This window comes from Schistocerca gregaria, chromosome 2 (assembly GCF_023897955.1).
Source record: "Schistocerca gregaria isolate iqSchGreg1 chromosome 2, iqSchGreg1.2, whole genome shotgun sequence".
NCBI classification, from domain to species: domain Eukaryota; kingdom Metazoa; phylum Arthropoda; class Insecta; order Orthoptera; family Acrididae; genus Schistocerca; species Schistocerca gregaria.
In genome coordinates this window covers 665456146-666032861 of record NC_064921.1, presented here as the reverse complement: position 1 = coordinate 666032861, position 576716 = coordinate 665456146, and the positions used below count along the sequence as shown (strand labels likewise).

Genomic DNA, 576716 nt, shown 5'->3' with positions numbered 1-576716 from the left:
TTTTCCTGTAGGCTGTATCTATCTTACCCCTAGTGAGATAAGCCACTGCATCCTTACATTTGTCCTCTTGCCATCCCTGCTTAGCCATTTTGCACTTTGTGTCGATCTCATTGTATTCCTTTTTGCCTGCTTCATTTACTGCATATTTATATTTTCTCCTTTCATCAATTAAATTCAATATTTCTTCTGTTACCCAACGGTTTCTACTAGCCCTCGTCTTTTTACCTATTTGATCCTCTGCTGCCTTCACTACTTCACCCTCAAAGCTACCCATTCTTCTTCTACTGTATTTCTTTCCCCCATTCCTGTCAATTGTTCCCTTATACCCTCCCTGAAACTCTGTACAACCTCTGGTTCTTTCAGTTTATCCAGGTCCCATCTCCTTAAATTCCCACTTTTTTTGCAGTTTCTTAAGTTTTAATCTACAGGTCACAACCAATAGATTGTGGTCAGTGTCCACATCTGCTCCTGGAAATGTCTTACAATTTAAAACCTGGTTCCTAAATCTCTGTCTTACCATTATACAATCTATCTTATACCTTTTAGTATCTCCAGGGTTCTTCCATGTATACAACCTTCTTTCATGATTCTTAAACCAAGTGTTAGCTACGATTAAGTTGAGCTCAATTCTACCAGGCGGCTTCCTCTTTCATGTATTACCCCCAATCCATATTCACTTACTACGTTTCCTTCTCTCCTTTTCATACACTCGAATTCCAGTCACCCATGACTATTAACTTTTCGTCTCCCTTCACTATCTGAATAATTTCTTTTATTTCATCATACATTTCTTCAATTTCTTCGTCATCTGCAGAACTAGTTGGCATATAAACTTGTACTACTGTAGTAGGTGTGGGTTTCGTATCCGTCTTTTGCACAATAATACGTTTACTATGCTGTTTGTAGTAGCTTACCCGCAATCCTATTTTTCTATTCATTATTAAACCTATCCTGCATTACCCCTATTTGATTTTGTGTTTATAACCCTGTAGTCACCTGACCAGAATTCTTGTTTCTCCTGCCATCGAACTTCACAAATTCCCACTATATCTAACTTTAACCTATCCATTTCCCTTTTTAAATTTTCTAACCTACCTGCCCGATTAAGTGATCTGACACTCCACGCTCCGATCCGTAGAACGCCAGTTTTGTTTCTCCTTATAACGACATCCTCTTGTGTAGTCCCCGCCCGGAGATCCGAATGGGGACTATTTTACCTCCGGAATATTTTACCCAAATCATCATTTCATCATTCAGTAAAGCTGCATGCCCTCGGGAAAAATTACGGCCGTAGTTTCCCCTTGCTTTCAGCCGTTCGCAGTACCAACACAGCAAGGCCGTTTTGGTTCGTGTTACAAGGCCAGATGAGTCAATCATCCAGACTGTTGCCCTTGCAACTACTGAAAAGGCTTCTGTCCCTCTTCAGGAACCACACGTTTGTCTGGCCTCTCAACAGATACCCCTCCATTGTGGTTGTACCTACGGTACGGCTATCTGTATCGCTGAGATACGGAAGCCTCCCCACCAACGGCAAGTTCCATGGTTCATGGGGGGGAAGGGTCAGATGGATAAGAAAACAAACTTGCTGTATTGCTTCTTATAAATGACTCACATATTCCGTTGTCTAGCAAAATAGTGGCATGAGATGCAGTATAAATCTGTAAAATAGGTACATTATTAGCTTGTGTGTATAATTTATAAAATGATGTGTGGTATAAAATGCTAACGGGTCTGAATATTGTTTTTTTTCTATTTGTGCTGCTATGACAAAACGTACTTATGAACTATGGAAGTATTAGTTAAGTGTAAACTGATATTAAAATGTGCAACGGCAGGTATATTTCAGTCTAAATCGAGATACATTTTTACGTACTTGATACGTAATCTCCGTTCAATGCTTCGGCCATATGCCAACTAACTGGGAGGGCCTATATACCCGTGTGATAGCACTCTACTGACTGAAGTCGTAACCAACGTTCCGCAGCATCAATGACCTCAGCATCTACTGCGTACCACTTCCCGCGAATTGCGGGCGGTAGAAGTCGGAAGGTGTAAGAGGCGAACCTATAGGGTGCTCCGTGGCCTTGAGATTGCGTCTTTGGTAACTAATCCAAACGTCCTCGGTTCCGGGTTCGAATCCGCCACCGCTTAAATGTTGATTAATGATCAGCAATGGCGGCCGAAGACTTCCAGCGTAGGAAGTCACCCTCATTCTGCCAACGGCCTTGTCAAAGAGGGCTCTGGGGAACATTACACCTTGGCATCCATGGGTTGAACGAGGCTCGTGCAAGGCACCATGATGACCAAAGAGTATCGTACACTGGTTGCAGACCACTTGCTTTCCTTCATGATGATAACGAGACATATCACAAGAACATGAGTGTGTAGGAGTGGTTCGAGGAACTCAGAGGCGGGTTCCAACTGATCTGCTGGCCCCTAAATCAATAGATCTGAACTCAGTCTAATAAATTTGCTATGTGAATCAAATTGGCGTTAGAACTCGCCGGCCGCTCCCCGGTATTTACGGTAATTAGGTGACTCGTGAGTGCAGATGTGGTGCCAGTTCCCTGCAGCGACCTATCAATTCCTCACTGTTCCATGCGAAGACACGTCGTCGCTATTATCCTTCATAAAAGAGGACATACCGGCTATCAGGTATGTGATCATTATGTTCTGCCTGATCAGTGTATATACTTAAATATAACTAAATAAAAGTGCGTATTGCACGTATTTTCACTTAGGTAGTTTCGTGGCACACTGATCACTAGCGGGCCACAGGTGTGCACTCTAGCATCAATATAACTCAAAAATACCGAGTCTTGTGTCCTGCTGAAGGCAGTGTTACTGTCAACAACCTAAGTTTATGACCACAAATAACAAAATAATTCTAAATAACGAACAAACTGATCCACAGCATCTGCCTAATTACAACATGTCGAACGACTGGGACAGCAGGTACTTGCTAACACACTTGAGTGGTATTGGTTACCCAGGTAATAAGCAAAGCACTTCCATATAAGACGGCATTAACCAAAAACACAAATGATTTAGTGTACCGTAAATGCACAAACAAATAGCACATCTACCATAAAAAGTTCTCTGAGTATGGTACCGCGTTATATTGTAAAGAACTAAACTGGTGAAAGCAACGTTTCGGCAGCGGTTACCTTGGTCATATTGTTTGTTCCTCCACTACAGTTTTTTACATTATGACTCGATACCATGTTCATATAATTTTTATGTCAACTGAGTCTGGCCATGGATGCGTACGAAAATTTACCAAACAGTACATCTGTTTAATTACGTAAACGAAGGGTAAAACACTCTTAATATGCGGTCAACGTAAACTATTCAGTAGCCTACCCTGTCCCACATATTTGTTTGTAAACATTATAACAGTAGAATACATTCGGTATTATATAAATAGTTGATACAAATAACTGGAATGCGTGAAACGCATGTTAAAAGGATTAGTGACATTTGGAATAAAATGGTAGCTCCCTTAAAAAAATAGCGATAAAAACTCAGAAATATTAGTTTATAACAGCTGCTGAATTGGCTTTGGCTTGCAATTACAGCTGTTGGCATTAAGAGGAATGGAATTTTTGTAATATTTCGATGAAACGTTGGCGAGGTGCAGGGTGCTATAAGGTTAATGAAAGGTTAGCTCATTCAATTTATCGACAGAATTAAAAGGTCTCTTCGAATTTAATTCATCATACACTATATAACTGGCAGACGTAATCCGCTATACAGAGCTAAAAATACGGCCCGAGCTATTCTTCTCGGATACACTCTGTTGATCGTATATCGTCGTGAGCACACGAGAGTCCAATCCTCCTGTATGCGACTCACTCACCTTACAATAAGACTACTTTTGCACTCTTTTCATCCTGATTAATCTTGTCCACTGTCATCAGACGAACTTACAGTGTATATACAATCGCGGTTATCTATTTCAGACGAACTTATTATGTAAATGAATCGCGGTGACCTATTTCAAATTCATTCTGTTTTGTTTGTCTGTTTTTTGTTGTTGTTGTTGTTGTTGTTGTTGTTGTTGTGTGTGTGTGTGTGTGTGTGTGTGTGTGTGTGTGTGTGTGTGTTAGTTCTGGTGTTTACGGATTCTCAAAAACAAGATTGTCTGCACATTTTCAAATATTAAGAGGAACTGAAGGGTTAATAGGACATAGTACAAGGAAGAGAAAATTTCACGCAAATACACGTACTCTCCCCACCCTCCTCTATACCTTCAGACTAGCTCACACCAAGTAAGAGAGCTTAAAAGTAGGCATATTTAAATTATCTGGAAGTTAAAACAGAAGTAAGGTAAAAGGAAAGATACATTAATTACACAGGGAAAGGTGGCTCGCTGATCACTTACAGAAAACATTAACTCAGCCAGCCATCGTGATAACTCTTCTCCCTAATGAAATGAAATAATGGTATGGCATTCATAGCCAGGAGCCCCGACGTGGGGAAGTTCGGCCGTACAGTCGCATGTCTTTTCAGTCGACACCACGCTGGGCGACTTGCTTGTCGATGGTGACACGGATAACACGATAGCCAGTAACCCAAGCGAGGAGAATCTCCGTCCCGGTCTGGAGTCGGACACAGGTCCGTTGCATGGCAGTGAAACTCGCTGACCACTGAGATAACAGGAAGTACTGCTTTTTCCTAAAATTTTGGGAAACAATTCGGACATTTGACGTAACTACATAAGTGGCGCCACATTCATTTGATCGTCACTTTAAACAGACGGCAAATCTGTCTGAATATCAAATGTGGTCTACCAAAATGTGACCAACCATAATCTGTAAGCCACTAACACCACACTTTGGAAGTTCCTCCTACTGGAACAAGAAGGGATGCATCATAGCGCTGTAAGAGGGAACTCATCCCCTCTGCATGGTCGGAAGAAAGTATTCCACAGCCGAACGGTTGGCGTAACGATACGCAATTAACTCTCTGTCATTTCCAGCCATTGTTCTTCCCATCTACGCTTGACACAACCTCAAAAGATAGGCGACAATACGCAGGGGAATGGCATACGTTCTGAGCATCTTGACACTCTTACTTGGTTCCCCAATTACGCCATTTCGGTCATATCCATATACCCAGGTACCTAGCAGAAAGACACCTCCTTACCGAGCCGTCGTAGGTGGAGAATGACATCCTGCATATCGTGGGCTACTTTACCTGCTGGATGGAATTGTTATGGAGGGTTAAAGACACTCAGGCACTCAGAATATACGAGAAATTTAGCAGGCACAGCAAATTTCATCTTCTCCAGCGCTCTTAAGACTGCATGCAATTAGGTATCAAAGACAGTGAAGTCTTGAGGTAGGCAAGTCTCGAGGCAACTATCAGAGAAAACAACACAGAAGTCAAGGGACGAACCCTGCACAACACAATTAAAGGATCACTTCTCAGAAACCCCGTAATCCCCCCCCCCCCCCCCCCCACACACACACACATATACACACCAGCTCGCCCCGCACCACATTGCGAAGTTTGGTGTAAGTTTTAAATTTGGCTGAAAGGTGCGTACAACCTTCCTCTGTCATGGTGGTAAAGCGTGGCACCCTAAGACGTCAGCCTCTGGCTCAAAGACGTTTCAGGTAGCAAGGTACCGACACATGCGAAAAAAAGGCCAGACCTCAGAAGTTTACGTTGTCATCACTATTTCATCATCAACATCATCATTCGTGCCAGTGGTTAGATTTGACTGTGCAGGAATTGGTACTTTGCACAAGCGGTGATGACCGCGCAGTTGAGCGCCCCACAAACCAAACATCATCATTGTCATATACAAGACCTGTGGTTAAAGTAGACCTGTGGTTAAAGCCCTTTAAGGTGGTATTTCCCGAGCCTTGCCTGTGCGTACTTTAGGTGCAATTACAGTGACAGTTTGGAATCAAAACTAAGGCCTAGATACCTCACCGTGTCTAAAGGTAGAACGGCGACAATGATATGTAAGTCAGACGGGAAAAATTAAAGTTGACACAAACACACTTCTCTGCAGAAAGTTTAAAATACGTCCTTGCAGGCCGCTTTTGCAACCGCCTCACTGTAAGTTACGGAACTCAGTGTGTCATTACAAATATTACGAACTTTCACTGACAAACGCTAGCGTCACACAGACTGTGTTGTCGATAAATTCAAATACCGACGATACTACCTGGCTCACACCATAATCTACAGAGTATACGAGACCATTTCTTCGTACCCAAAAATCATATGAATAATTACATGAGAATTTATATATTAAAGATACGATTGAATTTAAAAGTACTACAGAATAAAGTTTTGTGACACTGATTTCTTACAGCGTTAACGAAATATCATTGAATGATGCGGAAAGTCCAAATTTATCAAGACATGACCAAAAGAAATGTTGTGTGTGAAATCTTATGGGACTTAACTGTTAAGGTAGTCATTCCCTAAGCTTACACATTACTTAACCTAAATTATTCTAAGGACTTACACACACACACACACACACACACACACACACACACACACACACACACCCATGCCCGAGGGAGGACTCGAACCTCCGCCGGCACCAGCCGCACAGTCTATGACAGCAGCCCCTGAGACCGTTAGCTGAACCAAGCCGCACTAAGATATGACCTCTTGCGTATGGTAGGTTTCGTAATAGGAACACAATAGTAGCCCCTCCCGTCAAATATAACGTAATCGGATGAATTAATTTCAAAGACATGTTACAGTGTGTCAATATTTATATTCGCATCAGAACAAGGAAATTCAAAAATGGTTCAAATTGCTCTGAGCACTATAGGACTTAACATTTATGGTCATCGGTCCCCTAGATCTACTTAAATCTAACTAACCTAAGGACATCACACACCACCTAGCCATCACGAGGCAGAGAAAATCCCTGACTCCGACGGGAATCGAACCCGAGCGCGGGAAGCGAGAACGCTACCGCACGACCACGAACTGCGGACTCAGAACAAGGAAAAGGACTTCTGAATTTTATTGTGAGACACACGCATTACTGAAAAATGGGAAGTGAAACGGCAAGTGCAGCCGCTGCCGTTGCAACCATTAATGCAGTGTTATGAAACAAAACAGTCGCTTTGATGTCCACTTAGGGTACTATGTTATTTTGTAGTATTCGTGTAGCAAGTGCGGAAAAAATATTGATAGACAGGCTTGCTACGAACGTTATTAACTGACGACCAACGAAAGGGCGGAAAGAGCGCCGACGAAAAAGCCAACGGAATGAGTCCCGAATATCTGCAAACTTTATAATTATGAAACACACGATACAGTTCTGTTGTGAGTGTAATTTAGATATGTTCTCAAGATAAAGAGAACTTCATTTAAGCGTTATAGAACAGAGAAGCGACCAAATGAGTCGGGAATTTGTCAGACTTGCCCTATTCGCTGTATTGGAATGTATATCACAAAACAGCCATTTCTTTATCAACATAATACGCTCATTCACGCATTACATACCGCATTTCGCACACAGAAAATAAATAAAAATTTCACTGTAAAGGAACCCAAGCGATGCAGAAGCGTAGCGACGCGGGTTAACTTACAAAGGAGCGCTACACCCGTACCCAGCGAGACCCGTAATGTGAGATTAATTCGATCCCGCGCGCTGCATCAACAGCAGGGGTTTCCTATCCTAATATGCAGTAACAATTCCCAGAATTTAATAACAGCCCGCTGCGGCCTAGGGGGATCCGCAAGATACGGGCACAGCGTCTCCGCCTCGCCATGGAAGCAAATCCCTCGAAGCCTTTGCAAATAACCTTGCTCCTCACGGCACGCTCCGGCAAGTTCATTATTTAGCGTAATAAGCTATATTCCGAGGTATTTAATCTGTAATTGCTATGCCACCCGGAATTATAATATAAATTATAAACCTTAGCTCTGATGATACCTATATCCTACGTGTTTCTATGTGTCACTGGGGAACAGAGAAGCAAGGAAGGACAAAAAGCTGTAGCGGTAAAACAGGATAATTTTGTTCATATGTTTTGCCTGTAAAATACATGCAGAAATTTGAATGCTCTAATACTTTACAAATATTTCAGGTAACTATTAGTTTAGGTCCAGACGGAAAGATGTTAGTCTTGTTCCGTGTCGAAGACAACAGAAGGGGCAATACTACTTTACGAGTATGCTATAAGTTTCACTGTGAGTAACCCAGCCACGAATGTTTTTAATCTCGTCCAAGGTGATGTTTCCTCTAAAATTCCGGAAAACATGGGCAGTCTAACATAATCAATCCATTTGAAACCCAGTGAAATCATTCATGTAAAGTAATCAAAAGGATACTTTTTACCAAATCAAAGTAACATAAGCAAAAAAATTGAAATACTTTACTCTAAGGAATTAGGTGTATCTGAATGATGAAATTGTGCCAACTACTAAGGTGAATCTCGATAACCAGCAACTTGAAAAATCACTCGGATTTCGCTCAGAAATTTTGGAGATTGTTTCAATAATTGTAATTACCGTAACGTCCTGAAATGCTTAGTCCCATGCAGTCGCCGTCACTTGCTGACATTCTTGACTGTGTCCAGCTGTTTGTATTGTTACCTTACTGAGGCTCCGGAGTTGTACCGAAGTTTCTCGTAGACTGACAAATCATTTACTGTTTACCACGTTTATCGATTCCCGTACCCAATAGCTATATCTGATATGTAAGTGTGATATGACTTTAGTCTATTTCCTAGAGGCTTGTACTATACAAATCTTAGAGATGTGTCTGTTAGAAATTGGAATCAGTGATTCACGAATTTCCTATGAAAAACGAAAAAGTATTTTTTGATTAATCACTCTAAGACAAACAAAATGTTCAGGGTACCGTTGACATCTAAGAAACAAGGGATTTTAGCACATCAGTTTGATTTCACCATTATGTTCCCTGTATTGTTATCGAAGCCGAAAATGTATGTGATGTGAAAACATATGCCAGTATGAAATCTTCCTCACACTGAAACATGAATATTACGTTAATAAAGAGTCCACCTTGATATCTGGTTCACGATTATTATAAACGCCCAAAGTGCCGAACCTAAAAATCTACAGTTCCCATAAATCAAGACACTAGCCCAGTACACGGTATTATATTCATTAAATTCGATGCAAAATACTCACCAGGCATTCAGACATGTGTACAATTATTTATTAACAACAAAGTTCAAGTCGATTAAGCCTTTAAGTAACTGCAAATACTCCTACATCAACAGGCGTAAATTATAACTGATGTTCAATTCCCTGGATAATTGTAAGTCTTCTTTGGCCCGGTAGAGAACCTAGGTTTCTCTTGGCGTGAAAGAAACTGAAGTCTCAACTTGACAATCTTGTATAATTTTAAGTCTCAGTAGTAATGCCTACTAATATAGGTTACACCTAAGTTCACACTTAACAGCATCTACCTTCATAAACAATATCCACTACGCCCGAGTTCTCCACGGGCTTAGGCATTCATCAAGGTTAAAGACACACTGCTGTACTTATATCTCACAAGAAGTAGATGGCAAGTTTGTGAAGCACATGTAGTTCAGAGCCTGCTGTAAGCAAAGATAAAAATAGCGGCACACTAAACTTTTTTGTCAGTAAATTACAGACTGTGCTCTTGCGTTAATTTGAAATTGCTGGTCTGCTTCCTGGACTGGAAAGAAAACTATTGAGTCACGGATCAACTGATGTTGATTTTAGGTATGAATTGCTAAATTAAGGGCACCACGTTGTTTAACTCAGTCACATATTGATACTACATGTATGTGTCTCTCCCTCTCTATCTCTTCCTTTCTCTCTCCCTCTCTCTCACTCTCTATCTCTCTCTCTCTCTCTCTCTCTCTCTCTCTCACACACACACACACACACACACACATACAGACACACACATACACAATCACTGGAATATTTCGTTTTTTTTTTCAGTATCAATGAATAGCATTGCCGCAGAAGTAAAGAACTGTTCCAGTCCTGTGGTTCCGACGAAGCTATTCGGGTGTTTCCCCTTGGTTTTAAGGTGACTGGAACTGGTAATGTCCTTCAATTCATTCCTAACTGCGAATCGTTCTGCCCCACAATCGTCTCTCTCACAACCACGTCCCGACTGTCTTTTTCTGCGGTTTACTTACGAAAAGCGAGGCGGAATATGCCAGTCAGCGTTATAACGAGCCTAAATCTGTGTGATTCTAGAGTATACTAGATAGCGATAAGGCTGTAAGTAACTGTACACCACGATGCCACTTTGGGTCCTACAGTATTTTATCGGTGTGAGTTTATGAGTTTATTTCGATTCATGGGGACCCTTATTTCTCATGCTACGTTTACTTACCTTTGCTCCAACTGAAAAGCTGTGTCGTGTTATTTCCTAGTTTCTGCTGTGTACATTGATTATCATAGGTGAATAACTGTATTCTCACTTACTAGTCATCAACAGAGAATTTTGATCTGAACAAAATATGAAACTGATAAAAATCCGTTATAATTTATTGCTTCTAAAACTAATTGAAACATCAAACTTAAGAAAATGCACTTATTATTTGATGGGAACTATTCTACTTAAATGTAATCTGTGTGACAAATACCAAAACGAATCGTAATCTGTGAATTGTCTGTGCAAAGCTTTTGTATCTTTTGTTTACGTTACTCTTTTCTGTTAGTACTTGGTGGACATCTATGGAGGAGATGAGTGGAAATGTAAATAGTCTCCATTGTACCCACATGGGCTGTATTGTCGATGTTACAACAAACGTGAAAGATTTGTTTCATGCTTATTTAGAAGTGAAGGATACATATTATATTGCCTTCAATTGCTATTTTATTTTAAAGGAGTTACACTTAATATAACTTATTTCACAATTCCGAGAACACGGCTGATCAGTGTTATTGATGATTGTATTGGGTGAAGGAATTACGTCACAATACTGGGAGGAAGGTCAACATATTGTTCTTAAACACTTTCAAGATCCAGGCATCCTCTCGGCCAATCATATGCCGATTATCTTCAGTACAATGAACAGCAATAACAACAACTACAACGAGAGTCAAATGACGATAATTATTCCCAACCATTGACGTTTCAGAACATTCAGTGTTAACGAAATAGTTCTGGCACCCATGCCTTGCAATTTCCCTTAATCAATTCTGTGTCTGGTGTCCACCGACGTAAGTGTGCCAGCTCTTTTATGACAACAGAGTTTCAATTATTTCAATTATAGGCCGGGCAGGCTAGTCTTAGAGTGACCAAACTAGGGAATGGACGCTGCACCACAAGACAATCTGGGAACAAAAATGTTGATTGAGTGTTAACAAATGTTTTCCTCTTTCCGAAGTTTGAAGTGAAATTTATTTTCCACGAAAGTTGGCGTGCTGCATTTGACAGTATGAATACTTACTAATAAATTGTTTTTCTATTCTTCACATCATTATCTACTTGGTGGGCAGTTGCAGTAGCCTTTTTAAGCGAAATACTTCAGTGGGTTTGGAGTAGATCTAGGGGAGAGGAGGTTAGAGAAGGTTTTGCACACAGGTGACGTATTATTTAGCTCCCCGTTGCCTCAGACATTTTACATGAACGGTGTCCCTATTACCTCAGATACTAGTAGGTTTTCTGTGAACGCTTCGCCACACCTTTAAAAAATGGATAATTCTACTGTTCGTAGAAGAGAGTTCTTGTTACTTTAAAACAAATACTACAAAGACATTCCTTTATAAAATGAATAAATTTGTGAATTTTATTCTATTACTGTATACAAAAAGAGAAAAGTATTCATTTCCATAGTAGCTAATTCCTGATATTTCGAAAATCTTTTAGAGAAAACAGAAAGAACTAGATGTATTTTACTGACTTTGATTCAATAAAAAAGTGCTATCTAATAATTCGAATGAAAAAAACATAAAACTTCTGTTACTTTTTAACGTACCTTTTTAATTCTATAATTTACTAATTATTTTGCTTTTCAAAGGAAAAAGTGGGAAAGAAGTCTAAAAAGATATCATCTAATATTATATTGGCGTACCAAATGTGAAACACTTTTGAACTGCGTAAATTGTAACTCATATGTAAATAAATCCCACCAACAAGCAATTAAATTTTAGGAAATTTCTCCCGAAAGTAGATTAAAAAAGATAAACAAGGTAAAACAAGGAAGCTAACCAGTAACTTCATTGTATAGCTTCTCTTTCTAATGATTTACAGCGAGCTGCTTCATTTCCAACTGATTTTGTATCTAATTACACAGTCGAAGCTGGCTTTTTCACAGATTTTAAAGCAATTTTACTTTCTCTCTTCTATCTAATACGTACTAACGGCGTTTTACAGGAAAGATTTTTTTAACCTTCTGATGACTTCTTCTTGGTATAACCACAAACGATTACTTATTTTTAATGTGTACTGTCACAGTACCTTATGAAACGCATACAAAGGTTTATTAGTTTCCACATACCAAGTTTTACTTAGGATACACACACGCTAAGGCGTTTTTCCACAAGGGAAGTCAACTTCTAAACACTCGCTGGGGCCCTCGCACGCCTTCGACCCGGCGGCTTCCACTTTCTGCTATCGAAGACAGACCGCAAATGGTTCAAATGGCTCTGGGCACTATGGGACTTAACTTCTAAGGTCATCAGTCCCCTAAAATTTTGAACTACTTAAACCTAACTAACCTAGCGGTCGCACGTTTCCAAACTGTAGCGCCTAGAACCGCTCAGGCACCCCGGCCGGCGACAGACGGCAGCTCACATACTTGTCCCCTAGTAGTACCGTCCAGTGGCCGGCCTCGTCTCCACAATACTGAACAGTTCAACGTAAAGTCGCTGTTGCAGTAACCCATGGCGCCACCATGACATGAAAATACATTCCTTCGTAGTAAAGGGATTCTGGTTTCATGGTTTATTGCCTTTTGTTAATCATTTTATATTGTTTTGTAAGGTTTACTGCATACTAGCGCTTCTATTGTACAGAATTTATTACAGTTTGTATATATGCGCCTTCAATGCCCTTGATGTCATCAATTAGGTGGTTGACTTTTGTCCCACGTGCTAAGTAAGATGTTAATCTTGACACTTCTTTATGTGTCATTCATCACATATCTCATGTAGCGTGGTCATTCTGTTTTATAGATTCTTTAGCAAAGGTATATTGTGATTCATAAGTGTAACTATTTTACATCTGTTTTAACATACCATCTTTACTTTTGTTGTTCAATCTTTGTGAATTCGTTTCTAACGCACTTTATTTATATCTGTGTTTTTGACAATCCTTTTTAGGGCATCACAGTCCGATTTTTGTCTTAACTGTGGCTTACTAATGATGTGAGCCAGTTTAACTTCTATAGATGACAGTTTAAATTATCGAAACCTGTAAAGTGAACCAAACAATGGTTTTATTGTGCAGCTGACCAGTGACTTTTGCTTTTTATTGAATTCCAAGGGTGTTGAGTATATCTGCTAACAGCTTTTGTCTAGAGTAAAATCCTGACGTAGAAATTGTTGTATCACCCAACTTAACAAAGTATTTCAGAATAGATGCTAAACCTAGCAGCTGAAAGGTATCGCTTTTAATGGCTGAACTTTATAGTCTACACAATTCTACTTGAGAAAGTATTGAACGCAAGCATGACTTTATTAACCCCAATTTTGAAAAATGCCTTCCATACAGACCATGAGTCATGGGTTGAATCTAATTAGTCGGGGCCTTAACTGGAAAGCTTATATTCCAATTTCATTCATACTGATAGATCAAGTAAGTAGCCTCTCGTGGCGTCACATTCGCAACTATCTCGTCAATCGATCTTTTCCCGGATCCATGATTATTGCAACGCTTTTGCTTGTATTATCGTTTACAATGCGCGTATATAGTTAGTACACCATTTTGTAGGTTCACAGTTCACTCAAGATTTATTGTTGCAACTGTGCCTATGCTTTAAATGAAATTATTACATTCACGTACCAATACCAAACGCGGTTCTAAGTTACCGAGCGAGGTGGCGCAGTGGTTAACACACTGGACTCGCATTCGGGAGGACGACGGTTGATTCCCCCGTCCGGCCATCATAATTTAGGTTCTCCGTGATTTCCCTAAATTGCCCCAGGCAAGTGGCGGGGTGGTTCCTTTGAAAGGGCACGGCTGACTTCCTTCCCCGTCCTCTCCTAATTCAATGAGACCGATCACCTCGCTGTTTGGTCTCTTCCCCCAAACAACTCAACCCAACCCTGTAAGGTACCTGCCATGGACCCATGCTGAAATACTCATATTATCTCGTAGTACAGCCTCCATTGGCGGTAATGTAGGCGCTGATTCTGGGGTCCAGTTGATCTTGCATCCTCGAGCGGTTCACGTAATTTTATGTGTCGGCTGACGAGTGACATGAGTCATTTATCATCTTATCATATCCCACACATACTCGACTGGGAAAAAAATCCGGAGATCATGTTGGTGAAGGACGTTGCTCCATGATTTTCAGAGCACGCTAAGTTGGCAGGTAGCGTGTGGGCGAGGATTATCTTGGTGCTTGAACGGAAAAAGAACGGGTCTAACAACACTCTGCACGTATCGACCGCTGCTTAGTATATCCTTTCGAAACAACAAAGACGAAGGAGAGTTGCATCTTTTTGCACCCAAGACCACATGACCTGGGTTGGATCCAGTGTGTCTTGCACGAATGCACTCTAAGAGACAGCACTCTCCAGAAATACGTCGCACGTGCAAACGGCCATTACGTGCGTGTAGCCAGAATCACCTTTCACCGCTGAAGAGCACAGCACACCATTTCGATTTTTAAGCGACACCCTGACGGCAACAGTCGACCCGTTCACGTCAACAGTGTGCCGTGAGTGGAAGAGGGGCTAGGGGTGTACAGTTTGTGTTGCCACGCGTGGTCTCACGAGCCCTCTTACCTTAGCCGTGGTAGCTGTACGACCTGCCACTGGAACCCTCACAGAACGACGATCCCGTAGGGCGTATGCGCTGAGTGGACGGACGTCCAGAACCTCTTCTAAGAGTGTGAGATTGGTCACGTGATCGCTGACACCACTATCACTGGACAACTGACGCAGCACGTCCAACTCGTGTGGCAAATCTCTGTAACGAACGTATTTCCACTCGAAGACCACAGTTTGCCCCCCTTTCAAACTCGCTCATATGCTGTAGGAAACACGAATGATTCTCCGTGGCATGGTTGCCTGCTTGCTTCTTCACACGTCTGCACCACCATGAGCCTCCTGGCTGTCAGCATTCCTTATTAAATGGTACATACAGATGAAGCTCTGGTAGCTACACCACTACGCTATCTGTTGGAGAACGACGTTGAAGCTATAATCAGTCCATCCACTGTCCCCCAGGTGGAATATGCCATCATCGCATCAAAATCGGCGCCATCTTTCCAGATCTGCTATTTATTCCAGCAATGTGTTTTCAATTGACTCAGTTTTCGCTTTTAATTATGAATTAGCCTGCTTAATAATTCTGCACTTAAGCCTTTCTGACGGAACTCTCAGCTTGACGCTGAAACTGGACACTTTTACCTACTGGATCTTAACTGCCACCCCCCACCCCCCCATCCACCCGGCAAAGGGATTCCAATTGGGAATATTTGGGTGCGAATTTTGATGTTTGGCGTTCTGCTGAAAACGAAGGGATGCACCCTGAAATCACTATTAGCAACTGGGGAATCGTTGTCTGACTTACAAATTTGATCGTCCTTGTACAGCCAGGCAACCATGATTTGATGTTTGGCGTTCTGCTGAAAACGAAGGGATGCACCCTGAAATCATTATTAGCAACTGAGGAATCGTTGTCTGACTTACAAATTTGATCGTCCTTGTACAGCCAGGCAACTATCTCCGTAGACGAATTTTGCATTACGCTGAAGAAACAGAATGATGTTGTGCAACCTTGATACTCTTTCAAACTGCATTGTTAAAAGACACACATTAAAACAAGTCTGGCAGCATCCCAGTTCCCAGAACTCGTGAAGATAGAGGTTGACTGTGGATATTGTATCACAGACACAGTCCTTCGACTGTTCAGAGATGTCACTAAACCCGCCGAAAGACATAAACATGCATAAGCAGCACCTATTATACGAGGGGGTCCGACAGCCGATCAGTTCCAGTCATTCAACCTGGAAGGAGGTAGACGGCTCGTGTTGTCTGTAGTTCAACCATGCCTAGAAGGTAAATACAGCGGTTCGATCGTGTCCGCATTGTTACTTTGTGCCAGGAAGGGCTCTCAAAAAAAGGAAGTGTCTTGCCGTCTCGGAGTAACCAACAGCGATGTTGTACGAACAGGCAAAAACTGTCGATGACATGCCTCGCTCAGGCCCCCCAACAGTTACTACTGCAGTGGATGACCGCTACCTACAGATTGTGGCTCGAAGGAACCCTGACAGCAACGCCAACATTTGGATAATGCTTTCTATGCAGCCACAGGATGTCGGATTACGACTCGAACTGCGCGCATTAGTCTGAATGATGCGCAACTTAACTTCCATCATCCACAGCGAACTCCATCTTTGCAACCACGACACCATGCAGTGCGGTACAGATGGGCCCAACAACATGCCGAATGGATAGCTCTGGATTGGCATCACGTCCTCTTCACCGATGAGTGTTACATATGCCTTCAACCAGGCAATCGTCGGAAAAGTGTTTAGAGGCAACCCGGTCAGGCTGCATACCTTAGACACACTGTCCAGCGAGAGCAGCAAGGTGGAAGTTCCGTGCTGTTTAGGGGTGGCATTATGTGGGGCTGACGTACGCCGCTGGTGGTCATGGAAGACGCCGTAACGGCTACACGAGACATGAATGCCATCCTCCGACCGACGTGCAACCATATCGGCGGCATATTGGCGAGGCATTCATCTTCATGGATTACAGTTCGCGCCCTCATCGTGCACTTCTTGTGAATGACTTCCTTCAAGATAATGACATCGCTCTACTAGAATGGCCAGCATGTTCTCCAGACATGAACCCTACCATCGTGTCTGGGATGGATTGAAAACGGCTGTTTATGGAGGAAGTGACCCACCAACCACTCTTGATGAACTTATGGATAGTATGCAACGACGAATACAGACATGCATCAGTGCAAGAGGACGTGCTACAGGGTATTAGAGGTACCGGTGTGTACAGGAATTTGGACCACCACCTCTGAAGGTCTCGCTGTATGATGGTACAACATGTAATGTGTGATTTTCAAGAGCAATAAAAAGTGCGGAAATGATGTTTATGTTGATGTCTATTCCAATTTTCTGAACGGGTTCCGGAACTCTCGGAACCGAGGGGATGGAATTTTTTTTTACATGTGTGCATATAATTTATCTATGTATGGGCAAGCCTTAAAATAACATTAGGCAAAAGAGCGTGGCAAGACAAGTTAATGAAATTCTACAAAACAGTGGCAGTAGCGATCTACTACGATAGCTGTAACCAACAAACCAAGGAGAAAATCAAGATGCTGGTTGCCATAAAGACATCTTTGAGCAGGTTTTTGTGTATCCATCCTTATGACTGAAGATCTGAGGGACTTCGGCTGTACATTCGTGCAATGAAATGGAACATCTACAGCCGTCATTACGACGTCGTTTATTATATGGCTACAAGTTTCGGTGCTTCGGTGCATCATCTTCAGGCCTTAACTGACGCTGAGGGGATAACCAATCCTTTTACACGATTCATCAGTGGCCAAAATCTATAACAGGTTTTTGCAGACAACCATCATAGTTGAAGAGACAACATCGCTAGTAATCCGCAGAAAATGGTATATACAAATGGTGTTAACGCCCGAAGAAGATGCACCGAAACACCTAAACTGGTACCCATACAATAAATGACATCGTAAGGATGGCTGTAGGTGTTCCATTTTATTACATATCTGAGCAGGGTTCTGACGTTTCAAGAGAAAATACAACAAGAAAAGTTAATATAATGTAGTATAATTATATAAAAGAGGAAAAGACAGTAAGTATTATAAAAGCAATGCTGGGACCAAGTGCAGAAGAAATGCAACGAAACGATAACCAAACGAATGTTCCGTCGCTGCTACAGAGAAAATAGAAGAACGATCCAACGGACGTCGAACTGAGTCTGAAAAGACCAGAAGATATACTGTTTGATTGAAGAAGACGTCAAAGAAGAAGACTACTGATGTATCTGAACGGACAATAGATTTCGGGAGTAACTAGAAGCTAACATCTCAGTTATTACAACAAAGAATCAAATTAATGAAGAATTACGAGAATGGATGAACCATAGAGTTGCTGACCCCTTTTCAGTGAGCAAGAAAGCAATGTAGAACTCTCCGTTATTGAAGCTGGAGTGGTTTCCTTATATCGCTAGTTCTGAGAAACCGTCCAGCGTAAAACAGAAGATGCAGAACCGTTAAGGAGAGCAGCATTAGTAGCTAAGTAGCTCCTTGGGGTTTTCGCTTACAGAATTTCAGATGGGAGAACAAAACGTTAGCTCGCGTTAGAGGCAGGATATAGTAGATATCGACGGCGGAATACTTTAAATCCCAATGGTGACACAGAGCAGAACATTCGAAGGCTCTGCTGGGAACCCGAGAATCGAATTTTTCAGGAAACAAAGTACTTTGCCCTTTAACAAAACTTGTAACTTGCGATCTGCATATGCACGTAATGCATGTAACCTTAAAAGAAGAGACGCCAGTACCACCAGATCAGTACGATTCATATGTTTTAGTAATCGCCTGTGAAAAAAAAATGTAGTTTACGGCAGCAATGATAACACACGTATACATTCAGTCCAGATCTATTTACCTATCGATGTGAATTTGCTATGCTTCTTCTGGTAAATGTAAATGTCGTGATGACTAGAGCCTCCCATCGGGTACACCTTTCGCCGGGTGCAAGTCTTTCGGCGCCACTTCGGTGACTTGCGCGCCGTTGGTGATGAAATGATGATGATTAGGACAACACAACACCCAGTGTTTGAGAGTAGAAAATCTCCGACCCAGCCGCGAATCAAACGCGGGCCTTAGGATTGACATAATGTCGCGCTGACCACTCCGCTACCGAGGGCGGACAGGTCTTCTTCTAGTAAGTGGCAAAGAAGCGATAGAAACTGAAAGTCAGCAACGGTTAAATTTTATTGCACTATATCAAATTATGGAGACACCTGAAGAGGACACAATTCTGCTGTAACATGTTTTACGAAATTCTATTGACAGTGAAACAATGAGTGAAGTGATAAAGTGACATTCCTCAGTAAAGCAGCGACGTCACATATTGTACTTGTAACGTGGAATGAAATTACAAGGTTTTTGTGTATTAAAAAAGAGAATAGAATACTACTGCGCGCTGTGGGATCCTTACCAGATAGGACTGACGGAGTACATCGAAAAAGGTCCAAGAAAGGCAGCACGTTTTATATTCTCGCGAAATATGGGAGAGAGTGTCACAGAAATGATACAGGATCTGGGCTGGACATCATTAAAAGAAAGGCGTTTTTCGTTGCGAAGGAATCTTCTCACGAAATTCCGATAACCAATGTTCTCCTCCGAATGCGAAAATATTTTTTTGACACCGACCTACATAAGGAGGAACGATCACCAAGATAAAATAAGAGAAATCAGAGTTCGTATGGAAAGATATAGGTGTTCATTCTTCCCGCGCGCTATACGATATTGGGGTAACAGAGAATTGTGAAAGTGTTTCGATGAACTCTCTGCCAGGCACTTATATGTGATTTGCAGAGTATCCATGTAGATGTAGATGTAGATGTAGATGACGTAGGTGCAATTGGCCGTTGAAATAAATTCATTGATGAAAGTGGACAATATGTGTCGGAGTAGGACTGAAAGCCGGATCTCCTGCTTAAAGCGAGCGGTTGACTTAACCGTATCAGCCATCCAGACACACTTCACTGCCGACCCAAATTCTTAATCTGTCACACCCTAGTAGCGAACCTGCCCGTTACCGTCACTTTTTGCAGCATATTCAGTATTTCCTGAAGGCACCAGGTGTTAGTTCATTACTGTATATGTGTGTGGTGCCTGTTCTGTGCAAACACACCAAATGGAGGTTCCTAGAGGGGTTCTGTAGATGGAAGTTGGCAGCATTCAGTGTAAACTCCAGAGAACTCGTCCATGGAGGGCACGTTTTTAGCAACTGTCCCATGGTTATGTGCCGGTGTAAATATAGTGCAAGTGGTTTCTGTCTTGAAAGTATATACCTACGAAAGCAGCACACTTTCCGCGAGGGAACAGATGACGCAGCCGTCCCAGTGGACAGCGGCAACCTGTCGCCCTTCCTACTCCCGGAAAACAATGGCGGCTCCCTTGGAAACTGAGGGCGAGGAGTCGTATCGGCCTCAGCCTGGAGGATCGACCTGGAGTTTCAGAGGTGTCATCCAGCAGCTGTATCTGTAGCCTGGGATCATGGACCCTTCCAGAGGCTTGCGTGAGCCGACCCAGAGCGGGGCCATCTGATGAAGTTAATCTGCAAGGACAACAAATGTATTAATAGATTTGCACCGCAGGAAGCGCTGATAAAAGTATGTAAGCACCTTAGAAATTTGCGTAGAGTCTTAATATGTTAGGCACAATGGCTAGAGAGCATTACAGCGGTTATGTATGGTTTAATTTGTGCATAGGAAACTGGGGTGTCAGAGAATGGTGCGAGATCACCCCGGAAATAACACGGTAAGAGCATTGCACCCAGAGGACGGATATGTGTCTGAGAGCAACGTAGCAGTACGAATGTTGCGTCTGGATGGCATACATGATTGCAGGAGCACCGGAGAGACAGCACTGTTTGCCCTAGAGGGTGAATACGAGTGTGAAAGCGCTTGCAAAGTAGAAATGTTGCGCTCTAAGGACGCATCGGGCTCAGGAGCAGTGAATAAATAGTAATACAGAAATACTGCGTCAGGACGGTGTGTATGCGTTCCTGTCGATTATATTTGTGTGGGAGCACTTTAGAATTAGGAATATGGGGCCTTGAGGGCGTATATGGACATGGGAACACTTGTCAAACTTGAAAGCAGTCACCAACTGATATGAGACAAGAAAAAAGTTCAAGCCACCCCCAGTAACTACGATGAAACGGGAAGCCATCGACAAATGTGCGACGAAGAAAAGTATTGAAACGGTAGCCTGGAACTATGGCGAAAGTGGAAGCCGTCGCCAACGGTGAGACAAAACGTAAAACTTTGAGTGATGGAGCTAGAGCCAGTGGTAGCTATGGACCTGAACTGACGAAATATTTTTCATCGCCAATTAATGGATCGAAACTTTGGGTGGTTGCACTGGAGGAATTAGTGGTGCTGGATCCAGTAAAAATGTGTGCTCTCATCGCAATTTTTTATTGAACAAACTTCGTTAGGTGACGCTGGAGCTAGTGGTGGTGCTGGAGCTGGTAAAAACGTTCATCCACATCGTCAAATGATGTGGCCTAACGTCTGGTATGATGTGGGAAATTTGGCGTACAGGCTGACAGTGGCTAACACGTTAATTTACAAAACATAAATATTTCTTCTTCTTCGAAGATTGATTACAAAGATACTATTAAAAGTACTCAATCAAGTCCCTGTCTTAAAAGTGGATGAGTTAAAATAAGTCTGGATGGCCGTCAGCCACAGAAGTCTCACATGAAACAGTAATTATCTCTGATTTCAGGTACCCTACGATGCGCCTTAATACCAGAGTCCTGGAGGTTTATTGTGACAGAAGCCAAGTACCAGTCTAGCACGATGACATCTGAGATTGATAAACTGGCTGGCGTCAGAGATCGGGCTGCTACAGGATGCAGGGGATACTCTAATGGATGACATAAAGCCCTGAGGACTCGTCTGAGGGTAGTTTTATGTGAATTACCTCTCCTTGATTGTGCACCAATGTAAATATGGTTGCAGCACATGGGTATGGCGGAACTTACTTGCAAACACGTGACACATAGCTTGTGAATTAGTATTTGTCGTAGTAGCATCACACTCTTGAAATTGCGTGCTACTATAGACGAGCTTGGTGCCTGTACTAACTAGTGTCGAAGACTCAGTCTACAAGAAAACAGTCTAAAATTACAACGAAACCCAGACCTATTACTGCTTACAGGCGTTGATAAATATGAACGGGGACAGTTGAAAAAGTGTGCCCCAACCGGGACTCGAACGCGGGATCTCCTGCTTACATGGCAGACGCTCTAAACATTTTTTTTTATACTCTCATTTTGTTCCCATTTGTTCGTTGCATCTGCTCGGAGCGGACGTCTAAGACATCCATTTATGTTCGTGGTTGATCGATTGACTCAGTTTTTTTATTACAGAGGGCACATAACCCTCTGACCGAACACGCTGAGCTATCGTGCCGGCATCCATCTTAGCCATCGAGGACACAGAGGATAGCGCAACTGCAGGAACTTACCTCCGACACGCTTCCCGTGAGACCCACATTCCCAATTTATTGTCCGCACACTACATTTGTAGTGCCGCTACCTACTATACCCATTACTCGCGGCAGTCAACCTACCGATTCCTGTAAGCGTTCGGGCAATGTGAGTGCATCTGCAATTAAGAAGATGATCATTGGCCGGTAAGCTTTATCTATATGAAGGCCGTACCTCTTCATTCGGACATGTCCAATGTGGGACCAAAGTGTACAGCCTTTTTCAGTTATGCATGCATAAGTCCCAACAGCATTGGCAACAGTGGAGGGATCATATGGGGACATCGTGTGAAGTATGTTTTTAAGCCCAGTTTGATAATAGGGTCTTTTTAGGACACGAAAAAATTGGATTTTAGTTTTGTTAAGGCAACTGTCTACTGCTGTTGTGGTCTTCAGTGCTGAGACTGGTTTGATGCGGCTCTCCGTGCTACTCTATCCTGTCCAAGCTTCTTCGTCTCCCAGTACCTACTGCAACCTACAACCTTCTGAATCTGTTTAGCGTATTCATCTCTTGGTCTCCCTCTACGATTTTTACCGTCCACGCTGCCATCCAGTACTAAACTGGTGATTCCTTGACACCTCAGAACATGTCCTACCACCCGATCCCGTCTTCTAGTCAAGTTGTGCCACAAACTCCTCTTCTCCCCAATCCTAATCAATACCTCCTCATTAGTTATGAGATCTACCCATCTAATCTTCTGTAGCACCATATTTCAAAGGCTTCTATTCTCTTCTTGTCTAAACCATTTATCGTGCATGTTTCACGTCCATACATGGCTACACTCCATACAAATACTTTCAGAAATGACTTCTTGACATTTAAATCTATACTCGATGTTTACAAATTTCTCCTCCTCAGAAACGCTTTTCTTGCCATTGCCAGTCTACATTTTATATTCTCTCTACTTCGACCATCATCAGTTATTTTACTCCCTGTGTGTCTACTGTATGAGTTGAAAAAAAAGAAAGAAAAGAAAAAAAATGGTTCAAATGGCTCTGAGCACTATGGGACTTAACATACGAGGTCATCAGTCCCCTAGAACTTAGAGCTGCTTAAACCTAATTCAGCTAAGGACATCACAAACATCCATGGACGAGGCAGGATTCGAACCTGCAACTGTAGCGGTCACGCGGTTCCAGACTGAGGCACCTAGAACTGGTCGGCCACACCGGTCAGCTATGAGTGGCATTTGTGGCATAGTATGCGTTTGTTAGATCATAACGACCGTGGAGGACGGGTGTATTAAGCATAAGTCTCAGACGTACTTGCAGTAGGCCAGCAATTTTTTTATTGCAGAACACTGAATTGTCATCAGTCAACCTATGCAATATAATGACAAAGAGATGCTGGTGGCACTTTCAGCTACTATAAATAGTGTTATTAAGGAAACAGTTGTAATTAATTTATCAATTGATATCATAAACAGAAGGCAGGATTTTGTGTAAATTCTGTTTGACATCCTTCTCTGTCGCCGCTCAGACTACAAAGTGGAAGATTCAGTGCTGTTTGCTCACCTGTACATAATTAATATTCACTGTTTATGACATCTGACGTTAACCATGTTTGGTTGGGTGGTGACGTCAGTTGTGTACGATGTATGTACTCTCTCTTTGCATATGGTCTGCATTCGGAGACATAACAGTATTTTGCACAGCCCTCGATGTAGTTGTGCCTTGAAAAAGATAGCGTGTGCACGTGGCGGGATATCGGTGGTTGTCGTGGTCGTCACCTGGCTGCAATCCTGTAAGTTGTATGAATCTCAAGTTTACCTGAACTGTTTATTGCTTTTCCACGATAACGTATGGTGCTGGCTTCATTTCCCCTCCCCTTCCATCTTTCTAATTTCGCAGAGCACGTTGGTTAGAACGATCGTGGGCACGCGCAAACATAAGCCACTGCTTAACTTTACAGTTATGGCCATTATGCGACGTATGCGTGATAAAACAGCGTGTTTCACCTCCTTTTTTTTTTTAGAACGTACGATCTCTACATTTGAAAATTAAGTAGTTGGTGTGATTTACTGGAGATTTTGCAGCATTTGCTACTTAAACCTAACTAAGGACATCACACACACCCATGCTCGTGGCAGGATTCGAATCTGTGATCGTAGCAGCCGCTTGGTTCCGGACTGATGCGCCTAGAACCGCTCGGCCACCCCGGCCGGCCGGGAGTGATTTTCTCATGCCAAATGAAGTGGTGATGAATTGTTCACCTCTTAATTCGGCAGATGTACTCTAGTAAGCTTACTAACTTGGAGTGGGATGCACTGCGACATGATTTGTTCGACAGTCGATTTCATTACCAATTAACCCCCACTTTGAACGATTTACATGTCCTTTGCATAACTTCTCTATGACACTTAAGCTCTTCTCTTCTCTTAATTGAAATACATAGAATCTCATCCCAGTTAAACCGATCCACAAATAATTTACGGCACAAAATAAATACAGTGGTTGATCAACAATGATATAAGCACACTGTGGTGTGTTTTCGACTATTCAGGCGCAATGCATTTCATTTTTTATACAGAGAGCCAACTACCAATTAATGCCCAAATCTCTCATCTTATTAGGTATTATTACACTTCACAAACTTTTTATAAGAATTCGAGCAGCCTGAATGCATGCAATGCGGTTACCGAAGATCTCATTGAAACTGACTGGCCGATATAGTTAGTTATAGATAGTTTAGATACCTTTAAAGATACAGAAAAAAGGTTTAAGATAGTTAATGATTAATTATTTTCCCTTATGGCCAATAATGGATCAGTTTTACCCTTCCGAATCAATCCAAAGACGCTAATATTTACAAACAGATCAATTAATGTTAGAGTAATATATTCTAGAGTACATGAAATGAGGTTTATGGAAAGAGGCATACAACTCTTCATAAAAGTTGGGGCGAAATATTTTCAAAAATCTTTGTTTGAGTTTTAAAACTCTAACTGCAGCAGTGCTTTTGAACTAATTTATGGGAACCCACGTCCGACTGTTATGCAGACAGATGTTACTTTCAAAGCCCAAACATGTTTCAGCTCGTCTGTGTCATCATGAAAGGAAACTCACATTTCTTTTTAATTTTCTAGAATCTGAGTTTCTATAGAACTTTCCTCCCATTACTTAGCTAGTTTCGTACTAATCGTCACCATCCACATGATTATCTATTGCGGATTCATAATATAAATTTTTCAATAACTAAGTTCTCGAGTTACCGTTTTGAACTTGTTGTCTTTTTATTTCTTAACTTTACAAAACACAACGTTTATGTTGCTGCTTTGTGCTTTGCCCTTGACTGTAAACTACACAGTAATGTGAAGACGATCCCACAAAACCTTCGGAGGGTTGCTCCTGGTTTGTAAGTTTCCCGGTTGCGAGAGCGAGATAACTTGTTTCACCCTCGATGGATCGACTTTAAATGCTGGAGAAAAATTGGTGGGCATTGCGCTATTTCGATCTGTCAGTGCGAAAGACAATAGGACGTATATGTGACTTTTTACCTGAAGTCCCTAAAGGACTTGATAATAGTAACAACTTCAAATGAGATACCTGCTTATGGACTCACACGAAGTAACTCCTGATGCTATTTCAGTTAAAAGCGTGTGGAACTGCAAAACTACTATTTTTTCAGTTGTTCTTATAAAGAAGCAGAGTGTTCTGAAAATTAACGCCTGTAAACCCATTATTTGATGAAAATCTTTGTTCTGCCAATTTGCAAATATTTTATTTATGGAAAGGCAATATTAGATTGCTTCCTGTTCCGTTTTTAGCAACAGTACGATATGGATGTAAGAGTATTCATTGTAATGTTTCGCCAATAATAAATGGACCATCATATTTCAGACTTGGTTTTATTTTGTAAAATGACCAATGTCCCCGTTCTCTTGTTTTAATGACATAACACAATCAATTTCTAGCCGTTTAAACGGAGTCGGCTGTTTTATTATTAGCAAAACGAACGTGCATCTTAATTCGGAGTCCGATTAACATTTACAAGATAATCTCGTTTATAAGAACATTGACTGCATATTCAGTCATGCGTCACCAAGCGCGCTGTTAACGAAGTATTTTGGTCTGAAATCAATTTTCATTCAAGCACGTAAATTTAGTGAACTTGATTACACTTAAAGCAAAACATTATCACTATTTTCAACAATTGCAGATGACAATAACAGCACTTCCGTCATTTTTAGGGCCTGTGAAGTGAACATTTTGTTTGATACTTTGCGATATATTTGTACATGAAACTTCATCAAATAACAGAAGAAGAAACCACTTCACAGCACAAGAGACACGTCAGCAAAATGAGCGAAAAAATGATACAAAAGCTATTGAAATGAGATCGAATCAAATCACACTGGTCTTTTTATTGCCTCATACTCGGAGGAGTGACGAAGTCCCCCACCAACGGGTCCCGACGCCAACACCGATACCGATTAGCACCAGGTGTCACCTTGTTTCTTTCGATAGGTGCAGAACTTGCAAGTTAGGTTTCTAAAGTTGGTAGAAAAAGGTCCCAGCCGCAGTGGAGGCTTATTCGTTAAGGAATCTTACGCCACTCCTTTTTAACGGAAGGCTGCCAGGAGATCTCTATGCGCAGCGTTTATTTCGGCGTGTTCGGGGGTGCCCAAGAAAAATAAGGCTTTTGGAATTAAATGTCTAACATCTTACTTAAACAGTTAAATAATTTAAAGTAAGGTGACGATTGTGTAGATTTCGATAAGACAATTATCCAGTTCCTCATGGACATGGTTTCTACTGCCTCAATGTTATCCTACCACTTTACATGAATTATAAATTAAACACTTAATCATAATATTAATACAATTTATCTATACCATAAAATTACTCAGTTACTACTTACAACTGTTAATTCCAATTCATGTTCCTTTTTCTATATTCCTCAGAAATGTCGAGGTCCCGAAACCTAACATTCTGGAAAATAAGAAATACAAAATACAAAATGCTCCAGTCACAAACATGCCTAAACGTCTCTGAGAATTACAAATCATGGGCAAGTGTTAGACCTAGACAATAATGAAGCTAGCAACAATTGATATGTCCTGGTCGGTGTTTCATTCTAGTGACCGACTTTGAGATCACATGACGATATGTGCACAAGAGACAGCTATATGTTGCCTCTTGTATTTTGTGCTGTTTTTGTTGTTGGAGACAAGAAGTTGTATTTTGTACAGCATTTGTGAAGGTATTTACTTCTTTGCATTTAAGTACTGCAAACTATAGCAAAGCTAGTCGATAGAGATCGCTAATTCTTCCGTTATACAATTGCGCTGCGAATGAAATTATTAGGTTCGTCTGTTTTGCATTATCATGTACCATTGAACATGTTATATTTGAATATGGTTGTTTCTTTATCAAATTCTTTGCTGTAACTGCCGCGCGGAACTAGCCGAGCGGTCTAGGGCGCTGCAGTCATGGACTGTGCGGCTGGTCCCGGCGTACGTTCGAGTCCTCCCCGGAGAATTGGTGTGTGTGTTTGTCCTTAGGATAATTTAGGTTAAGTAATGTGTAAGAATAGGGACTCATGACCTTAGCAATGGGGTCCCATAGGATTTCACACACATTTGAACATTTTTTGCTGTAATTCCGCTAAAGTTGAGTTTTATTACGCTGGCAGCATAACGACAGAATTACAACAAAGAATTTATGTTACCCAAGTTGCGGTCCAGTGCTGACTTCGTATTGTAAATGGCTGTTTGTTTAATGTCTTAATAGTTTTATCTGCTTCGAATATTGAATTTTGTGTTATTTTACAACAGATTTTTATTTCAAATGATATTAGGCTCATAACTGTAACTTGATTTGACTTGCTGATTATTAGAATAATAATAATAATGAGCGTATGGCATTGTCCTCCAAAATGATGGTCAGGTCCTGCAGAATGTGTCATCACTTATGGCTCTATGCTGTTCATTTTTGGAACACAACCTACGACCAGCTTAGAGACAGAAGTGGTGACACTTTCTGCACGACCTGACCATAGTTTTGGATGACAATGCTCAAGCAGGTACAGGGCAAGCAGTTACTGATTTGTTTGAGTCATGGGGCTGCTAAGAGCTATACCACCTACTGCACTCCCCTGACTTAAGCCCTAGTAAGCTCTACTCGATTTCTAAACTGAAGGGAAAACTTCACGGCATTCGCTTCAGAAGTGCTACAGATTCGTCGGACAAAAGACCGCGCCGCTCTAACTGTCATCGCAACTGGTACTGCTAAGAGTATCCTTTGACTTGCGCATCCCTCGCAACGGGTTATACAAAATGCTTGCGACTACTTTGAAGGTCAGTAAAACTTTGAAACACGTACCTATTTTGCACGAGCTGTAAATAAAAAGTGGCCACTATTAAAGTTCCAAATCTCGTATACCAACGTGTAACTTATATTTTGAAGCTGCCTTGCACTTCGTGTGATACTTCTGGAGGACCTCACGTTTTAAATTATCTGACCAGGTGGTTGTTTTTAGTTACAATAGAATGAACTGTAGCAGAGCTTGGAGCCAAGAACAGTGCACCAGGAAATGGACATCACCCTCCACTAATCGACGCTTTCTACCTTCTCCACCCCTCATCAAAAGAAGTCGCTAATCTCGTGTCATCAAGTTTCAGCTTTTCGGAAGCCACTCCGGCCTGACCAACTTAAACATGAAGGTAGCTGATCCGGTAAGATTCTGAAAAACATATCTGCGGTGACCGAGAGAGACCGCCCGTCCGTGAAGTCATCATCGAGCAACCATATTTTAATCACCTCCCCGGACCAGCCTTGATGGTTGAACAGTGTGTGTTGGCCAACGCAATGCTCCACAGGTGTCAGGCTCCAGCGTCAGCCTCGGTGCTCTGCTCGAGCATCTGGGTGATCTGGCGCTGTGTTGTATTCACAGATCTACGACGCTGAGGATATAGCCACCCCCGCCTTGCACAGCTACCAACGGAAGACCCCTTCGCTTCGTGTCACTGGGATAGGAGCCAGTCTGCCCGTTCGAAGAAGAGTGGTCATACTTGAGGCTGGTGCTCCAAGGGCCGTGAAATACGAGACTTAAGTGATGCAGCTTTAGCTACAGCAGGAGCACACAGTCAACAGGATGGCCGTGCCAGACACCGACGCACTGAGAGCTGCCAGAACGGTGTCACAGCCACCATCGACGTCGACACTACCATCTTCAAAACCCAACGACTGTAATGAAAAGTAGAAATATCTTCTCCTGGTGTATCTGCATTCATCTTTGACAGAGAATTGCCGCACGCACCAAGCCCCCTCTGGTACCAGGCTATAATTGCCACCAGAAGTGTAACTCTTGTTATGCAGTAATGCCATTCTTCTAGAGTCAATTCCTTATCTTTCAGTCGCCGGGCAGCAGCACACAGGGACGAAGAGCATGTTCCAGAATAAAGGCTGTCCACACGTGACGATGACACCTCGTTGCTGCGGCGTCGTTGGCGAGAGAGGAGGTGGCAGCGGGGGAGCTCGTTAGGGCGTCGCAGGTGCGCGCGACGCCGCTACAATCGCCCTCATTGTCAGCGTGTGACGGCCCCAAGTGGCTCCTGAGCGCTTTAGCCGGCGCCTGTCACCGCGAGGCGCGCTGTACTCACTCACACGTCCGTCCTACACAGCTTACCTTTAACGGAAACGAAGGCGCAGCTACGTCACCAACGATTATTCCCTTCAATGCATGTCTCCCTCTAACAGTGCATCATATGCAACGATGTACGTGTTTGTATGAATGTAGGTTTTCTTTCTTTCGAGTCATCTGTCTTTTTTGGCTGAATTAATGCGGGTCGCCATGATTTCCCCTCCTGGGCCAATCTCTTTCTCTCAGAGTAGCACTTCCAAAACACATCATCAAGTATTCGTTGAATGATTCCAATCTCTGCATTCCTCAACAGTTTCCAGGATGCTACTCCAGGCGGGCGTAAAATAAATGAGCGCAACGGAAAATAATAAACGCTATAATTAAGATTTGGCCCTGTCTGACGACCCCATGAAGCAGATCTTAGGATCTCTTAATTCTATAAATTACAATGCAAACATAAATGAATAATGAAGGCAACCAATCCTGCTAAATGATAAACGTTGTTCCTGCTTATATGTTTATTGTACATTTAAAGACATTTAGATTAGAAAGTTGACATATCCTAAGTAAAGTTACTAAACAGTTGGCCAACTCTGCCCGTTATTATTACTGCGTGGTCTAATATCAAAAACGAGAATGACTGACATCATATGCATACCAAACAATAGGAGACACTACTTTCAAAGATAATCTACGGTGGTGTGGAACCTCTGTGTAGTTAAACTAATGTGATCACAGCTGTTTAGCTTTTATAGCCCTAATAAGCTGAAGCAATCTGCGACATCACCGTATGTACTGCGTCCGGTGCGTCGAAGTAATGGTTCTCGTATTGGTCTGTGACGATGGAAGAACTCCAGCGACAAATAAAATCTTTCAAACACTAGGACGGCAGAAGGCGGTCGAGCGACTAATATACTCTACCACTGTCTTCTCCTCTCTGTGTTCTACAAACGAGAAACGTGAACTCCCAGCACTAGGACGGAGCTCATATAACGTCTCAAAGTAAGTATAGGCAGAGGAAATGCTCTCAATTACTGTACGCTGCGTACTCAACGATGACTTCCAACCAGGAGGTGAAGTCCAGAATCGTATAGGTTCGCAACAGTAAAGTGCCTAACTGTTCTAACTATAAACTCTCTTGAGAGCAAAGACAGCAAGTCCGTCTCTAACAACAAAGCTGATATCGAGCAACTGTCACACATGGGAGCTCACAACGGCAGACTTCGTCTCTCCACACTGGCCTCCCAGTCAGGCTCGGCTCCCCACCATCGTAATTCCGAAAACGGACCATACTCCCGTAACCACGGAATATTCTCCCTCTCTACAGATTCTCCCCAACGCCGTCCTACCATATTGTAGTCTTCTATCGTACAGCGCAGAAAGTTTGGGAGGAAAAACCTATACTCGTACAATGGTATGCTTCTGAGTGAAAATCCTTGTAAATAACCCAGCCTGCGTGGTTTACGAGGTTCCGCTTCTTCGTTCCTCTCACCTCCGTCCAAGATTTCAAAGTTCGGAAGTATTATCCAGTTGTCCCTCCGGCCATATTACAAAAGCGGCCAATAGCAACCGGCCGCCTCTGTATTGTGTCCTATGGCTCATGTGTCCAGACTGTCCTTCTTGTTACTTCCTGAGTGGAGTTGAACCACCTCACCTGTGTGGGCCTTCCACCAAGGGCTTGAGTTGCGCCTGCTGTTTCATTTCCACTGCCTTTCAAACCATTACTGGTATGATAATATAGACAATCTTTCACCTTTCATGCCATAAGCTTTAGCAATTATTTACAAGACATACGTGACAATGTCAATCTCCTTTATACGTTCAAATATACCCTGTACATCCTATCACATACTACCTAACTGTGTTTGTAGATCACGCTAGTATGTGGATGGGTGCTTGTAAGGTGCGAAATTATAGCCGCCTTACAGGTTTTTGAACTCTACAACCCCCCTCTAGTACCATGGAAGTTATTTCCTGACGCCACATCATCCTGTCACTTGTCCTTTTCAGTGTTTTCCACATATTCCTTTCCTCTCTGATTCTGTGCAGAACCTCCTCATTCCTTACATTATCAGTCCACTTAATATTCAGCATTCGTCTGTAACACCACATCTCACTTTCCATGAGGATGGCAATGTCATCAGCTAATTTTGTCGTTGATACCCGTTCACCTTCAACTTTAATTTCGCTCTTGAACGTTTCTGTTGCTTCCATCAACAGTAACAGCGATAGTTTACATTCCTGTCTTACATCCTTTATAAATCCGAGCACTTCGTTCATGGTCTTCCACTCTAATTATCCCCTCTCGGCTCTTGTTCATGTTGTGTGTTACCTGTCTCTCGTTACAGCTTTCACCTATTTTCCACAGGCTATCGGACATCTCCAACCATTTGACATTGTCGAACACTTTTTCCAGATCGGAAAATCTTATGAACGTGTCTTTCCTTCCTTCTAGCTTCGATTCACGACCGCAACGTCACAACTGTCTCTGGTGCCTTACTTTTCCTAAAGTCAGACTGGTCATAACCTAACACGTTCTCAATTTTCTTTTACATGCTTCTGTATTTTATTCGTGTCGGCTACTTGGCTGTATCAATTGTTAAACTGATGGTGCGATAATTGTCTCACTTGTCAGCATTTGCATTCTTCGGAATTGTTTGGATAGTATTTTTCGAAAGTCAGATAGTATATCACCAGACTTATACATTCTATACCCCAACGTGTATAGCCCTTTTTTTTGCCACTTCCCTAAATTATTTTTTAAATTCTGATGGAGTTGTATCTATTGGTTCTTCATGTTTCATCTTAAGTCCTCCAAAACTCTTTTAAATTCTGATTCTAACATTGGATCCCCTATCTCTTTTGTATCGCCACATGTCTCTTTTTCTATCACATTAGACAACTATTCCCCTTCGTAGACGCCTTCAGTGTACTCTTCCCACCTATCCGGTCTCTCCTCTGCCTTTTACTGAGGAGTTGAAATTTCACTTTCAGTATTACCACCCTTCCTCTTCATTCCAACAAAGGCTGTTTTGACTTTTCTGTATGCTGAGTGAGTCCTTTCAACAGTCATCTCTTGTATTTCTTTATTCCTGAATTTCACTACGTATTTTGTACTTCCTTCTTTCATCGATCCATTGATATATTTCTGCTTTTATCCACGATTTCTTCTTCGTTAACCTTCTTTCCAACTTTTGTGATTGGACTGTTTAGAGATGTCCATTCCACTTCAACTGAATTGTCTACTGACATTATTCCAGTACTTCAAGTGTAGCTCTTCATCTCTTGGCTACTGATTCTTCCTGACTTCAACTTATCCGTCATTATTACTAAATTGTGATCTGAGTCTATATTTACTACTGGGTACGTCTTACAATATAGTATCAGATTTCTGAATCTCTGCCTCTCTGTGATGTAATAAAAGTGGATTCTTCCCATATCTCCTGGCCTTTTCCGAGTATACCTTCTCGTCTTATGATTTTTCAACAGATTATTGACTATTAGTAACTAAACTTTATTCCAGAACACAATTAGTCTTTCTCCTCTCATTCCTACTACGAGGCCCATATTCTCCCGTAATCATTTTTTTTTACTTCTTCCCCTATAACTGCATTCCAGATGCCCAAGGCTATTAGATTTTGATCTCCCCTTACGTACTGAATTAATACTTCAGTATGCTCATATATTTTCTATATCTTTTTATCTACATCTTGTGAAATCGGCATGTATATCTGCACTATCGTTGTCTGAGTTGGTTTACCTTATACGCCGAATACTACTGACTGAAAAACGTAGGGCTGCTAGTCGGATGGTAGTGATGGAACGCCAGAACGCTCAGACAGGTGCCACGTCCCTTATCACCTGGAGTAGATGATTACAAGTTACTGGATGCTTTAATATGATCACAGTTTGATTTCTCTGAACCTAATTCCCTAATCAGGCTACAATATAAAATTTCGAAAACGGGAGGTTCAACCTTGAACGCCAGTCATACGTACATTTGGATTGCGACCAATCTCCACACCAAGCACTGTAAAACAGTTTTAATGCGATGTGTTCAATTATTGTGAATCCTTGAATAGATCACAGCGCAAAATCTCACAACTTGAGAAACCACCAAACACGATGGCAATATAAACAGACGGAAAAGATAACTAATATTATACTAATAACTTTTCACATACAATAATGGTATTTAATTTTTTCTGTCTACATAAAGCTCGTTTCTGAGCTAAAATTTATTATTCAAGTGCTACATTGTCATTTCTGAGTGTTATATCCACTAGAAATTTTCATCTAGACCAGTGGTCGTCAAACTTTTTTGCTCAATAGCCAAAACTAACAATATGATGTAGCACCACGGGCCGCAGATTTCCAGGTCTTTTTACTAACTGGCAAACGAAGTAAATGGTGTGTTACGAACGTCCAATAGACTAGCTCTAGTAAAGAAGCGGGAGGTTTACCACTGTCTTTCTAGCACTTATGGTTAAAGTCGATACCATTCGAACCGCTACGTCTAGAATGTTCTCTTTTTCAAATTGTTGCCACCCTCAATCACCCGTAAATTTTAATACTGTAATTACCCGACGAAATGTTGCTGCGTTGTCTTTGTGAATAGATGGTTAATAACAGCAAATGCTCTTATACTTAAATGTTTATGTAGTATCTGACACGATCACAACTGTTATATACATGTTTTGAATGTCATTTTTCTTCAACTCACTTGACTGAACCACAGCAGCCTTAATTTTATTTCATAATAGATGAGGTACCTGACATTGGCTAGATATGTATTTATTTTAATCTTATGTTATTCTGTCTCTTCCTTCCCTCAATCTCCGTCGTCCATCTTGACTTTCCCCTCACTCACCATCTCTTCACCCCTTTGCTTGTCCATTTCGCACTCTCCCTGTATGTGTCCATGTCCTCCTCCACTTCTCCCTCCACATTACCATCCCCCGCCCAAATAAGACGTTGCCTTTGCTTAACCACAATATTTCTTTACGGATTGAAAATAATATGTGTTTCAAATGGCTTTGAGCACTATGGGACTTAACATCTTAGGTCATCAGTCCCCTACAACTTAGAACTACTTAAACCTAACTAACCTAAGGACGCCACACAACACCCAGCCATCCCTGACCCCGCCGGGAATCGAACCCGGGAACCCGGGCGTGGGAAGCGTGAACGCTTCCGCACGACCACGAGATGCGGGCTCAGTGTAGTTGAAATCGATTCGAGGGCTTAGGAGGAGAAGAGATAAACACACACACACACACACACACATACAAACACACACACACACACACACACACACACACACACACACACACACACACACACACTTTTAAGAGCTAATGCCTAATTATTTCTTTTAACAAATGTGTACCGCATATGACCGTCTCTATAATGCTTATTCACGACTCCAACGCACTTTCACTAAAGATTGATACAATAGCAGGTAATTGGTACGAGGCACACACACCCATTTGTTGTCAGCACGAAGAAACAAACAAGAAAACATTTCCATTATTACGTTCTCTCCCACCGCAACGACAAATCTATCTGCCCCTGTATCAAGTGGCAACTGTGAAGGTGATAGAACAACTTTACACCCTCCAACTTACAAAACTTCCCGTATATGTTTCATTTGACGAAGGAGACAAGTACAGCCGGCAGCTACAAACCATTTACATTTTACCGCATTTGGATACATATCATTTACCGTTCTTCATAAACTGCAAACATTACCACCTGTTAATATGAGATAATACTTTCGGAAATAAACGACTCGCAACTGTAGGATATATGTAACTCCTTTGCCAAATAACATCGCTGTGCAGTTGCTGACAACAATAATCCGTTAATGACACTGAAATTCGGCAATACAATTAAATTGACTTTTAAATACCCTTTCGCCGGTAAGAAATCTATTGGATTATGAGGGATATATTCGTAGGAGACATAAGAGTACTTGTGTCACGTTGTCAACAATTACATTTTTAGTCAGTATTCACAGGGCTCGAGTTTAGAGACCACAGACTTTCACAGAATGACTATTTGTCACCATGTTTATGAATGCTGAAAACTGCATAAAATGCTGCTGATCAAATTTCAATAAACTGGAAAAAAGCATACAGTGCATCTGACTAATTCATTCCAGTTTAATTATCTCTGTGAAAATAAAATACACATGACTTGCATAATATTACAATATTCATGTAGCTAGGCAGGAGCATATGAAGGGTGAAGGGAAGGAAGGGAATCACTAGTAATTTTGAGCCAACACCAAAAACAAATCTGGGATCAGTGTATCGTGTTCCCGAAATTTATTTTAAAGTACTTTCATGCAAGATGAGATAGATGTATTATTAAAATATTATATTACATTATTCTAATAGCCACAAAAACTTTATTATAATTGCATTAATCTCAAACTTTAAAAAATGTAGAAATAAATCTGAAATGTAAAAAATAAGAAAAGGACAGATGCACTGAACGTGCAACAAACTACACTCCTGGAAATAGAAAAAAGAACACATTGACACCGGTGTATCAGACCCACCATACTTGCTCCGGACACTGCGAGAGGGCTGTACAAGCAATGATCATACGCACGGCACAGCGGACACACCAGGAACCGCGGCGTTGGCCGTCGAATGGCGCTATCTGCGCAGCAGTTGTGCACCGCCGCCGTCAGTGTCAGCCAGTTTGCCGTGGCATACGGAGCTCCATCGCAGTCTTTAACACTGGTAGCACACCGCGACAGCGTGGACGTGAACCGTATGTGCAGTTGACGGACTTTGAGCTAGGGCGTATAGTGGGCATGCGGGAGGCCGGATGGACGTACCGCCGAATTTCTCAACACGTGGGGCGTGAGGTATCCACAGTACATCGATGTTGTCGCCAGTTGTCGGCGGAAGGTGCACGTGCCCGTCGACCTGGGACCGGACCGCAGCGACGCACGGATGCACGCCAAGACCGTAGGATCCTACGCAGTGCCGTAGGGGACCGCACCGCCACTTCCCAGCAAATTAGGGACACTGTTGCTCCTGGGGTATCCGCGAGAACCATTCGCAACCGTCTCCATGAAGCTGGGCTACGGTCCCGCACACCGTTAGGCCGTCTTCCGCTCACGCCCCAACATCGTGCAGCCCGCCTCCAGTGGTGTCGCGACAGGCGTGAACGGAGGGACGAATGGAGACGTGTCGTCTTCAGCGATGAGAGTCGCTTCTGCCTTGGTGCCAATGATGGTCGTATGCATGTTTGGCGCCGTGCAGGTGAGCGCCACAATCAGGACTGCATACGACCGAGGTACACAGGGCCAACACCCGGCATCATGGTGTGGGGAGCGATCTCCTACACTGGCCGTACACCTCTGGTGATCGTCGAGGGGACACTGAATAGTGCACGGTACATCCAAACCGTCATCGAACCCATCGTTCTACCATTCCTAGACCGGCAAGGGAACTTGCTGTTCCAACAGGACAATGCACGTCCGCATGTATCCCGTGCCACCCAACGTGCTCTAGAAGGTGTAAGTCAACTACCCTGCCCAGCAAGATCTCCGGATCTGTCCCCCATTGAGCATGTTTGGGACTGGATGAAGCGTCGTCTCACGCGGTCTGCACGTCCAGCACGAACGCTGGTCCAACTGAAAGGCCAGGTGGAAATGGCATGGCAAGCCGTTCCACAGGACTACATCCAGCATCTCTACGATCGTCTCCATGGGAGAATAGCAGCCTGCATTGCTGCGAAAGGTGGATATACACTGTACTAGTGCCGACATTGTGCATGCTCTGTTGGCTGTGTCTATGTGCCTGTGGTTCTGTCAGTGTGATCATGTGATGTATCTGACCCCAGGAATGTGTCAATAAAGTTTCCCCTTCCTGGGACAATGAATTCACGGTGTTCTTATTTCAATTTCCAGGAGTGTATATAAGAAAGCTACAGGTCTCTTATTGCATCTGGTTTTTATTCATTATAATTGCAGAACAAACGTAAGTACAAATACATAATTTTTCATTAATGTGACTTGCGGTGTTGAACGTTTGTGGCTTTGTGGTTTATATATGCGTCGTTTGGGCTGTATGCAATCCTCATTGCGTCTTCTAAATGACTGGAGAACCTATTATGATATTTATTTTTTAGGTACCTCGTTTTTCAAAATGAAGCTTCACAAAGGTAAACTGAAGGAAGTGTTTGCATAGTTTGATCAACAAGTATAGCTGTATGACGATCCCCATCACCAAACGGTCACTAAACCAAATATACACTGGTGTACAAATCTTAAGGACGTCCATGAAACCTTATGCCTACTGACTCTACTACTCTTGGATCATCAAAATGATAATGTTCCTGGGTGCATTATGTACCCTCATATGGATGGTGGAGGCGACACATAATAGATCGAGGAGCAATATCGAAACTGATAGTTTTAGATATGTAGGTGTTATTGTACTGGGAGGCCTACCGTTACGTTGACTCACTGACCGCCGAATCTTTTAAGGGGACCTGGACATGAAATGACTGAAATTTCCTTAAACATTTTTGTCACCATCTGAAAGTCAATTTAATCCCTTTTGAAAAAATGAATTTTTTTATCTCGTTTTCAGTGGTTGATCAGGTCTTAAACGCCGCTTGAACAAATGTCTAAAAACAAGCCACGCTCATGCGACAGGCAAGGAATATCACCATAAACATTTCTTTCCTGCCATAGTCATGGAAACAATAAAGCCAATATACATAGACCTTGCAGATACAAAATTACTTAGCAAATGTCTTTATGGGCGTACACAAAACCCTAATGAGAGTTTCAATAGCTGCGTGTGGCAACGAGTAACAAAAACAGTGTTTGTTGGCTGGATAGTACTCAAAATGAGTGTGATGGATGCTGCCATCTGTATAAACGACGATGTAATCAGCAGGACAAAAGTAATGGACAAATTAGGCATCCAGTTAGGAAATATTATGATAGCAGCTCTTACTCAGCGACTACTTGAAGCTGAAAAGGCTGTGGACGTCACCACTAAAGAATCAAGAGTAAGGACAAGGCTCCTGAAGAGGTCTACAGAGGATAAAGAAGCAGATAGTCAGCAAGATTATGCTGCTGGTATGTTCTGAAACAGGCATACGGCGAGTCAAAACACTGTGAACATTCTTTTCTCATTTTCTCCAGACTACATTCTCAGACCATTAGGTACATATAACATCACAGTGATTTCATCCATGTTCAACAGATTTCTTTCAAATGAAGAATGGGATAGTATCATTGTATTATGCCTAATACATCGCAGAAATGATCTGTCTTTCTCATTCTGTATACAATTTTAGCGGTATTTTATACACAAAATACACTCCTGGAAATTGAAATAAGAACACCGTGAATTCATTGTCCCAGAAAGGGGAAACTTTATTGACACATTCCTGGGGTCAGATACATCACATGATCACAGTGACAGAACCACAGGCACATAGACACAGGCAACAGAGCATGCACAATGTCGACACTAATACAGTGTATATCCACCTTTCGCAGCAATGCAGGCTGCTATTCCCCATGGAGACGATCGTAGAGATGCTGGATGTAGTCCTGTGGAACGGCTTGCCATGCCATTTCCACCTGGCGCCTCAGTTGGACCAGCGTTCGTGCTGGACGTGCAGACCGCGTGAGACGACGCTTCATCTAGTCCCAAACATGCTCAATGGGGGACAGATCCGGAGATCTTGCTGGCCAGGGTAGTTGACTTACACCTTCTAGAGCACATTGGTTGGCACGGGATACATGCGGTCGTGCATTGTCCTGTTAGAACAGCAAGTTCCCTTGCCGGTCTAGGAATGGTAGAACGATGGGTTCGATGACGGTTTGGATGTACCGTGCACTATTCAGTGTCCCCTCGACGATCACCAGAGGTGTACGGCCAGTGTAGGAGATCGCTCCCAACACCATGATACCGGGTGTTGGCCCTGTGTGCCTCGGTCGTATGCAGTCCTGATTGTGGAGCTCACCTGCACGGCGTCAAACACGCATACGACTATCATTGGCACCAAGGCAGAAGCGACTCTCATCGCTGAAGACGACACGTCTCCATTCGTCCCTCCATTGAGGCCTGTCGCGACACCACTGGAGGCGGGCTGCACGATGTTGGGGCGTGAGCGGAAGACGGCCTATCGGTGTGCGGGACCGTAGCCCAGCTTCATGGAGACGGTTGCGAATGGTCCTCGCCGATACTCCAGGAGCAACAGTGTCCCTAATTTGCTGGGAAGTGGCGGTGCGGTCCCCTACGGAACTGCGTAGGATCCTACGTTCTTGGCGTGCATCCGTGCATCGATGCGGTCCGGTCCCAGGTCGACGGGCACATGCACCTTCCGCCGACAACTGGCGACAACATCGATGTACTGTGGATACCTCACGCCCCACGTGTTGAGCAATTCGGCGGTACGTCCACCCGGCCTCCCGCATGCCCACTATACGCCCTCGCTCAAAGTCCGTCAACTGCACATACGGTTCACGTCCACGCTGTCGCGGCATGCTACCAGTGTTAAAGACTGCGATGGAGATCCGTATGCTGCGGCAAACTGGCTGACACTGACGGCGGCGGTGCACAAATGCTGCGGTGCTAGCGCCATTCGACGGCCAACACCGCGGTTCCTTGTGTGTCCGCTGTGCCGTGCGTGTGATCATTGCTTGTACAGCCCTCTCGCAGTGTCCGGAGCAAGTATGGTTGGTCTGACACACCGGTGTCAATGTGTTCTTTTTTCCATTTCCAGGGGTGTAGTAATGTTTTCTATGAGCCGTGTATCGACTCGTGCTACACCTTGTGTTTAAATTGCATTGGTTTTCCTTTTCTTCCCCTGACATGTTTGTTTAATATGTTGTCTGTCATTAAGTGGCTGCTTGGTTGTCTTTTCTCTCTGCTATCGATATATGCGTTTTGCTTCCGGGAAACTGCTATGGATGAAGCGAGATCTTTGACCGGTGGTAGCTTAGTGTGGGGGCGCTGAAGTAGTGGCGTGCGCTCGGAGAGTGTGGTGGACACGGCAGGGCAGTGTGGCTCGGCAGCGCGGACCAGGCGTGGTCGGTTGTACCGAGTCGCCACGTGACGTATGTCGGTTGTGTGCAGCGAGCGAGTGGAGTTGACGGAAGAGCTCCCCGAGGGTTGGTTGTATATACAATCGCCCCGCCAGTAGTGGCTCTTCATTTCACGTTGGTGGGGCGTTCTTTAAGTTCTCCGTTTCAACACTGGAGTTTAAAAAGGAGACACCTGACCTAAACGAGCGGTCGCTACCCGTCAACCTTGCAGGGAAGGCGTGAGCTCCGGTGACAGAGCGTGTTGCCGCGTGACCGTGGCGTGTTGGGTACACTGTCGACGCGTGGGCGGTCGGATGTGAGGATCCTTGCCATCGGAGGTCGTGTACTGCCTGTTCGAGCATAATTGCAAGTTAAGTTAGTGGAAGGTTTAATCATTAAATAATAAGTTTGCGTAACCAGTAATTGAAGACAGTGACCTTTTCTCCTTCTCTCGTTACTTCCCGGTGGGAGGTGTAGTTTTGGCAGTTTAATTGTTTCGCTATTCTGTCTTGTGTTATGAGTGAATCGATGCTTTTTGTTGGTTGATCATTTGTCGCTCACTCAGGACTGTGTGGTGTAATGTTTCCTTGCACGGAGTTAGCTCTAATTCTGTCAGCAAGTTAAGCCATCTTTTACTAGTTTCGCTGGCTAAAAGTCGGTGGAGTGACCAGCCTGAGAGTGGAAATTGTGATTACGGGCGTATTTAAATTGGTCAGTATTCCGCCTAGCCTGAGCATCCGTGAGTGGGTGATTTGTGGCCGCCTTACACGTCCGTCATATCTGATATGTTCTAATGATATTCCAGGACACTTTCGTTCAAAAACTTTTTTTTAAGTTCCTTCATTCCTTTATTGCCAGTATCGTGTGTTAGCTGAGATCTTAGATTTTTTAAAATGGCAGTGTTGGTTTGCTTCACCACCTCACCGTACTTTCTTAACAGAGTTCGGTATTTACTTTAGTAGCCTGATTACTAATGATCTTTAAATTTTTTAACTGTTGTATTGGTATAAATTACTTGATTGCCGTTAGCGGAGTGTTTAACAGTAGGGCAATAGACAGCCTTTTAGTTTCTGTGAGATGTGAATAAAACATTTGTGGGTGAAAATCTCAACTCGACAGTAAACTACTAGAAATTTGGTCCCGTTTCCCAACTTGTGGTGTGGCTTGTACTAACCGTAACCACTGTGTGTGTGTCAGCGCTGGTAGCTGAGCGTGGTTACGGTCTCTTGCTCAGTTGCTTACTGTCGAGTTCAAGAAATTGTTTCATTGTCTGATATCTTTGTGTGGTGCTAAAACTGATTAGTTCTTTTTCAGCGTCCTTGTAATTATGGAACCACAAAATTGCCCTGGAATAAACTTCTTGAAGAGGTAACATTTGTTGTATGAACTGGCCATCCGGCAGCTGCCCACGGAATGAAGTGTGTCGGAGCTGGCAGCGCGTTTACGATCTGCAATTTCGTCTCCGGTGGTCATCATGCCGGAAGTGATTGATGAGTGTAAGGCGGCAGCAAAATTCTTGGATGAGGCGGTTGATCGTCTCAGAGATACGATATCCTTCTTAGAGGATGCTCAGCCTAGTGGTAGGCAGTTACATAAGGTGCGGGCGCAGTGAGTTCACCTCGGTAATCGGGTACGTGACTTAGGGTCAGTTAAATTAGGTGGCTCAGATAAGCAGTCGTGGATAGGGTTGAAGGAGAGAATAAGTGCAATGCTACTTGATCTTGCTTGTTTGGAACTAAGAAAAGGACTCCCTGAGGGAAGATAGGAATTAAAGTTCCACGATGCGATGAGTCGTGTGGGTGGTTGTGAGTCTGCGAGTGCCAGATAGGCGGCGTATTCCAAGTTACGTAATCTGATCATGTATTTGTTTAAGGATACCAGGGAGTTACGGATAGATCATCTTGAACAAGTAGAAGATTTCCTGTGGTTGTTGGTTCGGCTCGAACAACGTAATCCGTGAAGTTCAGGCATTACCTTTTGGTTTTAAACTTCTGATAGCTCGTTGGTTGTCAGCTTCGAATAGTCCCTTCCACTTTGGTCATTTTGTGAGGCTTAGCTCGGTGCCTTCGACTGACTTGATTTTTGAGTACGAAAACGCGCGACCTCATCGAACAGCACAGATGGACGAGATCTTGGAACGAGGTGATATTCTGCCTCAGGGAGACGTTTTGCAGCACTTCCTCATGCACCAACAACCATCTACATCTACATCTATATTTATACTCCGCAAGCCACCCAACGGTGTGTGGCGGAGGGCACTTTACGTGCCACTGTCATTACCTCCCTTTTCTGTTCCACTTGCGTATAGTTCGCGGGAAGAACGACTGTCTGAAAGCCTCTGTGCGCGCTCGAATCTCTCTGATTTTACATTCGTGATCTCCTCGGGAGGTATAGGTAGGGGGAAGCAATATATTCGATACCTCATCCAGAAACGAACCCTCTCGAAACCCGGCGAGCAAGCTACACCGCGATGCAGAGCGCCTCTCTTGCAGAGTCTGCCACTTGAGTTTGCTAAACATTTCCGTAACGCTATCACGGTTACCAAATAACCATGTGAGGAAACGCGCCGCTCTTCTTTGGATCTTCTCTATGTCCTCCGTCAATCCGACCTGGTACGGATCCCACACTGATGAGCAATACTCAAGTATAGGTCGAACGAGTGTTTTGTAAGCCACCTCCTTTGTTGATGGACTACATTTTCTAAGGACTCTCCCAATGAATCTCAACCTGGTACCCGCCTTACCTGCAGTTAATTTTATATGATCATTCCACTTCAAATCGTTCCGCACGCATACTCCCAGATATTTTACAGAAGTAACTGCTACCAGTGTTTGTTCCGCTATCATATAATCATACGATAAAGGATTCTTCTATGTATTCGCAATACATTACAATTGTCTATGTTAAGGATCAGTTGCCACTCCCTGCACCAAGTGCGTATCCGCTGCAGATGTTCCTGCATTTCGCTACAATTTTCTAATGCTGCAAATTCTCTGTATACTACAGCATCATCCGCGAAAAGCCGCATGGAACTTCCGACACTATGTACTAGGTCATTTACATATACTGTGATAAGCAATGGTCCCACAACACTCCCCTGTGACACGCCAGAGGTTACTTTAACGTCTGTAGACGTCTCTCCATTGAGAGCAACATGCTGTGTTCTGTTTGCTAAAAACTCTTCAATCCAGCCACACAGCTGGTCTGATATTCCGTAGGCTCTTACTTTATCAGGCGACAGTACGGAACTGTATCGAACGCCTTCCGGAAGTCAAGGAAAATAGCATCTACCTGGGTCTCATGCACAAATAAAGCGAGATGGGTCTCACACGATCGCTGTTTCCGGAATCCATGTTGATTCCTACAGAGTAGATTCTGGGCTTTCAAAAACGACACGATACTCGAGCAAAAAACATGTTCTAAAATTGTACAACAGATCGACGTCAGAGATTTAGGTCTATAGTTGTGCGCATCCGCTCGACGACCCTTCTTGAAGACTGGGACTACCTGTGCTTTTTTTCCAATCATTTGGAACCTTCCGTTCCTCTAGAGACTTGCTGTAACGGCTGTTAGAAGGGGGGCAAGTTCTTTTGAGTACTCTGTGTAGAATCGAATTGGTATCCTGTCAGGTCCAGTGGACTTTCCTCTGTTGAGTGATTCCAGTTCTTTTCTGTTCCTTGGACACATATTTCGATGTCAGCCTTTTTTAGTTCGTGCGAGGATTTAGAGAAGGAACTGCAGTGCGGTCTTCCTCTGTGAAACAGCTTTGGAATAAGGTGTTTAGTATTTCAGTTTTACGCGTGCCATTCTCTGTTTCAATGCCATCATCATACCGGAGTGTTTGGATATGCTGTTTCGAGCCATTTACTGATTTAACGTAAGACAAGAACTTCCTAGGATACTCTGTCAAGTCTGTACATAGAATTTTAATTTAGAATTCACTGAACTCTTTACGCATAGCCCTCCTTACGCTAACTTTGACGTCGTTTGGGTTCTGTTTGTCTGAGAAGTTTTGGCTGCGTTTAAACTTGTAGTGAAGGTCTCTTTGCTTTCGCAGTAGTTTCCTAACTTTGTTGTTGAACCACGGTGGGTTTTTCCCGTCCCTCACAGTTTTACTCGGCACGTACCTGTCTAAAACGCATTATACAATTGCCTTAAAATTTTTCCATAAACACTCAACATTGTCAGTGTCGGAACAGAAATTTTAGTTTTGACCTGTTAGGTAGTCTGAAATCTGCCTTCTATTACTCTTTCTAAACAGATAAACCTTCCTCCCTTTTTTATATTCCTATTAACTTCCATATTCAGGGGTGCTGCAACGGCCTTATGATCACTGATTCTCTGTTCTGCACTTACAAGCCGAAAGGTTCGGGTCTGTTTGTTATCACTAGGTCCAAGATGTTATCTCCACGAGTCGGTTCTCTGTTTAAATGCTCGAGGTAATTTTCGGATAGTGCACTCAGTATAATGTCACTCGATGCTTCGTCCCTACCACCCGTCCTAACCACCTGAGTGTCCCAGTCTATAACTGGTAACTTGAAATCTCCACCTAAGACTATAATATGCTGAGATAATTTATGTGAAATGTATTTCAGATTTTCTCGCAGCAGTTCTGCTACTAATGCTGCTGAGTCGGGAGGTCGGTAAAAGGAGGCAATTATTAACCTAGCTCAGTTATTGAGTGTAACCTCCACCCATAATATTTCACAGGAACTATCCACTTCTACTTCACTACAGGATAAACTACTACAAACAGCGACAAACACGCCACCACTTGTTGCATGCAATCTATCCTTTCTAAACACCGTCTGTGCATTTGTAAAAATTTCGGCTGAATTTATCTCTGGCTTCAGCCAGCTTTCTGTACCTATAACGATTTCAGCCTCGGTGCTTTCTATCAGCGCTTGACGTTCCGGTACTTTACCAATGCAGTTTCGACAGATTACAATTACAATACCGATTGCTGCTTGGTCCCCGCATGTCCTGACTTTGCCCTGCACCCATTGACGCTGTTGCCCTTTCTGTACTTGCTCAACGCCATCTAACATAAAAAACTGCCCAGTCCACGCCAAACAACCCCTGCTACCCGTGTAGCCGCTTGCTGCGTGTAATGGACTCCTGACCTATCCAGCGGAACCCGAAACCCCACCACCCTATGGCGCAAGCCGAGGAATCTGCATCCCACACGGTCGCAGAACCGTCTCAGCCTCTGAGTCAGACCCTCCACTCGGCTCTGTACCAAAGGTCCGCAGTCAGTACTGTCGACGATGCTGCAGATGGTGAGCTCTGCTTTCATTCCGCTAGCGAGACTGTCAGTCTTCACCAAATCAGATAGCCGCCGGACGCCAGAGAGGATTTCCTCCGATCCATAGCGACACACATTATTGGTGCCGACATGAGCGTCCACCTGCAGATGGCATCCGGAAGGACCCTTTCCACATCTGGAATGACTCCCCCCGGTATGCACACGGAGTTCACACTGGTTTTCTTCCCCTCTCTTGCTGCCATATCCCTAAGGGGCCCCAATACGCGACTGACGTTGGAGCTCCCAACTACCAGTAAGCCCACCCTCTGCGACTGCCTGGATCTTGCAGACTGAGGGGCAATCTCTGGAACAGGACAAACAGCCATCTCTGGCCGGACATGAGTATCAGCCGGAGACAGAGCCTGAAACCGGTTCGTTAGACAAACTGGAGAAGCCTTCCGTTCAGCCCTCCGGAATGTCTTTCGCCCCCTGCCACACCTCGAGACGACCTCCCACTCTACCACAGGTGATGGATCAGCCTCAATGTGGGCAGTATCCCGGGCAACCACAGTCGTAGTCCGATCGGGGGATGCGTGGGACGAGCTGGCCGTCCCCGACAAACCCCCAACCGGACCCCCACAGTGATACCCATTGGCAACAGCCTCAAGCTGTGTGACCGAAGCCAACACTGCCTGAAGCTGGGAGCGAAGGGATGCCAACTCAGCCTGCATCCGAACACAGCAGTTGCTGTCCCTATCCATGCTAAAAATTATTGTGCAAAGTACGTCTGAGCTAATCTACAGAGAGTGCAAACAAATCGACACAAAATTTAAATGATTATTAAAATAAAAGATTGCCTAGTAAATGCAGTAATGCTGCTACTTGCGCACTGCTGACACAGTGCATGGCTGCGGGAGGAGATTACGCAATTTTACACTATTCAGGTACTAAAACGCAATGCTACAACTCTCAAATACTATAATAAGCCAAAAATTTATGAATTAAACAATGCAAGTACCAAAAACACGCAAAGAATTTAAGAATTAAACTATGTAACAAATGAGTGAGCTAGGAGTATACGACTTGCTGCTGCAGCTGCTTATCCAACGGCGGCAGGGAGCTCACTGACCGTGACCAACCGACACTGGCCGTTCAAACCAAAAGCAGAAGACAGACGACTACGCGAATTTACACTATGCAAGTACTAAAAAACGCGATGCTACAACTCACAAATACTATAATATGCCCGAAATTTATGAATTAAAAAGTGCAAGTACCATCCAACAGTTGTCAATGGAGGAGTGGAACGCCCAACGACAGGAACTTTTCAACCTTGTAGCCAGCGTGAGAAAACGTTGCAGAGTCCACGCTGCTGTCCGCTGTGATCAGCCTCGACTCCTGTAATGTACAGGGGGCCATACAAATTTTTGGGTTTTTTGTCTGTGAATGAGTGTCAATTCCAGTCGTCCCATTGCGCTCTATTTCCCTTACCGTAGCACTTGTCCGAGATTCATCGAACTATGCTATTTGGCAGCGGCACGCTATGTGAAATTTACTTTCGTCCTTACGCTTCTCATCTCACTTTACTGTGATCCATCTACAGGACTATCTATGCGAATTTCTCAACACAGTTTTCAGCAAAGTGTACAAAACAGATCATCCTTAAAGGGTAAAATAACAAAATAATTATCTATATAAAGACATCAGCAAATTCAGTCAAGCTAACTGAATGGTAAGAACAGGGTCACCTTATACTAAACGGAACATAGAAAAACGATCACACTCGTGGAGTGTAAAAAACAAAATCTGTTTGGCTCTCGCTTTTAGGGGAAACATCTGCAGTCACCAAACAAAAAGTCACTGACCCCATGAACCTGCTGTTTGTAACATTATTGATCGTCCAATACACTCATTGCGCAGCCTGTACTCTTCACTGTACACTATGTTGCATCACTCTACCGACCAAAATACTGTTGCTTGTTGTTGTCGACAATAAACAGCTCCTGTCTCTGTCCTTGAATCCAGGAAGGGGTCTAAGATGGACACTGAAAATTTGGAAGTGTGGATCGAGCTGTTTAGTAGCAGGAGTCTCGCTTCATGAACCAGCGGTTTACTCAATTACTAAGTTATCGTCATACATTACAGTCAAATACCTAGAAGTCACGAAGCCCACACCCATAACAGTAGTCCAAGTTTACAAACCAACTAGCTTGGCAGATGATGAAGAGGCTAAAGAAATATCTGATGAGATAAAAGAAGATATTCAGATAGTTAGGTGAGATGAAAGTTAAATAGTGATGGGAGACTGAAATTCGATAACAGGAAAAGGAAGAGAGGAAGAATTGTAGGAGACTAGGGCAAAGGAGTTAAAGAGAATGCTGCCTGTAGAATCTTCCACAAGAAAAATTTAATCATCGAGAACACTTCGTTTAAGAATCATAGAAGAAAGCTTTGTAGATGTAATAGACGTGGAGGCACAGGAAGTTTTCACACTGATAACGTAATGGTAAGAAACAGATGTCTGAAGAAGATTTTACGAGGTGGCAATTATTGAACTGTATGAAATAAAATCGTCATAACTTCTGAAAAGCTTGAGTTAGAAAGTGCAGAGTGCGTGGTTATCGGGGTGGGGGGTGGGTGGTGGTGGGGGGGGGGGGGGGGGGGGCTTGATGGGAATTAGTATGCGCATGCGCATGGTTTGATTTAGCCACTGACTGCACATTCACTTGGATGGTTTCGTCAGTAAGCAAAATTGCCGCTTTTGTGGGGCTGAGAATCGGCATTTGGCGATCGAGCAGTCTCTTCACCTTCAGCGGGTGACCGTGTGGTTGCAATGTCCCATCACGGAATGATAGATGCGATATTTCTTGCCCGGTGAATACTGAACGGTGTGTGAAGGTTTTGGAATATGATTTCTTGCCTGTTGTCCAAAGTGACCCTGGTTTCGATAGTAAGTGCTTCATGCAAAACGAAGCTTGACTCCATCGAAGCAGGAGAGTGTTTGATGTCCCGGAGCAGCACTTTGGGAAACGCATTCTGGCTGTGGGGTACCAGAGGATGGGGTACCCAGAGGCCAATGGCACGGGCCTCGGTTAGCCGCCATATTCTGCCAATGCTACTCCTTCTTCTGGGGCTATGTTAAAGACAAGGTGCACAGAAATAATCTCAAAACCATTGTTGAGCTGAAAACAGCCATCCAGGACGCCATAGACAACGTCGATGTTTTGACACTTCAGTGGTCATGCCGAATTTCTCTACTTTTCAGCGCCACATCATCACCAATGATGGCAGGCATATCGGACACGTCTTAAACTAAAGTAGAATACCTGTAGTGACGTTAACGTGACCAATAAAGCAAGTGCACTTCTTAGTTTCTAAATATTTTTCATTTATTCCATGTAATTGAATAATTGCATCCTGTAAGACATTTCTAGGGAATATGCAGACTTCGACCACGATTTATTGGTTTTGAACTGTAGATTAAAACTAAAGAAATTGCAGAAAGTTAGGAAATTAAGGAAATGGGACCCGGATAGTACGAAGGAAGCTGGGGTTGTTTAGAGATTCGGAGGGAGCACTGGGCAACGATTCAGTAGAAGACGTGAAAGAATTACAGTAGAAGACGAATAGGTAAGTCTGAGTGATGAAATCGTGCAGGCAGCAGAGGAATACTGGGATAACACAGGAGATATTGTATTTAACTGACTAAAGGAGAAAATATAAAAATGTAGCAAGTGAAGCAGGCGAAACGGAATACAATGTCTAAATAATGAAAATTACCGGAAGTGCTAAATGGCAAGAGGACTATTATAGAGGCTTTGAAGCATACATCAGTAGAAGAAAGGTAGATACTGCCTGCAGGAAAATTAAGATGCCTTTGGAGAAAATATAAGTATCAAAAACTCAGATGGAAAACCAGTCCTAAGCAGGATGGGAGATGAGAAAGGAGTATGCAGAGGGTCTATACAAGGGAGATGAACTTGCAGGCAACATTATAGAAATAGAAGAGGGCGTAGATGAAGAGATGGTAAACAGGATTCGGCGAGAATTTCTCAGCGCACTGAAAGACTAAGACGAAGCAAGGCCTCGTGAGTCGATCACGGTTCGTTAGAACGACTGATAACCATCGGTGAGGAAGCTATGACAAAATTCTTGCATCTGGTGTGCAAAATGTATGAGACAAGCGAAGAAGAATGTATAAATTAGAATTCCACAGAAAACACATGCAGACTGGTTTGGACATTAACGAACTGTCAGTTTAGTAAGTTGTAGTTGCGAAATACGAAAACGAATTCCTTACAGAATAAATGAAAACTGGTAGAAGCTGACATCGGAGAATATCAGTTTGTATTTCTTAGAAATATAGGAACACAAGAGGGAATACTGACCCCACGACAGATTAAGGAAAGACGAATGTATGTTAATAGCTTTTACAGTTTTAAAGAAAAGTTTTGACTATGTTGACTGAAATACTCACTTTGAAATTCTGAAGCTAGCAGGGATAAAATACAGAGAAAGGCTGTGTACAACTTGTACAGAAACGAGGGGGCAGTTTGAAGAGTCGAGGAGCATAAAACGGAAGCAGTGATTAAGAAGCGAGCGGAACAGGGATGTAGCCTATGCCCAAAGCTATTCAATCTGTACATCAAGCAACCAGTAAAAGAAAACAAAAGAAAAATTTGGAGAAGGACTTAAAATTCAGGGAGAAGAAAAATAAATTTTAACGTTTGCCAATGGCATAATAATTCGGTCAAAGAAAGCAAGGACTTGGAAGAGCAGCTGAACAGAATGGACAGTGTATTAAAAGGACAATAGAAGATGAACATCAACAGATGCAAAACAAGGGTAATGTAATGTAGTCGAATTAAATCAGGTTACGCTGAGAGACATGGACGATAAATATTTAAGACAAAAAGACAACGAGGTGCTACAGGATAATGCTGAATATTTAGTGGATAGGTGACGAAACTAACGAAGAGGTACATAACAGAATCGTGGAGAAACGAATGTATTCCACAACACTAATACAAACAGGGATTGGTTGATATAACTTATTCTGAAACATTCAAGGGATCACCAGTATAGCATTGGAGGGAAGTGTAGGGGTAAAAATCGTAGAGGGAGACCAAGAGATAAATATAGTAAGCAGATTCAGAAGGATGCTAGCTGCAGTAGTTATTCGGTGATAAGAGGTTTACACCCGATAGAGTAGCGTGGAGAGTCGCATCAAACCAGTTTTCTGACTGTAGACCACAACAACAACTTCCTCGAAGCATACAATGGTGTCGTTGTGAGTCGGCCAGTGTGGCCGAGCGGTTCTAGGTGCTTCAGTCTGGAACCGCGCGACCGCTACCGTCGCAGCTTCGAATCCTCCCTCGGGCATGGATGTGTGTGATGTCCTTAGGTTAGTTAGGTTTAAGTAGTTCTAAGTTCTAGGGGACTGATGACCTCAAATGATAAGTCCCATAGTGCAGAGAGCCATTTGACATAAGCGATTGAAATTAATCATAGTAGACTAATGTTCGTGTCGAACGATCAATCACTTCTGCTACCGTTCGAAAAGTAAAAATGGCAGTATTAAGTCTTTGAAAAAGATCCTGAACATGGGCTTTCCACAACAACTTACTATCTATCTGAACACCTATAAATCTGAACAGTTCAATTTCACTAATCATATGCCCGTTCTGTCAAATTAAAACGTCAGGTTTTGTTGAATTTTGTGTTATAAACTCTAAAAACTTAGTCTTACTATGATTTAGCGTTAGTTTATTTTCTACATGCCATGAACTTAGGTCATGTACTATTTGAAACCGAGCTAATGTTGCACACAACATCCTTTACTACCAAGCTAGTGTCATCAGCAAACAGAAATATTTTTGAGTTACCTGTAATACTAGAGGGAATATCATGTATATAAATATGGAACAGGAGTGGCCCCAACAGTGATCCCTGGGTCGCCCCCCCCCCCCCCCCCCACTTGACAGTACCCAACTCAGTCCCCACATCACAGCCGTTATCAACATTGTGAATAATGATCTTTTCCTGCTTGTTGCTAAAGTAAGATGTGAACCAACTGTGAGCTACTCCCCGTACTCTATAATGGTCCTACTTCTAGAGGAATATTTTGTGATCAACACAATCGAATGCCTTAGTTAAATCAAAAATATGCCAAGCGTTCGAAACCTTTTGTTTAACCCATGCAATACCTCACAGAGAAAAGAGAATATAGCATTTCCAGTTGGTAAACGACTTTTAAAGCGGAACTGTACTTTTGACAGCAAATAACGTGACATAAAATCATCAATTATCCTTACATACAAAGCCTGTTCATTAACTTTTACAAACACTGATGGCATAGAAATAGGTATAAAAGTGTCTACATTAACCCTTCCTCTCTTTTTTTGAAGCGGCGTTACTGACGATTCCTAAAGGAAAAATTACAAATATGGATAAATACAGGCCTAACATGTGCAGCACAGTACTTTAATATTCTGTTAGACATTCCATAAAATCCATGAGTCGGCAATCTTCATCGATTTAATTATTGACTGAATCTCCCTCTCGTCTGTATCACACAGGACTATTTCAGATGTCAATCTCGGAAAGGCATTGGCCAAGAAAGTTACATGATTTCCTCTAGAAACTAAATTCACCAGCAATGCTCAGATTGTTAAATACTGTACATATATCTGATTTGTCAGTAACAGAAATATTTTTACTGCGAACTGACTTTATATCGTCGACCTTGTGCTGCTGACCAGACACTTCTTTCACAACTGACCATATGGTATTAATTTAATCCTGTTAATTAGCTATTCTATATGCATACCACATACTTTTGCCTTCCTAATAACGTTTTTAAGCACCTTACAGTACTGTTTGTTATGGACTACTGTTGCTTGATTGTGACTACTTCTAATATTTTGATATAATTCCTGCTTTGTTCTACATAATATCCTTATCCCACTAGTCAGCCTCCTGGGCTGTCGATTACTACTAGTACCCTATTTAGAATGTTCTAATAAAAAGCAACTCTCAAAGAGCATGAGAAATGTGTTATGGAAAGCACAGTATTTATCATCTATGTTATTGGCACTATAAACGTCCTGCCACTCTTGTTCCTTGACAACGTTTAAAAACACTCTCTTTTGCTGTTGGATTAAATTTCCTACATAGTTAGTGTTTAAATATGATATTTGTTTGACTGGAAAGCCTCTTAGTGTTAAAATTTGTGCATCATGGTCTGAACATCCAGTCACACTTTTACTAACAGAATGCCCATCTAGTAATGAAGCATGAACAAAAATATTGTCTATGGCTGTGCTACTGTTCCCTTGCACCCTAGTTGAAAAAACACAGTCTGCGTCAGATCATATGAATTTAGGAGATCTAGTAACATCCTTTTTTTGCACCATCATATACAAAATTTATACTGAAGTCACCACGTGTAACTAGATTCTGGTACTTGCTACAAAGTGAATCAAGAACTCTCTCTAGCTTGAGCAGAAATCCTCTGAAGTCAGAGTTAGGGGATCTATAAACAACAACAATTGGAAGTTTAGTTTCACTAAATTCAACTGCAGCTGCACAACACTTAAATATCTGTTCAGTGCAGTGTCGTGATACATCTGTGGACTCAAATGGAATACTGTTTTTTTACGTACGTAACCACTCCCCCACCCCGCAAGCATCTCCTTGAGGAACAGCCGGCTAATCGATACCCTGGTAAAGGAAGCCTCTGAATCGTAAAATTATTTAAGTGGTGCTCTGATATACCAATAATTTCAGATCCTACATCTATAAGCAGTTCACTAACTTTAATACCTCGTATACTTTGAAGAAATATGCTATTTCCTTCTCTGCTTGGAAAAGTTACATCCGCTGAAGGTGAGTCTTTAGAGGGACTTCCATTAAGCAGGTATACCTATCAGTTGACTTCAGTCTAAAAATGGTGCCGCTCTAACACTAACTACTACAGGAATTTTTCCATGAGTGACACTATCACCACCACCACCACCCACCACACTGTCACCTGTAAGCTCAGCCAGCCGCCCATACCTATCAGGCGCAGGCCATGCCTAGTGAAACCCAATCTACTGATAGGCCCAACTGGCACCACTGAGAAGTGACTCATGCCCTGAAACTACACATACACGAAATTCACATATGGTCCACCCACTATCACTACGTGATCCTCCTTCGTAAAATTCTTACATAACTCCCCTATGCTGTCAGTCACTTAAGCCAGCCCTGCATTAGGCTTCACAATGCTGGTTACCAGGTTCTCACTCCTCAACACATCCTGCAACTGCTGGCCTACACCTGTAACATGGGAGCTAACTAGCAGCAGAACCTTCTTCTTTCTGCTAGACTTTGCCCTGAATTGCTGACTACTGCTGCATGTTCCCTACATCTACAGCTACACGAGGCTCTCCTCCACTCAACTCTGAGGGTTGATCAAATCTATTGCATATACGCAAAGTAAAACTGTTTGAACACCTCCTCTTCCTAGCCGCTTTCTTACCAACTGCCAGTTCGCATTCCCCCCCACCCTTAACCCTCCTCAACCTATCTAGCTCCTCCTTTGCGCATTTTAACTGCACCTGAAGGGAACAGATCTTACGCTCCTGCTTCTCTATCTACTTCTTTCTACTACAGATTCCGCATTCCCAGGACAGAACCTCACTAAAATGACCACTGGCTTCCCCACAGCATTCCTCCCAATGAAAATACTTTCAACAAATCTAACACAGTAACCCATAACTCACAAACCTACGACAGAGCCCACACTTCTCACTCACGGTAAAATCTTTCAGTTACTGACAAAAACTATACATCAACGTTTCAGATCTCAGTTACACCAGTACAACTATTTATAGGACTAACAACAATGGTCTCCAAATTCTCTGCCTACTAAGAAAGCAACGACTTGCATTAATACTACTACACCATAGGTAATACCAATACCAACAAAATTTCACAAAATTATAAGCTAAAACCAAAAAATTCAAACGGCAACTGGAACACTAAGCGAAGTTAAATCATTGAATGAAAATTTTACTGAAATATTTCACTAGAAATAATAAGATAAGTCAGTTGAAAACTAAAGCACGAAATTTATTAAACGACTTCAACAGACAGAAAACTCTAAAAAAAATAAATAAAAGAAAGAACCAGAGCGAATGAGCACAAACGTTTTTTAAGTTATTTCGCCACCAACGGCACACAACACCGCTGAAAACTATTAAATTTAATAACTGCGGTATAGTGCTCAAATAAGTTTGTCAATACTTAGATTTATAACCTATACAGCTGCAGTGCACGCAGCAAAATGTAAACACTTTCCATTAGATCATCTGAGTCGTCTGTTATGCACGAAAGTAATATCTACAGTTACTTCTTAAAATAGGCTTCAAAACTCATTTAACGTCACACCACTGTCGATACTAAGTACTACTGCTACTAGTGATTCAGTTTCGTGTCACGCGCTCCGGTTTCAAATAAACCATAAATGTTTGAGATGGTGACATCGTCACTGGAATGTAACGACAGCAGTTCCGTCAGCAATGCTTCAATCACGAAATAGTTTTATTAACATATAGTCGGTTTAAATCATTATGTACGAAACGCTTGCACTAATTTATCAATCCTGAGATGGGGTAGAAACACGGTGACCAGCCACTTTCTAAGTGTTTTTATTTGACCTGACTTGCGTTCCTGGCTTTCGCCTACCTTCAGTTGGCCAAAAACATTTTTAGAACATTAGTTGTCACATAGTCACAAACAGCGACTGCATTCTCGATGCTGCAGCTGCCCTGTGCCAAATAACTATTTTGTTTAGCTAACAGACATCACTAATTGTGTCCAGAAATGTGGTAAACTGGAATAACAAACAGAATAGAGATTGAATACATTTAAAGAGTAATATATTGCAAATACAAAACTCGCCAAGTACAATAGTTAAAATTGCTTTGTTATTTCGTACACGGCAGCTGCTTCATGCAAATGCCAGTTGGTATTTAACAATGTGAAAACTGAAGTCTCAAACACATATTACATGTCAGTTCAAAATTGGGGAATGTTTGAAACGCTTTCTGACATAAATAAATATACATAAATAGTATCTGGTTGCAATACTAAAAATGGTTGAAATGGCTCTGAGCACTATGGGAATTAACATCTGAGGTCGTCAGTCTCCTAGACTTAGAACTACTTAAACCTAACTAACCTAAGAACATCACACAGGATTCGAACCAGCGAGCGTAGCAGCAGCGCGGTTCCTGACTAAAGCGCCTAGAACCGCTAGGCCACAACGGCCGGCGGTTGCAATACTTCTTAGAATAATAAAAAGTTAGGCTTCGTATAACGAGTCATTATAAACATCAGTATCATATGCAACGGAGCCTAGTGATGTGTGGCGTTGGCAAATTAACTGCACTGCTTTCGATTTAACCATCGACGTCATAACATCAATGGCCAACAACAGCCAATCTCAAAACATGGATGTTAATAATATATTTCAAGAATTGTCACGTAGGGCAATGCAAATAAATCTAAAATCACATTTATTACAGTATTACTGTAATTAAAATTAAATGAGGCAAATTTTTATCCGTAGACGTTACAGATAACATTTTGTTGTTATAGAGCAAATCCCTTCAGAAGCTGAGGATGTGGCTACACAAGTGAAATATTTCAGTGACAATTTCTGTAGCTTTCGAAAGGTATTACTGATGATGTGGTTCCATACTTATAATTAACCTTATTTAAGATTTAGAAAGCGGTATTTCAAATACTAAGTTATTGAAGTTAGAAACTATTCCTTCCTAGTGCTTTTTTATAATGTTCACTCCAAAAAAAAATACTTTGGTTTCTCTATTTGCTCTTGATGTATCAACGTAATGCCCAAAATGCTTAGGAGTACAAAAGCATGACATGCTTTAGTTAACTCTTAACCCAGTGACCGCCAATGTCCTGGCCTTATTTCAGTCAAAAATATTTCTCTAAATCCATGGCATTTAACAAATCAATATGCGTTCCAGGAATGTGTTTATGAAGGATGTTTGGGAAACTATTCGTTAAAATAAAGAAAAATTGAGTGAAGCAACAAGTAGTTCCATTGGTGAAGGGTCAGCATTGTGGACTAGTTATCAAAACGTCCTCAGTCCCGGATACGAACACTGCCACCGCTCAAATTTTGCACAAAAACCATCAGCAATGGGGATCGAAGATTTATAGCATAATACGTCACTCTCGTTCTACCAACAGATTTGTCAAGAAGGGTGCAGGATTAAACAGAGATACAGGGCACTGTCGGCCCCTTTGGGTTGGAGAGCACCCCTAAAAGGCGGGAGAATCAACAATGATCAATGGCATGAGAACACAGACGGCAATAGAAATCACTCCACGAAAGAAGTATAGTGTGCATCCACAGTACATACGGCTTGTAGTTGACTAGTGTCATGACGATCTCTCTGCTGGCAAAGAATTCCGGACTACCGCTCTTTTGTACTTTGGAATGGAATTGCCAAGGGGGAGGCAACCACAATTTACTTCTTTATTTTTTGGTGTGATCAGTCTTCTGACTGGTTTGATGCGATCCCGCCACTAACATCTCTCCTGTGTCAACCTCTTCATCTCATAGTGACCATTGCAGCCTACGTCCTCTATACCTTTGGCCCTCCACAGCTCCCTCTAGTACCGTGCAAGTCAGCCCCTGATGTCTTGACAGATGTCCTATCATCCTATCCCTTCTCCTTTTCAGTGTTTTCCCAATACTACTTTCCTCTCCGATTCTATGAAGAGCCTTATAATTTCTTACCTTATCAGTCCACCTAATTCTCAACATTCGTCTGTAGCAACACATCTCAAATGCTTCGATTCTCTTCTGTTTCTGTTTTCTCACAGTCCATGTTTCACTACCATGCAATGCTGTACTCCTAACGTATATTCTCAGAAATTTCTTCCTCAAATGAAGGCCTATGTTTGATACTAGTAGACTTCTCTTGGCCAGGAATGCACTCTTTGCCAGTGCTAGTCTGCTTTTCATGTTCGCCTTGCTCCTTTCGTCATTGGTTACTTTGCTGCCTAGGTAGCAGAATTCCTTAACTTCGTCTACTACGTGAATATCAATCCTTATTTTAAGTTTCTCGTTGTCCTTATTTCCCCTATTTCTCATTACTTTCGTGGTCTTCGATTTATTCTGAATCCATATTATATATTCATTACACTGTTCATTCCATTCTGCATATCCTGTAATTCTTCTTCTCTTTCATTCAGAACAGCTATGTCATCAGCGAATAGCATCGTTAATATTCTTTGATCTTGAATTTTAATTCCCTTCCTGAACCTTCCGTTTATTTCAATCATTGCTTCTCCGATGTACAGTAGGGGCGAAAGACTATACCCTACCTTACACTCCTTCCAATCCAATCACTTCGTTCTCATTATTTCCTCTTGGCTCTTATGCATTCTGTACATTACCCGTCCCTCCCTATAGCGTCCATTATCAAACGCAACGCCAGAATTGCCTCCCTGGTGCCTTTTCCTTTCCGGGAGCCAAACTCATCGTTATCCAAGACAAACTCAATTTTCTTTTCCATTCATCTGTAGTTGCCAGCAACTTGTATGCACGAGCTGTTACGCTGATCGTGCGATAATTCTCGCACTTGTCAATACTTGCAGTCTTCGGAACTCTATGGACGATATATTTCCGAAAGTCAGACGGTATGTCGCCAGACTCATACATTCCACACACCAACGTGAATCGTCGTTTTGTCGCCACTTCTCCTAATGATTTTAGAAATTCTGATGGAATGTCGATCCCTTGAACCGTATTTGATGTCAAGTCCTCCAAAGCTCACCTAAATTCTTATTTTAATACCGGATTGCAAATCTCTTCATAATCGACTCCTGTTTCCTCTTCTGTCACATCAGACAAATCGTCCCCCTCATAGAGGCCTTCAATTTACTCTTTTTACCTATACGCTCACCCCTCTGCATTTAACAATGAAATTCCTATTGTGCTTTAATGTTAGCACCTTTGCTTTTAATTTCACCAAAGATTCTTTTACTTTCCTATATAATGAGTCTGTCTTTCCGACTATCATTTCTTTTTCGTTTTCTTCACATTTATCACGCAGCCATTTCACCTTAGCTTCCCTGCAATTCCTATTTATTTCATTCCTCAGCTACTTGTATACCTGTATTCCTGAATTTCCCTGAAAATTTTTGTACTTCCTTCTTTCGTCGCTCGGCTTAAGTATTTCTTCTGTTACCCAGGTTTCTTTGCTGTTACCTTCTTTGTACCTATGTTTTTCTTTCCAGCTTCTGTGATTGGTATTTTTATAGATGCCCATTTCTCTTCAACTATACTGCTTTCTGGACTTTCCTTATTGCTGTATCTACAGCCTTAGAGAACTTCAAGTGTACCTCGTCATTCCTTAGTATTTCCGTATCCCACTTGTTTACGTATTGATTCTTCTTGACCAATCTCTTATATTTCAGCCTACTCTTCATCATTACTACATTGTAATCTGAGTCTGTATTTGGTCCGGGGCACGCCTTACAATCCTGCATCTGATTTCTAAAACTCTGTCGGACCATGATGTAATCTAAGTGAAATCTTAACGTATCACTAGGCCTTTTCAAAGTATACCTCCATCTCTTGTGATACTTTACCGAGTATTCGCTACTATTAGCTGCAATATATTACAGAACTCAATTAGTATTTCCTGTCTCTCATTCCTTGTCCCAAGCCCATGTTCTCCTTTAACCTTTCCATCTGTTCCTTACCCTACAACTACATTCCGGTTCCCCATGACTGTTAGATTTTCATCTACATTCGCGTATTGTATTACCTCTTCAGTATCATCATATAACCCCTTTCTTCATCTTCTGCTTGCGATGCCGTCATATGTACCTGAACTGTCACTGCGGTGTCGATTTGCTGACGATTCTGATGAGAATGACCCTATCACTGAGCTGTTCACATTAACACACTCTCTATCCTACCTTCCTATTCATAACAAGTCCTACTTTCATTACACGATATTCTGCTGCTGTTGATATTACCCCACACTCATCTGATCAGAAATGCTTGTCTTCTTTCCACTTCACTTCACTGACCCCTACTATATCTAAATTGACCCTTTGCATTTCCCTTTTCAGATTTTATAGCTTCCCTACCACATTCAAGATTTTGATTCCACGCCCCAACTCGTAGAACGATATCTTTTCGTTGATTATTCAATCTTTTTGTCATGGTCACCTCCCCCTGGGCAGTCCCATCCCATGCAGCCGAATGGGGGATTATTCCGGAATCTTTTGCCAATGGAGAGATCATCATGACACTTTTCAATTACAGACCACATGTCCTGAAGATAAATTTGATGTGTCTCTGATGCAATGGTTCCCTTTGCTTCTGCATCCTCATCCCGTTGATCATTATTGATTCTTCCTCATCGAGGGGCAGTTTCCCAGCCCAAGGGCAAGAGAGTGCCATGCACATCTGTCCGACCCCCCTCCCTCTATGATAAATCCGTCGGCAGAATAAGGGTGACTTCTTATTCCGGAAGTCTTCGGCCGCCAAAGCTTATCATTAATCAAAATTTAACTGGTAGCGGATTTCTAACCACGGACCGAGGACATTTTCATTCATGAATTAAAAAAGCTGTCCCTAGACTACGGTTGCAAACCGTGAGATATATACGCAATAACCAAGGAAAGGGTAACGTTCTAAGAGTGGGGGCGATGAATATCAGAAGGCTGAATGTGGGAGAGAAGCTAGAAAGTCTGGAAAGGGAAATGCAAAGGCTCGGTCTAGACATAGTAGTGGTCAGTGAAGTGAAATGGAAAGAAGACATGGATATCTGTCCAGACGAGTGTAGGGTAAAGGGTAATATGGATAGAAGGAAAAAACTGGAAATGAGCGTACGGCATCGTTGGCCGGGAGGCCCAACTGGGGAAGATCAGCCGCCAAGTGCAAGTCTTGTTTCAGTCGACGCTACATTGGGCGACTTTTGCGATGATGAGGATGAAATGATGATTAGGGAAACACAATACCCACTCCCCTAGCTGAGAAAACCTCCAAACCGGACGGGAATCGAACCCAGGCCCGCTTAAATGTGTGTGTGTGAAATCTTATGGGACTTAACTGCTAAGATCATCAGTTCCTAAGCTTACACACTACTCAACCTAAACTATCCTATGGACAAACACACACACTGATGCCCGAGGGAGGTCTCGAACCTCCGCCGGGACCAGCCGCACAGTCCATGACTGTAGCACCTTAAACCAGGCCCGCTTACATGGGAGGCGAACACGTTACCACACAACTAAGCAGGTGGACTGAATAGCAGCAGTAAATGGTATAAAGGGAGTTGAATTCGTTTTGAATAGGAAGAGAGGGCACAGAGTGAGTTACTCTGAACTATCATTGATTGGGTAGCTCTCAAAAGAATTGACAGCAAACGAACACCAATAACACTAGTCCACGTAAACATGCCGACGTCAGAAGTAGAGGATGAAGAGACAATGAAAGTATATGAAGATATTGGCCGGGTAGTCCAGAATGTAGAGGGAGATGAAAAGGATTGGAATACGCTTGTAGGGGAGGGAGCAGAAGAAAGGATTACCGGTGAATACGGGCTTGATAGTAAGGTCGCAAGAGGTGGAAGATTAATTGAGTTTTGGAATAAAAGTAGTAAATAATACCGGACACTCTGTTCGTGAAATGCAAGAGGAGAAACTGTATTTGAAAAAGGCCGGGAAATACGGGATGATTCCAGTTAGATTACTTCGATGAAGCAGACATTGCTAAATCGGATATTGGATTGTGAGATGCACCCAAGAGGCGAAATACATTCAGATCCCACTTTAGCGATCATTAAAGGCGTACCCAGAATTAGTTATAGATTCAGATACCACTGCAGTTATGAAGAAGGGCAGACTGAGGTTTAAGAGACAAGGAAGAATCAATGCGCAAAGATGTACGATAAAGAAGTACTATGAAGTGGAGAGATACACGTGAATTTCTTTGAGGCTGTAGATACTGTGATAATGAATAGCTGGGTAAGCAACTTAGTTGAAGAGGACATTTCTAAAAAGGGCTATCACACGAGATGGACGGAAAAACATAGGTACAAGGGCGTTAACTGCGAAGAATAGACGAGTAACAGTGAAAAAATTCAGTCGATCGACGGAAGAAGGTAGTACAAAAATGGGCACGAAAATTCAAGAGTACAGAAATACAGTTCACATTAGGTCGAAATAAATAGGAACTGAAGGGAAGCAAAGAGGAAATGGCAGCACGAGAAATGTGAAGAAATCGAAAAAGAAGGATTGAGTCAGCATATAGAAAAGTCAAGACACCAATCAGTGAAATTAAAAGCAAGGGCGGTAACATGAAGAGTGCAATGGCAGTTCCACTGAGGGATGCAGAGGAAAAAGCATGTAAGTGGAAAGAGTACAGTGAAGGAATCTATTAGGGGAGGTACTTGCCTGATGACGGGATAGAAGAAAGAGACTGGAGACGACATGGAAGAAATAGCGGATCCAGGTTAGAATCAGAATTTAAAAGAGATCTGGACGCCTTTACAACAGATAAGGCGGAAAGGGTGAACTGAACAGCATCCCTCGGGAATTTTTTAAATTTTGGCCAAGGTTGCAACAATACGAGTATACACGTAGACAGTAGAATGTGTGATACAGACAAAACACCATCAAACTTTCGGAAAAACAACACCCGCACTACTTCAAAGACAGCAAGAGCCAACACGTGCGAGATTTATTCACTTCAGCACTACAGCTCTTGCATCCGAGTTGCTGACAAGAAATACAGAAAAATGGAAAGGAAAATTGAGGGGCTGTTAGATTCCGGTCTGTTTAAGGCGAAACTAACAGAGACGCTGTTCTGACGTTGCTGCTGATAATGGAAGTAAGACTCAAGAAAAATCGATATTTATGGGTAGGATCCGTCGACCTGGAAAAAGGGTTCGGAGAAAAAAAAAACTGTGCAGGATGTTCGATACCCTGAGAATGGAATTTGTAGGAGAAGACGAACAATATAAAATACGTGCAAGAACCAAGAGGGAACAATATAGGCCAAGAACGAATACCTCGGAGTAAGAAGGCTGTAAGACAGGTATGTAGTTTTATGTCTATGCTCTACAATCTGTATCTCAAAGAACCAATGACGGAAATAAAAGATATGTTTTAAAGTTGGTTTAAAATCAGCGTGAAGCGACATAAATGATGATTCGCTGATGGAAGTAAAGAAGATTGGTTGGTTGATTTGTGGGAGGGGACCATTTTAAGATGTCATCGGTCCCATTGGTTTAGGGCAGGATTTGGAAATAAGTCGGATTTGCCCTCTCATAGAAAACATTCCGGAACTGGCCCGAATCGATTTAGGGGAATCTCGGAAAACCTAAATCAGGTTTGCCGGAAGCGAGTCTGAACCATCGTCCTCCCAAATGCGGGTCCATTGTGCTAACCACTGCGCTATCTCGCTCAGTAATAGACAAGAATAACAGAATCTGTTGAAGGGGATGAACAGTCTGTTAAGTACACAGTATCGATTGAGTATTAACTGAAAAAAGACAAAAGTAACGAGATGAAGCAGAATGAGAACAGCGAGAAACTTAACATCATAATTGAGGATTATGAAGTAGACAAAGTTAAGGAATTCTGCCCCGTTTGCAGTAATGTAACTCCTCATTGATACCGCAATGACGACATAAAAATCGGCACTGAATAAATGATAATTCCTGGCCAACACAAGTCTTCGGTCGTAATTTGAGGAAGAAATTTCTGAGGATGTACGTTCGGAGCAAGGCATTCTATGACAGTGAAGCATGGACTTTCGGAAAACTCAAACAAGACAGAATATAGGCATTTGAGATGTGGTGCTACAGAAGACGGTTAAAAATTATATGGACTAACGAGGTAAGAAATGGCTAGGTTCTCTGCAGATTCAGTGAGGAAAGGAATGTATGGAAAACACTGACACGAAGAAGGAGCAGTATGATAAGACATGTGTTCACGGAATAGATTCCATGGGAGCAGAGGGAGGTATAGAGGGTTCAAAACGATAGAGGGAGACAGATATTGGGATACATCCAGCAAATAATTGGGGACTTAGGTTGCAAGATGAAATGGTTCGTTCGAAGACCGATCACTCAAAGAGTAAAAAAAATGGTAACATGGTTTTCCAGCTATCATATGAAGGGCTTATTTCAATAGTCCATTACCTACACATTTCTGCCTATAATGTTTCTCAAATTAATGATCCAAACAAACAGAAAGAAAGGTACATCTCTAGCAAGAAGCCATATGCTTGAATATTTCTGGTATCTCAACTGCAGATTTTTCAGCGCTCTTTTAACTTTAGGACTCTGTATCTCACAACGAACAAAAATGGATTTGTACCACTATTGAAATAAGCCCAAATATAATGTCGATATTCTGTCTTTAACATCGTTCTTACGATGTTTCAATGACTTGATACTAGAATATCGATGATTAAGCGCATGTGGTCGATATTTTTTAACGGCCGATTAAAGAGAACATCCCAAGCATTCTGCTGCTTATGACAACGCCGTTAACATTGCGCACTATTCACAGCTATGCATTTTATATCTTCTGACGACGCATGACACACTGTAATCGGTCGTACGTTAGGAAAAATGCCTAGCAATCGAAACAGGATAGAAATACATTACTGAACAACAGTGGCTTTTTAAGGTCCGTACAGTTCAAATTTATTGTTGTCTGGCGTTTGTCGTCCAAAGTTGAACGCTGCGACCACTGGTAGTATCTACACGCAGCCAAAATACATAGTCACGATAGGAAACCAGTCTGCTACAAAACACATGCATTTAATTTGACATTCACGTAAAGATGTATGGTGTCTTTAATCACGTGGGAAATCAATTCATAATTTCAATTAGCGCTGGAGGTAAGTAACTTTTCGTTGAAATTAGCGAAGGACGATTTATTACCACGAAACAAGTCCACTGGTACTCGTATGATATTCTTCATGTGAATTTTATGAGGATCACACGAAGTCATATCATAGACTATGTGTTGAGCATTTTTGTGGTCTTTTCTGAGTGCAACGTCGGGCTGCATCTCTTACCATTACTTTCACTGTACATGGTAAAGCACGCTAAGATAAACGTTACACTCATAATGGCGCGCAAATATCCTACTGCAATGGCTAACTGAAACTGGAATGCTCTATGCTTTGTATTGCGACAATGGCAGCACAATGGGACAAGGCAGGTTTCTCTTGGGTGTTTTGCTGGAATGGACTGTGCAATCCTCTCGTTATCAAAAGCCGACTAATTTAAACAAATATCTCCCAAATTTTTCTGGTTACAGTCCTCCCGCAGCACTGACTTTCGGTGCGGTATCATTTTGCAGCCTGTAGAATGCTCTGACGTGCTAAAATTCCTAAATAATGAAAATGTCATCTTATTCTCAAATGGTGCTCATCGATCAAGGCGATCAGCAACAAACCTACTTGCATGCCTCTGAACTATTTCTATATCCTCCTTAACTCGATCGAAAACACTCGAGTAATAGTCAAGAACGGGTTGCAACAAGCGGTCTGTGTGAGACCGTATTTACAGGTTCCCTTCATTTCTCCAGGCTTCTTCTGGTGAACTGTTCTGGGATATCCTGCTCCCTACAAATGACTGTAACGGATCGTTCCATTTCATGTCGTTTCCCTACGTGACGCTTGGATATTTAAGCTTCGTGATTCAGATAATCAGCAGACCATTGATACTATCTTCTAACAGTAGACTTAGCTTCCTGGTACCACACTGAAAATGCATACATTTCAACTTGAATCCCTCCTAAAATCGTCCGCCGCTCGTGGTCATGCGATAGCGTTCTCGCTTCCCGCGCTCGGGTTCCCGTGTTCGATTCCCGGCGGGGTCATGGATTTTCTCTGCCTCGTGTTGTGTGATGTTCTTAGGTTCGTTAGGTTTAAGTAGTTCTAAGTTCTAGCGGACTGATGACCATAGATGTTAAGTCCCATAGTGCTCAGAGCCATTTGAACCAACCTCCTAAAATCACTAAACAACGCCGCTTCTCCGTAAACAAAAGTATCATCAGCAAGCAGTCAGATTTCGGCATGCCCTTTCCGACACATCGTTTACCAATATCAAGATTGCGTACTGTCGTTTTACACTCCCCTTCGTCAACCTTAATTTAACATTTCATCTGAAGAACTGACTGTGCTGAACAATCTACTGAATTCTTTTGCGAACTAACCGTTCCCGAGCGACTCAAATATTTGGTAACAGTCTGTAGGGAACCCGAGAGAATGCTACAATCCCAAGAGCTTCCTGGAAATCAAGGAATATAGGACCAGCCTGTTGGCTTCCACCCATGACTCTCAGGATAAAGTGTGTTAAAAGTGTGATCCGTATTACAAGAAGATTTGTGGATACACGTTTCTCTCTCTCTTTCTCTCTCTCACTAGGAATCTCATCATATTCGAGGTAAGAATACTTTCAAGAAACCTTCAGCAAACAGCAACATCTGCAAGTCATCCACAATGTTCAGCCCACTTCATTTTCATTACAGTCTTAATTATCACTTTCACTTCCTTCTTTTCTCTGAGTCTGCCGTTAGTTTCTCGTCACCTCCTAATAATTTGCATGTACGAGATCTTTCTCTTGCCAACATAATCAAGTCACCTTTTTCGTAAATGTACTAAGTTATTTCCAATTTATAAACTTAGTTGGTAATTAAAGTATTTAATGAAGCTGGAAGTGAATACTGTAGTCTAATACAATCTGTATGGAATATTAATGAGTTAAAGAGTACTATACGAAATGTTAAATTTTTTGCTCCGAAGGTTCGAACGCAGTTTTGCAAGAATTCAGTTATTCGAAGTCCATTGAAAGCCTTTTATATCACTGCTAATTCCGCGTAAAAGATCATCTTTTATTTCCTGATACAAAGCGAAAGCCCGAAATTGCTTCTTGTCTCACTGTGCTTTGTCTTGCTAATAACAAGAAAAATAGCCTCTCATAACTGAGATTTCTTGGAAGAAGTAAACCTGAAATATAATCAGATGCAAAGAAGTGTCTTAGAGAACACAAAGTTAGCTCAAAGAATTCCATAATTAAATTTAATTAATTTTCGAAAGGACGAATAATAGTTAATAACCTCTTGGGAAGTGGTATACAAATGTCCGATATTGATATCCATCAGATTTTAAAGAAACTTTGTTTCCGCGAAAAAATAAGGATGAGGGTTTAGCGTCCTTTTCACGAGGACGTTACTGCAGAAGAACCAGGAATAATTGTCCCTGATCTGAGTGCAAGAAACCTGAACTAACGTCAGCAATCTTCAAGGTGAAGTGGATCCCATCTTGGCGAGTGGCGTCAGCAGTGTCATTTACTTCAATAGCTCATTTCAGAGTATTTCAGTGTCCAGGATCGTTAAAGCCATGGTACTCACACATTCATTTGTAACGTTCCGCAGCAATATATACTGACAAAATTTTAATGAGATTACAGCTGTATCGAAAGGTTAATTGTCCACGAGCTTATGGTGGAGTGCACCAAGACCACTGTGAAATCTTGATGTGTGAATGCAGCTGCCGACCTTATATAGCCGGCAGTGCCTTGTTGTAAGTCACTGGTCTTCACTAAGCGCAATATATTACGGCAATATAAAATAATAAGGGTAATGTCATTGCAATGGCACTTAAGACCCGATGTTGCACCCACCTCGATGTTCATTCATTTATTTTATTTATTTTACAGTCTAGTTCCGTAGGACCAAACTGATGAGCAAATCTCCAAGGTCATGGACCGTGTCAGCACATTAAATTACAACACAAAAGTAATAACGGCAAGCCATAAGTTTAATGTAAACGCAATAACCCAGATAACTAAGAAACCAGCCTAATTTTTCAAGGAACTCCTTGATACAATAGAAGAAGTGACCCATGAGGAATATGCTGAGTTTAATTTTTAAAGCGCGATGATTACTGCTAAGATAGCCGCGCGGGAATAGCCGAGCGGTCTCAGGCCTGCAGTCATGGACTGTGCGGCTCATCACGGCAGAGGTTCGCGTCCTGCCTCGGGGATGGGTGTGTGTTTGTTTGTCCTTAGGATAATTTAGGATAAGTGGTGTCTAAACATAGGGACTGATGTCCTTAGAAGTTAAGTCCCACAAGATTTCATACACATCTGAGCATTTGAACTGCTAAGATATTTCAATTGTAGTAGCTTACTGAAAATGGACGCAGCAGTATACTGCACACCTTTCGGCACAAGAGTCAAGGAAGTGCGATCCAAAATTGGTATTGTCAACAATAAGAATTTATATATTCAGAGGCCACTGTCAGAATACCCAGACTAATGAACAAGGGTCGACAAGAGGATCGCGAGATTGCACCACTTGTTGCCCGAAACGTCCTCTTCTGAGACAAAAATATTATTTGACAATGGGAAGAGTTACCCCTAAATACAATACCACTCGTCATAAAGGAATGAAAATAAGCAAAGTATACTACGTTATTGTCATAATGGCATCACAATTGGTGTAAGTTCGATATCATATAAGCCTTGTGACACATCAAAATGTACTTGTAGTTTCTAAGAAAATTCACTTCCTAAATGACTTCCAAAAGTGTTATTTACGTAATATGCGCAATTACAAAGCGTACTTGGTTGTTTCAGTGCAGCTGCCTCTTACATCACATCCGACAGCTTCAGGTTCCAGCCGCACACCCCTGACAATGGCACGTCCTCGCCATTGCTGCCCGTAATGGGCAATAATGACGTCACACTACCACCTTTAAAATTGTTAATTTTCTTATATTAAAATACCTTTCTGTCGTTAGCTCCATGTGGTACATTTACAGAATGATATCTGACCGAATTTTACCTGTCTTCGTACCATTAAAATTCTTAACTTTATCTAGTCCTACTTTTCCTCCACCTTTTTAAGGAAGTTTGAACTCTTCTACCCAGTCGAAAAGAAGAGGCGTCCGCTGCTGCAAATTCCGTATTAATTTTTGACATAGTTCGTATCCATCCATCTGTCTTCAAAATTCTCCCGACGCCGTGTCTTACCGCGTTCAGGGGACTTCGCGCGTCGACCATCGCCCTACTTTGCGACTCGTGAAACTGGATCAACAAGTATTAAATTTGTATATTTCCTACTTCGCTATTTCGATCACGTTCCCGTCTTCACCACAGTTATTTAAAAAAAAGTCTTTACACAACTAGATGTGCTTATACATGCTCAGTTCTTTTTTTCACTCTTTTAATTTACTCAGTTGTGGACGAGAACTACGATGAGCACGTGTAGTGAAAGACGTACCACTGCACATCTCAAGTAACACCGACCCAATGCAGAAACCACGGCCCTTTTAGAGGTCCAAGTGTGTTATGCGTTGACAACAATCCAGTCGTTGGTGTTACTCAAATGGAATGTACAGTACGGAAGTGCAATATACATTTAGTTTTATGTTTAGTTGAATGTGGTTGCCAACAATGAATAAAGTCATAAATCTTATTATTTACGTGGATATACAATGAAGAGCCAAAGAAACTGTTACACCTGCCTAAGATCGTGCAAGGCTCCGCAGAAGTGGCGGAACGCGACGTGGCATGGACTCGACTGATGTCTGAAGGAGTGCTGGAGGCAATTAACACGGTGGAATCCTGCAGGGCTGTCCATAAATCAGTAGGAGTACGAATGGATGGAGATCTGTTCTGAACAGAACGTTGCAAGGCATCCCAAGTATGCTTAATAATGTTCATGTCTGGGGAGTTTGTTGGCCAGCGGAACTGTTTAATCTGAGAACAGTGTTCCTGGAGTCACTCTGGAGTAATTCTGGATGTGTGAGGAGTCCCATTGTCCTGGTGTAATTTCCAAAATCCGTCGAAATTCACAACGGAAATGAATGGATGCTGATGATTAGACAGGATGTTTACTTACGTGTCACCTGTCAGAGTCGTATCTAGACGTATTAGCGGCTCTATGTCACTCCAACTGCACACGTCCCACACCACTACAGAGCCTCCAGAAGCTTGAAAAGTCCCCTGCTCACAAGGAGGGTACATGGAATCAGGCAGCAGTAGCCGACCTAGACAGACGTAAACGCTTTTGTGTCATTTACGAGTTCCTAACCAGGAATGAATTTTATTGTATCATCTGTGTGCTTTAATAGTTTAGTTCCTTGAGCTTCTGCGTGTAAATTTAACACCTAATAGGAACAGTTCTCGCGTTTTCGTTTGCATCAGAAAGTAATCCGATTTTGTGACATATTAAAAATTCCTAATCAGGGGCAAATTACTTAGATTCCTTAAGAGTTTTGAATATCTTCGTATTACTAGTCAAAGCTCGTGCGTTATCGTCAGGGTCTACAGTAGAGTTGCGCAGCACGTGCCGATAGTCCGTTTATCTGAATAGTTTAGTTTTCCACGGTCATTAGTATGGACAGGGACTGCGATTGTTGTGTGCGGATGTGAGCCGAGTTGGTGACACTTCGCTCTCGGCTTCAGGCTGTGATGGCTTCAGTTACACAGCCTGAGACTGCACTGGATGGACGCCACTGTTGTGGGCCGGCCGTGGGATCCAACGGACATCCAGCACGTCAGAGTCCTCCGATAGGTCCTCACCGGTGGCAAACCCAGTTACTGCTCGCACTGAGGCCGACCCCACACCTGTGGTCGAGTGGGAGGTCGCCCCGGAGCGAAGCAGGCGGCGAAAGACTTCCCAGGCGGCTGCAAGTAAGGCCTCCCCGGTTTGTCTGACAAACAGGTTGCAGTTGCTGTCTATGGCTGACACTGTCGCTGAGCCAGATGCTGTCGCCTGTCCTGTTTCAGAGGAAACCACTCGGCCTGCAAGATAAGGGCAATCGCAGAGGGTGGGATTATAGGTATTTGGGAGCTCCCACGTTAGGCGCGTCATGGGGCCCCTTGAGGACTTTGCTGAAAAGGAGGGTAAGAAAACAACTGTGTATTCCGTTTGCGTACCGGGTGGAGTCATTCCAGAAGTGGAAAGGTTCCTCCCAGATGCCATGAAGAGCACAGGGTGCAGCCAACTGCAGGTGGTTGCTCACGACGGTACCAATGATGTGTGTCACTTTGGATCAGAAGAGATTCTCTCTGGTTTCGAGTGGCTAACTGAAGTGGTAAATGCTGCCCGTATTGTTTTTAAGATGAAAGCAGAGCTGACCATTTGCAGAATAGTCGACAGGGCCGATTGCGGACCTCTGGTACAGAGCCGAGTGGAGTTTCCGAATCAGAGGCTCAGACGGTTTAGCGACTGTGTAGGCTACACGTTACTCGACTTGTGCCAAAGAGTGGTTGGGTTTCGGGTTCCACTGAATAGATTAGGTGTCCGCTATACGCAGGAGACGACTACATGGGTAGCAGGGGCTGTGTGGCGTGGACTGGGCGGTTATTTAGGTTAGAGGGTTTCGGGAAAATACAAGAAAGGCTTCAGTCACAAAGGATGCAGGCTGAACACAGGAAGAACGTAGATACAGGAACCATTGGTATAACAGTTATAAATTGTCGTAGCTATGTTGGGAAAGTACCAGAGTTCCAAGCGCTAATAGAAAGCACTGATGCTCAAATCGTTATAGGCACTGAAAGCGGGGTAAAGCCGGATATAAGCTCAGCCGAAATTTTTGCAAAGATCCTAACGGTGTTCGGAAAAGATAGGCTAAACACGGTTGGCGGTGGCGTGTTTGTTGCTGTCATAAGTAGTTTAACTTGTCGCGAAATTGAATTAGATACTTCCTGTGAGTTAGCATGGGCTGAGGTTATTGTTGGCAACCGGAATAAAATAATAATTGGATCCTTTTACCGACCTCCCAGTACAGGTGATACAGTTGCTGAAAGGTTCAAAGAAAACATGAGTTTGATTTCAAACACGTACCCAACTCATAGTATAATAGTTGGTGGTGATATTAACTTACCCTCGATATGTTGGTGAAAATACATGTTTGACTGCGGAGGTACGAATGAAATATCATCCGAAATTGCGCTAAACGCATTCTCTGAAAATTATTTCGAGCAGTTAGTTCATGAGCCCACGCGAATTGTAAACGGTTGTGAAAACACACTTGACCTCTTAGCAACAAATAATCGTGAATTAATAACGAACATCAAATCCGATTCAGGGATTAGTAAACACAGTTTTGTCGTAGCGGGATTGAATATTGTAATCCCCAAATCCTCGAAAAATAAGCGAAAAATATACCTATTCAAAAAAGCTGATTAATATTCACTTCACGCCTTCCTCAGAGACAATCTACACTCATTCCAAATTTATAAGTGTAGACCAGATCTGGCTTAAATTCAAAGAAATAGTATCGGCAGCAGTTGAGAGATTTATACCGAATAAACCAACAAACGACGGAACTGATCCTCCTTGCTACACAAAATGGGTTGGAACACTATTGCAGAAACAAAGAAACAGACATGCAAAATTTAAACAGACGAAAAACCCCCAAGATTGGCAATCCTTTACAGAAGCTCGAAATTTAGCGTGGAGTTCAATGCGAAACACCTATAACAGTTTCCACAACGAAACGTTCTCTCAGAACCTGGCAGAAAATCGAAAGAGATTCTGGTTGTATGTGAAGTATGTTTGCGGCAAGAAACAATCAATGCCTTCTCTGCACGATAGCGATGGAGATACTATCGAAGACAGTGCTGCCAAAACAGAGTTAATAAACACAGCCTCCCGAAATGCCTTCACAAACGAAGACGAAGTAAATATTCCACAAGTCGAATCGAGAACAGCTGCCAATATGAGTAACGTAGAAGTAAGTATCCTCTGAGCAGTGAAGCAACTCAAATCACTTAATAAAAGCAAGCCTTCTGGCTAGACTGTATACCAATTAGGTTTCTTTCCGAGTATGCTGATGCATTAGCTCCATATCTAACGATCATATACAACCGTTCGCTCGACGAAAGATCCGTACCCAAAGATTAGATAGTTGCACAGGTCACACCAATATTCAAGAAAGGTAGTAGCAGTAAACCACTAAATTACAGGCTCATATCGTTAACGTCGATATGCAGCAGGATTTTAGAACATATATTGTGTTCGAACATTATGAATTACTTCGAAGGAAACGGTTCATTGACATACATTCAATATGGGTTTAAAAAACATCGTTAGTGTGAAACACAACTAGCTCTTTATTCACATGAAGTGCTGAGTGCTATTGACAAGGGATTTCAGATTGATTCCGTATTCCTGGATTTCCAGAAGGCTTTTGACACTGTAACACACAAGCGGCTCGTAGTGAAATTGCGTGCTTATGGAATATCAACTTAGTTATGTGAGTGGATTTGCGACTTCCTGTCAGAGAGGTCACAGTTTGTAGTAATTGACGAAAAGTCATCGAGTAGAACAGAATTGATTTCAGGCTTTCCCCAATATAGTGTTATGGGTCCTTTGCTGTTGCTTACCTATATTAACTATTTGGGAGACAATCTGAGCAGCCGTCGTCGGTTGTTTGCAGATGACGCTGCCGTTTATCGACTAATAAACTCATAAGAAGACCAAAACAAACTTCAAGATGATTTAGATAAAATATCTGAATGGTGCGAAAATTGGCAGTTGATCCAAAATAACGAAAGGTGTGAGGTCATCCACAGGTGTGTTAAAAGGAACTCGTTAAACTTCGGTTACACGATAAATCGCTCTCATGCTAAATTCAACTACATACCTAGGTATTACAATAACGAACAACTTAAAGGAAAGGCGTCTTTCGTTGCGACGGAATCTTCTCACGAAATTCCAAACACCAACTTTCTCCTCCGAATGCGAAAATACTTTGTTGACTCCTACCTACATACGGAGAACTATCATCACGATAAAATAAATGAAATCAGAGGTCGTACGGAAAGACATAGGTGTTCATTCTTTCCGTGCGCTATACGGGATTGGAATAATAAAGAACTGTGAACGTGTTTCGATTAAACCTCTGACAGGCACTTAAATATGATTTGCAGAGTATCCATGTAGATTTAGACGTAGATAAGGTTGTTTGCATACCCAATGAAGGCTACACGAGCTGGGCCTTCGCCTCCGAAAGTCTATATCGATGATGATTCGTTGAATGGTTCGCACGGGGACCTTTGTTGATGACCCGGCATTGAAGTCTGCAGCAGTTTGCGGAATGGTTGAACTTCTGTCATGATGAACGATTCTCTTCAGTCATCGTTGGTCCCGTCTTGCTTGATCTTTTTTGAGTCGCAGCGATGTTGAATACTTGTTGTTTCACCTGATTACTAATATTCACGGTACACTCCTGAAATGGTCGCGAGGGAAAATCCCCACTTCATCGCTACCTCGGAGATACTGTGTCCCATTGCTCGTGCGGCGACCATAACCTCCACGTGCAAACTCACTAAAATCTTGGTAATCTGCCACTGTAGCTGCAGTAACCGATCTAACAAGTGCGCCAAACACTTGTTTTACATAAACGATGCCCACCGCAGCGCCGTATTCCGCCTGTTTGAATATGTCTGTATTTGAATACGCATGTCTATACCAGTTTCTTTGGCGCTTCAGTGCATTTTTTTTAAATGACCAATGCAACTGAAGTACAGAATCAAATCTCTGTGGCAAAATATTATTTATGAAACTATTGTAACCTAGTGCGAAGATATCATATAAAAACTTTCACAGTTCGTAGAGATTTTGCTGCTGACATGGGAATTATTTCGATGGTTTGACTGTATTTCAGGCGGACGTGGAACCTATTATATAATTAGAAGGTTCTGGAATCTAAGAACTGGAAGTTTCGGGCTTGCATCCCGTGGTCGTTATCTTCACTGTAGGCTATTTGCTTGGAGGGCTGTGTTTGTTCCCTGGATGCATTACCATCACGAAGACTGACGTGCATGCTATCCAGCGGGCAGCGCCTTCGTTAGTGGAATTGCGAAACTCACCTGTCCTCAGAACGGCTCCTCGTTGTGTCCATTGGAGTACCTCCCATAGCGCTGTAGACAACGGCGCTGAGGTTGGTGCCGTATTCGTTGACTTCAGGAAGGCATTTGACACCGTCTGGTGGAAAACGTTCTAGCTTACTGAGTATCGGACCAGATTTGCGACTGGCAGGTAGAACACAACACACCGCTCTAAACGGAACCAAATCTACTGATGAAAAAGTAATTTCAGGAGCACACCAACGAAGGTGAAATGACAGTTATTTCATACAATGTATCTAAATGTCCCGGTAGAAGGCTTCGGAAACTTCATAAGACTGTTTCCAGATGATGCGGTGGTCTATAAGAAAGTAGCAACCCATAACAAATTACGGATTTAAAAGACCGATAGAAGATGGTGCAGTATCTGTCAGTTGACGTTTAACGTAAATAAATGTGATTGCACATACATAGGAAAATAAATCCATTACTGCACAACTACAATATTGATGACAAATTGCTGGAAACAGTATAAGCCATAAATTATTTAGGAGTAAAGATCCAGAGCGACCTTAAGTGGAACGACCACATAAAAGAAATAGCAGGAAAAGCAGACGCCAGAAGTTCATAGGAAGAATCTTAAGGAAATGTAACTCACCAACAAAAGATTTGGATTCCAAGAATCTTGCTCGATCGGTTCTTGAGTACTGTTCTTCGTCTGGGGGCCCTCACCTTGTGGGGCTGATAGAAGAGAGATATAAAACCAAACTATTTCGTCGCGGTATCGTTTAGTCGGTGCAAGAGCTTTACAGAGATCTCAGTAAAACTCCAACTTCAGACGCCTTAGGCATTATGCATTGCAGGGAGGTTTACTGTTTAAAAATTCGGGAAATTTGACTTAATAGAGAACCTTACCAATAATAATTTTTCCCAAGTTCCAGTCGCGAATGAAATAGGAATTGGGTTGGGAGTAGGTGGAAAGAGGGGAGGGGAGATCAATGAGTGGTATCAGAAGTTATCTCCATCACAAACCTTCAGATGGCTTGCGGAGAACTGGTGTAGACGATGTCTTCGTTTAGGCTCAAATAGGGGGCGATGATGTGCCACGCAATCTCCCAATAACATGTCGTGGTCCTTGACTTCAGGATGGACTTCGATACAGTTCCGCACTGCCGCCGAGTGAAAAAAATACAAACGGAATATCAGACCAACTGTGTGAATTAATTGAAGTCTTTCTAACAAACAAAACACGATATGTAATTTTCAGGGGAGATAAGTCCTCAGACGCAAAAGTAGGTCCACTCCTAACACCGTTTATGGATGTGTCAAAGTCAGATGTGATGGTGATCCTGTGTCATCCACTTTTCTCGTCCTCTCCTTCAGGGAGAATAGCAGAGGTACTCTTACGAGTTGGGTCTGATTCAAGAGATTGAAAGTGTTCAAAGAAGAGTGGCACGATTCGTGGCTAGTACATTTATCCGACGCGAGAGCGTTACAGATTTCATAGAAAGTTTGAAGTGGGACACACTTGCAGATAGACGACGTCCTAAGAGGAAGGGACTGCTCACTAAATTCCGAAATCCGACCTCCGTCGAGGATGTAGAGCATATATTATTACCACCAGCTTTCAAATCGCGCTATGATCACCATTCAACGATAAGGGATATTAGAGCTCGTACTGAGGTGTTCAGACAGTCGTTTTTCCCTCCCGCGATCAGTGAGTGGAACAAAGGGGGAGGGCGCGAATAGTGCCCTCCGCCGCACGTCGCTTGGTGGCTAGCGGAGTATAAGTGTAGACGTAAAAAGTGGCTTGCTGAGTATAGATGCAGACGTAACATCTTCCTGACACTTTTTCAGCTTTTGTATTTCCACGGATTCTTTACTAACAGAGTGCCAAAAAGATATTTGTGTGCGAAAATGTTTCCTATTTCCTCTTAGAGTTTGCGTAGAGTGTGCTGTCGACACGTCATGTTCAGCCTTAGCAGACTCGGTCGGTTGTGACAGGCGAGGGCAAGGTTTGTGTTCAGTGCTACGTTCATACACGGGGCCACGCTGCCGTATCACACTGTCCACTTACTTTGTCAGTTCAACGTTTCCGGTAAACTGAAAACCACTCTAATCCAAGATATATTGAGGACTGTCTTATACGTGATATTGCCAAAGAACACGAGGAAAACTAGAGCTTTTGCTGGTATGATCTTTACGTATTCCGGTTTTTGGCTTTGACGTTGTCCTGTTGGGTGGAATATCCAATATCTCTGAAGGTGGGCGAAGTCCTTTAAGACAACTATCTAAATCAGAGACTGTGGGGCACTTTCTGTGAGTGTTTTAAGATTACTCACAGTTTGAGGGGAATAATGACCGTTCGACGATCGTAAATACCAGTAGGTATGAGTGAACTTACTGTTAAATAAATACGCAAGAGATCAGTCATTCGCCTGTATAACCAAATCATCCAAGAAACGCAGACAACGAACTTTCTGAATTTCCGTACTTAGTTAAATGCCTTTATGAATGGATTTAAGGTGATATAAAAGGTCCATATATCGAAATTCTTCGTAAAAGTAACGTCCATATACATTCAAGATGCATTTGGAGCAATAGCGCTCTATACTCAAAGTCGTTCGTTAAAAACTGGCCGCCACAGGAAAAAGATGGCTATTCAGTCCCCTTTAAAAATTCGGTGTTCAACATGCTATAGATTTAAAAAAAGGCGTGCCGAAACAAATCCATGTTTTACGCCTCAAATTTATTACCAATCAGTTTCAAAGTCAATGTGTGAGGGGGTCTGCGTGAAAAGTGAACTTAAATTGTGTAGTTAAGTGCACGACGACCGACCGCAGGTCCAAATCTTTTTCGAATATTCACTTCGACGAAAAATTTGCAAAATTGGTGGCACTTATTTTTTTTCTTTTCTTTGGAATACACCGCCAACCGCAATGTGACAAAATTTTTCTATGATTTCCACGTACTATCTAGATTTCGGCTTTCACTTCGTTATCGAGTACAATGATCCCAGACAATTAATGTACTGTGTAGGATGACGTATTATTTCACACCATTTTTGAGTGCAATGTTGTGAGACTGTACACATTATTTTGCTGTGGACCGCGCATAATAACGCGCGCCCACACACACACACACACACACACACACACACACACACACATTTCATTCAGCACAGTTTAGAGAAAAAAGATGTCCAAGGTCGAAGAACATTGCACTCAATAATAATGTGAAATAATATGTCATCCTGCACAGTAAATAGCGAAATACAAATACGTTAATGGGCTAAAGTCGTTGTGCACGATAATGAATCGAAAGCCGAATTCTAGATTACACACAGGAAATATGCAGAAATATAGAGTCAAATGGTGGTTTATTACAACAAAAGATGCTGTATGACTGTGGTTCATCTCCATCGAAAACGTTTTATGTGCTGCTCAGTTGCGTCCGGAACGTTGTAATGTATTCCTCGTAGTAAATAAACTTCATTGTTGCCTGGTGGTAAACTACACTCTTGAATCCTGATTTATACTGGGTGGTCCATTGATAGTGACCGGGCCAAATATCTCACGACATAAGCATCAAACGAAAAAACTACAAAGAACGAAAATCGTCTGGCTTGAAGAGGGAAACCAGATGGCGCTATGGTTGGCCCGCTAGATGGCGTTGCCATAAGTCAAACGTATATCAACAACGTTTTTTTTTAAATAGGAACCCCCATTTTTATTACATATTCGTGTCGTACGCAAAGAAATATAAATGTTTTAGTTGGACCACTTTTTTCGCTTTGTGGCGCTTTATTGTCACAAATGTATAAGAACGTGGTGTCACGTAACATTCCGCAAGTGCGGACGGTATTTGCTTCGTGATACATTACCCGCGTTAAAATGGACGTTTACCATTTGCGAAAAAGGTCGATATCGTGTCGATATATGGCTATTGTGATCAAAATGCCCAACGGGCGTGTGCGATGTCTGCTGCTCGGTATCCTGAACGACATCATCCTAGTGTTCGGACCGTTCGCCGGATAGTTACGTTATTTAAGTAAACAGGAAGTGTTCCGCCACGTGTGAAAAGTCTACCACGACCTGCAACATATGATGATACCCAAGTAGGTGTTTTAGCTGCTGTAGCGGCTAATCCGGACATCAGTAGCAGACAAACTGGGCGAGAATAGGGAATCTCAAAAACGTCGGTGTTGTGAATGCTATATCAACATCGATTGCACTCGTACCATATTAATATGCACCAGGAATTGCACGGCGAAGACTCTGGACGTCGTGTACAGTTTTGCCACTGGGTACAAGAGAAATTACGGGACTATGACAGATTTTTTGCACGCATTCTATTTAGCGACATAGCGTTATTCAGCAACAGCGGTAACGCAAACCGGAATAATATGCACTATTTGGCAACGGAAAATCCATAGTGGCTGCGAAAAGTGGAACATCTGCGACCTTAGCGGGTTAATGTATGGTGCGGAATTATGAGAGGAAGGATAATTGACCCCCATTTCATCGATGGGAATCTAAATGTTACAATGTATGCTGATTTGCTACGTAATGTTCTACCGATGTTACAACAAGATGTTTCACTGCGTGACAGTATGGCGATGTACTTCCAACATGATAGATGTCCGGCAGCTAGCTAACGTGCGGAGGAAGCGGTATTGAATAGCATAATCCATGGAAGGTAGATTGATCGTCGAAGCACGTTCACCGGATCTGACGTTCACAGATTTCTTCCTGTGGGGAAAGTTGAAGGATATTTGCTATCGTGATCCACCGACAACGCCTGACAACATGCTTCAGCGCATTGTCAATGCATGTGCAAACATTACGGAAGGCGAACTACTCACTGTTGAGAGGAATGTCGTTACAAGTATTGCCAAATGCATTGAGGTTGACGGATGCCATTTTGGGCATTTATTGCATTGTGGTATTTACCGGTAATCACGCTGTAACAGCATGCGTTCTCAGAAATGATAAGTTCACAAAGGTATATCTATCACATTGGAACAATCGAAATAAAATATTCAACCGTAACTACGTTATGTGTTTTAAATTAAAAATCTTACCTGTTACCAACTGTTTGCCTAAAATTGTGAGCCATATGTTTGTGACTATTACAGCGCCATGTATCGCAAATCGAAAAAAGTGGTCAAACTAAAACATTCATATTTCTTTACGCACTACACGAATATGTAATAAAAATGGGGGTTCCTGTTTAAAAAACCGCAGCTGATATCCGTTTCACCCATGGCAGCGCCATCTGGGCGGCCAGATTTAGCGCCATTTGGTTTCCCCCTTCAAGCTAGACAAGCTTCGTTATTTGTAGTTTTTTGTTTGACGGTTATTTCGTGAGGTATTTGGCCCGGTCACAATCAATGGACCACCCTGTATAACCCTTATTCGTAAGAGGGAGGACGTCATTTACCACTGGCTTTCTTGGGAATTCGTCCCTGTGAGAAAGGGAACAGTTACAAACATTTCCTTAGACTGATGTGTTTCCGTTAATCGTGTGTCGGATGACATCAGCACGCATTGTGGAGGTGTATTTGTAAACGCTTCTATTGTGTACAGGCCGTGATATTCGCATGGAAAGGCGTCAAAGACGCAGCTCGACAAGAAGCAACTGTACGGCAGAGGGAACGGGAGGTCGCTGCCGGAGTTTGCGTGTAGCGAGTGACGCCGGCCGGCGCTGCCACGCGCCGGCGGCAGGCAGCCCCGCCATGCACAGTGCGCCTTCGCACGCAACTCCAGCCAGCAGCTCGCGAACCTCCCCTAATGAGCCAACTAGCCGTAGCCGTAGCCGCGGCGCGGGCAAACTGCTTACGCGTTCAAGTTGGCCAGAAGTATCGCCGGGGCCGGGCGCCCCCACTTCGCGGTTCGAGACGCCGTGAGAACTCGCTGCCGAGTCAGCAGCTGCTAGGCGGTGCTAACAAGGAAGTGGACAATCAGCCGTCAGGGGTACTCGCGCCGTCTCGCCGCTCAATTAAGGCCGCGCAGCCGTGCCTCGCAGCCGTGCCGCGCCGCAGCCCCGCGGCGGTGCAGCGTCGCAGCGGGCGGCACTACTGCGCTCTCCACGGGTGGGGGTGGGGGCGGGGGGGGGGGTAGAGGTGTGGGCTGCCTGCATCTGAAGGGCGCGGGCAACCGCGAGTTCTCCGCCGTGGAGTTTTGGTCCACAGTAACCATCGCTGAATAAATAACACGGCGAAACTGATTCTGTCTCTGTTTGGCGACTAAATTCAAAACAGTGTGCAGCCACAGTACATTTCTTTACTCACATATTTATTGCTTATTTAGCGTGACATTCGGGGAGCAAAATAACTGATGATGGTCGAAGTAGAGAGGATATAAAACGTAGACTGGCAATGACAAAGGAAAGCGTTTCTGAAGAAGAGAAATTTGTTAACATCGAGTACAGATTTAAGTGTCAGGAGGTCGTTTCTGAAAATATTTGTATGGAGTGTAGCCATGTATGGAAAGGAAACATCGACGATAAATAGTTTGGACAAGAAGAGAATGGAAGCTTTCGAAATGTGGTGCTACAGAAGAATGCTGAAGATTAGATGGGCAGATCACATAACTAGTGAGGTGGTATTGAGTAGATCTGGAGAGAAGAGAAATTTGTTGCACAACTTGACTAGAAGAAGGGATCAGTTGATAGGGCATTTTCTGAGGCATCAGGGGATCACAAATTAAGTATTGGAAGGCAGTGTGGAGGGTAAAAATCGTAGAGGGAGACCAAGAGATGAATACACTAAACAGATTCAGAAAGATGTAGGTTGAAGTAGGTACTGGGAGATGAAGAACCGTGCACAGGACAGAGTAACATGGAGAGCTGCATCAAACCTGGACTGAAGACCACAACAACAACAACATTTAGTCTGAAAAGATTGGGGTCTTAGCGTCCTCTCTTGCTTGTGAACAAGAGCAACACGTAATAAAAATGCACTGGAGTGACAGAAGTCGCGGGGTACAGATATGCACACACAGATGTCGGCAACACCGCATACACATGATATAAAAGATCGATGTTTTCGTGGAGCTGTCGCTATTACTCAGGTGATTCATGTGACAAGGTTTACGAATTGATCATGGCCGCACGACGGAAATTAACAGACTCTGGACGGGGAATTGTAGTTCAAGCTAGACGCATGTGACATTCCATTTCGCAAATCTTTACTGAGTTCAATATTCCAAGATCCACAGTGTTAAGTGTGTGCCGAGAACACCTTATTTCAGGCATTACAGTGCACGGACAATTCAGTAGCCGACGGTATTCACTTAACGGCCTAGAGCAGCACCGTTCGCGTAGAATTCTTTCGCGTAGAGTTTTCAGTGCTGACAGACAACCAACACTGCGTGTATTAACACATAAATCAACGTGTGACATACAACGAAAGTATCCGTTAGTACAGTGATGTGAAAATTGGCGTTAATGGGCTATGGCAGCAGATGGCCGCCATTAGTCCCTTTGCTAATAGCACGACATCGCCTGTAGCGCCTCTCCTGAACCCGCGACCATATCGGTTGGACTCTAGAAGACTGTAAGACTTTGGCCTGGTCAATTGCGTCCCGACTTCAGCTGGTAAGAGCTAATGGTAGGGCTCTAGTGTGACAAAGACCCCACGAAGTCTTGCGCCCAAACTGATGGCGGCTCCATGATGGTGTGAGCTGTGTTAATTTGGAATAGACTGGGTTCTCCGGTCAAATGAAACCTATCATTGACTGGAAAAGGCTATTTTTGCTACCTGGAGACCATCTGCAGCCGTGCTTGGATTTCATATTACCCAACCACTATGGAATTTTTATGGATGATAGTGCACCATGTAACCGCGTCACAATTGTTCGCGTTTGGTTTCAAACATTCTAGACAATTCGAGCGAATGATTTGTTCACCCATATAACCCGAAGTGAATCCCATCGATCATTTATGGAACATAATCGAGAGGTCAGTTCATGCACAGCATTCTGCACCGACAACGCTTTCGGACTTTTGGACGGCTGTAATAGAGGCATGGTGCAATATTTCTGCAAGGTACTTCCAACAACTTGTTGAGTCCACGTACGTCGTGTTCTACAACACGGCAGTGGAAAGGAGGTCCGACATGCCATTAGGACTTATTTCATGACCTTTATCATCTTATTTATTTACAAGGCCATCCCAAAAACAATAATGATAATAATACTCTTAGTAGTAATCACAATTGACGCTAATAATAACAATAACAATAGTAAATGGCATTAATAATGAGATGAGCTAAGCAGGTCTGAGGACTTGTTTAGTAGTATCAGAAGCGTAATGGATAAAGGAAGAGGAGATGATTGAAATGAGAGTAACAGTGGTCGTTAGGAAAGAACAGACTCTATGTAGACCAGTCTGCAGACTAGGGGTAGGGAAAAGTACCCGGGGAGGGGGGGGGGGGGAGAGGGGGGGTCGCTGACGAAAATGAGTTGCACATATTGTAGGGCAGTTAGCTATTGTGACCGATCATGCACCATTAGGTGTCTTTTGATATTTGGATGGAATTTAATTCCTCATATATTTCGAGAAGATTGTTCCGAAGTCGGGTTCCTGATACATAAATTCATTTACAAAGAATGACAGTGTTATATGATGGTACAGAGAAAAGTTTTCTTTATTGAGATCCAGTACATCTGTTATGCTGTTCAGACAGTAGAGTAAGAGTTGAAGATCAATAAGAAAGAGTGCAATGATTAAGAAGACGACAGAGCGAACACAGAGTATGGTAGTCTGCACGTTTGTGGGCACGTAGCCTTGATAATTGTTCCTAGGCTGGTGTGATGTAGTTGAAAAGGCATACATCCCAAATGTTTCGTACTTAAGCATTCATGGCCCATTCCAGACAGCATGAGCACTCGTCCTGAAGTCCTTGGAGAAAATTATCACTGTAGTCAACTATGAACAGTATTAGTGTCTCTCAGAGTTGCCATTCTTCGTTACATTTCTGTCTGCGTTGGTTGGCAGTTCTTGAGTGAGAACTTCAGTTTGTGGCTATGGACAGCGTTTCATAGTATGACATTTTCTCCGAGAAAGAAACACTTACTTGAAAGTATGGTATGAATATGGAGATTTGTTTTTAAGACAGCTGCCATCCCCGGCTTCATTCGTCGACCCTCTGCTGATCTTCCTGTATATCGCCGGTATCCTGATTTTACATCCTCCCTAAATATAACTGGAGCCTCATGTATCTTTCAGCTGCCTTGCTAGATCCATTTGCTGAAAATCTGGATGTACGGATTGCTGGTTTAAAATCTGGGCTTATCGATTGGTGGTTTAAAAACTTTCAGGAGAAAGACCTAAGAGATGGGACATAAAGGAAGAGAAACAAAACTACATCACATGCATTTTCGATTACTAGGTGATATATTATGAACAACGCCGGCCCCGGGGCCGACCGGTTCCAGGCGCTTCAGTCTGGAACCGTGGCCGAGTGTTTTCGAAATGATGTGCGCTGATTCTCTCTTCAGTTCATCGGCTGGTCGTATTATAAATTCCTTGGTTACCGCCAACAAAGCATTCAGTAAATCATTTTGGAACTTTCCTAAAGTTGAAAAACAGTTTTGAAACTCGACGAGTTTGAAATGAATACGCATTATACTACAGATTGTTAGCAGTGCTCAAGAATCGTTATATTTGTCTTCCCGCTTAAGGCTTACCTGGAACGGGTCATGAGGAACCTAAAAATCGCGTATTTCGCTAAATTCGGGACATCCGGCAGCACTTAAGCACTTACTTCCGAGGGTCAAATTAAGCGATGTTTATTTCTTGTACAGTTAAGAGTAAATTACACATTTTTTATTACCGAAGAAAAAAATAGCAAGGAGCCACAATTTTCCAAGGAATTATTTATTTTACCGTCACTATTTTCAGGTCGAGGACCTCAGAAAAATGGCGGCAAGGATTTCTCGATCACATTTCACAATTTCGTCCTACAAAATAACGGGATGTTCTTGATTTTATGGTTTACGTAACCTTTTGCATTGAACGATAGGTCTGTACGTTTCAACTAATTGAGGAACAGTTTTTTTTCTGTTTGCAGCATAGAGGTCTGATTCATTCAAGCGAGGGTTGCTGAATCATACGTTAGATTATACACAAGATGACGGACACGTTTACATCTGACGTTACGTCAGGTTGTGGTATGGACGGCTGTATCAATGAACATGGGGCAGTAACTGAACACTTCTACAACTATGACGTCTGTTATTGTTAAGATTATTGATCTTAGCACAGGCCATGATGACAGCTATACATACAATTTCGTAAATTAGTTGCAATGGCCAATGAAAATTAATTTGAAAGATAACCAAACATTATGTTAGTGTTATGTACACTCCTGGAAATTGAAATAAGAACACCGTGAATTCATTGTCCCAGGAAGGGGAAACTTTATTGACACATTCCTGGGGTCAGATACATAACATGATCACACTGACAGAACCTCAGGCACATAGACACAGGCAACAGAGCATGCACAATGTCGGCACTAGTACAGTGTATATCCACCTTTCGCAGCAATGCAGGCTGCTATTCTCCCATGGAGACGATCGTAGAGATGCTGGATGTAGTCCTGTGGAACGGCTTGACATGCCATTTCCACCTGGCGCCTCAGTTGGACCAGCGTTCGTGGTGGACGAGCAGACCGCGTGAGACGACGCTTCATCCAGTCCGAAACATGCTCAATGGGGGACAGATCCGGACATCTTGCTGGCCAGGGTAGTTGACTTACACCTTCTAGAGCACGTTGGGTGGTACGGGATACATGCGGACGTGCATTGCCCTGTTGGAACAGCAAGTTCCCTTGCCGGTCTAGGAATGGTAGAACGATGGGTTCGATGACGGTTTGGATGTACCGTGCACTATTCAGTGTCCCCTCGACGATCACCAGAGGTGTACGGCCAGTGTAGGAGATCGCTCCCCACACCATGATGCCCTGTGTGCCTCGGTCGTATGCACTCCTGATTGTGGCGCTCACCTGCACGGCGCCAAACACGCATACGACCATCATTGGCACCAAGGCAGAAGCGACTCTCATCGCTGAAGACGACACGTCTCCATCCGTCTTTCCATTCACGCCTGTCGCGACACCACTGGAGGCGGGCTGCACGATGTTGGGGCGTGAGCGGAAGACGGCCTAACGGTGTGCGGGACCGTAGCCCAGCTTCATGGAGACGGTTGCGAATGGTCCTCGCCGACACCCCAGGAGCAACAGTGTCCCTAATTTGCCGGGAACTGGCGGTGCGGTCCCCTACGGCACTGCGTAGGATCCTACGGTCTTGGCATGCATCCGTGCGTCGCTGCGGTCCGGTCCCAGGTCGACGGGCACGTGCACCTTCCGCCGACCACTGGCGACAACATCGATGTACTGTGGAGACCTCACGCCCCACGTGTTGACCAATTCGGCGGTACGTCCACCCGGCCTCCCGCAAGCCCACTATACACCCTCGCTCAAAGTCCGTCAGCTGCACATACGGTTCACGTCCACCCTGTCGCGGCATGCTACCAGTGTTAAAGACTGCGATGGAGCTCCGTATGCCACGGCAAACTGGCTGACACTGACGGCGGCGGTGCACAAATGCTACGTAGCTAGCGCCATTCGACGGCCAACACCGCGGTTCCTGATGTGTCCGCTGTGCCGTGCGTGTGATCATGTCCGGATCAAGTATTGTGGGTCTGACACACCGATGTCAATGTGTTCTGTTTTCCATTTCCAGGAGTGTATTTATAGCTGTGCAAAGATGCGTTGGTCCACAACCGCTGTAGCTGGTCCTCAAGTTCCAGGATATTCTGCCCAGGGACTGTGTTTTCGTCTCTACGGATACTATATACCGGAATCAGATTGAGTGATCTTGGTTTCCAAGGGAGTACCTCAATATCAGGCACGAGATTCGTTGTGACACATCGAGTATAGACGAACGCTGTCTGTTGACCGTCTTATAATATGTACCGTCTTAAAGTACGTAACCTAATGACGATGCAAGATGTCTGTGACGTACAACTGTGCTGCCAAACTTCCTTGAACCACTGACAGAGGAGATCCCAAGACATCCGATGATGCCACGGAAACCAACACAAGGAATAACACTGGTTTGTCTCTCCAAATTCTTGACAGAATTTCTGCTCTACCGCCCGCATCGCAATGCTGGCAGTTTATGGTCATTGAGGCAGAGCAGAACCGAGATCCTCTGCTGAAATTGATGCGAGTTTTCTCGTCAAAATTCCATGCGATCCGTGTGTGACATTACTCCATAGGCAATCGTCTGTACTGTCATGCGAAAGGCTATGTACTTAATGGAAGGCGATTGAGCAGCTTTACTTCTGCTAGTCTGCAACGAACGGCGCGAAATGACATTTACTGTTATAGTGAGTCCATTGCTTTCGCTGAAAATCAGGTCTATATGTGCCTGGTGAGCAATAGTGGAATCAACCATACGAGTTCATACAATTGGTCGACAAGAAATATGATGACGTCTGTGATACCCCCTAATTCCCCATTCATGTCATCGTTGGGTAAGGGTCACATTTACACGCCTGTGATATCTGCAAAAGGCTCAGATCGACTAGCCGTCCATATATAGACCCACAATGACGCATTTTTTCTAACTATGTTGCTTCCAGATAACATGGTCTCACACGTGATTTCACAGTCGTTTAATATACTATTCGTTCATTAAACACTCTCAGATGTGATTAAGTGGTGATAAAGCGATAGAGCGGGGAAGTGTCACATAAACGCCTGATACTGACTCAACAGAATTCACACAGAACAGGTGTGTTCTTTTAATGACTAATATTTGCCTCCTTCTTGCAGCGGTGTACCGTAGGTCTCTAGAAGAGCCAAGCGTTCCAAAGGATTAGAAAAGGGCACAGGTCATCCCCGTTTTCAAGAAGGGACGTCGAACAGATGTGCAGAACTATAGACCTATATCTCTAACGTCGATCAGTAGTAGAGTTTTGGAACACGTATTATGTTCGAGTATAATGACTTTTCTGGAAACTAGAAATCTACTCTGTAGGAATCAACATGGGTTTCGAAAAAGTTGGTCGTGTGAAACCCAGCTCGCGCTATTCGTCCACAAGACTCAGAGGGCCATAGACACGGGTTCACAGGTAGATGCCGTGTTTCTTGACTTCTGCAAGCCGTTTGACACAGTTCCCCACAGTCGTTAAATGAACAAAGTAAGACCATACGGACTATCAGACCAATTGTGTGATTGGATTGAAGAGTTCCTAAATAACAGAACGCAGCATGTCATTCTCAATTGAGAGAAGTCTTCCGAAGTAAGAGTGATTTCAGGTGTGCCGCAGGGGAGTGTCATAGAACCGTTGCTATTCACAATATACATAAATGCCTGGTGGATGACATCGGAAGATCACTGTGGCTTTTTGCAGATGATGCTGTGCTGTATCGAGAGGTTGCAACAATTAACAATGAAAATGCAGCGAATTGACGCATGTTGCAGGGAATGGCAATTGAATCTCAATGTAGACAAGTGTAATGTGCTGCGAATACATAGAAAGATAGATCCCTTATCATTTAGCTACAAAATAGCAGGTCAGCAACTGGAAGCAGTTAATTCCATAAATTATCTGGGAGTACGCATCAGGAGTGATTTACAATGGAATGATCACATAAAGTTGATCGTCGGTAAAGCAGATGCCAGACTGACATTCATTGGAAGAATCCTAAGGAAATGCAATCCGAAAACAAAGGAAGTAGTTTACAGTACGCTTGTGCGCCCACTGCTTGAATATTGCTCAACAGTGTGGGATCCGTACCAGATAGGGTTGATAGAAGAGATAGAGAAGATCCAACGGAGAGCAGCGGCTTCGTTACAGGATCATTTAGTAATCGCGAAAGCGTTACGGAGATGATAGATAAACTCCAGTGTAAGACTCTGCAGGAGAGACGCTCAGTAGCTCGGTACGGGCTTTTGTTAAAGTTTCGAGAAAATACCTTCACCGAAGAGTCAAGCAGTATATTGCTCCCTCCTACGTATGTCTCGCGAAGAGACCATGAGGATAAAATCCGAGAGATGAGAGCCCACACAGAAGCATACCGACAATCCGTCTTTCCACGAACAATACGAGACTGGAATAGAAGGGAGAACCGATAGAGGTACTCAGGGTACCCTCCGCCACACACCGTTAGGTGGCTTGCTTAGTATGGATGTAGATGTAGATTTTATCCGGTGAGATGATTCTGCCTGTCGATATAATTTCTTAATGAACCACGTCAGTAAACGCAAAGGCGTCGTTAGCAAACACAATACGAGGTAGTTTCTTACACTATCTTACTGTTTTGTTTGTATCTATAGAGAACAGATGCATTTATATCACGTTCAAATTGTGTACACCCATCTATAGTTGTACATAAATCTCCAAGACTGGAAGTTTTAAAAGAGTTCATAGTTATCTGGAGCAGATTCTCACTAGCATTTGCAAATCACTGTGTGATTTTTCCCTGTATCTCCAAACAATCATGCGCCTAGAGTGTTTTGATGATCCTGGAATTGCAACTCTAAGATTCTCCGCCAAGTTGGTAGCACTTCCGTATATAAAATTTGAGATTTCAGTCGTTGTTCTTTCTCAGACAACAGAAGCTCTTTCTACTTTTCTGCTGATTTCGTATGCTATCCATTTACTTCTTTGTTCAACTGACCAAAAGATAATAACTTGTGAACTATTTCTTAAAATTACGATTTTGATTTCAGAAATTTTATCTCACAATGTGTTTATTTGACCTAATTTTAGTTTCATTGTAATAGAAATTCAGGCCAAGTTTCTCACTTCTTGTGTCATATTCTTTCATATGTTTGTAAGCTGCCCCCTAGTCTCTTCTTTAAGTCGGATTTGGTGTATACTTAAATGTGTCCTGAACTGAAAATGGCCTCTCTAATACATAGCACATGATGACGCTATACGGCTACTAAGGTTATAGAGGATAATTATCAGTGAAGAATAGGGGTTGTTTACTTTCGCGCACCATAATAATTATAGGCATGAATACAAATTAACAGAACTCCATGAATGTATGGAGGTCTAGTTAGCTAATGGTTTAACATTTACTATGTATAACTAACTCAGCTTGTAGCTAAGCTACTTGCTTTAGGCATACTTGGCCCAACCTGTTGTCACAACTTTTCCATTGACAAATGTGAATATCCACAGACACCAAGTATTCACCTCATATAAAGATTGACATGCTACCAGCGCCCTCTGCGAATTCCGTCTGCGAACTTACATTCTGTTCTCACAGATTACGCAAAGAAATATTTATATTGATTGCAATGGTACTTTAGGAAAGTTTCTGTCTTTTCTTTAGGTGGAATGAACATAACATGAACTATTTAAACAAGAACTGAAGTGCTGCTTGGCCGGTATGAGATCAGAATTTGAAAGTAATCACAAGGAATTACGAATAACGTTTAGAACCTTAGACCCGAAAGATAAGTTATTTAATTCAAAGCATTGTTATGCCACCACGACATACACAACATACATTGCTCTACTACTACGCAAGCAAAAGATTACATAGATATGAAAATATTAAAAGAATCTCATTAAACTGTAGCTTGATTAGTTTAAAGGCACTAATATTGGGATTCATTAACAAACTCTCTAACGTGTATCGTGCTTGAAAAGTCGCCTATCTTAGACTGCGACGAGCTTAACGTCTCAACATAGAAAAACACTCCATAAGGCTATGAAAATGCTGTGAATATCACCATGCCGCCTTACACTACGTCGAGCTTAACGTCTTAGCAATGAAAACACTCCGCAAATGCTGTGAAAATCAACATTATGCCCCTTGCAACACAAACCAGAAAGTGAGCATACATTAATAGCACGAAATCTGCGAATGAAAATCAGATTAATTTTATTTCGCTCAAATCCTACTTAAACATAAGGCGTCTTACCACACGCCTAACTAGACTCTGCGCTGTCCAGTCTAACACAACGATCTCTAGGAAATACACGGCGCGCATGCTACACATAGCCCTCTGCAACCACCACGTAAAAATGCTTACTCAAGGCTACAGCCGATCGAACTAGAATCACTCACGAAATTAGATATCGACATATAGTACAAAATATTTCTTTTAAGACTACATACAGTCTTAAAATAAATATTTGGTACTACCTATACATACTGCATAACGTTTAAGAAAGTTGTGATTCTGACGGACAGACTACAAGTTGTTGAAGCTTTTCAGTACAAGACGCAAGCAGTATGCTACCATCATCAGAAAGAATGTCATTGAACTACACTCCTGGAAATTGAAATAAGAACACCGTGAATTCATTGTCCCAGGAAGGGGAAACTTGATTGACACATTCCTGGGGTCAGATACATCACATGATCACACTGACAGAACCACAGGCACATAGACACAGGCAACAGAGCATGCACAATGTCGGCGCTAGTACAGTGTATATCCACGTTTCGCAGCAATGCAGGCTACTATTCGCCCATGGAGACGATCGTAGAGATGCTGGATGTAGTCCTGTGGAACGGCTTGCCGTGCCATTTCCACCTGGCGCCTCAGTTGGACCAGCGTTCGTGGTGGACGAGCAGACCGCGTGAGACGACGCTTCATCCAGTCCAAAACATGCTCAATGGGGGACAGATCCGGAGATCTTGCTGGCCAGGGTAGTTGACTTACATCTTCTAGAGCACGTTGGGTGGCACGGGATACATGCGGACGTGCATTGTCCTGTTGGAACAGCAAGTTCCCTTGCCGGTCTAGGAATGGTATAACGATGGGTTCGATGACGGTTTGGATGTAGCGTGCACTATTCAGTGTCCCCTCGACGATCACCAGAGGTGTACGGCCAGTGTAGGAGATCGCTCCCCACACCATGATGCCAGGTGTTGGCCCTGTGTGCCTCGGTCGTATGCACTCCTGATTGTCGCGCTCACCTGCACGGCGCCAAACACGCATACGATCATCATTGGCACCAAGGCAGAAGCGACACTCATCGCTGAAGACGACACGACTCCATTCGTCCCTCCATTCACGCCTGTCGCGACACCACTAGAGGCGGGCTGCACGAGCGGAAGACGGCCTAACGGTGTGCGGAACCGTAGCCCAGCTTCATGGAGACGGTTGCGAATGGTCCTTGCCGATACCCCAAGAGCAACAGTGTCCCTAATTTGCTGGGAAGTGGCAGTGCGGTCCCCTACGGCACTGCGTAGGATCCTACGGTCTTGGCGTGCATCCGTGAGTCGCTGCGGTCCGGTCCCAGGTCGACGGGCACGTGCACCTTCCGCCAACCACTGGCGACAACATCGATGTACTGTGGAGTACTCACGCCCCACGTGTTGAGCAATTCGGCGGTACGTCCACCCGGCCTCCCGCATGCCCACTATACGCCCTCGCTCAAAGTCCGTCAACTGCACATATGGTTCACGTCCACGCTGTCGCGGCATGCTACCAGTGTTAAAGACTGCGATGGAGCTCCGTATGCCACGGCAAACTGGCTGACACTTACGGCGGCGGTGCACAAATGCAGCGCAGCTAGCGCCATTCGACGGCCAACACCGCGGTTCCTGGTGTCTCCGCTGTGCTGCGCGTGTGATAATTGCTTGTGCAGCCCTCTCGCAGTGTCCGGAACAAGTGTGGTGGGTCTGACACACCGGTGTCAATGTGTTCTTTTTTCCATTTCCAGGAGTGTATGTCCCTTTATCATATATTTCTTATCGTTTCCCGTTTAGAGGTCCGAATTATTCTTTTAATCTATTATTTGACGAAGAGTGGTTTTAGCACTCGTTTCCTCGGTTTTTTCCTCTACTCTGTAGGCTAAACCTTGTAACTGCCGATTTCGGAACATTGTTTGCAAGTACTGTGCATAGCGCAAGGACAACTAAATTCAACAAGACGTCCGTTGCAACAGCTTCAATAAGGCACCGATGTTTAGTTCTGATCCCAGTCCTCGAGGGGATCGACATACCTCTGTTTCGAGATTACTGTAGCCCGCTCATACTCTATGGGTCAGCTAAAGAAAGCAGTTACGTCGTTTGAGGATTGCTGTAGCCTGGTATACCGTAATGGCCAGACAAGACAAGACAGTTACGAATTACAGTTCTGCCAAGTTTGACGAGATAAATGGTTTTTATCGCGTACTAAGAGCCACCACTACGCTGGGAAACAATGATATTCGTTGATAGTGAGGACTTCTTGACTAAGATGACATCTTAGTATACGCAGTTTGTGTGAACCACAATTGAACGTTTGATAACTTGTAGCTGCATGAAGTTGTGAAGGAATTCTAAAATACACTCCTGGAAATGGAAAAAAGAACACATTGACACCGGTGTGACCGACCCACCATACTTGCTCCGGACACTGCGAGAGGGCTGTACAAGCAATGATCACACGCATGGCACAGCGGACACACCAGGAACCGCGGTGTTGGCCGTCGAATGGCGCTAGCTGCGCAGCATTTGTGCACCGCCGTCGTCAGTGTCAGCCAGTTTGCCGTGGCATACGGAGCTCCATCGCAGTCTTTAACACTGGTACATGCGGCGACAGCGTGGACGTGAACCGTATGTGCAGTTGACGGACTTTGAGCGATGGCGTATAGTGGGCATGCGGGAGGCCGGGTGCACGTACCGCCGAATTGCTCAACACGTGGGGCGTGAGGTCTCCACAGTACATCGATGTTGTCGCCAGTGGTCGGCGGAAGGTGCACGTGCCCGTCGACCTGGGACCGGACCGCAGCGACGCACGGATGCACGCCAAGACCGTAGGATTCTACGCAGTGCCGTAGGGGACCGCACCGCCACTTCCCAGCAAATTAGGGACACTGTTGCTCCTGGGGTATCGGCGAGGACCATTCGCAACCGTCTCCATGAAGCTGGGCTACGGTCCCGCACAACGTTAGGCCGTCTTCCGCTGACGCCCCAACATCGTGCAGCCCGCCTCCAGTGGTATCGCGACAGGCGTGAATGGAGGGATGAATGGAGACGTATCGTCTTCAGCGATGAGAGTCGCTGCTGCCTTGGTGCCAATGATGGTCGTATGCGTGTTTGGCGCCGTGCAGGTGAGCGCCACAATCAGGACTGCACACGACCGAGGCACACAGGGCCAACACCCGGCATCATGGTGTGGGGAGCGATCTCCTACACTGGCCGTACACCTCTGGTGATCGTCGAGGGGACACTGAATAGTGCACGGTACATCCAAACCGTCATCGAACCCATCGTTCTACCATTCCTAGACCGGCAAGGGAACTTGCTGTTCCAACATGACATTGAACGTCCGCATGTATCCCATGCTACCCAACGTGCTCTAGAAGGTGTAAGTCAACTACCCTGGCCAGCGAGATCTCCGGTTCTGTCCCCCATTGAGCATGTTTGCAACTGGATGAAGCGTCGTCTCACGCGGTCTGCACGTCCAGCACGAACACTGGTCCAACTGAGGCGCCAGGTGGAAATGGCGTGGCAAGCCGTTCCACAGGACTACATCCAGCATCTCTACGATCGTCTCCATGGGAGAATAGCAGTCTGCTTTGCTGCGAAAGGTGGATATACACTGTACTAGTGCCGACATTGTGCATGCTCTGTTGCCTGTGTCTATGTGCCTGTGGTTCTGTCAGTGTGATCATGTTATGTATATGACCCCAGGAATGTGTCAATAAAGTTTCCCCTTCCTGGACAATGAATTCACGGTGTTCTTATTTCAATTTCCAGGAATGTATATACCTCTATATGAAAGAGCAGACTTGAAAGTCGATTCTAACTTATTTCGTTACCACGAAAATGTTCATAATGACTTAATAAAAAGCGGGAGCTAACGTAGTCAGTCAGGATGGAGGTTATCTCGTTGAAGGTTACGCGTTTGACCTTGATTCTTTAGTAAGCTGTCTCAGTATCCATAGCGCAGAACTTTACCAAACCCGAGTTCATCGTGGACTATTTGGTAGGCAGAGCCATGACTAACGTCCATACAAGACGTTACCATGTCAATAAGAACTCGCATATCCCTTAAACCCATGTCTTGAGCTTGCTGAATCCTTTTGACCGTAGTGAGCGCTGACGGCGTGGCGCATGAACAGTGTCACATTCGTCTGGAGACTTTCAAACATCCCGATCCACTTGTAAACACTTTTATATGACTTTGCTCTGTCCCTGGACTGATGTTAGATTCTTAGGTCCCTTTCGACCAAACACATCGAATCACTGCTCTTTGTAGTGTCGCTGACAGTAAGCAACGGAAGTCACATACGTGACTGCAGTGGTACCAACAGAAAGTGTGAAGTTTTACTATGCCGAAAGTTTTGAAAATACCTTACTCTTCCTCATATTCACAGAGTAATACTTTGTCCTATAATTTTTTTCATAAATTCCCCAAATTAGTATTTATTTTGGTACTTATTTACATATAATTTATATTCTGAAATGCAAATACAGGGTGCGGCAAAGAAATTTTAAGATTTGAATGGGGCGACGTGTAAGGAATCGTTGTAAGCTGAGGAATGGGAAGGTCTCATTCAAAGCGGTGAGTCGGGAGGTTCGTAGCGAAGCTTATCTCAGTAGCGACGATCCATTGTTGGAAAGAAAAACGAGCTTTTTTTCAGAGACCTACTTGTCTGCTGATCTGTATGCATTTTCTATTTACTGCAATATTCTTGTCCTGTGTCCCCTACCTGGGCGGAAGTGTGGTAGGACGCTTGTGGGGGCAGCTACAAATGTGCAAAGAAAAATGACGTTACTAGACGCAGCCTGAATTTCACGCATGTTCTTATGGTACCAATAAACATGTTGTCTTACCAAATTGCCGGCCGCTGTGGTCGAGCGGTTCTGGGCGCTTCAGTCCGCAAGCACGCGGCTGCTACTGTCGCAGGTTCGAATCCTGCCTCGGGCATGGATTTGTGTCTTGTCCTTGGGTCAGCTAAGTTTACGTAGTTCTAAGTCTAGAGGACTGATGATAAGTCCCATAGTGCTTAAAGCCATTTAAACCATTTGCTTACCAGATTGTCGTTTGGGTCGTTTCACAGCGTGCCCCTTCCCTAGCTCTGTAGACGTCAGTTAATTATAAGAACCCATGTCATTGGTGAATAAGGACAACGTGTCTTAACGTGGCAGGCCGGGTGCGCTTACATTGGGGGCACCGAGCTGCAAGAATTCTCGTGATCTGTTTGTGCGCGTTTGGAGCCCAACTATCTCAATTTCTGCCAAGGCGCTCACAATCAGGGCATACCTGACTCAAAGAATTGAGAAGTCTCTGCTGATACCGATCTGTTACATTGTTCTGTGATACTAGAGTACGTATATACTGTGTACTATAGTGTTAGTGCATTAATGAAGCGATGTGTGAAGTCTGTGGAACTACAGTTGGGCCTCTTACAGGATTTCTCTAAGCATTTGACTGCTCCACACTACCAAGAAACGATCCCTACCACCCGTTGCAAAGTATCGCTTAAGTTTTTGAGATATCATTGAATGCCTAAGTCGCTGTGCTACAGCAGTGAATTCCGATATTTATATTGAGTAGTAACGACCTCTCACCCCTTGAACTATCGGCATTTCAGTACGTTAAGATTTTTATATTGAACATGAATGATCTCTCACCCCTTAAACTATGGCCATTTGAGTACTTAAGGAGACTGCGGAGAATTTTAGAAACAGAATTACAGTTCAAGAAGAAGAAATAGGTATTGTAGAAAATATTGGACAGCATGGAATAGAAGTAAATCAAGCGATGCTGGGGTAATTAAAATAGGACAAGAAATACGAAAAGTAATGTATGAATTTTACGATTTGGACAGAAGTGGAAGGATATAAAATCCACAAGCAATCCAAAGAATATCATTTCTGAAAACAGTAGTTTGTTTAAAACCGAGTCCATATTTAAGTGATAGGAATTTCCTTGTAGGAAAATGAAACATGGAGTACGAACAGTGTAAACTAGAAACGAAACGGAAGGTATCCGATTTCAGTGATACAGAACATGAATATCGAGTAACTGATTCTGAGTTACTGAATTGAAATGGAGAATAAGGAGATCTGTGACACAGCCTGACTATAAGAAGGGATCAGTTAATAGCAAAACACTTAGTGGTACCAAGGAATCTTAATAGACGGAGGTGAGGTGACAAAAATTACAGGATACCTCCTAACATCGTATCTGACCACCTTTTGCCCAGCGTATTGCAGCAATTAGATGTGGCATGAAATCCACAAGAAATTGGAAGTCCGGTTCAGAAATACTGAGCCTTGCTTCCTCTATAGCCGTCCATAATTGTGAAATGTTCCCGGTGCAGCATTTTGCGCACGAACTCACCTCTCGAATATGTCCTATGTCGAGTGGCAAAATCATTCGCTATAACTGTCGAGTCGGTCGCCTGCTGTCATTGCCCATTAACGCCAAATTTCACCGCACTATCCTAACGGATACTGCGATTATTTCAAGCAATGTTACTTGTCTGTTAGTGCTGACAATTCTACGCAAGCGGCACTGCTGTCGGTCACTGCGTTGTTCTTTGGGGAGGTAATGCCTGAAATTTGGTATTCTCTGCGCGCCCATGACGTTGTGGATCTCTGAATACTGAAATACCTAACTTCTCCGAAATGGAATGTACCATGCGTCTAGCTCCAACTACAATCCTGCTTTCAAAGTCTGTTAGTTCCCGTCTTGGGGCCATAACCACGTCGGACATTTTTCATTTAAGTCACCTGTGAATAAATGATGGTTCCGCCAGTGCACTGTCCTTATCTTGTGTACGCTATACTACTGCCATCTGTATATGTGCATATCGCTATCCCATGACTTTTGTGGCCTGAGTGTAAGGTAATAGGGGGATGTGTTCGTGATGATACAGTAGCTATGTAGAGATAGCTTGCATACGACAACTGTATCAGAGCACTTCGATCTTGAGAGCACAGCTCCCACATCAACAATGACCACTCAACATAATATCGTTGCAGTGATGCTGTACTACAATCTCTGGCAGCTTCTGTCCACCTGAGGCGCAACCCCGCCGGCCTTTTATTTTCTATATTGGGAGCCCAGAGGCCGGTCAAGGGCAGGCGCCGCCGCGCGTGCGCAGTGAGCCGTCGCTCGACTGACGTCTGCCCCGCCCACGCCGTGCGGCGGGGTCCGGAGTCAGTGACGGGCGGGTTGCGGATGCTCGCACGTGTCTGGGCCAGCGCCACGTGACGTCGCCATACCAGCAAGCCAAGCCGCGTGTCTGCCCGCAGCTAACAGGTGGTTGTCCAGCGTTCGCCTGCAACCCGCTACCTTTCCATGCACGCAGCTCATCACCTCCGTAAATAAGGGCATGCCGTGTTTACAGTACACAAAACTTTAATATATCTTACTGAATGGGAATAGCACTGGAAGAACATACATTGACCATATATACATTCCTAACCCCGAACAAAGTGATGCTGGGTTTTCCTCTTTGATTGTAAATAAGTTTTAGAACGAATAGCCTTATCAACGAAATACAACGAAAAAACATAACTAAGTTTTCAACAGCGTCAGTTACACATTCCCGCATTTCAATGGACGCAAAACCTTTATTAAAAGATGCATGGGCCTACCAGCGATTAATTAATAGAAAAATGGTGCTGATGTGTTGCTCTAAAAATTCAATACTGATATGTTCTGTGCTTGGTATAATTAAAAATATCTTTAAAAATGCGATAAGTTTAAAATTGTTACAGATTAATTCTTACAATACAGTGCAACTACAATTCGTCAGCAACACAGCCAGACACATTTAATAATACTGTTTATTAAGAAAAAATAGCAACGAACCGGCAGTTTCTCCATTAGACAATTGTTTACGGGTAAAATTACGTTTTGCCTGCCTTACACATTCGATGTCCGCTGATTTTCATTGCTGCGAAAATTCCGTGGGGCAGTGGTGCCCACAGATTGATTTAGTGTAAACGGCAAAAAATTAATTAAAACAAAATAAATAACTCTCTAGCAAGAAAACTCAATCACTTTTCTGTTCCTTACATCCAAAATCCTTCTTTATATTGCACTATTCACTGTTTTCGAGTAAGGAGGTATATACATTTAAAAATATTTCGGCTCTTCATTTTAGTTCCTTGTTGAGTCCACTTAGAGTAAGGTATTTATTTTCTTGCGCCTTCTCTTGCTATAGGGCACCACCAAAGCGAGCAGATTTCACCATGATGAAAATCAGCTGCCACTATTAATACATCATAAACTCTATATAATTTTAAACGTGAACAATTGCCTGACGATGAACATGTCGTTCGAAAACGGAAATGGATCAGTTCCATCTTAATAAATAGCATTATTAACAGTGGATGGAATTTAACTTTATTGTAAGGATTAACTTTTATTTTCATATTGACTCAGTCTTTTTAAATCAATATTCATAAAAATCACAATAGCTATTACGTTCTTTGTGTCTTTCCTCAACTGAAACATAAATGAAAACACTGAAACACCCTTTTTCATTATTGGTTATTCACCTGCATGCAGAGTATAATTGATGCATAATGAGTTGTAGTTATGGTACAAGCAATAATAGGAGAACGTCAGCCACAAATCATTCATAAATATTTTTGGCGAAGTGTATAGACCTTTTCCGCGAAAAACCATATGCCTTACACAGTTCACTTGTTGGCGTACCAATGGATTTCCATCTCTTCTCTGTGTACCTTAGAGTCGATTGGAAAAAAAGAACTAATATTTTAATGTGATCGGCGTGTCAGTGTTTGATCATAATCAGTTTCTGAGGTCTAGTCACTTTGTATGCACTCCTTCCTGACTGTTTTGGAGGATTTGTGCCATCTTACGTTACTTTCATAGTTATCCGATCTCTTCCCTGCAGATGCAAAACGCACATGGATCTGCGAAATGGAAAGGCACCGGGGGATCATGATTTCACACGTATTGTGCTTTGGGCGGACGTGGAAGCGGGTTTCCGTCAGATTTAGCGAAGTATCGTGAGAAATAAAAGTCTGCTTAATTATCGATGAAATTCGTCGTACGACTACCGTAGTTTTTTACGTGTCAGTTTATGCAACTTGTTGTTTACGAGCGTGTCTTTTTTTGCACTCCGTTTAACCACTTTCCATCACTTCATTTTCGTGAAGAATTCGCTCCACAACACATAACAGGCTTCTTTCACTCTAAGATTTTAATGGTCTTTTGTGAAGGGTATCTGATATTTACTTCGCTTTTAGAAATGTCAAATCTTTCAACGTCTTCTTCCACGCTCCATAAACAGTTGAAACAAGAAAACAAGAAATCAATGGATGTAGTTCTTCAATTGCCTATGGAAATCCGTTGTTAACTCCCGATAGCATGGGCTCATAGTAATGTCCATAAATGTACCTACATTACATGAAACATAGGGAAGAAGTAGACTAAAGTACATTCGGAATGTTTACAACGTGGCACACTCCACGTCATCCCCTCTCCATCTTTTGATAAAGTAAATGTATTAATCTACTTGCAAGAATCCGTTGAGATGAGACTGCTGCTAGGATCTCGCTTGAGGTGCTGAACTGAAGAAACGGAAAGGTCAAATTATCATTTGTCGTTGTAGACTAATGACTACACGATATATTTTTTCTTTGCTGTGATGTTAACGGCAGTATACATTTTACGGAGCCCTATTCTATTACCTTTTTCCGAGTCAACTGAGCGTGATTGTTTTCTAAAATAAGTAAGCTACTACCACACAGTTTTGTGAGATGTAAGGTGTCATTAGAAACGACCCACATCCATGAGAAACTGAATTTTTGTGCTAAAAATTCTCTTAACGGTAAAATTTTTATGTGACGAGGACTTTAATGTAGGCTACAACTTAAAATGTTGCAACAAGTAATAAGATTCGTTAGATAAAAATACCATCCTCACGAGCGTTGATCTAGGTTGGTTTGTGCAAAAGGTTTGTTTTACTTTGCTTTCGCACATCAAATGAGACCTTGCAATAGTTACTGATGAAGTATTGCTTAGTATTTACTTCACACAGAAGTGCATGATTTTACCATTATACTCCATCGCACATAACTCCATGAAATTTTTGTGAATTGGCGCGCTTCGGTCGGCGTCCAAACGACTACGGGGTTGGGGTTCAGAATCTGCCAAACATAACAACATGTATAATCAGTAACCATGTCTACTTTTACCTGAAAATTAACTGAAGTATGAAATTTCAGTACACTATCAATATCTCATCTGGATTGACATTATTTCTGCGTTAAACTAATTCCGATAGGAAGTTGCCACAGAAGCAACATCACTGAGAAGATCTTGCAACACTGAACAACGATCTGTGATATTTGTTCTGTCACTAAGTTTTTCCCTAAAGTTTAATATCCTTTCTATATCGAAACACTAGCGGCAGACCAGGAGATACTTCACAACCAGTACATTCAAGGTGAGGCTCGTATAACACTTACGTGGAACAGACGAAAATTGTACATACCTCCACGCTGGTTGAACTTCCATTCGTACAACATAACGTGTGGCGTTATTATTATCACGATGTCAACGTTTTATTCACACTCGGAGCGTTATGTACTATATTTTCGTCCTATTTTCAATTTTCCAAAATTGATGCTGCTTTCAATCGATGGAACAGCTGTCAATCATAAATCCCTAAATCCCAGTGGAGAAATAATTCTATATTTTCTTTATAGTGATTGAATTTTTATGCAAAGGATGACTTAGTAGATAGAATGTTACAAAAGGGTACGGCCAAACTTCCAGGAAACATTCCTTACACACAAATAAAGAAAATATGTTATGTGGACATGTGTCAGGAAACGTTTAATTTCCGTGTTAGAGCTCATTTTAGTTTCGTCCACCTACGCTCAATGGAGCACGTTATCATGATTTAATACGGGATACTCTACCTGTGCTGCTAGAACATGTGCCTTTACAAGTACGACACAACTTGTGGTTCATCCACGATGGAGCTCTTGCACATTTCAGTCGAAGTGTTCGTACGCTTCTTAACAACAGATTCGGTGACCGATGGATTGGTAGAGGCGGACCAATTCCATGGCCTCCACGCTCTCCTGACCTCGACCCTCTTGACTTTCATTTATGGTGGCATTTGAAAGCTCTTGTCTACGCAACCACGGTACCAAATGTAGAGACTCTTAGTGCTCGTGTGGAAGGCTGCGATACAATACGCCATTCTCCAGGGCTGCATCAGCGCATCAGGGATTCCATACGACGGATGGTGGATGCATGTATCCTCGCCAACGGAGGACATTTTGAACATTTCCTGTAACAAAATGTTTGAAGTCACGCTGGTACGTTCTGTTGCTGTGTGTTTCCATCCCATGATTAATGTGATTTGAAGTAATAAAATGAGCTCTAACATGAAAAGTAAGCGTTTCCGGACACATGTCCACATAACATATTTTCTTTCTTTGTGTGTGAGGAATGTTTCCTGTAAATTTGGCCGTACCTTTTTGTAATGACAAGGGGTTCTATTAGAACGAAAAAGCAACAAAGTATTGCTAGACGCGTTAAAGATAGCTTGCGATCGTCGTCTGGTGATGATCGTGTCCACAGCCACCACTTTCGTCATGCTTGGCCTCCCAGGTCCCCAGACCGTGTGGTTACTGGCTTTGGTGTTACCTGAAGTCGCAAGTTTTTCGTGATCGACCGCCATCTCTAGGGATGCTGAAAGACAACATCCGACGCCAATGCCTCAACATAACTCCGGACATGATTTACAGTGCTGTTCACAACATTATTCCTCGGCGACTGCTATTGTTGAGGAATGATGGTGGACATATTGAGCATTTTCTGTAAAGAAGATCATCTTTGCTCTGTCTTACTTTGTTATGCTAATTATTTCCATTCTGATCAGATGAAGCGTCATCTGTCGGACATAATTGAACTTCTATGTTTTTTGGCTCTATTAAAACCCCATGTCATTCCAAGCACATGTGTCAATTTTTACCTCTCTATGTATACTAGTGCGTGATCTATTCAGTTTTCATATTTATACTGACTTTTTTATCACCTGCTAATATATATATATATATATATATATATATATATATATATATATAGGTTGAGTCACCTAACATTGTCGCTGAATATATTTCGTAAACCACATCAAACACTGACAAATCGATCGAACGTGAGGAGAGGACCTAGTGTAATTGGTTACTACGAACCATAAAAAAATGCACGGAAGTACTTTCTTTAACACAAACCTACGTTTTTTAAAGGGAAACCCATTAGTTTTGTTAGCACATCTGAACATATAAACAAATACGTAATCAGTGCCGTTTGTTGCTTTGTAAAATGTTAATTACATCCGGAGATATTGTAACCTAAAGTTGACGCCTGAGTACCACTCCTCCGCTGTTCGATCGTGTGTATCGGAGAGCACCGAATTACGCAGGGATCCAAAGGGAAAGGTGATGGACCTTAGGTACAGAAGAGACTGGAACAGCACATCACGTCCGCATGCTAACACCTTTTTATTGGTCTTTTTCACTGACGCCCATGTACATTACCATGAGGGGTGAGGTACACGTACACAGGTGGAGTCCGTTTTCAATTACGGAGTGGAATAGAAGTGTGTCTCGACATGTCAGGCCAATAGATGTTCAATGTGATGGCCATCATTTGCTGCACACAATTGCAATCTCTGGCGTAATGAATGTCGTAAACGCCGCAGTACATCTGGTGTAATGTCACCGCAGGCTGCCACAATACGTTGTTTCATTTCCTCTGGGGTTGTAGGCACATCACGGTACACATTCTCCTTTAACGTACCCCACAGAAAGAATTTCAGAGGTCTAAGATCAGGAGAACGGGCTGGCCAATTTATGCGTCCTCCACGTCCTATGAAACGCCCGACAAACATCCTGTCAAGGGTCAGCCCAGTTTTAATTGCGGAATGTGCAGCTGCACCATCATGCTGATACCACATACGTCAACGCGTTTCCAATGGGACATTTTCGAGCAACGTTGGCAGATAATTCTGTAGAAACGCGATGTATGTTGCAGCTGTTTGGGCCCCTGCAATGAAGTGAGGACAAAGTTTCTAGCGGCAACAGTAGGTTACAATATCTTCGGATGTAATTAACATTTTACAATGCAACAAACGGCACTGATTACGTATTTGTTTATATGTTCAAATGTGCTAACAAAACTAACGTGGTTTCACGTAAAAATGTAGATTTGTGTTAAGAAACATACTTCCGTGCATTTTTTATGGTTTGTATTAGACAATTACACTAGCCCCTCTCCTCACGTTCGGTCTGTGGAATCGGTTCGTCAGTATTTCATGTGGTTTACGAAATATATCCAGCGGTAACGTTAGGTGACATTTTGTTATGACAATGAAGACTTCCATATATATGACTAACCTACCACCTGAAATACTCTCTCAATCATACCTGTTTGCTGAAAACTCATTAAACAGTTCCGCAGCGCAGTAAACAGGATAGAAGATGCGATGATGGAAGACCTGCCAGAATTCAGGTGCTGGTCGAAAAGAAAAGAATCTGCAGCCGAATGCAAAAAAAATAATCGTTTATTAACAGCACGTGGATGGAGAAAGTCACCTGAAAAACCACATTTGTATAAACAACAATTTTTTTTAACGAAGTGCTTTTATATGTTCATCCTCTGTATAAAATTTAATCACTATACAGCTAAAAGAAGAAACTTTTCTGCGATTATTTCTCCAGTGGTATTTGTGATTGACAGCTGTTCTATGTGAGACTCTCTGGATCAAACAAAATGAAGTACTGAGTAAGTGGATAAACTGAGAAAAATTAGGATGTTGTTGGAAACTAGAAAATTTGAAAAGGAAACTGATAGAATGCAGAAAAATAGTATTAAATAGTAACGTGTTAGGCCTGGAAAAGAACAATTGTCAGAAAAAATCTGTTTGTTTTCCATTCTCCAGAAATAAAACTTGACAAATAGAATTTCACAAAAAATAAATCTCAGCTTTTAGTAAGAGAGCAATATTTCACAAGCAATAATGGTCTTCGAATAATTAATTGAATGACTAAATATCTACACATGTTAGCTTAATGTTACGTAGAAATTAAATTTCAGAACATAGAATTTCCTTTTTTTTTTAAAAAAAAAGGCGAATCTCAACATTTAACAACAGAATGCTATTTAATAAGCTATGGAGAATCGAAATAATTAGATAACTTTTACCTCACCACAATGTTGGGTTATTGATATAACAACTCCACTGGAGAGTTTGAGTAGCAGTAACCGTTAGTCTGATTGACAGATGATTCACAAATATAACAGAGAGGCAAACACCAATTTAACACAATCAGTAGGGCTACGGAAGTAACAGGGGAGATGTTATAAAGGATCATCTAGCGGAGTTGGTAAATTATAACATTTAAGGCTTTCCTCAACAGTTAGCAGTCGACAAAGAGGGAGATCCACACATATGTAAAACATTAACCGATAATGATTAAAAAGGTAACATTGAGTGTCTGTTTTCCAGCGATCTCCAAAGCAAGTTTAGCGTACGGCTCTCAACGAATCATTATTCTTCTGTGAACGTTCTGCGGCAAACTTAGTGCGCTTAGGCTCACTTGATTTTCAAGGCGCTCCATTACTTTAACCACTAGACGTGGAATGCAAGAATGCAGCAAAAGTAGAAAGGCACCAAACCAAATGTGCTCGGTCGATCACAATACAGTCAGGTGACGATGTACCGTGCCTAACACATCACCGGTGACAAAGCTCCATGTGACTCGGCAAGATCGAATTATCCACTGTATGTCGGCATTGCGCCCCCCTCTCCCCCGCCGACGCCCCAAGGATGACGAAAACAGACAAGCTCTCACCAGTTAAGAAAGTTATACTCTCGTATGCTACTGATCATGCGCACTGAAACGGCTCAGAAACATTTAAATGTATTGTGGGAACGTGAAATTAAACACAAAATGGAAACAGCAGCAAGCAGGGACTGAAGTGCAACACGGTAGTACTAGTATGATAAGTTCTGATTATCACTGTGAGGCTGGTGATGAAGGAAAATTGAAAGTGGAGCGTTTGTTACCACTTCCTAGCGAACAAACGGAGTTTAAATGTTGCTGCTACTTATAAATAATTGGTATGTGCAATATTTTATTAGTGAAATCAAATTCCGTGTTCTGACACAATTATTGCTAGATGTGTTCTACAAAAGTTGTCTATAAACCTCTTACAGCATCGTCAACTTCATATTTATTGGTATTTCGTCGGCAGAAGTCACGAGGGGTTAAATACGGACACATAATAGTAACAAAAGCTTTTCTGAAGAAATATATTAACATCTAACAAAATTGATGTTGGAAATCTTTCTTGAGAGAACTTGGAGTGTGTTCTTAACGGAAGTGAGACGTGGGCAATAAACAAGTTACTCTTGAAAATTAAGGTTTCTCCAAAAGTAAAAAATACTGCAAAGCACAACCTGGAATCAAATATTCTATTGAAATTAATAATGTTGCAATAGATTATGTCAGTGCTATATTTAATCATCTATCAGTCACATTATTACTCTACCACGGATCAACAGTTAGTAAATAAAATCGAATTAAGCAGATATACACTGACAAAAGAAATTGCAACACTGAACAATACTACAAGTGTCATAATGAAATTTCTGGAACACTTTTGTCTAGGTAACAGATTCAGTGATTAACATTGTAGGATCACAGATTAAGGCAAGCATCACATAAGCCATTGCAAATGTGAAACGCTGGTACAACAATAACCAATATAACCGCTTATATATTGACTGCCAGCAATCAAACGTGCATGCATTGTCTTGTACTGGCCTCAGATGTCAATTTGTGGGATCGAATTCCTTGCCTGTTGTACTCGGTCGGTCAGTACAGGGGAGGTTAAAGCTGGTTGTGGATAACCCGTGGTCTAGACCCGTGGTCTAGGGGTCAGCCGGCACGGTAGCTCAGCGTGTTCGGTCAGAGGGTTAGCTGACCTCTGTAATAAAAAAAACTGAGTGAATGGATCAATAACGAACTTCAATGGGCGTCAGGTGACGTCCGCCCCGAACAGTTCAAACGAACAATAACGAACAAAATGAGATTAAAAAAAAGGGGGTAGCGTCTTTGATTCATAATGAAAACGTCTTCGGTCCCGGGTTCGATCCCCGCCACTGCTTAATTTTTGATAAATAATCAGCATTGGCGGCCGAAGACTTCCGGCATATGAAGTCAGCCTCATTCTGCCAACGGCCTTGTCAAAGAGGGCGGAGGAGCGGATAGAGTTTCATGGCACTCTATTGTCTTAGGGGTGGGAAATTGCCCCTAAAGGCAGAAGAATCAGCAATGATCAACGACATGAGGATGCAGAAGGCAATGGAAACCACTGCATTAAAGACACGTAACGTGTATCCACAGGACATGTGGCCTATAGTTGAAGAAGTGTCATGATGATCTCTCCATTGGCAAATGATGCCGGAATAGTCCCCCATTCGGATCTCCGGGAGGGGACTGCCAAGGGGGAGGTTACCATGAGAAAAAGATTGAATAATCAACGAAAGGAATGTTCTACGAGACGGGGCGTGGAATGTCACAAGCTTGAACGTGGTAGGGAAACTAGAAAATCTGAAAAGGGAAATGCAATGGCTCAATCTAGATATAGTAGGGGTCAGTGAAGTGAAGTGGAAAGAGGACAAGGATTTCTGGTCAGATGAGTATCGGGTAATATCAACAGCAGCAGAAAGTGGTATAACAGGTGTAGGATTCGTTATGAATAGGAAGGTAGGGCAGAGGGTGTGTTACTGTGAACAGTTCTGTGACCGGGTTGTTCTAATCACAATCGACAGCAGACCAACACTGACAACGATAGTTCAGGTATACATGCCGACGTCGCAAGCTGAAGATGAACAGATAGAGACAGTGTATGAGGATATTGAAAATGCAGTATGTAAAGGGGGACGAAAATCTAATATTCATGGGTGACTGGATTGCAGTTGTAGGGGAAGGAGTAGAAGAAAAGGTTACAGGAGAATACGGGCTTGGGACAAGGAATGAAAGAGGAGAAAGACTAATTGAGTTCTGTAACAAGTTTCAGCTAGTAATAGCGAATACCCGGTTCAAGAAACACAAGAGGAGGAGGTATACTTGGGAAAGGCCGGGAGATACGGGAAGATTTCAATTAGATTACATCATGGTCAGACAGAGATTCCGAAATCAGATACCGGATTGTAAGGCGTAACCAGGTTCAGATATAGACTCAGATCACAATATAGTAGTGATGAATAGTAGGCTGAAGTTCAAGACATTAGTCAGGAAGAATCAATACGCTAAGAAGTGGGATACGGAAGTTCTAAGGAATGACGAGATACGTTGGAAGTTCCCTAACGCTATAGATACAGCAATAAGGATAGCGCAGTAGGCAACACAGTTGAAGAGGAATGGACGTCTCTAAAAAGGGCCATTACAGAAGTTGGGAAGGAAAACATAGGTACATAGAAGGTAGCTGCGAAGAAAACCTCGGTTAACAGAAGAAATACTTCAGTTGATTAATGAATGGGGGAAGTACAAACACGTTCCGGGAAAATAAGGTATACAGAATTACAAGCCGCTGAGGACTGAAATAAACAGGAAGTGCAGGGAAGCTAAGACGAAATGGCTGCAGGAAAAATGTGAAGACATCGAAAAATATATGATTGTCGGAAGGACAGACTCAGCATACAGGAAAGTCGAAACAACCTTTGGTGAAATTAAAAGCAACGGTGGTAACATTAAGAGTGCAACGGGAATTCCACTGTTATATGCAGAGGAGAGAGCAGATAGGTGGAAGGAATACATTGAAAGCCTCTTTGAGGGTGAAGATTTGTCTGATGTGATAAAAGAAGAAACGGGAGACGATTTAGAAGAGATAGGGGATCCAGTATTAGAACCGGAATTTAAAAGAGCTTACGGCCAAATAAGGCAGAAGGGATAGATAACATTCCATCAGAATTTCTAAAATCATTAGGGGAAGTAGCAAAAAAACGACTAATCACGTTGGTGTGTAAAATATACGAGTCTGGTGACATACAATCTGACTTTCGGAGAAGCCTCATCCACACAATTCCGAAGACGGCAAGACCTGACAAGTGCGAGAATTATCGCACAATCAGTTAAACAGCTCATGCATCGAAGCTGCTTACAAGAATAATATACAGAAGAATGGAAAAGAAAATTGAGAATGCGCTAGGTGACGATCAGTTTGGCTTTAGGAAAAGTAAAGGCACGAGAGAGGCAATTCTTACGTTACGGCTAATAATGGAAGCAAGGCTAAAGAAAAATCAAGACACGTTCATAGGATTTGTCAACCTGGAAAGAGCGTTCGACGATATAAAATGGTGCAAGCTGTTCAAGATTCTGAAAAAAAATAGGAGTAAGCTGTAGGGAGAGACGGGTCATATACAATATGTACAACGACCAAGAGGGAATAATAAGAGTGGACGATCAAGAACGAAGTGCTCGTATTAAGAAGGGAGTAAGACAAGGCTGTAGCCTTTCGCCACTACTCTTCAATCTGTACATCGAGGAAGCAATGATGGAAATAAAAGGAAGGTTCAGGAGTGGATTTAAAATACACTCCTGGAAATTGAAATAAGAACACCGTGAATTCATTGTCCCAGGAATGGGAAATTTTTTTGACACATTCCTGGGGTCAGATACATCACATGATCACACTGACAGAACCACAGGCACATAGACACAGGCAACAGAGTATGCACAATGTCGGCACTAGTACAGTGCATATCCACCTTTCGCAGCAATGCAGGCTGCTATTCTCCCATGGAAACGATCGTAGAGATGCTGGATGTAGTCCTGTGGAACGGCTTGCCACGCCATTTCCATCTGGCGCCTCAGTTGGACCAGCGTTCGTGCTGGACGTGCAGACCGCGTGGGACGACGCTTCATCCAGTCCCAAACATGCTCAATGGGGGACAGATCCGGAGATCTTGCTGGCCAGGGTAGTTGACTTACACCTTCTAGAGCACGTTGGGTGGCATGGGATACATGCGGACGTGCATTGTCCTGTTGGAACAGCAAGTTCCCTTGCCGGTCTAGGAATGGTATAACGATGGGTTCGATGACGGTTTGGATGTGGCGTGCACTATTCAGTGTCCCCTCGACGATCACCAGACGTGTACGGCCAGTGTAGGAGATTTCTCCCCACACCATGATGCCGGGTGTTGGCCCTGTGTGCCTCGGTCGTATGCAATCCTGATTGTGGCGCTCACCTGCACGGCGCCAAACACACATACGACCATCATTGGCACCAAGGCAGAAGCGACTCTCGTCGCTGAAGACGACACGTCTCCATTCGTCCCTCCATTCACGCTTGTCGCGACACCACTGGAGGCGGGCTGCACGATGTTGGGGCGTGAGCGGAAGACGGCCTAACGGTATGCGGGACCGTAGTCCAGCTTCATGGAGACGGTTGCGAATGGTCCTCGCCGATACCCCAGGAGCCACAGTGTCCCTAATTTGCTGGGAAGTGGCGGTGCGGTCCCCTACGACACTGCGTAGAATCCTACGGTCTTGGCGTGCATCCGTGCGTCGCTGCGGTCCGGTCCCAGGTCGACGGGCACGTGCACCTTCCGCCGACCACTGGCGACAACATCGATGTACTGTGGAGACCTCACGCCCCACGTGTTGAGCAATTCGGCGGTACGCCCACCTGGCCTCCCTCATGCCCACTTTACGCCCTCGCTTAAAGTCCGTCAACTGCACATACGGTTCACGTCCACGCTGTCGCGGCATGCTACCAGTGTTAAAGACTGCGATGGAGCTCCGTATGCCACCGCAAACTGGCTGACACTGACGACGGCGGTGCACAAATGCTGCGCAGCTAGCGCAATTCGACGGCCAACACCGCGGTTCCTGGTGTGTCTGCTGTGTCTTGCTTGTGATCATTGCTTGTGCAGCCCTCTCGCAGTGTCCGGAGCAAGTATGGTGGGTCTGACACACCGGTGTCAATGTGTTCTTTTTTCCATTTCCAGGAGTGTACAAGGTGAAAGGATATCAATGAGACGATTCGCTGATGACATTGCTATCCTGAGTCAAAGTGATGAAGAATTAAATGATCTTCTGAACGGAATGAACAGTGTAATGAGTACACAGTATGGTTTGAGAGTAAATCGGAGAAAGACGAAGGTAATGAGAAGTAGTAGAAATGAGAACAGCGAGAAACTTAACCTTAGGATTGACGGTCACGAAGTCAATGAAGTTAAGGAATTCTGCTACCTAGGCAGTAAAATAACCAATCGCGGATGGAGCAAGGAGGACATCAAAAGCCGACTCGCTCTGGCAAAAAGGCATTTCTGGCCAAGAGAAGTCTACTAATATCAAATACCGGCCTTAATTTGAGGAAGAAATTTCTGAGGATGTACGTCTGGAGTACAGCATTGTATGGTAGTGAAATATGGACTGTGGGAAATCCGGAACAGAAGAGACTCGAAGCATTTGATATGTGGCGCTATAGACGAATGCTGAAAATTAGGTGGACTGATAAGGTAAGGAATGACGAGGTTCTACGCAGAATCGGAGAGGAAAAGAATATGTGGAAAACACTGATAAGGATAAGGGACCGGATGATAGGACATCTGCTAAGACATGAGGGAAAGACTTCCATGGTACTAGAGGGAGCTGTAGAGGGCAAAGCTGTAGAGGAAGACAGAGATTGGAATACGTCAAGCAAATAATTGAGGGCGTAGGTTACAAGTGCTACTCTGACATGAAGAGGTTAGCACAGGAAAGGAATTGGTGGCGGGCTGCATCAAACCAGTCAGTTGACTGATGACCAAAAAAAAAGTGGATGACAGTGGAATTGTCGTCAGATGATGTCCCATATGTGGTCGGCTGGATACTGATCTAGTGATTGATCAGACCAGAGCAACATGTCGATACTCTGTTAAGGGTGTTGAATTACAACAGCGGTATGTGAGCCAGCTTTATCCCTATGGAAAACACCCCATGGAACGCTATTCGTGAGTTCGAACCACCACAATGACAACAGATTTAATGTCAGGGTGCTTGGGATAACCGTCAGAATGTTCCTACTGTCATACTAAATCCAATTCCTGACCATAACTCCGAGTGTACGTCCAGTGACTCTAGCAGGCAGACATGTTGATGGAAGGTCCTCAACCAACACACAGCCATCATTGGCAGCGAGGTGGAATCGAGCTTTCATCAAAACATACAACCGACATCTACCTTGCCCTCCAATGAACTCTCGCTTGACACCACTGAAGTCACAGATGGTGATAGTTTGGTGTCAGAGGAATGCACTGATTCGGAGCTATCCTTGAAGTAAGCAATTTGTGAGAGTTCATTGTGTCAATGTGGTGACAGCTGCTGCGCAAATGTCTGCTGCAGATGCAGTACGATGGGCCATAGCCACACCTCGGACAAGGTGGTCTTCCCTTTCGGTAGTGCCACGTGGCCATCCAGAGCGTGGCCTTCTTGCTGCCGTACTTTCTCATGATCGCCGCTGCCAGCAGTCATGCACACTGGCTACATTCCTGCTAAGTCTTTCTGCAGTATCGTAGAAGGAACATCCAGCTTCTCATAGACTGGACAATGGCGCACAACTTCTTCACGGCGTTGTGATTTTTTATCCATCACTGTACAATCAAACACTAGTTACAAATTAAATACGTACTGAAACCGAAGGAAATAACACAGGTTTCAGTTTCAAGTCACGTAAAATTGTTAAGACATTAGCAATTTGCATATATCATACGCTCCATGGTAAACGACGGATAGTAAAACCATTCACACGTTGTATACCTATTTCTAAATTACATAGCGTTTTACTAGCCACAAAAATCTGTACCGTAGGATTAATAGCATATTCCACATAGCTTAAATTTATTATAGAGTGCTTAAATCTTTACAACTCGAAATATTTATACGCTGCACTAATATGAACCTCTTGTGCCGGTCTATGAGGCCGATGGGTTCTAGGCGCTTTAGTTTGGAACCGCGCGACCGCTACAGTCGCAGGTTCGAATCCTGCCTCGGGCATGGATGTGTGTGATGTCCTTAGATTAGTTAGGTTCTAAGTTCTAGGGGACTGTTGACCTCAGATGTTAAGTTCCATAGTGCTCAGAGCCATTTGAACCATTTTTAACCTCTTGTCTAACAACAACAAACACTGTCGGAAATGGCAGGAAGTTTTCATGACGTCCTTAATATGATTCTGAAGTATCAGTAGTCTGAAAATACCCAAATGTGATACTAGGTACGCTACTCTCTATGTACAGCAAACACACCAACCTCTCCGACAGTCCTTGCTTAAGACACGCCATTCTCTATTAGCCCACCCTTTTCGAATATGTGGCACTGTAGTATCACACGACAAGCATTGAAGAATAAATTCTACAAATGTAAATTTTTCTATATAGTAAAGAGAACCTCAACCCCTGTGGCAGAAAAGGTTTTCGTTTAGATGTATGGCTCCGAAAAATCTATTCAGATATTAGACGATTTATGTTATAAGCAATCCTTTTTCAGATTAATTGTTGTTGTGAAGAAACATGTCGCTTTCAAGAGCTAAGAACTCTTCACATTTCGAAAGAACGTCTCACATGTGGCTGTTGCTTTGTTCCTAAAATTGACAAGTTAGTACGTAAGAAGAAATAATGCGAATGCGGTTTGCTTATGATATAAAATCAGTGATTTTGGAATAGATATTTTCCTTAAAAGACTGTTAAGAAGTCCATTCTAGATTGTGGATGCCCAGTACAATAGATTTCTTTCGTAGACAAATACCTAGTATGTTATCGAACTAGTTTTGGAGTTTCAGAGAATGACTACTGAAGGGAAGCAACAGCGGAACAAACGGTATTCGAACCAAATTCTATTAGTTATAAGTAAGCTGCTATTAAACAAGAGAGAACAGTCATTAGTCTAATTAGGCAAACTTTTACCAATTATTAGCACTGTTCAAAAAGAAGGTTAACTATGGATATTTGCTTTTCTTGATACTGAAATTAATTTTGCAATTAAGGTGCAAGACCGTAGTACTCACTAGCAAGCAAAGTTATAGTGATTTAGCATGAGTAATACATGGTATTAAAATGTTCTGGCAGCAACAGGCACTGAATAACACTTAATATGTGTAAAATAAAGTGGGAAGCTGATGAACACTACAGGTAAATGACTATTAATGGTAGAGAATTACTAATTCGGACATGAGGTTTTTCATCAGCTTAATTATTGGAAATACTGTTACTGAAGTGATTTCCTGGTAAATACGTGTTCTATCCCGATTATTATTTGTATTCTCAAAGAGAATTCACTTGCTTATACTCTTTAGCTGAAATGGAACGTGTAGTACCACGATCTAGTATAGTTTCAATAATTGTAGCCAGTTGCTCATAATAGCATAAATGTTAGAGATCTGGAAAGTGCGTTTCATGAGTGTTGTAGTTTCAATATGAAACTTAAATTCGGCTCAACTATTAACATGCAGACCCAGAAACTTAGCTATCAGTAGACTCAGATCAAGGCTGAACATATTAGTTAAAATATTACACAAGAAACACTATCAACTGGATGCACGGTAAGTTATAAACGCTATTGTTTCCATACCTGCTCAATAATTAATCCTTATGCCGCCTCTTCAATATCCACTTTGGTAAAACTTTATCATTGCGATAAGACCCTGTCTAGTTAAACGACTAAGGATAAAATACGAGAGCTGAACACAAATTTCACAGAACACGAACTTATTATTGAAAAAAAATAGCATAGCTGGTTCGTGCAGTTATGCAGTACTCAAATGATAACTTGAGATGAAGGTGGTAGCAGTACCTGTCTCCCGCGGCTATTCAAAAAAGACGGCGACAGTCTTCAGAGGTCTTGCTGTGTAGAAAGCTCTGAAAATTGTCTTCTAGGCTTAGGATTTTCGTAGTACGGAGCTAACCAAAGTATAACATGAATAATGAGCCAAATTACTTCCACATCCAAGGCTATGTTGTACAATTTTGTTGTTCTTCTTGGGAAGACGGTGCTGCTGACCACCGACTAGCTCTTGCCACAGAGGAGCCTTGCAGTTCCACAACCAAATTCCCCTTATCTATTCCCGCCAAGCCAGTTTCGTTGAGGAGAGACTTCTCTCCAAGTTTTACATGATTAAAAACCTATTGTCCCTATGCCTGAACCAGTATTATAAGTTACGTTTTAACATTTCCATTCTTTTACAGAACATTATTTTTAAAATTACATCCATTCATTAATTACATTGACACAAATTAGTGAAGAGCTTTGTTATACAGAAATCGCATTAAGTAAAAAGTGAGAGAGAAGTTAGTTGGATATGACCAATATAGATAATATCAATAACGGTGTTACAGCTTGCAACAATTCTGAAATGCAGGTTGCTCATCATCATTTATCATAAAATAAACAATAGAAGGCCGGCCGCTGTGGCCGAGCGGATCTAATCGCTCCAGTCCGCTACCGCGCTGCTGCTACGGTCGCACGTTCGAGTCCTGCCTCGAGCATGGATGTGTGTGATGACCTTAGGTTAGTTAGGTTTAAGTAGATCTAAGTATACGGGACTAATGACCTCACATGTTAAGTCCCGTAGTGCTCAGAGCCATTTAAACCATTTGAAACAATAAAATCATCAGATTTAATACAAATAATAGATGCCAACGTCTGTCCCATAGCAGTGCCACTTTGCTCCCTAGTTCTGCTCTATAATTCTGAAGTCTTCATACGTCATGTTTCCAACTGCAGCCAGCCTCAACATTCAAACAGTAGCACTTTAGCTGCGCGGTGAACGTATATCCACTATCAATTAATCAAGCATTTAGCTTTACATGGGCTCACTCCCTCCCCATCACTTTATATTGGTCACCCACTGTCACTTTCAATAGTGCTGGAGCAGTCGCGAATTAAAGTTAAATGGAACTATATAGTCACAGACCTGTTCAAATCTCAAACACCTATGATGTATATACGCAGATTTAGGCGAAAATTGAAAATTTGAGCCGAGGCTGATATACGAACCCGGGTCTCCTGCTCTCTACGGACACGCGCTAACCACTACGCCACCCAGGCACAGTATTTTGCATAAGTGAACTGTGCGGAAGTGGCGTAGTTGTTAGCACATGTCCCAAGTGAGCGGGAGACCAGGGTTCGAATCCTGTACAAACATTCATTTATAGTTTCAGTCTGTGTGTATACAAATTGAAGTTAGGTTGCGATGCTATACAAGTGTGCTATTTCAAATCACCAATGTGAGGTGCCGAAATGCCACTCCAGCGCATTTTGGCAGGAATTAACCCCCACTGCAGTTTCGGTCAAAGGATGAACACTTCATTGGTATGGAGCTAAGAGTAACAACTTTGGTGAAGATAAGATCCAAACATTGTATTCCAAACATCTCTTTCCCTCTCCTGAAGTGCAAACAGCACTGCAGCTACTCACTTTTTGGACACTGTTGCTTTTTTTTGCATAGACTGAGGAAAGTTTATCTTTCCATACGCAATATTTAGTCCAGCTAACTGTGAGCCCAAATCTTCCGAGAAATCATTTTGAGTTTGAAGCTTTTTTGTCAATGTTTGCCTACAAATAGATTGGTTTTTAGAGGGGGTTCGCCTTTTGCAAAACACATTTTCTCTTTTCTTTCGTATCTAAGAAATGGTTCTCTGAAGTTTCAGCATCAGCAGCGTGCTTTTGTTTTCTTTCTGCCGAACAGGAAAATTTCACGTTACTACTTGTATCCATATAAATTTGAGTTCTTAACACAATATTTACGAACTGGAAAAAGAGACATAGAATTTTATATTTACTTTGATACCACATTCTGTGTATTTTGTCCGTTTCTATGTTTTTTTTCCGTTTGTTATCCTTAAGAATTTGTCATGTGCACCCATAAAAATCTTAATGTAGGAAATATATTTACTTCGCAATTTTCTGACTGGTAATGCTATGGTTAGGTTTAACATCACCTAATTCTTCGTGGAAGATTGTGTGTTCTTTCACTGGGTGGGTTTTGTTTAGTTAATTAGTGTTGTGTGTAGTATCGTGAGGACTAGATGGGTCGTAGGCTGTTTGTGGTTTCGTTATGTCTAATAGTTCTTCGAGGGCGGATAACAGTATTTCGTTGCAGAAAGCTGATTATTCAATTATTATTTGTTTTCCTTCAGCCCTCCACACACACACACACACACACACACACACACACACACACACACACAAAATGCAGGCATGCCACACAAAGTTTCAGAACTCTCTCGCAGAACACGTTCAGTTCTTCACCTGTACGCCATCTTGTTTTCGTAGTTTCTAAACAGTGATTGTGAAAGTAAAAAAATGCAGGTTTTCACGGTGGATCAGAAAAGTGAAACATATTGCAAACACTCCCCCCCTCTCTCTCCCTCTCTGTCTCTGTCCACCCATCAGCCCCCCCACCAAAAAAAAAAAAAAAAAAAAAAAAACCCTCACATACACACTAACACTAACATAGAATCTTCCACATAAAGTTAGATAATATTAGGTCCAACGTAACACTTCCACTAGTAAAATTTAGAAGTAAATAACTTTAGTACAGAAAGTTGTGTATAGTTTCAGATGACAAAATGTGAGAGAAGACAAATGTAATAAAAAACATAAAAACGTTGAAAAAATACAACGTCTTGTTTGTTTGTTTCACAACATTTTATATATTCTCTTAAGATCCCAAATTTATACAGTGTGTGTACAAGTAGTAAAGCGCAAATTTTCTGTGCAATAGAAAGCAAATAGAAGCCCACTGATGGTGCTGAAACTTCAGCAAAATATGTCTGGGAAACAGAAGAAAAAATAAATAAATGTTTTCCTCACGACAGACCACTTCCAAAAACATATAACTTTGGAAAAAAATTCGAAATTTGCCTTTCTGGACTTCCACCATGGTTTCCGAAAGGTTTCGTTTTGTCGTAACTGTATCCCAACACGTACAGTGACCAGCTGGCATTGGGCAGCGAGGGAACCCCTGTAGCACTTTCGGATTGAGGCAGTGAGAGCTGAGTAATATCGGTGGCGACAATTCAGCCAGGATATAAATCTCTTTGAAAACCAGTAGAACGGAAGCTATTCTCCGTACTTGGTGTAGAACACGTGATGAAGGTCAGGGTGTTACACCCGAATCATTAGCGTACTACCATTTTCATCATTATCAGAATATCCCTAGCTTACATGGCGACCATTAAAATGTCATAAGTACACAGTAGGGTAATATGGAAGAAGTAGGCACATACACTGAAGCGCCAAAGAAAGCGGTTAAAAAAATGTATCAAATGGCTCCAAGCACTATGGGACTGATCATCTGAGGTCATCAATCCCCTAGACTTAGAACTACTTAAACCTAAATATCCCAAGGACACCACACACACCGATGCCCGAGGCACGATTCGAAACTGGGACCGTAGCAGCAGCGCGCTTCCCGACTTAAGCGCCTAGAACCGCTCGGCCACATCGGCCGGCAAGAAACTGTTATAGACATGAATATTCAAATACAGAGATACGCAAAGAGGCAGAATATGGCGCTGCAGTTGGCTACGCCTATGTAAGACAAGTGTCTGGCGCAGTTGTTAGATAGGTTACTGCTGCTACAATGGTAGGTTATCATGATTTAAGTCTGAACTTGGTGTTACAGTCGGCGCACGAGCGATGGGACACGGCATCTCCGAGGTAGCGATGAACTGAGGATTTTTCCATACGAACATTTCACGAGTATACGGTGAATATCAGAAATCGAGTGCAACATCAAATCTCTGACATCGCTGCGGCCGTGGAAAGGATCCTGTAAGAACCGGACCAACGACGATTGAAGAGAATCGTTCAACGTGACAGAAATGCAACCCTTCCCCAAATTGCTGCAGATTTTAGTGCTGGGCCATCAACAAGTGTCAGCGTGCAAACCATTCAATGAAACATCAACGATATGAGCTTTCGGAGCCGGAAGTCGACTCGTGTACCGTTGATGACAGCACGATGCAAACCTTTACGTACCGCCTGGGCCCGAGCGACATTGGACTGTTGATGACTGGAAATATGTTGCCTGGTCGGACGCGTCTCGTTTGAATCTCTATCGACCTCATGGAAACATGCAGGTATGGAGACTACATCATGGATCCATGGACCCTGCATGTCAGCAGGGGACTGTTTAAGCTCGCGGAGGCTTTGTAGTGGCGTGTGCAGTTGGATTGATATGGGACGCCTGATACGTGTACGATCTAATAGGTTACTCGTACGTGTCTGGTCACGTGCATCCATTCATGTCAATTTTGCTTTCCGACGGACTTGTCCACTTCCATCAGAACAGTACGACAGCCTACACCTCCAGGATGGCTACAGAGTGGCTCCAGCAACACTCCAGTGAGTTTCAACACTTTCGCTGGCCACCAAACGCCCCAGACATGAACGTAATTCAGCATGTCTGGGATGCTTTGCAACATGCAAAAGAGATCTCCACCCCTTCGTACTCTTACGGATTTATGGACAGCCCTGGAGGATTATTGTGTCAATTCCCTCGCGCACTACTTCAGACATTAGTCTAGTCCAAGCCACGGCGTGTTGGGGCACTACTGGCTGCTCGCGGGGCCCTACACGATATTAGACAGGATTGCCAGTTTCTTTGGCCCTTCAGTATAGCTTCAGCTACTGTTTTCTCTGTGATTTTGGCAGCCGTTATTTCTGTGCCCTGTTATCTGTTACTGACTGCTGCATTATGGTTGGTTGTACTATATCTGCCATACATTATTGGTGGTCATCCTCCTGAGCACATGTTAACTATCGCCTTGGACATTGGCAGATTCTCTCTGTTTACCTGCTCACACACATCAGCCACACTAACTGCCTAAGATTGTATTATGAAGACACAATCTAGTCAAAAGTATCCAGATATCGATATGTAATGTGGATGTGATGTTGTCACGAAAGGTAGACCTGCCAGTATTCAAGGAGGCGGGAAGTATTGTGTTGTCAGAAGAGAATCAGCAGTAGTAGAATGGATCGCTCCGGAGCGCTCGTTGACTTCGATCATGGACTAGCTATTGAATGTCGCCTGAGTAACAGATCCATCGGAGACATTTCAGCTCTTCAATAGCTGCTGACGTCGACTCTTGGTGATGTGACTGTGACGCGGCAACGAGAAGGAAAAACCACGGCTAAACCAAGACCAGAGAGACCTTATGTACCGACAGACAGAGACCTTGGAGCATGGAGGTGGATGATTTGTAAAGAATCGGCCTATGAAATCACTAATCCAACCAGCATAATGACTGTGCACTGCGAGTTAAAAAGAATGGGATACAATGGTCGAGAAGCTACTCATCAGACACACATTTACATAGTCAGTGGTCAGCGACGCTGGAAATGGTGTAAAGAGCGACTCCACTGAACAGTGGATGACTGCAAAAGAGTGATTCGGAGTGATGAGTCTCGCTATACCCTGTGGAAATCCAATAGATAACTTTGGGTTGCCGAATGTTTTGGAATGACATCTGCCATCAAGTGTAGAGCCAACAGTGAAGTAGAGAGTACCTGGAGTTACGGTATGGGACTCATTATCGGGGATAGTGTGTTGTCCCTTATTGCAAAGTAGTAAACAATAATTATTGAAGGATCAGGAAACATTGTACAGTATTGTGTACTGTGTGGAGGAACAGCTAAAATGGTTCAAATGGCTCTGAGCACTATGGAACTTAACATCTGAGGTCATCAGTCCCCTAGACTTAGAACTACTTAAACCTAACTAACCTAAGGACATCACACACATCCAGGCCCGATTCAAGATTCGAACCTGCGACCATAACAGCAGCACGGTTCCATACTGAAGTGCCTAGAACTGCTCGGCCACAGCAACCGTCTAGGAACAGTTCGGAGAAGATGATAGTTTGTATGAGCACGAAAGGACACCCTGTCATAAAGCAGCATGTGAGGCAATGGTTTGTGGAGATCAACATTACTGAAATGGAATGGCCTGCGCAGAGTTTCGGCCTGAATCCTGTGGAACGCCTTGGGGTGAGTTAGAATGTCGACTACCCTCCAGGGCCAACCACTCAACGGTACTGCCTTCTTTAGTTTCGACTCTTGAGCAAGAATGAGCTGGCGTTCAAACACGGTCACTGTAAGTGTCCCCAGCACAGTTCAAGCCGTCACAGATACAAAGTTTTTTTTTACATATGTCAGGAATTGAAAAGCAGATGAAGTCATGGTCGCACATGAAATCATAGCACTGCTGTTTTGCGACCGTCGTACAATTACACTGGCCATGAACGACGAAAAGCTGTTTTCAACTACGTCGTGTATAAATGCTGTAATTTTAAGAATATTTTAATGATGTGAAGCAGTGATTGCACCCACAGTAAGTAAGAAATGTTTTATGATCAGAATATGGCTAGACTGTTAGCCAAAACTTTCTAAATCAGGAGTCTCGAAACTACGACCCACGGGCCTAAACCGGCCCGCGAGGGGCAGCAAAGCGCCCCGCTTTAGCTGGCCGGACATCCCCTGTACCTGCCCCGCCAAATATTTGAGGCCGTACCTATACTGCCAACAATTGAGTTTCCAGACCTACCGCGACCAATGCACCGTGACATTGTCGGTGCTCTATCTTTGCAAAGCGGAAGGGCATGGTTAAACTTGTGGCTATCCACAATAAACAGACCATTCTCCGTGCGATAGCAAAAAAAAAAAAAAAAAAAAAAAAGTTTAAAGAGTAGTTTGGCGAAAACATTTTAAATCAAAAAATTCTTTGCATTTTATTCTACTCACGAGTATGGTGCAAGTCTTTCAAATGGACACCACTTCGGCGACTAGCCTTAGTAATCAATCATTATGGAAGATGTTTCTTACGCGAGGTTCCACTTTCTATTGATTACGTTGTAAAATACATATAAAAAGCAAATCGTATAAAATATTTTTATTTAAAGGCAATTTAAAGAAAATACAATACCTGGTGTACATAATGATATTGGCTATTTTAATTGTAACTGATGTATAAAAATAACTGTAATTAATGTATATCTTGAAAAGTCACAGTGTTAGGGTATTCTCGTAAAGAAATTTAACATCGTACTGATAATTAGTGACATAAGTAGCTGTAACTTTCCTTTCATTATTATCTCGAGTTGTGGATCAGTTTTACTGGTAGAGATAATCATCAGCGACTTAAAATGCTCATCACTTAATTTTTATCTCTAAACACTTTTTGCATGTTTCATTTGGAGAAAGTTTTGTCATACAAACAAGTAGTGCTGAAAGCGGAAAAAAGCCACGGGCAAATTTATGTAAATTTGGAAACTGTGTGGATGGACGACATTTATAAACTTCCAGTAATGGTGACTCTGAATGTTTTTCTTTAAAAAAGTCTCTACATTACGAATCAATAATTTCTAACTGAAGTTCTGCGGGTAACGCTTCTATATTGACGACAATGGCATTTTCAGATATCTTGATATCGTTTGAATTTGCATCGATATCTAAGAAATGTGATTCAAAGTTAATTTTTAAAGCGTCCAGAGCTTCAATTGCGGAAGTAACAGGAAATGGAATCTCAGTTTGCTGACTGAATGTTTGGCATGTATTAAAATGCGTAAAGCATGCTTTGTTCAACTGAGATTAAACCAAAGCAATCTTTTGTCGATAGGACTTAACATGCGTGAATAAATCAGGCAGAAGCTGGTTTTCACCTTTCAGTTTTCATTAAGGTCATTTATATGTTTAGTTAAGTCTGTATAAATTGCTAGCTTCCATAACCACTCACCGTTCCGTAACTCACCCAGAGGGCGATTCCTTTCGTTCAAAAAAATTTTTTATTACTGTTCGGAGTTAAAAAAAAACGCGTCAGAACTTTATCGCAGCTAAACCAGCGCACTGCAGTATAATCTAGCAAGTCGCTTTCGTCAATATCTTCAAGAAACTCGCGGAACTGGCAATGACTGAGTGCATGGGATCTGATATAATTAACAACTGAAATAACTGTCTTTAAAACTTCTGACATATCTAAGTGTTCTCCACACAAAGAATGTTGGTGAATAATACAATGAACTACTACTGATTTTGAGTCATCGCCATTTTCTACGGCCTTAGAAAGGAAAGCAACAACACCTTTATTTTTCACACACATGTTTTTGCCACCATCAGTTGTGATACGTTCTAATTTCTTCTACTGAAGATTGTTTTTCGAAACTGCCCTTTCAACTCTTTTAGAAATATCTTCGCCAGTGGTCATCCCGTGAATACTGTGAACATCAAGGAGCTCTTCATACACTTCATAATTTTTGTCAATCCCCCGAATAAAAAGTAGTACTTGAACAGTATCTTATACATCTGTGACTCATCCACGGCCAAAGAGAACCAGTCTAAGTTTTAATTTTTGTCACGCAGTTGTGGTGATATATTTTGTTCAATGTCATCTATTTTTCGAGATACAGTGTTTGCCAACAAACTTATGTTTTTAAATAAATTAACTTTTTATGTACACATTTCTTCTGCTGTTGCAATAATGCAGTTGTTAATTAATTCCCTTACAATGTTTTGCTACTAAATGAGCAACACGGAAACTAGCACGAGTTGCTGCATGTTGTTCAGCATTTACTATCTTGAACAGCAACTGCTGGGTTTTAGCTGGCGTTTCAGAGACTCATACATTTCTAATCGTTCGCATCCTGTATACTTGGAGTAATTCAGAGAGTGATTAGTCTCATAATGACGTTTTATATTGTATTCTTTGAAGACTGATATTGCTTCGTTGAAAATAGTACACATTGGTTTGTTGGTTGTCTGCGCCACGAACTATTGACATCCCCACTGCTCTTTAAAAATTCTACATTCACTGTCAACCTTTCGTTTCTTTTCCATATTTGTACAGAACTTCACTAAACATGGCCGGCCAGGGTGGCCGAGCGGTTCTAGGCGCTACACGCCGGCCGGGTTGGCCGTGCGGTTCTAGGCGCTACAGTCTGGAACCGGGTGACCGCAACTGTCGCAGGTTGGAATCCTTCCTCATTCATGGATGATACCTTAGATTTTTGCGATTTCATCTTTCGTTTAGCCTTACATTACGGTATCATGGAGTGCTAGGGTGCGTTAATCCCACTAGGTAAATCTTGGCGCTTATGACTTCGTGGAGGCGTCAATGTGGCCCGCGGACTAAAATGTTTGGAGACCGCTGATCTAAATAAAGGAGATTTAGTGTGTGATATTGGCTTCATCAGTTTTCAATCCCTAACTTAAATAAAAGGTTTGCAGCAGATTTCGTATGTCCTGGATGAAAATGATAACAAACTTGATGAAGTCGAAGGGCGGGTACACCAAATATTAAAGTTCACTTTTAGATGCCAGAATATCTCCGAGCAGACAGTGCATATGTTGTTATCCTATGCAACTCGTCTGAGGTGTTTATATTTATCGCCAAAAAATGTGCTACCTATGTTCTACAGCAGAACGCAGATGCTGGGATAAATATTACTCATGGATTGGCTCTGATAAGTTGCGTTTCTTTTTAGTACCCCCTGTTGTAGATCTGTACGACTGTGAAAACCATTAAGTCGAGTGCAGACGGCGTATGAGTAGATACTTCACGTATCTGAATTGCAGTCCGTTGCCCGGAATGCTCCATCGCTTCTCAGTGGATGGGATTAAAGTGAACTTCTGAGAAAGAAAAACTATTTCCTCGGCTGAAGCATTTGCGTGGTAGTGGTACGGTACTTAATGCTACCTCTTCATATCGATCTGTGAGATCCGGCGAAAATCAGATTAAGTCTCGGTCCAGTTTATCGTTTGTTAGCGGGTAGAGGCCAGCATTTCATAGAAACAGAAAGTATTAATCTAATTGCTTAATTTTGTTCTCCGCTAACTACAAAATTTTAAAGAATGGGGCACTTCTTCTTTACCTTTCTCTCGCCAGAATGCTGACGATATTCTCTGAATAGTAACTTTTTACCTGGGGCGGCGGGTATGCCTGTGATCTTTTAACATTGTGAGTATATTGTACACATTCCTTTACTAACTTTAATATCCGCAAAACGTTGTACTTTGCTTCTTACCACGTAGCTTCACCCGGTGATGTGGCTTAAAGCCGCAAAACCGGTCGTGTTTCACTAAACAACCATTTTACCAGCTGTGACCGGAGTTCTTCCTAGCATCATATAAACGAAGAGGATGAGTCTCACACTGTAGAGACGCAATGTTCACGCTTTTATTAAATCTATGACCACAGTACTCGTTCGTCGGCTCAGAATTCACCCGTATATGGTGCCGCCTGCAGCCTACGTAAGGATTATAAATAGCTTCCTTTTCGGCCCACCCGCTCCCTTTATTCTCTCCGCCGTTGATCGGTCTCTATTCGTGCCAAGCGAAAGGCGATGGTCCGCCGGGCGAGAGGTCAGTTATTAATAGTGAACGATCGACGCACTGACCTCGGCGCAATGCCGGCCCAACCCTGGGCTCGGGCTCGGACCCACCACTTTGCAGAGTCGCCGGAAGGGTAATGGTGGGGGGAGGGGGAGGGCGGCGATCAATGACCGCAACACGGTCAGCGGGGGAGGTGGCGGCAGCGGCAGCGGCGTGCCGTGTAGGCGGCAGACGGGGGCAGGAGGCCGGCCCGGCGCGTTTTCCGGACGCTGCGTACTCTCGCGGCTGAACGCGCGCCAGCCACTGGCGACAACTTCACGCCGCGTCGCGACAGACGCCCGGCTGCTGTCGCACGGCGTCACCGTCCACAACATTGCGAGGTAATCGTTGTGTTACCCTGGTAGCCTACTGCAAAGATACGCAGGCAACGACGCCGTCTTAGTCCTGACAAGGAGAACCTACTGCAGCGCTTGAATGTTAAGGGTAGGACAGGAAAAGCAATAGAAATACAAAAGTGGCTAACAATATTATACACTGAAGACCCAAAGAAAATCGTACAACTGTCTACACTACTGGCCATTAAAATTACAACACCAAGAAGAAATGCAGATGATAAACTGTTACTCATTCGACAAATATATTACACTAGAACTGACACGTGATTAAACTTTCACGCTACTTGCGTGCAAACATCGTGAGAAATCAGTACGCAGACCAACCACCTCTGGCCGTAATAACGGCCTTGATACGCCTGGGCATTGAGTCAGACAGAGATTGGATGGCGTGTACAGGTACAGCTGCTCATGCAGCTTGAACACGATAGCATAGTTCATCAAGAGTAGCCACTGGCGTATTGTGATGAGCCAGTTGCTCGGCCACCATTGACCAGACGTTTCCAATTGGTAAGAGATCTGCAGAATGTGCTGGCCAGGGTATCAGTCGAACATTTTATGTATACAGAATGGCCCGTATAGGCCCTGCAACATGCGGTCGTTCATTAGCCTGCTGAAAAGGAGGGTTTCGCAGGGATCGAATGAAGGTAGAGCCAAGAGTCTTAACACATCTGAAATGTAACGTCCACTGTTCAAAGTGCCGTCAATGCGGACAAGAGGAGACCCAGACGTGTAACCAATGGCAACCCATACCATCACGCCGGGTGATAACGCCAGTATGGCGATAACGAATACACGCTTCCAATGTGCGTTAACCGCGATGTCGCCCAACACGGATGCGACCCTCATGAAGCTGTAAACAGAACCTGGATTCATCCGAAAAATGGCGTGTTGCCATTCGTGAACCCAGGTTCGTCGTTGAGTACACCATCGCAGGTGCTCCTGTCTGTAATACAGCGTCCAGTGTAACTGCAGCCATGGTCTCCGAGCTGATATTCCATGCTGCTGCAAACGTTGTCGAACTGTTCGTGCAGATGGTTGCTGTCTTGCCAACGTCGCCATCTGTTGACTCAGGTATCGAGACGGGGCTGCACGATCCCTTACTGCCATGCGGATAAGATGCCCGTCATCTCCATTGCTAGTAATACGAGACCGTTGGGATCGAGCACGGCGTTCCGTATTACCCTCCTGAACCCACCGATACCATATTCCGCTAACAGTCATTGGATCTCGACCAAGGCGAGCAGCAATGTCGGGATATGATAAACCGCAATCGCGATAGGCTACAGTCCGACCTTTATTTAAGTCGGAAACGTGATGGTACGCATTTCTCCTCCTTACATGAGGCATCACAACAACGTTTCACCAGGCAACTGCTGTTTGTGTATGAGAAATCGCTTGGAAACTATCCTCATGTCAGCACGTTGTAGGTGTCGCAACCGGCGCCAACCTTGTGTGAATGCTCTGAAAAGCTAATTATTGGCATATCACAGCGTCTGTAGCACGTCATCTTCGTGGTGTATCAATTTTAATGGGCAGTAGTGTAATATCGTATAGGGCCCTCGCGAGCACGCAGAGCTACTGGACTAATGTCTGAATCTAGCAGGGCTGCCTAAAATCCGTAAGACTACGAGTGCGTGCAGATCTCTTCTGAACAGCACGTTGCAATGTATCCCAGATACGTTCAATAATTTTAACGTCTGGGGTGTTTGGAGGCCAGCGGAAGTGTTGAAACTGAGGAGTATGAAGCTGGAGCCACTATGTAGCAGTGCTGGAATTGTAAGATGTCGTACTGTCCTGCTGGAATTGCACACGTCCTCCGGAAAGCAGAATAGACATAAATGGATGTAGGTGACCAGACAGAATACTTATGTGCGTGTCACCTGTGAGAGTCGTATCTAGACGTGTCAGGGGTCCCATATCACTCCAACTGCACACTCCCCACACCATTACAGAGTCTCCACCAGCTTGAACTGTCCCCTTCTGACATGCAGGTATCATGAATTTATGAGGTTGCCCCCATACCCGTACACGTCCATCCGCTCGATACCATTTGAAACGAGACTCGTACGAGCAGGCAACATGTCTCCAGTCATCAACAGTCCAGTGTAAGTGTTGACGGGCCAAGGAGAGGCGTAAGGCTCTGTCTCGTGCAGGCTTATGTTCGTAAGTATTACAGCGCCATGTACCACAAAGCTATAAAAGTGGTCCAACGAAAACATACATATTTATTTATGTACTACACGAATATGTAATAAAAATGGGGGTTCCTATTTTAAAAATCGCAGTTGATATCCGTTTGACCTATGACAGTGCCATCTATCGGGCAAACCATAGCGCCATCTGCTTTCCTCCTGCAAGCTAGATAAGTTTCGTTCTTTGGAGTTTTTTCGTTTGGTGCTTATTTGGTGAGATATTTGACCCTGTCACTATCAATGGACCACTCTGTATAGTACAAGGAAAGCTATTCCTCGATGTCTTAACGTCTGATGTATCTCCCAGCCCCTTCTTCGTAGCAGTGTTTTCCACAAATTTCTTTCGTCGACTGTTCTGTGGAGAATCTCCTCAGTTTCTAACAGTCCTCCTAATTTTCGACGTCCGTCCAAACGTACGTTCACAGACATTTCGTTCTCAAATTAATGTCGATGTTTGATAAAAGCACATTCTTCGACTGTCCTTTTTAAGTCCTGCTACCATCGTCTGCTACACGCAATTTCTCTACAATGATAATTGAATTCCTTCAGATTATCTAGCTCGCAGTGCCTCAGGTTTGATGGTAAATTACTAATCTTGTCTCTGTTACTCCTGACTACTTTTGCCTATCTTTGGTTTAGTCTCAGTCTGTGTTCTTTGCTGATTAAACAGTTCGTTCCACTCAAAGACTCCTGGAATTCATTCTCTGTTTCACTGTGGAAAAAGCAATAGGTAAGGAAAAGTGAATCTCTGTCTTATATCCGTTTTAATCCAAGCGCTTCCTTCCCAGTATTTCACTCTAATTTTTCCTTTATGATTATAATACATTTTAAATATTACAGCTTGCATTTTTTTTTGAGAAGTTGAAAGGTTTTGCACTATTTTACGTCGTCCAACGCTTGTTATAGGTCGACAGATCCTACGAACGTGCCTTGATTTTTCTTAAGTCCACCTTCCATTATCAATCACAACGTCAGAACTGACTCTCTGGTTCCGTTACATTTCGAAAACCTTTACTGATGGCCACCTCAGTCCTCGCTTTTATTTTCCATACATCTGTATATAATCATTGTCAGCCACTTGGATGTATGAGCTGTTAGGCTGATTTTAGGATAAAAAATTGAATGATCTTGTTGCATTGTTGGTCGGAAGGTTCCATCCGGGGAAGTTCGACCGCTTTGTTGCAAGTCGTATTTCAGTTGACGCCACATAGGGAGCGACTTGAGTGTCAGTGATAATGAGACGATGATAAGGACAACACAACAGCTAGTCCATGAGTGGAGAACATCTCCAACATGGCCGCGAATCGAACGTGGCCCCCGTACATTGTGCACAGATACGTAACCACTCAGCTAAGCAGACGGACTGATTTTCAATATTTCTCGTACTTATCTGCCCATGATATCTTCGAAACAGGTTATAATACTTTTTCCGAAAGTCTGGTGGTACCTCCAATCCTATTCATTCTACACTCTAACTTAAACATTTGTTTGATCACCACTTCCTATAATGTCTTTATAAATTCCTGGAAAACGTAATCTTTGCTTTCCGCTTCTTTTATCCCAAGTACTACAACGTTCTTTTGAAACTATAACTGTAATGTTGCTTCCCCTACGTCTTCTTAACACAGTCTCATTTCTTTTATCACATCGTCAGACAGTTCCCCAGCTTACAGACCTACACATTACTTTTTCGGCGTAACCGCTCTTTGCTGTACGTTTCACAGTACAATTCTTCCTTCCTCTTAATGCTGAAATGTTCTGTAATAGATTCACCAAATGTCCTTTTCACTTTCTGCTGAATCGGTTCTTCTGATGACTAGATACTTACTGATCTTTTCATAGCTCTCTTATAATCACGTCACCTAATCTTTTCAGAAATTTGCAGGTGGGCCATAATGTCTTATTACAGTTTTTGCTTGAAGATTTTTTACACTTTCTTCTTTCGACGATAAACTCATTTCCTCAGTAACACAAGGTTTCCTCTCCGGCGCCGTCCTGGGATGTTCGGAGAACATCTAGATTAAAACTTCAAGTGTGTAATACGCTCACCGGAAAAACAATGGGGGAAGTTAAAGGACATAAAACGAAGCTTTGTCGAAAGTAAATGAAGAAACAGCACAAACAGGAGTAGGCCTCGCGTCCTGGCGGTTCTGTACAAATTTAGCTATATACATGGATCGTTCCCCTATAGGTACTGATGGCTAAGTTTGTGAGTACCGAAATCAGTGAGACAAAATTGACTCATCTTTTGAAAGGAGGCACTCTACAGCGGTTTCTGGACGTGTGGGGTGTCGCAGTCCGTCTGAATGCACAAACGACACGAATGGATGCAGGAGAACAGACAGGATGCTTACGTACGTGTTACCTGTCATAGTCGTATATAGAAGTATTAGGGGTTCCATATTACTCCAACTGCTAGCTCCCCACACCACTACTGACCCTCCACCAGCTTGAACCGTCCCCTGCCAACATGCACTGTCTACTGATTCATGAGATTGCATGTCCGTACACGTTTATCCGATGCGTAAAATTTGAAACGACACTCGTCCGACCAGGCAACATGTTCCCGGTCGTCAACAGTCCATTGTCGGTGTTGAAGGGCCCAGGTCAGGCGTGAAGCTTTCTGTCGTGCAGTCATAAAGGGTATACGAGTGAGCATTCGGCTTCGAGAGCCAATATCGAAGATGTTTCGTTGAATGGTTCACGCGCTGACACTTTCTGATGGTCCAGCACTGAAATCTGCAGCAATTTGCCGAAGGGTTGCACTTATGTCGCGCTGAACGATCATCTTGTGTCGTCGTTGGTCCGTTTCTTGTAGGATCTTTTTCCGGCCGCAGCGATGTCGGAGATTTGATGTTTTACCGGATTCCTGATATTCACGGTTCACTCTTGAAATGATCGTACGGAAAAATCAGCACTTCATCGCTACTGCGGAGATGTTGTGTCCCATCGGTGGTGCGCCGACTATAACACTACGCTTTACCTTACTTGAATCATGATGACCTGCTCTTGTAGCAGCAGTAACCGATATACAACTGCGCCAGACTTTTGTTTCATATAGGCGTTGCCGACCGCAGCGCCGTATTCTGCGTGCCTGCATTTCACTGTATCTGAATACGCATGCCTCTACCAGATTATCAGGCTCATCAGTGTATATTAGATACGAGGTGATCAAAAAGTCAGTATAAATTTGAAAACAAAATAAATCACGGAATAATGCAGATAGAGAGGTAAAAATTGATACACATGCTTGGAATGACATAGGTGATTTATTACAACCGAAAAATACAAAACTTAAAAAGATGTCCGACAGATGGCGCTTCATCTGATCAGAATAGCAATAATTAGCATAACAAAGTAAGACAAAGCAAAGATGATGTTCTTTACAGGAAATGCTCAATATGTCCATCATCATTCCTCAACAGTAACTGTAGTCGAGGAACAATGTTGTTAACAGCAATGTAAAGCATGTCCGGAGTTATGGTGAGGCTTTGGTGTCGGATGTTGTCTTTCAGCATCCCTAGAGATGTCGGTCAGTCACGATTCACTTGCGACTTCAGGTAACCCCAAAGCCAATAATCGCACGGACTGGGGTCTGGGGACCTGGGAGGCCAAGCATGACGAAAGTGGCGGCTGAGCACACGATCATCACCAAACGACGCGCGCCAGATATCTTTCCGGCGTCTAGCAATATGGCGTGGAACGCCATCGTGCATAAACATCGTACGTTCCAGCAGGTGTTTATCAGCCAATCTGGGGATGATGTGATTCTGTAACATATCGGCGTACCTCTCACCCGTCACGGTAGCAGTTAAAAAACCAGAATCACGCATTTCCTCGAAGAAAAAAGGCCCGATGACGGTAGATGTGGTAAATCCAACCCATACCGTGACTGTTTCGTCGTGCAATGGAGTTTCCACGACAGTTCTAGGATTTTCGGCAGCCCAAATTTTGCTGTTGTGGGCGTTGACAGACCGTCGGAGCGTGAAAGGAGCCACAACACGTAACTAAACCAATCGTCATCTTCCGCCATCTTTTGAAACGCCTACACCTCAAATGCCCTCCGCTTCACTAAACAGTTTGTGATTGCGATGGATTTTGTACGGACGGCATCGGAGGGTATGCCTAAGTGCCAACCAAACAGTAGTGTTTGGAATGCCGGTGCGACGTTCGACTTCACGAGCGCTGACTTCCCCGTGCATAGACGAAACCTCTACAGTCTCCATTTCTTCCTGAACCGTCTCAGCAGCGTTACGCATAGTGCTCGGTTGGCCACTACGGGGTCTATCGTCTAAACAACCCGTGGCTTCGAACTTCGAAGTCATTCTCGCCACAGCTGTATTTGTCAGTGGACCTTTACCCGTTCGGATCCCCTTCCTATGGCGATAGGATCGTAACGCTGAACTAGCACATTCCCCATTTTTATAATACAGCTTCACTAAAAGCGCCGTTTCAGGTAATGTCAACATACTGCAAATGCTGGCACATCTAATTCTCTCTCTCATTACAGCTCGTTTTATACACGATTGTCATGCGCAGTCACAGACGTTTTGCTGTCCAGCGCCATCTGTCGGACATTTTGTGAACTTTGTTTTCTAATAAAACCCCATGTCATTCCAAGAATGTGTATAATTTTTACCTCTCTATCTACATTATACCGTGGTTTGTTAAGTTTTCAAATTTATACTGACTTTTTGATCACCCGGTATATTTAACATTGGCACCTCGCTTCGTCCCTGATAAATACGGTTCTTAACAGACGGACAGGCACAGGCGGACAATTATATAAAGGTTTCGTTTTTTACCGAATGAGGTACGGAATGGTAAAAGGATTTTGCCTAGGTTTAGGATCATCGAATGTTGCCGTCACGGAAGCAAACAGCGCAGGTTGCAGTGATCGGGTGGTGTGCTGGTTGCAGGTCTCTGACTGGGATGCGGCAGGCTGGAGGCGCCGAGTAGACCGGGCAGGGCAGAGCGGGCGCGTCGCGTGGGACCCGGCAGCTGCCATGGCTGTGCACCGCGCGCTGGCTGCTATTGGCCTGTGTGCCCTCCTGCTGCTCGCCGCCACCAGCGCCGTCGCAAACGCCAGGAAAGGTCAGTATGCGCGCACAGGGCCGGCGCTCCCATTCAGCTCTTACCTCGGACTGCACACGAAGTATAACTGTTGACGGGTTGTTTGCATACTTTTCCGACTTTATAGTTCTGATCTTGTATTCGGTATATGGCCCTTGCACTACCACACCTAATTTGATGCCACGCTTTTCGTGTCCCAAGCGGCCTGAACGAAAAGGGTTTGCTGCAATTATTGGGAGAGATAAATATTTATAGCACAACTTTGAAATACAGAAATGTCTTGATCGAACAATTCCTTATTAAGCGTGACGCGATTCAAAATTTCATCATCAGACTGAAACTGTGGAATGAAGTGTTCAAGGAATTAAAGATTGGAAATATGTACGTAAGGATGCATCTAAGTATTCCACTATGTGGATATTTCAATTAGTATCGTACTTACATTAAAATCAAACATTAGTACAAAGCTCACGAAAGTGAGCACGTAGACTGAACACAATGCTGATCTCATGTAAATGCTACAAATGGTTCAAATGGCTCTGAGCACTATGGGACTCAACATCTGAGGTCATCAGTCCCCTGGGACTTAGAACTACTTAAACCTAACTAACTTAAGGACATCACACACATCCATGCCCGAGGCAGGATTCCAACCTGCGACCGTAGCAGTCGCGCGGTTCCATACAGAAGTGCTCGGCCACAGCAGCCGGCTCTCATCTCATTAAGTTTTATTTCATAGTGTATTCATCAGAAACAGTGGCAAACTGGCGTGGCGACTAAGCTATAAAGGAGGTAAACGAAGGCCAGTAAGTGGCGCTACCGTTGGCCACAGAAAGCAAGTCTAAGAGTAACTTTAAAACGTTCTATGCACTGCGATTGAATATATGTCAGCACTCCGTGACGTGAAAAACTTGACAAAATATATTTGTGCTACTTTTGTGGAAGAGAAACACATGAAAGCGCGTCATTAGGTAACATCGTAAGCAATGTTACAGAGATATATTTGGTCAATAATCAAAACAGAAGACTGGTATGGTAAAATACGAGGTTTGGAACATAAATAGTGGCAACTATGTATTCACAACCTATACAAAATAGTTACATGTTTGCACGTGTTACTGTCCTTCAAAGTAGCCGCCAGCGTTGTGTAGAACCCGTTCTCAGCGATGTTGAAGGCGTAGTAGACCATTAGCAGAGCCTGTTCTATTGATGGTGCGAATGGAGCTGTGTACTACCTGTCGAATGCCACGAAGTGGTTCCTTCATCTTCGAAATCAAATCAATGTCACAAGGACTTAAGTTCCGGTCTCATCGACCGAACAGAGCAGCCACAGCTTGCGCTGTATGCGCCCGCTCATTGATGTGCAATATCATGTGTGGATTGTACGGAAAGTGTCGCAGCTTGTTTCACAAAGCTGGTCGAAGGTGCTGCTCCAAAAAACGAACACTGTTACTGTGCACTGACCGTCGTACACGAGAATTACCGTTACTTTAGACCGCTCCATTCACACCATCAACAGACCAGGCCTTGCTAACGGTACACTACGCCTTCCGCATCGCTGGTTGTGGGTTCTACACAACGCCGGTGTCTACTTTGAAGGACAGTAACAGGTGCAAACGTGTAACTCTTTTGTATCGGTTGTGAATAAGTAGTTGTCACTATTTAATATCCAAAGCTCGTATAAACATATCATTGATATATGCAATAAATAAAATATGAGTTATGAAGGAATACGTTCACAACCATCACTAAATAACATTTTATAAGTATCACCAAATGTAGTCAAACTGCAATAGACGAACCTGTTATGTTTGTTAATATATTTTTTATTTTATTTATTGCCTATATCAGTTTGCTGCTTATATTTTACCATACCAGTCTTCTGGTTAGATTATTGACCAAATACTGTGTCTGTAACGTTACCCGTCAGGGAAGCCGAGAGTGCTAACGCGCTGCTTCCCGGACTCGGGTAGGAGCGCCAGCCCCGGATCGAATTCGCCCGGCGAATTAACGACGAGTGCTGGTGTGCCGGCCAGCCTGGATGCGGTTTTTAGGCGCTTTTCCACATCCCGCTAGGTGAATACCGGGCTGATCCCCTCGTTCCGCCTCAGTTACACGCGTCGCAGACATTTGCAACACGTCCGCACTATTTCACGGTTTCCACTAGACAGTCGGGGTATACTGACTCCGTCCTGGGGGTTACATGGTGGCTGCAGGAAGGGCATCCGGCAATCCCTAAACTGACATTGCCAAATCCGTTGTAACCACGGCGACCCTGCGATAGCTGCAGGAGTATGACGTAAGCGAAAGAAAGAAACTGTATCTGTAACATAGTTTACGATCTTACCCAACGACTAGCTTTTAATGCTGTCAGTATATGAGCTTCTCTTCCATAAAAGAAGGATAAATGGATTTTGTCAAGTTGTTCACGAGGTGCTTACATCTACTCAGTCGCAGTGCATAGAAGTTTAGTGTTTGACTTGCTCCCTATGGTCAGTGCTAGAGGCACCTACTGGCCTTCACTACCTCTTTGATAGCTTAATCGCCACACTCACTTTGACAATGGTTCTATTCGAATTGACAACGGCACTGTCAAATATGCCTACATGAGACGAGATTTGAATTGTATTCAGTTTACGTGCTCACTTTCGTGAGCTTTATACTAAAGTTTGATTGTAATGTATGTGCGAAAAATGGCTCTGAGCACAATGCGACTTAACTTCTGAGGTCATCATTCGTCTAGAACTTGGAACTTATTAAACCTAACTAACCTAAGGACATCACACACATCCATGCCCGAGGCAGGATTCGAACCTGCGACCATAGCGGTCGCTCGGTTCCAGACTGTAGCGTTTAGAACCGCACAGCCACTCCTGCCGGCAATGTAAGTGCAATACCAATTAAAATTTCTGTACATTGTTATACTTAAATGCATACTTATTAGATATGTTCTATCGTTAATTTTCTTGTTAACTTCGTTTCACAGCTTTAGTCAGATGATGAAATTTTGCAACGCGTCACGCTTAGTAAAGAACTGTGCGATCAAAACATTTCTATATTTCAAAGTTGTGCCAAATCTGAATGGTCACCTGTCTCCACCATGGATGTATTTCTCCATCATGATACATTTACAGGCCAACGGGATCTCATGTTGTTATTCTACCCAACAACAGACCTTTCCCGGCATGGACTTGGACACTAATTGCAGGGAGTCACTGATTTTAATGGATAAAGGAGAATGATGGTGGAAATCGCAACATAAATAAAAGTTTTGTAAATTAGCACAAAGAGCTATATTCTGAAATTTGCACAGAAGAACGTACTATTAACTGAGGGCAGCCTCCATTGATATTGATAGATTCAGTGATTTATAGAAATAACGTTCAGGTGGGGTGGCACAAATTTAACAGGAAACACTTTAGAGAGATAATACTGAACCATTAGAACTGCGTTTCGGCAAACAAAGGCGGGAAGGGGGGGGGAGGGGAGCATAATTCAATGAACTTTGTCCCATGGTTGTCACTGCAGCTTTTCCGTAGAATGGCGAGATACTCGCGATTATCAAACGACCGAAACGGCGATCGAACCCAAACATCAGCCATATGCCCAGAGAACGGACCGCTAAATTCTACCATCGCATGACGGAGTGTACCTATGGAGTACAGGCGGTCGCGAGAGAGATGTCACCTAGTGTCACTTCCAAGAAGACATTCCAGAACGGGCTGGAGCAGCGATGCTTATGGATTTTTTTAGCTCTCTGTAGTTTTTCTACGGCTGAGAAAAGTAGTAGTTTCGGTGCCAACTTGCTGAGTGGTCAAGTGGCTAGATGTCGCTTGCTGGGCCATAGACCTAGCCATAAGCTTTCCCAAACTATCGCAGACTCGGCCGCTGCGACGGAGGGATGTTCGTGTGCCTCAAGAGAAAGAAGACGCTCCATTTAAACTTGAATCTTTCAAACGGCTGCCGCCATTTTAAAAAAGGTACTAATTCCTCTCAAAATGACGACAGCTGAGATCTGTTACAGATACCGGTTCCTCTGTGTATAGGAATTCATGATTAAAATGTTTCTTTCCTCCTTTAATTGTTCAGATGCTTTAATTAGTGAGCAGCGGTTTTTTCCTCACCAGAAGGTCCCGAATCACTCCCCTGATTTCTTGTTCATTAATTACTCTCGACTCATCCTTTGTTTCCGGCCTTGCGCGGTCGGCCACGCGCTCGTCACTGCACGTTATGTTCTTGGGAGAACATTCTGGACGCAGTACGCTAGACTGTGCCTGGGACACTTCTCTATTATATTCTTCCTTCGAGGAGAACTAGTTCTGCGAGCTATACAGAAGAACCTCGGTGCAGCATGGAGTATATGAAAAACAGGTGTTTTAGTAAATATGGAAAGAGTAAAACTTGCAGCATTCAGCGTTTAGGAAGGGACAGCTATGGCTTATATTGGGAGAAATGCATGATACACACTGTGCTACCTTACAATACATTTATTCGCTACCGATTTTGATCATGGACCATCTTCACAGTGAAAAAGTATGTATTGTAACAACTTCACATGGCATACAAGCTATCTAATCAGGGACGTATACGCGACTACCGACTTGACAACGTAAGAAAACTGATACTTAACGCCGTAATTTTCTTACTTTTTCAAGTCAGCAATAGCGTATATCTTGCCGATTAAGTAGCATGTATACCGTGTGAAGTTTTCACGGTAGATATATTTCCACTGTGACGACTGACCATCATCGGAAACATTATTGAATAAATTTATTGTAAGACAGCACATGGAGTATCACGCATTTCCCCAAGTATATTTTTGTAGTTCAGCGAGAATCAAATTGGGATCATTCAGTTGTTCCTCATTTGGTTATATTATTAATGTTTTTTGATATTATTTGGTGCAAAATGAATTGTACACTACTTTGCGGAAAATCATGAGACTGTTACGTTAAGATTGTGTAGCTATGACTCCATAAAGTATGCAAAAACCTAACCTTGTGTATGTTGTTGGTTCCGCAGATTGCTTACTAGCCAAGTTTTAATGTACAATGTAAGTCATTATTATATTGTGTTTAATGCTATTGTGTTGGTGCATAAGTCCGCAGCGTTTTTTCGAAGTTCAACAAACACAACAGAGGCACGTCACAAAGACTTTAGTCATCAATAATATATTCTCCTTCACTATTTGTAAGACTGTCAACGCTTGGATAACTGTTAAAAATTCCACGATATTGGGAGTCACGTGGTTATGAGGCGAAATAACTGGTCGAGCCATGTTCGGAGCGTATTTTCATCCGGAGAGGAAGTTCCTTCTAGGCTGTTCGATAGAGGACGGAAAGGGTGAAAATCTGAGGGCGTAAGATCACGTGAGTAATGTGGGTGCGGAATGACTTCCCGTGTCAACTCGTGTATGGTGTTTTTTGTCAGCCCAGCAGAATGTGGAGGGCGTTATACTGGAGTAGCACCAGTCCACGCAGTTTTCCTAGTCTTTCTTCTTGGACTGCGTCTGCAAGATGTCTCAGTTGTTGACAGCAAATTTGAGTGGTGATGGTTACACCTCGGAGAAGCAATTTGTAGTACATTACGCCATTGCTGTTCACCAGATGCAAAACATTATCTTCCGAAGATCCGCAGGCCTTTGTACAGGGAGTTGCTGCTTTGTTGGGGCTCAGTCACTCGTTTATTTTCCTTCTGTTAGCGTAAAATACGATTTCTCGTCACCAGTCACGATACAGGATAGAAATGGTCGGTGTTGTTCACGAGCCAATTGATGGCGACCAATCAGAGCTTCACATATGGTCATCTGCTGATTTTTGTAATATTAGCTTACAGCACGCGGTATGCATACACCCGATTTTTAACCTTCCCCACTGCATGAAAATGTCATACGAAGGTGGAATAATCACAGTTCATCACATTTGCCTGTTCCCAAGTACACTGACAAGGGTCTGTATGGGTTAATGAGCTTAAACGATCTTTATCAAACCCTAAGAGTCCTCATGAATGTGGGGAGTCCAACGATCCTCCTTAAAACTAGAAAACTGTTTTCTTGCCGTGCTCTCTAACCAACGGCATTATCCTTATACACGGCGCCAATATTTCTGGCTGCCTCCGCTGCTGTCACCCCACTATGGACCTGAAACAGGAGAATACGACGGAAATGTTCCAATTTCTCCACTTGTTACACCATTTTCTAGCGCCCACAGGTCCACTCACTATCTCCAAATTAAAAAGAAAATAACAGAATGAAAATTCAAATAGCAACAGTTAATTACAAATAAAAGGTGACTATCGATAAATAAACCCATGGCAACCGGAATACCATTATGCAAGACACACACTCTACACATTTACATTCACTATTATTGTAACCTGATATTTTACACCCATCTCTTGGTGCGCTAGCGATAGACATGAAGCTAAAGTCATCATCTGAGAAAAATTAAGCTGTGAGCATGCCGTTTGTTGATGTTGTTCAAACTTCAATGTGCCAAATTTCCGTATTAGCGGAGACCTAGGTTGAACAAGTCTGCATTTTTGAGTGTTCAGGAAACGTTAGCCCTAGCAGTCATTCTGGAAATGTCTGCCACGCAATGGCAGAGGGAAATGTAGAACACTGGGGTTAGCCAAAATTTAAAAGTCCAAGGAGCAGCACCTGACTGTATCCTATGCGTTGTCGAGGAACAAACGCACCACCTGGAACAGCTTCCCGCAACGCTTCGTTTTGAGAGTTTCTCATAGTCTCGTCACATGATTTCAGTACTTTGCTTCTGTGACGGTTTGCTCCTTAGATCACAGTCTGTTAGAATCACATTGTGACTGATTTTCACTTTTCCCGCTATTGCTTCGATTGTTATAAACCGATCTTCGCGTAGCAGCCCTTCTCTTGCGGTCCACAGTGGACTGGTCTGCGTTCTTCGTCGTTTACACTTATTTGACCACACTGGAAGCAAATCCACGTCCTATCAAGTATGTCTCATGATGGTTCAAATGGCTCTGAGCATTATGGGACATAACATCTGAGGTCATCAGTCCCCTAACTAATCTTAGGACATCACACATATCCATGCCCGAGGCTGGATTAAAACCTGCGACCATAGCAGTCGCGAGGTTCCAGACTGAAGCGTCTAGAATCGTTCGGCCACTGCGGCCGGCCTCATGATGTAGCATTGCTGCCATACGTCTCCACGAACTCAATGTTTTATCCCTTTAAATTTAGAGAACGAATTGCCACACGACATTCCACATCGTCAATGGGCTGCATTGTTTTGGTTTGGCCCATCTAGCGCTCTGATGACGCATTATAGCGCGAGGATTTCGGGTGTCAAGGACTGCACTCATGTACCGGTAAGCAAATGAATCATTAAACGCGTTACAATTTTTCAAGATCATAATCAAAGCTTTTTGCCCATCTTATAAAGTGGCGAACCCTACCACCACTGTATTTTATCGGAGCTAGACTTAAGGGCGTACAAATATATCTGCTGCACACTGCTAGGGTTGAGATTTTTCACCCCTTACATCAGATATTCAGCCAAACTGAGTACTAACTGGAATTTAAAACGTGCTATCTGTAATCCTTTTATTAAACTCTCACTTCTCACCCGCTCCGAAATTGCAAAATGTCTTTCTTTTGTCGTCTATTTAAACAAAAATACATAATTTAAACTCATGACCCAAAACATCATGACCACTGGCCGCTGCAACCTTGAATGCCATCTGCTGGGGTTGGCGACACATAACATGTTCCGCAGTAAGTACTGATCAGCCAAATCATTATGACCACCGTCGTTGCATGGAAGCAATGAGGACCTGGTAGGTCGCTGGAGGGAGTTGCTGCCACATTTGCACTCGCGGGTCACATAATTCCTGTAAATTCCAAGGGGAGACGCGATAGGCAATGACACCACGTTCAGTCACATACCAGATTTGTTCGATCGAGCTGAGATATGGCGAGTTGAGGCCAACACATGAATTAGACTCTCCACTGTGTTCCTCGAACCACTCCATTACAGTCCTAGCCTTTTGACATGGCGCGTTATCTTGTTGAAAAATGCCACTTCAAAAATAGTTCAAATGGCTCTGAGCACTATGGGACTCAACTTCTGAGGTCATTAGTCCCCTATAACTTAGAACTAGTTAAACCTCCTAACCTAAGGACATCACACACATCCATGCCCGAAGCAGGATTCGAACCTGCGACCGTAGCGGTCTCGCGGTTCCAGACTACAGCGCCTAGAACCGCACGGGCACTTCGGCCGGCGATGCCACTTCCATTGGGAAACTTGATCACCATGAAGAAGTGTACGTGGTCTGCAACCATTGTACGATTCGCCTTGGCCGTCATGGTGTCTTGCACGAGCTTAACTGATCCATGGATGCCCACGTGAAGGTTTCCCAGAGCATAATGGAACCACCGCAAGCTTATCTCCCTTTCGTAGTACAGATGTCAAAGAGCTGCTCCTCTGGAAGATGACAGATAACCTGTAGAAGGTATCAGGATTCATCAGCCTATGTAACATTGTACCCTGCACCAACGTCCAGTGCGATGGTCCCGTGCCCATTTCAGTCGTATTTGGAGGTGTCGTGGTGTTAACTTTGCATAAGCATGAATCATCGGCTGCGGAGACCAATAGTTAGGAGCGTTCGGTGCGCTGTGTGTTCAGACACATTTCTACTCTGCCATGCATTAAAGTCTGGTATCAGTTCCATCACAGTTTTCCACCTGTCATATTTTACCTGCCTACCCTGTCTATGACGTCCGACTTCTGTAATGAGGGGCGGCCACCCAACCCAACGACTTCTGGAAGGGGTTTCACCTTATTTTCGCCAGGTGTTGAAGACGCTTACCAGAGCATTCCTCGAACACCCTACAAGTCGTGCAGTTTCGAAAATGTTCGTTTCCAGCGTCTGTCATCGGTGAAACTCCTATCGATCGCGCGACTTCCTCATTCTGCACAGGGACAGCATGCTCACTGAAACTACACGCACGGTTCGTGTGCCTGACTAGCAGCAACTCATCGCCAGGTGACGCTTCTATCGTCTGGACGGGTTTATAATATCGACAGTCGGTCGGTGGTCATAATGCCTGGTTCTTGGGTACGAGCATCACGGAAACGGAAAACCTGGTTGGCTGTTGACGGGCTTTTGTCGTGGGTATCTATGGACAGGGACTCAAGAACGATGACGACTACAACAAGGTGTTGAACGTCCAGGCGTCAGCGCAGAACGTGCTCTCTGTAAAGCAGTATAGGAGGCAAACTGTGGCAAATCTGACGCCAGGGTATCACGCCGGTCCTTCGGATAGTCACCGATCAGCGCATACGGCTGAACATGGTTTGATATTGGGCAACTCTTTGTGTTCCAACTTTAAGCAAACGACAGGATTAGTAACGATTGCAGCGGGCATGTGATCATTAAAAGAGGATCGTTAAAGGATCTGTTTCGCTTAGCCGGATGAATCACGTTTTCTGTTGCTCCTGGTCGGTAGTCGTGTCCGGGTACTGTAATATCCAAGCTATCGGCTGTTCGAAACGTACACTGTGTCACTGACGCATGCTGGTTCTGGCCGTACTATGTTATGAGTGACAGTGAAGTTGGTTACCATGGTACTTGTGGTAACTAGGTCTGGTATTACGACAACTGAGGATTACGAAACGTTATTGCGGACCACCTGCATCCCGTTACTTTTTTTCCTCCAGCAGGGAAACTTCCAGTCAGATACCACCCAAAGTCACAAGACCTGAATCGTGCTTCAGTGCTTTGAGGAAGATGAAAGTGACTTACAAGCGGATGTCCTCGCCCCGATGATAAAACATGTTGGACGCTGTCGCCAGTAAACCACAGGCCCGAAATTTACGGTAATGGCTTGAGCTCTGCGTAGACATCTGATACAACACACCAGTGGGAAGCCACCAAGGGCTTATTCAATCCACTTCAAGCAAAATCCTTACTGTAATGCGTCCCAGAGGTGGACCAGCAGGTTATTAAATAGTTGGTGATAATATTTGTTTAATTAGTGTATAACCATAACGTCCTCCAAATACTTACCATCCATTGCTAAAGAACTACCGTGTTACTCCAACGATTCGCACTGTGAAATAAACGACGGTCTTGTCTCCAAAAATTAGGAAGTGCCAAACTCATAGTATTTTTGCTATATTAGTTAAAAGCCCCAAGTCAGTATTATGTGCATTCTGCATTAAGTGAATACATTTTTATCAGCAAAAGATAACATGCAGGTGGAGCACAAAAGCAAGCGACTTAGCAGGTAGCCAACGGTCTGCGGTACAACTGCGTTTCGGCTTGAACGCACCCGTAAGTTGCAGTGTTTGGTGATTGTGTGAACTGATCGACTCACTGCCATATACGGCTAGTGTCTGTAGTTAATAGAACGAATTTGGTCGGAACAAATATAAACGAGGCTATATTGTGCGGCGCAAGACACTGTCGATTGTCATTATAGAGCAATACTCTCAACATAAACTGTCGAAGGATCACTTGGAAGTGAAATGATTCAGAATTACATTTGGGGTTTTGGAGGCAGTAGAAGCTACGAAAATGTTCAGGCAAAACCAGGAATACAGAAATACAAGTGACTTATGAATGAAAGATATAGAAGGTGCAGGGAAGCTTAAGGCAGAACGGCTGCATGAAAAGTGTGAAGAAATCGAAAAAGATATGCTTGTCGGATTGACTGACTCAACATACAGAAAGGTCAAAACGGCCTTCGGTGAAACTAAAAGCAAAGGTAGTAACATTAAGAGTGCAGTCGAATACGGAGGAGAGAGCGAATACGTGGAAAACTTACAATGAAGGCGTGTATGAGAGGAAATACTTACATGATGACTTGACAGGAGACACGGTAGTTTATATAGACTAGATAGGAGTTCCAGTATAAGAACCAGAATTTAAAAGAATACTTTAGATCGAATAAGGCAGAAGTGCTGGTTAACATTACATGGGAATTTCTAAATCATTGGAGGAATTGGAAACAAAACGACTATTCACATTTGTGTGAGTCTGGCGATATATCAACTGACTTCCGCAAAAACATCAATGCACTTCCGTAGATTGCAAGAACCGACAAGTGCGAGAATTGTCGCAGAATCAGCTTAACAGCTCATGCATCCAAGTCGCTGACAAAAATAACATACAGAAGAATGGAAAAAGAATTGAGGATGTATTAGATCACGATGTTCGATTTAGGAAAGCTAAAGGCAGTATTGAGTCAATTCTGACGTTGCGATCAATAATGGTAGCAAGACTAAAGAAAATTCTAGATACATTCGTAGGAATTGGCAAATGGTGCAAGGTATTTGAAATTCTGCGGGAAGTAGGGGTAAGCTATGGGAAGAGATCGGTAATATACAATATGTACAAGAGCCAAGAGGGAACAATAAGAGCGGAAGACCAAGAACGAAGCGCTCGGTTTAGAAAGGGTGCGAGACAGGAATGCACTCTTTCACCGCTACTGTGCAATCTATACATGGACGACACAGTAATGTAAATTTAAAACAATAAAAGTTCAAGAATAGAGTTAAAATTCAAGGTGAATGGGTATAAATGATAATATTCAATTATGACAGCGCTGTGCTCAGTGAAAATTGAGAAGCATTTCAGGATCTGATGAATGGAGTGAACAATCTAATGAGTACAGAATATGGATTGAGAGTATATCGAAGAAAGACGAAAGTTATGAGAAAACAGAAATGATAACAGCGAGAAGTTTAACATCATTATTTGTGATCACGAAGTAAATGAAGTTAAGGAATTCTGCGACCTAGGCTGCAAAATAACCCATGTCGGAGGGAGTAAGGAGAACGTAAAAAGCAGACTATCAGTGGCAAAAAGGGTTTTCCGAAGTGTACTAGTATTTAACAAATGCTTTAATTTGAGGAAAAAATTTCTGAGAGTGTATGTTTGGAATACAACATTGCATGGTAGTGAAGCGTGGGCAGTGGGAAAAGTGGAAAATAAGAGAATCGAAGCATTTGAGATGTGGTCCTACAGAAGATAGTTCAAAATTAGATGGACTGGTAAGGTGAGGAACGAGAAGGCTCTCCGCAGAATCGGCTAGGAGAGGAATATATGGATAACACTGACAAGAAAAGGATAGGATTGTGGGACATCTGTTAAGACATGATGGAATAACCTGCATGGTACTAGAGGGAGTTGTAGAGGGTAAAGATGTATATGTGAGGATGTAGGGTGCAAGTACTACTCTGAGATGAAGAAGGTGACACAGGGGAGGAATTCGTGGAGGGCCACATCGAATTTCAAAACCCTTATAGTGAGAACGTATTGGTCCATCCTTCTATGAGAGGGAAACAGAACACAGGTATAGCAGCACTCACTTCTTAGGAAAGCCATACTCCGATTCGTTTATGTAATAACCACGTTTGCGTAGTCAAGTCAAATGAAGCTTGTGATATAAGCACACATAATGCTGCAGAAAGACAGAGAGTTTGAAAAGTAAATACTCCATTGGACGAGGAGTGAGTGTCTTGTATGTTATGGCATTAAAAGCTCTTTCCACTCTGACTCCACAGTCCTTAAAGGATAGAAAGTAGAAAATTTCGGACAAAGAGCGCGTTTCCAAAATGAATTTTCACTCAGCGGCAGCTGAGTGTATACTGATCTGAAACTTGCTGCCAGATTCAACCTGTGTGCCTGGCATCTTTGCCTTTTGCGATGAAGTGCTCTGCCGACTCATCTGCTAAACTACTACTCACATGTTTTCTTCACTTCTCATTCCTGTCAAGAATCGTATGAATGCTGTTGCTTAAACGGTAGTAATGATCACCGTTACTTGTGTGTGTTATAATCCCCCCCCCCCCCCCCCCCGCGCCGGCAATATTCCTATTTATTTTCGTTGTTTTTTCTCTCGTCAGTTTTTTTTTTTTTATTATTTTGCTGTCGACACGCGCGCTCTTCATTAATTTTATCTCTTCGGGCGTCTTGCTTTCAGTGTCTTGAAATAAATGTACAAAGGTAGACACCACTTTTGTTTGTAAGTGGAACTGAGTGAATGCATGAAGGAAGGGCGCTCTCTTTTTTACATCAAATTCACTGAAATAGGGTGTTTCAAATATTTTCGTGTGGACTGATGTCAAAAAAACTTGATACACATGTAATTTACTGTCAGAAAAATATTGCTGTGGAGGTAACAGCCACCTGTCAATCAAAGGAGTGGGGGTGGAGGACGAAATAAGTGTATCTCGCGACGCGCTACTATCAGAATTTATTTATCAAGTAATTGTGAATGAGAGCAGTTAACGACTTCCAACAAGCTTAACAAATGATTTGAAACGCTTATCAAACTTTTTATGGCTGACAGCCCGCACAAAATTATGAAAGGCAAAAAGTTTTCAGCTTAGAGTTTTTCCATTGGTCATGGAGTTAAATTGCTGCACCTGGCTTGACATTTCAATTTGTTTCTTCTTTACTACTAACTACGTTTTGCATACAGTATTAATGTATACCACTAAATGTAACTTCCAAATCATATCATTCTACTACACATTGTTCCGGGCGTATGACGTCATAAACAAAGAGCACGTGAAAACTATCGCATCACGCATGACTTTTAATCTCTTACTCCTTTGTTACTAATACTACTCGTAGCACAGCAGGCTGTATCTGTGTATGCCGTTGAATGTACTAACAAAATTCTAAGGTTGTGCAACCTATAGTTCACGAGATATGACGTTATAAACAGTGAGCTGCGATTAAACGAAATTGCAGGGCATACTTCAGGAAAACTACAGGGGAACTATGTGAACCACTATGTTGAATGTATGTGAAACATACGTGTCATGTCTTGAAGTGGGCAAAGCCATAAGTAAAAGATTCCTCCAGAACCCCTAGATCCATTTCAACTAAACTTGGTAGGCATACTACATACTATATGGAAAGAATTACTGATGAGGTAAGAACCAGGAACCTCTTACTCGAGTAGAGGTGATATCGCGAAGACAGAGGTGGCCAAGAGGAGAAGATCAAACAGAGAGAGGTAAGTGGCACAGAGAAGGGGAAACGCACAGAAAGGGAAGAGAAGGAACCGGGCGATAGGGTGGAGGAAGAGTGGAGATAAACTGAGAAATGAAAGAGAAAGAGGTGGATAGAGAGAAGGAGCAAGAGAAGATAGAGCGAGGGGTGGGATATCACAGGAGGATGTGTGCAGGAAGATGGGAGAGAGGAGATGGAGAGAAGCAGGAGGAGCCGATGGACAGGAAAAGCAGAAGGTCAGGAGGATATGGACAGAAAAAGGAGAGATGAGGGTAACAGAATAGAGAGAGAGGAAAAGGATGAGATGGACTTACGAGGGGTGAAGAGGAGTTACAGGGGCAAGAGGATACTGACTGAGAGGGATTAAGAACGAGAGGGACAAAGGAAGAAGGAGCAAAGGTCAGACTGGAGAGCAGCAGTTGAACAGAGAGAGGGGTAGGAGGAGATGGATAGAGTGGGAGAAGGAGATGTGTCTTGTGGAGGACTATGACGAGTGCTTGTACAGCGTAGTGTTAGGTTTCTGTTGTTATGGATGAAGCGGGACCACCACCACTCCTGCACTTGCTGGCGAAGTACCGTCAGTGAAAATTTTCCACTACCAGGTTTGATACCGGCTTACCTCCGAGCGGAGCGTGTTTAAGCGACCGCGGCTATGGAGACACGTAAGTAACGATTACGCTCGTAAAAACATGTAAGTGCGCTAACCAAAGAGAATTCAGGTATAAACGAAAATGGAAGGCAAAAAGTAATACAAGAAAGAGCTCTCCACCGACACGCACCACTGCGGCGTCGTTAGGTAAACTTGTAAAACTATCACGATTCGTGAATCAGAAATATTCTTTACGTAGATCTTAAAACACGCTAGACATAAATTTACACAATGCCGGACACTCACTACTGATACTACAGGTTTTGAAGAAATTTATTGCAAGTGAGATTATAGATGTTAGAAACCACAACACGACACTCTCGCTGTAAAACCTTGGCTCCGTTACAAAATGCTTTAAACGATGCAACTGCTGCCCTGTGAGCTGCAGTAGTCGTAGAAAGTTATAGAGAGTCACACTATTCATGCATAACCATCTAGTTCTAAGGTGAGATGTTTACTTCCGAAAATAAAGCCTACAATTCTGTACCCATAAAATGATATTAATTGTAAAGACTAATGCGATAATTTGGTTGTGTGGAAGTGTATTTTGGACTGTGGATAATACGAAAATGAAGTACCTCGAATCATTTCGTATGTGACGCTGTACAATGACGTCGAAAATTTGGAGGACAAATGAGATAATAAATATAGAGATTTCCAATCAAATCGGTAAGAAACGCAATGAGTGGAAAACACTGACTGTAAAAGGTGACAGATTGATAGTAAACGTATTAAGTAAACATAAGGCTGTCAAGAGAGAGAGTTCTAGCGTGGCAGAACAGTGCAGGAAGAGCGTACGAACCACACCCAACCAATAACTGACATCTTTCGATGTAACTGCTACTCTGAGAGTATGATGACGGTGATGTCACCACACGGGTGAGGGACTTGTTACTGACCATTTCGAACCAGTCAGAAGACTGTTGATCTATGAAGGAAAAAGAGGAAGAAAATATCATAAGACAGGTTGTGCTCTGAGATAAGAGTGAGAGGTCAGACGCTAAAATTATGTGCCGAGCACAACAGTTAAAACTCAAGAATCTCTATTTCTAAAATAAATATTTCGCTTTACAGCAGAGTGAAGCTCCTTGAAACTTCTTACACTCTGCTGTGGAATGAAAAATTTATTCGTGGAAACAATCGCTTAAGCTGTAATCAAGACATTTCTGTCATTTCTCTGGAGTTTATTTTCTTCCAGGATTATTACTTCTGCTAAACATCTAACTGAGCTGGAACATTTAGAAGGCAGGCGAGAAGCATATCTTTGAGGGATGATCATGAGTCGTGCCGAGGTAGCTGAGTTAGTAAGGGACTTCCCAAGAAAGTAGAGGCTATACGTTCTTCCACTACCAGGATTCTAAACAGCTGTTTCTGAGATACGCGCCACAGCACATGCGTGCATTAGTTGCGGGTCAACTTCAAGTGAGACAGTTAAATATTTCCAAACGCTTTATATCTCTACATAAATTATTTGTATTTGCATTACAATATTGTGGTATTTCTCGAAAGGAAGTATGAACGGAATAACGAAGCTATCTCATATATTGAGTATTTCCAGTAGTAGATATTACAATTCACTGAGCCTGCCGTTAGAGCGATTAGGAATTCTGTAACTGGTAACCCTGCAAGTTCGTATGCTACAATTTTTTATGTGGGTGGAAGCGTCCGGATGCTCCTCTGTAAGAGCTCTGTATGCCTTTCCATCACTCTGTATTACACGTTAGTTAGAATAGATTTAGCAAGGTACTGAATAAGGAACTGGAAAAGGTATGGTACTAGAGTAATATGACACATGTGACTAGAGTTTCCATTAGGTTGGTGCGTATGTCCGTAGCGTTTTTGCTTTGCAAGTTGATATTCTGCTTACTATTGATTCATTTCTCGATTGCCATTATTTATTTGTGCTCACTGCAGCTATTTGTGTTTGTATGTGGTCATTTTGTCATTTGGAGGTAGTGAGTGGATGTGTGGACGCTATATGTTGAGTGCCAAGTTAAGAAATCGATCAATTTCTGACGTACTCTCCTGTTGCAGTTCAATACACGGGTGACAGGAGCGAAAGTAGCTAGAAACAAAAGGTGGATCGTTTTTCCATTATTCAAGAAAGCCTTCGAGGTTTCAAGAAGATCGTTTAAACGGATTAATCCACAGTAATCCACATCAATGTACTGTACTAATGTGATTTGTACCATCGTGCGGCATTTGTATGCATCTACATCTACATCTACATGGATACTCTGCAAATCACATTCAAGTGTCTCGCAGAGGGTTCATCGAAACACCTTCACAATTCTCTATTATTCCAGCCTCGAATAGCGCGCGGAAAGAATGAACACCTTTATCTTTCCGTACGAGCTCTGATTCCCCTCTATTATATCTTGGTGAACCTTCCTCCCTATGTAGGTCTGTGCCAGAAGTGTTTCGCAGGAGAAAACTAGAGATTGGAATTTCGTGAGAAGATTCCGTCGCAACGAAAAACGCCTTTCTTTTAATGATGTCCACTCCAAATCCTGTATCGTTTCTGTGACACTCTCTCCCATATTTCGCGATAGTACAAGCGTGCTGCCTTTCTATGAACTTTTTCGATGTTCTCTGTCAGTCCTATCTGGTAAGGATACCACACTGCGCAGCAGTATTCTAAAAGAGGACGGAAAGCTTAGTGTAGGCAGTCTCCTTAGTAGACCTATCACATTTTCTAAGTGTCCTGCCAATAAAACGCAGCCTTCGATTAGCCATCCCCACAACGTTTTCTATGTGTTCCTTCCAATTTAAGTTGTTCGTAATTGTAATACCTGGGTATCACTTGAATTTACGGATCTTAGATTAGACTGATATACCCTGTAACCAAAGTTTAACGAGTTCCTTTTAGCACTCATGTGGATGACTTCCCGCTTTCCGTCATTTAGGGTCAATTTCCACCATTCAGATGTTTTTTCTAAAACGTTTCGCGGTTTGTTTTGGTCTTCTGATGACTTTATTAGTCGATAAACGACAGCGTCATCTGCAAACAACCGAAGACAGCTGCTCAGATTGTCTCCAAAATCGTTAATATAGATAAGGAACAGCAAAGGGCCTATACCACTACCTGGCGGAACACCAGAAATCACTTCTGTTTTACTCGATGACTTTCCGTCAAGTACTACGAACTGTGACCTCTCTGACAGGAAATAATAAATCCAATCACATAACTGAGAAGATATTCCATAAGCATACAATTTCACTATGAGCTGCTTGTGTGGTACAGTGTTAAAAGCCTTCCGGAAATTCAGAAATACGGAATCGATCTGAAATCCCTCAACACTTAATGTGAATAAAGAGATAGTTGTGTTTCACAGGAACGATATTTTCTAAGCCGATGTTGACTGTGTGTCAATAGACCGTTTTCTTTGAGGTTTCCAAAATCCTGCTGCATATCGACGTTAACGATATGGGCCTGTAATTTAGTGGATTACTCCTCCTACCTTTCTTGAATATTGGTGTGTCCTGTGCAACTTTCCGGTCGTTTGGTACGGATGTTTCGTCGAGCGAACGGTTGTATCTGATTGTTAAGTATGGAGCTAATGCATCACCATACTCCGAAAGGAACCTAATTGGTATACAGTCTGGACCCGAAGACTTGCTTTTATTAAGTCATTTTGCTTCACTTCTGGGAGGATATTTACTTCTACATTACTCATGTTGGCAGCTGTTCTCGACTCGAATTCTGGAATATTTTCTCCGTCTTCTTTTGTGAAGGCATTTCGGGACGCTGTGCTTAATAACTCTGCTTTGGCAACACTATCTTCGATAGTATCTCCATTGCCATCGCGAAGAGAAGGCATTGATTGTTTCTCGCCATAACATGCTTCACATACGACCAAAATCTCTTTGGATTTTCTGCCAGGTTTCGAGACAACGATTCGCTGTGGAAGCTATTATAGGTATCTCGCGTTGAAGTCCTCGCTAAATTTCGAGCTTCTGTTAAAGATCGCCAATTTTGGGGATTTTCCGTCTGTTTAAATTGTGCATGTTTCAAATGGCTCTGAGCACTATGGGACTCAACTGCTGTGGTCATTAGTCCCCTAGAACTTAGAACTACTTAAACCTAACTAACCTAAGGACATCACACACATCCATGCCCGAGGCAGGATTTGAACCTGCGACCGTAGCAGTCGCACGGTTCCAGACTGCGCGCCTAGAACCGCAAGACCACCGCGGCCGGCCGGGCATGTTTGTTTCGTTGTTTCTGCAACAGTGTTCTAATCCGTTTTGTATACCAAGTAGGATCGTCTCCGTCGTTTATTAAATTAATTGGTATAAATCTCTCAATTGCTGCCTATACTATTTCTTTGAGTTTAAGCCATATCTGGTCTACACTTATATTATTCATTTGGAATGAGTGGAGGAAGGCGTCAAGTGTATTTTTACCTGCTTTTTGTATAGGTATATTTTTCGCTTATTTTTCGAGGATTTGGGGATAACAGTATTCAATCTCGCTAAGACAAATCTGTATTCACCAATCCCTGAATCGGTTTTGATGATCGTTATTAACTCAGGATTATTTGTTACTAAGAGGTCAAGTGTGTTTTCACAACCGTTTACTAATCTCGTGGGCTCATGAACTAAATGCTCGAAATAATTTTCAGAGAATGCTTTTAGCACAATTTCGGTTATATTTTGTGCGTATCTCCGGAATTAAACATGTATTTTCGCCAACATACCGAGGGAAAATTGAAGTCACCACCAACTACCATCGTATGAATCGGGTACGTGTTTGAAATCAGACTCAAGTTTTCTTTGAACCTTTCAGCAACTATATCATCTGAATTGGGAGGTCGGTAAAAAGATACAGTTATTATTTATACCGGTTGCCAACAAGTAACTCTGCCCATACACTCATAACTGTTCAAAAGTCGTGTATGTGTACCGCAGACTCTAAGCCATCATCACAAAAATCAGTGGGTGGCCATAATGTTCATCTCCGCTTACTCGTCATAAATTGGCTCGTGAACAACACCGACCTTTCCTATCCTGTATAGTTACTGGTGAGGAGGAACAGTATCTTTGTACTAACATAAGGAAAAGGAAGAAATGGTTTCTCGGCCGCTGTGGCCGAGCGGTTCTAGGCGCTTCATTGCGGAACCGCGCTGCTGCTACAGCCGGAGGTTCGAATCATGACCCAGGCAAGGATGCGTGTGATGTCCTTAGGTTGGTTAGGTTTAAGTAGTTCTAACTGTATGGGACTGATAACCTCGGATGTTAAGTCCCATAGTGCTTAGAGCCGTTTGAACCATTTGAAGAAATGGATGAGCACAAACAAATCGGCAACTTCCCGTACAAAGATTTGTGCGCATCCACAAAACATATGTTACGCATCTGGTGGAACAGCGACACTACGAATTTCTTCGAAGAAGTGTAACCATCAGTGTTGACATACAATGTCAACCCCTCAGACCTCTCTCAGACGCAACCCAAGAACAACGACCAGGGAGTCTGCGTGAATAGATGCTACTCCACGATAACGCCATTCTGCTAGACTGACAAACAACACTATACACGAGATGGGCAGGGAATTCCGCGCCCACCTTATTCACCTGGTCTTGCATACTCAGCTATTCATCTCTCCCGCTCTCTATCGAATAATCTTCAACTATCTTCCTTTTCAGATGCAAATGCGCTCCGAACATCGCTCGACGAGTTCTTCGCCTCAAAACCATGTGGTTTTTACAGCCGCAGAATAGAAAAGTTACTTTTACGCTACAGATTGTTGTAAACAGGGGAGAAGAATATATTATTGATGACTAAAGTATGTGTTATGTGTACCTGTTGTGGGTATGAAACGTATGGAAACACGCTAAGAAATTATGCACTAACCTAATAATAATACTTGCTATCACATCGTTAGCGATACATAGTTACTTGAAAGATTGGAATTGTGATAAATCCTAATTTCGCCTCGAATGCAAAAATAAGGAATTCCTAAGAAATGCTGTTTCATGTCGAATTATACACAAATGAACTATTTTTTCATAGCTGGCTTGCAACGTCTTTATTTTTTGATTATAGATATCGTAAAAAAATCAGTTTTCGATTACTGGTTTTGCACATTATCTGGCAAAGTTAATTTTTATAAGACCGTTTTTTCAGAAGAAGAAGCACATGAACGCAGCGACTATTCATTGTGTTCGATGCCTCGGTGCCACGCTAAGTGCGGGGCGACTGAATAGACTGTATAACACAAACGCCGTGTAATGCAAAGTAGGACTCGTCCTTTGGACCAAGCTACATTTGTCTGCTAGCTAAGCTTCATAACTTGTTATAATTCAGACACTTTAAGATGGACTCTAGGTGGCTGTGCTTGTGAACTGTGGTTGCGTCAAATACCGCTAGAGTTTGAGAGTGAACTATTTCGTTTACGACACTGCCAACCTCAGCAAGCTATTGCGTGATATCCATTACCGAATGCTTTTTGCTGCATGTTGCTCGTTTTTTTCTTTATTTATTTTGAAACATTGTTTTCTTTCGTTATTTTGAAATGAGTGAAGAGAATAGTCCTTGTTCGTCAAATCACAGAGCTCGATAATGACTCTCATAATAGGAGAATGGATCGGCGATCGCTGTTACCATGTGTCAGTTCTGCTTTGGCAGAAAAACAGAAGACGGCTGTAGGTTGGCTGCGCTGTGTGAGATAGGCGGAGCTTCCCGCACAGCTCCTCTTACTTCTGGCGATCAAAGTTTTAGTTTGTTCTCTTTGGCCGCCGACCAACAGTTCATGGCGTCCGCACATTACGGCATAGCGAACGTAAACAAAATCTGTCAAAAATGAACATGAACAATCACAAGTGCAAGAAACTTCTTTTTATGAAATTACCGGTTTCGGACTGTTTTAGAGGACCATCAGACGTCACACCATGAAGGTAATGGTGGCTGTGAACGGAGCAGGACGTTAATCGCGTTCGTGGAGCCGTAGTGCCTGCTCCGTTCGCAGCCTCCGTCTACCATTATATATTATAAAGAATCTTGCGAGTGCATCGTCTGTGTTCGTATAACTAAAACTCGTAATTTAACATAGTTATATTATATGACCCCCCCCCCCCCCCCATGAACCATGGACCTTGCCGTTGCTGGGGAGGCTTGCGTGCCTCAGCGATACAGATGGCCGTACCATAGGTGCAACCACAACGGTGGGGTATCTATTGAGAGGCCAGACAAACGTGTAATTCCTGAAGAGGGGCAGCAGCCTTTTCAGTAGTTGCAGGGGCAACAGTCTGGATGATTGACTGATCTCGCCTTGTTAGAGTAACCAAAACGGCCTTGCTGTGCTGGTACTGTGAACGGCTGAAAGCAAGGGGAAACTACAGCCGTAATTTTTCCCGGGGGCATGCAGCTTTACTGTATGGTTAAATGATGATAGCGTCCTCTTGGGTAAAATATTCCGGGGGGTAAAATAGTCCCCCATTCGGATTTCCGGGCGGGGACAACTCAAGAGGACGTCGTTATAAGGAGAAAGAAAATTGGCGTCCTTCGGATCGGAGTGTGGAATGTCAGATCACTTAATCGGGCAGGTAGGTTAGAAAACTTAAAAAGGGAAATAGGTAGGTTAAAATTCGATATAGTGGGAATTAGTGACGTTCGGTGGCAGGAGGAACAAGACTTTAGGTCAGGTGAATACAAGGTTATAAATACAAAATCAAATAGGGGTAATGCAGGAGTAGGTTAAGTAATGAATAAAAAAAATAAGAGTACGGGTAAGCTACTACAAACAGAATAGTGAACGCATTATCATGGCCAAGATAGACACGAAGCCCACACCTACTACAATAGTACAAGTTTATATGCCAACTAGCCCTGCAGATCATGAAGAAATTGATGTAATGTACGATGAGATAAAAGAAACTATTCAGGGAGTGAAGGAAGACGAAAATTTAATAGTCATGGGTGACTGGAATTCGAGAGTAGGAAAAGGGAGAGAAGGAAAGATAGTACGTGAATATCGACTGGGGGAAAGAAATGAAAGAGGAAGCCGTCTGGTAGAATTTTGCACAGAGCATAACTTAATCATAGCTAACACTTGGTTCAAGAATCATGAAAGAAGGTTGTGTACATGGAAGAATCCTGGAAATACTAGAACGAATCAGAGAGATAATATAATGGTGTGACAGAGATTTAGGAACGAGGTATTAAATTGTAAAACATTTCCAGAGGCATATGAGGACTCTGACCACAATCTATTGGTTATGAACTGTAGCATAAAACTGAAGAAACTGCTAAAAGGTGGGAATTTAAGGAGTTGGGATCTGGACAAGCTGGTTAAACCAGAGGTTGTACAGAGTTTCAGGAGAGCATAAGGAACAATTGTCACAAATGGGGAAAGAAATACAATAGAAGAATGGGTAGCTCTGAGGGATCAAGTAGTGAAGGCAGCAGAGGATCAAGTAGGTAAAAAGACGAGAGCTAGTAGGAATCCTTGGGTAACAGAAGAAATGTTCAATTTCATTGATGAAAAGGAGAAAATATAAAAATGCAGTAAATGAAGAGGGCAAAAATGAATACAAACGTCTCAAAAATGAGATCGACAGGAAGTGCAAAACTGCTAATCAGGGATTGCTAGAGGACAAACGTAAGGATGTAGAGGCTTATCTCACTAGGAGTAAGATAGATACTCCCTACAGGAAAATTAAAGAGACCTTTGGTGAAAAGAGAACCACTTGTATGAATATCAAGAGCTCACATGGAAACCCAGTTCTAAGCAAAGAAGGGAAAGCAGAAAGGTGGAAGGAGTATATAGAGGGACTATACACTTTCGATTTACTTGAGGACAGTATTCTGGAAATGGAAGAGAATGTAGATGTAGACGAAATGGGAGATACAATACTGTGCGAAGAGTTTGACAGAGCACTGAAACACCTGAGTCGGAACAAGGCCCGGGAGTAGACAACACTCCATTAGAACTACTGACGGCCTTGGGAGAACCAGTCCTGACAAAACTCTACCATCTGGTGAGCAAGATGTATGAGACAGGCGAAGTATCCTCACAGTTCAAGACAAATATAATAATTCCAATCCAAAAGAAAGCAGGTGTGGACAGATGTGAAAATTACCGAACAATCAGTTTAATAAGCCACAGCTGCAAAATACTAACGAGCATTCTTTACAGACGAATGGAAAACTGTTAGTAGCGGACCTCGGGGAAGATCAGTTTGGATTCCGTAGAAATGTTGGAACACGTGAGGCAATACTAACCTTACCACTTATCTTAGAAGAAAGATTAAGGAAAGGCAAACCTACGTTTCTAGCATTTGTAGACTTAGAGAAAGCTTTTGACAATGTTGGCCGGAATACTCTCTTTCAAATTCTAAAGGTGGCAGGGGTAAAATACAGGGAGCGAAAAGGTATTTACAGTTTGTTCAGAAACCAGATGGCAGTTATAAGAGTCGAGGGGCATGAAAGGGAAGCAGCGGTTGCGAAGGGAGTGAGACTGTGTTGTAGCCTCTCTCCGATGTTATTCAATCTGTATATTGAGCAAGCAGAAAAAGGAAACAAAAGAAAAATTCGGAGTAGGTATTATAATCCATGGAGAAGAAACAAAAACTTTGAGGTTCGCCGATGACATTGTAATTCTATCAGAGACAGCAAAGGATTTTGAACTGCAGTTGAACGGAATGGACAGTGTCATGAAAGGAGGGCATAAGATGAACATCAACAAAAGAATAGGAGGGTAATGGAATGTAGACGAATAAAGTCGGGTGATGCTGAGGGAATTAGATTAGGAAATGAGACCCTTATAGTAGTAAAGGAGTTCTGCTATTTGGGGTGCCAAATAACTGATAATGGCTGAAGTAGAGAGGATATAAAATGTAGACTGGCAATGGCAAGAAAAGAGTTTATGAAGAAGAGAAATTTGTTAACAACGAGTATAGATTTAAGTGTGACGGAGTCGTTTCTGAAAGTATTTGTATGGAGTGTAACCATGTATGGAAGTGAAACATGGACGATAAATAGTTTGGACAAGAAGAGAATAGAAGCTTTCGAAATGTGGTGCTACAGAAGAATGCTGAAGATTAGATGGGTAGATCACATAACTAATGAGGAGGTATTGAATAGAATTGGGGAGAAGATTAGTTTGTGTCACAAATTGACAAGGAGAAGGGACTGTTTAGTATAACATGTTCTGAGGCATAAAGGGATCACAAATTTAGCATTGGAAGGCATTGTAGAGGGTAAAAATCATAGAGGGAGACCAAGAGATGAATACACCAAGGAGATTCAGAAGGACGTAGGTTGCAGTAATATTGGGAGATGAAGTAGCTTGCACAGGATAGAGTAGCATGGAGAGCTGCATCAAACCAGTATCAGGACTGAAGACCACAACAAACAACAATATTCTATGCTGAGGGAATTAGATTAGGTAATAAGAGACTTAAAGTAGTAAATGAGTTTTGCTATTTGGGGAACACAATAACTGATGATGGTCGAAGTGGACAGGATATAAGATGTAGAATCCCAATGGCTAGGAAAGCGTTTCTTCGAGACGAGAAATTTGATAACAGCGAGTATAAATTTAAGTGTCACGGTGTCGTTTCTGAAAGTATTTGTATGGAGTGTAGCCATGTATGGAAGATAAACATGGATGATAAATAATTTGGACAAGAGTATAAGAGGTTTCGAAGTCTGGTCCTACAGAAGAGTGCAGAAGATTAGATGGGTAGATATCTGAGAAATTTCCCCCTTGAACTTTGGACGCTCGACGACTGGAAAACCGTTTCCTGATCAGATGAGCTCTTATTTCAGTTGGTAAGATCTGATGGTGGGGTTCGAGTGTGGGGCAGACGCCCATTATGCCAAGAACCCAAGTCGTCAACAAGGCGCTCTTCAAGCCGGTGACGACCCATAATAGTGTGGGCTGTATTTATATGGAATGGTTTGGTCCTGTGCTTAAATTGAACCGATCATTGACCACTTTCAGTAACTTCTGAATTTCGTGTTCCCAAACTACGTCACGTAACCACAATTTTTTGCAACTGGTTTAAAATTCATTCTGGAGAATTCGAACGAGTGATTTGCCTTCAAAGATCTCCCGGCATGAATGGTATCGAACATACACTCCTGGAAATGGAAAAAAGAACACATTGACACCGGTGTGTCAGACCCACCTTACTTGCTCCGAACACTGTGAGAGGGCTGTACAAGCAATGATCACACGCACGGCACAGCGGACACACCAGGAACCGCGGTGTTGGCCGTCGAATGGCGCTAGCTGCGCAGCATTTGTGCACCGCCGCCGTCAGTGTCAGCCTTTTTGCCGTGGCATACGGAGTTCCATCGCAGTCTTTAACACTGGTAGCATGCCGCGACAGCGTGGACGTGAACCGTATGTGCAGTTGACGGACTTTGAGCGAGGGCGTATAGGGGGCATGCGGGAGGCCGGGTGGACGTACCGCCGAATTGCTCAACACGTGGGGCGTGAGGTCTCCACAGTACATCGATGTTGTCGCCAGTGTTCGGCGGAAGGTGCACGTGCCCGTCGACGTGGGGCCGGACCGCAGCGACGCACGGATGCCCGCCAAGACCGTAGGATCCTACGCAGTGCCGTAGTGGACCGCACCGCCACTTCACAGCAAATTAGGGACACTGTTGCTCCTGGGTTATCGGCAAGGCCCATTCGCAACCGTCTCCATGAAGCTGGGCTACGGTCCCGCACACCGTTAGGCCGTCTTCCGCTCACGCTCCAACATCGTGCAGCCCGCCTCCAGTGGTGTCGCGACAGGCGTGAATGGAGGGACGAATGGAGACGTGTCGTCTTCAGCGATGAGAGTCGCTACTGCCTTGGTGCCAATGATGATCGTATGCGTGTTTGGCACCGTGCAGGTTAGCGCCACAATCAGGACTGCATACGACCGAGGCACACAGGGCCAACACCCGGCATCATGGTGTGGGGAGCGATCGCCTACACTGGCCGTACACCTCTGGTGATCGTCGAGGGGACACTGAATAGTGCACGGTACATCCAAACCGTCATCGAACCCATCGTTCTACCATTCCTAGACCGGCAAGGGAACTTGCTGTTCCAACAGGACAAAGCACGTCCGCATGTATCCCGTGCCACCCAACGTGCTCTAGAAGGTGTAAGTCAACTACCCTGGCCAGCAAGATCTCCGGATCTGTCCCCCATTGAGCATGTTTGGGACTGGATGAAGCGTCGTCTCACGCGGTCTGCACGTCCAGCACGAATGCTGGTCCAACTGAGGCGCCAGGTGGAAATGGCATGGCAAGCCGTTCCACAGGACTACATCCAGCATCTCTACGATCGTCTCCATGGGAGAATAGCAGCCTGCATTGCTGCGAAAGGTGGATATACACTGTACTAGTGCCGACATTGTGCATGCTCTGTTGCCTGTGTCTATGTACCTGTGGCTCTGTCAGTGTGATCATGTGATGTATCTGACACCAGGAATGTGTCAATAAAATTTCCCCTTCCTGGGACAATGAATTCACGGTGTTCTTATTTCAATTTCCGGGAGTGTACATGGGAAATAATCGAGAGGTCGGTTGGTGGGCAAAATCCTGCACTGGCAACACTTTCGCAGTTATGGGCGGTTATAGATGTAGCATAGCGCCAATATTTCTCCAACGATTTGTTGAGTACATGCCACTTCGAGTTGTTGTACTACCCCAGCCGAAAAGACGTCCGATGTGATAATAGGAAGAATCCCACGACTTTTGTCACTTCAGTGTAGTTACTTGAGGGTCGAGGTTGCGAAAGTGGAGATTAGAAATACCGAAGTGATTCAGTGTTAACTACACGACGGAGGGAATTCCATAGAAGTATAGTACTGTGTGTGTGTGTGTGATATTTTTGTTAAGCTCATACTATCAAGGTCAACTCCAATGTACCTCAGCTGTGCACAAATACTGTAAAACTCGTACGACTGTTTATTGGCGAGAAATGCGAAGAGCGAGCCGTAAATTTATTTACCGCAGCATGACGCAATAGAGGGACGTGGCTCGCAGTTACGTCAACGTCCTGAGGCGACGTCCCGCAGGCAGCGTCCAGACGTCGCGGGGCTACAATTTGTGCGAGCGCGTCGAGGGCCGAGGTGCAGGAACGCCGGATCTGATTGCGCCCCGAGAGAGGCGCGGCTCGCCTCGTGATTGCCGGCGCGGCGGCAGATGCCGGGACGTCAGCCGGCTCCGGGGAGAGTCCACCTCGCGCTAAATGAACCGCACCTAACCGTTACCAATACTCGTCCCTCTGCTCCGCTTCTGATTCTGCCTTCCGGCTCGACGGTCAACACGAGCCTGTACCGTTCCCAGCCTAGCGAACCGTACACCCTCACATTCTTATAGTTATCAGCTGGGAACATTTTTTTCCACTCAGTAGCACTGAGAATGTGATTCGCTTGTTTTAACAGTGGCCGCCAATGCCACATTACGACAGGTCATCATAAATGCTACCTCCAAACTGCAAAGTTACCTCGTTAGGTTTTTTACGCAGTGAAGCCCTAGCTCCACAGTACAGTTGCTCTCCGGCACAGGGGCCAAAATGAGCAGCAAAAGCCACTATTAACGTTGGCGATATACCCTCAGATTTCCGTAAAACTGTCATACACACAATTCTGACGATTTCAACAGCCGACAAGTGCCAGGAATATCGCACAAACAACTCATGCGTCCACTATACTGGCAAGAATAATATACAGAAGAATGGAAACGAAAATTGAGGAAGTGTTACATGATGACCAATTTAGCTTATTGAAAGATAAATGAAAACTGGTGTCGCAGGACAGAGCGGATCAGGTGCAAAGGGCCAAAGTCAATTACTGTCAGTTGCACAAAACACACAAACTTTATTTTCCTCCGCTATGGTCGCAGGTTCTAATCCAGCCTTGGGCATCGATGTGTGTGATGTCCTTAGGTTAGTTAGGTTTAAATAGTTCTAAGTTCTAGGGGACTAAAGACCTCAGATGTTAAGTCCCATAGTGCTCACAGCCATTTGAACCATTTGAACACTACGCTAATGCCCTCGCCGCGGAGACTTCCTCTCTGCATTCTCCAAACCGACCGACTGCCCACTCCAGTATGCAGATAGCATTACCAAGCTAGACACAGTTCCACGAAAACACCTCTACAAGAACTGTAACAATCGTAGAAGCAATCACTGTGGATCAACTAGGACGAATGACAAGTGGACACACACAGAGAACCCGAAGCAGTCGGCGACCAAATATACGTCGTCCGATGAGACGACCGACCGAACGACCGACCAAGGTCGTCCCCACTCACATCATGTGTGCCATCAACAGTCAGGGGAGTCTTGGCTGTCCGGACCTCACTGCAGCTCCATTCCGACTCAACTCCATGTCCGATCGGAACTCGAAGACACGGCGACCCGGGCACACTGGCTCGGACCCAACCATGCAAAGGGAACACCGGCTCATTGGCCACCCGACATCTCTGCACAAGGAACGAAACGACCAAAGACCGGCAAGATGATCAATTGAAGGGGCCCAGAAGCGATGAGAAGACAAAATACATGTCGCCGGATGAGACGACCGTCGGAACTACCAACCAACGGTCGGCCCCGCTCAAGTCTCCTTCCGTTGGACAGTGGATGTGTGTCCAAAGCGGTCGGGCGAGTACTGGCTGTACAGTCCTCACTGGAGCCCCTTTCCGACTGAACTCTCGGTACACCACGACCAGGAAATACTAGCGGTCGCTCCAAAGATAATACGACAGTGTTCTTATCGATAGCGCTGCTGCTGCTATTCACGGGTATGCAGGTCAGCAACTTAGTGACGCCAGTAAATCGAATAAGAAACGGGACGGCAGTACGGCACAGACCAGGTGTCAAGTAATAAACGGCATGAACATGAGTCGCGCACGGCTCAGTAAAGGCAACAGAGAGGCAGCTGTGACATAGTGTTTGATAATGGAAGTAATACTGAAGAAAAATTAAAACACGTTCATCGATTTGTCGACCTGGAAGAAGCCTTCATCAAAGTAAAATTGTGTGAGATGACCGAAGTGCTGAAGAGAAAAGGGGTAACCCAATGCGAAAGATGGGTGACAGACTATAGCGAAAATTAAGAGTGGAAGACCAAATACGAAGTACTCGGGTTAGAAAAGGTGTTAGAGGGATATAATCTTTCGCACCCGGTAATCAGTCAGTTTCTCGAAGAAGCAATTACGGAAATGAAAGGAAGCTTCAAGAGGGACATAAAAATTCAGGGTGTGAGGATATCAGTGATAAGATTCGCTGATGACATTGTTATCGTCAGTTACAATGAACAGGAATGTGTTGAATGGAATGAAGTCTCATGAATACGGAATATGGACTGAGAGTAAGGCGAGGAAACACAAAATTAATGATATTTAGCAGAAATAGAAGAGCGGGAAGCTTAACATCATACCTGGTGAGCACAAAGTAGATGGAATTCTACTACCTAGGCAGGAAAATAACCGATCACGGACCCAGCAAAGAGAACATCAAAAGTGGTCCAGTACTGGCAAAAAGGGCATTCCTGGCCAACAGAAATCCACTAGTATCAAACACATGTCTTAATTTGGGGAACAAACTCCTAAGAACGCACCGTTGGAGCACAGCATTCTGTGGTAGTGAAACATGGACTCTGGGAAAACCGGAACAAAAGAGAATAGAAGTAGCTGAGATGTGGTGATGGAGAAGAACGTCGTATATTAAGTAGACTGCTAATGTGAGGAATCAGGAGGTTATCCAAAAAATCGGCGAGGAACGTAACATAAGGACAACTCTGGCAAGAAGCAGGGATAGGGTGATAGGAAATAAGTTAAACCATTGGGGAATAACATCTACGGTAATAGCGGGAGCTGTGGAGGGTAAAAACTACAAGGAGATAGAGATTGCAACAAGTTCGGCCGTGTCAAACCAGCCAAATGTCTGACGCACTGATAATGTGGAAAAGGGCTACGCCAGTTTGTTTGGATTACCTATGTGGCGAAACCGAAAATTGCAGATTTCAATGGGTCCAGGGTGCAGACATTTATCTGCAAAGAAACATTTGATTACGTACAGTAGCTGTAAGTCTACATCTCATAGTGATTCACTATATTACGTTGTGTGCACTTGACCTTACCATTTTTCAGGCAAGTGAATGTTACTCAAACATAGGACAATTCTCTTCTTTCACCGGTTATTCATCTTTCGTTAGTTTTAGATCCATAAACAGCCAAGCACTATGAGTGTTGAAGGAACCAGTCTCTTTAGATACTTGTTCTCTTCCGACAGATTCCACCGAGGTGGGATTTACCCAAGGAAGCATTCATTGCCATTAGAGCCAAGGGAAGGTCCCCCAAAGTTTCAATAGCAACCTTGAGGTTTTCGGGAGATGGTGGGGGGAGGGGGACAGAGATTCAAGATAGAACTAATTAGAATTTACATCGAGGACAATTATGCGACAGTCAAAATAATTTAAGCTCGTCCGTTGTTAGAGTCTGTCCCTATTTGTATATGAAGGCGTCAAACCGATGCCTCTCTTGGCACATGCACGGCGTTGCACCTCTTCCATCAATTTGCCACTCCGTCCGTCTTTTCTAGTTACAGCATTTGCTTTTGTATACCAAAGACCGCCAGATAATAGATGCTTGTGGCAATAGTATACGAGGGATTTTGTTGTTTTAATGTTTCAGATGTACAGTTTACGGCGGTCTTCTTGATTTTCAGTCAACGGTCTGTTCGGATTCATCACTCCACACTGTCCAACACGAGAACGTCTCTTCCTCTCCATAGAACTGCTACAGTCTACATTCACATGAAACTGCAGTTAAGCTTCAGTTTTCTAGTGAAACCCGTATACCTTACACTTTCCTACACTTCAAGGTGTCTCTGAAGAGCCTATCTATTTATAAGTTGTGCCATAAATGTCTTTCCTCCTCTATTCGACACATTACCTCACATATTTATCCTATCTCCCTGCTTAATCCTCAGTTTCGTGCTGCAGAATAACATTTCAAAAGCTTCAATTCTCTCTTTTTTTGTGATGTTCATCATACAGCTTTGCAACACTCCTGTCTGTTAAATTACACTGGCGGTGCGACCGTGAATCTGACAGTTCGAATAACATAGCAATCGGTTCAAAACAATCGGTTCAAGAGCACAAAGAATAGTGATGAAGAAATTTATATCTACAGCCAAAATGGCGATTTTCTATCCCACTCCACCGTAATTAAGGAAACTTCGTAACTTTGATAACTGTAGTACTAACGACTAATTGTTTGAAATAATAAATTTACCGAAATAAAAACATTATTAATAAAAAACATTATCGGTAACCGTTATCTATCGAATATCTCACTGCGCTAGTAGTTGAATGTAGGAACACATACGTTTACGAGTAAAAAGCGAAAATTTCATGTACTACTCTAAAATAACTTTGATTTAAGGAATTAGACTTCTTGACATAAATCTGAAAATATCTAGTGGTACAATTTTTACTGTAATAACACGTACACAACTGAAACGCTTTGCGGTAGCTGTTGGCATCGAAATTGTGAAATAAATTTTTCTGAGTAACATGAGAAGCAATTTCGGACAAAACAATACTTTATCGCCGGGATACTGCCCCAAAAACCACAACAATATAAATTCATTCAAATCACAGACACAATAAATAAGTTAACGCAAGTATGTCATCTACTAATGACACTCCATTGTAATTAGTAGCAAGTATATTTTATCCTATGTCTTAATGCTAGGAGGGTAATGACGGACAGTAACTAAAGATTACAATGGCAATAATGTCACTACATTATAGTTAATGAAACAACACACACGCCATGACTGCTTTTTCATGCTAAACGGTGTAAACGATTTTTATTACAAAATGTCGGCTCTTCATTACGATGATGTGTTCAACAAGCCGATGGAATCCTGTGTAATGTGGAGGATAAAAGTATGCTAATACCAAGAAGACAACAAATTACCACACCTTATACGGTGTCTTATACGATGTAGGAAAACTATTGACATTCAAAGCAGTTTCCATTGCTCTCGGAATGGATTAATATAAGTCCACTATAGTTTTGAAAGGAATCTCACCTCACTTTTCCAGCAAAATAGAAAGTTCAGCTAACGATGCTAGAGGTCGATAGCGATCACGCAGCCTTCCCTCCGGAAGAAATCACAAAGGCTCTATAATACAGAGCTCTAGTAACTCTGCTTGTGAGGGGAGATGCTCCAATTCTTGTTTCTGCTTACAAAACACGTCCTGGACGATGTGAGCTGCGCCAGTAGAATCATGTCGTCTTGGAAAACAGTATTACCTTTGAGGAACAATCGTTGTACAGTGCACCTCATGAGCCAGAATTGTCACATAATCCTCCGCAGTACTGCTACCTCGCTGAGGAACCACGGAGCTCGTGGGTTAACACGATATGGCTGCTCAAATCATCACCCAACCTACGAAACGTTTCACTCTTGGGATGTAAACTCGGGCAGGAGTTGAAAACAGTGTGAAAGAAGACTCATACCAGCAAGTGACATTCATCCACTGTTCCGTAGTCCAGGTTCCATAGCTTTGACACAACGTTTTCCTGTTACGGACATTTGCATCACTACTATGTTGGGATACCAGATCTCCGTGCTCCTCCCTGCTTACGGAGCTCCCTTTGTGCTGTGTGGGTGCTGACAGAGTTTCAGAGAGTGACGTGAAGTTCCGCAGTGGTTTTTGTTGCTGACGTCCTCTTATTGTTCGTCACTGTCCTCTTCAATGACCGTCTGCCACAGTCACGTGTTGTGACTTCGTGGATGATGCTTTCCCGCTTTCTCTATATGCGATATATATCTTCGATACGGTGCCTCTAGATTCACCAACACTCCGGCGTCATTGATTACGAAAATACTCACCATACGAGCAACAAAAATTGCACCCACCCGTACGAATTCACTTAGCTGTGACGTATTGAGGGCACTGGTGCCGTTCGTGGTCAGATCAACAGCGCAGTCTGCAGACAAGGCTAGCATCAGCATATGTGTTCAAGCATGCATTTGTCACTGCGTTTCCATATTTTTTTCCAACCTCTGTAAATCTCTGTTGCCCTGCGCGCTTAACGTACGCTAATTCTGTGTGGAACGTTTCTGGCAGAAAGTACATGGCTCTTTGCTGCTGTCTTACTGTGCATATACTGTCCCACTCACAATTATTCCAGTGCACCTCGCGCCCGGTTGCGGTTAACTACGTGTCACCAGAGTAGGAGCCTACGTCCTCTAAATCAACAGCGGAAGAGTCTTGCGCAACGTTCATGTTCTCTTTTCATGTAAGTTTGGAATACCAGGTTACTTCTCAATTCTATGTCCTGACACTTTCACATACTTGTAACACGGCATGAATTAATTTCGTAATCAGTTTTATGAGTCGTATAGAAACGCTATTTACACGCAGCACAATCTCCTAAAAATACAAAAAATAAGTAGACAATGAGGTATATTAGGTGCGGTTATAACTGCTATGATTCGTTAGCTTTATTTCCATGAAGGGCTACCGTCAGATCCCATTTTCTTTCAGAAAATATTACTGATTTTAAAACATATTTTATACTTTTTCTCATATTTTAGAAAATCTTTCTGTATTTTAGCCAGTCTGTACTTAATATAGTCATTATATCCGCTGCCTCTTGCTTCCCAAGTGGCAAAACTCACCTACCACTTTTTACCTTGCAGAGTATCTTGCGTGAATAAATCTTAGAAACTACGTAACGTATAATTTGGAAAACACCACGCATGCAGGCAACCATCTCACCGCAGCACCGGAAGATGTCGCTTCAATATCACAAGACAAAACGACGGTGCTAAAACGGTTCGGCACATCCAGCAAGCAGGTAACATAGAAAGTTTCCGGCAGCAGGCGGAAACGAAGAGTGACCCTCTGCAGAAAACCTTGTAGACAGGGCAACCACAGCTGTGAGTATTCATCTTGGGTATTAATAACCGCTTCAGCTGTATTTTGGTCTCTTATTACTGAACCATTAGCGATTTTGTGGCGTTAAAGCCTAATGTTTTTTCATATGTCCCCTGAATATCTGTGACGTTAAAGCTTAATGTTTTTTATCATATGGCATCTGAATATTTGGCTTTAACGCCTCTAAACCGGTCGGTACAGTAATAAAGGACCAAAATATAGCCGAATCGATTATTAGTACCCAAGATGAAGGTGTCCCTCTGTTCACAAGCCATGTGGACCTTGCTAACTGATTTTCTGCAGCAAGCAGTACTATTGGCCGCCCAGTCTCAGAGTTTAAGGGACCTGTTTATGACATGCCTTTCCAAATTTCAACTATAGATAAAACTATTTCATCAGACGGGTGCCTATAGGTTCTTTGGAACCAGCAAGCGCTTATCGATAATTGTGTGAATGCACAGTGTAAAAAATGCCCATAACAGAGAGATTCGCCGCGCGGAATGGCTGCGCGGTTTAAGGCGCGATGTTACGGATTGTGCGGCTCCTCCCGCCGAATGTTCGAGTCCTGCCTCGGGCATGGGTGTGTGTTGTTCTTAACATGTTGTTTAAGGTAGATTAAGTAGTGTGTAAGTATAGGGACCGATGACCTCAGCAGTTGGGTCCCTTAGGAATTCACACACATTTGAATATTTTGAACAGACAGCTTTCGGCATCGATGTGTTTAGTGGACATCATTTTACAATTTCATTGGCCAGCTGGGAGCGCCGTACGTAAATGATGTAAAGGATATAAGGCAGATATTTTTATCAATGGTACCTTAATATGCAAACACATGAGTGTGTTGGCTGTGTTTTCTCTGGTTCGAACAGTCTTCCCACAAACACGTCACAAACTTTACTACCTCATGTTTTCTGACGGACGTAACTGCACCACTAAGAGATCTACGACAGACAGTTAGGCAACGTTAATGGCTTTTCACTAGCCACATGTACATGTAGGCGCTAACCAACTTATCAACATACTACGCCTAATAGCTACAATTAATAGTCAGCAAATGACGTAAACGGTGATGTAATAATGTTCAGTGCATCGTGCTCAGTCACCAATAGAAATATCTGCACTAGAGCTGTAAAACTACAGTACACTACGGTATACTATCGTACATAAGCATTGACTACGGCAGTTTTCCTAGTACTTGTGGCCAGTTAAAATTGCAAACAGGTTGCCAGTAGTTTATGTATGTTGCATACCTATCTGGCGTCATCTCATTGCTAACACTATGTCTGTGTATGCGATCAGTGTCATACCAGGACCGCGTATCCTATGGAAGATTTTTGTTCTACATTTTTATCCTGATTTCTGTTACCTAAAAATAAACCGCAATTGCAGCAAAATTGAAACTGCCATAGTTTAATTCAGGTTTTTTTCGGAAATAGATTTCTAACGTAAAACAGTCGAATTTTGTAAAAATTTTAAAAAAATACAAGTTCATCATTCAGCGGTAGAAAACACAAATTCCCCCAAAAAAGCTGAAGAAAAGAAACTCGAAACAAAAACATATCAAACAATGCTTGAACACTTAGTCGAGATTATATAAAACATGTTCCTGTTATTGCTAAATAACTTCTGCGCTTTCCAATAACAACACGAAACACTTGCCTTTCATCTTGTTGAAGATTTTTGTTTGTGCATGTAAACTGTATATGCATGAAAGGTAACAGCTTTCGTTATATAAAAGCAGCTAAGTCTTATTATTTATAAAATGAAATTTATATTTCGTACAGGCACCAAACACGTAATGGACCAATACCGAATGCTGTGTGGATCTTATTATGTGCAAAAAAAAAAAAAAAAAAAAAAAAAAAAATTATGAGAAGTCGTCTGCTCTAAGTTTCTATCCTACATAGTCATCTCTATTTCCTTCCTTACCAATACTAACTGTAATCCTACTATTCACTGCTCATTTATGTACTGTACCAAAACTCTGATTTTGCACTTATACCAGTTGCAGGCATGCTGTCTCTTTTTATCTCCCCCCTTTTGGTTTTGTGTGTGTGTGTGTGTGTGTGTGTGTGTGTGTGTGTTTATGTATGTGTGCGCCGCGTAGAGTGAGATATTGTGTGGGGAGGAGGAGACGGAATGGGAAGTGGGAAACAGAGAGAAACAGAAAGAGACCCGGGATATTATTATCCTGCTTCCTGTTACCTAAAAGTCAACCGCATTTGTAGCAAAATTGAAATTGTCATTGTTTAATTCAGGTTTTATTCGCAAATAGATTTCTAACGCGAAACAGTCGAATTTTGTAAAGTTAAAAAAAACTATAAAAGTTCATCATAAAGCGGTAGAAAACGCAATTTCCCCCAAAAAAATCTGAAGAAAAGAAACGCGAAACAAAAACATATCAAACAATGCTTGAATACTTAGTCGAGGTTATATAAAACATGTTCCTGTTGTTGCTAAATAACTTCTGCGCTTTCCAATAAGAACACTAAAAACCTGCCTTTCATCTTGATAAAGATTTTTGTTTGTGCATGTAAACTGTATATGCATGAAAGGTAACTTCTTTCGTTACATAAAAGCAGCTAAGTCTTATTATTTATAAAATGAAATTTATATTTCATACGGGCATCAAATACGTAATGGACCAATACAGAATGCACCTTATTATGTGAAAAAAAAAATAAGAAGTCGTCATCTCTAAGTTTCTCAACTACATAGTCATCTCCATTTCCTTCCTTACCAATACTAACAGTAATCCTACTACTCACTACACATTGATGTTCTGTACCAAAACTCTGATTTTGCACGCAAGCTGTCTCTTTTCATCTCTCCACTGTTTTGTTTGTTTGTGTGTGTGTGTGTGTGTGTGTGTGTGTGTGTGTGTGTGTGTGTGTGTGTGTGTGTGTGTGCTGCGTATATCGAGATATTGTGTGGGGAAAGGAGGAGGAGACGGAGTGGGAAGTGGGAAAGAGAGAGAAGCAGAAAGAGAGGCGGGATATGGAAAACAGAGTGCCTTAAGTAGAGGACGTGTACTTTTCCCACCAGCTAACGACCCAGAAATGCAGAGTCGCCACTGTTTTGTAAAGCCCTCGATAACAGCCGTCTGGAGTTTAGGTGTTCGAATTTCTGGCCGCCGAGAGTTCTCCCACGCCTGCCACAGTGGCCACCGCGCACGAATTTCAATGTGCTCGTACGCGCATATGAATATACGACAGCTGGCGCAACCGGCGGTAGGCCGCAGCTAAACAAATTGCTTCCGACGGTCTGCTAGCAAGTGCCGCCTACTCGCCGTCGTTCTGCAGGTCAGGGGGTGAAGAGCAATTTGCATCTCAGAGGGCGGCCGGCGGCGAAATCTCTTTACGGCGTTCCCGGGGTCGCTGGCCCGGGATTAAAACAGATGCAGCGGTGGCGCCAGATATTAGCCCGTGTGCCCTCGGCCGCTGCCCCTGCCTCGCCGACAATTCACTTTACCCCTCCGGCGGGTCGCCGTGGCGTCCGTCGACAGTGTTTAGGATGTACGGGTTTGTGCAGAAGCACCCTACTGGCGGGGTTTACGGCTTCGCGCAGAAGCACCCCACTGTCCGCGATGCGAACTCACTACCGGCGCCGCATCACCGACCAGCTATCCCAGGAATTCAAATAACATTTCATACGCGCTGTCCACCCCGGACAAAACAAGTGAAAGGCAGCGCAATAACACAGCGCGGTGTGGCGAGCGGCCAGGCCCCCACCGCCCACGGTCTAATTACCCGTGGTCTTTCTAGCCCTGTCTGGCGCTGCCCGTGTTGTGTGGAAGAATGTACAGCAGAGAACTTTCATTTAATCATCTTATCATCGGTAAACTACCACGTACATAGATAAAGTGTCACCGTATCACGGGCAGCGCTGCAAAATGGTTCAAGTCATACTTCGCTAACAGGAAACAAAGGGTGTCAGTGCAAGGGACTAGTGAATTATGTCATCAGTCATCATCAGAATGAGAATAATTTGCATGTGGTAGGATCCATCTTAGGGCCATTGCTTTTTCTTTTGTACATTAATGATCTCTTATCAGTTACACTTCCTGAAGCAGAGTTTGTTTTGTTTGCAGATGACACAAGTATTCCATGACATACCCACCTACTTAGCTGGATGGTAACTTACTCGCCTCCCGTGCAAACGGGTCCGGGTTCGATTCCCGCAGATTTTCTCCGCTTTGGGGAGTTTGTTCTCACCATCTTTTCATCCTCATCACCGGCGCGGGGTCGCCCAATGTGGTGTCGAATGAGATAAGACTTGCACTTGGAGGCCGAACTCCCCCGAAACGGGCCTTCTGGCCAACGATTCCATATGCTTATTTCATTTCTTTTCCGTGTCTCACATGCTCGATACTTTGAGACTCCCGCAAGAGGTCGAACGTAACTGTGCATCCATACCGAAGGTGGTGGATTCACTGTCCTAAGAGGCGAATCGATTATCTGAATGCGTGGTGTATTCAGAGATGTCTGAAAGAACAGACAACACGCATTCATATAAAGGATGCCGTTATTGTACAAAATATGACCTTGTTCTCTTGGAATCTTAGAATTGAATTAACCGAGTCAATTATTTGGGTGACTACACGTGAGGTTTACCCTACAGTTTTAATAATTAAATTTATTTTCTACGTTCAAGTTTTTGTTCCCAATCACCAAAAATATCTAAAACATATCCTCTATGTATTACTTTCTTTCTGTGAAGTTAGAGGTGAAAATGATAACTACGGCCGGCCGGTGTGGCCGAGCGGCTCTAGGCGCTTCAGTCTGGAACGGCGCAACCGCTACGGTCGCAGGTTCGAATCCTGCCTCGGGCATGGATGTGTGTTATGCCCTTAGGTTAGTTAGGTTTAAGTAGTTGTAAGTTGTAGGGCACTGATGACCATATATGTTAAGTCCCATAGTGCCATAGTGCTCAATTACTATTAAGGTGCACTGTAACAAGTTTAATTAAATTAATTTTCTTTAAATCTACCAAATGGGTCGATGCATATCGTGGTTATTGCAAATAATTTTCGCACATAAGCAAATACTAAAAAAGATGGGACAACACCTTCCTTAATTCTTCACTCAGTCCATGGGCAGTCATGTGCTTCCTCAAGTGTAATGGCTGGGCACATGCCAGCCATGTGTTTTGCTCCTACAGAAGACAGTCATTAGACGTATCCTTACTATCCTCCTTACGTGCTTTTTTTCAGATACTTTGCAACATTGCGCATAGTTATTTAAACGACGTGACTGTGTCAAGCATGATAGACTACTAATACTGCATTGACGTTACAGGAGTTATTTCTCCTACTCAAAAACTACATTTTTGTACGTTTAGAGAAAGCTGCTATTCGTCACACTATTTAGAAATTTTGTTCACGTCATATTGTATCCTCCTATACTCCCGTAACGACGGCAGCTTCTCGCATACAGTAGCACCATCAAAACTAGGAATATGGCATCTACCTGGGCCCTCCATCCAACTTTGCAGAATATCATTTGAAGAAAGGGTAAGCTGACTTCTCCACGAGCACAACGCTTTTGAATTCGTGCTGATTTGTTGACAGAAGCTTCCCTGTATTAAGGAAATTTATTGTGTTCGAACTCAGACTACGAGTATATTCAAGAATTCTGCTGCAAATCGACGTTAAGGATATTGCTCTGTAATTACAAGGCTCCGTTCTTTAGCCCTGATCATGTACGGAAATCACGCGCGACTTTTCCAATCTCTTGGGACTTAGCGCTAGGCGAGAGAAATTCTACAACATCAAACTAAGGGGCCAGTGCCTTAGAGCACTCTCTTTAAAACCGAATTGAGTTTCCATCCCTCTATATCACTAATTTTACGCCGTTGATTGCCCTAAAGAGATTTATATAGGAATATCAGGTGTGGAATGCGTAAAGAAATGAAAATCATTTAGGCTTGCAAACACAGTATTTATGTTTATAAATTACTGAACGAATGAAATTTTACGTGCCTTTTGAAGGACCTAAAATCTGCTCGCACTCCCTTTCCCTAGCAAAGAATTGAGAAAATGACCTGGTGTTACAACGTACAAAATGTTAAAATTTGTGTGAATTCCTAAGGGACCAAACTGCTGAGGACATCGGTCCCTAGACCTAGACACTACTTAAACTAACTTATGGTAACAACAACACACACACCGACGCCCAAGGGAGGACTCCAATCTCCAGCCGAAGGGGCCGCGCAATCCGTGACACGACGCCTCAAACCGCACGACCACTCCGCGCAGCTGCATCGTCTTAAAAAGATGTTGCTGTCAGTCATTTTGGTTCAGACTGAAATCGTCAAGTTTGAGTAATACCAGTAGCGGTTAACAGGGAAGCATCTCTAACAGCGCTACTGGGGAAAGGTGGCAACCGTTAGTACCATTACACGCACCAGTTGCTTCCACTTCAACTGTCACAATATCTCACTTATCTCAGCCCAAGGAAAGTTTCACTTTCTTCATATATAATTAAAAATTAATTAAAAAATTTATGACGGCCAACATTGTCATCGACGAGTGCATTACTTGACTTTTTTGCGTAGGCCATATTTTTACATTTAACTTTATCGAAAGCTTAGGATGGGGCGAGGTAGCGAAGGTTTGAATGAAGGAACGAGGTGTCTGTCAGGCACTGACCAATGCACAGTGTGTTATTTCGATTTAGACCTTATTTAACGTAAAATACCACTCATTACTGCGTCCGCTATTTGCCTGTCTGTTGTCCATTGAATTTTATTACCTATCACTGTGGCTATCTATCTCATCACTCATCTGTTTGCTTGCTCGATGTAATTTACATACATGTCGATATTACCCTTCGTTGACTAGTGTGATAGGACTAATGTTTGCAAGCTATTTAATGCCTTAATTTGTCGAATTCCATAGAGACAGGGTCGCACCATACGCAAATTGCAATAAAACTTGGCCGGCTAACAGAAATGACGCAGAAGCTGATATCTCTTTCTCGTCGCTATATCGTGAAATGGTCCGGGAAGCTAATACATGGCGTACATGCATTAGCGTGGCACTCAATGCCCACTGCTCGGTTGATTACACCGCTAACTGGCATTAACACAAACTCCATTAACCCATTTGGCACTAACTTTTAAATGATTTAGCACGGGAACGATAATATACCTTGAAATTATTTCCACTCTGCTAACTTATTATCCGCCGGGGGGAAAGCCGCCGTATAAACCGGCTGCTGCCGTTTGCACTGATGCTGGGGCTGTCATTACATTGCCAGCCCGGCGCGCTGTCGGTTGTGTTCAGTTAATGGCTCGGCACTGGTCGTGGCTGTGTGCAGCACGTGTTAACAGACACGTTCTGAACGCTACACTCTCGGCTCAGGTTGCACGAGACGAAATGAGGAGGTTAATGTCGCGGTTACAAAAATTAATACGTGCTCGGCATCACAGGGAATTTGTGTTCTTTCTATTAAAAGACTTACTCGCCTACATCCATTACTTGATGCTACCGACTAGCAATTGTTACCTTTTATTTTCCACGCAACTTTGTTCGAGTTAACTATCATAATTCGCAGATTAATGAACGCTGAACGTAGTGTATTTAATTTCTTCTTTACTTCTAAGATTTGTGGTAAAATCTTATGGGACCAAAATGTTTAGGTCATCGGTCCCCAACCTTACGTACTGCTTAAACTAATTTACGCTACGGAAAACACACACACACATGTCCAGGGGACGACTCGAACCTCAGACATCTAACACAGATCGATTATCTAGTACATCTTTCTTTTGCTTCCGACGCCATTTTTGTCTCATATATATGACATTTTTACCACTATTGGACAACTATGAAACTGTATGTTATTTTGTAAACAAATGGATTGAATTTTCTCTTAGTGAATAGTCAGAGGAAACTATGTTATTAGCAAAAACTTTCTAAAGCCTAGATCTCATTAATATTTCTTGATTTACAAACAGCCGGTTTCGACAGACTTTGCTGACTTTTTGAAGACCTGAAAAGAACCGCAGAGTCTGTCGGAAACGGCTGGTTGTAAATAATGAAATATTTATGCGGCGTTGGCATAAAAAAAATCGTCTCCACGTTAGTGATGGAAAGGAACATTTGGCATTTATAATCTTGACGCACTTACAGTAAACACACAGTCCTAATAGATTTTAGGTACATAATGTGTATTATCAATGTAATTTTTCGCTGTAATGTACCTAACATAACATTTTAATCTAAAAGGAAAAATCTCAGTTCTCAACGAGTGTACGGCAGTGGCGGAAAGAGCTTGGGCAAAATCTACACGTGATTTTTTACTTTTTTTCCGTGATAAAAGTCGCCGCAGGTACAAAAGTTTCAGCTCACTTATTACGTCTGAAACAGAACATTCGAATTACACAGTTCACCCACAGTAAGAACAACTACTGTTGGTTTTGTAGAAATATATATTGTCAGCCATTATTTTTGAAAAGTTTATTAAAGCTACTATCTTCAACGCCACAATAGGGTCTTATTCAGGTCTCAGTACATTGAATGTATTCCAGTCGTATATGTGCATAATACAGGAACCACTGTGATAACTGGACTCCGTACAAGTCTTTCAAACAGTGTATGCTCTCCACACATGCAACATACATCTCTTCGAAATTCTTAGCTGTCCTGTTTCAGGGGTTTTTATACTACGCACAAAATACGATTGGAATACTCAGGAAGTTTGATGTATTTTAGTCTGGAGAAGACACTACTGACGCATTGAAACGTGTAGCCTAAATAAAATTTCCAAAATAATCGCTGATAGGAATACAATTCGACCTGCTGCTAGTTCTCATTTCATATTTTTTACGATGGAGTTATTGGAACTACTGACGGCCTCGGGAGAGCCAGTCCTGACAAAACTCTACCATCTGGTGAGCAAGATGTATGAGACAGGCGAAATACCATCAGACTACAAGAAGAATATAATAATCCCAATCCCAAAGAAAACTGGTGTTGACAGATGTGAAAATTACCGAACTATAAGTTTAATAACTCACAGCTGCAAAATACTAACATGAATTCTTTACAGACGAATGGGAAAAACTAGTAGAAGCCGACCTCGGGGAAGATCAGTTTCGCTTCCGTAGAAATGTTGGAACACGTGAGGCAATACTGACCCTACGACTTATCTTAGAAGAAAGATTAAGGAAAGGCAAACATACGTTTCTAGCTTTTGTAGACTTAGAGAAAGCTTTTGACAATGTTGACTGGAATAATCTCTTTCAAATTCTGAAGGTGGCAGGGGTAAAATGTAGGGAGCGAAAGGCTACTTATAATTTGTACACAAACTAGATGGCAGTTATAAGAGTCGAGGGACATGAAAGGGAAGCAGTGGTTAGGAAGGGAGTGAGACAGGGTTGTAGCGTCTCCCCAATGATATTCAATCTGTATATTGAGCAAGCAGTAAAGGAAACAAAAGAAAAATTCGGAGTAGGTTTTAACATCCATGGAGAAGAAAATAAAACTTTGAGGTTCGCCGATGACATTGTAATTCTGTCAGAGGCAGCAAAGGACCTGGTAGAGCAGTTGAACGGAATGGACAGTGTCTTGAAAGGAGGGTATAAGATGAACATCAACAAAAGCATTACGAGAATAATGGAATGTAGTTGAATTAAGTCATGTGATGCGGCGGGAATTAGATTAGGAAATGAGACACTTAAAGTAGTAAAGGAGTTTTGCTATTTGGGGAGCAAAATAACTGATGATGGTCGAAGTAGAGACGGTATAAAATGTAGACTGGCAATGGCAAGGAAAGCGTTTCTGAAGAAGAGAAATTTATTAAGATCGAGTATAGATTTAAGTGTCAGGAAGTCATTTCTGAAAGTATTTGTATGGAGTGTAGCCATGTATGGAAGTGAAACATGGACGATAACTAGTTTGGACAAGAAGAGAATAGAAGGTTTCGAAATGTGGTGCTGTAGAAGAATGCTGAAGATTAAATGGGTAGATCACATAACTAATAAGGAAGGATTGGGGAGAAGAGAAGTTTGTGGCACAACTTGACCAGAAGAAGGGATCGGTTGGTAGGACATGTTCTGAGGCATCAAGAGATCACCAATTTAGTATTTGAGGGCAGCGTGGAGGGTAAAAATCGTAGAGGGAGACCAAGAGATGAATAGACTAATCAGATTCAGAAGGATGTAGGTTGCAGGAGGTACTGGGAGATGAGGAAGCTTGCACAGGATAGAGTAGCATGGAGAGCTGCATCAAACCAGTCTCAGGACTGAAGACCACAACAACAACATGGAGTTACGGCTACTGATATGCCACATACCAATAATCTTGGCCCAATGGCATCTGGCCGCCCTGTAACCTCACTTCGCCAAATCCAATAGTTAACATGACGACCCGCGGAAGATACCGGGTAAGTGCGAGGAAAACGAGAAGACTCATCATAGTAAAGATTCCTTTTCTCCTAAATTAGACTCAGATTTTGAAATTTTTTTTCGTTACTCCGTGCATGCGTCGTGTACATGCTCTTTCTATGAGATGACAGCCCGATAGCGACAAACACATGCTGAGATCCTCAGTCTCCCAACTGCCACTTCGTCTTGAAGTTTTAGATATTCACATAGTCACATATCGTTCGTTACTTTACTTCTCATCAAACTGATAGCAATATCATGGCCTCAAAATTTGTCATGGGGCACGCAGTTTCTGTCCCAAAAGTCAATCATCGTTTCAGAAGGTGACAACCGGTAAGTTTTCTATATGCCTAGCCACGTTTCATTTAAATCTTTTAAAGGTTATGAAAAAACACGCATCTTAACTCATAGGCAACTGTATTACACGTGAATGATTAACTGCTCTCGTGCCAAACTGGATGAATCAAAGCGAATCTAGGAATGAGTATAAAGAAATGAAGAAATTTAGCGCGTTCTTCGGCAAAACTCCCTAAGGAGGGACAAAGTACCAACGAAACGAGTAAGTTTAGGCTCTATATTTTGTGGGCTGAGAGTACACGGAAGACCGTCGAAGGTATTAAAGACCAACGCAACTGGAATTACCAACAAAGACAGCATCACAAAAAAAATGGTTCAAATGGCTCTGAGCACTATGGGACTCAACTGCTGTGGTCTTTAGTCACCTAGAACTTAGAACTACTTAAACCTAACTAACCTAGGGACATCACACACATCCTTGCCCTAGGCAGGATTCGAACCTGCGACCGTAGCAGTCGCACGGTTCCGGACTGCGCGCCTAGAACCGCTAGACCACCGCGGCCGGCGACAGCATCACAATTGAGGACCTTGTAGTAGACGAAATGAACGCTTCCTGCCGCCTCGCGAACAAAATAACACATGAAAGACAAAGCAGGACTGACGTTAGAAGAGGGCTTGAACAGAGAATGAGCGCATTCCTCCCCAGTGTAAAACTACTATTACGGTCTCGGAAACTGACGTACGGCTGGCAGGCGGTGTGCTGACCACGTGCCCTCCATATCCTCATCCAGTGACGCCTATGGTCTCGGGATGACACGCCGGCCGGTCGGTACCGTTGGGCCTTCACGGCCTATTCGGTACGTAGCCCTGACTTACGAAATTCCTGAGACTGCAAGAATATATCTACATCTGTACTGCACAAGGCATGGCGAAATATCTGTCTGTTCCATTGGCGTCAATGCAACGAAAAACTGTTCGTATTACTCTGTATGTGCTCTAATCTCAATTACGAGGGAGTGATAAAAGCAATGCTCTGGGTTTCTTTTATTCTGTTCCCAATATCGATGAGCTATTACGTGTCGTATATACTATTCGATCGACTTCCGCGCTGACACAAATTACAACCCTGTGCCGATAGGTGGCTCCGAATCGTAGCGTGTAATGTGAAATTTAGTAACGTAACTATGTCGGTAAGTGAGAAACAGCGTGCTGTAATCGAGCTTCTAACCGTGGTGAGCTTGCCTCCAATTAAATTCCACAGAAAAATGAAAGCAATGTAAGCAGATGATTTTATCAGCAATGGGTTGTTTGTGCTCGTAATGAAGGAAACTGTGGTGCTTATCTCCATACAGTCCCAACTTGTCGATGTACGATTCTTATCTCTCTACGAAACATAAAGAACACCTTTAAGAACTTCTATTTGATAGTGATGAAGCGGTGCAAGGAGAGGTTAGGCTGTAGCTCCGTTAACAGCATCAAACATTCAATAGTGACTGTGTCAACGAAGTGGTCTCTCGTTGGGAGAAATGTTTTCGTACCCAGGGTGATTATTTTTGAGAAATAAACATGAAAACATGGAGAACAAATATGTAGAATATTAATAATGTTTATTTTATTTAAAATGCTATAAGAATTTTCGCATAAATAATTCAGAATCATTACTTTTCGGCGTGCCTTTGTACCTCACGATCCCAACATAGACACCCTGTCTTGACAGTGTACTGGTCGCACAGTCTTTCTCGATTACAGATTCTTAAAATCTACTAAACAGGATTTCTCGACCTCTACATTCTCTTTCTTTAAAAGATTTATCTTACACCTTCCAACAACCGAGTGTTTTAACAGGCTTCATTCGGTGAGGTGGATGCTGGCGAGCCCGCCAGAGAGGATGTTGTTTTTAGGTGGTATCTCACATCCAACAAGGCATATATCGTGTCGATAGCTTCCTTTTTAGACACCTTTTCCTTTTTTTAAATTTTTTTGGTCGTCAGTGTTCTAACTTGTTTCAAGCAGCCAACCACAAATTCCTCTCCAGTGCCAACCTCTCCATCTCAGATAATCAGTTGCACCCTAAATCAATTGTTTGTTGGATTTGTTCCAATCTCTGTGTTTATCTACAGTTGTTATCCTCTGCAGCTCTCTATACCACCATTACAGTTATTTCCTGATATGTTAACAAATGCCCTTTCATCCTATCTCTGCTTCTTGTCGGGGTTTCCCATGTGTTCCTTTCTTCCCCGATTCTGTGGGGAATCTCCTTACGTTATTGGGCCACCTAGTTTCCTACGCTCTTCTGTACCAGCAGCTGCAAATGCTTTGTTTCTCTTCTCTTCCGGCCTTCTCATAGTCTACGATTCGTTATCAAACAATGCTCTCCTTCAAACACACTTTCTCAGAACTTTCTTCTTCAATTAGGGCCTATGTTTGATACCAGCAGACTAGTATTGGCAAGATATACCGTCCTTGGGCTTACGTGTGATATTAGTACACTTGTTTTGACAAGAAAATGCCATCCCTACCTGAGGTAGCCAGCTTTTCACGTCTTACTTGCTCCTTCCGTCATGAGTTAACCCGCTTCCGACGCAGAATAGGCACTTAAAATTAGTCGACTTCGTGATCACTAATTATGACGTTAAGTTCCTCATTGTTCTCATTTAAGCTACTTCTCATTTCTTCCGTCTTTCTTAGGCTTAGTCTAGTCCATATTCTGTACTCATTACATTGGTCATTCCACTCAACAGGTCTTATAATTCTTCTTCACTTTTACTGAGGATTTCAATGTTATAAGCAAATACTATCGCAGGTATCTTTTCACCGTGAATTTTAATCTCACTCTTGAAACACTCTTTTATATCCATCACTGCAGCTTCAGAAGAGCAACATCAGAAGAGCGAAATGCTGCAACCCTGCCTTGTACCTTTTTCAGTCGGAGCGTTTCCTAATTGGTCTTTCACATAGTGCAAACGTTAGGAAATGTTCTTAGACTTGTTCATGAGGTGCGGGCAGGTGTGGTTTAACAAAGTCCGTCTCTGTGGGAGAGGTGGCGTCACGAAGGATATCCGGCCCACAGCTGTCAGTAACATTGCCGAAATCCATATAGCAATGCTGAAACCGTAGAGAAAGTGGAGAAGGAAGTAAGAAGGCGACGCACTACTATTTCACTTTCTTTAAGGGCTAAACTGATCTGATACAGCGCATCTCTCAATTTGTTCTACGTCTTTTACCATATCCGCTTGATGACGACTCCAAGCACTAGATAACTACTCTGGAAATGGTCGCACTAGCGCCTTGTACAACAGTCAATTCTGTCCATTGTTGTTTCACATATTAGTAATAACTGACATTATCAATAATGGAGAAAGCGATCTTTCTGTAACTTGTTAAAACTTAACTTTTTTCCAGAACCTTTCAATATCTTCACCGCATTTACATGAGATAGTTGAAATATGAAGACTAAATGCCGTACAAAACTAAACTAGTTATTTATCAACTTCAGCTGTCTCTTGCAATTACGATCTCAGCATTAAACGTTTTGCTTTTTTTCTGAATTACGCATTCTTTCTTTCCAAGGGAAATAGTTCTGTAGTTTTTCTACGGTTGAATCACGTACTCGTTCTTTCAGTCGAAATCACTTTTTAGTGCTTCAGATGGCTGAGCTGCTACTTAGTAAACTAGTTTTTTCATCATTTAAAACAGATTAACGTATTGTAATGTAGTGGATTAAGTTCTTCCAGATGAAACTAGTACTTAACTGCTTAACCAGATGGGTCCTTGGGGTTACAAAGCTGAGCATAAAAGTTCCATCAGGGGTACGTGAAGACGGGAGGGATATAGCCAGATTTTGGGACAGACTGCATCCGTTTTACTGAAAAGATGTGATACTGTCCATCAATTAAAAAAGTAATTAGAATCTATCGCTAAAACACGTTCACATGCGCGGAACGCAAATATATGGTGCAGAAAATTCATTATCGGCTATATAAGTACAGATCATATAGATGCATACACATCTGTTCACGTTTCACAACCTTTGAAATGTGGCAGGTATAGTATATGACGAGCATGGAGAAATAAGTAAGATCTCACGCGACGTGGAGCGTCCGCGATGTATCAGAGAAATCTGCCTAACTTATATTATACTCATTTACTTAGTCCTATCATGAACTATGATTTCTCTTTTTTTATTGTGAAATTAATGTGGGCGTGGAACAGAATATGATTGTGCTCTTGCAACCTAAGATTTTATCTACTTTCAACCAACTCATAAGCCAAATCATGTACACTCATACACCAATCATACACATTTCTGGACAACAAAATAATGGCCGGCCAGAGTGGCCGAACGGTTCTAGGTGCCACAGTCTGGAACCGCGTGTCACTACGGTCGCAGGTTCGAATCCTTCCTAGGACACGGATGTGTGTGAGGTCCTTAGGTAAGTTAGGTTTACGTTCTAGGGAACTGATGACCTCAGAAGTTATGTCCCATAGTGCTCAGAGCCATTTGCAACATTTTTAACAAAATTATGGTCATTCCATTAGCAACTCCTCAGTTGAGTACGACATAGCCTCTACTGGGCACATTGGAGAAGATAATGTTATTTAAAAGATCTGCGCATGGCACTTCCTGATATTTAAATTAAATTCTTGGGACCAGAGCATATTGTTGAACGGACCATGAGACCTTTAGAGGACCGTTGATCAATGACATATGGTTTCACCGTGGACCGACCACTAGTACACATTCAGATCAGCACACGCAGTTTACTTCAGTTGTGCGGCGTTCATTGCTAATTGTAACACACGACACTTTCTACAATTAATATCGTCGTGCAATTTCCGTTATGAAAGGCATGGACACGATTACCGGACATTTACTAATTCGAATTTAACTTCTACACTTGCATTTCTTCAAGTTATGATGTGCTTCAACAACACTGTATTTTCCTTACTGCCATGTCAGTGCAGACGTGGTATGTTATCTGCGGAGACATAGGTGCTCATACTACTCACCAGAAATAGAGCTTGGATATTGAACGAAGCATGACATACAAAATGGAAGAATTCCTTTGATTAATGTAGTGAATCTATTTTATAGCACCTTAAAGTTAACACAAGCACTTAAATATTTAGACTACCTGTAATACACACTGTAATTTCTACACTCGCATCTCCTCAAGTTATGATGTGGCTCAAGAACGTTATATTTTCCTTGGTACCATGTTAGTACCAGTGTGGAACGTAACCGGCGCAGTGCCCGGCTCTAAACTACTCCTCAGAACACGTGCTTGGCCACCCAACAAAGCATCACATGCAAAATGAAAGAATTCTTGGATTAATGTCTTGAATTTATAACAACTTGAAGTTAATACACGCATGTACAAATTTCAGTTATCTGTAACACACGCTGTCCTAAAACAGTTTCCTGTAACCTGAAGAAAGAAGTGTGTCATGACCTGAGAAAAGGACCAAAATATCGAGCAGCTCTAACTGTTGAATCAACATTCAGTCACATTGGAATGTCCCCATATCAATTAACAGAAAATATTACCTGCCAAAAGAAGTGTTGTGATTAGTATTCCAAATTAAATATTTCACATACTTACAAAGTTTGGGATGGCTTCTCATTGAATATCACAAACCACACCTGCCCAGTTCTACTACTAGCGTCTTATCTCCACGTCGTCCCCCACCCACAATGGAGCTAACTGCCAGAGCCTTCCACTTAAGGACAGTAGCGGAGAGATCTGGCAAAACCATGTAGGCCAGCTGCTGCTCATGGAATCGATCTAGTAAACTTCCGACTACACTTTACTAGCTTTGCCAGACTCCATGTGGGTAGCAGAAAACTCAGTCGCACAGACCCATAAGAATAAAAATTAAACACAAATGTCTACTTCTTCTCTCAATGCTTGTGGTGGTACCAAGTGTACATTGTCATTTGCAATTATGACTTGATACAAAGTGAATATTACATAACTTGAAACAGCTCAAAGGGAACATACAATATCCCTTCTATGATTACTTAATAGTGAGCTTTGTCTCTTGAACAAAATGCCGAAACTCTCATTAACGTGGCAATGGAAGGAATTTGACTGGATGAAAAGTGATTTTGAATTATAAACTCAGTGTGATATACGGTACCTGTAAGGATTCTCAAACTAAATTAGATGACTACGTGCTCAGCGCTCGCTGGAAGTACACCGCGTCCTGTACTCTTCAATCGCGGCGCTCGGGATCCCAACATGAAGTTATAACAACTGAAGAGGGAGGTATAAGAGCCCGAAACCGATCATGTTCGAAATAAAAGAACCTAACAACTGTATCAATATTTTCAACCACTGGTATAATGGTCTGTTATGGATGTTCCTTTGTATATTAATTGAAGAATTCGAAGAAAATTAACAAATGATGAGAAATTATTCCTGTGAAAAAGAAAATACTTCTCACAAATGACTGTATACTCTTAATAACCAAGTGATTCAGGTAACAAGCAATTCAAAATCGAGTATCTCATATGCTTCAGGTTCTCATCGCCGCAGAATTTTATCATTTATTTAAACATAAATATAAAATATAGCACCATACACTAACATTTTAAAACCAACCGAAATTCCACATTTAACCCCGGAAGTTTGAAAGCACATACTGAAGTAAGTAAATATATAAATTTTGAAATTATGTCATTTTTAGATATACAGGGTGAGTCACCTAACATTACCGCTGCATATATTTCGTAAACCACATCAAATACTGATGAATCGATACCACAGACCGAACGTGAAGAGAGGGGCTAGTGTAACTGGTTAATACAAACCATAAAAAAAATGCACGGAAGCATATTTTTTAACACAAACCTACGGTTTTTTAAATGGAACCACGTTAGTTTTGTTAGCCCATCTGAACATATAAACAAACACGTAATCAGTGCCGTTTGTTGCATTGTAAAATGTTAATTACATCCGGAGATATTGTAACCTAAAGTTGACGCTTGAGTACCACTCCTCCGCTGTTCGATCATGTGTATCGGAGAGCACCGAATTACGTAGGGATCCAAAGGGAACGCTAATGGACCTTAGGTACAGAAGAGACTGGAACAGCACATTACGTCCACATGCTAACACCTTTTTATTGGTCTTTTTCACTGACGCCCATGTACATTACCATGAGGGGTGAGGTACACGTACACAGGTGGTGTCCGTTTTCAATTACGGAGTGGAATAGAAGTGTGTCGCGACATGTCAGGTCAATAGATGTTCAATGTGGTGGCCATCATTTGCTGGACACAATTGCAATGTCTGGCGTAATGAATGTACACGCCGCAGTATGTCTGGTGTAATGTCGCCGTAGGCTGCCACAATACATTGTTTCACATCCTCTGGGGTTGTAGGCACATCACGGTACACATTCTCCTTTAACGTACCCAACAGAAAGAAGTGCAGAGGTGTAAGATCAGGAGAACGGGCTGGCCAATTTATGCGTCCTCCACGTCCTATGAAACGCCCCTCGAACATCCTGTGAAGGGTCAGCCTAGTGTTAATTGCGAAATGTGCAGGTGCACCATCGTGCTGATACCACATACGTCGACGTGTTTCCAGTGGGACATTTTCGAGGAACGTTGACAGACCATTCTGTAGAAACGCGATGTATGTTGAAGCTGTTTGGGCCCCTGCAATGAAGTGAGGACCAATGAGGTGGTCGCCAATGATTTCGCACCATACATTTACAGTTCTCGGTCGCTATCGCTCTACCTGTCTGAGCCAGCGAGGATTGTCCACGGACCAGTAATGCATGTTCCGTAGATTCACTGCCCCGTGGTTTGTGAAACCCGCTTCATCGGTAAACAGGTAGAACTGCAACGCATTCTCTGTTAGTGACCATTGACAGAATTGCACTCGATGATTAAAGTCATCACCATGTAATTGCTGATGTAGCGACACATGAAACGGGTGAAAGCGGTGACGATGCAGAAAGCGCATGACTCTGCTTGCCGGCCGTGGCCCGTGTTTGTTACATCACGCAACTGAACGTCGGAGGTTTCAAGAGTCAGCTTTAGGTTACAATATCTCCGGATGTAATTAACATTTTACAATGCAACAAACAGCACTGATTACGTATTTGTTTATATGTTCAGATGTGCAAACAAAACTAACGTGATTCATTTAAAGAAACGTAGGTTTGTGTTAAAATAAATACTTCCGGGCATTTTTGTATGTTTTGTATTAACCAATTACACTAGCCCCTCTCCTCACGTTCCGTCTGTGGAATCTGTTCGTCAGTATTTGATGTATACCTTTTATTCGGCTCTACTTCAATTAATGTATGCTATTTGTCTGTAAAATTGTTGGGTATCCTAAACGTAGCACATGTACACTGACAAGCCAAAACATTATGACAACCTGCTTAATAGCTTGTTGGCTCATGTTTGTAACGCAGTGTATAACATATTCTGTGCATTACCGATTTTACAGTCTTGTAAATACTGGTCGCTGATTTGTGTACAAGGTGATGGCGCTAGATAGTTACCCAAATGGGAACCATCGGATTCACATCAGGTTAATTTTGTGGCCAAAATAGTAACGTGTGTTCACTGTAATGCTCCTCGAACCAACGTAGCATGATTCTGGTTACTACAGACAAACAATTATACTGCTGAAAGGTGACATCGTCGTCATGGAAGACATCAAACATGAAGGTATGCAGGTCGTCCTCAGCTGACATGGAGTCTTCGATTACAACCACAGGTTTCATGCACGCGCTAGAAAATGTCTGTCACAGCATAATACCCTTCAATCTGCTTGCGACCGTGGCGCTGTGCAAGTTTCGAGCAACCGTTCGCTTGGTTACGGATTTTGTGGAGACGGCTATCAACCTGGTGTAGCAATAACGTTATTCACCCGACGAGCCCGACACGTTTCCTGTGATACACGATCCAGTCTCCATGACCCCGAGGCCACTACCATCGTAACTGACGATGTCGTTGGGCCAATTTGTGAACACGTAGAGGTCATCTGCTGCGGAGACCACTGTTCAGCAATGTGCGCTGAACCGTGTGTTCTGAAACACATGAACATCCTCCGGCCTGCTTGGATCCCACGATGGTGGATATTGATTGCTTGGTATAGGTATAGCCTGTACATAATTTACTGGCTGACCTGAAGTGATAGAATTTTGCTGCGGCTGCCAATGACCTCTTGTCATTTCGTCTCTTTCTATTGCTATTGTTATCGTTTGGGTTTTCATTGTGATACGGCCTCTGATTACCATTCAGTTGTTGGTGTTCTTCGGCCTTTTGATAATTACTGTTATTATTGTTAGGATAACCAAAATTTTCGGTGTAGGGATTCCTCTTACTTTTATATTTCTTTGGACAATCCTCGCCCCTATTTCCTTTATTTCCATTCCATGAATTTTTTCTATTAGGACTATTATTATTGCTGATCACGTCAGAATTTTTCCTGGCGTCTTCTTGCACTAGATCCAGAGAATCAACTACAGACATAAATTCTTTCAGTACGGTGTCTGTAACATTAAATAATTTTTCTCTAATATGTATGGGTAATCTAGCTTTTAAACCCGCAATACGTCTCTGGTGGTTAGTGGCTCATCCCAGTACCGGGTTATGTTAATATATTTTTCAAAGTACTTTCTTAAGGGACCTGACTTCGGATTGTTCATTTCTGCATCGTAAACAATTTTACGGAGTCGCTCTTGAGTAGACGCTGACCAGAATTGATCAAGGAACGCCTTCTCAAAGTCGTGGAAAGTCTTGCAAGTTTCTGCTGCATTTAATGCCCAGACCGACGCCTCACCAGAAATATGTGAAACCACAAACTGTATTTTCTGTTCTTCAGACCATGATTTTGGAAGAACCCTTTTGAAGTTTCGAGTGAAAACTACTGGATGTATGTTTTTCTTGCTTTCTTCGTTAAATATTTGAAACTGTCTATGCTTAATTAGGCTTTCTTCATGTACCAAAGTAGTTAAGTGCATGGAATTGCTATCATTCGCAGGTGGTGTGGTTATTTTATTACAAGTACATTCTATTCCACTATTATTGTTCCTTGGTGTCACATATTGCTGTGGTAATATCGGTTGATTACGAAAATTTGGTCTTCCTTCTGGTGCATTAAAAGTCGCCGTTAGATTATCTGCGATCTTTTCCCTGTCAGTACTAGTTTGCCATTACTGCATACTGTCAGATTTTCAAAGTTTTGATTTTCAGAGCTCAGCACCCTGGCTACTTCTGTTCGGTCTTGCTTTCGGATTTCCGAGGGAATGTCCTCCTGCATTGTTTCCACAGCGGTAGCCAAGGCTTTGAATTGGTTCTCTAGTCTATCTACTTCAGTTTGAGGACTATTGATCTGAACTGGAAAGTTTGTTAACGGTTCAATAGTGGTTTTTACTGCATCGATCTCCTGCTTAAAATGGGTAGTAATAGCATTATCACGATCGACCAACACTTGATTTGCCCTACGGACAATTTCTTTATCTCTTTCCAGAAAAATATAGTTTATATTTTCCATAAATTTCTTTTCCTTTTCTTGGTCCCTGAGCTCCTGTTACTGTTTTGCTATAAGCTTTTCCTGTCAACGTTTTTTCTTTTCCTGCTGACGTTGTCTTTCACGCTCCTGCTCTTTAATAGTAAACTTCTCAAAAAATGCTTTTAGCATATCCTGTATCGACTTAGCTTGAGCATTGCTAACTTCTGCCCCTTGCTCAGAACAAATATTGTCTTTAATTCCTAACTGGTTGAATGCAGGAGTGTCATTTTGTTTTTTTCAGCTCCTCAGTTTTACTATCACTCGGGACATCAGTTACTAAATTAACATTCATAATTAAATTTTCTAATAATTCGACAGAAATATGGGTAGGTTGTTCTACCTGAGACTCTGATGTCATCTCAGCATCAGTGTGCTCATCCGGTTTACTTTTCTTTTGTTTAACCATTTTATCACCAATATAGCACAACAAATATATAAATCACTGACAAGCACCAATTGACACAAAATAATCTTATAACAAACACATACATACAAATAACACTTAAAAATATTATTCTCGCAGCCAGAATATTCAATTATTATTACTTATGGCAGGAGGCACGGTTAACACCCTTAGCGTATATTGTGTGAGTGTTGCTATGGAATTACTGAACTTAAACATTTGTTCATTTCTGTGTTGATTGAAAATGGTGAACTGCTCGCACCAGCGCAGATACAGATTGATATAACAGTTGGGTAGGAAGATGTCAATGCTCATGCTACAAATAAATAAAAATAATGATTAATAATTTGCTATGGAATTACTAACCTTAAACATTTGTTCATACCTGTGTTGATTGAGAATGGTGAACTGCTCGCACCAGCGCAAAAACAGATTCATACACCAGTTCGGTAGGAAGATGTCAATGCTCATGAAACAAGTAAATAAATAATGATCAATAATTTGTTTTGGTACCCCGTACCTGAAATAGATCACAATTTCAATTTTTAAAATGAATAAATGGGCATTGGTGGCGCCACGCTGGGCATCAGTGTGGCGTTTCTGTGTTATTCAGTGGTTTGGTATTTAACTAATTTGTAAATGGAAATGATAATCTTATTTTATTACATTGAGTAATAAATTTTCACCCGGCTAAAGATTTGATCAAGTTGCTAACGAACTCCAAGTAAACGTCGTGTTAAAGTGTTGTCCGTAAGTTGTGTAAGTGTCACTAAATCACAGTTCATACAACAGATTCCTTACAACTATTGATTAAGATGGAAGCAGTTATCATCAGCAAAATGATCATTAAAACCACCGAATATCAGCTTCGCACAACACTGACATATGTTACCTGAAACAATATTCTTCGCAACTCGTGCGTAATTAATTTTGGCTCCATACATCAGCTAGAAAAGTTTCTTATAAGGATCGTGCTATGAGCACTATTTTTAAAGAACCAATCTGATTCGAATCATTTTCATTAAAATGAGTTCGGGACCACCGGTGCACATTTATTTTTACACATATGTATTACGTTCGGCATTTATGTCTGCAGAGTTGCGTAATTTGAATTTGCCGCTGAGATAATTGTTAAGATGGCGGCACACAATTGATAGAGTCTTTCTATTGTTAGATCAAGTATTTGAAATGATTATTAAACTCTGTAATCTATACTTTCATATTGTGCACTATTTAGACCTCATCAAACAAAGATTTGATTTGTTTCCAAGGAAAACACAGTCAAAAACGCGATACAAATCGCTATCATCAATGGCTGCGCTCGTTGCAGCGGAAAGAAATAATTAACACAGATAATGCTTACTGAGAGAGGAATTAAAGTTATAAATAGTTATTCACTCATATATATAATAATAATGAACTCTATTTTCAAGTAATAATTAACAAGTAATTACAATTTTTTAACAGATCTCAGTTTGATATGCGTCCGCAACCTACATAAGCCAACCAACAAAAAGTAAAAATAAAAGAAGACAAACGCAGATCATAAAAGGAATTTACAATTATCATTGTCTTTGTATGGTACACATCGATATGTCCAATTACATCACAGAATATTATATAAAAATTAATGTTTATCGTTGTTATGTTTTTTTATATGTCGAATAGATAATGTTTATAACTGTTAGAGGCATAATTTCCTCTCGTCGCACTGTAGCTAAAATTTATCTCGTGGATGTTACAGTCTGCGCCATAATAATCTGCCTTTTGTCAAAATCGGTTGCAAACCATATCTTCACTCAGGGGGCCCCCCGTCAGTGTCTCCTATTATTATACAGTTTTGGTAGAGCGTCAAGTGCCCACAACGACACCAGAAGTCATCTAGACAGGGCAGTGGTCATAATGTTTTGACTGATCAGTGTATAACCAAAAACCTGGAAAGGTATGAAAATGAGATCACTCACATACGGAGACTAAATGAAAACATTCACGTATATGACGTAACTTTTAGTGATTTATCATTCCCGTGTCTCATATTGTGTGAAACCACTCAAGAGACCGTGAGTGAGTGAAAATGTTCATAGGGCGGAAATGGTCGGAGAGACTAATTCCGTTGATTCGTTAGACTGAAAACATCGACTGAACAAAAAAACAATCGAGTGGCCAGTCGTCTGTTAAAAACAACATTCGGAGCGCATTGTTATGTATAATGTCCTGTGAGGAAATTGCACGAAAAAAAGACTCGAAACGTCTCATACATGGAGTTACAGAAGAATGCTGAAAATGTACTTAACTAATGAGATGAGAAATGAGGTAGTTCCCCGCGAAAGTTGAGCTTCGGATTACGTGAAAATCACTAAATTGAAAAAGGGCATGTGTTATGGCACTTGAATCACTCCAGTAATATTAGAGGGGCATTTAGAAACTGTAATTATACATGAAGACAGAAACAAGCAAGTACAACGAATAATTAAGTTCGGTTGGTGTAGCTGCTTCTTTGAGATGAAGCGTTTGGTGAAGAGTGTGGTACGTGTTGAGGGTACAAATAAAAATTGTTTTCCAGATAAAAGAGACATTGTACATAACGTTGCCTTCTAGCCCTCTCAGTCCTAAATATATGCGTCGGTACCTGCTGAGAATGGTAATGCTTCCTTAGTTTGAACGAAGCTGGGTCACTGATATTTTGACTGGTCTTGGGTATTGTGGATGATGAAACGTTCATCCAAATGCTCATACATTTATGTTAAATGGCATGGTGCACACCGTCGATTGTGTTATGTGCAGTTCGACGTTAAGTCTTTCTCAAGTAATTAAGGCACTACCAACACAGTAGTTTTCAGCCATTAAAAATTAAATGAAAGAATATGTTAGCTTCGTCACGTACACCATTGATCGGTATGTAACAGATGGAAATAAATTGAAACTTTTGTGGATTCTGCACTAAGCCCTTCAAAATAATTTAATGCTGAAATTACAGCTGTAGAAATTATAATAAATTATGATGTGGATGGTGAACGTAAGGTCATTTAAAACCTTTAATCCCAAAACCAATGGAACTGCGCATATACATGTTCTGTTGGGCACGTTATTTCTGAGTATATATAAACGATTTGATGGACATTTTTATGTATAAACACCAGAAATCTTCTAAAATATTTAGTATTCCGCAACTGGTTTCCAGTGCGTATCATTATATGCCAGATTTTAGAATTTTGAAATGGTCTACCAGATATGGGCTGTAGGACGCAAAAAAGATTTTATGAAATGCTTCCCGGTCACTGCACCACTTCAGAGGCATCCGCTTCTGTTTGTGTTACAGGTAGCCTACGCGTGCGGCTGCTGCTAGTCTCCGACCAGTTGTGCTGGATGACAAAGAATGTTGCAGTGATAACTGTTCTCAGATGACAGAATCAAATGTGAAGTGGTTACTATGTGCTTGGTGCACAACGGTGAGATCCTCGTTCCCGGTTGTCAGTGGTGGCTGAGCGGAACCTTGAAGACGAGTATGCCTCCCGCCAAAGTTCCCAAACTCTAGTATCGGATCTCTGTCATATTCGAATGCCCCACAACTCCAGATACGGCACGATTTGACCAGGCTCCAAATGGAGACCGACAGTGAAGCTCTTTTCAGTTGCTGTCAGTTGCTGGCAGGGTGCTCCACACGAGTAGGCGGCTTTTCCGTGTTCTTCACAGTCATCAGTCAACATCCGAAATCGATCACACCATTTATATGCCCTACCACGCATGGTAAAATCATTCAACACGAACAACGTTAATGCAGAGAGGTGGCTGTTACACCCGTCACAGAAAGTTCCAAAGCTAAGTATTTACTTTCACTGCTTCGTCCGAGACAAATCGACGGCCTCTTAATGCTTGTTTGAGTGGACCAAACAAGTGATAGTCAGAAGGGCAAGATCGGGAGTATAAGGAAGATGATCCAGTACTTGAAATTTGAGCTTCTGGAGCGTTTCAGCGGTGTGGGCAGCAGAATGCGGACGGGCATTGTCGTGCAACAACGCAACATTTGCTGACAGCACTCCACGGCGTTCGCTTCGAATTGCAGGCTTCAGCCTGGCAGTAAGCATCTCACTGTAACGTACAGTGTTTATTGTTGTGCCCCTTTCCCCGTAATGTTCCAGTACTGGACCTTGTGCGTCCCAAAACACCATAAACATCCGTTTTGTTGCGGACGGTTGGGTGTTGAACATTTTTTTGCACGGCGAATTTGGATGTTTCCTTTCCATACTCTGCCGTTCACTCTCCAGCTCGTAATGATGGAACCATGTTTCTTCACCAGTAATGATCCTATCTAAGAAGTCTTCTCCTTCTTTACCATAGCCATCCAAATGTTTTTCGCATATGTCCAAGCGCGTTTGTCTATGCAACTGTGTGAGTTGTTTTGTGATCCATCTTGCAAAACTTAATGAAACCCAAGTCATTTGAGGATGACTTCGTAGGCAGAACCGCGACTAATTTTCAGACGATGTGCCACTTCTTCAATAGTTAATCGTCTGTCTAAGAGTATCATTACACGTGAACGCTCAATGGTTTATTCATTTGTGGCGATAAACTGTCGTCTGGCTCCTTCATCGTCCGTAACACTTGTGCAAGAATTTCCGCTGTTGCAAAACACTGTGCCCGTACTGTACCGAAAGTCTTCCATCAATTTCGGCCACTGATACACCTTCCGACCACAAAAAGCGGATCACTGAACGTTGCTCTTCTTTGTTGCAAATAGACAACGGAGCAGCAATGATCAACAGCACGGCAGCGATAACGGAAATAGCCTAGCAGCTTGAAAATCGCAAAGATACAACAACAAATAAACAAAGCATGCGTCATCAACGTAAAACGACAGTACTACCAAAATAAACAAAAATATAACTAAATTGCTGATAATAATTGACTTACACTCGTACATTATGTGTTCCATTAATAAAGGACCCTCTATGAAACGCTGTAATCCATAGTTGTTATTTATATTGACAACTAGCTTAGCGTCCGCGGTTTTGCTCTGTAGAGACTTTTTTGCTTTTATTTCAACGAATATTTCTGTTGTTCACAAACCGCAAATCCTTCTAAGCTTTTCAGGCTAATTAAGGCTATGTGAGCATGGTCTTTAACGAATGTAATTCTGACCAAAAAGCGGTTCTGGTAGCTAGAGTCCAAAGCTTTTAATAATCATGCCTTTTGCGTCTAGCGGAGATATTTCATAGCAACTGTCACTCTTTAAGATATTTTTTCATATCCATTGAAGAAGTGAGATATCAATGTTCGTATATTTAACTTCAATTTTTTTATGTAACGAAACGTTTTCTTAATGATTTTCATTCCCTATTGAATTCCCCTAAGGGTTCAATTTCCAGAAACACTGAAATACTTTTTATTTATTTCTAACATAGGAGTCAAATACCAGTTGTCGTAGATGTACCGTTAAAAATTGTTCAGTAATTATTTAGTAATTATCTATTTTCAAGTTAACTTTCGCCCACACTTTTACCGTCCTAGAGGTTGAAGTTCCAAAAATGCTGTAACACGTATTTTCTGACTCAGAAACAAAATAACTGTTTTCATATTTCTAGCTTTAAAATGCCCTTAATAACGACCTACTCTCAAAACGCCTTCCATTCCCTATTTCACCGTTTCAGAAGTAGAATTTCGGACAATCCCTTCTTAAACGATGCCTAGAGTATAAGACCCACACCTGCTTCATCCTTAGTGGTTTGGGCTGGGCGATGATGAGTCAGTGAAGCAGTCTGACCCTGTTTCACCATCTTAAGTGTTGAATTTCCTAAAACAGTTAGACGCGCATATTTTATTTCCGACAGAGGAGCCAAATACAAATTTTCATAGATTTAGCCTCAGAAATACTTGCACAATGAAATATTTCTGCAAAAACTTTCATCCTCCACCTCACTTCCATAGGGGTTGAATTTCCAAAAACAGTGAAACACGTATTTTTTTAACATTTTTGACTGAGTAGCTAAATTTAACTTTTTATATAATTCGCTTAAACTGCTTTCTAATCAAATATTTTCATAAAAAACCTCATCCCCTATTTCCCCCCTTAAGGGATAAATTTCCAAAAACACTTAGACAAGTTTTTCTTTCTAATTTGCAACCGGGAATTCAAATACCAATCTTCACAGATGTACATTTAAAAATACTGTGTTAGTTCTTTAAAAATGATATATTGTCATAAACGCTTTCACCACTATTTCACCTCCATAGAATTAAATTTTCAAAAATGCTGAAAGACGTTTTTCTTTATTTCTGACACAGAAACCTGATACCAATTTCCGTAGGTCTAGATTCAAAATTGCGGGCCGGAGTGGCCGAGCGTTTCTAGGCGCTACAGTTTGGAACTGCGCGACCGTTACGGTCGCAGGTTCGAATCCTGCCTCGGGTATGGATGTGTGTGATGTCTTAGGCTCGTTAGGTTTAAGTATTTCTAAGTTCTAGGGGACTGATGACCATAGCAGTTAAGTCCCATAGTGCTCAGAGCCGTTTGAACCATAGCTTCAAAATTGCCTTAATGGCGACATTTTTCCAAATCCCTTCAACCCTATTTCACCCCCTTAGGACTGTAATTTCAAAAAATCTCTTCTTGAACGGCTCCAACAGTATAAGATCTACACTTTCTCGAAGTTTCAAGTTTATTTTGTTAGCGGTTTGGGCTGCGCGATGATGAGGCAGACAGCCAGTGAGTCAGTGATTTGCCTTTATATATAGAGATGCATGTGCCCTGTGACGCCTGAAATCATGAACATCAACATAGGTGGGTTACAGATTACAAGAAAGAGGTATCCAGGTTACGGGAGCACACATCTTCATTTATATCATTTATAATACTTATAGCATAAAAGTTAAAAATGCAAAGTAAATGCATTACAAACATGAGTATATTACTTCGAATAGTTTAGCTCAGAATCAGAAGCATGTAAACGGCATTATGAGCTACTGTCACGAGGTCAACGTAGCTGCACTGACTGGAGCAATCACGATTGTGGATCTCACCACAGTTACACTGGTTAGACCGTGCTGTCTGTCCGAATTTTTTAAAACACATTTTTGGATGTGGTAATTCGTGTACTAAGTGACTTGAAGGCTTACCTTTCGGTGATAACCAGGAGCGATTTCTTCAGATGGTTTCTCCCATTGGTGGTCTTGAAGTTCACAAATTTCATGCTTAGGGTGAGTAATCTTCGACTGCTCTGTAAAGCTACTACTTGATTTTAGCCTTTTCGGCAACCGGCACAATGCCGCATAATGGGTGTTTCTCGGACGTCGACTTTATGATCACTTTGTAGATAGTTGCTCGTCCAGTAGTCGATGGAGCCATTCCAGCTAGGTCGTATATCATAGACTATGCGTAGAAGTAAGTTTCAAGCTGCACGTATTAATTTATATGTGGCATTATATATGATAACAAGCTAACTATCGTTGGCGGATTTCTACCACACAAAAGAAGCGTATTTGCTGGTGTGATAGTAACCTACAAGTGCTGTTCTTTCCCACTCGTGGTTTAATGTCTTAATCCTAGCTTAGAAATTTATGGAAAGTATTGTTTCTCCCGTTTAATTTCATTTGATGTTCGTCTAATAGTCCTTACATATTCAGTTATTTGGCGTATGTGCAGTATTCAACATCTTTCCACTACCGATAACCTGAAACTTTTAGTCTTTCTGGATGCTCACCAGCTGCAAAGAAAAACGCGCAAGCCTGAAATTTTGTCGGTTAGGCTTCAGTTGGTTCTTGACATTTCATTATCCGAACTTCGTGGAATGAAGTAAGGCTCGCATCAGTGGCCTCAAATGCACTGTAGAAGACGCTCTCGGTCATCAGCGTATATGAAATAAGTAAACCAATTTATGAGGTGGCACTTATTTTAGATCTTCCACACATGTTTAATCTTTTTAGAACTACATTGGGAGAAAAGGAACATTTGTGGGATGAGCAAGGTGATATTATTTCGCGGTATCTCTTTGAATTACTTCATAAGGTACAGGTAAAAGACCCCATTTACGCGACAGCATCTCAAGCAGCCACATCAATTTCCGCAATAATAAAGTGAAAGTGAGGCTATCAGACCAACTGCTTAACAGTTCCCTAGCAAATGCAATGCAATATCGCTGTGACGTGAAGGACCTGGTTTTAACGGTGCACCTGCAACAATTAGATTCATTCAAATATTCAACCCCCTTTTTAATATGCTCAATTCCAGGAGCCTTTTACAGAATAAGGGGAAGCGCCTCTTTACCGTTCAGAACTTCAGAGTCATTGAAAGATTTTTATTGGTTTCACAGATGTATCTTAAAGCACTTGTAGCGTCTCCATTACGGCAGATTCCAACAGTTGTCGACGCGAACAAGATGACTAGTTTTGTTGGTTTCCCTATAAATATTTCAAGTGTCTTACAACTTTAAGCAATGTTAGCTGAGCCCCAGTCTTCTTCACCTGTACTGAAAATCCTTCCCGTTTAAAAGTGCTCTCAGAACTATTTCAAATTTTGTTTATGGTCGATGTAATAACAACCCAATTGCACGTACCTTCATGTCTGCCTGCAAGAGAATATTGATACACAATGAAATTCATGCGTATGAAAAAGGCAGTTTTGTAACACTAGAAGATATTCCTGTTCTTACTTATGGTGGACAGACATTGAAGAGTACATCAGTGTCACTACAGAGCGTTCACAGTTAGTGGATGTGGAAAGCCATTTGGTGAATCACGATCATGACTAAATTGAAGCTGGTGTGTTTCTCTCCGGAGTAACGGTCTGAACTGTTATGTACATTGCGGGATTTGTTGTTCAGCATTTAGAAAGTACACTTCAGTATGAGCCACGTTTGTCAGTGCTGCGAGAGAATGGCTGTCATATTGTTCTCTCGTACACAGGAAGAGCACAGATGATTTAGTTCCACCATCAAATGATGTTTCAGACATATGTCTTTATACAGAAAAGACAATTAGAAAGTGTAGTACAGGAAACTGGAAAGTCTAAGAAAAATATCTTTTCTCATAGTGCGTATGTCAGTGATACTTCGCCATTTTTTGTTCAGACCACTGTTCACTGACTTGGCTGAACATATGAAAGGTCAACATCCACTATACTGAAGGGTCAACATCCATTAGACAATCGTGTACTTCTGCTCATCAAGGCTCCTTGTCAAGAGATAGCAGCTGCTACGGAAGAAACGCTGTGCAAAATGTGTAACAAATGCACTACATGCAACAAAATTGAGATCACAATTTATCAGACTTCTACATTTTAATAGTCAGTAAATGTCAGTGTTCTTCTTCTCGTAGATAAGAAAATTTTCGACATTTAAAATTGATGCATGAGACACAGTGGCAACTGCTGTGATTTTATTTGCCATTCACATTCGTTGACTTTGCCAACTCGTTAACTTTCAGCTTAATATAGCAATAATGCTTCACTACGGAACACTTTCTCAACATGTATCACAAAGCGTGGTGTAGGATTGTACACTCCTGGAAATTGAAATAAGAACACCGTGAATTCATTGTCCCACGAAGGGGAAACTTTATTGACACATTCCTGGGGTCAGATACATCACATGATCACACTGACAGAACCACAGGCACATAGACACACGCAACAGAGCATGCACAATGTCGGCACTAGTACAGTGTATATCCACCTTTCGCAGCAATGCAGGCTGCTATTCCCCATGGAGACGATCGTAGAGATGCTGGATGTAGTCCTGTGGAACGGCTTGCCATGCCATTTCCACCTGGCGCCTCAGTTGGACCTGCGTTCGTGCTGGACGTGCAGACCGCGTGAGACGACGCTTCATGCAGTCCAAAACATGCTCAATGGGGACAGATCCGGAGATCTTGCTGGCCAGGGTAGTTGACTTACACCTTCTAGAGCACGTGGGGTGGCACGGGATACATGTGGACGTGCATTGTCCTGTTGGAACAGCAAGTTTCCTTGCCGGTCTAGGAATGGTAGAACGATGGGTTCGATGTCGGTTTGGATGTACCGTGCACTATTCAGTGTCCCCTCGACGATCACCAGAGGTGTACGGCCAGTGTAGGAGATCGCTCCCCACACCATGATGCCGGGTGTTAGCCCTGTGTGCCTCAGTCGTATGCAGTCCTGATTGTGGCGCTCACCTGCACGGCGCCAAACACGCATACGACCATCATTGGCACCAAGGCAGAAGCGACTCTCATCGCTGAAGACGACACGTCTCCATTCGTCCCTCCATTCACGCCTGTCGCGACACCACTGGAGGCGGGCTGCACGATGTTGGGGCGTGAGTGGAAGACGGCCTAACGGTGTGCGGGACCGTAGCCCAGCTTCATGGAGACGGTTGCGAATGGTTTTCGCCGATACACCAGGAGCAACAGTGTCCGTAATTTTCTGGGAAGTGGCGGTGCGGTCCCATACGGCACTGCGTAGGATCCTACGGTCTTGGCGTGCATCCTTGCGTCGCTGCGGTACGGTCCCAGGTCGACGGGCACGTGCACCTTCCGCCGACCACTGGCGACAACATCAATGTACTGTGGAGACCTCAATCCCCACGTGTTGAGCAATTCGGCGGTACGTCCACCCGGCCTCCCGCATGCCTACTATACGCCCTCGCTCAAAGTCCGTCAACTGCAAATACCGTTCACGTCCACGCTGTCGCGGCATGCTACCAGTGTTAAAGACTGCGATGGAGCTCGGTATGCCAGGGCAAACTGGCTGACACTGACGGCGGCGGTGCACAAATGCTGCGCAGCTAGCGCCATTCGACGGCCAACACCGCGGTTCCTGGTGTGTCCGCTGTGCCGTGCGTGTGATCATTGCTTGTACAGCCCTCTCGCAATGTCCGGAGCAGGTATGGTGGGTCTGACACAGCGGTGTCAATGAGTTCTTTTTTCCATTTCCATGAGTGTATATTTTGAAAACCTCAGAATGAAATTCAGAAGTAAAATAAAGCAGATGTTTGAAATAGAGGACCATTCCAATTGTGCTACCTTTGCTTATTCCTGAAAATCTTACAGAGCTACTGGCAAGGAAAATTCCGGGATTAGAAACAAATAGGCTGCTGTTGTGAAGGTAGGCCTACGCGTTGCACAGGTTAAACTACCATTACAAAAAAAATTACATTTGTGTTAAAGCAAAATATCCATTTCGCAGGGTCTAAGCGTTTGAGGTCATTCTCTTAATCACATTTATTGCATTGAACAACTCTGGAACATATTTAAAACTACGTCGTTTTTACCCTGTAATTTGTTATTATTTGCTGCAGTCTGAATGACACGCCGTACGTAAGTAAGAAGATTTGTAAACTACATTGAAACTAATTCACTGACAATCCAGGAAAACAACCACTCTATTCTGCATGGAGATATACCTCTATAATCTTCTGTTTCTTTGACATTTCAGTAATCGTTCAGATTGTTTACATGCACAAGGTACGATAGCATACCTGGATTCTATCGTCACTGCACATGTTTAAGAACTAACCAAAAACACGTAGGTAAGTGTTTTGCAAATGTGGACATTGAAAATGTTGTGCGTACGAGTTGAAAGTTGAGGATGCAACAAACAAGAAGCACTGGTTTCGGAGTTCCATCTTCATTCGCTACTGATACAAATACAGCAAAAGTTAAATTAAATGGATTACGAAAGCATCCTTTCCACATCAGATCCTACTCTTCTTGGTTATTCGAAATATATCAACAAAACATGTGACATTAACGAGGCCAAATGTGCCTCATGTCTAGAGGAACTACACATTCAAAAACAGAAAAACGTTCGAAATTGCGTTTTTGACAGTACGTCATTAATGTAAGTACTGTAATTTTTTGTAGAAGAGTGTTTCAAAAGAATACATGTATTACAAAGTATTATTATGTCCAAACTGTCGATCGCTGCGCTTAGGCTCGGCTATTGGAGAAACTAATACATAGTCCAATTTATATTAATAGCCGCTAGAAGTCAGTTAGGTTCTGTTTCCTTGGTAACCGTCATGCGTTTAAAATGGCTACTCCGCAACAGAAATCATTTTGTGTTTGCGAAGCGCAATTCCGTGATTACAGTGCAAAGACGTTTCTGGTTGAGGTACCAAATTGATCCTCCAAAAGGGTGGAACATTCTCAGATGGTATCTACAGTTTCCAGATACAGGAAGTGTATGTAAAGGAAAGAGTCATGGCCGCCCTCGTCTTCCTGAAGAATATGTTGCACGAATTCAAACTACTTTCCATCGTACTGCTTGAAAATGAACTCGTCATGCCAGTCGGGAGTTACAACTGCCTGTAACAACAATTTGCGTGATTTGAGACGTCGGTCGGTTATGAAGCCGTACAAGTTACAAGCTCTGCGTCCTGATGACAAACGCAAACGTGTGGCGATTGGTAACTATTGACAATGATAACACTTTCACGCTACGCATCTTAGCAATGAAGCAACTTTCCATCTTAGTGGTCAGGTAAACAAACACAATATTTGAATCTGGGGCCTTCGCCCAAAGTCAACGTATTTTGTGCGATATCCCGATCTTCTATTTACGGCCTTTTTTTTTATGGAAACACGGTTAGTGGTCAGCGGTATCTCGCTGTGTTACAAAACTGGTTGTTTACGAGGCTGCACGAAGACAACTTCATTTTTCAACAAGCCGGGGAACAATCTTGCTTGAGTCGCCACGTGCGTGAATATCTGAATGAAACTCAACCGAACAGTTGGATTGGTCGTCAAGGAGCTGGCGACTAAGTACGTCTCAGCTGGGCTCCACGGTCACCGGATTAAACGCCCTCAAACTTCTCCCTGTGGGGTTTACTTAAAGACAACGTTCATGTGCCACCATTCCTAGATAACCCGGAAGAGTTGAAGAACCTGACCCGTACTGCCATAACAAATAATGACGAAGAACATATTTGCCCGAGTATGGGGGAAAGTTTTTCTATAAAGTTTCGTCTCGTATGTCTTCAAGTTTAATAAATATATGCTTTAGAAATACGTATATTATTTCTGAAACCCCCAATATGTAAAGCTGCTGTTTCGTGTCCCGGGTTCGATTCCTGGCGGGGTCAGGGATTTTCTCTGCCTCGTGATGACTGGGTGTTGTGTGATGTCCTTAGGTTAGTTAGGTTTAAGTAGTTCTAAGTTCTAGGGGACTTACGTCCATAGATGTTAAGTCCCATTTTGCTCAGAGCCATTTTTTTGTTTCGTGTACACGACAGAAATAATAATCCAAGAGACAATGCTAAACAGTAGTCTGCTAATGTTTTGGGATTTATAACGTGGCTGTGAACCCAGTCTACTACGTCTTCAAACCAACGTTCAGCGTAAGCACAGTCTAATAAATACGATCAGGACATTCTCTGTTGAGAAATGTATTACTATTTGACAGCTGGACTGACACTAGCGCTCCAAGCGGTAAGAAAGCAGACAGTCAGACATGTTGTGAGCGTAAGATTTGTTTTCAATTATTTTATACTTAATTAAAGCAATAGTTGTTATATTTTAGCGTTCCATGCGTTAGTAAATCACCAAGATACATGAATTATTATGAAATACACGCGAAAACAGCCAAATAACACTGAGTCATTGACATAAGCTACAACGCATTCATGAAGAAATACTTTCGAATGTGTTTATATTTTCAGCTTATTTACCTGAAAGCATGGAAACACAAATACATTTCATGCATAAGAAGAATATATTTATGATGTTGCCTGTTGTTATTATCATAGCACCATCCTTGATACTTAAATTTTTTTTTGTGCAGTGCAATGATTACCCCTTTCATACACTTGACTCGACTATCTACTATACACTTGACTCGACTATCTACTATAAGAATATCTTTGTAAATGTAATTACTTTTGCTTCAAAAGCGAATGTGTTGAAGATTTTTGCCGTTTGTGGCTAAAATTTAGCAACAACTGTAGAATTTGTTTCTCTTGTGTTGGGAACATGGGAAACAGTTTTATTGTTTTTAACAATTTACTATCACGTTCTGGTGGCTTACTTGATAAGTTAAATAATAAAAACATTACATTCCAAATAGGTTTGCCAAGTTTGAGAATCACTGATTTAGCTGAAAGTGCAAGGAACAAAAAAAAAAAAAAAAAAAAAAAAAAATGCTCTGAGCACTACGGGACTGAACATTTGTGGCCATCAGTCTCCTAGAACTTAGAACTACTTAAACCTAACTAACCTAAGGACGTCACGCACATCCATGCCCGAGGCAGGATTCGAACCTGCGACCGTAGCAGTCGCGCGGTTCCAGACTGAGCGCCCAGAACCGCTAGGCAACCGCGGCCGGCAGTGAACAAAGCTCTGCTATGTTAGAGAGATATACGAAGTCTGTCTGTAAAAGGTAGGGTCTTTTGGTTTTTACAAGCATTTTTTTTTTTTGCTGCTAAAGGAAGGCGATATTATTCCGGAAATGTCTGTACGTTACAGCAGAATAGTAAATAAACTGAACTGAAATGCACCGTTTCGTTTCTCCCAGGGTCTTTAGGAAACTAAATAAGCACAAATGTCGCGTAAATTTATAGTTACTGTCGATTTTTATGTTACGACACACAATTCCTACTGTGAATGCTATGTTACAAAACTATAAAAATGTTAGTATTGGCACTCATCGGATACCGTATATTCAGAAGTGTCGCTTGCTGGCCGCTTGAAGCACTGATATCGCTGGTGGTTGTGGGGGGGGGGGGGGGTGAGGGGGGAGGGGTGGGGGTGGCAGACGCAGTGTCGCAACTGTTATCTGTTACGTCGGACTGTGGCGTAAGTCTATAGCGCCGTCTCCCTTCCTTATTTTTCACCTCCATGACCCTCAAACCAAACGTGTAGAATCAACGTCCATCGCTTTTTAAATTCTCAGACTTTACACAGATGCAACCAGTCATCAAATAAAAATTATAGCTTGTGATGTTCTTCTCGTCAGTAAACGTTCTTGTTTTAATTTGCAGTCAACTATTTTCCCTTTCAAACATGCTTCCACAGTCGTCGAACAGCTTCATATACGCGATGGTTCGAAATACTCTTCGCCACAAAGCCGAACATGTCACGTAAACTTCCCTTCATATCGTTCCAGTTAAGCTACTTCCTTTAGGAATCCTATCCATACCACGTGTTACCTAGGATACCACTATAAAATACTTACCTTTCACCGACATACATTGACTTTCTCATAAGCATAGTTTCATTACTAATGCTCCCCATTAACTATCGTCATCGTCATTTCTCGTTTGAATTCCTAGATCATACTTTAAATCCTATATGGGCGTACTACATGATAATTCATTTACAATATTTTCTTAAATTACACAAATTTACAAGACAGTAATATTTTCACGAACAACAATTTTGCAGCACAAAATGCATACATAAATAATTAACATCTCTATCAACAGAAATAGGCTAAAGAATACGAAAGCAATTTGCATTAGAAACAAAGAATAGTTACTGAATCATAGGATAATTGCAACAGATAATTACATGTTAATTAAATTTCCACCTGGTGTTATCATTATTTAGATTTTCCTTTATCTTCAGGGGGAAGTCATAGTAACATATTAGGTGTATTCTATACATGGGAATGTTATGAGAAAAAAGTATGCAGAAGTTACTGACTTCGTAGCTCAGAATGGGAGTGAAAGACTGATGTGTGGTACGCAAATGTCTTTTATAGAATATCGTCCACTATAAATGTATCTGGTGGGTCTCGGTATGATATGTTCAAGGTTTAGCATTTTGTTTCTCTGAAGTATTCAATACTAAAAATACTTCGGTTTGACTAACTGCGTAAGTCCGTTATCTCGTCGATGGATACCTTTGTGGAGATATTATCTTCTAATTTTTCTACACTATTGTGCAGTAGTATCTGGGAACTGCTAAAGCCCGTATTTTTACCTGTTTTAATTTGATTTGTTAACTATATACACGCAGCAAGGTATGAGCTGCATAACGACCTACTGATGTATTAACGTAGTACATTGAAATTACATAAGAGTATTCCGTTATGACATACAGCGAAGTAAAACGACAGATGTCGATTATTGTTGCCCATTATTTAGTTGTATCAGTCTCCTCTTTGATGTAATGCGCAGTGTAGCTAATTAAGCATGCCAAAAAAATCTGGTTAAACATTTGAGTTTGTTTCTACAGTCAACTAAGAATGTGGATTTCCTATGTTGTATTTATACATGATACAAATGTACACTGAAGAGCCAAAGAAAGTGTTACACCTGCCTAATATCGTATAGGGCCACAGCGAGCACGTAGAAGTCCCGCAACGCGATGTGGCATGGACTCCACTAAAGCCTAAAGTAGTGCTAGGAGGAGCTGGCACCACGTATCCTGCAGGGCTGTTTAAAAATCCTGTAAGAGTACGAGGGGTGAAGATCTTTTCTGAACAGCACATTGTAAGGCATCCCAGATACGCTCAGTAATGTTCTTTCCTTAGGACTTTGGTAGTTAGCGGGTGTTTAAAATATGAAGAGAGTTCCTGGAGCCACACTTTAGCAATTGTGGACGTGAGGATTGTCACATTGTCCTGCTGGAATTGCCAAAGTCCATCGAAATGCACAATGGACATGAATGGATGCAAGTGAACAGACAGGGAGCTTACGGATATGTCAGCTGTCAGTGTCGTATCTAGACGTATCAGGGGTCCCATATCACTCCAATTGCACACGCCCTCCACCATTATAGAGCCTCCACCAGCTTGAACAGTTCCCTGCTGGCATACAGGTTCAGTGCGTTCATAAGTTTGTCTCCATACTCGTAAGCGTCCATCCGTTTGATAAAATTTGGAACGAGGCACGTCCAACCAGGCAGCATGTTCCTAGTCATCAACAGTCCAATTTCTGTACTGACGGACCCAGGCGAGGCGGAAAACTTGGTCTTCTGCAGTCATGAAAGGTACACGGATGGACCGTCGGCTCCGAAAGCCCATATCGATTATGTTTTATTGAGCTGACACTTGTTGATGGCCCAGCACTGAAACCTGCAGTAATTTGGGGAAGGGTAGCACTTCTGCACATTGAACGATTCTCATCAGTCGTCGTTGGTCTCGTTCTTAAAGAATCTTTTTCTGGCCACAGGGATATTAGAGATTTTACGTTTCACCGGATTTCTGATATTCACGGTAAAATGGTCGTAAGGGAAAATCCCCACTTAATCGCTGCCTCGGATATGCTGTGTCCCATCGCTCGTGCTCCGACTATAACACCACGTTCAGATTCACTTCAATCTTGATAATCTGCCACTGTAGCAGCAGTAACCGATCTAACAACTGCACCAGACAGTTGTCTTATATAGGCGTCACCGGCCGCAGCGCCGTATTTTGCCTGTTTAAGTACTTCTATATTTGAAGACGCGTGCCTCTACAGGTTTCTTTGGCGTTTTAGTGTACAATGGCTAGTCGATAATGCAGTTAACGGGTATTCGAGTCCTTCAAGGTAGGTGGAGATCGCGAAGATATTTTTCATAACTTAACATTAGACCCACGTTGTTGTTCGTTTATTAAACCACCCCCATGTCCTAGGCGAATAGAGAGTAAATGAGATGTTTTGGAAATTTCTGCTCAGGCCTCTTACGACGTCTGTCACGAGGCCCCAGTTTTTACACAGTCCAGCTTTTTCACAATCCAATGTAGCAACTGTCACGAATGATGATGATGACAGTGAAATGATGAGGAGAACACAAGCACCCAGTCCTCGGGCAGAGAAAATCCCCAACCCAGCCGGGAATCGAAGCCAGGGCCCTGTGAACCAGAGGCAGCAATGCTAGCCACTAGAGCACGAGATGAGGACAGCCAAGATGACGTGCTAAGGATTCCAGATATTCGAGCACTATCCAAGTATGAGGTCGCAATAGTGTCTTGTTACTTCTTCTCTTCCAAAACATCACACAAAGGGATTCAAATTTGCCGTTATAAAATTCATGTGTTTGTAACATCTTGTATGGCTCTGTAGCATAAGAGATAGTTAAGTGCATTACTGATTAATGGCTACTACTGTTTACTGTTTTAACAGTCAGGATCAGAACGAGGAGCCGAATTTCATAAATTTTGATGCGTGTACCGAAAATTCACACTTCCAGTGCAGGACAGCATTTTCTACTAACTGCCTCTAGAGCTCTAGCGACGTTTTCGATGAAATATTTTGTATATAAAGTGAATGCGAGAATATTCACATTCGTGCCCGCACTTACGTTATGTTACTTAAGATGATGGCCCTTCGTCAAGATGCATGGAAGAAGTAGTCCTCGATCAAGTCTTCATATTAACCTCCTGCATTTTTATTTTTTGGCTGTCAACATATGATGTGCTACCATATTATTCGTACAGATGATACAGACATTTTATTTACTTCTTAGACATCGGTATGTTGTGTGACGCTTTGCTGTTACAAATTGAAGTTTTTAGCGACAGTTGCCCTCTGAAGGTTCTGATGTTCTTTGATCTTACGTTGTTAAGCCGTCATATAAAATTACAATTGATGACCAAGTTGAAGTAATAGATATATTGTTCATTGTCTCTGAAAGAGGGGAAAGGGAGTCTCGACGATGTGCTCACAGTGCAGAAACGCATCTGGTCCAACTTGAACAATCACAAAGATGTTTTTTTATCAGCCAATGAAGTGCTTCTTTATGAAGACGAAACCACATGATTCCCAGTTTTCCCTAGATGTTTACTAACTTCTCTTCTGAAATGAGTGCTCAGTCTCTTAGAGGGAAAAAAATTAATCGTTAAGTAACTTTTAATTTTATATAACAAACTCAGTGACTGTTGGTTTTACTGTTTCACTTTCAGTTAGTATACGTCCAAATGAAATATTTTTGTCATTTGACTTATAAATTTTCTTTGTAGGACAAAATGGTGCGGAGATAATAGTGTGTTATAAAGTAATTAAATATTGATAACGATTGTATTTTGTAACATGTGTTGCAAAGACAATATGAAAAACTCATCTAACGTTACAACGTGTGTTTCAGTGATACTGAACATAATAGTACAAATTTTAATGTCGGATGTTCTGATGACACGTTACTAATGCTCTTGTGTACTCGACGGAATGTCGCGAAATTAGCTAGCACATGAGTCAAGTACTTTGTGAGTCGGTTTCTTTTTCTAATTAATATTAGTGCACATCATTTATCTTGCAAAATTTTGTTCTCAGTTACCATCTGCAATTTATTTGTGCTGCATAAAATGATGGCTAAGCAGTTTTAACTGAAGACATGGGCTGTAAATAATGGTAACAGACTAAAAAACGAATCAATTATGATTGTGTGGGAATGAAAACACATTCTTGGGGGGGAATTCGATCCACACTCCCCAGGCTCATAAAGCTATGTGTTTACTCGATCAGTGGTGGACTACGTAGGCACTAACGACCATACTAAGTATATAAATAAGCCTAAAACATTCAGTATTGATTTTCTCGGATACGGTTGAGAATTGCGTCTTCATATTTTCATATGTTGGCGTTCTACACATCGTGTCACCTGAATCGAAACGTTGAGAGAAATTGGAAGAGTCTCTTTGTGAGCTAAATTTCATTTCATAACAAACGACTGCTGCCAGTGTTATCGTCCTGGTGTAATATTTCGGTAACAGAAAATCTACCCGCGTTTCGCCAAATCTGGCTGGCGGAAGGCACAGTTAAATGGTTTACTGACGCTCATCATTTCGCTGGCATAACACGCCTCGTGCGAGCTGTTTCGCGTGGCAGTGGCGTCACCTGCGGAGGAAATGAACAGGCAGGCTGTATTCTGCAGCACCGCGGTATTACGAGGCCCCATTAGGAGGCGCTTTGAGCAGACCCGAGTTACACCGCCGGCTCCGCTCTGCCCCTGCTACTGCAGCCGCGTGACGCGACACGACACCGCGCAGCACGTGTCGCGACCGCCCCTGACCAGTGTCTGCCCGTCGCACGGCTGCAGCAGGGGGAGGGGGCGGGAGGGGGTGGTGTCGAGGAATTCTGTGGGAAGGCGTGGGCTCAACTGGCCGACACGGCCGCCGCTCAGTTTTCTCGGCTGCCGCACCGCTCCTGCCATCTATCGACCGGCGGTCAAACGCTGAACGGCTGCAGTCAAGGCTCGGCGGCACCGTTTGTCACATTGCTGCAGGCGACAGGACGTTGGGCCGAACACAATACCGGAACAAAAAGAAAAATAAAGGGACTTTGACACTGCCAACACGCAAACTGTTTTACCGCTGGTTATCACCACGCTGCCGATTAACGAGGACCATTGCGGGAACGATGGAAAGGAGAATTTCTCACGTTTCCAAAATAGATATTTTCTTATCTACTAAATCACATTGTCATGTACAATACCTTGGACTCAAGAGCAGAGATTTTGCGATGACCTGGAAAAAGTGTTGTAAAACTTTCAATTTAGTGTTTTACTGCTGCCCACAAAAGACAAAATAATCGTGCGATACACACACGGACCAGCCGCATTAAAATTGTGAGGTGGCTATAATTTCGCACATTACAAGCACTCATCCACATACATTGCCGTGAACTACAACCACAAATAGCAATCAGTTGATATGCTGTACACCGTATATATGAATATTTATTGGAGACTAACATTGTCGTGGAAGCCTTGTAAATAATTGTTAACGCTTCTTGCCTGAAAGGTGACGGAGTGTCTTTATTGACAGATCAGCGTAATGACTGATTGCCTATACTAATAGAGTTTGGAACGCCATTGGAAACGGCAGGCAGAACTCAAGCTCTCGTTGGAAGGCCCGCACAGGTATTGGTCATGCTTAAAAACAGGACTTTTTTCCCTTGTTTTAATTTTTTTTAATGTGTTTTGTGTAGTTTTGTTGTGTATTTGATCAGAGACCTTCTGCGCCCCGCTGGTAATATGTTGAGTCACGTCTTCTCGAAATTGATGTCGTGGCACCTGAGCTCTGGAGCACAATACAGTGACGGCCACCCTCTGTTGTAGCAGAACTGGAAAGATAACCGGGAGACGAACGAAGAAGTGTCACCTCGGAAACCAGACAGGGAGGGTTATTTCCAAGCATTTTTATTCAGAAGCGTACCATTCTATAAGTATAGGTTTTTCCTCGCAAACTTTCTGCGGTGGACGACAAAACACTAAAATATTGTTGGCCGGCGTTCGGAAGAATGTGTAGAGAGGGAGAATATTCCGTGCTTTCGGGAATATGATTCGTTTTCGGAATTACGATGGTGGGGAGCCGAGCCTGAGTGGGAGGCCAATCGTGGAGAGACGCGGTATTCCGTTGTGAGCCAACTTGTGTGACGGTCGCTCGACATCAGCTTTGTTGGTACAGACGGATTTGCTGTCTTTGCTCTCAGCAGAATTTATAGTTACAAAAGTCAGGCACTGTACTGTTGCGAACATGTACAATTCTGGACTTCACCTGTGGGTTGGAAGTCGTCGTTGAGTACGCAGCGTTCAGTAAGTGAGAGCACTTCTTCTGCTTACACTTACGTTGAGACATCAGAACTCCGTCCTTGTAGGTGGGAGTTGGGGTTTCTCGCCTATAGAACACAGAGAGGAGAAGATAGTATTAGAATATATTAGTCAGAGGATCGCCTTCTGCCATCGTCTTCCTTTATTTGTGGCTGGAGCACCTCCATCATCACAGACAAGTACGAGAACTGTCACTTCGACGCAGTGGACGCAGCACATATGGTGATATCACAAATTGCTTCGGCTTATTAGGGCTACAAAGGAAAACAGCTGTGATCACATTATTTTATTTCCACTGAGGTTCCACACCACCGTAGATTATCTTTGAAAGTAGTGTCTTCTAGTGTTTGTTACGTAGATGATGTCAGTCATTTCGCGTTATTGACATTAGATCGAGCAGTCATAATAAGGGGCACAGTTGGGCAATTGATTAATAATTCCAGTTAGGAAATACAAATAATTCTACTTAAATGGTTGATTTTAATGTATAATTAATATACATTGAACAACAACGTTTACCATTTAGCAGTGTTAGTTGCCTACATCATACATTTATGTTTAGATTGTAATTTATATTACAATGAAGAGATCCTAAGATCTGTTTCAGGGGGTAGTCACACAGGGACCAACCATCATTTTAGTGGTTATTATTTTCCGTTGCGCACATTCATTTAAACCACTTGGAGTAGCATCTTGGAAAATGACTACCAAATAACTACCTTTTGCAGCGCGGACGTACAACATGATAATCAGTGAGCATAAGGAAAGTATGTGAAACTTTGCTGACTCTAGTGCTCTGGCCAGTTGGTCGGTTTCTCTGATGAGGACCAATAATGTGAACAGCACAATCGACGTTTTCGCACTGATTCTCTATTGGGTTTATATCGGGGTAGACTGATGGTCAGGGGAGTACGGTAAATTAACTCTTGTGTGGATTCAAGCACACACCTACACTCCGAGCTGTGGCACACTTTGCATTGTCCTGCTGGTAGATGCCATAGTGCCGAGGGAAACAGTGAACCTATGGTCCAGAATGTTACACTACTGGCCATTAAAATTGCTACACCACGAAGATGAGGTGCTACAGACGCCAAATTTCACCGAAAGAAGACGATGCTGTGATATGCAAATGATTAGGTTTTCAGAGCATTCACACAAGGTTGGCGCCGGTGGCGACACCTACAACGTGCTGACGTGAGGAAAGTTTCCAACCGATTTCTCACACACAAAGAGCAGTGGACCGGCGTTGCCTGGTGAAACGATGTTGTGATGCCTCGTGTAAGGAGAAGAAATGCATACCATCACGTTTCCGACTTTGATAAAGGACGGATTGTAGCCTATCGCGATTGCGGGTTATCGTATGGCGACATTTCTGCTCGCGTTGGTCGAGCAGAATACCGAATCGGTGGGTTCAGAAGGGTAATAAGGAACGCCTTTCTGGATCCCAAGGGCCACGTATAACTGGCAGTCGAGACGACAGGCATCTTATCCGCATGGCTGTAACGGATCGTGCAGCCAAGTCTCGATCTCTGAGTCAACAGATGGGGACGTTTGAAAGACAACAACCATCTGCACGAACAGGTCGACGACGTCTGCAGCAACATGGACTATCAGCTCGGACACCATGGCTGCGGTTACCCTTGACGCTGCATCACAGACAGGAGCGCCTGCGACGGTGTACTCAACGACGGCCCTGGGTGCACGAATGGCAAAACGTAATTTTTTCGGATAAATCCAGGTTCTTTGTACAGAATCATGATAGTAGCATCCGTGTTTGGCGACATCACGGTGAACGCGCATTAGAAGCGTGTATTCGTCATCGCCATACTGGCGTATCACCATGCGTGATGGTATGGGATGCCATTGGTTAAATGTCTCGGTCACCTCCTGTTCGCATTGACGGCACTTTGAACAGTGGAGGTTACATTTCAGATGTGTTACGATCCGTGGCTCTACCCTTCATTCGATCACTGCGAACCCTACATTTATGCAGGCTAATGCACGATCGCATGTTGCAGGTCTTGTACGAGCCTTTCTGGATACAGAAAATGTTCGACTGCTGCCCTGGCCAGCACATTCTCCAGATCTCTCACCAATTGAAAACGTCTGGTCAATGGTGGCCGAGCAACTGGCTCGTCACAATACACAAGTCACTACACTTGATGAATTGTGGTATCTTTTTGAAGCTTCATGGGCAGCTGTACCTGTACACGCCATACAAGCTCTGTTTGACTCATTGCCCAGGCGTATCAAGTCGGTTTTTACTGCCAGAGGTGGTTGTTCTGGTTACTGATTTCTCAGGATCTATGCACCCAAATTGCGTGAAAATGTAATCACATGTCAGTTCTAGTATAATATATTTGTCCAATGAATACCCGTTTATCATCTGCATTACCTCTTGTTGTACCAATTTTAATGGCCAGTGGTGTAGATGCATCCATTGTGCCTTCCAGAATGAGGTACAGCAGGGAATAGGACATAAACGTTACCCAGAGCATAACGATGATCCTCTAGCCTGTAAAATATTCCCCAGGCAATAACACGCGCTCCTTCAGGCTAGACACTTTGGACGATTGTTGCAGATGCTGGCATCCAAACGTTTCACTCCGTACACGCCAACGATAATCCGTCGGATGGACCATACATGTTTCATCTGAAAACGCTACATGTCGCCACGCAGGGGACGGCCAGTTGCGGTAATGGCATGCAAACTCCAGTGTTCGTTGCCGATGAACAGCAGTCGGTTTGAGTGGATGAACCAGACGGTTGCTGCGGTGGGCCATACGCAGCAACATCCGCTGAGCTGTCATTGAGGAGACGCTTTTGGTAGCTCCGTGGTTCTTCTGGGCAGTCAGTTGTTTAGTTGTAGCCGTCTTCTCCCGCAGCCGTCTTCACACATGTCTTCTGTTGGACGTGGTGGGCCGCAGTTGTCTCGGCGCCGATTGAGTGAATCGCCCTTTTGTCATGCTCGGTATGCCTTAAACAGGGCGGCATGCAAACATCGTCACCGCAGTTACCCTACTCTGCCAGTGCCGACACCTGTCGTGTGTGCCTGGTTATCACATGCTGACGTCGACTATAATGTGACTGACCGAGTATATGCATTTAGGTTCATCTGGATTCAAGATGTATCATCAGCATCACGTCGTGTATTACCATAGATGGAGATTCATCCGCTGAAAAATAAGTAATTTCTGGCACCCCATAAAGAAGCAAGGAAGTGGTGGTTGGTTTGTTTGGGGAAGAGACCCAACAGCGAGGTCCTCGGTTTCATCAGATTAATTAAGGAGGGGGAAGGAAGTCAGCCGTGTCCTTGCAGAGGAACCATCCCGGCATTGGCCTGAAGCGATTTAGGGAAATCACGGAAAACCCAAATCAGGATGGCCGGACGCGGGATTGAAGCGTCGTCCTCCCGAATGCAAGTCCAGTGTGCTAACCACTGCGCAACCTCGCTCAAGCAAACAAGGTTCCACTGGAAACGGTGGAGGTGGACGGATTAAGGGTTGGCAGCCACTCCTCCTCAAGTTATAATTTTCTTAGAGCCTTAATTTTTTATTTATTTTTTTGGTCATCAGTCTACTGACTGGTTTGATGCCGCCCGCCACGAATTCCTTTACTGGGCTAACCCCTTCATCTCAGAGTAGCACTTGCAACCTACATCCTCAATTATTTGCTTGACGTATTCCAAACTCTGTCTTCCTCTACAGTTTTTGCCCTCTACAGCTCCCTCTAGTAACACGGAAGTCAATCCCTCATGTCTTAGCAGATGTCGTATTATCCTGTCCCTTCTCCTTATTAGTTTTTTCCACATATTCCTTTCCTCTACGATTCTGCGTAGAACCTCCTCATTCCATACCTTATCAGCCCACCTAATTTTCAACATTCGTCTATAGCACCACATCTCAAATGCTTCGATTCTCTTCTGTTGCGGTTTCCCACCGTCCATGTTTCACTACCATAGAATGCTGTACTCCAGACGTACATCCTCAGAAATTTCTTCCTCAAATTAAGGCCAGTATTTGACATTAGTAGACTTCTCTTGGCCAGAAATGCCTTTTGTGCCATAGCGAGTCTGCTTTTCATGTCCTCCTTGCTCCGTCGGTCACTGGTTATTTTACTGCCTAGTTAGCAGAATTCCTTAACTTCATTGACTTCGTGACCATCAATCCTGACGTTAAGTTTCTCGCTGTTGTCATTTCTAATACTACTCATTACCTTCGTCTTTCTCCGATTTACTCTCAAACCATACTGTGTACTCATTAGACTGTTCATTCCGTTCAGCTGATCATTTAATTCTTCTTCACTTTCACTCAGGATAGCAATGTCATCAGCGTATCGAATCATTGATATCCTTTCACTTTGTATGTTAATTCCACTCCTGAACCTTTCTTTTATTTCCATCATTGCTTCCTCGATGTACAGATTGAAGAGTAGGGGCGAAAGGCTACAGCCTTGTCTTACTTCCTTCTTAAGACGAGCACTTCGTTCTTGATCGTCCACTCTCATTATTCCCTGTTGGTTGTTGTACGTATTGTATATGACCCGTCTCTCCCTATAGCTTACGCCAAGTTTTTTTTAAGAATCTTGAACAGCTTACACCATTTTATATTGTCGAACGCTTTTTTCAGGTCGACAAATCCTATGAACGTGTCTTGATTTTTCTTCAGCCTTGCTTCCATTATTAGCCGTAACGTCAGAATTGCCTCTCTCTTGCCTTTACTTTTCCTAAAGCCAAACTGATCGGCACCTAGCGCATTCTCAATTTTCTTTTCCATTCTTCTGTATATTATTCTTGTAAGCAGCTTCGATGCATGAGCTGTTAAGCTTATTGTGAGATAATTCTCGCACTTGTCAGCTCCAGCCGTCTTCGTAATTGTGTGGATGATGCTTTTCCGAAAGTCAGATGGTATGTCGCCAGACTCATATATTCTACACACCAACGTGAATAGTCGTTTTGTTGCCACTTACCCCAATGATTTTAGTAATTCTGATGGAATGTTATCTATCCCTTCTGCCTTATTTGACCGTAAGTCCTCCAAAGCTCTTTTAAATTCCGATTCTAATACTGGATCCCCTATTTCTTCTAAATTGACTCCTGTTTCTTCTTCTATCACATCAGACAAATCCTCACCCTCATAGAGGCTTTCAATGTATTCTTTCCACCTATCTGCTCATTCCTCTGCATATAACAGTGGAATTCCCGTTGCACTCTTAATGTTACCACCGTTGCTTTTAATGTCACCAAAGGTTGTTTTGACTTTCCTGTATGCTGAGTCTGTCCTTCCGACAATCATACCTTTTTCGATGTCTTCACATTTTTCCTGCAGCTATTTCGTCTTAGCTTCCCTGCACTTCCTATTTATTTCATTCCTCAGCGACTTGTATTTTTGCATTCCTGATTTTCCCGGAACATGTTTGTACTTCCTCCTTTCATCAATCAACTGCAGTATTTCTTCTGTTACCCATGGTTTCTTCGCTGCTACCTTCTTTGTGCCTATGTTTTCCTTCCCAACTTCTGTGATGGCCCTTTTTAGAGACGTCCTTCCTCTTCAACTGTGTTGCCTACTGCGCTATTCCTTATTGCTGTATCTATAGCGTTAGAGAACTTCAAACGTATCTCGTCATTCCTTAGAACTTACGTATCCCACTTCTTAGCATATTGATTCTTCCTGACTAATGTCTTGAATATCAGCCTACTCTTCATCACTACTATATTGTGATCTGAGTCTATATCTGCTCCTGGGTACGCCTTACAAACCAGTATCTGATTTCGCAATCTCTGTCTGACCATGATGTAATCTAATTGAAATCTTCCTGTATCTCCCGGCCTTTTCCAAGTATACCTCCTCCTCTTGTGATTCTTGAACAGGGTATTCGCTATTACTAGCTGAAACCTGTTACAGAACTCAATTAGTCTTTCTCCTCTTTTATTCCTTGTCCCAAGCCCATATTCTCCTGTAACCTTTTCTTCTACTCCTTCCCCTACAACTGCATTCCAGTCGCCCATGACTATTAGATTTTCGTCCCCCTTTACATAGAGCCTTCGTATATTTAAATATATGTCCGTTTCCAAACATTTCCGATAATTTTACAGAATAAATCTTCTTAAAGTGTAATGGTCTCTATGATGGCAGGAATACGGGAGCTACGTTTGAAGCTTGGTAGTTTTTGGTTGCCCAAGGTCTCATTTAAAGCACAAAACATCCCACGGCCCATTCACAGTCTGACGGTATCTGCTGCGAACAACAAAGCCTACAACTTTAGTAGTAGAATCGGCAAGTCACAGGTATCTGAGTAAAACAAAGCAGAAGGGAAAGAAAAAAAGTAACTCTACACAGGCAGAATCGACCGGAAAAAACAACAATCTCTCCATTTGCGAGCAGAACAGCCAACTGTCAGAGTAGGCACCGGTCCCGATTTGAATCAGCCCGGCAAATTAACTTCCAGACATATGGTTCCTAGACAGGGCAGGTGCTATTTGAATGATTCACAAATACTTCGAAAACGTTCTCACGTTTTTACGTGGAGAAATATAAAACACACTGTTGCGTTTCATTGCACTTCCCATGATTATCTGAGAGTCATTTTCTATAGCTAGATTGGCATCCATGGGGAAATCATACTTTTATTATTGAGGAAAATTAAGTTTCATATATAATTGGCGTACTGTGTCCCCTTTTTATACCGTAACCAGAATATCGCACTGATCGTCAGATAAGACAACAGGACACCGAACAGTATAAAACTATTACGTTTATAATGTCGTATTCGTTCCGAAGCAATAGGTAAAGGATATGGTATCGTGATAATCTGTTCATTTCACAACCACTGTAGTGAGACGGTATTCGCCGAATTGTCGCATAACCTCTGACCGTAAATATTCCAATACTGCGTAACCAGGTTTAATCCCTCAACTTGATGTATCGCGAGAACTCTGATAAAGGAAACAGATTTTCAGAAACTTCTTGCATTGAGGGTGATTAGTTATGGTTCTTCTGATATGTCTTTCTTTTCATGTGCAACGCCACATTCGTTTTTATTATGATTTAGGACAACATTTCTTGGTGTTTAGTTCATTTTGGCTTACTTCATAAAATTTACTTAAACCACATTTGGCATTAAATTCCGTTCCTCAACAGTCGCTTTTCTGCTGCCATTTATTTGTGGCGTCCGGTGTTTCACAATAGTCTTTCAACAGAAACGAAGCCACACTGAACATTCTTTTAACGATCTGAAAATAATGCATTTTGCGACGTGACGGCCATGTTTCTCTCAAAATTTTCAATTGTTTTAAGCACATTGTTTATTGTTTCGAACCGTCTTACATAGTTTTCAAAGGGTACACAAAAAATTTAGATATGATCATTAGTGAACAGTTGGTTCCACCACCCCCAACTCAACAAGTAGTTAGTGGTTCCCAGCCCAACAGCAATTATTTAACGATAGAAAGTAACATGAATACCATGTTTGATTGCTATTCATCCCGTAGCTTCGCCAGTGTATGCACATGACATTAAAGAAAAAATACAATACAACACCATGTAGATTCGGAAGTTTTTCACACATCTCAGTGTTTATGTCGTTATGTGTTCTGCACTATGTGCCGTACAAACATATACTTATCACGCAAAGTCAGTGGTATATGTGAATAAGCAACTGCATGCAAAATGGGTCGCGAATGGTGTTTGCAGTAAGGAAGTAATAAAGTAAAAGATCACTCTATATGCGCCATTTTTACTGCATGAACACCGAAAACGTAGTAAACGATAAAGTTTTTTCTTTCATCATTTTGTAGGGGGTGTCAGCACGAAAAACTTTCGGAAATCTTCGAAATTTTGTATTACAACAGGCTAAGTGCTCTCATTACAAAATACAGGATGAATCTAGTACGGGTATTTGCCAGTCGTCGGCTACACTTCACTTTCACCACTACCTCAAATCCTTTGGTAGATAGGTGGTTCTTATCACCAAAGTGGGTCCTTCCAGATAGTAAGTGATATGAATACCCAGTTCAGTTGAAATCTGACCAGTAGTTTAGGAGGAGATTTGGAACATACTTATGTACCTACATTTTTACAATATCTATGGATTCTCAAATATATTTCTCTTTGTATTTGTTTATTTACAAAATCCCATGGGACTATGAGACCCAAAGCAGATCATTGGCTGGGTCAGTACGTGGTTTACAGGATGCTGATTAGAAAATGTCCAGAAAAGGAGTTAACAAAAATGAAAAACCTGAGAAAAGTTCTGATCTATCACGGAAAACCTCTATACAGAACGGAAACTGTGTACCACAACAAAAGTTTTGATCTGGGATTTCAATACTTGGAGTTTAACACACAGTTTCTTTTAATTCTGCCGGAATCTTAGTGAGAATTAAACCTGCTGAAGAGAGCACAATTTTCTGAAAAATGCTTAAGAAGTGTTATCCAAGAGTACATGTATTTTCCATCTGGAGGTCACTGAATAAATGTTTCACTTTCTTTTGAATCATCGGTACTGTCAACAACTAGTCCCATCATGAAATATCTGTACAGGAAAGTCACAGTTAATTGCGAGACACCTGAATAACGGCTTAGATAAAGTCTGAGAAATAACAGCGCACCTCAGTTATTCGCCATTTCCTGGCCTAAGAATGTGGTTGATGAATTGCCCCAAGGTCTTAAAATTTTTGTAAAGTGTAACAACTGGTGGCATGAGAATGATCTTTGAATGAAACTTGTTAATTTAAGAAGATATTGGACTATTTTAGTTATTAAAATAAGATACACATGTGGCAACCGGGTGGTTAAAGCTTACGGTTTTGTAGCTTTACATCTGCGGGTATGACCTTGTGGATAACATCGGCAGTTCACTGAGGCTTTTTGCAGATGATGCTGTAGTGTATCTGGAGGTTGTAACAATGGAAAATTGTACTGAAATGCAGGAGGATCTGCAACGAATTCCCGCATGGTGCAGGTAATGGCAATTGAATCTCAATGTAGACAAGTGTAATATGCTGCGAATAAATAGAAAGAAAGATCCTTTATCATCAATGTGAATATGAAATTCTCTAAATTTTCGACATTATTGAAACTGAACTTTCAAAATTCATTTCCAAAGGTATGCGTGTCTGTATCAACATCTCACAAAAACAGATGGATAACAGCAGGTATTCAGAAGTCCTCCCAAACACTCAGATACCTCAGTTCCATGAAATTGATCCAGAATTTTTAAATTTCTGTCATAGATACACAAAGATCTATAAGAAGGTGCCGATTGCTGCAAGAAAGTAATTTAATGACAAAATAATATATAATGCAGAGAATAAAAGGAAAGCAGTCTGGGATGTTATATAAAATGAAACGGTGAGAGGCAAACAAACGCAGATTATCTTACTTCTAAGAGAGTGGTATAAAGTAATAAATGATCCACAGCACTTATCAAACTATATAAACTAGCGTTTTACAAGTATTTGAGTGAAGTAACAGTAAAAATTCCCCCGATCAAATATAACACCTTCAAATAATGTAGCACTAAATACAATGAGTTACTTCCAACCATGGAGAATGATGTCAGTAAAACAATTCAAAAACTGAGAGGTAAAAAGTCAGTAGGCTTTGATTAAGTACCAACGTACGTACTGAAATAATGAGAAGGGATTATACAAGGTCACTTAACAAATGTAATAGATGAATCCTTCACATCAGGGACATTTCCAGAGCAGTTAAAACAGGCAAGAGTTGTACCATTGCTTAAGAAAGATAATGCAGAGGACATAAAGAACTACCGGCCCATTTCCCTGCTGTCACCATTCTCAAAAATGATACAAGCAATTACGAAAGACGGATTAATGAATTACCTGAATAAATACAATATTTTAAGCGAATCACAGTTTGTTTTCCGGAGTGGCAAAAATACGGAGTCAGCCATAGTAGAATTCACCGAAGTTGTACTTGATGCTCTTGATAAAGATGAGTATGTCACAGGCAAATTTTTGGATCTTTCTTAGGCGTTTGATACAGTCGACCACAAAATTCTATTAAATGAATTAGAAGCGTTAGGAATAAGAGGGGTAGCCAATGACTGGTTTCGATCATACCTAACAGACAGGGTGCAAAGAGCAGACATAACACATATTTCTAATACTTCTAAACACTAATCAGAACCAAAATACATTAATATAGGGGTTCTGCAATGTATGATTATGGAATATCTAACATTCCACGTAACACCTTCACTTTGTTTTTTTTTCCTTCTTTTTTCCTTTCTAGAAATACTTACCCCCAAGATATGCATAGCGCAATACTAACACCTCTTCCACTTTCTGAGCTCAACATATCACTCATTAGTGAGGTATGCTGACTCAGCTTTTCAGAATTGCTAATGGGAAGCTGCAGTATAGAAATTGGCCCAGAGAATACTAGTGTGTGTGTGTGTGTGTGTGTGTGTCTGCGTGTATATGTGTGTGTGTGTGTGTGTGTGTGTGTGTGTGTGTGTGTGTGTGTGTATGTGTGTGTGTTTGTGTGTGTGTGTAGAGAGTGAAGTATTATGAAACAATGTGTGTATAGTGTGTGCTGTGACTGATAGTGAGATATGAGTGAAGAATGTGGCATTACATTATTAAATAATTTACCCGGAGTAAATCTAATGATTGTATATAACTAGAAGTCCGTAAATATATATGTCTACGAATTAGCTTATTTGAAATTGACCTTAATTTGTAAATACTTCGACATGTCATATATCCTGGTAAAAAGAGATCTACTGATGAATAAAGCTGCTACTACTATTACTACATTTAGCTACAAAATAGCAGGTCAGCAACTGGAAGCAGTTAATTCCATAAATTATCTGGGACTAGACATTAGGAGTGATTAAAAATTGAATGACCATGTTTTTGTAATGCCATTCAGCCTGAAGATTTGGTTTAACCCTCGAAACATGTCACTAAGTGAATACGTAGTATAACAGTTGACAAACTTTGTAACTGGTAGCGGCAGTTAAAAAAAACGCCTTGCATGCTCATTTCTGCTACTCCTATACTCATCAGACTGTTCATTCCATTCTACAGATTCTATAATTCTGCTTCTCTTTCACTGAGGATAGCGAAGTCATCAGCGAATCCTATCATTGATATACTTTGACCTTGAATTTTAATTGTACTCTTGAATCTTCGTTTAATTTCCGTGATGACATCTTCGACGAAGAGACTGAGCAGTTGGGGTAAAGGATTGCATCCGTGTCTGCGTTCTTGGTATTCCAACCTCATTGTTCACGTTCCCGTTCTAGGACATTTTGTATATCATCCCTCTTTCCCTGTTCCATTTTCCCTTTCAATTTGCAGCGCAACGTCAGAACTCCCTCTTTCTTGCCTTTACGTTTTCTACAAATATGTCACTATTTAGGCAATTTTGAAGCTAGAACTACGAATACTGGTATTTGGTTTCTGGGTCAGACAAGAATAAGTCAATGTTCTAGCATTTTTGGAAATTCAACTCCTGTGGAGTTCAAATATGGGTTACATTTTTTGTGAAAATATGTCATTATTAAAGAACTACTAAATCATTTCTAAAGCTACATCTATGAAAATTGGTACATGACTGCTCGATTCGAAATGAAAAAAGTGTTTCTGTGTTGTTGAAAATTCATCCCATAAATGTTGTAAGAAATTTTTTTATTATGAAAGCATTTTTCAAACTAAATATTTGATTATTTGCACTTGAATTCTTTGTTGGAAATTTAAAAAAATAAGTGTTTAAGTATTACTTGGAAATTTGACAATTGTGTGGGTGAAATAGGGGATGAACATTTTTAGGAAAATATTTCCTTACATTAAAACATTTATGAAGCTGAATCTATTAAAACTGGTGTTTGACTACTTAAATATATGTTGTTGTTGTTGTGGTCTTCAGTCCTGAGACTGGTTTGATGCAGCTCTCCATGCTACTCTATCCTGTGCAAGCTTCTTCATCTCCCAGTACTTACTGCCACCTACATCCTTCTGAATCTGCTTAGTGTTTTCATCTCTTGGTCTCCCTCTACGATTTTTAACCTCCACGCTGCCCTCCAATGCGAAATTTGTGATCCCTTGATGCTTCAAAACATGTCCTAACAACCGGTCCCTTCTTTTTATCATGTTGTGCCACAAATTCCTCCTCTCTCCAATTCTATTCAATACCTCCTCATTAGTTATGTGATCTACCCATCTAATCTTCAGCATTCTTCTGTAGCACCACATTTCGAAACCTTCTATTCTCTTCTTGTCCAAACTATTTATCGTCCATGTTTCACTTCCATACAAGGCTACGCTCCATACAAATACTTTCAGAAACGACTTCCTGGCACTTAAATCTATACTCGATGTTAACAAATTTCTCTTCTTCAGAAACGATTTCCTTGCCATTGCCAGTCTACATTTTATATCCTCTCTACTTCTACCATCATCAGTTATTTTACTCCCTAAATAGCAAAACTCCTTTACTATTTTAAGTGTCTCATTTATTAAGCTAATTCCCTCAGCATCACCCGATTTAATTTGACTACATTCCATTATCCTCGTTTTGCTTTTGTTGATGTTCATCTTATATCCTCCTTTCAAGACACTGTCCATTCCATTCAACTGCTCCTTTGCTGTCTCTGACAGAATTACAATGTCATCGGCAAACCTCAAAGCTTTTATTTCTTCTCCATGAATATTAATACCTACTTCGAATTTTTCTTTTGTTTCCTTTACTGCTTGTTCGACATACAGATTGAATAACATCAAGGAGAGGATACAACCCTGTCTCACTCCCTTCCCAACCACTGCTTCCCTTTCATGCCCCTCGACTCTTATAACTGCCATCCGGTTTCTGCCCAAATTGTAAATAGCCTTTCGCTCCCTGTATTTTACCCCTGCCACCTTCAGAAATTGAAAGAGAGTATTCTAGTTAACATTGTCAAAGGCTTTCTCAAAGTCTACAAATGCTAGGTTTGCCTTTTCTTAATCTTTCTTCTAAGATAAGTCGTAAGGTTAGTATTGCCCCACGTGTTCCAACATTTCTACGGAATCCAAACAGATCTTCCCCGAGGTCCGCTTCTAGCATATTTTCCATTCCTCTGTAAAGAATTCGCGTTAGTATTTCGCAGCCGTGACTTATAAACCTGATAGTTCGATAATTTTCACATCTGTAAACAACTGCTTCTTTGGGATTGGAATTATTATAATCTTCTTGAAGTTTCAGGGTATTTCTCCTGTCTCATACATGTTGCTCACCAGATGGTAGGGTTTTGTCGGGACTGGCTGGCTCTCCCAAGGCAATCAGTAGTTCTAAAGGAATGTTGTCTACTCCTGGGCCTTGTTTCAACTTAGGTCTTTCAGTGCGCTGTCAAACTCTTCACGCAGTGTCATATATCCAATTTCATCTTCATTTGCATCATCTTCCATATCCGTAATACTGTCCTCAAGTACATCGCACTTGTATAGACCATCTATATACTCCTTCCACCTATCTGATTTCCCTTCTTTGCTTAGAACTGGGTTTCCATCTGAGCTCTTGATATTCATACAAGTGGTTCTCTTCTCTCCAAAGTTCTCTTTAATTTTCCTGTTAGCAGCATCGATCGTACCCCTATTGAGATAAGCCTCTAAATCCTTACATTTGTCCTCTAGTCATCCCTGCTTAGCCATTTTGCACTTCCTGTCGATCTCATTTTTGAGACGTTTGTATTCCTTTTTGCCTGATCATTTACTGCGTTCTTATATTTTCTCCTTTTCATCAATTAAATTCAGTATTTCTTCTGTTACCCAAGGATTTCTAGCAGCCTTCGTCTTTTTTACCTACTTGATCGTCTGCTGCCTTCACTACTTCATCCCTCAAAGCTACCCATTCTTCATCTACTGTATTTCTTTCCCCCATTCCTGTCAATTGTTCCCTTATGCTCTCCCTGAAACCCTCAACAACCTCTGGTTCTTTAAGTCTATCCAGGTCCCATCTCCTTAATTTAGCACCTTTTTGTTTTTTCTTCAGTTTTAATCTACAGTTCGTAACCAATAGATTGTGGTCAGAGTCCACATCTGCCCCTGGAAATGTCTTACAATTTAAAACTTCATTCCTAAATCTCTGTCTTACCATTATGTAATCTATCTTACACATTTTAGTATCTATCTGATACCTTTTAGTATCTCCAGGCTTCTTCCATGTATACAGCCTTCTTTTATGATTCTTGAACCAAGTATTAGCTATGATTAAGTTATGCTCTGTGCAAAATTCTACCAGACGGCTTCCTCTTTCATTTCTTTCCCCCAATCCATATTCACCTACTATGTTTCCTTCTTTCCCTTTTCCTACTGACGAATTCCAGTCACCCCTTCACTACCTGAGTATAGTTGGCATATAAACATGTACTACTGTAGTAGGTGTGGGCTTCGTATCTATCTTGGCCACAATAATGCGTTCACTATGCTGTTTGTAGTAGCTTACCCGCATTCCAATTTTCCTATTCATTATTAAACCTACTCCTTCATTACCCCTGTTTGATTTTGAGTTTATAACCCTGTAGTCACCTGACCAGGAGTCTTGTTCCTCCTGCCACCGAACTTCACTAATTCCCACTATATCTAACTTTAACCTATCCGTTTCCCTTTTTAAATTTTCTAACCTACCTGCCCGATTAAGGGATCTGACATTCACCGCTCCGATCCGTAGAACGCCAGTTTTCTTTCTCCTGATAACGGCGTCCTCTTGAGTATTCTCCGCCCGGAGATCCGAATGGGGGACTATTTTACCTCCGGAATATTTTAGCCAAGAGGACGCCATCATCATTTAATCATACAGTAAAGCTGCGTGCCCTCGGGAAAAATTACGGCTGTAGTTTCCCCTTGCTTTCAGCGGTTCGCAGTATCAGCACAGTAAGGCCGTTTTGATTAATGTTACTAGGCCAGATCAGTCAATCATACAGACTGTTGCCCCTGCAACTACTGAAAAGGCTGTGCCCCTTTTCAGGAACCACACGTTTGTCTGGCCTCTCAACAGATACCCCTCCGTTGTGGTTGCACCTACGGTGCGGCCATCTGTATCGCTTAGGCACGGAAGCCTCCCCACCAACGGCAAGGTCCATGGTTAATTGGGGGGGGGGGGGGGGCATGTTAAGGGATGAAATTTTCTATCGAAGTATTACCACTTTAACTATAAAGGCAGGATTAACAAACGCCTTCAACTCTAGCTACCAGAACCGCTTTTTGATTATAGGCACATCCGGAAAGACCGTGCTTCCATGGCTTCAATTAACGTGAAACCTTTAGAAGATGTTATAGTAAGTAAACAACAAAAAATTCTGCTGAATGAAAACAAAGGAACAAACAAGTCTTTGGAGACCATACACACTGCGTGAGCGAAGCAGTGGGTGCTAAGCTAGACTTCTATAAAGGCTATTCTGCAGTTCATTATCTAGGATAACTTATTTATGGTAAGACTTTTACATGTATTTTATGTCATTCACCCAGATGACCGTAATGTGCATAACCGTGACGTTGCCATATAATCGTATCTCGACAACCCTTCCTTCCTCCCTGCTTCAGGCACGAGACTCTTTGCAGCGGTCTCTGTCCTAAGTCGAAAGCCTCTCGCACTCTGGCACAGCCTTTTCGTCTGTTGCAGCTCGCTCAGAAGATGAAAAGCCGTGGACTCGCATGGAAACATTCCGGCGGAGTTAATCCTCTTTTTTCGGATTTACAATCCCGCCACCGGAATGCTGGCAGTCTAAAAATAACAACACGTGTACAAGCGTACAGTCTGTCTTCCACTGTGAAGAATATTAAATGCTGCTCTGAAGCTCTAAACATGAAACATATCAATCTGAAATTTCAGAGGAGCGATGTTTACAGTGGTTGTTCCATGAGCCGCTGTCCGTTACCTGGTTTAAAACGTATCGTATTTATTATTTGTTACAGGAAATAACACAAGCGGAATCTTTATCTACGACGTCCTTTAACATTTTTACAACAATTCAGGAATAACAGACACACATAAACAAAAACACGGAAATAGGTAAGCCTACGATAATCTTAAGAACAAGCATAACAACTTATTAGCTGATGAAAAAATGTGTTACAGAAAATAAGTTTATTTACTATTAACTTAAAACGTTGGTGGTAGACATTCCAATTACTGTGACCGAAGCTACAGTCCCAAACTTATGACTCATTTATTGCTACGAATTTTTATTCATTGTGATGAAAGAGATTACAGATTTTCATTGCTTAACTTACATGTGTAGTTTAACTTCCTTGAGTTGTTTAACATTACTGAGTTTTAGGAAACTACATATTTTTACACACATAAAAAAAGTTGTGTATCACCTTGTACCGAGATTTCCGGAACCTGTACAGAAAATTGGAATAGAGACCAACGTAAACATCATTTCCGCGCTTTTTATTGTTCATGAAAACCACACATTGCGTGGTGTAGTACTATAGAGCTAGACCTTCAGCGGTGGTGGTCCAGATTGCTATCCACAAGTTCATCTAGGCACTGTTGGTCCAGATTGTCCCACTCCTCAACGGCGATTTGGTGTAGACCCCTCAGAGAAGTTGGTGGGTCATGTCGTCCATAAACAGCCCTTTGCAATCCACCCAAGGCGTGTTCGATAGGGTTCATGTCTAGAGTACATGCTGGCCACTCTAGTCGAGCGATGTCGTTATCCTGAAGGAAGTCATTCACAAGATGTTCAAGATGGTGGCGCCAAATGTCGTCCATGAAGACGAATGCATCGCCAATATGCTGCCGATACGTTTGCACTATCGGTCGGAGGATGGCATTCACATATCGTACAGCCGTTACGGTGCCTTCCTTGATCACCAGTGGGGTACATTGGCCCCGCATAATGCCATCCCAAAACAGCAGGGAACCTCCACCTTGCTGCACTCGCTGGGCAGAATGTCGGAGACCTTGAGCCTGACCGTCTCCGACAATTGTCTGGTTGAAGCCATATGCGGCACTAATCGGCGCAAAGAACGTGACACCAATTCTGAGCGGTCCATTCGAGTTGTTCTTGCGCCCAGCTGCACCGAGTTGCCTGGTGTCGTTGTTGCAAAGTTGGACCTCGCCATGAACGTCGGAATTGAAGTTTGCACATCATGCAGCCTATTGCGCACAGTTTGAGTCATGCATAACACGATGTCCTGTGGCTGCACAAAAGGCGTTATTCAACATCGTGGCGTTGCTGTCAGAGTTCCTCCGAGTCATAATCCGGAGATAGCTGTCATCCATCGCAGTAGTAACCTGGCACCAAGTAAGAATGCGGACGCGATCGAACCGCCGTATTGACGGTCTAAACATGATTGGTCTAGAGACAACTACAGCCATGTACCTCCTTCCTGGTGGAATGACTGGAACTCACCGATTGTCGGACTCTCCCCGTCTAGTAGGCTCTGCTTATGCGTGGTTGTTTACATCTTTGGGGTGGTTTAGTGACATCTCTGAACTGTCAAAGCGATTGTGTCTGTTTTAGTATCCAAGGTCAACGTCTATCTTCAGGAGTTCGGCAACCGGGGTGATGCAAAACTTTTTTTGATGTGTGTTTATATGAGCAACTCTCATGAGGCAAAAAACACAAGAAACAAGTCTGTCAAGTTCTTTTCTTCTAAATAAGAATTTGCTTGTTTAAGGCCGAAAGTTTTCGCAGCAATAACAAACCATCTTTGTGCCCTTACTGGCTTGGCAGAGTAAACTTGCTTCACACGTAAATATAAATAATATTATATTATTTCGAAGGCTAAATCACACATAGGATTAATGGTATGCTTAGGGTCAATGACTGTTAATCGTCTCTTTCGTTAGTGCAAGAAGTCTAGCAAAACTTTAAATTTCCCTTGCATATAGACTTAATTTCTTAATGTCAAATGGTTCAAATAGCTCTGAGCACTATGGGACTTAACATCTGTGGTCATCAGTCCCCTATAACGTAGAACTACTTAGACCTAACAAACCTAAGGACATCACACACATCCATGCCCGAGACAGGATTCGAACCTGAGACCGTAACAGTCGCGCGGTTCCGGACTGAGCTCCTAGAACCGCTAGACCACCGCGGCCGGCTTCTTAATGTCAGTACTATCGCATAAACGCACAGTCGCTTCAAGACTTCCCTTTCATTGTGTTATATAATTTATTCAAACTGGATGATGAACACGCAATCGCTCCAGAAGTTCTGCGCCAACGTGGCGAACGAAATTGTCTGAACTGTAAAGTCCGAATACCTACATGACTAGAAGATATATTCTTGTCGTGAATGAGCGTGGCGGCGATTTTCCACACTGCGGGATCTGGAGAAACTTTCAAACGCTAAGATCGCTAGTAAAATACTTATTAGATATGAATAATCGGTCTGAGCATGACTATATTGTCGTCTTCGGATCTGCGATAGGACTGAACCGAAATTGACAGGATGAACAGTTAACTAATATTATATCACTCAAGACACTAATATTTCCATTTATCACGACATATGGAACAACAACAAAGCTTATGCTTCATAATATTGCGTTATGTTTATTCTCAGCAGTAAAAATGGTGGTACATGAACCATGCACCTTGCCGCCGGTGGGGAGGCTTGCGTGCGTCAGCAATACAGAAAGCCGTACCGTAGGTGCAACAACAACGGAGGGTTATCTGTTGAGAGGCCGGACAAACGTGTGGTTCCTGAAGAGGGGCAGCAGCCTTTTCAGTAGTTGCAGGGGCAACAGTCTGGATGATTCACTGATCTAGCCTTGTAACACTAACAAAAATGGCCTTGCTGTGCTGCTACTGCGAACGGCTGTAAGCAAGGGGAAACTACAGCCGTAATTTTTCCCGAGGGCATGCAGCTTTACTGTATGATTAAATGATTATGGCGTCCTCTTGGCTAAAATATTCCGGAGGTAAAATAGTCCCCCATTCGGATTTCTGGGCGGGGACTCCTCAGGAGGACGTCGTTATCAGGAGAAAGAAAACTGGCGTTCTACGGATCGGAGCGGTGAATGTCAGATCCCTTAATCGGGCAGGTAGGTTAGAAAATTTAAAAAAGGAAATGGATGGGTTAAAGTTAGAAATAGTGAGAACTAGTGAAGTTCGGTGGCTGGAGGAACCAGACTATTAGGTCAGGCGAATACAGGGTTATAAATACAAAATCAAATAAGGATAATGCAGGAGTAAGTTTAATAATGAATAAAAAAACAGGAGTTCGGGTAAGCTACTACAAACAATATAGCGAATGCATTATTGTACCCAAGATAGACACGAAGCCCACGCCTACTACAGTAGTTCAAGTTTACATGGCAACTAGCTCTGCAAATGACGAAGAGGTTGAAGAAATGTATGATGAATCAAAGAAATTATTCAGATAGTGAAGGGAGACGAAAATTTAATAGTGATGCTGGACTATAATTCGATAGTAGGAAAAGGAAGATAAGGAAAAGTAATAGGTTAATGTGGAATGGGGGTAAGGAATGAAACGGGAAGCCGCATGTTAGTATTACGCACGAAGCGTAACTTTATAATAGTGAACTCCTGATTTAAGAATCATGAAAGAAGGTTGTATACGTGAAAGAGGCCAGGATACTCTGGCACGTTTCAAATGGATTACATAATGGTAAGATAGAGATTGAGCAACCGGGTTTTAAATTACAAGACATTTAAAGGAGCAAATGTAGTCTCTGACCACAACATATTGGTTATGAACTGCAGATTAAAACTGAAGAAACTACAAAAAGTGGTAATTTAAGGAGATAGGACCTGCATAAACTGACTAAACCAGAGGCTGTACAGAGATTCAGGGAGAGCATAAGGGAACAATTGAGAGGAATGGGGGAAAGAAATACAGTAGAAGAAGAATGGGTAGCTTTGAGGTATGAAATAGTAAAGGCAGCAGAGCGTCAAGTAGGTAAAAAGACGAGGGCTAGTAGAAATCCTTGGGTAACAGGAGAAATATTGAATTTAATTGACGAAAGGAGAAAATATAAAAATGCAGTAAATGAAACAGGCAAAAAGGAATACAAACGTCTCAAAAATGAGATCGGCAGGAAGTGCAAAATGGATAAGCAGGGATGGGTAGAGGGCAAATGTAAGGATGTAGAGGCTTATCTCACTAGGGGTAAGATAGATACAGCCTACAGGAAAATTAAAGAGACCTTTGGAGAAAAGAGAGCCGCTTGTATGAATATCAAGAGCTCAGATGGAAACGCAGTTCTAAGCAAAGATGAGAAAGCAGAAAGGTGAAAGGAGTATACAGAGGGTCTATACGAGGGCGATGTACTTGAGGACAATATTATGGAAATGGAAGAGGACGTAGATGAAGATGGGAGATACTCCTTGAAGTTTATGACAGAGCACTGAAAGCCCTAAGTCGAAACAAGGCCCCTGGAGTAGACAACATTCCATTAGAACCACTGATAGCCTTGGGAGAGCTAACCACATATAATAATTCCAGTCCCAAATAATTCGGGCGTTGACAGATGTGAAAATTACGGAACTATCAGTTTAATAAGTCACGGCTGCAAAATAGTAACGCGGATTCTCTACAGACGAATGGAAAAACTAGCAGGAGCTGACCTTGGGAAAGATCAGTTTGGATTCCATAGAAATATTGGAACATGTGAGGCAATACTGACCCTACGACTTATCTTAGAAGCTAGATTAAGGAAAGGCAAACCTACGTTTCTAGCATTTGTAGACTTAGAGAAAGCTTTTGACAAAGTTGATTGGAATACTCTGTTTCAAATTCTGAAGGAGGCAGGGTTAAAATACAGCGAGCGAAAAGCTATTTACAATTTGAACAGAAACCAGATGGCAGTTATAAGAGCCGAGTGACATGAAAGGGTAGCAGTGGTTGGAAAGGGAGTGATACAGGATAGTAACCTCTCCCCAATGTTATTCAATCTGTATAGTGAGGAAGCAATGAAGGAAAGGAAAGAAAAATTCGGAGTAGGTATTAAAATCCATGGAGAAGAGATAAAAATTTTAAGGTTCGCCGATGCCACTGTAATTCTGTCAGAGACAACAAAAGACTTGGTAGAGCAGTTGAACGGAATGGATAGTATCTTGAAAGGAGGATATAAGATGGTCATCAACAAAGCAAAACGAGGATTATGGAATGTAGTCGAATTAAGTCGGGTGATGCTGAGGGAAATAGATTAGGAAATGAGACACTTAAAGTAGTAAAGGAGTTTTGCTATTTTGGGAGCAAAATAACTGATGATGGTCGAAGTAGAGAGGGCATAAAATGTAGACTGTCAATGGCAAGGAAAGTGTTTCTGGAAAAGAGAAGTTTGTTAACACCGAGTGTAGGTTTAAGTGTCAGGAAGCGGTTTCATAAAGTATTTGTATGGAGTGCAGCCATGTGTGGAAGTGAAACATGGACGATAAATAGTTTAGAAAAGAAGAGAATAGAAGCATTCGAAATGTAATGCTACAGAAACATGCTGAAGATTAGGTGGTTGGATCACATAACCAATGAGGTGGTATTGAAAGGAATCGGGGAGAAGAGGATTTTGTGGCACATCTTGACAAGAAAAAGGGACCGGTTGGTAGGACATGTTCTGAGGCGTCAAGGGATCACCAGTTTAGTATTGGAAGTCAGCGTGGAGGGAGTCCAAGAGATGAATACACCAAGCGTGTAGGTTGCCATAAGTAGTGTTGTTGTTGTTGTTGTTGTTGTGGTCTTCTGTCCTGAGACTCCAACCGGTCATCGACGTGTCAGTTCGCTGTATTGAAATTTGAGTTTGCTTTGAGGTGTAACGTCCGTTTACGGCATCAAAGTGTAACGTAGTGCCGTCTGGAGAGGGTTCTACGCGCTACAGTCTGGAACCACCCAACCGCTACGGTCGCAGGTTCGAATCATGCCTCGGGCATGGACGTTTGTGATGTACGTAGGTTAGTTAGGTTTAAGTTGTTGTCAGTTCTAGGGGACTGATGACCTCATAAGTTAAGTACCGTAGTGATCAGAGCCATATGAACTCCAGACGTACGTACCTCCTACTTGTTCTAAACAAGTACCACATATTATCACTCATGCATCCTCTTTTGGAAATTTTAACCCTTGAATCTCTTTGTTGTAGCACAGTTCTCACTTGTTTATTTATTGTTTTCATTTCTGTGAGAGGTTTATGCGTCATTCGCCTTCTCTCGGTTCATCACATTTACTTGCAATGGTAGTATATTATTAACACATGACTATAATCAATGTATGGTATGTCAAATGAAAGGAGTACAGAACGAGAACAAACAAATGAAGGACCGCGCGGAAAGTTTATCGACATGTGAGAAAAACAAAAAACGGGACACGAGGGAGATTTGAACACGAATATTCCACTTGGAGGGGGCAACACTGTGACCACACAACCACTCCCTTCGAAGCTGCACATCTTGAGCTTGGATCGCTCAATGTTCCAATTTCTCCCTGTTTCTAAGTTGCTCCTTTTTTCACAGTTCGGTACATCTTCTTCCTGTTTTCAAGCTTGATCTGTGATCAGTTTTTGTTGGGCTATCCAATAGGGGATTTTATCACAAAATCTGATGGGGGAGATGTGGAGTTTCCCTTCTTAGTAGTTAGATTAAAATATCAATTTAAACTGTTACAAAAAACACATGGATTGCCTGTGGATCAAATGCTTGCTCAGCAGTTTCCAAAGTTCACTTTGGACCATCAGTTGTAAGTTATGGCTTCACACTACGCCACGCGGAATTTCTACTTACTCAAAATTAAGCCACAGTGCACACAAGAAATCCGGAATTTGCACATGCTTCATTTCCGCTCGTCAGGCAACACATTTTGAAACTCAGCAATCTTTATTATGTTACGGTTGTTACAAATTAAACATCTAGGAGAACGGAGCACTGACTGGCGATAGCATTTACGCTCGACGTACTGAAGGGCACGAAATTGCTATCATTTTATGGTGTACACCCAAATGTAGCTACTCTCGTTTCGAGATTGATCTGTATATCCCATGTTATCCGTTACAAACGAAACAAGGTATCAAAGGATTTTAGACTGAGTTATTGAAACACGTTTTTAGTTACCCGGTACCGTAAACTGGTGTTTTGATATACATGAGCTTCCCTTTGTGCGTTATTCCATACACTCAGTAACTTACAAGTCCCAATATTCATATGTCACATACGTGCCACACACATCTATTCAGGCTACAAAACCAATGAAACTGGCAATACCTAACAGAAATCTTAATATCAGCAAAACTGAAAATCATTAAGAAAAATAAAATGTTGTACAGAAAAGTATTTTGTTGTGTTTTAGAAGGCCAGACAGATCGTTAAATTTCTACATTAACTGTTATCTAACACTGATGAAATTTTGGGGACGTTCCGAATTTAGTCGTTAAATAATTTACTCTACGTCTAAAAGTATTAATATATGAAGCTGAAATGGCGACTATTATGTGCTATCGACCTAATAAACTGTTTTAGAAAGCTTTATTGCATTTAGTTTATGAAAAATGTGTTACAAACTTTATAATAGCATTGACCACAACACATATGCAACTAACTTCTGATTCTCTGGGGGCCATGTATGGCGCTGCCACAAAAAAACACATAAATTAGAATGACTTTTTCATTTTCCTTCTCGAGTGAACTGGAGATCTATATTCAAAATGTATGTTTTAGAAAAAAGAAATGCTTTTTTAAATCCGTCGGACAGTAAGTCGAACCTCTAAGTGGATGTGTTGATTACTGCAAGCGTTGCAGCTGTGGCACTGAGATTACAATACACTCACTCGATCCCGTTCAGTCCCAAAGAGTTAGTGAACCAAGGCGTGAATGATGCTTGCATGAATAACAGAGATCATGCGGACCAATTCCGCTTCACGTCATTCTTTATTTTTTTCGGGACGAGAAAAACACTGGCACATTGGAGTGTTGCAAAAATATTACAAACCCAGAAAAATGTTATCCAGATTAGTGTCGATGAGTAAAACTCTGCGGAATTGTGATACGACTGACACCTGATTGATTTATTGTGCTCTAGAGAAAATGTGAGCATTAAATTCGTTCAGGTTAAGATATTTAAGTAACTAGAAACTGCAGTTACGTTGCCGAGTCTAATTAAAAAATGAAAAAGTTAAAAATTGTTTATATTGTTTAAAGGGTGTAAGCCATTCAACGAAGATTCCCCAGAGAATATCAAGTACTTGCATCCCTGTATAAAGTATTTGCTTTGGAACACTCTGCACCCACTTATGAGCAACGTAATAGAAATCTTCATCATAAAGGAACTTCTCGTCTCAATTACTGGTCCGCAAATATAAAAAATTTGCAGTAGAACGGTATTCTCAAAGATGGACGTCCAAATCCCCGTTCTAACAACCAGGATTAGGTTTTTACTGATTTCCTAAATCGCTTTAAGCAAATCGCAGGATGACTCTTTCGAAATTTCACGATCTACAATCTCCCTATTCTTTCCCAAATCCGAGCATGTGCTCCGACTCTACACTGCTTGTCATTCAAACTGTAACATCACGAAGGCTGTATTAAGCTAACGTCAGATTAGCATAAGGCGTACCACGTGCTTAGAAATGAATATTATTACAGGACGTTCAACAAATAATGCAACACATATTTTTCTCCGCCAGTTTCGTCTGCAAAAATTCAGAATTTGCTGAGATATATCGTGGAGTATTCCAGCTTCAGACCTTACGGTTCCATGAAGTTCCGATACTACACTACTGGACATTACAATTGCTGCACCAAGAAGAAATTCAGATGTTAAACAGGTATTCATTGGACAACTATGTTATACTAGTACTGACATGTAATTTCACGCAAATTGGGTGCATGGATCCTGAAAACTCAGTACCCAGAACAACCACCTCTGGCCATAATAACGGACTTGATACGCCTGTGCATTGAGTCAAACAGAGCTTGTATGGCGCGTGCAGGTACAGCTGCCAAAGCAGCTTCAACACGATACCATAGTTCAAGAGTAGTGACTGGCGTATTGTGACAAGCCAGTGGCTCGGCCACCATTGACCAGACGTTTTCATTGGTGAGAGATCTGGAAAATGTGCTGGCCAGGGCAGCAGTCGAACATTTTCTGTTTCCAGAAAGTCCCGTACAAGATCTGCAACATGCGGTCATGTATTATTCTGCTGAAATGTAGGGTTTCACAGGGATCGAAAGAAGGTTAGAGCCATCGGTTGTAACACATCTGAAATGTAACGTCCACAGTTCAAAGTTCCGTCAATGCGAACAAGAGGTGACCGAGACGTGTAACCAATGGCACCCCATACCATCACGCCGTGTGATACGCCAGTATGGCAAGACGAATACACGCTTCCAATGTGCGCTCACCGCGATGACGCCAAACACGGATGCAACCATCATGATGCTGTAAACAGAACCTGGATTCATCCTAAAAAACGACGTTTTGCCATTCGTGCACCCAGGTTCGTCGTTGAATACACCATCGCAGGCGCTCCTGTCTGTGATGCAGCGTCAAGGGTAACTGCAGCCGTGGTCTCCGAGCTGATAGTCCATGCTGCTGCAAACGTAGTCGAACTGTTCGTGCAGATGGTTATTTTCTTGCAAACGTCCATATCTGTTGACTCGATGGATCGAGACGTGGCTGCACGATCCGTTACAGCCATGCGGATAACATATTCTCAGTTGAAATATAATACACTTTCTTTAGACTGAGAAGCTTATGTCCACGAATCAGCATGGTTTTATAAAGCATCGCTCGTGCGAAAGTCAGCTTGCCCTTTTCTCACATGATATACTGAGAACTATGGATGAAGGGCAAGGAGATTCCGTATCTCTATATTTCCGGAAAGCATTTGGCACGGTGCCCCATTGCAGGCTGTTAACGAAGAGACGAGCATATGGAATAAGTTCACAGATATGTGAGTGGCTCGAAGACTTCTTTAATAACAGAACGCAATCTGTTGCCCTCGACATGCATGCGGAACGATTTGAAGTGGAATGATCATATAAAATTAGTTGTTGGTAAGGCAGGTACCAGGTTGATATTCATTGGGAGAGTCCTTAGGAAATGTAGTCCATCAACAAAGGAGGTGGCTTACAAAACACTCGTTCGACCTATACTTGAGTATTGCTCACCAGTGTGGGATCCGTACCAGGTCGGGTTGACAGAGGAGAGAGAGAAGATCCAAATAAGAGCGGCGCGTTTCGTCACAGTGTTATTTGGTAAGCGTGATAACGTTACGGAGATGTTTAGAAAACTCGAGTGGTAGACTCTGCGAGAGAGGCGTTCTGCATCGTGGTGTAGCTTGCTGTCCAGGTTTCGAGTGGGTGTGTTTCTGGATGAGGAATCGAATATATTTCTTCCCCCTACTTATACCTCCCGAGGAGATCACGAACGTAAAATTAGAGAGATTTGAGCGCCCACGGAGGCTATTAGGCAGTCGTTCTTCCTGCGAACCATACGCGACTTGGACACGAAAGGGAGCTAATGACAGTGGCACGTAAAGTGCCCTCCGCCACACACCGTTGGGTGGCTTGCGGAGTATAAATGTAGATATAGATGTAGATGCCTGTCATCTCGACTGCTAGTGATACGAGACCGTTGGGATCCAGCACGGCGTTCCGTGTTACCCTCTTGAACTAAGCATTTCCATATTCTGCTAACAGTCATTGGATCTCGACCAACGCGAGCAGAAATGTCGCGATACGACAAACCGCAATTGCGATAGGCTACAATCCGACTTTTATCAAAGTCGGAAACGTGATGGTACGCAATTCTCCTCCTTACACGAGGCATCACAACAACGTTTCACCAGGCAACGCCGGTCAACTGTTGTTTGTGTATGAGAAATCGGTTGGAAACTTCCCTCATATCGGCACGTTCTAGGTGTCACCACCGGTGCCAACCTAATGTGAATGCTCTGAAAATCTAATCATTTACGTATCACAGCATCTTCATCTTGTCGGTTAAATTTCGCGTCTGTAGCACCTCATCTTCGTGGTGTAGAAATTTTAAAGGCCAGTAGTGGAATTATGCTATGCGTAGCTTTCAAAATGACGTCTGTAACGGAAGTGCGATCCACGTAAAAAGTTGTCATTGAGTTTCTTATGGCGTAAGACTACGGCATTACAGATATTCATAGACGCTTGTAGAATATCTATGGACGCCGGGAAATAAACAACAGCGGTGATTCGTTGGGTGAGGCGTCTGTCCTCAACACGACAAAGTCGCTCAAACCTATCTCATCTCCGGCTTTCTGGTCGGAAGGACGTAGCTGCGAGTACTGCATTGTTGGAACGTGCGTACACCCTCATTCGATGTGATCGATAGTTTGCTGTCACACTCCGTGCTGCACAATTGGACATATCTGTTGGTAATGCTGACACATTCGTCCGCCAGCTGCGGCACTCGAAGGTGTGTGCCCACTGAGTTTATCGCCGCCGAACAGAAGACCATAAAGACCAACGAAAGATCATCTGCACGAAATTACTCGTGAGTCACGAGGGTGATCGTGACAATTTGTCATCGTACATCGTTACAGGCCATGAAAAATGGGTTTATCACTTCGAAGAGGAAGCTAAACGGTAGTGCATCGCGCGGCGCAACCCAACTTCTACTCCGAAGAAAAAGTTCAAAGCCGCACCGTCAGCCGACAAAATCATGACTACGATCTTCAGGCACTCCGAAGGGGTTAATCTATTTTATGCACTCCCCCACGCTGCAACGTTGAACTGTGAAGTGTATTGTGGTACCCTCAGGAAACTGAAGGAGCGACTTCAGCGTGTTCATTGGCACATAAATACAAACGATCTTTTTCTTCTCCACGACAAAGCAAGACCTCACACAAGTATGCGCAGGCTGTGAGAAGAACAGTACAATGAAATTTTGTCAAATCACTAAACTTCATTGCACTGTCCTTCCACATCCATTCTACAGCCCGGATATCGCGCCTTCCGACTTCCATCTGTTTGACCCAGAGACGTTTGTACTCCGTGTGAAGGAGTAGGTGGATGATGCAGAGGTTATTGGTTCAAGCAAGACTTCAGCTCTGACATCGATCAGTAGAGAGGTATCATGCTCGCATACAGTCCCTTCCACTAAGGTGGCGTAAGACAGTTGCATTGAACGGAGATAGTGTTGGAATATAGAGGTTTGTAGCCGTAAGCATAGGAAATAACGTGGGAAATAAGCGTAGGAAACATTGGAATCCTGAACAGAAACTGCCTGCTTTCAGAAAAATACCTTCGTAGCATTAGGAAGGTTCGTAGGAATAACGCAAGGAATAATTACTTATCGACTTTCTCATTCCTGAATCGCATTTGAATGTTGGTTGTTCTTGACAAGATCGTAATGGCCATCGTGGAGGAAAGATAAACATTTACTAGCACTTGTCGGTATTCCACAGTGGCAGGATCGGGGCCCGTGGAGACTGTGGTTTATCGTTTAGTGACACTGCTGCTCATGTTGGTTGGAATACCACTAATGTAATGCGAATACTGAGGGAATGATTTCTGGAGGGTCACACGAATGGACATGTTGGATTGAAACCGCCTCTCGAGAACTAGCGCCGGAGAACACATTCTTTGCTCAGCGACGCAGGATCGTACGGCCACGTTACGTACCTTGAGTCAGGATGTGGGCTTCTTTGAGGCTAGACAAATACCTCTACGTGGACAGTGCGACAACAACTGTAGCTCCAATGTGGCGGGTTTCCTTGACGTTGCAACGGAGAGATCCCGCCAAAAGTTGCACGTCCAACAGAGTGGTGCCCTGTCATCTTGTTAAACGAATCCCTGCTTTTGCGTACAGTATCACGACGTGCCAGCCCGTTTGTGCAATCTCCATGATGAACATACATTGCCAGACTGCATTTGTCATTATTAGGCATACATAGATACATAACACGATAACACTATTATCTGCGGTTAGCGTAACAGGTAATTTAAACACCCCAAATTATTTTTGTGACTTGCTAAGCCAATGACTGTGTCCTATTATAGAGATCTTATCTTTCCGTAATGTAAATCATCTTCGCATGTTGCCCTCGCTCTCGTCACATGGCTTGAGATTCAACTGTTGTCCTTGCTAGCAGATTCCCCCTCCATTATAACTCATCCAATAGAAACATTTGTACGTTTGGTGATGTATTGCCAAAAAGACTTTTATGCCATTCCCCGCCTGTCAATGCGACTGATGAAAGTGGCATAGAGTTGAAGTAGCACGGAATAACACACCAGAATACGTAGACTAAGTTCAGGTAGATTCGACGCACAGCTGGGTTAGAGATATTGTTGCTGCCTTGGGCGGCAGCTGTATGAACTAAATTTCAGATGCCTTGTAGAACAGGGTTTGGGTGGAGTGCGGTTTGAGCTGTGGGTGTTGAGACAAAGCTACCATAACAAATTACAAATAATCAACAATAATGACAACTGAAAGGTATATTGTCGAGCTCTAGTTGTTGATCAAATTTGGTTCCAGATCAACATCAATAAATTAAAGACTTCTTAACCAAGATCATACAACAACCTAATAATAGATACAGCCACAACGACACGTAAGATGCCATCAACAACAGCAAAAGTACTGTTAAAAATATTCACACTCCTGGACTACAGAGGTTATAGTTCGGCACAATACAACAGAACCAATGCAAAAAATGAGACTCACCTCTCAATAAGAGTGGCAAATACAAACTGTAGAACCATACTTTCGGCACTTACACGCTACAGTCGAGCATCAACCCTATACAAGAGGAAATGTACGTGCTTTCACGGGTGATAGCATTAGTGGTTGTGGAAAAAAACAACTGCAAATGAACGTATGCCCTTTTCTTAATCGTATCCAACAGACAGCTGTTTTTTTGCAAATAGAGGGCGTCAGCTGCCTGCCCTTCTTCACCAGCACTCACATGCGAATACAACGAAATGGACATAGGACATGAGGCTATGCATCGTTGTCTCTACTGGCCGATTCAACGCTCACTTTACATGCGTATGAATGGGAGGCGTGTCCTGCAGGATGGTGTTTACGTCATCATAGAGTCATTTTGTGACCAACCGGTCTTGCTCCATAAGATTACTGTTTGTGCCTTTGGCCTTACAGGGAAGTCAACACGCTCAGAGTGGACACTAAGGAGGAACTATTTTACATGCGTGTACTCAAGGAACGGACACTACGAATAAGCTCTAATCAGTAACACAGAGGCTGTCGGCAAGAGCTGCAAAGTGAAGTGCAGTTTACGGCGAACTTTTGGAACACATTTTGTTAGGAAATTTTCACAATCAAACAAACCATTAGATCACCTTGTCCCGGAATTTGTCATGTTCCCCATGGCTTTCCTCTGAAACTGTTAAGAACTGTGCATATGTTCACACTGTCACCTCTCGAACCATGTACCTTTCTTTCTGACTGATCCTGCACAGTTGTACAAATGAATAATAACATATGCCTGGACCGCTGATAGCCATTACTTTCACAAGTTACTCACTGATACTACTACAGTCAAACGAGGTACAAATCTACTTGCACTACTAGAAACAGTAATGGCTCTGAGCACTATGGGACTTAACTTCTGAGGTCATCAGTTTCCTAGAACTTAGAACTACTTAAACCTAATTAATCTGAGGACATCAAACACGTCCATGACCGAGGCAGGATTCGAACCTGCGACTGTTGCTGTCGCGCGGTTCCAGACTGTAGCGCCTAGAACTGGTAGGCCACCACGGCCGGCGAAGTAGGAAGAGATTAGGGTTTAACGCCCCGTTGACGTCGAGGTCATTAGAGACGGAGCACAAGCTCGGATTAGGGATGGATGGGGAAGGAAATCGGCTGTTCCCGTTCAAAGGAACCATCCTGGAATTTGCCAGAAACGATTTAAGCAAATCACGGGAAACTTGAGTCAGGATGGTAGGAGGCGCGTTTGAACTGTCGCCCTCACGAATGCAAGTCCAGTGCTGTTGGTTGAGTGGTTGATTGGTTGGTTGATTTGGAGGGACGGGACCAAACAGCAAAGTCATCCGTCCCAACGGCTTAGGAATGGATGGGGTAGGAAGTTGGCCGTGCCTTTTCAAAGGAAGCACTCCTTCATTTGCCTGAAGAGATTTAGGGAAATTACGGAAAACCTAAATCAGGATGGTCGGACGCGGGTTTGACCCGTCGTCCTCCAGAATGCGCGTCCAGTGTGCCAACCATTACGCCACGCGTCTCGGTCAACCAAACATATACCATCCGTCTTCAGCCGGCCGCAGTGGTCTCGCGGTTCTAGGCGCTCAGTCCAGAACCGCGCGTCTGCTACGGTCGCAGGTTCGAATCCTGCCTCGGGCATGGATGTGTGTGATGTCCTTAGGTTAGTTAGGTTTAAGTAGTTCTAAGTTCTAGGGGACTAATGACCACAGATGTTAAGTCCCATAGTGCTCAGAGCCATTTGAACCAAGCCAACCATCCGTCTTCACTGTTAACAGGACTCTGTGCTCAGGAGTCTGAACTTGACCATTTGTCAACTGAGGGGGAATCACTGAATGTCGCTAAGCACGCTCCCAGTTCTCCACTTCAATTGTAATAACCAAAGCCACTCATTAATTTCGCTAAGATTCCGTCCTCTCTAGTCGCCGGGAGAAAACATCAGTACCCTCCTTGTTTTCTGCGCTGAAAGAGCTCGTATATAAAGTCTTGAACCTTCATTTTCGGTGATGCTGATCTGTTTCAACTACTATTCATAGAAACTCAAAATCGACATGGATTGTACTATTTCTAAAGAACGTTATTATAAATAGCTTTTTACAAGTCTAATAAATTCGCATTTGATTTTTGTGTTAGGAATTTAAGAGCTATTGCCTTCAGTGTTGGGTGTATATACTGTTATTGTCTTTCCCTACCTGATGCAATTTGTTACAGTGCCTTGTATCACATTGCTCCCATTGTCTGTTCACTTCTCCTAACTGGAAAGTTGGTAAATCTTCCTGAGAATGTCCATGTGCTGCTAAAGATGTTTCATGCGTGCTTTATCGTTTCAGGCGTCTGTAGCTTTACTGAGATGGTGGTTAGTGGAGGGTTCTCAGAACCGATGCGAATTACAGGTAACTTCGCTACAATTACCCCAGAAATCTGCAAGTGATGTGGACCCCCGTATGCTTCGCATTTACCTGCCAGAACTCCCAATTGTCATTCAGTTCCAACGCTGGATATGCTGTTGTAGATTTAATGTATGTGCATGTCATGTCACATTAAATTAAGTGTATATCTCGCTAATCCACAATTACTGTGTTACACTGCGATATCATCACTGCCTATCTCCCCAATCGTCAATAGACAGTTAACATTGAAAATTTGAACAATATTTAAATTTGACGTTATTGGGTACAATTTCAAGAAGAAGCAAATAATTACTGTAAGATACCGTTTGGTATAGCCTACATTATTTCTTCATCGTACAGCTGTAATAGTGCGATTTCATAACCTGCTTAGCCTCTATAGCAGCATGATCAATAACCGCAGAATTTTCCTTTTATATGCAGTTCAGTAGCAACTTTACAAAACTGCGTATGGGTTTTCCAATATTCCTGACTGTTATGTGTGTGCCTGTCCCTTATGAGTTTCTGACGTCACACTGATCTTGCAGTCCCTTTCTGTTAAATTTCTTTGGGAACCATTTTGCTGAGAACCATTGTTGCATTTCAGCATCAGTTTTAAAAACCTCACAGCCTGAATAAAATGTAATGCGAATGTCCACTGCTTGAAGAATTCCCTATATCTGAAAATGTAGTTACGCCCTTATCCTGAAACGCGTACCAGAAATCTCAGTATCGTGTTTGTCTGAGAGGTTAGTGGTATCTTCCGCCGTGAATGTTTGCCCGTTTCGAGTGGCGCTATTGATCCCACGGAGGCGGCACGACGTTTGAAAGCCACGAGCCTCAGGGAACGTGAAAAATGTGTTACGATCTCTCGAATGCTATATCGGGCTCGTCGCTGCAAGGAAAACATGGCCGCACTTATTTTTATAGCAGCTTTTCCCGCTGACTTACGGTCGCAGCCAGCACTCCCGCAACTCTGACGACGTACTTGGGCCGACGCGAGCTGGAGACGTCATCTGTGACGAACACACTGGCAATTCTCTCTAAAGAGTGTAAAGCCAGCCATTTCCAGTCTCGACTACATACACTTACACTACATCGATTATTAAAAAGTCATAGGACTTCGATGGATGAAGGCTTTTCTAGTTACACGCGGTATGTATATCGAGAACTTAGATAATTATTTCCAATTTTCCAGAAGCACAGACCCGACATAGTTGCCGTTAACAGTTTGTTATATGAAACAGTGCTACACACGTGACCATGCATGTAATATATCCCAGGTCCCGGATGCACAGCACCAGCCTCTTCCGTCGTAAACATTATGTTCGACAGTTTCTGGATAAAACGTGTTTTAAGCAGGTCATTAAAAGCTAACTGTATCTGAAGGTAAAGAATGCTTTTTTTCTTTGAATTTATGTTTTAAATAAACGCCTACTTCCCATTTAGGGAAGAGATGAAGGTTTTAAGGAATTTAAATAATCGCTACCTTAGGATATTGTGCAACAATCACGCAGATCTGCGAAATTCTTGCTCTGATTCAGTGTCTAGTCCCTTCACGTGACCTTGAATTAATTCAGAGGTAAAAGTAACCATTGGAGAAAGGTTTTCACAAGGCATTGCGTAAATCGCTGCTATCGCCAAAACTAAATGAAGCATGTACTGGGCGCGTCATTCAGTTGGATACATTATAACTCACTATACTTCATACAAGAAGATAGCGGCTAGTATACCAGAAAATTTGCTCTCTGCTTTAACAGAGAAAAAGCTTATATAGTACGTTGTTAAGGTTGTACAGGCATCAGAATTCGAGAAAATGTATCTATGTGACTTCTACAATCGTGTAATTTTTGCGAGGAAAATCATCATGCTAATACTTCAGATCCGGACAAGTATCAATTTACTTATCTCGTAGTGTAATCACAGGAATGATGCGGCGTCATATCCTAAATGACTATCACTGACGAAAGCAACATTTCGGCTACAGCTACAAGGGCCTCCTTTTGGTTCTCCTGGTAGTTGCAGAGGAAGGCCACTGTAACTGCGACCTTAATGTTGATTTCATCATTGGTAGTGAGTTAAAATACTACCCAGAAAATTTTCGTGTTAACTAGTTGTGGCAGCGGAAGGTTACACAGTTATGTTAGGTTGGTAAGTAAGTTTGTAGCCTTTTTCCGTGAGTGTAACAAACGAAACAGATACACATAACGGAGATTTTAGTCATCAACAATGTATTCAGCTTCACCACGTAAACAAACTGCCAACGCTGGGGTAACTTCTCGATTCTGCGACTGTATAAATCACATGCTTCTGATTCGAATAATTCGTCGAGCGATGTTCAGAAGGCATTTCCATTCAGAAATGAAGTTCTTCGAAAGTTGTTCGACAGAGAGCGAAACGGTGAAAATCTGAGAGTGCAAGACTGGATGAGTAAGATGTGTGCTGAATGACTTCCCAACCAAACTCCAGCATAGTGTCTGTTGTCAGTCGAGCAGAATGCGGGAGAGCGTTATCGTAGAGTAGCGTCACTTCACGCTGTCTTCGTGGCCGCTGTTCTTTGTCTGCATCAGCAAGACTTCTCAGTTGTTGACGATAAATGTCAGCAGTGATGGTTACACCTCTGGGAAACAGTTCGTAGTACACTGCAGCGTCTCTGTTCCACCATACCTTCTGTGGATGCGCGCAGGCCACTGTACAGGGAGTTTGTGCTTTGTTTGGACTCAACTATCCCTTTCTTTTCCTTGTATTAGTATAGAGACACTATTTATCGTCACCTGTTACTATAAAAGACGGAAATAGTCGGTGTTAGTACTAGCCAATTGATGACGACCAAGCAGAGATTGACATACCTGTACCACCTGCTGATTTTTGCGATTTTGGCTTAGAGCGTGCGATACCCATACCCCCGACTTTTTAAGCTTCTCCGTTGCATGCAAATGTCGCACGATGATGGAATGAGGACAGTTTATCAAACTTGCCCGTTATCGAGTAGACTGACGTGAATGATTGTGGATTAATGGGTTTAAAAGATCTTCATCAAACCCTGAACGTGGAGAACTACTAACGTCAAAACGATCCTCCTTAAAAAGAGAAAACCCTTTTATTGCTGTGCTCTGTCCAGTGACATTATCCCCATACACGGCGCAACTGTTTCTGGCTGCCTCCCCATCTGTCACCCTTCTACTGAACTCAAACAGAAGAATATAGGTCGGAAATGTTCCCATTACTCCACTTAAGAATCCACATTCTAGAGTCCACAACTCCACTCAGTACCTCCAAACGAATCAAACACTAGTAGGTGACTACAGATAAGAAATAAAAATCGATCATAGTGCACAGCTTGTTACAGTACATGACATAGCTCCATGCAGTATAATAAATCAGACTTTCAAAGCAGTGCGTTCAATTAACAATATAAATATTGCAAACTTTAGGGAAAGCCTACAGCAGCTAGACTGGGATGAAGTGTATAAGGAACCCGATGCAAACTTGAAATATAACTTATTTCACAATACATTTTTAAGGGTATTTGAAAATTGTTTTCCCAAGAAAATAGTTAAACATAATTCCAAGAAAACATATAAAAAACCTTGGCTAACTAAAGGAATAAGAATATCTTGCAACCGCAAAAGAGAACTGTATCTAACAGCAAGATGGAGTACTGACCCCGAAATTGTTCAATATTATAAAAACTATTGTGCGGTACTAAGAAAAGTTATTAAAAAGTCCAGAAGCATGTGTATCATGTCTGAGATCAGTAACTCAGATAATAAAATTAAAGCAATTTGGAATATTATTGAAAGGGAAACAGGGCAACCAAGAGCACAGGAAGACTTTAGTGCAATAAAACTGAATGACAAGTGCACTAACAAACAATCAGAAATTGAAAATATTTTGAATAATCATTTTTTAAATGTTGTGGAGAAAATAGGATCTAGATCTTCACTAGAAGAGGCAAGGCTATTAATAGAAGAGGCCATACCTGCACAGTTTGAAACAGCTGTAATTCCACCAACCTCTCCCTCTGAAATCAGTAAAATAATAAACTCACTGAAAAGTAAAAGCTCTTACGGAATTGATGGCATTTCCAGCAAAGTACTTAAAGCTTGTTCCCCACAGATAAGTAGAATTCTCAGCCACGTATGTAATAGCTCTTTGGAGCAGGGTGTTTTCCCTGATAGACTGAAATATGCCATTGTAAAACCATTGCATAAAAAGGGGGATATGTCGGATGTCAACAACTACCGCCCAATCTCTCTTCTGACAGCTCTATCAAAATTTTTTGAGAAAGTAATATATTCAAGAGTAGCCTCCCATATTTGTAAAAATAAAGTACTAACAAAATGTCAGTTTGGTTTTCAGAAAGGCTTTTCAACAGAAAATGCTATATATGCTTTCACTGATCAAATATTAAATGCTCTGAATAACCGGACATCACCCATTGGTATTTTTTGTGATCTCTCAAAGGCCTTTGATTGTGTAAATCATGGAATTCTTTTAGATAAGCTAAATCATTATGGTTTGAGTGGGGCAGTGCACAATTGGTTTAATTCATACTTAACTGGAAGAATGCACAAAGTTGAAATAAGTGGTTCGTGTAATGTTAAAACAACAGCTGATTCCTCAAACTGGGGTGCTATCAAGCATGGGGTCCCACAGGGTTCGGTCTTAGGTCCTTTACTGTTCTTGATATACATTAATGACTTACCATTCCACATTGATGAAGATGCAAAGTTAGTTCTTTTTGCTGATGATACAAGTATAGTAATAACATCCAAAAACCAAGAACTAAGTGATGTAATTGTAAATGATGTTTTTCACAAAATTATTAAGTGGTTCTCAGCAAACGGACTCTCTTTAAATTTTGATAAAACACAGTATATACAGTTCCGTACAGTAAATGGCACAACTCCAGTAATAAATATAGAATTTGAACAGAAGTCTGTAGCTAAGGTAGAATTTTCAAAATTTTTAGGTGTGTCCATTGATGAGAGGTTAAACTGGAAGCAACACATTGATGGTCTGCTGAAACGTCTGAGTTCAGCTACGTATGCTATTAGTGTTATTGCAAATTTTGGTGATAAGAATCTCAGTAAATTAGCTTACTATGCCTACTTTCATTCACTGCTTTCGTATGGCATCATATTCTGGGGTAATTCATCGTTGAGTAGAAAAGTATTCATTGCACAAAAACGTGTAATCAGAATAATTGCTGGAGCCCACCCACGGTCATCCTGCAGACATCTATTTAAGGATCTAGGGATCCTCACAGTAACCTCACAGTATATATATTCCCTTATGAAATTTGTTGATAATAATCCAACCCAATTCAAAAGTAATAGCAGTGTGCATACCTATAACACCAGGAGAAAGGATGATCTTCACTATGCAGGGTTAAATCTGACTTTGGCACAGAAAGGGGTAAATTATGCTGCCACAAAAGTCTTTGGGCACCTACCAAACAGCATCAAAAGCCTGACAGATAGCCAACTAACATTTAAAAATAAATTAAAAGAATTTTTAGATGACAACTCCTTCTACTCATTGGCTGAATTTTTAGATATAAAGTAAGTAAAAAAAAAAATCTTAATCATTAGTGTCATGCAATATTTTGTGTAATGTAATTTCTTGTACAGACATCTTTTATTAACCTGACACGTTCCACATCATTACGAAGTGTCGTATTCATGATCTATGGAACAAGTATTAATCTAATCTAATCTAATCTAATCTATATAAACCATTAGAACCGGTATCCAACATGCAAAACAGAAAGACTTCGAACTTGCACATCAACCCAATATAACCGTACATCACTATGACAGCCACGATGAAAGTGTATCCACCGAACCACTTAGAAAACTTTGATCTTAATAGACTAGGCGTAGTGACATCCCAACTGGGAAGGAGTGTGATGTGAGACTCAGCTGGATAGTTTACAGAGTGCTGTTTATTATCCACCTCCTCCCGCCCTCCGCCCCCCACAGTTGCGTAGCTCTCCGGCTCAAAAGTGAAATGGCAGTCCACATGTGATCCACAGTAAGTGTGATGACGTTGTCTGCTCCTCTGCCTCCCTTGGTTGCTTGGCCTGCATGGCGTTGTTGTCCATTTTCCAAGATTCCTGTGTGCTTTATGTCCAGCGGAATGATACGTGTTTCCCGTAAAGTAAGCGAAGTGTGTCTTGTGTTGTTTGGATTACAATCTCAGACGGAAAGATCTGTGCTAAACTTTGAAATATTGAGACGTGGCATGCCACTCTATAACTTTAACAACATTGTCAGTCAGATTGATGGTCATATTTTGGTTCATGAACTCGGTGCTCCCCAGTACTGCATTTGCTGTGTGTAGTTAATGACTTTTTACATGACGAACTTGTGGGTAGAATGTTCATATAACTGCATGTGTGTAACCTGTTGAAAACTTTTGTCTGAGGAGCAATAGTGGACGCAGCGGATAACAGGGAGAGAGATGGATTGGGGGCCACAAATGCTGAGTGCAGCGACCCGCCTGTGTGGGTGCGTCTGGGAAGGAGTGCTCAGTAGGTCACACCTGCAGAGGGACTTCTGTCCGTAGCACACTCCTCCTTCGCTTATGGTTGGACAGGAGGGTGCGGGTTCCCTAAGCATTTTACCTGGGCCAGGCAGCAGTCCATCATGAAGGCAGCCAGTTGGTTGAAAGTGGATGTAGGAAGCCACTGATACAAACTGATGATTTGTGCAAATGGTGGTAAGGTCATAAAACTCTGTGCATTCTCATGTTAGAAACTGGAAAGATGCGGACAGAGCGGCTGGGGCAATATTTAGTGGATGGAAGATGGAAGACGGCACCCCCCCCCCCCCCCCTTGACGCCAGGACCCCGCCAGGTTCTTTTAGCGAGAAGCAAAAACGTATGTTTCACGGGCACGACTGTCTAGGAAGCTTAACAGCCTTCTTTCAGATATTGGAAATGGTCGGCCCGGAAAGATTTGATCATCCGTAAATGAGAGTGTATGGTCCCGTCAAGGTAGATGTTTTTTTGACGAAACACGGCCTTGCTTATTGTGAGAATGGCGCCTCCCTAGTCTAAAATCTTCTTTTTTTCCGGCAAGAGTGATTTGGAGTCGCTAACTGGCTCTCCTCAGGATATGAAAAGTGGATGCTTGCTCTCCCAGCGTAGGAACCCCCGTGCAAAATCTGGATTAGCTACCAGGTCAGCCAGTCGAAGAGGGGAATTTCAATGAGTAGAGGATAGTTATATTGGTTTGTGCAATGTGGGGGCGGTTTCGTTTTTGCTAATTCGTATTCCGTACCGAGGCTTCATGGATGTGGTTGTGATTATTGTTCTTCTTCGTCTTCTGTTCCTCTCCTGATGGAGAACTTCAGGTCTTTCCCTAGTGGGAGAGACTTGTGGCCTGCATCTTGTTCGTGGACCAAGAGGCGGCGGCAGCTTCCAACTGTACCGACAGTAGAATTGCATATAATATCAGACATATCGAATGTCACGAGGGTCAACTTATGCGTACTGACGTTTCACAAATCCAGGACGTACCGTCGTCCCTGTGTGTCAAATTGGATTGGCCAGACCAGCGAACGGATCCACCTCACACTGAATTCTGTCAGGATTCTGTCAGAATGCCAGATCACGTAGTCTGTATGTTTTCGTGTACGCGTCAGAGATTACAATTGCCGCATCGCACCACTCATCGCCCACAGCGCGCCGCAATCAAGGTGAAAGGGTAAAATACTGCTGCACCGACGTAGGATTGTTAAATGATATACACAGCTCCTTGTTCTCAGTTGAACCGCAGTTTGTGAAACAGCTGGTCGTAATTGATCCCTTATGAATAGAGTTGGGCCTCACAGTGGATTTATGTCAACATAGACTGCGCTGTAAAATGGATTAACTCAGGGGAGAATTTGTATAGCTTAAACCACAACGTGTGGTTTTCCAATGAAACACTCTTCCTTTACTGATCTGTGTTTTTCATTTTTGTGTAAGATTTATCAGCTAGTTGTTGATGCCAAAGTAATAATAAAACTTGTCATTATTTAGTAAACTTAAATACGCCACTGTTGTCATTCTTACTCGCTCAACTATTCACTGTTTTTATTTTATTGTAGTGGTACTGGGGTACACTAGCAATTTAAGGTTCAATCATATGAATTTAATTAGTTTGATTGTTAATTTGAGTTCTGAAAGTGAGGTCTGAAAGTGACCATAAGTATAGGAAACAGAAGTGCCACGAGTAAATTCACTAATTCGTGTATAAAAAGTATGGCTGTAGCTCACGATTTGAAGATTATTGACAGGATAATGATTTTCTTTATGTAAAAATAATAGCATTTAGCTTCAGTCACATACATATTTATGATTAAAGCACGCGACAGCTTGCAGTATGCCACACACATCTCCTAAAGGTAATCCTCACCCAGAAATCAGAAAGCCTTATTGCTGACAGACAGTTGATTAAATGTCTTTTTATTGGTGTGACACGAAAGGGTTTTGGTGTGTAAGTTGTCTTACAGGCTTGCCGCAACGTAGGAGTAGCTTTAAATGTTAACCGATTGCTCAGCAATATGGGCTAGTTCTAATATTAGACGGCCAGCCTCATTCCCTATAGATGCACTACGTCCAACATTTTTAACATATTCTATAATTTGAGACATGATGTCTCTGGGAAGCGAGACCTTGTGATGTTAATGAAGAAAGGAACATAGTATAATTACTGTGAAGTGCAGCTTGTTTGAAAGATGAATATTAAGCAACTACGGAACACGTGTAAATGGCATGACCGTTTGCAATCCTATTCAAGCCAGGATCTCACAAAGGCTCTTTAAAACTGGATCACGGAGATTCGGTCTGTCTACCTCTCTCCTTCCCATTAACTTTCTAAAATTCGTAATAGTTTTAGAAGTAGATCGTCTGTGTAAGTGCTAGCTGCTGGGTAAGTATAAATCAGATTTGACGCCAAATATTTGACCTTTCCTTTACTATTAACATCGATGCACCTAATCGTCAGTTCAGAAAATTTATAAGCATTACGTGAATGGTAAAAGGCCACACAAATACATCTCAGTGGAATAATTCCGTCTTTAGATCTCCACTCAGAACTCTAGCCTTTTAATTACTATTAGCCACATTTAATGTATCAAAACAGAGCATATTGTGACAGGTTGCATCAGTCAGTCAGTCACTTAGGTAGTTAATCAAATGTTCCATAGATCATTTGAACGAGGGTTAAGTCGTACACCGGAACATTTAACCCGATACGGTGTTATTGTAGTGTCAGCATTGTCAACGTCCCTGCTGAGGCTGATACACCGGTTCCCGTCAGATCACCGAAGTTAGGCACTGTCGGGTTTGGACAGTACTTGAGTGGTACGTCACGTACTGTTCACAATTTTTCCTTTCCCTTTACGACGGTGAGGGCATGAGGGATGTGGCCGTAAAATCTCTGAATATCAGCCTTTGTGACAAACTCCTACCCTTCGGAGTCTCACAGCCATTCACGCCATGCGATCTTCCTTTAACTTTCGATCACAACGGCATTTCGATTCAGGAGGTGTCACTCCATCTTCGTATGGGAGCATTACGGAGAGTTGAGGTTTACTGCAGGCGCTGGAGGAGGAAGGAATGATGTAAAAGTACTACAGAAATAATAATCGAAGGACTTAACTCCATATAGTCTGTTACACCACTAACAGTTGTGGGAATGACTATCACACGTGAAACACTACTTTGATGGACGCCATTCCATTGCTCAGCGGTCAGAGAGGATATCACTGACTTGATACTTGAAGTCATGTGATAAGAGAAAGGACCGTTCATCGATGAGAAGAAGCCCTCAGAAGTGGCGTCATATTCCGCTTAACTCTAAAGAAATGTAGCTATTACATGTGAAGGACGCAATCAAATCAGTTGCATTAAAAATAAAGTGATGAAATGACAGATATTTTTATTGTGGCCTTCTCATGAACGTTGTTTACTGTTTTCATAATATCTCTGATCTAAATCACACCTTCGTCCACTCATTCTACGTGCAGTACTGGCCCTTAGAGGCGAAGTTGTAGAGGTAGAGCTTCTGCCAATAAATATTGGAAAGTTTCTTCTCGTCCGTTAAGTAATGACTTTCGGAGTCTTGTGGACACGACTATTTGACAACTCTGCCTTCGAAAAGCGCCCTTTAATCTGCTTTGACTCCCTCTAGACAGTAAGGGAGAGTCGAAAATAAATCCGTTATATTTTTGGACAGACATCAGAGACTGGGGAACGGTCCTGTGGCTTCCATCAGCTCTAAACTACACAGTTGGCCGGTCCGGTGCCAAGTAACTATTGTGTCTGGGCGATAGGTTGAGTGTCTTCTTACATTCTTTTGTTAAGCTCACAGTCCACACGCGAAAAATCAGGCATAACATTTGATCAAAAGGCATGGCATCGTCGGACCTAAGACCATGAAGCACAGAATGTCAAGAGTCCATGCTCGTAGCAACCACGCTTGTAGCATTTCCTGCTGATATGTTTGGAGAATCGTATGCAGGGCACAGCGCACCGTCGTTTCACGTGGTCTGTCATATAGATAATGTATGTACTGTTTGTTAGTTACCTTCAAGTTGTATGAATCATTCATAAGATTAACCGTAATATTGTGATCGAGCGATGTGCCACAGCAGCTACTGAACCTATAGTCGCGGCAACGACGGTTCAAATCCGTCTCCAAGCTTCCATATTTAGGTTTTCTGTGATATCCCTAAATCTTTCCAGGCAAATGCTGGGATATTCCCTTTGAAACGGCACGGACGATTTCCTTCCCCAGCCTTGAAATACTGAGAGCTTGTGCTCCGTCTGTACTGTCCTCGATTTCGACGGGACGGTAAACTCTGATGTTCCTAATTTCTTCGTAATGGTGTGGATCGAGACTTTTGCAACAACATTAACCATATATACAGACATAATACCAAGAACTTTACCATTTACAAAAATCGAAATTCTTCTACTGAAGAGAAATTGTCAAGGAGAAAATTTTTCAGTGGGATTTTATCTCATTGGCTAAATGACAAAAATTTGGCACTCATTAAAGTGCTCCCTGTTTGTGTTAACCACAACTCTTATGTGGACAAACAAATATCAGGTTTTCCTTATGGTATTGCTGTTATGTGTATATTTATTCCTTTTGAACTACAATAGCATGTTTACAACCAATCTCATGAAGGAATCAATATACTGTCCAGCAGTGACTTAAGGACCTAACTGCTCGAACAGATCGTGAGTGAGGGCCACATATGTTCTTACATCATGTTTTTAAGCAATGAAGTCTTTCTTTCGTAGAGGTGTGTTATCCAAGAATATATGTTAGCTGACTGACTGGTCTCTCCCCAAGGTTTCTATATGTGGCTGTGCTAATTTGTTTTATGAGTCCCAAAAATTAATTTTTTTCAGTATAATTTCTCATCAGTAGGAACACTAGAACTTTTGAAGATTCCAACCTAGTTGTTGTTTCCGCACCACTTATTACACCTATGACTGGTGCAGTAGCTCCAGACACGTAGAGCAGAATATTTCCTGTCTTTCTTTGTAGCTTAAAGGCAGTGAAATTGGGAGTAGAAGATTAAACACAGTGCACTCGTTTGACAGTTTCGGTTTAATATAAAAATCATGCCACTTCACGGCAAAAATTTAATTTTATTTTTGTTCACCAGTGGACCTCCCTGCATACCAGAATGAGTGACAAAGACCTTTATTCGGATAAATTAGTCAATGATTTTCCCGCAGCTTAGAATATTCAGTCACTGGTATTTAGGGGCCACTGCTTGAGATTTTATTTCGCATTATTATTCTTTCATACTGAGGTGACAAAGTCATTGTATAGTGATATGCACATATACGACCGAGTGCAGCGACGTTTGTGTAGAGTTGTCACTGTCAAGAGACAAGCAACACTGAGTGAAATAACCGCGAAATCAATGTGGGACGTACGACGAACACATCTGTTAGGACAGTGCAATGAAATTTGGCGTTTAATGGCCATGGCAGCAGATAACGGACGCGAGTGCCTTTTCTAACAGCACGACATCACCTGCAACGCCTCTACTTGGCTCGTGTCCATGTCGATTGGGTTGTAGAAGACTGGAAAACTGTTGACTGGTCAGATAAACCCCGACTTCAGTTGGTAAGGGCTGATGGTGGGGTTCGAGTGTGTTTCAGATCCTACGAAGCCATGGACGCAAGTTAACAAGACACTGTGCAAGCTGAAGGTGGCTCCATAATAGAGTGGGCTGTGTTTACATTGCTTAGAACTGACAGGAAATGCCTTTTCTAACAGCACATCATCTGCAGCGCCTCTCCTTGGCTCGTGTCCATATCGGTTGGGTTGTAGAAGACTGGAAAACCTTGGTCTGATCAAATAAGCCCCGACTTCAGTAGGTAAGGGTTGATGGCAGGGGTCGAGTGTGTGTTTTAGACCCTGCGAAACTATGGACTCAAGTTAACAAGGGACTGTGCAAGCTGAAGGTGGCTCAATAATAGTGTGGGCTGTGTTTAAATTTCATAGAACTGACAGGAAATGGTTATCGTCTGGTGCTAGGAGACCATTTGCAGCCCTTCAAGGAGTTCATGTTCCGAAACAACGACAGATTTTTTATGGATGGCAATGCGCCATGTCAGAGGGCTACAACTGTTCGCGATTGGCTTCAAGAATATTGTGGAGAATTCGAGCGAATGACGGTTCCACCCAGATAGCCCAATGTGAATCCCACGGAACATTTGTGGGACCTATGCGTGAGGTCAGTCCGTGCAGAAAATCGAGCACGGGCAACACTTTCGCAATTACAGACGGTTACTGAGGCAGCATACGTCAGTATTTCTGCAGGGGACGTTTAGCGACTTGAGTCCAGGCGATGTCGAGGTGCAGTACTACGCCGGGCAGAAGGAAGTCCGACTCGACATCAGGAGGTATCCCACCGGTTTTGCCAAATGGTTCAAATGGCTCTGAGCACTATGCGACTTAACATCTGAGGTCATCAGTCCCCTAGAACTTAGAACTAACTTGAGGACATCAAACACATCCATGCCCGAGGCAGGATGCGAACGTGCCGCCGTAGCGGTCGCGCGGTGCCAGACTGAGGCGCCTAGAACCGCTCGGCCACACCGGCCGGCACGGGTTTTGTCAGCTCATTGCAGTCTCGTTACTGCATTCCAATAGTCAATGAATTCAAATTCCTGTAACTTCTATTAACCCTAGATGACAATAAGAATTTGTGAAAGGAAAACTATGACTTTTCTTGTATGCGACCATGGCCAATACTCTTTTGACGATACGCAAAAAGGAACCAATGAAAAAGATGTGCAAAAATATTACAGTAACAAGAAGGAAACTTTCAAGATGCGTCATCCTGCAATTCTGAGTCAATCATAAATAGTGATCTCGTAATGCGATGGGCTAGATGACAGTTCTGCATGAAGTGTTAAGAACAGCACTGCATTGTCCATTTTCAAGAGGAGCAGTGGTTTATTTCGCGCTTGAAAGGCTACCCAGGAATAGCATAAAACGGACTTTAAGAGTAGACTTGGAAATGGAATGGGCGAGAATGAAAGCCAAGCATAGCTCTCTTTTCGACCCGCCATTGTGCTCAAAAGCGGAAGTAATGAGAGTCAGCCGTGGCAGGTCGCCCCTCACGCAGCTGTCTGAACGCGGGGGCGGACCGCCGCCGCCGCCGTCGCTGCTGCCCCACTTAATCCTCGGCTGGACCCGAAAGGAAGCTTAATGTGATCGCCACCGAGATATCGCAGCCACCTAGCCGGCGCAATTGTGCTGCAGATGGAAGCATTTATTTTAATGATAACAGTCCCGAGACGGCTCACCTAATTCCAGGAAGGCACGGGAGGGCGCGCATTGTTCTCTGGGCGCCGCCTCCGCCGTCGCCTGGTGCGGAAGGCTTTTCACGCCGGCGGCTGCTCACCAGCGAAAGGTGAAACCGCGTCAGGCAGAGTTAATACCTCCTCAGTCGTAGTGAATACCTCGCCACTTTAGTTACACACGAGATACTGAGAGACACATTTTCTATTGCGCCGAGCTGGGTGCCTTGGTCCTTAAAACACTCGATTTCAACAGGAAAGATGTTGACAGCGGTGTTCTGCAACACTCGTGTACCTTTCTGTCTTAATCTTAGTTATTTCAAGGTGATTTATAGATCGTTTCCTTCAGTGAGGCCTCCAGTCGCTCTGATGAGGATGGGCCAGTAAAACAATTTTCCTATATTCCCGCTTTATTGTCATCGAGTTGATGGTTTTTGTAACGATTATCTTGCAAGAACGGCTTTAACGTAGAAAGCATAACCGTTACAATGAGGGAGAAACGGAGCACCTTACTTGCGATGTATTGAAGTCAATGGATCAAGATAAACAACTCGGTTCCGCGTGAAATGATGTATCCAGAATGAAGTAGAGTGGTATGATGCGGTTATTCACATTAGTGAATGATGCAAGCATTTATTGAGAATCGCAGTTAACTAATAAATCAGCATGGATATTTGGTATAGCACTGCTGAGTTTGACGCTATACGACGAAGGCAAATAAGGCAGGCAACATTCATAGTAATCAAAGACTTTTCTCTGATGCCCCATTTCATGCCAAGCTAGATGAAAGTTGAGCGTTTTTTAATCCGTACTTCGACCGTCTTTAGCACATCTAGTAAGAGTTCATAAATCATAAACCATTATCGAACATCCAACTACTTTCACATTTAAAGAATTTTATCGATAGTGGATGCAGGTGATCTTCTTGGCCTTTCCTTTATAGGTTGTAGAAGCATTTCCGCTACCAGTCACAATAAAAGGTTATTTATTTGTCACACGCCCGGTTTCGGGCTTGCGCCCATCATCAGGTGTTAAAACATTCATGTACATGTTTACATTACTGGAGATCACTTTATAAACAAATAAAAATATTTTATGGTGACTAAACAGATAGATACAAGTGGGACAATTGTAAGTGGCAAGGCAGCATTTGTCGATAATATACCTGTACATACATAAAGATGAAGAATCATCATTACAGTTACGCTGTGGTGACAAATAAACAACCTTTTATTGTGACTGGTAGCGGGAATTTTTCTACAACTTTCACTTTAATGATTAAGCAAATTGTTTATTACCTGCATCGCGAAGTAACATCGCTACAGTGAGACTAACAGATTAGAAATATTTGGGATATATTTATTTTTACAGGGTCACCTATCCATGACCAAATTGTAGTACTATTGTTTGGTACTGACATTCAAATCAAATTATTTATTTACTTGATGTCTAGACGCATATGATACTAAAAAGACAGACAATTGGTAAGTTACAAACTATCAGAACATAAAGTCTCGTAATGTTGACTGAAAAATTCCTTCAACGGAACGAGCACAAAGTCGTCTAAAATATAGAAACACAAAGATCTCTAAAAGCTCACTATAATCATTAATGTCCCGCTAACACTGTAGAGAGGTACTTTATCTACATAGATGACTGACTGGAATTCGCTGTAGTCTTGCACATCAAAATAGTATTACAGACGAAAATTAAATTTTTTGGATTGTTTGGGACGACATCCAGGCATAAGTGCACCTGTATCTTATGGGGTGGTTGTGTAACGCGTATGAACGTTGGGACTCGGCGAAAGATAAACGAGGCAAGAGGACATTGCCACAGTCTGGGTGAAGGAGAGCGTTAGAAACACCTCATTCAGCGCCGTGACATCACTGCAAAGGATTTGTAACAGTATTCTGTTAATGGATCAGTGTGGAGTAACTGCACCTAAAGACTACATAACAGTTCGTTTCATGCTGCAAATCTTACTCGAAAGGGCGTTCTCCATCTACGCTCGAAACGCTGGAGCACATTCGACCACCGTTAAGAGTGGGCTAGAGGGAAAGGGGGGGTGGGGGGGGGGCGGGGAATAATGAAGACGTCTACCACTATGTATCTCTTTGCTTACTACACTTAGGGTCAGAGTTTCCTCGTTCTGTCTTCGTCGCTGATACCAGCTACTACCGTTTGGAGTCCTCTTCTACAAGTCCGCAGCCATCTAGCTGTGAAGGGAAGTTCACCTCTGTGAGCTGCCATTCGGATAGGTTACAATGGTGGCTGACAGAACATATGGGCAGGGCAGATCTTCTGTAAATGAAGAATCCATCTGTTTGAGTGCTATTTGCTGAACTTAGGAGCACGATACCTGCCGCCATTGCTATTTGGCAGGGTGTGTCCCACCTTCCTGTATGCTTGGGCTGTTCTCGATGTAGCTGTTCGGATTTCCGCGTTCTCAGTATCGTGACATCCGCCGTCAGCGGTATACAGATGTCTAGGGGCAAGACTAAGTGGAACTACGCTCAAAAAGGCTTCAGCGGGCGTCGAAAATAACCCTGGGCTTTGGAGACACACTGACTGCCGGTACGAAGCCTCAGGATTTACCATGGGCCACATCGGGTATTTCGACTGCTGATTCCACAAGGGCTGCTGATGCGCCAGTGAGGTGCAGCATGGCTGTTATCAGGCTGTACTAAACAGGACACTGAAACAGTGTAAAAGCCTCATCATTAAATTGATGCTGTGTCATTGAGGCCTTGGAAGTGACATCACCATCATCTCGCTGCTCGACTGTCCTGAACCCACATAGGGGGGTTACGCCCATTGGAGTCCTATAATATGAAGTCAGACGTGCATCAGTTACCTGCCGCCGCTGTAGAGGAATCACACCAGTAGTAGCACCTGTGTACTGCATCACTCTGCATTGTTCCCAAATTTATTCAAGATGGTGGCGTGTAGACTTGGCACCATCACATGATGTCATTCAAGATGGCTGATTTTGGGGGGAAAATAGGTCAATTGAGCTATAGCCTTTAACCTAACCCCAGAAAATTGGTGGGAAATTTGAATTTTGGCTGGAAAATAGGCCAACTGAGCTATTTCCACTAAACTGACCCCCAGATAAAATTGACAAGAAATTCAAATTCCAACAGGATAATGGCTGCAAAACCATACTTGTCTTTATCATTATTATTCATTATCATTTACTATCATTTATTATCAGTCCTTATCATTTACTAATATTTATTATTATTGATAATACCATGGACATGTGTATGCAGTTGAACTGGCTTAGTTCATACCACTGCCACCAGTGAGCGTCGGTGTAACGTTATTCAAGATGGCGGATTTTAGTGTGGAAAATAGGCAAATCGGACTATCTTCACTAACCTAAGCCCCTGAAAATTGGCGCGATATATGATTTTAGGCGGGAAAGGCGGTCAATTTTGCTATGTACACAAACCAAACCCACGAGAAAAAATTGGCACCAAATTCAAATTACAACAGGATAATGACTGCTACAACATACTTGTCATTAATATTATTCATTATTATTGTCATTTATTATCGTTTATTATTATTATTATTTATAATTTTTGGTGTACATCCAACATGATATATCCTGCAAATATCATACTTGTCTTTATTATTATTCTTTATTATTCATTATCATTCATTATCACTCATTATAATGTTTAATCGTTTATTATGATGTATTATTATTGGCCTATCTCTACTAGAAAATTGTGCCAAATTCAAATTCCAACACGATAAAGTCTCAAAAGTTGTACTTTTATTTTGCCCGCATCTCGTGGTCGTGCGGTAGCGTTCTCGCTTCCCACGGCCGGGTTCCTGGGTTCGATTCCCGGTGGGGTCAGGGACTTTCTCTGCCTTGTGATGGCTGGGTGTTGTGTGCTGTCCTTAGGTTAGTTAGGTTTAAGTAGTTCTAAGTTCTAGGGTACTGATGACCATAGATGTTAAGTCCCATAGTGCTCAGAGCCATTTGAACCATTTATTTTACTTCTATTTATTGTTATTATCATTTATTATTTATTTAAGATGTCTGATTTCGGTGGAAAGAAAGCCATTTGTGTTACGTCCATACCAAAAATGACTCACAAGTTAAAATTCCATCACCATAACAAATCACATTCACGAAATAGTCCACATCCTACATACTTTGACTGTCATTTATGTTTTTTCACTCCTAACCTATCAAAATGACGTTAAATAATAAACTGCACTTGTACTAACCTAACTCACATCCTCAGATTTTGCAAGGAAAAAGTCTGAAGTCTTTATTGCAGGCACTATAGTCATCATTTGTTCTCCAACAGACTTAGTACACATATTCGAGATGGCGACACCCAGTGCACTCCCGCTAGGTCCAGAGTCCAACTGACTTAGTTCAAATCATCGCCAGCCGAGGAGGCTACCACTGGCACGACGGGTCAGCCGTGGCATGCCACTGTTCCAGTGGCCAGTCAGACCACATGGTTCCAGCAGCATGAATATATTTTGCTCGTTCGAACCTCTGATTCTGACGTCACAACGGTGGGTTCTCCGTTCACCACATGTATTCGTCCCTCCCACATGTTTTGTGCGAAAATTGTTTGCCTCAGAGTGTAATCTTCCCCCAATGTCACAACGGTCGGTTAGCGATCCACCATGTGGTTTCATGGTGGACAAAGAACACGCTTGGCCCCAAAGTTGTTTGCTGGAGAATGGAATCTGTCATGGCGTAACATAACGGCCAGTCCATCACGTAGCATGCTCAAAAAACACGCTCTTGCTAAGATAACTGACTCAAGATCGTCTGCTCTCTCGCGAGCACGTTATATACAAACCCGCGCTGCACTGCCACCCCATGGGCATCCAACCACTTACATCACACACCCTCGATAGCCACCTCCACAAACGCACCAGACATAGTCTTCTGTAAATATGCTAACATCCACATTACACATCTAAGCTATCAATTATCTAAGTACTTAATTGCATTTCAATTTTAATCATATTAAATAATTAAATTTCCAGTTTTATATAAGTAAGAAAAGCTGTTCAATTATCTTATTTCAAATACCGTCAAGGTCCAGATCGCCACCTTTTCCTAGGAACTAGCGCCTAGTTAGTATTCTGGCAGTAAGAAAGGTCACTTGCGCTTTCTCTACCAACCTAAGAAAATTGTTGGAAAGAGAGGACACTTGTTCTTACCTCAGCCACCTGACCACCACTTCATCCTAGGAACCAGCGCCAAGTTTGAATTCTGCCAGTAAAGAAAGGTCATTTGCGCTTCCGCCACCAACCTAAGAAAATTGTTGCACATGAAGCTTATAACCACTGACGTACGCCTCCTGGATGCAACCTCTTCCTACGGACTTCTGGTAAAAGGACTCAGTCTACACTAGGCCCATGGATGGAGGAATAAATGTACTTTATTAAGGAAAGGAGTACATGTATCACAGAGCACACTCACTGTCATGTCCCACACCATGCAGGCCCGCAAACGTCTCCCACATAACTCATTTATAATACCCTGCACTCATGCTTGCTAATTGTAAACGGTTAAAAGTAATGCATCGCACAGCCTGCAGACATGCGAAACGCTCGTAAATAATGCAAAACTTTTATATTAAAATAGCCAAACAACTCCTAGTTTCCTGAAATAATTTCTGTGCAGACCTGCAAACTGCTCCTAAATAATACTGCTCAATGATGTGTAGACACACTAAGTACTCATAAACTATTCAAATAGCGCATATGAAGTCCTACAGAGCCGCTCCCGAAATAATCCAATCAACATGCGCAAGCACAGTTCACAGCCCCCTTTCCATTGAGTACACAAGAGGTAGGAATACGTGACGTATACCTCAGATGTCAAAACACGCACAGACCCAGCTGGGCTTCCGCAAGCATGAGATGGCTTCACCTGCCATTCATACATAACACTTGAGAAATACCTATCCAAATACATGTTAACTTACACACACATGCTGATGTGATCGGGCAGGAGCGCAACGACGAGTTGCAGCCGGACGCAGGCCAAAGTTGTATGTAGGCACCATTAATGACTGGTCGTTTACTTACACACAGTGCACACTCGAAGCAGAGCCACTTGCGTTTGGCCTTCCTCGCTACCCTCACTGTAACTGCTGTCCGGCAAAGAAGCTTCAGAATTCAATTCCACAATAGCAGAAAATGCTTTCCCCGCTTAGCGATTCTAATGGACATAAGTGACGACTGACTGACGCTTCGCCACGCATGCCACAACCCGCGCAAAGTGAGTCAGCCACAGCTCGGGCCTTCCTGTGTACGTCGCATCCGCCTGCCACCGCCACCGAACTTAGGTGAAAGTTGCATTCCAAGCAGCGCTCACACCAGTCTCATATTCAAGGCATCTCCATGTGCCGCTTGTCTCTGCTGTTGAATGCGGCCTGTGTTGACACACACACACACACACACACACACACACAGACATTTAACCATACGTAACTAACAAGCACAGCTGTCGCCTTGTCGCAAAACGTATGCGTGACGACCCGCCATCTAAAACGTTCTCAACATTATTCTTACGTCACATCTCTTTGCAAAAAATAAGTGCCAAGTCGACCTCTCGGGGACTGTATAGTGTCCCAGAAATAGTTAACGCTTGCTTTCTTCATGCCTCAGCTTGTATGCACGGAAATTCTTCCGATAACAAAACCTGCTTACCATAATATCGCCTAATCGAGTATTCCTCCCAGAGATACCGTGATAGCCTTCCTGCTCGCAATATACGCAAATGTTCCCACTTCTCCTATATCACATCACAATCAATCCGGTATTCTCATTAGCTCTTATCGAATGTACGAGTTGAATTACTAACGCCATCACTATCGAAGCACCATCCATCTTTTCTTTCCGGGGCTGTCTCTCGTTATTTTTCAAAGATTGCTAATTTGCATGGACAATTCCCTCAATCTATACACCGCAAACTTGTTCTTTCTTTCTTTCTGCAGATGGTACACTCAACGGTAATAAGCTATTTTACATTGATCACCATTTTTCACAGACAACTAAACATCGCAAAGTTATGTACAGGACATCAAATACAAACGATACTCGCAAGAATATTGGGCTGTCATACCGGTCTCCAACCAGGGAATATATTACCGAGTACCGTCAATTGTACTTCTTTGCATCAAGAACAGAACATTAGCCTCCCGACTGCTAATGCAACATAATGCACAACATACACACTGTAAATTATTTCTCCACAAACACCAAACTTAAGCGATGTGCAGTGTGCTGTAAACCATTGACTAACTAGAAACAAGCAGAGTAAACTGATAGTCGCAAGCTCGAATACAGAAGTCCGTCATCCAACAGATCCGCGATAATCAATATTCCCTACAAACCAACTATGGTGCTTCCAAGGTCTAGAAACAGGCAAACGTGTGTCCAACACACCAATATCAATATTCTCTCAACTAAATAAAGGAAGTAAATGTGCAGAAGCAGTCGAATGAACAGTATACTCGGGAGGGAATAATGTTCCATCGCACATGCGCCATCTTCTCAAAGTTACACATAATCATGAAAGTAATTCAGGACATACTTAGTTCGCTATTCGGTCTTCTAGAATATGGTAAAGTTAATTATCATACATTCCTACACTTCAACAGGCCTCTGAATTCGGAAGACCGCTACCATTAACGTGGAAACGCGAATCAGTACCACCACAGACTTTGCATACACGAACGCATTCTAGAAAATGTGTCACTTATTTCTTTTATCATTATACTTTCATTTAAATCTTATGATCTAGGTCTCAACTGTATGGTATTCGGCAATGAGCAAGTATTGGAATTACACCCTGTTCAACACCACGGCTCTGGAAATATCTCTACATTCCTTAGCACTAGACATACTCTTCCCTTCGCTATCACAGTACTCCAAGTCAAATCCAGACACCCCCTACAACAGCACACAGACATTTCCGTTACACAAACAGATATACTTTGTAAACCTGATCCTCAAATGCAGACATATCACACACACACTAGAATGTTGATGAGGTTCGTTTGCAACAATTTTCTTAGGTTGGTGGCGGAAGCGCAAGTGAACTTCCTTTACTGGCAGAATTCAAACTTGAGGCTGGTTCCTAGGAGAAAGTGGTGGTCGGGTGGCTGAGATTAGTAAAAGTGTCCTTTCTTTCTAACAATTTTCTTAGGTTGGTAGAGAAAGCACAGGTGACCTTTCTTTACTGCCAGAATTCTAACTCTGCGCTGGTTCCTAGGAAAAGGTGGCGATCTTTTCATACTTATATAAAATTGGAAATTGAATTATTCAATACGATTAAAATTGAAATGGAAATAAGTACTCAGGTAATTGATAGCTTAGATGTGTAATGCGGATGTTAGCATATTTACAGCAGACAATGTCTGGCGCGTTTGTGGAGGCGGCAATCGAGGGTGTGTGATGTAAGTGGTTGGATGCCCGTGGGATGGCGGCGCAGCGCGTGTCTGTATATAACGTGCTCGCGAGAGAGCTGACGATCTTGAGTCAGTTAACTTAGCAAGAGCGTTTTTTGTTGAGCATGCTACGTGATGGACTGGCCGTTATGTTACGCCAGGGCAGATTCCATTCTGCAGCAAACAACTTTGGCGCCAAGCGTGTTCTTTGTCCACCATAAAACCACATGGTGGATCGCTAACCGACCGTTGTGACATTGGGGAAAGATTTCACTCTCAGTCAAACAATTTTTTCACAAAACATGTGGGAGGGACGAATACATATGGTGAACGGACAACCCACCGTTGTGACCTCAGAATCAGAGGTTCAAACGAGCAAAATATGCTCACGCTGCTGGACCCGTGTGGTCCGACTGGCCACTGGAACAGTGGCATGCCACCGCTGACCCGTGGTGCCAGTGGTAGCCTCCCCGGCTGGCGATGATTTGAGCTAAGGCATTTGGAGTCAGGACCTAGTGGCGAGCACACTGGGCATTATTACAATGAAATGAACATCCTTAGCTGCTTACAGGCATTGACATACGTCAATGGGGACAGATCAAAATGTGTGCCCCAAATGGTCTCGAACCCAGGATCTCCTACTTACATGGCAAACGCTCTATCCATCTGAGCCACTGAGGGCACAGAGGATAGCGTGACTGCAGAGATTTATCTCTGGCACACCTCCCGCAAAAATCCACGTTCTCAACGTATTGTCCCGCACTACATACACAGTGCTCCCGCCCATTATTACTCGCATCGTGTTGACGTTTCCCGGGAGATCAGGCAGTGTTTGTGCATTCACGCAGAAGAAGAAGATGGTCAAGTGGCCGGTGAGCCTTAACTATATACATATATACAAAGATAGTATCTGTTCTTTCGGACATGTTCGAAAGAACATATACCATCGGTGACCATGCAGATCATTTGAATGAAATTACAATTAAATGAACATCCTTAGCTGCTTACAGGCGTTGACATACGTCAACGGCGACAGATGAAAATGTGTGCCCCGACCGGGACTCGAACCCGAGATCTCCTGCTTACATGGCAGGCGCTCTGGCCATCTGAGTCACCGAGGGCATGTCCGAAAGAACAGATACCATGGTAGTATATGTATATTTAAGGCTCACCGGCCACTTGACCATCTTTTTCTTCTGTGCGAATGCACAAACAGTGCCTGAACTCTTACGGGAATCGGCAACGCGCCGCGAGCAAATGAGTATAATAGGTGGGGGCACTATGAATGTAGTGTGGGACAATACGTTGAGAATGTGGGTTTCACGGGAGGCCTGCCAGAGATAAATCCCTGCAGTCGCGCTAACCACCTCGTTCTCGGTGTCTCAGATAGGGCCCGCATCTCGTGGTCTTGCGGTAGCGTTCTCGCTTCCCACGCCCAGGTTCCCGGGTTCGATTCCCGGCGGGGTCAGGGATTTTCTCTGCCTCGTGATGGCTGGGTGTTGTGTGCTGTCCTTAGGTTAGTTAGGTTTAAGTAGTTCTAGTAGTCTGCTTTTGGCTGCGGTGGGGCGAGGACGTCCGCTGCGCCCCGCCGTGCTTGCTTGTGTTTACCTTCTCGCGGCGCGAGTTGTATTAGTTCCAAGTTCAGTGCGACTATGGCACACACATGGCGCCACGATACGATCAAAATTACTTTCCAACCAGATCACGCGCGTCCTCGAGCCTATGAAATAGAACAGTTCATACGCGACGATCTACGTTTAGATCCGGCGACAGTCGTCGGAATACATTTTTCTATAACGGCGAGCGTGGTTTACGTTGAAATGACCAGTGCAGAGGTCTGCGAGATAGTGGTGTCTAAATACTTGAACTCTCTCACATTCAAACATTCTGACGGGCATATCGGTGTAGTGACGGTGGATCATGCAGGCATGGACCTAAGGACTGTGAGGGTTTTTGAGCTCCCTTTCGAGGTCCCAGAGGAAGTTGTCAAGGACGCCTTCCGACCATATGGCAATGTTATCAGCCACGTTGCAGAAAAGTGGCAAACGTTTTCGACGTATAAGGTCTATAATGGTGTGCGCCAAATTAAACTTGAGCTCAAGAAACATGTGCCGTCCTATTTGAACATCGGTGGCTGTCGTGCAATCATCATGTACGACGGTCAGCCACGTACCTGTTCCGGATGTGGGCAGGAAGGCCATGTTCGATCGAGCTGCTTACAACGTCGAATTGCGCAGATATCAGTGGGAGCCTCCGTTTCCCCGACGGGAACGACAATCCTGCCCCTCACGTACGCTCAGACGACGATGCGCACCATAGTTGAGGACGAAACGGGCGATCAGACACACCCATCGACGCCAGAAGTACCAAGGGAGGAAGAGGAAGGACCCCCGATGCCAACCCATATGTCGCCCCCTCCACAGCAACAACAGCAGCAACGGTCCCACGGACTCCAGACGCAACGTAACATTCAGAACGCGATGGACGTGGAAGCGAACATTGTCCCAACCGCGGCTTTCCTAGCGGAAGGTGATACGACTCTGGATTGCCTCCCACATTCGGATACGGATGTCCACGTTCGAAAGCAACGTTCACCTCGACGACGGAAACGACGTCGGCGGACCCCTTCTGACGATTGCCTCCTACACACGGCCGGTCAAGAGGGTGACATCTCATCAGACGGCATGGATGCTGCGCCTGCTGACGATCTAAATGGTGTAGACGGTTCACTTTCCCATACCACGAGTGCCAAGTTACTTCTTGCACCACAGATGCAGCAGGTCGCGTCGATGGATGGCGCTGCGTCTACCTCTACCAAAGACGACGTACGTGTGGGAGATTTAGGTGCCGATCAGCTACACAGTATGGTGTTGCAGCCACTGTGGTCGGACGATGTTGAAGAACTTCCTGAAGAGGGCACGGGTGACAGGGGAGGGGGTGGCATTGGGAATGCCACTCCTAGCATGAAGGACTCTTAATTTGTAACTGGTTTGTGGGGTCCGGCATCTCACGCGGTTAGCTTTGATTGCTATGGCGTCTACCCTAGGTGAAGAGGCTAGGCAGCACACCTTTCGCCTTGCCACAATCAATATCAACGCGATATGGGCACCACACAAACTGACAATGCTACAACGCATGCTTGATGCGGCGGACGTCGACGTGGCCCTCTTACAGGAAGTATGTGTCGCTAGTTTCCCTGACTTCTACGGATATACCGCCCACATCTCCCACGCCTCTTCTACCGATTGTGGTGTAGCTGTTCTGCTATGAGACGGTCTGACGGCTACGGACGTACTGTACTTACCGAGTGCAAGAGCCATGGCGGTAACTGTCAACGGTGTACGACTCATTAATGTATATGCCCCTTCAGGATCAGGGAGACGGAGAGATCGGGCGCGCTTTTTTTCGGAAGATGTTACTCGTCTATTTATGGGCCGCCTAGACGATATGGTGATCGGAGGAGATTTTAACTGTACATTATCTCCGTCTGATCAGCAGCCACATCACGTCCCGTGTGCGGAGTTGGAAATGCTAGTGCGTGACCTCCACCTGATTGACACGTGGCGCCACATCCATGGCCCAGCTCCTGGATACACCAATTATACAAGTCATTCATCACCTCGGTTAGACAGGATTTACGTCACAAGCACCCTTTCGATAGCGACGAGAGGAGCAGAGCTCTGGCCCACTGCATTCACCGACCACACAGCCTATATTTGCACCATTGCCCTCCAACCTGCACGTGTGTGGCGCAGTATGCCCCCCCTGGAAACTGAACGTCGCCCATTTGGACGAGCCGGCATGTAAAGGTGCTATCGAAGAGCCGTGGAACGCTTCCTTACAGCGTCGTGGTCGTTACCGATCGACCCTCAGTTGGTGGATTGAATGTGCGAAGCCTGCTCTTAGGCGCACCTTCATGGCTTACGGCCGGGAAGCGGTGACATGGAGGAGGAGCACGGAAAACTTTTATTACACCATCATGCGGGAATGTCTTGCTATGGAGCCCTCACTTGACCGGCAGATCATCGTCAATCGCGCGAAAGCGCAGCTCGTCTCCTTAGCACGCCAACATTTACAAGGCGCTGTTATACGGTCGCGTGCTCCAGACATGATACAATCAGAAAGGCCATCTATGCACCACGTGCTCCTACAACGCAGGAGGCGCCATAGGGCACTGGTAACCGACATGATAACGGACGACGGACGACACGTGGCAGAACAAGCAGATATAGCAGAAGCCTTCTATGGGCATTACGCTCAACTTTATTCAGCAGTGCTCCCTAATATGGCGACGGTAGACACCGTTACAGCAAATGTCCACGGTACAGTTCCACCAGACATGGTACCGACTTTACTGGGAGAAGTGACAGAAGAGGAAGTGCTCGACGCCATTGGTAAAGAAACTCCCCGTAAATGACCAGGAATCGATGGATTACCATTAGAGTGCTATCGAGTATTTAAACAACTGTTGGTACCGTGTTGGGTTGCAATTTGTCAGGAATTGATGTCCCCGGGTATACCGTTGCCTGCACCGTTCTTGGAAGGACTGATTGTTCCCATCCATATGCCGAAGGGACGGAATCATGTCCACGATTATCGCCCCTTAACGTTATTGAACAGCGACAACAAGATCTTTTCGAGGCTGCTATCGGGACGTCATCGGGGCACACTATTTCACGTCCTGTCCAGCGATCAGATGTCCTTAGGAGGACCCAACAACATCAGAACTGCGTTATGTCGTTACAGAGATCTCATCTTCCTTGCACGGGTGAGACGTTTGCCGGCAGCCCTGGCGTCTATCGACTTTAGCCAGGCTTTTGACCGTGTGGGCCACACTTTCCGTTCTACGGTGCATGGAATATCCCGACCCCTTCATCACAGTGTTCACACGCCTTCTGCATGAGGCTACTTCTCGAGTTCTTGTTAATGGAAGACTGACGGCACCTATGCCTATCCGCCGATCAGTACGACAGGGATGTCCATTATCAACGTTGTTATTTGCATTGGCCTGAGAACCTTTGTTGTGTGGTCTCCGAGACAGGCTCACTGGGATACAGTTCGGCGGCTCCATCTATCGATGCACCGCATATGCGGATGATTTGATGATCGTCATACGAGGAGCTGACGATATGGCCGCAGCATTGGACTGGATTGCAACCTACGGTACAGCTTCTGGTAGCCAAATCCACGTTGACAAGTCTGTCGCCTTGAGCATCGGGATTGGGCTACCGCAGGAACACATTGCTCCCTTACGCTTCAGTGATACTGTCGGCTTCTTGGGCTTAGAGTTCATGAACGACATGCGACGCGCGACGACGCTCAATTATCGACGCCTTCTTCACCAAATTAGGGCCGGAATTGCAAATCAGCGCTTGCGATCTCTGAACATCGTTCAGCGGGCGTATTATGCCAATGTATACCTTGCGTCCCGCATACCGCATGTCGCCCAAACGCTACCCATTCCGAAACCTTTGGGTCGTAGCATTATGGCAGCGCTGGGATACTTCGTCACCGCTGGTATGTTACTGAAGATCAGATACGTATCTCTTACCCTCCCCAAGGGAAAAGGTGGTCTCGGCCTAGTCAATGTCCATGATAGGGCCATTGCCCTCTACGTTAGTTCACATTTATGTCTGCAGCGCCGTTGTCCTACGAGCCTCACGAGTCTGCTTCTGACGGCGCTACGACCTGCTTCACCAAGACCGCCGGTGCCACTACAGGACATCCCAGCGCCCCTCTTTTATATAGGACGTTTCTGTTTAGAACAAAGTTATTGCAGTGTAGCGCTCACGACACCACAAATGGCCACGACTCGACGCCTATATCACGACATGCTGCAACGCCGCCCCCTAAATGTGGTCGAACTAAAATATCCTGACGTACGGTGGTGCGTGGTGTGGAAGACTGTACACGATGCCATGCTTGATTCCGACGTTGTTTCCCAATGGTACGTAGTAGTTAATGGGAAGCTGGTGACGCAAGAACGTCTCTACAATATCCATATGGCAGAATCTCCCAATTGTGTGGGTTGTAACACAGTAGATTCTGACGAGCACCGCATCAGCTGTGGAGAGGCGGAACCGGTTTGGCACCTAGTGCGGCAGATGCTGGCTTATCTCTTGCGAGTTAGGCCGGACCATATATCTGCACGCACGTTATTATTTTCGGATGAGACATTTTACCCCAAGACTCGAACCAACTCCGTCACCTGGATACGTGGACATGCGATCCATTACCTCTGTCGTGACGGACACAAGAATTTCCTTAACTTCTTGTTCTATTTGTAAGAAACACATCATGCTATTTCCGGGCATACCAGATATCGACAATGCTTTGCAAACTACCTATGGAGTGCCTTTCATAGCCCGCCGCGCAGCTGGAATGTTCCAGGCAGCGGCAGATGAGGTCAGAACGAACTGCAAACGAGCATATATTGAAAAATCTTTATCAGTAGGCGCAGTCGCTGGGAAGCCTAACTACGACGTGGTAGCTTTCTTTTCATGTTATTTACGTTTAATATCTTCGATGGTGTCTTCATTCTGGTTTAGGTTTTCCAGGCTTGATTAACTATGACTGTTTGCACATTGATACCTATATAAATAAAAGATAAAAAAAGTGGGCTGGAGACCTGCGTTTCCAATCCAAATAAATACACAAGAACAAACTAAGAACAAAATGAACCACAAATAAAATATAATAAAGTATTATACCCTTTTCCTTTCTCCTTTTATTATTATTTTTGTAAAAATTTCAGAGGCATATTTAATTTTTGTTGCGTTGGCGAAACCTGAAGTGGTGGCGAACGGCCGTCCTAGTTAGCTTTAGGATAAAAGTGGCCGTGGCACTAGCTTTGTTTTTGTTTTTAGGCTAGATAGGTTTTTGGGGGTAGTATGGGTGATAGGGGCCAATGCCTAAAGTGGAAGAGGTAATTTTCTTTCTTTATTTATAAAAAAAAGGGTTAGCTGCCCTCTGTAAAAAAAAGAAAAACAAAAAAGGGGTAGCGTTTTAAAAAAAAAAAAAGATGGGTAGAGCGTCTGCCATGTAAGCAGGAAATCCCGGGTTCGAGGCCCGGTCGGAGCACATATTTTCATCTGTCTCCGTTGACGTATGCCAACGCCTGTAAGGAGCTAAGGATGTTCATTTCATTATAATTACATTCTAACGAGCTGCATGGTCACTGATGGTATCTGTTCTTTCGGACATGAAATAAATGATAATAAATGGTAGTGTGTGATAATTTGTTTGTCCTTAGGCTAATTTAGGTTACGTAGTGTGTAAACTTAGGGACTGGTGATAGCAGTTAAGTCCCATAAGATTTCACACACACACACACGTGTAATGAATAATAATAATAAAGACAAGTATGCTTTTGCAGCCATTATCCTGTTGGAATTTGAATTTCGTGTCAATTTTTGCTGGAGGGTCAGCTTAGTGGAAATAGCCCAATTGGGCTATTTTACTACAAAAATGCAAATTTCCCTCCATTTTCCTGGGAGTTAGGATTGTGGGCATAGCCCAATTGACCTATTTTCCCGCCAAAATCGGCCATCTTTAATGATGTCATGCACTGTTGCCAAGTCTACACACCACCATCTTTGATGACGTCATCGCCGCCATATTGAATAAATTTTGCCAACAGTGCAGAGTGATGCAGTACACAAGTAGTCCTACTACTCAAAGCCGCACATCTGCAGCCATCATCTACATCTGTCAGAATGCAGTGCAGATAGTGACCAACTGTTGTATCACTTTTCTTTTGTTTTGCGGCAATGTTGAGTAGGACATTCGTATGAACTGTTTAGATCACAGAATCCACGGATTTGTCGCAGTTCAGGGATACCTGTACAGCAGAATATTTACTGCCGACTAGGGGCCAGTATTGCTACTTATGGGGGAATGAATTGGCTTGCTAAGAGGAAAGTAGGCAATTTGTCATTTTTGTTGAGGGTTTCGCTACATAGCGCAGCAGTGCAGTGAGTCCCACTGGGCAATGATGCTTTGAACGTATAGGTGTGATTATTTTGTTTATTGATATCTTGCCAGTATATTAGGTTTTCATTTGTGCTTTAGCATTATTCATAATGAAGGTTACATAACGACCTGAAAATCACGCACCAACTTAAAGTGAAGCTTTGAAATTCTGAGGAATGAGGTAGCCGCGTTTCTCCATGATAAAGTAGAACAAAACCGCGTCTATGATGAGCTGCAGGAGTAATTGGAAGCGTTACAAGTAACGAGGGAGCATACGTAATCTCAGGAAGAAGACCTCAAAAATATGTCCCGTCCATTGATTCTATTCATCCAGTCTCATTACGTATTTTTCTAAGGGAACATCTGAGAATGTATCGGCCTTCGGTGATGAAGTGAGGGGAGCAGCTAAGTTAAGGAATTGGTCTGAGGAAATGTTTCCGTATATGTCTAACCATTAGTTACTACTAGTGCTCGACGCTAAAACGCATGTCATGCGCCATCAAACCCATAGCAAGATGGTTCAAATGCCTCTGAGCACTATGGAACTTAACTTCTGAGGTCATCAGTCCTCTAGAGCTTAAAACTACTAAAATCTAACTAACCTAAGGACACCACACGCATCCATGCCCGACGCAGGATTCGAACCTGCGACCGTAGTGATGGCGCGGTTCCAGACTGTAGTGTCTAGAACCGCTGGGCCACCCCGGCCGGCACCCATAGTAAGATACAGACATTAGACCAGCTCTCCAGCCATATATTAAGGAGAGTGGCACCAGATTTTACAGGTAGAAACTCATCGGGTTAACACAGAAGCACAATGAATCAGTAGACGCATTCTCTGACAGTAATCGTAATGTGAATCCGCAGACTTACGCACACAATGCATAGGCATGTAGAGTCCTCGAGGTAGGTAGTGTCCTCTCGCTGGAAGCAGAGCATAAAGGGCGTTGGAAGTATTCGTAAGGGATATTTCACAAAATAAGTGGCGGCTGGATGAAAAATATTATTCATTTGTCCTCGACCATCATAATTGCCACGCATCTGAAAGAAATCGACGTTGCAACTCAGAAACGGAGTCACAGTGGTATTTTCTCATCTGACGTGAAATGTTAAAAATGTGGAGAGGTGGGCCAAGGGGAGCAACGTCACCAGCCGCAGTGTTTTGAGAGTGGTGTGGTGGGATATAAGGCCTGAGGCTGCAAAAGTAGGAAGCATGATAAACGGAATCGAAGAAAGCTTCCGTTACACACAAACGGCAGAGTGTTAACCGCCGAATGTCATTCCCAATAAAACGTACACTGGAAGGATGTATGCAAAGAGTGTTGTTACTTCCCTGGCAGAAGTGAACAATAAGGAACATAAAGTCTTGATGGGCATGGGTGCACATTTGACGGCAGTTAGTAAGGATCTCTTAGTTGGGAAGAGACTTCAGTCTCCGTGGTATAGATCACATGGAGTGTTAAATAATGAGATTGATCATTTGGTACCACACTGCTTAGTTTTGGCATTGGAGTGAAAAGTTTTAAGAACATACGGAAGTCTTGTCACATGTTAGTGACGGCTACTGTGCATTTCTAGGATTGATTTTTTGGATAAAAATCGCCCTATAATTAGTCTAAGGAGATGTACTATCGAACTGACTGGAACATTGTTTACGCTTTGGGAGATAGCTGCTAGTGAAACTGTTGTAAGGTGCGGTTGTCATAAATACGTTGGCAGTTAAACGGACGTTAACTCGCAGGATAACACAGATGCCGCTGCAGAGAAATTGATCAGGGTTACTGTAGCAAGGGAATTGGGGTGTATGGTAGAACCATTAGACTACAAGGTAGAACTCGATAAGTCGTATGTTTTGTGAGCAGGAGCATACTACGCATTATGGATACAGATGGAGAGGTTTAGAAAATTTTGGCATGGACGAGGTTAGTCTACCGAAGGGCCTGATGATTGCCAGTGTAATTGAAAGACGATTTTGATAGGTCGAGTGACGATGGTAGACATAAGCATACCGTAAGCAATTCGGCTCTACTGAGGAAGTTAAACACTTGAAAGAGAAAGATGTGGAAGAGAAAGTTTTTCTTCTTAGAATCAGGGGTTTGTTAATGCTATTGGTCCATTTTAAACGACAGCTATAACACAGCTTAGGATATCGACAGAAATCAACATTCGTTGTATAGCAAGCCAGACATTTTCCCAAAGCAGTTACAATCGCTGATGGAAGAATTCATCCAACAGCAGTTAATTGATGGAATCAATGAACATAGTGATAGCCCTTGGGGTGAAAGTATTGTCATCATACCCAAAAAATATCGGAGAGTACAAGACAATGTATGTAGAGTTATGATTGTCGCTACTTCAAAGCAAGGGTTACCACTCGTGTGTACTCTATCTCTAAGATTATAGAGATACTCGACAATTTGTGTCATTGCAGATACTAGGTGGTTATAAATTAACTGAAGATGTTCCAAGTGCTACAGTACGGACTGTATACCGGGTGATCAAAAAGTCAGTATAAATCTGAAAACTGAATAAATCACGAAATAATCTAGATAGAGAGGTACAAATTGTCATACCTGCTTGGAATGACATGGGGTTTTGTTAGAACCAAAATAATGCAAACGTTCAAAAAATGTCCGGCAGATGGCGCTTCATGTCATCAGAGCAGTAGTAATTAGCATAACAAAGTAAGACAAAGCAACGATGATGTTCTTTACAGGAAATGCTCAAGATGTCCACCATCATTGCAAACGTTCAAAAAATGTCCGTCAGATGGCGCTTCATGTGATCAGAGCTGTAGTAATTAGCATAACAAAGTAAGACAAAGCAACGATGATGTTCTTTACAGGAAATGCTCAAGATGTCCACCATCATTGTTAAAAAATAGCTGTAGTCGAGGAATAATGTTGTGAACAGCACTGTAAAGCATGTCCGGAGTTATGGTGTGGCATTGGCGTCGGATGTTGTCTTTCAGCATCCCTAGAAATGTCGGTCGATCACTATACACTTGCGACTTCAGGTAACACCAAAGCCAATAATCGAATGGACTGGGGACCTGGAAGGCCAAGCATGACAAAAGTGCCGGCTGAGCACACGATCATCATCAAACGACGCGCTGAAAACATCTTTCACGCGTCTAGCAACAATTTATTTTTTGGTTCTAATAAAACCACATGTTATTCCAAGCGTGTGTGTCAATTTTTACCTTTCTATCTACATTATTCCGTGGTTTATTAAGTTTTCAAACTTATACTGACATTTTGATCACCCGGTACGTAGCAAGAAGCATAAATATGGTAGGTATGTTCATTAATCGGTTTGCTGACAAAGTATGCTGAAAATAGGAACAGTTCTACTTTACGCACACGTGAAACCGGTGGTTCTAGCGTGTTTCTTAGGATATGGTCAGAAGTTAAAACATTTGTTCAATATGCTCTACCAATTCATGAACGTGCTGAATCTGTAACATGGCATGCTCGAGAATTGTTCAACGCACATACGCTGAAAGTAGAGCGATATGTTGTCGTATTCTATTCCCTGACAGACACGTTCTCTCAGATAGCCTGACAACCAGAATTCACTTGGATTTACGTCGGGGGACTTGAAAGGCCACACATTTAGGAATAGCCTAGAGACGAGGCGATCACTAAAAACAAAAAAAAAAAAAAAAAAAAAAAAAAAAAAAAAAAAAAAAAAAAAATAAGCACAGAGAGTGAAGGAACTTATGAAACCACACCACACAGTCACATAAGCTTCGTGCAATGGATGATCCTGCACAACATGTGGCCGAATATAACCCCATATGCGACGGTTCTGTGGATTCACGGCACAGTGAAGGGTAAAATGTGCCTTGTTCGTCCGAAGTAAATCCACTACTCACATGTCATTCACTTCTACGAGTGCCAAAAACCGAAGAGCAAAATCACGACGTTGTAGCCTACATTCGCTACACATTTTGAACGTTGTAAGGATATTTTTAGAGCCATCAGTCTTATTCCGGTCTGATGCAGCCATCCACGATTTACTCTCCTGTGCAAACCGCTTCATCTGAGTGTAGCGGCCTGCCGTTGTGACCGAGCAGTTCTAGGCGCTTCAGTCCGGAACCGCGCTGCTGCTACCGTCGCAGGTTCAAATCCTGCCTCGGGCATGGATGTGTTTGATGTCCTCAAGTTAGTTCTAAGTTCTAGGGGACTGATGACCTCCGACGTTAAGTCCCATAGTGCTCAGAGCCATTTGAACCATTTTGAGTGTAGCTCTTGTAACCTATGTCCTCAATTATTTGCTGCATGTATTCCATTCTCTGTTTTCTTCTACAGATTTTACCCACTAAAACTCTCTCTAGTACCATGGAAATTATCCCCTGATTTCTTTGATATTCTATCACTCTGCCCTTTTTCGTGTCAGCGTTTTCCATATGCTCCTTTTCTCTCCGATTCCTTGCAGAAAATCCTCCTTCCTTACCTTATCAATGAACCTATTTTTGAACATTCGTTTGTAGCATTAAATATCAAATGCTTCGATTCTCTTCTACTCCGGTTCTCCTACAGTCCATGTTTCACTACCATACAATGTTATGCTCCATACGTACCTTCTGAAAACTTTGTTCCTCAAATTAAGGGCTGTGTTTGATGATAGTAGACTCTTCTTGGCCAGGAATGCCCCTTATGCTGGTACTAGTGTGCCTCAGATGTCCTCTTCGCTCCGTCCGGCGTTGGTTATTTTGGTGCCTCGGTAGCAGAACTGCTTAACTTCGTAACGATAACTCTTGATGTTAAGTTTCTCGCTGTACTTTTGCTGCTTCCCATTAACTTCTCCTTTCTTCGATTTACATTCAGTCAATATTCTGTACTCATTGCACTGTTCACTCTGTACAGCAGATCAAGTAATTCAGTTTCACTGCCCACAGCAATGTCATCAGCGAATCGTATCACTGCCATCTTTTCATTTAGAAAATATATCAATTTCTTGAATCATTCTTTTATTTCCACCATAGCTTCTTCGAGGTATTGATTGAATGGTAAGGTTGCAATACCTCTTCCCAGTCTTTCACCATTTTCAGTTCTAGCACTTTGTTCTTCATCTTCCATTCTTATTATTTCCTCTTGACTTATGTACATGTTGTGTATTATCCATCTCTTCCAGTACCTTGCCGCTCTGTTTTCCTCAGTATTTCGAACACCTTGCACTATTTTACGCTGTGGAATGCGCTTTTCCATTTCCACAAATCCTATGTAAATATCTTAATTTTTCTGTAGTCTTGCTTCTGTTACCAACAAAAATGTTGGGGAACTGCCTCTCTTGTGTTACCTTTCCTATAGTCAGACTAGTGATTGTCTAACACAACCTAAAGTTGCTTTTACATTCTCCTGTGTATTATTCTTGACAGCAACTTGATGCATGAGCTGTAAAACTGATTATGCGATAATTCTCGCACTTGTCAGCTCTTGCAGTTTTCAGAATTGTTGGATGACATTTTTTCTGACAGTCAGATGGTATATCGCCAGATTCATACATCCTATACGTCAACGTGAATAGTCATTTTGTTGCTAATTTTCCCAATGATTTTAGAGATTATGATGGAATGTTTACTAACTCTTCTGTCTTATATGATATAAGCTCTTTTAAATTCTGATTCTAATTCTGGATCCTCTATGTCTCCTCTATGGACTCCTGTTTCTGCTTATATGACAGCAGACGAATATTCCGCCTCATGGTAGCCTTCAGTGTACTCTTTCCATCTATCCATTCCCCCTGTGCATTTAACACTGGAATTCTCATGGCATTCTTAGCGGTATCACCCTTGCTTTTAATTTCACCAGAGGTTGTTTTGACTTTCCTACATGTTGAGTTAGTCCTGCGGTCAACTACTTCTTTTTCTAGTTCTTCATATCTTTCTTGCAGCCATTTCGCCTTAGCTTCCCTGGACTCTTTTTCATTTCATTCCTCAGCGACGTGTCTTTCCTAATTTCGGTGTTCTTGAATCTCTAATTATTTTTGTACTTCTTTCATTCAATGATTAACTGAAATATTTCTTCTGTTGTTCCATTCATATCTAATCCTACCCCGTCTTACCAATTTCTGCTGCTGCTGATATCACCCGGTACTCATCCTTGTCTTCTTTCCATTCTACTTAATTGACCCCTACTACATTTAGACTGAGCCTTTGCATTTCCCTTTTCAGATTTTCTAGTTTCACTACCACGTTCAAACTTTTCACTTTCCCTGGCTCGGAGAACGTTATCCTTTTATGCTCATTCATTCTTTTCCTCATGGTCTCTTCTCCCTTGGCAAGCCCCTCCCGGAGATCCGAATGAGGCAAGATACTTTTTCTCATACGTGCACGATATGTGTCTTTAACGTAGTTACTTCCATTGCCTTTTGCAACCTCATGACGCTGATCATTGCTGATTCTTCCTCCTTTACAAGTAGTTTCCCACTCCAGGGGCAGGAGAGTGACCTGAGCCTCTGGTCGCTCCAGCGTGGCAGAATGAGTACGATTTCTTATGCCGGAAGTCTTCCTCCGAGGACGTTCTGATGACTAATCAGGAAGATGCTACCCCTACAGCTTTAGGGTTAACACAGTAAGATGCCGAGCAAAACCTTTTGAACGTTTGACAAGAGGAAAGAGAATTTCCGTGTCGGCTGTAGAATTTGAGGCATGTGATGCACAGTCGGCAGCAACTTCTTCAACAACTGTCTTGGGAATAGGTCGCCTCCCTCTCCCTGCTGAACAGTCTAACTCATAAACAGTGCATGGCATTCTCCAGCATACTCCACGAGTGCATTGATGAATGAACTTACCTACCACGTTTCAACGTCCTATGATGTGTACTGCCGCACTACAGCACTCGGGACACCATCAGTTTAATTATAAACACCCGATACTTGTCAAACATGGATCTGAAGAGGGGCATACCACCAGCTGGTAAACCTGGAGCAGGCTGAGAGTTCGGGTAATCTATGTGTATCGGCACAGAAGAGGAAGGTAATGGCCGGTAATGCCAGAACTATATACTAATACGGATATGTCCGGAAGAACAGACACCATATCCTTATAAGTATAACACGAGTATTGAACAAGAGTTAGAAATGCGCACAAAGCACCAAGAAGACCATAAATAGTGACCTTGGAAGGGTACTGAATTAACTGAATGCGTTAGAAGAGCAAACAGCTGTAGCCAGATATTTGTAGTTTTGACTAAGAGTATAATTAATGCAAGGTTAGACATAACTACATTGCAGGGAGCTGTTTTGATTGTCATGCACGGGCAACGGATCCCAAAACGCTGTTTTCGTGAAACAAGCAGCTGGAGATACTGCCAGTCTAGGACCTTACCCTTTTGAATGATACCATAATCCCGGATACCCTTTACTCGTTAGATAAATTTATAACGTCATAGAAGGGGCGTATACCCGCATCACACCAGCAGTACCGAGAGAACCAGCATAACCATGTTATGAATATAAGCATTACAGCTACCAGTATTTTAGCCAATCTGGTAGCCATTTGTGTAATTTGAGTTTTTCTTTTCTTTTTGGAAGTTAAAGACTGAACGATACCCAGAATTACCCGTTCATCTGTTACCTTTACCTTGTTTAATAATGTGACACGAAGTATTATAGAGTAATTAAGTACAGTTATAGATCTATGCATTAGTAAGTAAAGGGTAAAGTGGTAAGGAGTCGTCAAGGAACTGGTGTAATAGATTTAGGAATTACAAGTAAGAGGTCGTGCGGACCTACCTTTAATTACAGAGAAAAGATATCCAGCGATGGGGAGAATAAATAACTGTGAGCATGAGAACGTGGATATTAATTAGTAAGAGGGAGGATCTGAGTGCAAATATTCCGGACGACTTTTATAAAGGAACGTGTTATATCAGATAGCAGAATAGTATTAGAGTGGAGAGTAAAATGTTGTAAGCTGTCGGGAATGACAACCAGGCAAAGTGCACGTATACAGTACGCAATGTTTGCGTAACGAGTATAAAAGTTCAAAGCGGTGACCTCAAGAAACCACACCCTAGATTGCTTCATGTTTCACTGGACACAGGTCACATTTTATCTATTGTTCATATAGTATAAGTACTACAGAAACAGAAACAAACATGGAGTACATTGCTAGAGACTATACGAGAGAGTATTAGAACACTTGATTCAGCACCATGGCAACACCACAAAGGAGGTGTAACTATATTCTGTTAATGCGGCAGAGGGAAGTAACTGATGGGTGCTGGCGAACATATGACAACTATTGAGGAACTGACTATTAGTAAGAACCAAGGGGCTACCAATAGCGTATCGTGAATGATCGTTCAGCGGACGTTGCTGTGTACGGACCTCCAAAGCAGACGCCTGGTTCACGCTGTTGCTCATCGACGACGAAGACCGAAACTTGCAAGCCAGTAACGCAAATGGACGTCCACTGAGAGGCTACAGGCGGCCTTTTTAGAAGAATCACGGCCTACGCTCCATCGGCCTGAAAGTAGACACGCTGCAACAATATTCGGAAGTGTCCATGCCGGAGGAGGGCACGTCATGATCTGGGAAATGTTTTCGTGGCATTGCCTGGCTAATCTCGTCGTTCTGGATGGCACAGGGGATCAGCAGAAGTATGCGTCAATGCCTGGCGAACATGTTTACGTCTACATGCGGTTTGTTTCTCCTCTGCACGAAGGCGTCTACAAGCAGAACAGTGGAACGTGTCGTAAACCTCGGAACATCATCGACTGTCTTCCTGTAAGTTTCGCAGCGATCTACTCTGCAAAAGGTAGTTATTCAAGCTTTTGACATTTGGCCTCTTAACGTGTGTAACGAAATGAAAATTATCAGCCGTTTCTTTAGGAAGAAAGATAATCACCTGGAGTACAGGCGAATGTAGATGGGTTTTTGACTATGTGGCAGTGAACAGAGGGATCGGAGGAGTTGTACAGGGCGTAAGAGTACTTAATCATGGATGTAGCGACATAGGGTGAGATAAATTCCTGCTGATTGCCATGGTAAATCTGATTACTAAATGAAAGAAACAAACTATTATGAGTAAACTCCAAGACGTTTTCAAAGTCTATATTCGGCAACAAGATAGTATAAGAAGTCTATTTCAACAGGGCCTGATGTTTATGTACAAAATGAATCCTCAGATAATAATAGAAATGCAGAATCGAAAAACATGAAAGCATACCTGATCCAGAGGCTAACGGACTCAGTAGCATGGTATAAGAATTTTTGGAGGACACAGTGTGTCAAAATATGAAGTTACAGCAAATGCCATTAAAGAGCAAGAAGGAGTTTGCATTACAAATCTACAGCAACATAAAGGAAACAAAAGCGCAGTAACAATTTAAACTTAATTTTGCTAAGGAAATGGTGACAGAAGCTCATCATGAATCCTGGAATACAACGATATCAAATTTTGAAAATGATCCACATGGCACGCCCGGGTTCCCGGGTTCGATTCCCGGCGGGGTTATGGATTTTCTCTGCCCCGTGATGACTGGGTGTTGTGTGATGTCCTTAGGTTAGTTAGGTTTAGGTAGTTTTAAGTTCCAGGGGACTAATGACCATCGATGTTAAGTCCCATAGTGCTCAGAGCCATTAGAGCCATTTGATCCACATGGTGGACAAGGTGTATCTTATAACCTCCTGAAATAACTAAATAAGTAGGAAAAAATCTCGGAGAGGACATGGCCAGTTTATTTCACAAGTTTTACATGATACTCTATTGAACGTTCGTACAGACATTGGACCGATTTCAACAAAACGGGGTACACATTTTGTATACTGCGAGGTATCAATAGCTGTCGCGTAAAGAACTATCTGCTTATCATATTTAACGAGATATTCAGTCATAAACAACGAGATGAGTGAGAAACGGCCGCACATGTATGAGGTTTAAATTTATTACTTACCTGCTGGTAACTCTATTCTCGACTGATTTCGCAGACAGTAGCCCACACGCCGCTGCATATACCAGTAGACCAGTACATCAGCACGCGATGCATAGTTCTATAGATATGCTGAGATGAGTGAAAAAATTGTGCATCATGCATGAAGTTTTAATACATTTACTCTTTACTACTGAGACACTTGGACGGTAGAGTCAATGTACGGAAAACCGTTGACGCCTGCCAGCACTTTTAACGGCTTTTAACTGTGAAACGCTAACGGCTGTAGGCTAAAACAATAGCCGCTTACAGAGTTACGCAGAGGCGTTGCCATAGAGACATTTACAAAATCGTTTTGGAGACACACAAAGCAACCGTACTTATACATTTGTACATTGTTCATATTTCTTTGTACGACTGTTTCATAATTTCAAAGGTGTTTTCGTGAAAACATGAAAGTGAAATTATTTCGATGTTTTCACTACAAATATAGTTAATTTTTTCTTTCTGTTTCAAATAGAAGATTGGCTAAATCAATACTCTATCACCTAGTGTATTTTAGGTGCGACACGTGTAGAACGTCGTACAGCAGCAAAATGTGTCTCAATGGGATGGAAAAGACTGTAGAGGAAAGGCAAATATTTATCTCCCAATACGAAAAGGGAAAAATATTTTCAGAAACTGCTGATATTATTGGAGAAATCCGGGCAGGTATGCAGTCCTTAACATCGCAATTTATGGGAACAAACTCTCTCGTTAATAGCTAAAGCAGAGGTTGACCACAGAAACTAACGCAAAGAGAACTAAATGTGTTGAGAAAAACGATCAAAAGAGAGCCTAAACTGATAGCTTCTGCATTGTCTGTGGGTGTTAATGACGAGCTCTGAAAACAAAATCACACCAAGGGCTGTTCGCTATTTCAAGTAGCGCACGTTATGGGTCAAGGGTACTTAGGTAGAACAAGCTATTGAGATCCGAATTTTCTCTCGAGGGTGTACGCAAGATCCCAAGTTTATGGAACAAGGGACTGTTCACAGATGAAAGCAAGTGTTACATACAGTATTTGTAAATAATGGCAAATTTTTGGTGTGGAGGCGATCATATACTTAGCTGTATGGCTACATTTTGTATTGGGCAACTTGTTTTTGTTGAGAGTAACATAGATAATTTTCACTATTTAAATAACCTAAAGGAAAATGTGCAAAACAGTTGTGGTATCTTGGGTTTTGTCACGGATTACTACTTCCAACAACACTGACTGTAAGCGTACAGTCGAAATTATTCGTCTGTGATTGTTATACCATATCCCCCGCGATCTCAAGCTTCCAGCACCAAGCGCTGACCAAACGTTGACAAGTTTTCAGCCTATTAAACATTTGTTTTTAGTTCACTTCATGGATCAGTACAGACTGCAAAATCTCGGTCCTTTACAGGAAGACAAAAGCGCAAAACTAGCAAAAAGTCTATGCTACCATCTGACGATGGACTCAGGCAGGAAAGTAGTAATGGTTTAGTAAAAATCATTTCAAGAAAACTTGTGGCTGGCTGCAATATATCCTACAATGTAATTTTCGAAGTAAGACTGAGTGTGAAATAGCTTCTACAAAAAGAATGGCAAAATGTTACCTTAGACGCTACATGCCACGGAGGTTAACAGAAACGGTGCCAAGATGAGGAATGCCTTCAAAGTATTAAGATTGTACCTTGCACCTATGAGTACCTTTTTTCCCCACTGTGTGACGCCAGCCGGTAGAGAATTTTTACTTAGTTTTGGCAGAAGGCTAATTTAGTTATCTCTTTTACACGAATATATTAGGCAAGAAACATAAAGCCACCCCAAAACAGTAGGGAAACTCCACATTGATGCACTCCGTGGACAATGTGTCGAAGGCGTTCAGCCTGACCGGGTTGCCTCCAAACACGTCTCCGACGATTGTCTGGTTGAAGGAATATGCAACACTCATCGGTGAAGAGAATGTGATGCCAATCCTGAGCGGTCCATCCTACCTGTTGTTGGGCCCATCTGTACCGCGCTGCATGGTGTCGTGGTTGCAAAGATGGATCACGCCATGGACTTCGGGAGTGAAGCTGAGCATTACGCAGCCTATTGCGCACAGTTTGAGTCGTAACACTACGTTCTGTGGCTGCACGAAATGCGTTATTCAACATGGTGGCGTTGCTGTCAGGATTCCTCCGAGCCATAATCCGTAGGTAGCGGTCATCCACTGCAGTAGTAGCCCTTCGGCGGCCTGAGTGAGACATGTCATTGACAGTTCCTGTTTCTCAGTATCTCCTCCATGTCCAAATAACATCGCTTTATTTCACTCCGAGATGCCTGGACGCTTCCCTTATTGAGAGCCCTTCCTGGCACAGAGTAACAATGCGGTCTCGATCGAACCGCGGTATGGCTGAACTACGGACAACACGACCCGTTTACCTCCTTCTGATGGAATGATTGGAACTAATCCTCTGTTGGACTCCCTCCGTCTAATAGACGGTGCTCACGCATGGTTGTTTATATCTCTGGGCTAGTTTAGTGACATCTCTGAACAGTCAAAGGGAATGTGTCTGTGATTCAGTATCCACAGTCAACAGCCATCTTCAGGAGTTCTGGGAACCGGTGTGATTCTAAAATTTTTTGATGAGTGTATCTTCAAAACATCTGAAAATGAAACAAAAGGAAAAGATCCAATGCGTTCTAAAATAATGCTACATGGGAAATCAGTAGAACTTTAAGCTATTGGCATGCGATGTATTTTATTAATATAACAATGACATCCTCGGTAAGTTAAAGTAATTTTCAAATAAATGAATTTCTCACTGTGCAACGGTGTGTCGGCCATTATGAAACTTTCTAACTGATTGAAATTGTGATCCTGGCCTAACCTCGAACTTCGAGCCGTTTTCTTTTTTCCGCGGGAAGTGCTCTACTGACTTAGCTTCCACAGGACGGGGCACGGACTGTCCTCACAGTCTTACTTCCGGTTGTACTTCATCTCGCACCTTCAGAACTTCCCAGTAGTTCTCCTGTGACTAAGCAATATTTTTTTTCTCCAGAAAGGCTAGTCGTTCAAGTTTCAGAGAACTTTCTATGAAGTATGGTAGGTAGGTGATGGGGTACTGGCGGTAGTATCGCTGTGAGGCGAAGTCGTGAACTTTGCTTAAGTCTTAAATGCTTCGTAGCACTATACAGAGAACATAAGCCAATAAAACCAGGAAAGAACAGACACAAAATCTACGAAGTAGTAGCAATACTTATGCTCGCATATATAAGTGAGATATGGGCGGAATCTAGATAAGACCAAATAAAGATACAGTCACCTGAAATTAAATTTGTACCGAAAGTAAAAGATCAGTGAAGCGCAAAGAAACTGTTGTAGGCTTGCTTATTCAAATACAGAGATATCTAAACAGGCAGAATACGGCGCTGCGATCTGCAGACGATAAGTGCCTGGCGCAGTTGTTAAATCGATTACTGCAGCTACAATGGCACGTTATCAAGATTTAAATGAGTTTGAACGTGGTATTTTAGTCGGCGCACGAGCGATGGGACGCTGCATCTTCGAAGTAGTTATGAAGTGGGGGTTTTCCCGTACGACCATTTCACGAGTGTACCGTGAATATCAGGAATCTAGTAAATCGTCAAATCTCCGACATCGCTACGGCCGGAAAAAGATCTTGCAAGAACGGGACCAACGACGACTGAAGAGAGTGCTTCATCGTGACAGAAGTGCAAGCCTTGAGCAAATTGCTGAAGATTTCAATACTGGGCCATCAACAAATATCAGCGTGAGAAGCATTCAATAAATCATCATCGAGATGGGCTTTCGGAACCGAAGGTTGGGCCTGTCAAGACCGGCATTGCACTATGTATCGAGCGGATGGAAGTGTACGGGTATGGAGACTACCTCACGAATTCATGGACCTTGTATGTCAGCAGTTTGTCGTCTTCTTTTCCTTCTTCTTCTTCTCCTTCCTCACTTCAAGGGGTAGGTTTATAGCCTATTGCGTCTCAGCTTTCCTGCAGTGCTCATTCCTACAGGTCTATACTCAGTTACATGTCACACTGTTTTAGGTGCCCCCACTCTTTTAACGTCTTTCTTCGATTTTCTTTCGTTAGTGCAAAACGTACTTAAATGTGTACATATTCCACAATTATCTGTTTCACCTCTCAGAGAATATACCCTGAAGAGCCAAAGAAACTGGTACACCTGGCTAACATCCTGTAGACCCTTCTCGAGCAAACAGAAGTGTCGCAAGACGACGTGGTATGGACTCGACTAATGTCTAAAGTAGCACTGAGGAGAACTGACGCCATGAAACCCGCAGAGATGTCCGTAAATCCGTAAGACTACGAGAGGGTGGAGATCTCTTCAGAACAGCACGTTGCAAGGCATCGCAGATATGCTCAATAATATTCATGTCAGGGGACTCGGGCGAACAGCAGAACTGTTTAAACTCAGAAGAGTGTTCTTGGAGCCACTGTTTAGCAATTATGGACGTATCTGATGTCGCATTGTTCTGCTGGAATTTCCCAAGGCCGTCGGAATGCACAACTGATATGAATCGATGCAGGTGACCATAAAGGATGCTTACGTACGTGTCACCTGTCACAGTCGTATACAGACGTATGAGGGGTCCCACATCACTCCATGTGTACACGTCCGAAACCGTTACAGAGCCTCCACCAGCTTGAACAGTCCTCTGCTGATCTGTAGGAATGAGGAATGCAGGAAAACACAGACGCAATAGGCTATAAACCTCTACATCTACATGACTACTCTGCAATTCACATTTAAGTGCTTGGCAGAGGGTTCATCGAACCACAATCATACTATCTCTCTACTATTCCACTCCCGAACAGCGAGCGGGAAAAACGAACACCTAAACCTTTCTGTTCGAGCTCTGATTTCTCTTATTTTATTTTGAAGACGACCTTGAAGTGAGGAAGGAGAACAAGAAGAAGGAGAAGAAGACGGCAAACTGACAGCATCTCAAAAATCAGGTAATCGAAGTAAAATAGAAGAGAGAAGTATATGTTAAGTCTTTCATTGCGTGTTGCAGAAACTTGTCGGTTAATAGTGCGACCAAGAGTAAATGATGGAAACGAATAGTTACTGTCCCGAAAACGTGAAACCGTCTTTCAGTGCGCTAAGACCGTGCCGTGTTTTTGTGACTAACGGTCTGCTACACGGTGGCCCGCTCGAAACGTGCAGCGCAACACGCAGCGCTTCCACCCAGCTCCACCTGCCCCAGCGGCGCGCCGGCGGGGCTGACACGACCCACTCCGGTGCTCACGCGCCGATACACTTGGCTGGGGCGGCCATGTGTGTCGAGCGATAGCGGCCGCGGCTACCACGGCGCGACCTCTTACCCAGCCAGCCCTGGCTGCGCGCGGCACAGTGCACGGCGAGGCCGCCCGCTCCCCAAACACCGGCTCCGTGGCCGCGGGGACGCCACGCTGCCAAACGGCGGGCAGGCGATGCCGATAAGGAGGCCGACTGGCGCTCCGGTATCTAAACCGACTCCCACCCCACGCTTCCTACCGACATTTCCCGCAGGGATTTTCCGATGGCTGTGCAGCTGAAAGTAATCACTGATTGACACAGGTTTCCGGATGGCGAAACACACCCTAAAAGATTCATTCCGCCGAATTTTTAAAATATCAGACATGCCGGGTAAAAAGTGAATAGAATTCCGATCAGTCGACAAATACAGTGATCGTGAAATAGCGCTCTGAACGATCCACAGGATGTTGTCAGTTCTTGGGTAAAAAGGGTTAAATTTTGGTGTGCAGCCCGAGAACGGCATTACTGGAACATACACCAAAATATGTAACTTCTTTTTACGTCCTCTTACTGAGTGAAAAAAGGTGGAGAGACTAAGAAAGTCATACTTTTCACGTGTAGCCCTATACTACCTAATTTATTTTTGTGGAGGTGAAATTTGTACAATGTAAATTAAATAATTCATAAAAATGTTACTAAGATAAAGAAACTGCTAGAGAGAGCGAAAAAACGGGGACAGGACGTCCCCTTGCATGATATCAAGAACTTTGGAAAACAAAACTGACTGTTACAGAATAATGATAGAAATGGCGTTAAAGTAGCTGGTGGGGCGCAAAATAATCTTCTGAGGATGTCGCTGGACAAAATTATTATTCATTACACGTTTCGGGCTCTGCCCGTCTTCCTATGACTTGGTAAGAAATTGATAACGAAGAGATGCATTTATAGTCTTGCAGCCTGGCGCTAGATAGCGTAAATGCTGTGGCGCTACCATAAATGTTCGATACATAAATGCAAGTAATAGTAACAGTATTTATTACAAAATGTACACAGATTTTTCGTACACTATAAATAAAAGTTAATGCCAGCCTGTGATAAAGACAAATTTAAAAGATATTCAGGGTTTTAGTTCCACATAAAGGAGCTGACTCACCCTGGATGGCGTAAGTGCTATGAAGCTACCGTGTATGACCTGCACGTTATTTTTATGTCAAATACTACGGTATGTTTAGAAAATAGCACTTGTAATTACGTGCAGGTCATATACGCTAGCTTCATAGCACTTACACCATCCAGCGTGAGTAAGCTCCCTCATATGGAACTAAAACAAAATGGTTCAGATGGCTCTGAGCACTATGGGACTTAACATCTATGGTCATCAGTCCCCTAGAACTTAGAACTACTTAAGTCTAACTAACCTGAGGACATCACACAACACCCAGTCATCACGAGGAAGAGAAAATCCCTGACCCCGCCGGGAATCGAATCCGGGAACCCGGGCGTGGGAAGCGAGAACGCTACCGCACTGTGGAACTAAAACCCCGTACGTCTTTTAAATTTGTCTTTGCCTGAGGTTGGCATCAACTTTTATGTAAGTGCAAGAAAAATTTGTAAACGTTTTGTTTCAATTACTGTTATTATCACTTTCAGTTATGTGTTGGCCATTTGCGGCAACACAGCGCGACAGCACTTACGCCTTCTAGTGTTAACAAGCTCTCTTATGTAGGACTAGGACCGTCTGCTGTGCAAATTACTCCGCTGTTTGCAACATACATGTTAAGTCATAAACGTATTTGCTGAGTGGATCAATAAAATTTAGGTATCCTTCGACGTTAATTGACGTTCTTGACGAAGCTGTACTAGATGGTATGTATTTTGTTTTAAACGCGTTTATTGTTCAGAGAAGTTTTAGCATAGGTCCTTTTTTAAGACACCTGTGTAAACCTGCAATATCATTTTTAAAAGAAGTTCCTGAAGACGAGTTGAGTTCAGAATCGCGTAATGAATATTAAATGGCCCAGATACATTCCCTGACTATTACTCTGGGACCAACCAGTTATTTTAAAGCTATTTTGCCGGCCGGTGTGGCCGAGCGGTTCTAGGTGCTTCAGTCTGGAACCGCGCGACCGCTACGGTCGCAAGTTCGAATCCTGCCTACGGCATGGATGTGTGTGATGTCATTAGGTTAGTTAGGTTTAAGTAGTTCTAAGTTCTAGGGGACTGATGACCTCAGAAGTAAAGTCCCATAGTGCTCAGAGCCATTTAAAGCTATTTTCATAAATGTTATTACAGTGGTCGCACGCCTCTACTACGATTTTCAGTGACTCCTTTGTTGGTTTACAGTAAGTTTAATTTCAAAAGTGCAACACACGAGTATTTACTTTCATGTAAGGACTGTAATCGGATACAAAGAAATAATGACAATAAGTAAATTTATTTTCAAGGTAGTAAACGGAGAGAATATTCAATCTTGAAGGAAATTATTGTGTGGGTTAAGCTTTATTTTACTACGGCACATACTAATATCATTGGGGTTGCAGTGAAAATGAATACTATTGTAAGCAGGAAATGTGCGCACCGCGAACTTAGCACAAGACAGTTGCAATTTTTTAACTATTTTAATTCCATTGCTATACTTCCCACACTTTTAGTTGAACATTGCACAGTGTGTGTGTGTGTGTGTGTGTGTGTGTTTCTGTGTGTATTTTTGTAATGTGACTGAAGGTCAATTTTTATTTTTCCAGTGGTATTAGTTAAAAAATTTTACACAGTGCAATAATGAAGCCACAGATTCATGCAGCTCGGTTGGACCAGACGTCTTATAGTTAGCCAAAACGCTGCTATATTCTAAGACATTTCTAATCTGTGTCATTATCAATCTATCTGCAAACATATGGAGTTGTTAGAGCATATATATGTGTCTATTTGTAACTAATTACAATTTTGTGTATATATGTTGTAGCACTTACTTCGATAACATATTCAATTGCACATATGTATAGTCTCAGAAACGGAATTTATTGTTGAGTGTTATTCGCTAAGATTATTTAACGTTTTTTGGAAGTTATACAGCTTGAGCTGCCAGATAAGTCGACGATGTTATATGGTTACATTATTGGCTTGTTCATCTGTGGAGTTGTGTTTGGTAGTAGCATATTCTTTGCTAATGTTCTCTGGTGTTATCATGAGCCTTCGCCTTTAAGAACTACTAAAATTCAATGACGAAAGGTAGTTACACTACAAGTTTACTTTGGTTCCTTGGCCTCTTAATACTGAAGAGATTGATTACTCACGCTCTTTGACCATCTGAAAATGAGCAGTTAAATCACTTATGAATAAGTAATGTCTACACTATTGATGAACATAGCGAGGAAATTAGATTTTAATCTCTGTACTTAATCCTAATACAGAAGATAATGACAGTTATTGTATTATGGATTAGCCATGAGTTAGTGACATGCGCTTAGTACGTAGCACATGAAAATACCATATCCTCCTGAAGTCTCCGATGATGCTTATCAGAATCTTCTCTAGCTTGTTGAGCATCCAACTTATGATAGATATTCTCGTGCCGTATGGCTAACTACTGCACTGGCAGCGTGCGCCGATATACTACTTTATTTGATGACTGATTTTCATCTATTTTACAACTACCTCCTTATCCTTTTGTTACATAAAATTCTGGAAACAAGTCCTCCATCGTAATTCTGGAATGACGATTCTAAACCACACATAAGACACCCAGGCATCGAGTATGACAGACAGTGCATGACACAAAATACTCTGATTATGAAAGTAAATGCAACAGCGACACGTTTACACAGTTTATTTCCATACCTAAATATGCGGTCTTACCTTCCCTCTGCTTTCCATTTATATTACTCTTTATCCAGCTGCTACATCGATTGGCTGTTCCTGCCATTCGCTTTTTTATTCAATATTACAATTAAGGATTCCTTCAGATCATGGACACATCCTCTGTGAACAGTTTAAACAAAAGACAAAAAACAATCCTGCACTCTCTGGATCTTAGTCGAATGCACTTCCTCATGAATCATCACATCTACCAGCTGAGAAAAAGAATCCAAACATGGCACGATCTTGGTTCGAGTGAATCTCCTAATCACATATCATGCGCCTTAGCATCCTCACTTCTAGTAACCTCACTTTCCTAAGATTTGACTTTGCAACTGTAAATCACTTTAATCTATGATTATATTACACATCAACTCCACAACTGAATTATTTACTTAACGTAAGGCTGCAGTACTGCCTCGCGCATGAAAAGTCATTAAAAAATAAATGTTGGCTCACGCATCCGTCTAGTGTGATGATTACTATCGTTTTTCTGATGCCTCTTGTGCATAATTGGTGCTGACTTCACATTACATTCCTCTCAGATTTTGTTCTCTGTATTGTCCAGAATAGCTACTTCATTGTTCTGCTTGTTGCAACTGTCTTCGATCAGTTTCAAATTTTGATTGAGTTCATCTGACGCTTTCATCAATTTCTTAATTTTGCTCTTCGAACTACGCACCTCCTTTTGCTGATCTGTGACAGTGCTGCATTGCTTCTGAGTGACTGTTTTTTGCTCCGAATCTACCTTCTGTTACTGCTTGTCTAGTCTCGCAACTACTTTCACTTCGGCCTGGTGGCATTGCACACAATTCATGTTCCCATTTTAGTGAGACGTCCCCCAGTTTGCCTCCCATGTTCTCCGAAAAGTCCTGGATTTTCGTAAACTGTTCGACAGTCCAAGCTTCTAAGTCGTCACTCCGTTTTTCCAATATAGCAACCTGCCTCTCATTGCTTTTGTATTGCTCTTGACAATTCATTATTCTTGATATGTTCTGCCTCATGTTGCATTGTGAGGTTTCTCCAGAAATCCCTTTAATTGACCCATACCCAAATTAAGTGTAAACTGACATGGCTCCCACAGGAGGGCTGTTAACCAGTGATACCCAATTCTCTTTCGAGTCGCCTCCCATGGATGCAATGCGTTCGCCTCTTTGTTTCGGTACTCCCCTATTAAACATATCTGCCATCTTTTGACATGCGCAACATTACATCGCTCATGCACAGCCCTGATGTAACGGGTGAATGAACGAAAGTACTCCGTGTCCAGCGTTACAAACGTCGCAAATGATGCACAAGATTACAATCAAAATCAAAAATTTATTAAATGAAATATATCCACTTGCAACTTTAGATTACAACACTAGTCTCGCCGTTTTGTGCACGTGATACAGTTTACTGCAAAAGTTATTAACTTGTACTTCTCGCACTACTAAATTTACCTAAGTCAATTATGTAAACCATTGCCTATTGCTCCGGCAAGTGACCAAAGGAGCTGCCCCACTTTCTCCTACTTACGCATTGCCAAGCACCTTCCTGACAGTTTCATGCTGAGTGAGTGCAACGTTTCCATATATCATCGATTTCCGGTATTGATTGGTTACAGGGCTCGCTTTACCAGTTACACAGCAATGTGTGCACCTATTGGGACGTAAATCATCTGTCTCTTACGTATTTCCTTTCAACTGTCTTAGTTAGTCAATGGAGTTTCCTTCACTAACCTCGCTTGTGGTGTGGATGTTGTGAACAGCTCCTACCTAATGTGGTAGTAGTACTGCTAGAATTCTAACCCCATAAGAATACCTCCAACAGTTTACTTACTGCATACACTCAATAAAATATACACAAAATCACAAGCTCACTAACTTGTTCTCGTAGAAGAGTGAAGTCGGAACAGAGAACAAGAACTGGCTCTATCTGCCCGTCATATTCTTCTTTCAAGCGAAGCACAAGTTAGTACAGCGCATGCAGCTTAAGCCTAATTTAATTGCCTGAAGCTCATTGTTACTGTGGTGTTTGTATATATTTTTCTGGACAAAAATCATCATTTAATAAATTGATTCAAACAGTGGGTGACAAATCCTTAAGAAGTGACCTATAAAAATGACAGTGGAAATCAGAGGATCACAAGATTTCGAAACTTTTTCCTGGAAGAAGTCGCCAGTTTCCCATATGAGTCGTTAGATGACTTGTTTTTTATAGTCCTACGATGCTATTGCTCTACAGTGAACAGTATGGAAGTTTATAGTGAACTATAATATTTGGTTAGCACTCATGAAATATTGATAACCCTGGAGATATACAGAGGTGGAAAGCTTCCCGTAAGATGATGTGAATTTAAAAGAAACAAGGTCACACACCGGATAACGGCCCAGTTCCGCTTGAAAATATGGATATCTCAGCTCACACAGACGTACTGATAACGGGATCCTTCAAACTACAAAAGGAAACAAATGGTCACATAACAGTATGGTTTATTAGAAAGACACACCAAAAAAGATTTGAATAGGACCATATGACACGTGGACAAACTATAGCTTTGTCACATGTCGGTGAATACATAAAACGATATAAAACGATAGTATCAGTAAGGTCAAAGAATTGGGGAAATTTGTAACGTTTTAAGGAAATGTCATAGAGTAGCATGAGTGGACACTAGTACCCTCACCTAAGTGTAGGATGGGTGCAAACAGCAGGCTGTGAAAATTAGGTGTGTGAAGTAAAACTTTGATACAAGTTAACTAACTCTGCCATCGTCTTGTCTCGGTGACTGCTAAGATACCACATACTTACCGATCCAAGATATTCGAGGGCAGAAGATGGCTGCGGTAGTGGCTGAAAATTCTGACTTCGTCTCTTCTTCTGTATTCTGCTCCACGTTCGAGACATCTCGTTCTGCAGCTTTTAACACGCAGCATGCTGCCTCAAGCCCTGGACAAGTGTCTTGTGTGGTAACCTAGGCAGACGTGTCCTCCTCGTACTACGGCGGATTTTGTTGTGGTTATCCAGTAAGGCACATTTCTCCCATGAAGTGGGAAAGAAGGCAGATCTCCTCCATTACATGACCGAACTTCAGTCATGGGCTACCAAAAATTGGCCACCGACATAGCTAGGGAGCTCACCCCCACTACCAAAGTAATTACAATGAGCCATCAAAAGAAGCCCTGACAAACATTCTAGATCCCTCCACGGCTTAACGGCTGCTCCAATGCTACGTGGCTTTTTTTCTCTCCTGTCTTTCACATTCTTACCTTAGCTAAAAGGTATTCTTTCCACTTCTCACACAATGCAATTTTATGGTACACTGTTCGTCCTCACTCCAAGCTCCTGTTGGCCTACAATGGCAGACTGCCCCCTCTACTCTGTACCTGTGCGGGAAATGGCTGTCAGCAGAAAACAGCTTTACGACTATTCCTTTCCTCAAAGGAAAACTTTCCCTAGGCATGCGTGCTGGAAGCACCACATCTAATACAATCACAACCCCCACCAAACAAGAGGAAAAGAGATAAAGAGCCGGCCGCTGTGGTCGAGCGGTTCTAGGCGCTACAGTCGGGAAACGCGCTGCTCCTACGGTCGCAGGTTCGAATCCTGCCTGGAGCATGGGTGTGTGTGATGTCCTTAGATTAGTTAGGTTTGAGTAGTTCTAAGTCTAGGGGACTGATGACCTCAGATGTAAACCCACATAGTGCTTAGAGCCATTTTGATAAAGAAATAATTATAAGAGCAGTCATTTTCAGTAATTAATATTGCTTGCGGTTCTCATGCAGAGTTGGTAATTTCATTTCACTGACTATTGCATCTGGATATTAAATTATCAAAGAGGTTCAGCGACAATCTGTGAATATACTGGCATATTATAATAGCATTTCACGATGACATGGTGTTCGTCAGCCCACCAGTGTGGCCTTGTAACTGCACACAGTCATATCAAAGAAGAACTTGTGCAGGCTGCACCAGAACACCACAGACAAAATCTTGAAGCTTTTCCACAGACCTGTTCTGACTATTTTGGTAAATCAGACAGAGGTATCCAGTTGCTCATTGCAAGTATATCAAATTTCGTTTGATGTCTGATCCCTATGTATTCTAACAAATGTACAGTACTGAAATGTCGACAGTCTACAGTGCGTGTTTTGCTAGGGACAAAATGTTTTCTATTTACTCATGGTACATGCTGCTGACAGTACTAATACCCATTTTTCTCGTTGGCCCTAATCTTGCATTCAGTATTACTCAGTTTTCTCTTGGGTTTGCTTTTTCCAAATGGTTCAAATGGCTCTAGCACTATGGGACTTAACATCTCAGGTCATCAGTCCCCTAGACTTAGAACTACTTAAACCTAACTAACCTAAGGATATCACACACATCCATGCCCGAGACAGGATTCGAACCTGCGACCGTAGCAGCAGCGCGGTTGCGGACGGAAGCACCTAGAACCTCTCGGCCACAGAGGCCGCCTTTGCTTTTTTGGCAATAATTGTATGTAAATAGTGATACAGAGCGGATAGCTTTGTTGATGGTTAGTGGATATACACTCATGTACGGGTTTAATGAAACCAGTGAGAAACGCCAACACATTTCTCATTGTTTGTTACTAATGATAAATTTCTTGCCATTGAGTGAGCCTCATCAGATCAGCAACGTAATTATTGAACTTGTCAAAGCCATGATTTCAAACTAATATGTTAGAAATTACAAGCTTGAAGTAATAAGTAAGATATGTAATCTACTACGTTATCCATTTCTTCGCTTCAGTGTGATACAATCGTTAAGAAATAAATTACTCCCACAAATTTAGGAACATATTTTTATAGCTAAAAGCGTTTCCCTTTGTGTAATATAGCACGAAGCATTATGGTACAGTGCAGGACGCAAGATTAACTCACACGTACGCCCGTACATACTGCAGACACACAAACAAACAAAATAAGCGGCCATAAGGGGAAGCTCAGCGCGTGGTGCGGCCTGTTTGCGGTTCGACATGTTGCCAAATATCTGCCGTTTTGCTTCACTGCTATCCTTGTGGCTCTTTTGACAATATTTTCGTAGGCTCTTCTTGCGTACTGAGTACAAATCGCGCCCTACTGGACGTCGGGATCGGAATTTGAGACTAAAGCTACGGTTTGTGATCGGTGTAGTTAAAAAAACCGCGAACGGACGCAGAGCGCACGAAGCCCTCCATATGCTCCACTGGACGCGGCTCTTGTGTCGTGGTTTCCTTGCTGCTCATAAATGTGGGCTGAATAGGCAGCTTTTCACTGAGCTGCAAGCATTCTCGAATCTAAAGTTTCCTTTTTTGTGTATGATGTGTGTGTGTGTGTGTGTGTGTGTGTGTGTGTGTGTGTGTGTGTGTGTGTGTGTGATGCGTTGGTGCGCGCGTGTGCGTATGTGTTTGCCACACATGGAGACTATGTGGAAGGCAATCAGCCATCGAGTGAAACCGACAGAGGTAGAAAACAAAAAGAATAATTGTATTTCCCGATGAGAATGAGAACATAAATTAATATGGTGGAAAACACACTGTGTCAGATGTTAATACCTACACTTGCTCCTCCTCTTCACTTTTTATTTACGATGTTGTGGTGCAAACAGTAAGTGTAGAAATTATGGGTGTAAGCTTAAATGTACGTGAATTACGTTACTGAGTAGGATTCTGTTAAAGGCTTTTGGTCTTACGGTGACATTTTCACACTTAATACAAAACTGACATTCCCGACTAGATAATTTAAGAAAGTTTATAAGAGCAAACTCTTGATTAAAGCAAGAATTAATTTCTTCTTATTAGTAATTGGCTGTGGTATCTTGGTTTATAAGTTAGTTTGCAATAGAGCTGCTGAAGAACATTATGTGCAAACGTATAAAGAATGTAGAACAATGGCGGACAGTTACCAAAAGCAAATAAAAATAAAATAGCTAACTTCACTCTCGATAAAGAAATATAGACAATAATAAATAAAAGGTAGTTTAGGGTTACAGTATTTCTTGTCCGTTACTGCATGGAATAACTATTTGCAATCCATTTTTGAAGAAAATGTTGTTTTACAATCAGTAGGTCGCTTCAGAAGATAATGTGAATTTTACGTATATCATTAACCTCTGTTGTACGCCGTCGCTCTTTCTGTTGAGGTCCTTTTCGTATCCTAACCATTTAAGCATCTCATCTACTGATCCAGCAAACTACATTTGTTGCTCTTTTCGTAGTGAACGTGTATCGCTCGACAGTATGCGCATTGCTTCTAAAATTATGTGAATTAAAATACAACAAGTTATTCATATATGCTTCAGGAATAATAAACTTATAGGGAGCTAGCATTATCATGGAAACGTATGAGTAGCATCCTACTATGATGAAACATGTAGCCATGCCGTAATAAAATGCAGTTTTTGTATCCATTCTATTGAACAAGACCGTCAAGAGCCTCACAATTAACTGCCTCCAGTAATGGTTCTGAAACTGATGATATCTGATTTTTCTAATCATCAAATAACATAATCAGTCACTTTCAAAGCTACACAGTGTTATTAGAGTCATTGTCCTACGCAAAAATATACCAGTATGATTATTTATTTCGTATGTCCATGAAATCTGTGTACCTGTTGGTTACGAAGAAAGGACTTGTGCGACATAAACGAAAGCTGGTAGGCGTGTTTCTACATTAGAAATAAAAGATCTCCAAATTTCGCGAGACTCGCTTAACAGTGGCCTAGTAGCCCCAATATGAGGATGCAAGTCAGGTTTGCGTTAAATACGCATTATGCTGATTGTGAGCGTTAGTTACCTCTAGGGATGGGCGTGGTGAGTCATGTTAGTCATGAATGCCTATAAGGCGCCATTATCAATACCTCACTGGGTTGGGACGATGTCGTGTAATAGGGCTACGATAAGTTGGATGTTCCATCTGCGATACTGCAGCTGGCCGGAGTGGCCGAGCGGTTCTAGGCGCTACAGTCTGGAACCGCGCGACCGCTACGGTCGCAGGTTCGAATCCTGCCTCGGGCATGGATGTGTGTGTTGTCCTTAGGTTAGTTAGGTTTACTTAGTTCTAAGTTCTAGGGGACTGATGAGCTCAGAAGTTATGTCCCATAGTGCTCAGAGCCATTTGAACCAATTTTGCGATACTGCAGAAGAACTTGGCAGGAGTGTAGCCACTGTGCATCATTGCTGGCAGCGGTGGTCACGACACTGTACGGTCGCCAGAAAACCGGGCTCCAGACGGCCACGTGGACTACCGACAGAAGACTGCCGTGTTCGGCGTATGGCTGTGGGGCATCGTACTGTGTCTGCAGCAGTAATTTCAGCAGCAGTTGGCACCCCAACGACGCGACGAACTGTTACATGTTGACTACTTAAAGGAGAGCTTGAGACAGATGTCCTGTAGCGTACATCCCACTGATCGCTGATCAAGCACCTTTTTTGACTTCAGTGGCTTCAAGCTAGACCTTATCGAAGGGCATGTTGGAAGTCTGTTGTGTTTCGTGATAAAAGCTGGTTCTGCCTCGGTGCCAGTAATGGCCGTATGTTGGTTACAAGGAGGCCAGTTAAGGACCTGCTACTAACCTTATGCTTGCTGCTGCATCTACACCTGGAGATATGTTCTGGCCGGCCGGTGTAGCCGAGCGGTTATAGGTGCTACAGTCTGGAACCGCGCGATCGCTACGTTCGGAGGTTCGAATCCTGCCTTGGACATGGATGTGTGTGATGTCCCTAGGTTAGTTAGAGTTAAGTAGTTCTAAGTTCTAGGGGACTGATGACCTTAGAAGTCAAGTCCTATAGTGCTCAGAGCCATTTGAAGATATGGTCTGGGGTGAAATTTCATAAGACAGCAGAATCACTTTCGTCACTATCGCACGCACCCTGGAGGCAAATTTGTTCGTCAATGTAGTGATTTGACCTGTTGAACTGCCACTCATGAACAGCAGACCAAAGTGTGTTTTCTAAGAGGATAAAACTCGCCCCCATACAGTTCTTGTAAACCAACATGCTTTACAGAGTGTTGACATGTTGACTTGCCCTGATCAATCACCAGATCTGTCTCCAATGGAGCACATATGGGACATCATCGGACGACAACTTCAGCGTCATCAACAAATAGCATTAACCGTCGCAGTACTAACCAACCAAGTGGTGCAACATCATGGAACTGTATTCCACAAAATGGTATCTGATACCTATACACCACGATTCATACGGATTTGCATATTTGCATTCAGCATTCTGGCGATTATACAGATTATCAATGTACTAGAATTTCACGTTTGCAATAACTTATTTCGCACATATATTAACCTGTGATCTTGCAATGTTAAACACTGGAATTGGTTATCTTGACAAATGTACTCCCGAAATTTCATTACTCTACATTAATTACTTTTTGGTGTTGTGAATTTCTTTTTTTTATTTTAATGTAAATCATTGTCAAACCCAAGCAAGTAGCATTCTTCATAGTTTTAGAGTTTGTTGCACGCCACCTTCAAGCTGTTGCAATTTTAGAGGCTATCATTGTATGTTATTGTTGTCCCCTCACTCTTTTAATCCAGTCTACTTGTGGTCCCAAACATAACAACAGTCTACCACTCAAGCTCACACAAGACTGCCATGTATCACTGTGAAGCAAACTGAAAGTATCTAATACCATACTAGGAATTCGACATGTATGAAGGCAATTGCTTTTTCTTTTATTTCTTTTTTTTAAATTTTTTAAGGTCCTATCTGTCTCGGAATTAAGCCACATTGAAAACTCCGATGAAGCTTATTTGCACTTGTATTGTGCAATGTCTCCAGAATGCCAGTCGCTCACCTCACGTCGCACTTTCCGAGTCTCTGTGCACAATGAGCACGTAACAGTGCCTAGAAAAATATCGCTTGATGTCCGTGCTGCCATTCGACTTCTTGGTACTCAGGTGTTCCAATTGATTTCATACAGCTCACTTAAGATAACTGTCATACGTGATAGCAGTGTGTGGCAATGGTCAACGAGATTTGAAGATAGATTTAACAGCTGGTCATGATGCAGGCGGTCAGGGAAGGAAGCGAATATCAACTGATGATCTCGTTCAGTGAGTGGATCAGACAATTCGAGAAAATCTTTTGCAAAGACCAATTCAGAATATGTGAACAGGAATGTAGTCATCAGTCATTGTCCTCCTTCGTAACAATACTCGACCGTGCACTGCAGCTGCGAAACGACATTACTGTAGCGTCAATGAGAAGTGTTTGATCCCCCACAATGAAGTCCGGATTTGGCGTCCGAATTTTAATCTCTTTGCTCACATAAATCGCTGTCAATGAGGACAAGATTTTGGCACCGACAATGACATGCAGACCAGCATAGAGTATTTGTGGAGAGTACAGGCGGCTGTCTTCTGTGACGAGAGTGTTGGAGCGTTGGTTCAACGCTTCAACAAATGTGTAAGTCGGAGTGACAACTATGTGAAAAGTAGCTTGGAATGTGCCGCTGAGTGCTGCAAATGAAACAATTCTGATTTTCACTGTTAGATCCATTTCACAACCGATCGGTCCTCGAAAGAAAAATAGCCCTCGTATTATTATTATTATTAGTATTACAAAATGTGACGTTCTTGTGCACTCACCTTTCGGCTTGTGATTGCAGTGTAACCTGGAAGTTGTACCATTGACCTATATTCAATTACGGCTACTTGAAAACTACCTACGGAGCAATGGTAACGATTCTTAACTTGTCCACGGGGTCAGAAGTAACGTGTCGTCGGTCTGTAGACGATTTTGCAGCTCGTTGGACCGTAGAAGAAGAAAAACGCAGGCCTCAGAATCTTGGAACGCTGCATGAAACAAACATCTGAAACTGGTTCACTGCAACCATAAACGAAGTACATGCAATACTTTTTTATTAGATACCTCAAAATCTGAATAGTTGGCGTCATATGATTTAAGAATACGAATTCGCAGCACTGCAATAATCAAACAATCACACAATGCGACTTACATTACACGCACAGACACTTCTAAACATTCCGTCTGCCCATTTTATAGCATGTTCTCATAGACATGACAAACATGTAAAGGCTCCACACAGTGTGCGATGTCCTCTTTGTTTACCGCTGGTCGTAAAACTACTAGCTACTATTTTTTTGCGGTAAATAAACTGCAAGAAACAGAAACTGTTACATTGATTACGGTAATAACTACTTTCGGTTTTAAAACCCTCACGCTAATATTGTCACAGCATGACCGGAGCGTTTCGTAGCACATGCCTTCCAGTTACGTGCCAGGCTCGCCTTAACGAGAGGCGATGCTTTACATATCTTTACCATAGGGGCACCTTACTCACCTTCCACCTGTCATTTTCAAACACCGAACACTTTGGAAACGATATAGTTGGTCAGACCAAAAGATCTATCAACGTATTCGCCAAGAGTAAGAGTATTGTAAAATCCTGTGACATCATCCCATGTTGTTGTCACAAAAATTAAATACATAAATGATGTCATTTGGATTAAGCCGTATTTTGAAAAAAACGGTTGTTGTAGTTGTGGTCTTCAGTACTGAGACTGGTTGATGCAGCTCTCCATGCATACTTTCGGAACGACTTCCTGACATTTAAATCTATACTCGATGTTAACAAATTTCTCTTCTTCAGAAACGCTCTCCTAGCCATTGCCAGTCTACATTTTATAACCTCTCTACTTCGACCATCATCAGTTATTTTGCTCCCAAAATAGCAAAACTCCTTTACTACTTTAAGTGTCTCATTTCCTAATCTAATTCCCGCAGCATCACACGACATAATTTAACTATATTCCATTATCCTCGTATTGCTTTTGTTGATGTTCATCTTATACCCTCCTTTCAAGACACTGTCCATTCCGTTCAACTGCTCTTCCAGGTCCTTTGCTGTCTCTGACAGAATTACAATGTCATCGGTGAACCTCAGAGTTTTTATTTCCTCTCCATGGATTTTAATTCCTACTCCCAATTTTTCTTTTGTTTTCTTTACTGCTTGCTCAATATACAGATTGAATAACGTCGGGGATAGACTACAACCCTGTCTCACTCCCTTCCCAACCACTGCTTCCCTTTCATACCCCTCGACTCTTATAAGTGCCATCTGCTTTCTGTACAAATTGTTAATAGCCTTTGGTCCCTGTATTTTAGTGCTGCCACCTTAAGAATTTGAAATAGAGTATTCCAATCAACATTGTAAAAAGCTTTCTCTAAGTCTACAAATGCTAGAAACGTAGGTTTGCCCTGCCTTAATCTAGCTTCTAAGATAAGTCGTAGGGTCAGTATTGCCTCACGTGTTCCAACATTTCTACGGAATCCAATCTGATCTTCCCCGAGGTCGGCTTCTATCTATTTTTCCATTAGTCTGTAAACAATTCTGTTTAGTACTTTGCAGCTGTGACTTATGAAACTGATAGTTCGGTAAATTTCACTTCTTTTAACGCCTGTTTTCTTTGGGATTGGAATTATTATATTCTTCTTGAAGTCTGAGGGTATTTCGCCTGTCTCATACATCTTGCGCACCAGGTGGTAGTTTTGTCAGGAATAGCTCTCCCAAGCCTGTCAGTAGTTCTAATGGAATGTTGTCTACTCCGGGGACCTTGTTTCGACTCAGGTCTTTCAGGGCTCTGTCAAACTCTTCACACAGTATCGTATCTCCCATTTCATCTTCATCTACATCCTCTTCCATTTCCATAATATTATCCTCAAGTTCATCGCCCTTGTATAGTCCCTTTATATACTCCTTCCACCTTGCTGCTATCCCAACTTTGGTTAGAACTGGGTTTCCATCAAAGCTCTTGATATTCATGCAAGTGGTTCTCTTTTTTCCAAATGTCTCTTCAATTTTCCTATAGGCAGTATCTATCTTACCCCTAGTGGGATAAGCCTCAACATCCTTACATTTGTCTTCTAGCCATCCCTGCTTAGCCATTTTGAACTTCCTGTCGATCTCATTTTTGAGACTTTTGTATTCCTTTTTGTCTGCTTCATTTACTGCATTTTTATATTTTCTCCTTTCATCCATTAAATTCAATATTTCTTCTGCTACCCAATCTTTCTACTAGCCCTCGTCTTTTTACCTATTTCATCCTCTGCTGCCTTCAATACTTCATCCCTCAAAGTTACCCATTCCTCTTCTACTGTATTTCCTTCCCCCATTCCTGTCAATTGTTCCCTTATGCTTTCCCTGAAACACTGTATAATCTCTGGTTCTTTCAGTTTATCCAGGTCCCATCTCCTCAAATTCCCATCTTTTTGCAGATTCTCTCCCTTTTCCTACTCTCGAATTCCAGTGACCCATGACTATTAAATTTTCGTCTCCCTTCACTACCTAAATAATTTCTTTTATCTCATCATACATTTCATCAATTTCTTCATCATCTGCAGAGCTAGTTGGAATATAAAATTCGTACTTATGTAGTAGGCTTGGCTTTCTTGTCTATCTTGACCACAATAATGTGCTCGCTATGCTGTTTGTAGTAGCTTACCCGTACTCCAATTTTTTTATTCATTATTAAACCTACTCCTACATTACCCCTATTTAATTTTGTATTTATAACCCCGGATTTACCTGACCAAAAGTCTTGTTCCTCCAGCCACCGAACTTCACTAATTCCCACTACATCTAACTTAAATCTATCCATTTCTCTATTTCAATTTTCTAACCTATGTGCCTGATTAACGGATCTGGCATTGCACGCTCCGATCCGTAGAACGCCAGTTTTCTTTCTCCTGATAACGACATCCTCCTGGGTAGCCCCCCCCCCCCCCCCACCGGAGATCCGAATGGACGACTATTTTACCTCCGGAATATTTTACCCAAGAGGACGCCATCATCATTTAATCATACAGTAAAAGTGTATGCCCTCAGGAAAAATTACGGCTGTAGTTTCCCCTTGCTTTCAGCCCTTCCAAGTACCAGAACAGCAAGGCCATTTTGGTTAGTGTTGCAACGCCAGATCAGTCAATCATCCAGACTGTAGCCCCTGCAACTACTGAAAAGGCTGTTGCCCCTCATCTGGAACCACACGTTTGTCTGGCCTCTCAACAGATACCCCTCCGTTTTGGTTGCACCAACGGTACGGCTATCTGTATCGTTAAGGCACACAAGCCTCCCCACCAACGGCAAGGTCTATGGTACATGGGGAGGAAGCAACAGTAGGTCACTGAAAATGTGCCTATGAAAATGTGCAAATGTGCCAGTGCAGATGGGTTTTCCTTTACGCTTTGCGATGTAACGCTATCACAGCAGACAAGTGAATCGATGTTCCCAATATCTTCTGCCAAAATATATAGGCAGTCACTCAAAATGGTGTTAAGTGTGATTTACATATGAAGTCCAGTGCACCTGTCTCGATTCAAAAAACTGGCAGGTAGGTAAGTGAGTTTAAAAAGTGTGGTTCCTGACATAGACATATGGTCTCTACAGGGGTCTGTAATTTATGTTCTAGTTTCAAAACGCTGAATAAAAGGAGTGAGAGGTAACGTTGGTGGGGACTAAATGATTGACTGTGTTGGCATAACGTTAGTGTTCGAGGTAAATTTATTTTATTCTAATTAAACCGACATAAATTATGCTAAACAAGTAATCTATTGAATACTGTAAACAACTAACAGGTGGTTTAAGACCATACTGGAGAAGTATCCTGATTTGGCAACGATAGTTTAGCTCTGGCCCTAAAAATGTGGATAGCGCATTCTGAATTGATCTGATGCTGAGCAGACTTTGACTGATCAAATCTACTGAATTTCTCTGTCTGGTGCAGGTGAGAGCAAGTGGGGATTGAGATCTGTTCACCCTGAAAACGCTATAGCTGCTGTACGTTAATCTGTTTACTAAGTGCGGCGATGTATATTGCAGCTGGCGAGATGTGTGCAGCGGAGGTGAGATGTGAAGGCGGCTCCTGTGAATCGACTGTAGCCATGAAAGAAAAGCAAATATCTCACGGTCTAGCGATCATGCAGACGGATGGCAATGTACTCTCTACCATAGACCTGAAGTCACGGCAGACTGCAGTATGTGACACACCTGCTTGCTGTTTGTACCAAGGACCAATTTGGACCACGTATACGACACAGGACACAAGGATACCAAACGTCAAGACTGGTAAACCAAAAACGAATAAGTGTTCCCTCGGCTAACGAACAGTCTGAGACGTTTGAAGTCACACTGTTTGGTACAGTAAGAACTTCACGACAGGCTTATCAGTCTGAACAAATCAGGACCGGTCCCAAGTACCAAACACAAATTCCAGAGCCTCGACTAGAAGTGCTTTTAGAACAAAGTACTGCACCCAAGTGCTTCGCACCTTTCCAGAAAAAAATTCCTATTTCCTACAAAGTGCACGAAAGACACCACCTTCACCCCATCATGATCCAATCACAGGGCTCTAGAAGCGCATAGACTCATGTCGAACCAGGGTAAGAGTTAAGAAACCTGCGTTTCTGAAAAAAAAAGAAACCGCCAACTACTGGCTTTTTAAAATTTTCACAGAGGGGGAATATGATATTCTCTGATGTGTCACTTCACGTGGTAACAAGAAAACAGAATCTTAAATACCTTTATTTAAATCGCTTGTGCCTTGGAGCTTGCTACTCCTTCTTATGAAGTGTAATACAGATTCTATCAAAACGTTTCTCAGACCCCGGTTTTTTTATTATACAACCGAGGCAGCTGGGAAGTGGTTCATTGGCCTATTTGCACTATCGGTGAACATGAATTTTTATTACATTTGGCTGTGCACACAATGCCCAGTTTACGACACATTCCTTTAGACCACTGCCCCCAGCCCATGCTTCCAGTGTCGCCGCGGCAGGTGCCTCGGCAGATTCATTGCAAGCAAATGAAGCGGCTGCTCTAGAGGCAATACTGAAATGCTAAAATTACCTGATTTTAATCGGTGTGACTTCTGGCTGAGGGGTTATCTCGAAGATGGCGTGTTCGGCGATCCAGTTACGATCGTATCTTAATTGAAGGCAAGCACTACGCAAATGTTGTGGAACATGTTGTTTCTGGATCTCTATTTGCGGCAGAAAACTGTGGGTAATACATTGAATATGTCTCGTACCGGTCTTACGACAGTTAAAAACATATCAGTTTGTTGTTTATGGGAATTTGACCTCAAGACAACTGAAATCGATTTTTCCCACCCAATGTGGTACGAGTTTGCCTTGGGCGTACTTAACTAACATGCAACAACTGCTGCCGCCGAACTAGTGCAGGCGTTCAAATTGGACAGTAAGTATGGTGTGATGTGCATTGTTAACCACAGCCGTCTTATTGATATTCATATTCCATTTGTAGCAGTTCACATTTATACAGCGCCATCCGTCGGCAAAATTTTTGCTAACGTTTTTTCCTTGACAACGTTTGCCCCTGTATCGACACGACAGAGCTCAAATTAGAGGCCACTCTGGTCAGTGGTTCTCTTTCTACAGAGTTTTAAGACTGGAGTTTTAGCTATCGACACCCTGTTTATAATATATAAGTGCTATACGCTGTATACTTTTTTAAACGGCAGTTTACAAGTTTTCTGTTAAAATCGACTGCGTGAAAGAAACTGGTGTGCTATGCTGTGAAAATGTGAATTTGTGTTCTTTCACCTAAGTCAGTTTTAGCTATGACAGTATGGCAATTAAACCATGAAACAAATTTTTTCTGCCATATATATTTTTTCTCAGTATATATAGTTTTAAAAAGGACTGTATCATAATTTTAAACAACAATTTCATGCACATCAGTGGGCTGCTTTGTTTTTTCCTCCCTGTAGGATTTACAAAAAAACAAAAAAGGTTTTTCCTATGGCTTATCGGCTTCTGATTACAATACCGCTAAGGAATCTGAATCGTCTGAAACTTTAGAATCCTACCTGTTCGCAGATTAAAAAGTATACGAAATTCTGCAATTAAAGCTACTATCTTCACAGATCCAGCAGATAGTGAAGTCTCACACCCCATATACCAATGGTCGCAGCCGATTTACCTGTTCATTTTAAGTGACTTCAGTTCACAGCAAGTTTTTGTTTCCATGACAATGAACAAAGCTCGTGGTTAGAGAGAGGAGAAACGAGGTGATGGACTAAGAGAGGGAGGGAGGAAGAAAGTGACAAAGTGGCGATGCGAAGTGATGGATAGAGGGGAGGAGGATATGGAGACAGAGGAGTTAGAGGAGATGGACTGAGAGGGGTGCAGGGTGTGATGCATCAAGAGAGATAGGTGTGTTGGAGTGCGTATATAATTGCCATATTTGTTTAGCAACTGCAAAGGAATGCCGGATTCACTAGTTTTCTGCAGTTTCAGTAGTCACTTACGCATGTTATCGCAAAGTAACCACCATAATCCACGGAAACAACATATAACCCATTCATAGGAACTTAACTTCAGTTAGTTAAATCTTCAAATTTATCGGCAAAACCAGAAAGCGTCCAACAAATTGACCAACACTTTTTTCTTCCAGCAATAACGTTTGCTTTGTGACCAGCTCGAGTGTAATGAACAAGCTTGTAGCTTCGAATATTATATGAATGAGTATGCAAAAACACTCTGGAGCAGAGCTTTATGTTGAATGCTGACCCGAGTTACGGTATCTAAGAATAAAACGCTACAGAATGTTGTTACTAAGTAATATGTAAGCAACTACACTGCCCCTTTTTACGGTAGCTGAGCGTTGAGGAGAGAGAAAACACCTGCCATATCGACGAATGTCGAGTTCCTCAACCGGCTAGGGGATGATACATTGCGCCGGTTTAATGAAAATGCCTTGTTTAGTAGTACACGTTTTCCATGTGAAGAATATGTGGTACGTTAGATAGTATTGTTGCTGAAGGCTCTGCTTGTAACACTGTGCTTCCAAGTTAGACTGCGTTCGTTTCTTTTTTGTGATTGTTGACAGATGTGGAAGATTAGCATGCCAGCTCGTTGATCTTGCAAATCCGTGAAACGTTAAATCCGTATCCTAAATTCGTATGTGTTTATACTGATAAGAAGCGGAAGTCACGTGTTACTGATCTTAGACGTGTAAACCCTGGAATTTATGCATTATGAATAATTTGAGACATATATATATGAGCTTGTCAGAAAGGTTACTTAATTTTGATATTTTCATTCACTTCTTTCTTGTGACGCTACATTGGAGTAACTCATTGAGGAAAAATGTGTGTGTTCCACGGAAGAATATAATAGGGCTATGTGGTGTGCACCTTAGAGCCTTTCAATCCGTTAAACATTTGAGCATATTAGCTACATTCTCCCAGTACATTTACTCCAACGATGTTGGGTTGCCAACAATCATCATTCATAGTTTGAAATACACAGACAACATATTCCCAAATATAAAACCACAAGAATTATTTACACACGAAGGAGTGAGATATTCAACCATAAAAATCTTTGAACACCTATCCAGTGATGTAAAGAGTTTAGCAAACTACAAAATTAACCAGTGAGAGGTCGTAAATACGATCTACTGTTCACGTTAATAATTACGTAAACAATATAGAGAAACACATTACAAGAAGAGGAATATTTCAACTAAAATTATTACCATTTATTTCTAAATTCCCCCCCATGAACCATGGACCTTGCCGTTGGTGGGGAGGCTTGCGTGCCTCAGCGATACAGATAGCCGTACCGTAGGTGCAACCACAACGGTGGGGTGTCTGTTGAGAGGCCAGACAAACGTGTGGTTCCTGAAGAGGGGCAGCAGCCTTTTCAGTAGTTCCAGGGGCAACAGTCTGGATGATTGACTGATCTGGCCTTGCAACATTAACCAAAACGGCCTTGCTGTGCTTGTACTGCGAACAGCTGAAAGCAAGGGGAAACTACGGCCGTAATTTTTCCCGAGGGCATGCAGCTTTATTGTATGATTAAATGATGATGGCGTCCTCTTGGGTAAAATATTCCGGAGGTAAAATATTCCCCCATTCGGATCTCCGGGCGGGGACTACTCTAGAGGATATCGTTCTCAGGAGAAAGAAAACTGGCGTTCTACGGATCGGAGCGTGGAATGTCAGATCCCTTAATCTGGCAGGTAGGTAAGAACAATTAAAAAGGGAAATGGATAGGTTAAAGTTAGATATAGTGGGAATTAGTGAAGTTCGGTGGCAGGAGGAACAAAACTTTTGGTCAGGTGAATACAGGGTTATAAATACAAAATCAAATAGGGGTAATGCAGGAGTAGGTTTAATAATGAGTAGGAAAATAGGAATACGGGTAAGCTACTACAAACAGCACAGTGAACGAATTATTGTGGCCAAGATAGATACGAAGCCCACACCTAGTACAGTAGTACAAGTTTATATGCCAACTAGCTCCGCAGATGACGAAGAAATTGGAGAAATGTATGATGAAATAAAAGAAATTATTCAGGTAGTGAAGGGAGACGAAAAGTTAATAGTCATGGGTGACTGGAATTCGAGTGTAGGAAAAGGAGAGAAGGAAACGTAGTAGATGAATATGGACTGGGGCAAAGAAATGAAAGAGAAAGCCGCCAGGTAGAATTTTCCACAGAGCACAACTTAATCATAGCTAACACTTGGTTCAAGAATCATAAAAGAAGGCTGTATACATAGAAGAAGCCTGGAGATACTGACAGGTTTCAGATAGATTATATAACGATAAGAAAAAGATTTAGCAACCAGGTTTTACATTGTAAGACAATTCCAGAGGCAGATGTGGACTCTGACCACAATCTATTCGTAATGATCTGTAGATTAAAACTGAAGAAACTGCAAAAAGGTGGGAATTTAAGGAGATGGGACATGGATAAACTAAAAGAACCTGAGGTTGTACAGAGTTTCAGGGAGAGCATAAGGGAGCAATTGACAGGAATCGGGGAAAGAAATACAGTAGAAGAAAACTGGGTAGCTTAGAGGAATGAAGTAGTGAAGTCAGCGGAGGATCAAGTAGGTAAAAAGACGAGGGCTAGTAGAAACGATTGGATAACAGAAGAAATATTGAATTTAATTGATGAAAGGAGAAAATATAAAAATGCAGTAAATGAAGCAGGCAAAAAGGAATACAAACGTCTCAAAAATGAGATCGACAGGAAGTGCAAAATGGCTAAGCAGGGATGGCTAGAGGACAAATGTAAGGATGTAGAGGCTTATCTCACTAGGGGTAAGAGAGATATTGCCTACAGGAAAATTAAAGATACCCTTGGAGATAAGAGAACCACTTGTATGAACATCAAGAGCTCAGAAGGAAACCCAGTTCTAACCAAAGAAGGGAAAGCAGAAAGGTGGAAGGAGTATATAGAGGGTCTATACAACGGCGATGTACTTGAGGACAATATTATGGAAATGGAAGAGGATGTAGATGAAGATGAAATGGGAGATACGATACTGTGTGAAGAGTTTGACAGAGCCCTGAAAGACCTGAGTCGAAACAAGGTCCCCGGAGTAGACAACATTCCATTGGATCTACTGACGGCCTTGGGAGAGCCAGTCCTGACAAAACTCTACCAACTGGTGAGCAAGATGTATGAGACAGGCGAAATACCCTCAGACCTCAAGAAGAATATAATAAGTCCAATCCCAAAGAAAGCAGGTGTTGACAGATGTGAAAATTACCGAACTATCAGTTTAATAAGTCCTAGCTGCAAAACACTAACGCGAATTCTTTACAGACGAATGGAAAAACTAGTAGAAGCCGTCCTTGGGGAAGATCAGTTTGGATTCCGTAGAAATGTTGGAACACGTGAGGCTATAATGACCCTACGACTTACCTTAGAAGCTAGATTAAGGAAAGGCAAAGCTACATTTCTAGCATTTGTAGACTTAGAGAAAGCTTTTGACAATGTTGAGTGGAATACTCTCTTTCAAATTCTGAAGGTGGCAGGGGTAAAATATAGGGAGCGAAAGGCTATTCACAATTTGTACAGAAACCAAGTGGCAGTTTTAAGAGTCGAGGGGCACGAAAGGGAAGCAGCAGTTGGGAAGGGAGTGAGACAGGGTTGTAGCCTGTCCCCTATGTTATTCAATCTGTATATTGAGCAAGCAATAAAGGAAACAAAAGAAAAGTTCGGAGTAGGTATTAAAATCCATGGAGAAGAAATAAAATCTTTGAGGTTCGCCGATGACATCGTAATTCTGTCAGAGACAGCAAAGGACTTGGAAGAGCGGTTGAACGGAATGGATAGTGTCTTGAAAGGAGGATATAAGATGAACATCAACAAAAGCAAAACGAGGATAATGGAATGTAGTCGAATTAAGTCGGGTGATGCTGAGGGAATTATATTAGGAAATGAGACACTTCAAGTACTAAAAGAGTTTTACTGTTTGGTCAGCAAAATAACTGATGATGGTCAAAGTAGAGAGGATATAAAATGTAGACTGGTAATGGCAAGGAAAGCGTTTACGAAGAAGAGAAATTTGTTAACATCGAGTATAGATTTAAGTGTCAGGAAGTCTTTTCTGAAGGTATTTGTATGGAGTGTAGCCACGTATGGTAGTGAAACATGGGCGATAAATAGTTTGGACAAGAATAGAATAGAAGCTTTCGAAATGTGGTGCTACAGAAGAATGCTGAAGGTTAGATGGGTAGATCACATAACTAATGAGGAAGTATTGAATAGGACTGGGGAGAAGAGAAGCTTGTGGCACAACTTGACCAGAAGAGGGAATCGGTTGGTAGGACATGTTCTGAGGCATCAAGGAATCACCAATTTAGTGTTGGAGGGCAGCGTGGAGGGTAAAAATCGTAGAGGGAGACCAAGAGATGACTACATTAAGCAGAATCAGAATGATGTAGGTAGCAGTGGGTACTGGGAGATGAAGAGGCTTGCACAGAGTGCTGCATTAAACCAGTCTCAGGACTGAAGACCACAACAACCACAATATTTCTAAATTATATTCTCCACTTGCAAGGCAATCTCTTTGGTTTCTGTAGCCACGAAAAAAGTCAGTAAATTTTTTTTCTGTTTGTATCCACGACATCTTCACGACCAAAAAAGGAAAATGGAAAGCATAGTCTATAGTTGCAGTGTGAACGATCTTTATTTAAATAGTGCGATTAATTAATTTCGACAGCCTGTCAGTTTCCAAATTATTTTTTCTTTACACATGAAAAGCAGACCTCATCTACCACTATTACATCGGGAATGCATATACAACACAAACGTTACAACCTCACATGTCATATTGGTAGCTCAAAATGACAAGTCACGCTGTAACTTACGTAATGGGAACCCAGTCTCAGTGTAATGATGATACACTCCAGGAAATGGAAAAAAGAACACATTGACACCGGTGTGTCAGACCCACCATACTTGCTCCGGACACTGCGAGAGGGCTGTACAAGCAATGATCACACGCACGGCACAGCGGACACACCTGAAACCGCGGTGTTGGCCGTCGAATGGCGCTAGCTGCGCAGCATTTGTGCACCGCCGCCGTCAGTGTCAGCCAGTTTGCCGTGGCATACGGAGCTCCATCGCAGTCTTTAACACTGGTAGCATGCCGCGACAGCGTGGACGTGAACCGTATGTGCAGTTGACGGACTTTGAGCGAGGGCGTATAGTGGGCATGCGGGAGGCCGGGTGGACGTACCGCCGAATTGCTCAACACGTGGGGCGTGAGGTCTCCACAGTACATCGATGTTGTCGCCAGTGGTCGGCGGAAGGTGCACGTGCCCGTCGACCTGGGACCGGACCGCAGCGAAGCACAGATGCACGCCAAGACCGTAGGATCCTACGCAGTGCAGTAGGGGACGCACCGCCACTTCCCAGCAAATTAGGGACACTGTTGCTCCTGGGGTATCGGCGAGGACCATTCGCAACCGTCTCCATGAAGCTGGGCTACGGTCCCGCACACCGTTAGGCCGTCTTCCGCTCACGCCCCAACATCGTGCAGCTCGCCTTCAGTGGTGTCGCGACAGGCGTGAATTGAGGGACGAATGGAGACGTGTCGTCTTCAGCGATGAGAGTCGCTTCTGCCTTGGCGCCAATGATGGTCGTATGCGTGTTTGGCGCCGTGCAGGTGAGCGCCACAATCAGGACTGCATACGACAGAGGCACACAGGGCCAACTCCCGGCATCATGGTGTGGGGAGCTATCTCCTACACTGGCCGTACACCTCTGGTGATCGTCGAGGGCACACTGAATAGTGCACGGTACATCCAAACCGTCATCGAACCCATCGTTCTACCATTCCTAGACCGGCAAGGGAACTTGCTGTTCCAACAGCACAATGCACGTCCGCATGTATCCCGTGCCACGCAACGTGCTCTAGAAGGTGTAAGTCAACTACCCTGGCCAGCAAGATCTCCGGATCTGTCCCCCATTGAGCATGTTTGGGACTGGATGAAGCGTCGTCTCACGCGGTCTGCACGTCCAGCACGAACGCTGGTCCAACTGAGGCGCCAGGTGGAAATGGCATGGCAAGCCGTTGCACAGGACTATATCCAGCATCTCTACGATCGTCTCCATGGGAGAATAGCAGCCTGCATTGCTCCGAAAGGTGGATATACACTGTACTAGTGCCGACATTGCGCATGCTCTGTTGCCTGTGTCTATGTGCCTGTGGTTCTGTCAGTGTGATCATGTGATGTATCTGACCCCAGGAATGTGTCAATAAAGTTTCCCCTTCCTGGGACAATGAATTCACGGTGTTCTTATTTCAATTTCCAGGAGCGTATATGTCATATGGTTGGTCTAGGAAAATAAAAAGAAAGGTTTAATTGCTAGCAAAGTCGCCTGTCCCACTGGGGCGAGTGCTAGGCAGTCTCTCTAGAACTGCCGTGTAGCGGCGGTCGGTCTGCAATCACTGATAGTGGCGACACGGGGTCCGACGTATACTAACGGACCGAGGCCGATTTAAAGGCTACCACCTAGCAAGTGTGGTGTCTGGCGGTGACACCACATTCGTTTATCAGTTTTCTGCAATCCTCAGCGTGCTCAGAGGTCTTCTTCATTGTAACATATAAGTCACCGAAACCTCGTATCAAACAGGCTTCTGAAGTCGGCCACCATTTATCATATAGCTTGTTTAGGTTCATTTGTTTTCCATCTGCTAAAATCTTCGAGGCCTCATTTCTTCAACAGTATGTTAACATACAGAATGTCGGTAAAGCAAGTCCTACAAAAGAGAGTTTAAAGCGAATATTACATAATTATATAACCCAATTTGACACTCTAAGATGCAGTTCAGCTAACGAGTTCATTGTATTTAGGGTGTAAAATTGTATATCTACTCATAAGTCACTACATTCATTATAATAAGGGTTTTCACATTCGTTGGATACGTCAATCCATATCTCTCCAAACAATGTAGAGAAGTTGATGACGGGAAAAATACATAGTAATCATACAGCCTTACAGGCAGCCTTTTAAATGATTTCACAATCCATACAGCAGCCATTAGTGACAGCCCAATACGCCTATGATTCAAAGAACAACACAAGTCTTCTTTTAACATAAGCAATTAATAAAAATAAGATAGCCATCTTAGAGAAAATGCTGTGAGTAACACACAACTTCTGACTGACCGTGAATATATATAATTCCCTTACAGTAATTAACGTTTTCTTATTGAACAGACAATGAGCAAAAAAAAATTTTAAGAGAGAAAAGCCAGTAGTAAAGATACAGAAAAGCAGCAGAGTAAGTTGCTCTTACATGCTCGACCGCACAATGCACAGCGTAACTGAGCTCCAGTTTTTCGGCTCACGTCGAACAAATTAGCGGTGAAGCGAAAATCTAAATTAATAACCATCACTACTAGATTAATTTAACTAAATACATGTTTTTCTTACAGTAGAAATCCATCATAAAATTACGATAATAACTCGTCTCTCCCTATATTATTGCTAGGACTACACTAACAGAGGAGATGCATAACCAGGCGTAAAAGAACGTAACCAGGAGTAGTAAGCCACACACAGGATCAGTGAAGGCAGTTTACGTATTCGGACAACTTTGTACAGAACCTCTGTCCTTACAAGCTACGTAGCATTTGTGCCTGTCCTATTTCCTGTAAGCACACAGTCGCACCTAGAAACATATGGAAAGTGTGCAAGACGGACACTCAGCTCACGTCGGTGTCACAGTTCGTGCTCTCCACGAACAGCAAGGAATAGACTTGTGGACACCAAAACAACACTATATTACTCAAACGTATTTGTAATCTTGTAGACCGCTCGTTCGTATCGTCAACCAACAACATCAGCTAGGCCTCTCCCAGTCCATGCTGCTTAAGGACACCTGCTCCATACTTTCTCAGGGGAAGGTGGTCAGTAGAAAACTCCTTTATTTCCTTAGTATTTATCATTATAATGTTAACTACTGCCAGATTTGATGTTGCAGGTACTAAGGTGCTAAATATTACTTTTTGTAATTAATACACGTCAATACAGCGATGTAAGATCGAAAATCTCGATCTTGAAATACGCATCTTTTAATAACCACTCGTGTTCTATTCAGGTGTACAGAAGATACTTATCATTGTTTGTACCACGAAAAATCTGACCTTTCAAAGAGAAATTGTAAGGAATAGTTTCATCAGTCACTGTCCTCTGAAGAGGGATGCCATCTATTTTCCCATAATTTTGCGACATATTTTGTGGATTTTTTACATTTATAACTCTTATATCATGTTAACCAATGCCAGAAGTTATCTAGTTCGGTACCGAAATATAATTCGATCGATTTTGTTGGCCTAGCATCGAAATCAAGATCCTCACGACCTCCACTATGTTTGTTTGTAATCATCTCAGTCGTACCTCTGGGTAGGGAGCAAAATTTCAGTTGCTGTAGACCGCACTGCATAAATCACTTGTGTCCGATATAACGGGTTATTTACGGCGTTGCAATACCAGCGGGGTTTTTTCCTCTGTGAATGGAGAAGAGCAGGAAGAGGGAGATAGTTGGCCGCGCTTTGTCCGCCGACCTTCCTTCCCCCACCCCTAACCACTCACCCCTACTCCTCCCCCCCCGCCCTCCACCAGCCCACACCCCTGCGCTCACCGACCTCACAGGCACCCAGAGACATCGCGACGCCGCGCCGGAAATAGTCGGTTCCGCGTGCGACTTCAAAGGACGGGCCTAACTGCGTCAGCGGTGACCTCGCCTACACTCAGCGCCTGCCCCCAGTCGCCAAAGACCGTATGTGGCCTAAAGAAGGGCCAGGTTATACGTACTGTACTCCACAAATGACTCAAGTCTGGATCCTTCTTATGACAGAACCTTGGGGGTAAAGCATGAGATGGGAAAAGATTAAATTGAAAAAAAAAAAAAGAAATAAGCATTATTTTCGGTTTTATGCTGTTCTGTATTACTCCCCATTTTCTATTAATTTTTCATATCTACATATGCAACGTTATCGATAGTCTGTTTTATGCACATTAATGTAACAGGTGATCAAAAAGTCAGTATAAATTTGAAAACTGAATAAATCACGAAATAATGTAGATAGAGCGGTACAAATTGACACACATGCTTGGAATGACATGGGGTTTTATTAGAACCAAAAAAATACAAAAGTTGAAAAAATAGCCGACAGATGTCGCTTCATCTGATCAGAATAGCAATAATTGGAATAACAAAGTAAGACAAAGCAAAGATCATGTCCTTTTCAGTAATTGCTCAACATAGCTGTAGTTGAGGAATATTGTTGTGAACAGCACTGTAAAGCATGTCCGGAGTTATGGTGAGGCATTGGCGTCGGATGTTGTCTTTGAGCATCCCTGGAGACGTCAGTCGATCACGATACACTTGCGACTTCAGGCAACCCCAAAGCCATTAATCGCACGGACTGAGGTCTGGTTACCTGGGAGGCCAAGCATGACGAAAGTGGCGGCTGAGCACACGATCAATACCAAACGACGCGCGCAAGAGATCTTTCACGCGTGTAGCAATGCTTTTTTTTGTTGTAATAAAACCCCATGTGATTCCAAGCATTTGTGTCAATTTTTACCTCTCTATCTACGTTAGTTCGTGGTTTATTAAGTTTTCAAATTTATAATTAGTTTTTGATCACCCGATATATCTGTCCCTATAAAATATCCTGTCTTTCAATACCAAAATTATTTTCGCAGATACATTAAAATATAATGAAAGGAGGAAATATTTACTTGCCAAGATAGACATTTTCAGCAAAAATCTTAGGATTGTATTGCACTCTTGGCCAGTCGATATTTTAGGCTTCATTTTCTAGTAATAAATTCACATGCCTGACAGTTTTAGACTGTGTAGTATATAGTATATGACGCACAGACACACGAGTAACCATGTTTCTGGTATACATGGCTACCAATGATGAAGCTTTCGAATATAAATTATAAATTTCGTGAAAATTAACGACCTTGGCAGGAAAGGCTATTATACCTTAACAAGAAATGTTAAATCAATCTTTGTAACAGATTGTCCACCAAATTGGTCACGTATTCCGTCGAGAGTTCTCCATTCACTTCATTATTCTTTTGCTTCCGCTGCATGTTTCTTAAAATCCTTATTTTACTCTATATTGCTAAAGGTTTTAACTTCATCCGAGTATTTCTAGGGCTCTGTTGTTCACTTACCTGGAAATCCTTGCACCAAGCACACACTGTGAAGATTTACTGGTAAGAAACACGGAACTAGATAAAGCTGATAAAATTAATTTTAAGAGGGTCACGCAAACAAATGGAACATTTACCCTCTTCAGGCATGGGCAACTATAAATAAGTCTTATGACATTCTTTTTGCACCAAAATGCAATACGAATCAAACTGAAAGATGGACAGTAACCAGTAGCATGTTCTTGTATCTTCAGTGAAAGTTTAATGGCACTTTGTCATATGTTGTGCTCTAACACTTTGGTATATCACTCTTTAGGTAACTCATTGATGATGTCTCCGTTATACTCAAAACACAGCCCTGCAATAAATCATGAATTTTAATACTAAGTGCTATTCTTCTTTTAGTTTGAATATTCAGTGATCATGGCACAGAAAGGCATCTAAAGGATTGCAACCTAATTATAACAAACATGTTCCTTTAATCACTTATGGCACTAGTAATGAATTTTTTAAACTATATTTCCTGGTTTATATGACAGAAGTGGTATCATTACCATTTCTGATGTAGGTAGTGGGGCAATAGGTCCACAAGCACATTTTGTTGTGTGGGCTGCATACATTCAGGTGCAAACATGTTTGATTTTTTATCCCTTCCCTTTACAAAGTTCTTCTGTTAATTGATTTTTGAACCAGTCAGGGAGGATTTAAGGCTTTCTGGGAGTAATGTGTCCTTCTGAGAAGTCCCTCTGTCCCTCCCTCTCACTCACCCTATACTTCTCCCTCCACCTCTTTGGGAAACCCCTCACTGATACAAGCACATGTTTGATATCAAATTAATTGACTAATTAGGTAAATACAGAGATACAGATAGCCGTACCGTAGGTACAACCACAACGGAGGGGTATCTGTTGAGAGGCCAGACAAACGTGTGGTACCTGAAGAGGGCAGCAGCCTTTTCAGCAGTTGTAGATGAAGATGAAATGGGAGGTACGATACTGCGTGAAGAGTTTGACAGAGCAGTGAACGACCTGAGTCAAAACAAGGCCCCAGAGTAGACAACATTCCATTGGAACTACTCACGGCCTTGGGAGAGCCAGTCCTGCCAAAACTCTACCATCTGGTGAGCAAGATGTATGAGACAGGCGAAATAACTTCAGACTTCAAGAAGAATATAATAACTCCAATCCCAAAGAAAGCAGGTGTTGACAGATGTGAAAATTACCGAACTATCAGTTTAATAAGCCATAGCTGCAAAATACTAACATGAATTCTTTACAGACGAATGGAAAAACTAGTAGAAGCCGACCTCGGGGAAGATCAGTTTGGATTCCGTACAAATACTGGAACACGTGAGGCAATACTGACCTTACGACTTACCTTACAAGAAAGATTAAGGAAAGGCAAACCTACGTTTCTAGCATTTGTAGACTTAGAGAAAGCTTTTGACAATGTTAACTGGAATACTCTCTTTCAAATTCTGAAGGTGGCAGGAGTAAAATACATGGAGCGAAAGGCTATTTACTATTTGTACAGAAACCAGATGGCAGTTATAAGAGTCAAAGGGTCATGAAAGGGAAGCAGTGACTGGGAAGGGAGTAAGACAGGGTTGTAGCCTCTCCCCGATCTTATTCAATCTGTACATTGAGCAGGCAGTAAAGGAAACAAAAGAAAAATTCGGAGTAGGAATTAAAATCCATGGAGAAGAAATAAAAACTTTGAGGTTCACCGATGACATTGTAATTCTGTCAGAGACAGCAAAGGACCTGGAAGAGCAGTTGAACGGAATGGATAGTGTCTTGAAAGGAGGGTGTAAGATGAACATCAACAAAAGCAATACGAGGATAATGGAATGTAGTTGAATTAAGTTGTGTGATGCTGCGGGAATTAGATTAGGAAATGAGACACTTAAAGTAGTAAAGGAGTTTTGCTATTTGGGGAGCAAAATAATTGATGATGGTCGAAGTAGAGTGGTTATAAATGTAGACTGGCAAAGGCAAGGAAAGCGTTTATGAAGAAGAGAAATTTGTTAACATCGAGTATAGATTTAAGTGTCAGGAAGTCTTTTCTGAAAGTGTTTGTATGGAGTGTAGCCATGTATGGAAGTGAAACATGGACGATAAATAGTTTGGGCAAGAAGGGAATAGAAGCTTTCGAAATGTGGTGCTACAGAATAATGCTGAAGATTAGATGGGTAGATCACATAACTAATGAGGAAGTATTGAATAGAACTGGAGAGAAGAGAAATTTGTGGCACAACTTGACTAGAAGAAGGGATCAGTTGATGGGGCATATTCTGAGGCATCAGGGGATCACCAATTTAGTATTGGAAGGCAGTGTGGAGGGTAAAAATCGTAGAGGGAGACCCAGAGATAAATACACTAAGCATATTCAGAAAGGTGTAGGTAGCAGTATTTACTGGGAGATGAAGAAGCTTGCACAGGATTGAGTGGCATGGAGAGCTGCATTAAACCAGTCTCAGGACTGAAGACCACAACAACAACAGTTAAATCAAACTCCTGGAAAAACCCCCAGCCCTCCTGTCCAACCCCTAGTCCGCCATCTCCATCTGGAAATTGGTGTGAATGGACTCAGTCTGTGCTGGGGAGTAGGGAACTCACGAGAGGAAATTCAGAACAAAATAAACCACTTTTCATTTATGAAATACATTTTACAAGGTTTGGATCTCTTTTTTGTTAGTTGTGAAAAGCTCATCATTCCCTGCCGTTTTAGTAGACACAGATCTCATATAATAATTCGAAAAGAAGTAATTAAATATATCGCTTTTCTTTCCGATTGTGCAAGGATTGCTCTTACAAAATCGACATAAAAATAGCTCAGTGCACGAAATTACACATTTAAAAATCTCTCACTCCCATCTTTGGACCGAGCACAGGGCAGACATGTCAAGGGCTCCTCCAGGGAGGATGCTGCATGTGCACACACCAGCCACCATGTGTATTCCTACTCATGCAGGTTGGCAGAGAGGCCCATGTACTGGACGTCAGCCTAACCCACAACAAAGCATCATGTGGAAATTGATACCCGATAAATTCCTGTCGAAACACATTCTCTCTCACTCCCCCCTCTGTCACTATATCTCTTATTGTTAATCTCTCTCTCTCTCTCTCTCTCTCTCTCTCTCATTGCTGATAGCGGCTGGACCGAGCTGCAAACAAAGCAGTGTTTACCTGCTAGATTACAACCCACAGAAGTACCTATCTGACGGCCTGACTGATTATCGATGCCGAAACATCCTGCTTAAGTCAATATATTGATTGAGCAATTAATTTCCTGTCATATGATCATAATGTATGGGATATAAGGCAAATATGGTAGCTCTCTGGTCTCAGTTGCAGTCAGTCTCTGGGAGAAGAAGAACCATGTAATGTCAATAATAGCTGAGATCCTCATCTGCCCCTTCATCGCAGAAAAAGTGTAAATGTAAGAAGCCATTAAAAGTCGTTGCTACTATTACTATATGCAGCGGTTCCTCCTATTCTTTGCCGAGGTCCCTTATTTTGGTCAACTCCTTGTTATTGTATGTGGAAGCTTATTGTTTCCTCGTCTTTGTTCAGCAGTCTCTAACGTTTCTAGAATGAAATTTTCACTCTACAGCGGAATGTGCGCGGATATGAAACTTCCTGGCAGATTAAAACTGTGTGCCGGACAGAGACTCGAACTTGGCACCTTTTCAAAGGTCCCAAGTTCGAGTCTCGGTCCGCCACACAGTTTTAATCTGCCAGGAAGTTTCAGTCTCTAATGTGTGCAGACTGGCGGCGACATGCCGCATCACTGGACCAGCAGCAGCCACCATCAGCTCATTGGGATATGTAGCAAACTCAGAAATTGAGTGCACGTGAGCAGTGGTAGCAGCACCATGTGATCCTTAGCGCACCTGACCAGCATGCTGGAACAGGACAACAAGCTAATGTGATCAATCCCATTCAATGATTTGTGTAATTAAGACACCCAAGAAGTCCCCAACTCTCAGAAGAATTGACTGGTGTCCTACACCACATGGTGCAGGTCACCATTTGTCCCTGACATACGCACCACCGCAGAACGTTCCAGTGTTAGTGTAAGCACACAGCATTGCTGTGGTGGGTGAGAAGCTGCCGATTCCCCCCAGTGCTCTACTGCTTTTCACTTCAATTTATAATTTAACAGCTAGAACGGCAAAGCACTTAAATATAGGTATAGGAGCATCAGTGGACAGTCATTGGTATGTTGTGTTAGAGATTGAAAATGTATCAGTAAGTATCAAAATGTGTGTTTAAGGAGATGGAATGGGATGAAGTGTGCCTTGAAGAACAGTACATTAACCAACAGATGACATTCGAGTATTCTCCATGCCAGGATGTTAACTGTGCTGGCGTGACGTTATCTATAACATATTTGTACGATGGCATAACACTGAGGGTGAGATCTGGACGTCAATCCATTTATCTGAACACACCACCATATCAAACTTGTTTGGCATAGAGATGGTGCTGTCTGTTGTGCTGGAAAGACTGGACAGTGGGCTGCTGTGTGTTAAAACTGTGTAAAAATACAATGTGAACTATCTGTCTATGTGCAGTGTGCATGCAGGTGATTTAAAACCGATTATCACTATGATATCAAAAGAACCATTTGAAGGAATGCCGCATTGGTTTCAGATAAATACATATGGAATTTATTGCATACAAGAAAGTGTTATTCAGTAATTACAGTACAAATTGAATCAATTGTGGTTGTTGCTTATGTAATGCCGGTTATAATGTAACTGCAAATCTTTGTTGTTTTTCTTATTTAACTACCCTATCATTATATAACGCCAAGTGTAGCAATTGTAGTTCAGTCGGAAGAATTATTATGTTATAGTGGCTTCATTCATTATTATTATCAGCATTCACTTTTCCAAAAAAGCCCTTTGCACACCAGAACCTGATGTAGTCAGTATCATGCCTCAAATTACAATGTTTACTAACAAGTACAGCTTGGTAGGAAAATAGTTTTCAAAACAGGCTGGCAATAAACATCTTTAGAATGTGTTTGACTAAAATGAAACAAATGACTCAGGTTCACCTAGAAGGGATTCATTTAAAGGAAACCAAAACACTTAAAGCTAACGGATATGAAACCACCACACATTGGCCACTGTGTTCTACATAAACAGCCCCGAAATTACTAATGGCAGGCCCAATACGCTGCTCATCACGTTCCTCCTTTCCCAAGTAACCAGTGGGTACACACCCCAAGACACAACTTCAATGACAGTGAATGTAATCCGTCAACAAAAGAGGTGACTTACAAAACCCTCGTTCGCCCCATTCTGGATTGTTGCTCGTCTGTATGGAAGCTGTACAAGATTGGACTGATAGAGGAAACAAAGCATACCCAAAGAAGAGCTACTGGTTTCATTGCAGGTACACCCAGTAAGCAAGCAAGCATCACGGTGATCCAACACGTCCAGTGGCAGACGCTGCAACAGAGGCCCTCTGTATCACAGTGTGGTTTACTGTTAAACTTCTGACAGCTTAAATTCCAATAACAGTCGATGAATATCCTACATATATCTCGCGTGCAGATGAAAATAGAGAAATTAAAGCCCAAACGGCGGCCCACCTGTCATCGTTTTTCTCACGGATCGTTAGCGACTGGAGCAATAAAATGGGGAAGTGACCTTGTGTCACAAGGTACCCTCCGCCACACACCGCAAGGTAACTTTCGGTGTGCAGTTGTAGATGTAGCTACAGCGATATTTTGTACATATCTCCGCCATTAATCGAATCGACCGTGAATGATGGACTCAGCCAACTCTGTTTAAAGTTAGTCGCAACTGTCAAATGACAAACCAGCATTCAACCAACGCGGATACAACCAACTCCTCCCTCAAGGAAAAAGGACATTTAGAGGACACTGAATAATACGGCAGTACATACTGCAAGAGTCCTATTCGCGCCAATCAGCTGCACACGATTAGCCGGCCGGAGTGGCCGTGCAGTTCTGGGCGATACAGACTGGAACTGAGCGACCGCTACGGTCTCAGGTTCGAATCCTGCCTTGCGCATGGATGTGTGTGATGTCCTTAGGTTAGTTAGGTTTAATTACTTCTAAGTTCTAGGCGACTGATGACCTCAGAAGTTAAGTCGCATAGTGCTCGGAGACATTTGAACCATTTGCACACGATTATAGTGGACCTGTGGGACGAATGCTACCGTCATTCCTTGGACAAAGTCGCTCCCCAGCATACCGTAGCCGTTCCCATCGCCTCTCGACCAGCCACCGAATTTAGAGAAACTAAGTGAGGCTACCGTTTATGAGCGTGAGGCGCCACAGATGAAAATCCTCCATGGACGAGAGTCACCAAAGATGTCAGGAAAACTCATGGGCGTCATCGCCACTCGGCAATCCGTCAAGGAACTAATAGACTTATGGGACTCCTTTACTGTAATTTATGTTTACCGTCATCAGCTAAAGAAGACTATGTTTCTGAATAGGGAGCTATTCCAATAATCACAGTTAACATACCGGGATCTGGCGGTTGTTTGCCTTTGAAGATATTGTCACCTCGCCATCATCAACGAGAAGAGTTCCAGTCGTCAAGCTACATACGCTTTTCTCGACGGCAGTAAGGAATCGAGGCTCATAAAAGAAATCTACACGCCAGGGGGTTAAGGAGAGTTTTTAGTCATTAACGAACAGCTATAACTCATCCCCAATGATATGTGCATACCGAACGGCAGCTTAATGTCGTCGACGGAGAATCGTACATAGCTACCATTACATACAAGGCTGGGAGGGAAGCTCCTATAGTTCCCCAAATAGAATCTAGTTTGACCGACGAACAAGTTCGGCGAATGATAACAATGTACGTCAGTCACCGAAGGCTTTGAAATATTGAGTGGAGGGAACACAGACCACGTTTCCTTGATAAAACAAAGTAGCAACATTGGTAGTCATTCACCAATTAGCTAGTGGTCATGTAGAGTGTCGCCGGCTGAACGACGGGTAATGCGGAAGAAGTGCAGAAGATGCTGTAAGGTGAGATAATTGAAACTTCAAAGAGTACTTCACACTCTCCAGTTGCCCTCGTGGAGAGGAAGGACGACATTTGGCGCTCCAACGTCGACCATCTATGACTGAAAAAACATACGAATAAAAATTCCAACTGTTGAAGCTCATTGATGACCCCCTAGACTGCTTTAAAGGGTCAAAGTATATGTAACTGTGAACATGTAGATGGGCTATTGGAAATCAAGTTTGACGAAGCTGACTGGGTGAAAAAAATCTACATTAGTAGGGATTTGACCTCGAAGATAAAAGCTGTGAGCTCTAACCACTCGTCACCAAGGTAAACAGCTTTGCTTGATACGGAAAATTCCATTAGTAGTTTAGCCCCTGCCCATAGTGGAAACATCATTATCTCAATATCTCAGTCTATTGTCTGAATATTTGTTACATAAGGGTCACGTAATCGGGAGATAAGTCGTGGGAAGTACCTTCCATGAATGTAAATCGATTTCACAGATAACTAAGATTTATTCAAATTAAGAACCACTAAGAATCTTACTGCAGTGGGGCTCTTCAATAGAAAAATACACAGAATGAAAAATTGGAGTTAATAACCGGGAACTTGGACTGATATCGTTAGGAAGACTGAATGATGCATAAATGCGCTCAGACGATTTCTAATATTGGTACTGTGTTTGAACTGTCTTTTACTATTGGTTGATAAAGCATGTACAGTGCCTCTAAGGACTGGTCAAACAGAAATCAGTGTTGAGAAGATGCTTAATTTTCCTCGTTGCTTGGTAACAAAAGGGCAACATTATTGTTGGCGTCCATACTGAATAGGTACTTTCTACATCTCAAGTAGGTACGTGGGGCTTAACACATCGTTGCAACCGTGCGCCATGTATTGACACCTGGGAACCGTAACTACAGAGCATACCGAGCAGGATCTGGGAACCACCACAGATGCCACCCAACTCTTGAGCAAAGCCCTTCTGTTGTACACTACAGTAATGACTGGTCTTTTCTGGAATCCACTTCCTTACATGAGAACCCTCCATCCATCCATCAGTCTTCACTGCAAACTTTTAATTGAAGAAGTAAATAAAAGTGAAATGTTACAGAATCGTAAAGCGATGTGTAGCAGTCGTACTATATCACCTACTGGCCCCTTTAAAAATTATCCTAATCTATATTTGTGTGTTTTGTTTAGCACATTTGTTCATCACCTAGTTTTGGCATTGCCAAAAAATTGACCTTCCATACAGTCGTAAGCGAGGAAGAAAGGTAACAATCTTCCTACTGGAAAATAATATTGGAAGTATGTTATAGCTGAAGTGATTTTTATAGTAACATAAAAGGTATCTCAGTAAGTCGTGTCTTGTGCCTATTTACACGAGAAGCAAAGTAATTTTAAGCTACATTAAAAAATTCAGTTCCACATTAGCTAGAGAATAAACTTCTTTCATGCCTGCTTTGACAGTTGAGACTTGAAAGAACTGGGATATAGATAGATGACTTAAAATATAACACCTTTATCTTCGCACCTGCATAATTCTTCAACCTACGTACAAATTACTGGGAAAGCATATTTCCCTATCATGTATACGTTAACACAAAATAATGGATGAAATTACAAGGATTTGTGCAAATGCATATGGCTAACCAATATTTACTCTGTTCAAGCACAACGTATGCCTAAAATAATTACAAGATGGAAATAGGATCACCATTATTTGTGTCAAATAGTAAAAAAATCATGTCAAAAATTTATTCATTGGTTAAGGGATGTAACATATATATACTGTGATTTAAAGCAAAATGTTTGCTCAAATCATGTAAGAAAAATTTATAAATATTTCTTGTGCAACACACTCCAGATCCACACTTCTAACATAAAGGAATTCCTCCACATTCTACAAAAATTTATTTACATATAGAATACCAAAGTAGTACAGCTATACAACTCAGAGTGCTGACTGCACGGTTGCCAGATCTCCTCGTATCAAGATGATACATCACCCTCGCCACTTTCCCCAACCTCTTATCCCTTCCCCCTCCTTCCTCCCTCTTCCTTGTCCCCTGCCGCCTAAAACTCTACGCCAGTTGTCTTACCACAAATTTAATATAACCGGAGATCGTGCAATATCTTATTGGTTCCGGATACTGGCACAAAATTAATGGTTGTCACAGTTTGCTCTGATGGCAGAACTGACATCACATAGCAGCCTAAAAATGTGATACAGGAGAGAACTAGTGATTCTCAACTGCTGAATAATTTAATTTACTCTTCGTATTCACTGTTTTACTCGAATTTTCATGACATATATACTGAGCAGAAAGAATCATGGGATGCTTCCTAGTATCATGTTGACGTTCCTTTTGTCCCCCATACTGCAGCAACGCAACGTGTTATGGACTCAGCTAGTCGTTGAAAGTCCCCTCCAGAAATACTGAGCCATGCTGCGTCTATAGCCGACCGTAATTGCGGAATTGTTGCCAGTGTAGAATATTGTTCATGAAGAGACCTCTCGATTATAGGCCTGTCCCATAGATGTGTGTAGGGTGCCAAATCATTCACTCGAATATTCGAGAATGAGTTTTAAACAAATTGTGAACTGTTGTGGTCCAGTCAGAGGCACATTGCTATCCATGAAAGTGACGTCCACAAACGACTGCAAATGGTCTCCAAGAAGCCAAACAAAACCATTTCCAGTGCATAGTCTGTTCAATTGGACCGGAAGACCCAGTATTTTCCATATAAACACAGTACACTCTATTATGGAGCCACCACCAGCTTGCCCAGTGCATCGTTGATAACTTGGGTCCGTGGCTTCATAGGGTCTGCGCCACGCTTGAACCCTACCATCAGCTCTTACCAACTGAAATGGGGAGTCATCTGACCAGCCCATGGTTTTCCAGAGTCTAGGATCCAACCGATATGGTCACGTGCCCATACAGGGTACTGCAGGGGATGTCGTGGTGTTAGCAAAGACGCTTTGGTCAGTCGTCTGTTGTCATAGCCCATTAACGACAAATTTCGCTGCACTGCCCTAATGGAAATGTTTGGTGTATGTTGTACACTGATCTCTGTGGTTATTTCACTCAGTGCTGCTTCTCTGTCAGCACTGACAATTCTACAGATACTCCGATGCTGTTGGACAGTAAGTGAAGACTATCGGCCACTGTGTTGTCCATGGTGAAAGGTAATGCATGAATAGTGATATTCTTGTCTCGCGCTAGACACTATAGATCTCATAATATTGAATTACCTAACTATTTCCAAAGTGGAAAACCTCGTGCATCTAGATCCAACTACCGTTCCACATTCAAAATCTGTTAATTCCCACCGCACGGCCATAATCACGTTCGAAACTTTTTCACACGAATCATCTGAGAACAAATGACTGAACCTCGTATGCACTTCCCTTTTTCCCACTGTGCACACGTTACTACCACCATTTACATACATGCAAATTGATGCCCTATGAGTTTCGTCACGTCAGTGTAAATAATAGGACTAGCAGCAGATTGGGGAGAGGCTGCAGAATTGTGGAGTCACACAGGTCACCACCCTTACAACAGTTCTCGGATGGGAGCTGGGAGGCATGAAAGTTCATTGTACACCACCCACGATACAGTCCCTGTAGTGCCGCCGTTGGGTGTCCGAGCTCTACAGGGAAATCTCCAGCTATGACCACTTTTACTACACAGAATTGGAGTGAGAAGGAAAACCGTGTTTTGGAAGGCGCTGGATGCAATAAATACTATCGCGAGAATGGACGGGGAAGCAGCAGTCTTGGGATGCTTAAAAGGCGTGAGACGCTGCTAAACTTTTTTTTTTTCAAAACCGGACCTTTACACCACCTTAGGACTGCTGAAAATGGCTGATATGAATAGACTAGAGGTTGAAAAGAGGAACTCGACTGTGACGATGAGCAGCCGTCTCATTGCCACATAGAGATTGAGAAGAGAGTGAGATGCCTTTCTTCAATAGTAAATGGTAGGCGGCACATTGCTGTTTCATCATCTAAAGAATATCTCAGGGACAGCTATTAGTATATCGTAAGGAAAATTTTTATCAGTCTACATCAACAGTTACATCTACACGAGTACTCGGCAAATCACGTTTAAGTGCCTGGCAGATCATTTGTAAGTAGGCTGTTTAGGTTTTTTTTTATTGGTAACGCCACATAGCGCTCTGCATGAAAAACCACTAGCTGTGCTGTGTGCAGTCAGTGGCTGGTTGGCATTGTTGTAATACTCGCCATTGTAGTGTTGGGCAGCTGGATGTTAACAGCGCATAGCGTTGCGCAGTTGGAGGTGAGCCGCCAGCAGTGGTGGACGTGGGTAGAGAGATGGCGGAGTTTTGAAATTTGTAAGAATTGGTGTCATGAAGTGATATGTATATTATGACTACTAAGGTAAATACATTGTTTGTTCTCTATTAAAATCTTTCATTTGCTAACTATCCCTATCAGTAGTTAGTGCCTGGGCCATTCTTTTGTAGGGATTATTGAAAGTCAGATCGCGTTGCGCTAAAAATATTGTGTTCAGTTTAAGCACAGTCATGTATAATTTTTCTAAGGGGACGTTTCACATTCTTCGAACCATCTTCACGATAATTGGAACAGCGCGCGGAAAACAGGAAACCCGAGCTCTCAGCCCTCGGAAGATCCGTTGCCCAGCCAATCCTAATACAGCAAAGCGGAAACTTGGAAATGGGAGTTTACGTTTTAGCAAACATTTGGAACAAAGTTACAACTTCTTATGACTTTTTCGAAGAGATCCGTCATCGCTCCATCTCCGAGAGTCTTCACCACCAGCCCCCACAGCCATTGTAGATGTATCAATGGACTTAGAGATTTCGCACTCATGCGCACCTATAAGCTGGCGAGAGTCGTTGCTGTGCAGCCGATGACAGATTCTTTAGCCACTTCAGCCTCCACTTAAAATTTACTAGGGAAAAGGTGCTTGGGAACCATAAGTACATTTTATAAAAAATGGTTCAAAGGGCTGTGAGTGCTATGGAATGTAACATCTGAGGTCATCAGTCCCCTAGAACGTAGAACTACTTAAACCTAACTAACCACAAGGACATCACACATATTGATGCCTGAGGCAGGATTCGAACCTGCGACCGTAGCGGTTGCGCAGTTCTAGACTGAAGCGCCTAGAACCGCTCGACCACAAAGCCGGTTATATTTTATAAAATTTCAGAAACTGAATTTTCACTTTCAAGGACTGCGTGCAGACTGGATAACCAGCTGACTTTCAGCTCCGACCTCAGGTCCAACGCTTTCCCTTCTGTAGCACTAAATGTGTTTTCAGCTAACATCACCACACGCACGAAACAGCTTTGCCGTTGCTATTGTTTCATTAAACCGATTACTGAATCTTTCCCTAGACCATTTTATGAGATGTCACCAGGGTGTACCACAATAATACAGTCATTTCCTGTCAAATGTTCCTTTTAATGGAATAAAGAAAATCAGTCGTGATTTCAGTTTCATTTATAGTGACGGAAGAAGCATCGAAATTTTAAGAAATTGTGCGATGTAAACGAAAGTTAGTAGGTATGTTTCTACATCTGAAAGGCGATGTCTGTTTAAATTTCGCGTCATTTGCATCAGAAAAGAGCTAGCAGCGCCATTACGAGATGTAAACAAGGTTTGCTTTAAATACACGCTGTAACGACTTTGAACCTAAATTGTCTTTGAGACTGGACGTGGTGTGTTGATGTTAGTCAAGAATGCCTTTAAAAAAGACAAAGCACAGTTATCAGCACCTCACTGAGTTTTAATGAAGTCGTTTAATAGGGCTATGAGAATCTGGATGTTCCTTCTGAGATACTGCAAAAAGTATGTAGCCACTGTACATAATTGCTGGCAGCTGCGGTCATGAGATTGTAGGGTCACACGAATACTGGACTCCGTACGATACCGTGCCACTACAGAGAGGAAGGACCATTGTGATCGGTCAGCGTTTGGCTCTGGCTCATCGTACCTTACCTGCAATAGCAATCTGAGCGACAGTTGGCACCACAGTGACACAACGAACTGCTACAAATCATTTACTTCAAGAACAGCTCCGAGCCAGACGCCCTATGAAGTGCCCTTCACTGACTCTAAACCTCCGTCATTTGCGGCATCTGTGTTATAAAACAAGTGACCACTGGAGGGGAGGGTGGAAATGGGTAGTGTTTTCTGATGACAGCTGGTTCTGCCTCGGTGCCAGAGATGGCCGTTTGTTGGTCAGGCCAGTTGAGGGCCTACAACCTGTAACGTTCCCTGGCAGCACACACAATATTAATAAAATGAAATGACATTTAATTGTACTATGTACGCCGATATGAAGCAGTTCGTATGTACTGTAATTGTTTAACTAGAAATGTTATTTAATTTTGTGTAAAAGACGTTGGTTATTATTGTAATATTATCTGTAATAATATTCTCGATGTATTTATGATTGTAATATTTCTATACTCATAATGTAATTACGAAATATGTTAATATCTGCGATGTAAAAATGTAAAATATAGCCACAGATGAAAATAATGTTGTAAGATTACAAAGACATATTCAAAATCAGCAGTAGTATAAAAAGAGCTGCATAATGTGTATAGTTTGTCGTCTTCCTCTAGAGCTAAGAGAGAGAGAGGAACCTCTGACGTAGCATTATATGAATGACTAGACTTCGTTTGTCTGCATCTATCTTTAGCAGCCATTAGAGGAGAAATCATCAAGGTGTGTAATTTAAATTATTGTAATGGTCTAAATACATTATAATTTATCAAAATTGTGTACCACTAATGTAAATTAGCTTGCCCATGTCATCTATAATATTTCTTTAAAGAATTTTCAACACTTTTAGCGATTATCTTTGGTGTGGCTGGGCTGTGCCGCGACCGAACGATTTGCAGCGGTGGCACATTAAAAAAAATTGTTCCGCTATAAAATTAACTAAACCCGTAAATAGGGAGAAGGTAAAATTAGCAGTGAATTACGAAATATTTTTCTTCTACAGCGATCCTGAGGCTGACTGAATTTATTACTGGTTTTACATTTGTGCATTCATAGGCGGATAATTAACGTTGAAGTTGTTAATCTGTTGGTTCTTTCCATTTCTAAAGCAAATAACTTAAACGTATAGTGAAGTGTGTTTTGTCAATGATAATTAAACGTTCACATCGGCTTGGCAATATTTCACCATTTTCTGCTGACAGAGACAGCCTTGTGTTCCATAGATAACGCCGGGAAAGAATTCAGTAAATATTTAAAAAATCCACTGCATCTAGAAAATGTGTCCAAGGCCTAAACACGTAAAAAAATTATTTAAATAAGTTTCAAATAAATGTTATTAATCAGTTACTTTAAATTTATCAGCATGAGAGGGTTGCTAAGGTTCGCGTTATTTTAAATGTGCTTAATTCTGACTAAATGAATTCTTATTACCACATGTAAATAAGGGGTACTACAACAAAGTTCGTACTGAAAGAGTAAATAACATAAACATTTAAAGCCCTTTCTCCCCCATTTTCATTTTTTCATCCATTCCCATTTTTACATAATAAATATTCTAATATTCAGTTTGAATATGTATTGGAAATTTCTTTTCGAAGTAGAAGTCTATCATAACGGTCGCGTGCTGGCTGTTGTGCTTTCGATAAATCTGCAGCAATGTTGTGACAACGCGAGGTAAGTGGAAATTTGGTTATGGCCAGATAGTCGTTTTACTTCAGTTGTGGATTTAACATAAAGACACGTTGCATTCAGAACGGTTACAGCTCATTTCAAATTAGTTTCTGTTTAGTCAAAGGTTAGCTTACGAGATAAAGTTGGATAACAGTTTGTGGGCACATAGCTTTGGTAATACGTAGAATCTTATGGAGTGGGAGGCAAATTAAATTTCAAACAGAAACATGTAGTGGGGAGGTTACAAGTATCTGATTCGTAATTTTGCCGGGTGATCATTTAACATATGCCACATACAGGGTCTAATTTCCACACCTCCAACCTGGAATGACGCAACCCTAAGGTAGCAACCAAACTTACACATTATGAGCCAGAGAGTAAGTAGCTTTATCGGTTATCCGGGTGGTCAGTAATTCGCATGGAAATTCTCCGCTTAAGAAGTACGAAAAACATGGGAAAATTTAGGATCAAACCTGTTGGCCATGATGTATCATAACAACGGCTGAAAGTAATACATGAGCATCTCAGTCTAAACCAAGTCTTACACATTCCGTCTTCATAACTTACTTTTTAAAGAAACACACCGACATTTGACTGTTGTATTATTTATTTAAGTACAACGCACGTTTCGTCCTCTTATGACATTTTCAAGTATTTGATTTTATGTCTTTAACATACACTCATGGAAATGGAAAAAAGAACACATTGACACCGGTGTGTCAGACCCACCAAACTTGCTCCGGACACTGCGAGAGGGCTGTACAAGCAATGATCACACGCACGGCACAGCGGACACACCACGAACCGCGGTGTTGGCCGTCGAATGGCGCTAGCTGCGCAGCATTTGTGCACCGCTGCCGTCAGTGTCAGCCAGTTTGCCGTGGCATACGGAGCTCCATCGCAGTCTTTAACACTGGTAGCATGCCGCGACAGCGTGGACGTGAACCGTATGTGCAGTTGACGGACTTTGAGCGAGGGCGTATAGTGGGCATGCGGGAGGCCGGGTGGACGTACCGCCGAATTGCTCAACACGTGGGGCGTTATGTCTCCACAGTATATCGATGTTGTCGCCAGTGGACGGCGGAAGGTGCACGTGCCCGTCGACCTGGGACCGGACCGCAGCGACGCATGGATGCACGCCAAGACCGTAGGATCCTAAGCAGTGCCGTAGGGGACCGCACCGCCACTTCCCAGCAAATTAGGGACACTGTTGCTCCTGGGGTATCGGCGAGGAGCATTCGCAACCGTCTCCATGAAGCTGCTCTACGGTCCCGCACACCGTTAGGCCGTCTTCCGCTCACGCCCCAACATCGTGCAGCCCGCCTCCAGTGATGTCGCGACAGGCGTGAATGGAGGGACGAATGGAGACGTGTCGTCTTCAGCGATGAGAGTCGCTTCTGCCTTGGTGCCAATGATGGTCGTATGCGTGTTTGGCGCCGTGCAGGTGAGCGCCACAATCAGGACTGCATACGACCGACGCACAGAGGGCCAACACCCGGCATCATAGTGTGGGGAGCGATCTCCTACACTGGCCGTACACCTCTGGTGATCGTCGAGAGGACACTGAATAGTGCACGGTACATCCAAACCGTCATCGAACCCATCGTTCTAGCATTCCTAGACCGGCAAGGGAAACTGCTGTTCCAACAGGACAATGCACGTCCGCATGTATCCCTTGCCACCCAACGTGCTCTAGAAGGTGTAAGTCAACTATCCTGGCCAGCAAGATCTCCGGATCTGTCCCCCATTGAGCATGTTTGGGACTGGATGAAGCGTCGTCTCACGTGGTCTGTACGTCCAGCACCAACGCTTGTCCAACTGAGGCGCCAGGTGGAAACGGCATGGCAAGCTGTTCCACAGGACTACATCCAGCATCTCTACAATCGTCTCCATGGAAGAATAGCAGCCTGCATTGCTGCGAAAGGTGGATATACACTGTACTAGTTCCGACATTGTGCATGCTCTGTTGCCTCTGTCTATGTGCCTGTGGTTCTGTCAGTGTGATCATGTGCTGTATCTGACCCCAGGAATGTGTCAATAAAGTTTCCCCTTCCTGGGACAATGAATTCATGGTGTTCTTATTTCAATTTCCAGGAGTGTATATTGCAGAACAATTAATATGTTGTCAAGCTCAAAATTGGCCATAAATTAAGAAAAATATTGCTGACCAGCTTTGAGCTCGGCAGAATGTTAATTGTCCTACAATATATCTTAAAGACAGAAAATCAAATACCTAAAAATGGCATAAAAGCCCGAAACTAGCGTTGTACTGAAATAAACAATAAAAGAGTCAAATGGCGGTTTGTTCCTTTAAAAAAGTTTGTATGAGACTATTTCCTATCTTACCACTGGAGATGACGTGAACAGACACCCTTACTTACAGAAGTCCCAGGGTACAGTGTCGCACCACTCTACCGGATCGAGGTCCAAAGGTAGTTGTGCAAATGGAAGGAGAGAATACGTCCCAGCCACCTGCATTAAACTATACAAAAGCTGCTGACCAGCGCTTACTGAGTCTCTACTTAAACTTTGCACAAAATGTTGGCACAAAGTGCCACTAACGTTCAAGGTATCCCTGCCCTGAACAAAAGTGTATGGAAGCATTACCACAGACACTTGCACAGTCTCTCTAGCAGTCGAGATAGGGAGTGGAAGAAAGACGACCGAAATATAGCATGATGCCCAAAAATATAGCACAGAGACGTGATAAATGTGGTTTGATACGTACATATACACTTAACAAGCGTACAGAAATAAGTTGAGACATCGCAAAATGTGAATATTAAATAGTCATTACGGCTAGCTAATGAAACACTCAGCTGCTCACCCTTCTTCAGAGGCAGTTTAAGAGTAGAAAACTAGTCAGCTCTATGAAGCCAGTGTAAAGGTCCGCATACAGACGTTTCATCGTTATTCATAAACTTAGGGTGATATTATGGAACTGATCGGTGGCGTAAGAAATATCATACAGACAGTCGCTCTTACGTTGCTCAGTTTATGTATGGGCGGAAAGCTGCTAAAAATCTATACCAAATACCCTCAGCCTTGTACAGTGCTTTGCAGATTATGTATTTAGATGTAGACAAGACGAGAAGCGGGTTTAACGATTATTTGCTACTTTCAGATCTGCTGCTAATCTACATCGCTTTACAATATCACACAGAACATGAGGTTACCACATTCGTAATCTAGATGTATACAGCCCAACATTTCGGATCCATAGATATCTGATTTTCCATGGATGGATTAAATTTCTTTTCCAACTATCTGTTCTGTTTGGTCGATACATTTAATACAGCTCCAGACCTATAAATACGAGTATTTTAGAGGAGATATTGTTTTTAGCGATTTGTCAACAACAATATTAACGTACGATATTGTATTTCTTCGCACGTGCAGTACGTTACATGTAGTTGAGTCCAGATCCCTAAAAAAATCACCGTTCCACTGCAATTCGGTACGGCCTTCCGGCATTGCTGTCATCTTGTAGACAGTCACGACCTCTGGGACGAGTCCCATGGAGATGCCGACATTGTCGACTGGCTCATCTACAGCATGTCTATTTTTAAAGTTAATAAAATTTTTAAAAAGTGAGAAAAACACGTTTTATTCAGTGGTTATTTAAATTTTAAATCACAACTAATAATGTAGATATCATTAAAACGTTTAAAAAATAGCATCGTCAGAATCGCATGAATTCTGAGATATTAAGTTTTTCACGGAGGACTTATTCTTTTCCCGCGTAACATCAACATTGTGCGGAACACAGTTTGGGAAACACTGATCTATACTGTTGCAGCTGTTTCGTATGTCAGCCATATTTAATCAACCACGTAACGCGAATTTATCAGTAGTAGTGTCGGTATGCGATAATTAGTCCACACAGTAAAGAGACATAACTAAGAGACATTAGCGTCACGTGTGCTTCGTGCTAGAAATATTAAGAATTTTGATAAGTAATAATACATACAATTTATAATTTTACCCAACATCAAATTATTTTCGTTAACGGTCAGAGATGTTTAATTATTTTGATGTGTTTCAGTAAGCGACCTGTATGCGTTTTGTACACATAATGTTACTCACTACCCCAAAATATCTATTTAGGCGGTAAATTTAGCGATGTATATGTATTTAAGGTGCACTGCTATCTTTGATGTTGTAACGTATCGATGTTGTACCCCTTACTGATCGATGGTTTCTGGAGCTTTGAATGCTAAACTCGCCTTTTCTCTAAGGGACCACTACCCTGCTGTTCTATGGCAACAGTTCCCCATCTCTAGTGGTCACGCACCATCTTGATAGGGCCACTCAAGCAGCTGTCCCGTGCAGCCACTTCCCGGATAAAATAGTACGAAGAAGTTCCTGGAAAGTGTAATTAATAACTGAAAGTGTTACCTTGATTTGTAGGGAAAAAGTTGTGGGTAATTCAGTTATTTCGCGGAAAGGTGCTCGGGATCAGTTATGAGATTTATGTTTGAAACAGTGTCATATCTGTGAATCAGTAATGTTCACGAAGTAACATAGTGGTGGCAGATTTTAAATTAAAAGACTTCCATGATCACTGATTAACTCTTTAATTAATGTACAAACACAACCTACCATTGGCTATTTCTTTGTTCATGTGGAACAAGCGTAACTGTTACCACGAGACTGGAAGAGCGTAAGCTACGTGCTAAAGTGACGATAAGAGAAATTATTTTGACTTGTACAGTAATTATTTGAAAGTGCCATTTTCCATTTTTCAAAGAAGTAGCTTTAACGTTTGAAAAGCATAAGAGACACGTATTCGCATAAAGAACTGGAACGAAGCATGTTCTCTTGGAAAACTCACATTTAGGAGACCAATAGTCCAATTGCCACATAAGTAATCTAGAAACAAAACTGAAAAGTCATCAATTGAGCTCTACATTATTAAACTGGAAGGTATACTGTACCTTAACAGCTATAGTACATCACTGCACATAAAGTGATACACACCACGAAACGCCATCTATTGGCAACTTTTTACAATATTTTGATGAGATGAAGGAATCACTTATTGGCAGGCGAAGTGCTACCACTACAAAACGCCTGCTGTGGCTCTTGTGGGTCACAGACTCGCGTTCTCGTCTATGTAGCACATCTTAAACAAAGAAAGAAAAATAACTGGTACTTTAGAATGCCATTCATTTACAAGAATCGATATATGTCATTAGCCACGTTATTTTATTACGGAACATTGCCATCTTGACACTGACTAATTTGTTTGTAAAATCAGTAACGACTATTTTTAAATAAGGCGAGTATGTCACCTTTTTTTTCTTTTTTTTCATTTTTTTAGCATGCGTTTCCTTTTGCTGTGTAGTTTTCATACGACATGCAGCGACATAATTACAAATTTTTCTAGTGATTTCTACATCGACATCTACATGACTACTCTGCAATTCACATTCAAGTGCTTGGCAGAGGGTACATCGAACCACAATCATATTATCTCTCTACCATGCCACTCCCAAACAGCGCGGGGAAAAAACTAACATCTAAACCCTTCTGTTCGAGCTCTGAATTATTTTATTTTGTTGATCATTCCCACCTATGTAGGTTGGGATCAACAACATATTTTGGCATTCGGTAGAGAAAGTTGGTGATTGGTGACTGAAATTTCGTAAATAGATCTCGCCGCGACGAAAAACGTCTTTGCTTTAGTGACTTCCATCCCAACTCGCGTATCGTATCTGCCACACTCTCTCCCCTGTTATGTGATAATACAAAACGAGCTACCCTTTTTTGCACCCTATCGATGTCCTACGTCAATCCCACCTGGTAAGGATCCCACACCGCGCAGCAATACTCTAACAAAGGACGAACGAGTGTAGTGTAAGCTGTCTCTTCAGTGGACTTGTTGCATCTTCTAACCGTCCTGCCAATGAAACGCAACCTTTGGCTCGCCTTCCCCACCATATGTGATCTTTCCAACTGAAGTTGTTCGTAATTTTAACACCCAAGTACTTAGTTGAATTGACAGCCTTGAGAATTGTACTATTTATCGATTAATCGAATTCCAACGGATTTCTGTTGGACCTCATGTGGATCACCTCACACTTTTCTTTATTTAGCGTCAACTGCCACCTGCCACACCATACAGCAATCTTTTCTATATCGCTTTGCAACTGATACTGATCGTCAGATGACCATACTAGACGGTAAATTACAGCATCATCTGCGAACAACCTAAGAGAACTGCTCAGATTGTCACCCAGGTCATTTATATAGATCAGGAACAGCAGAGGTCCCAGGACGTCTCTGTGGAACACCTGATATCACTTCAGTTTTACTCGATGATTTGCTGTCTATTACTAAGAATTGCGACCTTCCTGACAGGAAATCACGAAACCAGTCGCACAACCAAGACGATACCCCATAGGCCCACAGCTTGATTAGAAGTCGCTTGTGAGGAACGGTAGCAAAAGCTTTCCGGAAATCTAGAAATACGTAATCAACTTGAGATCCCCTGTCGATAGCGGCAATTACTTCGTGCGAATAACGAGCTAGCTGCGTTGCACAAGTACGATGTTTTCTGAAACCATGCTGATTACGTATCAATAGATCGTTCCCTTCGAGGTGATTCATAATGTTTGAATACAGTATATGGTCCAAAACCCTACTGCAAACCGACGTCAATGATATAGGTCGGTAGTTCGATGGACTACTCCTACTACCCTTCTTAAACACTGGTGCGACCCGCGCAATTTCCCAATCTGTAGGTACAGATCTATTGGAGAGCGAGCGGTTGTATCTGATTGCTAAGTAGGGAGCTATTGTATCAGCGATACATACTGAAAAGCCCCATTCTATTTGAGACGCCTATGACGGTTGTGACGTGCAATAAGAAGCCTATAACCAATATGTATTAATATTATCAACCTGCTAGAGTATAAATGACATTTTTACAAACAGGGGGTGGGGGAGTCTCACAGGATAACAACCAGTAAAAGGATACGAAAATAATTTGCTGACTCTCTCCAACATAGGGATAACCTTGTATTCTTAATGGAGTAAGAGGAATCAGAGCTCGATTCAGAATGCTTTAGGTGTTTAACACGTGTTTCATTCTGTTTTTACCACAGTATATTCGGGGATGGAATGGTCGCGAAATAGGCCGTGAATCCTGTGGTAGTCGCCTGGATACAAAATGCTGAGTAGTTTGGTGTGATATAGCGTTGTATGGAGTAAATTGTCAAAATTCTATTTACTTATCTGAAACAGATAGTACCATCAGATATCCAAAGATAATCTGTTATTACGAATCGAATTTGACATGAATTTCGTTGCTTTTGGTACGGAGTCGCTAAATCTAACAGAGAATTAACTTTCTTTTAAATTTCAAATATATACGGCCTTAGAAACGCTTCTAAGTTCTATCGCGAAGTGATAACTCAGATCTAAAATAGCGGGTCAGAAACAGCATCGCTTTCTAATAGCTATGGGTTCTAGCCGATGTGTGGCAGCCAGATGTAACGGGACGGCCGCTCCTCTCGCCAGCTATGGTGCCTTGTACATCAGTGGATTACCTAGGCAGTAACACCCTTCATGGAGAAATAGGCATCGTGGCTTTGAGTGACGTGTCTGCTGGCGTGCCAATCGGCGTAGAGATCACCCAAACTGCTTCTGATATTTACGTAATTGAAATAAAACATCGAAATAAATAACAATAACCCAATCCTAGAATAAAAAGCTGACACACATCCCCATCTTACTAAAAACAGTGGTAGTAACGTTGTCGCTAGACGTTTAACTGGAAACAACGTGACAGAGACATTAACGTTTAGAAGCCATCTTACTCATCTTATAACAAATTTATTATGTGCGTCTTCCTGACGAACGAAAATTGTATCAAGCTGTTGCGCAATGTGTCCACTGGGGATACAGGAATAACATATAACGCACCTAAAATATGGAAGGCATTTTGTCGAGTTCGTAAAACTGTAGAATTACAACATTTGACGACCACTCGTTTGCTGAAGCGGTTAACATCAATGTAAACTACCTAGAAATCGATTACACAAATTCCAAGAGTATGATTAGGTAACCATCTTTCCATCTTACAATTACACACTCCATCAACACCAATACTTTGAGTACGTTGTTCAGTGCTTACAGAAAGCACTTGCGTTTTTTTTTTTTTTTTTGTTTTTTTTTTTTTTTTTTTTGCACACCAGTGATGATGTTACGAAGCCACATTAAGAGAAGCGACAGACCAGATCTAACGAAGAGCGGCATGTATGCGATCGCCTAAACAATATATGAAAATCACGGAGATATTGAGAAACTCATACACCGATGTGGATATGGTGTCTGTTCTTTCGGACATACATATACATATCAGTATATAGTTCTGGCGACCGGCCATGACCTTCTTCTTTTGTGCGAATGCACACATATTCCCCGAACTCTTATGGGACCTAGTAAGAATGTCTTCCACGCGTAATGAGTGTGTTGGGGTGGGACACTACGAATGTAGTGTGTGGATATACAAGGTGAGAATGTGGGCCTCGCGGGAGGTGTGCGCAGATAGTTCCTGTAAGCGCGCTATCTTCTGTGTCCTCGGTGGCTCAGATGGGTAGAGCGTCTGCCATGTAAGCAGGAGATCTCGGGTTTGAGTCCGGGTCGGGCATACATTTTCACCTGTCCCCCTTGATATATATCAAGACCCGTTAGCACCTGAAGGTGTTAATGTAATTCTAATAAAGAATGTCAGGTCGTAGATGCTACAAGAAAAACATTGTGCATGAAGAAGACGTTTTGGGATATATGGATCCAAAATACGGCTTTATCTTCCTGTAGATCACGAAAGTAGTACCCTTGCTATTTTGTATAATATTGGCAAGCGATGTAATTGAGAAGCGACCTCGAAATGTTAGATAAGAATTATACCGACTTATAGTTCCAGGTACATCTTCATATATACTCGGCGAAGCATTTAACGTGGCTGAGGGTATTTAGTACAGATATTAGCGGTTTTCTGCTCTATAATTATATTAAGCAACGGAATAATCAGTATTTCTATGGTTACTTTACACAAACTTCCTATATGACACTATTACCATAACACTTACATGATGTTCGCCACATAGCTTGTAATTAGACACTAACCGATTCTTTATGTTGCGGCCATTAGTATATGTTAAAGGTAGCATCTCTCATTACACCAGAGAAATATTTTGTCCTTAGTTTTGCGCAATTCCTTACGATTGTCCACGTATATGATACTTTCCTCTGCAGAGCAGCACCTTCGCTGAACAGTCTTATAGTGTTGCTGATACTATTAGCTAAATTCTTTATGTTTATTGAGATGTGGGATATCCGGCAGCCAGTATAGCACACTGTAGTCCATTCATTAAATATTCCGTAACTATAGACTCAGACTCCTTCTGTACTCTCTGCTTATGAGGACACTGTCAGTCAGCTGTTCCAGACCACACCGTAACAGTTTGTCAGCCTTATATGAGGTTTATCCACTCACTTTAGTTGCAGGTGTGCTGTAATAATACACGCTATTCCTGCACGATTGCCACATTCAACACACGAGTTTAACATTCCATTTCTCTTAAACAGTTTCCAAGGACAAGACGTACTCCAACACATAAGTGACTGGTTTTGATATATCTTCCTACCACAGTTGCGCGAGGACGTTCTCTGAGTGTTTTAGGAATTTGGTGTTGACGCTGCGGCCTGCAAGGTAGGAAGACGCCATCTCACACATGCAGAGTTCACAAGAGTGCCGCAGTACGTACAATGATCTCCATGTTGGTTACACTACCCTCCCAGTAAAGGAAACGCTATCGCTAACAGACATAAGTGTACGGGTTCAGGCATAAATACACGTTAGCAAAAAAAAAAAAAAAAAAAAAAAAATTTGACCTTATGTTTTCGTTATTAAGATTTTTTTCTCTACGTATGATCTCATGATGTAGCAGTGTTATGAAAGTTACGTACAGGGTGGGAAAATATTGATACTAGGTTTTCACAACTATGAAATGAAAGTCCTAACTATTGTAAGGTTCTTACGAGGTAAGATGGTTGATGAGCATACTTGGGGTCGATAAACATACAAGAAAATTAAATCCAGTTGGGGCAAGAGATATCAAATGCGCAGTGAAAATACCCAAAATTGAATGGAGGTCGGTAAAGAGCAATCAAAGAGAAGAACACAATTAAAACAAATCATAATTCTACAGTAGCTGATCAGTCCTTTTCTTCAGATCGGACATCTCGCATTCCTGCTTCAATTAGTCCCGACAATCATGAATATGTTTAACTATAGGTCATGGTTGAATGTGAAAAAAAGGAGACATGGAGGCGACCGCATCTCTGAGTGTCAACTGAACATTACTTGTGGCGAGGCTCTAGCGCGCATGTGTTTATCTAGCATCGGAGGTGGCAGTAGCGACAGCCGGCGCGAGCTGCGAGCCTGAGAATCTATTCTAAATCTGTCTCGCCTGTTAAACACCAGTCAGATACATTTACTTCATCCTTGGCGAAGCCGAGACTCCTAGTTATTCCCTAGCTACCTGGCATGGTACACGTTATTTGGCTGGAATAGCGCGTAAGTCGTTGCCCTCCAATCGCTCGGAAGCGTTAACTGTCACTGTTCAGTGAGATTCTCCGTGCTAGGAGACTTTGCAGCTTAACTCCTTATGAGTAAAGACGAGCTTTTGAACAAGTGGTCACATAATGACTCTCGAAATCATCTCAGCATCACGCGAGGTACTTTGCTCTAACACTCGATGATGTTTGCAAGAGAAGAGGAGCCAATTACTCTGTCCACAATTTGCCTGTATCAAATCTAGTGGCCACACGTTTTCTTTCTCGCCAATCAGAGTGTTCGTATAGCTCCACCCACTAGAGTTCTTCGTAGCCTATCAGAAGCATCGTTTCCTTCGTAGGTCAGAGTTTAATTTTCTGGATGTAATACTGAGATAAACAGCTTTTCCTTTTATGCGAGTTTTTAACGCAGGTGGCTACAATGAGTCACCTACGTTTTGTGTTCGGTTTCTCCAGACGTTTTATCTCCAGACGTTCTATCTGGCATCTCCCACCTTGTTTCTGTTGAAAGGCTTTCCAAAGGGTCCTCATTAAAAGCAGGGACAAGGGGTGGCCTTTACCAATAGCCTACGCAGTGGCGGCGAGCATCTCATTGTGTCCACTAGATGCCCCGTGGCGAACTGTGTCGCTCTACATGGGACAGGCATTGCGGTCGTAAAATTCTCTTTCCATTAGAGCTGCATATCGTAGCTCGGGTCAGGGAGATTACTTGCCTTAGTGTGAGTGTTAGCGGTTTATATTCATGAAATGCTGGCTTGTTTATTACATCAGCAGCTTAATAACATTTAATCAATTTCACCTAACTTTGTCATTGACATATCAAACTAAGCAGAATTGTTTCAGGGATTCAATGTAAGTTGTGTTACTTGTTCGACACCTTACAGTACTTGACATGTCGTGCAACTCCAGTAAATTCCTTGTTGAATGTTTTGGAGACAGAGGAACCTGTAGTCTTCTCGTGTGCTGTCAGAGAATATATTTAAATACTACAAAATATGATGGTGAGCAGTTTTCATTCTCACAACTGGTTGCTTTAGTTCGAAGGCAGCATAATCTTTCAACTACCTTGGAATGGTTGGCGAAAAGGGAACAGCCTGTTTGTGGTTGGAGATTTCGACTATTTGCACTTACAAGCACCTTTCTCACATTCTTTTACATGCTATTGAAGTAGACCAACTCCTTAAACTTATTATCGAAATAGTCCTGCCTAAAATGAGCATGGGTAAGATGTGTGTACCAGATTAATTTGTTTATTATCAGTTTGGCACATATCTCAGTCACAAGGCGCCCTTTAAATTTAGGTGGCAGAATAATAGGTTGTTTCTAAACAGATAGTTCTGTCTCGGAGCCAAAAAGTTCCTGTCTTTATCTTTCTTTCCAATCCAAGCTGCATCGGAGGCCTGTCTTGCACTTGATTTATGCCCATCAGAGTATTTCCTAAGAAATTCTCAGACATTCTTATGGAGCAATATATAGAACCTATGTTCAATAATTTCTTCTTATCATTTTCGTTTCAGCCTGGATGGTGAATGAGACAGTGCATCTGTGACTATTATGTCTTTTGATGGGACATGTTCACTTGAAAATAAAATTCGTGTAGATAAAACACCCAGTGAGACAACTGTCCATGTCAGTTTGATTGACATGTGGGACTCTAGGTCCTTGTGATCAATATATATTGCAACTGTTCTGCATACAGGCGATAGCAGAATTTTTGAAAGCAGATAAAGTTTGCTAAAGATTTCAATTCAGTGACACCGTAGTTACATTCACATTTGTTCAGTACACTATTTGCAAATGCAGTTCTATTTTGCAACATTTCTCCACCGATGTCCACCTCCTGAGATATCTCGACTGCTATCCCAGTTTTGCTGCTGTCCCTGGTAAAGCAAAATGAAATACACAGACTGGGGTGCACTTGGATGGGCACATTCACTAAAGCTTGTACCAACTGATAAAAGTCCCTATTGGTATCCATTTTAGTTCAATGGGTTGTTTTTACCCATGAGACGTCATAGTCTACTAAATGTCATACACGATAATTTTGATTTAAAATTTTATTAGCTCAAGGCAGCTTCTCACTTGCTTTATGGTGGACCGTTGTGCGAACTCCTGTATCACTATTCATTTGCCGTCATCAGGTTGATTTCTGTCTGAGGAAATGCAGTAACTCATGAAAGCCATTAATAACCCATTTGACAGATTCCACACATAAAAAATGGTTCAAATGGCTCTGAGCACTATGGGACTTAACATCTGAGGTCAACAGTCCCCTTGAACTTAGAACTACGTAAACCTAACCAACCTAAGGACATCAAATACATCCACGTCCGAGACAGGATTCGAATCTGCGACCGTAGCGGTCACGCGGTTCCGGACTGAGCGCCTAGAACCGCTCGGCCACACAGGCCGGCCGAACGTGACATTCTTTCAACCATCGTCATTCATGTATTTGATGACTAAACTTCTGTCTTGTTGTTCGGTATGGTATCAAGAAATTGAATCAAAACACAAGAAGATATAGACGAACTTAACGGTAATTTCTCTATTTCGTAACACCTACAGCAGTAAAAAAAGCAGTGTACTGCCAACAGGTAGGGTCAATCTGGATCTGCCATAAGTTCGCCCACAGTTTGGTCACTTTTGCTTTGGAATCTGTGGGGTAGTTCCTCCAGAATCTCAGGCCGATCTTCTTCTGGCAGTATAGTAGCATTTATCCGGCAAGAATCCAGCACCCAATTTATAGAGCCATCCAGTTTGGAGAATACTAACGCAATATTTTATGCTTAATATTAAAGAAATATTTCAGGGCCAATATTGGATTTAAATACTTATTTTGAATTGATCATTGCCTTCAACAGTACTTTGCTATATTTTATTGATCACCCTCCACTCAGATTTGGTCTTTACTGTGATTTCAGTTTGACAGTATGTTCTATGTTGAAATCACCCCACTGGGAGTTGATGATAAGTTAAAACCAGTTTTTATAACCAGCGCCCTGAGGCAGAAATCTACAGTGTATTTACTAACACGTGCGAAAAATCTGGGGAATGGTTAAAGGACTTATAACAGAAATGGAAAAGGTGACATATTCAGATGTTGACAGTTGTTTTTCTTCGGACACCTTTTTTGTTTTAACGCGTTTCCTTCGTTTCTTTATTTTTGATTACAGTTTGGTTCAACAGACATTTTTTTTTCTTTTCAAATGTGACGGCTATATGAAATTCTCAAAATTTCTAGAGGAACTTTTGTTACGGAGGAGATTTTCTGGAAGAAGTTCCATATCGTATGGAAATCCATAAAGGGAATCCCATTTCATTGGATTACTTAACTGCTATTGAAGAATATGATGAATTGCAGCTAGTGATTTTTGGTAAATAAATAGTACATCCTACTGTGCTTTTATACTTAACTAGTATTTTCTATATCCTGCAGAAAAGGGAAAACGTTGACAGCAACCAAACTGTGAAAAGACAGATGGATCTCCAGGAGCATCAGAACTCAGACCATTTCCTCTCAGACAGATAGGTGACCTGCATCCTAGGCCTTTGAAAAAGCGATGCACCTCCGAATGCTGTGACACTAAAAAGAGAATAATGTAAAACCCGCCAGCAACGGCTCACTTAAGTAAGTCAATTATAAGTTACAGAGAGACAGCAGACAGTGACAATGCAGAACACCATTTTGGTCGAAAAAATACAAAACACACACACAGAGTTATACGACTTTCTCCGGTAGGGGATCGTAAGACACAAGTAACTGGTTAACCAGCTAGATGATTGAGGTGAACATAGCTAGGAAGATCCTGATTTCAGCCAATGAAAAGTCAGTGGCTGATGCAAGACACAATAACGAGAAGTTTCATTTTTATTAACATTCGATTAGATTTCAGACTTTCACTTCATCTCCAACCTTCAACCTTCAACTTTCAACCCTCAATCGGAAGCTCTGCAGCTAGACTTACACACTGAAAGTCACTGCTGGCTGGCATGTGACGAGGTTTAGGGTCCTTAAAATCGCTTACAAGCAATCAAATTACTTAAATTGTCGCTCTGATGACTTGCATTTTAATGGGATGTACAGGTGCTTTCACATCTGAACACAGGTGTGACGTGTTCCTTCCTGTAGTACTCTCAGTTCTAGCAGGCCTACTAAAGAAAATGCCTTCAGTACGTTTGTTCGTCCTCAGAGTAGTGCTGAGCTGTGTGGTATCATTACCATATAGGACTGACGGGCGGCATCGAAAAAGTCCAAAGAAGGGCTGCGCGTTTTGTATTATTGTGAAACAGGGGGGGGGGGGGGGGGGGGGGGAGGGAGCCGGGGGAGAGCGTCATGGCTACAATAAGTGTGTCGGAATGGCAATCATCAAAACAAATGGTTTTTCGTTGCGACGAGATCTACATTATTGAGCATGTGTATATACGAACTTATTGTTTCCGTCCTCAGTCCATCTGTTTTCACATGCCATTATCACATCTGAGGGAAATGAAACATTATCCGCGATTCAGCCTCAAATTTTGTTCGGTACACTGAATTGTTCTGTAGCCTTACAGCCAAATGCTTTAAGTACAATATATTGCAGGTGTGAACATTATTTTAATTTAAGACACCATACGTCTCCATAACTTCCTACGTTTTTGAATAACTGAAGTTTTCACATGATGTGAGAAACTGCTGACATTAATTACTGCTGTGTCTGCCATAACAATAGCTGCTGCGACTGTTTATCAGAGCAGCTGAATTTACTTTATCGAGACAAATTAAATAGTGTGTCAGAATTTTCTGTAGCTTTTTTACGTCGCATTGCGATTTACAAGCTGTAAGAAAAGTCTTTAAACGTATGCACTTGTAAAATCAGGCGGATCTTCCGGGAAAGGAAATTTTGTAATTCTTTACGTGAGATAAAGTTTACAGTTTTCTAACTTTATGTGTGCAGAAGACACTGCATTTTGCTATCGGATGTATCTTACAGAAGCATGGTACACTAAGAATTTTGTCCATACCAGCAATGAAAAACTATACTTGTTTTAAGTAACGATGTGAACCGAAATATTTATTTTCCATTTATGTCAATTTCGAAGTGAGGTAAGGCCTTAATAGTTGCTAGGATGGGTTACAACTATATCTACATGCATACTCCGTAATACATCCTACGGTGCGTGGCGAATGGTACCTCGTACCACAACTAGCATCTTCTCTCCCTGTTCCACTCCGTAACAGAAAGAGGGAAAAATGACTGCCTATATGCCTCTGTACGAGCCCTAATCTCTCTTATCTTTTCTTTGTTGTCTTTTCGCGAAATATAAGTTGGCGGCAATAAAAATGTACTGCAGTCAGCCTCAAATGCTGGTTCTCTAAATTTCCTCAGTATCGATTCACGAAGAGAACGCTTCCTTTCCTCCAGAGACTCCCACGCAAGTTCCTGAAGCATTTCTGTAACAGTTGCTTGATGACAAAATCCACCGGTTACAAATCTAGCAGCGCGCCTCTGAATTGCTTCTATGTCCTCCCTCAATCCGTCCTGATAGGGATCCCAAACGCTCCAGCAGTATTCAAGAATGGTCGTATTAGTGTTTTATAAGCGGTCTCCTTTACAGATGAACCACATTTTCCCATAATTCTACCAATGAACCGAAGACGAGTATCCGCCTTCCCCACAACTGCCATTAGATGCTTGTCCCACTTCATATCGCTCTGCAATGTTACGTCCAAATATTTAATCGAGGTTACTGTGTCAAGCGCTACACTACTAATGGAGTATTCAAACATTACGGGATTCTTTTTCCTATCCATTTGCATTAATTTACGTTTACCTATATTTAGAGTTAGCTTCCATTCTTTACACCAATCACAAATCCTGTCCAAGTCACCTTGTGCACTCCTACAGTCACTCAACGACGGTATCTTCCGTACACCACAGCATCATCAGCAAACAGTTGCACATCCACCCTATCTAAACGATCATTTATGTAGATCGAAAACAACAGCGGACCTACCACCCTTCCCTGGGGCACTCCAAATGATACCCTCACCTCCGATGAACACTCACCATCGAGGACAACGTACTGGGTGCATTCACGTTTGGCACGTTTACATTAGTGAACTGCAAGCCCCGTGTCTGTTCTTCTGAGTTTCACTAACATCAGCTATTTTCAGCGGAATCACTTGCCAGTTTGTAATACTGTACACACTAAGCGGATTACAGTTGTTTTTGCTCCATGAGTCGAATGGTGTTTCACCTCTACGCTGTCACTCGTAATGCTAACTACTCTGAAGTACGTAAACGGGTACCTGAACATTGGCAGCAACTGAAGTATTATTGCCCCGTCAAGTTGGGGACGTATACTGGGAGCTGCGTAGAGAGTTCAGACCAAAAGCTTGAACTGAAGCTTTTAAGTGCAGCGGAGGTAGCAAAGAGACGGAGAGACTGTAAAAAAGGTGGTTCAGTTACAACAGTAGGCGGCAGTGGCTTTCAGACTCTCTTCTCCATTTTAACTGAAACAGGAGCATTAGACGGTCCAGTCGGTGTACGAGTGGTGGCTTGCGCGCTGCTGTGAAAGAAAGCTACCGCCGTTTCCCTTGCCTTTCAACTGCGAGCTAAGAGCGCTCGTGTCCGCAGCATCCGTAGCTAATTTCATGCTGTCCGGAAAGGTCCCTGACGGCAGAAGTGCGTCCGCTGAATTACGCGAGATGCGTGCGTATGAGAAACGAGTGTTTGCGAGAGGAGCATGCGGGAAAAATGCTTCTGGGTCACCGGGGAAGCCAGCGAAATAATAATATAAAAAAAGAGGAAACGGGGGCAACGGCAGGAGTTAAAAGAGAATTCCGAGCCGGTCTGGATGGCGCGCGCGGCTTGGGGGACCGCAGGCAGGCTGCTGCCGCCTAACAGCCCTCATCTCGCCCCATCGCACCCATTCCATGCATAGCAAATTGCCGCCGTGCGGGCGTCGACCGCGCCGGCTGGAACGATGTCCTCGCTGCAGCGGTGCAGGGGCGACAAAAAAATGACAACAAAAACAGTGCGCGGTGAGGGGGAAAAAAAGGGAAAAGTGTGCCGGCGTGGAGCGAGCTCTGCGGTGGCGCAAGTGAAAATCGCGGCCACTGTGCGTGACGCGGCCTGCGTCCCAATCCTCGCAGGCGCGAGCTGCCGCCGCTGACTTTAGTTGCTCTTTAACGGCGGCGAAATAAAAAGCGGGCACGCGCCGGGTGTCCGGCGCCGCTTACGTGTTTTACGCCAGCCATTAAATGAGCCAAATTGCCGTGTTTTATTGCCGGGGCTCCGGCGGAACAGCTATCCCTGTGCGGGCGCCCGACTACCTTTATCTGGTCGAGCTATCTGAATACTCCGGCAATTACAGGCCGTAGCCGTCTTATCAGACGGCGATACTCCGTGTCGGGTTATTCCACGGTTTCTGAACTACTGCAAGACTGTTTCCACTGTTCGAAGCTCCATATAGACCACCGTATTTCTTTTCACTGTCGCCTAATCTGACAACGTTTACTGGGGAAGGATGAAAAGGTTTCGGATAGAAATCTAGTTCAGATCTGCTGAAAACGGGAAGTGTCGTCGTTGGCCCTACTGGGAAAACGTCCTTCACACTGGCCGTGTGTAACAATTCGCAAGGGTAAATATGTTCCAACTGAGCTAACGGAGAGCCCGTCAGGGCATTCGCTCAGAGGTGTAAACAACAACTGCTCTATGATATCGTCCGTTGTGCGCGCTCCTGCAGAAACCAAGCGTCGCGATTCAAAGGCTGACTTGTCCTTTAAGCTTTAAGGTTAGGGCCATTTAAGTGAAAATATTTAACCTTATAAAAGTCAGAACACTCAAAATGCTGGCATTTATTAACTGGAAACTCAAGTGAAAAACATATATGTTTTTTTCTTTTAGGGCTGAGGGGACGGAGGGGAGAGTGGTCCTCTATCTTCTGACTGGTTTTATGTGGGCCAGCATGACCCCCTCTTCTTCATTTCAACTCTTCTTTATTTGAACGTAACAGTTTCACCCAGCCTAAACACAGTCCTTGTCATCAAGGTTTCCTTTGCACAAATATGTTTCACATAGCATGTCACAGCAGTATGGTAAAGCAAGAATCTTCAGAACTGAATGGATGTTTTTTTGCCAAAATCTGATTCTATTCGTCTGCCTTGAAGTTTCTGCTCCGAACAGTAATAGTCCTTTGGTTGCCAGTTCCCCAAATTATTTTAGAAATTCAGAGGGATTGTCTTTCTGCTTTATTCAATCACACGTCTTCCAAAGTTACTTTAAAAATTTGACTCTAATATTAGATACTCTGTGTCTTCCATATTGACTGCCATTTAATCTATCATTATAAAATAAATTCTCCTCCTCACAGAGATTTCAGTCTACTCGTTACACCTCTTCACTATCTCCCCTTAGTTACCGGAATTCTCGTCGCATTCCAAATATCGCTACCATTCATTTCAGTTTCATCGAAGTATTTCTTTGACTCTCCTGTATGCTGAATGCTGAAATATTTCTTCTCTAACCCAAGGTTTCTTCGCAGTTACCTTCCTCGTATCTGTGTTTGTATTTCCAACATCTGCGATTGCTCTTTTTAGAGAAGTCCACACTTCTTCACCTTACCTGCCTACTGTGGTATTCATCATCGTAGTAAGCAGGTAAGATAAAGAAGAGTGGAGTTCTCTAAAAAGAGCAATATCCACATCTGTATCAAACTTCAAAAAGGTCTCAACATTATTCAGCACTGAAGTATATCTCTTCCTTCCACAGCGCTTCTTTCATACGATTCTGTTAAACTTCAGTATGTTCTTTACCATTAGTAAATAGCGATTTCGAGTTTATGTCTGCTCCCACGTACACCTTACAAACCTGTATAAGATTTCAAAATATTGCGTCTAACTGTGATGTAGTCCAGCTGGAATCTTCCCGTGCCTCAAGCTCTTTCCCATGACCAACCACCGCTGTTGTTTTATTTCACTGCGTCTGCTGTTAATAACTGAAATTTTAGCGGAATTCAGTTGATCTTCCTACTCTCTAGTTCCTGCTACAAAGTCAATTTCCTCCGGTAACTTTCTACTCATTTTCCCACAACCGAGTTCCATTCGCCCATGGTTATTAGATAATCTCTCCATTTACGTGCTGAAATACCCTTTCGATATCGCTATATACTTTGTTTGTCTCTTCATCATCTGCTTGCGACGTCGGTACGTATACGTTAACTAATTTTATCGGCGCTGGTTTGCAATCGAAACTCGTGAAAGTAACCCTATCAAAGAACTGTTCCTAATAAATCACTCTCTGCCCTATCTTTATGTTTATTGCGAATCCAACTCCAGTTATAAGATTTTATGGTGCTTTTTATATTACCTTGACCAGAAATCCTTACCTTTATGCCTATAAAACCTGAAAACCGATATTTGACTCCAACACAAAGCAGTCCTACATCCAATCACTACAGCACTTATGACGGATCATCTCAGAGGGCGATGATGTGTTCCTACTAATTTAAGTTGTTCATAATTGTAATACCTAGGTATTTAGTTGGATTTACGGCCTCTAGATTACACTGCTTTATCGTGTAACCGAAATTTTACGAATTCCTTTTAGCACTCATGTGGATGAACTCACACTTTTCGTTATTTAGGGTCAACTGCCACTTTTCGCACCATTCATATATCTTTTCTAAACCGTTCTGCCATTAGTTTTGATCTTCTTGTGATTTCATTAGTCGATAAACGACAGCGTCATTTGCAAACAACCTGATACGGCGGCTCAGATTGTCTCCCAAATCGTTTATTTAGTTAAGGAACCATAGAGGGTCTATAACACTACCTTGGGGAACGCCAGAAATCACTTCTGTTTTACTCGATGACTTTCCGTCAATTACTACGAACTGTGACATGTCTGATAGGAAATCACAAATCCAGACACGTAACTGTGACGATATTCCATAAGCACGCAATTTCACTACAAGCTGCTTGTGTGGTACAGTGTTAAAAGTCTTTCGGAAATACATAAATACGGAATCGATCTGAAATCACCTGTAAATAGCACTGAACACTTCACGTGAATAAAGAGCTAGTTGTGTTGCACAAGAACGATGATTTCTAAACCCATATTGACTGTGTGTCAATAGACCGTTGTTTTTCAAGGTAATACATAATCTTCGAACACAATATATGTTCTAAAATCCTACTTCCTTTCGACGTTAACGATATGGGCCTGTAATTAAGTGGATTATCCCTACTACTTTTCTTGAATATTGGTGTGACGTGTGCAACTTCCCAGTTATTGGTTACGGATCTTTCGTCGTACGGTTGTATATGATTGTTAAGCATGGAGCTGATGCCTCACCATACCCCGAAAGGAACCTAACTGGTATACAGTCTGGACCAGAAGACTTGCTTTTATTAATTGATTTACGTTGCTTCACTACCCCGAGGATATTTACTTCTCCGTTACTCATGTTGGCTGCTGTTCTCGATTGGAATACTTGAATATTTACTTCGTCTTCTTTTGTGAAGGCATTTCGAAAGGCTGTGTTTATTAACACTGCTTTGGCAGTACTGTCTTCGATAGTATCTCCATTGCAATCGCGCAGACAAGGCATTGATTGTTTCTTGCCGCTAACACACTTCACATACGACCAGAATCTCTTTGGATTTTCTGCCAGGTTTCGAGGCAAAGTTTCGTTGTGGAAACTGTTATAGGCATCTCGCATCGAAGTCCGCCCTAAATTTCGAGCTTCTGTAAAAGATCGCCAATCTTGGGGTTGGCAAGTTTGTTTCTTGTTTCTGCAGCAGCGTTCTAAACCATTTTGTGTACCAAGGAGGATCAGCTCCGTCGTTTGTTAATTTATTTGGTACAAATCTCTCAATTGCTGCCGATACTATTTCTTTGAATACAAGCCACATCTGGTATACACTTATATTATTAATTTTGATTAGTGGAGATAGTCTCTCGGGAAAGCGTCATGTGAATTTTTGTTAGCTTTTTTGAATAGGTAGATTTTTAGTTTATTTTTGGAGATTTGGAGATTACAATATTCAATATCGCTATGACAACCCTGTGTTCACTAACCCCTATATCGGTTTTCAAGCTCGTTATTAACTCAGGATTATTTCTTGCTAAGAGGTAAAGTGCTGGAAATAATTTTCAGAGAATGCATTTAGCACAATTTAGAATGATATTTTATGCGTACCTCCGGAATTAAACATGAATTTTCGCCAACATATCGAGGGTAAATTAAAGTCACCACCAACTATAATCGTATGTGTCGGGTGTGTTTAAAATTAAACTCAAGTATTCTTTCAACCTTTCAGAGACTGTATCATCTGAATTGGGAGGTCAGTAAAAGGAAGCAATTATTATTTTTTTTCCAGTTGCCAACAATAACCTCTGCCTATACTAACTGACAGGAACTATCTACTTCAATTTCGTGACAAGTTGAACTACTTCTAACAGCAACAATCACGCAACAGCCAACCGTGTTTAGATTATCCTTTCGGTTGTAGTTCTTCATGCTTTCCCGGCGATCTGTTGACATCTTGGATATTCGGGAACACCGGCCACCAGAGAGGGACAATGTAGCCGCGTCTGGCGGGCGCGGACCTCAGATGGAACACACGACGCGGCGCGGACAGATTAGGGAGCGCCCAGCACGCAACAGAAGTGGAAAGCGTAGTAACAGTCATGAGATAGAGTACCTAACATCTCAGATCGGGTCTGACACACCTCAAATGACAACCACAACCGTTGAGAACGGCCAAAACCGGCGCCGACGGCAGTCGGAACATCCGCGACTGGAGGGGTCCGTTGAAGCCGAGTCTGGCGGGCGCGGACCACAGATGGAACACTCGACTCGGCGCGGACCGATTAGGGAACGCCCAGCTCCTCCCAGGCATAAATACTGGACTCGATCGACCCAAGGACCAGTCTCAGGTAGCACCTGAAGAAGACAGCGAGGCACGCTGTTGAAATATCGTGCGAGAACGACGCGAACATCCGGCTGGATTCCCGAATATCCAAGATCCTTTCGGTTCTTCGCAAAAAATTTCGGCTGAGCTTGTATCTGGCCTTAGCCAACTTTCAGTGCCTAAAACGATTTCAGCATGATTGTTTCCTATTAGCACTTGGAGCTCTTGTACTCTCCCAACACAGCTAGAACAATTTACAACTTCTGTACCAGTGGTTCATGTCAGTACGTTCTTCCTGTGTTCGGCCAGCAGCCTTTGTGACTGAACCCATTCTTGCGTTTTCCCGAGACCCTCTAACCTAAAAAAAAGTAACAGTCCACGCCACACAGCCCCTGCTACACGTGTAGCCGCCTCTTGCGTATAGTGGACACCTGACCTTTTCAGCGGATCCCGAAACCCAACCACCCTTTGGCGCAAGTCGAGGAATCTGCAACCTAAACCGTACTTTTCAACATAATCTCCCTTCAGTCCGATGGCCTTACGCGACCTTACCGAGAAGACCCGTATGCATGGTGGGAACCAATCTGCTGGTCGGTGCCGGAGCAAACGTCTTGATGCATCAATAACCTCCATATCATCCATGTACTGCTTCCCATGGAGTGCATCCGTCATTCCGACAATCAGATGCAAGTCAGAAGACGCGAGATCCGAGCTGTAGGGTGTACGAGGAAGAACAGTTCAGTGAGGTATGGTGAGCTCCTCTCGGATGCGCAGATTTGTGTGAGGCCATGAATCGTCATTAAAAAGATGAAGTTCCTTTACATTCTTCTTGTGAGCAACACGCTGAAGTCGTTTCATCAATTACAAGAAGATGTGTGCGCCCGACCGGTACGTGGGAGACGGCAGGTTAGCGTGGTTTTTTTTTTCCGGTGGCGAAAGATGCCTCGCTCAACAACAACAAGACAACAAGTCACGGTGCTTTCGTTCACTGCCAGGTCTCCGTAGACATTCTGCTAGCGAATATGAGTATCTGCGCTGCTCTCGTTTCCGCAAAATGAAATTGAATGACAGGTCTTCGCTTGGTACGCACCTCCATTGCAATGGCTATTGTAAGGCGACGTATAGCGCCGCCGTCCATCATGAAACTATAGGGATTGAAGCGGAAATGTTCCACGATATCCCTAAAAGTAATCCGGATTTTTGTACAGAAATCGACTGACAAATATAATGTGTTGTAGTACCTATTGAAGGCCGCTAGTAAACTACGTACATAGAAACAAAGAGATAACTTTGTTGTTAATATACAAGACTTATCTGTCTGACGTAGTACCTGGGGAATCATCTAGCAACTACTGTAACCAACAAACACATGAACCTTATTTTTAGGTCATCCTCTACCATTTTCCTCTGTATTACCCTCCGTTAACTATATAGTATTACGTGATTTCGCAGCATTTGTCCCATTACACCCACACTTCCATTCATACTCCACAAGTCACCTTATAATATATGGCGCGAGGTACTTTTTGTTCCACTTTCTGATTTTCCTGTTCCAGTCGAGAATGGTTCGCGGGAATTTCGACTGATGGTAACCCTCCACACAAGCTCGAATCACGCTAATTTTACTCTCATAGGAGAAAACAATATATTGTCTGACTCCTGAACGACCGTTCTCTCTTGGAACTATCACATTAAATCACGTATCTCAACTTTTACTCAAGTTGTGCGAAAAATCTAATTTCTTCCCCATTCAATTCAGTACCTTTTCATAAGTTAACCAATATACTCTTCTAAACTTTTTTCTAAGCTTTTAAACTGTTCTCTTCTGTACAGACGATTAGCATCCACTGATTATTTTCGTCTACACACTATTACCTGTGCTCTTCGTTTGCATATTCATTTTATAAAATCTTTAACTTATTTTCCAACCAGTTGGTGGTCTCTGAAGAAAATACAACGAAGTTTTACTTCCTTTCTTCGTACAGTAGTGAAATGTTTTGTCTCCTGCGGTTGAACTTGAGTTGAAAGAGCAAAGAGGCGTACCGAAACGATGTCTAACCGTCTGATGAAGGTGGTGTTTTTGCTTGATACTTCTCTTAAGAGAGAGAGAGAGAGAGAGAGAGAGAGAGAGAGAGAGAAGAAAGAGAAAAGAAATACCACTAATGATAGATTAATGCACTGTTATTTAACAATACTGATACTCTGGAAAATTTTGTGCCATTGTGGAAGCTATGTTTGTTGGTATGTGTCCTGTTTATTACTGTAATGCGTACAAGTTTCTTTACCTCCCAACACATGTTCTACCTTCTCTTTCACTTCTCTCTTGTGTTTTCCTCCTACTTTCATCCTAGAGTAGCAACGAAGAATGGGCCCAGCAGTTGTAGTCCGTTACGTAGCAGTGTGTCCAAATTTTCCAGTTAAATCTCACTAAATGTTAATAATATTTCCTTTTTTGGTAAAACCCGTTGGCGATGTCACGTGTGCCGTGCGGTGAACTATGGAAAAAAAAGATTTATCTTTTATAATGGCCAAATAGTAATATGTTTCATAAGGCAATGTATGTCAATGTCAATGTTGATGATGGTGCTAAAGAGTATACAATGAGAAGACAGATATCATAGGACAGCGCCATTCGTATATGGGCAAGTTTTCAGTACTGACAAAACCTATTGGCCGCATAGTAGGCAAAGCGAGGGAGTTGCGTCACCCTGAAAATGAAGTAATTAACGCATGACGGTTGAGGCAAAGAGGCCAGGAGAACAATTGCAATAGTAGTATTTAATTGTAAAAAATAAATATTTGAGTGTACGTCTGGAGCACATCATGGTACACATGTTAATCATGGACTGTGAAGAACAAGAGAACCGATCACCTTCAAATGTAAATTTAGACCGAGATGCTAAAAATTAGGTGAACTTATAAGAAATGAGGAAATTCTCCAAAGAATCAGCACAGTGGAATATACAGCAATCTAAATCAAACTCCGCAAATATAGCGGAAATAGAAAGCACTATTGATGTGTGGTTTAAACAAAACGGACTGGTAGTCAGAGCCCATATTGAAAGCCAATAAACAGATTGTAATAGTACTTAGAAAGTTTATTATTATGCTAAAATACTATTTTTGAATGGAACAACGCGTATGGACATTAATAATGTAAACGTAGGTGAATTAGAAAGTATGTGTTGTTTGTTGCAAGATTCTAGTGCGACTCGTATACAAGATATCGCATTTTGAAAAGTTTCAACACCGACGCTTGTTTGTACCACTTAACCTATGTAGTTGCTAGGTATGGTGTTCTTATGTTTGCTTATAGTGGGCTTGCGTATGGAATTCTACGTGCTAGTGGGTGCGTGACAGCCCAGGCGGTAGATCGTGAGTGGACGTTGGGATTCCCCAATGCTGAGAAAGCCAATGTTTTCATGTTGTATGGAGAGTTTTGAAAGAATGCACTTCGTTCTTGTACGGTGTACGCGCCAAGATGTTCCAATGAGTGTCAATCATCTGGGAACCGTAGCAGCAGAGCGGTTCCAGACTGAAGCGCCTAGACACGCTCGGCCACTCTGGCCTGCGCTACGGTCGCAGGTTGGAATCCTGCCTCTGGCATGGATGTGTGTGATGTCCTTAGGTTAGTTAGGTTTAAGTAGTTCTAAGTTCTAGGGGACTGATGACCTCAGATGTTAAGTCCCATAGTGCGCAGAGCCATTTTGCGACCGTAGCAGTCTCGCGGTTCCGGACTGAAGTCTGGGAAATTATTCATCAACCTCTTCTACTAGTTGCGTGAAAGTAGTAGTGTAACATGTAGATAACGTAACAGGAAGCTACAAGTGACGATAGAAGATGGGGAAATTAATGTTCTCGCAGATGTTGCAGCTTATCCGCACTTTAGCTCCAGCACCCTCGGACGAGCAAGTGGTGTGAGTCTGGCAAGTGTTGTACGCGTTCTCCATCGACATAGGCTCCGTCCCTATCACATCTCTTTCCATCAAGAGCCGCATGGAAACTATTATGAGAAGAGTCTTACCTTCTGTACATGGACTTTAGAGCACAATACTCCATATTAATCATGTAACTTGTTTATTGATGATGACACATTTGCCAATCGTTGCCGCATAAACGCTGAAACGTCAATTGGTCTGGTGACAATCCCCGTTGGTTACGTCAGGTGTGACGTCTGCGTCCGCGGAGTGTTAACGTGTGCTGCGGGATAATGTACCTCCATCTCATAGCTCTGTTTTTCTTAGGCGGAACACACAAAGCACGCTAGTAGCTCAACATCCGAACATACCATTTTCTACGTATGCTATAAGACGTTCCTCTGCATAGTATGAGGAACCTGTGGTACCAATAATGGCTGTCCAGGCCATAGTTCACAGACAGCGTGTCTTCACGAATTGCTTCGAAATTGTTGGATTGGATGCAGAGGTCCTATTCCTTGGCCGGTCTATTCCCTGTCTTTGACGCCTTTAGACTTACTTCTGTTGGGAAAGCTGAAAGACGTACCAATTACGCCTGACGACATGTAATGACATATTATTTCAGCCTACTCCGACATCTACACTCCTGGAAATTGAAATAAGAACACCGTGAATTCATTGTCCCAGGAAGGGGAAACTGTATTGACACATTCCTGGGGTCAGATACAGCACATGATCACACTAACAGAACCATAGGCACATAGACACAGGCAACAGAGCATGCACAATGTCGGCACTAGTACAGTGTATATCCACCTTTCGCAGCAATGCAGGCTGCTACTCTGCCATGGAGATGCTGGATGTAGTCCTGTGGAACGGCTTGCCATGCCATTTCCACCTGGCGCCTCAGTTGGACCAGCGTTAGTTCTGGACGTGCAGACCGCGTGAGACGACGCTTCATCCCGTCCCAAACATGCTCAATGGGGGACAGATCCGGAGATCTTGCTGGCCAGGGTAGTTGACTTACACCTTCTAGAGCACGTTGGGTGGCACGGGATACATGCGGACGTGCATTGTTCTGTTGGAACAGCAAGTTCCCTTGCCGGTCTAGGAATGGTAGAACGATGGGTTCGATGACGGTTTGGATGTACCGTGCACTATTCAGTGTCCCCTCGACGATCACCAGAGGTGGACGGCCAGTGTAGGAGATCGCTCCCCACACCATGATGCCGGGTGTTGGCCCTGTGTGCCTCGGTCGTATGCAGTCCTGATTGTGGCGCTCACCTGCACGGCGCCAAACACGCATACGACCATCATTGGCACCAAGGCAGAAGCGACTCTCATCGCTGAAGACGACACGTCTCCATTCGTCCCTCCATTCACGCCTGTCGCGACACCACTGGAGGCGGGCTGCACAATGTTTGGGCGTCAGCGGAAGACGGCCTAACGGTTTGCGGGACCGTAGCTCAGCTTCATGGAGACGGTTGCGAATGCTCCTCGCCGATACACCAGGAGCAACAGTGTCCCTAATTTGCTGGGAAGTGGCGGTGCGGTCCCCTACGGCACTGCGTAGGATCCTACGGTCTTGGCGTGCATCCGTGCGTCGCTGCGGTCCGGTCCCAGGTCGACGGGCACGTGCACCTTCCGCAGACCAGTGGCGACAACATCGATGTGCTGTGGAGACCTCACGCCCTACGTGTTGAGCAATTCGGCGGTACGTCCACCCGGCCTCCCGCATGCCCACTATACGCCCTCGCTCAAAGTCCGTCAGCAGCACATACGGTTCACGTCCACGCTGTCGCGGCATGCTACCAGTATTAAAGACTGCGATGGAGCTCCGTATGCCACGGCAAACTGGCTGACACTGTCGGCGGCGGTGCACAAATGCTGCGCAGCTAGCGCCATTCGACGGCCAACACCGCTGTTCCTGGTGTGTCCGCTGTGCCGTGCGTGTGATCATTGCTTGTACAGCCCTCTCGCAGTGTCCGGAGCATGTATGGTGGGTCTGACACACCGGTGTCAATCTGTTCTTTTTTCCATTTCCAGGAGTGTACGTTGAAATGGTAGCAAGTGTGCAGCATTCATTCCTTACCACAGTGGACGCGTGGATTGCTTCTGTTCAAATCAAATGTCTCTAAGCACTATGGGGCATAACATCTGAGGTCCTCAGTCTCCTAGACTTAGAAGCAGAGCGGTTCCGGACTGAAGCGTCTAGAACCGCTCGCTCACAACGGCCGGCTGCTGCTGTCGGTGGTTATTTTGAACACAACGTATGATGGTCAACTGTCTCGTTATTGGTCTACACACTTGTGTTGTTCTTTAGTGTGCTGCCACACAGGTATTGTGCAAGTGTCGGTATGGCACGTTTTCAAAACACTATATCTCTTAACTGACTCCCAATAGATTCCTGTAACACACGCCACTCACATTCTAATTGAACCTACTTTTAGTTTGTTAATGTCAATATGCATTTTTCCGTTTACGAAAGTGGATATTTGAAAAAAAAGGGAAAGAACGTTTCAAAGTATTACTACAATCTGTTGACTGGCTAACAATAAGAGCGCCTGACTTCCAACCCATTCAGTGAAAACTACACATCAACAACACTTCCCATTTGTGCAGTACCTGTGGCGCACGTTTTAGTTGAATCACCCTGTACAAAAACACTGGATAGAAGGACACGAGGTAGACCCAGGAGTAACTTTAGTACTGCTTGAGGAAACAGCAAAGAGCAAATTTGTAGGGGGAGAGAATAACTCGAATGTATACAAAAAATAAATGTTGATGCTGGGAGCAAGTGCTTCACTCAGATGAAGAGAGTGCCGGGCGGCATGAAAGTGGCCAGAGGGCTGATGACACTAAACAAGCAGATAAATGGAACTAAAGGTGAATAAAAAGATTCGTTATAATCCTGCTCTTCTGTCGGTACACGGTAGGCGTTACGCGGGTAAATTACTATACAAGGGGTTCCAATTGCTAGTGAAACCGTCTTCCGCGTTAATATTATTCTGGTGTGTAACTTTGTAACATCCTATCCGCTTGTTTGCGAGACTAGGCAAAGGAGATTCGGTCGCACTACACCCGGGTAAGACTGTTTTGGTCTAGTAAAGGACAGTCGATTGTTCATCATTAGCGAATCCTGCGGCTGAACCAACGACAAGAAGAAGAAGAAGAAGATGGGGCAATGCCAAAATTTTTGGCCGAGAGCACTCACTTTCACCGTGTCAGGTTATATACTTTAAAGCTACCGAACGACTCTCCGAGTATTCGAGAATGTGATAACGCTCTATAATGTACTCTTTACGGCAAGCAAACGAACCTCTAAATTGTGAACTTCTTTCGTCACCAAACTATAGTGGAAAGCACACGATAGGGGCACGGTTAGGTTCCTACGAAAGTAATTTACAGTGTCTGAAGCAACATGTATCCAATTTATTATGAAAGCTCTAGGGACGTAAAACTGTAACGAAATTATATAGTTTCTTTAGATCGTAATCGTAACTTTGTAACGTAGATTAGTAACTAGCAAACTGCAGAAGCCAGTGCTGTTTTTATATTGTTGATGTTGCTAGAGAGTATACAATAAGAAGACAGATGTCACAGGACAGCGTTATTCATATATGCAGATAGCATAGTATCACGTACAAAACGTATAAGAGGGCAGTGCCTTGGCGAAGCTGTCATTTATTCTCAGATGATTCATGTTAATAGATATCCGACGTGATTACAGCCACACGACGAAAATTAACGAACTTTTAACACGGAATGGTAGTTAGAGGTAGACGCTTTGGACATTCTTTTCCGGTAGTCGATAGGGAATTAAATATTTCAAGATCCACAGTGCCAAGAGTATGCCGAGAACACCAAGTTTCAGGCTTTATCTCTCACCACGGACAAGGCTACTCGTTAAAGACCTAACGTAGCGGCGTTTGCTCAGAGATGTCAGTGGTAACAGACAAGCAACACTGTGCGGAAATCATTGTGGGACGTATGAAGAACGTATCCGTTAGGATAGTGCGACGAAGTTGGGAGTTAATGGGCTATTGTGGCAGCAGGCGACCGATGCGAGTGCCTTTGCTAACAGCACGGTATCGCCTGCACCACCTCTCCTAGGCTTGTGACCATATCGTTTGGCTCCTAGTAGACTGAAAAACCGGGGTGTGGTCAAATGAGTCCCGATTTCAATTGGACATAGTTGATGGTAAGCTTCCAGTGTAGTGCAGGTGCCACGAAGCCAACGACCCAAGTTGTCAACAGGTCACAGTGGAAGTCGGTGGTGGCTCCGTAATTGACTGTGCTGTGTTTACATAGAGTGCACTGGGTCCTCTGGTGAAACTGAACTGATCAGTGACTGGAAATGGTTATGTTCAGCTACTTGGAGACTATTTGAAGCCGTTCATAGACACCATCTTCCTAACATCGATGGCATTTTTATGGATCGCAGTGTGCCATGTTAGTGGGTCACAATTGTTCGCCACTGGCTCGAACAACGCTTTTGGACAATTAGAGAGAATGATTTGGCCACCCAGATCGGCCGACGTGAATCCCATCAATAATTTACGGGACAAATCTTGCACCGCCAACCCTTTTGCAGTCATGCACAGCTACAGAAGCACCATGGCTCAATATTTTTTCGGGGGCTTCCAGTGCCTTTTTGAATCCATGTCACATTGATTTGTGCACTACACTGAACGAAAGGAGGTATCCAATAACGTCTGCCATCTCAGTGTGTAGCACTGGAAATTTGAATATTCACAGCTTATACCAGCACACAATCTATTACAGGAGCCATGATTTCTACATCTACATCTACATGACTACTCTGCAATTCACATTCAAGTGCTTGGCAGAGGGTTCATCGAACCACAATCATACTATCTCTCTACTATTCCACTCCGGAACAGCGAGCGGGAAAAACGAAAACCTAAACCTTTCTGTTCTAGCTCTGATTTCTCTTATTTTATTTTGATGATCATTCCTACCTATGTAGGTTGGGCTCAACAAAATATTTTCGCATTCGGAAGAGAAAGTTGGTGACTGAAATTTCGTAAAAAGGTCTCGCCGCGACGAAAAACGTCTATGCTGTAATGACTTCCATCCCAACTCGTGTATCATATCTGCCACACTCTCTCCCCTATAACGCGATAATACAAAACGAGCTACCCTTTTTTGCACCCTTTCGATGTCCTCCGTCAATCCCACCTGGTAAGGATCACACACCGCGCAGCAATATTCTAACAGAGGACGAACGAGTGTAGTGTAAGCTGTCTCTTTAGTGGACTTGTTGCATCTTCTAAGTGTCCTGCCAATGAAACGCAACCTTTGGCTCGCCTTCCCGACAATATTATCTATGTGATCCTTCCAACTGAAGTTGTTCGTAATTTTAACACCCAGGTACTTAGTTGAATTGACAGCCTTGAGAATTGTACTATTTATCGAGTAATCGAATTCCAACGGATTTCTTTTGGAACTCATGTGGATCATCTCACACTTTTCGTTATTTAGCGTCAACTGCCACCTGACACACCATACAGCAATCTTTCCTAAATCGCTTTGCAGCTGATACTGGTCTTCGGATGACCTTACTAGACGGTAAATTACAGCATCATCTGCGAACAGTCCAAGAGAACTGCTCAGATTGTCACCCAGGTCATTTATATAGATCAGGAACAGTAGAGGTCCCAGGACGCTTCCCTGGGGAACACCTGATATCACTTCAGTTTTACTCGATGATTTGCCGTCTATTACTACGAACTGCGACCTTCCTGACAGGAAATCACGAATCCAGTTGCACAACTGAGACGATACCCCATACCTGCGCAGCTTGATTCGAAGTCGCTTGTGAGGAACGGTGTCAAAAGCTTTCCGGAAATCTAGAAATACGGAATCAACTTGAGATCCCCTGTCGATAGCGGCTATTACTTCGTGCGAATAAAGATCTAGCTGCGTTGCACAAGAGCGATATTTCCTGAATCCATGCTGATTACGTGGCAATAGATCGTTCCCTTCGAGGTGTTTGAATACAGTATATGCTCCAAAACCCTACTGCTAACCGACGTCAATGATATAGGTCTGTAGTTAAATGGATTACTCCTACTACCCTTCTTGAACACTGGTGCGACCTGCGCAATTTTCCAATCTGTAGGTACAGATCTATCGGTGAGCGAGCGGTTGTATATGAGTGCTAAGTAGGGAGCTATAGTATCAGCGTAATCTGAAAGGAACCTGATCGGTATACAATCTGGACCTGAAGACTTGCCCGTATCAAGCGATTTGAGTTGCTTCGCAACCCCTAAGGTATCTACTTCTAAGAAACTCATGCTAGCAGATGTTCGTGTTTCAAATTCTGGAATATTCCATTCGTCTTCCCTGGTGAAGGAATTTCGGAAAACTGCGTTCAATAATTCCGCTTTAGCGGCACAGTCGTCGATAACAGTACCATCGGCACTGCGCAGCGAAGGTATTGACTGCGTCTTGCCGCTTGTGTACTTTACATACGACCAGAATTTCTTCGGATTTTCTACCAAATTTCGAGACAATGTTTCGTTGTGGAACCTATTAAAGGCATCTCGCATCGAAGTACGTGCCAAATTTCGCGCGTCTATAAATTTTAGCCCATCTTCGGGATTTCGCGTTCTTCTGAACTTCGCATGCTTTTTCCGTTGCCTCTGCAACAGCGTTCGGACCTTTTTTGTGTACCACGGGGGATCCGTTCCATCTCTTACCAATTTATGAGGTATGAATATCTCAATTGCTGTTGCTACTATATCTTTGAATTTGAGCCACATCTCGTCTACATTCGCATAGTCAGTTCGGAATTTCACTATCTATTGTATTCACGTATTGTTATAGTGGTTTTACGGAACTTAAATACCATTGCAAGAATGTACAGCGTCGAAATGCTTCACAATATGTGTTCGGGCTTACAGCCGCATCAAATGATTGAAAACGCACGATTTTTCGGCCAAGTACTCGGCTGATACAGTCAAGTGGTAACTGACAGTAATGTCGTAGTTCCAACTATGTCAACAGTGCTCGGTCCATCTCTCAATAAGCCAATGTCCTGTTTCTATATTCGTCACGGTTTTTTTAATGTAGCTGTGACTTGGTTTCACGCTGTGTTGCTAAGTGCCGTCGTTATTGGCACTGTAAATAAACTTTTTGATTTCTGTAGCACTTGTAATTAAGCCTTTCGTGGAACCGATATCCTTTATGATGACAGATTTGTCGAATGTAATTTAATGTCGTAATGAATGAAAGTTACTTCGAATGAACCCGAAGGCTTATAGGATCATTCCTGTTCACAGTACGAGTACATGACGCAAATGACCTCGGAGACAACTTCGGAAGATCCACGTGGCTGCTAGAGGACGTTGCTGTTGTAGAGATGACGCAATGGTTGACAAATGTGACGAGTTGAAGGACTATCTGGGAAAGATTAACACTCGAGCAAGGATCGTTAGCTGACACCCAACATAAATCCATATAACATAGTGTGCATACATAAACAGAAATATCGTTTATCGGATGATTACACGTCCGCCATTCACTAAGAGCAGGCAGTCTCATTAAGAAACCTACGTCCAGACCCAAACATCCAAATGCTGTCGATAACGTGTCGACAACTTGTAATCGAACATGCACTACGAATATTCCTGCACAGGTGTGAGAGTTAACGTGGAAGTCGTTTGCCTCGTGTCGGCGGATAAATACGATATTGCAGTGCTTGTGTTATTCTGAATACAATAGAAAGTTCGTTTGGATATGTGCAGGCAATGTAATATGGTACATGTTTAATTGGCGAGCCTCTATAAGGTATGTGGCAGAGGATACATTTTAAATCTCTTTCAATATCCCATTTCCTTTCCAGTCGCGAATGTCGAACGGAAAGATCGAATGATAGTAGACCACTGTGTGAGCTCGGTTCCCTCTAATTTACCTTCATGGTACTTTCACGACTTATGCGTAGGAGGGAACAGTATTTTGTTTAACTGTTAAGGAACATACGGTAATAAGCGGATTTATTATCTTGCAATTTGTCTCCAGCAATAGTACTATTCCTCAGGCGCTGATTATCTTGTTCATTCAAAGTGAGCTGTTACTCCCAGTAAAATTAAAGAAACCCGTTGGTTAAAAGTAATTGTATCTCTACTCACTTCCTCCGTTTCTCCTAAAAGTTAGCCCATATACACAGGTAATGGAAAGGTTATTGCAAGACAATGTAATAGGAAAAGATGATCTTATAATAACATAATTCGTGACACCTCCACGTGCATTAGGATTCGATCATTGGGAGCGTTTTCGTTGTATTATTTAAAATCAGGGTTCATTTTCATTCAAATCTCGATTGATCCACATTACACGCAGGGGCCTGAGCATTCACATTAACGGTGCATTAAGTTTGCTATCTCTTTTTGAAACTGTAAATGTCTTACAGACTTGCTGCTCTCCTTTGGATCATTTTTTGTTCCTCTGTCAGTCCACTCTGTTAAGGCTCACAGACTGATGATCAAGTATCGGTCGGACAAATATTTTGTAGGTCGTTCTTTGCGGATGAAGATTTCTTTCCATGAATCTCAGGGTTGTGTGTGTCTTGCCCACGTTTATTTTTACGTGATCGTAGCACTTAAATCGTAACCGGTACACCCTCCTAACATTGTGTAGGCCCCCGCGGGCTCGCAGAAGTGCCACAACAGGACGTGACATGGACTCGACTAATGTCTGAAGTAGTGCTGGAGGGAACTGACACCATGAATCCTGCAGGGCTGCCCATAAATTCTTAAGAGTACGAGTGGAGGGAGTTCTCTTCTGAACAGCACGTTGCAAGGCATCCCAGATACGCTCAATAACGTTCATGTCTGCGGAGCTTGGTGGGCAGCGGAAGTGTTTAAGCTCAGATGAGAGTTCCTGAAGCCACTCTGTGTAGCATTTCTGGACGTGTGTGATGGCGCACTGTCCAAATCCTTCGGAATTCACAATAGACATGAATGGCTGCAGGTGATCAGACAGGATACTTACGTACGTGTCACTTCTCAGAGTGGTATCTAGACGTATCAGGGGGACCATAACACTCCAACTGCACACGCCCCACACAATTACAGAGCCTCCACCAACTTGAATCGTCCCCTGCTGACATGAAGGGACCACGGTAGATGAAGTTGCATCGATACACGTGCACCTCCATCCAGTAGGTACAATTTGAAACTAGACTAGTCTGAGCATGAAACATGATTTCAGTCATCAACACTCTTATGCCTGTGTTGACGATCCCAGGCGAGGCGTAAAGTTTTGTGTCGTGCAGTCATCAAGGGTACACGAGTGTGCCTTCGACTGCGAAAGCCCATATCAATGATGTTTCGTTGATTCGTTCACCGTTGACACTTGCTGATAGCCTAGCATTGACATCTGCAGGTTCGAATCCTGCCTCGGGCACGGATGTGTGTGATGTCCTTAGGTTAGTTAGGTTTAAGTAGTTCTAAGTTCTAGGGGACTAATGACCACAGCAGTTGAGTCCCATAGTGCTCAGAGCCATTTGAACCTTTTTTTTCCTTTTTGAAATCTGGAACAATTTGTGGAAGGGTTGCACTTCTGTCATGTTGAACGATTCTCGTCAGTGGTCGTTGATCCTCTTCTTGCAGTATCGTTTTCTGGCCATAGCGATGTTGGAGATTTGAAGTTTTACCTGATTCCTGATATTCGCAGTACACTCGTGAAGGATGGAAAATTCGCCACTTCAACGCTTCTTCTTTGATGTTGCTCCCCATCGCTCATGCGCCAACAAAAACATCATTTTCAAACTCACTTAAACCTTGATAAGGTGCCATTGTAGCAGTAACCGATTTAACATCTGCGGCAGACACTTGTTGTTTTGTATAAGCGTTGCCGACCGCAACGCGGTATTCTGCCTCGTTACATACGCCTGTATTTGAATACGCATGCCTATACCAGTTTCTTTGGAGATTCATTGTAAATAAAGATGTAGTCAAAGATGTCTGTCCAGTTTCCAATCCATAACCTACCAGCGATTCCTCTGGATAGGACATGTGCGTGACTGGCAGCCCAGAATATTTTAATTCGTTGAATACCATTATTTTCCAATAGAAAGCACATGTTTTCACTCCTTTTTTCTCTATATGCACACGTAGTGGTTACCAATATCACTGCGAAGTTGACGCAACCGTACTTGCAGCGGAGGCGCGGCGCGACCACTGCAACAAGACGGTGGACATCTACGAAGACGTGGCGAGTCCCGAGGTGACGGCGGAGAACGTCGGCCGGCCGATGACGTGCTGGTACCGTTTCCGGTCATTCCGCGGCACCCCGCGCGACTGGGTGCTGCGAATCCGCTTCAAGAAGTTCAAGGTGGGCGTGCTCCTCAACAGCACTCACTGCCTCGGTGGATACATGCAGGTGAGTAGGTCTCACACCTACAAGCGACTCGAGACGCAACAACATCTGACGCATACTTCGCTAAATGAAACTTCTCACCTTATATTCAAGATGTATGGGACAGCCGAAATATCCTAAAATCTCATCAAGAATGTAATAAATTCCTGAAACGCATGCTCTAGCCACTGTAAAATCCGAACTTGTGAACGATCAGTCTGTGCTGCAGAGCGTTGTAGCAACACGAACGCAATATTGACTCTCAGATCTATCGTAGGTTGAAACAAGGTCAAGCTACGTTTATAGCATTTGTATATTTAGAGGAAGACTGAAACACACTCTTTGAACTTCTGAAGGTAGAAGTGATTAAATACTGAAAACGAAGATTTTCTACAACATGTACAGAATTCATGCTGCAAGAGTAATAGTTGAACATGAAAGTGAAGAAGTATTTGAGAAGTGTTTCTGATTTGTACCAGATGTTGTGCAATCATACATTCAGTAAGCTGTCAAGGAAACTAAGGAGAAATTTGGATAAGAAATTACAGTTTAAGGAGCAGAAATGAAAACTTTGATGTGTGCTGATGACGTTGTAATTATGTAGGAGACAGCAAAAGACATGGAAGATCAGTTGAACGGAATGGTAGTTTCTTCAAATGGTGGTATAAGTTTAACATCAAAGGATGGAACCAGGGTAATGGCGTTTATTAGAATTAAATGTGACTGAGGTACACTAAAGTCATTAATGAGGTGATGGTGAAAGCAAAATGAGCGATTACAGAAGGAATACAGAAATGCAAGTCGTTTAGAAATTAAATAAATGGGAAGTGCAGGGTATTTAAGGCTGTAGGAACAATGTAGGAAACTTAAATGATTGTTGGAAGGACTGACTCAGCATATAGGAAGTTATAAGAATCTTCGGTGAAATTAGTAGCAAGGGTGTTAAAATTAAGACTGAAATTAAAATCCAACTGTTAAGTGCAGAGGGGACAGCGGATTGGTGAAAGGAGCACATTGAAAGCCTCTATGAGGGGGTAAGACTTGTCTTAACAGTTCATGCAACCAAGATGCTGACGAGTATAGTATACAGAAGGATGGTAAACAAAATTGATGATGTGTAAAATTGATGATGTCTTTACCTTTAGGAAAGGTAAAGACACCAGACAGGCAATTTTGACGTCACTGTTGTCAATGTAAGGAATAGTGAAGAAAAATCATACAAATTCATAGGATCTGTCGACATGAAAATGTAACATGGTGGAAGGAGTTCGTAATTATCAGAAAAATGGGTTTTACCTTTAGGCAACAAAATAACCCATGATGGTCGGCGCAAGAAAGACATCAAAAGCACACTAGCAGTGGCAAAAAGGGCAATCCTGGTCGAGAGAAGCCTGCTAGTATGAAACAGAGATCTTAATTTGAGGAAGATATTTCTGCGAAATTATGTTTGGAGCACAGCCTTTTATGGTAGTAGTACATGGATTATGGGAAAACCAGAAAAGAAGAGAATCGAAGCATTTGAGTTGTGGTTCTTTAAACCTTCATATATATAAGGCTCACCGGCGATTTGACCAACTTGTTTTGTGTAGATGCACACAGTGCACGAACTCTTATGAGAATCGGCAGTAAATCGGCGAGGAAAGAGTATAATGGGCAGGGGCATTATTAATGTAGTGCGAGACAATAAGTTGCGAATGTGAGTCTCACGGGAGGCGTGCCAGAGATAAGTCCCTGCAGTTGCACTGTCCGCTGTATCCTCGGTGGCTCAGATGGACAGAGCGTCTGACACGTAAGCAGGAGATCCCGGGTTCGAGTTCCGGTCGGGGCAATTTTCAACTGTCTCCGTTGTCTTATATCAACACCTGTATGCATTTAAGGGTATTCATTTCATTGTAACATGGTGACTGACAGCAAATGGTAATTTGCTGTCACAGATACATATTCATCCAAAGACGTTAGGACTCTCGATAAAACTTATCATTGGCAGGTTATATGTATTGCTGGCGAGCCATGCTTAGTTGACGTCATGTATAACAAACAGTCTGCGACCAAAAAATACATTAAGGGCATACAAATGGACATAAAATATTGTATACAGTACGTGGCATATCACAGGACAAACAACATTACTTGGAGCACCGTATTTAAAAAAAATATATTTAAGATACGTACAAAATCCCATAAATAATTGCAGTTTAATATTCTATCAATTGCTGGTGTGACAGAGATAACGACTGCCTTACATCGTAAGTCAACAATATTTGAAAGCTATTCCTAGAAACAAGAACCCAGACCTTATTACTTGTACAGAAAGACAACCGACAGATTTTTTTCGATAAACAACCAGTACACAGTGCGTGAAAAGGTGGCAACTAAATGTCCCCTATTATATGTAGGAACCAGTGTCGGGAACATCAGTACCTCATGACGTATAGTGCATGAAAGTATTATAACACAAAATAAATTGAAAAAATCCATGGGCTTGGTTCAATATAAACAGACATATGGTGAGAAATAACTATAAAAAGAGGACCAAAGGAAGGCTCAAAACAGGAAGAGTTATGTGGCCACATAAAGTAAGCATAACATTAAAATATAAAATGTGTAAAAATCAACATTACATTCCTAAAGGAAGAGCAGTTTGTTACAATTGCTATTCAAAATTCACCACATCGTACATTATTCGATATGTGGGATTTCAAAACAGTACCCGGCTGTTGTGGCCGAGCAGTTCTAAGCGCTTTAATCTGGAAACGCGCGACCGCTATGGTCGCAGGTTCGGATCCTGTCTCGGGCATGGATGCGTGTGATGTCCTTATGTTAGTTAGGTTTAAGTAGTTCTAAGTTCTAGGGGACTGATGATCTCAGTTGTTAAGTCCCAGAGTGCTCAGAGCCATTTGAACCTTTTTTCTTTTCAAAACAGTTTTTTCACACTCATATACATGAATCTAAATTGAATAAATAATAAAAACATGGTGTCATCAATTGTGAAATGTTGGGAGGAGCAGCAAACACATAATATTTGCAACAAGAAGTGTGGGAGCCACCACTGGCTACATAGCACAACAGGTATACTGTTGTCACGATATAAATTCCGTTATACAATTGTAAAATACCGGCAAAAACATTTTGGTCGGTTGAATAAAAATACATCGTGTTGGAGAATGGCGTGTTTGTTAACTCCGTTTTTTTCTCCTATTTCGCTCCACAGTGAGCAAGTTCAAAATGATGCACGTAGCAGTAGTTATGTAGAGATTATGAGGCTTGCACAGGATAAACTAGTGTGCAGAGCTGCGTTAAACCTGTATTAAAACCGAAGTAACATTCCTCGCTAATTGAACTACATTTAAAGTAGTCTGTTGGTATCGCGCAATGAGGTACTTTCTTCATTTGTGAGACATAGTAAACAAGCATGTACAACGAAAGTCTTAGAATTAGAAGTGTTGCTTCATTGGTGTTTCTTTTCCTCTACGGGCTCAACATATCTCAAACCAAATATAAAAAAACATGTTAAAATGCTTATCGCTTAGAACAGAATGTCCATCTCACAGGCTGATATGATTTACGTTTGCTCCGCTATAGGCGCTGAAAATACACTATGTGATCAAAACACTCTGGAAACCTGGCTCCATCGGTAATTCAGGAAATCAATATGGTGTTCGTCCACCCTTAGACTTGAATACAGCTTTCGCTCTGGCAGGAATACGTTCAATCAGATTCTGGAAGGTTTCTTGGGAAATGGCAGCCATTTCTTCACGGAGTGCTGCACTGAGGAGAGGTATCAATGTCGGTCGGTGAGGAGTGGCACAAAGTCGGTGTTCCAAACCATCCTAAAGGTATTCTATAGGATTCAGGTCAGGCGTCTGTGCAAGCCAGTCCATTACAGAGATTTTACTTTCGTGTAACCACTCCGCCACAGGCCATGCATTATGAATAGGTGCTCGATCGTGTTGAAAGGTGCAATCGCCAACTCCGAATTGTTCTTCAACAGTGGGAAGCAGGAAGGCGCATAAAACATCCATGTAGGCCTGCGCTGTAATAGTGCCAGGCAAAACAAGACGGCACCGTAATACCACTGCCTCCCACATTTACTGTGGGCACTACAAATTCTGGCAGATGACGTTCACCTTGCATTCGCCACATGCACAAACCGCTGTCGGATCGCCACATTGTATACCGCTCCTTACAGCAAACGAGGCGTCGTTTGGCATTTACCTGCGTGATGTTTGACTTAAGAGCAGCCGCTCGACCATAAATTCCAAGTTTTCTCACCTCCCGCCTAACTGTCACAGTACTTTCATTGGATCCTGATACAGTCTGGCATTCCTGCGTCATGATCTGGATACATTACGACCCTCTTCAACTCTCGGCTGTCTCTGTCACTCAATAGACGAGCTGGGCCTGTACGCATTTGTACTGTTCGTGTCCCTTCACGTTTCCACTTCACTATCACTTCAGAAACAGTGGAACAGGGATGTTTAGCAATGTGGAAATCTCGCGTATGCACAAGTGACACTCAGTCTCGTGACCATCTTCGAAGTCCGTGACCTCCGCGGAGCGCCCCATTCCGCTCTCTTACGATGTCGCTGATATGGAGTACCTGGTAGTAGGTGGCAGCATAATGCACCTAAAATCAAAAACCTATGTTTTTGAGGTGTACGGATTCTTTTGATCACATAGTGTAGCTCTACGGTTTTAGCAAGCTACAAGAGTCCCATTTGGTATTATGTAGCAGTGGAGTGCAGCTCACGAGCCTCGTTGTGCCGATTTACCCAACAAAACTTGTTTCCACAGCACCTCACAGGCGGATGTTCCAGGTGGGGGCATATGTGCGTCACATGTGGATAATCCAACTTATGCTTTAAGTTATTTTACTTCACATGTTTAGTTACCTGATTACACTGCAGCTTAATGTATGTCTTCGGGAGGTTTTTAAGAGGTTTTCCGAGTGAATAATTTTGTACGTAAAATTAATACTACCAAATTATTTATTTATAAGCGCGGTTTCAGTTTTTTCTTGTGTGGTTCACATTTTTTATAAACCGCAGTTTTAAACGTCCGAAATATTTTTAGTACTTTACAGTATGAGTTTTGATTTGATTTATTATGGCTTACTCGTTTTATTATTATTTCTTGGATGTTTGATGCTCTGTGAAGATAGGTAGAAACTCTTTCCACAACTTTTTTCATTACTTACATACGAAATGGAAGTTCTAACTTACATTGGTTTCTAATTCAAAGCCTTTTTTTTAAGAAAAAAAGTACCTTCAGGTGTGTCAGACAGAAGCAGACGATTTTGGATATTTCTTTCCAAAGGTTCTGTTCTGTCCGGTGATACTTATGTTTGTGATGAAAAAATTCTGCATTTAGGATGAGTCACTAACTATTTCCACCAAGAATAACTCCGAAAGTATGATTGTAGCCGAAAAGTTTGCGGGCAAATGAAGCATGGGACAACGGTGGCCATAATATGACGGATTTTTGTTGCTAGTTGGGGTCTCGTCAAATACATGGAGCTGAACTTTGTTTTCTTATTTATTTTCGATGCTATAGCTAGGTACTTATTTTTTGATAGCGACTATCGAAACGAATCCGACGATGTATAATAATAAGGTCTTTGAAGGTCAACGAAGATCAAAAAGGCGGCATGAGCATCCATTGGCAGAAGATGTTCGAAGTGGTGACCATTGGTATCAATGCAGTGCATCAATCTACTTATCATGGATTGAGTAGTATTCCTTATCACATCGGCACTCATCGAATCACATGCTCTGACAATTCTCTCTTGTATGTTGTGCAAATAGTAAATGTTCGCCGAATACGGCGTATCCATCTAACGTTCCATTGACATGTAAACAACATTCGACGGTTTCGCAATACAACACTAATAGGAACGGTAAGACAAATATCGTCGAATCAAGAGAATGTGAACGATGTATTCCTTCGAAGAACAAGTCGATATGCTTCTCGTTTACGGAAAATGCCACCGAAATTCAGTGAGAGCTACAGACTTATACGCTGAATGATATCCTCAACGCACTCTCTGCACGCCGTACATTTTTATATATGTGTATGACATACTGAGAACAATTGGACCTTTAACGCATCGGAAACAAGTCCGTCAAAGGAAAGTTACTAACCAGGAAACCGGAATTGATGCACTTACCCCTGTTATCTGAGATCCTTGTGTTATTTCGCGTCGAATCGCAAGGGAATCTGGCATAAGGTAGAGTAGTGTTGTTCATGTTATGGATAGCGATAAATATCTTTCTTACCATATCAGTCTCCACCAGGAATTAACTGGTAGGTATTGTATGCGTCGCATTGAATTCTGCTGATGGGCTCAACTTCAGACCCAGAGGGATGAAACATTTATTAATGGGATTTTATTTACTGACGAGGCTACATTCGTGAACGATGGAAATGTTAATTTGCATAACATGCATTACTGACCAACAGAAAATTTTTGTTGGCTACTGCACGTACCATATCAAAAACCGTGGTCGGTGAAGTAAGATGTGGGATTCTGGAGGACAGAATTACAGGCCCCTTCGTTGACGTCCAAATACTTTACTGTTAGACATCATTGAATTTGTCTCGACAGTCGCTATCAGAAAGTAAGTACCAAACTATAGCATCCCATCTAAAAAGCAAAGTTGACCTTCATATCCCTGAAGCGACCCCACCTAGCAACTAAAAACCAACGTCATATTATGGCCCCCGTTGTCCCATGCAACTTTTGTCCCACAAACTTTTGAGCTCCGCAGTTGTTAGTGACTCACCCTGATTTGTGTGTGTATGTGTGTGTGTATACTGAGGTGGACCACATTGCCATTATCTTCAATATTGTGAGTTGATATCACATTCTATGCACAAAGCCTCCTTATCTTTGAACTTAATCTTTGCTGCACAACAAAACATAGTGAATTTTCGTGAAGGTTTGACTCGTGAAGGTTTGACTCATGAATGCTTTACTCATGAAGGCTTGACCTCCAGTGCGCCAGTATCTTTGAAAAAGCTTGTAACTCCAGAAATAATGAAGATTATCGTGGACAATACAGACCCAATACCTCGTAATAAGAACTTAAAACTTACAACCATAGAAGAAATGTACGACTACATTGGTAATTTGATACTTATTGGAACGAATAATGAAACTAGATTGCCTCTTGAGGACTTATGGGGAAAAATACTTGGAAAGAATATCTACATAGCTACAATAAGTCATATTCCATGTGGAGAACTTTAGCCCCTGATTAGATTTGATGATAAAGAAACAAGAACCGAAAGACGAAAGCAATATACGTTTTGCCCCTTCGTGTAGTTTTCGACAAAATTGAAGAAATGTTTGTGAAATACTACGTACCAAGCGCAGATCTAACGATCGGATCGATGAAATGCTCTCTCAGTTCGAGGAAGATGTCCCTTCAAGGTCTTTATGAGAGACAAGCTTGAGAAGTATGGCACATTGATTAGGATGTTATCAGTGGCACACACCCGGTATGTCCTAAAAATGGAGCTCTATGCAGGCAATGATGAACGATCTGCCGAGGAACGGAGTTCAAAAGCAGTTATTAGACGCCTAGTGAATCCACTGACAGGAAGTGGAAGAAACATAACATATTATGCACCTATAGACAAAGCGGAGTAGCTTTACAATGATGACAATTCAACTTTGGTGGGAGCATTGAAGAGTAACAGAAAACACATACCTGAACAGCTAAAGAAGACGCAGGGTCGAGAGCTGTATTCCTCTAAGTTGTCATTCATAGATCCGAAAACAGGCAACGCACCAGTTACCTTGGTTTCATACATCTCCAAACTGAAGCCTACTAAGAATCTCCTACTTCTTTCCACAGAACACAATAATAACAAGTTGGACGAGTCGACAGAGAAGAAAAAGATAAATATCAATCTCTGCAACAATGAAACCAAAGGGGGCACAGACAGCATTGATCAAATGACTCGATATCATTCAATAAAACGAGGGACGAGAAGGTGGCCATTATCTCCTTTCTTGACCTTGATAGATATTGCCTGTCTGTATGCTGGAACAATTTTCATGATAAACAACCGAAACTGAAATAAGAAGCAGCATAATGTAGGAAGGCTGTATCTGCTGGAAATAGGTCAGCAGCTCGTTAGCCCAGCTGTGGAAGAGAGGGTAAATAATACCGTGGATTTAGAAAAGCCTATCATCTCTGCAATGGAAAGTGTTCTAGGGAAAACGTTGCCCAGCAGTATTGCAACTGTTCGATCTGTTAAATTTTATTCAAGAAGAAGATGTCACATTGTTTGAAGAGTAAAAATTCTTATAAAAGACAAGATGACAAAATGTATATAGCTTGTTGCAGGTATTCCAACTATTTGTGTTCCCCTCCTTCCACAAAAACAATCGTATGCAAAGGTTGTGAAACTGAAAATAAAAGTGAATAGGAAAGAAAAACTTAATAGTAATTTCTGACTTTGATTTTCTGTTTTCTTGTTTGTCGTTTGCTACTGTATTTTCTTTTATGATTTCTTAATTTAATCTGATATACATGAAAGTGTTGGTTTCTTGATAAAGGTATAACAATATTTTGATATTCATTACTTTATTTATTTTATTTGTATATGTTATAATGTTCCTGGTAACCATGGAAAGTGTGTTGCAACCTAGTAAAGAAACTCCTAGTTCATTAAATAATCAAAATAAATAAAAAAATTGTTAAAGGGTGAAAAGAATGTGACGGCAATTTCCCCCCCCCCTCCTCTCTCCTAGACATCCATATGACAGGTCCGAGCTTAGTGGTGTATAAAATTAATCGAACTATCAGCATTTATATGAAAAATAGTTTGTTTCGAAGAGAATGTTTGTTAACAGTTATATATTTGAATGTGGGTCTTGCGCGACACCATTTAAAGTCACCGCCGCTCCCGCAATTTTATTCGGACCCACTATACAGATCGCGACATAAAAAGCACCGAACTATCTGCATGTGGTTCCTATGAATGTCATACGATAATACAGTCAGACAGCATCACGTAGGAGCTTTATCCTTGTTCCCACTGGCGTTAACACAGAGCGTATAGTAATTTGTGAATGCCACGGAAACATTCAGTGAACGAACGTACTGTTCTTTTCACATGGCAGTGGCAGATGACTTCAGTAAACAATACTCCAGACAAAGAAATAAAATAAAGGAAATTTATGTATTGTTTAAGGAATTTTTTTCAAAACAAAGACATGTTTCATTAGAGTACTATCGGAAACATACCACATCCTCAAAAAGGTAGATTAACATTGTAGAATGTTTTTCTTGTAAAGGTGCACGTGGAAGCTGTTTTAGGAAGTTTTACAACAAACTCAAGTGGCGTCTATAACACTTATTAGTTAATCGATGTCTTTTCACACACAAATTTATGACATAAGGGGCTTTTTGTAACGCAGTCTGACTTTGTAAAGAATAAGAGATTAAGCCAGTAGCTCTCACTCATGCGCAGCTGTTACAACCCGGCTATAGGCTTTATGACTAAACATCAAACACCGTTAAAAGTTACCCATACAACGATATGCAATTACAAAAGATTAATAGTGATCAGCTTATATTTGCAGACTGTGCAATGGGGATCTTGTCCCCTGACTATAATCACCGTACATACATATGGATATGACTAATTGCTGATAATACACTACTGGAAATTGAAATAAGAACACCGTGAATTCATTGTCCCAAGAAGGGGAAACTTTATTGACACATTCCTGCGGTCAGATACATCACATGATCACACTGACAGAACCACAGGCACATGGACACAGGCAACAGAGCACGCACAATGTCGGCACTAGTACAGTGTATATCCACGTTTCGCAGCAATGCAGGCTGCTATTCTCCCATTGAGACGATCGTAGAGATGCTGGATGTAGTCCTGTGGAACGGCTTGCCATGCCATTTCCACCTGGCGCCTCAGTTGGACCAGCGTTCGTGCTGGACGTGCAGACCGCGTGAGACGACGCTTCATCCAGTCCCAAACATGCTCAATGGGGGACACATCCGGAGATCTTGCTGGCCAGGGTAGTTGACTTACACCTTCTAGAGCACGTTGGGTGGCACGGGATACATGCGGACGTGCACTGTCCTGTTGGAACAGCAAGTTCCCTTGCCGGTCTAGGAATGGTAGAACGATGGGTTCGATGACGGTTTGGATGTACTGTGCACTATTCAGTGTCCCCTCGACGATCACCAGACGTGTACGGCAAGTGTAGGAGATCGCTCCCCACACCACGATGCCCTGTGTGCCTCGGTCGTATGCAGTCCTGATTGTGGCGCTCACCTGCACGGCGCCAAACACGCATACGACCATCATTGGCACCAAGGCAGAAGCGACTCTCATCGCTGAAGACGACAAGTCTCCATTCGTCCCTCCATTCACGCCTGTCGCGACACCACTGGAGGCGGGCTGCACGATGTTGGGGCGTGAGTGGAAGACGGCCTAACGGTGTGCGGGACCGTAGCCCAGCTTCATAGAGACGGTTGCGAATGGCCCTCGCCGATACCCCAATAGCAACAGTGTCCCTAATTTGCTGGGAAGTGGCGGTGCGGTCCCCTACGGCACTGCGTAGGATCCAACGGTCTTGGCGTGCATCCGTGCGTCGCTGCGGTCCGGTCCCAGGTCGACGGGCACGTGCACCAACCACCGACCACTGGCGACAACATCGATGTACTGTGGAGACCTCACGCCCCACGTGTTGAGCAATTCGGCGGTACGTCCAACCGGCCTCCCGCATGCCCACTATACGCCCTCGCTCAAAGTCCATCAACTTCACATACGGTTCACGTCCACGCTGTCGCGGCATGCTACCGGTGTTAAAGACTGCGATGGAGCTCCGTATGCCACGGCAAACTGGCTGAAACTGACGGCGGCGGTGCACAAATGCTGCGCAGCTAGCGCCATTCGACGGCCAACACCGCGGTTCGTGGTGTGTCTGCTGTGCCGTGCGTGTGATCATTGCTTGTACAGCCCTCTCGCAGTGTCCGGAGCAAGTATGGTGGGTCTGACACACCGGTGTCAAAGTTTTCTTATTTCCATTTCCAGGAGTGTACTTCTTCCGGGGATTTAAGTAATGGCATGTTACGAAAGATATGAACACGCAACTGGCAGGAACTCTTTTTTTTTTGTTTCTTTTCTGGGTCATCAGTCTTGTTTGATGCGGCCCGCCACGAATTCCTCCCCTGTGCTAACCTCTTCATCTCAGAGTAGCACTTGCAACCTACGTCCTCAATTACTTGCTTGACATATTCCAATCTCTGTCTTCCTCTACAGTTTTTGCCCTCTACAGCTCCCTATAGTACCATGGAAGTCATTCCTTTCAACATTCGTCTGTAGCACCACATCTCAAATGCTTCGATTCTCTTCTGTTCCGGTTTTCCCATAGTCCATGTTTCACTACCATACAATGCTGTACTCCAGACGTACATCCTTAGAAATTTCTTCCTCAAATTAAGGCCGGTATTTGATGCTAGTAGATTTCTCTTGGTCAGAAATGACTTTTGCCATAGCGAGTCTGCTTTTGATGTCCTCCTTGCTCCGTCCGTCATTGGTTATTTTACTGCCTAGGTAGCAGAATTCCTTAACTTCATTGACATCGTGACCATCAATCCTGATGTTAAGTTTCTCGCTGTTCTCATTTCTACTACTTCTCATTACCTTCCTCTTTCTCCGATTCACTCTCAAACCATACTGTGTACTCACTAGACTGTTCATTCCGTTCAGCAAATCATTTAATTCTTCTTCACTTTCACTCAGGATAGCAATGTCATCAGCGAATCGTATCATTGATATCCTTTCACCTTGTATTTTAATTCCACTCCTGAACCTTTGTTTTATTTCCATCATTGCTTCCTCGATGTACAGATTGAAGAGTAGGGGCGAAAGGCTACAGCCTTGTCTTACACCCTTCTTAATACGAGCACTTCGTTCTTGATCGTCCACTCTTATTATTCCCTCTTGGTTGTTGTACATATGGTATATGACCCGTCTCTCCCTATAGCTTACCCCTACTTTTTTCAGAATCTCGAACGGCTTGCACCATTTTATATTGTTGAAAGCTTTTTCCAGGTCGACAAATCCTATGAACGTGTCTTGATTTTTCTTCAGCGTTGCTTCCATTATTAGCCATAACGTCAGAATTACCTCTCTCGCGCCTTTACTTTTCCTAAAGCCAAACTGATCTTCACATAGCGCATTCTCAGTTTTCTTTTCCATTCTTCCAGGAACTGTTACGGAATACAAAACACATCAGTGCAATGCACTGTCGAAGTTATTTCATGAATCATGCTAGCACACCTATAAAACCTACCAGGCCAATTCTGAATTCATAAATAGACGACAATGTAACTTAAACACCTGAAAAATGAGTCCAGTGGACGGGGTATTGAACGGTGATGAAGTGGGACAAAATGTGTAATTCGTATTACTTCTTCATCTCAGATAGCATTAGACAAATGCTAACCTAGTAACACAGATAAATATTAAATAAATGACTTATGAAAATACAAATGAGTAACACAAAATGTAATTAAATGATCTATATTTACTTGAAATACACTCCTGGAAATGGAAAAAAGAACACATTGACACCGGTGTGTCAGACCCACCATACTTGCTCCGGACACAGCGAGAGGGCTGTACAAGCAATGATCACACGCACGGCACAGCGGACACACCAGGAACAGCGGTGTTGGCCGTCGAATGGCGCTAGCTGCGCAGCACTTGTGCACCGCCGCCGACAGTGTCAGCCAGTTTGCCGTGGCATACGGAGCTCCATCGCAGTCTTTAACACTGGTAGCATGCCGCGACAGCGTGGACGTGAACCGTATGTGCAGTTGATGGACTTTGAGCGAGGGCGTATAGTGGGCATGCGGGAGGCCGGGTGGACGTACCTCCGAATTCCTCAACACGTGGGGCGTGAGGTCTCCACAGTACATCGATGTTGTCGCCAGTGGTCGGCGGACGGTGCACGTGCCCGTCGACCTAGGACCGGACCGCAGCGACGCACGGATGCACGCCAAGACCGTAGGATCCGACGCAGTGCCGTAGGGGACCGCACCGCCACTTCCCAGCAAATTAGGGACACTGTTGCTCGTCTGGTATCGGCGAGGACCATTCTCAACCGTCTCCATGAAGCTGGGCTACGGTCCCGCACATCGTTAGGCCGTCTTCCGCTTACATCGTGCAGCCCGCCCCCAGTGGTGTCGCGACAGGCGTGAATGGAGGGACGAATGGAGACGTGTCGTCTTCAGCGATGAGAGTCGCTTCTGCCTTGGTGCCAATGATGGTCGTATGCGTGTTTGGCGCCGTGCAGGTGAGCGCCACAATCAGGACTGCATACGACCGAGGCACACAGGGCAAACACCCGGCATCGTGGTGTGGGGAGCGATCTCCTACACTGGCCGTACACGTCTGGTGATTGTCGAGGGGACACTGAATAGTGCACGGTACATCCAAACCGTCATCGAACCCATCGTTCTACCATTCCTAGACCGGCAAGGGAACTTGCTGTTCCAACAGGACAATGCACGTCCACATGTATCCCGTGCCATTCAACGTGCTCTAGAAGGTGTAAGACAACTACCCTGGCCAGCAAGATCTCCGGATCTGTCCCCCATTGAGCATGTTTGGGACTGGATGACGCGTTGTCTCACGCGGTCTGCACGTCCAGCACGAACGCTGGTCCAACTGAGGCGCCAGGTGGAAATGGCATGGCAAGCCGTTCCACAGGACTACATCCAGCATCTCTACGATCGTCTCCATGGGAGAATAGCAGCCTGCATTGCTGCGAAAGGTGGATATACACTGTACTAGTGTCGACATTGTGCATGCTCTGTTGCCTGTGTCTATGTGCCTGTGGTTCTGTCTGTGTGTCCATGTGATATATCTGACCCCAGGAATGTGTCAATAAAGTTTCCCCTTCCTGGGACAATGAATTCACGGTGTTCTTATTTCAATTTCCAGGAGTGTATGTAGACATCAAAGATACACGTGGAATGTAAATCGAGAATTGCAGGAATCACTCAAATTCTTATTTATGTGTAAAACTCTTAGCAAAATAGAGAATGACATAGATTGTAGAAGAGGATGACGAAACTGAATACATAATACTTCGGACTGAGTGACCATAAACCATTCCTCAAACCAGATCCTAGCTCAAGAGAAACACCGAGACTGAACTTTTGTAACACCTCTCACCTAAGTTATTGCTCGTCTTAGCAAATCATAAAAAGTTCACCACACTATGGCATGAAAAATATGCGATACAAGTGGCACACAAATGGAATGACTCCAGCACGTGGCCCACTACCATGGAAAGTTCTCACCAAATCAGCCGACTGCTGCTGTCGTCTCAGGACTACGTCTAACCTTACGACTCCTGGAAAGTTATACGCGAACGTGGCGAAACCATCCATTAGCTCACTGTCTGGGAGTGGGCATAAACCACCAGACGTAACGTAATTCCTCCTAAATATCATGGAGAGACAAAAATCAATGAACAAGTAGTGCATATTGATACTGGCTACAGATTGTTATCGGTACAGACTACACATTGTCTTTGCAAAATGTTAGCAAAGACTAATTCGTGACTTACTGAATGCTTAGCAATTGAGAAAGAGAAATTGTTGTGTAACATGCAGCTTTCAAAATCTGTATACGTTTGTCGATATTTCGCTAAATACTGTAATACAATAATCGGTATATCATTTGAATTACTATAGACTGACAACAAATTTATGTCCCATTAAGGAGCCGTAAGTGTAGCATCCGGTAGTCGTTTTTGGCTTAAGTTTAAACTTAGTTTTTATTGCTGACTTCAGGTTAATGTCTGATTATTTGGTTAGTCTCTTGGGTAACTTAGTACAGAAAAAGGGGCCTTCTGAAACGTCTCCATCCTCCTAGTGCAGCATTGGTTGTTTATTGACCGACTTGGCAAATTTTGCAAATTCAGAGTATAATTTATCTTCCTATATACTTTCGTTTAATTTGCTGTATCTGAAAAATATTCAGAAGAATCAAAGAGAGAACATCCCGTCTTTGTACTGTTGTCCAGAGGACATGGACTCTTGTCACATGATATCTGGAGAAATTCCAGAAGTCCCCACAGAATGCCGACAGCAGTACGGAACACATAAACACAGTAGGATATGGCGTCGACATTTCACATCTGAACGTCAGTTATCAGCGTGCTTCATCATCCTTGTCGATCGCTGTCATTCACGTTTTTGCCGCCAGACTGAAAGAGCGAAACCGTGATTTACATTTCGTCCGTATGTCACTAAGAAACAAAGAATTACGCGTTTTCCACCATTAGTTACCAAACAACTTTGAACTGAACATATCTTTAATTAGCGATATCACGTTGAAGGTCATCTGAACACAACCAAACTATAATGGAGACTGGAAAAAGTTTTGTATTAGCGTAGTAGAACATAACTCGGAATGATAAAATTTCAGAGACCCAAATTCAATGGAAGATGAGTATAAAATTTGTAGTTCACCTTGACAAAAGAAAATCTCTGAGATCAACTATTAATATTTGGAATGAGTGCAAGAAATTTTAAAGCCATGTACAAAGAACACACAAGTGCAATGAAGGGTGAGTACCTCCAACACCAATGAAAAAAATCATCAGCATAGCGAGATGAAAACAGTCTTGGAAGTCTTATTCCATAACAAGAAAAGGTATCGAATAAGCACTCTCAGGAAGAATATTTCATACAGAAGGCCATAAATAATAACGAAAATGTGCTAAATGACAAAAAACAATAGCGCAACGACGATATTCTCGCTAATTCAGTGCTTACGGCAAGAAAATAGATCAAAATTGAAAGAAGGAAGTGAAAATAACTGCTAACACACACACACGTACACACACACACACACACACACACACACACACACACACACACACACACACACACACACAGTTCCCTTGTGGCCGAGTAGTTCTAGGCACTACAGTCTGGAACCGCGCGACCGCTACGGTCGTAGGTTCGCATTCTGCCTTGGACATGGATATGTGTGATGTCCTGTGATTAGTTAGGTTTAAGTAGTTCTAAGTTTTATGGGACTGATGGTCTCAGAAGTTAAGTCTCATAGTGCTCAGAGCCATTTGAACCAAGCCTATAACCCACTCCACTATTAGGTAGAGCATATTGGATTATTTGTTGTGAAACGTATAAATGTGACATCAAGTAAACAAACACTGTTTTTGCCTTGTTTCACAAATTGTATAATTATTGTTTGTGAAAGAAGGCAGAAAAATGAGCTGCCTATAGTTGCTAGAGATTTTCTATAATTAAATTACATTCTTTATGTTATAGACCAAGGATGATGGGTAGCACGGATAGTGTAAACATAATATCACAAGATCAAAGTTTACTAGAGACAAATGATGTGTGGCAGGGCTGACGTGCATACAGGCTTAACTTTTGATTACACATCTATTTATCTATACACAAATGAAACCAATTGAAGACAACCTTGATTTATAAATTGTTGTCCTGTTAACATCAAATTTACATTGGCAGACAATACAGTGACGATTTAACTTCTGTAAAATTGAAGTCAACAGCCAGACAGTTATCAGATGCACGCTCACTTGAGTACAGAATCAGTTAGCTGGTAGTAGTTACGTATTTCAGGATAATAGTCCAAAAACTGTAAACATGTAGCTGAAAAGATCCTTAAAACCAGATGTGCTCCAACTTCTCTGCCGTGACCTCAACACAAACAAACTAGACCACTGTCATACACCGTGAACTGCCCAAAAGACTTCAGCAGCATTCAGTTTCCTTGTTTTTCCCTAAAAAGGAAAGGCAGGTTAACATTTCTATGGCAATCTGAAAAATAACTAGTGTTAATACCGTGCATTAAATTTAACCCACAAAGAATTTTTCAGGTAAAACCCATTCAACGTGATGAATTGCGAACTACGAAAGACAGCATCTTGGCTTAATATTACCCTAAAGAGCTTCCTCTTTTTTTAAAGATACCGTGACATAAACTGTCTTTAATGACAAACAATAGTGCATACAGTTCACGAGTGGTCAAGGACAAATGGATTCAGCAGCCAGGAAGGGCTTAATAACCGTCCAGTCTGAACAAGCTGTGTAAAATAACGTCCATGCAGAATGGCTTAAGATATGTCACGCAAGGAGATCAAAAACTCCGAAGAGAGGGAAGCAATGCAAAGTCAGTCACTGCCGCCTCACTAAAGATAACATGGGTACATCAGACTCTTAACGACAGCAGTCAACATCCGTTATTCGAAACAGAATCCAAGATACTGCTCTTGCTTGTGGGAAGCACACTGTAACCGCAGTCCAGTAACATTCAATTTGTAGCCGGGAATCACACTGCATGCCCCACATTCCTCAAGAATACAGCCACAGTAAGCACGTCTCCGCAATGTTTTCGCACTGACTTCAAACTGGTTACTGCACTCTAAGAAATAGCTTCACTTGCTGTCCAGAAACCAGGTTGCATTATCGTCTACAGCAGTACCTCCTCTTTTCACAAAGCTGTAGCGACAGACTCCAGTACACAGAACACAGTACACAGTACAACGCAGTTTTTTAACTATCTCAATTTTTATTATATAAGATAATTTGTAAAGAAAGAAGTCGCTGAAATTATTTCCACAAATGTAAAAAGAAAGTTTTCGTTTGACCTCCTAGAGCCATTATAACTTAAAAAAAAAATCTAATGGACGCACTTAATAATTTACAGCAATGCGCTTTATGGAGTTTAATATTGAATACCTATACTTTCAAGAAAAAATACTATAATTCCTAGTATTAGCAACTGAGTAACCAAATGAAGCGTGAAAACGCGACTGCGTCAGCTGAAGTGGGCGGCGGAAGGGAGGCAAGTAACGTGTGTTGCGCTGGAACGTAAAATACACGAAAATTAAATATTTTGGGGTAATATGTGATTCTAAGGTGAAAATGATTACAACATTCGTGTATATCACACCAAGCTAACCAGGGCAACGACAAAAGGCTTTTTGTACGAGGCCCAGAAGCAGAGATTTCAAAGATAATGCAAGCCTTGGCCATTGAGAATCAGATTTCAGAGCGAGGATGTACCGGTTTTCGATAGATCTAGAAACGTAATAAAGCAGTCGATACTTACCAAATATCAACAGGAAGTAATCGACATTTCTTTTTAATCCCAAAAAGTTTCTCCTGCAACATTTTTCGATTACAGCCACAGGTTTCTGCTTCTTCATGGAGAATCACTTTTTGTAACTTCGCTGATTTTTCTGTCCATGTTCGCCATTTTGGATCGAGTTTCACGAAACTTAAAATCTATTTAAAATTTAATTTCCTATTCGCTCTTTTTTTGTTCTTGGGTAGTAATTCTTGCATTCACTTCTCAATAAAGTTTGGACTATTTTGACCGTAGAGCCAGAGGCACATTTGAAATTTGTGGACGAGTGGAACCCTGACATAGGTGTAATTCACGCGAAATATTTTATAAGAAAATTACTGTTCTAGTTCATTCCTTACCTTCTTGTGATAGGGCTTGTGATTCAGTTCATGGTGAATTTCCATGTAAAAAAAAAAGGCAAGGATACAGGGTAGTAAATTATTTTGTTTATTACAAAGTTAAAGTTTTTCTATTCACAGTTTACATTAGAATATATTTATACTGTACAATTGCAGACCTAACGAAAAGACAATATAGTAATGCGCTGAAGAGTCAAAGAAACTAGTACACCTGCCTAATATCACGTAGGGCCTCCGCTAGCATGCAGAAGTGCCTCAACATGGTATGGCATGGACACGAATACTGTCTGTAGCAGAGCTGGAGGGAATTGACACCATGAAACCTTCAGGGCTGTCCATAAACCCTTAAGGCAACATGTTTCCAGTCATCAACAGTCAAACGTCGTTGTTGACTGGCCAAGGCGAGGCGTAAATCTTTGTGTCGTGCACGCATAAACGGCCTTCAGTTCCGACAGGCCATACCTATGATATTTAGTTGAGTGGTTCGCACGCTGACACTTTTTGATGGCACAACACTGAAATCTGCAGCAATTTGCTTACGGGGTTGCACTTCGGTCACGTTGAGCGATTTTCTTCACTCGTCGTTCGTCCCGTCCTTGCAGGATCTTTTTCCAGCCGCAGCGATGTTTAAGGTTTCATTTTGTACCCGATTCCTGATATTCAAGGTATACTCGTGAAATGATCGTTTGGGAAAATCCCCACTTGATCGCTACCTCTTGTATGCTGGGTCCCCTCAGTCGTGCACCATCTATAGCACCATGTTCAAAACCACTTAACTCTTGGTAACCAGCCATTGTAACAGGAGTAACCAATCCAACAACTGCACCAGACACTTGTCTTATAAAGGCGTTGCCGACCGCAGTGCCGTATTCTGCTGTTTACAATCTCTATATTTGAATACACATGCCAGTACCAGTCTCTTTGGCGTTTCAGAGTAGTTCGGAAAGCTTCCTATCGGCGACTAGCGACCATGACGCAGTCTAGATCTTATACTTAATAATCGTTGAACATCGTAACAGCTCGGACACCTACATTAGCTTAAACATTGTTCATTTATTTATTGAAACAACTGCTTACTTGGGTTTTAATATTGTTGTAAGTAAGTGCTTATGACCAGTAGGCTTTTTCAAATATTTGCAATGGAAAAGATGGCTTTATTAGTAAATATCTATTAAATAAAATCACTTGCTTCGGGCCAGAGTGGCACTGACGTAACTGTCTCTCTCAGAGCTAGACACAGTGCCTCACCTCACCATCTAGCGGAAGTGCCAAATGGTCCAGCGGCTATCTTAACCAGCGTCGGAACTCAAACATTATGCATTGCCTGAGGTTATCGAATGAACTTATATCTGCGGACGCGATATAGAATGTACGACTGGAAAATAAGGAAATACAAAGTGATTTGCAAATGAGCTGTACATTGCACACTGAGAAAATGGGAAAGAGTGCTTATTCCTTTAATTAGTGAACGTGCTGTTCAGAAGAGATCTCCACCGTTCATATCCTTACGGATTTATGGACAGCACTGCCTGTTTCGTGGTGTCAGTTCCCTGCAGCACTACTTCAGACGTTATATTGTATTGAATGTTAACCGGGGAGCCTAGAAACGACGGAGAGGCTCTGTTTCCGTCGCACCCGCAGTGGTCCAAAACCCCACGGCGACTTCCGCAGTCCACTTCACTCTTCTGCCGTCCCACACCGAACCACTCTTTCAGTTTGACCCCTCCCCCCCCCCCCCCCCCTCCCACTCAGGGAACGTCTGACACCAGACGAGTGTAGCTCCTATGTTTTCGTGGTAGACTAATGTTGGTGTACGCGTAGGTGGAGTACTTGTTTGCGCAGCAATCGCTGACATAGTGTAGCTGAGGAGGAATAAGGGGAACCAGCCCGCATTCGCCGAGGTGGATGGAAATCCACCTAAAAACCATCCACAGACGGGCCGGCTTACCGGACCTCGACACAAGTCAGCCCTGAGGATTCGTGACGTAGACCAGGCGCTCCTTCCCAATCCGGAAAGCCGTGCGTTGGACCGCACGACGAAGCGGACGTGCACTTCAGACGTTAGTCCATAACCATGTTGCGGCACTTCTGCACGTTCTCGGAGACCCTACACGATATTAGGCAGCTGTGCGGGGTTCTTTGGGTCTTCAGTGTAGTCATACCGAAAGAAATTGCTAGTTTTGAGCTAATAAGTGATTTCATGTTTTGTTATTATCAAATTACTGTGTTTTAGTAAATAAACGTAAGGGAATCTACGAATATCATTTCAAGAAACGTAGCTTCCCGCATCGTCACTTTGAATTACAGGATATAGAGTTGCACTTTCCAGAGATCCAACACTGCTGATACTGCTGCTGCGAGGGACATCATCTGCTAGAGCTTTTCTACAAAGCAGGCAGCAAGACATTTGCAACGACTCACAACGATAGTCCAACGACGGATTGTCTTAATGTCTATAAATATCGGATGGCAAAGCCGGCCTAGTTATACTTTATGACGCTTACGCCATCTTCTACGGATTCACTAACTAAATCTAGACGATTCTGGGTACTTAGTAACAGTAAGGGGCCTTACAAGTGATATCACTATTATCCAGTCGGTAAGCTCTTATTGTATGAAGTTTTTAGGGTAAGGATATCTGTTTCATTGTAGTGTAACTGACACTTTGATCTTAGTTTTTAAGTTCCCTCTCCTCCCCCCCCCCCCCCCCTACCTGTCGTAAGATTTCTTTGAAGACTTTAGTTGTATCAAATGCTCTTGACCATAAATACTAGGTTAATTTTTCACGCAAGTGGGAAGAACCTGATGTTTTTGTATCATGGTCCGAATGGACAGTTTTGGCAAATTTACACTTTTCGCAGAGTCTGGCTCTGGGCAGTGGATACAACAGAATCAATCACGCCTGCAACGTACGGAGCACTGCTTTTATCTTATCGAGACTTGTTGAAATTCGAGTATGGAAAATACATATAAAAGACAAAAAGCTGATAGATTTAGAGGATGACAGCAGCGCTATGGCCAATACATTTGTATTGAAATTCGAGTATGTGTTGAAATTTGAGTATGGAAAATACACAAAAAACACAAAAGCTGATAGATTTAGAGGATGACAGCAGCGCTACGGCCAATACATTTGTAATAATTGATTGACGTGGAGGTGTTGAGCTACTACCGCCTCTCATTTACTCATGGTGGTGACATAAATTTCTTTTATCAGCAATTCTGTTCACATCTCCTCATTATTTGATTAACCCCTCTAACCTTCAATAATCTACTGTAGCAGCACCTTTCGAAAGCTTGCATATCGGAACATTTCATCGTCCAGTTATCACGTTCGTAAAATGTACAATATGTAATACGTAATATATAATAATCATGTAATTGGTGACCTGTTGCTGAGACAGTCTTTGGAAAACTATAGCCCGGCCGAAGTGACCGAGCGTTTGGAGGCGCTCACGTCTGGAACCGCGCGACGGCTACGGTCGCAGGTTCGAATCCTGCCTCGGGCATGAATGTGTGTGATGTCCTTAGGTTAGTTAGGTTTAAGTAGTTCTATGTTCTAGGGACTGATGACCTCAGATGTTAAGTCCCGTAGTGCTCAAAGCCATTTGAACCATTTGGAAAACTGCATTTATTTTCGTGTTAGGCGTGATCGTCTCCAGCTTCAGCCTAAGTTCGTCTAACATACACGTCGCTACTTGTTATTTCTTTATAATATATTTTACTGTTTCTAATTACTGACTCATCTCCATTTTCAATTTCGTGCCAAGATATTTACTTATTGTTCCGTTCCACTATAATTGGATTTTCCTCTTTCTTAACCGTTTTTCATACAGTTCTTGTTTCACTTTCATATCTTCTGAACAATAGTGTACTCCAGACGTAAGAAACGGTTCTTTGGTCCACATCAGTTCTTATTACTAGTAAATATTTCACTGTGCTCCTTCTTCCTTTTGCCTCTGAACCATGACGTACCTTCTTCGCGTCTCCTGTGTATATTTATATTTGAGGTTTGTAATGCCCTGACATTCACTAGAAAAACTGGCTGAGTACTCACCCATGTACATACCGCCCCCGCCTCCCTCCTACCAACCATTCACACACACACACACACACACACACACACACACACACACACACACACACACACACATGCCGGGTGATCAAAAAGTCAGTATAAATTTGAAAACTGAGTAAATCAAGGAATAATGTAGATAGAGAGGTACAAATTAACACACATGAGTGACATGTGGTTTTATTAGAACCAAAAAAATACAAACGTTCAAAAAATGTCCAACAGAGCAATAATTAGCATAACAAAGTAAGACAAAGCAAAGATGATGTTTTTTACAGGAAATGCTCAATGTGTCCTCCACATTCCTCAACAATAGCTGTAGTCCAGGAATAATGTTATGAACAGCACTACAAAGCATGTCCGGAGGTATGGTGAGGCATTGGCGTCGGATGTTGTCTTTCATCATCCCTAGAGATGTCCATCGATCACGATAAACTTGCGACTTCAGGTAACCCCAAAGCCAATAATCGGACAGACTGCGGTCTGGGGACCTGGGAGGCCAAGCGTGACGAAAGTGGCGGTTGAGAACACGATCATCACCAAACGACGTGCGTAAGCGATCTCTTACGCATCTAGCAATATGTTTTTTTTTTTTTTTTTGTTCTAATAAAACCCCATGTCATTCGAAGCACGTGTGTCAATTTTTACCTCTCTATCTACATTATTCCGTGGTTTATTAAGTGTTCAAATTTTTACTGACTTTTTGATCACCCGGTACATACACACATACCTCAGCTATACCGGGCCGGACGCAGTGGTAAGGACAACAGACTCACTGGAGTAACCGACTTCAACTACCAGACCTGTCATACTGGTTTTTATTTTTCATGGTTTGCCGAAATACAGCTGCTCTTTTCTGGAACGCTTCGTCGAAGAAGACCGCGGCAATTCACATTTTCTATCCGTGTCCAATCTGAAATGTAAAGAAAGTTTGAAATTTGACTCTATTATGAGGTCGTTATGGATGTGATACTGTTTCCGTTCCTACAAGTATCGAGATGGAGGTCTTTGTGTCGACTCATTACTGTAACTATTCCCTCATAGGGCTGCAATGATGAAAAGAATTGCTTAGATCGATACTGCTGTTTCGGGATTCAAACGTCTTTTCTCTCGAATTTGGACTGTAGTGCGCACGTCCCTGCAGCCACCTCGATCGATTTACAGTCGGAAGTATAATGATCTCAAATCCGACTTGACACTGCATTTTAGATATCGTAGTCGCCATTATGGAGCAGTCACCGAATCAGCACATGTTACCCGTATCCTCTGTCTTGCCCAAGCATTCGAACGAAGCGGAGTAGGGAGGCGGTAGCTACGGCCGCGTTGCAGTGGCGGCCCCGGCCTGATGTCCCCCGGGCTTTCATTCGGCGCACATTATCGGGGCACGGCGCTGTGTTTTACCGCTAAAGGCCTTGTTTCTCGCACAACAGGCAGATTGCTTTGTGCAGGCGGGCTGCGCGCTGCGGCGCGGCACACAAAAGGCGCCGCCGGCCTGTGTGCGCAGCAGCCGCCACAGAGCGGGCCTGATTACACCACGAGCACGACCGCGACCGCGACCGCGACCGGACCGGACCAGACTGGACTGGGGCTCCGCTGCCGGCGGACCACTGCGCCGGCAGAACGTGGCCTCGATTTAAACTTGAAGGGACACGAGCTTCTGCTCCCGATCCTGGCTGTTTCGGGCGCCGCAACACACGAGTGTCGCTGTCTCTTACAGACGCTGTTCGAGGCTCATCCGTAATTACAGCTTGTTCATGCTCATGTTTCCACCGAATTACGGTTCGTGGACACAGTAACAGAAGTCTAGAGCCCTTTATCGACCACCTCGAGAAGGAGGATTCTTGGTGATTACGGCAGCCTGAAAATACGCCACGCCACTGTGAATCGTTTTACTCAGGACGCTACATGTTTCGCGAAGCTACGTTCCGCCATTACATGTAATACAAGGAATACTTAAGCTATTTCAGTATGTCTTTTACTTGGACTTTTTTTTTCTTCCTTTTGCCTGTGCCTTTTTTCCGCAGTGACCCAGGGTCGCCATGTTTAATCGGATTTGGCAATGTTAATTTAAGGTGTGGCTGGATGCCCTTCCTGCCTCCACCCCGTACTCCCGGGGCGGAATTAGTGTACCCCAACTGTCTGCGTCCAGTGTAAACCATTGACTAGTGTGAATATGTTCAGATGTCTGCGAGCCTTGTAACTGAGGCGGGACGTGTGAACCAGTCTGGAATTAACGTAGTGGAATGTGGAAAACCGCCTAAAAACCACATCGGGCTCTCCAGCACTCCGGCCTACGTCGCTAATACGCCGGGCGGATTCGATCCCGGGCCGGCGCGCCTACCCGAGTCCAGGAAGCAGCGCTTTAGCGCTCTCGGCTAATCTGACGGGGATCTTTTACGTGTACTGTGGAAACATAATTTGTGTAAGTGGCGCCGTAGAGTTCATAAATATTTGAATACAGGCATTTAAAAACGACCAAGGTGTACTGATGAAATAGATCGTTGTAGAAAACGTAATTTTGTTTGCAGAGACTTGTTTGACTTAGTACAAGGAATTGCTTTTTGGCACAATTTCTTTTTGATGATAAAATCATGACTTGTTTCAGTCTTCAAAGGCTATCTTCAGATACTACCATAGGGGACGGAGGAGCTTAAATTAAGACCTGAAACAAGTGCTATTACTTTTACTAGGTCTAGTTCTGAGATTAATAAAATGCTATTAACATTCATATGGTTCATAACATTGGGTGGTATTAGATGAACAAATGTTCTCGCAGTATCAACTAAATATAAAATCAGAAAGAACGGAATTATAAAAAAACAAGCAAGTATATATTTCCTTCTCTACTCTCTGCACTATATTCGCGCCACCTCTGTTATACTATCTTCAGCTGTAAAAACCGTAAGATGTGGAAGTTATTACAATAATATTTCAATCAGTTATTCATCAAATAAAGTAAAGCAGGTGGTAGCCTTGGGTTTATTGATGGAATACTGAAGGAGTGCATTAAAGAGGGTTGCCCAGAAAGTAATGCCCGCATTTTCTTCTCAGCTGAAATCAATGTTACGAATGAGAAACGTTACGTATACACTATATTCTGTAGTCTGGTGAATGAGAGTGCCAAGTTTCCGTCACTTCCGTCAGATAGCGTAGCTGCAGCACCGTTTCAAAATAACGTCTGTTGGTGATGTACGTTAAAAGCAAGTTCCCGTCATTGAATTTCTCACTGCAGAGAAAGAAGCTGTGGAGAATATTAACAAATGCTTGTGCAAATACAGTTAAACAAGCTGCGACATTGTCCCGAATAAAACAGTGACCCGTATATGCAATAAGTATCCTGCACTTTACGTCTATGGGCACAAACGTTTTGTTAACAGATTACAGGTTTCGGTCTATAATGACCATCATCAGATCTGTTGCATAAGAACTAAGTATATTAGGACTTTGTTTTTATGAAACAGATGTGATCATAGCCATTATAGAACGAAACCGGTAATCTGTTACACAAAGTTTCAGACCATAGACGTAAAGTAAAGAAAACTTTTAGAAGTACAGTTATTCGCTGGGTACGGAGGATAAGGTCATCAGATGGCGGTTCGCCGGAACTCCACGATGTGCAGCGGTTGGAGAGACCATCCACTGCTGCTACACCTGAGAAGCGGCAGCGAACTGACGTCATTCCCGAGGACAGACGCGTTACGAATTGGCAGTTGGCGCTGGATCTGTCAATCAGCAAACGGAAATTCAAACTGTAAATGTATCGTCGACGGATCTCCAGAAACAAGCTGATTTTAAGAACGCCGTCTTCACTGCCGTGTCCTCAAAATCTTCCATAATCGAATTGGCGACTGTGGGGGATAATGGACTCTCCATAGCCACTCCGTTAATTTGTTCAAAGTATTTGCCATTAAAAGAAGGTTGGCGCCGGTGGCGACACCTACAACGTGCTGACATGAGGAAAGTTTCCAACCGATTTCTCATACACAAACAGAAGTTGACCGACAGTGCCTGGTGAAACGTTGTTGTGATGCCTCGTGTAAGGAGGAGAAATGCGTCCCATCACGTTTCCGACTTTGGTAAAGGTCTTATTGTAGCCTATCGCGTTTGCGGTTTATCGTATTGCGACATTGCTGCTCGCGTAGGTCGAGATCAATGACTGTTAGCAGAAAATGGAATCTGTGGGTTTAGGAGAGTAATACGGAACGCCGTGATGGATCCCAACGGCCTCGTATCAGTTGAGATGACAGGCATCTTATCCGCATGGCTTTAAAGGATCGTGCAGCCACGTCTCGATCCCTGAGTCAACAGATGGGGAGATGGGGTCGTTTGCAAGACAACAACCATCTGCACGAACAGTTCGACGACGTTTGCAGCAGCATGAACTATCATCTCGGAGACCATGACTGCGGTTACCCTTGACGCTGCATCACAGACAGGAGCGCCTGTAATGGTGTACTCAACGACGAACCTGGGTGTACGAATGGCAAAACGTCATATTTTCACATGAATCCAGGTTCTGATTACAGCATCAAGATGGTCGCATCCGTGTTCGGCGACATCGCGATGAACGCATATTGGAAGCGTGTATTCGTCATCGTCATACTGGCGTATCACCCGGCGTGATGGTAGGGGGTGTCATTGGTTACACGTCTCGGGCACCTCTTGTTCGCATTGACGGCACTTTGAACAGTGCACGTTACATTTCAAATGTGCTACGACCCCTGGCTCTACCCTTCATTCGATCCCTGCGAAACCCTTCATTTCAGCAGGCTAATGCACGACCGCATGTTGCAGGTCCTGTACGGACCTTTCTGCATGTTCGACTACTGTCCTGGCCAGCACATTCTCCAGATCTCTCACCAATTGAAAACGTCTGGTCAATGGTGGCCCAGCACGAGACTTGTCACAATACGCCAGTCACTACGCTTGATGAACTGTGGTGCTGTGTTGAAGCTGCATGGGCAGCTGTATCTGTACATGACATCCAAGCTCTGTTTGACACAATGCCCAGGCGTATCGAGGCCGGTATTACGGTCAGAAGTGGTCGTTCTGGGTAATGATTTCTCAGGATCTAAGTACCCAAATTGTGTGAAAATGTAATCACATGTCAGTTATAGCGTAATATATTTGTCCAATGAATACCCGTTTGTCACCTGCATTTCTTCTTGGTGTAGCAATTTTAATTGGCAGTAGTGTAAGTACCCGTGGTCTAGGGACAGCGTGTTCGGTCAGAGGGTTAGCAGCCCTCTGTAATAAAAAAACTGAGTTACTGGATCAACAACGAACTTAAACGGGTGTCTTACGACGTCCGCCCCGAGCAGATGCAACGAACCAAAGGGAACAAAATAAAAGGCGGTAGCGTCTTTGATTCAAAATCAGAAACGTCTTCGGTCCCGGGTTCGATCCCTGCCACTGCTTAATTTTTGATAAATAATCAGCATTGGCGGCCGAGGACTTCCGGCATAAGAAGTAAGCCTCATTCTGCCAACGGCCTTGTCCAAGAGGGCGGAGGATCGGATAGAGGTTCAGGGCACTCTCTTGTCCTAGCGGTGGGAAATTGCCCCTAAAGGCGGAAGAATCAGCAATGATCAACGACATGAGGATGCAGAAGCCAATAGAAACCACTGCATTAAAGACACGTAACGTGTATCCACAGGACATGTGGCCTGTAGTAGAAGAAGTGTCATGATGATCTCTCCATTGGCAAAAGATTCCGGAATAGTCCCCCATTCGGATCTCCGGGAGGGGACTGCCAAGGGGGAGGTTACCATAAGAAAAAGATTGAACAATCAACGAAAGGATAATGTTCTAAGAGTCGGGGCGTGGAATGTCAGAAGCTTGAACGTGGTAGGGAAACTAGAAAATCTGAAAAGGGAAATGCAAAGGCTCAATCTAGATATAGAAGGGGTCAGTGAAGTGGAAGGAAGACAAGGATTTCTGGGCAGATGAGTATCGGGTAATATCAACAGCAGCAGAAAGTGGTATAACAGGTATAGGATTTGTTATGAATAGGAAGGTAGCGCAGAGGGTGTGTTACTGTGAACAGTTCAGTGACCGGGTTGTTCTAATCACAATCGACAGCAGAGCAACACCGACAACGATAGTTCAGGTATACATGCCAACGTCGCAAGCTGAAGATGAACAGATGGAGAAAGTGTATGATGATATTGAAAGGGTAATACAGTATGTAAAGGGGGACAAAAATCTAATAGTCATGGGCGACTGGAAAGCAGTTTTAGGGGAAGGAGTAGAAAAGGTTACAGGAGAATATAGGGTTTGGACAAGGAATGAAAGAGGAGAAAGAGTAATTGAGTTCTGTAACAAGTTTGAGCTAGTAATAGCGAATACCCTGTTCAAGAGTCACAAGAGGAGGAGGTATACTTGGAAAACGCAGGGATATACGGGAATATTTCAATTAGATTACATCATGGTCAAACAGAGATTCCGTAATCAGATAATAGATTGTAAGGCGTACCCAGGAGCAGATATAGACTCAGATCACAATATAGCAGTGATGAAGAGTAGGCTCAAGTTCAAGACATTAGTCAGGAAGAATCAATACGCTAATAAGTGGGATACGGAAGTTCTAAGGAATGACGAGATACGTTTGAAGTTCTCTAACGCTATAGATACAGCAATAAGGAACAGCGCAGTAGGCAACACAGTTGAAGAGGAATGGACGTCTCTAAAAGTGGCCATCACAGAAGTTGGGAAGGAAAACAGAGGTACAAAGAAGATAGGTGCGAAGAAACCATGGGTAACAGAAGAAATACTTCAGTTGATTGATAAAACGAGGAAGTACAAACATGTTCCGGGAAAATCAGGAGTACAGAAACACAAGTCGCTGAGGAATGAAATAAATAGAAAGTGCAGGGAAGCTAAGACGAAATGGCTGCAGGAAAATGTGAAGACATCGAAAAAGATATGATTGTCGGAAGGACAGACTCTGCATACAGGAAAGTCGAAACAACCTTTGGTGACATTAAAAGCAACGGTGGTAACATTAAGAGTGCAACGGGAAATCCACTGTTAAATGCAGAGGAGAGAGCAGATAGGTGGAAAGAATACATTGAAAGCCTCTATGAGGGTGAAGATTTGTCTGATGTGATAGAAGATGAAACAGGAGTCGATTTAGAAGAGACAGGGGATCCAGTATTAGAATCGGAATTTAAAAGAACTTTGGAGGACTTACGGTCAAATAAGGAAGAAGGGATAGATAACATTCTATCAGAATTTCTAAAATCATTAGGGGAAGTGGCAACAAAACGACTATTCATGTTGGTGTGTAGAGTATATGAGTCTGGCGACATACCATCTGACTTTCGGAAAAGCATAATCCACACAATTCCGAAGACGACAAGAGCTGACAAGTGCGAGAATTATCGCACAATCAGCTGAACAGCTCATGCATCGAAGCTGCTTACAAGAATAATATACAGAAGAATGGAAAAAAAATTGAGAATCCGCTAGGTGACGATCAGTTTGGCTTCAGGAAAAGTAAAGGCACGAGAGAGGCAATTCTGACGTCACTTCTAATAATGGAAGCAAGGATAAAGGAAAATCAAGACACGTTCATAGGATGTGTCGACCTGGAAAAGGCGTTCGACAATATAAAATGGTGCAAGTATGTTCAAGATTCTGAAAAAAAGTTGGGGTAAGCTATAGGGAGAGATGGGTCATATACCATATGTACAACAACCAAGAGGGAATAATGAGAGTGGACGATCAAGAACGAAGTGCTCGTATTAAGAAGGCAGTAAGACAAGTCTGTAGCCTTTCGCCCCTACTCTTTAATATGTACATCGAGGAAGCAATGATGGATATAAAAGAAAGGTTCAGGAGTGGAATTAAAAAAGACGGTGAAAGGATACCAATGATACGATTCGCTGATGACATTGCTATCCAGAGTGAAAGTAAAGAAGAATTAAATGATCTGCTGAACGGAATGAACAGTCTAATGAGTACACAGTATGGTTTGAGAGTAATTCGGAGAAAGACGAAGGTGATGAGAAGTAGTAGAAATGAGAACAGCGAGAAACTTAACATCAGGATTGATGGTCACGAAGTCAATGAAGTTAAGGAATTCTTCTACCTAGGCAGTAAAATAACCAATGACAGACGGAGCAAGGAGGACATCAAAAGCAGACTCGCTATGGCAAAAAAGGCATTTCTGGCCAAGATAAGTCTACCAATATCAAATATCGGCCTTAATTTGAGGAAGAAGTTTCTGAGGATGTACGTCTGGAGTACAACATTGTATGGTAGTGAAACATGGACTGTGGGAAAACCGGAACAGAAGAGAATCGAAGCATTTGAGATGTGGTGCTATAGACGAATGTTGAACTTTAGGTGGACTGATAAGGTAAGGAATGAGGAGGTTCTACGCAGAATTGGAGAGGAAAGGAATATGTGGAAAACACTGATAAGGAGAAGGAACAGGATGATAGGACATCTGCTAAGACAAGAGGGAATGACTTCCATGGTAGTAGAGGGAGCTGTAGAGGGCAAAAACTGTAGAGGAAGACAGAGATTGGAATACGTCAAGCAAATAATTGAGGACGTAGGTTGCAAGTGCTACTCTGAGATGAAGAGGTTAGCTCACGAAAGAAATTCGTGGCGGGCCGCATCAAACCAGTCAGTAGACTGATGACCAAAAAAAAAAAAAAAGAAGTGTAAGTAGTTAATTACAAAACCGACTCATTAATCATGCAAACGCCGGTAACAGGAAGATGTGGTGCCGAAGCCATAATATCAGTGCTACGGAGCCATGGGAGGAAGCTATTTAGTAGCATGTGTCTCATTTTCACTTTTCAAAAGTGAAACATGGCGGGGTTCTGCTGTTGATTCCGTGAGCTCCATGGTTACTATACTAGGTAGAAATACTGCCAAGGATATTTTGGCTGATCAGGCAAACCCATTGGTACAGTGTTTGGTGACCAATGATGATGCAGTATTCTAAGACAGCAGGACCGCTGTTGACACAGTTCGCCACATCCAGGAACACGAGGATGAGTTGCCGCATTTCCCCTGGCCGTATCGCGGTATTCCGTGGTCCCACATGGTTATAGTGCAAGGCCACATTTCTGCCAAGCGTTACGTGACTTTTTTTGGCTCATCAGGTCCACCTGATAGTACAATGTTTGTTCCCCAATGGTGACGCTGTGTTCGAAGGCGACAGGGCCCTTGGCCCACAGTTAGCATTATTGAGAACTGATTCTGTAAGCATGAGGACGCATTTTCGAATATACTCGGGCAATAATAGTCACCTGACGTCAGTAGCACGAAGCGTTCATAGTCTAATACACTCCTGGAAATGGAAAAAAGAACACATTGACACCGGTGTGTCAGACCCACCATACTTGTTCCGGACACTGCGAGAGGGCTGTAAAAGCAATGATCACACGCACGGAACAGCGGACACATCACGAACAGCGGTGTAGGTCGTCGAATGGCGCTAGCTGCGCAGCATTTGTGCACCGCCGCCGTCAGTGTCAGCCAATTTGCCGTGGCATACGGAGGTCCATCGCATTCTTTAACACTGGTAGCATGCCGCGACAGCGTGGACGTGAACCGTATGTGCAGTTGACGGACTTTGAGCGAGGGCGTATAGTGGGCATGCGGGAGGCCGGGTGGACGTACCGCCGAATTGCTCAACATGTGGGGCGTGAGGTCTCCACAGTACATCGATGTTGTCGCCAGTGGTCGGCGGAAGGTGCACGTGCCCGTCGACCTGGGACCGGACCGCAGCGACGCACGGATGCACGCCAAGACCGTAGGATCCTACGCAGTGCCGTAGGGGACCGCACCGCCACTTTCCAGCAAATTAGGGACACTGTTGCTCCTGGGGTATCGGCGAGGACCATTCGCAACCGTCTCCATGAAGCTGGGCTACGGTCCCGCACACCGTTAGGCCGTCTTCCGCTCACGCCCCAACATCGTGCAGCCCGCCTCCAGTGGTGTCGCGACAGGCGTGAATGAAGGGACGAATGGAGACGTGTCGTCTTCAGCGATGAGAGTCGCTTCTGCCTTGGTGCCAATGATGGTCGTATGCGTGTTTGGCGCCGTGCAGGTGATCGCCACAATCAGGTCTGCATACGACCGAGGCACACAGGGCCAACACCCGGCATCATGGTGTGGGGAGCGATCTCCTACACTGGCCGTCCACCTCTGGTGATCGTCGAGGGGACACTGAATAGTGCACGATACATCCAAACCGTCATCGAACCCATCGTTCTACCATTCCTAGACCGGCAAGGGAACTTGCTGTTCCAATAGGACAATGCACGTCCGCGTGTATCCCGTGCCACCCAACATGCTCTAGAACGTGTAAGTCAACCACACTGGCCAGCAAGAACTCCGGATCTGTCCCCCATTGAGCATGTTTTGGACTGGATGAAGCGTCTTCTCACGCGGTCTGCACTTCCAGCACGAACGCTGGTCCAACTGAGGCGCCAGGTGGAAGTGGCATGGCAAGCCGTTCCACAGGACTACATCCAGCATTTCTACGATCGTCTCCATGGGAGAATAGCAGCCTGCATTGCTGAGAAAGGTGGATATACACTGTACTAGTGCCGACATTGTGCATGCTCTGTTGCCTGTGTCTATGTGCCTGTGGTTCTGTCAGTGTGATCATGTGATGTATCTGACCCCAGGAATGTGTCAGTAAAGTTTCCCCTTCCTGGGACAATGAATTCACGGTGTTCTTATTTCAATTTCCAGGAGTGTATATGGAGAAGTGTGATAGATTTTACTCCACCTTCTTCATCGTTACCTAAACTTGGCACAATTTTGAAAGAACAATGATATAAGGTTCCCTTCAAATCCGTACATGAGCTGCATTTGTCCGTTAAGGAAAGTGCCAAAAGGTTTCTTCCATAGGCCTAGTATTAGCCATAGTAATGTGTTGTGTGTTTGGTGTTTCCATATTTTGTCTACGAGCTGTATATGTGACGATATAATGGCATCCGGTCAAATCCTTTTCCATTCACCGGTTTCACTCCTTTTAGCACTTGAGGGTCAATTAATTCAAGCCGCACGGGATTAGCCGAGTGGTCTAAGGCGTTGCAGTCATGGCCTGTGTGGCTCGTCCCAGCAGAGGTTCGAGTCCTCCCTCGGGCATGGGTGTGTGTGTTTGTCATTAGGATAATTTAGGTTAAGTACTGTGTAAGCTTAGGGACTGATGACCTTAGCAGTTAAGTCCCATTAGATTTCACACACATCATTAATTCAACTTCTTCGCTAATATGGCGGTCTAAATTGCCAGCTTATCACTCACTCATTTTGGTGATATGCAGCTCTAGTGGAAGAGCCGTTTGGAAGATCCTCAGTAGTAGACTTACCCGGACGTCAATGTCAAAAGAAACGAGGTGCCTGACTTGCGATAAAGCATAATATCGTGGGTGAAAACATGAACGTGCTGAGGCAGATGTACCAATCACAGGGTGTTTTAAGATACTGTTTCAGCTTTAGAAATTAACGTTCATTATGTTCGCTCAGGTACTGCACAGTTATGAAGATTTATAAGTGACATTTTACTATGTTAATGTTCTAGGCACCCTGCCCCTCATACTTCCTCATAGATCCCTCACTTTATTTTGACCTGTGTGACGCAACAGATTGAACTGAAAGGTATTTCTTGAAAACCAATCACATTAATATTCGTCAACTCTAAATGATCGCCACCAGGGTCTGCCTGTAAGTAATTTCAACAAATGTCAGCTATGTGTTGTAGCTCATCAAAGAATTCGACGGCAAATACCTTAAATGTAGATTTACCCCATCGGTCTGAATACACATTCGACTTTAAAACACGCTTATTAGCCTAAGTCTGCTTAAATTAATACAGTCTTTATTGCTAACCTACCTGTAGGCGTTGAGATAAGAATCAAATTGTGCAATTATCCTGAACCATGACTCTGCCCTACATTCCCCTAAACCAGCAAACATCTGCCTCCTTGTCCGATACCCAAAGGAAACAAGCTGGTGAGGCTATGGGCGTTCCCTACTCTTAAGCAAGGCAAAGGTGTTTTGGGCAGGGCACAGTCTAATTCTTTATTTGTGGGCTCTGTTTCACATGTAAATCGCGCTTGGATCGTTCTAACCCAGTGCCGAGTGAGGTCCCGCTGGCTCTTTTGTCTTGGAGCTGCATGGAAGAAGTTATTTTAGGACCATAACGTTCCGGACACAGTGTGGCTTTCGCAAAATTTATACCTTGTCATGTTACAGCGTTGAGTATCACTCACGCAATGCAATTAATGAACTGCTTAAAGCGCATACCCTCTGCCCTCTTGTAGATCACTGGTGCAGCTTCCGACTCGTCTTCGCCACATCATATCGTCGTACGCTCATTCCACAGTTTAAATGTGCCAGTTGAGTCGTCAGCGTCAGTTCGTGAAGCATCAGGAGACTAACAAGCCATATATTTAGCTCTTCTGTTTGTTTTCATAGTTTCATTCTTAAATTACTTGCTTATTTTTGTGTTTGAGAGGAGTACTATCGCGTTTTAGCAACGGTAACGTGTGCATTCGATCAGTCTGTAGCCCAATGGTCATTTTTTTTTCTTAGGACGAAGGAGGAGGGGGCGGCCAGTGACAGTTCACCTCAGTTTAGTCAGCTTCCAGGCTACATTACTAAACCACCAGAAGACTAGCTAGTAACATATTTAGCTTTTCTCTATGTTTTCATATTTCAATTCTTAAAGTTAGTAGGACAGACAGGACGAATGTGCGCTATGTGTGGACGCAGGAGCAGCTGGCCGTAGTTAGAGAGCAGCTGAAGACTTTTGTGGACACAGGCTATTGCTTCAGGATGTGGCAGCAGAGGAGAAACCGGCGAGACTCATGGGACACCTCAGGTGTGCTTGTTTCGTCCACTGAATCTGCTATGTGGCCACAGAACCCGGCATGGAGTTCCATGTTCAATGCAGGTTAAGTGGGGGCTGTTACGCGGTTTCTGTGCTCGAGGTGGAGACTCAGCGTGGAGGCTGGCAGTCTAGTCTCGCCCAATCAGTCAGTGAGTGGACGGGTGGCCACTCCTCCAGCAGAGTCCGAAGAGGCACACGATGGGAGCGGTTTCCTAGTTATCGGGAGCTCCAATGTTAAGCCCATTACCGAGCCTCTTAGGGATATAACGAAGCGCCCGGGGATGGATAATATTCCATTCTGCGCTCACTGTGTCTGTAGGAAGGCGTCATGCGTGATGTGGAGGAGCCCCTGCCTGCCGAGGGACCGGTGTGCTGTAGTCTGCAGGTGGTTAGTCATGTCGATGCAAGGGACGCCTGTCGCTTCATTTCTGATGACAACCTCAGTTGCTATGGGCAGTTGGCGAAAGTGGTGAAGACTGTTGGCCTCTCTGGCAGGGCAAAAGCAGCTCTCAACTGGCAGCATCCTATCCAGAGTCGTTCGGGGTCCTTTGATTTGGAGCCAATTGGTCTCGACCAGACAGCTACTTCTGTGGCGGTCATGGCTGCAGATATGGGTTGTAGAACCTCCTTGATGTGTTAGGCGTGTACTACGCAAAGGTAACAGTTACTTAAGTGACAAAAAACTTGTGGAGTGCACACGTTGATTTTTTAGTCTAGGCCAGTCGATATGCAGAGAGCGAAATCAGGTTGTGGACAAAATGAAAATTTCAGCAATACATAATCGAAGGATTCATAACAAAGTTCCTGAACTTACTGCCTTTCGGGAAAGTTGTATCGCTCAAATAATTGTCGATACTGAAAGTTGGCTGCAATCTGAAGTAAATAGCTCCAAAATATTTATCAAGAGATGAAACGTATATATAAATTACAGATTTGATGCCACAGGAGGGGTAGTGTTCATTGCTGTTGACGAGAATATTATGTCTATCGAGGTCGGAACTGAGCCTGACTGTGAAGTTATTCAACACCAGTAGCAGGCCCAGGTAAACTCGAGTTAACTATCGGATGTGTTTATGGGCCACCTAATTCTGCCTCAGTGCGATATGAAATGGAATGAGCACATCAGTTTGGTAGCAGCGAAGTAGAATGCTCTATTCGTTTTATTGGAAGAATATAGTGTACTGAACCCTAGTGTGACTCATTCTTGAGTTCTGCTCGAGCGTTTGGAATACAAAGTGGTCGAATTAAAGGGTGACATCCAAGCAATTCAGAGACGTTCTGCTCGATTCGTTACCATTAGGCTCGATCAGCACGCAAGTGGTATGGAGACGCTTTGCGAACTCAAATGGGAATCCTTGGAGGGAAGACAACGGTAATTTCGCGGGGCACTATTGCGAAAATTTAGAGAATCGTCATTTGAGGCAGGCGGCAGATCGATTCTACTGCCACCAACGTACATTTTGCATAAGGACCACGAAGATAAGATGAGTGAGTGAGTTTACGGCTCGTACAGAGATGTATAGACAGTTGTTTTTCCGTCTTTCTGTTTTCTATCGCAATAGGAAAGGAAATGACTAGTACAGTATACCTGAATTTTATGAAACCCTTTACCAAGTGAGCCACCAATCAGCACTTCATCTATTGATCGACAGTTTTAATGTGGCAGTTGATAATTGTGTCCTACTGTAGCCATTTAATCTACATCAACCTATATCTACATCTATATACGTACTCTGTAAACCACGGTGCGGTGTTTGACGGAGGGTACCATGTCCCACTACAGTAGTTCAAAGCAGTATAAAGGCTCTTCGTAGGAAAATTAACGCTGTCGGCTGGAATAGATGGGCACACTGTATATGCAGTAGTATATTGAGAAATGCAATCAGATGGTATGGCATTTGATATCAGTATTACAGCATATAACAACACATCGACGATTCAGGTGGTGCAGGGTGGAATTCGGTATAAAATCAGTCGGCTCTTTGTGGTGTCAAAGTGTGTGTAAGTGCCTTTCCTGAACACAGGAAACAGACACCAGTGTATTGTATGGAACAGAGGACCTAGAAACGACGGAGAGGCTTCGTCCCCGCTGTAGCCCGCAGTGGTACACAATCACACAATAGGCTGCAGCAGTCCTCTCACCCCACCGCCGCCCGACAGCGAACCCTCGAACCCTGCGTTGTTGTGCGGTTCGGCCCCAAGTGAACACATGACCCCCCACCCTCTCCGGGAACGTCACACACCAGCCGATCGTAACCCCAATGTTTGCGTGGTAGAGTAGTAATTATGGTGCACTCGTAAGTGGAGAAAGTGTTTGCGCAGCAAACTCCGACATAGTGTAACTGAGAGGGAATAAGGGATCCAGCCTCCATTCGCCGAGGAAGATGGACAATCGCCTTAAAAACCATCCACAGACTGGCCGGCACACCGGACCTCGACATTAATCCGCCGGACGCACACCTTCCCGCCCCGAAAGTAGTGCGTTAGACCGCACTGCTACCCGGCCGGGCAGCAGACACCACTAGTAACAGTGCGTAAGCTGAACTTAAACCACGATTGTCACATAGCCTCGTGAAAAACAATTATCATGTGATGAATAACGAAAATTTATGTATACATCGAAAAGGGACTCTGAAATCGCCAAGTCGCCAAGAAGTTTAACCGTTCAAGTACAATGATTTACAATTTCTTTAGATTCGGCGCACGAAGTGGACAAAACGGAAAATATGGATCAAGTAGAAAGCTATCCAAGGTATCATACCGGTTATTTTTGTGCAAAGCAAAGCGCACAACCGCTATTCTTCTCATGCTGTTGCTGGTGAGCAGTTGCCAGTAAATGTCAGACATGTGCGACAGATTATGTCAAATGAAAATACCTTTCATTCAAGAAACCACTGCACAAACCCATTCTAACATCCAAACATAAACAGGCTAGGTTGTAATTTGCTGAAAAACATATTTCATGGAGGTGAGGATGGAAAAAGTGGTCACCAGGGCGAGAAAAAATTAATTTAGATGATCCGGATGGCTATCAGTAAGATTGTCATGATCTGACAACAGAGCTGGATGTAAGAATAGGCAGAAATTTTGGTGGTGGGAGTGTTACGATTTGAGCAGCATTCTGCACTACAGGTAATCACGCATTGCATGGGTGAAAATGTATACTGAGGTGCTAGAGACAGAATGAATTAGAATCTGTTTATGCCTAGGGGACTCAAATGTAATATTTCAACAAGGTAATTCATTTGTGAAAGCTTCTGCAGATCAAAAAAGTCATTTAGAGATAAAGATATCGATATCCTGCTGTCACCTGAAGGCAGTCTGGATTTCAAGACGGTGGAAACCTTCGAGGAATACTTACAAGACCTGTTTATCGCAGTATGTGAGCTGAAAGAATGATATGAGACGAGTGGGCGACATTAACACTGCAAGAACTACAAACCCTACTTAAATCAATGCCAAAGAGAATTTCAGAGGTAATTAGGAAGAATGGAGGTTGGGCGAAGTATTAAGAATGCAATAACACGACAGGGCAATATGTACGTTTATACCAACGCATTATTTTTTGATTCTTGTTATGAAAGAAACTATATAACCCCGTCACGATTGTTTTTGTACTACATTTACCTACCACTTTCTTAATAAATTCGACACCTGTGTGCTTTAGACATTGTACATTACTTTCATACAAACCGTGCCTTTATACTGATTTCCACTACAGGGTAAGTTCAACTCATGGTGGAAAAAGTCAATTTACTGTGTACTAGTTAATCTGTGCTATGGCTCAACTATAACGAATGGTTGATACAATACAGTGTACACCTGAGGATTGGTCAATACTTGGGATTGCGAGAAGACCACTCATTTGAACCCAAAAACGTCATATGGCCATATTCAATATTCCAAATGTTTGCCAAGATACGACACATATAATGTAGATTTTTTTGTGCTAGTTTGCGAGCACATGCGAGTCTTACCCACCCAACCTCTTCCCGTTTTATTCTAACCCTACCTGCCTCGTTGCTTTCAACATTTTTGCTCGGGATGTCTCTTTGCCATTAAATTAGCACGTTGAACGCACAATTGTTGGTGACGTGTTGTGACTGAATTAGTGCGCGGGACTGAGAGTGTATCAGAGAGAAGCAGCGGTTAACTGTGTCTGTACACGCGCTGGCTAAAATGCTACCCATTTACACTACGAATCGTACGTAGGTTTGGTGTATGTTTACGACTTGTGCCACGGTACTGCACTTGCTGCTGCCGAAGGATATCGCCGGCTCTTTCTGATATGTCGAATGTCCGATCATAGAGTTTAACAGAGTTTTGGACACACTGCGTGAAAAAGATTTTTTTTTCAATTTTGAACAGCATAAAAATAGGATAACAGAAATAATTAAGCTTACCTTCTTATAGGTACGAAGTGAACAGATTTGGGCCTACTTTTATCGTTCATTTCTTTGTCTTTGAACTGGGGAATATCTTCTAATCATCTACCTGATACTCTTAAACCATCTGCCTTTGAAGTTATATGTTTTAAATGTAACTCATACTGCATTTATGAGGAACTGATTTTCCTTTCCATTTCCTTACAACAATCTAGGTTTATATGTACACTTCGTTTTACATCTCTTCTGGTTTAGTTCATAGGAATCATCTCATCTCCTCTGATTGGTTGTATATGATCTGTACCCTTTATAATTCTCCTGAAATTTGATTAGTCCAGTTCTATTTAGTTTAATATCCTTAGATAGATAATAATACTACTCAAAACGGACGCGTCTTTCGCCTCAGGAACTGTATGTAAACAATCATTAGTACATGACATTGCCTATAATATTAGTAATGAAATTATTTTCTTGACACAATTTTCATGTATGCGAATGTCTTGTAATAACCTCAGTGCGCAGTCCTCTCGGTCATCCGCTGAGATTAACCAGAATATTTGTTTACATGTAGTCCTTTGCTTATCACTTTCCTTACATTCTAATTGACCAGGAAATAACTTAGTGTACAATTTTTTAGAGCTGTCTGGTGATATATATTCTTTCTCTGCTTATAAGCATGTCTATTGATCTATGCCATAGGTTAATTTAATCGGTAGAAGCAACGTTTTAATAAAATTAAACTTCTTCACCTCAGTTGGTAGGGTACCAATTACGTAATGTAACACATCGAGTAAATGATGACCCATACGTTTAAACAGTACGTAACTACATTCTTCCACTAAATGTAACATTACGTATCTTAATTCGTCTTCAACTATCGTTAGATATGTATCAGTCTGAAAAGGATTTACAGTGTGAGACACAAGAATGCCTTTTTGTCCGTGAATTACTGCAATTCCTAATTGTTCATATTTCATGCTTCTTAATTCATTAAATAAGACTTGTGCACTGACTGTCATGAAGACTGCAATCCTCTTTAGACCATGATCTGCAGTTGTCAGAAAATATGTGATGAATTACTCCTATATCGTTATTTCTTCCAGACCAGAAAAGTTGGCTCTGACTGCAGCCAGATGTTCGTGGGATAATTGCAACGAGTGTTCTGACCTAGACTGCAGGCTATCATTGTGAATCTTATGATAGAAAACATCTGGCTCATTCAAAGCAATATCTTTGGAAATTCTCCTTTGATGTTATGAACTCCCATCCTCTGTCATCCTACGGGATCGGTTAATTGATGTATTAGGGATCTGCTTTCTTGTAAGCATTCTACATTGTACATAATCCTATTTATTAGAATGTTACATTCTACCTCGATAATTTTTAGTATCTGCAGTGTATCTTTACACTGTTGTTCCACCCTCAGACCTACTTGTATTACGGTGTGAAATGTCTTTCCTACTCATCCTATCTAGGCTTTCATGGCCGGCGTCTTCATCAGTAAACACTTCCGGGCTAAATTGCCGTGGTCGATCTGTAGAACTTCTTCTCCCTGACGTTTTGTTCTCAACTACGGAGAACATCTTCCGAGGTGAGTAGACGACTGGCTACTAGGAGCTGGGGCCGCCGCTTATATGGAGATCGTAGAGGGCGCCACCGCACGTCACGTGGCGTCGATGTGTAGCTATCTCTGGCTATTGTTTGTTCTCTCGATTGCAGGCAATCGATTGTCACGTGATTTATGCAACGTCGACCGCCATATTTTAATCGTAAGGAAGAAGGATTAAAATTGGACAAAATATGGCGGTCGACGTTGCATCAATCACGTGACAATCGATTGCCTGCAATCTAGAGAACAGACGATAGCCAGAGACAGCTACACATCGACGCCACGTGACGTGCGGTGGCGCCCTCTACGATCTCCATATAAGCGGCGGCCCCAGCTCCTAATAGCCAGTCGTCGACTCACCTCGGAAAATGTTCTCCGTTGTTGAGAACGAAACGTCAGGGAGAAGAAGTTCTACAGATCGACCACGACAATTTAGCCCGGAAGTGTTTACTGATGATGTCTTTCCTACTGTCTTAAGAGTCACGTAGGCCACCAACTTCCAGGTTGTACTGGTTATCTCGACTTCTCCTTCATGATGGTAGTATAGTCCAGGGTATGTCTCTATCTTCACAGTCTTTATCCGCCTCTCCGTGCACTCGACTACTGAAGATCAGCACCCGTTTGTGATAATTAGAAACCAAATCACTACTGTCCATGGCACCATGATGGGCCTTTGAGCCAAAGCTTCATTTTAGCCTCTAAAATTTCTAGCGTTATCTTAATACTATGGCTTCAATCTATTGACACTCACTTTCAACTCTTGTATCCTTTCTTGCATTTATTACAAGATTAGGCAGTTCTGTTTTTACCGCTACCAATGGGCCTCTGAACTAGGTATCAAATGTCTCTGATCTCCGACGTCTTACCAACTCATTGTGTAGGAAAACTGTATCCCCTACCTGAAATGGTCTAGAATGTTCTGTTTTGTCATAATACACCCTGCTCGCTTCTTTGACCTGCTTTTGTTTTATCAATCGCTAGTCGAAGCTCTTCTTGCATTCTAGGTTTGAATTTTTACACATAACGATCATAATTATATCCTATATATTCTGTAATAGTCCTGTAAGTCTACTGTTTTTCTGAACTGTAATTCAAAGGGGGTATATCCTCTGCTGCTATTCAGTGTGGACCGACAGCGAAAATAGTATAGGGATCCAACATAACCTAATTGTGATGATTAGCGACCAGTATTTCCTTCGTAAGAGCCCATTTGTCTGAGAGTAAAATGTTGAGTCTTCTTTAACTTTAAATAATTTAATACTCTCTTCGACACGTTACTTAGAACATTTCACGCTTGATGTGTCTACAATACTTACGGAATACAGTCCACAATATAATTTCTTCTAACAGTATTTCTGCAACTGTGTCGGGGTCTTGCCTCTCAAAATGGTGTGCTACGGTAAACTTGCTCATGTTTTCCTTGGAATGTTAAGATAAATTTGTTGCCTCTTGATGTTGCTTCTGCACTTCATACAATATGTGTCAAAACCTGTTTCTGAAGTGTGTATATTCACTAATGACATTTTTGTCATGCTCTGAACAAATTTATTTCGTTGGCACTAGTCGCCCATTTTCTTGCACTCCTCAACATCTCTTTTCATTCTTTTCCATATGATAAATTTCTTAAACGATCCGGAGGGTGGTGTATACTTTGATGTCCAATCAATGGATTGTCGTCTACTTCCTTCATGATTTCAGGCTTCAGTTCGTCACTGAGCTGTACAGTGTTCATTTAGTTCGTAACGCTCTGTTACTGTTCTTACATTCCCTTTGTTTTCGTATGTGGGTGCCTCTTCATCAACTTTCACACTTTACTTAAAGCATCCGCAGTGACATTCAGTGGGCTTGGCTTATATATAAGCTCGCATGAATATTATTCATGTTTTTGCGTCCCTTTTTATAAGCGCAAGGACAGGTGTTTTACACTTGAAGTCCACATTAATGAGTTGTCATTGTTTACTACAGTGTATCTTATTCCATACATGTATGGTCGAAAATGTTCCATTGGTGATACTAATGCGGAACAGTCCAGATTGGTGGCTGAATAGTTTCTCCCTGATTCATTCTGTGACGTTGAAGTATATGTTATTCCATTCTTGCTTTGTGATAAAAGTGCACAAACCGCCTCCCCACTTGTAGCTATCATAGTAATAAAACGCTTTTCAAATTCAGGATACTCTAGTATGGGATGATTGATTAACATTTCTCTTATTCTTCAAACTCTTTTTGCTGTTGACTTCCTCTCGCATAATTATCGTTCACCTTTAGCAACTACTGTAAAGTATCTGCAATTTGGACAAAATCCGTTATGTATCTTCGACAGTATCCTACTAAACCTATCTATCCATTTAATTACCTTTTTGTCCTTGGCACTTCGAATCTCTTCACCTTCTCCGCATTTCACATGTTGAAATTTACTCTTGTATGTGTTGTCTTATACACCAAAGATATTTTACTTCCACAGAAATTCTCACTTACGTGGCTGCAACTTCAACTGATGTTCCATTAGCCTGTCTTAAATCTCTCACAATTGTTCAGTAAGTTCTCTCAAGGAACTCCCATGAGAAATAACTTCATCAAAGTATACCAAGCAATATGTTTCCTGTGAGCGTGTTAGTGTGTCGTTCATCAGTCGCTGGAACATGCTAGTTGCCCCTTTGCAACTCAATGGCACCCTCTTATAGTGCAAACAACCAGCAGTAAAGGCTGTTTTCTCCCTGTCCTAGGTACTCTTTCATGTTTGGCGGTATCCACGTGCTACATCTGTTGGGTGCTGTGAATGCCCTCCCAGTACTTTTCTTTGTTTGTTTGTATCTTTCTTTCTTTTTGACTCATCGGTCTTTTGATTTCTTTGATACGGCACACCATGATTTCCTTTCCTGTGCCAGCCTCTTCATCTCAGAGTAGCACTTGCAACCTACGTCTTCAGTTATTTGCCAGATGAACTCAGAACTCGGTTTTTCTCTACAGTTGCCACCCTCTATAGTTCCCCTTAGTACCATCGAGGTTACTCCGTGACGTTTGATGTCTTAACACATGTTCTACAATCCTGTCTCTTCTTCTTATCAGTGTTTCTCATTTACTCTTTTCCTCGCCGATTCTCTGGAGAACCTCCTGAATCCTTATCTTTCTGGTCTACCTAATTTTCAACAATATTTTGAACAACACATTTCATATGTATCGATTTTCAACTCTTCCGGTTTTCTCACAGTCCATGTTTCACTACCATAAAATACTACGGTCCAAATGTAGTTTTTCAGAAATTTCTTGCTCAAATTAAGACCTATATTTGATATTAGCAAACCGCTGTTCGGTAGTAATTCCCTTTCAGCTAGTGCTAGTCTGTTTTTCATGTCCTCCATGCTCCATCCGCCAAGCGTTACTTTACTGTCTAGTAAGCAGAATTCCTTAACGTCATATACTTGCAGAGCACCAATTCTGATGTTAAATTTCTCACTGTTCTCATTTCTCCCACTTTTAACTACTTTCGTCTTTCTTCGATTTGCTTTCAATCCGTATTCAGTAATAACTTAGGAGTTAATAATACAGGCATTTTCCACTGACTTCTACTCTTCGCTGTAACGTCGTCATGTAACCTTTGTTCTTTATGGTCTCTTAATATCTTCATCTGTGATCTGCCATTTATACCCTTGCCTGGCCGAATAGGAAGATTGTCCTTCACTGTCTCACAGTACATGGCACTCTGTATCCTTCAAATGAAAACCTTTACGTATCGTCTCTGACCCTTAGCAATGTGAGTGTCATTATCTTGTGCCTGTTCTGGCGTTTCTTGTAAATTCCTTACAGTTGCTTTGCTGCAAAGCGTTTTTTAATTAAACACACACAACTAACATCACGTCGTGTTTTGCACTATAACATTTTTCCTTTCTGGAATCACCCCTGTTCTTTTAGTCAGAGCCTTATGATGTTTCATCACGTCGGTCTCACCGTTTCCTTTTGAAACTTTCAGTTTCCTTACCGTGCCTTTTCCTATGTAGTTCTCCATCACTGGTTATTTGGTTCATTCCATAACTGCACTGCCGGTATGCTGTCCTTTCAAAGTCCTATTACATCATGTTTTTTCCATGGAACTCATTTACCATACCCTCATCTTCCTGACAGCCTTTTCGTGCCCCATGTTCACAACAGCCTTTCGTGGTTCGGTGTGTTCCTCTGGTACCTCCCTTACCGATACTGTCAACCATTTCACGTCAACCCATTTACTTCTAATCGTATCTTGCTGCATCAGTGGAAACTCCCTTTTTGTGTAGGAAATTTCTGCCTACCAAACTACTGGATGGGATGTCTGGTCGCTTCCTTAAAACGCGAAATCTATAATCTCCCACTATATTTCCGTCTATTCTCTAACTCACTATCGCTCTCCCAACCATGTTCACTGTACCATGTGTTACTCATTTTCACATCCATACCTGTTGCTTCTTTATCGGTACATGGTAGTGACAGATTCTTCTTTAGTGGAGTAATCAGAGCTCCTGTATCGATAAGGAAAATCAATTCTATACCGAATTATCTGCAACTGGTCGATAGTACGTGGAGAGGTAACTAGTTGCCGGCTGTAGCACAACGCTTCATGTTTTCCAAATATCGTCTTTGCCTTTTCATCTGGTCACGTACTCTGGCTAGCTCTCAAAGCTGCGACTTATAATTAAAATATAAAAATATACACTTTGTGACCAAAAGTATCCGGACACCCCTAAAAACATACGTTTTTCTTATTAGGTGCACTGTCCTGCCACCTACTCCTCATCAGCGACCTCCTATTCGTTAGACAATGTTGAGAGAACAGAATGGGGCGCTCCACGGAACTCACGGATTTCGATCGTGGTCAAGTGATTGGCTGTAACTTGTGTCATGTCTGTACGCGAGATTTGCACACTCCTAAACGTCCCTAGTTCCACTGTTACCGATATGATAGTGAACTGTAAACGTGAAGGGACACGTACACAGCAAAGTTGTACAGGCCGACCTCGTCTGTTGACTGACAGAGACTGCCGACAGTTGAAGAGAATCGTAATGTGTAAGTGGCAGACATCTATCCAGACTACCACACAGGAACTCCCAACTGCATCAGGGTCCACTGCAAGTGTTATGACAGTTAGGCGGGAGGTGAAAAAATTTGGATTTCATGGTCGAGCAGCTGCTCACATTCCATACATCACGCCTTTAGATGCCAAACGACGCCTCGCTTGGGGTAAGGAGCGTAAATATTGGAAGACTGAACAGTGGAAAAAAGTTATGTGGAGTGACAAATCACGGTGCACAGTGAGGCGATGAGATAGTAGGGTGTGGGTATGGAGAATTCCCGGTGATCGTCATGTGCCTGCGTATGTAGTGACAACAGTAAAATTGGGAAGCGGTGGTATTATTGTGTGGTCGTGTTTTTCGTGCACCCCTTCATGTTTTGAGTAGCACTATCACAGTACAGGCTTACAATGATGTTTTAAGCATCTTCTTGCTTCCCACAGTTGAAGAACAGTTCGGAGATGGCGATTGCAACTTCCAACACGATCGAGCACCTGCTCATAATGCACGGCCAGTGGCGGATTGGTAACACGACAATAACATCCCTGTAGGCGACTGGCCTCCACGGAGTCCTTACTTGAATCCTATAGAACACCCTTTGGATGTTTTGGAGCGCCGACTTCGTGCCAGGCCTCACCGACCGACACCGATACCTCTCCTCAGTGCAGCACTCCATGAAGCATGGGCTGCCATTCCTCAAGAAACCTTCCAGCACATGACTAAACGTATGCCTGCGAGAGTGAAAGCCGTCGTAAGAGCTAAGGGTGGACCAACACCATGTTGAAATTCAGCATTACCGATGGAGAGCTCGACGAACTTCTAAGTCATTTTCACCGGGTGCCCGGATACTTTTGATCACATAGTCTACGTACTATGTCACTACAATAAGCTGACCGTCAAGAGCCTACTGTGAGGAACTTAAACAGTAGTATTTTTGGAATTAAGAAGCCGCTTCTGGTGTACTTAATGTTTTATTTATCAGTTCACAACCCTTTTCGGGTCACTGGAAACGAAATCATCAGGTGAAATTTAAGTCACACAAGCTAAGTAACCCGGGACATGGAACAAAACATTCATTCTCCGACCAGACTAATCAAGCGCTAAATAACGGTACGTCAACCATTAAAAAGCAACTGATGGTAGGGACCCACAACTCCAGCCTATGCGCATTCCCGGAACACGAAACGTTATGATGTACTGTGGAACTAATTGTGATTTCATAATAAAAAGTTTAAATACAGCCGAAGCGGCCTCTTAATCCCCAAGATGATTTGTCACAGCTATGGTTGCCGTTTCTAGAAGGTTTTCTGACTCAGTAACAACTGAACCTTCTCACAAACAGTTTTGTAACTAACGCAAAGAAAGTAACCTCGTTCGTGAAATTCTCTTCCCCAGGTCACACAGATCGATACAGCATGCAAACTAAAAGTTGCAAAACAAACGGGAAAATCTCTTTATCTAATATCGAGAAGATTATTTCACTGATTCTGTGCCCGTTCAGTTCTATTTCTTTTATACTATAATCTCTTCTCCAGTGCACTATTCTTGAATGTTTTGTTCTCACTGTTATGTCAGCGGCATTTGCCCCTTAGTGGTTCGACGATATCTTGTCATCATCGTTAAATGTAAATTAGGTCATTTGTATGACTGAAAGTCGTATGTACAATCAGTTTTAGATACATTCTTTACTCATAAATAGCGTTGCATTGTACCTTTCACTAGTGTAGAAACGAAGAGAAAACTTTATTTCTCAAATTGTGTGAAGAATTTCATGAACACTTTTGGAAGACAAGGAGAGCAGAATTACCGCTAACCATTTATTAGCTCGTTATCTGCGTAGATAGTGAATTCGCGACACCTATGATAGATTCTCTGCCTAGGGTAGTCCTACTAAGTTCTCGATGCGTGCTCACAAATGACCAGCATGAAAGAGAATAGCTAACGACGTAGTTGGGTACTGTGCTGATTGCGAATGAAAGGAAGAAGACTAAATTGTTGGAAAATGTTCGTTGCATTCGAGAGCAGTGAATATTTGCCGATGCAGAACTGCCTCGAGAAAAGGAGGGAAAAAAAGAGAGGAAGATGATATCAGACAGGTAGTTGTGAATAGTGCAGCTCCTTTTGGTTGCCAACTCGCAACGACGGAAGCTCCATTTAGGGACAGCCCAATTCATAATTCAATTAAGGGCTCTCTAATAGACGGCTGGCAGCTCGGCGCGGCTCGGCGCGGCGCAGTTGCGCAGCGCACGTGCAGACCAGGAGCCGCGAGCCCGCAGTGTTGTCTGCCGGCGCCATTGTCCGCGGCGGGCACTCGATAATTAACGCTGTGCGCCCAGCTGGCTCCCCGTCTTCCACAAATGAATCACAATCACCGCGCGCGCCGCTGCCGCTACCAGCCAACAGCTGGCCGCAAGAGCCGGCCGCAGTGCTGTGAGCGGAGACCTTCCAGTTACGTGCGGTGCTCAAGCACCTGTACTATGTGCTTCACGTATACGGGATATTAGGGGTGTAGGAACAGTTCATTGGATAATTGATGTCTTAATATGGACTCACTTCAGTGCGTTAAGCTTTTTTTCCCCTTCGTTGAACAATGTTCCCACAAATGCATCACACAATATGAAACGTGATGTTTTCTGCATTGTCGTACTTGCGCCGTGCAGGAGACTACCCGATCAGCTCCCTCGCGTCTGCACATCAATACCTGAAAGTGCTGCTCAGAGCAAAACCAACATAAATGGCTTGATAAATTTTGATAACTTTAGGAAGAAGACAAGAGCAGGAAGAATTTCTTCAGATAGATGGCAAGAGGTTGAAGAGAATACACCAGTTCTAATAACTGGGATCTTGGTTTACCACGGACAAAAATATAAAAATGGACATCATGGAGAGAATAGCAGTGGGAATGAATTGTATGCACTCCCTCAGAGAGACGTTCGGCTCTAAATCGATGTCAGTGAACACTAAGATGAAAATCTACAACACAGTGATATGTCTAGCAGTAATGTACAGTTCAGCAACATGGAGCATGACTAAGCGATAAAGGGAAAAACTGTTTGAAAGAAGAGTAATGAGGAAGATATGGGGGCCAGTTTTAGATAACGGAGAATGGAGGAGAAAGAAATGTACCTTCCGATGCGACAACCAACTATCCTACAGAAGATAAAGGACAAGAGAATACAACGGGTGGGCCATGTAGCCCCGTACGCCAGATGGAAGACAAGCGAAGATGGCACTAGCGGGGAAACCAAACACCAAACGCTCCATTGGACGACCAAGGCAGCGCTGGATGGACGACCTGGTGAAGAACCTAGCAACTCTGGGAATTGAACCGGGCACAAAACAAGATGGAATGGAGGCAGTTTGTGGAAGCAGCGTGTGGTCTGCAGGGCCTGTGATCGCTTAATATCTGCAAATCATTTCTCGACGAGAAAATCAGTGGTCTAGCTAAAGACTTTAAAAAGTAACTAAAAACAGTGTGGACCGTAATAAAATATTTATTTGCAATGGTAACTGATTTAGGTCGTATTGTGACCATCTTCTGATCATTTATACCCTGATCGTAAGCGGTGGCAGTGAACGAAGCAGATATTATGGCTCAGAGCAGTCGACGTTTCTGGAACCACGACACCTGCTCTACTCACCGTCACTAATTTTCATCTTGGTATAAATAGTCTGTAGGTGGTCACATCATCATTGGGTTGTCTGCCTTGAAGTAGGTTTTGACTACATAACCCTCCATGCTTCTCTGTATTTTGCACTCCTCTTCATTCTTTGGTATCCTCCTTGTGGCCTGCTGACATCGTCCATCACCTGGAACCTTCTTCTGCCCTTCTCTCTCTTTCTCGGAACCAAACTTTCAAAAATGGTTCAAATGGCTCTGAGCAATATAGGACTTAACTTCTGAGGTCATCAGTCTCCTAGAACTTAGAACTACTTAAACCTAACTAAGCTAAGGACATCACACACATCCATGCCCGAGGGAGGATTCGAACCTGTGATCGTAGCGGTCCCGCGGTTCCAGACTGTAGGGCCTAGAACCGCTAGGCCACTCCGGCCGGCCCAAACTTTCAATTGCCTCTACTAGAAGGCAATATCTACCTAGATTGTGGCCTATCCAGTTTAGTTTCCTGTTCTACACAAACCGAGAGAAATTGTTTACCATTGCAGTCAAGACTGGTTTGAATCCACTTTTAAAGCATTAATGGCTTGCTAGTGGGTCGTAGTGTGATGTAGTAACCAACCTAAAACATCCTACTCAGAATAGCTGTAGTTATTAGTCTGACATAGAAGTAAATTCTGATGCAATTTTTTTCAGTACACTGCTCTCAGTCATCAGTAGAAATATCTGCACTTATAAGCTTAACATCCAACATGGCACGATTCGTATTTGGGTATATTAGCACCTGTTATGTGGTCTCTTCGACATGGCTGCAGTAAATGCGGAAGCGTAAAATACGGTGAGTTTACTAGCAAACGTGTCCAGACAGGACCAACGTACTTTTATGATTTTCATGGGCAAACACCAGTAGACACCCCTGGAGAAAGAAAGAAAGTGTAAGGGGCAGTAAGTTTGCCGAGAACCACTGTTTTCGAATGGTGCGCCCAGTCCAGTGCTGTTAACGATTAGGCACACGACGCCAGCCGATCCGGCAGGCTGGACAATCGACATTTGTACACTCTAGCTCTAGCCCTGATGTTCGGGTTTTTCCCACGGTCATCACTTCTTCAGTCCCTTAAGAAAGGCCTAGAAGTGTCTACATTAGCGGGGAATTGCAGCAGGAATTTGCAAACTAACGTAGCAGGCCAAGGTGTTTTGCCAAACGGGTATCTTCAAACTGGTGCGACGGTGTGGATAATTGTCTCGATGCTCACGACTCCTGTATGATCTCTGAACGGAAGATTCATGTGCGCCGCTTATACAGGGTGGTCCATTGATCGTGACCGGGCCAAATATCTCACGAAATAAGCATCAAACGAAAAAACTAAAAAGAACGAAACTCGTCCAACTTGAAAGGAGAAACCAGACGGCGCTATGATTGACCCGCTAGACGGCGTTGCCAAAGGTCAAACGGTTAGCAACTGCGTTTTTTTAATAGGAATCCCCATTTTTATTACATATTCGTGTAGTACGTAAATAAATAGGAATGTTTTAGTTGGACCGCTTTTTTCGCTTTGTGATAGATGGCGCTGTAATAGTCACAAACGTATAAGTAACATTCCGCCAGTGCGGATGGTATTTGCTTCGTAATACATTCTCAACACCGACGTTTCTGAGATTCCCCATTCTCCCGCAATTTATCTGTTACTGATGTGCGGATTAGCCGCGACAGCAGGTAAAACACCTACTTGGACATCATCATTTGCTGCAGGTCGTGGATGACGTTTCCTTAAATAACGTAACTATCCCTCGAACGGTCCGGACACTTGGATGATGTCCAGAATACCTAGCAGCACACATAGCACACGCCCGTTGGGCATTTTGATCACAACGGCCATACATCAACACGATATCGACCTTCCCCGCAATTGGTAAACGGTCCATTTTAACACGGGTATTGTATCACGAAGCAAATACCGTCCACACTGGCGGAATGTTACGTGATACCACGTACTTATACGTTTGTGACTATCACAAAGCGGAAAACGTGGTCCTACTAAAAGATTCATATTTCTTTACGTGCTACACGAATATGTAATTAAAATGGGGGTTCCTATTTAAAAAACGCAGTTGATATTCGTTTGACCAATGGCAGCGCCATCTAGAGGGCAACCATAACGGCATCAGGTTTCCTCCTCAAATTAGATGAGTTTCGTTCTTCGTAGTTTCTTAGTTTGATGCTTATTTCGTGAGACATTTGGCCCGGTCACTATCAATGGACCACGCTGTATAGTGCTCGCAATTAAAACTGCTATAGTGTAGTACAATGAATTTGTGATTAAATTTTATGGTGATTTGAAATGCTAAGAGTGTGAAATTTAGTGCATCGCGCTACCACCTAAGGCGGCGGAAATGGCTCTACCCTGTGAGGGTATCGAAACGAACTGAGCGTGGATGACAGATACTGTTTTAGGTCATTCCATATTGCTTCAACACTATGCCAGGGTGTATCAATATGGATGCTGACAAATGCTGGCGTGTCAGTCTGTCGGAAACTCATGAGCAGTTACTTTCAATGGGAAAGAAATTTGAAAAATGTGCTGTCCAGTGCAACATTTGAATATCTCTTGCAAATGTAAAACGCTGGAATATTAAAAACCAGGTTAACCGTCAGAATGTTAGATCAAAACATACAAAGTGCATGTACTGGGTTATACAGGTGCCGTATGTCAGTTTGTGCCACATTGTTCCAAGCCTGTTTGACTTAGTCGGTCAATAGTGGTACAGTTAACGCTTTTTCTGAATGACACTGGAATTGTATTCCCATGATCTCCCGTACGTGCTCGGTTGGATACGCATCAAGTCGGCTCTCTGGGTTACAACAGTGGATGTGGGTGAGAGTTATCCTGTTCGCAAACACCCCCTGAAATGCTGTTCATGAATGGCAGCACAGCAGGTTGAATCACTTCACTGACGTACAGCATTGCAGTCAGACTGTGTGGGGTGACCAGAGAATGCTCTTCGAGCCCTACGAAATCACACCCAAGACCACAACACCAAGTATAGCTCCGGTGTGTCTAGCACGCAAACAGGTTGGTTGCAGACCCTCAACTAGCCTCGTTCTAATGGACACACAGCCATCCTGACACCGAGGCAGAACCACCTTTCATCAGAAAGATCTCCACCCTGCCCTCCTGTGAGCTCATGTTTGACACCACTGAAGTCGCAAATGGCGGTGGTTTGGTGTCAGTGGAACGCTTATTACAGAGCGTCTGGCTCGAAGCTGTCCTAGAAGTAACCAATTTACAACAGTTCTGCTCAAATTGCTGCAACAGATGAAGTACTATGCGCGAGATCCCCACTCAAAAAACGATGGCCTTCCCTCTCGGTAGCGCTACGTGAATTTCCGGAGTCTGGTCTTCTTGTAACCGTGTAGTCTCATGAACACCGCTGCCAACAACCGTGTACCGTGGCCACATTCCTGCCAAGTCAGTCTGCAGTATCGCAGAAGGAAGATCAAGGTATTCGTAGCCCTATTATACAACTCATACTCAGCAAGGTGTTGATAATGGTGTGTTCGTCGCCTTAAAAGCATTCTTTACTAATATCAGCTCACCCGGTGCAGTCTCAAATGTAGCTAACGGTCACCTTCCTATATCGTCTTAAGTTTCCTGTGTCTAGAATGGATGGTGCAGGCAAAGGTACATCACGTGTATTTGCATAACCACGTGATGTGTATTTAAAGATATCTAATTCGGAACCCCACAGTGGCGCTACTAACACCTCTTCGATGGCACTGGCGCAAAATTTGAATAGACATCATCTTTCCGAAGTAGACACATGACTGCTAGTTTTCGTTTACGTCGTACAACTCCTTGGTGATGCATTTTTTTCCGTCAGTGTATTTCAACCATTAGTAGTAGCTTATGGGAAGGAATACAGGTTTTTTTCTTATTTTTTAAAAAGTTGTTCATCTAAGTGTGAAAGACATGTTTGAAAATGAAAATGTCGTAATGCATAGTTCCTTTAAATCAAACAACGAGAAGTATGGTTTCGAATTAACATCTCTTACGCGATCGCTCGACGAGGTATTACAGTGGTAGTTAGTTAGTTTCATGTTCCTGGATCATTTTGCACGATTTATCGTAATGGTGTGGAGCGAAACGTTTTACATTCACAGCGCTAATTAATTTGCGAATATAGCTACATGCTGAATATTTATAAGGCTTTTTTAAAATAATGATATGAATTGCTCAGCTGGCCGTGGTGGTCAACCGGTTCTAGGCGCTCAGTCCGGAGCTGCGGGACTGCTGCGGTCGCAGGTTCGAATCCTGCCTCGGGCATGGATGTGTGTGATGTCCTTAGGTTAGTTAGGTTTAAGTAGTTCTAAGTTCTAGGGGACTGATGACCATAGATGTTAAGTCCCATTGTGCTCAGATCCATTTGAACCATTTTTTTTCATTGGTCATGGAAACAATACTGGACTTGGACGATGGTTCAAATACCACATCTGAGCATCCGGACTATGGTTCCTCTGGTTTCTCCAAATTTCATAAGGAATATGTGGGGATGTTTCATTTTAATATCGCAAGGTCGAGTTCCAATCATTATTTAAACATAGTCTGTATTTCATCTGTATTTACCTAGTCGTCGATTATTTCTTATTTTCGACTTGGGTCGTTAATCTCCGTAGGAATTTGCATCACCAAAATTCACTCCATGCTAGTACCGTAACCCGACTCTGAGGAATATATACACTCCTGGAAATTGAAATCAGAACACCGTGAATTCATTGTCCCAAGGAAGGGGAAACTTTTTTTGACACATTCCTGGGGTCAGATACATCACATAATCCCACTGAGAGAACCACAGGCACATACACACAGGCAACAGAGCATGCACAATGTCGGTACAAGTACAGTGTATATCCACCTTTCGCAGCAATGCAGGCTGCTATTCTCCTATGGAGACGATCGTAGACATGCTGGATGTAGTCCTGTGGAACGGCTTGCCATGCCATTTCCACCTGGCGCCTCAGTTGGACCAGCGTTCGTGCTGGACGTGCAGACCTCGTGAGAAGACGCTTCATCCAGTCCCAAACATGCTCAATGGGGGATAGATCCGGAGATCTTGCTGGCCAGGGTAGTTGACTTACACCTTCTAGAGCACGTTGGGTGGCACGGGATACATGCGGACGTGCATTGTCCTGTTGGAACAGCAAGTTCCCTTGCCGGTCTTGGAATGGTAGACCGATGGGTTCGATGACGGTTTCGATGTACCGTGCACTATTCAGTGTCCCCTCGACGATTACCAGAGGTGTACGGCCAGTGTAGGAGATTGGTCCCCACACCATGATGCCGGGTGTTGGCCCTGTGTGCCTCGGTCGTATGCAGTCCTGATTGTGGCGATCACCTGCACGGCGCCAAACACGCATACGATCATCATTGGCACCAAGGCAGAAGCGACTCTCATCGCTGAAGACGACACGTCTCCATTCGTCCCTCCATTCACGCCTGTCGCGATACCACTGGAGGCGGGCTGCACGATGTTGGGACGTGAGCGGAAGATGGCCTAACGGTGTGCGGGACCGTAGCCCAGCTTCATGGAGACCGTTGCGAATGGTCCTCGCCGACACCCCAGGAGCAACAGTGTCCCTAATTTTCTGGGAAGTGGTGGTGCGGTCCCCTACGGCACTGCGTAGGATCCTACGTTCTTGACGTGCATCCGTGCATCACTGCAGTCCGGTCCCAGGTCGACGGGCACGTGCACCTTCCGCCGACCACTGGCGACAACATCGATGTACTGTAGAGACCTCACGCCCCACGTGTTGAGCAATTCGGAGGTACGTCCACCCGGCCTCCCGCATGACCACTATACATCCTCGCTCAAAGTCCGTCAACTGCACATACTGTTCACGTCCACGCTGTCGCGGCATGCTACCAGTGTTAAAGACTGCGATGGAGCTCCGTATGCCACGGCAAACTGGCTGACACTGACGGCCAACACCGCGGTTCCTGGTGTGTCCGCTGTGCCGTGCGTGTGATCATTGCTTGTACAGCCCTCTCGCAGTGTCCGGAGCAAGTATGGTGGGTCTGACACACCGGTGTCAATGTGTTCTTTTTTCCATTTCCAGGAGTGTATATCCGATTGACTGCAGCTCATTAACTATCATCTCCGGCATTAGGTGGCATAAACAGTGTAGCTCCCAAACTTCCTTCCTTTCCCACTAAAAACCGACTTGACTGAAATTCCTCTTTCTTCGGTCGTGCCGCTACGGTCGCAGGTTCGAATCCTGCTTGGATCATAGATGAGTGTGATGCCCTTAGGTTAGTTAGGCTTAAGTAGGTCTAAGTTCTAGGGGCTGATGACCACAGATGTTAAGTCCCATAGTGCTTAGAGCCATTTGAACCATTTCTTCGGTCGTGTTAATATTTATTATACCAATAGCAATACGTTGTCGGGACCGCGAGGGATTAACCGAGCGGTCTAGGTGCTGCAGTCATGGACTGTGGGCTGGTCCCGGTTGAGGTTCGAGTTCTCCCTCAGGCATGGGTGTGTGTGTTTGTCTTTAGGATAATTTAGGTTAAGTACTGTGTAAGCTTTGGGACTGATGACCTTAGCAGTTAAGTCCCATAAGATTTAAAAAGAAAAGAAAAATACGTTACCAACTATTTGCAGTTATTCTTGTATAGCAGGATGCGGCGTAACTGAAGAACATTTCTCAACACTGGCTAACGTATGCGAAAGTAAATACGGAATATTTAAGTACGTCCGACTGTCCAGGAAAAAAATGATAAATTCTTTTCAATTGCTCTTATTATTCATCAAACCACATCGTAGCAGTCAAATTCATGCTTGCGTTCTTTTTGACACATTTACTACGTGCTTGTAACTGAAATTTAAGGTTGCTTGCATGTTACTACCATCTATGTGTTCATGGTTATGTGCCAGATTGTGGATGGCAACGCCAAAACGGACGTAAGCAACCGGAAGGATCCAGGAGTATTTTGCGGTGAGACGGAACAACCGCAGACGTTCATTTCTGAGACCAGCTTCGTCAAGGTGGTTTTCCACGCGGACAACTTCACGGACCAGACATACTTCAGCTTTGACTCACGTGCCGAGCAGCAGCTGGAAGTTTACCTGCGCTATGGGCAGCATCCGGAACTCTACCCAAACAGGAGAGGGGAGGTTATACCCGGGTACGTAATCCCACGACTAATAGAATTGTTCTGTTCCAGGTATGTGTTGTGGCAAGCATGTGTAATATTGTTATGACTTCTGTTAATGTATGCACCTTGGTGGACTACTGCAGCTACTCTTACTTCCTAGAAGATTTACCTGCAAGCTCAGTGGCACCACAGTTTTGTCCATAGTGTTCGTGTGAGAGTTGTCACGAAACTTGTAAGTTGTATTATCATCAGGCCTAACTGTCGGAATGGTGCTCTATTGTTACCCAGCATGTAAGCGAACTGGAGCACTGAGCTGCACTTAAAACCTCGTTATCGTTTAACACAGCAAGGCAAGGGCACACTGATTCACTTTCCAGCGGAGTGAGGGCTAATACTAAATTGTGTGTAGCACCTGGATTCGAACCCAGATCCCTGCATTTATCTTGCATCGTTATTAACTGAGCTATGGTGGAACGACTAATGAAGCACGTTAGTAGCTTCTTCTGTAGCAGTTTCTCTTTCCTGCTTTCCAAATTTCACAGAAGCTCTCGTCCGTTTCCTGCCGGATTAGATCTCTTGGAACGAAGGATGAGGTGGAGCAATAACGACGACAAGGTTTTGTAGTAGCTTTTTAATCTGCAAAGTACTTTCAAAACAGCACAACTCTGTAGTCAAATTAATTAATTCCTAGAACCCAAGTCCAGCAAGGTATGAAAGAGAGCTTCAGCTTTTTGCGGCAACAATCACAAAAGCATTTCAGACTGGTCGTAGCCGGTCTCGATTGGCTAGAGCACTTCGTGAAAGACTTTAAAAGTGCTTGCGGCTTGAGGTGACGTATCATTCCTGCTGAACTGTCAACACAAGTTTATAAACTGAATGTTACAAGGCATTTGAAATACTTGATGATGTTGTCGAAATAAAATAAAAGAAGAGCTACTGTGAGTTTCAAAAAATAGGAACCAAGACAGTCAGAATTGTGTGGGTCGGTCACATAGGATAGAACGTTCGGCAAAAGCTAGTTTCTGGGATGGGTCTCGGTGTGATATCGTTTTAATATGTCAGGGATTTTCAGAAACAAAAGTAGAGAATAAAATCGGAACGAAAGCTAGTTAGGGTCAATGTATGTAGGATGACAAGACTTCAAAATATATTTGTAAATGGATTTTGATATTTCTTCTGCTTCATTTGAATCCACTTATTGGTTATTGGTTTGTGGTAGAGTTATAATGTAATACCTTTAAATTTCAACCGAATATTTGTTCATAGGTTTATTACCATATTCCACCTTGGAATATGTTTCCACATCTGGAACATCCAAAATTTTCCGGAGTATTGTTCGTAACTTTAGAAAAACAATGAAGCACCTAAAATGAATGCCTTCATTTATAAATGGAGTAACAAACTATATTAAATCTTATTACAGGGCTGCATAGAGGTGAAAGTCTGAAAACAGACCGAAGGAACAACACATTTTCCTAGTCGATAGCAATCCATTGGTAACATGAAGTACTGTTAATTGAAACACTCTTACAGTCAGTGGAACTCAATTCTGAATATTACATCTCTAATGTTCATAACGGAAGTGAATGATTGTTTATTGCCTTTGTTATTAGTGGTGTGCAAATCTTTAAAAACGGAAGTAATTTTCGCACGATGCCTCACTGGCAGGTAATATAACTCGATGAAACTTGAAGCATACATAGAAAATACACTACACTACACTACACTACACTACACTACACTACACTACACCAGGTAACTAAAACAGATACGCAGTGAGACGAGTAGAAATTACACATTTGTTCCAAGACGATAATTACACTTAAGTCACCGCGATTCATCATGGCCACCTGGATATATCTAAATATGGGACATGGGTGTTAGCAGCGTATGAGACCACCACGGTCGGTAGTGCAAGGTCTGGAACGAGCCCCCACTTGGTTGATAATGAGTTTTTGTGGTAGGGTTTTCCATTCCTCCACCAGCGCTGTTGACAATTGCTGGAAGAACGTTGGTGCATGTGGACGCGCTGAAATATGTCTCCCCAACGCATCCACAATGTACTCGATTGGATTTAACTTGGAAGAACGGGCGGGCCAGTCCATTCGGCGAATATCCTCTCTTTCAAAGAGCTGCTCCACTTGGGTTTTAGACGCTCTCGCACATAGTCATGCGTAGAAATTAAGTCAGAGCCAGATGTATCCCTGAAATGGTGCACATAGAGAAAAAGTACAGTATCATAATAACGTTCACCGGTGACAGTAAGGAGTTCAATGATTTGGAGGCCAGTACGCCAATGGGATATGCACCGACCATAAAACATGGACAACTAAAACGATGGTGTTCGAGAGTGATCTTGGACGCAACAGGTTCCCTCATACGGTTGTTTCGCTGGTCAGATGCGGTAACTATATTCGTCTACGTCTAACAGTACAGGTGTGCACAAAACTGTAAGAAAGCAGTACACTAGCAGCTCAGTCCAAGCAGATGTCTTTTTTGAGAAGCCAATGGAATACGCTGTGCTCCAATCACGACTGTAACGGGTGCTTTAGGAAATATGTTGTTCAAGTAAGACTCATAGCAGCCTTGATCGTTTATAGCTTCTACTAGAGACAATCTGCAAATCTCCAGACGCTAAGAAAATCGTTCATTAAAGTGGTTATTAATGTTGGCCCATACTTCTGTTTGAAATAATTTGTTTTGTCAACATAATATACAGACACCAGGGGAACCACACACTTGCTCATTAATTAAGGATAATGCTGATACGTGGTGAAACAACGCTCTGGTTGCGGGTTACATCACCTCGGGGCATGACCTTGTGGTGCATCTGACCTGCAGTCGTCGCACGGCGGCGCTGGCAGCAGTCAACTTACACAGAGGTGTGTTGGTGCATGTCAGAGTGCGGTGCAGCGAGTAAGTGTGAAGACTTTTTCAGCCGTGCTAATGGTGACTGTGTGTTTAAAAAGGCTCAAAGAACACACATTGACGTTATGAGGGTTAGAATACTAGGGCGAATGGTGGCTGGTCAAACTGAGTGGTTCGGATCACGGGCCCTCCGTGTGCCACAAAGTGTGATCTCAAAATTATGACAACGACTCCAACAGACACGAATCGTGTCCAGGCGCCACAGTACGGGACGCACACAGTGTACAAAACCACAAGAGGACCGATATCTCACCATCAATGCCCGCAGACGGCCACGAGGTATTGCAGGTAGCCTTGCTCCGGACCTTACCGCAGCCACTGCAACAGTTGCCTCCAGACACACAGTCTACAGATGACTGAACAGACATAGTTTATTCGCCCGAAGACCTGCAAGGTGCATTCCACTGACCCCTGGTCACAGGCGAGCCCGTGAAGCCTGATGTCAAGAACACAGTACATCGTCATTGGAACATTGGTCCCAGGTTATGAATACGGACGAGTCCAGGTATAGTCTGAATGGTGATTGGGTTTTTATCTGGCGTGAACCAGGAACCAGAAACCAACCCCTTAATGTCCTTGAAAAGTACCTGTATGGAGGTCATAGTATGATGATTATGACTGTTGCACGTACACCCCTGCATGTCATTGACAGAGGAACTGTAATAGGTCAGGTGTATCGATACGTCATTTGGCACCAGTATGTCCGCCTTTTCAGGGGTGCAGTAGATCCCACATTCCTCCTGATCGATGATAGCGCACGACCCCACCGAGCTGCCATCGTGGAGGAGTTCCTTGAAACAGAAGATATCAGGCGACTGTAGTGGCCTGCCTGTTCTCTGTTCTCCCGAACTAAAGCCTGTCGATCACGTGTGGGGTATCGCTGCACGTCTTCAAACCCCTACTACACTTCAGGAGGTCCGGCAGGCACTGGTGCAAGAAAGGGAGGCTATGCCCCAGCAACTGCTCAACCACCTGATCCACAGTATGCCAACCTGTGGTGTGGTCTGTGTACGTGTGCATGGTGATCATATACCATATTGATGTCGGGGTACATGCGCAAGAAACTGTGCCGTTTTGCAGCATATGTGTTTCGGGACGGTTTTCTCAACTTATCACCAATACCGTGGACTTACATATCTGTGTCGTGCATGTTCCCTGTGTGCCTATGCTATCAGCGCCAGTTTGTCTAGTGCCACGTTGTGTGGCACCACATTCTGCAATTATCCTTAATTTATGAGCATGAGTGTAGTATACCAAGTTAATGAATATGACAGATGAAACTAACGATCCCTGCAGGACGTATATAAAGCAGCCGAATTATGAGTAAATAAAATTACGCTTATTAAAATAGAGACACATTTTTACGTACGATAGACTATGTACCTAAATTATCCATCCTAGAGATAGTTCACCACTAACATTGTCAAATGCTCTGACTCTGTCAAACACTTTTCTCACGCTACCAATTGTAAGTGTTAGTACATCTGGGGCGACCTACGTCACACTAGAAAGAGTCAGCCTTACCGATCACTGAGGCAGATAAAGTGATATGTAACACTAGGTAAACGTCGTTACAGTGGAGGGTGTGACAGTTCGACCCAGGTTTAAATGCTAAAGTGGAATCCACTTGTAAGATTTCGTCAATATGGCCACTCAAGTCTGGAATCTGATTATCTCCTTGGAGAAACGAGAAACTACTCCTCCTACTACCACCACAGCTGTGATCGTATCAGCAACTGATAGACCAATATCGTATGATTATTACATTTTTAATCTATAATGATGGGAAATGTTACCCTATGCTCTCAGATCCTACTGCGAGCGAGTGTTCCGCGACTGCCGCCTGCAGACGTGCTACGTGCAGTCTCCCGCCTACCCAGGCGTCTACCCCAGGGGGCTGCACTGCCGCTACCACCTCAACACCAGGCTGCCCTTCATCAAGCTCTACATCGAGAACGAGGAGTTCAATATAGACGGCCAGCGCTGCGAGAATATCATGACCTGTCCCATGAGGCCGATCTCGTCGGGCGAGCGCAACTGCCCATACGATTACATCAAAATCTACGACGGCAAAGATGAATCAGCTCCTGTCATAGGTATTTAGCAACGCATTCGTAATCTACACTTTAGTCATCGGTAATGTAAGGCATGTGTGAACGAGGAGGTCAGGAATTTCATCTATCTGAACACCAATACAAGTGAACTGTTCAAAGCGAAGTAATGTATCTAACAACATACTTTTTCAAATAAAGAAAATAATTGGATCCTTCAACCACGTGCTGCTTGCATTTCTCTTACACCCCTCTGAGTAAGAACTGTACACTAACACCTTTTCCTGCATATGCAAATCTTACGTAAATTCACAAAAGGAAAAAAAAATGGTTCAAATGGCTCTGAGCACTATGTGACTGAACATCTGTGGTCATCAGTCCCCTAGAACTTAGAACTGCTTAAACCTAACTAACCTAAGGACACCACACACATCCATGCCGGAGGCAGGATTCGAACCTGCGACCGTAGCGGTCACGCGGTTCTAGACTGAAGCGCCTAGAACCGCACGGCCACACCGGCCGGCTCACAAAAGGATCTCAGACGTTTTCGTGCTTAAGTAAAGACCTGACCTCCTCAACTAGTTTTCACATGATAAATCACATTTTTGCTTAAACGATATCCATAGTTTGTAATTTTGCTCTGCTATTTGTACCGTCTCAAATAACACTTCTAGAAGAGTTATATCTGTCCTTGAGAAGGGCGAAAAAATTTGATAGCAGACAGCCTTGTAGATATGGCAGTCACAGCTATGAGAATTTATCTTGGATACTGATAAATGGCTTCTCCTGCGCTAAGACCCAAATATTCAGGTGAACATATTACTAAAACATTAAAGCTAAAAAGCTCCGAACTTGGTGCCCAACATACTGTGTCCGTCAAAACGAAGCGCTCTCAAAAGGCAGTACGTCATTGAATAAAACAGCCGGATGCATGAATTTCAATCTAATACGGTGGATGGGACGGCTTCTCCGATCTGTAAGCAGTCACGGAACAGGGGAAGCGACTATGAGCTGTCTCTTACTTCATCTCAAAGACTTACCCACAGTGAAAAACGTATAACATACTACATAGATTACCACCGTTCAACCTATTCTTATTAAAGTCAAGGAAGTATGTGGGCGATACCAGAAGCGATTAACAGAAGACAATGGGACTTAAATATTTGCTCATATTTCTTCCATTCTACTGCAGGATGGAGAAAATGGCATTATTTGAAATATCAAATTAATAATCTTCCCTGAAAATGTGTGACATATTTCGAACCTAATACGTTTCATTACCTAGGACTTTGCTTAATTAAATCGGTCACCACATTTATAAAAATCATGATGTAGATATGCACTCACATCAGTCCAGTTTCAAGGCCCAGTTAACGTACAGTACAAAGTAACACTAAGTAACACACATCAGTTGTAAGAAACTCTCTGTGCTCTATGTCCGTATGCTGATTACACAATAAACGTCGAGGAAGATCACTGAAAGCTGCTGATATTCCTCGCCACCTAACTACAGTGCGCAACAAAGGTCAAGGGTAACTTACTGGGACCCGTAACTGTCTCCCATTGCGACGCAGAAGTTTCAAATTTACTTCCAAGTTGCCTCCAGCCTTCCTCTGTGAAGGTGCTAACGTGTAGCGCCCTGCTCTGTCACGCTCGAGCTTGGCGTCCCTTCTAACATCAAGGCGTCGACACATGCGAAACGAAGGCCACAGCTCAGAAGTTCACGTGAGCTGTAAGGTGAGTTAATGAAGTCACATTGATACCATATTTCATCACACTTCTTTCTAACGCCACGGTGGGCGTGTCACACAATGAAAAGGACGTCAGAGCGTCTCTTACCCAAGTTTTCTCCTTCCTCTGGCATCTATGCGATGGAGGTTAGAACCGAGATACCCACAGTTCAAATTACGTGATTTTCTTATGGGTTACCGAGGAAAAATTTTAGACGCCTACCGCTAAGAATCGACAAGAGAAGGCGTCAGGTGGTGACACAAAGGGCGTCAATGAAACCACCCCTTACCCTAGGGTGGTGATTCCCACACATTTCGGGGTCGAAAATGGCAGATCGCAATGTTATGTGCAACGGGAAGACGTTCTTGACATCCTTGGACACTGCTGACACCTTCGGACGTTCTTGACATCCTTGGACACTGCTGACACCTTCGGACGTTCCAACGCTTTTAGAACACTGTACTGCTGGATCCCCATTGTACTTGATCGCATCACATCACTCAACCGCAGTTTTGATTTCGGGTACATGACGGAACTACTTAAGACCATAGAAAACCATTCAACGAAGTCTGAACGTGATCACAAGCAGTAAATGATACTTAGGTATGCTTTTTAAACTCTCCTGTTTACCGTCCTTCTGTGGAGTGATCACGTGGTAGTACAATATGCACAATTTTCTGACTAAAAGGACAAATGGTTCTCCTAACACCTCCCTAGTTTGCCAACACCCTCGATGCAACCCACACGCCTTCACTAAGCACGTTACAAACGTACCTATCTGAAATTTCGACACCAATCAGCCTGACGGCTGCTCTAGTGCCTTAGGTATAGGCAACCCTTTTCGAAACTCGTGGATTTCTTCAGGGGATACAGCAGCCGCCTGGAAGAGTTCATGCCGAATAGGTATTTTTGTAACGTGCTCAGTAACCTTTTTTGTGTGTCATCAAAGCTGTTTCCGAAGTGGAGGATCTTAGAGGCACCATTTGCTGATTTACTCAGACACAAGTTACTGTGGCGCTCTCGCGTGAGCACGCCACAGAAGGCTGCAAAAGAAGAATGTTAAGAAAGGGTAATTAAATTTCCTCGCTCCAGATTACGTTCAAATTTCATCAAGCGTTTCTGAAGATTTGTACGCCAGAGCAAAATCTATGGTCACGTTGCACTCCAGAAGGATGCGATAACGTACAAGGGGGATGGAGCCCCAAAATTTCGGAAGATAGGGGCTGAAACTCCCGAGGATGTCAACAGTGTCAAAAAATGTCAATAACGTCTTTCTGTCGCTCATTGCACTGCGGACTATTGGAATACCTGATAATCAACTCCCCAGGGAAAGGGGTGGTTTAATTGACGCCATTATGGCCCCGGAAGTCTTTTGCTTCCGATTATTAGTAACAATGTCTCTGAAATGTATTACTCGGCCACTCATCAGGAAGCTGCGGGATTTCAACGCAGGGGGTCATGGTTCAGACCTTTACTGCAGAGACGTCAGAAGGAGGAGTGAAGTGTAGGTCAGATCGGGTGTGACTACCTGCCAATGGATTGACACGTCTGCTATGGCGTTGGGAGGAACTGTTGTGAAAATTCGTGCCAGTGAGACGTCATTGACTCACCTCATAGGTCACATGAAATTCTGAGCTGCGGCATTTTTTCAGTGTTGACACCTTGTAGTCTGAGGCGTCACTGTGTCCGACGGTGACGTCACAGGGTAACACGAGCATCATTACAAAGGAAGGTTGTGGGCACCTTTGAGCGAAATTTGAAACTTACGCTTCACAATGGGAGTCAATTATGGTGTTCGAAAATGTGATCGTTTAATTCTACTATGCAGCATAGAAACGGCAACAAAGTACGCTGTTCTGTTCTACGTAATTAGCTGCGTGTGTTTACTTTGCAGTATGCGTAGTCGAAATAGTAGCTACGAAATGAATTACACTCCTGGAAATTGAAATAAGAACACCGTGAATTCATTGTCCCAGGAAGGGGAAACTTTATTGACACATTCCTGGGGTCAGATACATCACATGATCACACTGACAGAACCACAGGCACATAGACACAGGCAACAGAGCATGCACAATGTCGGCACTAGTACAGTGTATATCCACCTTTTGCAGCAATGCAGGCTGCTATTCTCCCATGGAGACGATCGTAGAGATGCTGGATGTAGTCCTGTGGAACGGCTTGCCATGCCATTTCCACCTGGCGCCTCAGTTGGACCAGCGTTCGTGCTGGACGTGCAGACCGCGTGAGAAGACGCTTCATCCAGTCCAAAACAAGCTCAATGGGGGACAGATCCGGAGGTCTTGCTGGCCAGGGTAGTTGACTTACACCTTCTAGAGCACGTTGGGTGGCACGGGATACATGCGGACGTGCATTGTCCTGTTGGAACAGCAAGTTCCCTTGCTGGTCTAGGAATGGTAGAACGATGGGTTCGATGATGGTTTGGATGTACCGTGCACTATTCAGTGTCCCCTCGACCATCACCAGAGGTGTACGGCCAGTGTAGGAGATCGCTCCCCACACCATGATGCCGGGTGTTGGCCCTGTGTGCCTCGGTCGTATACAGTCCTGATTGTGGCGCTCACATGCACGGCGCCAAACACGCATACGACCACCATTGGCACCTAGGCCGAAGCGACTCTCATCGCTGAAGACGACACGTCTCCATTCGTCCCTCCATTCACGCCTGTCGCGACACCACTGGAGGCGGGCTGCACGATGTTGGGGCGTGAGCGGAAGACGGCCTAACGGTGTGCGGGACCATAGCCCAGCTTCATGGAGACGGTTGCCAATGGTCCTCGCGGATACCCCAGGAGCAACAGTGTCCCAAATTTGCTGGAAAGTGGCGGTGCGGTCCCCTATGGCACTGCGTAGGATCCCACGGTCTTGGCGTGCATCCGTGCGTCGCTGCGGTCCGGTCCCAGGCCGACGGGCACGTGCACCTTCCGCCGACCACTGGCGACAACATCGATGTACTGTGGAGACCTCACGCCCCACGTGTTGAGCAATTCGGCTGTACGTCCACCCGGCATTCCCCATGCCCACTATACGCCCTCGCTCAAAGTCCGTCAGCTGCACATACGGTTCACGTCAACGCTGTCGCGGCATGCTACCAGTGTTAAAGACTGCGATGGAGCTCCGTATGCCACGGCAAACTGGCTGACACTGCCGGCGGCGGTGCACAAATGCTGCGCAGCTAGCGCCATTCGACGGCCAACACTGCGGTTCCTGGTGTGTCCGCTGTGCCGTACGTGTGATCATTGCTTGTACAGTCCTTTCGCAGTGTCCGGAGCAAGTATGGTGGGTCTGACACACCGGTGTCAATGTGTTCTTTTTCCATTTTCCAGGAGTGTAATTCGGCAATTAAATGTTCTACGAAAGCTCAATTACGTGCTAACCCATGTTGACTCTAAGTGAGTTAGTTTTATCTTGTGCATTTTTGATGTGTTTCAGCAATGCAACCGTTATAGATAGGGAGGCTGATACAGGTAAAAACGTTATCTAGTCAGGGCTTGTTGCGTCTATGAAGTTGTTCTGTCATGAGCTGAAAAGCTCTGAAGTGACTAGAGACTGATCATCATATGATTACATTTAAGAAATAATGTTTTAGAGATTAATTGCAGGTTGTTGTCAAATCTGAGACACAAATGAAAACTGCTAAATTTAGTAGGAATCTACCAAAAAACAATAATATTAATATATTTAATGTAATCGCTGTTCTTCAGTCATTTGCTGGTCATTGTATTCTGACGCTAAAATGTTTATCATTTCAAGTGAAAAGAACATGAGTTGCATACCAAAGTGAAAATTACAACAGGTTTACAGACAACGTGGACATACTTTTATCACCAGGAATATTGAAGAATCAGATGTGACACTTTCTCATATTGGCATTTAAATAAATAATTTGCTCAATTTTTTTTATCTCGACATAGCAAGTGCTCGCAGTATACACTAAATCCAACAACGAGCTTTAAGAAGTCCATTACCGCAAAACACATTGTTCTCCTATATACACTGACCGGTTCTAGTATCAAATAAGAGTGAGTATTGCATTCGAGGTGTCTAGAAATGAACCCTTTAAGACAATGCTACACAAACTTTACTTCCCTGATATACGTTCGAAGTTGTACCTGCGGAAAATTATTTTTCTTCATAGTTGCAACATTGGCATGCGCACTACTATCGAGTAGATCTCAGCTGATAAGGATACTTTAAAATTATGGATGTAATGACACCAGCACACTTCTCTGTGTTCTTATGCATAACATTTAACGTGTTTTCGTTGTTCGCGCGTTCTGAGGTAAGGTAGTTTTCACTTTGGAATTATTCATTTTACGTCATACAAGCTGTGTGTGAAATAATTCATTCCGAATATTTCAGAATTAAATGCATCTTTTATCACTAAACACTCTGTTTGTTATGCTGCCGAGCAGTTAGGTAAACTGGCTTTTATTGTAACACTAATGCACCCATTTTTGTTTTAATTTGCTGCTATACGTCTAAACATATTACGATAGGCGACTGCGCTTTTTTATTACCGCCATTCATCACTTTTATGGCCCCATATTTTTTCCAACTCGCAAACAATTGCAGCTTTTTGGCTGGTCTCGTACCGCACAGACCGGCTGTCTGCAACCACCGGTCATCGACCCCTGCCAACGTAACGCTAACGAACAGTCCGAAGCATTAATCCTCCCTTGTGTGTCCCATCCATACTTGAACGATCCGTCTTCACCCAAAAACTCGCCAACAAATCACGGACTAAATTAAAATGTTCGGGGACATTAAGAGTAATTCCTGGTATTACGGGAAGTTAACGTTCTAGAAGCTTCTCTACCGCTGCGACGACTCGGAACACAACTTCTAACTTCATAAGTTCTCTGGCAGCCAAGTTCTTATTAAATTAACTGGGGTCCCCCTTGAGCAGCAGGAGCTGTGAAAATGAGCTTAACGGAAGACGTACCACTGAATCTGAAAATAAATTGTCTTTAAATCTACGGTACTGACAGTGGAGGATGCATGTATTATTAACGTCGGTACAAGTAAGAGCTACGTGTGCTGTATACGTCTTGAATTACATGATATACTTTCAATTGCTCGATATACATTAATAGATGTCATATTAGATCCCAGAGATCGTTCTCATTAGAAGTGTGAGTTCTTAGAAGCGCCGCTTGTTTGAATGAGAAGAGACAACAAGGGATATTCAAAGAAGGACGAATAGATAAATCTCTTATTTAAAGCCGAAATTATTAACTATTTTATCGGAGAATGATGGAGAAGGATTTAGCCGTAGATCTTTGGGCCTCAGTACCATCCAATACCTGTTCTTATTGTTCCCCATCTGGTCTCTTGTAGTTGATCAGTGACTCGTCTGAGCCATGCAGCTCTATCAAGCAAATTATAATTAAGTTTGACACATAGTCTCAGTTAGTTTCTGGTCATAAATTAAATCTCAGTCATTTCGTATTTACCTAGTAGTTAAGTAGCCGCACAGATATTTTCATAGGCTAGTTTCTTTTACGTTCAAACAGTATGGTTATCAGATCTGTGAATTCCAACACAAGACTGAAATGTTTAAGTTTTTGCTAAAAATAATTTAATTTATTGAAACAGGGTAAAATTAAAGTTATCATAGGATATTAGCTCCACTTCTTACAAATATTGAAAGGAGGACCTAGTTTACGTTCACGGTGCTTAACAGAATAAGAGTACTGTAACAATAATGGTAATTACAGAAGAAGGAACCACGCCACATATCTATGCCTGGGTTAACGGGTTGCATGTATCAGAGCTACTGGTAAACCTCGCCAAACAGAGTAACGAAGTATGTACCAGCAATTACGTAGTTAGTGGCCCAGTTTATTGTCGTTTAACAATTTTGAGTATTCTGTCTAAAAATGTTGTACGACATCCTTCTATTCGTATAAATATACATAAGGAAAGCCATCTGAAGTGCAGTATTATACCCTGTAAGCCCTGAAAAAAGCGATCGGCCGGCCCGAGTGGCCGTGTGGTTCTAGGCGCTACAGTCTGGAACCGAGCGACCACTACGGTCGCAGGTTCGAATCCTGTCTCGGGTATGAACGTGTGTGATGTCCTTAGGTTAGTTAGGTTTAATTAGTTCTAAGTTCTAGGTGACTGATGACCTGAGAATTTAAGTCGCATAGAGCTCAGAGCCATTTGAACCATTTGAACCGTCATGCGATCGGGTGAAGATTGAACGGAATCTAGGATAGGCGCTTATAAACAGTATTTCACACTTTCACCACTAATTCGCCTAAAGAAAGTTCCAGAAAAATGTATGCCATCATGCCTTTGCAATTATAGCCCTAACCAAGTCTGATCTATAAATTTTAATCGTTTCTCAATGTTAGTAGAACGCTTTGGCTCTAGCCCTATTGCTCTATTCACGTATTCGTTTAACTGATTGCCTGTGTTGGTTGCTCAGTGATTGTTAAACTCTCACATCATCCCATCTTCCTGGGTTGACTGTTCCTGTATAATGGAAACTCCCCATCGCTCCCCCCTCACATTAAGTGGTGAAATGGCCGAATGGATAGTCCGTCAAAACCCGAACACAGATCAAGCATGAAAACAGCAAGGACGTGTACCGAACTGTGAAAAAAGAAACCAAATGGAAACGGTGAGCTATCCAAGATCAATATATACAGCAGCGAGCGAATAATAACAGCAATGGCGTCGTGCTCATGTGGTCACGGTGTTGGACTACCAATGTGGAAATCCGTGTACAAATCTCTCTCGTGCCCCTAATTTTCACAAAATTATGGACTGTTTGTCTGGTCATCGACGAGTCTGTTTGCCATTTCCTAATCTGGGTTTGTGTCGTTGTGTAACGTCGGTTCGCAGCAGCCATGTGTAAGAAAGGGATCTCTAGACGTACGTTCCCCCTTACTTTTCTACGTAAGCAGCACATATTATAACTCTTGCTCTCTGCTTTGGAAGTTTTGACTCTTACTTACTTTATTATAACATAGTTCACATCCTTTTACAAGTTTTTTTCATTTCTGTTAGACGTCTACGCTTCATCTCGCATGCTCTCAATTCGATTGCGGCGGCAATACATTGTTATCACGTGACTCATAATCTATAACCATTGTATAGTATGATAATTGCCATGATTACAGAAGGAGAAGAGACATGTCATTGAGCGGACGGAAAGTTCATAATTTTGTGAAAAAAAAATAAGGGCACGAGGAGGATTTGAAAGCGGATATTTCACTTTGTAGTCCAACACCGTCACCACACATCCACGACGCCGTGATAGTGACAATTCGCTTGACATTTCACATCTTTAGCTTGGGCCGTTCACAGTACAACTTCTTCTTTTTTTTTCGTGCTTCATCAGCGTTTACGTATTGTCGGACGATCCACTGGGCCACTTTACAACTAAATCTGACGGAGGTAAATGGAGAGTTTCTCTTGTAAGAACAGCATTGTCAGTCTTAGATATTCTATCCCCTCTAATAGTTTTCTGATGGGAAATGTGATCATGTCGCTCATGGTAACCACATTCAGTTCTTCGTCTACGTCTCTTATACTTGACCAAATTGGAGCCCTCATTATTAGCCGTAAACATCCGTTCCGAAATGTATTGACAGTGGACTGGCATGCAGTTCCCCGAGACGGACTGCTTTACGTCTTTGTTAAGCGTTTTATAAGCATTAAGTTTGAGTTTGACGACCTCTCAGGAGGACATGGAAAAACTGTCAATCAGTGTCAAGCCTAGAAACTGCTTGCATAAGGGTGGACCAACGCGTTATTTACTTGTTCAATTTTTTGAAGCTCCTGCTCTTGATTGAGTCATCAAATATTTCTGAAATTGTAATCATTTGTTTCTCTCTACATGTACATCGTATCTAATGATTTCTATCCTATTCGGATGATACCTTCATAGTTTGTCGTTTTCTCTCTCTTAGAGTATTCATCGCTAAGAACTCGTACACAGCTTACACCTTAAGAGGGCGATAGTACTGTCCGCTTCACTTTTTACAAAAGCCACAGTCTGTCGTCTAGAAATTAATGCAAAGTCACCTATAAAGAAGTAACGTTGCACTCTATAAATGTACTGAACATTAAGAACTTGTACACAGCTCAGTACAAATCCATTATTTACTACAGAACCAAGATGCTGTCTCTGTAAAAGTAATCCAACGTCACCCACATGAAAGTAACCTTTCACTCTATAAACAAATTACTGTCCAATTTGTTATTCATCACCAACACGAAACACTTGGAGGAATTGAATCCTGTGTAGTTTGAAACACAAACGTCGCCAGAAAATAGAACATGAAGAATGGCTAACCGTCGGGTGGCTTGAAAACTTCTATAGGTTACGTGAAAAATCCCGGCGATTAAGCTCTATGTCCCTAGAGTTGATCCAGATGCGAAACCATGAAGAAAGTCATCAAACACGCGTTATCATATGGCGCTTGTTCCTTATGCCAAGCTGTGCTTCCCTCTGAAGGTTCAGATTTTGAAAGATTTGGGAAGTATGTTTTATAGAGTACAATTCTACCAGGTAAGAACCTGATGTTGCTTTATGTACATGTACTGTAACAAATAAAATGTAGTGCCTCAGTAACAAAGGCAATTGGAACAAGAACGTACTTCCTGTTATTTTGTCGAATACTTACAACGATGAATTTAATAGAAATATGACCACCTCTCGGAAGATGGAGGTGTTGGCTCTTAACTGGTAACTGCGTTCATTTGTCTCTGGATGGCGTTTTCATCTCTAAAATACTTTCTCGCTGGCACCTATAGCCACTTACCTGAAACACAGCTTTTCCTTTGAGTCACCAATCTTCTGACTGGTGTAATGCGGTCCTCCGTGAAGTGCTATCCTGCACTAACCTCTTCATATCAGAGTAGACCATGCACCCTACGTTCTCAATATTTGTTGGATATCTTCAAGTCCCTTTTTTCCATGAAAGTTTTTGCTCTATATAGCTCAGTCCAGTCCGTGGAGGTTACTCCCTGGTGTCGTATCTAATGTCTGATCATCCTGTCCCCTCTTCTTGTCAGTGTTCCCCAGATGTGTCTTTCTTTGCCGATTCTGCGGATAACCTCCTCAATCTATACCTTATCAGTCCACTTAATTCGCAACGTACCTCTGCAGACCCACATCTCAAACGTTTCGTTTCTGTTCTGTCCATGATTCACTACCGTATAGTACTGTTCTCCAAACGAAGATCATCAGTAATTTCTTTCCCAAATTAAAGGGAATGTTTGATACCAGTAGAATTCTCTTGGCGAGAAATGCGTTCTTTGCCTGTGTTAGTCTGCTTTTGCTTGTCCTCCTTGTTTCGTCCGTCACTTGTTTTTCTGCTGCCTACGTAGTAGAATTCCTTAACTTCACCTACTTGATGATCACCAGTTTGGATTTCAAGTTTCTAGCTATCTTCATTTCTGTTACATCTCATTACATTTGTCGTTTTCCTGTTGACTCTCAGTCTATACTCTGTATTGATTAGACAATGCATTCCTTTAGACAGATCCTGTAATTCTCTTTCATTTTCGTTGAAAACAGCAATACCACCATAGAATTTTGTAAGTGATATCGTCTCACTATGACGTTTTATTTCTACTTTTGAGTATTTCTTTTATTTCTGTCATTTCATTTTCGATGTATAGATTGAACAACAGGGGTAAAAGACTACACCCCTGTCTTACGGCGTATTTAGTTCGAGCACTTCGTTCCTGGTCTTCCATTCTTGTTTTCGCCCCTTTGCTCTTGTACGTGGTGTATATTACCCACCTTCCCCAATAGCTTACTATTATTTTCCTCAACCTTTCACCATTATTGCTCGACTTTACAATGTCGAACGATTTTCTAGATACACTAATCCTATGCGGGTGTCTTGACTTTTTTTCAACCATGCTTCATTATCAGGTGCAATCTCGGAACTGTGTCTCTGATGCCTTTACCTCTTCTAATGCCATACCGATCGTCACCTAACAGATGATCGAATCTGGTTTACATTTTCCGTACATTATTCTTGTCAGCTGTTGGGATGCATGCTCCATTAAGCTTAGAACTTTGGTAATGAAGTATTTACTTTAAAACTTATTTTCTAATTCGCCTCATTATTTTTTGCAATGATGCAGTAACATCAGAATACATTCTACATTATTTGCATTAAAGTTAGCTACATACAAAGAGAGATAAATTGTTGTTTTTTTTCATTTTCCTGACGAATATCAGATTTCGTGCTTAGAAATTTTTCACTTTCCACTTTTCATACGGTGTTAAGAAATAGCAAGAATATATTTAATTTCTAATTTGAGTCATTATTTTTTGGGATGTTGTGGGGCGCAACTTATTTGCGTGGTATCAGAATATCTTCTCAGTTTTTTGGATTCAGTTTAGTTATGTACAAATACAGATACATACCAGGTGGCCCACGCACGCCATCCTCCGTTGACGTTAGTCAATCCCCGATACCAGAGACTACGAAAGGTTTGCCGAAGTAGAACACTAAAGGGCGCTCCACACCAACAAAGAGGAGACCCTGCTACACGTAAGACCAGCGCTTGGAACCAGCCGCTTTATAGTTATAACTGGTCCTATAGCTTGTCGCTAGAAAACTTACTTGCTGTAGTAACGGTGCTCTGTTAGATTTCTGGGCTCCAGAAAGGTGACTGTTTAGAAGAATGACTGTCCCTGACCAAAACAATGTATATAAGCGCCAAAGCATATTAATTATCTGTTCCAAGGTTTATCAATATACTAAAATACGACAACCAGTTTATTAACAACACATTTGTGCTTCACAGTTGGCAGTATGACATAAATGCTATCACATCTTTTGTTGCCATAAAGAACAATGAATACAATGAAGATCACAAATGATTTTCCTCTAAACCTATGTTATAAACTGGCAGATATTTAAACTGCATTATTCACAATACAAATGTTCAAATGCATGTCCACCTTGTTTGGTGTATTAATGTAAGAGCCTTTCGGTATTGGCATGGAATCTCATAACATTTCTGCTGGTACTGAAGCGCAAGCATCTTTTAAAACATCTGAATTTTCCGGTTCTATTTCGTAAACCTTGGCTTTGATAAAACCCCATAAGAATTCCAAAGGCGTTAAATCAGGTGATCTCGCTGACCATCGAATGGAACCACCACGACTCTGCACCGTTTAGGGTACACATTGTTCAGATACTCCATAACCCCTCTACAATAATGGGCGGTACATAATCTTGCTGAAGTCAATGCCTCACAGATAACTGAAGAGGGATGTTTTCTATAAGATCCCTAGATTTAACCAACCAGTTAGTTGGGTAGCCAAATAAACTGGTTCAATGATGATGATGAGGCCTCCAAGAATGCCGTTCCATACGTTAACACACCAGAGTGCCTGAGTGTGGTCGTAACCAGTGAAGATTTTCTGTAACTCGGTAAAGTACATTGTGTCTACTGACTGGGGCGCCACTGTAGAAGTAGTATTAATCTCCCCAGAAAATCTGCCTGATGAAATCTGGATTTACGGCTTTATTTACGAGATGTGGCTGAACGATACCCAATTTTGGAAATAGTTTCCATGTAGCTGATGGTGTAGGTACAGTATAAACAAATGCCATTATCGTTTCTTTATATCCGGAGATCCGCTCCTATTCTTCTTTGTCCTAATTACGTTGAGAAATTGGTATTAGGGGGGGAAATGTAACTACTTTCATAATATTAATAACCATGATAGTATTATTATTATCATTATTATTATTTTATTATAGACAATAATAATACAGAAACCTGAACACAAAAGCACGAGAACACTTTCGCTTATACTGCATTGTACGTATGCGTTATTTTCATTTAAATCATCCTTACCGTGCGTGGCATGTATTCCTAAACACTCGATAACTTCCCGGGGAACATAGGCTGCGTCGGAATAGGTCTTTTCACGACTTATTATACCTGGAAAGCTTCCTCCGTTCTTAAACCCATCTCTAAAAACATAAGCAGCATTTAAACGTGGCGTCGGTAAACGGCCTCCGGGCCTCACCTGCACTGTGCTACGTTTCTCCATAGATCAGTATCATATGGGTGCAGTCCGCGCTGGAGTACATTGCACTTGTTACCTCTTTGACTGTAAGACCTGACTCGAACTACAGACGGCCACCCGACCCTATCAGATCAGTACCAAGGAGAAACGCGCGCAGATGGCGGCACAGTTCGGTACGTACATTTCTCCTTTGGACAGCAGAGACAAAGCAACACTTCTTGCAATAAGGCATATCTTGACAGATGTGAGATTTGCTACTTAGAAACTTTCCACTTTCCACTCTTCATATGATCTCTTGAAATAGGACTATTCTCTTTGAAATACCTTAGTTTGTGTCAGATTGGTGGCAAATCTCTTAATACTTGTGGTAACGTGAGCCAGTTTTATGGGTAGAGTATGACGCGCTGCATTGCTCTCAGGCGTGTTTTGCGGCATGGGCAAGTTCCCGTACTCCATCATCGGCACGTCGGAGGACCTGCTGGTGGAGTTCTCGAGCTCGGCGGCGGGGCCGCTGCTCAACACGGGCTTCCACTTCAACGTGGGCAGCTGGCCGGGCCACGTGGAGACGGCGGGCGTGCGCAACGGCACGTGCGACTGGCTGCTCAGCTCCGAGGCGCTCGCCTCCTCCGGGGACTCTGAGGGCATCTTCCTGAGCGTGGCACACTGGTACCCGCCGCACACCTCCTGCACCTACCTCATGCGCGGGCGACCCGGCGAGGTCGTCCGCCTCTACTTCCCCAGGTATGTCGACTGTTAGCCGACGGACCCTTTCGGCGCTACACAGATACTCAGAAGAGGGTTTCCAGACACACTGAATACATGATTTTTCTCTGAGTTCGGAGTTTCCACAATGGAGATTTTAGGAAGTGTATTTTTTTTTCTCGTCACTGAAGCGGAACTTCAGTCACATCTTACATAGGCATAGGCAAAAATAAATAAATAAATACATTAAATTAAATAAAATGGAAAAGAACACACTGTACTATCAAATTAATGTTATTACCGCCTATGTTTGACGTCAGCTCCAATAAGAGTTCCATAGACGGCAGGTAGCAGCACTAGCAGTCGTGGGTGAATAACGTGTGTCGCGGGATGCCGAGAACAAAAATGGTTAAAATGGCTCTGAGCACTATGGGGCTTAGCTTCTAAAGTCCTCAGTCCCGTAGAACTTAGAACTACTTAAACCTAACTAACCTAAGGACATCACACACATCCATGCCCGAGGCAGGATTCGAACCTGCAACCGTAGCAGCAGCGCGGTTCGGGACTGAAGCGCCTAGAACCGCTCAGCCACAGCGGCCGGCTGCCGAGAACAATGGAGCCGTAGTCGTAATGCGAAATCGTCACGATTTATCTGGCATCCAAAAGGGCATGATCATTGGGTTTCGGACCAAGAATAGAAACATTTTCGAAACGGCTGAGTTTGTAAACTGTTCACGTACCGCCGTGATTATTGTACACCGTACATGGGAAAATGGATTATCCAAAACTGGCGCTGAGCAAACTGTGGTGTACCGTCGCCAACAGATCACAGGAGTTAACGACGGCTGCGGAGATGTGCAGCTGGTGAACATTGACCGCCCAGATGAACCAAGGGGCTACCAAGTCTCCTCAACAATCGTTCATCGAACCTTGCTGCATGGGCCCACATCTCGTGGTCGTGCGGTAGCGTTCTCGCTTCCCACGCCCGGGTTCCCGGGTTCGATTCCCGGCGGGGTCAGGAATTTTCTCTGCCTCATGATGGCTGGGTGTTGTGTGATGTCCTTAGGTTAGTTACGTTTAAGTAGTTCTATGTTCTAGGGAATGTTAAGTCCCATAGTGCTCAGAGCCATTTGAACCTTACTGCATGTGGGTCTCCAGGGCAGGTACCTGGTTCATGCAACTACAGCTGTTAGTTGACAACGTACACTGTAATTTGCACACCAATACCGCAACTCGACGCCTGCTGAGAGGCGACATTTGTTAGTTTCAGACGGATCGAATTTCATGGTCCATCGGAGTGACGGCCGTTGACGAGCACGTCGTGAAACATTTGAATGCAAAGGCTCCGGGCCGGAGGAGGGAGCGTTATAACTCGGGGCACGTTTTCTTAGAAATCCCTGGGGATCGCTTCATTCTAGAAGGCACAATGAATCAGAGCACGTATGCGACTATCCTTAAGAACCTTGTACATCCCCTACATATAGTTTGCTGATAGAATCTACCAACATATTAAACAGTTCAACGTGTACGTCCATCGTTCGAAGAGTCCCAGGATGACTGCCGTACTTCCCTGGCCACTACGCTCCCCAGATTAAAACCCAGTCGATCGGACTGTTCGTGCCATGCGTTCTTAGTCCAGAAACCTACAGCTGCTGGTCACGGCAACGGTGTCGGCATGGCTCCACCTCCATGTCAGTATCTTCTGGAACCCTACCAACTCTCTTCCTGCAGCCGCGCGGGATTAGCCGAGCGGTCTAGGGCCCTGCAGTCATGGACTGTGCGTCTGGTCCCGGCGGAGGTTCGGGTCCTCCATCGGGCATGGGTGTGTGTGTTTGTCCTTGGGATAATTTAGGTTAAGTAGTGTGTAAGCTTAGGGACTGATGACCTTAGCAGTTAAGTACCATAAGATTCCCCACATATTTGAACGTTTTTTTTTGTTCCTGCACCTCTCTCCTTGGGCTACGCTGCGAAACTTGACAGGAGGTCACGCTAATGTTCTTAGACGATGTGGTTATCAGTGTAGCCCGAATCCATTATAGTAGATATCTTGTGACTTGAAGTAAGGACAGAAAGCTAAGGTTGAATGTTGTTTGTTAGAGGGGCTCTTTCAGTTCTTCAGTTTATTACATTCAGACATTCGTGAAAGGATCTTTGTTCACTAAGTGCAAAGGTGCTCAGTATCCCCTATTGAGATATACAGCGCCGATATTTCGAGCTGTCTGTCTCTGTCAGATGTCGCCCAAGAGACATGGTCAGCTTTGACAGTCCGGCTTTTGTGACCGAGCGGTTCTAGGCGCTTCAGTCCGGAACCACGCGACTGCTAAGGTCGTGGGTTAGAATCCAGCCTCGGGCATGGACGTGTGTGATGTCCTTAGGTTACTTGTGTTTAAGTAGTTCTAAGTCTAGGGGACTGATGACCTCAGATGTTAAGTCCCATTGTGCTTAGAGCCATTTGAACCATTTTTGAGCTTTGACAGCTTTCAGCCCATCACCGTGCTTGCCATTTCAAGCGTTCGGCTTTGAAACGTACTTCTTCCAGTATGTATGCTATCAATGGTCTTGGGACAGAAGAAGCGCTTCGTGTTTTCAGTTGTTGGTGAGAAATTTTTGTTACTCGAAGTAACTTTGTTGCTTACAGGCTAGAATTTGGAATCATTTTATTCTCATGGTGGTTTTAACCTCTAGCTTATTCTCGCTAATTTCGCTCATTAAAATTGCTTTGAGTGCGAAGGTGAGCTGGTATTCAGGCGCGTGCAGTCTTTGGGCTTTTAATAAATTTGAAGGGGGTTACAGGTACGTCTTATGGCCATCAGTCCAAACAAAGCCCTATGAATTGAATTTTGTCACTCTCCCATTGAACTTAGGTCATTCTGTGCTTACCTTGAAGTCGTTCGTAGGTATCTGTGTCATTGTGATTTATTTAACTTCCGACTTAAATGGTGTGTGTATCTAGAATGCCAAGTAGTCTCATGTATCCTGTTTGTTTGATTTAAAGGAACATAAAGTTTAGTTAAATTTTTTGTTCTTGCTCCAGCTTTCTCAAGTCTTTTGTTGAACGTTTAAGTAACACTTTGATGTGTGCTGTCTGTGCATCATCCGCATTCACATACTGCTAAGTACCCGCTTTGTCTGTCGTATTGCGGCCTATGATGAAGCAGAAGTCATTGAGTTCCAAGACGGCTTTCTCCAGTCTGTAGTGATAAACATTCCAATCACTGCATGCAAATTTTTCAAAAGTAAAGGTAAAGTTCTACCCGATGCAAAATTGCTGCAGCAGATTTTACACAGTATGTTTGTTCATGTTTAACAAATATGACTTGCAGAGACTGTTGTATCGAGCGTTCAGCAATATGCAACAGTTCACGCATATTTAATTCCTTCGAATCGCATCATAATTTGTATAATTTGGAGAAGTTTAACCGTTTTCGAATATTGCGTTTACAGGAAAGGACTGCGATGCCTATTGCACCGTGTCCACTATAAGTTGCTCACTGTTATACATGTTAACATTTAGAGTATTTTTGCGAATGATGTTCGCATTGACCGATATTCGATTATAAGTACAATGTCTACCATTCATTGGATCCGCGACTTGTGTAAGTGTGAGCTACATACTTTAATTCCTTTTTCGTGACTGAAGTCAGACAGCGTCTTGAAATTGTTTACTACAGGAAATCAAGGTTTAATCATACCTGTATATAGTCAATTTTCCAAAGAAATACCCACCCTGATAGGTTTAGCATATCGTCGATGATGGATTTTTAGAGATGGTTGCTTCTTCAAAAGACACTGAGCTGGATGTGCACATTTTTTAGTTTGTTTCTATTGATCATGCCACCGTCAGCCGTTATAAGGTACCTATTTCTTCCGGCGCAATATTTATTCATCAGTTCGATGTTTATCGTTATGTTAAATATTGAAGAAAATGTCCACAACGTTTGCAATTTTTCATTTTATTTTAAACCACTACCGGTTTCTGTCACAAAGTTCATTGTTTAGTGGCATATACATGATATATAACAGCGAAGTCTGACCGAATTAACCCAATGATAGCAATACGCATCATCAACAGCAATTCAAATACATAAATGTTCGAAAGAATTCGTCCCCAAAATTCATATAATCAGAAAACTAACATAATATAGTGTGAACTGCTCTATTATTAAAATGGATATGTGTTATATAAATGAAATAAAGTTGAAAGACTTTTCAACAAACATGAGGAAACACCATGATGACGTAAATATTGTAACAAGTTGTCACAGTTTAGTAAGTCGCCATATGTCTCTTGAACTTGCAAGTCAGGTGTCGTGAGAGGGCACAGGACGACAGCAGAGGTCAGGATTGATACTTTAATACGGGAGAAGCAAGTTACAAATAGGGTCAGTAGGGGGTGGGTAGGTGAGTAGGCAAATGGAAATTACGAGACAAAATACGATAAAATTGTTTAAAAATAAAATAAGGATGGAAGTTCTACTTAAATGACTGACAGACATGCATAATGAATAAGACATGTAAAAAAAGTATGAGTATTATTACGAAGCGACAAAGCACAGCCGATGACCTTCCGAGACTCTCTGATGCTCTGGGAAGCAACAACAGTGAATGACCACAAGTAACAAAGGACATTATTTGTTCGCAAACACAATGTTGACAGGCATGTAACCATAAGGAACTTGGCATGGCATGCTGTTTAAGATAAATCGACCGGCTGTAAAGGCATGTAATAGGTTCAAAATTAATTACACTCCTGGAAATGGAAAAAAGAACACATTGACACCGGTGTGTCAAACCCACCATACTTGCTCCGGACACTGCGAGAGGGCTGTACAAGCAATGATAACACGCACGGCACAGCGGACACACCAGGAACCGCGGTGTTGGCCGTCGAATGGCGCTAGCTGTGCAGCATTTGTGCACCGCCGCCGTCAGTGTCAGCCAGTTTGCCGTGGCAATACGGAGCTCCATCGCAGTCTTTAACACTGGTAGCATGCCGCGACAGCGTGCACGTGAACCGTATGTGCAGTTGACGGACTTTGAGCGAGGGCGTATAGTGGACATGCGGGAGGCCGGGTGGACGTACCGCCGAATTGCTCAACACGTGGCGCGTGAGGTCTCCACAGTACATCGATGTTGTCGCCAGTGGTCGGCGGAAGGTGCACGTGCCCGTCGACCTGAGACCGGACCGCAGCGACGCACGGATGCACGCCAAGACCGTAGGATCCTACGCAGTGCCGTAGGGGACCGCACCGCCACTTCCCAGCAAATTAGGGACACTGTTGCTCCTGGGGTATCGGCGAGGACCATTCGCAACGGTCTCCATGAAGCTGGGCTACGGTCCCGCACACCGTTAGGCCGTCTTCCGCTCACGCCCCAACATCGTGCAGCCCGGCTCCAGTGGTGTCACGACAGGCGTGAATGGAGGGACGAATGGAGACGTGTCGTCTTCAGCGATGAGAGTCGCTTCTGCCTTGGTGCCAATGATGGTCGTATGCGTGTTTGGAGCCGTGCAGGTGAGCGCCACAATCAGGACTGCATACGACCGCCGAGGCACACAGGGCCAACACCAGGCATCATGGTGTGGGGAGCGATCTCCTACACTGGCCGCACACCTCTAGTGATCGTCGAGGGGACACTGAATAGTGCACGGTACATCCAAACCGTCATCGAACCCATCGTTCTACCATTCCTAGACCGGCAAGGGAACTTGCTGTTCCAACAGAACAATGCACGTCCGCATGTATCTCGTGCCACCCAACGTGCTCTAGAAGGTGTAAATCAACTACCCTGGCCAGCAAGATCTCCGGATCTGTCCCCCATTGAGCATGTTTGGGACTGGATGAAGCGTCGTCTCACGTGGTCTGCACGTCCAGCACTAACGCTGGTCCAACTGAGGCGCCAGGTGGAAATGGCATAGCAAGCCGTTCCACAGGACTACATCCAGCATCTCCATGGCAGAGTAGCAGCCTGCATTGCTGCGAAAGGTGGATATACACTGTACTAGTGCCGACATTGTGCATGCTCTGTTGCCTGTGTCTATGTGCCTGTGGTTCTGTCAGTGTGATCATGTGATGTATCTGACCCCAGGAATGTGTCAATAAAGTTTCCCCTTCCTGGGACAATGAATTCACGGTGTTCTTATTTCAATTTCCAGGAGTGTAGATTATAACACATCGAAACTATTCTGAATGGTGTTCAAGAAAATTACGTTTTTCAGGTTTTTTCTTTCTTTAAGAGTATCACTGTTAATATGGTGCACAGGACTGTAGATTTCAGTGTCCTCAAAATTTTTCATACGGGTAGTTTTTTACATTTTATTTATAATTATTATATTATTGACAGTATTTGTGACAATGTGTTGCCGGCCGTAGTGGCCGTGCGGTTCTAGGCGCCTGACTGCTACGGTTGCAGGTTCGAATCCTGCCTCGGGCATGGATGTGTGTGTTGTAATTAGGTTAGTTAGGTTTAAGCAGTTCTAAGTTCTAGGGGACTGATGACCTAACATGTTAAGTCCCATAGTGCCCAGAGCCATTTGACAATGTGTTGTATTGAAATTGAGACGCAAAGCTACATTTATCTTCTGCAATCTTCCTCATGTCTTCTGTGTGTTCTTTGAATCTAGTTTCAAAATTCTGCCTGTTTGGCCGATGTAGAAGGCGTTGCATTCTGTGTAGCAGATATTCTAGATTTGATGTTGTGTACAGGTAACTGACCTAGTGTGTTTTCCACTTCGAAGCCAATTCTAGCACTATATTCGGAACGTTGGTTGCCATAAAAATGAATTAAGATGAATTTATACCTTTACGGCCACATCGTCACTATCTATGGAGTCTCTGTTTCGAAGAACCCCAAGTTTAGAATTACATCTCTTGTCACATACTTAGATATGAGAGTCGTTTTTATATCAGTTCGGCGCAGTATACAGTGGTTTGTTATTTTCTATATTAGAAAGGGGTAGTCTAAGGAATCTGCTGATCACTACTTGCAGTAAGGCTTTCATTGCCGCGAATTGGTTGTTCAAATTTTTCGCATTTGCTTCAGCCTGTCACTAGCTTAATCATGTGATTTACAAGTGCGTCCTGTGCAGTTTCAGGATAAACCGCATCGAAGCGCCCATCCAGCCTTATGAGGGGGACTGCGGGGAGTCGCTGACTCTGTACGACGCTGCGTGGGCGGACGACGCCCGCATCATCAAGACCTTCTGCGACACCTTCTCCAGGGCCATGGAGAAGCACGACTTCGTCTCCAGCGGGAACGCGCTCTTTGTGCGCTTCGAAAGCAAGACCGGCAGCTATTCTGGGTGAGCGACAACTGGTGCATATCATTTTACATGACACTATTGTAGCGGTAATGTACCCTAGTTTGCTGCTCACCATTTATTTACTTTTGTACTATTTTCACTTTTACACATTCACAAGTATATTAATAGTTAGAAACAAGACAACGATAAACTATCAGTTAGATAAACAAAAGGAAAAGTCAAAGATTCAAGTCCTGGTGTTGCAAGCACTCACTTGTCTTGAACATGAAAGCAGTTTTTCCAGGGTGCACTCCTCAGCGATATGTTGCACTGCGTGCGCCATCTCGCTGCAGTCACACTTTGGAGAGTCTCCCAGCTATAGAGAATACCCTCTATACTCCCTGTCCCACATCTAACTCTACTATCTGCGCAGGGTAACACGAGTAAGAATCAAGACGAAGAGTTTTGTAGTTGTATTTCTAATTCACACGAAGATGACTACTCCGGTTTCAAATCGGCCACAGGATTCAATGCACTGTCGAAGATAGTCATTGTGGTTCTCCTGGCTGATTGACAGTGTAGCAGTGGAATTCAGGGACCTTTCTATGTGATTTAATTTCCATAACGGAGCGATATATGAGACTTGATGATCTTGCTTAGCACTGGGTGTAGGCAGGGGTGTACCAGATTCAATGTGCATGGCCTGCCGATACTGAACACCCACTAGGTAACTGTGGGAACTTTTCGGCCAAATAAGTTGGAAAGAACTCAACTGACGATTACCCTAAGCCAGTGTTAAGAAGACATTTTAGTTTAGCTTGTCTCGTAACAACATCAACGTATTAGATGTACACTGTTTCGCTTAGAGAACATTAACTCTTTGCAACGAAGGGTAGAAGAGTGGCTATTACCATTGTTGCGTTTGTTGATCAACATTCTAAGCAAGTTATTAAATTCACTAGAAGAAATAGAAATTTACGCACATTATAAAAACGAGCCTCTAGCTTTATTGAACGAGCAACTTGATTCTAGGGAAAAATATTTCTTTGATCTTTTTGAAGACTTATAACTTTGACTGCTCTTTCGTTTTTTCTCCAATCTACGTTTTAGAGTACCTTCTTTCTATACAAATAATGCCGACTCGTGATTTTATCATTAGCATTTTTCGGTGGTTAATGAAGTCATGTGTTTCTTCATATTTAACACTGCTGTTGTGATAAGATTCTTAATGTTTTGTTCCCAACGCCCTTCCCTTTTCCCCTTTCTTTAGCAAAATGTTTTTTTTTTCGTTAACAGTCTCTTTTTAACGGATTTTGTTTTATTTAATGTTGCATGGGTTGTTCCCGGATCACCATTACTTTACACAATATTATCTATTATATGAATTTATAACCATTTCGTGTCTAACACGAGATGTAATGGAGCTCTGTATATCTAAAACATTATGCTGCCCTTTGCGTCTATGTTTCCTTCCTACATAACAGCCAAGATTGCTTGTTAACTTACGTCACATGTTTCGCTATTCTGCCATTCATATAACTATGAATAACCTCTAATGATTATTATATTCACTACTATATTTATTACATATATTCATATGTGACGTCGTTTTCACTGCAACTCTTAACGTTTAGATATATCGTATTTGCTGACGTTACAGCACTCTGTGGCAGAATGTCGCATCGATTACGGACGCCGTTTGTATGGCCACCCTAAACTTCCATATAGATTATCTTGGCTAGTAGCTTCTCTCTATCGCTATACCAACGTTTGAGAGCTATTTAATATACCTTTGCCAACAGCACGTATGTTACGGAACGGATAACAGAGGGTAGCCTAGACTACTTTATTTTAAGCTAATTATTTACTACAATTTATATTTTTTGACAAATAGCTATTTCATAGCAATTTTACGATGTATTTTACCTATAACTCTTCTTCAAATCTAATATAGACTATTGGAATACATTTTATGCTAATAGTACACACTGTGCTTCTGAATGGTTAACACTGATGTCATACACAGGACGGTGAGGAGCACTAGTGCTATTTAAGACCACTTCCTGCCTATCTATTTAGAAGTCAGTTCAGCGTCGTGGATCGGCGCAGCCTGCTCCATGGAGGTCTACATGCCGTCCTGGTTGTATGTAGTTTGTAATCTTATATCAGTGTATAAACGTTACTGTAAGGATCCCTCTATCTGTACGTGTGTTATTTCACAGTCTGAAGATGATTTTTAAGGATTGAAACCGGTCACTCTGATTAAAAGAAATTTGCGATCAAGGCTGTTTTTTTTTTTGGGAATGAGATTTTCACTCTGCAGCGGAGTGTGCGCTGATATGAAATTTCATGGCAGATTAAAACTGCGTGCCCGACCGAGATTCGAACTCGGGACCTTTGCTTTTCGCGGGCAAGTATTCTACCATCTGAGCTACCGAAGCACAACACAAGCCCGTTCCTCACAGCTTTACTTCTGCCAGTATCTCGTCTTCTACCTTCCAAACTTTACAGAACCTCTCCTCCGAAATCTTGCAGAACTAGCACTCCTGAAAGAAAGGATACAGCGGAGACATGGCTTAGCCACAGCCTGGGAGATATTTCCAGAATGACATTTTCACTCTTCAGCGGAGTGTGCGCTGATATGAAACTTCCTGGCAGAATAAAAATTGGGTGCCCGACCGAGACTCGAATTCGGGACCTTCACCTTTACCGGGCAAGTGCTCTACCATTCTTTTTTAATCTCATTTTGTTCGTTGCATCTTCTCGGGGCGGACGTCGTAATACATCCGTTTAAGTTCGTTGTTGATCGATTAACTCAGTTTTTTTATTACAGAGGGCAGCTAACCCTCTGACCGAACTTGTTGAACTACCGTGCCGGCTGTCCATCTGAGCCACCGAGCAAGACTCATGCCCGTTCCTCACAGTTTTACTTCTGCCAGTATCTCGTCTCCTACCTTCGAAATTTTACAAAGCCCTCCTGTGAACCTTGCAGAACTGGCACGCCTGAAAGAAAGGATACTGTGGAGACATGGCTTAGCCACACCCTAAGGGATGTTTCCAGAATGAGAGCAGTTGCGAAAGGTAAAGGTCCCGAGTTCGAGTCTCGGTCGGGCACTCACTTTTAATCTGACAGGAAGTTTCAAGACTGTTTTGTAATTATCCGAATGGTATCGGTTCACCATCTTGAGCGGGACTGCAGTGTTGTGTTATCATGTATCACGCAGCAGCAAAGAGGTAACTGGTGGCACGGCTAATGGTCTCCAGTGACATAGGCGGCCATGGTAAGCTGAGTATGCTATTCTAAGCAGTGGCTCATCGGAAGGAGGTCTCTCTGTGTGTTTCGTCAGGCAATGACCAGTCAGTACGGAGCTGATGTTTTAGCACAGTGGCCACAGTGCTGACACAGGAACAGTGCCAAGTGGTGCATGGATGTCAGAAAGCTTGTGGCATCAAACAACTGGCCTGCCTCCACTACTCAGCGTGACAACTCACTGGGCAGGTGAGATCCCTAGCACAAATTATGACAGTGCAGAGAGCGATTGTGACAGTGACAGCGTGTGTCCACATCCGACAAAGTAGGACGACAGTGTCTCCCTGCTCAGACAGTGATGGCTGGGCAGCTGGAAAGCCCTGGCTCGAACTCCATTCCTCAAGGAAGACGACTAGTAGATGTAGACAGTCACCCTGAGGGATCCTCGCCGTTGGAAAGAGGCCAGTCTATAACTGCTGATGACGGAGTCTGTCTGGGACAGTATGCTGTTTCATCTTGGATGATATAGGGGCATAGACCTCTCATTGAGACAAGTGGCTAGCAGTGACCATATCATTGTGAATTTCTGCATAAATTTGGTAATATATTACCAGGCATTTTGGTTAGTGTGTGAAACGGCAGTGTTCATGACCACTACTTCCTAATAGACAGGAGTTGCCAGGCTTAACTGTTGGGTAATCATGACATCATTTGCCCTAGCTTGTCTGTCATTTCAGTACTCTATAAGCTCTGACAGTGTTGTAAACTGTAGCATTTCCTCCTTTTCAGAGGTCCAGTAAGGTGTCTACTGCAAGTCCAGCTTCCCGAATAAATTTAATACTCACTGAATCTATGTTCTTGCTGTAGCATTCCTAGTTACTGAATCGTCTTGTGTCACCGTCCAAAAGATGTTGTTTTGCTGAATCGGCCGCAAGAGTAATTCGCTACTGTAGGGGAACTGTGGCGGAGCAACTAAGCAAGAAAATGCAGTTTTATGTAAAGATAATAATCTTCATGTTTTAATTGGTCAATTAGTTCCCAAATGAAATGCTACATGAGTGGTAGCTTTCTTAACGTAATTCAGAGAACCTAAATCTCTTGTCTTAGACCTGTCACGAAATGAATACCTCAATACTGAGTATGATGTTAACTTCGCAGTGCACCTATGAAAACGCAGAGTCTCGAATGGTGGTGAGAAACGTAACAGGCACTGCTTAAGAAAGAAAAAATACTGTAATATTTCATAAACTTTGACTGCAGTAGGAAACACTATGAAATTGTCCACTCCATATAGTGGGCAACGGCGTTTTCCTTCTACTTATTGTTTCCAGTATCCTGATTGTTAACTATTTTACATTCTACTGTTTTATGTGTCGATTGTATAATTCCGGAAATGATTTTTTTATTCCTATCGAAGTACCTACGATGGGTCATTGTAGAGCTCGTCAATATTTTCAACCAAATACCATTGTGATACGAGAGGGAAAGTGGGTCGTTAGAATGGATATGTCTGGAGGGGATTGGCAGTTACGGTAAATGATTGACAAGCATGGGTTAAGATGTGTCTACGACCTCAGTTATTATGTTGTGTTACATAGTTTCGAAAGATAAATCATTCCTTGTAGACTCGTTGGTCGATCCGCATTGATACACCAGAAACAGGTCAAATTCATTCTTGTGTCGTCACGAATACGTCGAAACCTGAATGCCCCTGTCTGCCGTCCTGTCACGTCTCCACATCGACTTATTGACCTGTCATACTGCGCTTTGTCAATACAACCGACCGGCACATATGCAACCCCTTACTGACAACTTAAGGCAATGGTGGAAGACAACATTGCTCAAGGATAGCCATTTTACACGAATCTGTGTGGTGTGTGGACCTGTCGTATTAATTCGGAAGAGTACTGATTTCCAACGTCACAGGACTGAATACTGAAAGCATCCAGCGAAGTTATATCACGTCAAGGTGTCGTATTTACTTCCTGGTCTAAAGACAGATCTCACTTAACATCTCATTATTAGGAGGTCGTTCCGAGAAGTGCGCCAACAAATTTTCTTACGTGAAAATTCTTCAATATTTTCAAATAAAATATACATTATTAACATTCTACATATTTATTATTGGTTATTACGACTTTTTATTTTTTCAACATAGTCGTCCTGTAAGGTGTCAGGCAAATCCAACACCTTCCATGAAAACCCTGACATGATAAGCAAATCCACTAGTATGTCACATAGCTCCGAATAAATCGTGACATTAAATTAACCAAATTAATACGAATAACGAGTGAGCAAATGGAATACCACAGACTAACACAAGGATGCCTAAATGCATGTTGTACCTTCCCACCGTGAGACCGACGCAGTTCCGAGGGGAGAAACGAGAACAGAAGCCGAGAGCAGAACCGTGTTAAGCTAGAAGGCCTTACGATAAGGGGCGGACTAGACACCCACGTCGCCAGCCTACCTCTAAGACTACCACCAGCACGTTTTAGTGTGAGACTTTTTCGCGTCTCTGTTACGTCAAGGGCCAACCCCCCCCCCCCCCCCCCCAGCCCGTGTTAAAAGCTAGAGCCCTCCAGAAAAACAGTATAGATCTTATGATAACACAAAAAGGGCTACTCCACCCGCAAGTTTTAGCGTGATATTTTTTGCGTGTCTGTTACATTAGGACCACCTCCAAGCCAATGTTAAAAGATAGAGCCCTCCAGAAGAACAGTATAAATCTTACGATAATGCTAAAAGGACCACACCAGCTGCAGGTTTTAGCGTGAGACTTTTTAGCGTCTCTGTTACGTTGCAAACTTGAAAAACGTTGCCCCACCACGAAAAGTATAACGTTTCTCATTGGATAGACAGAATTTTTGTAGGCGGAGCTTAAGGTTAACATTGAGACCCTGATTGGTCAGATGAAAACACAGCCAGATAATTTTTCTTAAACCAACTCCGGTAAATTGTAGTAAGGAGAAGTTAGGAGAGAGTTGCTTCCGAGATGGCGAGGTGAGCGGAGCTATGCTGCCCGCCGCCCAGACGCTGCGTAAACACCGACAAGGTAATGAACGCATGCGATGCCGCAGTTTTGAGCGCGTAAAGCTTCACTCAGAACTGTGGAAGTCTCATCTGTTACACCCCCTTTTTGCGTAATAATAGTATTAAGATTGTTTTACAGCGAGTGCAGTGGAGCTGACGCTGAGATCATTTAGTATTTGGTTATATCATCGCTAGTCTCACTGAACTCTTCGGAATTCTACATGTCATGTGTGGTCTGGCGTCTCCTTAACAGCAACAGGTCCCAGGTTCAGACTAGTCAATTCCCTAAAAAACACGCTCAGAGCGTCGTGGCGCGAAGGTGGTAGGGAGACACGATATAGTACAAACAGACACCACCATGAATGTTTAGAGTCCCGGCGACGAGCGCAACTCTCACAGAGACCAGTTTGTTGATACCGTCACTGAAAAATGTTACACTTTATTGACAGAGGCACAACGTCACCTCTACTTGTACAGCTTCATCTCTGCCAAAGTGAAGTCTTGGAAGGCGTTCTTTAATTTTTGGAAGTTGGTGGAACTGGGAACGGGCAGGTCGGGACTGATCGATGATACTGTGAACCTAAGCCTTCAGATGTTGCAGCGCCCCTGTGTGATATGGCACTGTCGTTCTGAAGGAAAGAGGACTACGCGTGTTCACGAATGCTTCGAGTTCGAAGCTCGATTACTGCACACTGTTTCTCGCCCACCGCCATGGTTACGTTACACGCCGCCATGTTGCACACTATACTTCGGAACCCTCTAGCAGCAGAGGGCTACAGCTTGCGTCAGCGAAGTGGAAATGTCGATCAACCAATGTGCATGAAACGCAATACGTCAGCCGGTAATGAGAACACAATAAAATATTCGCAGTCACTATTTTTCAGAACACTCTCATATGATACTGTTGCGTTGTTTATCTCGCGTTCTGGGTAATATGAAACAGGAAACAGATTTATTCTTCATTACTTGCTTCGTCTATCCACTTTCATAACAAGCAATTTGTAAGTGAAAGAAGAATACTTTTACAATAAATATGCAACGATACATTTAGTGAAGGGTATTATCCATTACTCATTTCAATATTGAGTGAAGTACAGTTCCCACTTTTATTAATTTAATTTTGGGAAGTGCTCCTTTATGAGGAATGCCTAGTTTATTTATCACAATGATTTCTTTATTTTACAAGTAGAAGATAATCCAAGCAGATAGCATGTTTTTTTACCACGTTCCAGAAACAAAATGTGGACCACAAATTTGAAATTAGCTCAGCAGTGATTTTAATGCAGGGCAGAATGAAGGTCAGCATCGGCCGTAACATCATCTGTCTTTGTTATTGCATTGCAACTCAAGATTTCAGCTGTTTGAAGGCAAGGATGAGTCATATTTGGCCCGATTATCGAAAACTCGAGTACCTGCCGATGTCGTATCTTAATGTGTGCCGTAATGATTACTTTATTCTACATGAATGCTTATAGCGCACTCGTCACAGCTGCACTGTCAGCTGAAATCTAAATTTGCAGTGCAATGAAACAAGACTGAAGACATAACGGCGAATGCTGACCTTCGTTCTATCCTGGATTACATCACGGTCGTGGAGTACAGTCGTTCCCTTGAAACAGAACGTAATGTGAGCTTTTAATTCTCTTCACGTCTGGTGAAATGGTGTGTCAAAAAATGGTTCAAATGGCTCTGAGCACTATGCGACTTAACTTCTGAGGTCATCAGTCGCCTAGAACTTAGAACTAATTAGACCTAACTACCCGAAGGACATCACACACATCCATGCCAGAGGCAGGATCCGACCTGCGACCGTAGCGGTCGCTCGGCTCCAGGCTGTAGCGCCTAGAACCGCACGGCCACTCCGGCCGGCGAAATGGTATGTCACTTTCATTACTTTTCAGTACTTATTATGTGCTTTGCTCAATCGTTTGCGCTTTATCCGTGCTTTTTATGAACTGTACGACTGTCTTCTCAAGAAAATATTGCTACCATTTATGTACATTCTCATCCAAACATGGAGATACGCTTTTTTTTCTGTAAAGCAGATACACATCACAGTATTTTCTTTGAAGGCATGGATGAGTCATATTCGGCACGATTATCGAAAATTCGAGTTGGTACTATTCTGAAATTTTGATAATAATACATCACTTGAGATATTTTTCCCATTTTTATGACACAGTCTCTCGTAGCGCTGTGATGCTCATTCGAAAAGACAATTTAACTCAAAAAATTTACTCCTTTATTAATTACACGCAATATTTTGTAAAATAAATGAGCGTAACGTATTGCATCGTACATCTATAATTTCCAGTACACGAGAAGCTTTTCTTCTCTGTTAACACAGACGGTCTCAAACACTGTGCCGTTATTCACCAGTCTGTCCTTTCGATCATAAAATGAGGCTAGCTGTCTAGCAGATTCTTCATTTATGAACTGAAAGTGGAGCTTGCTGCAAAAGAGATGAAGTACCATTCGCACTCGGAAAGAGAATTCATTAAATGCACTGGCTAACAATACCCGTAAATGGAATGAAAGCTGCACCAGTACAAAGAGATTGAATTCAGAAGAGTCGCTGCACGTGAAATATTTTATTTACGCTGCTCGATAACACCATAAATTATCAGAACATTCTGATAACGCGTTAATGAAATCCCGTGCGCCAGAGATACTTTTTATCAGGTGGCATGCGGTATGCGTTTCATTTAAAGCCCTGATCTCTTTCCTTTATGAAATGGATTCCAGTTATCGAGTGAGTCCTGTTAGATTTTCGGCGAAGAACCTTTACACTAACAGACTCTTCAAAGCTGTTCCGCTTGCTTGATCAGACCTGTAACAGCCAAAAATATGAGGTGACGTGAGTCACTGAAGCTACCCACAGTCTGTTTTAAGTTTCGCAACAGGTCAGCGTTAATGTAATACGAAAGAGCTGCCCCTGTTGCTGCTTGGAATTGAGCAGATGGACTGCAGTGATACAACTAGGAATATGAATATAAAGGGTCACTTTTCGTATCCACACGCTCTTAATTCATGTTTCCCATAATATTAGTGTTTACTTTCCTTCTTACTTTCTCTACTAAAACAGATCAACTTCAATCCAATTCTATGTTTCCTACAATGTCAAAATAGTTTAGCAAATTTATTTCAGGAAATCTGTATTTCACCTTGTTGCAAAATGCTCAGTGAAAATGTCAGTGTAATATTCGATAGATATTCTTTAATTTAAAAGTACACCCGTCTTCGACAGTAAGTAAATGTGTTACAGATCTGTATCTGTCTACAGTGCCCCCACGAGATGTTTCCACATTTGATACAACTAGGATAAACGATACTGGGCAGACAGACTCTCATTGCTGTGGCACCTTCCTCATATTTAACAGGTGTTCTTCGGAAATTTGACAAGTAGTGTATCAGTTTTAGCCGAATCACATGACCAAAGGCGGCCTTGGAAACAAATGTGAAAAAATTCTTCACTTCAGCATCGGACATTAGCAATGGATCACAGAGCTGTGCACTGCACCTCAAACCTCACCAGGTGGAAGTACGGCATCGACTAACCAATTTCGATATAGGTTCTCGAGTTCAGTTCTGCTACTGCCTATTGTAGCCTTAGCGAACTAGAGTCTTTGAACGCTGTTTTCTTCTGGTGACGGTTACTGACACCGCTCGTATAAGTAACAGACAGCTACAGTTGCGTAGCCAAATAAACTTCCCGTAACAGTTTAACCTGATGGCATTTGCCACTGTATTTTTTGCTTCAGATGCGCTCTACATACGTCGTCTAGCGCCACTGAACTCCCAGCACAAAACCTTCGAGCCACATAGACGGATAAACAGTAGCATGCTAGTCTCACACAGTCATCATGAAATATGATGAAAGTCATTAGGACAATAAATTAATACACAATGTACATTGAATTCTTATTAATTTTATATTGTTTACCTCTAAGAGCAATGGAAAGAATTACGACACCTCCATAAGAAGATCCGATGCATGCACAAGGCGGGATAAGGATAAGAAACTGCAAAAAATAAACTGCAGTAGACTCAAAACAGACGTATAGCAACAGGAGAAACATAGGCGCTGGATCATTAATGAATTAATAAACACAAATTCAAAAGCAAATGTTACAAAAATTGACAAAATTATTATATTACTCGTGTTATATATTTACGATATCAGTATATCTCTAAATTTCTTACAGCAGTACATCAATCATTATTTTTATGCCGAAACCTACGGATTATTAAAAGAGATTCAGTCTGGCGCTTCCGTGTCCCTTTAGCTTGTTGTGTGGGATTTCGACAGTTTTGTTTTAGGAGTTACGATCGGCAATTTTATCTTTTCTAACAAACGACTTTTTATTGCACTTAGAGATATATCTCTGGCCACCTATGAGCGGTATTATAGTGCATGGGAATCCATTGGATTAAAATTAGCAATTGGTACACAGTTTATGGTTGTTCACAAAACTCCTACAGATGATAATTTTTTCTGCACTGAAAATGCAAATAGCTTTTTCATAGAAACACAGTTCGGCGATGAGCGGAAATTATTGTTAATATAACTGAAAGACTCTGAAATCTATGGAACTTGCAGTGTCACTGAAATTTTAGTTTCATCTCTGTACTTCGTCCGTTATTCCTGTCGCCCGTTTCTCAATTAAGCGTATGTTTTTCATTTCCAATTTTTTGCAATTTAGACGTTACACTAAAATGGATGGCACAAAATGGTTCCTTTTATTACCGTTTGACATTATTCTCTCTCTGTCTCTCTGGTTCGGTGACCTCTTATTTTCGTTCTTTTTCTACATTCACCAAAGAACTTTTACACAAATAGTTACTTCCCTCGGACGTTGATTATTGAAATGTTTGTAAGGTAATTTTAATTATTGTAAAAAATAAGAAATTTCTATATAATATCCACACAAATATTCATAAACAGATAAATTCCATGATTTACAGTACAGCAGTCATCGTAGCTCCATCCAAAATATGGGTGCATTTTGGTGTTTTATATTAGGTTGCCCTTTCGTCACCGGACCGTATCACAAATCTCTCCTACTCTTTCAGGTGAAGATTCTTTTCTTTACAAGTCTTGCAAAAGAGACCGGAATGTGTATTTCAATCTGCAGTAAAAATTAGGTTGCAATAAAGCCTTTATGACTTAATTAAATAACTTGCCGTACAGCAACATTTGATCGGAACCTATCTCTCGGGTACATCCCCGCTAGCCACCATACCTCGCACGGTGGTAAGTACCTCACACCATTATAGCCATTCCCATAGTCGTTCATCTCGGAAATAAAGCGGCAGAAGAAGGAGTATATGCCTGCTTACAAGCTAACATTTCTCATATCTCGTCTTCGTGGTCCTTATACGTTGGCAGCAGTCGAATCGTACGGCTGACAGCCGCAATTTCGGGCTCCGTAAATTTTGTAATTTGTGTGAAAAGAACGTAGTCTTCCCACCAGTGATTTGAAGTTGGGCTTCCAAAGTATCTTCATAATAATCGCATGTTGATCGAACCCGATGCTTATATGTCTTCTTTTATTCTGACCCGACGGGCTCCCAAACGCTGCAACAATATTCAAGAATTCTATAAGTAATCAGTTTTACACTTGAGCTAAATTTTTCCTACAATTCTTCAATAAGCTGAAATCGGACATTAGCATTCGCTGTAAGGGACCTCAAATTCTCGCTCCATTTCATACCACTTGGCAAAACGTTATGCCAAGTTATTTAATCGAAGCGGTTCCCTATTCACATGCGCTAACTTATATTTTTCTTCATTTCAGGCAGGCTGTCGTTTGTCACACGACACGGATATTCTCTCTAAGTCATCCGGTATCTTCATACAAACACCCTTGACCGTACAAAACAGCGTTATAAGCAAACACTCGCAGATTGCTGTTCACTCTACAAGTCAGATCGTTTACGTAAATAGATAACAAGGGCGTCCTATCACATATCTCTCAGGCGCTTCTGACAATACGCTTGTCTCTGATGATTACCCGCAACCCCGGATATCGTATTCGATTCTGTCAATGAAGCTACTCACTTACCTGAGAACCTATTCCATGTTCTCGGATCTTCGTAGGTGGTCTGATGGTGAACTAAGCCAAAGACTTCCCGGATGTCTAGGAGTATGGAATCTGCTTGTTGAACTGCATTCAAGGTTTCACAAAATATGTGGGAAGCGTAAACTGGGATTCACGAGAGCTGTGCTTTCTAATTCTGTGCTGACATGCGAAAATAACCATTTCTGCCTCAAGGTAGGTTATTATACAAAGCACCAAAGAAACTCGTATAGGTATGCTTATTCAAATACAGAGATACGTAAACAGGCAGAATACGGCGCTGCGGTCGGTAACACCTGCATAAGACAAGTGTCTGGCGCAGTTATTAGATCGGTCACTGCTGCTACAACGGCAGGTTATCAAGATTTAAGTGAGTTTGAACGGGTGTTAGACTCTGCGTTTGAGAAATGGGACACAGCATCTCCGAGGTAGGGATGAAGTGAGGATTTTTCCATACGACTATTTCACGAGTATATCGTGAATATCCGGAATCCGGTAAAACATCAAATCTCCGACATCGCCGCTGCTGGAAAAGAATCTTGCAAGAACGGGACCAACGACGGCTGAAGATAATCTTTGAACGTGACAGAACTCCAACCCTTCCGCGAATTGCTGCAGATTTCAATAATGGGCAGTCGAAAAACGTCAGCGTGCGAAACATTCAACGAAACATCATCGATTTGGGCTTTCGGAGCCAAAAGCCCACTCGTGTACCCTTGATGACTGCATGACCCAGAGCTTTAGGACTCGCCTGGGCCCCTCAACACCGACATTGGACTGTTGATGACTGGAAACGTTGCTTGATCGGACGAGTTTCCTTTCAAATGGTATCAAGTGATGGACGTGTACGGGTATGGAGACACCTTCATGAATCCATGCAACCTGCATATCAGTACAGGGCTGATCAAGCTGGAGAAATCTCTGTAACGGTGTAGGGCTTGTGCACTTATAGTGATGTGGGAGCCCCGATATGTCTAGATACGAGTGTGACAGATGTGAGAGGTGGCACGTATGTAACCATCCTGTCTGATCACCTGCATCCATTTTGTTCATCGTGCATTCCGACGGTCTTGGCAATGACAGCAGGACAATACGACACCCCACACGTCTAGAATTGCTACATATTGGCTCTAGAAACACTCTTCTGAGTTTAAACACTTACGTTGGCCACTAAGCTCCGCAGACATGAACATTATTGAGCATGTCTGCGATGCCTTGCAACGTGCTGTCCAGAAGAGATCTCCACCCCCTCACGCCCTTACGGATTTGTGGATATCTTTACAGGGTTCATGGTGTCAGTTCTCTCTAGCTATCCACGTCTTGCCACATTGGGTTGTGGCACTTCTGCGTGCTCATGGTGGCTGTGCACGATATTAGACAGGTGTACCAATTTCTTTACCTCTTCAATGTATTCGAATACGCTTAAGAGTTCAGCAGTTAACCGACGTTAATGATGCTAGTAACTTACCGGTGCGTTCCTTTACCCCCTTTTTTTATAGTTGCTTGAGACTGTGCTCTGGGCAATTGATTTGCGATAATTGCTAGCTAATTAAGGGGCCAGTGGCGACACGTACTCTCTGTAACACCGAAGTGCGGTTCCATCCAGACCTGCTGACTTACTAGTTTACAACACGTGCAGTTGCTTGTCTGCGGCAGGTTTGTCCATATCTGTACCCTCCATATTCTGCTATTGTTGAACGATGCTATGTTTGTACTGTTATTTTGGCGTATTATTTTTTAACGTGGACTTTAAAACTTCAGTATTTCTTTTGCTATCTTCTATTGCCACACCAGGCTTGTCGATAGGTGAATGGATAGGAGTCATTGGCCAACTTACTAATTTTACGTAGGATCAGAATTTTGTTGTGTTCTCCGCAAGATTTTTCGCTAAGATATGGAGGTGAAAGTTGTATAATACACATATAGATCTGTTCAAACGCACTACTTTCAACTAACATTCGACTGTCGGCACTCTCCTTTCTTTTTCTAAGTGCAACAGCTGTGTTTCTTCAGCGTTTTCCGATTTTTTTATTAAACTAGTGACGGTCTTTTCGTCCTAAACCTACCTACTTTGCACATACGTGTCCAGAGCGCGATATACAATTAGTTAAAGCTTTACCCATAATTCCTTTACACTCATCAAATCCTAACTAATGGCTCAAAATGGTTCAAATAGCTCTGAGCACTATGGTACTTAACATCTGAGGTCATCAGTCCCCTAGAACTTAGAACTACTCAAACCTAACTGACCTAAGGACATCACACACATGCTTGCCCGAGGCAGGATTTGAACCTGCGACCGTATAAGTAGCGCGGTTCTGGACTAAAGCCCCTAGAACCGCTCGGCCATCGCGGACGGCTTTGGAACTAATGTATCTGCACCCGTGGTCCAAGTAGCAGGATAACAATTGGTTATTTAGATGACTTTGTTTCCACACGGGTTGAGGGTCACGATATATTTTGGGAATGCAAACCGTCCGTTACAGGCAGTAAAATTTTCTGTTTGTTTGCTAGTAACCAGTTTTCACTTTGTAATCATTACCAAGTGAAATCCAGATAACATCTCTCCAACAAGTTGCAGAAGATGTGTCGTACGAATCAACAACCCGCACTCCGTCTTCAGGCCACGAGTGACCTAGCGGGACCATCCAACCGCCGTATCTTCCCCGATGGAGACTGCGGATAGGAGGAGCGTGGGGTTAGTAGATCGCTCTCCCGGTCGTAAGATGGTATTCTTGACCGAAGCCGCTACTATTTGGTCCACTAGCTCCTCAATTAGAATCACGAGGCTGAGTACACCCCGAAAAATGGCAACAGCGCATGGCGGGCTGGATGGTCACCCGTCCAAGTGTTGACCACGCCCGACAGCGCTTAACTTCGGTGATCTCACGGGAATCGGTGTATCCACTGCGGCAAGGCCGTTGCCACATACGAATCAACAGCCGACATCATCATCACTAATTCATGACTATACTGACACTGTCGATAAGGTCAGGCCTGCGTATAGCTACATGGTATAAAATACGAGGGTTGGAACTATTTATTTCCATACAAAATAGATACACGTTTCAGAGTTTTACTGACCTTCAAATTAGTCACCAGCGTTGTGCATAACCTACTGCCAGCGATGTGGAAGTCGCAGGGTACTCTTAGCAGTGCCAGTTGTGTCGACAGTTCGAGTGGCGCGGTTTATTGTCCAACGAATCTGTAGCAGTTCTGAGGCGAATGCCAAGAAGTGTTTCCTTCAGTTTATAAATCGAGTTGATCTCACGAGAGCTTAAGTCAGGGGAGCGCGGTAGGTGGTATAGCACTTAGCTGCCCCACCAGTCAAATAAATCAGTAACAGCCTACACTGTACGTGCTTGAGCATCGTCCTGCAAAATAATGGTCAGGTCCTGCAAAATGTGTCATCACTTTTGTCTCCAAGCTGGTCGTAGGTTGTGTTCCAAAGATGAACAGCATAGAGACTGAAGTGGTGACACTTTTTGCAGGACCTGGCCATCAATTTGAGGCACAATACTCAAGCACGTACAGTGCAAGCTGTATCTATTTTGTACGATCTGGGAATAAATATTTGTCACTATTAAAGTTCCAACACTCATATTTCAATTGCGAATGTGTGGTCAAAGAAGCTGCTCAAGACTGTTTCCGGGAAATGTATTTAGAAGCACTTCACAAGACTGTCTGTGAGTGCCACCTTCAATTAGTCCATGGATATTCCAGTCCATAGTTGGAAATTTAAATCGCCAGTTGTTTCGAGGGAATCACGTCACGAGAAAAAAAAATTAATGTTTGACCTAGGTTCCTCCAGGCTGGTTGTTCGTGCCCACGAAACTACATAGTCACAGTTTCGACTTCTATACCCACTCTGTTCTATGACATCTAACAGTTCCGTGCCACGCTAAACATTTAGGAGTTTTATATTTTGAGTATCAGCCAGCTCGCTGTTCCGAGTATAATCTGAGAGCAACTGCTTTCCTGAAGGGCAGTAAATTCCTGAATTATGTTATGAATGCTTCAGGATTTTGCTGTTAGTATTTTGGCATTACAAGTACGTTTTCTCTGAACGCCATCTGACGTCACTCCCCACGTGTCCACTGGCGAATGTTCCTCAGAAGATGTATCCCAAAACATTAGCACCTGCACTCCACAAGTACTCATCTACCCGATTACTTCAGCGTGAACTATCAAGGTGAATGGTAAAGTTCCCCAACCAGGTTCCCCAAGCAGGTCCGAAAACCTGCAGCGAAAGCTATCACCAAATCGAAGGAGCACATTCAAACACTCAGTCTGAGTAGTGATTCTGGATGTCCCCTCATCCACATATAATGAACTCTTATACGACGAGAGGTGAGAACACGTAATGTACCCAGGATGATTCCCAAGCATAATCGTCTTTGTGGCCCAGACGTTATGGTCTGAGGTGGCATAATGTTGCACGAGAGTACTGACTTCCAGATCTTTGAACGGGACACATTCATCGGTCACCGTTATTGTGACGCTGTACTCCTTCCCCATTTGTGACTTTTCAGGGGTGCACTCGGCTCTGAGTTCATTTTTACGGATGACAATGCGCGACCGCATCGAACAGTGCAAGGAGAAGCAGCTCTTGGAAAGAGAGGATATTCGGCGAAAGGACTGGCCTGCGCCGTTCCCCAGACTTAATTCTTGTCGGACAAGTGTGACATGCGTTGGAGAGACATATTGCAGCACGTTTACATGAACCAACGAGCGTCAGTGGTTGTTAATCGCTCTGGTGGATGAAGGGAACACTCTAACACCAGAACTCCTTGCTAAATTTGTGGCCCACATGGCAGCATGTTGTACGGCATGCACTGCTGTCCGTGGTGATCATACACCATATTAGGAACCATCTACAGCTTCTCGTAATGTCCAGGGGACCATCATCAATGGTGGGCTCTTTCATAGTTAAATTTTGCTTGTTTTGAGTCCCACCAATAAAACTGTGGCAAGTGGTGCGATCCGTGAAACAGCCGCACCACAAATTGAGAGACGAAGATCGTTGTTAATCCACTTCTCTCAAATACTGCGCGTTTTGCACGGATGAGCAGTGTACACTGTATGATTGGCCCAAGGTTTGTAAGCGATGCTTCATTCGTTTACGGAACAACTACGCAGTTTTCATAGACTGTTTGGAGGAACAGTAATGAATCCTGAAAGACACTTCTTGGAGTTAAACGTGGAACGAATGAAGTCCGTTGGAACTTAGTACTCGTAGAAAAATCGTTCAATGGATCCTGCTCCCACATTCAACCTGTTTCGTAGTGAGCTGTGAATCGCGTCTTACCACACCAATTTTCTCAGCAGTTTCTGTTCTTTAGCGGTGGAGTGCTTGTTTCTTCTCATTTTCAGTTCATCGAGGTTTTTTTATGATGTTCACAAAAACAATTCGTATTACTTGTCACCATCGGGATACCTTTTAGAAGGAACTTTCCAATGCCTCGTAATAACGTACATAGTTCCCGAATCATACCATTGTAATTAAGAATTACATGTAACTACACCTGTAGCTAGAAAATTCGATACATTGTCCGTTATAACACAGTGCAAACCGCACGTAAGCTTACTCGGGGACCAAATGGCAGTTGGATATTTTACATTTTTTGTGTTTATGTTCACAGGCATCGAGAGAAATTCAATGTCAATCTCAAAAACCATCGGGAAAAACGACTTGGAAACTTACGGAGCGTTCTTAACTAACTAAAGTTAAGAGAATATTTCGAAGGGCAGAATGTTTTTGTTTAAATGCCACGTAGGTGGCACGGATTCGATTCAAGTTCGATGCATGTGTTGCGAGTACATGAATGTTGCGTGAAGTACGTTAAGATACAAACTAAATCGGTAGGACTCGAGATTGGTAACAGTTAGTACAAGCTAGTTTAGGTAATTATATTTTTCTTTTTTTTATTTGTTCAGTTAGAATATCTCTTCATTTAAATATAAAATTCAATGAATGTATGTTAACTCAGTTACGAAAATTGCAAGTGAGTTAAGGGTAAAATTGGAAAATGCAGCATATGTGGTCGATGCACTATGGATTGCCTTGGCTCGTGTGAGATATCTTTCCAGTTCGCGGTACTGTACAAATTATAGACAAAGGCCACATATAGCATATCCTGTTTTTCACATTTGCCATTACAGTACATGTAGTAATGAATTTCATAGTGTCACCTATATATCATTTGAATTTAACTTGTCGACCAAGTGCTTATTTGCAGCCCCACAAGAAATTTGGGTCTAGTGAAGCAGGGGGTACAACCCGACACAACTCTCTTTCTCTCTTTCTCTCTCTACACACACACACACACACACAAACACGCACCGACACATACATGCACCCCCCCCCCCCCCTACCCCCCATCCTAACGTGAAATTAGTTACCATATTTCGGACGGTGCATTGCTCAACACGTTTAACAAAACATTTAAACGGGCAATACTACGCCTCCACGAATATTCGTCTAAGTTGTAAGTGTGGAAATTCGGCATTTCCCTTCCCTACAAGAGATTTCTCAGCTAACCAATAACCAACCCTCTACGCTACTTGTGCATACCCCTGTGGATAACGATCTGAACTCAATATTGTGATTAACTACGAGATACTGATAACCCCTTTCCCCTAAATCTCTATGTGAAGAAAAACCATCTGAAATTACAATGGAATCCTGTGCAACGTGATCTTCAATTATGCTGACTATAACTTCCTTCTTCCGATTGGGTGCTACTTTAAACGCTACATCGTCACACTCCCGACCTGAAACTACAGCCCCCAAAACCCATAATCCGACCCGAGGTTCCCCCCTGTTGTACTTCCTTTTGCCAAAATGCAAGTCATCAATTTCGAGCATAACATCCGGCACCCTATATTCCATGTATTCCCCACAAACTTCCCTACAAACAGAGTACCAATCCACAGGGGATTGTACGTTTACTCACACGACGTTCATGTACACACAGCCACACAAGACACCAACAGCATGTGATTTTCATAATGTCTCTCAAGGCTGGCTTACATATTCGAGCCCGTCCCTCGTCTAATAGATCGCCACAACCGATCTCTGCTGCAGCGCCATACAAATAACTCGCCAGTACGGTGAAGAGACACACATGTGAGGTACGTATCATCGCCGCACACACGACACCGTATATTTGCGGAAACGATACCACACATTTCTAAAATGAATTCATGGCTGTCATTCCCACACCCATAGCCTCTCTCAATTTATCCTTATGCATTGTAATAACTAAATTAATACTATAGAACGAAAACGAGATGCTATGCCTACACTAGACCAAGAAATTTATATGGCTCAAAGACTCATTATGACTGCGAGAGGTAAATTATCTCTGACTCGTGACATTAAATTTCTGTAATATTACGTGGAAGATTATATGAACAATGGACTTCTTACTTCTGATCGAGAGTTGCGGAGAGTAGAAAAGTAGTGGAACTGTAATTAGGGGCATGGTTGTAAGATACAATTTTGAATATCGAATGTACATTGGTGAATTATATTATTTAATCTAATACAATACGTATGCTGAAATGTAGTTAGGAACATGAAATGTAGCAGGAAACATCATTCAAGGAAATATTTAACTTCATCAATGGAATAGGTGCCTTCGATTCTTCCGTTATTTTAACTTCTCCCTAGTGTGTGGCTCGGAACAATAATTAGTACCTGTAGGGAACTATATATTCCTGGAAACGTCGTATTCCGGGAAATTAGAAAAGTCTACACCAAAGTCGTTTTAACTCTATTTTAAGAGATCAGTTCTGGACTTTATCGAAACTGATACACAACTTGGAGACTGAGTCTCATGCTGCAGAGTGAGTACCTAATTATCACCCAAGGCGGCTTTCCCACGGCGGGCGATTTTGCCTCCGATTTTTTGAAGGATTTTCAGAGTAGACGATCGTGGGAATTGTGCGACGCCACAGAACTTTTATTCCACCTCCTGACCACTACATCGGTAATCAGAGTATGATTATGAACTACAACTTTTAATCATTTTGTTCTATAAGTTTTAAAGTTCAAAATAGTAAAAAAAATTCTATCTGGAAGTGCGAGGCATAATTGGTGTAAAAAGTTTGGGGAGGCGACTTCTCTTGCCAAAAAGTTTCCATCCAAGCAACTAGATGTTACTCGATCATAATAATTTAACTTCAAATTTAATGGGGGCAGAAGTTAAAGTTTTTTTTAATTTAAACGATCTTTAAGAGTAATCTTTCACACAACGTCTTTGAGTAAGAAATTATGTTTGATCTGGAGACTATAAGTTTGTGTGCGACCTATAGTTACAAATAACAAGCCCATTTTTGATAAAAATGATAAGTATGTGTGTGTCAGTTGGCATGCATTTGAAGACTGTTTTATTTAAATGAAGCGTGTATTCGAACTGAGCGAAAAAACGAAACAAGAAGTTACCGAAAGGAGACTGAAACCTGCTATTACTGGTCTCGAGTGCTACTGATTCTTTCTTATGTTCATCTTTATGTATTTTACACTTTATGGAGATGTTCGTAGAGCATGCAACGGCGTTTAAAAGAATGCATTGGCTAGGAATCGAACACAATCCTTATGTATGGGAGAAGAGCATTGTACTACAAGCTACGCAGGCCAGCTCACTTTTAGGGAATTACAGATGTTCGAAAAATGTGAGAGTAGGTTTTCTCGAGAATTTTTCTCAGTTACATAAAGCTGCTTTGGGAATTGAAATTTGAGTTCTGAACTTTAGGTACCACAGATTAAAAAAATTACTGAAGTCCGATTGCTTGTGGTATCCGTGTTAGCAAAAATTTTTTCAGAGGGCTGTCAACAGCATCGATATACTTGGACAAATGCATGATACCCACTGTGCTGTCTACAATATTTTTATACACAACCGGTTTCCATCATTGATCATTTTCACCTTGGAAAAATATTGATTGTGACAACTTCATATGTCATACACGCTGTTCAACGAGAGAAGTATATCCTACAACTGACATGCAAGCTTTGTTATCGTTGGAGAAATTTCTTCACATTTCCCGTTTACTGAAGTTTCTTTTAATAATGATCGAAAAAACATATCGTTATTACCTGACTCCATCAGGATACATTTCAGAATACAACTGCGCTATTGCTACGGGTTTCTGACGGCGTACCCCAAAAGCGAAAACATTATTTTTCAACTGTCGTAAACATTTTAAAATAAGAATAGAATCGCATTCATTTTACTATGCCTGAGCAATTGTGCTGTGCACTTATTGCTGTTATATGTCATTCATTTGCATGTTTTCAAGGTTTCCTGCTTGCTTAACCCGGTATTAAGCCGTTAAGTACCTTTTTCTGACGTTTGCAAGTCAGCTCTGTAGTATATGTTGCTGGTTAAATAGAATGTGTGACTTGTGAAGTTGAAACGCAAGATATTTTTCCGCCGTGCACATGACCCGCGATCGAAACCGTTCGTGAATAAAGATATTGTAAGACAGCTTCTTGTTAACCTTCGACCATGCAAGGACTTTAGGAACCAAAGCCACGAAAAATCTACATATACATAGATACTCCGCAATCCAACGTACGACGCGTGCCGGAGGGTACCCTGTACCACTACTTACCAGTCATTTGCTTAGCTGTTTGCCGGCCGCGGTGGTCTCGCGGTTCTAGGCGCGCAGTCCGGAACCGTGCGACTGCTACGGTCGCTGGTTCGAATCCTGCCTCGGGCATGGATATGTGTGTTGTCCTTAGGTTAGTTACGTTTAAGTAGTTCTAAGTTCTAGGGGACTGATGACCACAGCAGTTGAGTCCCATAGTGCTCAGAGCCATTTGAACCATTTTGAACATCAGCTATTTCAAACAGAGCAAGGGAAAAACAACTATATATATGCCTCCGGATGAACCCTCATTTCTCGTATATGTTGGAGGCAGCAGAATCGTTCTGCAGTCAGCTTCAAGTGCCGGGTCTCTAAATGTTCTCACTAGTTTTTCTGGGAAAGAACGTCCCCTTACCTCCATCGATTCGCATTTCAATTCGCGGAGCATGTCCGTAAAACTTGCGAGTTGTTCGGACCTACCAGTATCAAGTCCAGCAGCCCACCTCTGCATTGTTTAAATGTGTTCCTTTAATCCGACCTGGTACCGATCCCAAAATCTCAAGCAGTGCTCAAGAATAGTTGGCGCTAGCGTCCTACTTGTGGTCTCCTCTGAAGATGAATTACACTTTCCTAGAGTTATCCCGATGAACCGGAAGTCCACAATTCACTTTCTCTATCACATTCCTCACATGCTCGTTCCATTTCATATCGCTTTGCAGCGTTACGACCAGATATGCAAACGCCATGACTGTGACCAGTACGATGCTACGAATGCTCTATCGGAACATTACTAAATTCCTTTTCTTACTCCTCCGCATTAACTTATATTTTTCTACATACAGAACTATTTGCCATTCATTACACAAACTAGAAATTACACTCCTGGAAATTGAAATAAGAACACCGTGAATTCATTGTCCCAGGAAGGGGAAACTTTATTGACACATTCCTGGGGTCAGATACATCACATGATCACACTGACAGAACCACAGGCACATAGACACAGGCAACAGAGCATGCACAATGTCGGCACTAGTACAGTGTATATCCACCTTTCGCAGCAATGCAGGCTGCTATTCTCCCATGGAGACGATCGTAGAGATGATGGATGTAGTCCTGTGGAACGGCTTGGCGTGCCATTTCCACCTGGCGACTCAGTTGGACCAGCGTTCTTGCTGGACGTGCAGACTGCGTGAGACGACGCTTCATCCAGTCCCAAACATGCTCAATGGGGGACAGATCCGGAGATCTTGCTGGCCAGGGTAGTTGACTTACACCTTCTAGAGCACATTGGGTAGCACGGGATACATGCGGACGTTCATTGTCCTGTTGGAACAGCAAGTTCCCTTGCCGGTCTAGGAATGGTAGAACGATGGGTTCGATGACGGTTTGGATGTACCGTGCACGATTCAGTGTCCCCTCGACGATCACCAGAGGTGTACGGCCAGTGTAGGAGATCGCTCCCCACACCATGATGTCGGGTGTTGGCCCTGTGTGCCTCGGTCGTATGCAATCCTGATTGTGGCGCTCACCTGCACGGCGGCAAACACGCATACGACCATCATTGGCACCAAGGCAGAAGTGACTCTCATCGCTGAAGACGACACATCTCCATTCGTCCCTCCAATCACGCCTGTCGCGACACCACTGGAGGCGGGCTGCACGATGTTGGGACGTGAGCGGAAGACGGCCTAACGGTGTGCGGGACCGTAGCCCAGCTTCATGGAGACGGTTCCGAATGGTCCTCGCCGATACCCCAGGAGCAACAGTGTCCCTAATTTGCTGGGAAGTGGCGGTGCAGTCCCTACAGCACTGCGTACGATCCTACGGTATAAGCGTGCATCCGTGCGTCGCTGCGGTCCGGTCCCAGGTCGGCGGGCACGTGCACCTTCCGCCGACCACTGGCGACAACATCGATGTACTGTGGAGACCTCACGCCCCACGTGTTGAGCAATTCGGCGGTACGTCCACCCGGCCTCCCGCATGCCCACTATACGCCCTCGCTCAAAGTCCGTCAATTGCACATACGGTTCACGTCCACGCTGCCGCGGCATGCTACCAGTGTTAAAGACTGCGATGGAGCTCCGTATGCCACGGCAAACTGGCTGACACTGACGGCGACGGTGCACAAATGCTGCGCAGCTAGCGCCATTCGACGGCCAACACTGTGGTTCCTGGAGTGTCCGCTTTGCCGTGCGTGTGATCATTGCTTGTACAGCCCTCTCGCAGTGTCCGGAGCAAGTATGGTGGGCCTGACACACCAGTGTCAATGTGTTCTTTTTTCTATTTCCAGGAGTGTATGTCTATCAGCCGGTATTTTCCTACAGTGTGTCAGCTTCGATACCTTACTGTACACAACAACATCATCAAAATACAACAGCAGATTGCTGTCCACCCTGTCCGCCAAACCATTTATGTATATAGAGAAAAATAGCGGTTCTCTCACAATTCCTAGGGGACCTGCTGACGATAACCATGTCTATGATGAATATTCCCCGTCGAGGACAACGTACCGGGGTCTATAGCTTGAGAAGTCTTCGAACCTATCCCATATGCTCATTCCTTCTTCAACAGACCGCAATGGAGTACCGCGTCGAATGCATTCCGGAAATCTAGAAATATGGCACGTGGCTGTTGTCCTTCATCCATATTCCGCAGCATATCACGTGAGATAAGAGCAAGCTGAATTTGACACGAGTGTAGCTTTCTAAAACCACGCTGAATCACGGACATAGACTTCTCGGCCGCCGCATGGCTTTCCAGAGGTGGACCAGTCCGCCATTAAGCAGCCAGTCATGACGTTGTAGCCACAGTTTTATGTTATGAGGGAACTCGTTAAGAGACGTTAGCTGTGCCCTCGGCAGGTCCTCGCTGTACTACTGGGCCCACTACGACTTCTTCAACGCGAGCCGCAGCGGCGACCCGGTGGCGGGCAGCGCCTGCGACGAGGTGTTCCCCGCGTGGCGCAGCGCCTCTGGCCGCCTGCGCTCGCCGCTCAACACGCTGGTCTACAAGCGCAGCCCCGACCACCACCACAGCGTGCGCTGCCAGTACCGCTTCATCACAGACCGCAGGCTCTTCGCCAGGGTCATCCTCACCATAGAGTCCATGGGCTTCAAGGTAAGCGACATCTCAGTAGTCACGTCATAACTCAGCTACGTAAACAGTTTGTCTGAAGGATGGGTGTTTAATAGCACATCGTCATCTAAGTCATTCGTGATGAACTGGTCAAGACCGCCTGGGAAAGAAATCAACATAGTCCTTGTTTGATTTTATGTAAATAGACTGAAGCAGCAAGTGAAAATTTGTACCAAGGCCGAGAACCGAACTCGGGTGTCCTGATTCCAAGGCAGGTGCGCTAGCCACTAAGCCACGTTTTGTTCGTTTTCTTTTCTTTTTTTCACAAACGGATAAAATAATGCGTTCCTCTTCGGCGACATAACCATAATAATAAAAGTCGCCTCGTTACGACATCAGCATACTCCATGCCTTAGCCCGCTGCGGATTTTCCGATGACTGTCGCCTCGCCACTGTGTTGTTTCTGATGTTAGTTCAGTCTCGTTAATAAAAGGAACTGGAAAGAGGTTCGAAGGTTATATTCTCGTGTCATGGATGATCCACTGCGAGACGGTTTATGGAATGCGCTCCAAAGAAAATTAGAAAAATATTGCCAGTATTTAGGGTTCTTGACGATCGCACAATGTCGTTGCTTGGGGTAATACCAAAAATCGGGTACTGTCTTTTCGCCATTGCATTGAGGAATAGGCAGTAAACAGCGTGGCCGCTAATCTACTTTAAAAAAAAATGGTTCAAATAGCTCTGAGCTCTATGCGACTCAATTTCTGAGGCCATAAGTCCCCTAGAATTTAGAACTACTTAAACCTAACTAACCTAAGGACATCACACACTACCGTGCCCGAGGCAGGATTCGAACCTGCTACCGTAGCGGTCGCGCGGTTCCAGACTGTAGCGCCTAGAACCGCTCGGCCACTCCGGCCGGCAATCCACGTCACAGAGTTCGGTTTTTGCTCTTGGGAAATACACCCCATCTGGGAAAAGAAGTGGTTGTGTAATTATCCTGTCGGGAGTCGTTCATGTGAGTAAAGCCTATATTTGACGCACCAAATACCAAACATCCTTTCCCGACCCACATTCGAAACGATGTTCATCCGTGTCAGTCGCTTGGCATGTGGCACACAAGGGCGAGTCGGCGAGGTGGAAGTGATGTAGGTTGGACTGGCACAACTGTTTCCCATTAACAGCTATACACGATGCAGATTGCACGTCAGTATCAACGGTGGTGGCATGCACTGCCTGCCACACAACACGCCACTTTGTAGTGGCTTTTTCAATCACATTCCGGGTAGTTCTCAGTTGCATGGCAGTATACATCTCCCGCGTCGTCATCAAGCGTGTGGGTAGTAGTGCAGCGTGGATATAGCTTAAATCAAGAAAGAATTGCCTAATGTAGAAGAAAGGTGCTGGGATGTCCGATATCATCACAGGGAGTGTGAGTGAGGTGGGTCGTAAGTCCTTCAGTAAGACACTTGTGAGTCACGTCGGGCTCCGTCGTCACAGGTGAAGGTGACGGCTGACGAACAGGGCCTTCGCTCTGTTCTGAACATGACAAACGCCTAAACCCATCTCCTTCTCTGGAGGGACTCCTAATGAATCTTAAATAACATGCTCGTACTAACAAAGGATCCCAAAACCGCTTGAGTAGATGGTATCGGGAGTATCTATGCAAAATGGGGGATGCGTGACGCCAAATAGACGTTAACGTTGGCGCAGCCGTTCGCACAACAGCACAGATTTCCTGGCACGCCTCCCTCCTCGAACTCAATTCTCACTGCGACCCCAAATACCATTAAACTCTCAGGAATAGTGTCATTTCATTTGTATAAGAACCAGCTTTTAGGCTCGATTCCCCATTTTTGTTCAATGCTGAGGTGCTATTCCAGAACATGGAGAGCCTCAGCAAATCTGTTCGTGTGTAAGTGAGAATTTAAAGTAGACTGGGGTGGCAGTAAGAAATTGGATCGAGGAGGGAGGGACGCCAAGCAAATCCCAGCAGTTACGCAAACTGCTGTGTCAAGGTGGCTCAGTGGCTAGCGCACCTGCTTCGTAAACTGGAGACTCAGATTCGATTACCGGACGTAGTACAAATTTTCACTCGTGGCTTCAGGCTTTATACATAAAATCATATCTGTATGAGACCAATAAAGTCTCCGATATTCTGTCATTTCACTTGTTTTATTAACCATCCTGGCCTTTGCTATCTATAGATCAGCGACAATAAGGAAAGATCCTAGCCTACCTCCCAGACCTCTGCAAAGCTGAGTTCATTCGTGTTCGATCCATTAAGAGGAGTTTGCAGGGCCTTTGCGATCAATAAGCCAAGTTAATGTAACCGATGAAGACAGCAATAAAAAATTTTGCAGGTAACTTATTCAAGTTAATTATATCTACTGAAACAGAACTAGGAGATGAGACAGAAAAGAACGGGAGATACATTATTTGAAGTTTATTACTGTTTTTATTATCAGTATTTGTAAATCTAAGCCCCTAGGTTCGTACCTATTCAGATCATTATCATGATATTGGTTCAGTTGATTCAGCATATTCGAATAAAACGTGTAACAATTTCATGAAACTATCAGAAGAAGTTTTTTATATACAGTTGCATAAATATAAAATAAGTCATTTTGAGAAAATCAGACTAAGGATTGAAATTACCAAAAACTGAATTTTTAATTAAAGATCAAAAGTACCTTGCAGTATAGTCAGCATCATCTCCTTTGCCACTCTTGTGTTGACCTTGCTTCTTTGGTGGTGAATTTGGCGGCACAATGTGCAAGTCGCACCTTGTCTAATAATTTCAACTCCAGTATAGTACCACAATGTGGGGTGATGTTAACATGGGTTGGAGCGCTTATTCCTCCAATTTTTCGTCAATAACTCCCAGTTTCAATGTGTTTAACCCTCCAGACACATTTTTGGGGAGGCGTGTCCAGCATTATTGCAGGATTCATAGGGATTATGAAGCCACCCTATAGATACATTCAGAGTAGGTCTGGGGGAGCTAGGTTCCTTTACACTGGCATGATGGCTCCCATAAAAGCTACAGGAATAGGGTTCTTATTTTCAATACAAACTCTTGTTACATCAGCCTTCTGGAATTTACACTATCATTCAGATCCAGGTGGACAAAGATTTGTCAGTTGAGACATTGTTGAAAAACGAAAACATGGTCCAAGCAGGCAACAGTCTGTTTATTTTCTGTGATTTTGACTAATTTCGACTGTATGCCAATTTCAAGCACCTGCAATACACCCAAGAAAATGGTGGTATTGTTTTAAAAATTTTCTGTCTACATGACTGATGTTTTAATACTTTATAAATCATATCCGTTATCCCTGGTGGCCATTCCCGTAATGCTGGACTGGCACTTCTAGGCATGTTTATATTGTGTCTGCACCACATATCTTGGAGAGTCAGTATTTAACTCAAAAGTTAATTACTTGGAAAGGAAATATAGCCAAGCAGCAGGCACACTGCGAACAGTAGAGCAGCCATTAAAGATAGGTGTAAATCAGAGGCTTCTGTATGGCGTAATTCCCAACATATCCGCATATGAGGAATGCACGTCCAAAATCAAGTACTTCTCGACATACGTAAGTAATATTATATATTAAAAATAAAACACTTCTAAACGTCACGCAGAGATAATTCCTATATTATTTTCTTTAGGAAACAGCGAAGAATATTGCGGTATTTGTTTCGTAAAATATCAGAACTCTGATTTTTTTGCTTGCAGACTGCTTGTAAGAGAAAGTGGCCTGTAAGAGAAAGTGGTTGCGAACTTCGCACTACAGATTTAACGACCCTCTTCAGTGTCCCGTTTCTTAGCATCCGCTCGAAGATAAAGGCTACATGACTACCAAATATTGTGTTAAAAATTTAATTTATTGTATTTCGCAACACTGGTTTCCACGAGTAGTATAACGACCGCTTTCGACTTTTTAGTATGTCAGTTTTAGGTATAATGTTTAAAAACTAAGAAAAAGGGGGTACTACAATACTATAAAACTGAATTACAAACTAACTACTGTATTCAACTTTAAGTGTTTAAATATGCCATATAGTAACTTGTTAGGTAAACAGACCAGGAGAGGATATCACAACACGAACATATCTGCGTTCTGACTGGTTAATTATGTTGTAATACAGAACTGGTAACTCATAACTCTACAACTGGAGAGTTAAATTAAAAGTGAACAGAAATCTTAATTTTGCACGAAATATATCAAGTTGGTGGAATAACTGTCTTGGTTTCTAGTTTTAACAACCGTGTCAACTTCGAATCCCTGAAGTTCGTCAATATTGTTCGCACTAGCAAATCGCGGGTTCGTAAATTGAAAATCAGCCTTATTTTGAATAATTACTACAATTAGGTGAGATCGCAATGAGATAGCTGCAATGCTGGCAAATCAGACATCTTGCTCACCGGTTATCCCCCTTTATAAAGTCAGACTCACTCGGATTTCCATTGTAAATTTTGTCAATAATGTAGCAAGGATATCGACTGTAAAAAATGAAATAACAGCCAAAGGTTTCAGCAAAATTGAGTATTATTCTCAGTTAAGGAAACTTAAAGAGATTTATGTGGCTTAATAGATCACAAGTAGGGGGAGGAAAGCTGAGAATGAAAGAAAGAAATGATATATGCCAGACAAAAGGCGGATACTGTTTTACATCGATGGTACGTTCTTAACTGATTACTTCAGTCTTTAGGTTCTATGATTCCACGTTTCATATAAAGGTTGTTTCCTTGATGAGAAATAACATATTTATAGCCAGACTATTATATCTACTCCAAAATAACATGTCTTTATTAAAGTAAGAATAGCCCCCTTTGTTTGAGGGGAGGAAATTATTGTATTCACTTGACGAAATCAAACTCAGAAGTCTTTCAGTAATTCTAAATGTCCAGAAATGATAGATAAAAAGCCCTAATAAGTGTTTATCTGTTGGTAGAAATAAACTCTAGCACTATATGCTTTATCAGACCCACGCATTCTTCTAATACATATAGATAAACATGTTCTTCATTATGCTGAGTTGTCTTTTTGTCTGTCTTAATAATTTTATATCTTCAAGAGTCAGATCATTTACACATTTATCACAAGTAATAGTCATACCTACCTGTAGTTACTTTAGTTATTCAACTTGCAACACAAAGGCACAATTTGCTTGGTTGCCGTTTTAGTCTTTTCTTTAAACGGTTGGGAGGAGAATTCGTTAGTCGTAACATCGAACTGAACTTTAAATGGGAACGTCATCTGTGCGTTTCAGACGATGGAGCAGGTGCGCACGACTGCAATTTTACAGCACCCCTCATCTACCTATTTGTGCATAGGAATAAGTCTGATGTATTAGTAGACGTGTACATTTGTTATTTGTCTTTTTGGCTTCAGATGGCATTTTAAGGCCAAAACTTTGTTCCTTTTTCATTCACATATCTGATGATGTTCTAATTGTTTTTCATGAGACTATTCACTTACTACTACAAATAGTTATATACGTATTTAGAAAATTTCAAGCAGATAACAACAACATGCTTAGCCGAATTATCTTGTGCTACTCAAACTCCTGCACTTTATTCAAGATTTAGTCAGAAGCATCTGTGTAACATACCAATCGTATATTATTATTTATTGATTGACACTAATTTATTAGTTTCTTATCACCTACTAAATTTCGCTGCCAGTGTATCTCTACATTATTTCGTCAGATCATTTTGTAAGAGAGATTTTCACTGGGTTATGATCATTTTAAGTTCATAGCATAGAGTTCTGCCGTTTCATTTTTCTTGGAAGAATACATATCATCCTTAGCGACTTTGACGACTAGATGTTCTTTACATTCTCATTTCGTTACTAATATTAAATGTTTATGGTCAGGGTTCACTACAAATCTTTTACAGTTTCCACTCGTTACTAGGATGAAGTTTTTTTTAGAGAAACACATCCCCATAACACTACAAGATCGTATTCTATTAATTAGATTATTCCCACTGTACATGGTTCTGTATTTGTATTATTATGTTGTGAGGTGCTTGCTTCGATTTATAGTGTAAAATGTAATATTGTCTAAAAAGGCATAAATGAGCAATACTTGGAATTTTCTGACCAAAGCTTCGTACTAGAGTAGTCATATTTATTTTATCAGTTGACTTAGTTAAGCTTAGATCCGTATAGTCGTCCGTTACCGCATTCCTTATTCATTCAGAGCTCTTAGAGTGCTAGTATTTGTATTCTACCTAACGTAAGCAGATAACCTTACCTGTTATACATGAGAAAGTATCTGCTTTATTACATACTCAGTACACAGACATATTTACACTGCTGTTTGCACGTTCATTAGTTAAATTCCATTATTTTTGAAGGTCGATTCATTCGTCCATTTCCAATATTCCATACTTACGACAAACCTGCGCCTACCTGCTCATCGGGGCTGTGTAGTTTGACTCCAATTTCCTTTTACACATTTATCCTAGTAATTACAGTGGCCGTATAAGTATCTTTACTCACCTCAACAAGTGTGTACCTACTGAATAACAGCAACGAACCTCTAATGAGTTCTAGTTACTTACAAAACAGTATATAGTAGAATATAGGTAAAGCATCTCAGAGACAACCTAGGACAGTATTCACTTCACAAGAGTTGGACAATAAATATTCACTATTATTTTGCCACTTTCAGCCATAATTTGAAAGCATTCAACGGTGGCTAGCTGAATAATAAAGAAGTATGACTTCATATAAAGAATTGTAATTTCTGAGCTCGTTGTTCTCTTTCTTCTTCTGAAATGTGTCAAAGCATTTTAAGACCGCTGTGTGAATGTAGTTCTTTAAACGTTTTGGTAGAGGGATACGTAACAGGTCAATTATTTATATTTAAACTGCCCTCACCCATTCTGGGGCTGTGTTCTTTGTGTAACGCACCAAAGCATGTTTAGTATGCCATGTTCAATGTATTGTTTCATAATCCGGAGGACGGTAACAGTTTGGGTTTCCGGCAATGTTATTTTATGGACATAAGGCGGACCGCGCTCTGTGTATCGAGTATAATACAGCGGGTGCATGATCGTCCGCGTAACCGAACTGCTGTCTTCGTCTTGTGACGTAGCACGTAGCGCTCCAACAAAACTTTAGGTGCAGCTGCGAGAAGCAACACGCTCCTCATCTGTTATACATTTTGTCATTATAATCATTGCTGCTTGTCACAGGTGGAAATTTCAAACCGTTTGTGTTTGAGTATACTTTTGCTAACACAGTGGTCGTCAAACAGAGAACGGTGTGCCACATGCGGCCCGAAGCAATTATTTATGCGGGCGGCAATTCTTATCCGCATTTTCTAACAAATGGTTCAAATAGCTCTGAGCACTATGGGACTTAACATCTGAGGTCATCAGTCCCCTAGAGCTTAGAACTAGTTGAACCTAACGAAGCTAAGGGTATTACATATACCCAGGCAGGATTCTAAAATGCGACCATGGCAGTAGCGCGGTTCCGGACTGAAACGCCTAAAACGGCTCGCCCACCGCGGCCGGCTATTTTCTAACGATACCCATCTACGAACTCGCATACAAATCTAAAAATGTGACATTACAGGCACTAATATATTGAGGCATACTTAATTTTAAGTAAGGTTGGCGACCTGCCTCAAGAGCAGAAGGGCAAATATCGCGCATATTGCAAGTTTAGGGGATGGGAGTAGGAGAATGTTTTATCGTTTGTCTTCCAGTACCGACAACTCACGAGCTCACGAGCGTGTGTGTGCTGCTATGGTACTAATTTTGACACAAAACTCTAACATGAATCATCCCCAAATGCCTGATATATTTGTATCAAATAACGTTAAATTAAATAAGACTGCTGTAATGGGATGCAGTGAATCATTTATGGAGCTTTTGTGATTATGCCTCGTATTGCATAATACATTAAAATATAAGTAAAATTTCTGTTATTAATGAAATAATCTTCCGCTTACACAGAAAATACAATACTCTGTCAGGCAATTACAGCACCAAAACTTTGGGATCGCTGAGCTTAAACTTGTAGTCCGAGGTACCATTCCCCGTACTCCTCCTTGTATGATTTTGTGGCGACAGATTTCCACGATGTATTTCATCAATGTAAGTACTTACACTGTGCACTGGACTAGGATGATCACAAGTCGCAGCTACCTGAGCTACCTGGGATGTGTCGTTCTTAAAGTGATTCCTTACTGCTTTTAATTCTTTTTCTATGTTTCCTGCCTTCTCATTAATTTGACTTTGGACTTTTTTGCCATTTACGAGAATCTTGTATTAAAGTTCCGTGCGTTCGGTCTAAGTAGCCATTGATCATTTCTGCAGAAGTGTTATGATCGGTGTATGTTGCAGTGAACTGTTCAGACAGATCTGCAGAAGTAGTTACAAAATAGTATCTGTTGCTGTGCTAACAGACCCAGAAATATTCTTTGCCTGTTGCCGGGAAGTAATTTCATTCGTTGCCACTAACGGGTTATTAAATTTTCTGCGTCGAATTCGCCTTCTGAAATCTCATTAGACTACGTTTCCGTTTGTAAAGAAGCAATCATTCTAATTTGCTGTCGGTTTATCGCCGCACCGCTTTTAAATATATTGTATTCACAACCATGTCATGAAATAAGTTATATTTTACATTATCATCAGTACACCTGATTGCACTCTAATTGCTGGAAGCATTTCCTAAAATTTGCAATTGTCAAATCGTTAACCTAATGCATCATTTTGGAGCACTGTTTTGTATTAATGCATTGAGATATGCCATACCCAGTAACTAACTGTGCATCATGATCAGAAAGGCGATTCTGTGCACGGTAAACGTTGATTTGATTAAATTTATCTATATAAACATTAAGAGGCAGTGTGCTCCTTCCCTGGATTACCTGAGTGGGAAAATGAATGACTGATATCAGATTGAAAGGCCCGACTAATACTTCATTTTCATTGTTTCTACCAGACCCTTTCAGAATATCTACATTGAAATTTTCACAAATAACCATTTGCTTCTCTTTGAGTGACTGCACAACAGAGAAACCATGTTTTGCAGAAATAGCTGTAAACATTTCTATGAGGACCTATGCACAGTTACATTTATAAAAGTACAATTACTTAGTTTAATCATAGGCTTCTACATGTTACTGTACACAGTTTTTTAGTTCCTCAATTTTTTAACCCTGTGATAACTTTGAACATATATAATAACTCCTCCTTCCATCATATTGTCTCTACGTAGATGTGGTGAAAGCTTCTATGCACTCCATTTGACTTTTCCATGTCTGAAACGGTATGATTCTCAGATAGAGATCCTCAGATTCTATTTCTTTTTAACAAACCAGAAGCTCATCTACACTGCTTTATAATACCCTGATATGCTGCTGAGATATACTAACATAATTTTTCAGTGTACTTTTATGACGATCTTGTAATACATTAACATCATTAGTGCTTACCTGTATGAGCTTCTCATTAAGGTTTATTCGTTTTAATAATGAATCATTGGACATTGATCTTATCGTAAGAAAGAGGTACTCTTGTGTAGTGCTGTGCCTCCCTCGCCTCCTTGAAGGTTTTGCTATCAACCAAGCCAATTTACCCTTCCCTTTCCTACTGACTGCCAAACCTAGTGAAATCCCACGTACCAATAGAATCAATAGGAACTAAAGACATATCTTACCCAGTAGCCATCCGAAGCAGCCGATCCAAATGCGTACTGACACTGCCTATATAGCTGTTCAACTGAAGTCGATCATACTACTTGAAAACAGGCACCACCATGACATTTATATGCTGCGTTCGGAAGATACTTTTACCATTCCCCTCAATGTTCTACGCCGGACCCCTGTTTCCTGCTCCTCTCACTATGAAAAACTCGATCCTGGTTTGTAAAGTCCTTGCACGAGGACCTCACATCTTCTACCAATTGGCCGCCCGCGGTGGTCTAGCGGTTCTAGGCGCTCAGTCCGGAACCGCGCGACTGCTACGGTCGCAGGTTCGAATCCTTCCTCGGGCATGGATTTGTGTGATGTCCTTAGGTTAGTTAGGTTTAAGTAGTTCTAAGTTCTAGGGGACTTATGACCACAGATGTTGAGTCCCATAGTGCTCAGAGCCATTTTCTTTCTGCCATTTGACTTTGATATTCACAGGGCTTGAAAAAGTTTGTGAGCTGATACCTGTCACCTACCTTTTCTAGCAAAATGTGGTCTAAACCTCTTCCATAGCTACTTCCTAGCCACAAAACTTTCCTCATATTTTTCTTGAAACTGTTGGTTTCCTAACGACAATCTGTTGGGTGGTACCTACATCTACGTCTACTTGAGCCTCTTCCTTACTTAACTGATGTAGCAAGGCAATTCTCTTTTGTGCCAGTATTGGAACTGTCAGATACTCTTCTCTGTTTGTTGCCCCTGTTCTCTGCTACCACATCTCACTTGTCTTAGCCTCCTCCCCCTCCACACCCTCAACCTCATCAGTGCACCCCTAACACTATCCCGCTCAGCTAAATTGTTCATTGGACGGTAATACTGCATTTACAGCTTCCTGGGCTATTCTCCTATCAAAAACATGTGCTGTGACAGCTCCAAGTAAACGACTAAACTCGAAATCTACAAAGAAATCCTATGGTCCCGCTGCCATCAGGTATTTTAAAAACGTTCATACTTTATGCGACTGCCTTGTCAAACTGAACAGAATACTCTTATTCGTATTACTTTTTATTTCTTACTGTAGTACACTAAACTATCCCAGAAATTACATCAAGATCTATCAAGACGTTTCGGCGTACTGCAGTGCATACAACTACAATTTATATTCAGTATAACAGAAAATGATTAAACTAACGGAATTATAATTTCACACTCTTATGAACATGCGCAGAACAGATCATGCGGGCTGAAAAAGCTATCAATCGCCTTCTCTACTTATGCAGATTTGTTTTCAGAATACTTAGCTTTCCAGAAGAGATTCCACAATTGGCTTACGTTCGATGCATTATTAGATATATATGCTTTCGGTTTATCGTAATAAGTACATATATTGGTAGACAATCGGAATGGTTCATGTGTAGTGTAAACTGTGCACAGGGTTACCACCAGAGTGGATTTTAGCAACTGGCACAATAACTTTTCTTTTTACAATTATTGGTAGTTAAAACCAAATGATGTACTGAGAAGGTTCCTCATTTTCGTGTAGTTTTTATTTTACTGACGAAATATTTTCATGATTCGTGTCCCTTCACACACATGAAATTATCAAAGCATGGTCTTCACTACCTGTCAGTGATACTGTTCCAGCCCGCCCAGCTAGCCGCGCTGTCTAACGCACTGCTTCCCGAGAGGGATGGCGTGTCGGTCCCATGCACGAACCCGCCAGACGGATTCGTGTTGATGTCCGGTGTGTCGGCCAGCCTGTGGATGTTTTTTAAGGCGGTTTTTCATCTGCCTTGGCGAATGCGTGCTGGTTCCCATTATTCCGCCTCAGTTACACTATGTCGGCGACTGCTGCGCAAACACTTTCTCCACGTACTCGTACACTATAATTACTCTACCGAACAAACATTTGAGGTTACACTCGTCTGGTATGAGACGTTCTCGAAGGGGTGGGCGGTTTGCACTGGGGGCTGAACCTCACAATAACCCTGTGTTCGCTGTGGGGTGGTGTTGGGATGGGTGGATTGCTGTGGCCTGTCGTAAGGTTGTGAACCACTGAGGGCTACGGTGGGACGACGCCTCTCCATCTGGGTCCCCAGTTCAATACACATACACAATACTGTTCCAACTTGGAAACGGTTTTTCTTGTTAGGATACCTCGCTGTAATTCGTGTTGAACCTTGTAATCCACCATAATTGCTGGTCAAGTAGATCACAGAACTGCGTGGACGGAGAAAGATGGACTATTGGAAATGCGGGGAGGAGCGAGGTAGCTGAAAATGTAACATGCAAATTATATGGACAGCTCAAGCACTAAATGAAGTGCTAAGGAAATTGACATGGAAAGATATCTATGGAAGGCTTTCGCCAGAAGGAGAGACCGATTGGAGAGACGTGTGCTACGGCAACGAGAATTAGTTAACCTGGCACCTTTGAGGAGCATCAGAGGGAAAAATAATTGGGACAGACAAAGAGAACATGTTATAGAAGATGTTGCGTTTAATGGTCATGTCGAAATGTAAACATTAACATATGATATATGGGGCGATCAAAAAGTTTCCGTTTGAACATCGTACAGCCGTGAATCAGCATGCCAATCAGGCATAATCACCATGAGCACTGAGGCAACCATGACACCAACGCTCCAGGCCGAAAATACCCGTATGGTAAAACACCGTGTCCTGCTGCATGGAGAAGTCCGTAACTGCCTGCTGCATATCCTGGTCCGACAAGAATCGTCGACCCTTCAGTGCCTTTTTTAAGGAACCGAAGGCTTGATAATCGCAAGGGGAGTGGTCAGGCCTTCAGGGTGGATGCTCGAATATCTCCAACTTGAGTTGGCGTAATTTCTGCGTTACAACATTTCCTATGTGGGGACATTCATTACCATGTAGCAGGAGTGCCTCTTGTGTGGAACTTATGCACCGTTACAAGTCGGTGGTTTTCGACAGACATGCTGCCCCATACACATTCATCATTCTCCGATGGATATTTAACTGTGCTTGTCCTACTGCATTGGTCCTGTTTCGAGGTATTCGGTTCTATGCCGCCATAATTCACGTTTAGGTATACAATATACAAAAGAGAGGAAAGGATCTGTTAGATGAAGATCAGTTTGGCTTTAGGGAATGTAAAGGCACCAGAGATGCAGTTCTGACGTTGCGGTTGGTAATGGAAGCAATACTGAAGACAAATCGAGACACGTTCATAGGATTTGTCTGTTTGGGAAAAGTATTCAGCAATGTATAATGGTGCAAAATGTCACAAGTTCGGAGAAAACTAAGAGTAAGCGATAGGCAAATATGTACAAGAACCAAGAGGTAACAATGAGACTGGAAGATCGAGATCAAAGTGCTCGGATTAAAAAGGGTGTAAGACAGGTATACAGTCTTTCACCTCAACTGCTGAACCTATACATCGAAGAAGCAATGAGGGAAACAAAAGAAAAGTTTAAGAGTGGGATTAAAATTCAGGGTGAAACGACATCAGTGACTAGATTCGTTGACGGCATTGCTATCCTCGGTAAAAATGAAGAAGGATTGCAAGATATGATGAATGGAATGAACCGCGTAATGAGTACAGAATGAGAATGGAGAAAAAATCGAAGAAAGACGAGGGTAAAGAGAAGTAGCAAAGCTAAGAGAAGTAAGAAACTTAACATTACAGTTGCAGATATCGAAGTAAACGAAATTAAACAATTCTTATACCAAAACTTCCTGGCAGATTAAAACTGTGTGCCCTACCGAGACTCGAACTCGGCACCTTTGCCTTTCGCGGGCAAGTGCTCCACCATCTGAGATACCGAAACAGGACTCACGCCCTGTCCTCACAGCTTTACTTCTGCCAGTATCTCGTCACCTACCTTCCAAACTTTACAGAAGCTCTCCTGCGAATTCTGAATTCTTTTACCTATGGTGCAAAATAACCTATGACGGACGGAGCAAGGAGGATGTTAAAAGCAGACTATCACTACCGAAAAAGGCATTTCTGGCAAAGAGAAGTCTGCTGGTTCAAACATAAGAATTGACCTGAGGACGAACTATCGGAGAATGTATGTTTGGGGCACAGCGTTCTGTGGCACTGATACATGGTCTGTGAGAAAACCAGAACAGAAGAGAATCGAATCCCTTGCGGTGTGATGCTACAGAAGAATGTTGAAAATTAGGTGGACTAGCATGACAGGGAATGTTGAGGTTCTCCATGGAATTGGTGGAGAGAGACGATTATGAAAAACAATGGCAAGAAAAAGGGACAGAATGATAGGACATCTGTTAAGGCATTAGGCATAACCTCCGTTGCGTAGCCAACACCATAATCCATAATTAGACTGACAAGGAATGCCACTTCGGAAGTAGACGAAATCTGAAAGTCGTAGTCGATGTTAATCTCACTAAAATCAGTCATTACTGACTGCCACGTTATTCCCTAAAAAAAATTAAATTTCTAAGTTACCGAAATAAAGCGACGTTTCGGGACTGATGCAGTGGCCTTCCTCAGACCAAAGTGTAACTGCACGTAAGATAGCGTAACATTCCATGAAGAAGAACTTTAATGAGAATCACAACAAAATACGTGCGCTTTAAGAGACCACAGTTACCAGCAACAATCCCATACTTAGAAAACCAAAGCCGAAAAGGTAATGTGCTGAAAGACTTTTGCTCCATTTTCCTTATCCCTTCCATCTTCAAGCTGTGCTTCGCTACTCGTGCCTTGTTTCAATTCTTTTTTATTGGAAATTGTGATTTATTCATTTTCTTACCACATGTACAGTTTCTCTTCCGTGTAATTCTTTGCTGACGTTATCATCCTCCCTCCAACCTTATATTCACGTACACACACAACATGCATTCATACACACACACACACACACACACACACACACACAAACACACACACACACACACACACACACACACACACACAAGGACACTGATTTTATTGTTTAAATTTAATGTTTTCAATTAAATTACTGTCGAAGGTAACATATAGTCTGTATTTTCAACTCACTCTCGACGTACAACATCCTTTCCGTTGTAGTTCACCAGTATTGTAGCCTCGTGGATGACGATAGTCCATTGAAGTGTGGTGATAAGCTTGTAAGTCGACAACCGACTAAATAAATAAATAGACTACAAGATCAACAATTTTGTGCTTTCCAACCATAATTAACAGTGGCTGGCAAAGGAAAGGAGGAGGGAGAAAGAGAAATGGTAGTTTCAGAATAGTGGGGATTGACAAGCAGGAGATCGAGGACTTAGTCTATCGTGACGATGCTTACAGAAGCGTGGCGACAGAGGAACGCAATACGCAACTAAAGTTTTTATATGACCATGGAAAAAGAAACCTTGCGGGGTTGTACGAAAAATCGTGCAGCGAAGGAGTCTTTTATCTGAGGAAGGCGCCTCGGAGTTGAGCTGCACGCACCAGCTGACAGGCGTCTGCGGAGCATAACGGCACGCGCCAGTGGCCAGAGACGCAGTTCGGGCGAATTCAGGTGTAATTGTTCGCTTACTGACAATGAGCCGGAGGCGGACAAAGGACACGGTCGGCAGCAGCACTGCTCATGCGTAGAGTCTGGGTGCAGTGACGATCGGTCTGGGGGGTTGCACAGGCGTCAGGTCAATTTACCAACTGATGTATAAAGCATGAAGTCGCCTTGACGACAGAATAATAACACGTAAACAGAACATAATTTGCAGCCCAATATAATTCTAGAAAGTCAGACCTCAAACAAGAAAATAAGAATTGAAGTGACTTAAAAACTATGAAACAGAAATAACTAAACATTGCCCCAGCATACTAATCTTCTAATAACTATAATAACCATATGAATGCGAAGAACGTTGTGTGTGTGTGTGTTACTATTTCACGTCGAAAACGATTGGACGGATTTGGATGTAATATGGAAAGGTTACATAAGTTACCTTATCTATAGCTACCTGCCAAAGAGGTGGGGCTGGGAAAGCAGTGTTGCCCAGACGTGCGAATACTCACAATTTACTTATTCAGTATTTGAAAGTAAGAACACTCGTTGCCTAGCAAAAAACTTTAAACATTATTTCAAACCTTAAACTTTTCTCGCTGAGGATCTACATTTTCGTTGTCCATACAGTAAAACCATCGTAAGAAGCGTAACGTTTTAATATATTATTTGTTTATTTTAATATTACACTTGTTTACTGCTAACTCTATTCGCAACACATTTCGCAAACAGTAGTCACGTATACCTCGTGTAGATGCAAAATTATATCATTCTACCACACATGGTTCAGGAGATACGACATCATAATCATTGTGCTGCTGGGAAACCAAAACGCAGAGTCAAATTCTCTACACATAGAGGAGAAATACGTGTAAAATAATTGTGAACAATGTTAAATACATGTGAAATACATTTGACACAGGCGTACGTAGGCAAGTTTCGGATAGAAAGCTTATCCTAAGGTCCTGGTACGTTTTGAACCAAATATGGTCCGCATATTAGCAACGATCGGAAAAGAAATACTATGGGGGTAAGAACTACCAATCCCTTACTGGGATAAGGGTGATAATGCTGAGAGGGAAAAAGGATGTGGAGCTGAACGGAAAGTGCGGGGAAAGGAGAAGATGGACACAAGTTGGGGAGATGACGAGCTGGACAAAGAGAGTGGAAGAGGAAGTAGATAGATAAAGCGAAGAGAAGCACATGGATAAGAAGAGGGGAAAGGAGGATATTACCAGAAAAAGAAAACAAGAGGTGAACAGAGAGACGGTTAAGGAGAAGATGGAGCAAACATACACTCGCGGTCTTGTTCATAAATAACTGTTTATGTGCGAATAACACTGTGGGGCGTCGCTGGATAAGATACATGAGCCTTCGCCACAGACAGAAAAAGACAGTAAATACAACTTCAGCAGTTAACCACAGGACACCATGATATCACTTAGAGTCCCGAACATTGTTCTATGAGTACTCCCGTCTCCTACTATCTAAAGTACTACCCAAGCAGTAGATCTCAAGTACAGTCTTCTGTACAAAAAAAGTTTGAATGAATCACTCTCACGCACAAAATCTACAAGATAAGTTTCGTTATAAAATGGCATAAACCGAATCATTGATGTTCACAGCATAAAAGAAACAAGATCGTCGACTTTACAGTAAACCAACCAAATCCATTACTCTCGCTGCGTGTAATTAACAAAATAAAACTGGCTCTCGCCTATAGAGAACACATTTGATCACGCAGCCCGCCATCAATAAACATTCAAGCACGTTGCACTATAGCCACTGGCCTTACATATGTAATATTACTTGTTAGCGTATACATACAGCTACTGTCATTCACATTAATGTAACTAGGTGTCAATGGTACTATCATGAAAGGCGATTACTTCTGTGTAACTTTTGTCTTTGAATAGAAATGTCATTTCTGATCGTCTCTTTGAGTATTTCTTTTTCACCTTCTGTACATTACTGTAGCAGTTCTTTCCAATGTACGGGGCAACGTTCATAGAGCTGTGTTACCTGACAGTGACATATCATATGAAAGTTCCTTTCGACCTTTCAGTGTGCTCCCTGCCGCCGTTGGATAAGCAGCCGCTGCAGCAAGTCGTATAACCCTAGCTTACTTATTTGTTAGATAGTTTAATTAATTTCTTTGCGTGTTTTTGGGTACTTGCATTGTTTAATTCATATATTTCGGGCGTATTATAGTATTTGACAGTTGTAGCATCGCGCTTTAGTGTTTGCTTCGTAGATTCTTATTTAAATTGCGTGTGAGTTTCGTATAGGAGGTGCAATTTCGATTTTTAGTTACTGTAATCGTAAATTCAGCAGATTGTAGCGCAGTCGTTAGGCATTTGTACAGGTTAGTTGATACATTCTTTGTGTGTTCCGCTTGCGTTATCTAGGCACGGACTCGTGTTTCAGTAACTGTTGTTAAACATCAATTAGAATGGACAGGGACTGCGATTGCTGTGTTCGGATGAGGGCTGACTTGGCATCCCTTCGCTCACAGCTGCAATCGGCGCTGACTTCGGTCGCGCAGCTTGAGGCTGTTGCCAATGGGCACCACTGTGGGGAGCCGGACTCGGGTATCACGGGGATGTCAACCTCGTCCCGTCTGTCCCCAGATCGGTCTGCCGCTGTGGTTGCCCCGGTTGCTGCCCGCAGTGGGGCTGAGCCCTCGCCTGTGGTTGATTGGGAGGTCGTTCCAAGGCGTGGCAGGCAGCGAAAGGCGTCCCCGGAGGCTGATCAGAAAGCCTCCCCGGTGCGTCTGACAAACCGGTTTCAGGCACTGTCTCTGGCTGAGCCAGATGCAGCCGCCTGCCCTGTTTCAGAGGATCATTCTCAGCCTTCAAGGTCCGGGCAATCGCAGAGGGTGGGCTTACTGGTAGTTGGGAGCTCCAATGTTAGGCGCGTAATGGGGCCCCTTAGGGATATGGCGGCTAAGGAGGGGAAGAAATCCAGTGTGCACTCCGTGTGCATTCCGGGAGGAGTCATTCCTGATGTGGAAAGGGTCCTTCCGGATGCCATGAAGAGCACAGGGTGCAGCCAGCTGCAGGTGGTGGCACATGTCGGCACTAATGACGTGTGTCGCTTTGGATCTGAGGAAATTCTCTCTGGATTCCAGCGGCTATCTGATTTGGTGAAGGCTGCCGGTCTTGCTTACGAGATGAAGGCAGAGCTCACCATCTGCAGCATCGTTGACAGAACCGACTGCGGACCTTTGGTGCAGAGCCGGGTGGAGGGTCTGAATCAGAGGCTCAGACGGTTTTGCGACCGTATTGGCTGCAGATTCCTTGACTTGCGCCATAGGTTGGTGGGGTTTCGGGTTCCGCTGAATAGGTCAGGAGTTCACTACACTCAGCTGGCGGCTACACGGGTAGCGGAGGCTGTGTGGCGTGGACTGGGCGGTTTTTTAGGTTAGAAGGCCTCGGGAAAGTGCGGGATGGGCTGCAATGTCAAAGGGTGCTTGGCAATTACAGGACGTGCTTGGATCAAGGAACAGTCGGAATTATAGTTGTAAACTGTTGTAGTTGCGCTGGAAAAGTCCCTGAGCTTCAAGCGCTAATAGAAAGCACAGAAGCTGATATCGTTATAGGTACAGAAAGCTGGCTAAAGCCTGAAATAAGTTCTGCAGAAATTTTTACGAAGTCTCAGACGGTGTTCAGGAAAGATAGATTAGGCAGAATTGGTGGTGGAGTGTTGGTGTCTGCCAGTAGTGGTTTATCTTGTAGTGAAGTCGAAGTAGATACTCCGTGCGAACTGGTGTGGGTGGAGGTTATACTTAACAGCCGAATTAAGTTAATAATTGGCTCCTTCTACCGACCCCCAGACTCCGATGATACAGTTGCGGAACAGTTCAGAGAAAGTTTGAGTCTCGTAACAAATAAATACCCCACTCATACGGTTATAGTTGGTGGGGACTTCAACCTACCCTCGGTATGTTGGCAAAAATACTTGTTCAAAACCGGTGGTAGGCAGAAAACGTCTTCCGAGATTGTCCTAAATGCATTCTCCGAAAATTATTTCGAGCAGTAGGTCCACGAACCCACGCGAATTGTAAATGGTTGCGAAAACACACTTGACACACAAACAATCCAGAGCTGATAGAGAGCATCGTGACTGATACAGGGATTAGTGATCACAAGGTCATTGTAGCTAGGCTCAATACCATTTCTTCCAAATCCATCAGAAACAAACGCAAAATAATTTTATTTAAAAAAGCGGATAAAGTGCCACTAGAAGCCTTCCTAAAAGACAATTTCCATTCCTTCCGAACTGACTATGCGAATGTAGACGAGATGTTGCTCAAATTCAAAGATATAGTAGCAACAGCAATTGAGATATTCATACCTCATAAATTGGTAAGAGATGGAACGGATCCCCCGTGTTACACAAAAAAGGTCCGAACGCTGTTGCAGAGGCAACGGAAAAAGCATGCGAAGTTCAGAAGAACGCGAAATCCTGAAGATGGGCTAAAATTTACAGACGCGCGAAATTTGGCACGTACTTCGATGCGAGATGCCTTTAATAGGTTCCACAACGAAACATTGTCTCGAAATTTGGTAGAAAATCCGAAGAAATTCTGGTCGTATGTAAAGTACACAAGCGGCAAGACGCAGTCAATACCTTCGCTGCGCAGTGCCGATGGTACTGTTATCGACGACTGTGCCGCTAAAGCGGAGTTATTGAACGCAGTTTTCCGAAATTCCTTCACCAGGGAAGACGAATGGAATATTCCAGAATTTGAAACACGAACATCTGCTAGCATGAGTTTCTTAGAAGTAGATACCTTAGGGGTTGCGAAGCAACTCAAATCGCTTGATACGGGCAAGTCTTCAGGTCCAGATTGTATACCGATTAGGTTCCTTTCAGATTACGCTGATACTATAGCTCCCTACTTAGCAGTCATATACAACCGCTCGCTCACCGATAGATCTGTACCTACAGATTGGAAAATTGCGCAGGTCGCACCAGTGTTCAAGAAGGGTAGTAGGAGTAATCCATTTAACTACAGACCTATATCATTGACGTCGGTTTGCAGTAGGGTTTTGGAGCATATACTGTATTCAAACATTATGAATCACCTCGAAGGGAACGATCTATTGACACGTAATCAGCATGGCTTCAGAAAACATCGCTCTTGTGGAACGCAGCTAGCTCTTTATTCGCACGAAGTAATGGCCGCTATCGACAGAGATCTCAAGTTAATTCCGTATTTCTAGATTTCCGGAAAGCTTTTGACACCGTTCCTCACAAGCGACTTCTAATCAAGCTGCGGAGCTATGGGGTATCGTCTCAGTTGTGCGACTGGATTCGTGATTTCCTGTCAGGAAGGTCGCAGTTCGTAGTAATAGACGGCAAATCATGGAGTAAAACTGAAGTGATATCAGGTGTTCCCCAGGGAAGCGTCCTGGGACCTCTACTGTTCCTGATCTATATAAATGACCTGGGTGACAATATGAGCAGTTCTCTTAGACTGTTCGCAGATGATGCTGTAATTTACCGTCTAGTAAGGTCATCCGAAGACCAGTATCAGCTGCAAAGCGATTTAGAAAAGATTGCTGTATGGTGTGTCAGGTGGCAGTTGACGCTAAATAACTAAAAGTGTCAGATGATCCACATGAGTTCCAAAAGAACTCCGTTGGAATTCGATTACTCGATAAATAGTACAATTCTCAAGGCTGTCAATTCAACTAAGTACCTGGGTGTTAAAATTACGAACAACTTCAGTTGGAAGGACCACATAGATAATATTGTCGGGAAGGCGAGCCAAAGGTTGCGTTTCATTGGCAGGACACTTAGAAGATGCAACAAGTCCACTAAAGAGACAGCTTACACTACACTCGTTCGTCCTCTGTTAGAATATTGCTGCGCGGTGTGGGATCCTTACCAGGTGGGATTGACGGAGGACATCGAGAGGGTGCAAAGAAGGGCAGCTCGTTTTGTATTATCGCGTTATAGAGGAGAGAGTGTGGCAGATATGATACACGAGTTGGGATGGAAGTCATTACAGCATAGACGTTTTTCGTCGCGGCGAGAGCTTTTTACGAAATTTCAGTCACCAACTTTCTCTTCCGAATGCGAAAATATTTTGTTGAGCCCAACCTACATAGGTAGGAATGATCATCAAAATAAAATAAGAGAAATCAGAGCTCGAACAGAAAGGTTTAGGTGTTCGTTTTTCCCGCTCGCTGTTCGGGAGTGGAATAGTAGAGAGATAGTATGATTGTGGTTCGATGAACCCTCTGCCAAGCACTTAAATGTGAATTGCAGAGTAGTCATGTAGATGTAGATGTAGATGTAGATGTAGACCTTAAGGGGGCAACGACAGGCTGACAGACGAAACTATAGCTCCAACTCAGGAATTTTCTTCTCCGTACTAGAATGCACAGAACAAATGGGGTTTGATGAAATGACTAAAGCATACATTGAACGTCTAATTGACATTTTTTCATTGAAATGCTACGTGCATTAATGCAGTATGGCCTACACTGAGTAGACATAAGACCAAATTTGAAGAATTGTTGACAATCTGGATTAGACTGGATGTTGTTTTTGGGGCATTTCTACAAATGAGACTATTGAAACTTTCGTTAAAATTTTGAGTAAAGCCGCCAAACAACGCTTCAGCAGATCTACTCGAACCGGCAACGAGTTCTCTAACGCTGAGGAGTGCCGTGCACGCCGGGCGTAAAACGCTCTGAGAGTCGTTACCTTTTGGAGTTCCCGCATTATTTTTGCGGAAATTCATACATATAAACATTCAAATTCCATATTAATAAAATTTTGAGTTTTTTGGTCCGTCACATTGTCGTTCCCTCGAAAAGATTTACACATGAGTGTAGCAGGTGTAGAAGAATGGAACCGGAATTTGCCTATAGATGGGGCTAGCCGCCAATATAGGATCCGTGCTTTCTGTAACAGTTGACGACGAATTTCAACACGCAGTAACCCAAGTTCCATACACTGCTATGTCTTAGAAACCCGTAAACATGTCGAGTTCTTTGCCTGTCAACTACTATTTGTGGACAGCATTCGTTATCATCTGAAGAAAACTGCTGCAGAATTGGATATTTGTCGAGCGTCGTGGAAACATCCTCTTGGGAAAACACAGTGTTTCCAGTGGTTCAAAAAATTCAAAAGTAGTGATTTTGAGGTCAGAAACGACGAGTCCGGGAAAACACCGAAAACGTTCGAAGACATCAAATTTCAGGTCATATTGGATGGAGATAATAGTCAAACTCAACAGCTGAAGCTATAGAAAAGGTGTAGAAAGTGAAAAAATAGGTTTCGCGTGAACTGAGTGAAAGACAGCAAGCAACTCGAAAGACCACTTATGAAATGCTGCTCGACAGGTACAAAAGAAAGTCCTTTCTCCATCGGAAAGGGGCAGGTGATGAAAAATTTTGGGAATCCTAAGTGTCGTAAATCGTGCATAAACCCAGACATACCATCGACATCCAGTGCAAGACCAAATCGCTTTGGAAAGAAGACAGTGCTCTGTGTTTGGTGGGATCACAAGGTTGTCATCTATTACGAGCTGCTAAAACCTGACGAAACCTTTAACACTGACCGTTACCAAAAGCAAATGATTGATTTAAATCTAGCATTACGTAAAAACGACCGGGGTAAGGAAAAACACAACACGAAGTCTTACGGCTTCATGATAACGCCCCATCAGACACAGAAAAACGGGTCATGGAAAGGATCGAAGCTTTCAGTTGGGAAATACTAGGACATGTGACTTATTCTCCAGGCTTGGGTCCGTCCGATTATCGTCTATTTGCATCACTATGACACGCTTCTCCTTAACAACGCTTTAATTCGTATGAAAATGTACGACAATGTCTCGCTGACTGGTTCGCTTCAACAGAAGAGCTGTTTGTTTTGCATGGCGTTCACAACCTGCCGGAGAGTTAAGAGAAATGTATAACTAACAATGGAGAATATTTTGAATGAAATATTGATTATCAGTTTAAAACAACAGATGCGTAATTACTGCAACCAAATTTCAGTTCCACACACTATGTGCTCAAAAACATTCGGACACCTGTCTGAAAATGACTTACAAGTGCGTGGCAGCCTCCATGGATAGTACTGGAATACAGTATGGTGGTGGTACACCTTTAGCCTCGATGACAGGTTCCACTCTCGCAGGCATACGTTCATTCAGGTGCTGGAGTGTTTCTTGTGGAATGGCAGCCCATCCTTCACGTTGTGTTGCACTGAGGAGAGGTATCGATGCCCGTCGGGGAGGCCTGGCACAAAGGCGGCGTTCCAAAACATCCCAAAGGCGTTCTATAGGAGTCAGGTCAGAGCTCTGTGCAGACCAGGGATGTTATTGTCGTGTAACCACTCCGCCACAGTCCGTTCATTACGAACCGGTGCTTGATCCAACGGAAAGGTGCAAACGCCTTCCCCGAATTGCTCTTCAACAGTGGGAAGCAAGAAGGTGCTTAAAACATCAAAGTAAACCTTGTGCTGTGATAGTGCCACACAAAACATCAAGGGGTGCAAGCCCCCTCCATGAAAAACACGACCACACTATAATACCACCGTCCCTGAATTTTACTGTTGGCGCCACGCAGGCGGGCAGATGTTCACCTGGGCATTCGCCATACCCACACCCAGCAATCGGATCTCCACAGTGTGTCCCGTGATTCGTCACTCCATAAAACGTTTTTCCACAGCACAATAGCCCAATGTTTACACTCCTTACACCAAGCGAGGCAGTTACCTGCGTGATGCGTGGCTTCTGAGCAGCCGCTCGACCATAAAATCCCAGTTTTCTCACCTTCCGCCTAACTGTTATAGTACTTGCAGTGGATGCTGATGCAGTTTGGACTTCCTGTGTGATGGTCTGGAGATATGTCTGCTATGACACGTCACGACCCTTTTCCACTGTCGGCCGTCTCTGTCAGTCGACAGATGAGGTAGGCTTGTACGATTTTGTGCTGTACGTGTCCCTTCACGTTACCACTTCACTATCATATCGGAAACCATGGACCTAGGAATGTTTAGGAGTGTGGAAATCTCGCCTACAGACGTATGACACGAGTGACACCCAACCACCTGACGACGTTCGAAGTCCGTGAGTTCCGCGGAACGCCCATTCTGCCCTCATGAGCAGGTCACTGATATGGATTACGTGACAGTATGTGGCAGAACAATGCACCTAATACAAAAAAGATAGGTTTTTTGGAGTGTCCGGATACTTTTGATCACACAGTGTACTTCTGCATCTGCTGTAGCGCAAATGCACCGGCTCATGGCGAGCGTCCAGCATTTTCCTTACCCCTTTGCAGGATCACCCGTACAGCGCGGTGTCGTGCACGGACTGCTGGAGCGACCGCGTGGACAAGTTGCTGGTGTGGGAGCCGGCCGGGGACGCGGCGGGCGGCAACGCGTCCGCGGTCTCCGCCGCCTACTCGGCGGCCGCGTGGACCGAGCCGCAGCCGGAGGGCGCCACGAGCCGCTGCCTGTGCCACGGGGGCGCGCAGCAGCCGCCGGTGTCGGTGGTGTCGCGTTCCGAGCGGCTGGCGCTGGAGCTGCGCGTCGACGCGGCGCACGCCGCCGTCAGCTACTTCAAGCACCCGGCGCCGCTGTTCGAGGCGCGTTACCAGTTCGTGCACGGACCACTGTGCGGGCCGCCGCTGCTCGCGCCCGCCACCGAGGGCGAGCTGCTCTTCCCGCACTACGAGGCTCTCGGACACGCGGAGCCGCCGCGGCAGATCCGCTGTATATGGGAGCTCCAGGTACACACGCTCACCTTTTCCGCCACAATACACTTATAGAAACGGGTGCTGCTTGTGTGAGGGGATGGGGGTGGGGTGGGGTGGAGGAGTAGGGTGAGGCGCACCACGAAGGAAATCGTTAGATAACAAGTTCATGTACAGTCAAACGAGTTATTACAGGTTCTGAATCATAATTTGTTCAAGAGACAGAGCTTAACGAATTCCGCAAGAAAGTAATACGTTGATCCACCAGTGAACCTTATGCAGGCAATCATTCAGCTTGGCGTTGATTGATGGTGTTGTTGTGTGTCCGCCTGAGGTATATCGTGCCAAATTCGCTCCAATTGGCGGTTTACACAAAAATACAGATATGTTACGAAGATCCTGCCATCAAAAACCAGAGATGTGTGGACGGCACTGCCCATAAAGTTCCAAACGTCCTGAATCTGGGAGGAATGCGTCACCCTTGTTGAGCAAGGTAGGGTTTGGCAAACAGGAAGACAAGGAGAAGGGATAGGGTGGTAGGAAATCTGTTAAGACAGCAAGGAATGACTTCCATGGTATTAGAAGAAGCTGTAAAGGGTAAAAAATTGTAGAGGAAGAAAGAGACTGGAAGAGATGCAGAAAAACAGTATAAACTGAGGATGTAGGGTGCAATTGCTACAGTGAGCTGAAAAGTTTGACACAGGAGAGGAATTCTTGGCGGGATGCATCACACCAGTCAGAAACTGACGACTCCCAAAAGAAAAAAAAAAAAAAAAGGGACAACCAGTAGACATTCTCGCTGTGGGCGAGCGGTTATTATCCTGCCGAAATGTAAGCCCAGGTCGGCTTCCCATGAAGGACGATAAAACGGGGCATAGAATATCGTCGACGTACCGCTGTGCTATAAGGCTCGTGCAGATGATTACCAAAGTGGACTTGTTATGAAAAGAAATTGCATCTCAGATCATCAGACTTGATGGTCGGGTAATATGACGGGCTAATGTCAGGTTGGTATGCCATCACTGTCTGGGGCGTCTTCAGACACGTCTTTTCTGGACAACAGGCCTCAATTCCAAGCGGGTCTCTTCACTGAATTATTTCTACTCAAGATATGAGTTTACACACCGAATACGTGGTCTAGAGATCCCTAGACAGCACTGGGAAACCAAGCTGAATGGTGCCAACAACATGATCCGATAAACAGGAGTGATGGTCTGGGGTGCCTTCTCTTTCCACGGCAGGATAACTATGGGTATCATCCACAGCACCCTTATAGCACAGTGGTTCATCGATGATATTATGTGACCTGCTTTGTCACCCTTCATGGCAAACAATCCTGGACTAACATTTCAGCTTGTGTTAGTGCTTTCCAAACCATACCTCGGCCAGCAACGTCGCCGGATCTCTTATATGCGGGGACCTATAACTATCCCCGTATGCTGATGATGTAATGCGCCGCTTGCACAGTTTTACAAACGATGACTTACTGTCTGAAAAGATATTCTGTGGGGATAAGAACTTATGTACATACAACCGACATTACACATACTTTCGAACTTTTTCGAAACTTTTTTCTAGTCTATAAGGCCCACAAAATGGTAAAATAAAAAACGTTCGTCGCTCATAACATTTTTGCTATTAATGTAGTGAAGCTGCCACATCAGGCATGACCTTTTAATTTATTGCTTCTTTATTACTAACTCTAACTGCTACACATTATCCAGACATCCAGGCAGTATTCATATATATTACTGAATGTAAGTGCAAAAATATATATCACACGAAACATAGATCAGGAGACATGACTTAATAAACAAGGAGATGCGTGAGAAACTGTTATATCATGCTACACGTTTTAATTTATTACTTCTTTATAACTAACTATTTCGCAACACATCTCGTCTACATTATTCACATAAATGACTGTATGTATCAACAAATTCATACCACTGTAGAGACTAATGATCTATATTACGACTTTATAAATACTGAAATACATGAAAATGAAATTGCTGGGTGGATTTCGCTAGAGCTACAGGTGATGTATGTTAAAACATAGTTAAATATATATTAAATATACGTGACACATGAGTTCATAGGCAAATCCTTGGCTTAAGAACTCCTCTTAAGCCCTCTTGGTCGATGTGAACGAACCTTTGTATACATATTACCTACTATCTGGAAATAGAGTCTGTTGTCTGTTTTTTTTTTTTTTTTTTTTTTTTTTTTTTTGTCATCAATCTACTGACTGGTTTGATGCGGCCCGCCACGAATTCCTTTCCTGTGCTAACCTCTTCATCTCAGAGTAGCACTTGCAACCTACGTCCTCAATTATTTGCTTGACGTATTCCAATCTCTGTCTTCCTCTACAGTTTTTGCCCTCTACAGCTCGCTCTAGTACCATGGAAGTCATTTACTCATGTCTTAGCAGATGTCCTATCATCCTGTCCCTTCTCCTTATCAGTGTTTTCCACATATTCCTTTCCTCTCCGATTCTGCGTAGAACCTCCTCATTCCTTACCTTATCAGTCCACCTAATTTTCAACATTCGTCTATAGCACCACATCTCAAATGCTTCGATTCTCTTCTGTTCCGGTTTCTCACAGTCCATTTTTCACTACCATAGAATGCTGTACTCCAGACGTACATCCTCAGAAATTTCTTCCTCAAATTAAGGCCGGTATTTGATATTAGTAGGCTTCTCTTGGCCAGAAATGCCTTTTTTGCATAGCGAGTGTGCTTTTGATTTTCTCCTTGCTCCGTCGGTCATTGGTTATTTTATTGCCTAGGTAGCAGAATTCCTTAACTTCATTGACTTCGTGACCATCAATCCTGATGTTAAGTTTCTCGCTGTTCTCATTTCTACTACCTCTCACTACCTTCGTCTTTCTCCGATTTACTCTCACACCGTACTGTGTACTTGTTAGACTATTCATTCCGTTCAGCAGATCATTTAATTCTTCTTCAATCATGTCATCAGCGAATCGTATCATTGATATCCTTTCACCCTGTATTTTAATTCCACTCCTGAACCATTATTTTATTTCCGTCATTGCTTCCTCAATGTGCGGATTGAAGAATAGGGGCGAAAGGCTACAGCCTTGTCTTACACCCTTCTTAATACGAACACTTCGTTCTTGATGGTCCACTCTTATTATTCCCTCTTGGTCGTTGTACATATTGTATATGACCCGTCTCTCCCTATTCCTTACCCTTAGTTTTTTCAGAACCTCGAACAGCTTGCACCATTTTATATTGTCGAACGCTTTTTCCAGGTCGACAAATCCTATGAACGTGCCTTGATTTTTCTTTAGCCTTGCTTCCATTATTAGCCGTAACGTCAGAATTGCCTCTCTCGTGCCTTTACTTTTCCTAAAGCCAAACTGATCGTCAACTAGCGCATTCTCAATTTTCTTTTCCATTCTTCTTTATATTATTCTTGTAAGCAGCTTCGATGCATGAGCTGTTAAGCTGATTGTGTGATAATTCTCGCACTTGTCAGCTCTTGCCGTCTTCGGAATTGTGTGGATGATGCTTTTCCGAAAGTCAGATGGTGTGGCAAGACTCATCTATTGTACACACCAACGTGAATAGTCGTTTTGTTGCCGTTTCCCCTAATGATTTTAGAAATTCTGATGGAATGTTATCTACCCCTTCTGCCTTATTTGACCGTTAGTCCTCCAAAGCTCTTTTAAATTCCGATTCTAATACTGGATCCCCTATCTCTTCTAAATCGACTCCTGTTTCTTCTTCTATCACATCAGACAAATCTTCACCCTCATAGAGGCTTTCAATGTATTTTTTCCACCTATCTGCTCTCTCCTCTGCATTTAACAGTGGAATTCCCGTTGCACTCTTAATGTTACCACCGTTGCTTTTAATGCCGCCAAAGGTTGTTTTGACTTTCCTGTATGCTGAGTCTGTCCTTCCGACAATCATATCTTTTTCGATGTCTTCACATTTTTCCTGCAGCCATTTCGTCTTAGCTTCCCTGCAGTTTCTATTTATTTCATTCCTCAGCGACTTGTATTTCTGTATACCTGATTTTTCCGGAATATCTATGTACTTCTTCCTTTCATCAATCAACTGAAGTATTTCTTCTGTTACCCATGGTTTCTTTTCAGCTACCATCTTTGTACCTATGCTTTCCTTCCCAACTTCTGTGATGGCCCTTTTTGGTGATGTCCATTCCTCTTCAACTGTACTGCTTACTGCGCCATTCCTTATTGCTGTATCTATAGCGTCAGAGAACTTAAAACGTATCTCGTCATTCCTTAGAACCTCCGTATTCCACTTCTTAGCGTATTGATTCTTCTTGACTAATGTCTTGAACTTCAGCCTACTCTTCATCACTACTATATTGTGATCTGAGTCTATATCTGCTCCTGGGTACGCCTTACAATCCAGTATCTGATTTCGTTATCTCTGTCTGACCATGATGTAATCTAATTGAAATCTTCCCGTATCTCCCGGCCTTTTCCAAGTATACCTCTTCCTCTTGTGATTCTTGAACAGGGTATTCGGTATTACTAGCTGAAACTTGTTACCGAACTCAATCAGTCTTTCTCCTCTTTCATTCCTTGTGCCAAGCCCATACTCTCCTGTAACCTTTTTTTCTACTCCTTCCCCTACAACTGCCTTCCAGTCGCCCATGACTATTACATTTTCGTCCTCCTTTACATATTGAATTACCGTTTCAATATCCTCATACACTTTCTCTATACGTTCATCTCCAGCTTGCGACGTCAGCATGTATACCTGAACTATCATTCATAACGAATCCTACACCTGTTATACCATTTTCTGCTGCTGTTGATATTACCCGATACTCATCTGACCAGATATCTTTGTCTTCCTTCCACTTCACTTTACTGACCCCTACTATATCTAGATTGAGCCTTTGCATTTCCCTTTCAGATTTTCTAGTTTCCCTACCACGTTCAAGCTTCTGACATTCCACGCCCCAACTCGTTGAACGTTATCCTTTCGTTGATTATTCAATCTTTTTCTCATGGTAACCTCCCCCTTGGCAGTCCCCTCCCGGAGATCCGAATGGGGGACTATTCCGGAATCTTTTGCCAATGGAGAGATCATCATGACACTTCTTCAACCACAGGCCACATGTCCTGTGGATATACGTTACGTGTCATTAATCCAGTGGTTTCCATTTCCTTCTGCATCCTCATGTCGTTGATCATTGCTGATTCTTCCGCCTTTAGGGGCCATTTCCCACCCCTAGGACTAGAGCGTGCCCTAAACCTCTATCCGCTCCTTCGCCCTCTTTGACAAAGCCGTTGGCAGAATGAGGCTGACTTCTTATGCCGGAAGTCTTCGGCCGCCAATGCTGATTATTTATCGGAAATTAGGCAATGGCGGGGATCGAACCCGGGACCGAAGACGTTTGTGATTTTCAATCAAAGACGCTACCCCTAGACCACTGGTAGACCTCTCTCAGTATGAGATTGGTAAACTGAAGGGGCAAGTGGGATGAGGAAATGGGCAGCCCGAGAGATGCTAGGAGTAGATGGATGGAGATTGTAGGGTGGAGGATGAGAGGGACAGAAAGTGGATGATGTGGAATAGATAGAAAGGGATGGAAAGACATGGAAAGCGAGAGTAAGGGGAGAGGAGGATATGGACAGAGAGAGTTTGGATGAGATTGACAAAGTGAGAGGGAAGGACGAGATGGGCAGAGAGACAGGGCTGAAGGTGATGGACTGAGAGACGGGGCATAGGAGATGGACCAAGGGGTAAGGTGAGGTGAATGTTAAGGGGTGAGATGAAGATAGATGGAAGGTGCAGATGGACATTGGGTGAAGGAGTAGATGGACAGGGAGATGGGGGAAGGAGGAGATGGTCTTATTGAAGTTTTAAACAAATACATACCTGGGCAAACCGAAGCACTCAACTAGTATTGAAATAAACATCCTCATTGAATGCACGGATTTTTCACAGTTGTGAAGATATTTCAACAGAAACAAATGTAGTTGAAGTAATAAAATGAATAAATCCCAAGCAAATTATTACTCTCTAATTAGCCATCAGAGACGACGAGAAACTGAAAATCCCCCATGAACAATCTCACATTTTTGTATGGCAAGTCGGGTTTTATACAGTAGTACTACTAGTAGTAGCAGTAGTAGCTTTATTTATCCACAGATCTCTTCTTACAAGGATATAGGACATCTCAAGGTATTTACTAGTTTAGACCAATTTAAAGTAAGCTAATTCGTATAAAGGTACATTTACAGACTTCAAGTTAGAGGCAATCATTAGACTTACACCTGGTATCAATTTTTTTTTTTGTTTTTTACAAAACAGCTTATGAAATAATGTAATGCCGCACTGTTCACTCATATCTCACTATCAGTAACTGCACACAGTATACACACATTGTGTTGTAACACTTCATTCACTGAACACACAAACACAAACACACTGGTGACCTCTGGGCACTTTCTGTAGAACAACTTCCCATTAGCTATCTTTAAAAACTGTCAGCTTCCCTCTATAATGAGTGAGATCTTGAGCTCAGAAGGAGGAAGAGGTTTTAGTACTGTGCGAATCATAGCCTGGAGGTACGTTTTTCTAGAAAAGGAAAAAGAAAAGGATAAAACTTAGTTTGAAGGTGTTATGTCGAATGTTGGATGTTTTATAATCATTATTTATTTGTATGATTTTTTTTTACCAAACTCCTACTCAGTTTACTCTAGTTAGTCCTTTAATGTACAAAATGTATTGCATAACAGGTACTTTTTAGCTGCCGTTATAAATAAGTGTATTTTTGAAATTTTTTTTATTTCTTTTGTCAATTTATTGTACAGTTTTATTCCTTGGTAGAAAATGCTGTTTTATATTTTATGTTTATTTTATCCTTGCAAGTGTAAGTTGATTATAGTTCTTGTTCCATGGTCATGGACAGAACTGTTTATGCAGTAATTACGAATGTTCCTTGATGTGTACGACTGACTGGTAAATGATGAGTTAAAATCCCCAGTGTTTTGAACAGATCTTTACAGTGAGCTTGACTACCATTTTTGGTTATGATTCTTATGGCTTTTTTCTGGGGTTTAAAAACTATGTTTCTATTTTGTACATCTGTTTTCCAAAAAAAGAATGCCACAGCTAAGAACTGAGTCTACAAATGAATAGTAGGTAACTAAAAGACACTTCACTTTATACACTGAAAATAGGACTCCAAGAGCATAACATGCTGGTGATATTGTGTTTGAAGCTATCTTTGTGTGTTCACACAACTTCAACTGAGAATCAATGTTCATTCCTAGAAACTTTACATTTGTTACACAGTCTATAGAGGTGCCATCTACATTTAACATTAGTTAACAATTTCATTTTCGCTGCCGGCCGGAGTGGCCGTGCCGTTCTAGGCATTACAGTCTGGAGCCGAACGACCGCTACGGTCACAGGTTCGAATCCTGCCTCGGGCGTGGATGTGTGTGATGTCCTTAGGTTAGTTAGGTTTAATTAGTTCTAAGTTCTAGGCGACTGATGACCTCAGAAGTTAAGTCGCTCAGAGCCATTTGAACCATTTTTTCATTATCGCTCTTCAAACGGAAATTCGTGGCATTAGTTTTATTTATTTTCAGTGTCACTTTATTGCTTATTGATCAGTGTTAAACTTCCTTAAGAGCTTTATTTGCTTTCTCTGGAAGGAGTTCTCTTGCTTTCTCAGCGACTGTAATATTGATGTCATCATGAAAGAGGGTTTTTTCACCATGGGTGACACGGCTGGGAAAGTCATTGAGGTATATCAGGAATAGTATTGGTCCTAATATGCTACCTTGCAGAACCCCTATATTGATGTATTTTGTTTCTGATAATTGATTTACTAAATGTTTATATTTATTTGAAGTATGTGTTACCTCTACTCTTTGTACCCAATCTCCTAGGTATGATCGAAACCAGTGATTGGCTACCTCTCTTATTCCTTATGCTTCTAATTTATTTAATAGAATCTTGTAATTGACTGTATCACAGGCCTTAGAAAGATACAAAAATATGCTTTTGACACACTCATTTTTATCAAGAACTTCAAGTACAACTGTCGTGAATTTTACCATGCCTGAATCCGTGTTTTTGCCACTTCCAAAACCATTCGCTTAAAAGATTGTATTTATTCAAGTAATTCATTGATCTATCTTTCATATTTGCTTCTATTATTTTTGAGAATGGTGACAGAAGGGAAATGGGCCGGTAATTTTCTATGTCTTCTGCATTGCCTTTCTTAAGCAGACGTACAACTCTTGTCTCTTTTAACTGCTTTGTAAATGTCCCTAATGTGAATGATTCATTTATTATGTTTGTTAAGAGGCCTTGTATAACCCCTGTGCTTTGTTTCCGTACACACCTTGGTATCTCATCTGAACCTACTGACTTTTTATTTTTTAGTTTTTGAACAGTTTTATTGGTTTCATTCTCTGTGGTCGGAAGCAACATCATTGTATTTAGTGCAACATTATTTACAGGTGTTATATTTTTGCTGTAACTTCTCTGCAATACTAAAAAAATGCACATTTACATAGTTTGATAAGTGTTGTGGATCCTTTATTACCTTATCCCTCTCCCTTTGCAGCATTTTATTCTGCATTTCTTTGCCTCTCCCTGTTTCCTTCTTTTATAACGTCCCAGACTGCTTTGCTTTTATTCTTTGCGTTTTATATTATTTTGTCATGAAATGACTTTTTGCAACAATCATCACGTTCCTATGAATATGATAGAAATTTACGAATTCTGGATCATTGCGACTCTTTTTCATTGAACTGAAGTATTTGAGTGTTTGGGAGGACTTCTTAATACCTGTTGTTATCGATCTGTTTCTGTCAGACGTTGATAGAGACATGTGTACCTCTCGAAATGAATTTTCAAAGTTCAATTTCAATAATTTAGAGAATTTCATATTCACCTTGGTTTCCTTTTGCACTTCATCCCAGCTCTTTTTTTGCTAGTTTCTTTGAAAAACCCTTTATTTTAATTACTGATAGATGTCATTTGTAGGCTTATAGTTTAGGGAATGATTGCTTGCCTCATTATACTAATGTTATGTCACAGATACCGTCTGATAGTCTGAGATGTTTTAATAGGTACATCACATATTTCCCTGTCCATATTTATGGCCACATGGTCAATTACTGATCCAGTCATTGTACTCACCCTTGTTGCACTATTGACCAATACGGACATGCCAAAACCTTGAGGGATATTTATGAGAGTGCAGCACTTACGATATTAGTGTTGGTTTGTCGACATATGTATCGATACTAGCGTCAGATGTATCTATACTAGCCTACTGGCGGTACCTGGATACCGTGAATTCGTTATTAGACAGTTTGCTTCGAAGACCTGACAATTTTTCTCCTGGATCTGGAGCTATGATTGATTTATTGCTGAACTATGTGTCTGCTTTGTTACAATTTTGCTTTTATAATCAGCCCTAATGATATTTAATTTGCTTAATTTTTGTCGGCACTTTTGGACGTCCCTGTTCTCTATCCAGGCCACTTTATAGAATTTATCATCATCCATTATCAAGTTAATGTAAGTCATAATTTTCCATGCGGTTATCGTAATCTGTATCTTGCCATGATGATACAAGCAAATCACAAGTGTGTCTTTCATATTTTGGATCTTCACGGTGCCTTCACGCGATTCGACACTCAGTGGACCCTTTACCAGGGCCAATGACAATAACATCAATTTAGACTGAACCAAGGCTTCGAAAAAAAAAATCCACTTCTTAGTGTCTCCTTTCCACTTTTCTTGTCATTAATAATAAGACATCAACCGATTTACAAGTACTTTTATCTGCTTATTTGTAGGTATTTTAATTGTGATATTGGGCAGGTCTACTGTAATTACTTCCTACGGCCCTCGGGAATGTGCATCTAGTTTCTTAGAATGACTTCTTATTACCGTCTCCTCACGCTGTATAAACCAACCCAGTCTCCTGTTTTAAATATTCTTGAATTATGCGTCTGGTAACAGTGAGACTTACTGATTTTCTTCGCTTCTTTTATCTTTTCTGATACTACTCGGCTCACTTCTCGCATTCTTGGTCACAGCTATGGCGATGTATTAAACACAAAAATATTATATGGTACTAACAGATACCAGTTACTACAGAACTCTTTAGTGACGTACACATTCCATCAGCGTTCTGTTTGTCAGTGATATGATGTGGTCTGTATCTCTCCTGAATCCTTAATAATGTACATACCCTCTTGGTTACTTCGCTCAAAAACTTCGATGCGTGGCTGGGCAACAATACTAACAGAATTCGCTACATAAACACAATTTCTTCTACAAATTTCTATAACACTGTCTCGGCCTCCTGTTTCTCGACTGTTACTGTTGCTACGAATTCACTTAGGTTAATGTGAAATATCAAATATCAATTTCCAGTCATTGCCTTATCTAACAAACCTACTGTATCTTTGTTACATATCTTACAAATGTAGTCACTGTGTCTGTAATTACTAGAGGCACCTTTATCTCTATCAGAGTGAAGTTATTTCTTTGACACTTGTCGCACTTCCCAACGCCTTCTTCTACGCCTCTTTTGATGCTTTTGCACCGTTTACACTTCTGTTCGTGACTTTATCGAGGACATGGTCAATAAGTTAGAGCAATAGATGTTCGAACAAATTTGCTAAATTTACTACCAGTAAGATATCAGTAAAGGGTGAAGATGAAGAGCGTTGCGCATGGGAGTCCACCGACAGCCAGACGGAGGGGTATAGTGGCCGAACAAGTATGAACAGAAAGGCACTTCTGGTTATGTCGAGAGCTGGCAACAGAGATCGTTTGCTACGGTCCACCGCGCTCTCGCTAGCCTGTCCTGAGCTCCCACGTTAAGATCCACAGCCCTCTGATTGGCGGCTAAATGGTACTTGGCAAACGTGTCCTAGTGACAAAAGCTTTAATAAAGCACTATCCCTTCAGAAGTACTCACGATGAGAACACAACTCACATGGACAACTCACATGGACTGCGAGTAGGTGGTGATATTCGGTGACATCCAGTGTCACACCTGCTCACACCCATCCACAAATTTACGGTGAGACACGTTCCACTGCACCAGAAACAAAGAACTGAAAGAATAAAATTTTGTAATTACCAATAAAACATTTCCCGTCCGTCTGGCAGCACTCCATACATTATTCCTTATTCTGTCTAATGTTACGTGCATCCTTTGGTGTCCCCCTAATAGGTTACCATCCATTTCCTTTTTGATTTCGGTCCTTTCTTCTGCGCAAATTTCTTCGGTTTCTTCTTCATGTTCTTATATCTTCTGTTTAATCAGACCGCATTTGACTCAATGCATCTGCATTTGCATTAACGTTTCCAGATTTGTACATATTGTCATAAGAATACTCCTGTAGTTTAAATCTCCATTTTAGTAACCTTCATGATGGATCTTTGACACCGAAAATCCACCTCAGTGGATTTCGAACTCTTGCGATGGTAAAATGTCGACAGTCACTATAAATGGTTTCTCGAAATCTGGGTAGCTCAGTATGGGAGGATTTACTAATCTCTCTCATAATTCCTCAAATGCAGCTTATTGCTGGTCTGCACTTTTGTATGGCACTCCAGTCCTCAACAGTTGATGTAGTGGACTTGCTGTCTTAACGAACTTTGGAATATACCGACCGTATTATCTGGCTCACCATTAATATCCTATTAACTCTCTCGTAGATTACGGAACTGGAAAGTTCTTTACCTTCTCCACATTTCCCTCGCTCGGCTCTACACCTTTATCGGTTGTTCTTTGTCCTAAGAATATTACCTCTTGTCTCAGAAATTCGCACTTAGCAGCTTGCAGCTTCAATCTATGAACTGTAAACCTCTCCAATAATTTGTACCAATTCTCATTATGTTCTTTTTAAAACTTCCATGGTTACTTATGTCATCTAAATCGACAAACATTTAGTACCTCGCAGTCCTGCCAAATAATAGTCATCATTGTCTGAAATGTGCTTGGTGCAGTCTAAAGCCGCATCAACGTTCTTTTGTATTCATACTGATGAAACTTTGCACTCAGTACTGTCGTTTCTCTTATCTACTAGTTAATTTAAACGAGACTGTACCCTGGCCAAATCTAAAGTGGAAAAATTCTTGGCTATCCCTTATGCTCCAATATCTCCCTTACTTCAAGGTTGGAAAAGGTTGCCCCCAAAGAGATTTATTTCAGTTTCCATAGTCTGTTACTATTGACTGGCGACTCATTTCCTTCTGACAATAAACACAGTTGAATTCAACAATTATAATCCAATTAACTACACTCCTGCAAATGGAAAAAAGAACACATTGACACCGGTGTGTCAGACCCACCATACTTGCTCCGGACACTGCGAGAGGGCTGTACAAGAAATGATCACACGCACGGCACAGCGGACACACCAGGAACCGCGGTGTTGGCCGTCGAATGGCGCTAGCACCGCAGCATTTGTGCACCGCCGCCTTCAGTGTCAGCCAGTTTGCCGTGGCATACGGAGCTCCATCGCAGTCTTTAACACTGGTAGCATGCCGCGACAGCGTGGACGTGAACCGTATGTGCAGTTGACGGACTTTGAGCGAGGGCGTATAGTGGGCATGCGGGAGGCCGGGTGGACGTACCACCGAATTGCTCAACACGTGGGGCGTGAGGTCTCCACAGTACATCGATGTTATCGCCAGTGGTCGGCGGAAGGTGCACGTTCCCGTCGACCTGGGACCGGACCGCAGCGACGCACGGATGCACGCCAAGACCGTAGGATCCTACGCAGTGCCGTAGGGGACCGCACCGCCACTTCCCAGCAAATTAGGGACACTGTTGCTCCTGGGGTATCGGAGAGGACCATTCGCAACCGTCTCCATGAAGCTGGGCTACGGTCCCGCACACCGTTAGGCCGTCTTCCGCTCACACCCCAACATCGTGCAGCCCGCCTCCAGTGGTGTCGCGACAAGCGTCAATGGAGGGACGAATGGAGACGTGTCGTCTTCAGCGAGGAGAGTCGCTTCTGCCTTGGTGCCAATGATGGTCGTATGCGTGTTTGGCGCCGTGCAGGTGAGCGCCACAATCAGGACTGCATACGACCGAGGCACACAGGGCAAACACCCGGCATCATAGTGTGGGGAGCGATCTCCTACACTGGCCGTACACCTCTGGTGATCGTCGAGGGGACACTGAATAGTGCACGGTACATCCAAACCGTCATCGAACCCATCGTTCTACCATTCCTAGACCGGCAAGGGAACTTGCTGTTCCAACAGGACAATGCACGTCCGCATGTATCCCGTGCCACCCAACGTGCTCTAGAAGGTGTAAGTCAACTACCCTGGCCAGCAAGATCTCCGGATCTGTCCCCCATTGAGCATGTTTGGGACTGGATGAAGCGTCGTCTCACGCGGTCTGCATGACCAGCACGAACGCTGGTCCAACTGAGGCGCCAGGTGGAAATGGCATGGCAAGCCGTTCCACAGGACTACATCCATCATCTCTACGATCGTCTCCATGGGAGAATAGCAGCCTGCATTGCTGCGAAAGGTGGATATACACTGTACTAGTGCCGACATTGTGCATGCTCTGTTGCCTGTGTCTATGTGCCTGTGGTTCTGTCAGTGTGATCATGTGATGTATCTGACCCCAGGAATGTGTCAATAAAGTTTGCCCTTCCTGGGACAATGAATTCACGGTGTTCTTATTTCAATTTCCAGGAGTGTATACTCTTAATTTATTCGGAATTGTTTCGCTTCCGTATTCTACAGCGATGATCATTCACATCGTTCCCTTTGTGTTCTGGCAGTATTGGGGGTGCATACATCTTGGTTTCTGTAGGTGACAATCTGTCCCCATTTTTGATAAAACACATTACATTTTGCGGTACACAGGTTTTACAATTCCCATCGCGCTTCTTTGTTTAGATACTTAGTTCTGATTGTTTCTCTAACACGCGCAATGCCACTTTTGTGGGTGTCCATCATGTTCGTTGTTTCCTGCTCAGCTCGTACTGGCGACACTTTCTCTATCTGTTCACCTAATACTCTTTTACTGCTGTCAGTTTACACTTGGACCCGCTCACGTGGCTCTACGCTTTCGAACTCCGTTGCAAATGGGAGAAATTAATGGATTTTCAAGGAAATGACCCTTCACCTTTGTTGTGCTGTGTAGCTATAAGAAGAGTACTCCATCCACAAGTGAAAACAAATCGTGCTGTACGTTCTGGGCATGAAAATAACATCTTCAGTTTTGAAACAAATGAAATGTGGTATACTATATGCAGATTCCATGCACAACGTTTTATACAGGTTTTGCATAAAAAAGCGTCTGTAAATCGTTGTGGGATCTTTCCACGGGCGCTCAAGGGAGGGGGAAGTCACCATCGTCTTAGTGCTAAGCTCGTTTAAAGCTTAAAAATTTAGGCTATTTAAAGAAGTAGACAATTAGGTTCAGTGTGCTAGACTGAAAGCCGGCTATGTAGACGCTGAGCAGGGCTCAACGAAGATCTGGAAGTGAAGGTAAATCAAAAGCCACTGTATTTTAGGCGGCACAAGTGCTTCAAAGGAGGTCGTGAGTCTGTGGAAGACGATCCTCTCCTAGATGCCCATTCACGAGGAGAAACGAGGACAATGTGCATAGTACGCATGCTGCGTTGAACACAGACCGGCGGTTAAGTGTTCGAATGACTACAGGCCACACAAGAGTTAATAAACCGACTGTGAAAAGGGTCAAGGTAGTCACGCTGACCGTTTTCGCCAAATTTTTCGCACTCGCCCTCGACACACAGTGTGGTCCTGGCAGATTTTTTCCATCTTAGTCTGAGTGCAGGCAGCCCTTAAACGACAACCCCATGGGGTAACAGCAAAGGTAAATGTGGCTGCAAGGCGGTGCTTCAAGAGTGTAAGATATTGGGCTCTTGGAGCCATGACTACTTTCGTGTCACTCAAACCATCTTATGTGTTATAGCAAGCAGTTGTCATCACAAAAAGTGATCGATCAGAGTTTGTAATTAAGAAAAGCTGTAGATTTCTGTTTGCACAGGTAGTTTAGTGAGCTCTTGCTTTTAGGTGACACGGAGCAGGCAGAGTATCTTACGTCATGACTGGATGCTGCGTTAGGATTGTCATCTGACACCTGTTACTGCAATGTTTTTTAACTAAGCAAAATGTCAGATAAGATTTAACAAAATGATAGAAATCTCTCTTCAGTGAACTCGTTACGATGTATTTATTAAACTAGTCTATATATAAAGTTACGAACAGTCCGAATCACACAGCGCATTGCCACAAACAAACAATGCCCCACAACTTAACTTGCTCTGAAAGTTTTTCGTGGTGTGAACGTCTTGGCGGCAGCGGTGTAGGTGCGTGTTGGCGCGAAAGTGCGAGCCGTTCTGACCGGTTAACTTATTGCGAAAGTTACATATTATTTATTTTCCACACAAGTGTTATTGCAACATATCTCTATTACCTTGGGTGTGATTATAGACCGGGGATTGTTGTGAGCACGCTACTTTTTGATTATTGTTTTGTTATTTTTACCAACGTGAACGTCGTGAATAAAATCCGCACTCAAATTTCGATTACGTCACCTACTATTATGCCCAAGAAACTGAATTCTAAGGACTAAAAGTAAAATAAATATCTGCAGGTTGAACTGTTACTGTGTTTCAGAATGAGTGACTGCTTTTAATTAGTGGGCTGCATTTAACGCGTAGGAGACAACCAAGGCACTTTCCGCTATACACTGATAAATTGCCACTCTATTGGTCAATGAATTAATAAAAGGATTTTATTCTGCGGTATAAAATAATGAAGTTTTGATTCAAATATAAAATATTTATTGTTTCCTTTTGTTAGTTGAATCACTGCAACGACAACAGCTACAGCTTTTTAATAAATAAACAAGAGCAGTGTACCAATGAGTAGTCCCGGTGGACTACTAAAAACTTGTTCTGAGTTCAATGATGTGTGTTCAGACATAAAGTTCCAGTGTTAATCACAAGTCCAGAATGATGACAAATTCATGAAAATGTTTCCACGTTCAAATCTTTTCTCCAGCTAACTTACTGAAATCATTCTAAATACACATTCTGTTACCCAGCAATGCATGCGAATCTCACAGGTCCCAATCTGTCATTATAAAATTTTGAACACTGCACTAACACGACTCAGTCACAACTCAGAGATAAATACGTCTGCATTTCTCCATCTGTCCCACACGAGTGACCAACGTCGTAATGGCTGATGCTCTTTCATGCTCTTAAACTATTATTACGAAAATAGCACACTTGCTTTTACCCTACATCCTTAACAGCTATTCAATCTTACTCTACACAGTAAATTCTTGAATTGGCAGCATTTAGAAACTGTAGCACTATGGATAAGTGAGAATCATACAGGTAACCAGATTCACGCCAAACGTTTATGCATGCTTTATCTTGATTTCAACAAGTGCATACCTGTCCTCCTTAGAAGAACTAATAACACGTGTTACATACTATGTGGAAACAGAAATAAGCTATACGGCCTACTGAGCTGTAAAATTACCCATATAAATGCTTAAGCAATTTAAGAACCTAGTGCACACCAAAAGTGTATCCACAACAACGACGCAATTCCCAACAGCATAACCCTGACGTACCTAAGTTCACATTTAATAACAGCCAATCATACGATTACAGATGTCACGCTGCCTGCCGAAGAAACGGTAACAAAAACACAGAAAGTAGGAAGTTTAATGCTAAACTTCCAAAGTGGTAAGTTGGATATGAATAAAACTTATTCTGATGTAGAAATAAGAGCAGGCTGACAGAACTGTGTTCAAATAAAATTTTGTACGTAATAATGTGGAGGGAGCTGAAGCTACACGATGAGAAATACAGACTGGTCGGTTTATCAGACAATTCGTGTGCAAGAAATCAATCCTATTTGCAATGAATTTAACGTATGTTAAGAAACTGCAAAACAAAATGGTTCCATTAAAATACTGCTAATGTTTATCTTTAGTCTTGCTGTATCAGAACCATTATTGTAATACGGCAGATGAACATAAAAATGAATGCATCTCACTATTTGATAAAACTGCTTGAAAATTTACAAGGTAGCGCTTCACGGAAAGCTTTTACTAGTATTAAACATAAGAAATGGTATTAACATTTACACAAAATCATTCTGGCAGTCATTGTGCCTTACAATGGACATGACCTTTGACGGTAATCAATATGATTGGCTTATCTGTGCTCACGGAACGCTCGTCTGCTGTGTAACCTCTCACTATTAGGATATTGATGACACTGACACAGTTCTAATTTCATTTACTGTATGTACTTACGATGTGCACTGTAGGACAGTATCATATGAGTTTCAATAGAAACGATTTTCATTACACAACTCGAGACATACAATGCGAGTATGAAGAGTCATGAAAGTATATGAAAATGGGGAAATAATCTTAACGATTGACAAATAAGAACAAAACTCCAAGATTAACTAAGCATCATTAAGTCATGGCAACATTACAGTTTTTCATAAAACTTTCACACCTAGAAACATTAGAAAAAACATGTCTTAATAACTCTCTTGCCTGAAATGTCTTTCCTGGACTCTCGTTTCAACTCTCAGAGAAGTCCATGTGTTTCACAATAAAATTTCTACAGCAAGCTTTAACCATACGCAAACTTCTAACAACAAGAAACTACACAGTTACAAATAAAGAAGACTGGATTATCTTAAAAATTACGTTTTGTCATTCTTGCATTCATATAATCTCATTTCCTCGAAATTTTTCCTCAAAATATGTTTTTACAAAACCCTTTCTTAAATAATGTTGCCCCCACTAACAGCACAGCAGCTTCCATCCTTTTCGAACAAAGTACATAGCCAGTGTGTCCGACCCACACTACTATTACTCTCTTCAAAAGAAGTAACATCTCTGACCAACATTTGTGGTTTCAGTAACAGACTTACAAAGATTATGATTAAACCGATACTACAGATGTTCAGTACATTTATTAAATTCACATCTTCATATAAATTTACGATGAAAACTTCTTGAAAATATTATTGGTAAATAAGAAAGCTACCTTTCACAGTATGCCGGAGATAAGGGCAACAAAGCAAGAAAGTGTTTTGCATCAAGGCGGGCGGAAGACCCACAATCCCATATTGTTATCTTCAATACTTTTTCCCGAATTTGGGTTCTGTTGCTTATACAAACCATGTTCTGCTGCTTGTACAAGCAGAGTACAGTTGTTCACGGAATACAGAGATGCAGCACTTGTAGGCGTACCTTAAAATGGCGTGAAGGGAGTCCAAGCTCCCACGGAAGTTGTACCATATCGAGTTGGGAGACAAATGAAAATATAACTCAAAGATTTGTTTGTCTAGAATGGTAGTGAACCAGATCAACAGGGAAATTATGAATTTCTAAGTTGTGTACGTTGTTAATTGATGCTTTGTTTACTTCATGACAAACATCGGATGTTGGCTGACTTTACTTACTCCGAGCTTTATATGTAAGTGCCAACATAATTTGCATTGTTTTAACTTAAGTACCTATAAAGATAAATTGCAGTTCTGTTTCATTAACCAAAAGCTCGGATTCAATATGTACAAATATTAGACTCGTCTTTCGACTAGCTGAAAACATAGGGTTACGTTTTCGGTATATGTGGAGTGAATACAAATAGTAATCGTCACTGTTTCTTCCAATGAAGACCATGAATTTGACGGAAATAAAGAGACACACGACGCTGTTCTGAGCACAGGTTGTGATTACAGTACATGAGAAGTAAATAGTCATTTAGATCGTGTGCATCTAAAATTTCTTTTCTAGAAGGCAGACGTACGCTCTTCTCTATTCTAAAAAATCAAGGCCGGTTACAGACGTTTGTTTTAACATATCACTACTCACTTTCTAGCCATTCAAAAGCTTTCAGTTACTTCTCGGGGTACGTGTGATTTGTAGATTAAAAAAGTGATAAGTTTTAAAGATGTTAGTCACTTAACCTGTTAACAAACAAACCAGTATATCAACATAATTTTACTGTAAATGAAATAGAAATATAACACTTTTCAATTCGAAAACAGTTTAAATGATCAGAAGTCATGCATTATTCTTAGTTTTGTACTGAATTAAACTTTCTCAGAACCAGAGAGATTTTGCTTCTTGTTATCGTCCCTATTTGCCGAATGGAGAAATAAACAGAAGTAATAAAACGATGAACACTCCTGCTTTTATTCAACCTTTTCCCCGGGATAAATAGAAATACTTCTTCTTACTTTTTAATTATATAAATCCTGAGATTGGTCCCAAAACTGGGTATAAGTTTCAAGTTGGACTCGAGACTCGTAGTGTCACATAATTTTGGTTTTCTTTTTCATTTTTATAGCTACCTGAGTTCCCAGCGCTACTCGGATATGTATTTAAAAATGGTTCAAATGGCTCTGATCAGTATGGAACTTAACATCTGAGGACATCAGTCATCCAGAACGTAGACTACTGAAATCTAACTAAGGTAAGGACACCACACACATCCATGCCCAAGGCAGGATTCGAACCTGCGGCCGAAGCAGCGCGGTTCAAGACTGAAGCGCCTAGAACCGCTCGACCACACCGGCCGGCGGATACATATTTATTTCATTTCTTATCGCCCATCTCCTTCTTCCCTCTTCGTTCGGTCAGTCTCCTTTGCCCCCCTATGCGTCCATCAGCTTCTTCCCCTTCTGTTTGTCCACCTCTTCGAAACTCACACCATACACTCCCATCCCTCTCTCTGTGGATCTGCTACTTTCTGCTCTCTCTGTCCATCTTCTCTTTCCATTGTATGTCCATCTTCTCTTCTTCTTCTCTCTGTGCATATGTGGATACTTTTGCTTCATGTATTGCGAAGGGAATTAGTTCCAAAGAAGTTAAGAATTTAAACGTCATGACGCATTGTCTGCAGCAACAGTTTTAATACATGAACAGAAAAAAAACGTGTGTAGCTTTATTCATTTTGTGGGTGTCGTAAGCGAGAAAAGATTTGTAAAGGTTTGCAATTATGTGTAAGGTTCGTTGCAAGTGACTAAGTGCTCTCGTTTTCCAATATCTAATAGCACATGTAGTAGCTATACATAATTGAACGTGTATATCAGGCAACAGAGTTGAAGTATGGATCAAACACATAGAAAAAGGTATAAGCAATGTATTCATTACGGTCGGAAGGTGAGGCCGAGCGGTTGTACGCGCTTCAGTCTGGAACCGCGCGACCTCTACGGTCACAGGTTCTAATCCTGCATCGGGCATGGATGTGTGTGATGTCCTTAGGTTATTTAGGTTTAAGTAGTTGTAAGTTCTAGGGGACTGATGAGCTCAGATGTTAAGTCCTATAGAGCTCAGAGCCATTTGAACCGTTTTTTGTATTCATTACTTTGCATCGTATCAACGAAATGCATTTTCACAAATCTCATAGAGTTGAAAAGTCCGCTGCGCAGTGAATAAGTACAGGCTTGAATTTGGGGTACTCTTGAAAACATTACAGTCATGGTTGGAAGGTAGTAGCTGAGGGACCGATTGGCACATCAGACGGCAAGCACAGATAATGTTGATACGCTACTGGCCATTAAAATTGCTACACCAAGAAGAAATGCAGATGATAAACGGGTTTTCGTTGGGCAAATATATTATAATAGAACCGAAATGTGATTACTTTTTCACGCAGTTTGGGTACATCCATCCTGAGAAATCAGTACCCAGAACAACCACCTCTGGCCGTAATAACGGCCTTGATACGCCTGTGCATTGAGTGAAACAGAGCTTGGATGGTGTGTACAGATACAGCTCCCATGCGCTGCAACACAATACCACAGTTCATCAAGAGTAGCGGCTGGCGTATTGTGACGAGCCAGTTTCTCAGCCACCATTGACCAGACGTTTTCAATTGGTGAGAGATCTGAAGAATGTGTTGGCCAGGGCAGTAGTCGAACATTTTTTGTATCCAGAAAGGCCCGTACTGGACCTGCAACATGCGGTCGTGAGTTATCCTGCTGAAGAATCCATACTCGTTTGTTTTGATAGGTACATATTGTCGAAAACTGTACCTTCCACAGAATCCTTCCAGCTTTTTGTCTACTGTAACATTTTCTCCAAGGGTGTGAGATTTGTGGTAGTTGCGTACAAACACAGTTAATATTTCCCGAATAGCTGTTAGCTTGTCTAATTGTCTTCATTCATCACGAATAGAGAGACTTTAAAATCTAAGGGACTCCACAATACATTAGAAACGTTTTATGTTCATTTGCGAGGTGAAATTTTTCAATCCCATCAAAATCAGTTCCACAGAGATCTTCGAGGCTTTATCTGTTACTTTTGTTAACAACAATTAAAAACAAGAGACTGATGAAGGCTTTCAATTCAATAGCATCTATTGATTTTACCCTTCTCTCACGCTGAAATGAAGTTTTGATGCTCCCAAAATTCTGATTGGAATACCAAATGGCAATAGACAAACATCATCTATGAGGTAATTACAGCATCACAAAGGCTGCTTTGGCTGCACCTATTGGTCCAGGTAAAATTCGAATAATATTATCCTCTTCGAACAATATGCTTGGGATTTCTTCAACATGATCTAGTACTTCAAACAATAAAATTCCTATAAAATAACGAAACCAGGCGCAGTGTATTAATCTGATATTTGACGTTCAGACAGCGGACACTGACGATTAAACAGTTCAAACAGAGTTTAAGTGCAGTTTACATTCTGGATTAGCTTTGTACTACCTACTACGTTGATAAACAAATAAATTAATTGCTGAAATGAAATACCAAAGGGCACAATGGATAAAAACTGGCAATAATCATATCTCATCAAGAGAGCATTAGCGTCAATACTGAATCATACAACAATGAATGGCATACAGAGAAAGGTTTCTATTATGAGAAGGCATCAGTGCTGCCAATTGTTGACAAGTAATTTACAGAATCACACAACAATGAAAAGCACACGGAGAAGGGAAGCTGTTAAAGAAGCAGTGCCAATACTGCAAATTGTTGAAAAGTAATTACAGAAAATTTCGACATGTGTCAATTTCAACAGCTATACGCAATGGTAGGATAATGAAAACTATGATACGTCCCTGAGACCTCTCAAGACCAAAAAATAATAAACAAAGCACAGCAACAATGCAGAAGTCGTGGCACTACATCTGGAAACAATGAACACGTGAACTGTGTCTTTTTAACAATTAGCAAATGACGTCAGTGTACTAGTTACAATAGAAGTAGCATCAAAGCTTCTTGCGGTATCATCAAAGCCAATGACAACAACAGCTGCACTTTTAGGGAGGCGCGCGCCGCGGCGCGTGAAGCCGCCAGCCAGCGCTGCATTTCGCTCCTTGATTTGCCCCTAGTGACTAAACGTAACAATACTGCTCACTCTCATGCGAATAATCATTATGCTCGTTCAGTCAGAGCAATTGTGCAGTCGGTGCCTGTTGTGCAGTCGGTGCTGTTGTGTAAGTAATATTTATGAATCGTAATCCCCATAAAAATGTACAATCTACCGAAATTGAAACGTCTTCTCAGCATGGAGGAATATAAAGTCATTTATGATAAAGGCATTCAATTCACTCCGTCTCATCTGGTCTTCCAAGAACTGTCCGATGCCATGGCCGACATCGGCTCGAAAATGTCTTCAAAACATATTTACACAACAATTAAAGAAGATCGTCATGATCTGCTTACTTTTGTTAGAAACACTTTCAGGCCGGAATGCTTCGTTGAAAAAAAAGACGACAACACCAAAGATGAGTCATGAAATGTTTTTGGTTCTTTGTGCAACAAGGACAAGACAAAGCAATTCGACTTATTAATGTCAGCAGAAAAATGGTCTACCATAAAACCAACAAAGAGGAAACTTGGAAAGCCTTCAAGACTGAAAATAGGGAAATGAACCTATTTGATGGCTGATAAAATCTCTGAACATCACAAAATTCCATGTGCCTTTCCTTTCAAATACGTGAAAGTGTGTGAAACTTCAAGTTCAAACTACTTCTTGAAGATCAAAGGAAGGTGTACAGAATTCGGAGCCACTTTCGAAGGGATTACTCTGAAGAAGCCAAAAAAGGACAACGATATTATTCTAAACTGCAGACTTTCTAACTTTTCAGACGATAGTAAACACCTGAAAAGAAGACAACTTCGTGGCAGGAGAAGACAACAGGTAGCTGCTAAATTGCTTGATAACAGGATGTCTGCTGCTCTTTGGCGAAATTATGAAGCGAAAAATATGTCTTTCGGAGACATGATTCCTCCAAATTTACCAAATGCTAATGTCTTGAGAAAGGTGAAAGAAGAGGAGGGGGCCAAACGATTTTGTATAACAACCAGTAAACCTGTTGAAAACTTGCGAATTGCAGAACATACAACCTATCGGGACGAAATTCACGGAATCGGATTGGACCCATTCTTTTGCTTATATTGGCTGAAACATCAAAGTCAGTTGCACAAATATTGTCATCAAATCAATAGCAGTGTGGCGTTGCACTTCGAGTTATTTCACAATTTGGGGATCTGTCGATCAGGGCTGACTGTGTGGAAATTAAGTCAAATTACATATACCTCTACCAGTACATGTGCATCCGCGAAATAAACGTCACTAGTAAAGACCCAAATATCGTCAATCGATCATCAATCAGTTGCCCAACTAATCAGATGATATCCTCTAGGCATGAGGTATCATTATTGTCATTTTTCTTTATGGAAATCGTCACATCTGGAGCTCCCAGACCAAAAATCATGGTAACTGATTTTGGTAAGGCTTTATTGGTTGCCATTTTTAGAGCAATGGCCAATTGCTCGGACTTAACAGATTATTTGAATCGGTGTTATAGTCACATTGTTTTGCATAAAAGAGTAATTCTACCCTCATGTTGTTTGAGAATAGATATAAGCCATTTTATGGTCATGATTTCGAGGGTGGAAATCCTTCTCGAGAGGTAAATCACAAGTCAAAGAACTTTATCTTCGAGTTTTGGCCCATATTTACATGATGACAGATTTCGTGATATTGATAGTGCATTGCGCTCACTTTTGGTTGTTGCGTTGAGTGAACATCTTGATATTGATGAGTGCGGTCAAGAATATGCACCAATGGGACATCAGCACCACCTTGCTAAGATTATCAGAGGTGGTCCACGTCGTTCATATATTAACGAAAGGAAAGATGATGATAAGAAAACTGATGATGTTGAAAACAATGATGACTGTCTTTGGAATCAATTTTGAACTCTAAGGAATCTACTGCAAACGCGTGGATTGATATGGCAAATCGTATCTACAATGAAACTGAAGTCATCGCGAATCAGACTAAGGATGACACTCTCTTTGATGTGAATCCGTACAACATTCCTAATGCTGCAGAGAAGCTGAAAGAGTTGATGTGCTATATACCACTGTTTACAGCTGTGATGTATCCTTTTTTCCATATTCCTTTATCTAATCGTTCGTCAGCAACGACTGAAGGGCCATTTTCAAAATTAATGACAATGGGCTTTGACACGCTGCCTTTACGAGTAGACAAATTCATTTTTCAGCATTTGAAGTGGCTGCGTGAGGAAACAAAACTGTTAGTGCCACTTATGATGGAAAATCAAGATTCAAAGCAAGCTTTGAAGCAGAAACCAACTGAAGCATCGTTGCCTTACCATGAAGAAGAAAACTGGAGAGGAAAAAATAAGAAGCTGAAGATAACAAACCCCAAAAGCAATCATATCCTTGATAATTCTGAGAGCATACTGAACATTACCTTACGAAGTGAGACCAAAATCGATGATGCCTATGAGACTGAGTTAAAAGTTTTTTAATAGTTTTGAATACAGATTTTGCACTACTTCGAGCGCCCTTGTTGTGAATGCGGAGAACAACAGTCTCTCAGTCAAAAGTGACAGCGTGCGTTTTCAGCGCTCTTCAGATAATAATTTACTGCCGAATTTGGACTTGAAAGAGATATGTCATTCTACAAAAGACTACCGAGAATCATGCTTCACCAGGGATGTCACCGAAATTTCATCCTGTGGTTCGAAAACAGAAGAAAACGAGAGACCTGTAACAATAAAATGGAGGAGAGTGCAATGGTGAAAAAGCTTCAAAATGAAATCATTGTCACATGGAGAATGCAAACTAAGAGCAAGAAAAACTACTTAGATGATTGCCGAAATTGGAATTCGACTAAGAAATTCATAGCCATTAATTTGTAACTTTTCCCAAATGGGTCCTCAAGCAAGTTCAAATCTGCTACCTACAACTTGAAGGGAACGTGCGGTTTCGATTCTTTGATAACCTTATTCATGCAAGCAATATCACTCAGTGATGATTTCAAAAGTACCACTCAAATTGTGAACCATCCATTTTAGGATCTGGCTTTGGATGTTTTGGACAAAAAAAATGATAAACTCCCAGCATTTTAAGCAGAGATTTGATATTTTATATGTGATACCGTTCCTAAAAAAAAGGAGTAATCTCTCGAAACATATTGTCTCTGAATGCAGAGCCATATGTTGGGGAATTATACCAGACAATATTAAAAGATAACCCGATTTGCAGGAAAAAGATATCGTGTCTGACGTGTCTAAACTACATTATACTTGCGTTGATACGTATGTGCTTTTCAGACTTAGTTATAATTTCATGCAAAAGGCTGTAGATGCAACAAATGTAGGTCTAACGACTATCATAAAACGCAAGAACTGTGAAGGAGAATCAGAAACTCGGATGCTACTTAATGATGGATACTAGTATAACAACTTGTCCACTAACGGAAGATCAGTTTCCTCCGAATCAAAGGAAGAAATGTGTGTGGCAAACGATCGCGAAAGAAATCGTAGTCGACAATCAAGAGTACACTCTCGTTAGTGCCATTCGTTATAATAGCTCCATCAAACACTACACGGCATATGTCTTCGATGGAACCTACTGCAAGCAGTACAGTGACCTGTACAAAGATTTACAGAGAGTTTCAAAAGAAACGATAATTTCTCCACAACTGTTCATGTATCTCAAGATAGGAAAATTTTCAAATGCCAGCTACAAGACCGACGAGACGAAACTAGTAGTCCCTAAATAGGAACTTTGCTTTATAAGGTAAGCAATTGCTAAAACTTAATATATAAATATCACAAATACAGCTCTTATGTTAATTCTATGTATCTTTGATTCTGGAAGCACAGCCCTCCTGTTTTAGTTACTACAATAAGAGCATTTTATGCCCTAAATCTCACCTATATATTTTTGGTACTTATTTTTGATAGTTGTTTCACACCTCATCAATTCTATGCTTATTTGTTACTGAATTCCCTACATATGTACTTCCTTCTGGGTTTTAGTGTATCCCGAAGAAGAGCTGTTAAGGGGACCTGTACATCACGGCCTTTAGCTTTTCCTGATACTTTGAAATTTAATAATGCAAATCTCTTATCAAAGAATTGGTATACTGTGAGCTCTAGGTGAAATACATTGTAAATCTGTGGAATACATTGTGCAGTGAATATTGAAGTTTTTCTTGCATACTCAATTACACTTAATTGTTTTTTAGGTTCAACGTGCTTACACGCTATTCCAAATAAAAGATAAAAAACAAATTTTATTCTTTGAATTATTACCTTGTTGAAACAGTAAACCAGTAATATTTTTCAGTTTCATGTTTTGATTATTTTAAAAACAATGTATTTTAAGAGAAAATTTTTTCTCCTAATAAATTTAGAAAATAATATACATACTGCAGCTTAAAATATTTAATCCATTGTTGAATAATGTGGCTCAGTGTGTAAGCAAGCACTATATTATTATTCATCCATAGCTTTATGTAGCTCTAATAATGGATGAGATACCGGTAACAGTATCTCTGTATGCAAACACGTTGATTGCAGAAAATTTGGAGTAAAGATTTGTGTCATTTTCTTCTCAATGACGACATTGCAAACTATTCCTGCTCTATAATCTTATTGATACCTTTCATGTCCTTTTCATTTTCTTTAGTTTTGCTTCTTTTCTTTGTTATTCTGGCCTCCTTTTTCATGCTTTTAGCAGCTTTTTCAGTTTATGTTACATGTTCCCTGTCCGCCCATACCAGCACAATTTTCAGTTTGTTCCTAGTTTTTATGCCTGTTTTACTCATTGTTTTTAATCTTTACTCCATCAGGATGGCCAGAGTGGCCAAGCGGTTCTAGGCGCTACAGTCTCGAACTGCGTGACCGCTACGGTCGCAGGTTCGAATCGAGCTTCGGGCATGGATGGGTGTGATGTCCTTAGGTTAGTTACGTTTAAGTAGTTCTAAGGTGTAGTGGACTGATGACCTCAGAAGTTAAGTGTCATAGTGATCAGAGCCATTTGAACCATTTTTACTCCACCATTCTGATTTTGTTTTATACCATGTAAACATTTTTCCTGTACATACGATAGTCGACAGGTTCTTCAAAGGTATTGCATAAACGAGGTTCTACGGAAACTGCGTGGCCCAAATTAAAGGTTGAAATGTTCAAATGTGTGTGAAATCTTATGGGACTGCTAAGGTCATCAGTCCCTAAGCTTACACACTAAGTAACCTAAATTATCATAAGGACAAACACGCACACCCATGCCCGAGGGACAACTCGGACCTCCGGCAGGACCATCCGCACAGTCCATGACTGCAGCGCCTCAGACCGCTCGGTTAATCCGGCGCGGCACTCCAAATTAAACAAAATGATACTTAACCACGAGAATTACGAGGTACTGTACATGAAGTGCATATTTTTAGAATCAGGAAGAACCAGATGAATTTTATTACGTAAAACTGTAATTGGTTTGAGCTCTCATGACATCCAGGACCCAATAACAGCTAAAAGTATGCCCAGGACCCTCGTGGATGAAAGTTATGTGGCAACATCACCAGACGCTAGGATACATAAAGTCATGTGCTGTGTGTAACGAATAAATTTGAAATTGCAGTTGTTAATTTTGTTGCAAACATTTGTTCTGGTTAGAAAGGAAGTGTGGAAGTTTGTTGAGTTACACTACAGCGAGAGTCAAAAGTCTTTACAATGTATAGAAATTTTAAGTATATTTAAATGAATATATTGTACAAACGAGCTAAGTAGTATGTTTAAATCCTAATTCAATACATGACCGATAGAGGTGTTATTATGTTGAGGGGATGCAGTATTAACGTTAATAAGAAGTTCGAAGTTTGTAATCAAGGACCTCGTTTATTTGGTCCTCAGTAATCCGGATTTCCCGTTTATCCGGATTCATATTTTGTGTCCCTTGGTATTTTTCTCTTTTTTTCTTATAACACGGAGATGTGTACTCGGTGAGGTACGTAGGCTGCTTATCACTAGGCCGGTAATTTAGTCTAGTACTGAGTGATAAGAAACTCAGAGTGTGTGAATGATATTGTTTCTCAAGTATTGTACATTAATATAACGGTGTATTGGTGCCGATGAAGTACGTTGCATAGTAACCACGTCAACAGCACTCCACCACAGCTCATTGTACCTCTGGTGCGATTCTCGACAGGTGTGACACCATCTGGCTAGTCCCGCGTGTGAATGTATCTACTCTCTCAGCCATCTGTTTGTCTTGCACTGACGGGCCTTCTCTCCTTGAATCATCTAAGCGTGCACATCCCACGCTTCCACCTACAGTTACTACAGTCAGTCTTGAGAAGGTGTACTGGCATTTGTATAGCGCTGAACATTTAGACTTTTGTATTTAGTAGAATATACATCCAGGTTTTCGGTTTTCCAAAATAAAAGTGAGAATTTAGGATCCTCCTCATAGCTGTGCTTCCAGCAGTACCTCATCTGCGTTCCCAGTTTCGTAGAAGTTGTCCTACGAAAATTGCAGAAGTAACACTCCTGGACGAAAGGATATTGTGACGATATTCCTTCGTCATAGCCTGGGGTTAGAGACCCGGTCCGGCACACAGTTTTTATCTCCCAGTAAGTTTCACAACGGCGCACACCCACTGCAGAGTGAACACACAATCAATTTCATAATCTATTGGCACCATAAAAATGTTATGACGGTTTTTAAAAGAACTCTTTTGGTGCTATCTAGAACTGTCAGCAAAAGGGTTGTGCCAATTTATTATAATGTAGAGCGGGTCTCTCGAAAATGCTATTATCCCATTAACTGTTATCCTCCCAAAAATGTTATTACAGTTTTCGTTAGAACTCTTAGGGTCCTATTAAGAAATGCACATCAGACCTTTAGTACGAATTTATTACTATTGCATGACAAAACTGAGTCCCACATTAATTATCTCATATAATGTCATCGACCCAAATAATGTTATTACAGTTTTGGCAGAACTCTGTGGGTGCTATTCAGAACTGTCATCAGAACTATTCAACGAATTTTGCTATCGTGGAGAAAGTGAGTATAGATTAAACCAATTATCGTATAAACTATTATCGCCACAAAATGTTCTTATCATTTTCAGTACAACTCTTCGGGTGCTATCCAGTACCGCCGTCAGAACTGTTATAGAAATTAATTTTTTCTAAACTGACAAACAATTTTTTACCATACAAAAATTTTGCCGAGTTATGGTTTTCTTCCCGAAAATCTTCAGAACTCTTCATATTTTGAGCAGGAAAATATAGAACTATTGCATATATATAGAACTATGAAAAAAATGTATATTTCTCATAAAAGAGGTTCAAACTTCACGGGAAATGCTCATAAGCATAAGCTTATTAAATGCAGTTACTGCGTAAACGATTACCTGCACAGAATATGTTACTAGTATTTTCGATTGAACTCTTACTATGTAGCCAGAGCTGTCATCAGAACATACGAATAGACATAATTTTTTTGTAGAGTAAGTGAGCCCCACAATCAATCACTTACCTTACAAACTATTATAACCACCAAAATTGTTATTGTGATTATCGATAGAAGTCTTGCGGTGTTAACCAGAACTGTTCATCAAAACTGTTGTACGAATTTACTTTTTTCTGTGGAGACAGTGGGTCTAACATCAAAGCAGTTACCGTATAAACAATCATCGCCACAAAAAATTGTAATTCGGATTTTCGATAGAGCTCTCGGTGTTCTGTTCAGAACTGTTGTACGAATTTACTTTTTGCGAAAATTGCCAAAGAATGTATTCGATACCAAAATATTTTCGAGTATTGTTGTTATCTTCGCTAAATTCTGTAGATCTATTCAAATTTTGTACAAATAACTCTAGAACTGTGGCATTTCTATCAAGAAAAAATATATAATTCTGAAGAAAAGTGTGCGAACTTCACAGTAAGTGAAAAGGTCTCGTCCTTAAATTGCAATTATCTCGTAACGTATTAGCTGCACAAAAAATTGTTATCAAGATATTCGATAGAACTATTGGGGTTCTGTTCAAAACTGCCCTCAGAACTGTTGTACGAATTTACTTTTTGCCAAAATTAATAAAGAATGTATGCTATAGGAAATTTTTTTCGAGTATTGTTGTTTTCTTCGTTAAATTCTGCAGAACTATTCAAATTTTGTACAACGAACTCTAGAACTATGCCATATCTATCAATAACTCTGAAAAAAATATATATCTGAAAAAAAGGGTGCCAACTTCACAGTAAGTGAAAAGATTTTCTCATTAACATGAAATTACCTCTTAAACTATTAGCTACACAAAAAAATAGTACTTGGATTTTTTAAAGAACTCTTAGGGCTCTGTTCAGAACTGTGCTCAAAACTCTAGTACTTATTTACATTTTGCAGAAATTGACAAAGAATGTTTTCGATACGAAAATTTTTCGAGTATTGTTGTTTTCTTCGCTAAATTCATCAGAACTATTGAAATTTTCTACAAAGCACTCTAGAACTATGGTACATCTATCAAGAACTGTGAAAAAATGTATATTTCTCGAAAATGGGATGCTAACTTCACACGATTGCTCTGACCCACGCATGCGTGCAAACTGCAAGGTGCCTTCACCTTGACCAGCAAAAGGCAGCCTGTGTGCCATCGATACAATTAAGTGACACATTTGCTGGTGATTCTCTGCATGCTTCAACGTGAGTCACCCTTATCCCCCAAATCATATCTCTCAGTCGTTCTGAGACATTACAACCTCTGAGCTCTAAGGAACTGTTCAAATTGTTCAAATGCCTCTGAGAGCCATGGAACTTAACATCTGAGTTCATCTGTCCCCTAGAACTTAGAAGTAATTAAACCTAACTGACCTAAAGACAGCACACACATCCATGCCAAAGGCATGATTCGAACTTGCGACCATAGCAGCAGCTCGGTTCCGGACTGAAGTGCCTAGAACAGCTCGGCAACCGCGGCTGGCTTCGAAGGAACTCTAACAAGTGAAAGACTAAATACCCTTTCCTGAGAGTTCCTAATTCGCCTACTACACACTTTCTGATATAGCCTGTGATATTGCGCAGGGTTTAAGCTAAGTTTTTATCAAATCTCATCGAAATCACTTCAGCAGGTTAGTAATCATAAATTCGAACGTCATGCACGATGCGACAGTTTCTCAAACATCTCAGTGTTTATGACGTCTTATATCCTGAACTATGTGTTGTTGAGTGATATAATCTTGCAGATAAATTCTCTGGTGTGTTTGGACAGCATCTACTAAATGTGCCACGAATGCAGACTGTGGGGGTGACAGAGATGAAATGTTTCGTAAAGGTTTGATATTATGTGTAAAGTTCCTTTCAAGTCACTAAATGCTGTCGGTCTCTAATATTGGATGAATAAAATCTGGATATTCACGTTTTGAGGCCTATACTTCTTTTACACAGCCATTCCCACATCTTTGACAGGTACTTGGGATTCTTTGCACACAGTAAATGATGTGAATGCGACTTTTGGATGAAACCGGTCCATTTGTTTCAGAGGAGACGTAGAACAAACATACAAAATTTTTATAATGGATATGGATATCTTTCCTTTTCGTGGTCTGATTTTGATTACATATAGATTGTAATTCGGTCAGAGAAAGCAAAAGACTTGGAAAAGAAGTTGAACGGAATGGACAGTGTCTTGAAAGGACGATTAAGATGAACATCAACAAAAGCAAAACGAGGATAATGGAATGTAGTTGAATTAAATCGGGTGACGCCGAGGGAATTATATTAGGATATGAGACACTTGAATTAGTAAATGAGGTTTGCTATTTGGGGAGCAAAATAACTGTGATGGTCGAAGTAGAGAGGAAATAAAATCTAAACTGGCAATGGCAAGGAAAGCGTTTCTGAAGAGGAGAAATTTGTTAACATCAAGTATAGATTTAAGTGTCAGGAAGTCCTTTCTGGAAGTATTTGTATGGAGTGTAGTCATGTCTGGAAGTGGCACATGGGCAATAAATAGTTTGGAAAAGAAGAGAATAGAAGCTTTCGAGGAGTGGTGATGCAGAAGAATGCTGAAGATTAGGTGGGTAGATCACATAACTAATGAGGAGGTATTGAATAAAATTGGGGATAAGAGGAGTTTGTGGAAAAACTTGACTAGAAGAAGGGACCGGTTGGTAGGACATGTTCTGAGGAATCAAGGGATCACAAAATTACCATTGGAGGGCATCGTGGAGGGTAGAAATCGTAGAGGGAGACCAAGAGATGGATTACACTAAGTATATTCAGAAGGACGTAGGCTGCAGTACGTACTGGGAGATGAAGCAGCTTGCACAGGATGTAGTAGCATGGAGAGCTGCATCAAACCAGTCTCAGGACTGAAAACCACCACAACAACAATAGTCTGTACGGTAGCCAAAGTTATGCTCAAGTTACCTACAAAAGCCAAACGAAAATTCATGAAGTAGTTTCGGAGATCAGTGTGTTCAAGGAGACAGACAGACAATAAAATATTAATGAAACATCAGATTATTGTGTATTTCTTTTCCTTGCCCAGTTCTGATGAAATGAAGCCTATATGTTGCCTCAAGCTAGGCTGATGTTACCCGTTAAAACCCCGTACAAATCCGTCTAGTATGAAAATTCCTGGTGGATTAAAACTGTGTGCCTGACCGAGACTTGAACTCAGGACCTTTGCCTTTCGCGGGCAGTTTTAATCTGCCAGGAAGTTTCATATCAGGGCACACTCCGCTGCAGAGTGAAAATCTCATTCTGGAAACATCCCCCAGGCTGTGGCTAAGCCATGTCTCCGCAATATCCTTTCTTCCAGGAGTGCTATTTCTGCAAGTTTGGCAGGAGAGCTTCTGTAAAGTTTGGAAGGTACGAGGGGAGGTACTGGCAGAAGTAAAGCCGTGAGGACGGGGCGTGAGTCGTGCTTGGGTAGCTCAGTTGGTAGAGGACTTGCCCGCGAAAGGCAAAGGTACCGACCTCGAGTCTCGGTCCGGCACACAGTTTTAATGAGCCACGAAGTTTCATATCAGCGCACACTCCGCTGCAGAGTGAAAATCTCATTCTGGATCCGTCTACTAGTTTTGGAGGTTAACGCATACAAAAACAAACAGATGGACACTACGTTTTTACAGTTTCAATTTTATTGTAGACTGTTAGATTTTTCCTTTTAAAAGTGAAAACTGTTCCTATTCACCCCATTTTACAGTAGGCTGAATTTCGATATGTTTGGTATTTTTTTGTAATGGTCGACTATGTGTGTCAGTATTTTTTGTTATATTGCCACGAATACTTCTATTGCAACAGGTGCACCGGGACCGCGACATCTGGCTGCACTTCGACAAGGTGAAGTTCGCGTCGCGCTCGTGCGAAGACGGCCACCTGCAGCTTTTCCTGCCTGGCAAGACTGAGCCCTTCCTGTCGGTGTGCGGCAGCAACGTCAGCGTGCTCAAAGAGGTGCCCATAATCCCGGAGGCGGACATAATGGCGGCGGCGACGGAGGCGGCGGAGGCGGCCGGAGCGCCGGCGTCGGGGGCGGGTGCGGGGGCGGACGGCCACCTGCCCGCGGTGCGCATCGAGTTCGCGGGCAGCGTGTGGCCGGCGCGCACCGCCTTCAAGATCGCGTGGACCGAGCTGTTCCACCTGCCGCGCAACCCGGACGGCTCGGTGGCGCAGGCGGGTCTGGCACCCGGCGACTGCGCCTACCTGTGCCCCGGCGAAGCCGGCTTCTGCGTGCCGTCCAGGCTCGTCTGCAACGGAGTCGTTAACTGCCCCAACGTGACCGGCGCGTTGGGGCCGCACGACGAGAACCCCGAGCTGTGCAAGCTGCGCGGCGCCGAGCAGGTGGGCTGGGCCGCCGTGGCCGTGGGCGCCGCCTGCGGGGCCGTGCTGGCCGTCTGCTGCGTCGCCGCCGTCTGCCACGTCTGCTGGTGGCGCAGCAGGCTCTCCGGCCACGTCGACCTGCCCTACCGACTCTCCTAACTGACACCGCCTGCCTCGCAGCCAGTGAAGTGCAGCCTCCAGAGAACCTCGCAAGAACACACACTAGTACACACAAACAATAACCACAATTACAAGTACTCAAAGAAAAACTTCACTATCTCCAATGCGCTCTTTGTTAAACACAAGTTTTCTACAGCACTACTGGGCAGTTTTGAGTTTCAGCTCATTTCCAGACACACCGGTGGATTACATTCGCCCAATTTAGGTCTTGATAAAGTAGTGCCTCTTAATTACTGGTGAGACGTTTAATCTCGTTATGAGATTTACTGATTGGGGACTCCATGGAGTGTTCTGTGCACCACGACCAAATAGTGGATAGAATTGGAAGGAGAATCAGCATTGGTCGTATTTTTTTGTTTTATTATCCGCAAAATCGATTTTCGGTCACTTAGTGACCATCCTCAGTGCTGTAATATACAATTAAAGTTGGTAGGCACTGGTATCATACATGTGATCGCTCTAAGCTTGTTGATGCCAGTGCCTACCAACTTTAATTGTACATTACAACACTGAGGATCGTCACTAAGTGACCGAAAATCGATTTTGCGGATAATAAAACAAAAAAATAAGACGAATGCTGATTCTCCTTCCTATTCTATGAGGTTTATTGTATTCACCCTATGCTGGTGTCAAACATATACCGGGTGATCAAAAAGTCAGTGTAAATTTGAAATCTAAATAAATCACGGAATAATGTAGATAGAGAGGTACAAATTGACACACATGCTTGCTATGACATGGTGTTTTATTAGAACCAAAAAATACAAAACTTCCAAATATGTCCGACAGATGGCGCTTCAACTAATCACAATATCAATAATTGGCATAGCAAAGTAAGACAAAGCAAAGATGATGTTCTTTAGAGGAAATGCTCAATATGTCCACCATCATTCCTCAACAATAGTTGTAGTCGAGGAATAATGTTGTGAACAGCGCTGTAAAGCATGTCACCAGTTATGGTGAGGCATTGGCGTCGGATGTCGCCTTTCAGCATCCCTAGAGGTGTCGGTCGATCACGATACAATTGCGACTTCAGGTAACCTCAAAGGCAATAATCGCACAGACTGGGGACCTGGGAGGCCAAGCATGACGTAAGTGGTGGCTGAGCACACGATCATCACCAAACGGCAAGCGCAAGAGATCTTTCACGCGTCTAGAAATATGGGGTAGAGCGCCATCCTGCATTTTGCTTCTAATAAAACCCCATGACATTACAAGCACGTATGTAAATTTTAACCTCTCTATCTACATTATTCCGCGGTTTATTAAGTTTTCAAATTTATTCTGACTTTTTGATCACCCGGTATATTTGATAGGAAGAGAACCCCATAACACCGAAATGATGTGTCTTGCTTGAATTCAGCTACTACAGGGCCTCATCATGGGGCCTTATAGGATTGCCAACGACTACGGCAGAATAATGGAAACACAGGTTAACAAAAAGTAACAATAATTAATTTATATTAACCTTTTTTATTTGATCAGGTTAACTTCCATTCAGAAGGCAGTTGCATTCAGCGACTGTCATATTGAATTTTAAATAATTAATTTCACCAATCAGTACTCCTTTTACAGTTTTATTGGCAGATCTAGATTTCAACTAGAAACTAGCCATTCTCAATGCACTATCATTTTTGATCAATGCATGTATTCAATGAACTGTGGATGAATCCCGATGAACAGGCATTATATGCATTAATAAAAAATGATAGTGCACTGAGAATGCATAGTTTCTAGCTGAAATCTAGATTTGCCAATAAAATTTAAAAAGGAAGACTGATAGCTGGAATCTATTGCTAACAATTTCGTTTTTATTTTTTCTTATTGTGACTAGATGAGACTACAATAATCTGGCCACAGCTTTGGGTTCTTTGAGTGCTCTGTGAAAAGGTTCGTTTTTAACCACAACAAATGAAATGTCAGTTCACTTTACAGCTTGAACGAAAGATTTACTTAACTTCACCACGCTTCTTTGCTACAGGGGTACTGAACAATTTAGAGCTGTTATGCGCTAGCAAATGTGACGTCCCCACACTCCAACCGAGTGCTGATATTGTCGACGCCGTAGAGCTGCTACTGCCACATGCTCTCGCAGTGGAGTTAAGACAAGATGCGCCATGACGTAGGTGCCCGTTGGTGAACGGGAGACAAAAATGCGAACTCGTACGATGGATGCTTCTTCTGATTTAAAATTAAATGATTCATTGCCCGGATATGCAGTAGTTGTTAAATCTTATCGGCATCGTACACACCACCAATTGCGAGGAAACATTGTAATTATCAGTCTTCTCGTACGTAGCTGGGTCGTTGCTATGGAGTTTTTGACCTGTATGAAGCGGGATCCACAAATACCCTTTGATCACGTCTGAGTGAACCTACGCCGTAACGTTAAAAAAAAGTTCAGAAGTTCTCTTTTCAATTAATGAAGTAGGTATTTTGATATTCAGGTTAAACTGTCCCTGCTGAACAGTCGTTGGTCAACTATCATTGATCAAATCACTTAATAACTCAGTCCACGCTTGATATTTCACTTGGAACGAACAGTTTATTGTTCCTTGGCCACTAAATACTTTATAACTACCGCACACCACGCACACGCAGTTGGTTTGTAAAGTCAGTTCTATTAAAATTAAGTTTCTTGACAATTACGACAACTTGACTCTTCAGCGTAATTGTATTACCTTCGTGAAGTCGTGTAATTGCGTCCTACCCGAGACTAACTGAGTGTAGTCCTTTGATATACTCTCCACTTCCAACTATTTGAAAGACAAGTCCAATACTCAGTAGTTTCGTCAATAAAGTTCAATTAACCCGTTATGCACGGTTAAACGCGTCTATCAGTTTCTGTCTCTCCTTACAAAATCAGTTTCCGGTGTTCGTGAATCACGTCACGCAAGAAAGACTTCTGATCGCAAAACAATCTCGTCGCGTTCCGTACTCTCAATAACTTAGACAAGAATAGTTCTCGCCCGTCTTTACAGGACGAGAGCCAGCAAGCTACTTCTGTGAAAGAGTGTTGTAGGCTCACTGAATTTCTTCGTTGCGCTTTCAGCACTCTTCCACATAAAAGTTATCTCTGACTAACATAACCTCGGACTTAGATTTCAAGATATTAATGGCAATTATCACTTGGATATTTGTCCATTAATTAAATCTGAGGTCTATTCTTCCTCTTTTCATAACAAAAACTCTCAGTGATGTACAATGTTTTTGCTATCGAAACTTCTCGGTGTTAGCTTATCGGCAAAGATTTCGTATTTGCAAGTTAACTCTTCCCTACTTGATATTATGATATTCTGTCTTAATTGATTTGAAGGGGGTCGTTGGGGTGTTGCACAAAGCATCGGTTGATTTACTAATTAACAAACTGCCCTCTTGATTTACAGTAACCAATCTTGACAAAAGTATATGCTAAGCCTATCTGAAACTTCACGAACACTGTCGTTATCGATGTTGTTGACTGTTGAAGCTCAGGTTTTGAATTGGGCTCAGTTATTGCTAGCTGAACACTATATTGACCTCAGCGTGGTGGTTCCGTTTTGCTCAGAGGGGAGGAAAGGTCTTCAAGAGCACGTCCCAAACGTCTTTGCTGACTGCATCGAGGCCTCGCTGGCGTCTGTGGTATCAATTCGTGTTGTCAGCTTTGGTATGGCAGCGCAGTCTCTATACAGTATTGTAATTCTCGTATGAGGAGCGTTCATATTACACACAGTAATGACTATATTAATTTTTCCAAAAACTTGGTCACTTCCATGGCATTACTGTTCTTTGATCAAGTTTATTGTCTGTGCAGGAGGCTGGAGATAGTCGGCATTAAGGATGTGGAATACAGTTTAGTCTTCTCCACAGTTACACTAAGTATCATCATGGTCGGTGTAGTCCCATCTTGCCAAATTCTCCTTTGATCCACCAACTCCAGGTATCAGTCTATTCAGGGACTTCCAAATCGTCCATTTTTCATCATAGCCATGAGGCAGGGTTTCCAGCTAGGGGGAAAGCAGGTCGTAGCTCTCGATAGTTGCACCCTAGTTTTGCAGCAGTGATCACAAGTGACGTCGATAGTCTAAGGAAACTCCTCCCTGACATTAGTCGTTAAGGGTGCAGTTCGTCCCCATAGAGAGGATGCGTTATTTCCTGCTCCACTTTCTTTCTTCCCTCATCTGCAGCTACAATTCGTGGAACCGGTGATGGTGCTATTCCTGTGAAGCGGTAATGTCATTCCACTGGAGTAGATCTTAGGCAACCTGTTACCATTCTGCAGGTGTCATCGATAGCTATGTCCACCTGTTTGGCATGCGCAGAATTATACCAAAATGGTACGCATATTCTGCTCGCAGGATAGCGTAGTGACACTCCAGACGTTCGTAGATTTTCAGGTCGGCACGGCACTATGATCAGGTCTGTTTCCGTAAATTGTTTCCGGCGGAAAGTATTGACTTGCAGGTATAGAAACATTACAAATAACTCACTGAATATGAAAAATGGTGCGTGGTAATATTTCAGTGTTCGTTTGCGCTGATGTATTTGTTACTGTGGTTCATCCCAGAAACTCAGTGAATTATAATAAAGATCACTTGTAGAATGTCCAGTTGTCTCTTCTCGCTGGCAACTGTAGACCAGGTCCTAATGCTGTATTCAGGCACTGTTCATACTGTGCTAATACTGTCTTGAATAGAGCAATGCGTCGGCTTATATTCATGTTTCGCTGTTGCTTGTGCACTTGGGAACTATTTGTATAATGTAACGCGGAAGCTTGAAATAGTACTTGTCCACTAGCACCTTCTCAGGAGTCTAGCCTCAACTCGGTTGCACCTGTTACACAGCTCGGCGCTCTACTGTGTGGTTGTAATCCGAATCTTTTGGAAGAAACAGTGAGAGCCCCATTCATACGATGCGTTTCAATAGCAGGCTCTGACCTACCGGTAAAATACACAAGACGATGTTACAAATCGCACAACACAAATGGTCTTATTGTAATGAAATTTTGTGTAAGTTCTTACGATAGCCGCTCCCGAAACTTGAACCTGAAAGAGAGGTAAACGATTTGAAGCAGCGGCCATGGCCATTCCATATAGAGGTAATGGGGTGATGAAATTTTTTTATGCAGTAAAGAAGGAAGGAATAAAACAAGTAAGCAGAGGTGATGTCACAAATACCAACGATAAAAAAAACCTGACCTTATCCTGCAACTGATATTTCCTACAAAATCGAAGAATCCTCTCGTCAAACGAATATAAACACAGTTTTTTTCGAAAAAATACCATATAAAAAATTCGGGGTTCCACCATGAAGACTGTAACAGCAGGAACAAATTTCGGGATTCATGCGTGTAAAGGGCGTTTCACAACTACATTTTAAATGTTAGCGGACAGTTAGTTTATACCGAAACAAGAAAAAAAGTGTAGTAACATGGCCACTAAAAGACCTACCGTAAGAACTACGAACTCTTGTACATCCTCGAGGCTGTGAAACACATTTCTTCTGCTACAAACTTTCCAAAATTTTGGAGGAACTTGTATGGCCCAAAAGATGAAAATAATGTCCAAACATGGGCTCTAAAGTGCATACCTTAAGAGCTATCATCACTTTCTCGGTAGAAAAGAAGTATTTTACAGTAGCCAAAAGTAGCAAGTGCTTACCGCTATCAACGTATGCACTTTAGTCTCCATGTTTACTGGACAATTTTTCTTGTTGTGGTCCATACAATCTCCTCCCAAAATATGGAAAGCTATGAGCTACAGTAGAAGAGATGTGTTTCACAGAATCAAGGATAAACAAGTACGCATAGCTCCATGTTTAATGGACGTTTCTTTCTTGTTCTGCTGTAAAGTACCCGTCCCTAAATCTTGAGGACGTCATCTTGTATAGGATGAAGTACAGTTGTGAACAGTACATAGGGCAACGGCAGAGGGGTTTCGACACTCGATTCAGGAGGAACACATACTCTCTGAACGAAAACGAGTTTGAAAATGCCTGTTTTAAAATTTATGAAGAGAAAGTGTGTAGTGGGATAGGTGGTGCATGTGTGCTTGTGCCTGAAATACGTGAATGGGCCCTCGTGCGAGGTACTCTGCCTGAAGAGCTGTTAGCAGACGACTGTTCGAATTGCAGCCTAACAGAAAACAACGACTGTAATAGGAAGCGCGCCGTGATGGAGACAGACCTGTAGCAAAGCCATGAGTACGTACGCCGTCCGCCATTCAAAATACGTATAGTTGTGATACTTTATAATGTTTTTACACTGACACACCACCAATATTAACAAATGTTTCATAGAACGGTATTCATAACCAACACGTAATTGATATTAATTCAATGTGGGAATGTGTTTTTCAGTCGTATGTGACGAATGTATCACACTCAAAGTGATGGCAGTTGCCTTGTGGGCACTATGACGAACTTATATTCTGCCTGACTGCTTTTTTGCCCTATGACGTACCGTGTAAACTTTTCTAGTAATTTGCATGGGTTTTTCTAGCAAACTGGTAGGTTCTGGTACTTTTAATGTTTGATAGTACAGTATGATAGCACCGCTGAACATCGCGGAATAGATGCTGATTAATTATTTTACTTTTATCTACATATGTGAAGATGGGTCTTGTGAACCGAAACGAGTTATTTAAAAAAATGAAAAGAAATCGGAACAGGCCATAAAAAATCCTTTTACGTGGATTAATAACTGTTTCTCAAAGTATTAACATTTATCAAATATTCCTGAATATTTTACCCGCAGATGAAAGCCTCTTCTCTAAAAGCACCAAGGGACTTGTGATCGTATTACGAATGTTACGTGACTCATCAAATTTTAATATTTTAGAAGCGGGTGTGAAAAAATTCCCCTAGTAGTTATATGTCGAATATCACTTACATTGCACATTTACACATGGCGTAGGATTTACAGTCTATTCAGATGTGTTGCAGTAGTCCTTGACGGAACGGTTGTAGTTCTCTGGCTAAAACTCATAGTCTTCAAATCTTAGGATACCGTCAATATACTGTTACAAATGGCATTGTTACGCACTAAATATTCTTGTGATAAAGTCCCCCGACTTACATATGGCAGTAAGTGACTTTCCAGTATCACTCTATGCCGGGGCAATGACTCTTATTACACGAGTACAAGGTAACTGCTGTGTCTGCCATTTCGCTGCAACAGTAAAAACGCAACTTAGTTTTCATTCCTCTGTTCCCTAAGAAATTCTCCTCTATAACAATTTAAATATTTATATCAACTATGTATTTTTATACATGTCACAATATTCTTCACATAAATTATTGTGAAGCAGATTCAAGCCAGTAAGTTGAGAAACAATCCTCTTGACTGTGTATTTCTGTTAAAGGTGTGCAAGGTATCATTCCACTTTCATTGGAAGCAGCTAATTTATGAGATGTCTCCAAGGTTGTCTGTTATATGGTTTTAGAGCTATGATGTCCTGTAGCGTAAAAGGAAAGGTAACAAAGAACGGGAATGAACGTGACCTAAATTGTTCTTCACAAGGCAAAACATCATATAAATGTAACATTAATGTGTTTATTGTGAAATAGTGCCAGTAATATTCTGCTTTTAACACAAACATATGCTCACCAATCTCTTTAAATCATATGTTCAGCTTTCATCGGCACAAGCTCAAATTTCATTAAGAGAAATCGGGGAGTGGTGCACTATTTACACCTGAAGATCGAACACTATGACCTTTTAGAGTCTTGAATCGTGAAAATACAGCCAAAAGAGACGTCACTGAACAAGTACACACAATATTAATTGGCAGCTGCAGAAACTGCAAAGCATGGATAACTAGACTGACAAAATACGTTTTGAATCATCGTCGTCTGTGAGAGTAGAATCGTCATCTTTGAAACCAGTCGCTGTTGTCAGCGACTGTTCCAAAGCGTACGCACCACTAGAATATTTTCAGATTTTTATTCCGTTAAGTTATTGTTATCACGAATGCAGATATTTGAGAGATTCAGAAAAACGAAGACTGATCCAAGTTCCGTTTAAATAAATCATTTCCTGTTAGAAGCTCTAAGAGTAACTTTCCAGAAGTAATCTTAATACTGAATTTATGTTTTGTCGATCACAACTCAATGAAAAAGGATCTCCATTTTTCCAGGAATTTTTTTTTCAGAGTACCAGAGTAGCTGCTGGCATGTAGTAGACGAGATGATTAATAAAGGGGCTATGTTTCGAGCAAACGTGCTGAAACTTCCGAATGTATTAGAACGATGTCCTTGACAGATATCTCTGTGTGTCATGAGCAGCTATAAGTTCAGTCAAGCAACGTATACGCTGCCATTAACTCACGTTTACTTCTGCCGGTTTCACGAAGACCATTGTCAATTACAAAATAGAAGATTTATTGTGAATCCCAGTTACTTGCTGAAGTATACTTCCCCGCATCAGATCGGCATTATATTAATTCAGAACAATACCACAGCTTTACCTAAAGCCCAACCACTTTCAATTGCAGTTATTACACAGTTAATAGTTTTTCCACGCTACTAATTGAGGCATAATTACTACCGCAGAGTGGCCCTTATTTAATTCACAAGTTAATTAGCAGATAGTTTTATCGAATCGACGATGATGCCACCCGAAGCTATGTATTTCTGCTGGTAGTAATCATAATTTTACAGCGTATATGCACGGAAATAATAATATAAAGAGTCTCTCTGTTTAGAATCGTTAATATGATTTGTCTTTGATCTTATCTGTTACAAATCTATTAAAGTACCTTACAATTTATGACAATTTTTATATTCTATGTTAATGTCCATTTGTGAATAGAGAGAAACTAAAAGTGTGTGAATTACTAGCCCATTTACATATATTATATTCTTGACTCATCAGAAGCAAAGGTCGTGACCTTAAAAAACTGGAAATTAAATGTTGCCTGAATGATAGATATAGCTCATGAGAACTGGTTAGCTACTCGATATAGTGAAATTTTATATTTTTTACATGCTGAGTGTGTTTATTCGCCCGAGGTCTGAAAACTTCTGAAAGATATTCCACACCTCACGGTTTTAATACATTCTTACTACTTTGAGTATTGGCCCATAGCAATTACTGGCGATCGTCGTATCAAACGGCAGAAAATTGGAGCCGTAACATTTCTATCACTTCTAGCTGAGTACACATAGCAATAACCTCGGTCAAACGCTACGCATCCACAACAGACTATGAGTAATGGTGCTTTGCAGCTATTACTATTTGTAATTTCATTGCACAGTTCCCGCAGAAACATTTTTGAGGCAGTATGCAGTGACCATTACCTCATTCTTTCACATTTTCACTCTCTCTAAACACCCATAATCACCTAGGTTACGACAGTTTTAGCGAGGCTAACGTTGAGTGAACATTTACAAAATATATGTAATAGCCAAAGCAAGAATGAAACCTGAATCTTGGAAGATATGGAGAAGAATCATCCACACGATAAGGCTTTGAACTGATGCGTGCATGGATAATCTTATCGAAAGTTTCCTGCCCGCGGAAGACAGGTGTCCAGGTTCGAATCTAGGTTTGCTAAAGAGCTATAATCCAGAAAAACGCTCACGTGTGGCCACACTGTCCTTATTCTGCCATCTAATAATGGTATTTTCCTTTACAGATTAATGGTATATTGAAACTTAACGTTTCAGTTAAAGTACTAAAGTGTGCGGTATTACAAAGAACAGAATATTTTTCGTAAGGTATGTGACAGCAATCTATCGGATAATAACGTGTCCAAAGACGTTTCAGGACGTCAGTAACTTTGCAATTCGCAAAAAATATACCATGCTATGGGAGATACCAATAACTTCGTCAGTTTCTACCAAAATATTGTTTATCGGTTCGGTGGTGGAGTACTCAGAGATTTCCTTTTTGAAGACGGCAGATTTGTGCATTTGTACAAAACCTGATACTCCGTGGACTCAATACTTTTGCTGTTACCTTTATGGACTCTTAATTTAAACACTACTGCAAGGTAATTATGCATCTTCGTAAACTAATGAAACTGAGCCTTAATGTGAGTTATCGTTTAGTAATATTACGGTTTCATTTCTTTATTATTGTCTAGTGAAACATTTAAAGGATTTTATGTACACTTATTAAAATGCTAATCGATTTCTAACACAAGGGATATTGTCTTTGACTAGCGTGTTTATGTTACAATTTTGTAATTCAAAAGCCATCTGCGAATAATTCTTCTGGTAAAGGTTCATGGTATATGTCTTTAATATCACTAGAAGTGTACTTCACAATTTGAGAAACACTAATGTTAGTAACTTTCTAATTGTTATTGTCTAATGTGTGCCATATTTTTATCAACAATTGTAAAAATCATACGAGGTATTTTAATACATGCTCCAATCTTTAAAGAAAAGTATTTTCTTGTTGTGAACATATTTTCGTATTTACTGTATTAAAAACTTCAATTACTTTGTCAAGACGAAAAATAAATCAAGTACTCAAATGAATTGTTGATTATAGAGGATTTGGTGAAATCGCGTTTTCTTTTATAATAAACGTCATTAGTTTCCTTTTTTAATATGTATTAAGTATACTTGCGTTTGTTATGCCCTTTTAGGACGTGGTTCTGGTTATTCCTGTGTGACAGTGATCCTTCTTGGGTTTGTATAGAAAACCTCATCTGATGTTTATATTATGGTGATATCTGCAGTACACTGTTCCCAAACCGAAGACAAAATTACACTTGCTCTTTGTAGCTCAACTTTGTTCAATCTTTGTAGTACACGTGATAAAGGTAAAATCTGCTACGTTTTGGATGTTTCTGTCATAAAGGCATTTCTTTTAACCAGATAACGACGAGAAATGTTACAAGCGCCAGGTAGTTTTTCTTTAGTTATGACATTACTAATTTTAACGAAGACGTAGTCGTCTTGTACGTATGCACGGTTGCGACCTGTTGACGCTCGCTTATCTCCCAATACTACCTTTGTCACTCCGGTGTGGTTCACAATATCAGTTACAAAAGCAAAACGAAACTCTTTAAAACAGTATCGATAGAGTAATGGACAAGTTCTACCCTATCGGGCAGACGCATACTGCACGCCTTACTCCTGAATTCGAGGTCAATTACATCAGGTCATCGTGGCGTATACTTTATACCTCCCTCGTTGTTGGTAGAAAAAGTATCCATAATAAACTGTGTTTTAACGCCGAGGACAAATTGATGATTATGTTCACACCCAAAGTAACACCCTAGGGACGCTATGATCTACAGTCAGCTACATATCAAACGACTTTGTGTTTACTTTTCCTTGAAGCAGTAATGGAGAATCTGTAATTTAGTCCATATATTAAATCACTGAAGCAGAACCCATTTCTAGGTTCATCATTATGGTGACCAATTTGAAGGGACGCATTGCTTTTTTAAAGCTATTAGTCCAGATCGACCTCGTAATTCTAAGGAACGAGAAGAGAGCTTTTCACAAGCTTTTGAGCGAATCACAACAAAATGTATTGACTTCTGCAGTTCTTTTCTTGAAAGACGACATGTTTATCCTGGCCAATTTCTACAATGAAAAAAAATTCTAGTTATCGGTAAAGTTAACCAGATAACACGCTCACATGGAGACTCTATAACACACAAAAGTCGTTGAGCACGAACGTGAACGCGTAAGGTGGTGTTTTTTATGAAAATGTGCATCAGTCATTCTGTTTCGAGGAAAAACCCGTGACTGCTAGGAAATATATTGCAACAATGGAGACTAGGGCTTCTTACAGAACTTCAGGACCTTAAGAATTTCATATTCCCACAGGCCACGTGTTGTGGCGCCAGCAGTTTTGCGTAGTTGCCTGCTGACAGTCACCAGTTTAAACAAAGCCAACAGAAATTCTTTGTTATTTAGTATTCATCTTTTCTGGGAGGCTACTAAAATACGTCACAACCTTAATGTTTACATGTTCAGGAGTATTAGATACTCAGTATTACTAGAATTCTGGAACATTCGATATTTGCAGCTGTACTTTCAGTCCAGGAGGCCAGTTCTGTTTTGGCTATATGTTGGTGTTTGCATTAAATGTGTCTCACTCGTACGTGTTGGACCCTGCCTTGGTTTTGGTCTTGATTGTGGTTACAGTGTGACATTCTTTGGTGGAGACGTCGGTTACTTCGAATCTTGAATATCACTGTGGGTCCAATTATATTTATTTGTTTGCCTCCTTAGACTCAGGTGCCATCGGCTAGGTCTTTCTAACGGTCCGTTACAATTTACCGATAAAAACTAACAAGGACAGTAACACACGAAGAATAATGAGTACTAGTGCAGCAACAACGGCGCTGGCCGTCACTGACCGCTACCGCCATGCACAAGCGCTGCTCAGTAGCTGTTGGATTACTGGTTACTCTTCGTGGTTTACTGCACCTGTAAATTTTTTTCAGTCATCAGACTCCTAACTCTTTTCATGTGGCCCTCCTGGAATTCCTCTCCACTTCAGAGTAGCATTTGCAACCTACGTCCTTAATTATTTGGTGGATGTATTCCAATTCTAATTTTTGTTTTCATCCTGTTAATATATGTCGATATAACGAATAATGCACTTGAGTAATTTGGGGTACTGATATCCTTAGAGGTTCAGTCCCTTTAAACAGCAACCAGCCAACTAATTTGGGACCGCTCCGTCCAACGGACCATAAATTTCCTCTTTAAAAATAATTTTTTTACGTGAAACTAATCGACCCTGGACGTCGTATGAAAGAGATGATTAGCAGTTTTTATTTGGGTTGACTCCAGATACACGCTGGTAACACGAATCTCCAAATATCTGTCGAAACACCAAAGAAAATGCGCCTGACGATCCGTATGGTTACTGAAATGATAACTACAGTAAACTAACAATTGTTAATCTTGCCGTTGAAACTTCCCTCAAAAATTCTTTGAAAGACCATTGGTTCACCGTTTATTAAAAGATTTCCTCAAAAACATCAGATATGTGTTGTATTGGAATGCATGTCAGCTAGATTCGGCTACTTTTGGTGCATGTAGTGCTTATATAATAACGAGTACAGCTGCACTGCGCATATTCATATACGGTAACTTATGAATGAGGGTGTAACGTGGGTGGAAATTATGAGGAAACTGTAAAGCTGGGCTTGTGAGGGGTTAGCAGACGAAACATGCACTATCTCAAGAAAGTTCATAAGTTCGAAAATTGCAAAAAAAATGCAACATGCGTGTAGGTAGTCCTGCAATTCGGTGGATGTGATCCACACTTTGAAAATGGAGGGTTGGTTATAGTATGTAACATATCGCAAGTACTCAAGAAATCAACCAGGAAGAAGTTTTAAAACATATCATGAGAGATGGGTCCAGCTACAGGGGCCAGATGCGAGAGCTGTTAGCAAGGGGACTATCAATCAGCGCATGCCAACAAAGAGTCGACCAGCAGCAGACGACGAAAGGGCTTTCACTACACGTCTGGTACAATGGTGGTTTTCGCTACTATATGAAAGATGGGCATATTGAAACAATTCATAATTCGGTAACAATTCGATGTCTCACTGTAGTGCAAATTCTAACATATCAGCGTGCTTGTGGCATTGAGACACATTTACCAAGACTTACACATTAAAAATATAACAGAAAACGAAGAAGTTAGTTGAAGACAGTCTTCAAACATAATAAAAATAGTCGCTGAAATTAATAACTGCCGAAAGTTTCATGCAATCTTCATAATCGAAATGTTGGACTCAGCACTCTAGCTACCATACACGAGAGTCACTCACCGATACATATTTCACTTACCAAATTACTCCGTTCTGTATATTTCCATTGAATAACCGTGTCAGACCTTATTATCCTTCACAGTTACTCAGCAAATAAAAGGTGTGTGGCAATTCTCAGCGCTAACCATACATGATCATGTTATTATATTTATATAAATTATGAATTGTTTCTGAATGATAACTAAAGGCTGTGTCAGCCATTCTTAATTCAAAAACGTTAAGTGAAATATAATATTTAATATCACAACAGATTGAGACATTCGTAATTTAGAAACAGTAGATGATCCATTACATTTAACACCATCCAAAGACTGAAAATGAAAAGACGCATCAGCTGAGCTGGCCAAACTTATATTTCATACATGTGTAATATATGTTTTTTGATGAGAGCATAAACACGATATCATGTTGAATTGTGTCTACCCTTTTGCATGTGCAATATCGTGTAGGGTCTCTGCAGAAGCGGGACGAAATGTTCTTTAATTTAAGCCAAATATCTAACCTGTAACTTTATTGTTACGCAAACGGTGGTCCATTTTAGAGAGTTTTTTTAAAAATATTCTATTAGGTGGGGGAGCAAATGTTTGTGAACTGCCGAAGCAACAAGGCCTTTTGATTCGTGGAGTGTCTTTGAGACCAAAGAAGTATTTCTGGTAGATGTGGATTTGTCTATAATTTCTGTCGAGATGTGATAGAGGGAACACTTTGTGGCGAGACTGGATGGAAGGAAAACTTGGTGCAGTGATGGCAGGGAGGAGAGACTTGGTATCATAGATACGTTAGTGCAGAAAGGCGATTTATGAGTGGTTATTAGTCGGTAGTACTTTATACTTTGCTAATGCTTCGTGAATTGTGAGGCAAAAGGGACTGTGAGACATTCAGTAAGTATGGACTTTAACTGTACGCGAGTATAATAAGATGTGCTTCAAGAACCTTTAGCGTGATTCACTTACTCTTCTGCGTTTATTTGTGCCTGATTAAAAGCATAAGGCTTTGTTATTTCATTAACAATTGATGATTTATTGATTTCTCGGGAGTAAACTACCATTCAGACTGTACAGATTCATGCACTCTTCATTTCAACTATTTATTTATCTACTTTTGTCCCAGAACTGAATTATTGTGGGACCAACATTTCTAGATATTCTTCCTTATGGTTGACAAGCAAATTATCATTACATTAGGCATTGGTTTTATAGTGTCACCTACAGCAACTTATTAGAAGCAGATAATAGCCGTTCTTTTATCATTATTTAAATTTTGCTGTACCCTCCAGGGCTTTAGCTAATTGACCAGACGATCATAATCTGAAACACTTATTTCTGTTATGTTAGCTAATAAACATTATGCAGACAAGCACTGCTTGGCCCCTGACAGTTTAAATCCCCATTTTCTGAACAGAGCCGTGCATAACGCCAATATTAACCGACTACCAGTCCATTAATTTTGGTACGTCGCAAAAATGGTTCGTCACCAAGGAATCTAATTAGGGAAAATATCCATCTTTACTCAAAATCGTCAAGTTGAAAGTATCACTTTTAAGAGGCATTTGCAGGTCCTTAAAATTTATTCTAACACCAGAAAAAACCGAACTACCATACTAATACGAACCCTTTCCTCATTTAGAAATTCTTGTAAAACTACACATTGTGATCTAAATTTTGGATAACGCCATTAAGCTCTAACAGCACATGGGGGGGATACATGATAAGCAGAACTCATATTTTGCATAACTCCACAAAACTACAGAAGAAGACAATTAACATAGATTTCTACCCCATGTAGTTGTTCAACAGAATCTACATGCTGTGATCTATCTTTTGGACAGTACAGCTATGTTTTTCCAGATAAACTATGTCACATGTGGAACATAACTCTCAAGTGACACTGTGATGAAACACAAAACTAACTCAAAACTTACGATTATCAAATTAATAATTGGAGTCTAGATGAAAGGATGTATATCATCCGTAACTATACCAACACACAACAACATTCAATAATAAAATGGGCACCTGCAGTGCAGATGCCACTGAAACAAGCTGTCCTGTCTCAGATTCACATAAATACACAAAATTATATATTTGTCCAAATGTCAAATCTAAGTTGGAGCTACGAAATATGTACTCTAACATCACAGCTAGCCAGCCAGTGTGGCCGTCCGGTTCTAGGCGCTTCAGTCTGGGACCACTTGACTGCTACGGTCCCAGGTTCGAATCCTGCCTCGGGAATGGTGTGTGTACTGTCCTTAGGTTAGTAGGTTTAAGTAGTTCTGAGTTCTAGGGGACTGATGACCACAGATGTTAAGTCCCATAGTGCTAAGAGCGATTTGAACCATTTGAATTTCACAGCTGAGGGATCTCATTAGTTATCATGTAATATCAATACCCTTGTAATATCAATACTTTGTTCCTCTCTACTAGTGGTCTGCAAAAGCCAACCACATAAACTATCGGGACTTCCAGATCTGTCTGCTATTTGGCAGGCAGCCTCAGACCAGTAACCCAATGACTACTGGGGCCGGGGATCACGTACCCCTAGACTAGCGGTTGACTGAATTCTCCCTGTCACTACCCAGCTAGGAAGGGAATACGAGTTTCAATGCGTTAGAGTCTGACCATGCAGAGGTAACTTCAAGAACATCCTCTCACACACATACATTCACACACAGAAAAATAAGTGGAAAATAGTCACAAAGCGGACTTTGTACCAGTAAGTAAATAAACAGAGGTTGCTCTTCTCTTCTCCAGAGGCACCGTATGGTTGTGACAAGGCGAAAATTAGAGAGACCTACATGCTGCTCACATATTAATCTGCAAACCCTTACGACGTTTCTGAAGCGGTTTCAGCTGACCTATTTAATCACACTCGGCCATCGTTGAGATGTAAGCGGTGCCTGTTTTTTAACAGAAGGGCAGCATCAAGCATATATTAATATATATGTGCCCATTTATTTCTTAGTGTGGAACAGGAAAATGCAGATCCTCATTAACTTCATCGTATCAACAAGCATAAAAAACAGGTCATATGACCAATGAAATCTGGCCGAAAGTGTTTATGAAAATAGTATTCAAATGTGGATGAAGATGAAGTTTCTTGTCCATACCTTAGTTCTCGGAGGTATTGCCAGTAGCCTAGGTGGACGGTTGAAACACGTTTGAAGCCGACGTGATAACAGCTACATTACGGAATCGCCACTAAGAGCAGGTGGTACTACTGCACACGCAACAGCTTCAGCTTCCCTTCCGCTAGCGCATCACTGTCTGAAATTCATCACAAGACTCAGCTTGTCTTCGGAATGCTCGCTCACGTGTCTTCCACACCATCAGCTGCTCCTGCCCCAAATGGGAGATGGTCCTTTCGCGCGGTGGTTATAACAACAGATATCACCAAAAAAAATTACTACTGTGGTCCTAGACAACCTCAGACGACCGACACGTTGCGTCGTCAAGAGAAAGTAAATGTGCGTTGACGTCGGAGGTGCAATTTACGAAAATCAACTTTGAACTTAATTATTTGCCTTATCTTAGTACCTTCTGTGAGCTTTTGACTATGTTCTAATAGGTGTATCTCCGTAATCAATAACAGCTGAGCACATATAATATAGAACATTTGTTCTAATTACTTTGCTCTTCCATCTTGCCAAACGTCTGCTATTTCTGTACACATAGGATGTTCCAGGAGGAGTCGTCAGTATTCTGGAATATGAAACGAATGCTCATTTGAGGCAAAACAGTTCTTATATGGTTTCAGAAATAGAACACATTTAATAAACATTTGCTTTTGGGTTAGTGACACACACGTACTTCCCTTACGCACTTATCTTCTCTGAAGCATTATTGTAGCCAAGTACGTTGTTGCTTTCAGACACTTTACTCGGGATCTCTCTCTGCCTATTAACTACCCCATAAATAGCACAGTCCACGGCGTCTTGTGAGCGATGTAGTGCTGGGCCTTTAAGGGGTATGAGGCAGATACATTGGATAATTACACTGACGGAAAAGAATCACAACACCAAGAAAGTGTTGTGCAACACAAACGAAAGTTTCTGCACCAGAAAGACGACGTCTATTCAAAAAATGGTTCAAATGGCTCTGAGCAATATGGGACTTCACATCTGAGATCATCAGTCCGCTAGAAAGTAGAACTACTTAAACCTAATTAACCTAAGAACATCACGCACATCCATGCCCGAGGCAGAATCCGAACCTCCCACCCTAGCAGCATTGCGGTTCCGGACTGAAGCGACTAGAACCACTCTGTCACACCGGCCGGCTGTCTATTCAATGTCCGCTCTGTCGCACAACAACGGCAACAGTAGCGCGAGTACGACGATACAAATCAGGTTTGATTTAAATACACGCTGTAACGGTCGTGAGTGTTAGTCACCTTTCAGAGTGGAAGTGGAGAGTTGATGATACTCAGAAATACCTGTAAGGCGACAAAGACGCCCGAGTCGACACTTTACTCTCGTAATAGGCCTACGAGAAGCTGGATGTTCCTTCTGCGATATTGCAGAAAGATATGGGAATGTAGCCACTGTACACTATTGCTCGCAGCCGTGGTCAAGAAGACCGGGCTCCGGACGGCCGCCTGGCACTTCCGAGAGAGAAGATCAATGTGATTGCCGTGTGGCCCTGTCACATCTTAATGCATCTGCAGCTGCTGTTTGAGCACCGTTGGCGTCACAGTGACACAACGAACTGTTACATAGCGTTTGGTTCAAGGAAAACTCTGAGCGAGACGCCAGTTGTGTCAAGCTATATGTCATAGAGGACATGGTGAAGGTCAGTTATGTTTTCTGATGGAAGCTGGTTCTGCCTTCGTGCCAGTGATGGCAGAGTGCTGGTTGAAAAGAGTCCAGTCTTCGTGTGTCTGGGTGCTAGACACACTGGACCTAAACCAGTTAAGGGCATAAGGGACATCTTCGGACAACACCAGGGGCACCCACGAACAGCATTAACCGACACTGTATTGACTGATCAAGTGCAACAGGCACGGACCTCCAGCCCACGAACTGCCTTCAGGCACCTGTACAACACGTTTCCATGCCTGCACTCATCATTCTGGCAGTTACACCAGTTAGTAATGTACCAGAATTTCACATTGTCAGTAGCATATGTGGACCTTATATTAACCTGTGACCTTACAGTGTTAATCTCTTAAGCATGTTACCTAGAAAATTGTAATCCCGAGATTTCATTACTCTGCTGCCACTATTTTTTCTTGTCCGTCATATACGTTTGCATGTGAGTTCGCTGAGATTACACCGATCTATAGTAATGAAAAATATGCATATATGCTTTATGTTTACTGCATTTATGATGACAGTGCTCATAGTGCTGTCGGAGAATACCTTCGTCACTTTTTGTCGCGTCGACTTTCTGATCGTACACTATTTACCAGAGACATTAACTCACTGCTTGAAACAGGTATTTTGCAAGTTCCCAGCTTCCTTATGCACATGTGGTTAAGCAACCTGTGTAGGATCAGGAGCACATTGTTCATGTGTTGCAGGAGAGTCCTACTATCAGCACACGGCGACTTTCTGCAAGCGTCAGTGACTCACGAGCAGGTTTAGGGTGAACATTACATGCGGATACCTTGTACCTGTTTCACACACATAAAGTTGCACACGACTTTTACTTTGCCTCTGATTCAATTACGGCGCTATTTGCTTTTATTATTACTATGCACTGATGAAGTCACGTTTACACTGACCGGAATCGACAACACTCATAACCATCATCGATGATCATAGGAAAATCCACACGCAAAAATGGAAACACATTTACAGTTCGATTATCGATCAGTATTTGGTGCCGTATTACCCGTAACATAGTGACAGGTCATCTCATTTTGTAACAGTGACTGACGAGACACAATTACATGCTTTTATTTTTTGATAATTCGTTTATTAAACACCACGACGAAGTATCGTCGGCTATGCGTACTGTAGTGTTCTTCCAGCACGAGGGATCTACTTCACTTTTTACCAGGCGAGTGAACGTGTCACCTTCGCTTACCCTATTCACCATACGGGTCATGGGGGTACAAATAGCTAGTCGCCAGACCCCCATGCTACTGAATTTTGATTATGTACTGGATGAAGTCTGATGTATACCGACGAGAAGTGAATACGAGAAATGAATAGCTTCGTCGCGATATGGACGCTGCTGTCCTCATTACGGAAGTGCAGAGGCACTCACAAATAAACCTACTCAAAGGATACAGTTCGATTTTGATCAGCTTTGAGTATATTTCAGTGTAGAGCGAAGTGAGGGACACATTTTTACGAATCCATATGGCCTCTAGGGGGAGGATGAGTTAAACACCATGGAAAAAAACTGATTTTAATACATCTGAATGAACTCAATTGAAACGGTAACGTACATAAAAATCTCCAAATAGAAATTCTACGGTTTTTAATGTACACTACAACGGTGCATTTATCTAAAAAGCTAATAGCTTCGTACTATCGATTCCCCCCCCCCCCCCCCCCTCTCCCTGTATTTGATATTTCGCTTTTACGTTTGCCACTAGGCAAAATTCAGTGCCGGCTGCGGTGGCCGAGGGTTCTAGGCGCTTCAGTCCGGGACCGCATGACTGCTACGGACGCAGGTTCGAATCGTCCCTGGGTGTGTGATGTCCTTAGGTTAGTTAGGTTTAATCAGTTCTAAGTCTAGGAGACTGATGACATCAGATGTTCAGTCCCATAGTACTCAGAGACATTTGAACTATTTTTGAACCAAATTCATTCATATATGATACAGTTGTCATGATGGGTTCTTTAACATGTATATCCCAGGTAAATATATACTGCATTTTCTGTTATTTTTGTTCTGTACACATTTTTTAAAAAAATTATGAAATATAAAGTTTCTTATGTTACATTTGTGTTCCTTTTTTTTAAACATTTGATGTACTTTTTCGTTTTCAGGTTGTGACCTTCAAATATTTAATAGTGTTATTTCAAACTGTGTGAATATTACTGTTGTAAATTTATTGTAAATATGTACAGAAATGAGGAAGCACAGAATTGTTCGACTCAAGGAAGTATTGAATGCACTTCGATTTTGGCCACCAGGCACAATAAACAGCTGCAATACCACTTCATCATACGTGGTTCAAAATGGTATTAACGTTCTGCTATTAGTCATATGTCGAAATAGCGAACAAAATAGTGAGGAGGAGCGGATTTCGAAAAAAAAATTAATTTTTTTTAAAAGCCTGAGTGCTCCGTTATGACGACATTTAAAACAAGAGAACATTTATTAGAAGTTCCTTTACATCTGTCACCGTTTCAGTGACTTTCATTAGGAAACATAAAACTCAATTTTTTTCAGCAGTGTGTTTCATCCCTTTAACGGCGATGAGAAAACAATATGTGTTTGTTTGTTAGACGAGCTACACATGTCGTCCCAAGAGTATGTAAATGAAATTACAATGAAATGAAAACCCTTAGCTGCTTACAGGCGTTGTCATACGTCAACGAGGACATTGTGTGCTCCGACCGGGACACGAACCCGGGATCTCCTTCTTACATGGCAGACGCTGTATTTATCTGAGCCACCGAGGGCACAGAGATTTGTGCGATTGCAGGGACTTATCTCTAGCACGCATCCCGCGAAACCCACATTCTGAACGCATTCTCCCGCACTACATTCTCAGTACCCCCGCCCATTATACTCATTACTCGCGACACGTTGCCGATTCCCGTAAGAGTTCGGGCACTGTTTGTGCATCTGCACAGAAGAAGAAGATGGTCAAGTGGCCGGTGAGCCTTATATTCATCTGTCCCCGTTGATGTATGTGAACGCCTGTAAGCAGCTAAGGGTTTTCATTTCACTGTAATTTCATTCTAACGACCTGCTTGGCCACCGATAGTATCTGTTCTTTCGGAAGGACAGATACCACTTAGTATATATATAGTATATAAATGCACTGAAGATGATGATGGGGATTTTAGAGGATTCCATGTGAAACACATAACAGCTGTAATATTCCGTGTGCGATAATGTGTACAGGCGAACGCGTTAAAAATACCTGTTTTTCAGTCGATGCTTTGCAAAACGCATTTTGTTAGGTTTACTAACTTTTATCCACGTGGACGTGTGTCAACCTGTTTTGAACTATACAGAAAATAAGTAGCTGTGTACATTAAATACACTCCTGGAAATTGAAATAAGAACACCGTGAATTCTTTATCCCAGGAAGGGGAAACTTTATTGACACATTCCTCGGGTCAGATACATCACATGATCACACTAACAGAACCACAGGCACATAGACACAGGCAACAGAGCATGCACAATGTCGGCACTAGTACAGTGTATACACACCTTTCGCAGCAATGCAGGCTGCTATTCTCCCATGGAGACGATCGTAGAGATGCTGGATGGAACGGCTTGCCATGCCATTTCCACCTGGCGCCTCAGTTGGACCAGCGTTCGTGCTGGACGTGCAGACCGCGTGAGACGACGCTTCATCCAGTCCCAAACATGCTCAATGGGGGACAGATCCGGAGATCTTGCTGGCCAGGGTAGTTGACTTACACCTTCTAGAGCACGTTGGGTGGCACGGGATACATGCGGACGTGCATTGTCCTGTTGGAACAGCAAGTTCCCTTGCCGGTCTAGGAATGGTAGAACGACGGGTTCGATGACGGTTTGGATGTACTGTGCACTATTCAGTGGCCCCTCGACGATCACCAGAGGTGTACGGCCAATGTAGGAGATCGCTCCCCACACCATGATGCCGGGTGTTGGGCCTGTGTGCCCCGGTCGTATGCAGTCCTGATTTTGGCGCTCAACCGCACGGCGCCAAACACGCATACGACCATCATTGGCACCAAGGCAGAAGCAACTCTCATCGCTGAAGACGACACGTCTCCATTCGTCCCTCCATTCACGCCTGTCGCGACACCACTGTAGGCGGGCTGCACGATGTTGGGGCGTGAGCGGAAGACGACCTAACGGTGTGCGGGACCGTAGCCCAGCTTCATGGAGACGGTTGCGAATGGTCCTCGCCGATACCCCAGGAGCAACAGTGTCCCTAATTTGCTGGGAAGTGGCGGTGCGGTCCCCTACGGCACTGCGTAGGATCCTACGGTCTTGGTGTGCATCCGTGCGTCGCTGCGGTCCGGTCCCAGGTCAACGGGCATGTGCACCTTCCGCCGACCACTGGCGACAACATCGATGTACTGTGGAGACCTCACGCCCCACGTGTTGAGAAATTCGGCGGTACGTCCACCCGGCCTCCCGCATGCCCACTATACGCCCTCGCTCAAAGTCCGTTAACTGCACATACGGTTCACGTCCACGCTGTCGCGGCATGCTACCAGTGTTAATGACTGCGATGGAGCTCCGTATGCCACGGCAAACTGGCTGACACTGACGGCGGCGGTGCACAAATGCTGCGCAGCTAGCGCCATTCGACGGCCAACACCGCGGTTCCTGGTGTGTCCGCTGTACCGTGCGTGTGATCATTGCTTGTACAGCTCTCTCGCAGTGTCCGGAGCAAGTATGGTGGGTCTGACACACCGGTGTCAATGTGTTCTGTTTTCCATTTCCAGGAGTGTATGTTCCATCTCAGAAGTCATTCTGAATAGGGCATATGTTCATATGAAGCGTATGGCTTCAAACAATATGCCTGAATACTGGCTTTTCCTCCTGGGCCACCCTGTCTTGCTTTCACACGTGGCGCCGCCGTCGACACGGAGGCTATCTGGCCCTGGTCCCCTCCCCCGCCGTCCGCTGCTCGCACGCCGTCAGCTGCCCTCCGCCGCCGCCGCCGCCCCCTGCTTTCCCGCGCTGGTCACGTAGCGGCGGCAGCGCCGGGCGCCAGTTTGAGGTGGCAGGCGGCGTGACGCGCATGCCGTGCCCTGCCTCCCTGCCCCTACCCTACTTGTTGACACCGCTTCACAGAGCCGGCCAGCTCTCGGTGGCTTAGCCATCAGCGGCAGTGGCCGCGCTGCCCACGCGCAGCCTTTCGCCTCCTCGCAGGCCGCTGGAGAGCTCCAGGGAAAACTTCGTCAGCAGAGCCAGCTATCAATGCGCGATTCGGATCTCGCCCCCTTCTTGCAGCACGTCGATTCCACTTCGTTTCAGTAAATGATTAAATTATTTCTTCCAAGAGAAACAACAGCTAATCGAAACGCAGGGTATTAAAACCAGAATGTGACACTTTTTAACTGGATTACATTAAATAGGGAAATTGTAACTCCGCAGTACACAAGTTCATAAATCACAAACCCGTATATTCATAAGTCTTTCCGGAAATGAGGCAATGAGTTCTGAACTTAATCCAAATAAGAATGCTTAGGACAACACAATATTACTCTGAAAGAGTGGAAGTGCTCAGTGTTCGCTAAATAAGGGTTAAGACAATAATTACGAGGGGTGCTGAGTGAGTACTATCGTACATTTTTATTCTAAAAGCAATGGTCAAAAGCACCATATTATTCCTCATTCTTCTGGCAATAACACCCCGTTTTCATACAAAATCTCCGTTCAGTGCGACAGCCTCACGCCCCCTTACAAGGATGGCCTGTATCTCCACATGGTACCACTCTAGTGGTCGACAAGGGAGCCAACGTACTGCTGCATTTGTAACCTTCCCGTCATCTACGTACAGCTTCACACGCAGTGCAGCCTGCATTGGACCAAACATATGGAAGCCGGAATGTGCGAGATCCGAGTTGTAGGATGAATGCGAAAGAAAAGTCCTATGACGTTTTGCGAGCTCCTCTCGGATGCGCTGACTCGTGTGAGGATTTGCGTTGTCATGGAGAAAGGGAAGTTTGTTTACATTTTTGTGGCGGCGAACCCACTGAAGGGTAGCACAATACATTTAAGAGTTGATCGCTACACCATAAGCGAGGATCTGTCTTGTCTTGGGGTCTTCAGTCTGATGACTGGTCTGCTGTAGCTCTCCATGCTACGTTATCGTGTGCAAGCCTCTTCATCTTCGAGCAACTACTGCAATCTACAACTTTCTGAATCTGCAAACTGCATTCATCACTTGGTCTAATTATGCAAATTTTACCCCCCCCCCCCCCACACACACTTTCCTTCAATACTAAATTAGTCATCCCTTTATGTTTCAGAATGTGTAGCACCAAAAGATCCCTTGTTCGAGTCAGGTCGTGCTACAAGTTCCTTTGCTCGCAGTTCCATTCACTACCTCCTCATTAGCTACGTGATCTACCCCTCTAATCTTCAGCATTCTTCTAAAGAACCAGATTTCAAAAGCTTGTATTCTCTTCTTGTTTAAATTGTCAATCGTCCACGTTTAACTTCCATGAATGGGTATACTCCAAATAAATACTTTCAGAACGGATACTAACATCTAATTTCTCTTCTTCAGAAATGCATTTTTTGCCATTGACAGTCTACATGTTATATCCTCTCTACCTCAGCCATCGTCAGTTACTTTATTGCCCAAATAGCGAAACTCGTCTATTTATACAGCTGTATCTTTTTTCTCCGAATGCATATTTAATATTCCTGTAGACAGTATCCATCCTTCCCCTATCCATTTTTGCTTCTAAATCCTTACATTGATCCTCTATAAATTCCTGCTTAGGTATTTTTCGACTTTTGTACTCCCTTTCGCCTGCTTCATTTACTGCTTTCTCATGTTTTCTCCTTTCATCAATTAAACTCGTTATCTCTTGTGTTAGCCAAGGATTTCCGCTAAACCTCGTCTATTTTATCCTCTGCAGTCTTCACTATTTCATTTCTGAAAGCTATCAGTTCTTCTTCTACCGTATTCCTTTTGACTGTTCTTGTCAATCGTTTACTAGTCCTCCGTCTGATACTTTCAGGAACCTCTGGTTCCTTCAGTTTGTCCAGGCCCCATATCTTCAATTTCCTGCATTGTTGCCACCTCTTCTACTTTAATTTACAGTTCATAACCGATAAATTGTGGTCGGAGTCCACATCTCTTACATAATCTCTTATATAATCAGTCTGAAATCTTCCGATGTCTCCAGGACTCTGCCACATACACAGACTTCTTTCACGATTCTTAAAACAAGAATTAACGATTATTAAACTGTGCTCTGGGCAACATTCTACCAGGCGGCTTTCTCTTTATTCCTTTCCAACAGCCCATATTAACCTCCTATTTTTCCTTCTCTTCCTTTTCCTATTAAATTTTCGTCTCCTATAACTGTATGAATCATTTCTTTTTTCTCATGAAACATTTCTTCAGTCTCTTTATCATCTTCGGAGCTACTTGGGGTATAAACTTGTACTGCAGTGGTGCGTGTGGGCTTCGTGTCCGTCTTGGTAACAATAATGCTTTCACTATGCTGTTCATAGTAGCTTACTCGCATTCCTATTTTTTTACTCATTATTGAGCCTAATCCTGCATTATCCCTATCTCATTTTTTATTTATAATCCTGTATTCACTTGACCATAAGTTGTATCCTCCTCTCATCGAATTTCCCACAACATTTAATTTTAACCTATCCATCTAAATTTTAAAATTGTCTTACGTAATTGCCCCCTTAGAGGGATCTGACAGTCCAAGCTCTGATCTGTAGACATCCTCCACAGTAGTCCTCATCTAGAGATCCCAACAGGGGATTGTTTTACCTCTGGAATATTTTATCCAAGAGAGTGCCATCATCATTTAAAATGGTTCAAATGTCTATGAGCACTATGGGACTTAACACCTAAGGTCATCAATCCCCTAGAACGTAGAACTACTTAAACCTAACTAACCTAAGGACATCGCACACATCCATGCCAGAGAAAGATTCGAACCTGCGACCGTAGCAGTCGCGCGGTTTTGGACTGAAGCGCCTAGAACCGCTAGGCCACCGTGGCAGGCCATCATCATTTAACCATACAGTAGAGCTACACGCCCTCGGTAAAAGTTACAGCAGTACTTTCCCCTGCGTTCAGCCGTTCGCAATTCCATATCAGCCAAGCCGTTTCGATTGATGTTCTTTCAATCATCCATCCTGTTGCCTCTGTAACTATTTAAAAGGCTGCTGCCCACCTTCAGGAGCCACACGTATGTCTGACCTCCCAACAAATGCCTCTCTGTTGTGGTGGTACCTATAGTATGGCTATCTCTATCGCAGAAGCACAAAAGCCTGCCCACAGGCGGCTAGGTACAAGGTTCATGGAAGAAGGATGTCAAACAGAATAACATGTTCAGAATCCCCGAAGACGGTCGCCATTACTTTACCAAACGACTGTGCGCCATTAAATACACTCCTGGAAATGGAAAAAAGAACATATTGACACCGGTGTGTCAGACCCACCATACTTGCTCCGGACACTGCGAGAGGGCTGTACAAGCAATGATCACACGCACGGCACAGCGGACACACCAGGAACCGCGGTGTTGGCCGTCGAATGGCGCTAGCTGCGCAGCATTTGTGCACCGCCGCCGTCAGTGTCAGCCAGTTTGCCGTGGCATACGGAGCTCCATCGCAGTCTTTAACACTGGTAGCATGTCGCGACAGCGTGGACGTGAACCGTATGTGCAATTGACGGACTTTGAGCGAGGGCGTATAGTGGGCATGCGGGAGGCCGGGTGGACGTACCGCCGAATTTCTCAACACGTGGGGCGTGAGGTCTCCACAGTACATCGATGTTGTCGCCAGTGGTCGGCGGAAGGTGCACGTGCCCGTCGACCTGGGACCGGACCGCAGCGACGCACGGATGTACGCCAAGAACATAGGATCCTACGCAGTGCTGTAGGGGACCGCACCGCCACTTCGCAGCAAATTAGAGACACTGTTGCTCCTGGGGTATCGGCGAGGACCATTCGCAACCGTCTCCATGAAGCTGGGCTACGGTCCCGCACACCGTTAGGCCGTCTTCCGCTCACGCCCCAACATCGTGCAGCCCGCCTCCAGTGGTGTCGCGACAGGCGTGAATGGAGGGACGAATGGAGACATGTCGTCTTCAGCGTTGAGAGTCGCTTCTGCCTTGGTGCCAATGATGGACGTATGCGTGTTTGGCGCCGTGCAGGTGAGCGCCACAATCAGGACTGCATACGACCGAGGCAAACAGGGCCAACTCCCGGCATCATGGTGTGGGGAGCGATCTCCTACACTGGCCATACACCTCTGGTGATCGTCGAGGGGACACTGAATAGTGCACGGTACATCCAAACCGTCATCGAACCCACCGTTCTACCATTCCTAGACCGGCAAGGGAACTTGCTGTTTCAACAGGACAATGCACGTCCGCATGTATCCCGTGCCACCCAACGTGCTCTAGAAGGTGTAAGTCAACTACCCTGGCCAGCAAGATCTCCGGATCTGTCCCCCATTGAGCATGTTTGGGACTGGATGAAGCGTCGTCTCACGCGGTCTGCACGTCCAGCACGAACGCTGGTCCAACTGAGGCGCCAGGTGGAAATGGCATGCCAAGCCGTTCCACAGGACTACATCCAGCATCTCTAGATCGTCTCCATGGGAGAATAGCAACCTGCATTGCTGCGAAAGGTGGATATACACTGTACTAGTGCCGACATTGTGCATGCTCTGTTGCCTGTGTCTATGTGCCTGTGGTTCTGTCAGTGTGATCATGTGATGTATCTGACCCCAGGAATGTGTCAATAAAGTTTCCCCTTCCTGGGACAATGATTTTACGGTGTTCTTATTTCAATTTCCAGGAGTGTAATTTTTTCGGAGGACTGATGAGGTGCCTCATTTCGTGGATTGCTTCGGTTCGAAGTGATGAAACCATGTTTCCTCACCTGTGATATTGTTAAACAAAACATTGTGACCCTCACCCTTGTAGTGCGCAAGCAATTTCACACAGATTGTCTCTCGTCGCTCTCCATGGTCGTCTGTTAGGCAGTTAGGAGCCCAGCAGACGCATATGTTTGAGGATGCCAACTGGTGGACGAGTGTGTCAACACCGCTAACAGAGACGTCCAAATCATCAGTCAGGAGGCTGGTTGTGATCGGCCCAGGAGTCACAGGTGTATGCAATCGGCCAGCATGTCGGAGAACTGACAGGTTTGCGCGACCCTGTTGTGATGATGACAGACAGCTCGCCCAACGACTCACTGTGCTTTGCTTCACTTTCAGGTCTCCGTAGATATTCCGCAAGCGTATATGAATATCTCCGATGTCCTGGTTCTCTGCGATATGATTCCACGATGTCCCACAACAAATTCCAGCTTTTCTCAATCGAAACTGGGCGAGAAAGTAAATGCCTTGTATTACTTATTGAGCGCCCCTCGTACAAAAGCAATACTACCACCATTCCACTGTGGACCACTCCTCTGAGTAACTAATTATTGAATGTAAAATAAAAAAGCAGTCACCAGCGTCACCAATCTTTTGAAAGAGCTTCAGTTTCCGAAAAAATTAGTACTTATAATATAGACGTGTTTAGAGGAATCCCATTGCAGAGTAATGGTTAGCAGAGGAATGTCATGGCATTTTCAACACGGAATAGACAAGGAGATTAATCATCTCCAAAACAATTTAATTTAATTTTAGAAAAGGCAGACAGTGGAACCAGATAATTATCTTATGCAGTGCCGCAACCAGCAAGTTATGGGTACTAGTTGCAGAATCCAACGCTTAGTGAAAATCCAGAACGTGTGATGGCGTAAATAAAAATACATGTAAAGAAGGGCAGTTGCTGTATTTCTTAAAATAGTGTAATCCGCAGCCACAGATCAGATCAACCGATAATATTCACAAATTGTATTTCACAAACATTGAACCTAGCTTGATTAAGATTGGGTAATACTAACAGGGCAACAGGGTATTTGGGCCATTTGTTAGTGTGGGTTGCACACATTTAGAGGCAACTTTGCTTGATTTATAATCCTCTTCCCCTCTCCTTAACTTATTGGTGGACCAAGTGGTTTATGCAGATAACCTGTCCCCTTCCTCCTCCCCATCCCCATGGGAAACCCCTCGCTAGTATAAGTGCGCTTTTGATATCACATTAACTGATTAATTAATTAAATCTAAAAGTTAATTAATAATTCCTCCTCTGGGAAATCGCCCAGCGCTCCCCTCCGATCCCCTTCTCCCACTCACTTCCCCCATTTGGATACTGGTGGGAAAAGTAGCCGGTTTGTGCTGGAGAGGAAGGATGTTATGATGCGCAATTGAAGTCAATGTCAATTACATAGCCGAGGATATAATGTTTATTTCAGAAATTGGATCTCTCTTTTTGGTGGGAAAAGCTTACATCCAGCAATTACATGTCCTAATTAGGTAATTACACTGCTGCAGTTCGTAGGTGTTGTCTTGTTGGAAGAAATTCGCGTGTGTCCTCACTTTGGATTGCAGTGATCGACTGTGCTGGAGCACAATGTTACGACCAGAGAGTGTCCAACTTATCGCCACCTCCCACCCTACACCTATCAGAAAAATTTGGTCGGAAACATCACTGAGCTGCAGGATTGGAAGGATTGCACTCCAGGAAATTCAATTACATTGCAAAGGATGTACTGTTTCTCTATAAAATTCAGTTTGCTGGCGTTGGATCTCTCTCTTATGTGGTGGGAAACCCTTATCAGTCTTTGCTGTTTTCGAAGCTGCAGGTCTTGTAAAATGCAACGAAAAGAAATAATTAAATACATCGGTTTTTCCGATCGTGCAAGCGTAACCGACTTGAAACACTCACCACTCATAATTACACTGTCACAGACCGAGATAAAGATATCTCGCGAAAAAACACTGCCGATCACGTGGCTGACTGCTGGGCCAATCGCACTGCACTGCGCATGCCAATGGCCACGAAACGCTGCACCTGTGCGACGAGGTAATCCTCAGCAAACGGCATCCATTTGAAATTTGATACCAGACTGACTTCCAGCCTTTCTCTCTTCCTCTCTCTATTTCCAGAAGTTGTTTCCTGTCTGTGTGAACCAGTGTATTCTATTACACGCAGACCAAGATGCCGCCCCCTAGTTCTACCTTCCACACCCCTCCACTGTCCTCCTTGCCATTCATGCAGACATGGCGTTCATAGTCGGTACATTTCTTTGTTCTTATGTTTACACTTCTATGGGAACCTATAGCAGATGGAACAAAGACATTTGAGGAGAAGTAGGTAGCATCTGCCATGTGCCACACTAACCTCCCTTCGCCCTGAACAAAGTAATGGATACCTGGTAAACCAACAGCCGTGGATGTCTTGGAAATATTATTTCACTCTGTCAGGTTGATTGACCAGATTAATTAAATCTATACCATTTGTGTGCGGCCAGGTTTTCCTTGCATCATATCGATGGGTAATATATCTGGTATAGTTGACAGAATTCAATCCCATTAGTTTTTGGTTTCCTATCGCAATTCTTCCCCCTTCAGAATCTTCTACACTAGCTTCCTGTTGGTGGGTACTGGCACAGTTAGATCATTTAGGTGGAAGTCCATTACATTGGAGGTAGCTGAAAATTTCATATTACAGCTCAGTAGCATGCTATATCCTCGAATAACTTGAAGGAGGTCCTGGATAGACGCATTCATTTAATAGCACTACCGAAAACAATAAATTAGTCAGTTGGCTATTTGACGTTGTGGCTGAGTTTCTTAAGCACTATAGAATCCCTTAGTTGGTTCTGTTTGCAACATTAGGGAGCAAAAGGAAAGTTACCTACTCCGTGACAGGATAGAGTCAACAACAAACACCACTGCAAGACCGAGCGCATTGTGATGTATTGAGAACCACTAAATATGACATCCGGCCGCGGTGGCCGAGCCGTTCTAGGCGCTTAAGTCTGGAAACGAGCGACCGCTACGGTCGCAGGTTCGAATCCTGCCTCGGGAATGCATGTGTGTGATGTCCTTAGGTTAGTTAGGTTCAAGTAGTTCTAATTTCTAGGGGACTGATGACCTCAGATGTTAAGTTCCATAGTGCTCAGAGCCATTTTAACCATTAAACATGGCACATTTAAACCACAGTCCTTAGAAGTAGTTGTAATGGCTAGATGTGAGAAACTGCTGAAGCACTCACACACACCGCTCGCGCTCATGTCGTGATGTCTCCACGCAGTGACCCCAGGCCATATGCGGCACGCTACTAGCTGTTGCCGGGGATCGCAGCAATCGCACCTGGTCTGCAACCGGGCTTGGGACACACGAGAGAGCATGCTGTTCTTGGAGGGTGCCCAGGATTACCTCAGTGGTTGGAATTCTGATCTCATCAGTACCTCCAGCGTCAATACACGCCATACTGAATCTTCTCAAATGTCCATAAAATGTCAGAGAACAAGCACGACACAGACAGTCATGAAGGCTAACCAACACATATTGAGAATTAGTTCACCATTCACCGGAACTGAGGGCGACGCGAAGACAGCCAGCAGGACGTGTGCCGCAGCTGCGGCCAACAACCGACTAGCCCACAAAGCGTAACTTTTCTTTGTACCCGCTGCTAGCGACAGTGTTATGCCACAAATGTAAATTCACTATGGCCAATGTGTACGCCTGAAACGCACCCAGCATGTCAAATAGTGTCATCCTAGGAAACAAGTCATACACTCCTAGAAATTGAAATAAGAACACCGTGAATTCATTGTCCCAGGGAGGGGAAACTTTATTGACACATTCCTGGGGTCAGATACATCACATGATCACACTGACAGAACCACAGGCACATAGACACAGGCAACAGAGCATGCACAATGTCATCACTAGTACAGTGTATATCCAGCTTTCGCAGCAATGCAGGCTGCTATTCTCCCATGGAGACGATCGTAGAGATGCTGGATGTAGTCCTGTGGAACGGCTTGCCATGCCATTTCCACCTGGCGCCTCAGTTGGACCAGCGTTCGTGCTGGACGTACAGACCACGTGAGACGACGCTTCAGCCAGTCCCAAACATGCTCAATGGGGGACAGATCCGGAGATCTTGCTGGCCAGGGTAGTTGACTTACACCTTCTAGAGCACGTTGGGTGGCACGGGATACATGCAGACGTGCATTTTCCTGTTGGAACAGCAAGTTCCCTTGCCGGTCTAGGAATGGTAGAACGATGTGTTCGATGACGGTTTGGATGTACCGTGCACTATTCAGTGTCCCCTCGACGATCACCAGAGGTGTATGGCCAGTGTAGGAGATCGCTCCCCACACCATGATGCCGGGTGTTGGCCCTGTGTGCCTCTGTCGTATGCAGTCCTGATTGTGGCGCTCACTTGCACGGCGCCAAACGCGCATGCGACCATCATTGGCACCAAGGCAGAAGCGACTCCCATCGCTGAAGACGACACGTCTCCATTCGTCCCTCCATTCACGCCTGTCGCGACACCACTGGAGGCGGGCTGCACGATGTTAGGGCGTGAGTGGAAGACGGCCTAACGGTGTGCGGGACCGTAGCCCAGCTTCATGGAGACGGTTGCGAATGGTCCTCGCCGATAACCCAGGAGCAACAGTGTCCCTAATTTGCTGGGAAGTGGCGGTGCGGTCCCCTACGGCACTGCGTAGGATCCTACGGTCTTGGCGTGCATCCGTGCGTCGCTGCGGTCCGGTCTCAGGTCGACGGGCACGTGCACCTTCCGCCGACCACTGGCGACAACATCGATGTACTGTGGAGACCTCACGCCCCACGTGTTGAGCAATTCGGCGGTACGTCCACCCGGCCTCCCGCATGCCCACTATACGCCCTCGCTCAAAGTCCGTCAACTGCACATACGGTTCATGTCCACGCTGTCGCGGCATGCTACCAGTGTTAAAGACTGCGATGGAGCTCCGTATGCAACGGCAAACTGGCTGACACTGACGGCGGCGGTGCACAAATGCTGCGCAGCTAGCGCCATTCGACGGCCAACACCGCGGTTCCTGGTGTGTCCGCTGTGCCGTGCGTGTGATCATTGCTTGTACAGCCCTCTCGCAGTGTCCGGAGCAAGTATGGTGGGTCTGACACACCGGTGTCAATGTGTTCTTTTTTCCATTTCCAGGAGTGTATATTTATCACTGTAATTGCATTTAAATATTACGATTGCATCCTGAATATGGTAACATTCGGCATTGAGTGATGTATTGCAATTACCTCGGCTGTGTCTGGGCCGAATACCACTTTGAAATATCAATATCTATATCCTCCTTACGTATGCACATAACTTTCCACGTAAAATCTTACAGCTGACGACGTGTTGAAACCGTAATTTTTCTGTGTAAAAGCCATACCTCCTTTACGGCGGATGTATTTTCTTTGTACATTTCGGAACACTGACCACAGTAACTTTCCACCATACACACACTTTATAAACGTGTGGATCACAGCGATCTATTACACATCCCATACTAACTACAACACTTCGCCAATAACTGAATGCTGGTAACACTAAACATTATTTAGCGAAAATTTGTTTTTAATGTTAATGGTACCAGTTTGTCTTAGGAAGAGAGTCGAAATCGTATTATAAGCCATCAGCTAGTCCAGCTATTAAAACCACGATCCCAACGTCCATGTTACTGTCACTCTGCAGAATGAGCAGTGTTGGTTCTTCAGGCATAGGCCAGTAGTGCTAACTATATCCATGTTAAGAACTATACAAGCTTTATAAATCCAGGTATGGTCTCACTTCCCACTGAAGTGGCCATCCGCACAAGTACCATGATATCGAATGTAGACGATGGTCTCAGGATGTGTACTAACCTACAGAAAGTGTGGTTGCACGTCGCCAGTAGTGTAAGCTCTTAATAAATTCACCCTTCTTACAGAATTCAGAAAGTGACTCGGACAAGTAATGTGGTATTAAGCCGGTATTTGCAACTCTTCATACTGCTGGTAGATATTGTCCACGCAAACAGAAAATAATTGTAATCCACTCTGTTTTGATACCATTTGGACAACGTAAAGGAGGTTCTGCCATATATTCATGGCCAAACGAAGCCTTCACCTGCAACACGAGGTAGTAGAAACTACCGTATGAGTAGTTACGGTGGTGTTCCTTATGGAGAAAATTAGGAAGACTTTACATGGTATGCTACTGCATTGCGATGCATTCCAGACTAGGTACAGGTACTGCAGTCTGTATGGGGTCTGATTTCCAGACCTATAGTGTAATGCTATAAATGTGACAAACATTCCTGCCACATTAACTCATCTCACACTACTTTTCCACGGGGTGCAGAAGGTGGTAGATACAGCACTATCGGACTACCTCTCGGTTCCAATTTGAATTTGACCGGTCACTAGTACAAAGCTGTAGGGAGAGCGGGTGAGAGTTTGAGGACCAGTTACAGGATGTAGAGAGACTGTCTAAAACTACACTGGAGTGGTGATGTGTGGGCTCCTTAGCAGGTAGGTTCGAAAACAGTAACTCGCTTCAGGATGTGAAAGTGCCATGAATATGATTCACCGGTGGCTGTAATCATTAAAACATGTCTCCATAGGATCCAAAGGAGTGTGTGGTTGAATGGAGATACTTGATTCCAAATCGAAGACAGACTTCAATCTAGCGTTGCATTTCTTAAGTTATTCCTCACAGAGCATACTATCTACTGTTCGTGATTATTCTCAATCAACCTTTATCCTACCTCACCTATAATCCGAGGGATATATTGCAGAACCTGTGTTACTCTGTCTACTTGGTATCGAGAAAGAATGCGTAAATACTATTTGTTAGTATAGGAAACTTCTAGCAGCAGCATGAGGGACTAGAAAATATCGACTTAATACTACATTCCTCAGCTGACGCACTTTCTAAATTCGATGAGAAGTGTGATTTCATTACTAACTTTACCGGCTGGTGACATGTGCCTTGACTTTCAGTCTGATAACACACATCTCACCGTCTATATTCAATGTCATGGTATTTGTGTGGAAGACTGTTTCATTCAGAAGCAAAGCCATAACTGGGATTATATAGATGTATAATTTTTAACATCGATATCGTTAGAGCTACATGTGGGTGCCTGTACAACCAAGGCCACGTTAATGCATTGGTATGAATCAAAATATAAGTGAGTTACAGTCGCCACATGAATGATAGGACACAGAAGTTCTGAGGTAGCGATGATGTTGGGATTTTCGCATACCGCCATTTTACAAGTATACCATATTAGGAACCAATAAAGGATAACATGTCTGACAACCTGTGGCTGAGAAAAGGTCCTTCAACAATGGGGCCATCAACTCCTGAAGAGAATTTTTCTATATGACAGAAGTCCAACCTTTCTGCAAATTTCGGCAGATTTCAGTGCTGGGCCATCAACAAAGATCAGCATATAAATCATTCAATGAGACTTCATCGATATCGGCTCACAGAAACTGAAGGCCCACTCATGTATCCTTGACAACCGAATAACACAAAGCTTTACTACTTGCCTGAGCCTATCAACACTGACATTGGACCTTTGACAACTGGAAATATGTTGCTTGGCTGGATGAGTCTCATTTCAAATTTTGTCGCGCAGATGGACGTGGGTATGGGTATGGAGACAACCTCATGAATCCATGGACCCTGCATGTTAGTGTGGACTATTCAAGCTGGTGAAGGCTCTGTAATTGTGTGGGGTGTGTGTAGTTGGCTTGATATGGAACCCCTGGTTAGTCTAGATATGGCTCTGACAGGTGTCATGTACGTAAGCATCCTGCCTGATTACCTGCATCCATTCACGCTGCTTGTGCATTCCGGCACACTAGCAGAATTCGAGCAGGACAATACGACACTGCACACGTTCAGAATTTCTATAGAGTGGCTCCAGGAACACTCTTCTGAGTTTAAACGCGTCCGCTGGCCACCAAAAGCACCAATCATGAACATTATTAAGCTTATCTGGGATGCCTTGCAATGTGCTGTTCAGAAGAGATCTCCACCCTCTTGTACTCTTACAAATTTATGGACAGCACTGCAGGATTCATAGTGCCAATTCCCTTCAGAACTGCTGCACACATTAGTCGATGTTGTTGCACTTCTCCATGCTTGTGGGGGCCCCTACACTATATTAGACAGGTGTACCAGTTTCTTTGGCTCTTCAGTGCATGTAAGTAAGACATGTAGCTGTCACACTTAAGATTTTACCGCCAGATAAAGAGATCCAACGCTTGAAAATTGAATTTCGTAAATAAACAGTATATTCTCTGTTATGTAATAGCCATTGGTTTCAATTTTGTATCGTGAGATCTTTCTTCTCCAGTACAGACTGAGTCCTTCTCCCACCAATTCTGGAATGGGGTACATGAGGGGATTGGAGAATGTGCGATTTCCCAGGACAGAAGGAATAATTGATACTTTTCTGTCATTAATTAGTCAATTAATTTGATAATGAAGGTGTGGCTCAGTCAGCGAGGAGATTTCCCGAAATGGTTGGGGTGGAGGAGGGGGATGAGGCATTGGGTGGATTCTCAGATGGAGGGATTATCCCCAGGGGATTATAAATCATCTGTCAGGGTTTCATAAGCAACTTAGCCAAACAATAGGTGAAGGGGAGGGAGAGGAGATCATAAATAAATTTTGTCTCTGAATCTTAGCTCTTAGCTCTGAATGTATGGAGCCCACACTACCAATGTGGTCCAGAGATCCTGTTGGCCTGCTACTGGTAATATCGCAATAAACGGACTCCTGTATGCTGAAGATATTGCTGTAGGAAGTTACAGCCAACAGCTCTTGCAACCCAATTACAAACAAATGAGGAGTAAACTAGGTACATGCTCTTAAGGAAGGCACCTAATTATCGTATCCCAGCGACATTTGCCGAATTCACCCTTGAAAGAATAAAAATTATTTAAAGGTTTAGGAAACATTTTAACGAACAGAATAGACTGGAAACTGAGATCAAGGCAAGGATTGCAGTGTCAAGCAGAGCAAATTTTTGCTTACAGGATCTGCTGTGGAATAGAGAAGTTTCGAGAACTTTTAAAATGAGGTTATACCCGAGTTTAATTTTCCTGGTAACCCTATATTATTCTGACACATTTAAATTAAGGAAACTAAATGAACAAAAATTGCTAGTCAATAAAGATAATGATATTTAGGAAAACATTGGCTCCAGGAGGTATCCCCAGTCACAGGAGTGGATGATATTAAAAAACCAGGAGGTATTACAGCTGTACTCACGTGTTCATATAGTCCAAAGGATGAAGAAAAGTAGGGTTATCTGGACTGGACACCTAATTAAGATGGAAAAGGAAAGACTACGGCGATTAGCATTCTCATGATCCGTGGAGAGCACAATGGTAGACGGAGGCCACGGACAGAATGGAGGAATGACATCAACAGGAATGTGGAGGTGTTGGGTCTGAGAAAACGAGAATAATCCATGAAGGCCAGGAACTTAAGTGATTGATGTAGGAATTTAGAGAAGGACAGTTCAACAATTTGAAAAGTAATAATTGTGACACAAGCAACATGTGCACGATGTTGCAACCTAATGCTTTACGGTACAGCTGTAAGACCATCTAACCTCACCAAAGATGTTAAAATAACTTTGTGAGATGACAGTTAAACTACGAGGGTCGGTCAAAAAGTAATGCCTCCCATTTTTTTTTCTACTTAAAAAAATTAAGTTAAGTGAAAAATTTGAATTTGGCGCCATTCCTCAAACCTTCTTCTGCAATCCACTGCAGTAGTAACTTTCTGTGTCAACAGGTGGCAGCACAGCAGAAGTTCGTAAGATCGCCGACATCGATGTTCGTTTGAGACAGCGTTGTGTGATTGAATTCTTGAATGC

The 576716-nt window shown here is 42.7% G+C and overlaps 1 protein-coding gene across 1 annotated transcript; it reads left to right on the top strand.

The window, feature by feature from the left end:
- The first annotated feature begins 98387 nt into the window (after window positions 1-98387).
- On the top strand, window positions 98388-548825 carry LOC126334711 (cubilin-like). Its single transcript, XM_049997222.1, has 10 exons — window positions 98388-98489; window positions 133109-133283; window positions 369940-370160; window positions 427208-427458; window positions 432166-432452; window positions 446598-446919; window positions 453968-454180; window positions 478945-479200; window positions 503612-504061; window positions 537666-548825. Exons 2-10 carry the CDS (start codon window positions 133196-133198, stop codon window positions 538338-538340), a joined length of 2763 nt encoding a protein of 920 aa, XP_049853179.1. The 5' UTR covers window positions 98388-98489; window positions 133109-133195; the 3' UTR covers window positions 538341-548825.
- Window positions 548826-576716: the final 27891 nt, after the last annotated feature.

Excerpts from the sequence above, each read along its gene's own strand:
- LOC126334711 (XM_049997222.1), top strand. The coding sequence starts at position 133,196 with ATGGCTGTGCACCGCGCGCTGGCTGCTATTGGCCTGTGTGCCCTCCTG. Across the intron at positions 370,161-427,207 it reads GCCTCGGTGGATACATGCAG|ATTGTGGATGGCAACGCCAA; the intron begins GTGAGTAGGTCT and ends GTTATGTGCCAG. Across the intron at positions 432,453-446,597 it reads TGAATCAGCTCCTGTCATAG|GCGTGTTTTGCGGCATGGGC; the intron begins GTATTTAGCAAC and ends CATTGCTCTCAG.